At 42.8% G+C, this 555,000-nt stretch overlaps 18 protein-coding genes and 2 long non-coding RNA genes across 35 annotated transcripts in view; 15 read left to right on the top strand and 5 right to left on the bottom strand.

Annotated features, from left to right (window-relative positions):
* Positions 1-47,527, top strand: part of sema4c (sema domain, immunoglobulin domain (Ig), transmembrane domain (TM) and short cytoplasmic domain, (semaphorin) 4C) — an 83,747-nt gene extending 36,220 nt beyond the window's left edge. For 2 of the 3 annotated variants that reach the window (XM_030060546.1, XM_030060547.1), the window contains 14 exons: positions 10,133-10,347; positions 23,497-23,651; positions 25,805-25,867; positions 28,405-28,503; positions 28,911-29,007; positions 29,594-29,713; positions 31,748-31,899; positions 33,431-33,606; positions 36,077-36,221; positions 36,933-37,146; positions 40,222-40,337; positions 41,619-41,776; positions 42,518-42,603; positions 42,813-47,527. In XM_030060546.1, the coding sequence (XP_029916406.1) occupies positions 10,224-10,347; positions 23,497-23,651; positions 25,805-25,867; positions 28,405-28,503; positions 28,911-29,007; positions 29,594-29,713; positions 31,748-31,899; positions 33,431-33,606; positions 36,077-36,221; positions 36,933-37,146; positions 40,222-40,337; positions 41,619-41,776; positions 42,518-42,603; positions 42,813-43,708 (2,601 nt within the window). In that variant the 5' untranslated portion in view covers positions 10,133-10,223 and the 3' untranslated portion in view covers positions 43,709-47,527. The remainder of the gene's footprint in view (positions 1-10,132; positions 10,348-23,496; positions 23,652-25,804; positions 25,868-28,404; positions 28,504-28,910; positions 29,008-29,593; positions 29,714-31,747; positions 31,900-33,430; positions 33,607-36,076; positions 36,222-36,932; positions 37,147-40,221; positions 40,338-41,618; positions 41,777-42,517; positions 42,604-42,812) is intronic. The other variant, XR_003928767.1, reaches the window with a different exon arrangement.
* Positions 47,528-51,155: 3,628 nt separating this feature from the next.
* On the top strand, positions 51,156-69,415 carry cdca2 (cell division cycle associated 2). Of its 3 annotated transcripts, none has more exons than XM_030061102.1 (16): positions 51,156-51,356; positions 52,047-52,262; positions 52,457-52,593; positions 53,041-53,212; positions 53,562-53,719; positions 54,132-54,281; positions 57,242-57,377; positions 59,433-59,761; positions 60,539-60,590; positions 60,688-60,762; positions 62,396-62,544; positions 62,757-62,819; positions 63,614-63,682; positions 64,938-65,103; positions 67,702-67,740; positions 68,033-69,415. In XM_030061102.1, the coding sequence occupies exons 2-16, from the start codon at positions 52,064-52,066 to the stop codon at positions 69,103-69,105; spliced, it is 2,967 nt and encodes a 988-aa protein (XP_029916962.1). In that variant the 5' UTR covers positions 51,156-51,356; positions 52,047-52,063; the 3' UTR covers positions 69,106-69,415. The 3 variants fall into 3 exon arrangements, with proteins under 3 accessions (XP_029916962.1, XP_029916963.1, XP_029916961.1); XM_030061103.1 differs by having other exon boundaries at positions 51,157-51,356; positions 52,070-52,262; positions 63,611-63,682; XM_030061101.1 differs by having other exon boundaries at positions 51,158-51,356; positions 63,611-63,682.
* A 14,015-nt stretch (positions 69,416-83,430) lies between these two features.
* kat6a (K(lysine) acetyltransferase 6A) lies at positions 83,431-117,614 on the top strand. The gene is made up of 17 exons (XM_030059594.1): positions 83,431-83,551; positions 85,352-86,824; positions 97,174-97,282; positions 99,361-99,476; positions 100,539-100,620; positions 100,966-101,080; positions 101,873-102,189; positions 102,788-102,900; positions 103,689-103,804; positions 104,308-104,449; positions 106,244-106,405; positions 108,115-108,208; positions 109,047-109,278; positions 110,074-110,275; positions 110,441-111,133; positions 111,477-111,738; positions 111,864-117,614. Exons 2-17 carry the CDS (start codon positions 86,156-86,158, stop codon positions 115,253-115,255), a joined length of 6,816 nt encoding a protein of 2,271 aa, XP_029915454.1. The 5' UTR covers positions 83,431-83,551; positions 85,352-86,155; the 3' UTR covers positions 115,256-117,614.
* A 1,230-nt stretch (positions 117,615-118,844) lies between these two features.
* Positions 118,845-130,557, top strand: ap3m2 (adaptor related protein complex 3 subunit mu 2). Of its 3 annotated transcripts, none has more exons than XM_030060338.1 (9): positions 118,845-118,942; positions 120,353-120,637; positions 120,767-120,938; positions 121,825-121,962; positions 122,356-122,441; positions 123,069-123,202; positions 125,008-125,215; positions 126,928-127,072; positions 128,158-130,557. In XM_030060338.1, exons 2-9 carry the CDS (start codon positions 120,365-120,367, stop codon positions 128,256-128,258), a joined length of 1,257 nt encoding a protein of 418 aa, XP_029916198.1. In that variant the 5' UTR covers positions 118,845-118,942; positions 120,353-120,364; the 3' UTR covers positions 128,259-130,557. The 3 variants fall into 3 exon arrangements, with proteins under 3 accessions (XP_029916198.1, XP_029916199.1, XP_029916197.1); XM_030060339.1 differs by having other exon boundaries at positions 118,866-118,935; positions 120,343-120,637; XM_030060337.1 differs by lacking the exon at positions 118,845-118,942 and adding an exon at positions 119,116-119,299.
* A 16,669-nt stretch (positions 130,558-147,226) lies between these two features.
* Positions 147,227-185,789, top strand: tet3 (tet methylcytosine dioxygenase 3). Its single transcript, XM_030059398.1, is given in 12 exon segments — positions 147,227-147,322; positions 148,098-148,157; positions 163,690-166,657; positions 169,621-169,711; positions 172,052-172,145; positions 173,557-173,765; positions 175,425-175,575; positions 176,271-176,360; positions 177,305-177,442; positions 177,955-178,309; positions 178,889-180,559; positions 180,562-185,789. Coding segments are annotated over 10 exon segments (5,862 nt in total). The 5' UTR covers positions 147,227-147,322; positions 148,098-148,157; positions 163,690-163,737; the 3' UTR covers positions 180,705-185,789.
* Positions 185,790-186,625: 836 nt separating this feature from the next.
* Positions 186,626-189,262, top strand: LOC115365578 (uncharacterized). The gene is made up of 3 exons (XR_003928770.1): positions 186,626-186,808; positions 187,163-187,359; positions 189,019-189,262. It is a non-coding gene; the product is annotated as an uncharacterized LOC115365578 (long non-coding RNA).
* A 2,908-nt stretch (positions 189,263-192,170) lies between these two features.
* On the top strand, positions 192,171-218,647 carry npffr1l2 (neuropeptide FF receptor 1 like 2). The gene is made up of 4 exons (XM_030061209.1): positions 192,171-192,423; positions 213,903-214,266; positions 215,458-215,557; positions 215,866-218,647. Exons 2-4 carry the CDS (start codon positions 213,939-213,941, stop codon positions 216,878-216,880), a joined length of 1,443 nt encoding a protein of 480 aa, XP_029917069.1. The 5' UTR covers positions 192,171-192,423; positions 213,903-213,938; the 3' UTR covers positions 216,881-218,647.
* Positions 218,648-231,734: 13,087 nt separating this feature from the next.
* hk2 (hexokinase 2) lies at positions 231,735-289,487 on the bottom strand. 2 transcript variants are annotated; one of them, XM_030060235.1, is made up of 18 exons: positions 289,391-289,487; positions 280,370-280,532; positions 277,769-277,917; positions 277,003-277,122; positions 276,200-276,295; positions 271,816-271,915; positions 268,022-268,205; positions 259,818-259,979; positions 256,338-256,571; positions 255,826-256,130; positions 254,720-254,868; positions 250,851-250,970; positions 250,256-250,351; positions 248,735-248,834; positions 239,895-240,078; positions 238,816-238,971; positions 234,912-235,148; positions 231,735-233,006 (listed from the first exon to the last, which is right to left on the bottom strand). In XM_030060235.1, the coding sequence occupies exons 1-18, from the start codon at positions 289,442-289,444 to the stop codon at positions 232,874-232,876; spliced, it is 2,742 nt and encodes a 913-aa protein (XP_029916095.1). In that variant the 5' UTR covers positions 289,445-289,487; the 3' UTR covers positions 231,735-232,873. The 2 variants fall into 2 exon arrangements, with proteins under 2 accessions (XP_029916095.1, XP_029916093.1); XM_030060233.1 differs by lacking the exon at positions 289,391-289,487 and adding an exon at positions 286,323-286,587.
* Positions 289,488-294,142: 4,655 nt separating this feature from the next.
* Positions 294,143-299,275, bottom strand: LOC115364689 (uncharacterized). Its single transcript, XR_003928707.1, has 3 exons — positions 299,192-299,275; positions 294,483-294,554; positions 294,143-294,294 (listed from the first exon to the last, which is right to left on the bottom strand). It is a non-coding gene; the product is annotated as an uncharacterized LOC115364689 (long non-coding RNA).
* A 62-nt stretch (positions 299,276-299,337) lies between these two features.
* On the top strand, positions 299,338-307,302 carry figla (folliculogenesis specific bHLH transcription factor). 3 transcript variants are annotated; one of them, XM_030059232.1, is made up of 6 exons: positions 299,338-299,633; positions 301,439-301,585; positions 301,690-301,779; positions 302,711-302,881; positions 304,493-304,545; positions 307,133-307,302. In XM_030059232.1, the coding sequence occupies exons 1-5, from the start codon at positions 299,442-299,444 to the stop codon at positions 304,508-304,510; spliced, it is 618 nt and encodes a 205-aa protein (XP_029915092.1). In that variant the 5' UTR covers positions 299,338-299,441; the 3' UTR covers positions 304,511-304,545; positions 307,133-307,302. The 3 variants fall into 3 exon arrangements, with proteins under 3 accessions (XP_029915092.1, XP_029915094.1, XP_029915093.1); XM_030059234.1 differs by lacking the exon at positions 307,133-307,302 and adding an exon at positions 305,778-306,240; XM_030059233.1 differs by lacking the exon at positions 307,133-307,302 and adding an exon at positions 304,788-305,377.
* Positions 307,303-307,963: 661 nt separating this feature from the next.
* Positions 307,964-332,041, top strand: add2 (adducin 2 (beta)). 7 transcript variants are annotated; one of them, XM_030060088.1, is made up of 16 exons: positions 313,897-314,093; positions 315,346-315,543; positions 316,374-316,515; positions 318,232-318,383; positions 321,171-321,251; positions 321,690-321,839; positions 322,695-322,838; positions 324,082-324,180; positions 324,967-325,143; positions 325,794-326,042; positions 327,323-327,439; positions 328,007-328,093; positions 328,198-328,324; positions 329,293-329,376; positions 330,000-330,002; positions 330,580-332,041. In XM_030060088.1, the coding sequence occupies exons 2-16, from the start codon at positions 315,397-315,399 to the stop codon at positions 330,846-330,848; spliced, it is 2,028 nt and encodes a 675-aa protein (XP_029915948.1). In that variant the 5' UTR covers positions 313,897-314,093; positions 315,346-315,396; the 3' UTR covers positions 330,849-332,041. The 7 variants fall into 7 exon arrangements, with proteins under 7 accessions (XP_029915942.1, XP_029915948.1, XP_029915944.1 ...); XM_030060084.1 differs by lacking the exon at positions 330,000-330,002 and adding an exon at positions 330,369-330,402 and having other exon boundaries at positions 330,580-330,657; XM_030060086.1 differs by lacking the exons at positions 329,293-329,376; positions 330,000-330,002 and adding an exon at positions 330,369-330,402 and having other exon boundaries at positions 330,580-330,657.
* A 312-nt stretch (positions 332,042-332,353) lies between these two features.
* On the top strand, positions 332,354-336,656 carry snrnp27 (small nuclear ribonucleoprotein 27 (U4/U6.U5)). Its single transcript, XM_030060089.1, has 6 exons — positions 332,354-332,560; positions 333,591-333,723; positions 334,898-335,013; positions 335,273-335,352; positions 335,821-335,885; positions 336,302-336,656. The coding sequence occupies exons 1-6, from the start codon at positions 332,524-332,526 to the stop codon at positions 336,354-336,356; spliced, it is 486 nt and encodes a 161-aa protein (XP_029915949.1). The 5' UTR covers positions 332,354-332,523; the 3' UTR covers positions 336,357-336,656.
* Positions 336,657-337,557: 901 nt separating this feature from the next.
* Positions 337,558-353,544, top strand: mxd1 (MAX dimerization protein 1). Its single transcript, XM_030059446.1, has 6 exons — positions 337,558-338,447; positions 339,152-339,251; positions 344,888-344,917; positions 350,417-350,531; positions 351,242-351,401; positions 352,345-353,544. The coding sequence occupies exons 1-6, from the start codon at positions 338,381-338,383 to the stop codon at positions 352,539-352,541; spliced, it is 669 nt and encodes a 222-aa protein (XP_029915306.1). The 5' UTR covers positions 337,558-338,380; the 3' UTR covers positions 352,542-353,544.
* A 44-nt stretch (positions 353,545-353,588) lies between these two features.
* neff1 (neuronal intermediate filament family member 1) lies at positions 353,589-373,003 on the top strand. Its single transcript, XM_030059445.1, has 5 exons — positions 353,589-355,922; positions 365,335-366,163; positions 368,963-369,280; positions 369,454-369,578; positions 370,327-373,003. Exons 1-5 carry the CDS (start codon positions 355,825-355,827, stop codon positions 370,718-370,720), a joined length of 1,764 nt encoding a protein of 587 aa, XP_029915305.1. The 5' UTR covers positions 353,589-355,824; the 3' UTR covers positions 370,721-373,003.
* Positions 373,004-379,253: 6,250 nt separating this feature from the next.
* On the top strand, positions 379,254-402,151 carry cds2 (CDP-diacylglycerol synthase (phosphatidate cytidylyltransferase) 2). Its single transcript, XM_030060120.1, has 13 exons — positions 379,254-379,458; positions 386,129-386,271; positions 387,638-387,734; positions 388,877-388,974; positions 390,714-390,853; positions 392,188-392,246; positions 393,400-393,482; positions 394,009-394,096; positions 394,478-394,546; positions 395,602-395,754; positions 396,337-396,456; positions 396,737-396,840; positions 397,937-402,151. The coding sequence occupies exons 1-13, from the start codon at positions 379,393-379,395 to the stop codon at positions 398,070-398,072; spliced, it is 1,356 nt and encodes a 451-aa protein (XP_029915980.1). The 5' UTR covers positions 379,254-379,392; the 3' UTR covers positions 398,073-402,151.
* A 523-nt stretch (positions 402,152-402,674) lies between these two features.
* Positions 402,675-415,432, top strand: arhgap25 (Rho GTPase activating protein 25). Its single transcript, XM_030059196.1, has 11 exons — positions 402,675-403,057; positions 406,202-406,404; positions 407,751-407,838; positions 408,566-408,679; positions 409,086-409,290; positions 411,318-411,450; positions 411,573-411,646; positions 411,875-411,996; positions 412,621-412,778; positions 413,412-413,971; positions 414,548-415,432. Exons 1-11 carry the CDS (start codon positions 402,994-402,996, stop codon positions 414,747-414,749), a joined length of 1,923 nt encoding a protein of 640 aa, XP_029915056.1. The 5' UTR covers positions 402,675-402,993; the 3' UTR covers positions 414,750-415,432.
* Positions 415,433-418,203: 2,771 nt separating this feature from the next.
* Positions 418,204-421,070, top strand: bmp10 (bone morphogenetic protein 10). The gene is made up of 2 exons (XM_030059217.1): positions 418,204-418,714; positions 419,410-421,070. The coding sequence occupies exons 1-2, from the start codon at positions 418,306-418,308 to the stop codon at positions 420,486-420,488; spliced, it is 1,488 nt and encodes a 495-aa protein (XP_029915077.1). The 5' UTR covers positions 418,204-418,305; the 3' UTR covers positions 420,489-421,070.
* Positions 421,071-425,407: 4,337 nt separating this feature from the next.
* On the bottom strand, positions 425,408-428,170 carry ch25hl3 (cholesterol 25-hydroxylase like 3). Its single transcript, XM_030060269.1, has 2 exons — positions 427,636-428,170; positions 425,408-426,745 (listed from the first exon to the last, which is right to left on the bottom strand). The coding sequence occupies exons 1-2, from the start codon at positions 428,067-428,069 to the stop codon at positions 426,394-426,396; spliced, it is 786 nt and encodes a 261-aa protein (XP_029916129.1). The 5' UTR covers positions 428,070-428,170; the 3' UTR covers positions 425,408-426,393.
* A 1,160-nt stretch (positions 428,171-429,330) lies between these two features.
* On the bottom strand, positions 429,331-442,154 carry erlin2 (ER lipid raft associated 2). Its single transcript, XM_030060268.1, has 12 exons — positions 442,100-442,154; positions 440,589-440,696; positions 439,460-439,541; positions 438,673-438,719; positions 438,322-438,383; positions 438,097-438,222; positions 436,731-436,804; positions 434,535-434,593; positions 432,980-433,071; positions 432,790-432,879; positions 432,452-432,531; positions 429,331-431,812 (listed from the first exon to the last, which is right to left on the bottom strand). The coding sequence occupies exons 2-12, from the start codon at positions 440,693-440,695 to the stop codon at positions 431,633-431,635; spliced, it is 999 nt and encodes a 332-aa protein (XP_029916128.1). The 5' UTR covers position 440,696; positions 442,100-442,154; the 3' UTR covers positions 429,331-431,632.
* A 22,612-nt stretch (positions 442,155-464,766) lies between these two features.
* Positions 464,767-468,416, bottom strand: znf703 (zinc finger protein 703). Its single transcript, XM_030061088.1, has 2 exons — positions 467,738-468,416; positions 464,767-467,155 (listed from the first exon to the last, which is right to left on the bottom strand). The coding sequence occupies exons 1-2, from the start codon at positions 468,002-468,004 to the stop codon at positions 465,647-465,649; spliced, it is 1,776 nt and encodes a 591-aa protein (XP_029916948.1). The 5' UTR covers positions 468,005-468,416; the 3' UTR covers positions 464,767-465,646.
* Positions 468,417-555,000: the final 86,584 nt, after the last annotated feature.

Here is a 555,000-nt window from a genome sequence, read left to right on the forward strand (position 1 = left end):
GTGTCGTCATGCAGGTATACATCTCCTCTTGCTTTTCCCCTCTGTCCCTGCCTCCCTAAATGCCACAGAGGTGTGTGGGCTATTTCTATAGGAGTCCAGCTAGATGTGACCTTTCTGCCCCATGGCACCTCACTGGGATTGAGGGCTCCAGGCTCAGTGTGAACTCCTGAACTATTCTGAAAGGGAAAGGTAGAAGAATGGAGGAGAAATGGAGGAGAAAGAGAGAAAGAGGAGAGAGAGACGGAGTGGGAGGCAAAGCGAAACAGTGCTGCTGGACAATTAACCCCCCTAGGAGCCTAGTAGGCGGTCTCCCCAAGTCAGAATACGGTGTGTGTGTGTGTGTGTGTGTGTTTCAGAGATAGGCAGCAAGAGACAACTTAAGTGAGAGGGAGATTGTGAGCGTGGGCGTGTGTGTGTGTGTCGTGGTGTTTTGCATTCACACACCCAGCGGTTGTTCTTCCGAAATGAGACAGTGTGGTTAGTGCCTGCAGGCGTCAATACCACCATTTCTATTATTCAGAGCCGATTACAGCGCAAAAACGTACAGCAGCGAATAGCTTTTAATGAGCTTTGAAATATAACTGAGGAAGTCTGTCTGCCATTTAGTTTGATGCAGGCTGGTGTGGGGAAGAGAGCATGCTCCGCCAGAGTGGTTTGATTTGTGCACTGGTGTGTGAGGAGCAGGTTGAACATATATGTGCATGTGTGTGTGCATGTGACACAGGGTGATGCAATACTTTGTTGTTTTGTATGTATGTGTGTATGTATATATATATATATATATACACATATGTATGTGTCTGTGTCCTTTTTATGTATGTGTCAGTGGATACAAGTGTGTCTTCCTAAGCCAGAGTGTTGCCTTTAGCGAGGTCGATTGAGCTCTGAATAGTGGCTTTCATGGACCCACGCATATGCTCACAAACACACACACACACACAAATGAACACACTCATGACAGGTCAGGTCAGAGCTCGATCCCAGCATCCACTGGGCCCGGACACAAGGCGGGTCAGAGCAGAGTGCACATAGGCTTCAGCACCTCGCTGGCTGCACTCATGCGTGCTCATCGGAAACAACATGCACTGGGCTGACAGCGCAAGGTCAGAGGGAGAAAAAAACAGAGAGGGAGCTCGACACGAAGAGAGAGAAAGCGCGAGTTCAGAGGTCAGTGTGTACAGCAGGCATGCCAAAAGAGGCAGAGAGAGATGCACATCAAAATATCCTGTACTTGTATGTGAGTGAATTGGTATGCCTGCGCCCATGGACTCTTAAAAACCCATGTGAGTGTAGCAGCATCACTGTGGAAAATTCTCTGGTCTGACGCTATTATTATGGCTAAATAATATTATAATTATAATATTCTGGGGTTTGAATGCCAGTGCTTTCACTGATGCCTTTGAACCGAAGCTGCCAACAGGCAACATTTTGCAAAGATATAGTGTATCTTTAAATTTGCACACATGAAATTCAAATCATATATCATTTCCCCAGTAACCGTAGTCTTTGCAGGGTAAGATAAGAGGTAAGATAACACTTTATTGTCCGTTCACATGGAAAATTGTTTCGCCTCCCAAGCTCCAACAATCATCAGAATAACGTGATGTAACATGAAAGAACATCTGCAACATAAAAAAAAACCCGACATAACGAGCACAGCCATGTACATATAGTCACATGCAGCATTCATGTGTGTGTGTGGGGTGTGGGGCTATGATCACACAGGCCCTGTGTGTGTGGGAAGGGGAGCAGAAGAACACAGTCAGGATTTCCTCACTGGCGGGGCACTCCGGTAGCTCACGTGGCGAGTCCTGATCGCAGCATCCTGGGTTTGAATCCAACCACAGGCCACTGTCAAATGAAGCAGAAATGAGAAAAAAAAAAAAAAAAAATCTTAAAAAGGAGTAGTCCGTATCCTGTGTCCAGGGCAGTGCACTGTCCAAATGATCCTGTTTGTTTAATTGTAACTGGAGCAATATTGGTGTCTTGTGTGATCTCCTCTGTTTTAAGGGGAATGAGAGTGTCATGATCACACCACTTTATCACTTTTTGACAAAATCCGGGTAAAGGTCTGGCTCCTCCCCCTCCCTCTATCGGTGCTGCCGGTGAACGTGATGGGTGGAAAAGCCTCTGAAAACATCATTGAGAGCATGTGGTGCCACAGAGGCCCGGGACTCTGCAGGTTCTCACACCGCAGCAGCTCATTTTACTGATTAGTTCCCTCCTGTCTGGTTGAACGTGCGCAAATTAGCATTTAATGAGCTGTTGTAGAGGTAGGTTGAAATGAAAACCTGCAGACACCTAGGCCTCCGTGACGCATGGTTGAGAAACACTGATTCCAATCAACCCGGGACACTAAAACTCTTGATTGAAACTCATACTGATGAAATTCTTTTAGGTTAGTTGGCTCCTCGTTAAGGCACCGGGCGGCGGCTTCATGGGGTTTTGAATGTGCACTTGTAAGCATACACATGTAAACGTGTGATTGCACTGGGTCCAGTCATCCTGGATCTGTCTGGATCCTAAAAAAAAATACATAAATAAATTGTGCAGATCTTATCCGTGGCCAGTGGCCAGCCGTGAAAATTGGTTGCTATGGTGTCAAACCACATAGAACACATATTGATATCACAGAGCTGCATGCCAACACATGGCGAGATTGATAGTAAACTGCTGAAATAGAAGCAACAAAGAAAACTCCTATGCATGTAGCAGTATTTCAAGGTAAAAGAGCTGTTAGCATTGCTATTTTTATTTTACAAGTGTAATTTTCACTCAAAACAACAATAAGCATCCTTAGTTCAAAGGCATTTAATCAGTCGGTTATACCGAGGGTCTAGCTGGTTCCTAAAAATGTGGATGCATATCTATTAAAAATTCCATATCAAACCCTAATCTGGATGATACAGCCTCAGCCACAGGGTTCAAACATGAAATTAGCCGTGGTTGAGTCACCAGCTCCCTTTGCAGCACAATGTCCACCCCCTGAATGTTTTTGAATAAGATGAGCTTCCATCAGACACGCGTCCACCGAGCACAGATGGACTCCCTGTCCGGCTAACTGGACGACGATCTCTTCGGTTTCATCTGGCTCGCGCCTCCCTTTCTCTCATTTACTCTGGTCTGAACAGGTGTTTGGCCTGCAGTCAGAGACCAAATCAGATCCATTTCATCTGTAATCAGCTGGAGCCCCTGGCACTGATAGAAGAGATCAGAGTGCCGATCAAAGAATTACACACCAACCATCTCTGTCCAGCCAACCATGACATGGACAGGGGAGTCGGGGGGGGGGGTGAGGGCGAGAGGGATACGTACAGTGGGGGATGAAAGGAGAGGGGGAGGGAAGAGAAGACGCAGATTTGAAGGCCTACAGGGTCTCCCAGGGGAGACAGATGAAAGAGGCAGGGATCTGGGGCGGGGGGGGGCTGCGAGTCGGGCGGTGGGAAGTGGTGCGGGGGTTGGATGCTTGGATGCTGAGATGCTAGGCCGCGGGATGTCAGAGAAAATTCTGGTGTTTTTTTGACGGTTTCCATCAAGTGCAAATAGGTTGTTCTGAGCGGAGCGCGCCACTCAATTCCGCTCCAATTTGAGGTGGTTAGAGTGGGAAGTGAATGCCAATCACCCTGAGAAAGGAAAGTCAATGACATTGACTTGATGCAGCCGAACTGCCTGACACCCCGGCGCCGGTTAGCAAATCATTAATTGTATGCAAATATGGGAAATCATGCGTTCAGGTGCATGAAAATTGATAGATGGCACACATATTGACGATAGCAGTTTTAAAGGGGAATTTCAGTCATTTTTGTAAGGTATTGACAGTGTGTCGGGTGGTTCAAAGGGATGCTATGGCAAGCCCAATCACACACTTTGCTGCATTCATCTTTTATGATGTGTCCAGCTTTTGCTCACATGCACACACACACACACACACACACACACACAGCATGCAGCTGATCAAACCCCTCTTTGATTATCAGTCTTTCATCTGTGCCGGCTTGCCACAAACACACTGCACAATCTGCTAGGCCACTGCCCAGCCAACACACAGACTCACAGACAGGCATGCACACACGAGCACCCACACACACAAACACACACTCGTGCGTGCTTTTTAATGCGAGGTGGTCAGCACAAAGGCACTAAAGCACCCATTTGTTCATTGCTGTATTCACAGATGTGCTATTTAATGCTATCACTCAGATGCAGCCTCACCTTCACTTGATACGGCTTTAAACTCTATACCTCCGCCTACACACACACTCAGACGCACACAAGCACACTAGCAGCCTGAAGTGCCCACCTGTGTCTTTATGCTGGACAAAGACTGTCAGAAGCTGTGTGTGTGAGTGGGTGTGTGTGTGTGTGTGTGTGCGCGCGCGTGTGTGACCATGTGACAACCCATTACGTCCCCCTGGGGCAGTGCACCAGAGGAGGTCGTGACCCCTCTTTTCCTGTTCTGCCCGTCTGGAAGGTTATTTGTAGTTTTGTGTGTATGTGTCTGCGTCTGTGTGTGTGCGAGTGTGTGTATGCACGTGTATTTCTCAATGTCGACAGAGTGTCCATATCTGCTCGACACTAAATAAAAGCAACAGTGCACTGGGTTCGCACGCTCATCACCGGAGGACAAACCTTGTCGGGGTCCATTTGCACCATTTTATTCAGCGTCGGCGTGCTGCAGCTCTTTAATAATAAGTGAGTGAAAATATCAAAAAAATGCCAAAATCGAAGTTGACCCCCGCTCTCACACACACACCTCAGGTCCCACAAGCCATCCATTTTGCAGGAGGCCCTGTAACATGATATTTTTTTCACTCCGATTTCAAAGTTGGTTTGCTCTGGACTTGAACCCAGAACCTTGACCTCTCTTTTTTGTGGAGGTGCCTCAGCTGAGCCACGTAGGAGCCATTGTACATTTTTACACGGATACTCTCGCTGTCAAATTGATGCTCTCATCTGACTGTGCATTCATGTCCCGAGCCGCATTTCAGGAACTCGTCATGTCTCGTTGGAGCGCCAATGACATTTTTCATTACTGGAACATTACATTTTTAACTTAATCGCAATAGTCTAGACTTTTAATAGCGAGAGGCCACCGAGCCAGCCTCCCCTTGATGGAGCTGAGAGTTTTTATGGGCTGATCTTTGATCTCATCATTTCAGCGGTAAAATTCTTCTAAATTGGTGAAATCATCAGAAAGATACATTTTCTCCCACGGTAATCTGAGGGTTTTTGCAAGCCTCCAAGATAACACCTTGACCCCATCGGTGCATTTGAATCTCACAAATGAAGCAAGATGAGTCGAGGTCACAGATTATCACTTCCCAATAAATCTTTTTGTATGAAAAAAAAAAAAAAAAAAATGAAAAGAAAATGGAAATGATTGTGTTTTGAATAATTCATCTTCAAAACATGAGACCGCTTTCTGAGAGCTTTTTGTTTTTGTTGTTGTTGTTTTCGAAAAGTGGAGCCATTTCAGCAAACGAATTTGGACCCATTCAGCAGCCACATATTTGTAGGATTATACCAACGCCCAGACCTTTAATTAAAAATCAAATAAAGATCAAATATGAGCCTGCAAACTCCGTCCACTGGCGATATGAAGGAGGCTCCTGCCCAGCCACAGCCAGAGGTTGTTTTTAATCGTAGTATTAGTATTAGTATTACCCCTCTTACCTTGCCTTAAGGAGCTGCCAAACCACCTGAAAGAATTTCATTAGTGTGTCTCTCAGTGCAGACGTCTAGCATCTCGTGATAAACTAAACGCTTTACTAAAGGCTTTTCCTTCATGCAAGAAAATAACTCTGAGGCAACACACTTTTCAGAGTTTTTTTTTTTTTTTTTTTTCATAATGATCCGGTATTGAATATCGGCTTTTGGCAGCTTCAAAACCCTGTACAGGTGCAAACCTGTGTGCACCAGTGCTGCTCCCACTCCCCACTATGCTGATTTCAAAGCAAGGGGAACGTAGCATGAAAGTCCTCGAACTGCTCTCATCCCTCCGTCCGCGAGGTGTGAAATCGTTTGATCCAGCTTGTTCCATTTAAGCGAAGCAGCCTTTGTGTGTGTGTGTGTGTGCATTTGTATTTGTGTGTGTGTTTAAATACTGCCCATAAAAGGTGCAGGAGGAGGGATTGCAGGAAGGAAGGAAGGGAGGAAGGAAGAGAGCTGATGTTAGCTGCTGTGTTTGTTTTGTGGGGAGGCGAGAGAGCAGATGAAGGGAAGGGGGTGGGGGGTTGGGGTTTGGGGTGGGATTGTCCTTTAGTCCGTCCGTCGGCATCCGGTCGGGGGCTGGGAGGTGGAGTAATGGACATTAAGTCTGCTGTTGTCCCAGCGAGCTTCCCCCCTGGCTCCCTGTACCCACGAGTCCTGCAGAGGGTCAAAGGTTGAATGATGCCTGGAAGGACTAGCAATCAGCTGGCCTGCACTAGAGGTCAGCGTGTGTGTGTGTGTGGGTGTGTGTGTGTGTGTGTGTGTGTGTGTGTGTGTGGTATTATTGGAGGAAATGGCTGTCAGGAAAGGAGAGGTGGACGAAATAGAGGACATGAAGAGACCAGAAAAGAGAGTGATACACACACTGACAGATGAGGGAAGACAGATGAAGGAGATGACGTTGTTCTTCTCTTCTTTCTTCCTTCCTTCCTTCCTTCCGTCGAAGAATACATCCTTGTTTTCCCTACAGGGACCGACATGCCTCCAGATACTCACACAAAGACAAGAAACACATTCACAATGGGCCTCCCCCAACACACACACACACACACACACACACACACACACACACACACAGACATACTGACAAAAACCTGCACAAACTGAGAAATGCATACATGCATGCTGACACACATGCCGACACCCACATACACACTCAGAGGCACAGCAGCTAAGCAACCTAATCAGAACATGTGGCCTATTTCTCTCTGTGTGTTTTAATGAGCTCTCCATTGTGGAGTGCTGACTGATATTATTAGGCTGCTGCGTCCCCACTCATTAGCTAAACCACTGCAGCAGCTGCTGAAAGGTGATTTCATACAACCTGCAGAGATATGTGACACCCGAGGACTTGAAAGAGGCCAGGCAGTAAGCGAAACTGTTAATTTTGACACTTTATTTTGAAATCGAGACCGGCTCCCCCTGTGCGGGATCCTAAGAGCAAAGCACTTGGAGAAAACAAGCAAAATACATCACACCGTGGCTTTAACTGTCTCTGCAGTGTTCATAACAGTTCACTGCAGACGTGGCGAGAAGATTCAGTGTGCAGTTTTAGCTGCAGAATGTGTTGAATGTTGTCACACATTGAGAGGAATGGACGGTGATACTGAGGGGAAGCACTGCTACAGCCCCCCTACCCTGTAGTTATTATTGCTTGTTATTGCTGTATAGCAAGTGGAATTCAATTTGTCATCCTCGGCTTTGGCAATGTATGGAATCTCTGCCTCATTCCAGTAAAACACACAAGTGAACTGAATGAGGGGAAAAAATGTTACATATGTCCTCACTGGATTTTCAATGATTTGTACACAATAACGTCCCACATTATTGTGTTGTAGATGCGTGTTACTGTATCGTACATGATTTCAGACCAAATAGTTCACTGTCTCCGCTCTTGTCTGTTGGTTTGTTGTAAAATCAACATTTACTGTTTACTTGAAGCAATATTGCTTTGGCAAAATTGTTTCTGATAAACAGGCGAGCTGTTAAAGTCAATGAATTGGAGCAGACATGCACAGCAGACAGGTGTGGAAAAGAGAAAATGAGAATGAGAGAGGTGTCAATTGAAGAAATAAGCAGAATCAAATTTTTTTTTTTTTTGTTCAGGCAGGCAGAAGCCGTGAGTTTCCCTCCTCTCCTTCTTCTTCCACCATCGCCACCATCCTCCTCCTCCTCCTCCTCCTCCCTCTCTTGCCTGCCAGTGTTTACATGCTGCCTCTCCACTTAATCCGGCCTTCAGGATGCCCACTTCACTTCGTTACCTCTTAACACAGAGATGGGAGGGTGGATGGAGGGAGACGGAGAAAAAGGAAAGAGAGAGAGGGGGGGATGGAGGAAAAAATGCCATTATTGGTGGATTGTAGCACTGTTGGCTCCACCAGCCTCCTGCGACGTCCCGAGACATGCTTTCCCCCTCTCTCTCATTCTCTCTCCCTCTCTCTCTCTGCCTTTCTCCATAACCCTCACTGCCTTTCTCACACACGCTCCCCACCCACCCCCCCCTCGCCATCCCTCCCTCTCAATCTCTTCTCGACTCGCTCAAGCATTGGCCGGTGAGGCCGCTAGCATCGATCCAATAAAGCTGGTAGTCAGGGCTGCAAGCCATAAGGCGTGGAGAGCTTTCACCCAGACCCAGCATTTAAGCTCGCTCATTGAACAGCACGTCGCCATGATCTGATCGGGGGTTTGGGGTTGTGGGGCTGGGAGAGGAGGAGGAGGAGGAGGGGGAGAAGAAGGAGGAGGAAGGGTGGTGGTGGTGGTCTTTTTTTTATTATAACACACAGCCTCCACTTATGTTCCACTCTCACTCACACCACACACATCTCCAGCATCTCCAAATCTCAATTTCCTACCCTGCCAATTCACCGAGTGGACAGAATGTTTGTTTGCCAGTGCAGGAATTGATATTTGTGTTTGGGAATAGAGTGCAGGAGAGATAGAGGGGGAGCAGCAGAGATAAAATGCGCTATATAGACGGAGGCATTTGATTTTTTTTCTCTTTTTTTGTCACTGGGTTCGAGTAAATACAATTTGACATTTTATGCCCGTTTAAAAGTCAATGGGTTTCCCTATCCAATCAGTACGCATCATCAAAGGCGCCATTTCACTCACTGATACACAGCAGCAGGTGCAGAGAGGAAAGCTTACAGATGGAGTGTGTGTATGTGTGTGATCTCGTATTTCTATCCCTGTGAGGAATAAATGTCCTCATAAAATGAGGACAGTCCTCCAAAGTGAGGACATTTCTGCCTGTCCTCACTTCTTCAAGGACCTAGTTTAGCAGTGGGCCGTAGGTTTGGGGTTAAAGTAAGGATGAATGATTCAAGGCTTTTAGGTTTAGCTTTGGGTGAGACTTAAGGAACAGTTCACCTAAACTGAAAGAAAACTAACAAACAAACAAAAAAGATACCACAGACAACAGATACCCATCATAATCTATAGCCCTTTAAGATGAAGAGTTTTGTTGGGAGCTGTTTAATTAATTGAATAAACAGCAGTTGGCCGTACATGTTGTAGCAGTCAGAAGTCATCCTATTCTTGTGCTTCCTCTAACATGGCGTGAATGCGGCATCAGATTTGCCTTTAAAGACTGGGGTGTGAATGTAGGGCAATTCAAAGTCCCCACAAATATAGCAAAACAAACTTGGGAGTCTACGTGCATATGAGCAGTGTGTGTAAGTAATATTTAAATGCAAAACTCCTCTTACCCTGTGCATCAACTTCACCTGCGGTGCGCTAACTCTTCAATCATCCTCTGCTATTATTGGACTGTAATGCTGGCCCTGTCAGAGGCACGCTGGCCCCACGCTTGACATGTTCATTAGGTATAAACCAATTCATTTACAACACAATGCTATTGGATTGTCCTTGCCTCGACATTCATTTCCCAACGCATTGGCGTTTGATGCGTTGCCAGCACCAATTAACTTTGATAACTCAGCCCCAGTTTAATATACCGCTGCTGAATTGGCTTGACAAGAGTGCCACGATAAGCTGTTTGGGAGCTTTTTTTTGAGTGGCGATAGCTGGATTATCGCTCAGAGTGAGGGAGGGAGTGCGTGTTTTGGGTCGGGGCAGAGTAAATTTTTCTTCATAACCCCAGGCCAAAAGCCATTAAAACATTTAGATTGTTTTTGTGAGCAGACACACATACACACAAGCACATACACTGATAACAACAATGTCCTTGTTGGCTTTAAATGATTTGCATAAGTAAATGTCCTCAGTTTTGGGGACTGTTTTACGCTGTTATATATATTGATGACATTTTCAAACTGAATAATTTATCATCTCAATATTGTTTTAAATGTGCAAACTGTAGGCAACGTTGTTGTCGCTGAACAGTTGTGCCAATAAAGTGGCTGAAATGAGGTTGCGGTGCTCAAACCGAGGCTGATTTTTGTTTCTTTTCCTTTCTTGGCAGGCTGCCAGGAGCCGGGCTGCTCTCAGAGTCCTGACCATCTGATTAATCCCCCTGTCCGTCTCTCAGCGCCGAATCCGCAGCCTCTCATCGAATGGGAGGTGCCGTGGGAGCCATGGGCGGGCCAAAGGTCTTGCTCCTGGTGCTTCTGTTTGGCTGGGAGAAGTCACTGGGTCTCAACTGGAATCCGATCCCACGCAAGACCATTCGATACCAGGGTGAGTGAGCGCTGTAACAAAGTCATCGCAGGGTTTTGAAAGCCAATACCACTGTTGGTGTCTTTTGCTTGAATCTGCCAATAGCTGTTTTTGCGTGCCAGCATTCAGTCTTTTAAAATTTGACGAAGTATTAAATCTTTCCCCCTGCAATGTTGTTCTTGGCAGTGCGGAAATACCCCGGAAGCAGGATTTTGACCCTCGGCAGTAAAGCTAGTATTATCATAAATTGTGTTGGACTAAAATTTGAAGGCAGATAATGTTACCGGTGTTCTTGTCAATCTGGAAAAACCTCTGCAACGGCATTTAGACCCAAACGGGGCTCTTAAAGTCTCCGTTGAAACCCATGCTAATGAAATAAATGAATTCTTTTAGCGGGGTAGGGCGGGGTGAGGCCGCTTTCAGTGCAGGCTTTACAGAGTGACACCCCTAAAGCTGCTGAGTGAAGTCCTCCCACATCACGCTCAGCAGTAATTTGATGCAAAACTATTAATAATTCTATCATGTATCATATTGACTAGCTGTGGTCAGGGAGGGACCTTCATCATTTTGGAGGGGGATGACATTGACTGGCTGATATCTGATATTGAGGCTGGTATCAGCAAACCAACATATTGGTTTAATGCTAGCGCTCGTTCTCTCGGCGCTCCTCTGCAGCCAGGCCCAACTGTCTGCGCCGAACAATACCAATTGTTGCAAGCAGAGAAAATGTCTTTTTTTATCCCTCAAAGGGGAAGTGCTCCATTCTCTCGCGGGGGATTAGGGAAATACTATAAAGAGAGGAAAGAAAATAGGGAAAAAAAGCAGCACATTTTCTCACCTCTCTGTACCACCTATCCCACCTTTCATCCCGTATCCTTCTCTCCCTCCCTCACCTCCCTCCTCCTCTTCTTTCTTCTCGCCTTTTATCCCTCCCCTCCCCTCCCTTTTTTCGCTTTGTGCGCTCCGGCTCATCATGTGAACCCGAAATGCTCTTATGGCGTTTTCACAAAGAGCTCCGATTTCAGCCGCGCTCCGTGTGTGCGTACGTGCGTGCGCTGCTGCTCTCTCATCCCGCTATCTTGCTTCTCTCGCTCTCTCTCGCTCCTCTGTTTTCCATTCACTCCCTCGCTCACTCCTTTCCCTACATGCTGCAGTCATTGTTGGCGTCGGGGTGATGTGGGGACAGAAAGGGGGAAAAAACAATCGACAGGGAGTCAATAGTTTCTGGTGAAACGCTCAGTGTGACAAACCAGTGTTGGCTGAGCGCAGCCCACATCTCCACTGGAGTCACACACACTGGCCTGCACACGCCACACACACACACACCAGGCAAGGCAAACAGGGACGCCTACTGTCATATGATCTGATATGGAGGGAGAGAGGGAAATGCATTGCCAGAAATGTCCATTATAAGAACTCAATTCATCTTGTATCGGGTTATGCTATCTTATTTTTCACAAAACACATGAATAAATCTGCCGGCAGAGGTGAGATAACTCCACTTACTTCCAGAAATTTCCCTTAGAAGCAAATGTTAATGTCGTAGAACAAGGCGGAATGAGGCAGACATTCTCCAAACAAATTGATTTGCATCAGAAACAAGTGGATTTATCTTGCAGCTTTTTCATTTGCTTTTAGAAAAACAAGATTTCAAGGCTCAATCCAGGATTAAATGACTTGTTAGGACGGATACTTTCTGCCATGTGGTGGAGGAGGAGGAGGAGGAGGAGGGAGAAAAATGGAAAAAAGAAAGAAAAACAGACAAGGTGCAAAGAGAGACACAGTGGTGAGAGAGAGAGAGAGAGAGAGAGAGGTAGAGGGAGAGCGGGAGAGGGAGGCCGGCCGCTGACTGCCTTAAAAGGACAGAAAGTAGCTTCAGAAAAGAGAGAGAGACGGACGGCGGAGAGGAAGACGAGGCAAAGAAAAACACATTCTGCAGGCCACGCACCCTGTGTTTCATACTGCATGGAGCTGTCTGTCTGTAACTGTGCTCATTAACATTGACTGTGTGTGTGTGTGCATGTGTGCGTGTGTGCCCCCGTCCCCACACACATACACACACGATTCAGCATGCAGTGTGAGCTTGCAAGAAAAAGACATGAAGACAAGTAAGAGTGAGAGAAAATATGGGGGTGCGGAGGGTATGTGTGTTTATATCTATTTGTCTAAAGGGAGAGTGTGTGTGTATGTATGTGTCTAATCCTCTTGTGTTTTATGTGTGTGTGTGCACGTGTGTGTGTGTGTGTAGTGAGTTTGTATACTGCTTAGGCTGGCAGTCTGCAGGATTTGGAGCTCCAGGCAATGCGGGTGGTGGGGGCTCGGGGTGAGGTTGGGTGGGGTGGAGCAGAGGCGGGAAATCGAGATGGGTACAGAGATAATATCCCCCTCTCTGCACACACACACACACACACACACACAAGGCCCACCCCTGCCCTCCCCCCTTAATTACATGAGGCTTACGGTCGTTTGGTTCGCAGAGGAAGACACACAAACACACTTCTCTCCCTCTCTCTCTCTGTGTGCCTCTACTTTGTCGGCGTCCTCGTTTTCTTCTCCTCTCGGAGTTTTTTCAAAAGTCACATGTTGACATTTCGGGCTAATTCCAGTCTGCTGTTGTTCTTCAGCCGGCGCTTGTCATGTTTATGAGTGGCGGCGGCGGCGGCGGGGAGGGATCTGCGTCCTGCATCGGCGTCTGACTAGACACTCTCAGTGCACGGCGTGACCCACTGCGGAGCTCTTCATGCAAATATAAGCGTCCTCTGCACATTGCATGCCACACATTCACATCTTTTTTTTTTTTTTTTTTTTTAGAGATTTCATCATATTCTCTTGCATCGTGAATATTTCATTTCATTTTTCCACTTATTTCATGCAGCATTCTTCTCTAATCAAGATTTTTTTATTCATTATTTTTGTCTCTCAATGCATTGCTCTTGCTTTGCCCAAGCTGTATATTCTTGTTTTTCATGCTTCTCATACATACATTTCATGCATACATTACTTAAAGTGTGGCGACGGTGCATCTGTCTTTTTCTTCTGCCTTTGCCGCTGCCTCGCTCCCTCTGTCTTTGACCTGCTCTATCGTTTTCTATTTTCTATTATCCTCCTTTCTCCCGGTTTCCCAGTGAGCCGGTAATGGCTGATTGGGGGATCCATTATGTTATTTTAGGCTATTTTCAAACCCTTAACCTCTGAACAGAGAAAACATTTCAGCTGATGAACACCCCCGGTTCGCTCACTCCCCACTCCCCTCTCTCTCCCTCGATCTGGATTTCCCTTGTCGACAGTTTCTCATGTATTTGCAGATAGCACACAAACACACACACACACACACACGCACACACACACACACACACCCTTGCCCAGCCCAGTGACAGAAGCCAGTGAGCTAAAAGTATGACAAAGCCCAGCAGCTGTGGTCAAAGAAAGAAAGACAGAAAGAAAGAAAGAAAGAAAGAAAGAAAGAAAGTGGGGGGAGGTGGACAGAGAGAGAGAGAGAGAGAGAGAGAAAGCGTTTGGAAATTGGATATTTTGTTTGAAAATCTAGCCAGCTTTGAAGCAGCAAATGAGCTCTGCAACTTTAAAGGAAAGCCAAAGCAAATGTACGCCTCGTGATTTAGAGAAAGAGAGACAGAATGAGAGATGGGGGAGGAAGAAAAAAAAAGGAAAAAAAAAAAAACGAGAGCCGCAGAAAGGAGCAGGGTGGAAAAGGGCCGGGCCTCTGACCTCTAAAAACCTCTCTCTCTCTCTCCCTCTCTCCCTCTCTCTCTCTCTCTCTCTCTCTCTCTTTCTGTCTTTCTCCCGATCTCTCTCTTTTTTTTTTCCTTCTCTCCCATATCTCTGCAAACCCTCCAATTACGGTAATGAGTGGTTGAGAATGAGGCAGAAGAGGAGGGAGAGAGGTGGTGCGTGACTGGGAGGCTAGAGGCGGGAGGACGCAGGAAGGAGGGGGAGGACAGAGATTCATCACCACATTTTATCTGCCACGAGTGTCAGTCATCCCCTGACCCCCATCTGATTGGTCAGTGAGGATTAACAGCCTGGACCAGATGCCGAGACCCGAGTGCTCTCCGTTGTCACACTGACTCTGCAGTGGCTGGTGTGTGTGTGTGTGTGTGTGTGTGGATGAAGATAAGAATATCACTTGACGACTGCTTCATCCTCATGACAGCATGATGTTACAATAAACCGAAGTAATGATAATAATCAATCAAAACTAAAGCGGCATTTTTAGGGCCTTCAGTCATTGTATTTCCTGTTGAGTCAGGTTGTTGGGGCGGGCTTAACGTGGAAGGCATTGTTCAAAAGTGTAAACCAATGGGTGGTGTGTTTGGCACAGGAAGGCAGTTATATTTGATGGGAGGGGCGAGATTGTTCGAAAATGGGATGTTTGTTATTGTCCCACATTTTTGTTCACACCTACGGCACGGTGTCGTCATTGCAGATGTTTTTCAGGATGTAGACATAATGTGGGTTTGATATAAAAATACAAAATTTTGCAAATTCTAGCTACCAAGTTGAAGAAGTAATTAACGCAAGTTTGTTTAAATATGTTTTATCGTCATTTGACCATGGTGGCAGGGCCGTTTCAGGCGCTTTTCCGCCGCAACGAGAGCAAAACTCTTCCAACATGGAGTGTGTTTCATTTTCTGGAGTGGAAATGGACAAATTCGGATGAAAATATCGGCATCAGGCTTCAAAAACCCACGTCGGTCGAAGCGTAATGAGTTTGTTGGTGCATCGTCGGCCACGAGGGGAATCAAAGCCGCCTCTCTGCCCGCCGAGCTTCACAGGCCCTGCATCTATCTCTCCATCTGTGTGTGTCACCACCGCAACATTTCACAGAGAAAAGCGAAATAAAAGAGAGGGGAAAAAAAAAAGAAAGAAAGACCTAATTCTGTGCGGCTCTTACCCGCTGTTGTACCAGTCACACAGCAAGCATGGAATGAGGAAAGAAAAAAAAAAAAAAAAAAACACCTTGCTTGTGGCATCAACCAGGCTCTTTATTTGCGCTGCTTGTTGTGGATTGCAACGGCGACCCCCCACCGTGTCAGACGTTTTCATCCCTCGCTTTCATCCTCTCTCTCATCCCTCGGCTCCTGTCACCCCGCCACCCCCACCGCCACCACATCACCCCCCCCCCCCCCCCCCCCCCCCCCCCCCCCCGCCCCACCCCACATTGGTTCACTTGTTCCGTTGTTATGTCATGTTAATCCACTTTTACCACTTCCTCCCCTCCCACTCACCCATCCCTTCATCTTCCTCTCGCAATTCACTCCCATTCATTCACTTTATTGCCATGACTGTTTATCAGAGACAATATTGCCAAAGCTCAACGCAAAATAGAAATTTCCCATAGCCGGCAGACAACGGCTGAGGATGAGTCATTTTTCGGTCTGAAAACGTGCTCTTTACAATAACACATCATCGTCAGGGCCTATAATACACAACGCTGCCGCAAGTTGACAAAATGCAGTTAATGCAGATCATTCAGTGAAGGTCTATCTGCCTCTCTCTCTCTCTCTCTCTCTCTCTCTCTGTGTGCTCTCATTCTGTCGTACGACCCAACTCTCCAGCGAGTTTGTCGTCTGTTCAACACACTTGTGGGTTTTTTTGTTGTTGTTTTTTGGATTTTTTTTTTTTTTTTTTTTTTTGTCTGACAGTGCGGTACATCCACGTGGGAGTGTGCGCGTCTTTGTGCGTATGAGCGGGTGTCTTTTTCTTTTTCTTTCAAAGACTCTACCTGCGCGGGTGCTTAGATGAGGGTTGACGATGCTCCGTGTGTGTGTGTGTGTGTTTGTGTATCTGCGTGTTTGTGCGGGTGCTGTACAACATCCTTCTCTCCTCTCTCTCTCTCTCTCTCTTTCTCTCTCTCTCTCTCTGACTCCGTCTCTGTCTCTTGTTCGGTGTGTGTCGCTGCTTCAAAGCTCTCCTAAAATAGGCCTTTAATCATAGTTTGGTGTGTGAGTGGCTTGGTGGTTAGCAGCTATAAGCAGAGCCTGCATGTATTTATAGCCGACAGAGAGAAGGAGAGAGAGCGAGGCTGGAGCTGAGCTGGAAGGCTGATGGGGACAGATGACAGAGTCAAGGCCCAGATCGTGGCCTCTTCAGCCAGCCGTGAAGCAGCCATCACTCTCCCCTCCTCCTCCTCCTCCTCCTCCTCCTCCTCCTCTTCCTCCACCCTGCTAGATGGAACTTTCTGCTTGGTCCGAACTGGTTTGGCCCAGCTTGGGATGGTTTGGTTTGAGCAAAGTGGTTGGGCCAGATGATAAAGCTGCGACGTGACCAACAGATGCACATCACATTGTGTAGATGCACATCTGCAGAATCTGGGCACATGCACACACACACACACACACACACACACACACACACACACACAGAGTATGCAGTCACAGTTGCAGTTTTGTCATTGTCCCTGTTAGCTTATGACATTCTCCCTTTTCTGCACACACACATTTTGTATACCACGGGAGGGATTATCCCCAACAAAGTGTGCATTAAAAACCATTTAACGCACACCTCGCTGTGGATTATCCCATTTATACCATGACCACTTCCCAACAACAAAAAATAGGGAGAGACAATGAATTTTAGAAGTGATGTGCACCGCCTTTATTTTATTTATGTATTTATTCTCTACAGGTCAGATAGCCAAACAATTGAGATGCTACCAACTAATTTATTCTGACATTGTTCAGCTGGACATCGTGGATTTGTCCAAATGGATTAAATAGGGCACATATCTACACAAAAAAGGCTCAGTTAGATCAGTGTTGGTGTTAATATTACTCCAGTGTTAATTCCTGAAAAATAAGGAGTTTCAAAGCAATTGCTATTTAAAAACGGGGCAGGGCACCAGCTCACAATGGCTAACTTAGTTACTATAACACTTGAAGATTTCGGTTTTTGCTATTTTAGACCTTTTCCACAGCAGCCGTTTTACATGAAATATGAGGTAAACACAGGTGTTGCTAATGACATTAAGGCCTATTGCCATTAATTATCTATAACATAGCTTGCCTCGGAGCTTTAGCTGTGTACCATTGTACTGGGAGGTTGGACAGCTCTGAGTTGGTGTCTGCCAGTTCCATTACAAATGTGCTCCAGTGAAAAGGCCAGAAACAAAAGGCGCACAGCAAGCTGCTCATTATGTGACCCTGACAGGCTAGCAGCCAGCACAGTGCATCTCTAGAAACTTCTGTGTCGAGATGGCGAGCAAAAATCAGCGGTAAAGCTGCCAGCTGCTGTAACTAGAAAAAAAAGTGCATTGTCAAATCAGGTTTAATAATGAAAATTTAACATTTACGTGTGTCGCCATACTGCTGGGACATCTCTCAGTGAAGTCCGAGACTCAAAATTTCAAGTTGAATTATATTGCACCTTGCCGACTCTCGACACAGTATGCATGGCCAGTGTATGCTTTAAAATAGTGATTCAACTTATGTTGGAGTATGTGTGGATGGATTACATGAACATTTACTCTCCAGCCAATCAGAAACAAATACTCACCCAGAGCATGGCATGAATACAGTGATTTATAATATATAATAAGTAGGGCAAACCTACGACTTCCATTTGGTAATTAAGGCATAACACGAACTACCAATATGCACAAAAATCTTTCTTCATACTTTCAAAGGAGCTATATTGCTACATACTGTAATGTATATGTTGAACTGAGTGAAGCACCTCAAAGACAGGCATGTAATGTTAAATAGCTGTATCTTTTTTCTAATCATGTATTAAGCCTGTATTATTAGCCTATTTATATAATTTATAATACTTGAATGTTCAACAGATTTTTATAAAGGAGTGTATGATGTAGGAAGCTGAATTTTTTCCTTTTTTTCTGTGGTATCAAAACGGGTAGCGAGAATCGTGGAAGTTGACTGGTGTTAGTATGGACAACTAAATTTCTGGGTTTGTGACTCCCCTAGCTTCTGTGTATGTTTATGGAAATGAATCATGTTCTGAACAATACGCAACCCTAACACACACATTGACGTAATAAATGCTGCACGTACACACATGCACACACAGACTCTAGGCAGCCATTCTTTTTCCCACTGACTCTATCATCTTACTCACACACACACACACACACACACACACACACACACACACATACAGAGAGCCGGTGAATTGGTCTTGCAGTCTAGTGGTCCTCTGATCTTCTCTGTTTCCATGGTAAGGACTTTGGTCCAGCCCTTTGACTTCTGCATGTTCTCCTCTATTTTCTCTTTCTATTTTTTGCTTCCGTTTTGTTTGTGTGTTTTGCCTTTTCCCTGCTGGATTCGTTATGCCGTTTCTCTGCCCTTCGTTTCGTATTCACTCTCTTTTATTTCTATTCTTTTTTTTTTCTCTTCACTACTCACTCCAAACTTTTGTCTCCAGGCATCAAAGCCCTTGTAATTTACAACACTCCACCCTCACACACACTTAACCAGATCCTTAAAAAATAAGAAAAAGTCTTAAAATAAATTAGGCAAATTTAAAGGATAGGTTTGCTGTTTTTTTGTGCGGAATCCAGACCTCATTAAAACTTTGTTTGGTATCATTTAGAAATGTAAAGAGCTCAAGAGCATGCCACTGTGCTACAGCGTCTCACTGGGCTTCAACACAATCCAGCAGGGCAAAGACCATGATATATCTCCTTTTCAAAAACAGGAAGCTTGCAGTAAGGTGAGACATGGCTTGACAAAATAGCTTTAGTTTGCACGTGCTCTTAAACAGAGGTTTATCAGTTGGTAACTGGAGCAAGCTGGTCAGCACACCATCAGCTTCCCATTTTTGAAAAGGAGATATATCATATTTTTTTGCCCCACTGGACTCTGTAGAAGCTCAAAGGGAAGCTGCTGCGGTGTTCGCTCCTCGGCGCTGAAGCGACCGGTGAAGCCGTGCTCTGTACAGTCCCAAATGATGCCAGGCATTTTAATGAGGTCTGGGTGAACAAAAATGAGCAAACCTATCCTTTAAGGCCTTAATCGGTATTAAAATGTCTTAAACAGAGTTAATACATGGCGTATTCTTTTCACCATGCAATGAATGAGCTTTTGCACTACGTAGCCTCTTAGTTAAATCCAAACAGGGTTGGCAATGCAGAATGCATCCTCTGTTCTTTACCGAACACAATTGGACTCCATGTCCTCTAGCCACCGATTTCATGGTGTCCTTTTTCTGTGCATTTGTTAGTTCCATTGCTTTCATCAGCCGCGTTCAGCTGGAAATAGGCCAGTTTTGCCGGAGTAGTTTCGATTATTTTGTTTTTTAAAGTTGGATTTAAATTCAATTCTGCAGGTTTTAGAAACCTTAAACCTTCAGATAGTCTTCTTACGTGAAGTCCACTCCCTCTCACACGCAAATACATACATGCACATGCACGCTAATGAGGCACAGTTGTGGGCACTACATTCACCGCCATTCAGAAGCCCGCACCCATGCAGGGCACAACCACACACACACACACACACACACACACATACGCACGGCAGATAGCCTCAGGGCTGCCACGGTGTGGTGGCAGATGGTAAGTGCGTCGGCCCGTATCGCCTCTTAATGACAGAGTCGCTGATCACTTCAAACAAGCCGCTCGGAGCTCAGAGAGCAAGACTTTGCCGCTGTTGGTGGAGAGATGTTCAAGTCGGTGAGCAGGTACCCTGGAGAACTTTTCAGGAGTGTGTGTGTGTGTGTGTGTGTGTGTGTGTGTGTGTGTGTGTGTGTGTGTGTAGGTGGGTGGGTTTGTGCCCACAGATGCAATGTGTCTTTCTGCTTACACGTGTCAAGCCTGTGTATACTGTGTGTGTATGTGTCCACATGCACTAAATGTGTGTTAAGGCATGTGTGTGAGTGTGCGTGTGTGTACGTGTGTACGTGTGTGTGTGTGTGTGTGTGTGTGTGTGTGTACACTCAGTAAGTCTGTCAGCTCTGGAGTTTTTTTGCCTGGCTGTGTGGAACATAGCAGATGTGCTCAGCTCTCCCCTGAGGACGCCTCCTCCTCTCTCTCTCTCCTCTCTTCACTCACTCTCATCTAGCTCGCTCGTCCGTACATACCCTCCAATGTTTATACACTGCTGCTCTTCAGATAATAAGCTGAGTTCAGTACTTATCCCCCCCTTCCCTTTCGTTACTTATTCCCTCCTCTCCTTCCATCTCTCTTCTTTCAGTCCCTCTCCACCTCTTGCAGCACTACACCTCTCCCTGGTTTTCAACTTTTATTTATCCAGGAAAGATCTGACCGAACACTTACTTTTATTTATTTGTTTTTTTCAGCCAGGCCTGCTTCATATCCGCCGTGTTGTGCATAGTAATCACACTTGGGAACAGCCTGTTTGGGATAGATAGATAGTTAGGGTTAGAGTTAGGCCTTTCCACCCTGATAAGAATACTACTCTGGAGGCAAAACAGAATCCTTGCAATTTTTGTCATTTTTTGGTATGAGAATTGTCAAAGTTAAAGATCGACCCAGCATATCAGCTCTCGGCAGCCTCAATTTGAAAGTATCAACCTTCAAAAAGCCATATAGGTTGAGTCCTAGTACTGGCAAGTGGAGTTTAAGTGCCTTGCTCAAAGGCAGCTTTGGGGGAAAGGATCTTCTCAGCCACTTAAAGATTCAAACCAGCAGCCTTCCGGTCACAAACCTGAATTTTTTTTTTAACCCCTAGGGAAACCGCCACCTTGCTTGTCTCTCTCTATTTGTCAGTCTCTGTCACACACACACTCACACACTCGCATAGAGCTGCATCCAGTGTTGCTCTCTCCATGTAAGTCAGTCTCATCCCAACTAGGCCACAGCGTCACATGAGCAGTTAGTCACACCATAAATCACACCGGTTCCTGCCTTTCCCTCCCTAGATTTCAGCTGCTATTTTCAGCCTTAAAAACAGTGAAGGAAAGGGAAGCGTTCATCCTCCAGAAAAGGAAGAAAAAAATATATATATATATTATCATTCAATTCATGAGATCACATTACCAGCAGCCGGGGCTGTCGTCGTCTCACATTTTGCACATACTCGATCCACCCGGAGAAAGAGAGAGAGAGACAGAGAGGGAGAACAAGGCGACACGACAGGCAACAAGAGTGTGGATAATGAAAACTAAACGTTATCCTCTCTCTCACTTTTTCTCTCTCCCCCTCTCTCTCCCTCTCTCTCTCTCTCCCTCTCTCTGTCTCTCGCCCTTTCTCTGTCTCCTTCTCGAGCTCTGCACCATTGGTTTGTTTGTATGCTAGTCTGGGGGATTGAATGGTGTGTGTGTGAGCGCATGCATGTGTGTGTGTGTGTTTATGTGTGTGTGTGTGTGTGTGTGTATCTGAATATATTATTAGGCAACTGCCACAACACATTATGCATATTTGTGTATGTGTATGTTTGTTTGCACGTTGGTAGAGGGGATAGAACGGTGTGTGTTGGTAAACGTGTATGCACACGTGTGTCTCTGTTTGCATGTATGTGGGGCTTTGGTGCACGTGTGTGTGTGTTTGTTGTGTGTGTGTATGTGTGTGCGTGCACACACGCATATGCATCTGAGAGTTAATACCAAAACAGTGGATGCATCTTTTTAAATTTTTTATGAAAAAAAAGCCTCAGCTCTGTTTTTCAGCTGAACAGCAAATCCTGCAGACAGGAGTGTGGAGAGAGCATTTTGTGATTTTCTCATAATCCCTTTGAGATTGTTTGCGTCAGTCTCAGGGCAGCAAAATGAGACACACTGTAAAATACAGACGATCCTGAGATGAATTAGACAGCCCTGACATAAATTAGATTGACTCGGCTATTTGATGTCAAATGATCAATGGCAGAGTTTACATGGAGCCTAATACCCCATTTATAATCAGAGTAATAGCCTAATGAGAGTAAAAAACCTCATTTACACCTGATATTAAAATGTGATTTGGATCTGGATGTGCTGTCCGGGTAATGAACAATCCAGTCACGCCCCTTCATTTGCTCTTAATTATTTATATCACAGTCTGTGTTCCGTCTGCATTGTGATCACATCACTCCTCTTGTTATTAGGTTGTGTAAGAAACATAAAAGACCACATTCAACATTTAACAGAGTAGCAGTGATTTCATTTTTTGAACGTTATTCTGGTAGGCAAGCAGCGGCCGGGGTGAGGAGTTTTTGTGCCTGCGGTGCTGTAGTTTATACCCGTGTCGACAATTTCACCTACAGCCATGACATTTTGAGCCATGGTGATGATGTATTCCACCTACAGCAATGACGTTTCTAGCTGTGGCGAGGACATTTTGATCTGTGACGACGGCGTTTCTGCACCACAGTGGTGACTTTTCGGACACTTTTCTCCACCACATGAACACATCGTATAGTTTGAATTTACACTGGGCTCAATATGGTTGAAATCTGACAATAAAGGGATTGCATTGCATGCTCTCTGTATCTTTTGTTAACGGGCATTTTAAAGGGAAAGTTCACCAAAAAATCTATTTATTTTTATTTTTTTTCTTACTTATGCAGTCTTGTGCAGTCTATCCATCCACACAGCTTCTGTATAGATTTGGTGAGGTTTCCAGTTTGCTGCAATATTCCTTGTTTCCTGGCAGCCCAGTACAACTGGACTGGAAGGGTACTGGTGGGGATGCCAGAAGAACACCAACAAACTGTATTTATCCGAGTGAATTTGTTCTCTTTGGGGCCAGATAGGTACAGTTTGATGGTGTTCATCCGCAGGGAATAGTTCCTAACAAAACTTTTTGACCTCAAGGGCTGTGATTATATTTGGTATTCTTGTCATGGTTTTTGGAGAGAGCTGTTGCTGTCAGGTTTTTTACATGTAAAATTTTGGTGTTTTGAGCTCTGAAACCAAACACCATCAATTCTGTATTATAGTGCTGTAAAGGGAAATAGACTAGAAACTTCAACAGATCACACAGACACTATATAGATGGATACATTGCACTAGGTAATTGGGAAAATAGCTTTTTGTATTTTTGGGTGGAGTACACTGATTATCTTTTAGTACCAGCAGCCAACAACCATGTAAACCATAAAACTGACTGCTGTTTTTGGTTCTTTTTTGCTCATGTTGATCTGAAGAGAGGATTTTGTAAAAAGGAAAGCAGAAAACGTTATTCTCCACATTTGTTCCATTCAGAGTTTACGTAAAGAGCTCATTAACAGTAATGTAATTATCTGTGTCCCGATCCAGATGTGTTGGACAGCATGGCGAGGTTCAGCGTTCAAGGAGTGTGGAACTACAGCATGTTGACTTTGTCCGAGCATGAGAGGGTCTTGTACGTCGGGGCACGAGAGGCACTGTTCGCCTTGGACCCCAACAACATCAGCAAACAGCTACGGCCACAGGTAACACACACACACACACAAATACACGTCTGCCCAGATACAGACACACGCATATATTTGAGGCACTTGATTTGAATGCACATGATTAAACGATAACTCGTGCGATTAAAATATCACAGAGGTTGCAGTGTGCATAATTAAAGAACAAAAGGTGGCATCTTTCACACACAGCCCTGCCACCTATCACTGCACAAAACACACACTAAAAGGCTTTGATTGAAACAACTAAAATTAAATGATAATGTGTGAGATTAAAATATTACAGAGGCTCAACATGGACAAGGAAGGAAGGGAACAAAAGGCATCACATCCACCACACTGCCTGGCTAACTACCGCTGTAGAGTCTATTATTACACCGGTTCAACATAATTCAAGGACATCTGAGAACACAAAAAGCTTTGTTTCCTGCACATAACCCAGTTATCTAACACCTACCCATCCTCAGACTGAAGATCGGTCCTGTGGTGTGAGGTTACACCCCTCATAGTGCAACAGTTAGGGCTTAATGCAGTATTGTATGTCATTATCAGAAAAAAAAACATAATACAATATCAAGTTTTATTTCCTTTTGGCCTCACTTTGTTAGATATTGGATGACTTTTTGACTAGACGTTACATTATCTGGCAATTATGCATGTCATCCGTTGACAAAAGCCTTTAACAACAATATTATGGCCAATATGCCAAATATCAGAACCAAATAATATGAGCAGCTATGAGCTCCAGTGCTCCACTTACTGTGTGTCGGCACTAACGTAATCCACTCTGTGTGTGCGGGACTACACAGGGAGTCTCACATACACACACACACACACACACACACAAGCTCTGACCCTGTTTCTTGGCTTTTATGATGCACTTATTCAATCTTGTTTTTTATTGTGTTTGACTTAATTTGTTTTGTGTCCCGTGTTTTCTGTAAAGCATTTTGTGGCAAACCTGTTTGTTAAAAGAGCTCTATAAATACCCTTGACTTGACTACACACACAAACACACACATTCACACACACATTCACAGGCCCCAGCGACTCAATCTGGTTTTGCTTTGCTCTCAATAATGGGTGTGTATTGTGATCAATACAATTACAGCAGTCCACCGAAGGTGTAGTGAGCAGCCTGCAGTGGTTTGGGGATTGTTATCTGATTTAGCTCTGTAATGAGCAGTTATTAGATGTGCGTGCACACACACACACACACACACACACACACACACACACACACACACACAGGCTGTTTGAGCGAGGGTTATGAGTCTTACAGTAATGATAAGGCCACCTGTTGTCGTCCCCCAGCGTGCAGTGCAGAGGGAAGGCGGGAACACAGAGAAATGACTGATGGAGGTGGAGGGAATGGGCCAGTGCTCTGTCGCCATCTGCCCATCACTCTCTCAACACCCTCCCTCCTCGTTCCCTCATCTGGTCTTCCTTTCTTTCTCTCTTGCTGTTGTTCTTCCCTTGCCTTTCTTTTGCTAAATCGAATTAAGCCACGGGTGGTTGACTGGTACAGAATGAGAATGAGAAATAATATTCTTGACCCTGTTCTCTCCTTCAGAGATGCGATTCTTGCGTTTTATTTATTTATTTCTTTTCTTTTCCTTTTTGCGGAGGCACATCTCCCGTTCATGTCTTAAGTGCTTTCTTCCACATTATTTGCCTCTGTCGTTCCGCACAGTGACCACGGATTGGTCTCCGCTCGCTTGTTTGCTTGTCCGTTTTTGTCACATGTGAGAACTCAGGCACCAGTGATCTGATTTTGCTTGAACTCCACAGTGCAAAGATGCATCTCGCCACTCTGTTCCACCACTTATAAAAATGACACTAATTTGCGTGAAGACAGTGATACATCGGCCGTTTGTTAGTTAATTGCCATTTCAGTCATCACCGAGCTGATTTTGAGAAAACTGTTTGCAAAGGGTACACAACAAATTGGCCTATAGGTCAAATTTAAAACATTTAATGTCACACTCCAAGCTGAAATGACATGAGATTTGATGCACTATCGGGCTGTCCCTGCTCTATAATTTCAGCTCCATCTACGCTGATGAAGGCCACATTGAATTTTCCACGTTTTAGAGTTTCTTGAACTGTGTTTTTTTCCCCCGTAATAGTTTTCATTTATGGACTTATTGGGTCTCTCTCTCTCTCTCTGCCAGATTGACTGGCCGGCGCCCCAGGATAAGAAGAAGGAGTGTGCTGCCAAGGGGAAGAACAACCAGGTACAGTGGAAATCGATGGTTGATGCCTCAGAACTCGGGAGTGCCTTGCTCAAGGGAACCTCGGCAGTAGTTGTTATGGGACAGAGAAGTGCAGAGTGTGTGAGCACCAGACTGATATGGAAATAAAGACCTTATCCGTTTGATAATGATAGGATACAATACAATACAATGCAATGTTTATACATGTTAAACAGACTCTGACTCTCTTTATGATGAAGAATATTATTGCTACTGCATCAGTGCCTAATGTACAACACGTATAGTTAAATCCATGCTTTAGGAATCTATATAGTTCTTATTAGTTTTATTAAAATGCTTGAATTACATTTTGATCAACAAACAAACATCATTATTTAAATATCATTATTAAAAATACTATAGGTATAGCTGTGTTTGTTTTGACATTATATGGTGACATACAGTTGAGATCCAGCAGTAGAGGCAGTATAATTCACTTATTAAGGCTGTATGGCAATATGAGCGTAATAAAATATCACAGTATCCTTGACTGAATACCTCAGTGCCGATATTGCAGGGATGACTGTTGGTGCTTTCACAAGATATTCACACACAATTTTTTTTAATGTGGACATGCCTTGAAAACCAGGGAAAAATGATACTATGATATGATATTCTAAAATCCAAATTATTGTTATTACGATATCCAAATTTCCTCTATCTAGTCTCACATCTCAACATCAATATAAAAACAATACATCACCCAGGCCTGTCACTTAGGATTCAGATACACAGTTTTAACTAATCACAGTGCTAGTGATGTTCTGCTCTGTTACAAATATTTCGGGCATGAAGAAACGCATTAGTGTTTTTGAATTCGTTATTAACTCATACGTTGTTTGGACTTTTGATTATTTTTGGTTCCGTTTCCTACCAGTTTTCATCTGAATGTGTCAACACAGACAGCCAATCGGCACCAACCCCGCTGTTCAGTCAAAGCAAGAGCTTTTTACTGCTTTAGGCCGCCCAATGTGCATTTGCAGCATAATTGTTTTTAGTCTGGTTTAATATTTTATAGAGACACAGGCTGTTTGGAAAAAGAGCGACCACTCTTTTCATTTCACCAGAAACTTTTGGTGTGAAAAGAGAAAAATTCCACTCGCTGTTTCAGTTTAATTTGACTCAAGCTGAAGTAGAAGCACTTACCTCAGAATAAGTAACCCTAACCCGAACTCCAAAAATACTCAGGCGCTTTAATTAGTTATTAAATATTCATGCATGTTCTAAACTCATCTCCCCAAAATTGATGGTTTCCCTGTTTTGCACTGCCCTTTATAATCTGATGGACTGACTTACAGCATCAGTGATGCGATGAGAAGAGATGGTTTGTTTTACAGAATTAAAATTTAGCGAATTTAAAAACACAGAGTAAAGCAGATTTCCTCTAACTGTGTACTTAAATCTAGCGAGCTAGAATATCTTTGACTTGTTGCTGTGTATCCCTTTTGGAAACATTCACTGAGTGTGTATTTATATTAGTGGGAAGCACTTACCTGCGATGCAAGGATAGCCATATGGTGTTTACGCTGCATGCCATTGGATTTAATGATTAGAGTTTTTGTAGTTGCGGGCTTGAGAGAGCCACGTCTGCCAGGCATTTCTCAGCCTTATTATTATCCTCAGTGATTGCGTGTACCATAAAAAAAGAGATTTAAAAAAATCCCCATATTACAGCTGCGAGATATTGATATTGTGTTGCTGCTGCAGTAGCAATATCAACTGGATGCACTGAATTATTCATTGCTCCAGTGCGCATCATGTGTGAGCAGCTGTTTTCAATTCCATTCAAAGGGCTTTATTGTTCATCACAGTGCCGACATTAAAGGGCACTTCTCCCCAAACACGGAGCACATGTTTGCTTTATTGCATACATATCCTCATGCTGTAAACAATCTGGCACTACTTCCTTTGATGTAAAGGTTAGTGAGATTACTCAAGTGTATAAGTGTCCACTGGGTAATGACACCTACAGGACACTAAACCATAGTGATAATTAAAATTTCACTGAAATGAAAAGGACAAATAAGCAGCCCAAAGCCTCACTGAGTGATATTGTTGGGGGAAATTATTTGATATCTTCCACTCCCAGAAACACAAATGCAAAATTTTACTCTTGCGTGGATGGAAAAGACATAAAGTCATTTAACACCTCAGCTTACTGGATTCCTATAGACAACGAGTGCAGTATTGAACAGTTATACAATAAATCTATAACCAGTCAAACTGCATCGTATCCATCATATCAGAGGTTGTTTTTGTGAAAGGCCAGCCGGAGCAAACCAATATGTCTGTCTCCCTCAAGTTTGCAGGTTATTAAGGTATTCCAGGTGAATAAGGATTTATAGGAATTCACATCAAAGCACAGCATTACAGTAAAACCAAATCTCCAAAGAACTTAAGACCACGCTGGAAATCTTCACGGTGGATTCAAATCCACCCGAGCTCAGGACAAAACAGCACTGAGGTGAAATTTCCCTCCACAGCAACATCTCCAACGATTCCTCCTCTCTCTCCCACAGACCGAGTGCTTCAACTACATACGTTTCCTGCAGAGCTACAACCACACACACCTCTACACCTGCGGCACCTACGCCTTCCAGCCCAAATGCACCTTGGTGGTGAGTGTGTGTGTGTGTGTGTGTGTGTGTGTGTGTGTGTGTGTGTGTGTGTGTGTGTGTGTGTCTCCAGACTGTGCGTCATAGCTAGCTGGTGCTGACAGGTGTCAACTTGAGACATCCGCCACTTGACCTGAGGCTAAGACCACTGTGCCACAAAACAAAAATAAATGCAAGTGAAAGAAGAATCTTACGTTGGGTTCGCTGGATGTATGTGTGTGTGTGTGTGTGTGAGAGAGAGAGAGAGACAGTGACACGAATAGACAACATAGCGAGGACTGAGGCTACAGTCCTTGTCGCAGACTGACAGAGCTTGCAGCTATGTCATAACACATACTGACCACCTGTGTCTCTTCTTGTGTGTGTGTGTGTGTGTGTGTGTGTGTGTGTAATTGTGTGTCTATATACAGAACGCAGACTATTTCACCCTCAACACTGCCGCCCTGGAGGATGGGAAGGGCAAGTGCCCTTACGACCCAGCCAAGGGCCACACCGGCCTGATCGTGGGTGAGTAGGAGTGTGTGTGGGTGTGTGTTTGGCATGTGCATACACAGGCTGTATTTCTGAAATTCTGTAATGTGTTCTTAACAGCTTGCATGAACCTTAAGGCCATGAAACTCACTGGGCAAATCAGGACCAAGTAAACTTTAAGTTTCAGCTCGGAAATGGAAGAGAGCAAAACTGGAAATTCTATATTTTCACATTCAGTGTCACTTTTTTGTATTTGAGCCATTTTGCTTTTTTCCCATTGAGTGTATGGGATGTCTTACCTCTCTGGCACATTTTAACTCCTCCATATCTATACCAATATTTTATTTAATGTAAATTACTTATTGACCTGTATGCAATTGCCTTTCCACCATTAGAACATTAGAGTTTGAAACCAGGTAAACCAACATGTTGCTGAAATAGAGTGAGCACAAACCTGTTTTTGAAGCTGGAACTGCTCATACACAGCTATGGAAGACTTAGTTAAAACTACTGGCTATTATTCCCTTATTAGTGCTATTACTGCTAATAGCAGGAACCAGTGTAATCCTGCGAATGTGGAAAAAAAGTGAGCTAAACCAAAGCATGCATATTGTTGGTCCAGATAAGGAGCTATACTCGGCAACGCTCAACAACTTCCTGGGCACAGAGCCGGTCATCCTGAGGAACCTGGGCCAGCAACACTACAGCATGAAGAGCGAATACCTGCCTGCCTGGCTCAATGGTGAGAGAAAGGGGAAGAGGGAGGGATGGAAGGAGAGACAGAGGAGGAGAAGAGACCAGCAGGCTGCCTGGCAACTGAGAGAGAGAGAGGGAGGAAGTGGAAGGAAGGATGGGTGAAAAGTCTGAGAGAGGAAACTGCACTAAAACAGCGGCAGAAACTCTCTAATTAACTAACTAATATTTGCAAATAATTGAAAATGAACACAAAACAAAAGTCCCACTTCAAAACGGCACATTAGAAGCAGTTCAAGGCATTATTGATCAATTACACAATACATATAGAATGAAATAAACTACATATTAGAGGTGTATAACACTGACTGACTGAATTTATTAAAAGGACCGTTTGGGTAAAATGGATATGTCAGCCCAGCCCCACCGAGCATTACTAGAAGCAGGGAGGCATCAGTAAGTGGAGTGATGAGAAAAGACATTTTCAAAAAGGAGATAGACGGAAAAGAGAAAGTAAAAAAGAGAAGGAACAGGAGGAGGAGGATGAGCGCAGGAAATGAGGCGCAGATGGAAAGAAAGAGACCGAGAAAGGAGAGGATCATTATCTGGCGGAGGGAGGGAGGAGGGAGGTGGGGGGAACGAGTGAGCGACTTGGAGAGAAATGGAGGGAAGAGAAGAGGATGAAATCACAGCGGGAGAAATAGGTGATGAAAGAACAGACAGGACTGGCGACGCACAGATAGAGGGAGAGCTGAGGGGAATGGAGAATGGAGGGGGAGAGAGGAGGAACATACAGATGAGGCCTGGGTTGCGACTGATATCAGTTTGCAGACGTCGCCGGCTGATGTCGGCCTTTAATTAAAAATCAGATATCGGCCCGTCGGTGTCATGCACCTTTTCCCAGCAGCTTCAGGGGTGTCAGTCCGCAAAACCGGCAGTGAAACCTGTCTCATTCTGCCGCAAACCTTTTCAACCCTGTCCTGTTGGTGTCATTACAAATGCGGGCTTTGCTCAAACCCACAGAATTTAATTTAAAATTCTCGTGGTGATCCCAAGGTTTCCAAAGCCACCCGATATGTCCTCCTGGGTTACAGGGGAATGTGTGTAAAATGATGCACAGGACATCTGGATATTTTTCTGTTTGATGCGATGCTGCCGCCATAAAACAATGGCCTCTTGGGTTATAGAATATTTCATTCGGTGTAAGTGTGATGGAGCTCCAGTGAAGCGGTGCAACCAGCAGATGCAGAATATGGATGTGACATTGTCCTACAATATGGAAAAAAAATATGCTTTTTTTCTCACTTTGAAGCGACTTAACAATAGTTTCAACACACACCTCAGAAGAATTTCATTATTCTGGCTTTCTGTGCACAATTTTAGCGTCCAGTGGTGGTTTGTGCTGTTGTCGCAGAGGCCTTTCCTCCCTACCAGGAGTAAAATTCTGGGAGAACCACTGAATACTTGTAACTCGCTTTAAATATTTTAGCATGAAAATGATCAAATGCAAAGCTATCAGCTGCTTCAGTCCAAAAATATCTGTAGTGGCCTTTAAAAACCCATAACTGTCGAGCCCTAATGAGGACTGGTAATACAGAGAACCTGAGAGAGATGGAGGGAGATAGAGAGAGGAGGGCTAAGGGAGAGAAAGAAGAAATGGAGCGCTAATAGGGAGCACTAGAGAGAGGAGGAGAGAGAGAGATGAGGCGAGAGAGAGGCGTAATAGAAAATAAAGAAGGAGAGAGATGAGGAGAGGTGGTAGGGAATGAAATGGAGCAAAGGAGGTGGGGAGGAGGACGCAACCGTGTGTGTGTGTGGGTGTGTGTGTGTGTGTGTGTGTGTGTGTGTGTGTGTGTGTGTGTGTGTGTGTGTGAGATGCAGCCCAAATGTAGCTATAGGATGAGTCTGTGTATTTGCTTGCTGATCTATGGCTTTGTTATCATGTGTAAAGACTCTCTCTAATACCTTTCTATGTGTTTGTGTTTGTGTGTGTGTGTGTGTGTGTGTGTGTGTGTGTGTGTGTGTGTGTGTGTGTGTGTGTGTGTGTGTGTGTGTGTGCGTGTGTGTCCGCGCGCACGTACAGAGCCAGACTTCGTGGGTTCGGCTCTGGTGAGGGAGAGCAGCGGCAGTAAGGAGGGAGACGACGACAAGATCTACTTCTTCTTCAGCGAGCGAGCGGTGGAGCTGGAGTGCGACACCGAGCTGACCGTGGCCCGGGTGGCCCGGGTGTGCAAGGTGACGCCCGTTTTTACACCCAACTCACTGCAAAGTGATTTCAAAATGAGACAGTTGGGCCCTCCTGATGGGCTTAGACTGACAATCTGATCTGATCCTGCAGCAGATTGAAATAGGAAACGTCTCTGGTTTGTTTGGTCAGGATTAAAATGGTGGGCTGTTTGATATTGGATTACTTTAATGCTTCTCTGTCTACAGGTATAATTCCATTCATTTGTGAAGAGAGGCATTTCAAAACCCCGTATTTATTGAATCTTTGAGGAACTTCATTTTTTCTCAGGGAAAGACTAAAATTTTGCATGAATACATTTTTTAGCATTTTATGCATATAAAAATCGTCCAATTTGGCAATTTCAGCCATCAGCAGCTTCAGCCCAAATAGTTCATACTGGTAGCAAGATGTTGACTGAATCATTCAGAAAACCACTTGTTCTCTCAGTGAGGCTTTGGGCTGCTTCATTGAATTTTTAACCGGGGTTCAGTGTCCTGTAGATGTCACTACTCAGTGGACAGGTATATCAGTAACCCTTACAACAAAGGTGGTAGTGGCAGATTGTTTACAGCATGAGGATATGTATGTAATAAAGCAAACATGTGCTCTGCGTTTGGGGAGAAGTGCCCTTTAATGTCGACACTGTGATGAACAATAAAGCCCTTTGAATGGAATGGCAAACAGATGCTCACACATGATGCGCACTGGAGCAATGAATAATTCAGTGCATCCAGTTGATATTGCTACCGCAGCAGCAACACAATAATATCTCACGGTTGTAATAAGAGGATTTTTTTTTTTTTTAAATCTCTTGTTTAGGGTACATACAAACACTGAAGATAATAATAAGGCTGAGAAATGTCTGGCAGACATTCTCTCAAAAAACCCACAACTACAATAATATATGAAAAGAGATATTGACACACACACAAGCTTTATTGTACAGTTGAGTAAAAGTCTCAGGTATTTTATCATTTCAGTTGAGAGTTTTCGTGTCCTACAAGTTGCTGTTTTTCCACCGTGACAAGAATAGAACTGGTAAAAACTGAATGCTTGTAATTTTGAAGACGTGGAATGAAAAGGGGAAGATTTTGAATTTCCCATAACATCTGTTGCTTAACGTCACCTTCTCTTTATCTCGGAGGAAATGTAGCATAACTCTACAATGATATCTGAATTCTGCACACACATGAGAATACATGTCTGCATCCATTCTGCAAAGTGCTTGAGACAAATAAGAAATTGGCTGCACTCACAGATTGCTGACAGATTTGCGAGATGTTTCTCCTTAATGACCCATTAGAGTCCTGGATATTAAGCCGGGAGAAAAAGAAAATGTCAGTTGAAAGTGTGAAGCATGATGTACCAGAATGAGATCATTTGAGGCTTATTTCTCGGTAGCAGAATTTCAGACATGACAAGAAAATGAGCATTTTGTCACACTGATTTTGAACAGAACTTGCATGTTGGATTTTATTTAGCATCCTTCATGTCTTCTTCTGCGATGATCAAGCTCTAACAAAGCGTGTGTTCTGTCAGGGCGATCTGGGCGGCACGAGGACCCTGCAGAAGAAGTGGACCACCTTCCAGAAGGCGCGTCTGGAGTGCTCCCTCCCCGAGCGCCACGTCTCCTTCAACAACCTGCGGGCCGTGTTCACGCTGCCGGGGCAGGACTGGAGGGGAACCACCTTCTATGGCATCTTCCACGCCCAGTGGTGAGTTTTCAGTAACACTCGCTGCTTCTTACGCTGATTTGCTTAATAGTTTGAAAAATAATACTTATTAGTGGTATTAAATATTTTCTGTGTAACACTTAAATGTGTGATGTACTACTTGGGTGACAAGATCCATCACTTTGCTGATAAATTGGGCCAATATTGGCTTTTTATTAAAAATCTGATGTCATTCAGTCAGCGTCTTCTGCCTCTGATATGAAGGATATGGTGTGGTTTGATTGATTGCATAATTATTTTGGAGCTGATGAATACCAATTTGGTTGTGTTTGGGAGGCCATTTGGCTAAATTGATTCTAATCTGACATTTTGATCAGATGACACACAGGTATGCATGAATGCGCTTTATTATTATTTAATGCCCTATTGTCTTAATGTCGTTTGCATGATCCGCTAATTTACTCTGGAGAAAGAGCATAAGAGAAGAGAAAAATAATTCAATAGTAAGATCTCAGCCTAACATTTTCAGAGTTTTCTTAGGATTTTTGATATTTTGTCATAGTAAATATTAGTAGTCTAGTGGTGCACAGTTGTAATACAGTCTCATTATTAATTTTAAACACAGTATTATTGATTTATCAGCTCGTGCTTGTCTGCTGAAATTGGTTACACTACTAGTTTCATCATTTATTCTGGTACAAGCCCAAACCTACCTGTCTTTTGCACTTGTGGGTGAATGATCGAGAGAGCCAAATAGTGTTGATGTCTGATGCTCTCGTCATGCTTTAGGGGAATAAAATCAAAGAGCTGGAGACGCTCCAATCCGGAGAGAATCAACTCTTGCGCCATTTTTTCCACTGAGCTGGCCTTAGTGCAGCAAGCAACCAAACATAAAGTAAATGAAGTGAAGGACAAGGGCGGGATAGAGTTTTGGGGTAATTCAACTGCACTTTTTTCATTCGAAGGACTGATGATGTTATCTCTGCAATCGAAATAGTAATTTGTCAGACCACTGGATGACCTTTGGGCTGCAGGAGGCATCCTGCAGCAGAAAGGGTGCCAAATGAGAGTGAGGCTTTTTATTGGCAGTAAAGTTGAGGACCAACTCGGTCTTGGGGCGTTGCTTTTTCATGTGAGTCATTTGTGTTCCTCGATCAGATATCATATCACAAAGGGAACCGGCTTTGAACTTCAAGCTTTTTTTCCCTTCACCCAGAGTCCCTAAAACAGAGGAATCTTTTTTTCTTTGTGTGACTCACTGGGGATTCCTTAAAGCCCTCTGGCTTTGATAAAGATAACATTAAGATAATTGGACATTATGTAAATTATGACTTGATGTTCAAATCATAATCTGACTGAGGAGAGCAGCTTTTTAACTTCCTAAGACATCAGTGCTGTCCTCGGGTTTTGACACGGCCCCGCTGCACATTAAACACACTGCTCCAGTCCCAGAGAGCTCTTCCTTTCCTAAGACAAATCAAGTTACATGAATGAATGGCTGTGACCTCCTCTTTCCTGTTCACTGACATCAGGAAATACACACTGACATTTGTCAGCGCTCTTACACAACCCATTTACAGTTGAATTTGGAGTAGTGTTTCCAGCCACCAGACACCTCCATGGAGCACATAATAAATGTTCCACCAAGTAACGACATTAAGACAATAAACTGAGAACATTTGTCACATGCTAAGTACATTATCATCCTACCATCCTCTCTAGGAAGTCTGTTACTTATGCATCACGTTGTTTTACATTACAGAAAGATTGCAGAAACTGCGCATCCAGGCATTTACCCTTTTGACAGTTCTAATATAGACATTTCAACCTTACTCATTACCCTTTGTCACTCAAAGTAAATGTCTGTTTACAAATATCGCTGCATGAAGAACTGTTTCACTGCTGCAGCAGCACATATTTAGCTGTCATATGCTGACAGTTATTGTATCACCAGCTCAGTCAATCAATTCAAAGGCAAAAAATGTCTTCGCTCCAGTGAATGAACATGTAATCAAAGCTAGCTGAGCTGCGAGATGAGGAGGGCTATTATGGTTTAATGTGCATGGGCCACATAGGTGAAACCCAATTTCAGTCTCAGTTAGGAACCGGGGCTGAAAATCTCAGCGTTCCAAACTTAGCATTAAATGAAATGCATTTCCCTTTTCGCATCAGCAGCTGCTTAATTCCAGTGACTTCTGCAGAAAATGTATAAACTGTAGAAACAGTGGGAGAGTGTCTGCAGATTTTTCCAACATACTGAAAAGAAGATGCACTAGGATTTGGCCGATACGTGGGGCTAACAGATAGTATGCCATCCACATCTGACATGATGCAGGTGGTTTGGCATAATTAATCAATATATTAAGTACAGTCTGGATGTCTGTGCGCCCACATTCTCTCTGTACATATGTATGGCCATCTGTAAAAATATTAATGCAATTATTAGTTTTCTGCATATTCTAAAACACTTCTAACCTGCTGTCTAATGTCCCATCTTGCTGTTGTCTTTCAGGGGTGACGTGGATGTGTCGGCGGTGTGCCAGTACCAGATAGCAGACGTGAAGATGGTGTTTAAAGGGTACTACAAGGAGTACAGGGAGGCGTCCCAGAGGTGGGGGCGCTACACTGGCGCTGTCCCTGTCCCACGGCCTGGATCGGTGAGATTGAGAAACACTAAATTCTTTAAACTGGGGCATTTTCAGGCGATGGATCTGGTCATTACACAGAAATATTTGTATCAGCCTTGAAAAACCCATGTTGGTTGAACAGGCTCCTTTCAAAAGAGTGAAACCAAGATTATAACTCCGCCAGAAAAAAAGTTTTTTGTTTACCTGATTTTTATCCACCACTGCGTCACAGAAGGGGGGATGAAGGGGAGGAGAGGGGAAGGAGGGATAGGGAGGGAGGAGAGGAGAGTTAGGTGGTGTGACAGCAAGAGAGGCAGACCGGAGAAAAAGCTGGCATGGGAAGAAAAGAAAAGAACGACATGATCCAAGTCAAAAGGAGAGGAAGGGGGTACGATGGTGGGGCGGAGGAGCATAGAGGGGGAGGAGAAGCAAGTGAGAGAGCTGCAAAAGAGAAGAAGAGAGGCTGCAAACGGAGGGAGCGAGGGAGGGAGGGGAGTCATCTGAGCCAATAAGCCATGCCAACCTGTCCCAGCTGCAGCTAACAAGTTTCCTCCTCTTCCTCTCTCTCTCTCTCTCTCTCTTCCCCCCTCCTCCCTCTTAATTTTTATCCATTCCTTTTTCCGCCCCTTTCTCCCTCTCTTCTTCCCTCTCTCCTTTTCTCTCTCCCTCCGCTCTCTCCAAATCTCTCTCCCTCTCCCTCCCTCCCTTTGTCTCTCTTTCCATTCTCCGCCCGTGCTGCAGTGTATAACCAACTCAGACAGGGAAAATGGCTACAACAGCTCCCTGCAGCTGCCTGACGCCACCCTCAACTTTGCCAAGAAGCACCCGCTGATGGACGACAAGGCTCTGGCTCGCCCCCTGCTGCTCACCAAGGGCGTCAACTTCACCCGGCTGGCAGTGGACCGGGTCAGCGCCCTCGACCAGCGGGCGTACAACATGCTCTTCATCGGGACAGGTACAGTTTGCACGAGGGTTAAAAAGCACAAAACACCACGCACCAGTAGTTTCAGTCCGAAAATATCGGCCTTCAGAAACCCAAAATGGTCAAATCCTGCTTTATTTTCTACTCATTTAACTAATTTATCCGTGCACCTGGTCATGCAAATGAACATTGTGTATGTAATGAAAAATTATATTGGTTTTGTTTGCGTTTTTAAACCCCTCCACCTGTGAGATCTTGAGCTTTTTCCATTTATTTTCACGCTACACTAGTTTCATTTGAGTTTGAATATTTAAATTTCTTGTACAGTTTTAATTCATCGTCTCATTATTGCTCTAGTGCTGTGATTGTGCCTGCGCCCTGCATCGATGCCGTAATTCATTTACACAGCGCTTTTCATTCTTTCCACTTAATACCAGTTTAAGTAGCGTAAGCCGGTGAAATCTCATCTTTTCTAACAATAAATACCACATTGTCAGCTTAGGTTCCTGCACGGCTAACGTTACAAATGACTGGAGGTCAGAGGTCAGAGTGGCTCATGGACGGTCGAGGTAACAAAATATTCCTCTGTCCTCTAGAGTAATCATAGATGATGGAGAGGTGTTATATAAAGAGTCAGGCAAAAAGCAGAAAAGTGGGGGGGGGAAAAATACAAGACTGCAGCAATTTCAGAGCCAGCAGAGGAAGATGATGTGGGCGAAGGCGGCGGCGGGGGCGGGGGGGACTCAGCATTTTTTTGATGAGACGAGACTTTTCAGGCCCATGGCAGCAGATAAGGACAGGTACTGGCGCAGGGCGGGGCGGGATGGCACAAAACAATATGCCATCTGGACCGGCTTCAGTTGGGTTTCAATTAAGGTCTTTATTTGCGTGCCGGGATTCATCTTCAGGCATCAAAGGAGATGTGTATGTGTGCGCGACTTAATTAATCTCCGCAGTCAATAGCCATCGGGCCCGTACGCACATGCTCTGTTTTGGCACGGATATAAAATCAGCCAGCCCTCCCAGAGTCTTAATCCTGAAAAACACAAATCTGACAGTGGATTTCAGGGCATGTGAATTTGAATGCAGCCCATCTCATGAATGGAGAGAGACTGAACTACTTACCATTCAGATCACTGCAGTGGCAGAGTGACTGTGGCAACTGACAGTGTGACAACAGCGGACCCGGGGCTTCTCTGCTTGCCAGCGTCACACACGCTCGCACACGTGGACACACACACGCGCGTACACACACGGACACACGAGGCACACACATGGATACACGCGGATTCTGTGAGCCAAGCGCAGTCATCCCCGCTTGTCGTGCTTCACAGCACAAACTCAACAGGGCCCTTGGCAGACGCACACTCATAGTGCCAATTGGGCTGCGGGCTTGATTAGCTATTAGCTGCGGCAGAGCGACAGCTGATGTGAAGAGTGAAAGAGAGAGAGAGCGCTTGTCGAGAGCGTTTTTCAAAAAGCCAGGCTACAGGATTGAGGGATTAGCCAACACTGGTCCCTGACGCCGCGAGAGGCGAGTGTGATGATATGCCTGCTGCTATACGGTGTGTGTGTGTGTGTGTGTGTGTGTTTCCCTCTCTGTAGCCTCCTGTCGCCTACCGGGTTAGCCTTTCATTTTTATCCGTGACAGTCTCTTAGTCGCGAGGGCAAGAGACAGAGTAGAGAAAGCACATATCAGCACATAAAACCACTGCATGAACATGTACACGCGCACACACACACAAACACACACACACACACCCCTCAAAATCAAGGTCACCCCACCAGCTGTGCCTCAGACGCCTTTCATCACAGGGGATCTAACCGTGTTCACAATGCCCTACATGAAAGGAGCCCCGGATCTCCTCTTCCTCTTCCTTCAACCTCCGTTCCCCGAGCGCCGCACTAAACCAGTTTGCCTGCAGGTTCCGAAATAATCTTCAAATGTCCTAGGTGATTCTGCCTAAACCAAAGACCTTGAAAGAATAGGTGGAGAAGCGTCGTAAGTCTTAAATTTAGCCTTCAAATGTAGCTCGGCGAGTCGGTGGAGTCAGCCCAGGCAGGAAATGCAGAGCTGTATTCTGATAAGTCTGAAGTTGTTTTCATTTTCACGTTTTTTGCGAAAGCGCCGTGATATTTCAGTCCCGACTGACATTCAGAAAGTTCTTCAGAATCCTCAAGTCTAACGTGATAAAACTTGCCGTCTTCATGTACACACTGTGCCTGTGTGCATATATTATCATTTATGGGTCCGGAGTTGCGTGAGATAATGCTTTCCATGCAGATTAATGCACTGATGTATAGCCTGTGTCTTTAGCACTCATCTTTTTTTTAAATAACAGACCACAAGAGGCTTTGCAGTGCTTTTATATCGGTCCAGAGTTGTTGTTAGGCATGCAGCCATGGCACAGAGCTATGGCTTATTGATAAATGGCAGTTAGCGCAGCACTGTATTAAAATAAGAACAGAAGTCTTTTAAATCAGCAATAATTAGTAAGTTATTTTTCCAGCATGCAGCGCAGTTCTTGAAAAATAGCTCAATAAATAAGTTGCAAACAAGCACTACGAGTGATTTTTGGCTATAGCAGTGATGTTTAAATGAACTGATGTGCCATCAAAGGACTGTGCTGATATATTATTATATCATATTAATATTTAAATAAACTGCTAAGCAAGCACAGGTGTGTGTTAATATATTATCATTCCATTAATATTTAAATGAACTGCTATGCAGCCACAGATGTGTGTTAATATAATGTATTAATATTTAAATTAATGGCTCTGCAGTCACAGGTGTGTGTTAAGATATTATAATACCATATCATTAATATTTAAATGAACTGTTATGGTCAGTGATGTGTGTTTATCGGGTACTTTGGAGCTTTGAATGTGACTCAGCCAATCAGAACTGAGCGCTGGAGCTGGAGCTATCCGTTTCAAAGTGTAGGTTTTTATGCGCGCCATGGAAATTGCCCTTAGGGGATGAATACAGTCTGCTGCGCTGAAGGGAACTGAAAAGAAGTAAAGTTGAATTGGAAGTTTGACTCAACAGAACAGAAGTGGAGTGAAGTGAACTTTTCTATCGCTGTGCCGTGTTGTCTCCCGCAGCGGAGGGCTGGCTGCAGCGGGTGGTGATCCTGGGCTCCGAGGCTCACGTAATAGAGGAGATTCAGCTGTTTGAGACAGCGCAGCCCGTGGACAGCCTCACCATCTCCCACTCCAAGGTAAGGAAACACCCATATGGCATGTGTCAGCATTCTTTTGAGGATTTTGCGCTTTTAAGACGCACCGCTTCCACTGGCTGTGATAAAGGGAGTCTAATGTTCTGATCTAGATAAAGAAGGAAGTCACGTCTGCACCAACGTCCTGTGTTCCAGCCCGTCAGTCTCTTTCTGCACAGGCTTGGTGTGCTAATGAAACAGACAAAATGCAACCCAGTAACGTGACGGGGGTGGTTTGTGAATCCAAGGCTCTTCTCTTCTTTATCTGTTGAAGATTTGGGTTGGGGCTTCAGCACAGCTCATCAGGAGTAAAACAGAAAGACGCGTATATTATCTTGTTGGATCTCTAGACTAGTGTTTGCTGTGTGTCTATTTATGTTTTTTTAATTGATTTTTATGAGCTTGAACTTTACACCGAGAGGCTTGCGTTCAATTTTGTTGTACATGCACAATGACAATAAAGATATTCTATTCTTTTCTATTCTGTTTGTGCCTCACACAGCAAGGCCACACCTTCTGGTACAGAAATGTAGATGGTCACATCCCTGGAAAGACACAGTTTCAGTGCATGCTTAACGGTTGCTTTACCGTTGCATCACTTGTTCATTGGTATTCAATGATAACTGCGGGAATTTGTCTTGTGCTATACTGTTAATACCCTTTATTCCAGACGCTGACAATCATACATCCATTGAGAGCAGGCAGGCAGTCTGTGCAATGCCACTTGTTCGGCGTAATGTTTTTATCACCGTTGCCCTTCTCAAGATCAAGTGTAGCCTTCTGAATCCAAAACCCCCTTCACAATAACAGTAATTACAATCGCTCTCGGCAGAGGGGAATTGAACCCCTGCCCCCGTTGTTTTCCCAATCTCCATTGCCCTGTCGAATGAGCCACTCTACTGGTGCTGGCCACGTCCCGCTGGCTCCCCCGCTGGCATGTCTGCCTGTCGATGCTGTTTTGACTGGGCGTCCCCAGCCCCAAAGCCCAATGCTTATCTCATTAATGCTGGCTTAGCCGGGGCCAGACATTTTATAACAGCTTTTGCGAAAAGAGCGCACCCCAGATTGGATTGGGAGGGGAGGAACCAGAATGTTATTGTAATTGAGAGTGATTATCCCATTATCTCCTCTAACCCCTCACTGACTCGTTCTCTCTCTCCCTCTCTCTGTTTATCTTTCTTCTTGTTTTTCATCTCTCTCTGGTTTCTGTCTCGGGATGGATGTATGGCTGGATCTGTTCTTTGTCCTTTTTCTCTCTTCCTCTCTCTGTCCCTCGCTCTGCAGAAGTATTTGTACATTGGCTCTCGCTCCGAGGTTCTCCAGCTGCCCTTGGCTAACTGCAGCCGCTATCAGTCTCAGCCAGACTGTCTGCTGTCCCGGGACCCCTACTGCGCCTGGGACAGCGAGGGTCGGGCCTGCGTCCGCATCGACCTCCACCGCGGGTGAGCACCTATGCATCCCCCAACTGTATACTACATTTACACCAATATGGGTTTTTGAAGCCAAGGACTGATATTTTTGAAAGGAAGCTGTCGAAAGCCAGTGTTTTTTTGGCAGTAGTCAGTATTTTCAAATCTGACAGTTTCCATGCCAAAAAAATGCAATGTAAATGTCAGTGTTTGCCTGGGATTTGTACTCTTGTTACAGAAGAAGTGTCTGAAACAGCATTTCGACTATCATGAGACACTAAAACTGGGTTATCAGCTCCTTAAGGCAGAGTGAGGCACGTTTCATTGCAGGTTTTACAGACTGTCACCACTGAAGCCACAGAGTAAAGTCCCTCTCTGCACTGGAATGATTTCTCTGGTCAGACGTCTGATATAAACATAATCATAAAAACATATTGATTAGCTGTGGTCAGGGAGGAGCTTCCATCATAGCGGCGGTGGACAATATTGACTGGATGGTATCGCAGTCTTAATAGAATGCCAGTATATCTGTCCAATTATATCCACATTTTTATTCATTGGTCACATTTTTATTTACCTTTGTAACGTTTCTTTGATGAGTGCTCTTATGACAAAAGCAATTACCTATATACACACAGATTATGCACACACACACCCTCCCCTCTCCCTCTGTCTCTCTTATCCATCTTTGAATTCATCGAGTGTAGTGTTTGCCATGGAAATGCCCCCTGAGTGAGGACAGACCGTTATTAATCCTCTGCTCTGCTCCCCCAGATCCACCTCTTCGCTGTCCCAGGACCTCACGCTGGAGAGGTTCAAGAGGGGGAAGTTTGACAAGCCCGTCTCCATCCCCAGCCCTGGTGAGTAAAGGGCTGCACTTCACTAGTGGCCCCTTGTGGGCACTGGCTCTCAATGCAGGGGCTGGTCAGTAGCAAATAGCAGCAGAATGAACATTTGGATTGAGCTAAATGAACTGAATGAAATGGAGTGGAGTTGCAGAATGTGAATGAGATGGATTATGGTTAACACTTGCCCTCTGTCCTTTCTGCTTCTCTCTCCCCGTCTGCAGAGCACTCTCGCCTTCGCAATGTGACAGTGGTGGTGGGCTCGGACATGGTGCTGCCCTGCCAGCTGGTCTCCAACCTCGCTCAGCCCTGCTGGGTCCTTAACGACCGTGAGCTCCAGCTCGGGGACCCCGATGCCGGCGGGCCACGCTTCGACCGGACCCTCAAGGCTCTAGTGGTCCCGGACGCAGGTCAAGCGCAGGCGGGACGTTATATCTGCTACTCTGAGGAGCAGGGTGTCAAGTTCCAGACAGAGCGCTACCAGGTAGCTGTAGTGGCCAGTGCTCCGGTATTCATGGAGGCCCGCGCCCCAGACGGCAGCATGGGGCTGTTCTGGGTGCTGGTCATCACTCTCGGCGCAGCCTGCCTGCTGCTCCTGGTGGCAGCGCTTTACCTGCGGAGGAGGCTGAAGCTGGCCCTGGGCAAGGGGGCTGACATGAAGCCCCTGGAGAGCACCCTGGTCTACCCCATCACCCTGCCCAAGGAGCCGCCCACCTTCGTGCCCAGCAAGATGCCCAGCGACGAGGATCGCTTCTGGGAAACAGGCGCCAACTACTACTACTCGGACGGCTCGCTGAAGATCGTTCCCGGCCACGCCCTGGGGCCCAGCAGTGTGAGCAGCACGGCGTCGCCCAGTGCCATTCCCGGGCAGCCCATCCACTCCCCCAGCCGCCTCAGCCTCACCAACATTCGAGGCTCCGGTAGCAACGGCTACATCCGCCTCAACCTGAGCACGGCAGGGGAGGAGAGGGCTAGCGGGGCCGGCGCTGGGGGCGGCGGGCTGGGAGGGCTGGGCGTGAGCGGGAACGACTACTCCAGCCCCTTCAAGGAGGAGCTGAGACGCACGCTGCAGCAGAGGAGCGTGCTGCCCGACGCCAACCCCGAGGAGTCATCCGTCTAGGCCTGTCCTCCTCTTCCTCCTCCTCCTCCATTCCCTGAGTTGGAAAAACAAAACAACCAACCTACCTCCCTCCTTTCGAGGACGCCCGCTCTCTCTCTCTTTCAGCGACGCTCTTGTCAGTTTCCCATGCTCTCTCTCTCTCTCTGCCAATGCCTGTTTGGCTCACTCTGTGACTCTGTGGACATTTATAGCACACACAGCATGTTAAATACACGCAATCATACATCGTGTTCGCCAACACACAGTCCTGTAATTATTGTGTTCTGGGCACCATGCAGTCATGGTTTAAACTTCTTTCTGTTTCCACTGTGCAATCGTCACTTGTGTAAATTGTGTATTTAAAAAGGCATAGGCCTCCTGAACGCAGAGGACAACACCTCAAGCTTGGAAGTCAAACAAATGGCGTTACTTGTTTCATGAAGGGCACATCTCTTTTATATTGAGTGGACCAATTAAGGTTTTTAGCCTCTGTGCTGGAACCAATGACAAACGGCAAGTGCGACTGACTGGAACTATCAAACTGACTTACTGTCCTTTTGTTCCTTTGAGACTTTTTGAGCTTACTGCACTTAAAACCGGAGGCGCGCCTTCCTTTTTGTATTTGTGAGCCAAGAGTGGTATAAAAAGAGAGCCAAGAGAGGTATAAAAAGACTAATTAATCTCGAAGCAAGATGACAATCAGGTCCCCGTCGCAGGAGCTCTGCCTGGGACGGGAAAGAGATGAGAGAGAGACAGAGAGCGAGAAAATGAATTGAAAATGAAGTGAACTTGGAGTGAAAGACGAAGGGAGATTTTGAATGAAGGACAATCTCTCAAGACTTTCTCAGCTCGATTTGTAATTTTTTTTTTTTTTTCCCCTCACGTCGCAATTTACCCCTGGAGAAAGTCCTCAACCCCTTCAACTTTCATTTGTGGTGACAGTTGGTTTTAATTAAGACATTTCTAGTTGTTCTTTTTCTAAGTCTTACAGACTACAGCAGTGTTCAAACGGTGATCAGTGGCTAAAGGCTCCCCTCTGTGAACGAGAATGTGAGGGCAAGCACTTACATTCCTCACTTAGCCCTGCACAGTAACCTTCAAATGCACCTTCACATCCAATATATTACAAGTGCACTCCAAACCACATTTATTAGAGTCACAGTGCATAATAGATATTTGTCTGTTTTGGTTCAGCCCATTCGGACATTTATTCCTCTCCTCGGGGGGAAAAGTGGTTATTTGCATTCAACTCTTGAGATGCAGACCAATAACTGCACACTTAATTCCAAATTGAAGCTGACATGAAGGCATTAGGCATGGAGAATGTAGGTGAACCCTTACTATTGCGACCGCTGTGGATGTCTCAATAAGTGCATTATATTTTATGTGTTTGGTGAGGGTGGTAGCTTGCACTGCCAAGAAGGAACCCCCCCTCCCCTTCCTCACACACACACTCGCATCCCTCTGAATGCCAATCAGTCCTGGACTACAGTGTGTTTCTAACGCACCCTTCAATTCCCAGAAACCCCTCCCTCTTACCGACGCCCAGAGACTGACCTGGGGCTACTGTGGACAGATACAGAGGAACAGAACAGCACTGTAACACACATACACATACGCCAACTCACACACACACACACACACACACACACACACACACTGCCTGTGTTAATGGAGGGATGGACAGACAGACTGATTGCTGCCCTGTTGACAAACCAGTGGCTCCAGACGGGAGGCAGCCGTGAACCTGTAAGAGGTATTGTTCCACTTAATTAAATTCACACAGACAGATTTAAACAAGTCCTGACCTTTAACAATTTCCACTTAATCCTCTTGACTTCCATACTGAGAAGAGTATTAGGAATAATTTGGCTTAGTCCTCAGCTTTAAAGGAATACGCCAAGTTACTGGAGGACAATCCCTTCAGTTGACTTACCCAGTAAGAGATGAGAACGCCGAAATCCTCCATGGGTCCCTGGTAGATCACCGGGTAGATCAGACTGCTTTATCATGTGGCCTGTAACCAGGTTTATTTTTGGAAATATTTCAGGTGAGCAATCACAGATTTAGGATTTTTATATGATTTTAAGATGTAAACCATATCTCAATACCCAACATATTCACTTCCAGTAGAAAAAGGAAAAAACATTTGTTGCATTTTTGTTGCATATTTTGTGTAAATTTTTACTAATGACACTAACAACACAAAACTAACAGACTTAGCTCATACAGGACAAATTAAACTTACTTTATGGGTGTAGAGCTGCTATATTATTTTTCTCACTTTTGAGGTAGTGGCCTACTGTCTCTCAACACAGTGTTTGCTAAAGTGTCCACATGGAGCTGCAGTGTGTGTGATCTACCGTTGGACAGATGGATGATTTTGGTGGAGTTACCTCTCAAAGCAAAAACTTGGTGTATTCCTTTAAGCTCCCTAAATGGTGATACTGATGACCTTATCACATTTCCCCGCCCCCCAGGTCAATAAAATAGAGCAAGCACTACATATCGCTCTTGACAGTTGAAAACCATGTATCTCCAGATTGTCAGTCTTTTCAGGAACTAAGACAAAGAGCATTATTCTGAGCTGTGCAGACCATTCTGTTTATTAATTAGTTTTGAAAATATTTCTTACACACAACAGTTGAGGAACTTTCTCAACCTATAAAAGAACAGACAGATCCTGGAAAATAAAGATAAAACATGAAACCAAAATTGGAGATACAGGTTTTTCACTCGGCCATGCTACATATGACCGTAATGTTAAAGCAAAACTGAACTCTGATAGAGGTTGTATAGTTATGTGGGCATTATGTAAGTCCCAATACCCATTTTTTAGGAAGGTAAATGTCTCTTTTTTTGTTGCTCTCCTATTTGAATTGGAAAGTAGACCCAGCAGGTAGCATCTGAAGGAAACTTCCACTTAGTAGTCTTGTGCCATGAAGTAATGACTTGATAGAAAAAAAAATGGGCACCAGGAGTTCTGTTTTTCTATATTGGCATGATCGACTTTGTACATGTTTGCTCATGGGCTAAAAAGTGTTTTTTTGTTTGTTTGTTTGTTTTTTTTTGGGACGCCCAGGTAACTATATAACCCAACGCTCAACATCAAAGTTCAGTTTTGCTGGAAGTCGTTTTGTGCCTAACTTGTAATGCTCTGAACATGGTTTGGCACACAGCACAGATTGCCTTCAATAACCTGTCCTTCGTCCTCTTCCTGTGCTTTGTCCATCAGGGGTGTCTTTTGTTTTTGGGACGTGTCTGTCGGGACCAGTGGAGCACAGCAAGAGGGAAAGGGAGGACAAAAATGCTTTTTTTTTTTGCCCCACCATGTACAGACAGCTGAAGGAGATGTAGAATATTGAAATGATCCCAAGGTTGAAGAGGTACTCAGCCATCAGCACTCCATACTAGTGTTGCATGATCCTCTGCAAGTGGACTGTACATCTTTGATATGATCATCCTTGTAGAAGTGCATCATCTCTGGACTTTTACAGACACTAATGTTCTTAAACACTAATGTTCTCTGAAAAAAAAAAAGAAAAGAAAATGTCTGATTTTATGGTTCAAAAGTTGTACAGGATTTCATGGCTGCATCTCAACATGTTTACTTTTGCTGTGCCTCTTCACCTTTTGGATAAGCCAAAGTAGACTGCAGTTGCTTTTTCTTCTTCTTTTTTTAAATACTTAATTTAATTTTATGTGATTCCTGGTCAATATTTAAGTCTCAGCAGTCCGTCCACTTTGCAACACTGAACTGACGTCTGCAACTTTCCTGCATATTTTAACTTCAGCTTGATTTTCCCTCAAGAGCAAGAACAAAAAAAAAAAAAAAAAAAAGCTTGAGGCTGATGAACTTCCTGTTTGCTTCCTGTTTACATGTCAGTCGCAATCTGCTGGACTCGATCCCTGATTCCCTCGCTTTATGAAAGGCTGCACAATTTACCAAAACTTTGATCTTAATGGAATTAGGCAGCTTCCTGTAAAACCAAATAAGTAGCCATGGATTTAAAGCAGATCAGAGATAGACTGTGTCCGTTTCATAATGTTATTACTGCTGTAGAAGCCCTGAAAAGTTACCTGAAGCAGATCATCTAAAGCGCATCAGCTCTTTGCATTGGTACTTGGTTTTGTCTTAAGATATTTTGTTCTTATAATTAGGCCTCTTCTTTTAGTATTACATCCTCAAAAAAAAAAAAGAAAAAAGATCTTCAAAGGGATACAGGTCACAAGCTTGAAAAAAAATGCATGTGTGTTGTACTTTATGTGCATTTTTCTGCATCTGACATTTGTTTGCTTGTTAACAGGTTCTCTCACACAAGGCTTTAAGTTCTGCTGTTTTTTTTTTTTTTTTTAATGCTGTTATGATTTGTATTATTCGATTATCATCCTTATTTTATTTTTCTCCATTTTGGCTTGTCTGTTATTGATCTCTTATGTTTGTTTTTAAAGTATGTTAAGTAACTTATTTCGCTTGTACAAACATGTTGATATTTATTATCATTGTACATATGTCCTTATTTTTTATATGTGTATATATATATACACAAATAAAAGTAGAGATATACGCAATTTGTGTTCCTTTGTTTGTTTGAGCATGTAGGGAAAGTGATGATGGGGGTAATCAGTGGATAATAACTATTGATTGTTCTTAATTGTGTAGCATACAGTATGAGAGATTTGTGCCATCCGTTGATCAACATTATACTCCAAATTATGATATCATACATGAGACGTTAGAAAACGGTAACTCCCCGTTCCAGTCACAATATTACATCCTAGAAACTTTTTTTTTTTTTTTTTTGCAACATCCAACAACCCAAGACCCTCAACTTCGAGGACTGCTGAAACGTCAGACTTTTTTGACCCCCAGAAAGAGCAGATAGTTAGTCAAATATATTAACAGGGGCCAAATGAACCCTTGTCAAGCCTTTTTGATTTCTATTCCTTGTATCACTGTGTTGGGGAAAAAATCCTCACTTCATTGGTTAATATTGGAAAAATTCCATTACACTATCAGCTGTAAGTGGTTTTATTGCCAAGTGGAAGTGTTTAGGAACCACAGGAACTCAGCCACCAGGTGGCAGACCATGTAAAGTTACAGAGCGGGGTCGCCGAGTGCTGAGGTGCCTAGTGCGTAAAAGTGGCCAACGCTCTGCTGACTCAGTAACCTCAGAGCTCCAAACCTCTGGCATCAACATCAGCACAAAAACTGTGAGCCAGGAGCTTCATGGCATGGGTTTCCACGGCCAAGCAGCCTTGTTTTTCTGGGGTCGGCCTCGGCCCCTCAGTTCCAGTGAAGAGAAATCTCAATGCTTCAGCTCACCAAGACATTTTGGACAATTCTCTGTTTCTAGCTTTGTGGGACCAGTTTTGGGAAGGCCCTTTTCTGTCCCAGCATGACTGAGCCCCAGTGCACAAACCAGCTCCATAAAGGAATGGCTGGCTGAGTTTGGTGTGGAAGAACTTGACTGGCCCACACAGAGCCCCGACCTCAACCCCATCCAACACCTTTGGGATGAGCTAGAACAGAGAGTGTGAGCCAGGCCCTCTGGTCCAACATCAGTGTCTGACCTGACAAATGCTCTTCTGGATGAACGGGCAAAAAATTCCCACAGATACACTCCAAAATCACGTAGAAAGCCTTCCCAGAAGAGTGGAAGCTGCTCCATATTACTCCATATTAATGCCTATGGATTTAGAACGGGATGTCAGAAAAGCTCCTGTCGGTGTAATGTGTAGGTGGCCCAATACTTTTGTCCAAATAGCATAGGTCCCAATAGGCACATGAGAGGAATATCCTAGTAATTTTTTTCAGGAGATACAACAGCGCGCTTTCTTTTTCATGCCAGCACTCATTTTGTCAGAGTAGGCAGCACAGGTTTTTCAAATGCAAGATACCTTATCTTGGAGTGGAACTTGTATACACAGCTTTATTTCCACCATTTATCTCCTAACATCTAGAGTTGTTTTATTTTTCCCATCCTGTGCTGCACTGCCAAGCTTCCACTGACTTGGATAGTTGTTGCCTGGTGTCAACAGAGGAAGCCACATGCTTCATGTGGTAGACAGTCCCAGCTGCAGAGAGAGGCTTAGCGTTGCATCTGATCTCAGTGTACTCAGCTGGGCCACAGCCACCAAAACCTCACTAGGGTGTGTGTGTGTGTGTGTGTGTGTGTGTGTGTGTGTGTGTACTACATGCGGAAGTCTGCGTGTGTAAGAGTTGGTGGGAGGCGGGTTGGGAGGGAGCAGGGAGAAACAATAAGTGATTGCTTATCTTGAAACATGCAACATGATGAGCTCCAAGGATCTAGTGGACTGTAAACTGACCTAAATCCATTTTACACACCTTTTTATTGGTGGAACATGGTTGAACAGCCTTTATAGGCTGATATAAATCTTTATGACATAAAGTCATGGTAGATATCATGATAAATTGTATCAAACTGATGTAAATAATGTGAAGATAGGCCACAAAGACAAACAGAATTCATTGCTTTTCAGAAAGTATAAATGTTTTTTGTGTATACTGGTACTGTATCACCAACTGGAGTCATTTCTTATTGACCTTTTTTACTAGAACATAGCTATTACAAACCCAGAGGGGCAGCTTTAGATTGGAGGGAAGGAAAGCACATGGTCTCCCTGCCTCTATGCCTTGAAACACACATCCCTATTAAGTGTATTTAAGCCAGCCAGTAAGAAATGTCACCCCATATAACCTTGCATAAGGCAAATAGTCTTTGAAAGGTGCTGATAGCTACCTGTCTGGCTGACAGATTGGGAGTTTCAACTTTAAGTATCAGGTCAGATGTGAACGAATAGACGGATATAGAGATGCAGTTTGAGGTCCAGCTGTTTGGTTTCAAGACTGCCAGCAGCAGATGGAGCCCTGTTACAGTCCAGGGAACAAGTTGTTTCCAGTCCAGCTGTATCACATGAAAAATTGCTATATTTTACTGCTAATTTACTCCCCCCAACGAATGATAATAAAAAAATAAAAAATAATAATAATAATAATAATTTTAAAATATTGCTTCCTAACATGCATCTGGGCTCTGGAGTTTGGGGTTTACAATCAGTTTCTATCAAAGAGGAAAGTAATCTAACAGAGCTTTCTCTATGTATCTATCACTGAATAAAAAGCATCTACATTGCACTCATGTCGAACTTACATCTCTTCATCTATTGGCTATTACTAATCACGTGGTGTCTTTTCTGATATTTCTATTGGCCAGTTCATATGAAACGAGTACCGTCCCTCTCTGTGGTATAAAACACGGAAGTTAGTTCCCCCAGATGATTACTTTTTTTTTTTTTTAGTTCTTTTTTTGTTATTACGCGTTATCTTTCAGTCACACATTTTTACATTTGTGAACAAGAATGCAGTTTGCACAGAGCGTATCTGAAACTGTCCCCTGCTTGTTGTTAATGAAGTTGTCTATTTTTGCGGAAGGATCTATGTGCTACTGTCGGCTCTCCAGCTGAGGCGTGGAGGGTTATTTGAATTCCCGTCTGGACAGTGTTTTTAGTTTCTTGTCTTTTTGTAACAAAAATAATTTTATATGGCATTGGATGTGCCATTACATGTTTTTTACATAGGGTAGACATAAAGTTTTTATACACATATTTTAAGGCTATAAACCGGCGTCGTTTTGACATTTGCACGGTAAGTTTTGGATGTAGCTCGTCCACTCACTAAAAGGTCTGCTGAGGTAGACCCAAATTTAGCTAACAGGCTAACAGGCGCCATTCGCAAACATAAGGAAGTCACGAAGTTAATTTGAGTGTAATAACATCCTGCAATTACCTTAGCTTGTGCATCAGATAACAAGCAATGCATGCACTTACCATTTTGTCAACAGTTGCTACTGTAAACTGATATTGCGCTTTGGTATAGAGAGAGACAAACAGCAGGCACAAGACCTGACAGTTTGATGTTTCCCTGCTTGTCGGCAGCCATGCATCAGTTCACTGCTAAAGAACGACTCGGGACGAACTGTTGCAAAGATCCACGCTTCATTTTGACTTATGTCCAGTACACCAACTATCATTTATAGCGATAAATTTTGAGTCGACGGCAGTAGCGAGTCGTGTGACCCTGTGCTGTAAGGTGACATGTTTGTCTCGTGGGCCTTGTCAGTTCGTAAATTGCGTCATGTTGCACCGAGTAGTCCTAAAGAATATAACACTGACATTTTATGAATGCTTAACGTTTTGTCCATACAGTTTGTTCAACGCATTTCATCATTAACTGTCATGGCCTGCAAATGTTGATGACAGTATACTGGTACTTATTCTAAGTGGCGGGCTGCTTGGATAGTAAGCTAATGTTGTCACATTCACCTTTTTGTGCCAGACTGTTTTGTATTGTTGATGCAGAACATGACTAGTCCAGAGCTGAATGCGGCTGGCATTGAGGGAGATGAGGAGGTGAGAAAGTTATCCTCCTCAGAAGAAGAGCATGTTTCTCTCTTGGGTGACACCTCAGCCCCCCTGAATTTCTCCCAGCTCTCACCCTCTCGATTTGGCATTTCCACCCAGAGTTTCATCCCATCTTCAGCAAACCACAAAGGTGAGACCTCCAGTTTGCTGTTACATTGCTTTTCACAGACGTGTTTTCTCTTTATTTGCTTAGATGCTGTGGGCTACCACAGCAACACCACTGACACCGCACTGGTATATGAGAAATCATTTTACTTTTGTGATGCTTATTTGTATTACCAACATAGTGTCTCTGAACTGGCAGTCCTCTCCCTCTTGCTATAGATAAGTCTCGTCTGGCTCAGCTAAAGGCAAGGCGGAGGAGTAATATTGGTGTCCGGGGTTCCCCGGAGACAAACTCCCTCATCCGCTACATGGCACAGCAGAGAATTAAGACCCCACCGACCTATCAAACTCCAGAGGTGAGATGCACCATGGCATACCGTTAAGTAAATCTTGTACCTCTTTCATACCGTATCAGAGGGAATAGATTGGTGTACTCAGAAACACTGACTCTCACAAAACAAATCATAAAACATAAAACTCTGGCACAGGTCAGAGTTGAGAGCCAGATCCAATTCTGCCAGGTGTGAGAGCTCAATGCTAAAACCCCCTATGTTAGCTGCCATATCTTATATACACTAAACATGACAGCTTTCTTTGATATTAATAGGTGTTAGCCCATAGAGAACTGATGGTTAGAACAGAGCTATTGTGTAAAGTGGACATTTCCATAATATTGGATCACTTGATTCTGTGTGTGGAAGTGATATCCGGCAAATGTGCAGACTGTCACCATAATTGCAGGGGGCCGTGACCCGCCAAATTTCACTGCTGAGCAGAGTTTGTTTTGCTGTGTCACCTCCCAGCCTTTCAAAAACAGTCCCTTCCTTCCCCGAGTTGCTTCCACTCTGAGGCAGAAGATGGCCTCCTTCCAGAGCCTGATGGATGTGGAGGAGAGCGAGGTCTGTGGTCCAGCGCCAAGGCAGGACAGCGAGACTGGAGGATGTGTCGAGACAAGAGATTATCTGTCTGCTGAGGGTGCGTCAGTGCCACAGGATTAATGGTTTCATTTCACATCAGGGATATATGCCACTTGGATTTCTTTATGATGTCTGGAAGCACTGTTTGCAAGCAGTGACCTAATACACATAAGCCTGAATTTGACAACATCTTAGAGTAGGCATTTCTTTAAAGCTTGGTCATCTTCTTAAATGGGCCAATCTGTGAGCGGTTTTGTTGTTGGATGGTTGACTTTGTTATCTCCTTTTGTTTGATCATGTTGTTTTTCATGCAGTATTTGTTTTTTTACTAAGTTGTCCCCAAGTCCCATTTGTTTTTGTATGTTTATGTAACTTGGTTTGTTGATGGGTGAATTTGTTCCTTTCAGATGACAGAAGCCTTGATGGTGGGAAGGAGAACTGCCCGCCCATGATGACACCCACACCCAACAAGCGAAGGCGCATAGGACCTGTCAGGGACTGTGTGGGGGAGATTAGGGGGGCCAGCACTCCTATCCTCCGGCACACCAGTTTAAAGGAACAGGAGGTAGTCTCACTCTGACCATCCATTTACGTGACTGCCGTAAATAATTCAACTAAAAGGTTTTACTCTTGGTTTACTTTGAATCAGTTGATTATTTTTAACTCATGTACCTCTATAAGTCTTAAGTTTGAGTGGTAGATCTCATAAAACACTACAGTACACTGGTACTAGCATCAAAGAGGGGAAATGGTAAGCACTCTAAGACAAACAGCTTTGTCGTGAATACTAGCTACTCTTCCAGTTTGTTTGCATGTTTTTTTTTTAATGTTGACTTGAGTCTTTGATTTTAAGTGCAGTGTCATCAAATTCTGATCTGTATCATTCTAAAAACTACAACAACAGTTCTTTAAGTTTGCTGTTGTGGTGCAGCAATACAGGATCAAAGTAGAAATGCTGACTCCAGTCATCTCCGCAGGCTGACAAAGAACCGGCGATACAGGATGGGTTGCAAGGACCAATTCCATCCAGTGAGTCGGTGGCTGATGTCCAAGCTGTGCTGTTTTTTCCACCCGTTCACCTTGATCCCCCTTGTGATCTCCAAGCCTGTTCCCCTACTGATCAACAGGTTAGGTTTATTAATTGGTTATATTTACATGGCACAAACAAAATTACCGGGCTTTCAAGTATGTTTTAGCCTCATTTCAAGGGCTATGATTCACTAAGCAGGTGGTCAGATATGGTGTTTCATAACAATGTTGTCTGTAACAACCAGCATTAATGATAAACTGAAACAACAAATAATTCATTGTGCCTATGACTCAGCACACTGTACAGGATAGGCTTGATGATGAATGTTGAGGAGGCAGAACATTTTTAAATTAGCTGCGTGTTATATTTCATTAACAAAACTAGTAAAAATTTAATTCTGCCAATGTCTTCATCCCATATTGCTCCTAATATCCACTTGGAGATCTCTGAAGAGCTGCCTGGTCTTTATAACAGCACTTCCACTACCTTTCATGTTGCTTCATATAAAATAAAAATAAATTAAACCATATGGATGTATACATCTTTGCTCTGAAAAGACAGTGTAAAAACAGAAACAGAAATGAAAAGCTATAAAGTTAATATCAGAGTGGCATTGAAAATGTGAGAGCTACAGTTTTTTTCTGACCTCCTTGCACAAAACGGCCATAATCTCTCATGTGGAAAGCTCTGTTAATTTGTTTTCTTACCTACCTCCACAACGCATCTCATAAAACGTGCAAGAAATTCATGTTTGTTTGTTTTTTCAAAGTTGAAACTATTAGGAATCAGATATCTCCACCCATTCAGGGTTTATCTGTCTCTCCTGTGTCTACTTCTGTATGTAGTACCGAATCTCACTCAAGGACCCTCTGGAGATCTGTCTCCTGCACGAAACCTGCTAGGTGTTCTTTGGATGCTGTTTTCACAAGGCTGTTGAAAGAGGTCCTTGGTACTGTTGGGCCCACTATCCTAACTATTTTTAATAACTGATCGGTCTTTGGTCTCTTCCACCCCCTTTGTTACTGTTGCTAGGTTGGACAAGTGCTCAGCCATGGAGAATGTGAAATTCAGCAATAGCCTACTCAATATGTTTTTTTCCTGCAGTTTTAAACAAACAAAACATATGTTATATATGTACACTTTCAGCATCTTCTGCTTAATCTAACTATACCAGGGTTGTAGCAATTTGACCTCTGCAGTCTATATGACAACCTTTGAAAAGGTGGCTCTGGCATGTCCAAGTCACACTTTTCCAGAAACTTAAACCTTTAAATGGTTCTTTCTTTCTGTGTTTGTTCCCACAGTTACAATCAAACATGTAACACATTGTTAAAATGTTCAGGATCTAAACATGTCATGGTCAAAGAAATTGCCCTTAATATTTTTACGGTATATCTCTTGGAAGTCATCGGCATCATCCAGGCTATGCATGGCTAAATTAACTGTCTGGCTGATGGCTTAGCTAGTAAAACACGGCGCGGCATTTTGGCTCAGTGGTCAGCACTGTCACCTCACAGGGAGAGGGTCCTGGGTTCGATTCCTTGCTGGCTGCCCCGGATCCTTTCAGTGTGGACTTTGCATGTTCTCCCCAAATCTGCATGGGTTTCTGCCAGGAGCTCCACTTCTCTTCCACAGTTCAAAGACATGCAAGTCAGGTGAATTGGTGATATTAAATTGCCCCATGTGTGAATGTGCTTGTTGGTCTGTCTGACCTGTGATGGACTGGCGGCCTGTCCAGGTTGTCACCCTGCCCTCTGCACAATAAGCGCTGATACAGGCTCCAGCACCCCTGTGACCGTAATTAGGTTGAGCAGTTTGAAAAATGAATGAATGATAGTAAAGCAGCGCTCTGGTCAGGTTCAGGTCACATTAATTTAGCATAGTGTCCAGCTGTAATCTTAACTCTTGGTTTGGTCATTTTATGAAATCAACACAATAACTTACCTTCAGTCAAACACAGATGTGCTTGTTAATCTTAATTAATATTCATGTGTGGTGGGACACAGGTGTATCCAGAGGAGATGTGTGTCTCAGTCTTGTTTTGGTTTTGTTCAGTCTCTGTGTGTCTCTGCTGCAGGAACCGCAGGCACAACATTTCACAAGGGAATGTTTTTTAAAGGCAGCAGCATAAACCTCTGAAGACACTTCAGCATCATGAGGAACTTCATTCATATCTATGTAGACAGCTGTATGTCCAAGGGCAACATTTACTAAGTTACAATTGGCTGGTTCTCTGTTACATTTAGAAGGAAACAGAGAGTTGTTTCAGTCGGTTGAGTTGATTACGTTCTCACTGCAAGCAACCTGCTCCAGGGTTCGAATAATAGAAGCAAGCCGAGACCAGCCTTTCTTGGCATTCTTGGACTGCTTCTTTTGTCCTGCATCCGAGTGCAATTGCTGTGTTCACATATCCCCAAACAAACCAGTCTTTGGGGCGCTTTCAAAACAGCTGCTCCAAATGAACCAGGTGTGAAAGCACCCTAAATTTAACTCTGATACCTGTAGATACCCTGAATGCAGCCTTTAACACTATAGACCATGCTACTGCGCAATTGGCTGGGTGTTACTGAGTTAGCTCTTGTCCAGCTTAGTTCTTACCTTCAGAACAGATGCTGCTGTTTCACTTGTTAGCTCCTCGCCCACCACAGCTCAGCTGCAGAGCAATGTTCCCCAAGGTTTGTGCCAAATCCTTTTTGGTTTGTATATGCTCCCCTTAGGTCATACAATTCAAAAACATGCTTTTTCCCTTCATTTTGATGCCAATGATGTGCAACTGTACCAACCCATGACACCAAATGATTCAACTAGTTTTGCTCCTCTTATTTGCTGCCTTACTGACATCAAGTGCTACATAGCTCAAAATGTTTCACATTTTAGGTTCTGAGACTGGGAGTAGTATTAAACATAATAATCTAATGATATTAAGTCTTATGTAACAGCCTCCTCTGTTAAGTGATCCAAGGTTCATCAGCTGCAGTCCATCAGAATATGTGAGATCTCACAGTCTCACTCTTCCTCTTTTATCCCTCTCTCTCTCTCTCTCTCTCACATTCACAGACACGACAGGAGGGTTTCTTTGAACTCCAAAGCCCCAGCAGTCAGTCGAAGGACCCAGCAGCTGTTGTGCCAGCCCAGACTGCCTCCGCCTTCCCCATGCCCTCCCTGCCTTCTCTGCAAGAGATGCAGCCCACAGGTAAACACACTGCTCTCTGTGGGCCATGCTAGTATAACTGGCCTTTCATCCTGGTTTACCCCTGCCTTTGAGGCTTACCACACAGAGCTTAGTATAGAGAACGGGAGACCATGTGACCATGTAACCATGCAATATGTGTAGGGGTCCTCATGATTTATGTCACACCATTTGTTAACATTAATGTAGTTTATAGCAACTATGCGAGCATAAACACATTGAGAATAAACGAAAAAGCTGCAGCAAAAGGACCTGGCAAACACCAAATACAGGATACTTTACGGAGAGAAGCTTAACAAAGAAGCAAAGGACCAGTGACATTACTGAGAAAATAAAGGAAATTAACTGGCTAGATCCATACAAGCACAAATAGTGGACAAGTTATCTCGATGTGCTACTGCAAGCAACATTTCCTGACGTCTCTTGAACCTTGTTTATGGCGTGAGCACACACACATTGGAGCAGATTAGGAATTATAAAGCTCCATGTGACGCTGATTCAGTGGTTCCATGTCAGGTGGAATCGTGTTACTAACATTGCCATATCACTGTGTTTTTAAGTTGGATAAAGCATGTAATCCCCCAGAGAGCAAGCTGCAGCTAAGACATCTTGCCAGTGATCATCTGAGGCACATGTGTCAAACCATGTGCCATGGAGGGCCAAGAGGCTGCAAGATTTCATTGCAACCAAAAACTCCATGAGTTGATATAACTGATTAATCCCTTCTTTCCGCTTGAAGGTGAGGTGATCAATGAAATCACCTAGTAGAGTTTGGTTGGAATGAAAACCTGCAGCCTTTTGGCCCTCCATGGCACATGGTTCGAGACCCCTAATCTGAAGTGTGGGAATATTTTAGACGCTATGGTGGTATGTTAGCTCTGCAAAGTGGAAATGGCTTATATTAACAGTACATCTGCTATGCACAAGTGCTTGAATCGAGCATCCAGTAGTGTTTTCTTGAAGGCAACAAGACAGTACCAAAAGTGCCGTTAACTTTTTGTCCCCACCCAAGATTGATTATTAGGATTAGGATTATCAAGACATGGAACATGTTTCTGTTAGTAGTAATCACTTAAAATGATTTTGTAAATCTGTCTTCATCACCCCATGTTAAAAGTTGTGTCTGCAGCAGTGCTCTTAATGGTAATGCAGCATTACACTATGTGTTGACTAACGCTGTTATTCAGCAATTTTATATTATCTGTTTAATGGCCGTATGTGAGTGACAAAATGTCTTAAATGTATGGTAAAGATGGCTGTTAAATTCTGTAAAACTTTTCATATTTTTTATGGCCCCACACTGATACAAAATTCATTTGCCAGTGATTATCTTAACTACAGGTTATGCCAGTAATTAAATGAATAAATGTTATAACTGTTAAGTTTTTTTTTATGCAATAAAAATACTGGTTCTCCAGCCCAGGGAAAGGGTTGCTATGACATACAGTGAATATATATTATATATTTTGAATATTTTTTATTTTTCTCCTTTTATTTGGAACCTTTGTACAACTTTTCAGTAATGATGAAAGAGTAATAATGAAAGGCAACAATAATACTCCAAAAAATACTAAAATAATAAAATAAGAAATGCTGAAATACTGCTGAAATGCTGAAATACTAAAAAAATAATAAAAAATACTCCAAACTGCAGAAAATAAACTCCCATATTAAATTACTGTAACAAGTTGATTTGTGACACAACAAATGCACAATAGAGCAAAATATGGAACAATAGGCGTTTTTCTACCATCGATATATATCGCCATATCGCACAGCACTTGGCTTGATGGAATATAAAACTTTTCTGAAATTCTGCTGTGTGTGATACTTGTGGCAATAACACCTGTTGTTTAAACAAGGAGCCTTGACTGTGCAGGCTAAATGTCACGCTCTTTCTCTAAATAGTGAAATCCAATACCAAGAGCCATGTGCAGTGTGTTAGAAACCACAGCAGAGCAACGTGATTTCTTCCCTTTTCACACATTACATCAGAAGCATATCAGCTGTGGAAGGCATAGGGGCACATTTCAGGTTTCTCTGTCTCTGTCTCTGCAGGGGTGGTCAGTTCCTCCGGAGCCTCCACATTGAAAAAGAAGAAACAAGTACGCTTCGGAGGTCCACTGTCTCCTGAGTTCTTTGACAAGAACCTCCCACCCAGCACTCCACTGCAGAAGGGGAGCACTCCAGCCCGAGCACCCACCCCAGGAGAAGGCTTTCAACTGCGCTCAGTGCTGAAGACCCCTCAGATGAGTGAGCCATGCCCCTCCCTGGCCCAGCTGAACCTAAGCAGCCCCTCAGTGTTTGGTGCCTCACCTACTCTGGCAATGCCTCGCAGCGGTAGAAAGCAAGCTGTGGGCGAGGATGCTGTAGAGAAGTGTGGAAAGGTAGCATGATGCCAGTATTTGTGTATAAACCCTTGTTCTCCTTGGTGTTGTTTCCATTGTAACTCTTGATAACGCAATGGGCAACAGGTGTGCAAATTGTTAATGTGCATCATAAATTAATCAGGGTCAGTACTTAGGACAGAAATAATGTAAATAGTGTAATGCAAATAAACGGCCTTTCTCTACTAAACATGTTAAATTAAAGGACAGTTCCAGTTACTGCTTTTGTACTACACTGCACACATACAAAATATTACTGTCTGCCATTTTCCAAAGCATACCACACTTGTTTAGCTCTTTCAGTGCATTGTCCTTACCTCCCGTGCACCGTCTCTGATGTGAGACTTATCAGTCGACTTGGAGCCAATGGTGCATGTGTGCTTTTTTTTGTCAGAAAATCAAATTTGGATGTCAAATGATAAACAGAATGAATGCCAAGAAAAAGATGATGTGGATTTAACTGGTTCTTTCTTTTAACTGATGTTAGTCAGGCTTGCAAATAGAAAATATGTTTTCTATCGTGGAAGTCCCAGATGACTATTTCTCACCAGCAGGCCTTCAGACTCGTGTGTAAGTGTGTTATGATTTGGACATTGGTTGGTAGTAATGTAAAGTATGTGTTCACTATAGTACCTATGGTGAAACATGAATAGAAACTGAAGTTGTCTTTTAACCAGGACATGGAGCCCTATCTGGAACACTGTGTGCATGTAAATGTGACTGTAACAGTCATTACAACAAGTTCTGATTTTATTTTTTCTTGGCCTTTTTCTTCAGATTGCCTTCCCTTCAGTGGAGGAGCTTGACTCTATGTTGACAAACAGCACAGGTTGGTTTTTACAGGTGATTGTCCCTGAGAAAGAGCCCAGCAGCATAATCAAACACTGTTGTATGATAATGGTGCTTTCCATTTCTTATATTTTCAGAGTGTACCTGGGAAGCCCAGCCATTGGATTTAAATGCTGCTTTCCAAGAGGAGTCTCTTCTCGAGATGCTGACAGGTGAACTGCAGTCTCACTCCTCCCTCCACTCTTCCTCTTTCATCATCACTTCACCTCCTGTCTTTACCTCCCTTCGTCTCAACCTTCCCCTGTCTCCCTGAACCTCAATGACTTGTCAAGGTTTAACAGTTGTATCAGTGACTGTCAAAACAGTAAGGCTCAGAGCTGAAACAGAAAAGGTTTTTTTCTGTGATTTCAGGTTTCCTGTACATATCATTCCCATTGATCTGAACATATGTATACGTGTTTTTTTGTTTGTTTGTTGTTTTTTAATTCCTGTCTTCCTGATCATGCTCTGTGCCAATAGAGAACTATATGTTCAGCCCTATTTGGGTGGGATATGGAATATGTGGCTTGTAATGAGGATGATAAAATATTAGTCATGCTCTTCTGTTTTATTTATTGCTCAGGATGGCATATCACCAGATGGAGGTGCATAGTGGGCTTAGGTGTTCCCAAATGCAAAGCCTGTTAGTTGTATAATAGATAAACCAAAGGCATTCAGCAACTTCCACTGCAGTTCCACAAGTTCACTCGTGTTTATCCTACTGTTAGAATATTTGCATGTAGTTTTAAAATCCCCATGAAATGACCTCACATGACCTCTACTTCCTGTGAAACAGAGTATCTTAGATAGTGATATCATCCTGCACCAGTGGGTGTAAATCTTCAAATCTTTAAACATCCTCGCTCATCCACCTATCCCTTCAAATAAAACTGTGTTTCTCTCCCAAACTGATATCCTATTGATTTGCACTTGTGAATGATCCTTCCCTGCACAATGTCCCACCCAAACATCCTGTTTCAACAGGAAATACATAAAATCAAGAAAGTAAGAGTCCATTTCATGGGGTCTTTATGTGCAGCTCCATGATTGTTGGGCTTTAGCTTCTGCCAGGATCATACCAGTTAAACTGACAAAGGCCACCGTGCCAGTAGTGTCCTCACTTTCACAGTCAGAACAGGAATTGTACACTCACCTGTCATCAGGAAGTAGTGCAACTGGTGCCCAAGTCATCTTTAAATGAGTGTGAACAAAGCAGTCACTCTTGATTGGACAGCTAAATTTATCGATTACTCTTGATTATTGCTTTTATTATTCTATTGATATAATAATTAATTTACCCCTCAAAAACCTTCTTGTTAATTTTTTAAAGATTTTATTAAATCTTTCGGTCTTATTTTATTAAATTTTATTAAATCTTAAAAACAAACAAATTTGTGATAATAATAATAATAATAAGAAGAATAGACTATTTCTCAGATGCTGGATCAGAAAAATGTTGGACCTCAAATTCAAAATGATTGCTGACACACAGATTAATTTAATCATTGTATATCATTGTAACCCTTCCCCTGGACGGGAGTCAGTATGTTTACTTATTGTAAGTACTTTACTTAAAACTTTAATAGTGAGTTATGTCAACAAGTCACCCTAGCCCAACCAACAAATGCCTTCTATCATATAATATAATGATGCTAGGTAATGAGCACTAGTATTGATATTGACTGAATGGGGAAATCACTGACATGGTTGCTCCATATGGGATTTAAATAAACAAATAGCTCCATAATTTATTACCAAGCCTGTCCTGGAGAAAATAATCCTATCTGTATTGGGTTTTTCCTGTAGCTCCTGCCCTAGAGGCCAAACCCAGTGGGCCCTCCAAGATCGATATTCTAGATGTGCCTGAACCCCTGCCAGGAATGGAAATGCAGCCTGAACCTCATATTGAAGCTCTGATCCCAGCTCCACCCCGTTTGAGCAATCGAAAGAGAGAGGTTTGCCATTATCACAATTTTTCTTTTCTTTATTTATCCCATTTGTTGGAGAGGCTTTACGTTCATGTGGTCACACACATTGACACCTGGGAACTGCCCAATACAACTATTCTTCTACTGTTGCTGTACAACTTATTACATCATTATTACCCATTGTTCAGTCCCACACTGAGAATTTTTCAAACATAAATTGAACATTTCTACCTTTCCAGGCAGGACCAGAGCCTAAATCGAGAATTGAAGTTCCAGTTCGCTCCAGCAGCCGTAAGAGAAAGGTCTGCTATTATCATACACTGCTTGCAATTGGATCTTACTTTGAGAAATCCGTTTACAGACAGGGTTCCTTCACAGTCTGGAAGATTATGGAAAATTATTTTGATAATTTCCAGGGCCAGATAAGTATGGAAATAAAGGAGAGAGTATGGAAAATATTGGCTTGAGTTTTGTTTGTATTTGCAGTTTTCTAAAAAGCATATATCAGAAATTTCCATAATAAATTAATCAAACAAGCAGCAAATTTGATTTTATTGATATTTGCAGCAGACAGTGGAATACGTTATATTTTGACTGAGTGGGACATAGCAGCACCTGCATATATTCACCTGTACATATTACGGCGTGGAAATTAATGGTGGCACTTTCTGTCCACAAGGCCACAAGATGGAAAGAAAGTTTTCTGAGAAATGGCTTACCCAGTGGTTGGAGAAGGATCCTAAAACATAGAAAATAACACAGTGCAAACCATGTATGAAATCATTCAACAGATTTGTGGAAATATAGGTCTGGAAAAGTCTGGAATTTTGGAATGGAAAATGTGTAGGAAGCCTGTACACATCCATTTACTTAGCAGAAGGGATCATCTTTTAAAAAATGCAGGGGTTTTTATCACACTCTTAGCTAATCTAGTGTTTAGTCCAGCTGGATCTGGTCTAATCATAGGTAGAGGATAGCGTGTGCGTGTGTGCGCGCGAGAGAGAGAGAGAAAGAGAGAGTGAAAGGGGTGGGGGGTGGGGGTTGTATGTGTGTCGATATAATATATCCTGACGCCAGCTCTCTGTTCCCTCAGCAGCCAGAGGACAGCAAACCTGTGAAGAGGTCAACACGCTCCGCTGCCAAGTCAGCCTCTGGGAAGATGAAGGTGAGTTGGCCGGGTCTCACCATTTGATTTCTCTTCACACCACTTCACCAAGGGAGCTGCAGACAAGTCTTTCTTAGAAACTGCCAAAGAATCAATGGCTGCACAACTGGGCTATAACTTATTTTGCTTTACTTAAGAGGAAGAACATTATATTTTGAGTAATAAATAAATTCAGCATAGATACTTTATTGTACAACTGACTGCTGTCAAATGTCATCAAATAATTTGTATGGATTGCTGCTATACAGTGATGTAGGGAATGATACCTAAAGCTTTCATCATAAGACAACACGCATTTTTTAACAAATCACATTGTTGCATAGGCAGGTCTTCTATGTATGATGTAATATGTTGGAAGATATATTTGACCACATTATTATATTCTCCATAGAGGAAACAAAGTCGGTTGATTCACCTGGGAAATCAGAGCCGAGATCATATTCAAATGAAATTACTATCATCACCACAAATGCACTTTGGGACTAAACAGAAACATTGTCCACACTGTCAACTACCTTGAGTCTACAAAGAGTGCAGGCTGTTGACTCAACCATTTTGTGACTGCTGGGGTGTTGCACAAATTGTGGATTGAGGCTTTAAAAGTGTCAAGTTACTGTTCATACAGTTACTAACATGAGAGTTTGGAGAAAATTGTTAAAATTTAAGTTTCATTTTTGTTTTCATAGCTGAGATTGCAGTAGTCTCTGATGTCAGACAGAGAACATGATGCAGACCTCTTAGATGCAGCAGTAAATTTAAATGAGTGCTATGGTACACATCGATACATTTAGCAACTTTTTATTTTGTGGTGGCTGTTGCAATGTTGTGGTGGTTTGCTGCAGATGAATCTGTGTATGGGGAAACAATGTCTTTCCTGTTGAGTTAATAATTAGCCATGCCCTTTCTTTCTCGTCATCTGCATCCACAAATTCAGTGATTCATATACAGCTTGTGTTTTGCAGCAGCGTTTGTCGCTTTCCTTTTTGGCTTGCAGAGTGATTTGTTCCAGCCTTAGTGGATGAGGTGCACAAACTCAAGAACATAATTAACCAATAAAAAACAAAAAAAGCATACAGTGTCACTTGGTGATGATGTCAAATAGACAACCAGTGTACTATTGATTCATTATGCAGAAGATGTGCAAACAAATCTTAGAGGTGGAAAATAATGATTCACCAGGCTTGGTTTTTTAGATGCCAATATTGGCCCTGTATTCGTGTGACCCTACTCACCATGTTTGAACGTCTCTCCATAGACCTCCAGTGTGAAGCGTCGGTGGGGCAATAAGGAGGTGGACCGTTCCTTGTATGGTTCCAGGGAGTATGCTTCCAAGAACCCCAACCTCAGCCCCATCACTGAGACCCTGTCCTCCACCAGCCGATCTCCAACACCTCAGGAACCTCGCTCTAGGAGATGTACAGGTAAACCACACTTGCGACCATTTTGGTACCATGCACTTCTGGAGCTAATCTTCCACTGAACAGCTTGAAATCCAAAGAACAGAAAGGAACCTTCAGGGTTTGTTAGTTGTTGTTTTTTTTTTCCACTGATCAATCTCTGGATTATCCTCCCAATGCTTCAACGTTGTGTCATTGTAGAGCTCTTTATCACATGTAAGTCCTTGATGATAGCTTTTGTATTTTGTATATTGTAGCTTCCAAGTTTCAATAGTGCTCAGAAAAGTTGTAAAAACTAAATGGTTAGGGGTTTCTCGCCTAGATCTTAACATTTTGTGTTCTCATTAAAAAACATGTCTGGTCAAAGGGAAAATATAGTTTATTAATTTATTTATTTGTATTTTTATAAACTATAATAATAATAGATAAATCTAGATATGTTATATTAGAGCACAAGGTGGACAAGCACCCTTGCTCCTTCTCAAAAAGCTATATGCTTGCACATGTTATTTGCTGATCAGCCCACACTGCCAATGACTATCATCTCAGTATTTAGGCTTTGTAACAATCCTACATGGATTTTCTGATATGCAGGTGCAACTCAAAAAATTTGAATATCATGGAAAAGTTCATTTTTTCCTTAATTGAATTCAAAACGTGAAACTTAGATATATTTTAGGTTCATTGCACATAAAGTAAAATATTTCAAGCCTTTTTTGTTTTAATTTTGATGACTATGGTTCATAGAATCAGTGCGGCATGGAGGCCATCAGTCTGTGGCACTGCTGAGGTGTTATGGAAGCCCATGAACATACTTTCAGAAGGTTGACATTTCTGTATTATAAATCCTTTTTTGATTGGTTTTATGTAATAGTCTAATATTTTGAGATAGTGGATTTTTCATTTTCATGAATTGTAAGCCATACTCATTAAAACAATTAAAACAAAAGTCTTGAAATATTTCACTTTATGTGTAATGGATCTAAGATATATAAAAGTTTTACTTTTTTAATTCAGTTAGAGAGAAAGAATGAGCTTTTCCATGATATTCTAATTGTTTTAGATGTACCTGTACATACACACATAAATAAAGCAACATTTTTTTTACTATTTCCTTGATTTTTTTTTTCCGCCCAAAATGGTAAACACATGCATGAGTCACTGGATGTAGGATGGATTGCACTAAGCATCATTATGCACAGTCAGTTATTTTTAGCTGCTACCAGCTATGTCAGTTTGACAGTTAGTCTGTACGGTCGACTTGTCTTTCACAAAAACTTCCAAATAACCCCACTGCTCGGGTACAGCTGCAACTTTCAGCTTTCAGTGTAAGATAGAAATGTACAGTCCCTTTAGCGCAGCTCACTCATAGGGGAGTTCCTGGTTCTGATCCCTGGCTTGGCTCATTAGGTTTTGTTTTTGGTTTCACAGAGCTAGATAGGTCACAGCTGATCACAAGTAACATTGCTGTCATCAAAAAGACAAGTGTTATGCCACAACACACATTCCTATTAGAGTTAATCATGCTAGCTTGTAGTCAGTCAGCTGGTTGAAGCTGGAGAACCTTTTCTTTGTGGAGGCCTTATACAAACAATAAAAGTGAACCTGGGGAAGGTCTTTGTATAAACATTCCTAATTAAAACCAATGTAATTACAAGTGAACAGTAGAGCTGAATAATATGGTAAAAAGAAAATCATGACATAATTTTGACAGATGCTACAATTTTGATATGATTTCTGATTTTTGCATCATAAAAATTATGAAAGGGATGATCATGTTGTCAATGTTCTTGTTGAACCAGCCAGTTTATCTGGTGGATTGAGTGTTTATTTTACCAGACCTTCACCTTCCCATTGACACGGCACTGACATTAAACTACCCACATTTGACCCTGGATAACATTGTGTTTTTTCTGCAGTCTGTATGAAACAAGTAGGTTTTCTTATGTCGAGAATTTAGTTTGTAGCCCAGGGCACCATAAAACTTACTTTATAATGCTGTGTTGTCACATTTACCTCTATCTGAAAATCACACCTCCTGCCATTTTCTTTACATTTTTATGTTCAGTATGTAGGATATTATGTCAACATAGTGATATCTGTCTGAGTATGTGACATATTCTTATAAACACAGTAACTGAACAGGAAAACATAGAAACTTGCTGGCACCACAGGTTCCTCATCTAAAGAGGTTGATCTGATTAGATTTTGCACCTTCCTGTATAAATTTGCATATTAATGAGGAAAATGCTTTTTTTTTTAATACTACTAATACTCCTTGAAGATCCTTTAAGATATGGGATTCACATTAACAATGTCCTTGTATTATGTTAAGACACGTATGTTGGTACAGAAGCATTTGTTAATGTGTTAATGCATTTTTTTTTTTAGCTTAATGAAAGACCTCAGCATATCTGGTTATGTTTAATACATCATGGTGATTATGGCAGAGCATTCGGCAGCTCAAGTGCCTCTTGTTTTAAATTAATTTCCCAAACCACTCTTATTCAGAATACTTTTTTGTCATTGTGACGTACTGTTATGCATAAGAATTGATGTGATGATCAGGCATCATTCTGGTGTCTTATTACACCATTTCTAATGTCCCATAATATCCCACAGCTTCCAGAGATACTCCAATCAAGTCCAACCTCCTGCTGGGTAAGAATAGATTTAGCTACTTTGTTGTCTGTGGAAAATCCTTGTAAACACACATTTTGATTTTATTTCTTTATTTATTTTTGCATAGCTCCTCAAGTGCAGAATAATTTGCCATAAATAAACACTGGTGAACATCAAAAATCCAAGGTTGTCAGTCTGAGGAGAAGCCAGGATTTCTTGATTCCTGAAAAGCATTAAATTTTTGCTGGTGCAAGTTTGATTTGCCTGATATGTTTAATATTAAATCAGCAGTCTTGCACAATGTCCATGAAATTGTTCTTTCCTCCAACAGTTCAAGATCAGGAGTCTCCTCTTTCTCTGTCCTATGTGGGGAGCCTTATCAACAGTGACTCCATCACCGGGGTGGCTATGGGTGCTGCTGTGCTCCATTATGGCTCACCAGCAACTAACAACACTCAACAGATAGTTGACATCACCACTACAAGCCCCCAGGGAACTCCTTCAGAAACTCCTGCTGAACCTGCGGCCCCCAGTAAAGATGGGGCAGTAGGGAAGGGTAAAAAGCACTTGGGGCCGAAGCTGAGCTGCGGGAATGGCAGGGAGGTCAGAGGGAGAAAATGGAAGGGAAGGAAGGTTAGTGTCTCTGCTGATGACTGCCTCAGTGAAGAGTGTCAGGACCAACAGGAGACTTGTGGGAAGGGAGACGGCTGCTGTCAAGAAGAAGCTGCTACAAACCAAAAGGCATCAGAGGAAACCTCATACAAATACATTGCAACTGAAAATGTGGAAGTTAACACTGGAGAGGTTTGTCTGCAGACCCCTGTAGATAAACCCTGCACACACACAGATTACAGCGCAGAATGTCATACAAGTGTAGAAGCACCCACTTTGGCCCACACGTTCTCAGAGGTGGGAATCAGTGAGACTGTGAGCTTTTCAGACAAGAATTTGGCAAACCAGAGGAAGTCAGCACCGAGAAATGCAGAGGCTGATATGGGAGCACGGTGCAGGTCCAGAGGCAGGAGGAGCTCTGGATATCATTCAGTGCCACCAGAGAGTAAGGAGCAGACTAGCCAGGCAGCAGAGCACCACACAGACCACAAAGCAGAGGAGAAGAAACTGCGAGACCAAGCAGCCAGCCAACTGGAAGCCAACCATCAGTCGAGCTCAGCCCTCGCTCCCTGGCAGGCAGAGTTCAACTTAGAGGATGTGTTCAAACCTGTTGCCACTAGAGGGCAGCGCTCAGTGCGCCGAAGCCTGAGAAACCAGAGCAACGTAGACCACAGCAGTGGAGATTCAGGCCTGGCCTGGCTGCCCCGGACCTCCCCTGACTCCAGCACACAGGCTCGCAGGAGGACCCGGGGCCAAAAGCTCAGTGGCACCGCACCCGTCCAATCTCCCTGAGGAAACGCCTGGTGAACGCCTCCCGCTTCCTCAGTATAAAGACACTTTCTCACTAAACTATGCTTTTAATTGCCACTAGATCTTCCCAGCTAATTGGAGATGTCTGTCTAAGTGACTCTGAGTTTTTGTCAAAATCAGTTTTTACCAGGTAATTCATGTAAATAGAATAAAAAAGATTACAATGTCATGTTCTGGATCAGCAGTTAGTGATTTCATTATTAGCTGAGATTTCAGGGGATATGCATTGCATTGATTTTTCTTTACGTGTACCTCCCTTGTTTTCCTAAAATAAATGGAAAAATGATTCCAAGAATTGTCTGACTGTTTTCATGGTAGCTAAAATAGTGATGCTTTTGTTCCCGGCAAATTATCAGAGCTGGTCAGTAATTTGAAGCCAGTTTCCCTTCAGTAACCAAGCAAATCAATACCCTGAGCACCCAGTCATCTCCACTGACCACCTTCCAATCAATAGCCTACCACTATGTTAGTAATCACAGTGCATCTTCAGCCTCACTCCATAGCCACTGAATAGTGGCTTCCAGTCAATATCTTCTCCTTATACACAGATGAAGATGGCTATTCTGCACTCACCATCCATCAGGCGAGTGTAGGAGTGTTGGAATAATGGAATAGTGATGGAAGGAGAAAATGTGGCTTACACACACAAATCATATTAATAAGCGTGATTGATTGTGTTTATGTGTGGTTGATTTCTCTTTCAGTGATGTATATTGCAGGAGAAATGATGGTAACTCAGCTGTTGACATGCTGGCCCGTGTCCAGAAGAGGTCCCCCTCTACACTGGTCTGCAGCAGCTCATAGCATTAGCTGAAGCCATAGCTATTGAATTACCATAATATCCTATCAGTAATGTCAATAATAAGCCAGTTAGCGAAAAAATGTGTTATGCAACTACCTCAAATGGCATCAGATAATCCAGTCTGAATGGACATTATTGAGTTTCCAGGAAAGTTTACGCAATATTCCTCATAACAGTCATTCAGACTACATTGGTTACATGGAAAACCTCCCTTGTTACGTCACTTTACACTGTATTCATGGAAACAAATTAGGCTGTACGATTGAAAGGGGTTTGTAATAATGAAATATTCAGTATTTAACTGTTACCACTGTCTTAATGTGCAGCTATGGGGTCATTTCAGGATCATTTTCCTTGAGAAAACCAGGAAAAATGTAGATGTAACTGAGAATTTATGCCTAATTATTATGTGAATTACTGTTTTGATTTACATTTAGAATTGTGCCAGGAATCTACAGTCACACTCATTGTTTAAATCAGCTCTTCTCTACTGGCTCCATCTGTCAAAGGGGAATGGAGTGCGACAGCATGATTCAAATTCAGTTCACATTGGAATATTGGCCTCTGGAATGATGCATGACTCTAATCTATCCATCACTGGGTAATTGACTCCCTCCTTTTACATCAAGTCAGTCAGCCAGCTGAAGGACACCAGAGGCTTCTGGCTCCTGGTCCAAGCCAAGGTCTTTTCTGTATTCCCTCTGCAAGACGGATGGACAGGCTGATAAACCCACTTCCTTGATAGAAACCTCTGCTGGCTCCATGAGGCCACAGCGCCATCTGGTGGTGACAGATATGCTACACACTAGCCAGTTATTCATCTGTCATCCTGATCAAGTATCAGCATCTAAAATTATTTTATTATCAATGAAGGAAATAGTTTGGCTAGTATACATCCATGTATGCCACATGGGCTGTTGTGTGTGATTACTGATCAGCAGCAGAACCTATTTTGAATCTATTTTTTGCAGAGCATCATGCACCCCTGACTGTCTAACTTCAAAACTGTTGTAACTGTTGTGTCTGTGTGAATGGGCTCAACTGCTGCACCTCTATGCAGGGGGGTTGGGGTGGTTTCTCTGTGTCTATTTGTGTGTGTATGTATACAGCTAAACTGCTGCACCTCTATCCAAGAGGTTGGGGGGCTTTGCTTGGTGGAGGTGGAGTGTTTTCTCTGAGAGTGTGTGTGTGTGTGTGAGAGAGAGAGAGGGGTGTGAAGCTGAAGCCCCTGTCCCTGGCAGACGGGCACAGTGAAGACGGCTTAACACAAGAACAATGGGGTCCTTTGACCAAAACGACGCCCCCAAGACATGTGGCCTCCTGTCACCGTGGCAACCCCCCATGGGACAGGGAGCGGGCTGACAGCTGGAGAGGAGGACTTACAAAAATGGAGTCCATTTCTTTCCACTGAAGCTCCCTAGCCCTACTCTATCATTCACTGCTCTTCCTCTCGCTCTCTTAACTGGCTGTGTGTGTGTGTGTGGGTTACATTTCATTTTACAGCTTCATGTGGCTGACCTTATGGGTTTGGCTCACCGCCCATCTCACTCCTCCACACAAAAAGAGTTATAGAAGACAGAGCAATAAATCAAGTTGTTATAGGCTCTTGTTCCTTCCAGTAATAACAGAGAGCATTGATCTTATTGATAAATATAAGGCCGAGCTGCAAGATTTCACACTCACTGTATGCTTGATTTTACGCCTCGTTCCAAAGCGGATGAGGACTCTCTGTACAGACAAAGAAACATAATACATTATTTGTACCTTCAGATTAAGCGACTTTCGTCTTTCAATTAGTTAATTAGTAGCTGAATAGTATTAAGTTGTCCCGCTGCCCAAGTCCTTTCTGCGCTGGGTGCTGTGAGCCCTCTATTATTGATGCACAGAGGCGCGCTCTCTAAGCCCTGCACAGCTCTCCTATGGAGCTGAAGACAGCAGGAGGAGAGTAACAAACAAAGGCAGGACAGCAACAAGAGACCCTCTTGCTACTCGGCTTAGTTTGCTGTCCCAGTGTGGGTGCATGCTACAGCTGTGGCTGGCTCCAAAACCTGCTTCCAACAGGTGCTTATGTATGCAGCACACAGACCTCGTACACAACCAGGGGGTGCGATTGATTTTTACGTTATTGAACTCTTCCATCACAACAGACACTATATCATTTTTGGGGGAGAAAAACCATCTTAAGTTTATCATTTAGTATCAATAAGACATCCGGTCTGTTAAAGTGTCACCTTTCTGCTATCAATCTTTTTATTTTTCTTTTTGTATGGGTAGATTTCACTCTTTTCAAATGCTGAATGTCTCCCAGAGGAGCAACTAACCCTTCACTTGTAATAGTCCAAATGATAAATCAGTGTGAAATCAATCAGCAACAACCCTCCGTATTTCATTTTATGATTTTTGAGCAAATATAGTGATCAACAGCTTCAGAATCACATTCAGTTCCTCAGCTTGCACTACAGTGAAAAATCAACAGCCATTTTCAGGTAGAGATAAAAGAACTTTTTTGTTTGAGGACAGTAGGTAAAGTGATGCACTACCACTGACAGGGTTAAGGGTGTCCCAGAGGCTGCCAATGCTACAAATACACATTTGCAAGGTAAGGCGCTCTGACTAAATGCATACCAAGTTGGCTAATGTCAAATCTTCCTTAGAAAAGCTGCTATGTGTTTCATATCAAATCATTACCACCTTCATTTTTTTTGTCAGTGTAATTACCATAAACAAACAAGACCAACACTGAGAGGACTGGCAGCCTTGAGCAGCCTCTGCACTGTTTTGTATTGTTTTACACTGGATTAGATTTGGTGGTAAATTTTACTTCCTTTATGGCACAAAAATGGAGGAGGGCACTGCTCTTTTAATTTGTGCAAATGCCATATAGTGGCATTTGCTGCTCCATAGTATTGCAACTGATCATCCAAGTTTTGATCAACTCCTTCCCTGTTGCAGGAACGCGTGCTTCACCAGGACTGGTCTTGGATCTGGACTGGAAAACACGATTTTCAACCAGTGACCTAAAGCTGAAAAAATGTTTTAAAGGATGAACATTAACTCGTATTTTTTGGGGGGAGTGATTATTCATGCTTTTTTCACGCCGTTTTGCTTGCTAACTAGTAGAACTACTGTGTTTCTGAATCACTACTCAACAGCTTCCCTTAGCACTGTTTGTTTCACTGCATAATGATATCAAACCACAAGTTAGGAAGCAACAGCACTAGAAAAGAGCATCAATTATGAATCCCCAACAAATGTGTGAACCCTTTAAAACAATGTTGCGGCTTTGGGTTGAGAGGGATGGGTCAAACTTGGTGGATCGCATGCACTCATATGGAGCAGCAAATACCACTCAGTATATAGGTATGAACACAAACTGTCACCTGTAGAACACAACAGGTGGTGATGTCACCTGCCCCCCAAAAAATGGTATCCTACTTTCCACCATTGAAGGCCAGGCTTCATGGAGGTTTGGGTTTAGGGCTAGTTAGTCTTTAACTTTTGATGCTAGAATTTACAGTATTGCTGGTGTGAGATAGAGGCAAGCAACTTCCTCAGCCAAGGTCTTATTTGTTTAACCCAGTTATCACAATTAAGTCACAATCCTACTCTGACATTTAAAAATGCTACACGGCGCACTTCATCTTTCCATAGGTGTGCTATAGACATGAAAGGCCACACATAATGTGTTGTAATATACATGATTAAAATGAGACACCATTCAAATCACATATGACTATTTCGAGGCAGCGTTTATGTGTATTTGTTAAAGCAGAAAGTGAAGGACAGCCAGCAGACCATATTGTCAGTATTGTTAATGCATGCAGCATGGGACAGCAGCTACCCAGGGACATACCTGTACAAATCTGCTGAATATCTGGGCATGTCCCAACTTGGTTCCCATGAGACTGACACAGTGTAGACAGGAAAGGTGTGCCAGATGAGCAGAAAAAGTTAGGGCGCGTGCTGGAGCCTTGATTCGTTTAACCTAGATAGATGATGAAAATCACCGCACCTTGACTGAAGTCCAGGCTCGTTCTTTTTAAGTGTCTTGATCTCAATTAACATAAGTTAAGTAGGTGGAAGGAAACCTGAGCTCTATCAAAGACAAAGTCTGAATTAGAGATTGCTGAAACAAGATAGAGATCCTTTTATCCCTTGGTGGAAAGAGCAGTACAGATGTTTCCATCAAGAGACCGACTTTAGTGGATATGAGCACGAATCCTGAACTCACACAAGAAAAGTCACTTTTTATCTAGAGATTAGTGCATTTCCATCCATTTTAGAGTACCCAGGGATGAGAATATTAATGTTCTACTTCTGAGCCGTCTAATATCATACTGTACATGGAGACATCTCAATGACAAGGAGCTAAGGGCACCATGACTTTTTGTTTCTTTCTCTCAAATGTTCAGTATTATCTGAGGTCAAAACTGTTAGAATATATTTTGATTATCAGATTTTGCTAACATGTTCTCTCACAGACCATCATTAGTGTTACATATTCCTCAACACAGGGGCCATACAGATCCTCCTCCAGAAACACTGAAAAACTCAACAGCAAATATTTGCTGCTCTCATGAAGCAGGGAGCCTCGCCAGCAACATAGTTTTGAAAAGATGGTTTTATTTAGTCAAACAGATAGATATAATTAAAATAGCTAAGCAGTTGATTTCAATGCTTTTCCCAGAGATGTTGCAACCGCTGACTACAATTTATGGAATCAAAACACATTACAGCACAATAGGAGAGCATAAATACAGAAGTGGTGGGCTATAACTCTCTTTAACGTATACTTACATATATAAATCACATCTATAGCCTTAATGTATTACAAATATACATTTACTGTCACATGCATATTTGTTAATCCTCAAATTGCATTCCAGGCATGTACTGTAAATACATCCCGTTGTCCTTTAATTATGCTGACAGCTCATGCACTCGCAAGGTGGTTGCTCATAGTTACCATGGCAACATGTGACAGTTATAATCAAAGCTCTGCGACTAGTTAATGTCATCAGCCAGGGTTTGAACCACTGATCCATGCACAGCACACTTTCCAATGTAGTTCAGTGGTTTGAACAGATGACAAATAAACTGTGATAATGGCGATACATACTAACATGCATACATTTACAGGACTTATTTAAAAAGAAATACTAGTTCAAACCCTTGTGTCACTCCTTTGCAAGAGCTGATGTTGGCTGAATATATTAATTTAGGTCAGTGCTGCCCACTTATCACAGAAGTGGCATTCATGTAGGTGAAGGACACTAGTTTTCACAGCATGTAAATGATAAATATTTAATGTAACGTTTCACCTCTAAGATACATATAATTGAAGCAACAGAGAGCTTGATTTGGTTTGATATAGACCATTTATTATCAGAGGTATAGGGGATGAAACTTAATTGTAATTCATGAGTCTGTAGGCTATATTTCAAGATATGTTACAGGATGCATAGAGGTATCCACAGAGTTGGATCATCCTTTTCTAATCATTGGTATTAAAGGAACTGGCACTGAAACACTGGAAATTCACATACCATCCTACACTACTACATTGGAAAAAAGAACTGTGCTATCATTTGAACATGGAAAAGAAAATAGCAAAGGAAAATAACAAGTTAAATCAGTTTGAAATCATATGGGGGAAAGTATTACAAGCAGGGAGTACATAAAATTGTTTTTTTTGTGTTTGCTTTTTCTGGCAGGTTTAGGGTTAGGGTTAGGGTTAGGGTTTGTTTGTGTGGTAAATGTGTGTTGTTGTGGCATGCTTTTATGTTTTTCCTTTCCTATTTTTCCTTTTTTTTTGTTAACATTTGGATTCTTTGTTTTATGGATGTATATCCTGAGAAATCTAAATAAAATCTTACAAAAAAAAAAAAAAAAAAAAAAAAAAATAGCAAAGAGGGAGAAATCTGTGGCTTTTTTGATGTTGCCAACTGAATATAATACAGTTTTCACTCAACAGCTGTGTCACCATGACAATGCTGTATGTGTCACCAAAACTACACAGTGTTACCGTGACGATTGTGTTACCATGATGATGCTGTATGTGTCACCCTGACGATGCTGTATCTTGTATCTTGTTAATATCATTTTAAATAGTAAGATGTGCTAATAGTATGTGTATCACAATGGCACCAGACTCAGAGACACATTATTCACCAAGTATAATAAATATTTACGAAACCTTTACATTTGTACAGAGACAAATTGGCAGCTTCTAGGGTTTCACAGGAAACAGTGACACACAATACAAGAATAACAGTGTAACTACTGCACTTAACTCTGTGTGTAGTCTGTGCATTAATCCACTAAGTAAGGGCTGTGAGAGCCGGAGGTGACCTGATCAAGATCTGCAGTGGCTGGCTGGCTGGGTTCTCTGTGAGAAATGGGCCAGGCTGACATGTGTCAGCCGTGATAAATGAGCAGGTGTTTGGGTCGGTGTTAAGTAAATGGAGTCATTATTGATGACCTTAGAGCTCCCTGTGTCTTGCCAGTATCAGTGATGATTTCCAGGCCCGCGCCGGAGTAAAAGGGGATGTTGTGGCTCTTGGGGTCAGGGAAGGACTCGTAGCCCCGGGCCAGCAGGCTGCGTCTGCCATGATGACCCCAAAGAGAGAAGTTCACTGGCACTTGGACTCTGTGTAGACTTGCTGTGACTTGCTGCTGTTGGGGCAAAAATAAAGTCACATGACCTGTGTTCTTACATAAATAGATCGAGGTTAACAATAAAGTTGAGTAAACTGTGAACTACAATGGGGTGGTCATCGTGAACAAAATAGCAATAACAGCAAAAATCAATTATCTTAATAAATTTGTCCCCCTTAAAAGACCCTATCTTTATGTAACTCCTCTAAATTTGATGCAGCTTACTGCGATGCACACAACTAATTTTGGGCGTTATGACTTATGTCAACCTAAAATGAAAGGTAAAATGTATTCCACATGTAGCTAAGTGATTTTTAGGTGCCAAACCCTGCACTGCATCCCTGATGACAGCCTGTGTCCAACCAGGAAATGTGAACTGTAAAAACATGATGGATGAGAAGCGATATTATCACCACTCTCTGCAGTCGTTTCTGTTGTCTTTCCCTGTATGGAAAACACAGCATGTTCTCTGTCATTGTCATCTGGGGTTTGGACGTCGTTATCCAAAAGACAGAAAATATTTATCACCTTCACTTTGATAAGTATAATCAGGCCACATTGTTACATGTCTCTCAGGATCATCTGTGATTTTAATTTACATTAATATGATTACACAACATGCCCCATCTGTTGCCTCTTGCTAGCACAGGGGGGAGACAAACATGCATATCTTTACACAGGCAAGAATCTAATTATTCAATTATGGATCGTATTGAATGAATAACTGATTCATCATGGTTTACATAATAACAACACAGATCATGATTGGCTGTGTAATGCAATTTAGGATGGTCAAGGCGGGCTCATCATTCATGGAAATGTACACATTTTTGCCCCCATTACCCTGAAGTAATTTGAAAGTGGTATCATTAATATAAATGACTGTGAGCTGCATTGCCTCTAATATACATTACATGATGTATATTGATGAAATCAATGAATAGAGCACCATTTGGGTTCATTCGCCCATTAACTAACATATCCTCTTTGAGTTAAGTCTCACTCCCAGCTCCTAATGCAATTGATTAAGGGCTGGTAGACGTCCTGTTTCTGAGGCAGATGCAAGAAAAGCTTGTTGTGTAAGTGAGGGCCTGGTAAAAAAAAAAAAAAAAAAAAAAAGGTGGGGGTAGAGACTGAGCTGGCCTGTGGTAGTGGTGGAGGCGCGAGGAGGGGGTGCAGTAGACAAAGCCTGCTGAGCTCCAGAGGTTAAGTCCCCCACCACCAGGCCCACAGGAATGTGTGTGTATGGGAGAGAGAGAGAGAGAGAGAGAGAGAGAGAGAGAGTCCTGGAGGCTGCATTGTTGTCTGAGGTGCATCCTGCTCTGCAAACATGAGGCGCTGCAATAGCTGCAACTCTGAGACTTGGACTTGGGAAGACGGCTGTAATGTGGGGGGTCTAGATCCGAGAGAGCCAAACAAGACATAAACACATCATATAGATGCTGTTTATCTCACAGGAACAAGGACATCTTTTGTCGTGCAGTTTGTTATTCATTAGTGAAATTTCTTCCTCCCAGGCAAAAGTGCTCCTCAACCTGTGTTTGATGTCTACAAAAAACACCCACAGATAGATCCGGAGCGGATACCCAAGATGCACAAAACAAGCAAAATACACATTCAAGGCTCCGCCATCAGTGCCCTTCCAGGGATCCACCTTCCCAGATGGAAAAATGCTGAGAGACATGAATCAAAATGTGAAGGAACCATCTGAGATATACATCAAAATGTGACACGTTTGTACAGATCTACAGATACTGTGCAGACTTTGGTCTTCACATGAGTGTGTTCCTGATCAAGACAAGTTGGGTCCTAAATGCTGCTGGTTAAACCACTTAAAAGCATAACAAACTTAATAAGCTATTCATTTATTGAATATTTCCACCAGTTGTATCAAGCATCTGGTCTGTATTTTAAATGTGTGTACAGTCCCCTCCTCTGTCTACACTTGACTGGCACATTGTTTTGTGTGTGTGTGTGTGTGTGTGTGTGTGTGTGTGTTTTGCCAATGGCTGCTGCTGGTAGTGTCTTAGAGTATAACCAGAGGAATTAGGCTGCCAGACTGCCATACATGGCAACAGCCAATAAAAATAATAATGCAGAGAATGGCCCATCATATTGTTAGAGGAGTAATCAAGACAATACAAAAAGCAGGAAATGTATTGTTGGAACAGGAAAACAAGATTCATCTTTCAAAATGAAGGTCCTGAAGTCCTGGGCAAAAAAGACAGAAAGAAAAAAAAAAGAAAGAAAAATCACATCTCTGAATCCCAGCCACTAACAGAGTGAACAGAACTGACTGCGTTGCTGAAAATTGAAAAATAGATGTGTCAGGGGTTTTCCTGCCTGTGTGCTATCTATTACTGTGACTGTTGCCTCTACTCTGCTGGGATTAATTGTGTTTAAGTCAGAGCTATTTGTGCATGTTAATTGCCTTGTCAGAGGCCCCTTCTTGAAATGTACCCACACTGAAAAAGACTGTTAACCACAGCAGGACAATTGATTTGTCAAACCGAGCAGTTCTCCACAGTTCCCTCCCTGTCTCTCCATTGCTAATGTCTAAGGCGGACAAGTGTACTCCACTGCACTCTTAAGTACTCCTGGGTTGGAGTGAAGGAGGTCATGTTTTCAGGGCGATTTCAGACAGAGGGGCTGTCTTGCTTGGGAGTGCGAGAGGTGTCTGACTTTCAGCTCAGTCCCCCCTAAAAGTGCGTGTCAGCCGGGCTCCGACAGGCCGCGCTTCACCTTCCAGCTGCTCTCTGTCCCTTTGGATTCAAGGCAAGGGGAGGGAGTAGGGGCCACAGGGGCGGGAGGGTGGGAGGGAGGGGTGGAGGAGTGAGGTTGGTGGTGGGATGGGACGGGACGGGACGGGTGGGGGCACGCTCTTGGGCGGACAGGCCCTGGAAATTTCCGTTGTATGTTTCAGCCCTTTTCCAGGATGGGAGGGGTTGGAGTTGGGGTGGAGGGGGAGTAGGGGCGTGGGGGCGTTGGGGGGGTGGGGGGGTAGGATTGGGGTTTTGGGACTTGGCAAGGAGCCAGCCACAGCAGGAAGCTTGCTAGTTTCACACGGACAAAAAAGCAGTCCTGGCCACTGCCTAGCTATCTGTACACAAGGACTCCAGCCATCACCCAAAAAACAGGAACTCTGCTTAGATATATGGGTGCACTGATTGGCTGCAGTCACTCACAGCTGCACGCAGCGGCTATATTTCCTTTTGTGCGTGTGTGTGTGTGTTTGTGTGTTTGTGTGTGGGGGTCTGATAAATTAAAGAACATATGCAACAGGCCAAAGGGAGATGCATTTATCCTTTTTCCCTTCAGCCGAATCATTTGCAGATTTCCAGTTAACATCTGATTCTTGTGATCCTGCAGGTCTCAACAGCTCACTAGCCTTCTGCACTCTACATGTAGGCCTAGACAAATCTGCCATGGATCAAATGTGCGTTAACAGTAAATTAATCGTATGTCAAGAAGCCTTGTTTACTTGAAGAATGTCCCCTTTGGACCTCTCAGCTGGGCTCAATTTGTAAACATCCTCATTTGCTGAAACTAAACAGGCAATCAATCAGATCTTATTTTAAGTGTATTTCACAATAGGGGAGCCAACATGTTACCACAAAGGGAGTTAGAGAAGAAAACAATAGCAAAACTTATTTATAGGCTGTGTGGAAATTGGCCAAGTCAGAATTTGAATTTGAAAAAGATAAATGATAAACAATCATCCGGGAAAGGAAAACATTTGCTGTCAGTTGAGCATTAAAACGGCATAACGAAGAAGCAGAACCGACAGGGCTAAGCAAAAAACCAGTGACAGCAGTGCAACAACAACAGCAACAACAACAAGAAAACAAACACGGTAATCGTAGCGTGAAATGTCTTTTAGACTGAAAGAGATGCTGCAAGTTTGTTTTGGTTGGCATGGGTCCAGCTTCAGCACCGAGGCTGGAGGCAAGACGCGGCAGAGCGGGGCGAGAGCCGGCAGGCCCAACAGCAGGTCTGCAGAGCAGGAGCTGCTGCTGTGCATCAGGTGGATGGGAGGTGGATAACAGAGGGTGTGTGTGTGTGTGTGTGTGTGTGTGTGTTTGGGAGGGAGGGCTGTGTTGCATGGGGGGAGGTGGACACTGGTGCTGGTTGCTGGGGGCTCAAGGCCCCTGGCAGGTGGATGCACAGAGAATAGAAATTTAAAAAAAAAAAAAAAAATGGGGGGTGGGGGGTGTTGGGGATTAAGAGGATGAAAGGAAGCCAAGGCTTACACGTCCCCCTTTCCCAACCAAAGATAAAACACAAGCTAAGGGTCTTGTTCTAAATCTTGAAAATATGCTCATCCCTCTTTTTTTTTTTTTTTGTCCATATCAGTGACTTTCCCTGTGTTAAAACATTTTGACTTTTGTGAGATGCTCTAATATGGGGAGTAACCCAGAGACATTCACAGATTTGGGATAACAATATGAAATCAACAAATATTCTTTTAGTGGGAAAAGTCACCTTAGACTATGTAAAACAATTTTTTCCCCAGGATATTCATTAATTCATCAGCTAAGTGTGCAGTTAGTGTGCATTGTAAGTGTGAGTATGTGTTTGTAACACTGCACTTTGTAGAGTGTATTATGTATTGAAAGGTTCATCTTTTGTAGTTCAGCTTTACACCCCTTATAAGTATGTGTATATAAGATTTGTTATATTTTCAGAAAAGCATTGATTTGTGTTTTTCCGTCTTGAAGATTCTATCTTGTAACTAAACACCAGATACTGTGTACCATGAAGTATGATTTCTATATCATAGGTTGGACAAATAAAAAGGTGGGTGAACTGAGATTATATGGATTTACTCTCCACCACATCCCTGCCCTCATTCCAGTAATTATTATAAAAGTTGCTGCCTTTCCTTTTTGTTTTTTGAAAGGTTGATATCTCAATTTGGAGCAGAACTCGTCCAAGTTGTGCCTCTGACTGAAAATCAATATCACCTTATCAAGATTCCAGAGAAACGTACCCCCCCTCCTTATTTTGTTTCTGCCAATGTGTCTCAGTGAACATGGCCACTGCTGTGGATCATGGTGCATAGCATTATTTATTCATGGCTAGGAACGATAGATCTGGTGCAAGCTCCTCCTGAGTATTGTCCATCTGTTAGCTGGCCTACTGTATACACTGATGTGATGTGCGAGTCCTCAGGAGGAATACTAATAGCCACTCTCGTGTTAACACTTCACACTATTTATCTGTGTAATAACACCACCGTTAATTATAATTACCATCTTGTCGATGGAATGTGATTTATTGGTCCCTGAAGAACTGCATGAGAAACAGCAAATAAAGTGTGACCTTACTAGTTTTATGTGATCACCACTGTGCTCTCAGCAATTCACCCTCTCACCAGACACCTCTAACATGGGAAAACCTCAGGTCTAATTGTTCCCTATAAGACACTCTATAATCCCTCTCAGAGGACTGCTGTACACATCATTTTACACAAAGCTGCAGATAATTTAATTTGCACCCAGGGAGCTTTCAGCATTAGCCTGTAATAGAAAAGGAAGATTGCTGCCAGATTTCCACACACAATGCAAATGGCTCTGTATCACTGCAATCATGAAGCAGCAAAATAAGTTTTCCTCTATTGATTATTGCTCTTCTGAATAAGACAGGCTTCAGTGAAGTTGTCCAGACATCCCGCGGCATCACAGATTAATGAATCACTAAAGATGTTACAATAAGGGGAAACTCTTTTTTTTTTTCGCTCTCTCTCGTCCCCCTCCACAGGGAGGTCAGAGGTCAAGTGCATAACAGCAGCCCTGGAGGTAGTGGGGGTTCACTGTTTTGCTCAAGGACACTTCAGCAGAGTGGATGTGTTTCAACTCTAGTTGTAGGGATGCATATGTGTGTGTGTGGGTGTGTGGGGGTGGAATAACCCTGGTCTGTAAATACAGCCTTGTGTGGCATGCCACCCTCCTTAAAAATGTTTGAAGCATGATTAATAACGTATTGTTTCCTGCCACATTTTCCCCAAAACTATATGCATAATTTGCGCACTCTTCAGTGCATCATTTCTCTTCACCAAATACTGTAATCTACAGGGTTCTGACAGTTGGGGAAGAAATGCACCTTTCTGTAATTACTAAAGAAAGTAATTACAGAAAGAAAGTGTGGGCCACTCAGCTATTTAAGGTAGTGTAACATAGTGGAGCACTGGGGGAAGTTTACATAATCGTTTTCCTTGAGGTGGCAATATAATAGTAGCTCTGCCTCACTGTCCGACGAGGCATGCATCAGACACACATTATAATATGCATTACTGTGTAATAGCCTACTACTCCAGATAGATACACTGCAACATCTGATCATCTCTGGGGACTGGGTCTGTGTGGCTGGCTTCCCATCTCCTGCTAAAAAAAACACGCAGCTGCTACAATAGACTGCAGTGTGGAGGAGTGTCTCACTTTGATCTTTAAATACCCTCTAACGTTAAACCACACTCGCTAGCTTTGATTTTTTTTTTTCCTAACGCCGGCGAATAAAATGCAGACGTTCCCTTGAACGCTCCCTGTGTCTGTGTACGCGTACAGCGGAGAAAGCGTGAACACCTATTCCCCTCTTTTTATTTTTTTCTCCCTCCTCCAACATCACCACCATCTGTCCCTTTCTTCCATTTCATGTATTCAGCCGATATCCACACCCCTCTCACGGCAACAGCACCACCGCTGCCCACCCCCTTGCATTGCCATCCACCCTCCTCCGCCTTGCAGTGAATTTTTTTCTGCTGGCTCTTCGCCCCGCACCATGTAGACGGTCCCTTGGCCCCTGCCTGACGGTTCAGTGTTCCCCCCTCCCCCACCAGCCGAGCTCCTGTTTCAGTCAAAGATGGCGTCGGCTCTGGAGCCTCTGGTCTCTGGCTGCATTTTTAGGCTTGTTGTTGTCTCCGATTCGAACGGTTTTGGCACCTTCTCCGCGGCGTCTCGACACGAAATTCCGGTGAGTAGCAGCGGAACCCGGATGGGGAGAGATGAGATTTTTTTCAACACGGACGGCTTTACCCGGGCTTCCCTCCGAAACCCGAACCGGACCAGCTCGGGCTTTCTGGGGAACCGCGAGAGGTAGAGGGAGAGAGGGGTACGGAGGGATGATGATCGCGGAGGTGGGGTGGGGGGCACGGAGGGGGGAGCCGAGGCCTAGTTACTCCGCTCCAGCGGCCTTGTCTCCACCGCACCGCAGGCTGTAGCGTTACGTGGGAGGGCGGCTGGTGGAGGGAGGAAGTCGGCGAGGCGGGGACCGTTTGTAGGGACGTGTCGAAGCAGGCATGGGATTTTCACCCACACCCGAGGCTGAGACCGAGGCCGCAAAACATGTAACACAGCAGAAATTGTGGCTATGATATCTTCATTTTTGCACTTGCCCGTTAGCCGCGATGGCCGTCTGCAACTTGCATTGTGCCTTTTACAAGGCCGCGATCTCACCGTGAATATCATTCGTGACTTTCGAAATGATATTATTCGGTGTGACTGTTGCGATATGGTTGTTGGTATTGTCTGAAACCTTGGTCGCTGTGCAAACGATCCCGTTGCTTTATGCCGAGGCGCCGGCTAACCGTTTGTTTCACGCTGTTTACGTTCCTGGCTAGCGAGTAGTAGCAACATTATCTTAACGTTAGCGTGATGGCTAGTTCTTAACGCTAGCTTGCTAAAACAACAGCAGTTAGCGGGAAGGCTTGTTGTCAGATAGTTGGCTGTTATCATATCAGAGAGAGTAAACAGCAGGCCAGGAAACACTTTGGCAATGCGACATTTGACTTGGCTTTGATTTTGTTAGTTAGCTTCTCGGTTCAATGTTTGCTAACATCCTGTGTTTTGACTGCATCATGTTTACGTTAGCAAGCAAACTAGCTGCCCTGCACGTTACTAGCTTATACAGTTCACCTATTAACACCTTTTCTTACTTTTTCATATCCGTATTTCTGCATGCAAATTTTTGACACTTGGGCAACCAAGCATATAAAGTTAGCTTAAAAAAAACAAAAAAACAGGCATTGTATGGTAGGTTAGGTCGACTTTGTTTTGGTATTGACTGTGGCTTCCATGAAATCAAATAAAGGTTTTGGTTTATAACCATTGAAAAGCATGTTGTTGGTGGTATAGTTGCACCAGAGTATTAGAACTGCGTCATTTTCTAATTTAGGGTGTTGTGAATAACACATGGGTGGGCAGCATTTTCTTTGAGCAGGAGTTGAATTAACATACTCACAGTTGCAGTAGTGTTTCTGTCTGAATTTGGTCAATGTGGTGATATGCATTGATATGGTCTAAGTATTGACAGTGCAGGTACCAAGGTAATACTGCTGTCTTAGTGTGTTATTAAATTCTTTGTGAAATGACAGCACTGTGTCAGATGGAGCTGTTTTATATTTGCTCTAGCTGGTGTCACTTTCTAACTCCCAATCAGTTGCCATTGTAATTTACACATAGCAAAATAAACAGACTTTTGGTGGCCAGAGCAGTTTGTGAAATGAAGAATAGCGATTACTACCAGGCCTTGTGGTGATTTTTGTGGACAGGCATGACTTTGTTTACATTGTGCTGTGGGACTGAAATTACAAAGTAGTGGAGACAATCAGGGGAAAACAAGCCAACACTTAAAGAAAATGTTTATTTCACTAGATTTAAACTATTATGTTAAAATCTAGCTTGAGAATTTTATTGTGTGTGTTTGCTGTGTTTTGTGTTGTGCAAAATTTCTCTGACCCTTGGCTCTGTGTGTGTTCTTTTTATGTTTCCGCAGGGTGTGTCAGCTACTGAAGTGCAATAGGCATGAAGGTGATCAGCCCTGGCTGCTCCCTGGGGTGAGATATCTGTTCCATCCCAGAGCCGAGAAGCCCAGACTGCTGGAATAGAGAAAGACGGCAAGAGAGAAAGCGTGAAGAAGGGGGAACGAGGGCGCAAAAAAGATCCTCGTCCTGTGGAGTTAGCTGTATTTCGTAGAAAACATTTTTTCCCTCCACTGCCCCAACCTTTATCACCTGAAACACTAAGTTCATCTCTGAAAGACCATGATCATGATGATTTTTCACAACTTGTATTGAGAGCTGGTTAGTTTGCTGTTGACAGAAAACTGACTCAACAGGTTTTATTGTGCTTGTCGTGGTATTTAGCGACCGTAGAAAGTGGAAACACCTTATTTGTGTGAAAGCCCCTCTCAAAGTGTGTGCGGTGACAGTTCCAGCAGCCAATAGACCTGCTACTCCAACCCAGTCCCCCTGCTCTCCCCCAGGCGACTACACCCTGCCTGGAGTGGGTGGTGGGTGGCTCAGCTTTTACTGGGTGGGGGGGGGTTGGCTCAGGGGGTTTATGCTATGGTCAGCTGCTCTCTACCGTGCTTCTCATACTCGGGTTCTGAGGGACTCTCTGTGCGGCCCCAGGACAAAGGATAGTCAGCAGGTAGAGGGCTAAAAGGAGGAGGCGAAAAAGGAGGAGGAGGTGGCGTTAGGGCGCAGGCTGGGTCTTTCCTTGGCCTACGGTCCCTGTTTTTTGTGTGTGGTCGTCGCGGTCAGGCCCCAGGGCCCCCGCACCCACCCAGACCACAGCCATGGTGAAGTTGGCCAACCCAATGTACACCCAGTGGATTCTAGAGGCCATCAAGAAGGTGAAGAAACAGAAGCAGCGACCGTCAGAGGAGCGCATCAGCAATGCTGTGTCCATGTCCCATGGCCTGGACCGCAAGACGGTGCTGGAGCAGCTGGAGCTCAGTGTCAAGGATGGCACCATCCTTAAGGTCTCCAATAAGGGCCTCAACTCCTACAAGGACCCTGACAACCCCGGGCGCCTGGCTCTGCCCAAGCCCCGTGGTGGTGGCAGCTCTGGAGGAGGCGGAGGAGGAGGGAGCAGTGGCAGTGGCAGTGGGAGCTCCCACTCCCATTCGGGGAAGAAACCGGGACTTGACTGGAACAAGCTGATCAAGCGCTCGCTGGAGGGTCTCCATGAGGCCGGTGGCTCCACCCTTAAGAGCATTGAGCGCTTCCTCAAGTGCCAGGCTGACGTGGCAGCCTACCTGTCGGGCAGCGGCTCCATGGGGCCTGGCCTCTTCCACCAGCAGCTGAGGGTGGCCCTGAAGAGAGCGGTGGCCCACGGCCGCGTTGCCAAGCAGGGCCCGCTCTTTCGCCTCGTCAGCCGCAGCAGCTCCCAGGATGACGGGACAGGAACAGTGTCTCTCGAATCGCTACCACCCGTCCGCCTGCTGCCGCATGAGAAAGACAAGGTAACGTGTTCATATACACATACGTCACAATTCAATGGAATAATGTGTGCATATCCCACAAACATACACAGGCGAAATATATGCAACAGAACGCACCTAGTCGCATTTAAGATTGCCGTTGGTACAGTTTGACATGTCACTTGAATGTGACATTTGCCATTCAGACATGCCAAGACACAATAATGGATGCTTTAATAGTGATAGAAACCCAATTACAGTGCACTGCAGATATGTGTGCTCAGAACAGGTGCTGGAGGTGATCAGGCTCCCACTGACAGCAAAAGATGACATAATCTTAAATACAGAAAGCAAAAAAAAATGAATGAAAAATGGGCCATGAAAAGGCAATCACAAGGGTTCGTTTTACACCAAGTCGATGAAAAGTGCTGGTCCAACGGCATCAGATGTTTATGAAAAATCCTCTTGACATCAGAACTGTGGTTGAGGCAAAGCTCTGGTGGTATTAGCGCTCGTCTGTTGAAACATTTTAGAGCACAGAGAAGCAATCAAGGAGCATGATCTGTGAAGGAAATGGAAAACATCCTTTATTATTGAAGTTGAACATTTGCTCTTTTTAAAAAAAAATTCTAGGTCTTTTTGCAGCTCACACCACCAGTATTCTTGTTTACCTCCTTTGCCAGAAGTTTTGTACAGTCCTACAAATGACTGCATTTATACACTAGCAACTACTAAGATATTATTGCTACATTTTCACTGAAATTGACTTGGCCTGTAAAGCTACAGTATTATACCATGTATTATACCATGCTAAGGGCTTTGTGTTATGGATTATCAACCAGCATTGCATGTGGTCTAGAGTCAACATATTGCAGAATTCTCTCAGAGGTAGCTGACAAAGCTGGACAACAGATGTAAGATCAAGCAGATGTGAGAGCAAGCAAATCGTCGCCAAATTGAAGTTAATGTCTTGTTTTTATGGTTTGAATGGTTTGTGCATGTCTCTGTGTTGGCCGATGAGCGGTGTAAGCTCAGGCCATGTGTTAGAAAGAAATCATGTGTTAGGACGACATCAGTGAGCAGCCGTACATTGCCCTGTAAGGTGTATGTTCGAGAGGCAGACTTCCAGGGGCCCGACCCGTGTGTGTGTGTATGTGTGAGTGAGAGGGAGTGAGTGTGTTGTGGTCCAGGCAAGCAGTGCAAAAGCTATGCTGGGTGGGCGGCTGGTGGGCCACATCTCAACAGAGGAAGGGGAGGCGGTGGTGGTGGTGGAGGAGGAGGAGGTCAGGGAAGAGAGTCACGTGGCTCCCAGCCTCCTGCCGGGACTGTGGACCAGCTGCAGGGCTGCTCCCTGTCATGAGCTGTCAAGAGATGGGAGGAAGAAAGAAAGAGAGAGAGAAAGAGAGGAAGGAAGGAAGAAAGGAAGAGCAAGAGAGAGGTGGTCTGTACTGGTGCCAGAGTGAGAGGCCTGGATGACGCATGCTACAGGCCTGTGTAACCCAACAGGGAGAGAGAGGGAGAGGCAGACATGGAGGGAGAAGAAAGAACGAGAGAGCGAGAAAGAGAGAGCGAGGGAGAGGCAGACATGCAGGCGACAGAGGAGAGAGGGAACACACCCACTTGTGTAACCTGATCAGAGAGAGCAGCCGGCCGCTAACCTCTGCTGCTTAGGGGCAGACACACACACATAAAAAATGACACAAGTGCATGCACAAAACAACAGGCATTACACACGTGTAAACATGAGCGGTCCGTTCACGCACGCTGATGCACAAACATTTGTAGCTGAGTCAATACCGCGAAAATACATGCATTCAAAATGACAAAAGTGCTACGTGCACTCATCAACACACACATTGTGTCTGGCCCTCATGCACACAAACACACACTAGAATGACCAGTATGTAAACAAAGCTGCGGGTGCCACACGCTGGTACCTGCCTACCAACTCCATTATCTAGTCGTATGTCACAGGTTTTGTAATCCACGTTATCAGACAGGGAGTGTTTTGGATCTGAAGGGCCCTAACCTGCAGCTAACCATTGTTTTGACTGGCTCCTGGCTTTATATGGCCTCAGTGTGGATGTGCATGTGCGTCTGTGCAGACCCAGCACAGAAGCTTCTTGTGAGGGTGCACTACCCACACACACACACACATACACACACGCACTGTAGGATTAGTCCAGAGAGCATGCTGGAGTCACATGGGGCCTGCCTAACACAGTGACCTGCTTGGCTGCAGATGGCCACCACTACTTAAGACAACCAGCGGTCAGTCTCCCCCTCTCTGACTCAGCTAGTAATCGACCTGTTCATTTCTGCTCTACTGCCATGAGGAGTATTAAAAAAAAAAAAAAAAAAAACACACAAAAAGCCAGACACATCCCAGACCTCAGTGTTGCAGCCTGATGTCTACATACGTGATCATAGCTCTGGGCAGTGTATACAGAATTAAATATTGCAATATCTTTGACTGAATACCTTGTTATCGGTATTGCGGGGCCGATTATTGATGTTTTAATTTTTGTTAAGAGATTTTTGATAAACAGTCTTTGTAAGAGTGGATTACTGATGAAGAAGGTAGAGGCAAGTATCAGCTAGCACAGTCTGATGTGTTCAAAAAAATTGCACGCCTTTACTGTATTGTGGCCTTTAAAACCAAGAAAAGACAACACGTAAGCCAAGTCACAATATCCAAAATCCAGACAATATCAGCAGTGTCATTTTAGGGGATTGATTTATTGCCCACCCCTAATTTTAAATAGCACCTGTGATAGAAACATCAGATCCTGTGGACTCCACGAGCATACGTAAGCAGTGTTCAGGCTGGAAATGCCACCCTGTTGCATCAGTCAAAATAGGCTTTCTCTGGAAATACGGAATAAAGATGTGGACATGACTTTTTCCTGTTTTTGTTGTTGATAATCTAGCGCCATCCCCTAGTCCGTAGGCCAGATGGGTTTCTGCCGCCGTTACTGAGGAAGCTGACATTTGTCTGGCATTCACACCAGCCAGCCTTCTCTTCTCTGTTGTCTTGTTACGATGCCTTGAAATCTCTCTCTAGAGGATACAGCCTTATTGCTGTTGCGTCCTTATGTGTTACACGTGCAGTTGTTTGTATGTGTGATGTACGCTTGTGTCTTTGTGTGAGCGGGTTATAGCAGACCAGTGCTGCGTGATCGCGCCTTTCCTCATCCGCCGCCTCTTCCCCAGGCTCATCAGTGCCATATTGCCCCACATGATTGCTGGCGGTTATGATTTCCCAAGGAAAGAGGGAGAGAGAGCGCGAGCAAAGAGGGGGAGAAAAAAAATCAAAACAAATGGCTAAGCACCGGCTTTGACCCCATTTGCGGAGAGATTTGTGTACTCAACGCCCCGATGTTTGTGTCAGAGCGCTCCATTCAAGCGGGATCCCAGAACCTCTTTCTCTCTCTCCCTCTGTCTCCCCCTCTCTCTCGCTAATAGGGGGTCATTGTCAGGCCATGATGGGGGAGGTGAATGGGGGAGCAGAGTCAACCAGGGGTCATGGATATATAGATAGCAAACCTCATTGCCTCCCTTAGCGCCCGTTAGCAGTTTGAGGCTATGGCCATTAGGTGGGATGGGCTTGACGCTGAGCCTTTGTGTGTGTGTATGTGTGTGGGTATATATATATGTGTGTGTGTGATGTTCCACCCGTCATAATAGAGAAGAGCAATCTCCTTGCCCTGCAGTTGCCCTCTCCTCAACAGCTGGAGTGGGGTGAACCAGAGTTCTCGATGCCGATGTGCAGTGTCACTGCGAGGACGTGTGAAAAAAGTAACCTGTGAGCAACACACACACACACAAGCCAGCCACTGTATCATTCATTGGTGTTGTGTTGTGATTTCCCTCCAAATGTCCCACTGACCCCTTAACTGGTCCGGCTAATGCTAGCAGCCTGCAGCTAATGGCTCCTTTGCTCTGGAGTGGTAATAGCGCTGCTACATTAGGCATCACTTATTATGAACCGTGATGGGTATATTTATCCGGTGTAATTCCATCCTTCCTTATTATATGTGCCATCCCGACACACACTCGCCCGTCTATTACATTACATTGCACACCTCTGCGTGTGTTTGTTCAAGGTGAAGACATCATGTGTAGTCACTCGGAGGACATTGAATGCAAAATGCCCCAGACATCGATTATATGCCTTGGGTGCAAGCTCCCTCTCTGTCTCTCCTCGCTCTCTTTCCCTCTCACTCACACCCGTCCCCTGTTGCCGCTCCATCACTTCACCCAGACGGAGGAGAGGACAGGAGCGTTTGTGTTAACCGGATGAATAGAAATATTTGTAGGGTTAGCACCACGCCGCAGGGATGCTGGGAAAATTACTCAATTCTCTGCATAAAACACAAGGGGGGTCGTCATGGAACGGCATCCCCTGTGTCTGTGTGTGAATTTCAGATTTCGGACTAATCCATTTCCCAAGGAAGAAGTGAGACTTGGGGGAAATTCTTTATTTCTACCTCCATCTGCCTGACAGGCAGCTATTGTTTCCATTTTGCCAGAGTGCTGGCCTCAGCTGACCTAACATTAGTGCCTCAACTTGAAAGGGCCTTTTTCCACTTTCATCAAGTTAAAGCTGGTGCTCAGATGGCACCAACTATAACCTCATTCCCTGCAGTTACCACATACCTTGTCCTGGCTTGACTTTAGCGGTACATGGCCAGCAATGCACAGTCTGTTGGGGAGTTCCTTTATTTAAGGTTGAATTGACTATTTGGTTAATAAGTTTGCAGAGCAATTCAACATTGTGCAGGGACAAGGCTGGTAGAAATTTCCTCCTTATGTTGAGAATTTACAGCAGGCTGCTTTTGTGATGCTGTAAAGCTAGCTTGTACCTGTCACAAAAACTAGTGTGATGCCACCTTGTGTTATTGCACAGTAGATAAGGGCTCATAGTGGAAATGTTTTGGAAAAGAGAAAGCATAATCTTTTAATACAAATTACTATACAGGATGTTTGCAGATCCTTAACATCTTAAATGCCATAAATTCAGTTTCACACTTTATCAGGCCTTAAAAGTTAAAAAAAAAATCTTAAACTCAAATGTATGAGGTCTTAATTTCAACACAACATTCTCATGTTTCATTCATTGACCTTTTTGTCCAAGTAAGACAAAATAAGTCAAAAAGAAGTTACACATCAGCAGTCCTGATGTTATAAAACTCTCAAGTGAGCGCTGAAACATATACTGACTTAACCTGCTGGGAAAATGCTAATTGTACATGATGCCAACACCTTTCCTGTCCTACTTACCCGGAGAGAGAAATAAAAGGTCCGTGTGCATGCCTGTTCCAAGTGGAAAAAGGAATCCTTAAATTTATTAGCAGTAGCACATCACTATCTAACCTAAAGGAAATAACAGTTTAAAGAATCATCTAGTTAATTACTGACCATATTCATACCTAAAACGGAGCTCTGCACTGAACCAAACGTATATTTTCCTTAACGCTTGTTGTCCAAACATTAATCTTACATTTGTTAAAAAAAAAACAAAAAAAACTTTGCCTTAGAAGGGTCTTATAAAGCATTATTTTTGGTCTCTTGAAATACTTACAGGCACCCTGTGTTTAGCCTTAGCTTATCAGTTGTCTTTAGTGACAGTATTACTGTTTGGCCCTGTTGGCAGCAGAAGGTGATGGGCCAGAAGCATGGCAGCATCTGGACATTAGTCTATAGAAATGGCATTAGCTGTAGTGTTGGCAGTTACTTCAAGCCCACTAGCAGCAACGATGTGAATGGTATTTGGAATGGCGAGCACAGCTACGAGGCCCGTGCGTATGGCTAACCCTGCCACCCCACAAATAGAGCCCATGTGTGGAGCAGCTGGGGAAGTCACGGCTGGAGCCCGGCCAGCCCGCTCCGTTTGATGCAGTGATTTAGCTTTGTGCACCCTGGCTAACGCTTTTAATCGAAGGTGGCACTCAGCTGGAGTGTGGACACACTGGCACAGCGCAGGGTCTACCACCGGCAGTCTAAAATGTCACACGAAAATTTAGACCATGGGTGCAGGCCAGCTAATTCAAGTTCTTCAACCCCGGGCCGCAACAGCCGTAGGGATGTCAGAATTGATAAGCCGGCTTTATCTGCCAGACTGATGTGAACCATCAAATGTTCCCTGGCAACGTGGCTGACAGAGTAGTTGGAAGTTTTATGAACGACCCTGAGCCAAAAAATCATATGTTGACTACCTGTGTGAGGTTTTCCTCTCACTTGAATCGCTGTTCTCCATCTTGCATGCTTGTTTGTGTACTCTGTTGTGCAGGGAAGCGGAGGGAGGTGTGTGTTATGTGACTGGTAGTGTTGAGTGTTCCTCATGACTGTTGGAAGGGGGCTGCATGTGTTTGTGTTGTCTCCGTTGCCACAGCGTGTCCTGTAACAGTGATCAATGAGTTTGTGTTTCATGTTAGGGGGGTGTAGAGAAAGTGGTGGTGATGCGGGGTGGAGGGGGGGGGGGGTGTTGAGAACGGCCTCCCATGTTAATGAGATCCTTGCCTTGAGACGAGACAAGGACAACAGCAACGCTTCTCCCTCTGTTTTCTCTTTCCTCTAGCATTCCCTTTCGTCCCCCCCTACCTCTCTCTCTCCCCTCCCTCCCTGCCTTCATCTTCATCCTTTCGTCCTCTCTCCATTGTTCTCCCTTTCATTTCCCCGTCCTTTCTCATTCTCCTGTCCTCTGACTCTGGATAACAGCGGCCAGTTGTACACAAGGAAAACCAGGCCACTAGCTGTTCTCCTCTCCAATCTATTATCTGCCCATACAAGGCCTTAGACAATGCAATGTGTTGCCTCTGGTATTAAATCAGACGATTTGAATGAAGACTCTCAGAACTAGGCTAGTGCTGGGTGGCGCAATGCCTCAGGCTATGAAGTGTGTTTAACGTTGTCATGCTTAATTGTTACAAAACATGTGGTTAGGTATGTTAACCAGGTCGGAGTGGGATAACTTTCCGTTTTTCTTTGTTGCATGTGTGCATATAGGACTTCTAACCTGTAAGGCATGTCTTGCTTTATTGTTTGTTTAGATCTTGTTTTGGACTTGAAGGTGGCAGTTCAAGTCTACCCGGTCGATGCAGTTAGCCGTCTGTTGTTACGAGGCGTGACTGTTTGGCCATAGTCAACATTTTGTCACTGATTCTTCTTCCTGCTTATTTAATGAGTGCAAGGGCCGCAGCGCGCAGGCTTAAAATAGATCTGCGCGCACATGTCAAGTCAAATGTTGGCCATAACACTCAACACAAACAGTCGGTCGATGTGAGAAATTTCTAGAGCGACACTGACTGTGTTGGAAGAGCTACCCTCCCAGCCAGCGTTGGCTGAGGTAGAAAAAGGCTGAAAGAGGGGGGAAAATAGCTCTCGGGAGGAATTTGAGGATTGTGTTTCACAGTTCCGATATCCCTGTCTTGGAGGGAAGGATTAGCTTTTCATTTTTTAGTATCTGTTGGGGATTAATTTACAGTGGCAGTCAGTAACTGAAGCCACGCTGCAATGTGTGTCTCTATCCAAGTTGTGTGTGTGTGTGTGTGTGTATGTAAGGCGAAGCTCACTCACTCGCTTGCTCTCAGGTTGTGTTTACTCGAGCGCAGAGAGGGCGAGCGAGAGCAATTGACCTCCTCCGGCGGGGAAGGAGTTAAGTGTCAGGAATGATTGAGGTGTTGGTCGCATGCAGGCCGTTCAGAGGACTGCTGCTGCAGATTTTCTTCTTTCTTGGCCGTTTCCCTCGCTTGCTTGACTCTCATTTTTGTCCTTGCTCTGTCTCTCTATATTCACATTCTCTCTCCCCTCCCCTATTTTCTCTTCTTGCCAAATCAGTATACAAAACTTGACATTTTCAGAAACCAGTATACAAGAGTTTCAGATCATATGGACATGGTGCATTGTTTTACTTGAAAACATACAGTATAAAATACATAATACATAATTATCAATACCAAATAAATGCAATGCAGTTTCAGAAATGTGGAGCAACTGATTGAAAAGCCAGTAAGGCTCTTTCTCTTTTTCCACACTAGATTTCTGTGCTTATCTACCCCTGTCTTTCCTCTGCCTCTTCTCCCCACCTCTCTCTCTTTACAACCCTGCTCTCTCTATTTACTTCTGTTTTTCACGCCCCTCCCTCCTCCCTACCTTTCTCTCTCTCCCTGTGCTGTGTCGAGCGAGGGAAGGAGGGCGGGACGGGGGTGGGGGTGGGGTGTGTGTGTGCGTGTGTGTGGAGGGGGGGGGTGAAAGCAGCCTGAGTCAGAAGGAAATGAACCCAATAAATCAAGCTCTTGTCCCTGTCTCCTCCCTGCCTGGACCTGCTACCGGCCTAGCTCTCTAGAGCTGTGTGCACAAGCGCCGCTGTCCCGCAGCAACAGCAACAAAACCTTCTAACACCAACTATGGCGATTACCATGGTGCTTTTTGTTTTGTTTTTGTACATCTAACTGAAGCATTTGATGGTCCTCCTTGGGTTGGAGAAAGTTTTATGACCTTGGGGAACATGAAACCTTCTTAAAATGCTTTGTATGTTTCCAAAGTACTCAGTGGTCAATTCATAGTAGTGCTGTCAGACTGGCAGAAGGTATTTAAAAAAAAAAAACAACTCTTTCATAACTCTTCTGTACTGGTGGTGGTTTGGAGCTGGGCAACATCAGCAAATGTCAACACAAGATACTTTGATTTTGATAGAAAGAAAACTTTGTTAAGCAGTCATTAGTAATGTGGATATCGTGACCAAACAGGTAGAGGCAAATGGTAGAACAGCAAGAACAGTAGTCCAGTAAGCGGAGAATATTGCATCCCTCTACTGTAATGCAGCATGCTTCTATTTTTCACTGTTTCTATCTTTCGCTATCTCTTATCTCTCACTATCTCTGCCATTGTATCTGTTGAACTGAGCCAAGCCAACTGACCCTGTGACGTCACAGCTTATAGTACTGCAAAGTGTAATGGGGCTTCCTTTTTCTTTTATGTGTTTACATTTGTCATGCTTGTGATATAATTGTTCAGTACAGTGGGGATCCATTTAGTAAATCATGTTAACTTGATTTGAACAAGGAAGGAAGGAAAAGACAACACTTTTCGTCATACCATAATATCACGTTCTCCAAAATCCCAGATGATATCTAGTCTCATAACATGACATTGATATTTTAGCAATATATTTCCCAGCCTTAGTAGTAGTTTACCTTGTGATGCTATTTACAGACTGGACATCATTTTCTGCACCCTTTTTTTTTTTTACTGGAGAATACAGCAGTGCACTTTATTATAAAATCCGGGATTGTGTCGTAGCATCAACACTGTCATAGCTCTCCATAAAAATTAATATATGAAAAACCCAGAGGTGCGTTCTCCTGTCGTTTTGATGTTATTGAAATTCATTTGCAAAGAAAAAGAGCATTATCAGAGTTGTGTGAAAAATCTCAGCTAAGGTTTGAATATCTATAAATATAAATCATACAACTTTTACTTACTTTTATCAGTTGACCCAAAAACAAACAGCTGGTTTGTAGAAAATGATTTTTAGTACACGGTGAAGCAGCCACAGGGCACCATATACCCTTAGGCCTCAGAAACCTGAAAGGAGGGTGCACACTCGTGTCTCTGTATTGTTTTGTGTATGTGTGTGTATCTGCACCTGCAGACAAATGCTTCAGGGATGCGATTTTTCTGGTTTGTTGGACACACGAGTCCCGTTTTATTTTAAACAACCTTTCACTGTTTTCCCTCTTTTTGTTTTCCCGGTCACATCCCTGGCTTAGGTTTATGCATGTGCGCCTATCCGATAATGTCAGTCTACGTTTGTTTTGTGTCTGCGTAGCTGCCTTCTGACGTTGGTTTGTGTGTTTGGGGAGCATGAGCTAAAAGATTAATGGCGCCCCAGAACTGAATGTCAGATGGTGTGCCTCAGAATAAGTGTCAAAACAGGGCCTTAAGAGGCGCAGCGCTCTGCAGTCGAACCGGGAAATCCTCCGCCTGTACAATCAAGGGATCCAAGTTCACACTCTGCACTGCTTTTGATCAAACGACACAGGAGCCAGCAGAGACCTCGACATACGATGGCAGCTTCTAACATGACATGTCACATAAATTATACAAGCTCAGTCATCACAGCTGCTCTCGTGCTCTTCATTATCGTTAAGTTTGTGTTCACAGACCCAGATACACTGTACGCTGTCATTGTACAGTTTTCAGTCTTTTGTTGCCTTGTTAATACATAGAGAGCGGCAGTCATTCAGTTGTGGCGAGGCGCACAAGGACACTTTGTTGTTTCATTTGTACAATGAAGCTGTTAAGTTGACTTGACTGACACTCACTCGCTCTCTCTCCTCACACCCGTCCCCTGTCTCTCTCTGTGTGTCTCTGTGTCTCTCATCCAGCCGGTGGCAGAGCCCATCCCCATCTGCAGCTTCTGTCTGGGGACCAAGGAGCAGAATCGCGACAAGAAGCCAGAGGAGCTCATCTCCTGTGCCGACTGTGGCAACAGCGGTGAGTGTTGTAGCTGGTAGGACATATAACAGCTTTAATATTCACCTGAAGTGAAATAGTAAAGGTGATCAGTTGACCAACCTAAAGGATGTACTCTGTATATTCCCTCTATATATTCCCTCTTTGCACTGCCTTGTAGCACCTATGTCCTTTGGACCAGAACCGGAGCTTTCTGGCACTTGATGTCATTGTTCTTCTAAATTGATCTTTGTTCGTTGGTGTATAAAAATCTCACACACACGTCGCTTTGGATAAAAGCGTCTGCCAAATGTGAATTGTACTTAATTGTACTGCACTGCATTAAACTTCTTAACTTCTTCACCTAAGAGTTATACTTAAACATTATCTTGTAACAGCGTAGCAAAAGTCAATCTTAGTAACTTGTTACGGCCAGCTACCATAGCAACAGAGTTTAACACACAAGCTGGAACTAACAAACATTGCATATGCACCTAATAGACAAATAGCAGTAGAGAGGAAAAAGTAGTTTATGCAAAGTTGCAAACCCAGATTGGTTTGAGGTAGATTTTGGTATAGAAGTATGAGAAGAGGTAACATGCATTCTTCCTTTTTTCCCAACATCCATTAATTTAGCCATTTCTGTCATTTAAAGGTGTAGAAATTCTTGACTGGCTAAATTCAGGGAACTCTGTAAGTAGCATAAATTTTTCATTTTAAAGGTGTTAAAGGTGGTTTTTTGCAACTATGAAACCTTAAGTGATGAAACTTAATTTGCCCTTAATTTTTTTTTTCACTTTCCACATAAGTGGAAGGTGGTTTTATTCAGCTCACTTAACATAAAGGGCTTGTTAAGTGAAAAGTCACTTAAGACATTATATGCAAGCGGCTCCAGCTTTATCAAAACCATCTCACTGCCAGGTGTGTTCACACTATTGCTCTTCTGTCTCAGAAACAGCACTGATTCAGTCACATTTTTTGCTGATATATGAAGAAGCGGTTTGCATGATGCTCCTTGTTTTTCTAACCTCAGGTGTTTTATTCAGTGGTGATGACTTGTAGAATTTTGTCATCTTTTGTCACTTAATAAAATAGATGTAGGTTGGATAAACCAAACGTAGATACATGCATGTATGCAAGTACCACTGGTTTGGGTTTCCTTAAATGCTTGACCACAGCAAAGAGAAAACTGCCTGCTCTGGCTTTGGCCAGGGAAGAGTAGGACCCAATCTGCTGCTTATCAAGTGTAGGACCCTGCCTCATCTACTTTGTGAATTGGTTAAAAAAAAACAAAAAAAAAAACAGGTCCATACCAATTAGTCTCTAAAAAGGTGAATTATTCTTATCCTCAGAAAGTGCTCCACTCTGCCTGAAAAGAAGCCAAGCGCAGCATCTTTCCAAAGTAGATCTGTCCATCATTTTTTTTCTGTTGAAAAAGTCATTGTAGTGAAAAGAAAAGGCATTTTTGTGGAAATAGGGCAAGTGTGTGTATTATGAAAAGTGTAATGTCAAAATAGGTCTGGGAAACTGCACTCCTAAAGATGTACCCTATATTCAGTCTGGTTACTTGCATATCCGCTTCCTTTCTGGTCCCAGGTTTGGCTCTGGCACGGGTTGTCATACTAAAACTGTCATAGTTTGGATAGTTGAATATGATGGAAGTGCTATCGTAAACACTGACCCTTTATTGGTCTGTATTTTAGGGAGAAAAATAGGGTTAGGGTTAAATTATATAGCTAAATTATAGTTTTCTTTTACAATCTTGTTTTCTTTACTGGGAGTTCTAGTATTGTTGCTGTGGCCAACCACTGCTGAATGAACACAGTGGAGAGACTGCCTTCCTCTGCTTTCCACAGTGGGTTTTTTTGTCCCAGACAAGGCCATCTTGTTTGCTGCTCTTCAAACAGACCAAAAGCACAATTCAGACAGATTGTCGTTTAGGTTTGAACACTCTCTTTGCAGTCAGGTTTGATCCAGTGAGGGCTTTCAATTCCAAAAGGAGCTTTCTTTTCTCCCTCTGTAGTGATGCAAGTGGGTCATGGCTGTCAGTCAGTAGCAGGGAAAACAGTGTGAGTTTGACGTGTGCGCGTGTGTGTTTGTGTGTCTCTACATACCTGCAGGCCACCCGTCCTGTCTCAAGTTCTCCCCGGAGCTCACGGTGCGAGTCAAGGCGCTGTGGTGGCAGTGCATCGAATGCAAGACCTGCAGCAGCTGTCAGGATCAAGGCAAGAATGCGGTGAGTGAATGAACAAATATGGCCGATGTTGTCTGTGAACGCTCTCTTCACTTCTTAGGGACTAGACAGAGACAGTGATAGACTTATCCTTATCTGTGGTCCTGGGATTGGGCTATTTTAGTCAGTCTCAGCATGTGCTTCCACACCTCTCTCTGACTTTTCAAGAGAAAAAAAGTATTCAAATGTTTGTGGTTTTTGCTGTGAGACAACATACACTGGATACAGCACAAATGCAGGTTATAGTAAAATACTTATGAAGAAAAACAAAATAAAACCTTTTTCTTTTTTTGACAAAACACACGTTCTAGTGGCAAATTCATATCCAAGAATGACAAGATTGACAAATAAACATGGCATGGAGAAGGCAATATGAATGCATTATACAAACAGAAAGTCGAGGCAAAAACATCTGTGTGTGGTGAGCCCTGATGCAATATTCTGATATGTGATACTATGAGTGTCACAAACTCCAGATGCCATACATTGTGTTTACATACATCATTCTGCTGATGTAAGGAAGTAATGCACACTCCTGAACAAACTTTAGTGTTGCTCATACAAAGAAATGTTCAACCAATATGGGCCTTTGAAGGCCAGTGCTGAGTTTAGGATGGAAGCCACTGATAGTTCATAGTATTTGCTCAGTGTCTCAGTGTCTTTAAATTTGATCATTGACATGGCAAAAGCCTCAGAAACAGCATATGGACTAAAGGGCACAAAAAGTCCATTTGAACTGAGGATAATAATAGTTAAAAAAATAAATAATAACAACAACAACAACAATACTACTACTACTAATAAGAATAATAATAAATTCTTGCATGCTTGTGTGGATTTGGATCAATGTCACATTAGATTCAGTTTAGGTTCAGGGCCTCCCACGCACAACCAGTGTTGTGTTAATTAATTATGCAACACATATATAATCAAATAAACTGCATTATATCACTTATTGGCTGATAGGTGATTTCGAAAGCATGTTTTAAAGCCTTTGATAATCATCATCTGTGTGTGTGTGTGTGTGTGTGTGTGTGTGTGCGTGCGTGTATTGGTCTTATGCAGGAGAACATGTTGTTTTGTGACTCTTGTGACCGGGGCTTCCACATGGAGTGCTGTGACCCTCCACTCACGCGGATGCCAAAAGGTAAACCAACAGGACTGCCCCTTTAACCCAACACACATGCACAGTCACCCATTAATTTAAACTGGATCTGTTCTACTTCCTGCATAACTATACTATAGGACCATCATAGCCATACCAAGATGTGTAGCAAATGACAAAATGTCTCTGGTGGCTTTACCCCGCCGATCTGTAATGAAGAAGCTAATGCCAAACCATTAAGTGCTAATGGTGCTAGCTACCTCCCAGCGCGTGTCAGTAAATGCACCGACGCCTGGCTTGTCTAATCCACTTTGTGTGTGTGTGTGTGTGTGTGTGTGTGTGTGTGTGTGTGTGTGTTTGCACACCTGTGTGTTTTCTCTCTCCCAGGTATGTGGATCTGTCAGATCTGCCAGCCCAGGAAAAAGGGAAAGAAGCTCTTACATGAAAAGGCAGCACAAATCAAACGGCGCTACAACGCACCACTGGGACGGCCCAAGAACAGGTAAAGAAAAGCCTCCAGCTAATGGCGTCTTCCTTCACTGTCAGCCCAGCAGAGAGTTGCAGCAAGACACCATGCATCAGCCTCTAGTGCACAAACCTGAAATGTGTACACATAATGAGAGTAAAGCTGTTTTTAGATCAGAGATGTTCACAGACAAATGATTTTTTTTTTTTTTTTAACCAAGAATTTTGGGTGGGTAAACATCTGTGTTTCAGTTTCAGGAAGAATTTTCCATTAGCCTGATATTTTTGCTTTCCTGATCACATCCCTGAATATAAGTGTGATACTTTTGAAAGTCATCAGAAAATAATGTCTGCATCTTTAACCTTTAAAAAGTCAAAATAAGAATATGATATCTTTATTACTCAGTGTGAGAATTTATGCTTCATAGGTGTCAGAAGTAATAAATTAGAAGTGCATCACATAGCACAAATGAACACAAAGGGCTTACTCTGTGTAATTGATGCTGCTGTGCTTTTCCCATAAATTTAAGTTACTAGAATAAAATGTTTGAGTAAGCAGTGATCATTCAAGGTAGTGATCGTTCTTAGGCAGTTTGTGGAAGAGGCAGGGTGTCAGGGTGTTATCATTTTGTAATGATATTGTGGCACTAAAGCTGGTTCCTGTCTCAAAGTTAACATATTGGTTTGAAAGCAGCCCTAGTCCTGGTCCAGCAGGTTTACGTGAGGTTCCAGAGGCAGGGCTCTTCACCTTTACACCATCTCTGGGCTCACTCAGCCATGTTCCCGCACTGACACTCGTCTCAACCAATCTCCTCCTTTTCCCCTACAGGCCGGGGCGGCCCTTCAAGAAGCTGGGTGGGCGCGGTCGGCGGAAGCGCTCTGCCTCCCCCAACTCCTCCTCTAGTTCCTCCTGCGAAGGTTACCCTGGCGACGACCGGCTGCTGTTCTCGCTGCGGGAGGACGATGACCCAACGCAGAGCGGTCTCCGCTTCAACAAGAAGACCAAGGGCCTGATTGATGCCCTCACCAAGTTCTTCACACCGTCACCTGAGGGCCGCAAGGCACGCCAGGAGGTGGTGGACTATTCACAGCAGTGCCGCATCCGCAAGAAGGCCAATCGCAAGGGTGACGGAGATGACAGGACGGGTAGGCAGGCCTTGTACTTGTACACTTTGTAGCTACTTACTCAAAAATTTTATAGTTATAACTTAAATTTATGGGAAAAGTGTTCGAGAATGACTGTTTCTCCTGCTCAGTTGTAAAACTGCTAAAAATACGAAGTGTTTAACTGACTTGTGAATCAATTGATTTTTAACAACAAAAATGCCAAAGTATAATATGCCCATTCTGCAATTGTGTTTATGGGTCCTTAGTTGGGTTAAAGGCTTTTCTGAAAAGGTAATCAGTAACATGGGGAAGAAAGAGAGCCAAGGCTAAGTGTCTGCTTGCAGTTAGTCAAGATATTAATCGCACTGTATTAGGGTTTGTTAGTGTCCTGCTTTGCCAGCATGCTGTCTTTGTACTGCTGGCTCTTGTCATGGAGTTTGAGAATGGTAATATCAGGATTTGTTCCATCATTTCCTTATTTTGACCCATGTCGAGGGGGTGAAATATCTCACTGCCAACTGGCTGGCCATTGTGGTTGAAGCACTGTTGCTGAAATCAGTCAGCAGACATCTTGGTATTGTGTCTCGCCAGCCTCTTGCTAGTGGTATGTTAATTTTGATGCTATTTCCATCTCCAGACAATCAGGAGGGCAGCGACTGGCGTGACGATGACGACAAACTGCCAGGCCATGAGAACCTGACGGAGAAAGACATTGAACTGTTCAGACACATCCAGGAGCTGGCACTACAGGTACGCAAACCCATAAAATAGTTTTTTGCTGAAAGTCTACCTCCAGTGATCTGACGCACAGTTGTTCAACCCTAAGTCCAAAGGGATGAACAGGCACAGCACTCTCTTTGTAATCTTTTATTTTAAGCTCTGTGTAACTTTGATTCAGCTGTGATCCATCAGTCACAAGGCGTTTTTGAGATGAGTGTTTTCAGGAATCCTTAAAGATTCAAAGTGGCTGCTAAGGTCAGCAGAGGAGGGCTTTGATCCATGTACCCATATCTGTGTCTTTGTGGTTCTGATTGAGAACAAATGAGAGAATGAGAATCTGTGTGAGAGCCAAAGTGTATTGTTTTACTACCATGTGGTGCTGGAGTGTGTTTGATCAACAGACAGACTGGTAGCAGATGCTGAGTTTCCCCTCATCACTGAGCACGCAGCTAATAATAATCCTGCTAGCATGCTATTGGGAGTTGTATGCACGTGTGGAAGTGAGGCTTGGGTTTGTAAAGGCTCTATGTGAAGGCACATTGGCTTTATAGTGTATTGTTGGTTGCATGCACCTGGAAGCTGTGTTTCTTGCGTGTGTCTGTGTGTTTGTACACCAAGTATTTTCCTCACTTGCCATGCAGGAGAGTGTATAAGGTCCTTGTCCAGTAATCCCTGGTGTGTAATCTCTTTGTCTGCCCCATGCTCTGTTAATCCTTCGTGTAGTAAACTTGCACTTGACCTCCCTCTTGCACTCTCCTGTGTTCTCTTTCTTCCTCTCTCCTCATCTCCTCCTCCGTCTTTTTCGCTTGCCTTTGCAGAAAGTTGGGGTGACGGGCCCACCAGACCCTCAGATGCGCTGTCCGTCTGTCATCGAGTTTGGCAAGTACGAGATCCAGACTTGGTATTCGTCTCCATACCCACAGGAGTACAGCAGGTAAGACAACATATGGTCATGCCTTTTAACACAATGTACTTGCCATTTAGTCCAGCTAGCAGGCCAGGAAATGAAATGACACCACCCTGTTATTTAGCAAACTGTGTAACTGGATACCTCTGCCTCAAATATAGGTGCTTGACTCTAAATTAATATGTTTGCTTTATCTGTTGGCTTTACATATTTACCAGCAGATAAATTGTATTTGCTGTCGGTAGATATATGGTTGCATAAATCTGATACTGGCCAGTCATCCACCTCTGACATGACTTAGATTCCTCCCTGAGCACTGCAAGACAATATGTTGTTATTACAGCAGTATATCAGATGGCTGCTCAAAGTACTCATTCGTATTTGGTGTGCAAGAATCTTATACAACTTCAAGGCTGTCAGTTTGTAAAATGCGCAATGAAATGCACCCCATCCTTTATTAAAGAGTTGCCTCTGTTCTTGCATCTGTCCCTTCATCATCTCATGTCCCCTCCTTCCTCTCTCCCTCACAGACTACCCAAGCTCTACCTGTGTGAGTTCTGCCTTCGCTACATGAAGAGTCGCAGCATCCTCTACCAACACATGAGGAAGTGCAGCTGGTTCCACCCCCCAGCCAACGAGATCTACAGGAAGGACGACGTGTCTGTGTTTGAGGTGAGGGACAGGACGGGACAGAAATGAGAACAGAGAGATATTAAAAATGGTCACCCTGGTCTGTCAGTGAATGAAAAGAGGGAAGTAGGGTCGCCCTGGTAGCTCACCTGGTAGACCGTGTACCACGTATCAATGCAAAGTCCTTACCGCAGCAGCCTGGGTTTGAATCTGGCCCATGCCCAATGTCATCCCCATTCTCTTTCTCTCTCTCTCTCTCTCTCTCTCTCTCTCTCATGCCTTTCCAGTCTCTCTCCACTGTCACTATCAAATAAAGCAGAAATGTCAAAAAAAAATCTTGAAAGCAAAGAAAAGAGGGGGGAGACAGAGAGAGAGAAAACTGTGTGAGAGAGGATGAGAATGTGGTAGAAAGAGAGGCCGCCGCCTAGCCTGCAAACCACAAAGCTGCTGCAGCCACATCCTTTACCTGTTTGTTGATGATATTGCTCTCCTCCCTGCTTTGTAATTGCACCTGATGTTAGGGGCTGCCACTTCTCACTACGTTCAAGACTGCAGTGCTAGTATTGCAACAACTTCAGCAAATTGACACTTTTGAAATACTGTTTTTTTGGGCACCTCTGCTTTATTGGACAACCACAGTGGAAAGAGACAGGAAAGACAGGGCAGAGAGAAGGGATGACATGCAGCAAAGGGTACAGGCTGGATTTGATGGTGTGAATTACATGGTACGCACTCCACATGGTGAGCCACTAGGGCACCCCAGAAAATCTACCCTTTGACATGACTTAGATTTGACTATTTTCTCCCCTGAATATTACGAGTACTCAGTGTTTTCTCAGGATTTTTTTCTTGATCTATGATGATGATAATGACAATTAGCATATTGATGCACACCTGTGTAACATCACCATTCAGTGTATTCATAAATTCCAAAATAAATATGTAATATGTAAATATGCTTGTTTTGCCCTCAGCACAGAATTACAATAGTAGAACAGAGCAGAAGACTTCTTGACTGGCATTCAGAAGTTGGAGCAGCAACCTTGTTACATAGCCAGGCAGTGGCTCAAACTGCCAAGCTAACCAACTTTAAAACTGGGTTACTATGTTGCCTTAAAAAAAAATCTGTGTTTTATCTTTTCTGCTGCAGTCATAAGCTGTTGCTGGGATAATAAGAATACTTTTCCTACTGAAATATGGGTTTGATATCACTGTTCAAATACTGTGCAAGCCTAGTCATTATAGGAATACTATATTGTTCATTGCACTGGAGAAAGACAGTTTTGTCCTTTTGAAAATTACATGACTGACAGCTTAAAGCGAAGCAGCACCTCTGAATCTTGGAGGTTTGCGCCCAGTGTAATCCAGTGGAACGGTGTCTGCAGGCCATGGCCACTGCAGCTTCTGTTTCCTGGCTCTGCAGTCGATCCTCACTCAGCAGTGGAACTGGCAGAGGAGAAGAACAGAGACAGCTGGCTAGCTGCCAACCCGCCCCCCTCCCGCTCCCCTTTTCTTTCTCTCTCTCTCTCTCTACTTCTCTCTCTGTCTGTCTGTCTCTTTCTCTCTCTGCTTCTCTCTCTCTCTCTCTCTCTCTCTCTCTCTCTCTCTCTCTCTCTCTCTCTCTCTGTGTCAGGGTCTCCAGAGACTGAGCTGAGATCATTGTCTGACACTAGAGTCTCTCTTCGCTTCGCCTTTATTTTGTCCCATGGCTTTCTAGCAGCAGTTTAACGATGTGTTTCTAGAAAGTAATGTGCTGGGAATGAACAGGACTTTGCCATCATTGTAGTCTACTTAAGTGAGTGTGTGTGTGTGTGTCTGTGTGTTTTTAACCTGCAGGTTGATGGCAATGTGAGCACAATCTACTGTCAGAACCTGTGTCTGCTGGCCAAGCTGTTTCTGGACCACAAGACCCTGTACTACGATGTGGAGCCCTTCCTTTTCTACGTCCTCACCCAGAACGACAACAAAGGCTGCCACCTCGTCGGCTACTTCTCCAAGGTACCGCCATGGCAGTCCCGATCACATCCCTGTAACTCCGCCTGCTTGCCCTGTTCAAAGTGGATTTTATGTGTTTTCAGTGGAGTAATATAGAAATCTGTGTGCCTTCCACCACTGCATAGCCTTAATGGAGACATTCCAGACTCAGTGGCCACCAGAGACCCAAATATGACCCATTTGGCTGTGCAGTGTGTACACAGTGACTTACAATATAATGGATGGCAGCAGGGAAGTTGGCAAGCAAAGGTGTCTTAATCCTTCTTGCTATCTTGTACCTGTGCCACTTAAAAAAAGAAAAAAAAAAAGTTGATCAACCACTACCAAGTGAGTAAATTTAGATTTTAGTCCCAAGACAAAGCATCACTTTAGGTCCTTCTTACACTTTGCTAGCATTTGACTGCAGGTCTGGAAAGTTGCAAAGCATGCAAAACCTCCTCAGTCCTGACTGTGATTTGTTTCATGCTGTTGAAGAGCTGGTGTAATTTTCTATACTGTGATTGCTGTTGTTAAGAATTATTTATAGCTGTGGAGTGATACTGCTTAGATGAAAGTCCAGCTGAAAGTCCAATTTCCCAACCACACAGCTTTCATCACACCAAACACTTGATAGATATTTTTTCTGTCAGTATCATACATATCCAAATGAAAAAGGTGTAGATGCCTTGTCAGCTAATAGTTAACCCAATGACTTCATGTTACAGCAACAGGAGACAAGACGTTCCAGAGTATAGGAAGCCCGCTTACTTTACATGTTAGTGTTGGCTTATGTCTGCTGTGTGCTGCAGCCTGGGAGTGCAGTTCACACATTATCAACACAGCTCCGGGAAAATGTAGGATGATTGTCAGCGGGGTTGTGGTTCAACACCACTGTGCTATGGAGAGAGCTCAAGTGTGAAAACCCACGTCAGAAATGATGTATTAACAGGAATAAGATCTAATTATGTCTGCCTAAGGGCATACTTTTTCACCTTCATAGTAGATGCATTTTACTGCCTGGCCAACAGGTCATATATTTTGCTAAATCAGGGTTGGAAATATCCACTAGCCATCACCCACATGCTTGAAAATGGCTTTTCTCTCTCTCTCTCTCTCTTTTGTTAATGGCTTGTCTGTTGTTTGGTGTCGGTTTTCTACTAAATTTTATCCTTTTTACTGTGTAATTGTACTAGAGTTTCAGTGCTGTTTCCAAATCACTGCCATTCAATTGAAGATTTGATGGCACACACTGTGTGCCATATCATGCAGAGGTTTGACAGTGGTTGTATTTTGACACAGCAGTCTCACTCAGTGTTGCTTTCTGAGTCTCTAGCTCCCTGATTAAGTGAGGTGCATTGGACTAGCTTATACAGAACAACTGTTGGAGCAGACATGGAGAGGAAAATGTGGATGTTTAAATGAAATGGCAACACGTCACCATCAACCCTTACTGGTGGATTCCTCTGAACATGCAAGTGCTCTTTTTCTGTCCCCAGATAAAAGCTGGGTGCTGTGACACCCCCTCGCACCTCTGTGTAATTTGCAAATGCAGGTGCGTCCATTAACATGCGGCCTCACTGCCAAAACGCAGTGGTTAGCCAAGGATCACACCATCATCGGCACTCTCCTGTGCAGCCGCACAGGCATGCTCTACAGTATGGCTCCATGCGTTTTTTTCTCATGTTGGAATATGTGTGTGTATGTGTCTGTCTCTCTGTCTTCCCTCTCTCCAGGAGAAACACTGCCAGCAGAAATACAATGTGTCATGCATCATGATTCTTCCACAGTACCAGCGCAAGGGCTACGGACGCTTCCTCATCGACTTCAGTAAGCCTCAAGCAGAGTACCAAACACTAAACCCACACACACCCACACACACACACCACATATTCAGCACACACACACACACACACACACTCTTAGAGCCAATCCTATTTAATTCTGTTCTAGTGCTGTGGAGTTTGGATCAGTGCCATTGGAATTGCTACTCAATAGCAGGAATCAAAGCACACTTGGCCTTTAGATTCAAACAAGCCTGTATGGACTGTTTGTTGTGCCTGGAATGATTTCTGAAAGAATAAATGAGTTGAAGGACATTGCCACACATTTCCTGGTGTAAGTGAATCAGTTGTTTTAGTTAAAATTGTTTATTTAATTGTTTTAAATTGTTTGAAGCATGCAATACCTGTGGTAACCTTTTGGGCAACATGACAAGATAAGTTGTTCTGCAGTCAAAGAGGGACACATGGCAAATGTACAATCTGGGCAACTTCAAGTCACCATGTAATCAGTAAGACAGCTCATTTGGTAACATGCTTTGCCCAGATGGCTGCCCAGTGTATTAAAGCCCTTTGCTGTGTTGTAGTCTCATTCAAGAGGGAGTTTGGGAAGCAGGATAATGTTAATGAAGAGTTAACAGGGAGGAGGAATGTGATGAAATGGCCACAATGGATTTTATTGTTGTGACAGTGCGACAATATTTACCAGCTGCATGATGATTGTACCTCATTCATATTCTTTACTGTGACTACACAAATTAGACTGTTAAACAGATATGTAGTATTCTGTTTTAAAAAGTAAAACTGTAAAGAAGTCATTGTGGTATACTGCTTCAGTACTTTGCTCAGTGTCTCTAAGTTATAAGTTCATGCCTTCCATCCTGCAGGCTACCTTTTGTCCAAGCGTGAGGGCCAGCCAGGCTCTCCAGAGAAACCGCTGTCGGACCTGGGTCGCCTGTCCTACATGGCCTACTGGCGCAGCGTGGTGCTGGAGTGTCTCCACGAGGTCCGCGACCGGCAGCTCACCATCCGCCACCTCAGCAAGCTGACCGGCATCTGCCCACAGGACATCACTGCCACCCTGCACCACCTCAACATGTTAGAGCAGCGAGGAGACAGGTAGAAACACACAAACACACACACTCAGAAAATAAGTTCATCTGCAAGAATTCAGTTCTTAACCCAGCAACTCAAGCCTCATTTCTTTAGTCCACTATGACAGCAAACTCAATGTCTTTGGTTTGTTGACTGTTGGTTGGGAGAAAACGTGGTTTTATGGACCAAACCACTAATCGATTAATCAAGAACATAATCAACAGATTAATCGATAATAAAAATAATCGTTAGTTGCAGCTCTACTATGGGATCACTAGTTTTCCCCGTATTACAAATGAAGTACTATTGCGTAGTGACAGAGGGAAGGTAAATATTCAGTCAAACAGTTTATGCATAGAAAGAAGGATACTCAATTGTATGGTATCAAAAGTTCATGTTAACAGATACGCAAAATAACCAGTGAAAAGTAAAAGTGAAATTCTATGTACAATATGTGAAAATGAAAGCATGTCTGTGTGAGCAATCTAGAATGAAATACTGCCTACGTTGTGCCTCCTGTTGGAGCCCTGTGCTTAACAAACACACACATGCACAGATCTTTATGTAGATTCATTCGTAAAGAACGACAGACACAATGACACAGGCTGTTACATGACATTCATAACCACACTCTTGCTGAGATACAGGTCCCCAACCATTTACATGCAATTGTATGGCCATCCCAAACACTCGTTTACACGGATATTATCAGTAACAGTAGCACTGCATATACATATAGTTAAACACAAGTGTGGCTGCACAAATTTTGCCTATACAAAATCTTAAGGTCTCTGTTTTTGTTTGCTGTGGTTTTGTCAGGCTGGTGCTGGTGCGGAGGGAGAAGCTGGTGACCAGCCACATGGCTCGTCTCCATGCCCGGCCCCGGCAACTGGAAGTCGACCCCGAGTGTCTCCGTTGGACCCCTGTCATTGTCACCAACACTGTTGTCTCTGACGCTGAAGGAGACGATGATGATGAAGAAGATGAGGATGAAGACCCACAGGAAGACAGCCGCAAGGAGGTAAATGAACAGTGAGATAGTACATTTGCATTTTGCCATTTTGCTTTTTGCACTCTGGAGATTTTGCATTTGTTTAATTTTGCACAATGGATCTTAAAATGATCACTTGGGCATACCATAATCTCCTGGTTACTTATTGATTTATTTTCTTTTATTCCTAAATAGATCAAACCAAGTCACAAGGTCTCGCCACTCTCCTGGCACATGCGCCAAGGGAGGGAGAGGGAGAGGGAGAGGGAGGAAGAGGAGGAAGAAGAGAGAAAGTGCTTTCCAGGGTTTCCCATTAGCCAAAGCTCTCCTACCTCACCCATTCGCTGTCCGCCACCTGTTCCAGAACCCCGCCCTCTTCCCCCAACCAATGGAGAGCGCAGGCCACGGGGACGCCCACCCAAAAATTGGCCTTGGGGCAAGGTGAAGGACCCCCCTCGTGTGGGACGGCCACCCAAGAACCGCCTGACAGAGGAGGATGATGATGATGAAGAAGAGGACAGGGCCGAGGGTGGGAAAACCACAGGTTCTGCTGGCAGCCCCCCTTCCCTTTTCTCCTTGGACAGACAAGCTGAGCCCACCGCACTCCACCCCCTGGACATGGCCAGGCACCCTTCCATAACCCCGCCACGCAGAGGACGCCCCCCCAGGAAAAAGAGAGGGCCTAAGCCTAGGCTGAGGGAGGGGCCCGGGGAGGGACTGGCTCAGCTGCCCTTGGGTTCCAGGTTGACTGAGCCTCCACCTGTTAGGAAAAGCTGCTTCAGTGAAAGCAGTGAAGAAGAGGAGGATGACGATGACGATGATGATGAGGAGAGGAGGGCATGTTCCCCACCCATCCTCACCAAGCCTGCCATGGGGCTCAAATGCAAGGTAAGAAACTGACAATCTTAAGATAGACTGAAGTTGAAGCAGTGTTAAATAGTCAAAGACCATTGCTAGGGGCATGACACTTTGCAGAACAACTTTCATTGCCACACAAAGAGATAGGTAAAGAAGAATCGGGAATGATGAGCTTTGGGAACATTTGTAATTCAGAAATACGTGATTGCAAGGCAACCCTAAATTTCATTGGATGGATGTCCATGTGTTAGAATTTACCTGTATAACACTTCCCAGACAGCTTTGAATATATTCTTAGGGCTGAATGCTGGAATTGTCACGTGGGACTATGTTTAAAAGTCACTTCTAATTAACGTTGCTCTCTCTTACCCAGAAGCCTTTGAGGAAACGTCGTATTCGCCAGCGCAGCCACCCTCACAGCAGCGTGGTGACAGAGACCATCTCTGAGACCACTGAGGTCTTGGATGAGCCCTTTGTAGACTCAGACTCAGAGAGGCCTATGCCTAGGCTGGAGGAAGAAACACCTCTGGGTCACCCGCTGCGCCGCTATCCCACGGCCCGCTCTGCCATGAGGCTGTCAGACCCAGCTCCCAAAAGGGGCCGGCGCTCCAACTTCACTGAGTCAGACGAAGACGGTTAGTTCACAGCATGTTTTTGCTGCCTATTTTAGTTTTCATCAGGAATTGGTTTCACGCATATTTTAACAGCCATGTATGTAGATTTATGTAACACTGTGTTTTTCTTTCTCCTCCTATCTCAGAACTAACTCCTCTACTGAAACCTGTGGCTGCGCTGCCAGCAACTCCCTCTGAGACCCTAGCAGCCAACCCTGAAGTTCCTGTCAAGAAGAAGAAAGGTTGGCCCAAAGGCAAGAGTCGCAAACCACTGCACTGGAAGAAACGGGGACCTGGAAGGCCACCAGGCAGTGGGCCAAACCAACGGGCAGCCGCAGAAAACCAGGCTCAGACTGGGGACCCTCCGCCCCCCAAAATCAAGATGAAACCTGGCCGCAAGCCCCGGAGTTGGTACCTGCAGCGAGCCCAGGAGGAGGCTGAGAGGCAGGAGCAGGAGAGACAAAGACTGCTGGAGCAGCAACTAGACAAAGATCCTCAGCAGCCCCTGATGGATGACCGTGGCAGCAAGCGAGGTTGCAGAACCAGCACTGACAATAACAGCAAACAGAAAGACTCTGACGAAGAAGACGACTACCTGCCCAAGCCTGTGGAGCAGAAAATTCCCAAGAGGCGAGGGAGACCACCCAAGAACCCTGCTCTCCGCCAGCAGCCTCAGCCTGCTCCCAAACCACCTCCCGCCTCTGAGCCAGAAGAGGAAGAGGAAGAGGAGACTGAAAGAGCTTGGGAAGAAGACAAACCCAGTCGTCCACCTTCGCGCCCCCTGCTGTCCCCTTCCTCTTCCTCTTCCACCTCGGGACCCCGGGCCTCCCAGTCCCGGCCCCAGGACACAGATGTAGGTGACAGGGACGAGGAAGACGATGACGAGGAGAGAGAGGAAGAGGAGTGTGGCAGCTTGGGCAGCGGTGGCAGCAGCAGTAGACGGGCACCTGCCATGCCAGGTTCAGGAAGCAGACGCAGCGAGGACCATGATGCAGATGATGAGGGTGATGGCCACTTAGAGGACAAGAGCAGCAGCAACAGCAGTAAGAAGAGGAAAAGCCAAGACTCAGAAGATGAGGAGGACGATGAAGATGAGGAGGAGGAGCCGGCCTCTCACACCAGCTCTCCTCCTGTCAAAGAGGAACCCCAAGGTGAAGCTTTTTTAGACATGCAGAACAGCGTAGCCCGGGACTACGTAAGCAAGGAGGAGGAGGAAGAGGAGGAGGAGGAGGCTGAGGAGGAGCTGCAGGAGGCCAAGTGTCGGCCCTCCTCAGCTGACCCACAGCAGGAGGAACGGAGGCGGAGGGAGCAGGAGGAATCTGCTGCGGCAGCTGCTGCAGTGGAAACGGTTACAGCCATCTCTGTTCCCTCTGAGCCCATGGAGCTGCAGCCCCTGCACCCGGAAGACAAGGCTGTCACGCTGCTAATGGAGCCCCAGCACCCCCATCCACACTCCCATCCCCACCAACACCCTGACTTCAAAGAGGAGCTGGGACACCACCACCCCCACCACCCCCATCATCACTCCAATGAACTGGACCTGGAGACTGTGCAGGCCGTCCAGTCTTTGACACAGGGGGAAGCCCAGGATGAAGAGGCTGAGCCCCACCCGCACCATGGGGCCTACCAGGACTGTGAGGAGGAGACCCTGGCTGCCTGCCGTACCCTGCAGAGCTACAGCCACACAGGGGAGACCGAGGAGGAGGCCCTGGCATTGGTGGAGGAGTGCGGGGCCTCCCAGCATAGCAGCCCTCTCCCCAACCCCACCATGCCTCCCCTACCCAGCCAGTCCGTACGCTCGGTTAATAGCCCAGGGCTGCCCCCTGGCATGATGGACACAACACCTGCAGGGCAGAGAGGGGGGACACCTGGTCCCACTGGAGCAGGGGGCAGTGCAGGAAGTGCAGGGGGCGGAGGTGGGTACACCCAGATTACGCCAGAGCACCCCAGTTCTCTGTCTGCGCCCTCCCAGCAGAACATGGAGACATCACCAATGATGGATGTGCCATCGGTGTCTGACCACTCTCAGCAAGTTGTGGACAGCGGCTTCAGTGACCTGGGCAGCATAGAGAGCACTACAGAGAACTATGATAACCCCAGCAGCTACGACTCCACCATGGGCGGAGGGGGCAATGGAACAGGTAATGGAGGGAATGGCGGGGGCATGTCTGCAGCTGTTGTTGCGGGGGCTGCTGTAGCCTCTTCATCAGCAGCCTCCTCTTCATCCAGCTCGGCCACACCGTCCTCGTCCTCATCCCAGGCTAACAGCTGCTCTTTTGTCTCAGCCCCCGGCCACACATCCTCTGCGGGTGCTGTGGGATCCCAGCTCTCCATGGGCAGCTGTAGTCTCATCCAACAAACAGGACCTGGGCCCAACAGTGGACCAGGGGCCAGTAATGGAGGCAGCACTGTGCCCCAGCCCCCACCACCACCACCCCCGTCCAACACACCCAGCTGTGGCATCAAATCACCCCAGAGCTGTGGGGTGATCGAGAGGCCGCCCAGCACCAACCAGCAGCAACAGCAGCAGCAGCCCCAAAAGAAGGTTCCCCAGCAACCACCTCAGCAGCAGCAGGCCCCCAACTCCCAGCCTCCACCCTCTGCACCACCACCTCCACCCCAGCAACAGCAGCAGGCCCTTTCCCAGTGCAGCATGGGCAACGGCTTTGCCTCCACACCCATGATCATGGAGATCCCTGAAAGCGGAGGGGGAGGAGGGGGCCGCAGCCTGTATGAGCGCATGGGTCAGGACTTTGGCACTGGGGGTTACCCCCAGCCCTCCGCAACCTTCAGCCTGGCCAAACTTCAACAGCTCACCAACACCATCATGGACCCCCATGCCATGCCCTACTCCCACTCAGCCTCAGTCACCTCTTATGCCACCAGTGTGTCTCTGTCCAACCCTGGGCTGGCCCAGCTGGCCCCTTCACCTCACCCACCCCTCCCTCAGGGCCAGCCCACGATGACTCCTCCCCCCAACCTGAGCTCTGGCTCTATGAACCTGGGCTCCCTGCAGCTGCAATGTAACATGCCCACCACCAACATCGGCCTGCCTCCCCCACCACACACCCAGCGGCTGCAGGGCCAGATGGCCACGGTGAAAGGCCACATTTCCATCCGGTCCAAAGCCACCCAGCAGTTGGCTCCGGCCCCACACCAGCAGCAGCTGTATGGCCGCAGCTCGGGGGCCGTGGCCATGCAGGGCACACCACGCACCCTGGCTGTGCAGCGTGGTATGATGCCCAACCTCATGCCCACGCCGGCCGCATATAACTCCATGAACATGACCCCACTCAATGCTATGTCGGCTGGCTATCGCATGCCTCAACCCATGATGAACAGCGGTTATCACGGCAACCCCCCTTACATGAACCAGCCGGCCCAGTACCCCATGCAGATGCAGATGGGCATGATGGGAGGACAGGGTTACCCTCAGCAGCCTATGCAGCCCAATCACCACGGCAACATGATGTACACCGGCCCCTCCCACCACAGTTATGCCGGCGTCCCCAAACAGTCGCCTTACATGAGCAGATGAGCAGCAGAGAACTAAACAGGAAGGCACGGGGCCAGAGCTGACACTCGCTGTACTCTAAATGTCCATTACTCCTATTCACCCTCTCCAACGCCACAGCAGGCACGAGAGAGAGGAGAGAGAGGGTCTTTGGGTTTCCTGTTTTTCTGTTGTCATTTCGTCCTATTTAGTTGGACTCGTTTCCCCTCCCCTCCCAGCTGGCTGTGTATGGGAGTAAGCCGGCGGGACCCGGGGTGGGGGGTGGAGGTGTACATGGACCTCGGCCATGCCATGCTGTTCCAGGCCAGGCCTACACACTCCTCTCTGACATGGTTTCACACAGGCCCAAGTGAGTCCTCTGCCTCTGACATGCAGCAGGAGAGTAGGGGAGGACGAGTATTACTAGGAGGAAAATGAACCGAAAAAGACGGACTATACGGGAGGACCTTACTTTGTCAAACTGCGAAAGGATAAAAAACAATGGTTAACTGATTATATTCAACCATGCACACAATCTTTTAATTGACATAGGAAGCCTTACCTTATAAAAGAGACAATGAAACATTGTAGGTGGACTTTTTTTTGTTTGTTTGTTTTTGTTTTGTTTTGTTTTGTTTTGTTACACATGATGAATCTTTTTTTTTTTTTTTTTTTTTTTTCTTGTTTCTGTTGACTGTTTTGAAATACTTGTGTGCAGTCCGACCTCTTATATGCTTTGGTCTTTATATGTGTGGCAATCTGGAATGGTGATTCACCCTCTTGCTCTCTCAGAAGTACACATCTCCGTCGCCACTCGGTCAGAAGGCTTTTTACCTTGTTCTAGATAAGCATAGGAGCCGGGCCTTCAGTGTTTGAGGAGCTGAACTGTTTCCAGAGTCTCTGTCTTCCCGGTTGGTCGGTGTTTTATTGGAAACACAGTGAAGAAATAGAGGAGATGGACGTGTCACTGTCAATATAGTATGTCCATAAATAAAACAAGTAGCATTTTTTTTCCAGTATGTTGCCGCTCGGAAACGTTTAGATGTAAATATTCTGGTACTTCCCAATGTCCAGCAGCACACACGTACTGGCTAGCTGTCGCCTCCCGGTGGCTGGCTCAGGAAAGTGCAACAATCAACTGTTCTTGTCCACACTCCACTGACAGACGGTATACAATGTCAGCCTTTTTAGCAGTTTAGGGAAAGCAGAATGAAAGGTGGAATAAAGTCAGCTAACCATAGCTGACCCCCTTCCTCCTTTATTAAATGGCCTAAAGAGGTCAAGGAGTCTGCTTTTTGAACGGTGTTTTCTGTTAAAACTGGGATTTTCTTTTTCTGTAAAAGTGCACTCCCATTCATTGGCTAGAGATACGGTAAAGGACAGTAAGCCTTCATGAAAGGTGTGCCTAAATGCCTGATCTAGTGCATGGTGTTGGCCCTCACAGAGGCACACTCATAAAGATGCAGGGTTAATTATGGCGTTGAAAAATGGCAGGTTGAAGAGGTTCACCCTGTTGCTCCGTGTACCAGTATTCAAAGTCAAAAGAGGATTTTTTTTTGTTTTTGTTTTTTTCTCACAGACCTGACATTACATATTTTATTTGTGTGTATTATGTTCTGTACCCTTTGGTTTGTTTCTTTCTGAATTTTATCAGACTGGGCAGCTTTCTTTTATGACACAAGCTGACTCTTTTTGACTTAAGAAAACCTATTGTAGAGAAAATGTTTTTTCTATAATATAAAAAGGAAATTCTGACATTGATATTGGTACTGTCATTTTTTTCACTTCTGTTTCAGGAAAAAAAAAAACTACATATTTTTTAGCTTGACTCTTGGGTAATAATTACTAAGAAATTCAAAACTAAAAAAAATTACCACTCACTTTTAGTGACTTTAAGATGCCTTTAACCTCTCCATTCCATCTCATCTCTAGAGTTTTTCTATCTTTGTGTAGTATATTAATGCTATTTTAAACAAAAGGACAAAACAAATATCTAAAGGTCACTTAGCATTCTGTTCTTTATTTCTTTTTCTTTTTTCTTTTCTTTTTTTTTACTTTCTGTGTGTGTATAGGATGACTTCCTTACATTTAAGAGGCATGTAAAAATGAGCTCAGTATATTTCTGTCTGTTTATATCGCTTCCCTTTTTGTATCCTTTGTAATTGTACATGGTGCGTTGTATGCTAAGAGAGCGCAAAATAAAGAGAAGCGACGGCTGGGCGCACAGTGAAGGTTGATTTGCGCTTGGCGGCCTCGACTCTCTACTTTGTCCTGTATGTATTTCCATTTATTCGTTTTTTTTGTTTGTTTGTTTGTTTTGTTTTTTGTTTTTTTCTTTATTAGCAAGTACTTTCAAAGAACTCTGTACATTTTAACATAAAACAAATAAATTATGTTGAGCCATTCATGTTTCCCTGAGCTTTTTAAAGTTTTATATGATTCGGTTCCAGTGATTGCTGTAGGCATCATCTCAGTTCACTCCAGCAAGAGCTATCATCACCTTAAATCTGAGTGGACAGTTCACTGAACAGTGAAGTGTAACTTATTTTTACAGTCGCACACACATCCCGTAATTGTAAACAGCTTTGCAGAAGTGTTTTTGAGAGAGACCAGTCATTTTTACTTGACCAGTTAAAGCAAATGTGCAAGCAAACTGACCTAGTTACCAACTTTGAAATAGTGGTGCAAAGAAGTGGCTCACTAAGTGCAGTACAAATCTAAACAGGAGCTCACATACAGAGCAAATAACATGTCCTGTATAACCAACGACTAACAGCACTTGTGTTCACACCCAAAGATCATTCAAGTGAAGAGGCACTGGCAGCTGCCGACAGTAGTGGATCATAGGGCAAAATCATGAGCAAGCTGAGCAGAATAGGATCAACTAAAATGCCATGGGCCATTTCAAATTATGAAAATAAAGGCAACAGTCTGAACTCTTGATGTATGATATGTTGTACACAACTTATTTTTGGCTCAGCTTTTATATAATTAAAAGGCCACACCCAACAGTGCCAGTGAAGACTGCAAATAGAAATGAGGCCAAATGATAAGTTACAATCTCTTGTTGATTAAACAAAAACTTCCTCCAACAAACCTTTTCATTAGTTTATTCAGACAACACGGTGTTCAGATTATTATGATTCCATTATCATTTACAGCTGTGCAATGTTTTAGTTTGCATATGATGGAGAGAGGAAAGCAAAAACACTAGTTCATAATAGAATCCCTTGTTTTAGGTAAATGTATGAAAAAACATTTATGTGAGAAAATATTTATAAAATGAATGAATAGTGTGCTGCAGACTGGTCAAAAATGCACTTGAGATAAGGACATAAGGCGCCCCAGGTTTCACAGACATGTACCTGTATCCTATTTGCATCAGTAGAGAGGAAGTGCTGGAACTACACAAGATGAAATCTGATACTGGAAACAAAATGTCAGACCAACTACATCTTAAAACCAATCAACGGGCAGTTTTATTGGTGTTTACTGACGGCTGTCCAATCACAGCTAACCTCTGAGCTGAGAGAAGAACTAGCTTCTGTGTTATTGACCAATGATATTGCTAAGTAGGCGGGATTTTCCTCCCTGTTCGGCTTGTGATTGGTCCTTTCTAGCATCAGTTTCCAATCCCGATTTGCTCCACCTAACGAGGAAGGAACGACGGGTCTTAAATCTTTCATCAAGAAAAGGCGAAAGGCGAGGCGAAAACGCACAATTTAACAGTCGGTGAGTGATTGATATCTTGTAAATACACATCACAGCATGTGGCTCGTTTCAAAATGAGGGTGATAGCGTCGTCGTTGGCGTATTTTCCCTCCTCTTGCCGTATGACGGGGCTGCTCCGCTGTCACAAGACAACTGATGGAGGAGGAGGAGGGACTGATGTTGCACCTATGCTCTTGGATGGAGACGGAGGCCTCCAACGGCTTTATGAAAAAAGCTAGCTTCTTAGTGAAATGTTTAATTACAGCGCTTGCGTGTACGCTGCTTTTCTGTATTTTAATGTAGCGTTATATCAGAGCCGAAACCGATAGCTTTGTCGCATATTTAATGAACATGCCGGTGTCACCTTTCCCACCCACTGTAAGTCACGGGTACTTGCTAGTCGGGTAAAGTACATGTGTATGATGTTGCGTGTTAACTTTGGCGCTACATGTGTAAATAAAAATCCCGTCTCACCAACTCTGAGTCAACATTCAAGGTGCTGAATGGAGGGGACGTCACTTTGAATAACTTTAAAACACGGAAACTTGAATGTTGCCTTGCCCGTCAGCACAATTAGGCTGCATAGTCCACAACGTGACTTCAGCTGTCATGTCAGAGCTTTTCTCAATCGGCAGGAAACATTGCGCAAGTATACATGTAGTCAAACAACTGCACTTAAATCCAGTGTATTGTGTGTGTGTATGTGTGTAAGATGTTGGTATTTCTCATATGTTTTATACAGCTAAAAAAGCATGAGGTTAAATAGGAGAAATCATGAAATGTAAAGCACTGAATGGGTCTAATAAAGCTAATAGGATGGCTCAGTTGGTGTGTACAGCATGTGTCAGGGGTCTGCCGCTGAGGTAAAACTTGACAAGTCTTTGTGCAGTCTCCAGAGCACACAACTCTCTTTTCAGCTCCCGGCTAAATGTCATGTGAGAGAAGAGGGGGCTCTCTGTTCAATAGAGCCCAGTCATCCATGCTTGGAGGCTTTTATTTTGTTCTCATACTTGATGAAAACTCTGTCCGCTCAATGGAGAAACTGACCTTCACCCTTCACTTCAAAAGGAGAAGGGGGATTGACTCTGGAAAAAATGTTACTGCTATTCCCACGACCACCTGGACTGTTAAACAACTACATACTTACATAGATTAAATATATTGTGCCAGGTACATTGATGGGACAATTTAGGGCATAGACTTGTATCTCATATAGTGAAGTGCTGATGCCAGTTTCTGAGGCATTCAAAATTTTATGTTTGTTTATTATACAGGCAGTTATTGTAGTAAGTTTCTGAATATATGTGCATTCTAATGTCATGTTTATGTAAATGTGTGTGAACAGCACAGACCTCTTCTACTACTGAATGAAGCCTATTAACTTGAGTCATTTGTGCTTTGGGTTTATCTTTTATCTGTTTGTCTTCTCAGCCTCCAGCCAAAATGATCCACAGTCTGTTCCTGGTTAACGCCTCGGGGGACATCTTCCTGGAGAAGCACTGGAAGAGTGTGGTCAGCCGCTCGGTGTGCGACTACTTCTTCGAGGCCCAGGAGCGCGCCACTGAGCCGGAGAATGTCCCACCGGTGATTCCCACACCCCACCACTACCTCATCAGCGTGCTCAGGCATCGGATCTACTTTGTGGCCGTCATCCAGAGCGAGGTGCCACCGCTCTTTGTCATCGAGTTCCTGCACCGAGTTGTCGACACGTTCCAGGTAGTTTTCATTTTCCTTATCTTGCTTGTTGGATTCTCTTGGTCTACTGCCCAATTGTGTGAATGCTTATTTTATGGTACCTGTCACTTTATAAACCCATATTTTGTCGTTGTGTGTCTTTGTCATCAGGACTATTTTGGGGTGTGTACAGAGGCCGCCATCAAGGACAATGTGGTAGTGGTATATGAGCTACTGGAGGAGATGCTGGATAATGGCTTCCCCTTGGCTACAGAGTCCAACATCCTCAAAGAGCTCATCAAACCCCCCACCATCCTCCGCACAATGGTCAACACTATCACAGGTACAGGACTAGAAACTATAACATCATTGTCTATTGGCCAGGGTGACTACAACATCCAGACAGTTTTACTATGTGAAAGATTTTAGATTTTAGGAATAATGTAGAAGCCCCAGATGATTGTTGGTAATCTGCCAGAGTGGTTGGCAGAAGAGAAACTCCTTTATAACCCACAGCCATGGATCACATTTCACCTTGCTGAAAGATGTGTGAGCTGTTCTTATGTTGTCATACAGCTGTGTGCAAAATAATTATCCGCCAGTACAACAGGCTTTGGCCCCAGAGGAGTTGACAGTGGTAGATTCATTACACCATAACAATGGGTTACTCCATCAGGGCATTTCAGTTCTTTCACTATTAAAATCTTAAGGTGGAAAGCTGATTGTGTAGTCAGGGTTGACCCATTTGACATAGCAGAAGCTTGTGAAGTTCAGTCATGGTCGTAATGTTTTTCCACTATGTAGGCAGGATGGTGAACAAATTAGCCCAAGTAACGTGTATAAGTTGTGTATATCTTAGCATGGTGGCTTTGGCACCGTGGTCTTCAAGAGACAAATCAGCTAGGGAAACCAGAAGTGAAACACTCTAAATATAATGAACCAGAGGTTATATTATGGTGGAAATTTAAATTCAAAACTTTCAGTATTCATACCTTAGTAGCCATTTTAATCTCCTCTAATCCTCTTTGTTTGAAAATATGAGTTTTGATGATGTCACGCATACCTTAGATTTCATTTACTAGGTTGTAAGTACTGCTGCTCTACAGTGATATGTAAAGCCACGTCTTGCATGTTCATAATTATTCATATCTGGGAATTATGGCACAAAGGATTGCAGTGTGAAATACTGCACTTGTTATTTTCACATTTGGTTCCTGTTTGTTTTCCAGGCAGCACCAATGTGGGTGAACAGCTCCCTACAGGCCAGTTGTCAGTGGTGCCATGGCGGCGCACTGGAGTGAAATACACCAACAATGAGGCTTATTTTGACGTGGTGGAGGAGATCGATGCCATCATTGATAAATCAGGTACTGCTTGGCCCTGAACACAAAGGCAGTCTGCTGGCTGATTTATAAGACTTCCATATTGATTATTATGTAATTTCTTTACTATTTACTGCCATATTAGATAGTGTTTAGATTCGGTTGCTGTTAGGTATGATATAATGATTTACCCACATTTGTCCCACATGTCCATATTTCTCGTCATCATTACCTACCAGCAGCTCCAGTCCCGAAATATCACTTGTGGCTTTCAAAACCAATTTTGAGCAAAACCTCTTCACTTATGAGTCACTGTCATATTTGTTAGTGTTGTTAAATTGTTATTAACCTCTAATGAGAGCATTATAATTGTAAGTGCTGTTGTTTTCTGTTTTTTTTTTTTTTTTTTCACTCTTTTGCCCTCCTCTCAACATTCAGGCTCCACTATCACAGCTGAAATCCAGGGGGTGATCGACGCCTGTGTGAAACTGACCGGCATGCCAGACCTCACTCTGTCATTTATGGTGAGTTTGCTAAGCTGCCACCCAGTGTTTAGCCTGTTTCCAGCTTTCAGAAATATCAACAGGTGCCCTAGCATTTTGTTTTTATAGGTGCTCAGGGGGTTCTGCATTATTGGAGTGGCACAGAACAACAGTAAATACACACGTGCAGACATGTCTAGTGTCTCATTTGGGCTAATCCTCTGTGTACATTCTCACAGATGCACCCACACACTCCACCAGGCACCAGCACTGACAAACACTCATAGCCCAGCTCTTAACTGAGCTGCTCTGATAGGGCACCTAATGTGTGCATTTATAAAAATGAGTGCTTTACAGTTGAAAGAACATTAAAAAATGAAAGCCAATAAGATAACCAACAAAAGTTCTTCTTCAATTAAAAATGGGGTTGAGAAGGATAAAAATAAAATGGGCAGATGCAACAGAAGAAAAACTAATTATATATGGAATTGTGGATGTAAATATGAGCTCAAGTTGTGATTTTAAAAGGCTTTTACTGAGTGTGCTCAGATTTTTGTACCAAACAGAGATCTTGAGAAGTAAAAGCAGGCGGATGACTCACACAACACAGCTCTGTATGGTATATTTTACTCACCCTGTCTCCTCTGACTCTCTACACTGCTTTCCCAGAATCCTCGGCTGCTGGATGATGTCAGCTTCCACCCTTGCGTTCGGTTCAAGCGCTGGGAGGCTGAGCGAATCCTCTCCTTCATCCCACCTGATGGAAACTTCCGGCTCCTGTCCTACCATGTCAGCTCTCAGAAGTCAGTGTTTTCCCCCTAGCCTCTGTTCATGTCACACCACAGCAAAGGCTCATCTCACACAAATCACACAAGGGTCTGACTGCTCATAGAAAGTCCAGACATCAGGGAATTTAATAAATTCTCTGTGGCAGTCAGGCAATATCAGGGAATGTTGTTTCACATCATGTCATAAGAATGTGTTTTTTTTCCCACAGCAGGCCCAACAGTAGTGGAAACCAGACTGACACCACTTTTCTTAGCTCAGTAAAACAATAAAAGAGAAAGGAATAAAATTTTCACGTCATTGCTTACAACATATAGACTGACATTTGCTCCTTCTTTCTCCTCCCTTCTCATTGTTTCTATGCAGTCTCCATCCAGTAAGATCAAGAAGGTATTTGGATGTGTATTTACGTTGCAGGTGGAGCTTCAACTAAATCTGCAACTGTGTTGTTCAATGAAAGCTGAACAAAATGAAGCATCCACTTGATGAAGTAGATAAATAATGTAGCAGGGTATTGATACCAGTGGTACCTCTCCATTAGCCCAGTTGTTCTGTTGTATTTTGGTGGCTATTTGGATTAGTATATTCTCCCCCATGACAAAACTAAGGCTTGTTTTTGTTTTAAAAAAAAAAGTGTATAGGTGTACCTCTGCATAGTTTCCAACCATTTCCAATTGTTGACTCTGTAATCTGTGAACATGTCTTGATATACCATGAAGATCTATTTTCATGGGTCAAAACAACTTGGATTCACACAATTGGAAAATGACGTTTTAAAATGATTGCCATTATAAATGTTTCACTAAAACATGTTCCATAACTGCTCCCCCAGGCTGTAAAAAAAGATCTGTTCAAATTCAACTTACCTGCATAAATAGGAGTGAAAAATAACTATTTCTGTGTATTGAGGTAGAAGGCACATTTAATGTTATAATTCCCATCTAACTTTTCCATTCTGTTTTCATCTGTTTCTTGGCTCTCCAGTGATGTCTGTCTGTAAATGCAGTGGTTCCTCCATAGTCCCACCTACTCTGTCAGGGTGGAAAACACTGGGTTGTCAAGAATAAGATAACATTAAACTGAACTAATCTCCTCAGTGAAGTTAGGTTTTTACTCCACTACCCACTTTGGCAAGCCATGAGTCATTGTTGGGTGACTCTTTAAGGTTTTAAAAATCTGTTTGGTAAAACAGTGAAAGTTAGTGGTCAAAGGGTTGTTAATGATTTGTGTGCTGAAGGTCGAAGATATCATTTAACTTCACTACTGTCATACCAAAACATTCCAGCATTACATTGTTTATTTTATCCTCCATAATTTTATTTTTGGCAGGTCAGAAATGTCTCTAAAATGGTTTTAAAACATTTTGGAATGTTTAAACTTCATTCAAAACCACGCTAACAACAATAATTGTAATACTACAAACAATAATGGGTTGGGACACACACTGGGCAGGAACACGTGCATTATTTGCCTGTTTTCGGTGAATTAGCAGTGATTTATGAGAGTCATGATATTTGCATGGTGAACAGTGCATGGAATGTGGTTTGGTGAGTTCAACATTAAAAACATCATTATAGCGATAATGCCCAAGAAGATGTTCTTTACAGAGATTATGGTTATCACGGTGACTGTATATGTACGAGTTGCAGTGTATGCCTATAATCACAGTAAAGAACGTCCTACATTGTATTATTGCTATCACACAACAGTCAGCAGCGCATGTGAGCTGTGAGATGTTTCCTACCCAGAAGCACAAAAAAGGGAGACCCTGGAGTTGTTTTGTGTGACTGACCTGCTGTGTGTTGGTTGGTTTGTTCCTCAGCCTGGTGGCCATCCCGGTGTACGTCAAACACAACATCACCTTCCGCGAGGGAAGCTCCCAGGGCCGATTTGACCTGACCTTGGGCCCCAAACAGACCATGGGCAAGGCTGTTGAGTCAGTCCTGGTCAGCAGCCAGCTGCCCCGAGGTGTCCTCAACACCAACCTCAACCCCTCCCAGGGCACATATACCTTTGACCCAGTCACCAAGGTACTGGAAATTGTGTGTGTCTGTGTGTGTGATTGTGTGTGTGTATGCACTCACACAATCGCATACATTACTTTTTTTCAGGGCCCTCAAAAAAAGAGGAATGTATGCGATTGTGTCTATGAAAAACAAAATAAATTTAGGCCTTAAAAAGTATTTAAATGTATTAAAACCGGAACACATGTATGCACAGCTGTCATCAAAGCTAGCTCATTCTGAGCAGGTCAGAGAGGCTGACCCACTCTATGAGCAGTCTCAGACATCAGGGAACACAAAATCTGCAGCACTTTTTCAAATATGTAAAGACAGGTGTGGAGAACAGTGAGAGGCAGTAGCTGTTCAGAGATCTGAAGGAAACCAGGCAGAAGAGGTGGAAACAAACAGCACAGTTTCATCATGGCTCTATGGTTTACCTCCAATTTTCTGCAGAACAGACAACCCTTGCCGCCCACATCTTTCCAAACATTCCCTCTGAATTTGGCACCTACCCCTCTTGATTTAGTATGTGACTCTTGTCTGTGCTACATAATTTCAGTGCTTGCACAACTACATTTGCATAACAAGAAAATGCAGGAAGAAAAAGTAGCATGTTAATGTTTCATGGTGCAGTTACGTGTTTCTTTGTGTTGCATGTTTGGATTAATTCAGATCAGTACAGAACTTGTTGGGTAATACAATGTAATAGTACAATAACAGTCACCTGTTTTCTTGTTTTCTTGTGCTGCCCATTACAGTTTCAGTACTTTCATTTGCGATGTTCATTTCATCACTGGCTGTTTTTGCCAGCTTTGTGTCTTTATTTTGGTATTCAGTTTGGCTTATAGAGTATTAAGTTTAGCTTTCTAAAAAAATGGAGGGTGCCCTGTGCTATATTTATATCTTTGCCCAGATATGTGGTCTTTCCAAATGTGTCTGAATACTGGCAAGATAATGATAATAAATATGATAATAATTTTCAAAACTCGTTTTGTAAGGTTTGGGAGTCATAAAATGTGTTTGAAATACAGCAGGGGGAAAATATGGTTTGGGCCCAATACTGTTGTCACTGCAAAATTTTTGTCATTATGTTATATTTATACTATTAATACTATATTCCCGATATTATATTTGTTTAAAGAATGAGCTTCAGCTGTGGCTTAACTAATACTAGATAATGACTACAGTATATAACACAAACACTAACAGCAATCATTACCAAAATCCAAAATCTTTAAATGTAATTAACATTTCAGTGTCTGGAAAAAAATGTTGTTGTTTTTTTTTGTTTGTTTGTTTGTTTGTTTGTTTTTTTAATTTAAGATTTATATTTTGAAATATATCATTTTGTATGGCATTTTATTAGAATTAAGCATTTACAGTGCTGCACAGGAAACCGTAAAAACAAGGCATGATAGTATAACCATTTAAAGACAAAATGGATAAAGAAAATGAAGAAAGAACATAAAGGTGAGACTTAAAATTGATTAAGACATTAGTAAACGCAAGACTGTAAACATTTATTTTTCTAAGTTAGGTTTGATTTGATGAAATGCCATACACTGCAACAAATGCATAATCATTAAAAATTTCGAGGATAACACAGTAAAGATAAAAGCCAAGAACTTGAGTTATTTACTCTGTCTTTTAGTTGTGTTAAAAGAGTTGGTGTGACTTCTTCCCAAGTGGTGGTGATCTCATAAACGCAGTAACCTCTTCATGTGTTGTGTTTTGACTAGTTGTTGACTTGGGATGTAGGGAAGATCAACCCTCAGAAGCTGCCCAGTCTGAAGGGCTCCATGAGCCTGCAGGCCGGGGCCTCCAAACCCGATGAGAACCCCACCATCAACATCCAGTTCAAAATCCAACAGATGGCCATCTCAGGTACACACACACACTCATACAGATATAATATTTATATATATCCTCACAAGTTTACAGAAACACAAAAGTTAATACAATGTAGGCATTTTCAGATGTGGATTTTTTGTTTATAAAAAGTACTTCTTAAAACAATTAATGTATCCCAAACAGGATTTTTATCCTAAATGAAACAGCTGAGAGAGAATATGTGAAAAGTGGAAAAGGAAGCCACTGTGTCAGAAACAGTGTGTGCCATGGTGGGGGGCTTCTCCAGAAATCCCAGACATGATTTCTTCTAAAAATTAAAACTAAAGCTCGCTCAGTTTTTATCACATTGCCTGCTCAGCTGACATCCACCTGATAAACATATGAGCTGTGTGCACAGTGTCACATCTGCCATTAGGGGGAGCCATATCCAACAAATACACCTCCACACTTGAAATCAGAATGGCACCTTCTAGAAAAACTGAGGTTAGTTCAGGTTAATTTTCCATTTCAATTATGGGGCAGGTCACTTTGAATCCACTCAGTTCAGATTTTTCTCTGTTTTTTTCCTTTTCTTTTCTTGTGTTTAACACTGATATATACAATTTTAAATTTTACATAATTGTCCACCCACTGTGAGCAACACTGTGCTATAGATAGTGCCTGGTTCACACTTATGTTGCCTAGCTGCCATCACCACACAATGCTCTGATCATGAAACTCTTCAGTTACTTCCAAGTGTGGATGTATAAGTATGGAAGTCTCAGATGGAAATATGTATGAACCCTGACCCATGGTGTTGGTTTCCTGCTTTTTTTGAAATGGTAGTGTAGGTGAACGCAGGTCTGATCAATACTGAGAGCGGATATAGAGGAGGGCAGCACTGGAATCTAATGTTGACCCTTTTGGGGCTGCCTTAGGCCTAACATTCAACCAAATATTTGGAAGGTTTCTATTTTCTATCCCTAATGCACCCACTGACATTCACACTCTCAGCCGCCCACTAACCTCTAACATCCAAGCCAGATTCCTACGTAGGCACTCACCCTTTTTAAATAGCACAAGCAGTACACACATCAGATCCTGTGTTCGTAAATGACTGTTGTGTCCTCCTCCTACAGGGCTGAAGGTGAATCGGCTGGATATGTATGGTGAGAAGTATAAACCTTTCAAAGGCATCAAGTATATGACCAAGGCTGGCAAGTTCCAGGTCCGGACATAGAGACTCCCTGCTCTGTGGCCATCGGAACAAACCACTACAAGACAGAGGGGCAGGTTGTGATGGGGGAACAGAGGAGGAAGGGAGAGGAGTTGGTACATTCCCTGTATATATACATTTCAGGATTTATCTACATAAATTGGAGACTCCTCTGTAGCAGTTCAGAATGGACCCTTGCACATAAAAATCTCTACTGAAGCAAAAGAGTTAGATATATAGTATACAGGTTAGAGCTTGGCTCAGTTCTGACAGTTTGAACCCAGCGTGACCCGAATCCAAAGCATTTCTGTTTCCGTCCAAACTGAGCCTGATGGCAGTTAGCTTTGTCTGAGGCCCAACTCAACTAAAACCCAGTATTACTGACAATTTTCTGTTAACAGATAAAACAGCAGAATGTTTTATCTTTAGCTCAAACCAAACCCAAGTAACCAAGTGAGAAATTCATCACAGCTTGGGTCCAGATAGGTCCTATCAAGTTCGGTCCCAAATTTCAAACTCTAACAAAATGCAGAAGTTCACCAAGTTGTACTGTACTGTGTTTCAGCCTTTCTTCCAAGCAGCGAGCCTGATCTGTCTGTCATATTTCAAATGGTGTGTTATGATCCTTGTTCAGTTTCTTTTAAGTTGCACCAGTACCAGTACAGGTCTTGGACATTGGGCTAATAATAGGTGAAAAAAGATGGTACACAGAAATGAATTCTTTTTCATTGAAGTTCAACATGTCTGAAATCCTAACAGAGTAACCCGATTAGCCCATGGCAAAGTCGGTACAGTTCAGTCAGACTAGTAGATTGGTTTCATATGCTGTGTCAACCCATTGAATTGGTATTGGCAGTCAAGCTTCTGCCATGCTACCAGTATGAAACTTGTAAATCAAGTGAAGTATTGTCATTTTTTCACAGATCATACTCCTTATTCTTTTTTTGTGCGCCTTGAGGGGAAAAAGTCCCCACAGCAGCGTGCCAGTGAAAAGTGATATCACTGTATCCCTGCTCCAAGCTTCCCACACCTTCTGCTGTTCAGTTTTCTTCTGATCCCCTGATTTCCTTCTCAACTGTTCCAGCACTCATCTGTTTTCTGTTTACATTCCTCTGTGTTCTATTCTTGTCCTCCTCTTTTCTCTTTCCAATAATTTGATGACTTTGTCAGCAGCACAGGAGTCAGCACACTGACATATGAGAATGTGACACTGAAGCCGTCCTCTTAAATCATGCACTACCACATCTGCTTGTACTAACATTTCCATTTGACGCAGTTCAAGCGTCTGTAGTTACTGAAACTGTGTGCTAGCTGTTCTTTTTGTTGATCTTTGAAACATTTCAAATAGATGTCCACTTATTTTCGGCATTTTAATAACTTATTTATTAGATTGATGTGACAGATAAGAACTAAATTGTGATCCAACTGCTGGAGCACCATGTATCGTATACAGTATACATAGTGCCCCCTCCTGCATACTCTTATTAAATGCTTTAAGATGATCTCCACAGAATCCAGACATGAACCATGCCTGTCCCTTAAGACAGTGATGCACAGGGCAACTTTTTGGGCAATTGTAGTGGGCAGCCATTGGCAGCAATTTCCCCGGCAATTTTTTTTTTAAATCATATATTAACACGTTGTTTGTAGATTTTTGATGCTGTGTCAGTTTGTTAGTCTTGAGGCGTGTGGCCCATCTCCAGTGTCTAAAATGTGCTTGGTGCATCATTTCCTTACAGTTAGAGAAACTGTACAGGCAGTGGCAGGTTTTCCTCTTGTATGAGTTGTGTATGTTTACTACTGATTCATGTTGCTCGCATTCCCTGTGTTCACATGCGCAAAATATTCTAGATACCACTTCATATTTCAGGTGAGGTCATAAGGTGTTTATGTACCTTAATACCCTGATTACAAATATACTTGCTTACATTGTATAAACATAACATCTTGAATGTTACCATGGCAACTGAGCAGGAGCAGTCTGCAGAAGCCAGAGGTAATACTCATAAGATACATACAGGTCTCTGTAGCGTCCACCTGAACCATACTGGATGTCCCACAAGTGGGATATTTGTTCATCTTTGTCATTATGGTGTTTTCAACTTGATTGAAACAGTTGATGAATCCAGGTCATGTTGGAATATTTATGTGCTTGTAAACACACCCACTGATTACATGTTGCGGTGTGACGGTGAGGCACCTATTAAGAATGTTAAAGGTTTGCATTTTATGTTTACAGCATTTTGTTTGTGTGTTTGTCAAATAGCCTCCAAAGGGGTTTTACAATGGTATTAAAATAAATAAATTATGATTTGAAGTGCTCTGAGTGATGATAATGATAATTGTTGAAAATGTATTCAGCTCTGAATTTATCTTGTAGGCTACCAGTCACTGGTCCTTTGTAGACAGTCATTATGTCTGTCATTTAGCAAATCTAGGATGCCTGACTGTTGAATTTCACTTTATTGCAATAAGCCACAGTTTCAGTAAATAGTCATAATAAATATTTACATATATGCTTTTGCAACAACTTAAGGCATGCAAGAGTGTTATGCTGACATCCCGTAAATACATAATTTATTTGTACTTCCTTTGAACCTAATTGAAATTCCTTCCTTTCCTATTTGATAACTGTGACCAAAAAGTCCCCAAAGTATCAGTTTAGAGGGAACATTGGTCTGGAATGCTGTTATTAGGCACATTTATTTATTTTCTGGTAGATATGACATCCCAATCATTTTTTGCCACGTAGCATCTTTACTTTCTATTCTACTTTCTATTCTAACACATTACAAAAAAAGCTTTCCACTTCGCAAGAAACCCCTCATAACATGACAGGGTCTAGTTTTAAACACCCTTGAGACATCACAGCACATCTGTGAGAGACCCCATATGGCATCAAAGGAACAGGTTTAAAAACCCCTTGTGACATTTCAAGAACTGCCTGAGAACCCCCTCAAGACGAAACAGAAACTGGGTTGAAACCCCCCTCACAGGAAGCGGTTTCAAACCTCCCCGTGATGTCACAAGACCCAGTGCAGAACCACTTTCTGACGATACAGGAACATGGACGTGCATCATGTGATATCACAGGAACCAGTTTTAGAGCCCCCTCAAGATGTCACAAGAAGCAGATTAAAATCCCCTGATGAACGATGGTGGCTCTAAAATCCCCTTATGAGCTCACAGGGACCACTGTCACACCATAACACCACTTGGGCCAGTTTAACCCCCCTTGTCCCAACTGGATGACATCACTTAAGCCAGTTTGAAGCGACCTCGTTCCAGCTGGCGGGACTCCACTCCGTTATTTACTGATGACTTTAACCCCTCCAAAGCATATGACCCCTCCGCCCCTCACCCCCTTCTCTCTCTCTCTCTCCCCCCTCCCACCCTCCCTCCTCTTTTGCGCCTTTTAACTCTTCACGGGACCCCCATCACCACCGCCAGCCATATACTTTTTTAAGTGAGACACAGTTATGTCAAAATAAGTTTTTTCCCTCCCTGATTTTTTTTTCCTCGAGAGTTTTGTCCTGCAGAAATATTTTTCTCAACATCTTGGAGAAGTGTTTTCTTAACACCACCTGTTTTATTTAAGATGTCAAGTGAAGAATTTCCTAGCTTTTTTTCCTCCTCTTAATTTTTTTTTCAAGTCACGCATTTGCTGCCTAGCTGCTTTTTCTTAGGGCTTATGTTATCCATGCCACTCTTCGTTTTGCAATGCTGTTTCACGCTTAATACGAAAAACTCAAAAAGTTGAAGAGGAATTTAAAGACCCTGTCGCCACGGGTGGTATGTTATTCCTTCTTATTCTTGGCTATATTATTTTATTTCGGGATACAGATGGTGAAGTGGAGGATAAGCCCACCTAAAGTCACTTTGCCCACATTTTTTGCAGAATAGTTTTTCCCACCTTTTTAAAGTGGCATAAATATGACCTGAATTAACAGAATAAACAACAAAGTAGTATCAAACTGCTGTGAATAAACTCTTGAAAATGATGCATTAATGCTTTTGTGAAAATGATTGACTTTTACTACTTTTCTTATACTTTTACTTATGATCAGCAGCTGCCGGTCACGGTTTACCCGCTTTTTGCCACTTCTTCACTGAGGTCAGGAGTGTTTGTTAAATGAATGGGTCATGTATGAAAAGACGAGTGTGTATTCACACCCTGTGAAGGTGGTGAGTTTCTCACCAAAAGTAGGCTAATTAGCCAAGTGTCTACACACAGCCCTAATGGGTGTGTTTAGTGTAATTTAAAACCAGGGCTGGGAGATAAAGGCGATAATCTTAATGTAAATCTAAGGATGTCTATTACTTTTCTTTGATCCGTGTGGGCAGGCCGGGCTCCCTGCAGTGATGTTTAGGAAACTCACAGGACACTTCCCTGTTTTGTTTGGTTTCCCTTCCGACGCCTTAACAAGGACGTGACACAACAGTAGCCAACTCAGCGTTACCGGCTTATTCATAGTGCCTGACGTGTGGGCAACATGACGGTGACAGTTAGAGGATGAGGTGGATTTTCAGAAGCCGGCAGTGCCATGCGGAGGACAAATAAATAAATAAATGAATAAATGAATAAAAGAAGTTGCTGAATAAGCCACGTGCCCGTCTTGGGAAGTTGGCAGAGCGCGTGCGGCGCGTTGCCGCAGCCTGTTAAAGAGGCTACTTGCGCTGTCAAGGAAGTTTCTGTTCGAGGTTGTATTTCATATCGGTATTGTTAGACTAATGTGGTCTACATAGCTAAATTATAAATTAGCATTGGTAGCCCAGGGTTACTGTACGGCTAGACTGCATTTCTTATTGTGGTTATTGGTAGACTAAAGCAGTATTGGCATGCTAGTGCTGGTGGTATTGGCAGCCCACTGTTAGCTTTCAAGCCAATTCCTGTAGCACTAAACCTTATTTCCTGCAGTGTTAGGCTATTTGTCGGCTAATGTTAAACAATTCTATTCTTGTCTGTAGTCTTTAGTCACAGCTATAATTAAGTCCATATTGAGTAGAGTCTATGCTGGCCACCTGAAGGCACAGTATGACCTAGTTTTAAATATTATCTTATATTGTAGTATGCAGTTATTGCTCTTAAGTAGTCCTCTTCGGCTGTTTGACGTCCTTGTGAATCAATCATTAATTGCTAGCCCAGTTATGTTGCTGTATCTTGACAGTCTACATTATCACAGTGGGCAGGTGCAGGGACTCCCAGAGGCTTTCACAACAAAGGTCCCTAAACAGATAATGCCTTGCATCATGAATCCCCATCTTGGATTCCCAGTTTGTCCCAAGGTAGGGTGTTGCATCTGAGAAGATAGGCTACAGATAGTTGGTTTTGCTGTTATGTGAATGACTTTCAATACAGTGAAACCTATTATCAAAATAGTCATCCGTTTTTAAATTCACTGGTGATCTCATTGCCCAGTGAATGAAATGACGGGGGGGGGGGGGGGAAAGATTCATGTTGTCAGTGGAGCATCTCAAAGACCACTGGAGGCCTCCTGGCTCCTGGCTTTATTCCTTGTCAGTTCCATAATTCTCATTGGATTACATTTTCCCACATAAATGTGGGTAAAATTGAATTCACAAATAAACTGGAGAAACTAAACTCCGCTAAATCTGTGGTTGCCTCTGCAAAACAGCAACATTTAGCACAGCCTGTGACGTTGGGTTGCTACGTTCTCTCCACACAATTCACTTTATTGACGGTTGACTGGAGTCTGTGACTGCAAGACAAAGAGGGCTGTCCCGGGCATCAACGACCCCCCCTCTTCATTCAGGGAGACTAAACAAAACCCCCCTCCAAGTGGGGTCTGCCATTAAAACTCAGTATCTTCTCAAACTGCTCACGTAGGGCTGTGGCCCCGGCCAGTGCATGGTCCTGACAGCTGTGTGTAGAAACCAGACAGTGTCCAGACAGCAACCTGCAGTGTCAATTAAAGCCTAAGGAATGACAAAAACCCTTATATTTGCCACCAAAACGTAGAAATCCAATTATATTTAAGCAAATTTCTAGTGTTGAAATGGAACATTGACACATGCCTGACAAGGTATTTGGCTAGTGAGATTATAAATTATTAGACATACAGTAACTCATTCAGCTTTCAACTTGAAGGAACAGTCGCCCTGAATGCTCAACTGATGTTACTGACGTTTTTTCTTTTCTTTTTTTTTTATAAGACAATGGCTTTGACAAACATTTCTGGCAATTTTTGCTTGATCTATTAACATTATGCTCAAATGTAGATTCATGCTAAGGTAAGTACCCTGTCTCCACCCAGTAACACGCTGGCTATGGAGCAGCTGGCAGGTGATGCCTAAGAATGATTGTTTTGGTCAATCCATCCAACCATCTGTCTGTCTAGTGTAAGACAGTGCATCTTGAAACCTATTGGGTGGATTGCCATAAAAAATTTTGAGCAGGGGTCTCTGCTCAAAGAGACTTCATACTCTGAGGTCCTCAGAGTATGAAGTCTGTCAGTTTTGGTGACCTCATGACCTTTCCCCTGATGTCACCACTGGGCGCCATCAAATTTTGGCCTGTAGACAATAGATTAAAATCTATTTGGCAGATTACTATGAAATTTGGTGAACACTTTCATGCTCCTCAGAGGATGAACACTATTAATTTTGCTGACTCCATTTACCTTTCTTCCAATGTGTCCAAAATATCAACTTTGCACACAAGATTTCATGAAATGTAATCGGTGGATTGTTATGATATTTGCTGAATTCATACTCCCCAAAGGAAGCTTCCACTTGATGGTGGCAACTCTATGACTTTTCTTCTTGTGCTGCCCTACACATTTGATGTGCACACAGCATTTACCACTGTACTGGACAGTTTGCAATGCAAAGTAATGCACTGAATGTATTCATGCTTCCCAAAGAATGAACCTTATCAGTTTTGGGGTTACTATCACCTTCCCGCGAGTGCCAAAATGTGTGAACCCCATTCTCCCACTACTTGCAATTCCACAACATGTACCCAGCCAGCAGGGCACCAGCAGCTAAGGGCTAACGCTTGTTTTCCCAAACAATAGTTGAAGAGGTGGATTACTCCATTTAGAGTATGGTATGCACAGCACATGTGTACAAGTGTACTCCTTTTAAATTTGCAGTCTGCATATTAAGATTTTTTGTATGAAAAATTGGGGCACAGATATATTATGACCCTACCAATATGTATATATATGTATATGTGTGTGTGTGTGTGTGTGTGTGTATCAGTCCTACTTAAATGATAAGTGGGTGTAATGTTAATATGCAGATGATGTAATTATCTATTGTACACAGATATACTAGTCTCCTCACCCAACTTTGATTGAAAACAAGGTCCACAGCTGTTTTTCTGGGGCTTCCCAAAAGGCATTCTACAAAACTCAGGGAATTATTTACTGACTTGGGGTGGATTGGGCTGACTGAGGGGAGCTGGTACACCAAAAGTTACAACAGTATATCCAAAAAGAACCCCTGCTGTACACTGAGTATCACTTCACAGATTGATCATATGCTGTGAGTGTACCCATAGGTGGATGTTTTTCTTTAATTCCCTTATTACTTGTGCATTTGTGCATTCACTAGAATTCAAAGCATGCACGTATTAAACTCAGAACATTTGGAGAAAGTGGTGGAACGATGAGGACATGGCATTTGTCCTCATCAACTGTAGTGGTAATTGAGGTGATTTGCCTTAAAACAATATGTTAAAAACTCTTCTCCATCCTCCTCCTGTCTTTTTGCTCTTACAGATTGTGCCCAAGCTGAGCAGAGACAGGCATGGTTCCACAGACTCCCACTACTTTACCAAGGCTGTGGTGGACCTCCAACCATCCCTTAGGGTAGCTGGAAAAGATGCCCCCCATACCAGAATAGACCACTCCAATTCTCCAGGGCCACCTAGGTGACCAAAAGCATGAGACAGAATTGGACTAGTATCAAAAATAAAACAGTCCATTTCAAATGACCCTCTCACTTTGTAAAACCCAGACTTATGCCCCCAGAGTCCTGAAAGACGACTACCATGAACATGCAAATAACTTTTTTTTGCAAACAGCCCACAGAGAATAATGAATGGTGGATTTTTCTAGCTGGTTTAACTTCATCTTTACAGACTAAGTCATCAGGAAACAGAACAGGAAAGACTGACTCAAGATAACCTAGCTTCCTACCAAAGTGTTTCAAAGACCTTTCAGACTTTTTATTCACAGCTAAAAGTTCACTTCCATTTAAATAGTGTCTGGTGTTGATTTTAAGTTCTGAACTTTACTGTGTTTAGCATTTTTTTTTTAGCCTTTTTTAAAAAGGGACAGTTTAGGCATAAGTCTGGGCAGTGACCATGCCCAAGCCAAGGGCAGGTCCTGGTCCGCCACCTCAAGACGTTTATGAATTCTCCTTGGACATGGAGGAGGCTCAGGCTCTCAGCATAAAAGGGAAATCCTCAGAGATGGCATCCCCTCTGAGTGAGTACATCCAGACCGAACATCAGCAAGCAGGGCTCTTCTCTCTGCCTCCCTTTGACGCCTCCCTGGACACCTCTGTCGATTCCCAGAAGAGGAGGAGGAGAAAGTGCGGCGCCTGCACTCCATGCCTTCGCAAAGAGAACTGCGGTGCCTGTACGAACTGTCTCAACCGCAAGACAGGCAAACAGATCTGCAAGTTGCGCAAATGTGAACAGCTCAAGAAGAGGAGGTCTGACTCAGAGGTGAGTGAGGTTCAGAAATGTTGAGTCAAAACCAGTATTTCACCTTGAGCCTTTTCATTTTTGTACAAACACTATTGCAGTCATGATTTGCCAGCCCCCAAAGTTGGCAGCCCCAATCAGTGTTGTCCATTCCTGACATGATGGGCGTGGTATAGTTTGTTTGATTACATATTTATTATATAGTTGATCAGTATTTAAGATGTTATCATCATGATAAGTATTATTACTCTCCTTGTTTTCAACTTAAGAGTTTTGTGTCCTGTGGTCAAGATGCTGTTTCAGAGACTTTCCACACAACCAAGACAAAAATTCTGGAAGAAACATCACTACTTGGAAATTTTGACATAAACATTACCAAAATCAAAGATACTGAATATAATTACAAAATACTAACAGTTGGCTGGTTCAATTCCACCAGAACAAGTAAAAATCCACAATTTTTGATACCAGTTGCGATATCACAGAGAAAACGATATCCTGTATACTTCAGTATAAATGTGTGTAATATAATAGTTACAAACATGTAAAAGCATTGTTTTCTCTGTTACGCGTTAGGAGGAGCAGAAGGAGTGCCACTTGCCATCTTTGTTGTTTGCTGCGCTCTCTCGTGCTTTGATGCTAGTAGCAGGTCCACAGTTACTCACAAATGCAGTACCAGTCAGTGCTATCAATACTGTATAAAACCTTTTACCATTGTGGGTTCTGTAATTTGGCATTGAAATGATATTGGTAGTATTGGTTCTTGTGACAGAAGAATTATACCTCTTTGCAGTTATTAGTTACTGATATTTAGGGGCAAATGTGTAATACTGTTGATGACACCTGATCCTCAGAGAAACTAATATTGGAGGCTAACTGCTTCTGTATTGGTGGGCAAGTGAAAATGTTTTGCTAAAGTGAGATATTGCTTCGGCCTTTATTTACCCATTGAATGGTTTCTGAGTACACATGCTCTTTTCTCCACCTACTTCACACCCACACCGTTACATTACACACACATACAGTGCATACACTGGGGATTTTCCTACTACATCCATGATCTTCTATTTTCAGACACTGAGCAAATTCCAGTTTGTGGGATTCAAGAGAGTGGACAGTGCCTTTATCCATCCTTCAATCTATGCAGCTGTCCGTAAATTCTTCCTTCTATCTTTTCATACAACCTCTTTGCTAAAGTCCTGAAAAGAAGCTCCTTGTTAAGGACATCAATCCAGACGTGTCTGGATCCATCCTTGACATTCCTCATCTGTCAAGTATAAACATGCCTCTCCCTAGGCTTGGTTAAACAGTAATATTCAGCTAGTTAGTCAGTTAGTTAGTTAGTTGCACATGTCGTACACAGTATGATAAATAAGTAAGTGCCTGTGTTTCGAGGTGTACTATGCAAAACTGCAAAGGGTTGATTCAAGTGAGGACCATTTAAATTGATTTTAAAAAATATGCAATGAGCACAGATGTTTTTGTAGTATTTTGTTTTCAAATTTTCAGTCTTGTTAATGCAAAAACAACCACAAAGACCAATGGCATAACACAAGAGGGGAAAAAAACTGTTACATATTCAATAAATGCTTTGAATGCACATCGGAAAGAAGAACAATGATTCCAACAACAGATGTGAAACTAGAATATGACCTTAGACCTCTTTCAGAGGTGTTAGGAGTCATTTTTGCAAATTAGGATCTTTAATCCATATCTGCTATATATGTATAGTATAGTGCATCTCATTCAAGCGCCTTGTAAAACATGGAGGTTTTGCAGATTTCCAGTCTAGGAGTGTTGTCTTTTTGGTCGCGAATATGTCAGTCATTAGGGCATGTTGTCAGGCATAGGGAAGTCTGGATGTTACAGCATCCAAAAGCTGCTAGATTGTGGTCTGGTTGTATGTTTATTTTGTTTATTTTTTTCAAGATTATTTTTTTTGGCATTTCTGCTTTATTTGACAGTCACAGTAGAGATAGGCAGGAAAGGCAGGGGACAAAGAGGGGATGACGCGCAGCAAAGGACCTGAGGTCAGATTCGAACCCTGGCCCTGAATGTTTATTTTGAACACCTTTGAAAAGCTGTCAGATATTTTGTACCAAAAATCAGGTAACACAGGACAGAACCAAAATAGGTGTGATAATGATCATTCAGCTGTCACACTGTGGGGCTAGTGAACTGTATATTTTACTTATTCTGGTTTTGGAGTAATCTAGTCTATGTATTTCTTCAAGATGAATACGTTTGTCTGTCTTTGGTGTAAACCCTCTTCGCAGATCTTGTCAGGCGCTACATCATTTAGCTCGCTGGCCCAGGCTTCTTTGAGATGATTGGCGTTTCAATAAGCACATAATCTATCAGAGAGGCTGATGAGGAGAACCATGTAGAGTAAACTCAACCATCAAATGTTGTGCTTATTCCACGTTTTTTTTCTCATTTGAGAGTAACCAGTCCACTCTTGTTGACCCTCACCAGTTTTGCACAGTGCACATTTAAACTCATCAACAGTTACAACAAAAAGGTCAATGACTTGTTGAGTGCACTGTGACAAGGGGTGTATTATTTACTACATAACTACTGTATAACTGGGGGACACACCAAGGTGCAGTCAGTACTGGCAGTTATTCTACGTACTAAACTTGCAGAGCTCGAATGTTTAAACTTACTCAGCTTTTTAAAAATTTTAAATCCCTCATAGCACCTCAGTTTCTGCTTGTGAACATTAACCACTGCTTTCTAGTGCCAGAACTGAGGGAAGAGATTGTCCTGCCAGCTAAATATATTTATAGAGCACATTTCATACAATGATTAAACTCAAAGTGCTTTACAAGTACAATTAAAAACATCAGATAAGAGACAGTAACAGTTGACAGAATGAGTAGAAAATCTAGACGGTTGCTTGTTCCAAAGAACAAGTGTAAAGCAGGAATGAGAGAAATTAATCACTTTATCCTGTCCACATACTTTTGCATGTCACACCAACGTGTAGAAGATGGGAAAGGTGACTGAGAGCAAATCATTTATTATCCCCTCAGCCATTTACTATCCCATTTCTTATCAGTGGATTGTTCATCTATCTTGATTCTGTGCAGTGTAAAAAAAACTCAGAGGATCAAGGCAACATGCTGCAAAGCAGTTTTGGGTTGGATGGTAAGATTTTCAGCTTCAATTACTCATGTTCACAGTGTCTTCTTTTTCTCATTGTTTTCAGTGGTAATGACACACTGTTGCATGTTTCTGGCAACGCTCGGAGCTTAGCATGTAGCATGTGTTGAACTGCCTGAGACCAAAGAGAAACCATATGTGAACAGTTAAATTGAGTGGTATTTGTTGTAAAAGATCTGTCCCCTAGGTTGCCAGCATCCCAGCTGTATCTGCCTTGTTTGAGAGCAATACATAATCTGTTTCAGGGTAAAAAGCAGATATAGGAATTTTATGTATCGACATGTGTGCTCCATCCTGTGACGATGCCTCCACTGATTCAAATAAAGCTGAAGTCGTTTGTATGGTGGTTAGTGCAGCTGTGCCTTTGCCCCAGATGCTGCTACCTAGTTAACGGACAGGGCTCATTAACAGGCCAGAAAACAGTCGGGCACACCCACCTACAGAACGCCGAGTGTTTTTGAGTGTGTCTGCCTGTGCAGAGGGAAAATTAAAGTGAAAACATTTGCTTATTGTTGTTATATAAGTGTCTCACAAAACATTTGTAGTCTTTTTAAATAGTCCTGTTTTGAATGTGTGTGTATGGTGGTGTGTTTGCATGGCTGAATGGTGTGTGAAAGCTACTAAACAGAAGCAGTGGAGAATTTCTGCAGCTCCTTGTGCTTTCTCCTTTGACCTTTGAGGCCTAGAATAAGAGTGGGGGTTGACCTTAGACCATCCTCTGCATGTGTGCTGGTGCATATATGTGTGTGTGTGCATTTGAGTCACACAGAGGGGGGATGGGCTGTAAAGTCAAGGTGGAGGAGGGGAAAATGCAGTAAATGGTCAGCAGTATCGGAGCAGGACAAGCAGGAAAAACCAGACCTGACTACTAAAGCATGACCAAGGCAGGAACCATAACTGCTCTGCTGTAGGGCTCATAGACTGCTGTCATTATACACTGTAGGGAAATAAAGCACACCAGCAGTAATCACACCATCACTGTCTCTATTACTGCTGTACCACAATAACTGACTTCAGAGCACAAACAAATTCAAATGTGAATATTTTAGCTGTTACATATTCACCCAGAACAGGCTTTTCAAAGCTGATACAGATACCAGTATTTTTTGGAGCAAAGCTACTGATGGTTAATAATTAAAATCTTTAAAGTTGACCATTTCCATCCCAAAAACAAAAATTGCAAAGAAATTGAAGTTGTCAGAACAAACAGCATTTAAACTGTATGGGACACTAAATCCATTCACTGGAAGCCATGATAGTAACAAGGTGGAGAAAAAGAAGAAAAACAAGGCTGTGTACACATGCTTTGTGGGCTGATATACAAAAAGTCAGTGATGGTGACACATGTGGCTGCCTTTTCTGCTCATCTGGCTATTTTCTTCAGAGTGACCGTTTCCGATATGAGATTCCATGATAAGAAGGCAGTTGCAGCAGAGATGAAAAATGCCATGTGCGAACACAGCTTAAGATGAATATTAAGAATAATAATGAAGATGATAATGAAGCATATGAATGCATGCTTGTGGGGAGTTCATCAGAATTGTTGCTTTAGAGTCAATTAAAGGAATAGATACATCACAGAGGTACATGACACGTACAAGGAAACTAGACTAAGACATGTCATGTTTAGCCACATTTCCACCGCAGGAACTTCCCCCAAGGACTCAGAGCCTTTTGAGGAACTCACTGTGTTTCCACCACAGGAACCACGGTTTAAATTAATCTCCAGGGACATTATTTTAGCCCCTAAAAAGTATCTGCTTGTGGGTTGGTGTTTTCCAAATGTACAGGAACATTGGGGGTTGGACTTGCAATGCTGAACATTTCTGATTGGTCAAACATTTGCAGCCATTTGCACCATTTTTCTGCAGCCGGACACCTGTTTGTTTTTTGTGCATTGTTAACTAGTGTCATGCTATTGTTACCCTATCCAAAAGCTAACATTAGCCACATGCTAATGCCAACCTCTAATGTTAACCACTAATGGTGTGGAATCTTTATACCACTGTACAAACACAGACAACAATGTGCTCTTGTCTGTGTTTGTACTTTTTAAGTTCCTTGGAAGGTAGTTCCAAAGTTCCGGGTACTTTGGGTGGAAACGCGGCGTATGTGTGGTTAGACAAAGCCACCTGAAGCCAAGAGGAAGAGGCAGGAAGAGGGTGTGTGTATGTTTAGACACACACAGGAAATCAGGGTTTCCCTCAATGCTACTCAGGCCTGTCCCGTCTTGTCCTGTCTTGTCCTGTTACTTGCTACATTTCGAAACACAGTGCATGTACTCTATGTTGTTTCCATAGACTGGGGGCTCATTTCATTTAAACTTTGCTCTTAATGTTGCCACATGTGCTCCTGACCACCTCAGTTGTGGTTTGGATGATGGTATCATCAGTGTGTGAGAGATACATTTGTGCTGGATGTTATTTGGGTTTGCTCTGTCCAAGAAAATCCAATAACATTTAATGCTGAATTTTGCTTAGTATGATTAGTAGTATCATTTTGATGTTCAAGCAGTGGGAAACGCATCTGGAAACTAAAAGACTCATGGCTATGTGATGGGAGTTGTCAAGCAGAGAGGGAAACAGGCTTATTATGTTCGGCTTCCTAATTGCAGCCATTGTCTTTCTTAGAGCCTCTTATTGTTATTGAGGAGTAATTAAAGTTTATAGCTTCCATAATTTAACCTCCCAGGCTAGAGGAACTCCTGCCCTATTCAGCGACACCCTTTCCCCCGACTCTTAATTCCTTATGCATCTATGTGTGTGTGTGTGTGTGTGTGTGTGTGTGTGTGAGAGAGAGAGAGAGAGAGAGAGAGAGAGAGAATATGTATACATATAGAGGGTATCCCAACAGAACAGGCCAGTCTGTTTCTTTATCTTGCTACTGCTTTACTTTTTCTGAGAGACTGTTGTCACTGGTATGGAGAGTTATTTCTTCTTACTCAGAGACAGAATATGCTGCATTTTGGCTGTCAGCTGTTGTCTGTGTGTTCGACAACTTTTAACAGGAGATCAGTGCTCATTCTTTGGCTTTACAGAGCTGCTAACCAACCTGAAAAAACCTTTAATCTTGGCTTCAGTCAAGAGTTTTAGTGTCCTTTAGTGTCCTGTGATGGCCTAAACACTCCTAAATGCTGTTTCAGAAAATTGTCCTCACTTGCCCCAAGATTACCTTTCTGGGGAGTTACTGAACTTTTAAATCTTTGTCATTTTGGATTTTTTTTTTTTTGGCATACATATGCATAAAAATGCATAGAATTTAGTCAGTCAGCATAGGTTAAATAAAGTCCCTCAAAGGTCCATATCAGTCAAACCCTGTAAGTTATCTCCACTGAAGTCAGGTGTGTGTAAAGGTGTGTGTAGTGAGTAGAAGCACCACAGAGGCGAGTTGCTGCATAAACAGCATGATGATCTTTTCCAAGCAGAGCAATCTTCTTCAGTCCATTGACACCCCTCCCCCTCCATCCCTCCATCACTGCCCACTGACCATTGTATGGATACAGCAGCTGAGACTCTATTGCCTGGCAACCACATCCTCCATCTTCTGCCGTCACAGATACTCCACCCGGAAACACCAAGACACACACACACCCTCTCACCCCACCACAGTCATACCTTTTTTGCAGAGCATTTAAAATATTACACTATGGCAAGTAAGAGCTCTCTCTCTGTCCAAACCACTGTCAAATAGATTGATTGTGTAGTATGAAAACTTAGTTTGCAGTGTTAATCAAATATATGCAGCTGGACAAACTAAATACAGGATATCTTGTGATCATAGAGCTTATTTTTTCCCAAAATGTCGGTGTGCTCTTTACAAAAGCATGAGCATTTCTTATTTATTGTCCAGGTTGTGTTTAAAGCACAACTCTACTTTATGTTCCTAATAGGTGAAAACTGAAGTAACAAATGACAGAAGTCCCACTTTCCACTTTTTCCTTCACAGCTTGTCCCTCTGAGACAGGTAACAGCGATGTGTTTGTGTCTGCGTGTGTGTTTAGAGCAGCAGGGAAGGCCATTAAATGCTATTTTCGTGTAAAGTCGGACAGCCCAGCTTAATTAATACCATTAATTGGACTCTAATTACAGGCAAACTACCCCAACACCAACACTCTTCTCTGGCCATCCTCCTACAACCAAATGCAAATTTTTACAACCCGCTATCACAGTGGCCATAATGAGCCTCCCTCCCCCCTGTCCCTGTGTGTGTGTGTGTGTGTGTGTGTGTGTGTGTGCTTAGGGGGTGTGTGCCTGCTTGTGTGTAAAAGCCAAAGGTGAGGGGGAGGAAGAGTTGATTACAAGCTTGAGAGTTTGGGGGAGTTCCTAATCTGTCATTACGCGTGTGTGGGCGACAGCAACAAGCAGGATGTATGCGAATAAACCAAGACTGAATTTAGGGAATATGGATTATGGCGCTGTCATTGAGTGGATGGGATTTTATATATGTGTGTGTATGTGAGAGAGAGAGCGAGAGAGGGAGAGGGAGAGATAATGTTTTGTCAGTGGTTGCCAGGTGCCCAGCTTTAAAACGGCTAAAAGCAGAAGGAAGGTTTGGTCTACTGAGAAATGGGTTAGCCTCTTCCTCTTTATTCAGCACTGGCTTCTCTCAAAAGGACACACGCAGGTAATTCCAGCACCGGTCCCGCGATGGGCGTCGACTGACATTTAAAACCAAAGGAAGAGTAACACACAGCTTATAGCAGCAGGTGTATTTTTATCAGATGCTGTACGGGGATCATTTGAGTGCAAAGATGAACGGCGCGTCACTGTCGCATACGCAACGGAAGGCATGGCGTTCACATCTACAACATCACTATTAATACCACTGCCATTGCTACTGCCGCCACTACTACTACAAATACTGCTAATACTACTATTACTACTCGACCCGCCCATATCACAGCGTGCTACACCCGCGCAGCCTCTCTCCCTGTCCCGCTTACTACAAACACGCCCCTGCTCACACACGCACACACATACATACATACACTCACATTCACACACACGTGGCCCGGGTGACGTCAGCAAAGGGGATTTCCCACGCCATATGAGAGGCTCAGGCAGACACTACAAATGCTGTGTCACTGCTTGGCTGCCTTGCCTCACCACGCCGCAGCCCAGCTCCCTCTCTTGACTCTCTCTCTCTGTCTCTCTCTCTCTCTCAGTTTCGCTCTCTCCCTGTTTTTCCTCGATCCCTTGTTTTGTCGCCAGCCCGCTTGAACTTTTGCTGACTTCCACTTCTCCTTCGTCAGTTCTGCAGCCGTTTCTCTCTCTCTCTGCTTCTCCTTCTCGACAGAATCTGCTCTGCTGTTTTATTGTTATTCAGTTCAACTTCCCTTTTCACGAGGGCCTATCAGTGACACGGCCCTTTTAAATGAGAGGAATTCATCCAAGCTATTTTAAAGCGGCTTTCAATGAAGATCTCAGCGCGCTGGCGGTACTTCGCCGCACGTTGGGATGAAACAATTTTCTCTTTAGCTGGTCTGATTTAATATTCAGCACTCTTACAAGAATGTGCGCCCGTTCGGCTTTAAATGGTATAAGCCGGGGATTTTTTTTCACACTTAGTGTAAACAAAAATGAGTGCAGCCCTCTAAGATATGCTTGGTATGTTATTTTTTTTCAGTGCCTGTGGAAAAAGCGAATACAACTTTGTGGCGCAACAGAGAGCTGCCCTTGCTTTGAGTCAAGGGCAGAGACTTTTTACTGTTTGCACGTGTCCATTGTACAACACTGATTTGTGTAAGCGTGCACTCTGACAATTGATGGAAAAATGGTGGCCTCAGGATAGCGTGCCGCTTGCGCGAATGTGGCACAGATCTGTAATTCTAATGTGTAACAGCACAACAGCAATGCAGTTAAGTTCATTTTCTGTACTGCATCAAGCAAACGCATTTCTGTGTCATCCCTCTGGTTTGAGTCAGCACGCTCAAATTGTTGGCTTTGCTGTGTAATTGTGCATTTTGCCTGTCAGAGGGGGAGTGTGTGAGTGCGCGTGTGCGTGTGTGTGTGTGTATGCATGTGTGTGTGTGCGCGCACGCCGTGCAGTCCAGTCCAGTTATTGCAGGCAGCCCTGACACAGATGGTGCTCAGCGATACCACATACCAGAGGCATTGTTTAGGGAAGGCGAGCTCAAGGAGATAATTGACAGGCATAGAGAGGACCCATCCACCCCCCCCCCCCCCCCACCCCCCCCCCCACCCCCCCCCCCCCCCCCCACCCACCTTTCCTCTGTCTCTTTATGTCAGTTTCTCTTTTATGGTGCTGCACACACGCACGCACGCACACATTCACGCACACACACACATTCACAGACCCTTTCCCTTGTCACTTTAACCCCCTCCTTTGGCTAACTCCTCTCTCTCTCTCTCTCTCTTTCTCTCTCTCTCTCTCTCTGTCTCTCTCCCCCTCAGTCCCCCCCCCCCCCGCTCCCTCGCTTGCTCTCCCTCTATTTCACCCTAGCAGCAGAGCCCAGCCTGCGCTCTGATTGGTGGATTGACTGCCTTTGTGTGCTATCTGTAGCGTGACGTTTTGCCGGCGAGCTACGTGCGCGTGTGTGCATGTTACTGTCTGTGTGCGTTTGTACATGATTGTATATGCTTGAAGGGGGGAGGGGTTGTTGAGGGGGGCATTCAGATCATGTATGCAGAGAGAGAAAGTGAGAGAGAGAGAGAGAGGAGAAAAAAGTGAGCGAGTGGGAGGGAGGGTCTATGTAGCGCAGCGGTGATAGCGATCAGAGAGGCTGGCTTTGAGAAAAAAATATCTCCTGTGTGTGTGTGTGTGTGTGTGTGTATGTCTGTGTCTGTATGTGCGCGTGTGTGTGTGTGTGCGGTAGACCTATTGGCGTACTAGCAGGAGAGAGAGGGAGGGAGAGGGAGGGGGCAGAGTAAGAGAGTGAGCGAGATAGAGAGGCAGAGAGAGAGAGAGAGAGAGAGAGAGAGAACGTGCGTACTAGGGCTCATGTAAAACAGGATTAAAAACACAAGATGGCTTCCTGAATGGGCTGCTGGAAAACAGACGAGAGAGAGACACTGAGAGAGAAGAGAGAGAGAGATAGAGAGAAGAGAGGCAAGAGAGAGAGAGAGAAGAGAGGCGAGAGAGAGAGAGAGAGAGAGAGAGAGGAGAGAGAGAGAAGAGAAAGGCATAGAGGGATAGAGGTGAAGACAAGAGGGAGCCGGAGTCTTCTGATGGGGATTCGGCCAGCGGACGGAGGAGTACAAACCAAGGCAGCTCAGAGGCTCAGAGGGTAAATATTCATCTCCAAAGAGTCCAGGAAAAGAGATGGAGACAGGGAGGACTATTTTGGGATTGATAGGTGGGTGGGGGGTGGTGGGAGAAGACGTTGGCGGGACTAGGGACCAGCTCGAGACAAAACACAACCCGATCATTTAACATCTTAGACAGCCAGGGCCATCTAGACAAGGGGGGGGAGTAGGAGGAGGAGGAGGGGGGGGGGGGGTTCCATGCTGTGCCAGATAAGAATATGCTATTGTTTCACTGCTGCAAAAATCAGCCCTGCTTTGATAAATCTTTTCTGAGAGGATTCCATCTATCCCATCTTTTCCTCAGCTACCTACCAACGTGATCCCTTTAAATGTTTTACCCTTCCACAACACTGTAAATAAAAAAAATGGGGTTATGCAGGCTTGGATTACATTGGCAAGGCAGTGGCAAGTCTGAATAGAGGCATTACATAATTCCATAATTGAAACTGAATTCTCGCCTGGCCATCTCTCATTCTCTCTCCCGGCAGTAGAGGGAAGTGCCGGCTCGCTGTTTGAGCACAAATCGAAGAAAAGAGATATGTGCTCGGTTTGTGTTGACAAGGGGGATTGTAGAGAGAATGGCATGCGTGTTCTGCAGGGCAGCCCCGCTGTCCAGATTGACGAGCCTTTTTGAACGGGCTCTTGTCGCATTATTCTATTGATTGTTATTCTCTCCCCCTCCCGTCTCCCTCTCCTTCTCTTTCTCTCCTTCCATCCCTCCCTCCCTCCTTCTCTCTCTGTTGAATGGCTGTAAAGGTGGAATATTTTGAGGACAACAGTAGAGGCTGCTTGGTAAACCCTGAACTGGCAGTTGAGGTAAGAGAGGGCAACGGGTTTGTGCTGAACTCGATCTGTGTTTGTGTGCGTTTGTGTGTGCGTTTGTGTGTGTGTGTGTGTGTGTCTGTGTGTGTCTGTGTGTGCGCGCGCATAAAAGACTGTCTTGTCATGTGTCATCTGTGTGTGATGTTGGCCTGTGTCGCCTTGATGCTCAGCTGGCTGAGGCATCTTGGAGGTGTGGAGTTGGCGGTCGCCAAGCACAGCGATTAGTTATTTTACTTGTGTGTTTGTGTGTGTTTGCATGTGTATTTTTAAATGTGTAGGAACACCTGTGCTCTGTGGGTCTACTTACTTGTATCTATGTGTGTTAGCGTGTGTTTGTGTTTGACAATATATGCTAGCGCTCATGCCTTCCTACCCAGAAAAAGCTGTCAGCTGTCATTTGACTGGTTGCCGCTCCCGCCAGTGAACTCGTGAGCTCATTATATTGGCCCCGGTATCATTGCGGAGAGGAGTGAAGGCGCATTACGCAGTTGTCTACCCAGCTGAGCCGCCTGCTCCGAGGCTGACTAGATCAGCTTCTCGGACTTTATCTCCAACTCCGCTGAGTGGTTCAGTGATGTAGTGGCAGCGTCCTCGGTTTAAAGCGTCCCGCGCTGCCCGCTGATTGGTGCCAGAGCCAGGCATGTGTTGAGACAAGTGGCTGGGGAGGGGAGGAGGGAGGAGGAGGAGGAACCCTACGCTCTGGCTCAGGAGCCAGGGGGGCCGTCCTTCCTCTCCTAAGTTCTGGAGTCAAATGAGGTAAAGAGAGTAAAAGTTAGTGGGTCACGCATGCGTACATGTGTGATTGTGGACCGTAGTAACCTGTGGAGGGTGGCCGCTGAGCGCTGCTGTTCCCTGGCTTGCCGAGTCGGGGCACGCTTGTGTGTTTATATGGAAAGGGAGCTTGAACGATGTTGTGTCACGGCGGGCTGTTAGGTAATAAGAGTCTTGTGATGTGTTCTCTAAGCACTAAGAAAAAAAAGCTTTGATTTGACTTGCTGTCAGAAGAATTTACCACCCAGCGCTTCAAGCTCCATAGTAAAACATTTCAGTATAATAAGTGCAGAAGTGATGAAACGATTCGATGTGTCTAGATGAAATCTAAGATGGGAGACGTATTTGTCCTACTTTTTCCCTACACCTCAGTGGTTGGAAATAAAAATTAGTCAATCAGTTACAAACCACATGAGCTAGTTTAGCTCGGCTCTGCTGACGTCCAGTTTAGCTCCAAGCCCTATTTTATCCATGTCCATGTGTAGATAAGCTCTTTATTGGCTGCGTTTACACTTTGCCCACCATCTGGTTTCTGTGCAAAGAATTGTTGAAATGTCCATTCATGAGAACCAGTGCAGGCTGTGTTTGACAAGGTTGTGTTCTCTGCTTTCATGGCTTTCCTAAGTTACTGTTTTTAGAAAGTCAGGGTTGCTGTGGCTGTCCTTATGTCCTTAGATTCTCATGACCTGTTTTCATTGTCAAACATTTACTTGGTTACGCAGACACACAAAACACTATCTGCAGCCAACAGATGCACGGCTCTTGCATTTTTCTGAGCATACCAAATGAAGTGTGTAGTTGTAATATTAAATAGTAGCATGATCAACACTCAACATCTCAATGCAACAGCTCTGACATGTTGGAATGCTACAATGATAACATTGTGTTAACAAGACTCATGATTTAAAGCCTTGTCTTCACAGTAGCAATGGCTGTCTTTTATTCCAGTTTTACAGCAGTTTCTCAGGGTCTTTGTCTGGTAGGTTTCCTTGCTTGCTCTTCAGGAAACGAGGCTGAGGTGAGAGGTTACCACAATGGGATTCAAGACAGACTGCACTGACGTGATTTTTTTTTCCACGCTCATACACAGGATTTCCTCTTGGTTCTTCAAATGAACCTCACGCAGTAAACAGGCGAGGGTTGAAAGGCGCAGAAGCAGAGCAGAAAACTGTCAAAGCGCTGACTGAATGATGACAGATGGAAAGTTCATTAAATCGCATGTTTAACTTCACGTGGAATCCCCACCCTTGATCATAAAGGGTTAACAGTGACCTAGTTTCCGTGGCAACACTGAATGAATGATGACATCATCGCTGTAATTTTAGCTCAAGCCCGGCCTCTGAGGTTGGTCACATGACCAGGTAGCCAGCACCCACATGTGCGTGTGTGTCTATGTGTGTCTGTGTGTGTGTGTATGTGTGTGTAGTAAGTGGCTAGATATATAGTACACACACAGGAAGTGGACTGTTTTTTTCACCTATTCCATTCACCATTGGTTTTCTGTGTATTTACTACTGTGTGAGGTTTCCACACAGGCAATAGTGAACTGCAGCCCTCTTTACTGATGTGTCACATCATGCACATGAACAGCCAGTGGCGTTTAAACTATGGCATCCATTTGATTGTGAGCCACAAATACAGACAAAACTCAGTTCCATTTTCAGAAAAAGTATTAATTTATCCTTTTGTTCCTTAACTTTATAATCCTAACATTACATAACTTGCATCAGTTTTAGTCTATGTGTGCATATGAAGGGTTAGTTTATAAAGATTTAGGTCAGTCTAAAAAGATGGTGAAGTCTGCTCTTCATATAGTAAAAAAGGTAAACTTTGGGTGGATTTTACTCTCTGTCACATCCCTGCATGCAACCCAAAAAGACCCAGTTGCTGCCAGACACTGAACAAGTGTAGTGACTACAGTGAATCATGTTGTGTGGATTTGGGTTTCACTCAGCCTCCATTTAAGGCTCGGCACTCTAAAAAATCCATTCACATGACACCCTGATGACTGGTAAACATTACATATGTGAAACATGTCTGAGGATCCCAGGCGACATTTCAAGATGTGTGTATCACCGTCAGTATCCTCCCATGCCTGCAGTCGTATATCAAGGAGGTGTTTGGTGAGCTCTGTCATGTCAGGAAGCGAGCAGACGTTCGTCTCAGCATTGTCGGTCCCACCACTTCGCTCATCCTCCTTCATATACCGGTGAAAAAGGCTGGGCACAGCCAATATCTGGCCCGGATTGATGCCCTGCATGGCACAGTGGACCCACGATTGGTGGCTCGTCGACGTCATTGGTGGTATCTGTGTTTGATGACAGAGAGGGGCTGTCAGCCGCCTGGTGCCGCAGTTAATAAAAAATGAATGGAAAGAGAAGGGGGAGGATCCCTCAGCTGTTGCTCGAACTCTTTAACTCTCACCTCTCTGGTGGCTGCTTTGCTGCTCCCACAGGGAACCAGCGCTCAGTTTAAACAATCCTGAATCCTTCGCCAGGTTTTATTTAACTCAGTGCTACAGCTGCTGGAGTTTGCATTACATGCTACCCAGTTACAGACATTAAAAATATTTATTTCTGAACAGATTTAGCATATTAATGTGCAATTAAGCGATACAGTGTGGAGGCTGATGACTTGCAAAGGAGAGGACAGAGCTCAGTGTTTATTGCAGGATAAAAGTGGTAATAGCTCAGAAATGCATGGCATGAGTCAACATAAGGTCACTGATACCTTTTATTCTATCGATCTACTTCCCTCTGAATTGTCAGAAAGACATATTACCATCAAATTTTTGATTTTCATAATTTTCATAATCTTGTTGATCTTGTTACTACACATGGTTGCTTGTTGTGCTCCTTCGGTCCGGTTTATAAAGGATAGTGATGGTTTCTGTGTTGCTACAGGCGAGTGCTGGCCCTTTAAGCCAGGCTACGCCTGACTTGAACATATGGGAGGCTAATCTTAGCCCAACTCCTGAGAGAGACAAGGCTGGCAACCAGCCACTGTGCAGGGCTGGGGAAGGTTTGTCTCCATTTCTCTCTCTCTATCTCTCTATTTCTTTCTCTTTCAAGTCCCAAAATGTTCTGATTTAACCCCAGTATTGCAATAATTTACCACCTAACCACTCAGCCTTTCCTGCTCTTCGGCTGACAGAAAAGTACCTTGTTATTTGAAACAGCAATCTATGATATTGTTGTGGTTATATCCACGTCAAATCAGATTTGACCTCTCAGCTCTTTTTTTCATGACTAGGCACACATTTTGCCTGGTGGGCAGTGGTACCCATTGTACCGTTTTTAGAAACCCTGTTTTCCTCCTTCCATCCCCTCCATCTTTTCTTTTCTCTTTGTCTCAGCCCTTCTCAAGATTCTCCAATATATACATACATTTATATTTGTTAGCCCTTCTTTTCAAATCCCAAACACAAACACAAAGAGCTGGCTTTTAACCCAGCTCCACCCTGCCCAACAGCCCCCCACCCAACCTACTACCACCTCTCCTTTTTTTCTCTCCTCCTTCTCCTTCTCCACCTCCTCCTCCCTTTCTCTTTGTGAGCAATGGGGTGGGGGTAGGGATGGGTGGAGTTAGGTGTGTGAGCGGTGGGGGGGGCTTTCCCCAGCTGAGCTCTTCGTGCTGACTTGCACGTGCCGAATGTCAGGAGTTATGACTCAGACAGGAAACTCTACACTCTATAATCTATACTACCATCCACACCCATGAAGAGGTTTTTCACTCTGAGTGGCAGCCTAAACCTGACACCGGGCAACGGGCCGGGGGGTTGAGGGTTGTGTGTGTGTGTGTGTGTGTGTGTGTGTGGAGTGGTGGTGACAAAGAAAGAAAAGACAAAGAGATAGAGGGACAAAAAGTGCAGCCAGATGCAAGGATAACATGACAAGGTGATGCTATAAATAAAGACATTATGTTGTCACTTGTAATGGATTGATAGATAGAAAGTTTGATAAATACATGTAAAAATACCTCATAAACATGGACAAACATATATACAGTACATATACAGTACATATTGGTCTTGTCCTTGCATAGGAAATTTATTATCATACAATGTACAAAAAATATAAAGCAATCTCAGTTAGTCATCTCACAAAGGACCACCTCCCTCACATCAGTGACATCCAAAACAAAACAGAGTCACAAGCCAGTGACAAAAAAAGAAACCGGACTGAGATTTCAGTGAGATCTTATTCTTAATTTCCAGCCAAGCTGAAACACTTGTGCTGCTTCTATTCTGGTTTAATATAATGCGCTCAGAGCTATTCTGCAGCCTCTGGGCCCTCCCACCAACAAACCCAATGACCCTCACTGAACAATCCAATACTGTACCCATGCTAGCGTGTGTGTGTGTGTCTGTGTGTACGTGTGTGTGTGTGTGTGTATGTGTGTTAGTGTGAGTTTACTCATGTGCGTGCAGATGGAGGCAAAACCATCCAAGTGTGCTTCTGCATTTGTTGGATTTGAAGGAGGCTTTAGTGTGTTTGGCTGCATTTCATCGCCTCTGCATGTGTTTGTGTGTGTGTGTGTGTGTGTGTGTGTGTGTGTGTGTGTGTGTGTGTGTGTGTGTTGGGGGGGGGGTGCAGGAAGAGAGAGAGGTAGATAGAGGGGAGGGGAGTCAGAGAGAGTGTGTCAGATCAGATGACCTTGATGCCATTGGACTGGAGGGTAATGTGGGTCGGGGTGGGGGTATATGGGGTGGGGGAGTGTGTGGTAGGCGGAGTCAGCAGCTGACAGGAAGAGATTGGAGGAGGGGGGATGGACTCTCCTGTCAGCACCATAATGATCTGGGTCATGTGAGTTAGAGCAAAATGCATGCTAGATGTGGGCATGCATCTGCTCCCATAACTGCTTTGTAACAATAGTTAACAAAAAGAAAAAAGAAAAGAAAATGGGGTTTCAGGCTATGAAGTGGTTTTTCACTCTGAGTGGCAGAAATCCTCCCACATGTAAGATGAAGTGGCTGAGTGAGTGGAATCGCATCAGATTTACAATGAAATCCTACCATTTCCTTGACTCTGAGAACGACAGTACCCCCCACCTGCTGGGCGCATGAAACAGAACAATTCGTTCTTTATTGGGTTTTAGGAGTTTCATACCTCGTGGTCCTCCCACTGCCGGTGTGTTGCTACAGTTTGAAATGCTTGTTTCAGTGTGTGAGGTTTGTATATCAGGGTTTTGTTCGGAAGAAGAGACAAAGATGACTCAGGCTTAGTCATCTGCAAGACAAGCCAACACACTGCCGAGGATGGACTTTTGTTGTCAGTCATCATCCCTCCTACAACCAAGACCTTTCCTCTGTGTTGCTGAGAAAGACAGACTGCGAGAGATGGAGAGATTGAGAGAGAGAGAGAGAGAGAGAGAGAGAGAGAGAGAGAGAGAGAGAGAGAGAGAGTTGAGGGCGTGAAACAGCTCATTTGGATGATAATTTGACTTGGTTGTGAGATGAACTGATCGGTGTGAGAACCAGCGTCTCTGTTACCTCCCTCCCATGCCGGGCTACAGCAGGTTTACTGTAAGTTTTGAAACGCACTTATTCAGCTGTCTTCTCTTTGCTGATTTTCACAGAATGGTTAACCTGGGTTGTCTTTGTCATTACTGTCTTTTTTTGAAGTCCTTGAAGTCTTATTACCTGTTGCCATGTGACATGGATTCAGTGGTGTTGGGTAGTGGAGGTTAGTTAGGCTATAAGATAATCTGTCATGTTTTAAAGTTGAAATGTCCATTGTGTTCAGGCAGTCCTACACAGGACAACTTTTTGGGGATGACTCTGAATGCTAACAATAGCCAGGCAGTTGCCTCAGTATTTGTCTTAATCACACAGGAACAGAAAATAAAAAAATATTTGACTAGATCTTTGATCCTTTGCCTCACTTTGTTTCCTGTTTTGGGAGCAAAGTGAGACATCTTAATTTCCCAGTAAATCGCTGTGCCTGTGTTTTGTGGCCTGGGCAATAATAACATAGGTAATCTTACATGATTATGGTAAACACCGGGATCATAAAGCATTGTCTTTCTTGAAATGATACAAGGCTGTATGCCGTTGGTCTCATCTGACTCATCAAGTACAGGAGCATATGTGTTGAAAAGAAGTTGTGTCATTAGACTCGCGTGGCTGTTCTGAGAAGCTTCATTAGATTACAACACACAGTTTGCAGTTTGCAGGTTTTTTTTTTTTATTTTTGTTGTTATACTTGCTTTCAATGGAGCATTTTAGTGTCATTTCAGTTTCAGAGGCTTTTTCACCCCAGGAAGAGTACGATTCTGTGGGTAACTGTTTGGCAAGAAAATGATACAAGGCTGTATGCCGCTGGTTTTATCTGACTCATCAAGTACAGGAGCATATGTGTTGAAAAGAAGTTGTGTCATTAGACTCGCGTGGCTGTTCTGAGAAGCTTCATTAGATTACAGTACACACAGTTTGAAGTTTGGCAATATTTCAGTTCTGAAGTATGTTCAGGAGACAGTGGAACTTGTTGTGGTGGAGTTTCCCCTTTTCTAAGTCAGTGCTTTGCAGTTGTTTTTGATCTTGAGCCACATGTATGGAAAGAGTTTAGTTCCAGCAGAGACTGTGTTGTGTGAATTTCATGACGCTGTCAGACTCACAGTTGATTTAAACAAAAACAAAACATTTATTTATTGATTCATTGAAGTTAAGGAGGAATCTGGAAAGGAATTTGTAAGGGACAGTTTCAAATTCAATACACCGGCTTGAAAATTAATGTGATTATCACTGATTTACCCTTGCTTATAATTTAAAGTTTTCCCAATTCAGATTCCGTTTTCTCAAGTCAGATCTCAGTCTAAGACACACATTTGGGTAAAAAGGACTTCTGTTCCCTGAGTGTCAGTTGGAGGGTAGTTGACTCTTCCAGGGTCAGTGTTCAGTAAGTTAACACGCTTCACCTAGCCACCCAGAAGGCCATGGGGCAGTGCACCCTCTTCTTCTCAGCCAGTGTTTTAGCCATAGAAAGTGGGAAAAATGAAAATGAAATCTTTTCATTTATTGTGTTTTGAAAATTCCTGTATATCAACTTAATACAGCAAGCTAAAATTGATAGATTTTATCGGTTTTGTAATGATGTACAGTGCCACTGTTTGACAATCCAGCAAACAGCTATAGACTTGCCAGGCTGCCTTACACTTAATAATTTACAGCAGGTGGTTAACTAGATGAATTGAGGCCTCTATGAAGCTCAGTAGTAGGATAGTAGGGCACAATTGGCAACCAAGGAGAAAGAGTCAGTGTCAGTTAAGACAATTAAAATAAACTGGAAAGACATGTCATTGAAATTACTGCTACAGGGAACAATTATCGAATCAAATATCAAGCCATTCTAATATGGTTAAGAGTTTTGAATTTACTCAACCAATCCATTTTTTGCACACCAAAACAAAATGGCATTGTTGTTGTAGCATGCCAGTATCTCACCTGGTAAAAGTGTGTACCATTTGTTCAGGATGAGTAATCGTAACCTCCTGCGTTCAAATCTGACCTCAGGCCATGTGTTGCATGTCATTCTCCTATCTTCTGTCTCTCTCTACTGTCACGATCAAATTAAGCAGAAATGCCGAAAAAAAAGCTCTATATGCTATCGTAGTTTATATTTATCTTTATTGCTATTGTTTTAGCTGTGAATGGGCCTTCAGGATCAGACTAATGTATTGATTTGCCCACATCTATATCTGTGGGAAGTAATGAACTGAATCTAATGTGACATTTTTCATTGAAATCCACACAAGCATTTGTGAATGCATTGCTGTTGTTATTATTGTCATCATTCTTTTTTTTTCTTTTTGTTGTTATACTTGGTTTCAGTGAAGCATTTTAGTGTCATGTGGTTTAAATGTTATTTCAGAGGCTTTTTCACCTGGAGAAGAAAACGATTCTGTGGGTAACTGAATACTGAAATGTTTGGCAAGAAAATGACTGAACATAAAATGCTGAATATCGGGATAAACTGGGGTGTATTCCAAAAATTCTGGTATTGGCATCAACCTTTAAAATCCCTTTCTGTCAGTTCCTTCTCCTTTATACAGCTCACAAATGAGTTTTGCCAATACCAAACTAAATTAGGCTGTAGTTTGTGTTGTAAAGGATTGCAAAAGATGTTTTCTGTGTAAGCAATAATTAAGAGTTTAGCATTAGGTATTTTTTAGAAAGCCATCATTGCTTTGAGAAAACTCTCCACTCCTAGCTAGAACATTTCTGACGTTTGAAGGTGGGGAGACATCCTTTTATGAAAAAAGAAATGAGTCAGTGTACATGGTGATCTAGTGATTCAAGGGTTAAGTTGAGCGTTGGAGCTAGAAATGCTGTGTCATTGCAGCCGGGGAGAAAGCGAATGTGAATCATGGGATGAATGAATGACCGTGTTTGTGTGCAAGTGTGTGTGTGTGCGTGTGCGTGTGTGTGTGTGTGTGTGTGTGTGTGTGCGTGTGTGTGTGCACGCGTGGGGGGGTATTTGTATGTGCTGTTGATGGTTGAAAAAGGGGGGGGTGGGCGGTAGGTGGGGTGGCAACTCTATGGTTTGTCATAATGACACATGCGTCCACCCTGTGGCAGAGGCGGGCATCCCGGTGGGAAGCTGTGTTGATGATGATGACGCCGATGATGCAGCAGCTACGTCATCGCCACATGCTTTTCCTACCTCTCTCGCTCACTGCTCTCCCTCTCGCTCATTGGCACTTCCTGGTCATGTGACCTAATGCTCTACTTCTCTGCTTCCCTTAGTCAGCTTAGCCTGCGCTGTTTGTCTTTGGGGATGACGCCTGTGTGAATGTGTGTGTGTGTATGTGTGTGTGTGTGTGTGTGTATATACGCACGTGTGGGGTGTGTGTATGTGTGTGTGAGGCAAGTGGTAGAATATGCAATTTTCAGGGCCAGAGAGCAAGAATGTTAGAAAGTCTTGGAACGGCAATCGAGTAAGCTTCTCTAAAGGGAGAAAAAGGGACAGAAAACAAAACAGAGAGATTTTTCAAGACAGAGAGAGAGAGAGAGAGAAGGAGAGAAATCACAGGAGACGAAGACAAACTGAGTGAGAGAGCGAAAGCCAAAGTGAGAGCGAAAGGGAAAGGCTATCGAAGTTAATCCAGCCACAGCGCAGCGCACACGGCACATGCTCAGTAATAATAAGAGAATAACACTGCGCAGGATCTGACAGCGATCTGCATGGGGAGACAGCCATGTTCCCCCCCCTCCTCTTCCTGTGTAAATCCAAAACTCCAGCAGTGTCGGAGAGAAGAGAGGAGAAGAGAAGAGAAGAGAAGGGACAAGGCCGGTCAGCCAGCAAGTGGGCGAGTAATAGCCAGAGCCAGTGGAACGAGCTGGCGGTCATGATGATGATATTGATGATGATGATGACGATGACGCCAAGGCAAAGCAATGGTGAGGCGAGAACGACGAAGGGACATAATCATAGATTGGTGGACAGGAGAGGGAAAGAGAGAAGGCGAGGGGGAGGAGAGACAACCAAGTCTTGTGTCCTCCGCAAACCATGATGTCTTTGGTTCCTTGCAGGTGCCTTCTTCACTGACAGCGAGACACCAATTATCTTTCTGATTGTGCCTTCTTCTTCTTTCTCTTGTTCCCCTCATTTTAGAACCAAAGTCCTGAGTAACTGAACAACTTCGCTGGCTTCCTTTTACCGTTTCTCTCCTGAGATCCCCCGACTTCCCTCTTTTTTTTTTATCTCTCCTCTCCTTGTTGTCTTCCTCCTTGCCCTTCGCTTCCCCGTATTCATCCTCTTGCTTGCTGTTGTCAAACTGTCATCCGCCACTCACCCTCCATTGCCCTGCCTAGTTCTCTTGTCCTCATCCCTGTGTCCTAATCACATTGCCATCGTTTTTCCATTCGCTTACCCCCTGTAGGTGAATGAGTGCGGAAATTGTAGGCTGTTGAGGGTTGAAGGAGTATACAATGTTTTGGCGTCCTCAGAATTGCTTTGAGCCAGAAACCTTCATCCTCGTCTGCGTCCTCTGGTTCCTGGAAGGATGAGTGAAACAACCAGCGAGCTGGCTTCCTCCTCTTCCTTTATCGACCCTTGTCTTCCTTCTCCATACCGCCCGGCCATTGTCAGCTACAGGTGTAAAGACTACAGCTTTTTGTTTTAGCGAAAGAGAGGCGATTGGCGTAGATATGGAGATGGAGATGGAGATGGAGGAGCCATCATCAGTCGAGTCTCCTCTGTCCCAGGGCTGAGCCAACACCACGCGCTCAAACATCGACCCAGATCTCCGTGAGGAATATCAGCTGTTGGTTGCAGAAGGCAAAAACAGACAATTTGACGGCGCTTTTCTGTCCCTCTTTTAATTTTCCCGTTGATGCCGCTGCAAGTCGAGTTTGCGTGTTCGCCCGCCGGCTTCTGGTCGCCGCTGTGCTCGAAGTCAGTGTGGCTCTCACATTGCCGAAATTACCATTACCGGGCTGTTTGGGGGCAAGCTAAACACATAACATAGCGTTGTATGTAACATAATCAAATGCAGTAGAGCTATTAGTGTTCAAGGGAATGGATAGAGGCAGAGAGGGGTTTTCTCATTGGTAATAGCTCTGCTGCACTGTGCTGTTTCCTAGGCTGCCGCTACTAGTGTCCATCCCCCCAGCTCTCTCTCTTTCTGCTCACTGCACACTCCTCCATTCCATCGTACGTGCCCACTGTGGCTCAGATAATGGCCTCTCGCTCTGCACACACTGAAGAGAGAGGGGGGAGGAGATGGAGGGAGAGGCTGAGCGAGAGGGAGGGGAATGGAGACAGGGAGAGCGAGTGAGAGAGAGAAAGAGAGAGAGAGAGAGAGAGAGAGAGAGAAGGGAAGGTGGGGGCTGCGAGGAGAAGCCGACTGCAAGCGTAGGAGAGAGAAAGAAAGGGGATATTGAAAAAGGGGAAGGGAGGAGCAGAAAGAGATAATGAGAGAGGAAAAAGGAGAGAACAGAAAGCGACGGCAGCAAGAAGAGGCAAGAGAACGAGAAACGCGTGTGCTGTGCTGGGGGGAGGTGTGTGTTTTGCGTGTGTGGCTGCCTGTGTGTGCGTGTGTGTGTGTGTGAATGCATGCGGCTGTGCTTCAGCACTCGCTCTGTCTGTGTGCGGCGCAGACTGGAGGAAATAAAAAGAAACACAACGCTGCGAGGCTGGATTGCTTGTCGGCTGCTCTGCCTGTGAACGAGTCTCATGCGTCTCTCTGTGTCCCCTTCTGCCTTCTGCTATCAGACCCGTAGTGCTGTCTGGACGTCTAGGATTATGTAAGTATGCGTCGCCGGTTGTCGGTCTCTCAGCCGGCCTTATATTGTCACACAGGCTCTGCTTCACGTTCTACCTCAGCACGGCAGGATAGAAGGGGCGAGGGGAGGAGGAGTAGGACGGGGGGTGTTGACTATTCGTGCGTGGATTTAGATTCAGCTGTCTACTCCTTAGGCAAAGACCCCCCCCCCAGCTCCACCACCAATATCTCTTCACCCCCTCCTCCTCCTCCTCCTCCTTCTTTGGTTTTAATCTTTGTCTTTTGTTTTGTACCCTAATGTCGAGGCGTATGGGCTTGTCTTGTTTAAATGGCTCCCAGACTGAACCGCTTGACCTAACGGGTTCTGCAAGGTCTCTTCCGGTTGGGCGTGTTGATGTTTTGGAAGCACTTTGTGCTGTGTGTCGTGCCTATACAAACGTGTGTGTGTGGGAAGATAGAGTACTGGCAGGAGAGTAGGTCCTGGCATGGTGTAAATATTTGTCAGAGCACGTGGTCTACTCTGTCAGCAGTGCCTGGCTAGGTAAAAGGCACCTACAGGTATAAGTGCAACACATATGCCAGTCCATCCTGGCAGCATCTAAGCTCACATTGTGCGAGTAATACCGGAATTGTCATTATATTGGTGAAGCACTCTCTGATAGATGTTGCACTCGGCAAAGCTCAGGATAACCCGGTTGTTGAAAGTATGTCAGCTTGAGTTTACATCTGTGTGACGTTTCTAATGGTGTCTACGGCACAGTATTATGTACATGCAACCCTGAGAAAAAGAGGAAAAGAGAGTGTCAGTGTGTGTGTGTGTGTGTGTGTCTGTGTGTATGAGATTGTGGGTTAGGCTGTGTATTGTTGTGGCCACTGTTTCAACACTGCAGTTCTCATAACTGCCATGCATACTCCCCCCCCCCCCCTTCCTCCTTCCCATCTGATCCCTCTGATAGTGTGCAGACATGGGGCCCCTCACGTATTGCATGCCGGCTGTTCACTGCCCCCCCCACCCCTAGCCCCCCCGCCTCCCACTAATATCACCACCAACCCCTGGGACCCCCCACCAGACACTCGGCACAGAAGGTGGATTCAAAGGGCCTGAGCATACTGCCCGTCCGGTAATTAGTCACTTCAAAGGCTCATTTCAATAATATTCAAATGATGGGGAAGCTGGATGTCTAGCTCACTTCCACTGTGAACCGGTGATGGATCTACAAACAGTAGCCATCTTCTTCTTTCCACTGGGCTGAGGATTACAGTGTGGAGGCTGGTTCAAGTCTATCTGGACCAAGAAATAGTTTTGGTTTGTGCCAAGGCATGCGACCATCAGCTGGCATCTTCTTTGGAGTCAGACTGTGACTTGCCTTGAGGTTTGTTTGTGTGGATGTGGATGTGTAGGGATTTGTTTGGTATATGCTACTGTGTATTAGTCAGTCTTTTCAGCCTGTCTCATAGTGGGGCAGGAATTTGCTTTTACCCTGATTTGAGGCTAATGCCAGCTAGTGTTCTTCCCATTTCACTGTGCAGCATGAAGCATAGTTGCTTGATTAGACTTTCTCAGTCTATTTACAGTAAACAAGCACTTAGAAGGCCTTAACACTAACAAGGCCTTATACTCTACATTGTATTTGTCTTCTTTCAGTGCTGGTGAGAGACACAAGAATGTATTTTAGTAGTAAGTGTGCCATTGTTTTATGCCTACTAGGGCAATTTGAAGGGTTGGAATACACTGTTCAGCCATAACATGAACTCTGTCAATGATTTCTGTGTGTGCCCTTGGATTATCTGTGTTTGCTGTTCTTCCTCAGTCTCATTTAATGGTAATCTATGTGAAGCAGACCTGGGTTGCTTAGTATTGGCAAATAACTTCTTAAGTTAACTTCCCCTGTTTTAAGTGTACTGGAGTACCATGTGATTGGGTTTTAACACATCAGGACAGTTTAGCCAGTGTCAGATGAGTACTCATTCACAGAGAGATGTAGTAAATTGACTTTCAAACTCTTAAAACTTTATTACACTCCATTGTGATGAAGCTAATCCATCTGACACTCTAAACAGACTAGAATAAACACAATTTTTTGCAGATACTATTTGACCCTGGTCTGATGAATAGACATGTGTTTGCACTTTTGTCAGTGTAACTACTTATGTGGTGACTGTCCTTATGACTTAAAGAGGAAGTGAGATATATGGCTGTGCTGATCGACTCATGGTTAACATTGCAAAATGTTAACCAGGAACAGGAATGAATAGTGCATCTAATATCTAAAATACATGTTGTTTTCTTTCTTAGTGTTGATTTGTTGTGACCCTAATTCAGGTTTTTGCAAAATGTCCAAGAATATGTAGCCATTTGTGTTGCCTAGAGATTCCTCTCCTCTGTATTTGTTAGATTAATTTGATCACTTTTGCTTTAGTCACTTAACTACACTAAAGGTGGCTGCTACTGCAGTTTCTTATTATTTATATCAGACAACTGGATGCAGCCATCCTGATGTCACCATGAGGAACGTTATCATGATATTTCTTAGTTGTAAGTGGGGGTCATACTTGTGATGTTAAAACTACGCTGTAACTTTTCACATCCGTAATTTGGTTTTAAGAAATGTAGTAACTGCGCTGTTGAAATAGTACTAGGTGATTATAAAGTACATAAACAGTCTTCTTGATCTGTATAACTTTCGTCACACTTTAGGCAGCTCCATTCCTTGAAGGCCTCCTCACTTGACCTCATCACACAATTCAAAATAATAAGTTTCTGAGGGACCAGCCCATCTCAAGTGGGGAAGACTGTTTTTTTTTAGTAACAATTCTTGCCAAAGCTGTATTTTTCAGCCTGGGAAAGTTGGGCCTGGAATCAATTATTGTCACAACTTTACCTTGAAAATCTGTTATTTGGTTTTAAGGCTTGTTTGAAAATCTTGTTGAATATATATTATGGTGTATTAGGCTATATTTTGTTTGCTGCTGCTTTCACTGTGCATTTACTGTTCTACCTCCATGGCATCCCTTAATGACATGTTTGTCGACTCCTACTACCTGTTTTGCATATCCCAACCGATCTGGAGCAGGGTTTACAACAGTGAAACAAGATCACATGACTTGTGACATAAACACTTGTCTGTTGTTAAACCACACTACTTAAGCAGTATTTAATTCAGTTTTCCCTAGCCCTTCTGACCTGACTCTTTAGCACTACATTGCCTGTATGTGAGGGATGGGAGAGAAATAAATTCTGGCTAAACCTAAAAGAAGGGAATGGATTCTGTTCTAACTTTCTTTGTACTAGTGTTTAACTTACCTTTCTGGTGAATTTTGTTAATGTGTTCCTGGAACATGATATATACAAATGAAACTACTATTTTATTTCATCTGTCGACTGTGATCATTTATGAAAATATGCAGAGCATTGTTTATTCCAAGTTGTTCATTCCTAATGTTTGTGCATAACTTTGCTTATCTTTATTGGCTCCTTACAGCCTCACTGACCTCACTAATCTCTCTCCCTTTCTCCATGTCTTGCTTTTAGACTGTTTTGGAAGTTGGTTCGGTGGATGGCCCCAGAAGAGGAGGCCAGATGGAAATTGGGTCACATGACCGCCTCCAGGAAGGCGCACTGAGCCTGGAACCGGCCAATGGGGTGAGTTGCAACCCCAGCAATGAGGAGGCATCTATGGAAACAGTGCAGCAGAGGGCAGGAAGTATGCCTCCAGGGCAGGGCTGGGTGCCAGGGCACAGCAAGGTTAGTGACACCCAACAGCAGCTGCCCTGCTGGAACAGCAACAGTGGCACAACCCATGGTGAGCCTGTCCACCACGCTGACATGGAGGATGCCCGCAACCTGGTAGCTTTCTCAGCTATTGCTGGCTCCTTGCCGCCTTCTTCCTCTTCTGTTCCCCCCTTGGCACAGCCCAACACAGCCCAGCTGTATGAGAAGTTCACCCAGGAGATGGGTGCTGATGGGGCTGAGGCCAGACTCTCTGCAGGGTCTCCTGAGGGAGGCTGCCAACCGCTGGAAGACCTTAACACCCTACAGACAGCACTGAGTCAAGCCAAACATGGACATAAGCCCCCCAACTGTAACTGTGATGGGCCTGACTGTCCAGATTACCTGGAGTGGCTGGAGAAGAAGATCAAGTTGGCCACCAGTGAGGATCACAGGCCCTGCAAGATGGCTGATGCTCCTCCACATTCACAGCCTCACATACAGCAGGCCCATTTGCATCATAACCTTCAGCCCTACCCCCAGATGAATGGAGGCCATGGTCTGTCCACTTCATACACCCAGCAGCAACAGGGAATCCGAGGCCGTCAAACAGACCAGCTTCCCTGCTCCAAACCCCCAATACCTTGCTCTCCTCAGGTGCTCTCTATAGCTAAGGAGAAGAACATCAGTCTCCAGACAGCCATTGCTATAGAGGCCCTCACACAGCTGTCTGGCACTGGTCACCAGGCTGTGGGCTCTCCAGGCCAGGCATCCACAAACAGTATCCTCCATCAGCACCATCAACATGCCCAAAACTTCCCCTCTCAGCCTCAGAATGGCACTTGCTTGATCCCGGCCTCCCCTGATCACCTCTCGTCTTCCTCACGCTCACAATCTGTCCCTCCAGGACTACACCCCAGCCAGCGGGCCCCAGTGTCCTGGGAGCAGCAAGGCAGGCCCCAGTCCCAGGGCCAGCCACCCCACGCCTCCCCTCTCCCCTCCTCTACCTCTTCCTTCCCAGGTCAGGGAAAAACACCCGGCTTTAGCCCTCATCCCCAGCAGTGGCAGGAGGGCTCAGGCACAGGTTCTGACCAGAGGAACCAGTGGATGTCCATGAAGCCTGAGCCCCAGTCTCACTGCTCTGCTCCACCTCACAGTAGCTCAGATCCCATGTCAGAGCTCAAACAACTGCTTGGTGACACCAGTGGCAAGTTCAGCAATGGTCCTTTCAAGGTCCCTGTCCCCCACCAACACAGTTTAAATGAGGCCAAGGCCAACCCAGAGACTGCCAGGATAAAGCAGGAGCCAGACCCTGGGGAGTACTATCGTCACAGTGCCTCCATGGGACATTATGGCATGATGAATGGCCAGGAGCAAGGCCAGCACTACCCCAGCACTCCCCTGTCTCCTGGTCAAGCAGCCATCCGCCATTCTACTCAGGCAGCTCTGCAACAGCACCTTCACTACAAGAGGAACCTCTTCTCCAACCATTCCTCTGGCTTTGGACCTCCAGGCCCACGGACACCTCAGGCCTGCCAAAACTTGAAAAAGTGGTGGCCCCAGGTGGGGGCTGAAGGTTTGCCCCACCTGACCATTAAACATGAGCCCAAGGAGCCCAAGAAGAAGAAAAGCAGCCAAGGCTCTCCAGCCATCAAAGCTATGAGTGGGATACTAGCAGCCCCCATCCTTCCCAAACCCAAACAGATAGTCATCAAGAAGCCTAAGCAGAAAGCTTCCATGCCTACCTTCCTGCCTCAGACTCAGATCATCATACAAAAACCACCAGTCCTCACGCCGGACAGAGCACCAGCCCTGACCAGCATGCAACCAGGTTTTCTCCCCTCTCTGCCCCTCCCCAGTAACTCCACTCAGGCTGCTGCTGCAGGCCTCCCTGCCCCAGCCCAATCTCAGGTATTCATTTCCAACTCTTTAGTGACTCCCTCTTCTTCTGTTCCAGCCTTGTCAGAAAACACTCCAACTCTTACAGGCCCTCAGCCCCATCTTGTGGCCCCTGTAACCCATGCTAACTCAGAGGGAGCAGGCAGCCTGGCCTCCAGTGACACCAGCACCACCACACCTCCGACCTCCTCATCTCCATCCAGCACCTCACAAATACCGAGCCTCACAAATGTGGACCCGAAGTACGAAGAACTGATCCGCCAGTTTGAGGCTGAATTTGGGGATTCCTTAGCCCCAGACCCACCTGTCAGTCAGCCCATGGAGGAGACACCAACAACCTCTCAGTTGGTGGTGAGTGAGTCCCAGCCCAGTGCTAACTCAGGACCAGACAGGCCCACGTCACCATCCACCATCCAGTCTGCCCCCCAGATTCTCACCACTCCTCCTAACTCCATACCTCCTCCAGCCGACCAGGAGATGGAACTTGACAGGAACAATGAGTCAGGGAGCCAAAGTGAAGAAACCTTGAACCAGGCCTCTACAGAGAATCTCTCAGAGGAACAGTGCAAGGGAACTATGCCTGTCTCTGTGCATCACGAGACCGTCCTGGCCCAGCGGCAACTACAGACCAGTGTACTAGAGGACCCCTTCAGCATGCCATGTTCACCACTACCCAAACGCATGAAGATTGAAACGTCAGGAGGAGTTGCAGTGCTCTCCACCACATGCTACTCTGAGGAGGACACACCGTCTAAGGACAGTCTGCCCTGCTCTCCATCCCTCCGAGGCTTCCTGGAGTCTCCCCTCCGTTACCTGGACACCCCCACCAAAAGCCTGCTGGACACCCCTGCCAAGGACCTACAGGCAGAGTTCCCCACCTGCAACTGCGTGGGTAAGTCAGTGTGTTGGTGTATGTCTGTGTGAAGGGAGATGAGATGAGATGATCCACATATTGTATTAGCACCTCCTAAACATACTCTTTCATGCCCCAAACACCACACAATTGTCAACATTATCCATTTTCCTTCTTATATCAATAGAATAAGTAGACCTGACACTATAAAAAGAACATGACCATGGCTGTATTAGTGCCATGGTGCACCTGTTTACCTACACATGGAACTGAGCCCCTAATGCTGACAGTGTTAGTGCTTTGCTCTATGGAACCAAATAGGGCCACTATCAGGTGATTCAGTCCCCTTCTGCTCCAGCTCCTGTGTCTGGACGCTTGTTGAGTGCGTCTGAGAATGTGTGTGTTGCCAGGGTGTGTGGCCGAGCCCATCCAGTCTGCTACAGTATGAGGCACTGAGGACAGCAAGGAGGAACAATAGCGGTGGCAGAAGGAGCCTATTGTGCTGGTTTGGGTCTGGCAGGCAAGCAGAACAGAGCAGGGTGCTCAGTCAACCCTTTGTCACACAGAGAGGGGTTCAGCCTAACAGCCTGGGTCGGACACTGCTCAGGTTGTTAGTTTGTAGGGGAGTAGAAAAGGCCGAGACTGGAAATTTAGACTGTTTAGACATTGAGTTACCTTACCCCTGCAGATGGTGCAACAAATATTTTCTCATGTAGAAGTTAAACCTTGCTATAATAATGCTTATTTGTCACTTAAAGACACAAATCCACAGACAAGCTAATGAAACAAATTAAAGCAAGTTACAATCCACACCACTGACATTATGCTTTTCTCCGTAAAAGACCCCATCTGTACATAACTTAACATCAGTTGCTATATATCAGTATGAATTTGCCTCAGGAACATTTATGTCTGAGCCTGAATCCTTCACCACATCCATGATCATTTTTGAAAGGTTAAAGTATTTAGTGTTGAACTACACCTCTCCACTGCCTGAATTACACCTTACATCTGTCCTCTCTAGCACAGCAATGATCCATGCTCAATCAATCAACGTATTACTGCTGTACTGTGAATAGCAAACTTGTCAGTTTAATATGTTGGATTTTTATGTTTAGACACTAGCTGCTAGTGGGTGTTAGCTGGTGGGCTTTGGAAGCTCAAGGCCTGGTAAATAGACCCTTGCTGGAGCCCATGCATGTACACACACACACACAGACACACACAGACACACAGACACACAGACACACACACACACACACACACACACACACACAGACACCACCATAACCATCACCAGTACCATAACTACAGGCTCCTTCCCTTTGCCTCCTACGATTCAGTCTCTGATGTCTCTGGGAATCAAAGCATAAAACACACACAAAATCCCCACTCAAGAATTTGTTATGACTCCTCCATTTCCTGCCCTAAGCCACGCCCTGGTGCCCTCCCTGCCCTAACAGGGGAATGTGACCTCAGATTAACTCTGAGCCAGCAAAACACAGAAAACATTGCATGTATGTCCTAGCTGTTATCCGGAGCATCTCAGAATGAATGCAACATTAGAATTCAGGATAATAAAGAAGTGTTTTATAGAAGCAAGAGCCAAGCAGAACATTCAGATAGAAGTGTATGTTTCATGTTTCATTTGCCACACAGAAGCTAGTGGAAGTAGTTTCCATATAAACGGAACAACATCCCATTTAAACAACACACTGTAACAGTAAATGTAAGTACAATTTAATGGAAAATGCAATAGTGTCTATATTTAATACTTTCACCATTACAGAATCACATACTAAGAAGAAGTCACAGAACATAAATATACACACACTGTACACACAGACACACCCTTGTCCTTCTTTTACACCCATACATATCCTGAGTTATCCATCACTCCCTCAAACAGCTTTTGCTTTATATAGTGCCTCCACACACACCACACCCTACAGCAACAGCCCACGTTGTGTGTGTGTGTGTGTTCGTCTGCGTGTGAAAGCACTGGTAGATGTTGCAATCACATTCTGATGCCTTGCCTTCAACAGGATAGCTTGTTGAACAGATATCTTATCACTTTCACTGTTAGTCACAGAGAAGAAGTTGTCCTTACAGTTTGTCCAAAAACACAGCAACAGCCATCCAACTCAAGCTTTAATCCCAACTCTAAACTAAGAGATCTACTTTCTAAGGTTTCTAACCCCATAGACCCCACCAGACCTGCCACTGAAAGAAATTGAAGTGGTGTGAGCTAAATAAAGAGGGAAGAGAATAGAGCAAACTGCACCTTGTAACACCTTGCACTTTCACACAAAATGAGGTGAAGAGACACTTGTTAACTTCAGCTTGAAGTTAACAAAAACATAGTGAATAAAAACATAGTAAACTTAGGAGGACTCAGGAAAGTTTTCCTTACATCTTTGACTTATGACCGATATCACTGACCAGTTTGGTAGGTAAAAAACATAATAGGTTGTCCAAAGAAGACACTGGGGGCACTGTTGCAAAGACTAGCACAGAAAGGATTAAAATACAAGTATGACAGGATAAATAGTTGATGCCACTGTTTCAAGTAACTACATTATGTCATCATTTCTCAACTTAAAAAAGTGCAATATGTATTTGGTATTAATGCTGACATCAACTCATAATAATAGAAAAAACAGACTATATTACAGCTGTGATTAAGTAGATTTCAGTTTGCTTCGTTGACTGGCTGAATATTACGAAATTTAGTAGATCATACAGATAATTACAAATTATAATCCACCGTAGCATTGTGCTGTGGGTGAAAATGTGTAGTGTTACCTCAGTGTCGTATACCATGTCATTTGTCATTGGTTTGAACATGTTGATGTTAGTTTATTTCAAAATGTAAATGGTTACTGCAGTGACATTTGCTATAGTGCTTATGTGAAGTATTTGAATCAAAGTCTTGTAAAACATTCAGGTCCTGCCAAACGCTGTCATGTTGTGTCCTCACTTTGCACTGTTTCTATTTCCAGAACAAATCCTGGAGAAGGATGAAGGGCCCTACTACAATCACCTGGGATCTGGACCTACTGTAGCCTCCATACGAGACCTGATGGAGACGAGGTGAGCCTCCTCTCCTCTCCTCTCTGGTTTCATCTCTGCCTTGTCTTCGTCTTCCTCTCTCTCTCTCTCCCTCCCTCCTTCTCTTGCTATCACTCTCTTTCTCTCTCTCGCTGCCTCCTCCTCTTTCTCCCCCTCCCCTCCTCCTCCTCTCATTCTGTCCTCAGGGAATCCTTGACCCAGAATCCAACCGGAGGAACAGGAAATATCAGCATCATCAGCAGATCAGAGACAGAGCACAGGAGCAAAGAGGCAGCAGCAGACGATAGCTGAGAATGAGAGGAATGAGGGAGGAATAGACGAGGAGGGTTTGGAGATCAAATCACAGAGACAGACAAAGAAAGATAGACAGAGAGAGAGACAAGTGTGAGGCAGTGATAGTGCTAGAGAAATGGAGGAAAGCAACGAAGTAACACTGGACATTTGGATGGAACTGGTCCATGTTTTGTGCACTAAACTCAAGCTCAGTTATTTCTATTAAAAGATCACTATTTCTATTTTAAGGCTGAAACTTGGTAATGTGAAGCTTGTAATTTAAAAATAAATACATGTAAAGCCTAATTCACTTTTATTACACATCAAGCTTTATTTTGCTACTGACTTAAATTGAAAATGATCTAAGCTGAAGATGAAATCCAAGATGACATTCAGCGTTAGTTATCTGGACCAACAAATCTACTTATGCCACATGCAAAATAATGTGTGGATAGCCTCATTAAGCCAATCTAATAAGATCAGAGGATCAGTTGTTGTCAATTTGTCTGCTGTGCAAAAGAAATCCTAAGCAATAAACAGATTGAGCTAGCTAAGCACTGCATGTTTAGAGGCTTAATATTTATTCAGTTCAGAAATGAAGACTAGCTAGCTCCCCTGCTGGCAGTTTTAATAAGCAAAAATAAACAAAGTGCAGCTGTCAAGCTCAATGAGGAATTTGCTGGTTGCAGAATGACTAATTTACTAAAGCTTAACAGTGATCAAAGGTTAATTTTTAACAGTTTTTTCAAGAGTCCTAATTTTTTATGTTTGTCCATGGTATATGTTCATTAATGTACTCTGTAGTGTAGTCATTTTTCCTAATTATTGTCCTCCATGGAGGCAAAGACATCAACACTTAATATACCCAGCAATTTTATGTAATTAGATGTCTCATAATAACTTAATAAACACTGTGCTGAAGCTTGGAACCAAAAGAATTATCAATTGAATTATCATCGCTCATAATCCAGGAGTCTATTTTGGCGCCACACTAGGACTGGCTGTTATTCATTGTGATGCTGGATTTCAATAGGACCAATGAGTCATCTATCCCTAGAAAGGGCAGCTTGAGTGGGGGGTTGTCAAGCCAGAGCCCACGCTTTGTTTGCTTCAGAGGTGACGTAAAACCTATAGCCCCCCTATAGTCCCTGGGTGACCTTTGACCTGGCCCTGACCCCAGCAGGCCACCCCTGTGGAGTCAGAGCCTACTCCTTTCCCACTTTCTCAGCCACCTGCCACGCCATAGATGCTCATAGCTGATGCTTTCATACTGACAGGTACTAAGCCAGCGAGAGGCAAGACATGAACCATGACTGAGCATCTGACAAACTCAGACCCCTCCCAACACCCCTTTTGATGCCACCGCCCTCTTACACACTCCCCCACTCTGCAAACAGTCCTGCAGAAATACACACATGCACACATACACTTAAATTAACTGCAAACACACAGTTATTTGCTCAAACACAAGCCGGTGTACACATACAGACACGCACACGCAAAACAAACAAAAACACATGTTCACAAAAGAAACTCACACTTGCGCATGTGCACACAAACACACAACCTAAGAGAAGGAAGAAGGCCCTGCAGCTGGCATTGTTTTGAGCCTGGTGGTGCTAGGCTCTGGTTTCAACTGCCATGGCTCTGTGAATCTCAGCAGAGCCTTGTGAACACTCCTCTTGGCCAGCCAGGACCACTGAGGTTGACTTGTCTGTCAGAGTTGACAAATACAGCTAATATAGAAACACGCAGGCACCTGAGAAAATGGCACTGTTTTGGAGCAATAAGGGCTAAAAGGAAAATTTAGTCTGTAATTGATGAGTGCTATCCCTAACAAAAGATGCACTCTTGAAATCCTAGACAAAAACAAATAAATCAACAGAATACCCCCCCCAAAAATGTGGCCTTGATTAAAAAAAGGAATATGAATTGTGCATCTTCTATAAAGTGAGACATGACAAACCCTCCATGCCCATGTGGTGGTAAATAATAAGTGCTGAAATGGACTCATGTAATCATACCGGCTACCATCTGGGAGGAGGCTTTTCAATTAATCTGCCATTTAAACATTCCCTTTCTGCACAGGTACGGAGAGAAGGGGGACGCCATCCGAATTGAGAAGGTGGTGTACACTGGCAAGGAGGGAAAGAGCTCCCGAGGATGTCCTATTGCTAAATGGGTGAGTAATATGGCATAGATGTCATGTGGTTGACATTTCTTTACCCACGCATTGACACACTGAGTGTTCAATAGTGCATGTTGTTCCTGTAGTATTTTGCTTATTTTGAGCATGTGCCTTTTCTTTCCTTTTTGTTTCTTTTTTCTTTTTCTTTTTTTTTTTTTGTTATTTTAATTTGCAAAAATGCTCCATGATTCTTAAGCTATCTTTGTAACAGCAACTCAGTTGAAGCCCCACTCAGGTGGTGAGAGAGAAAGAGAGAAAGGAGAGGGAGAGGCGTGGAGGGAGGTGTTACTAGGCTGCTGTCCCACCTGACAACAATGACAGCTAATCAAGGACAGATTTATGCAGTATGTGTTTGTGTATGTGTGTGTAATGAGGGGTCCTGGGGAACAAACTCGCCCTCAGACAGTAAAACAGCAGGAGGTCTCTCTCTACAACTGTCCAGCCTCCCTTATCTCCTCACCCCTCACACTTCCTGCTAATGACTTTATGGATTCAAAACAGCCACCCCACTGAGGGAAAAAGAAACCTTTAGTGCAGTGTGTGTGTCAGTGTAGGTGCATGTGAAACAGTGTGTGAGAGACTGCAGGAGGGCTGGGTATCAAAAAACGCTACCTATGATCCTTTTTGGTATAGATAGCGAAATGTAAGGAATCTGGAGTTAAAGTCAAAGAACTTCAAAGTACCCTATTTACACTGATTTTCCTCTACCATAAGGGCATTTAAATGGCATGAGTGTGGCCTGATTCTGTTGAGAAAAGCAGGCAGTATGTGCAAACAATTAAAAAAATGTTTCAATAGCATCATAGACAGTGTTTCTCAGAAAGGTATTGAAATTTGCCAGAAAAAGATCAGTATCAAGTTACCAGAAGAGGTCAAATTTCAGAGCAAGTATCAGAGCAGGTAAAATTTCATTTCGAAATGCTATATAAGCATGTTACCCATTGTACGTTGCTCAGTATTTCAAAGGTTTCGCTGCAGTGACTGTGTGTGAGTGTCTGCCAACTAAAGGTTACTGTATTGTAAGAAGAGGTCTTTATTAAAAGATATCCTTACTAACAGTCTGTGGTGAATTTTGTTTTCATTTTTATCAATTTATATATAATTTTGTATTGAAAGGATGATAGTAGCTTTGAGGTTACAGAAGTGTGTTTTATTCTAGAAGGTTTGAATCCCTGGATTAGCTAGAAAAATGTAGGTGGGGCAGGCAACTTAACCCCCAACTCCACCACCCCCATTGGCTAATGGTCAGATGACCGTGGTTGTACTGGACAGCTTGTGTGCCTACATGAATGTGAGGGAGGATGTTGCTGAAAAAGAGCAAGCGTGCTCCCTTGACTTTCTGTGAATATATAAAGGTGTATGGTAAGAATAAGTTGTAAATCTCTGCCTCACTGTTTTCTGTCAGGTGATCCGTCGTGGCAGTGAGACGGAGAAACTGCTCTGTCTGGTACGTCAGCGAGCAGGCCACCACTGTCCCAATGCTGTCATCATCATCCTCATCATGGCCTGGGAAGGCGTGCCCAGGGCCCTGGGTGACAAGCTGTACCGCGAGCTCACCGACACCCTCACCAAGTTTGGCAATCCCACCAGCCGACGATGTGGCCTCAACGATGAGTGAGTTACTGATGGATAATCTTTAACACCAGCTTTAACACTGCTTTGCAAGGGAGTATTTTGTATATCGGCAACATCATCTTCAAGCCATTTTCCAAAGCAATCTTGTAGGCTTTCATAGTATGTGAGGAACTGGAGTTTAGTCAGGGATTGTGAGGTAAATCCACACAGACTCTGATCACACACATTTTTATTAAGGAAACAAGACTTTACCCATGTTTTCCAGTCACAACACTGAGCAGTTCAAGTTTTAAGGATATAAGAAGACCAGCAAAAGTATCAGAAATGGCTTTTTTCCTTTCTCTTGTTTTTATTATTGATGGTTCTTCATGGCTCACAGCAGGGTAAACACAGGTGTTACTAATGACATTAAATAAGGTTCTGTTCCATTTTGGTCTAACCGAGCCAGGGTCCTTGTATTATTCATGCTGGCTCACTGGAAAGGGTGTGCTACACTTAAAGGAAACACAACCTTAATGTCATTAGTAACACCTGTGTTTACTTGGGATTTCATGTCTTAAATGGCTGCAGCTATATACCGGCAGTGATGTCAAGTGAAACTTTAACTGCACATTTCATACTCACGATACAAAGATAAGATCAATAGATAAGATCTAGTTAAAGGTTTCAGAAAAGAGAAAAGTCTTCAGCCTTTTTCTAAAAAGACGTCAAAGCCATCTGTAGCAGCTGATAATATAAATTAATTAAATGAAATAGGTGGATAGTGTCCCTCCAAATTGGTTGAAAATGTGTTAATTTAATCAAGTGCTGGATTATACAGAGATTGCTTTATTGCATAAAGTAGCATACATTACCCCTCAAAGGTTGTAATGTATTTGTAATGGAATAATAGTACTGATTATACATGTCATACCTCTTAAAAAATATAAGCTGAGTTGTTATTAGTCAGTATTGCATCTTTAGACAAAAAACAGTTGCACTCTTTTTTAAGCAGCAATGACTGGATAATGTAGTAATACAGTGCAATGGGCTAAAAATCCAACAAAACATGTCAGTGTAATCACTCACATGTTTTGTTGGATTTTTAGCCCATTCCAGGAGGCATTTTGTTACATTCGAAGTTATTACAATATCCAATAGTTCTTACTTTATCATTTGCTTCAGGCATCTTCACATGTCAGTCCTCTGAGCTCAGTGGTGAGTCACAATGGCCAGTAGTGGTTCAGTTGTTAGCTCAACACTTATTGGTGTCTTGCACAAAGGGCTTGACTGTGGATTGTTGCATCCTCTATCTGAGTATCTTTACTGAAGATCACACTGAAGTTAGTTGCTGTATTGTATGTTATGTTTCCATCTCAAAGTCAGCTATTTTGATCTGGATAAATGAGATTCATGGATCCCTGAGGGCTTTCACAGGGGTTCCCAGCAGTTCCCAGCAACATGAGGAATAGATTAATTTCACTACAACTTACTATAAATTCTCTCATTAGAGATTCAGCAAATTATAGGTTTCATTCTTACCAATTTTATCTCCCGACAAATAGTGCAGACAGTAAGACATTTCAACATTAAGTGAACAACAAACCATCCAGGTGTGTTGATGACAAAATCTTTAAACTGAGGGCACATGGCCTAATACATTGTACTGTGTGTGTGTGTGTGTGTGTGTGTGTGTTTGCTCATTGTCTCCCTCTGCAGTCGTACCTGTGCATGTCAAGGCAAGGACTCTGAAACCTGTGGTGCTTCCTTCTCCTTTGGGTGCTCCTGGAGTATGTACTTCAATGGCTGCAAGTACGCTCGAAGCAAGACACCACGCAAGTTTAGGCTACAAGGGGACCGCCCCGAAGAGGTACTGATGGACGCCTAGCTTCCTGTAGCCCTGAACATGACAAGACAATCATAATATTGTATATATGCTTACTTGGTCTACATGGTGTCTTTACTTTTTGCCAGTCATTGTCATCCACCTCTAATATATTGAATATGAATTTGTTTGAATCAATATTGTGACAGCTGAATGTCTTTATTTATTGTACAACTGATCAATTCTAGAATAAATACAGTCACACAAATAAATGTTGTGTGATTAATAAGGAATATTTATAACACTGAAGATGATGATGATGATGACCGGCATTTCTTAGTATTAATAATAGTAGAGGTAGCAGTCACAGGGTACTGGGTTCAAGGCGAGCGGTTTTAGTGTTTCAGAGTCTTTTCCACCTTGAATAAATTCTGGGGTAAACACTCTAGTTTGGGGGATTTTTTGCCTGAGCATAGTTCGATTTAAAGATACTTGATATAAGCATAAAAATCAGCTACAGGGTGCTTATTTTAAATATTTTTGTCACTATTGCCCATGAGAAACTCATATCAATCATATCCTAGTAGATAGCAAGGCCACATGTATTCATTCCAGCTGTCTTTCTATTGGTGTAATAGAATTTTTCTACCTTTGTAAACTTGAGTAATGTTCAGTTACTGTTGCTGACCTCTGTATTCTTTGTATTGTTCTGACCTGTGATCTCTGCTTTGCGTCATCAGGAGGATAAACTCAGGGATAACTTCCAGAATCTGGCAACCGAGGTGGCTCCTTTATACAAGCGGCTGGCCCCACAGGCCTACAGTAACCAGGTTAGTAGCACAGGCAAATACCTGTCTGTGGGAGAGCTCATATACACACATGCTGTACATGGCTGTAAACACATACATGCTGAGGCCTACAGCCTGGTGAGGATTGTAATAGTAGCTGTAACTCTTCAGCTTGTGGTCAGGTCAGTGACTCCCTCCTTCTTGGCTGCATAGGTTCCACGGAGGAGGTTTACATTGCTATTGCACTGCTGGAGCGTGGAGACACACTGGATGTCAGCATATTAGTAATGGCTGGCAGGTCCAAGTTAATAAACATAATGCCTTCTGCAGGCATGGAAGTATCTTAAATATAAATATGGTTGTGATGCACTCCCAAACAGGTACGATACTGAATTTGGGAAACACAGGTATTGCCATTCATAATGATGATGATCAGTTATAAGCACGCCCAAACAGAATCCGCGGGATGCATTTAGGTACACTGCAACGGTGCTGCAACACTATTGTGTGTTGCAGCACTATTGTGTTCAAATTCAGCGGAATTTCTGCAAATTTCTGCGGACTTTTCGTCAGAACACCACGGGCGCGTATTCCATTCGGGCCTGGTTATAAGTCATATTTATTGGCACAACACAATAAAAGCATGCCTAATGTCTTCCTCACTCACTCTGAGCAGTACACCAGAGGAAGACCTTGGTTGACACGTCCTAGCCCCTTTTGCTTCTATGTGGGTGTGTTGGATAGGGAGACCACTGAAAATAAGGAAAGAATCCACTGGCAGAGATTGCACTAGTTATGAGCTGGCCGCTGCAGGCTGGCTATGAACCTATTACACCTATGAAGTGGGTGCCTTTGAATATGGAACAAAATCCCAAACTGAGAAAGATGTAAAGTGACTTCAGAAGGATTTCAGAAACTGGCAAATTCCAGCTACCTTCCATAGCTATGTACTTTAAAGTAATGTTGGCCCTTCTCCTCGCTTTCAGTGTCAGACAGAGTCGACAGCTCCAGATTGCAGGCTGGGTTTGAAAGAAGGCAGGCCGTTCTCTGGAGTCACCGCCTGCATGGACTTCTGTGCCCACGCTCATAAGGACCAGCACAACCTCTACAACGGCTGCACAGTGGTAAGATGACTCTTCATACATTCAAATTAATTTGTAAGACATTTTCTAGTTTCTAGTATATCTCTTTTCTAGTATATCTGGTTTTTCCCTCACTGGAGATTGGCTAAATGTCTGGCAAGTGTCTGAACATTGTCTAAGATCTTCAAATCTTGTGACTGTACCATTGTTGGCCTTGACTCAATTTCTTTACGTTACGTTACGTTACGTTACGTTACGTCACGTTACGTTACGTTACGTTACGTTACGTTACGTTACGTTGCATTGCGTTGCATTACGTTGCATTACGTTACGTTGCATTACGTTACATTACGTTACATTACGCTAACTTACCTTATGTTACCTTGTTACCGTACTTAACCTATCTTACCCTACATTACTTATCTTACTTTAATTTATACCTTACAGTATTATTTTCAGCATATTTGGTGGAAAGACCCACACACATTGTTTTGCTCTAATGTTTGGAGCTATGCACATGATAACTTTCAGCTCTGTCTGTACTTCTCTGATAGGTGTGTACTCTGACTAAGGAAGACAACCGTATGGTGGGGGAGATCCCTGAGGATGAACAGCTCCATGTGTTGCCCCTCTACAAGATTTCTCTCACTGACGAGTTTGGTAGTGAAGAAGCCCAGAACCTCAAGATGCAGTCAGGAGCCATCCAGGTGCTTCAGTCTTTCCGCCGAGAAGTTCGCAAGCTGCCTGAGCCAGCCAAGTCCTGTCGACAGCGCCGCCTGGAGGCCAAGAAGGCTGCCTCAGAGAAGAAGAAAAACAAACTCCTGCAACAGGCAGGGGAGACGCCAGAGAAAATGATGGTCAAGACTGAAGTCTGCATCCCTGGCTCCCCACAACCCCAAGGCAATAAAGGTCAGTTGTTTTTTAGTTTGTTCTGTGTTGAGAGGTGTGTTTCTGAATGTTGCTCTGAAATGTTTTATTGTTCTCTTTGTCACTCCTAATGCACATTTGATCGTGTTCAATAGACCTGTATGAAATAGTGTGACTGATAATTCCTGAAGTTTGTTTTAACTCGCTTGTAGTTCAAGATGGCTGTGGCTACCTGCATTTGGACAATTCACCATGTCAAGCAAACTGTTAGAAGAATATACGAAACTCGTTTTCAAAGTACTTTGATGTGGTTGCATGTACTTTCTGGCACACTTTGTGCTGTTCTGTTTGGCAATTCCACCCATTTGCCACATATGTATATTTCAGTTCTGAAGAATGGGGTCCTCCTTGACAAAAACAGTCTCTAATAGAGGATCACTTTTCTCTGGCCTTTATTTCCAATAGAGTAAAAGGATTAAATGCATTGCCATTTCACTCATGTCAGTTGTTAAATATAGAAGCCAAATATTATGGGCCATATACAAACATCTGTAACATTCAAAAAAATGAGCAGTGAAGTTCTGTTTTTAATTTGGCCTCTCCTCTGTTTTAAACATTCAGCAATTGTAAAACAAGAGGTGAAACCCAATATAAAGAAGGAGCCCTTCAACGGATCCATGGATGGCTACCCTGCGCAGGCAGCAGACCCCTTCAACAACGTCTATTCCCACCCTGCGTACTATGCAAGAGGAGGCCTCCCTCCCACTGGCCAGCCCTCTGCACCAGGCCCAGTAAATGGCTACCACCCCAATCTGCCTGCACTGCCCTATGGCTACTACAACTACACCCCCAATGCACTTTTCCCCCCTCAGTTGAGGACCTACGAGGGCCGTAATAGCTCTTTGGCCAAAGCAGGCTGTAAGGCTGTCCAGGTGGACAAGAAGCCTGATGTTCAAAGCCTCCAGGCCAGACTCATCCAGTCCTACCCTAGCCTCCCAGAGCAGCAACACCCAGAGCGAACCAACCAACGCAGTGCTTACCCCCAGCTGCCAGACTACAGCCAGTCCCGCCCAAACTCTGTCTCCTCTGAGCTCTCCAACAGAGGCACCCCAGTCATCAAACAGGAGCCCATGGATGTGCCGGTGTATGAAGGCACAGCACTGAGCCAGACTGGTACAAACACATCTAGTACCACCCCGCAGCCCGCTGCCTGGCTGGGGCACAAGCCAAATGGCAGCATTGTGCCCACCAGCTGGGACGGGCATGTAAATCCTAAACCAGGTCCTCTAGCCTCACCCTTCTCCTCAGACAAGCAGCATTTCCACCAGCATCCCCAGCAGCAGCCCTCTCCTTACTCCCAGCAGTGGACCTCCTATCCTGGCTCAAACACCCCCATGGCCTCCCCTGCCCCCTCCCCATCACCCTCGCTCAAGATGCACCCCTCTCCAGCTCCCTCCCCACACCCAGGCACGCCACTCCTGGGAAACCTACACCCAGGCACCCCACGCCCTGTCACCCCACGCCCAAGTACCCCTCATCTAGCTATACCACAGTCTGGTTCCTCGCACTCAGCCCCAGGCACGCCACAGCCAGGCACCCCATGTCCAAGCACCCCTAACCACTGGGCCAGCCCTGCTCCAAGTCCCCAGCCTAATGCCTGGGCTATGGGGCCTGCGGCATACAGTCCTGTTTTGAAGCACAGCAACCCTGCAGGAGCCTATCCTGACAAAATGTGGTCCAAAACCGGGGAGAGTCGATGCTCAACTCCCCTGGGGCTCCAGGAGAAAGCCTGGAAGTCATGTGGAGGTTCAGTGGCAGGCAGCACCCCGTCCCCTGCCCCTGAGGGCCGCCTCTTCCCTGATGCTCTGCAGCAGTCAGACCAGGCCTGCTGGGACCCTGGCCGTGCTGAGAGTGATGTGGAGAGCATCAGGGGTAAGGACGAGGATGAGGTGTGGTCTGACAGTGAGCACAACTTCCTGGACCCCAACATTGGTGGGGTGGCAGTAGCACCAGCCCACGGCTCCATCCTAATTGAATGTGCCCGGCGGGAGCTACACGCCACCACGCCACTCAAGAAGCCTGACCGATCCCACCCCACCCGCATCTCCCTGGTCTTCTACCAGCACAAGAACCTCAACCAGCCCATGCATGGCCTGGCTCTGTGGGAGGCAAAGATGAAACTCCTGGCAGAGCGAGCACTCCAGAGGCAGCAGGAAGCTGCTCTCCTCGGCCTTTCCCAGGACGACATCAAAGCCCTCGGTAAGAAACGCAAATGGGGGGCTCTGGTGCCAGGGCCAGCCCGGGGCCCGGACAATCCAAGGACAAGAGGGAGGGTCCAGTGACACGGTTAGCATCCACGCTCCACACCACCTCCATTGCTACTGTGTGTCCCTATGCCTTCACACACCTCACTGGACCCTACAGCCACTTTGTCTGAGGTCAGACAGACACAAACAGACTTCTACAGACTGGTGGTGGAGTGCTGGAGAGAGGGATGAGCAGGATGAATGTCTCTCAGCCGTCCCTCAGTCTGGTATCTCTTCATCCTGCCCCCTCCACAGTCCACTTGGAGGAGGGCGTTTATATTGTTTTTTACCTCATGTCAGGCAGCGGTTTGGGCCTCACGCCAACAGACACACTGCCTGTGGTGCTCTTTCTCTCTTCACGCAAGAGGAACTCCATTGCTTCTTCTTGTTCATAGAATTTTAATGATCCTAATTATTGCTATTATTATCAATATTATTATGATTGCTATTGTTCTGTCAATGTTGTTATTACAGGTATTGTTATTATTATGAAGACTTTTTTGTTTTTTATTATTGTTGTTTTCATTAATGTTATTATTAATGATGTGATTGTTTTTGGTTATATATATTTTTTAAATCAGGAGTCAATCAGACTCGGAAATTGCTTTTTCCATGTTTGGAAAATGTGTACCCTATTTCCCCTTGAATTTCTTTGGTTTTTGTCAATCTTCCAGCTATACAAAGAGGAGGAGCCATTCTCTGCACCGCAAGACAACAACTCAATTTTAATCATATATATTACAAAGCCTTTCCTGTAGGCTTACCTTAGATATCTATCCTTATATTGATATTATACAGATATTTATCTTTGATAATGTTTTTCACTTCAGGCCTCTTTAAATTAGAACAGGAGCAAACATTGCCGCTCTTCTTGCCATGAGGAGATATGTGCTCCTCCACCTCTTATTCTACACCACCCTAGCTTTCACTGGTGCTCCTCTTCCACATGTGACCAATTTCCATTCTTCTACTCCTCATGGCACTTGATGCTATACATGGGTGCTTTGAACCTATCCTGGATCAGTTAGTATTTGCAAATAAGTCTTTTTGTTTTGACCTAGATGAACTACCAGCAGGATGTAGTTTATTGCTTGAAGGCAACTAATGGTACCAGGAAAGTATATATACAAAGAAGGATATACTAAATTGCCTTTTGAACACTTTTCTGTACTCAGTATGCTGTCCTGTGTGGCAAACCACATCTGTCTGGTACTTCAAGCAGGTTCAAACAAGTGCTAAATATTATTTGCAAATGCTATTTGACCTGGGTCTGCTTGTATCACATGGATATGGAATAAGGCGGTGCTCATCATCTTCCTAAAATGTTCCAAATGCTATTTGACCCGGGTCTGCTCATATCACGTGGATAAGGAATAAGGCGGTGCTCATCATCTTCCTAAAATGTTCCGGTGGGAGCGAGCACTTTCCACTGTAAACTCTAGAGGGCAGCAGTGACATCCTTTTCAATGTGGTGCACACACAAACCTCCAAGCACTTGAGTTCCATTCATAAGCTCTTGTCAGCCAGCGGAGTCTTGCCTTACTGCTTTAACCACCATGGCCACTAGAGGGAGATATTATCACCTGTTTGTTTGGTTGGGTGTCCCGAAAGCACCTCTCAGCAGTTTGTCCCATTTTGAGTGAATGGAACAAAGATGACCTGTGTGTGAGGATGCTTTTGGGAAACCCATCCCTTAGCTGAGTTACAGCAATGGAAAAAAATTGACAGCATTGCTCCTAGGTGCTCCTACACACACTCTGGTGCTTTCCCTAAACACTTGACTTGTTGTGAAGGGCCCAGTCCCTCCTCTGCATGGTGCTGTCATCTTCAAGCAGAGTGTGTGTCCTGCAAACGTGTCACCACAGAGCCAGCAAATCAGTATGGCCACCATAGGGCTTAAGTGACCCCTCTGCAGCAACTGCAGCTCTGTCACTGAGCTTACGAATCAGTTACTCCTGTAAAGATTTTGCAGTTAGTGCGGCAAAGTCCTTTCTTCTCAGTCAAGGCTCACTCTACTCTATAGGCCTTTGCTGAGAGAGCCTACCTCCCACAGCAGGTGAAGTTATATAAGTGATTCAATGTATTGTTAGTAACTATTAGCAGATATTCACAGAAAAGCTTTCAGGTGCTAAAAGGGCATTGAATCAATGGACCTCTCGCTTTGTGCATGTATGTTTGCATGTGAGTGTGCGTGTGTATGTGTGTGAGAGGGAGAGAAAGGGTGATGAAGATGGTTCATTTGTATGTATGGATCAAAAGAGAGGAGCCAAACATACAGACAATTAGAAAGCCTGCATTGAGCTCCATGAGCTTCTGATCATTTTCTTTATGATCGTTTTCTCTTTTATTCCTTCGCTGACCATGTGAGCGCCTGAAGAATGAAACTCAAGCAGCCACATGGTTAGCAGCAATGAAAATGAGAAGTGACTGATGGAGCTGGATTCAGGCTTGATTTCATGCTGCTGGGAGTTTGTTAGGACCAATTGCCGCTGTCATCTGTGAAAGACCCTGGTGCTTCCCCAGAGGGTCTCCGGCGCTCTACCTCACGTTGTAGAGACACTGGTCACAATCACAACTGGCTACTGAGGGCAGAGAATCATGCATATGTCCCTTTGTGTGCTATCGATCTCCACACTCATTTTAATCCGCTTTTTTTTTTTTACTCTTATTTATTACATGGTGATGATGATAATGATGATTGTCTTTGGTGTTATTGTTTCTTTTCTTTTTTTGTCTTGTTTTGTTTGATATAGCTAATACAAATTGTACATAGAGAAGAAAAGATTTATAAAAGCACTTTTAATCTTGATTTTAATGACAAAAAGAAAGAGCCGATTATTGACAACTTGAAGCTTAGTTTTCTGTTTTTGTTTTTGTTTTTTTTTAATTTTCTCAAGAGAGAGATTAAAAAATGTAAATATTAAAATATTTAGGTAAGATTATTTAACTGGTGAGGGATAATAATAACTAAATCATGAATCATTGGGGGTGTTTTAAAGAAGTCCAGTCTTCTCTGTTAGCCCTTAACAACAGTGGACAACACTCGGTCCCAATGTGTTATGTGTACAGTAAATGTGTACTTAGTAACATTGCTGTTTTTACCCCCCTGGCAGCGTGTAACTGACAGTGACCTGTCACCTCCTCAAACAAACTGTTTTCCCCCCAATCATGCAAGCTAACGCCACACTAGAAATGCCCACTAATGACGGTCATTTGAATTGGAGAACAATTGCTATTATCCAACCAAAACCTCATATATACAAAGAAGCATTTATTTCAGTGATTTAGAAAAAAAAAAAAAAAAAAGAAAATTGTCCTTTCGACACATTTGATTTAATTTACTTATATAAGGATTGTAACAGGTGTCAAGGGCCCAACAGAAACTCACTCATCACATTGAAGACAACGTGAGCTGTCAGTTTAAGCCAGAAAGTCACCAAATTCGTAGTCACTCGACAAGAATAATCGATCCCCCATCAGTAAGCTAAGGACAAATCCAAAAGCTAGCCATAAATCTGGTATGTATGCTATTGTATATCAGTAGAGTTGCACTTGATAGCTTAACCGACTTGATCATGATGTTGTAGGACTGCATCCAGAGGGAGATGTTTCACAGCGTATTGGTAGTTACAGAATCAGTCTGGGCTGTTGCAGTGGGCAGAGTGTAGCGAGGAGGGCAGCCCAGCAGTCTTTGTCATTTGTGCTAGACTATCAGGCAAGAGACTGCCTCCCTACTGTTTTTTTTTTTTTTTTTTAAACGTGTCAGTTATTATTATTATTATTATTATCAACAAAGGTAGAAAGGATGTACTTTGAAGCAGCTCATGGCGCCCTTGTGGAAGACAGCAGATGCCAGGTAGTTTGTACTGATGACTGGGTTATTTGACGCAGACACCATGGAGTGGTGCAGGGGGTCGGGACCGGTTCATACGGCCATCCCTCGCTCTGGTTCCTTGTTTGTTGGACACTGTCACGCATCTAATTAAGCCCCATTTTATAACCATAATGCATGGTCCACATTCCACACATAATATTATATACATTCTATATATATAAATGGATTCAGTCATATTTATGATCTATGTAAGAATCGGTGCTGAGCATATACTGTACATGATTTCTTTTTAACTTTGTAAATTTCTCTATGTGTCACATGAGTTTGGCAGATGAGAGGCGTTCATCTCCCAAGCATGTATACTGAGAGGCTGAATGGGTAAAAGCCGGTGCTACGATGCTACACCTTAAATTCACTGTGGAAACTAACGAGGGATAAATGATGACCGTAAAATATTTTTCTGAGCTCTTAGAATGTCAAGAGAACTATACTTTTGATTAACGCAGTTTCACGGGATCGGAAGCTGCCCTGGTGCTGACTTTATGAAAAGTCTTTTGTTACGACCAGACTGTAAACGCTACAAATTTAAATCTCTTTTGATGGTTTTTTTGGGGGCGGGGGCGGGGACACTCAAACAGCTGAATACATTCTCTATTGATACTCATTCCACGTTGTACTTGAAAAGGTATTTTATTCTCATTTCAACAGGGATGAGGTATAGAATCATATTATATTAAGACTGTTATCTGGGTTTAATGTTTGGTACAGCATACGTACCAAAGGTTATTGAAATTATCTTTTGAGTATGTTGTACATTTTCATGTTAAGGGAATGATAAGATATTTGGACAATACAGGAACAGCAGTTGTGTACTGCCTCCCTCTTCTTCTCCCTAGTCATGCACTTCTTTTCTCAGTCCCTCACTCTTACCACCTTGTATATTTTTTCTCACACACACACACACACACACACCGACACACACGCACCCACACGTACACACAAACACACACATACGCTCGCATTCGACGTGTGTATGTCCCACTTTCTATTTAACACTTAATTTAATGACACGTTCCAAATTTGGACTAGAAACCTAGACCCTGGCCCATCCCAAAAAGAAAAAAAAAGACAAAAAAAGAAAGAAAGAGTAAAAAAGAAAAAGAAAACAAACATACACAACTGGCAGCTACATTCCTTTTTGAGTTTTAGGGTTGTTCTTGGTTCTTTTTTTCATGTCAAGTATGCAGTATGTAAAAAAGTGTTTTTGTTCGGTCTCTCTCTTTGTAGCTGTATGGTGTATTATGTGAATACATAGTGTATGTGGTAAAAACCCACAATATTGTTTTATGTTGCGCGATAATGAATAAAACATTGAAGTGAACTTTTCTTGGGGCATTGTTTTTTTTTTTTTTTATCTCTCCATTCATGTTTCTCTTTTCTTTTTAATTGTACTGCATTCGGTTGGAATCAACATCCTACAGACCTCCCAGCCCCCCACGACACATTGTTTAGAGCCACAGGGTTTTTTTTATTTTTCCAGATCAGAATGAAGATCTGAAACACTGATATTTGCAGCTCCAGCGGCGCTTATCTTGCAAAGTGACAGGCACCGGGAATGGAACTGTAATGGAAACCTTTCAGATGGGTTGTGCTCCACTGAGGGCTGAGCGTCTGCAGGTTTTCTCTGCAGTGAAACACCGCGACACTTTTCAGTATTATTTCCTCAAATTTCCCTCCTTCGCCTTGCAGAGAGAGCAGTTAACTCGATGTAGTCTCTCAGCAGGGACACAAACAAACAGCTTGACCCAGGACACACCACACATCTTCTGTCAGGCCTTTTTTTTTTTTTTTTTTTTTTTTTTTTTTTTAAGGTGAAAGTACAGTTTATTTCCTACTGCTGCCATTGGAAGCTCGCAAGTATCACCATGTGCATTAGTGTTGAAGCTGTGCACATGCAAGTGTACGTTTTTCATTAGATTTTATGACGGCCTCTGTGAGTGTGAGCTAACATGACTAACAACCCACACGACTGTCTGTAGATATCCATGAGGGCAAATCGACAGACTACACAGAACTGAGAGCTGTGTAATCATTCTGACCAGGTTGGTGTATTGCAGAGAGCATTATCTATTATGCACTAGTATTCATTATACTGTTGTGAGGCCTTGGGGCACTGGTCCTTGTAGCCAGGGTTAGAGAGAGCTCCCTGCCTTGATAAGTACAGGTGTGGCCAATTAGTGCGCCGGGTGGCTGTGGAAAGCACGGACCTGTTTGTGCAGGATAAGAAGATTTGGGGAGAGTCTCCCTGACCTGCACAGGGCTCTGAGCTGTGAGTTGTGGTGCAGCCGAGTCCTGATTTGAACCAGACTGATGAATGCGCTGTAGCTCCATGCTGAAGAGGTAGGCTGCAGGTACACCTGCTCTTTGTTTGTTTCATTACATTAGTGCTTACAAGTTTCAGTTTTCCTCTTCTCCCCTGTTTGTGCCACAATACAGGTAAGGTAACCAACAAACTCTGCAAGTTTAATGCCAGACTGTTTTGCCTAAGCTCATTCATCCATGCTGTCTGGCCAATTTGTTTAGGGCTTTTGAGTTGTAATTTTAGCTTGTTACAAGCTGCCCTGTGTTTTATATTGCGGCGTCAAAGTCTGACTTGTATGACTGTAATTGTACTCTGGAATGTCTTTTAAACCTGAACCTCTGCTAACTGAATCTTTCTGCTCTGTTTTATCTGGTTTTGATTTTGTCCGTTAGGCAGTGAGAAGACCTGTGGGGAGTGTTTCTGGTATACACACCCCTCCCTCCATGCCATGTCAAGGGGGGCGGTCACCTTATCATCTAGTTTTACCTTGAATCTACCTCAGCCTACAGAGGCAAATAAAACTTCTTCCAACAAAGTTTACTTTAATGAAATATTGGAATTACTGGAATCCCTTACACCTATATACACAGTAAGTTCCTGGAAAGATGCTTGAGGAGGAGCTGCTGCTCTCCTCTCCCTTGCTATTGGCACAACAAGCAACATGGCAGCACCAGCATCAGTGTCTGATTCAGATTAAAAGAGGAGATGGTGAAGGAAAGCATGAGTGATTTTTTTTTTTTTTTTTTTTTTCCTGGAATGTGCCCTATGTTCCATTCATCATACAACACTGTATCTTGTCAATTTGCTATTTTTGTGACAGCAGAGCTGAACCTAATCATTACCAATGCTTGGTGGCAAGAGTCATACGTGTAGAAATCAGACTGACAGACCTAGTCCTCATAATTGTAGCTTAGAGCACAATTTGATTGAAGCTCGAAAGTAAACAGTCATACTGACTCATAATCCTTGGCATTAGGTATTGTCTGGTGTTGCCTGATGACACCTTACTTTAAATGGAAAACCATTTTGTAAACTGCCTGAGAGAATGGAAAATAAATAATTAATTGGCTGCCAAATCACAATTTCACTAATTAGGAATAATGTTCCAGAGGAGGGAGGCACTGAAAACAATATAATAATAATGTTGCTGGGTGTTTTGACTGTGCAGACCTTTTTTGTGAGGACAATCAGAACTCCCCATACACACCAAAGATCATGTGACTCATGGCATTGTCACGTTGAAGGTGTGTTTGTGAGTGAAGTAAGCCACTGTGGTGTTTGGTTGGCATGATGAGTGGTTGTGTATTTTCTGGCCCATGTCTTCACTCTCACATGGGACGTGCAGCGTGGGAGGGACCACTAGAACATGTACATCATTATTTTCGTTCACCTTTTTGTCCACTCCAAAATCTGTCATTTTAATGATGCACCAAAGGCACGTCCTTAAGTGATTGGTCAGTTGTTACCATCATCCAACTGACCTCTTCACATTCCTGGGCAGTACAAAAAGCATAATGCTAGCCGTCAACAGGCAAAATCAAAACCACAGAACGACTTAAATCATTCAAGTCCGCAGTGTACACCTGTGTTGGAGGAGAGACCATCAATCAGCCACAATTATCTCCCGTGGCTGCAGTGGACGGTAGCTTAGGTAAATGTGCCCAGAAATTACAAGCTAAAGCCATACAGCAGGTTGTTCAACAGATTTGAAAGTAAAATCACTTGGAGACTTGTAAACTCTGGGTTCTTTTTTTTTTTTTTTTTTGTCTTTTTTTTGTCACATGTGTGACCATGTATCAAAGTGCACATCACAAAATCAAAATCAAGAGAGTCATAAAAAACAGAAAATTGCTTTCATTCCAGTATTCTCTGTAGAAATAGGCAGGCTTGGGTGAAAGCCTTTGTGCCATGAAATGAACAGAGGCTGTAATGTGTTCATCAATGAAATGACTGCGTTACATGAATATGTCTTCAGGAGCACACGATGAAGGAAAATAATCAGACAGTGGCCAAGAAGGGGTTATGTGCTTTGTGTGGATGAAAGAATTCAGTGCCTTTTTTTTAATATCTTTTTTAACCCTGTACGATTGTATTACATATATATAGAGCCACCGGAGCACCCTAGATTTAATTTTTTCCCCTTTAAAGCCCCTGTGAAGTGACCTGAAATGACCTGTACTTCCTGTACAACAGATGGATTTTCTCATTTCTCAGTTGTACATCCTTGATTCCTCTCCTTGCGCCTTAGCCCTGCCCACGGGAGACGTGCTGAGGAGGCGAGGAGGAAAGTCAAGGAGAGAGGAGGCGATGCAACAGGCATTCAACAAAATGAGACATCCTCGCTCGCTCCAGCCCTCATTTTACTTATGACAAATTTCACATCTGTAAGTTATTACTGTCATTTCTTCTGCCAAATCATGTTGTCAAAATCTGAAGTGCTCTTAAAGAAATACAAAAAATCATCCCATATCCCGACTGCAAATCTTTTATTTCCATTCCACTTTGTTGTGAAGCACAGCAGGTTTTTATAAAGTGCTGTGTAAATAAACATTGTGATGATGATGATGACGACAAATAATCTGATGAGTAAAATTAACTGCATGAGTTAGGAGCATTCGGCCCCAATTCCTTCTGTTTAATTTTTTTTGTTTTTCATTTTGTGCTCAAAATACACAGCAAAAGTTGAAAGTCATTCAAAGTGGTTATGCGGGAAAATGTGAATGTCTGACCACCAGAGTTTGTACCTCTCGACCTGAGGCTGGTCAGGCTCTGATTATTTAATTATCCCGGTGGGTTTGAGAGAGCCGGGGTGAACCTGAAGTTGAATCTGAATGTTTTACTGTGGAGTCTCCCACTGTTACGGCTCTGATGTGTCACAAAAATTACAGACAAGGTGAAAAAAATAAAAAATAAAAAATACGTCCTTATTCTTGAATGAACCTTGTTATCTTACAAGGATAATTTAGGAATAATACTATTTTAAAGCCTTCTAGCACTGGTTAAATATTTCTTCATTGCCAAAGACTTGATTTTTTCATTATCCAATTAAGAACATTTTAAGATGTTAAAATGAAGGGATCCTGTTTCCTAGTAAAAAAAACACAACACATCTTCAGTTATTTGACAGGGTTCATCCTCTGAGGAGCGTGAACTTTCTCACCAGATGTTGAGGTAGTATACCCAACAGATTCGGAGATATTGTGTATGAGCCAAAATTTCGCCTGATGGTGGCAATAGAGAGAGACAGTCAAGGGCTCTGACACGGTTCATCCTTAGGGGAGCATGAATGTGTGTGTGTGTTCATTAGATGACATGACAATCGGCCCAGTAGCTTTCAAGAGCACAGTGCTTTGGAGCAAAGTGCTGAGCGGATGGCCCCAGCTGCCAGCGGGGAGAAAAAACACTGGGTCAGCCCTGCCACCTCTTCCCTCGGTTATGCTCACAACACTCAGCTGCATCTCCCTGCAAAGCCAAATATTGGTGCTGACATTTGGCCCAACTAATAATCTCCATGCTACTCTGTGACTCTCTCGGTCCTGTTTTCATTAATATCAAAGCAAAGCATGTCTGAGTGATCTTTGACTCAGATATGAAGTTCAAAGAACAACTTTAAAAAGCTGGGCAATCATGCTTCCATCTACCAAGGAATATTTCTGAAATTACATACGTCCTTGTGTGGCCAATTCACCGCTCACTGCATTCGGTCAAAAAGCTCCATCTCCTTCTCAGTACGTACAAACCACTGCTGCTGCTTCTATTAAAGCAAAGTGGAGAGAATTTGACTTCCACCTTGGATTGAACAGAGTCTGCGTGTTATATACATGTACAACTGATTTTTACATTATTTTGCTATACTATTCTAGTGATGCCTTGGTACAGCCTGTATCACAGAGCTTTTGACTGCCCAGCCCTGTGCCAGAGGGGGTGTATGGCAGCGATTAGGCCTGGGCACATCAGCTGAAAAAAACTGGATGAGGAGCAGGCTGCAGTGGCCCCTTTTTATCAGGACTGAGGCCACTTTCAAGTCCTCATCCGATCCATGCAATAGTTCGTAATCTCTAAAGTTAACAATCCAGTTGCATTCACATTCAGTTTAGAAATTGGAAGCAGAGGTATTTTTATTAGCTTTTTAAGATGCTATCAACATTTCACTGGTTTACTAAAGCAACCAGTGTAAAACAAAGCATTTGGGAACTGTATGTATCAAACATGACTACGTTCACAGAAAAACACATTTACAGAAAACCAAAATTTCCAAAAGTATTTGAAATATGTATTTAAATTACTTTTGAATATTTTGTAGTATGTATTTGATCCATCTGAAAACAATATAACACGTTGAATAATATGTTATATCTGCAGTTAATAATACTTCAAACCTACTACTAATACTACAAACAGATCAAAAAAGGGAAGTGACTTTTTTTCTAGCTACATCCAGACGTCAAAAAAGAAAACAAAAGAAAAGAACAAAACAAAAAACTTACAGGCACATTGTCCAGACCCAGTTAGAACCATCTGATGAGTGAATCACATGTTCCAGCCACTGGAGGAAAAAAATGGAAAAAAAAAAAAATTGTAGAATGAGGATGATGTGATTTTTTTTTTTTTTTTTTTTTTTTTTTTTTACATTTGGTGAATATGATTTATAGGCCAGGGCATCTCTGGAGCTCCACAATTCTTCATTTACAATGATACACTGTCACGGGTAGCTTTATCAAATAATTGGAGGGAAAAGCCTGTGGGAAATAGAACATCAGAGTGTATCTCCAGTGCAGACTGAATATTGAATGCAAATAAACATTTTATGTAAAGTAAGAACCCTGACCTTGACCTCTGCCCATCTGAGATTACTTGCCATTTTGACTGCTTTCTGTAATCATGCTGTGGGGCTGGTGGAGCAGTGAAGGCAAAAGGAATAGCCCTAAAAGTTTTTTTTTTATTATTATTATTTTCCCCTTTTTTTCTTCACAGCAAAGGTTTAGTGCAGCAAATTCACAGTGCAAATCAGCTGGGCCACAACAAAATGAAAAATAACTGGACACTCTCATGTGAGAGACAGGAAACCAACAAGATAGCAATTCTGCCCCACTGAAGCCTGGACCCCTGGCAGGAGCCACCCTCTGCCACCTAGTCCAGCACACCACTGATAACTACATCATCATATCTCATTGCTTTGATATGAGGCTTTGCTCCATGCAGCCCAGCACGGCCACAGTCACCGGCACTGGCACAGTGGTGACGTCACAGCTGAGATTTACATGCCGAGAGGCCCGCCAGCCAATAAGAATCCACAATACAAACACAACGCTAAATGGGACTGGCTGTTATCCAGGCAAGTGGGATCAACAAGAAAACTCTGTTGCATCTGACTCCTAAGAGTCAGACTGAGGAGGAGAACCAGAGGAGCAGAGGCTGAGCACGGGGGCATGACAGGAGCGCACTTTGCTGGAGCCAGTCATGTGAAGTCGCTGTGGTGTCGGTGCGGACGGCCGGGAGATGATAAGTAGCAACTTCAATAATATTAGACTGGAATCTGTAGACTGCCAGGAAGCCGCGGAGGAGGCACAGCACGAGTAAAGTCGCTCCACGTTCATCTACTCTTTCTCCAGCCGACTCCTCGCCGCAAAAAGCCTTCTCCGACAGTAGAAAGGTAAGGTCATTTTATACACTGTCTGTTTTTTCTTTTAATTTGCTCTTTTTCTTTCCGTGCGCCATTAAAACACAGATTCTGCCCCCTTCACCATCCACTTTGTGTGTGCACTTTAATTACTGTACGTCCTTTTTCCCCCAAATGGTAGCTTTAGCACTAAGCGCTGGCCTCGGCTGCGGAAAACAGTCCCGTAAAAGTTAAAACGTTTCAACTTTTCCAGACAGCATCCTGTTCACCTTTTGTTCACTAGTCCTTTTTTTTTTTTTTTTGGTCCCCCGTCAAGCAGGAGACACACGGCTCTCTCATCACAGTGTAACCTGTTGGTGCCATTTACAGTGCATTTGCCTGTGTGTTTTGTACTTTTCGAAAATGGCGAGGGTGTTTTCGACGTGACTGTGAGTAATGTTGTGGAAGTTACCCTGTCAAAATGTTAAAATGATCGATGAAGTGTGAAAAGATGTCTATTTAACAGAAACACGCCTGTATTTATCTGTAGCAGAAACCATATGCCGTGTTTTTTTTGATCAGGCTGTGTCAGTTAGTGATTAGTGACATTTTTAAATATTACAGTTACCAAAACAAACAAACAAACAAACAAACAAACAAACCTGTTAGTTAATGAGTGAGCAGCTGCACACCTGCTGCGTGTGTGTCTGTGGGGTGGGGGGTGGGGGGTGCGGGGGGCAGGAGACCAGAGTCAGTGGAGGAGATGCTGAAGGGATAGAGATGTGGCCTTATGTAAACGAGGTGACTCACTGTCCTTATACATTTGATTATAGGCTACCTACATTTCCATAAATATTGTTTGTAGGTAGCGGAAGGTGGGTAAAGAGCTGCTTAAGATGGTGATGGTGATGGAGCAGTGTGTGTTATATTATGCTGCTATCAGGGCAAAGCTCCTTCTTAGTGTGCAGTGTGTTCCTGATGGAGCTGTTTCAAGGCCCCCACCGTCCTGTGCAGGGGGTGTGAGCTGGTGTCTAAGATTGGTGTCAGCGTGGCTAACATCCTCCTCTCACTCACCTCCCCTGTTGAATCCAGAGGACATTCCAGGACAGAGCTAGAACTCTTGTTGAGTTTTTTTCCCCGTCTGTCTCTGAGCTTCCGCTTCCCTCGCAGACGACTGCATGGAAAGCAGCAGACACCACCACAGTGTCCCAAAAAGGTCCTAACAGTGTCCTGCACTCTCCAGAGGACCCCAGCCTCCTCAGCCAGTGAGGGTGCCTTTGGCCCTTGTTGTACAGAGCAGTGCAGATGTCGTAGATCTGATATAAAACTGTAACTGTCTGTGTAGTGTGTACTGTGTCTGCACATTATATATGCACATTCTAAATGGGAGAGTTTCCAGCCATTCAAACTGAGGGGACATGTGGCCCCTCAAACTTTTTTAAGTCAGACCTTTTGCTGCAGCACAGACAAGTTACTTCTCTAAAAATGAGGCTCTAGTGCAAAAATCAGTTGGGTTCAGCCCGGTCCCCATCTGTATCAGTTAATTCCTGTTTTGTGGCGTCTCCTCTGAGACAGACAGAGCACCTTCACCACAGCCGTACAGTCAACACTGAGGCCGAAAACACAGGAGGGGTAGAGTGGTGACACGCTGCAGACAGCAGACTGATGATTTTTTTTTGGCTGGGCCGAGGATTGGTTCAGAGTAAGAGACTGGTGTGTCTGTGAGTGATTGAGTGATCAAAAAGAAATCAAAGTTACACAACTGGTTGGCAGACCACAAACGTTGGCCACAAGTGGTCGGCCGTGTGGTTGACTTTCCCTGTTGGCTGTTGCTCTTTTAAAAAGAGTTTCCCACTGCAGTACATTCCACATTTATCAAACGCAGACAAGCAGAAGACAGAGAAAAAGAGAGAGAGAAAGAAAGGGAGAAGGATGGAAAGAGAGACAGTGTAAACGGTGCTGAGAAATACATCCATGTATACATACAATCTATGATTGTATGGCTGCGTCACATGATCAGTTTTAGTGGAACTAAGAGTTTGTGTTTCAAATATTTTTATTGGAAGCAGATGAGCACAAGTATCGCAATTTATACAGATTAAAGAACTACTTCAGTTTTCACATTTTTACTGAACAGTGCACTCTAACAACAAACAAATACATAATAAGAAAGGGAAAAAAATACAAAACAACACAGAGACAAAAACAAATTAACAAACAAACAAACAAAACAAAACAAAACAAAAAAAAGGGGGGTGGGGGGTGGGAGGGGCGTGCTAATTAGTACCCAGTGTGGCTAGGGAGCTTTATGAATTTTTCAATTTATGTGTTGTTCTGGAAATGAAATAATTGGTGACCAAATCTTTAAAAAATGTTTCAATTTGTCTTTCAAGATAAACCTTATTCTCTCTAAATGTAATGTATCAGTCATTTCGGTAATCCACATCTTTATTGCAGGATCTTCAGCTTCCTTCCAGAATTTGAGAGGAAGTTTTTTTTTTTTTTTTTTTTTTTTTAGCATACAATGAGCCCTTAAATGACAAAACATTGCTAAGATACTGATAGGGTATTACAGTCTCCAATATTCCCAAAATGATCATCTCTGGATCTGGCTCCAATGCAATCTTCATTGTTTTGGAAAAGATGCTGAATATTTCGGCCCAAAAGTGATCTAATTTAGGACAGAGTACGAAGCTGTGGATTAATGTGGCCTCATGGAGCTGACATTTGTCGCAGATAGGGGTAACATTGTGAAATATTTTACTCAGTTTGGACTTTGAATAGTGTAACCTATGTAGTACTTTGAATTGTATCAGGCAATGTCTGGAATTGATGGAGCAGGTATGAATATATTGTAAGCTTTTATCCCATGTATCACTTGATACTTGCCGATCAAGCTCATCTTCCCATGCACGTTTATATCTGATGACGGTGAGACAATATTCTGTACAATGCTGTAAATATAAGATATCGACTTCTGTGTATCTGCCCGCTTATTCAGACATTCATCCAGCTTATCAGGGCTTGCAGTAATGTAGTCATGAATATATGTTTTCACATAGTCCCTAACTTGGAGGTATCTGTAAAGGCTGCATTTGTCTAAATTGTATTTTTCCTTGAGTTCTTGGAAAGAGGAGAAGGTCCCGTTTGAGTACAAGTCACCAACAGTAGTGATTCCATAGTTCCTCCACTGAGTAAATGCACCATCTAGAGTTGAGGGTTTAAAAGAGGGATTTTCTGAAATTGGTAGAAGGAAAGACATGTCTATTAATTTCAGGCTTGATTTCTACTGCTTCCAACTATGAATGGTATTGTGAATTATAGGATTGTGATCATATAGTGATTTACTCAGAGATGTTGGAGACAAGACAATTGCACCTATGGAAAAAGGCAGACAATCTTCCTTCTCCATTTTTAACCAGTCAGCCTGTTGGGGAGAATCATCTAACCAAAAAATTACAGACTTAATATTTATTGCCCAGTAGTAAGACAAGAAATTGGGTAAGGCTAGTCCACCACTTTCTTTAGTTTTGCACAGGTGGCGTTTATGTATTGTGGGGCTTTTGTAGTTCCATATGAAGTTGGTGACAGTAGAGTCAAGTTTCTTAAAAAATGATTTTGGAATATAAATTGGTATTGACTGAAGCAGATATAGTAGCTATGGGAGAAAAATCATTTTTATAGCATTTATTCTAGCCAGGAGGGAGATGGGAAGTGTTTTCCAGAATTCAATGTTAGATTGGAGTTTTGTGGTTAGCCGGGGGAAATTTTCTTTGAATAAAAGTGAGTATTGTTTGGTGATGTAAACACCTAAATATTTGAATCTTTCGGTTACAATTCTAAATGGAAACTGATGGAGCAAGGTGTCCTGTATGTTTATTGGCATAAGTTCACTTTTAGCCCAATTTATTCTATAGCCAGAAAAAGTGCCGAATAACAGATTTGGGATACTGGCCTGAGGATTTGAAACATATAGTAGTACGTCATCTGCGTAGAGGGAAATTTTATTTGTGGTATGTTTAGTGCTGTAGCCAAAAATACCTGGATGGGACCTGATACTCTCAGCAAGTGGTTCTATGGCTAATGCAAATAGCATCGGTGAGAGGGCGCATCCTTGTCTCACACCTCTGGATAAACAGAATTTTGATTATAGTGTTTGATTGGTTAGAATGCTAGCATTGGGTTTTTTTTTCACCCAATTGAAATTTCTCCAGCACTGCAAAAAGGTAAGACCATTCGACTTGGTCGAAGGCTTTCTCTGTGTCTAAGGCAATGATTGCAAGTGCTTTTTTGGTATTCTATGTGAATAAATGATGTTGAACAAATGCCTCAGATTAAAAAAGGAGTGATGCTTGGGTATAAACCCAGTTTGGTCTGGGTGCACTAATTTGGCCACAACTAGGCTAAGTCTGCAAGCTAAGGTCTTAGCTTGGATTTTCTGGTCAGTATTTAAAAGGGCTATTACCCTATAAGATCCTGCCTCCTCAAGATTTTTATCTTTTTTAGGGATTAATGTGATAACTGATTCTTCGAGAGTAAAATTACATTTTTTTGTAAAACTTATTATTGAACTTTGTAAAACTCATTACTGAACCCATCCGGGCCAAGTGTCTTCCCATTTTTAAGTGATTTAATAGTCTCTGATATGTCCTTGGATGTTATCTCTGAGCCTAAGTCTTTACGTTCCTGCTCACTGAGAATCGGAAGGTTGCACTTATCCAAAAAAGTCTGCATTGTCGTCACACTAGATGTTGTATGGGATGAGTAAAGGGACTGATAAAACTGTTGAAATCTTTCATTAATGTCCTTTGGTAGTGAGAGCAATTCTCCTTTTTCTGATCTGATTTTATGGATCATCCTGTCGCTTTCTAATTTACGGAGTTGTCTTACTAAGGAACATTATTTTTACCACATCATCAGCACATTTGCTGATGTATGATGTCACTAATGATGTGTATTCTTCAAGGTCAATATGGTTCTCCTGGGTAGCAGTATCTTTGAACATCTGCCAGTCTGTGCATTCAAAACAGTCCTGTAGAGCTGCTGTAGCTTCATCTGTCCACACTTTAACTGTTTGACCCTTTTTGTCAGCTGGATGTAAGTAGGCAGGAGAAGCAAGGAGATGTGGTCTGACTGGCCAAAATGAGGACGAGAGAGGGCTCTGTAGCTGCCAGGAACATTGGTGTAGACATGGTCCAGTGTGTTGTTTCCTCTGGTGGAGATGTCGACGTGCTGGTGGAATCTAGGCAAAACAGTTCTGAGGTCCGTTTGATTAAAATCCCCAGCAACAATAATAACAGCATCTGGTTGTTTTGCCATGTGACTGCTGATGACTTCATACAATTCCTGGAGTGCATTTTTTTTTAAATTTGCATCCGGTGGAATGTAAACAGCAGCAACAAACACACTGGTGAATTCTCTAGGCAGGTAATATGGCCGACATCTCAGCAGTAAAAACTCAACGTCAGGTGAACATTTTTCATCCACTCTGACTGCACCTGTGCACCAAGCATCATTGATGTACACACAGAGCCCGCCCCCTCTCGTCTTACCGGAGTTTTGTGTTCTGTCAGCCCGGAACAGGCTCTGCCCGTCGAGTGCTAAAGCCTCATCTGGTATGTTGTTATGGAACCACGTCTCTGTAAGGATGAGAGCACCGCAGTTTCTGGTTTCTCTTTGCTGGGTCAGCCTGACCCTTATCTCATCCATTTTATTTTCCTGCAACCGGACATTTGCCAGGAGTAGGCTGGGTAGTGGGACAGCCTTGGGTCCAGGCCTTCTTAGCTTAAGTCTTACGCCGGCTCGTTTCCCTCTCTTCCTGGGTCGACCACACCACTTGCGATGATGTCTGGTCCGAATGTTTTGGTTGTCGGATCTTGAGATGCCGAGAGCAGAAATCGTCTCAAGGTCTGCGGCACTCAATCCAATTATTGCACTTCCTCTTCTGATATTGACGAGTGTATTACTGTCATAAGTAATACACCCACAAGTGACATGATTCTCAGCAATAAAAACGAGAGAATCGCTCCTCTTTATTGAGGGAGCCACCAGCTGCTGCATGTATATGCGCTGCCGTTGCCATGAAAAAAAAAAAAAAGGTTAATTAAACAGAACATGAAACAAAATTTATTTAGAAGTATGACTTGCCACTCTGATTAAAGTCCAATAGTGTTACCCATTAAAGAATATTGAGGCCCCATCCAACTGTATATCAGTAACAGGTTTAAAAAGGAATGCCTTGAAGTTGTAATACATAAAGTAATATAGAATTGTATAAGCCAAGACACTCAGAAGAGTGAGTAGTAACAGCTTAAATCTATTTGTGAACCTCAAAACACAAAATGAAGACCCTCCAAAAGTCCAGCCTGCCACCCAAATGAAGGCCATAAGAATCCCACACTGGGATATTGCTCAAGGCCTGCTACACTTGCAGTTTGACAGCATGTATACAAAGGTAAAGCCCTGTGGACTGGAGCCAACAGAATAGCTCAACAAATATTATAAAGGCGTTGTTAAGTAACTCCAAGTTATTTAGCACAAAACATTAAAGTATGAGATTAGTATGAGAAACAGGCATAACCCCGTGATGGTTATTATCCAGACTGTAGTAATTTTACCACATGCTAAACATTAGGATAGGAGGAAAGACATAGCCCGACCTTAGCTTAATCTTTGGTGGCTCTGGCAATGTTCTGCGCATACTGTAGAGCCTTTGTGGGGTCGGTGAAGATAGTATCCATGCCGTTGTGGGAAACGCGGAGCTTGGCAGGGTACAAGAGACCAAACCTAACTCCTGGAATGTCCCTCAATATGCTTCTCGTCTTGGTGAAGTGTGCCCTCTGTCTGACAACCTCCAGTGGGAAATCCTGGAAAATCCGAATATGTTGTCCTTGGTAGGATAGATTCCTGTTCTTTGCCACTTTGCAAAGTATTTCCTCCAGCGTGTGGCAGTATTGAACCCGCAGGATCAGATGCCGGGGGGGTGCGTTGTCATCCGGTTGGGTTCGCAGCGCTCTATGGGCTCTGTCAAGTATGGGCTTCTCGTCAAGCGCCAGCACATCTTTGAGAATTTGAGCAGTGAAGTCCCGGACATTTTGGCTGTGTTCTTTGCCCTCCTTGATGCCAGCGATTCTCAAGTTTTGGCGTTTTGAACGCCCTTCCAGGTCTAGACATTTTTCCGATAGTTTCATCACCAAGCCGGAGATGTGCTGAACTTCGGCTTTCAACTCGTCGGTGGCATCGGAGCTAGTAGTAGCAGCTCGCTCTAGCTCTTGGATAGTCTTGCTGTGGGAATCTGAGGTGGCCTGAATGGTTTCCAGCTTGCAGTTGATATCGGTTTCCAAGCGTTGAATTTCTCCTCTTAGAGTCGTGGTCACCTCTTCTCTGCGAGTGTCTATCTTGGCGCAAGACGTTAATAGCTTGTAGAACTAGCGTTTGGCTAACGTCTTCCTCGCGGGTCTGGATCTCGTGCAAGGCTGAGGCTTCCGTGAGAGCCTCCTCTCCGTCCTTTCTCCCTTTTTGTTTTGGAGGCATTGTGGACCTTTTTTCTTTTTTCTGTCTTAGTCTGTTGATATTTCGGTCTCTCCACGTACTTTGGAGTAGCAAAAGGCAATTTTTGTTCTGTTAATAGCGAAATTTAGTCGGAATAGTGCAGAGCTATCAAAACGTATGCCCTATCCCATCATAGCGCCACCGGAAGTCCTCAGTGGAACTAAGAGTTTCACTGGAAAAAAATCATTTTCTTGTCAGCACTCCTGATTTTTCCCCCTATTTTTCTCTCTTTCTCCCACTGTGTATTGCTCCTGTTAATCTCCCAATTTCATAGTGATACAAATGAAATGGCTGATTTCAGCTTTGTAAATGTGGCAATAGAATCACAGACTTCTCAAAAGTTGGAGAGAATGAGGGCGACATCTGAAACTCAATGACACAATCGGTGGCAGGATAATAAGCAAAGCATAAGTTCCTGCTGCTAATTCATTATTCAAATTTGTTTATTGAATTTTCCAATTATATATAGAGGAAAAAATAAAATACACACATACATATGACATAAGAAAACCAAGGCTCAAAATATAAAAAAAAAAAAGAAAAAAGAAAGAAAAGAAAAAAAAGAAAAAAGTCTAATAAGTATTGGGGACATTCATGTTTCATGTACATTAAGTGTAGTCTGTAATTTACCTCAGCTTGGTGTTAGCTCTTCTAACATCTACAAGAGTACAATAATCACATGAGTTTTAAGGGAATGTGTCAGCTGTTTACTCAGCTGACACTCATATTTTCTGGCATTTGTCATACCATATATTTATCATAACTATAATACAGAAGGTATTATCAAACCTCAGTCCAAAAAAAGAAAAATAAATGCTGACCCTTAAATCCCTTAAACTCTACTAAACAGTATTGAGAGGTGACAGGTATTTTAAATCAAAGTAATCGAGAAATCGACTCCATAATCCTAAAAAAAATTCTGAGCTGAACCATGCGTTATGTGATTCAGTTTCGCCAGTTTAAGATGTGCCATAACATCCCTGACCCAACATCATACGCCAACTGTTTACACTACTTCTTTATATTATAATTTTTGTTATACTGCTTCTTGCATGCACTATGTTTATCCGTGTTTTTGATTTCTGTACTCACAACATCCATTGCATGTCTGTCTGTCCAGGGGAGGGATCCCTCCTATGTTGCTCCCCTGAGGTTTCTTCCTGTTTTTCTTATTTTTTTTAGGGAGTTGTTCCTCATCCGATGTTAGGGTCCAGGGACAGAAGATGTTGTACTTCCTGTAAAGCCCTTTGCGACAAATTTGTAATTTGTGGTTCTGGGCCATATAAATAAATAAAATTGAATTGAAATGAACATGCATGGGAACAGGGAGAAGCTGACCTCCAGCCCAACAAAATCAGTTGTCTAGCTAGAAGTGTTGAGAAAGCTGTGGCCTCGGCTAATAGCAATGATAGGGTCTGGGTTCATATCCCTGTCACAAATGTAAGATAGTGTGTCAAAGATGGAAGACCAAAAAGGGATCAGAGTTGTGCACGACCAGAACATGTGGTATAAGGTGGCAGGGCCCGCTTACATCTAGAGCACAGGTGAAGATTGTGTAACACTTTAACCTGCAGTAATCCATGGTGAATACAAACAGATGTTGAGTGGATCCTCCAAGTAGTGTCTGAGATTTCATTTGCAGAATCTTCTTCCCATAACTCCTTTAAATGATCAAGGGTAGGTGAGGCTGCTGTTTGAATCGTACTATACAATCTAGATATAAGGCGCCTGTCAAGGGCATTTAAGCGTCTACATTCCTCTATCCAATTATCAGGTGGAGAGACCGGGAAGCTAGGCTGTAGTAGTGGTAGAAGGCAGAGCTTGTTTCTGTTTAAAAACTGTGACCATATTTTTAATGAGCCAAGAACAACTGGCATATTAGTGTGTCTGTGTTTACTAAGTAGTAGTGCCAAACAATAGTGCCAAGATGGACTCAGGAGAAGCACTGTTTCATTCCAACTGAACCCAAACTGGTCCTTTACCTTCACAGAGACCCAACACCCAGAAGGATAGTTTCTGGATATTTGCCACCCAAAAATAATATAGAAAATTTGGGAATACCAAACCCCCTTCCTCCCTCATCCTTTCCAAATATGCTCTCCTTATTGTAGGGATAGTCTTGTTTAATATAAAGGTAGATATAGCTGCTTCTAATTCCTTAAAAAATGCCTTTGGAATTTAAACTGGTACCGTCTGAAACAAAAATAAAAATCTGGACAAGAATCTGGACATCTTCACCGAATTAATTCAAGTTGCAGAGACAAGCTGCTGGACAGAGACAGAACTTAATTACGCTATTGAAGTTATTATTTTAATTCATAGGCTTCTGAAATAAATAAAAAAAAAAATCATCACTATTATAGGCCTAAGTGTGTAAATGATGAGACCTGCTCTGACCTAAATAAGCCTAAATTCACAGTTTTTTTTTAACCCTCCTATTATGTTTGGGGTCAATTTGACCCCAACCAATGTGCAACGTCTCTAAATAAATGATTAACATCTTTTTTTTTTTTTTTTTGCTTCATATTTAATTAGTTTTCCTAATGTAATGGGTACTACTGGGTAGACATGAAATTCACGTGATGATATGTTTTCAATGTCCTGTACACACTTTATAACGCATCAGTTATAAATAACAAAAATCTGTACTTAGAAATAATATAAAGCCATTAAAACACCAAAAATTTATATTTCTTAATTAATATTTCAATAAATATTCAATTAATATTTCCAATTTTAGGTCAGTCACTTAGATTTTATGGTGATTTGCATATTTTTCCACAGTAGCGTAATAGGAATACTGAATGTATAAGTGGGGGTGGGGGGGAGTTATGTTTTATTTAAAGGGCTATTTAGGTAGTCAACAAAGAAACATAAAGTACTTTGACCATTAAAGTAAAGAAACATAAACTTTGGTACCAATTTTAGTTAAAATAATTTTGTGGAGGTTTAAACTGCTGAGGTCAAATTGACCCCAAACATAAAAGATGTTCGTAAATTTGAACATAACAGGAGGGTTAACTCATTGTGTGTGTGTGTGTGTGCGTGTGTGTGTGTGTGTGCGTGTGTGTGTGTGTGTGCGTGTGCGTGTGCGTGTGCGTGCGTGTGTGCGTGCGTGCGTGCGTGTTTGTGTGTTTGTGCGTGCAGGGATGTGTTTGTGCGTGCAGGGATGTGTTTGTGCGTGCATGTTCATGTGCATGCGTCTGGAACATCTGTGGAACATCTGGTTCCACAGATGAAGATTAATAGAGTTAATTAAAAGTGCTCAAAAGCATTTAAAACTACTTCAGCACACCAAGACATTTTGGTCCTGTCTGGTGTCACCAGACAGGTATGAAATAATCTAATTTTGTGTGTATTGGCAAACCATGCTGACATTTTCCATCTTCCAATAATAATTTTCAGCAACTATTTTCTGGTCATTTGCTGTTTCACATTCACCTGTAATTTTCTCAGAGCATTAAGTACACAGGCAAGACATACAGGCAAGCAGTCCTCTGAGAGATCAAGAGAGGTTTAAAAGTGATCCTTTAACTACTTAAGTATATGCACTCGCAAATACTGAAGCAAAACATATATTCTGAGTTACCTTTGAGTTACCGTGACCTGTGTAAGAATAATGATAAAAAATAAATAAATAAATAAATAAATAAAACAATATATGTTCCACTTAACCTGCATGTATGACACAGTCCTCAATTTTAAATGAAAGTTTAAACATGCAACATTTTGGTCATTTCCACCCCTTCATAAATTAATGAATCATAAGTAAATTACATGTGGAAATGATACCGTAACATTTATGTTGCCGTGTTACAGCAAGTGTGCAATTAACATGTTTTTCCCTGACATTCATGATCATGGTATATAAATCTCTAAAAAGCATGCTACTTCTCACATACCATGTGATAACTCACAGCTCAGTGGGGCTGAATTGTGGGTTATAAATATTTTATCATATTTATAGTTCATCTTTTTCCAGTTACTTTACAGCAACATTTGAGACAAAGCAACATGTGAGACCGAAACAAAAAGATTACTCTTGACTGAAAGAGAAGCCTGATCAGTGAACATCAATTAGAGTGGGGATTTTTACTCTGAAGATAAAAGCAGGTTTAGGTTAAGGTTTATCTACCTACAACCGTGACATCAGTGCCTCTTCCAAGCAGGAGGGTGACCCTTCTAAATGTGAATTCCTGCTTTGTTTTCACAGAGATTGTCGACATCAGAGCCAATTTTATTCAACCAATTTCCAATCAATTTCCAACCAATTTACCTCCAAAGCCATCACTTAAATAGCCCTGTCTAAGTTTCCATTTTTTATCAAAGGTTTCAGGAAAAGTAGTTTTTAATCAGTTGATGAGCTTTTTTAATGAAAATAGAATTCCAGATAAATTCCAATCACACTTTCATTTACACACAGCACAGAGACAGCTTTCATCTTGATCTACTTTTAAATTCAGGTGCAGGGCTCTGCTCGATTTAGTTCCTCTTGACCTCAGTGCTGCTTTTGATACTGTCCGTCATGAGCTTCTTTTAAATGGTTTGAGGGAACGGGTTGGTATCTCAGGCGCTGGTTTTAAATGGTTTAAATCTTATCTGTCTAATGAAACGTTTTCAGTACTGCTGGCTACTCTGGGACCAGGTCTTCTCTCACTTTATATGTTCCTGTTAGTCACACATCTTTTATGGGTGACTCTCACAAAATTCAGATTTAAAAGATTTAAAAAAATTTTAATATGCCATTTTGGACATAATTTTCTATCCACATCTGAGATTAAGGTCTGAATTTACCATAAACATTATTTTTGAAATATTTTGTAAATAATTTCCTATGTATTTATTTACATTTTTGAGATGAAGACCATAAAAAATTATCATTACCCCAACATGACATTACCTCAAATATATGGTTAAAAATGTGGATTTTTGGCTATTTCTAAAGTAGATTCATATTAGTCATGCTGAAAGCTATATATAACTTTGGAGAGATCATTTTTTCATTTTTATTATTTTTCATAATATCTGTATTTCATAATATCCTTATGTTTGCCCTGCCTTCTGCCCAATGAGCACAGGGAAAGGCTCCAGCAACCCCCCCATGACCCTTGTGAGGATAAGCGGTTTGGAGAATGAATGAATGAATGAATAGCCATATTATTTCTCATTACCGAAACAAACCTCATAATTTACAGCCTTTTTTATTTTAAAATTTTACTAAAAAATAACATACACATTTTTTGTGAAGCAGACCTTAGATAAGTACTATTGTATAATATGTATATACATTTTCAAACAAAATATTATTATCTAATAATTACGAATTTTGTAGAAAAAATACCTGTTGCGGTAATGAGAATGACATTTCGGAAATAAGAATCAGTATTTCGGAAATTAGATTAAGTCTTATACATAATATAATATATAATATATATACTATAATATATATACCAATCACTCCAAATGACCCAAATAACCAAATCCAGCTGCAAAATTGTTTAACTGCAGTCAAAGAGTGGACGCATCAAAACTACCTGCAGCTCCACAATAATTAAAGAGAGATACTACTACCTGGTCCACATGAGGCAACTGAGGTGGCCTCGTTGGCTCCCTATATGGTCTGCTAGAATTGTAGCCGTTATATTTGACTCTAACCTGACTTGACTTTGACTTTTGTGACCAGAGGGGCTCGGGCTTTCACATTTAGGAATACAATTCCTATAGACATTCGACTGTGTAAACATTTAAAAAACAGCTGAAAACCTACTTTTTTAGGATGTACCAATGTCTAGTCTCTCTCTCTCTCTCTCTCTCTCTCTCTCTTTACATGTGCAGACATGTAATCTTGTCTGCACATTTGTTTTTTTTTATCTGTTATTTGTTATCATGTTTCTTTATTATATTGTTTTGATTTGTTTTTATTCAGTTTTGTCAGGAGAGAGCACTCCCATTGTAGATGTACTCAGTACAATGGAAAAAAAGATGGAATTGTGAACAGATTACCAGAATAAATTTACCAGGCACAATAAAAGGCACAGTAAACATTTTATTTTTTTTTATCTGAAATGTCACAAACATGCATGGTACAGCCACAGCAATTGTATGGCTTCCTTTTCCCCTGCATTTGACATTTATCCTCCTCTAGGGAGAGCTGGAATTAGTCTGTCTCAGCTTCACGCCTCAGGTGAAGACCACAGCTTGAGCTCCTACAGTGAATATAAACAAGGACAGTCATTTAACTGTAAGACTAAATGACTATAAGAATGATTGCAGTTATTGGACTGGACTGTAGTATCCTTGCTTTTGGCACCATGACAATTGATTGTGGTCAGAATTACTTACTTCACTGTTGTGCTCTACAGACCTTAAGGTCACATGAGGAACCACTCTGTTACAGATCCATTTGATTTTCCTTCAACATTTGTCATGCACTTCCTCACTCTTTCCGACTGCCAGTCTTCCATATTCAAATCATGCTGAAAGAAAAACTGGCTTGTATTGCTTCAGTTCACCGCTTTTGTTTCCACAGTTTGTGATGCTGGATGAGAGACGTAACAGCCTAACAACTGTCACATATGCTGTCTGTAATTGTCACCAGTAGGTTGGTGTGAGCAGTTTTATCAGGCAGTTGTTATTTATAGAGCAGCTAGTGAATGCAGAGCAGTGTGTTTACCAGTGAGCTCCCGCTAGTTAAAATAAGATATCTAATACAGCAATATAAAGAGGGTTAGGCCAACAGATGATTGGACATTCGATACAAGGAGGTCTCGTTGCAGTATGACATCTTTTAATCATTTTTCCCATTCAGCTGTTGAGGGTTATTGATGTACTCACGGGCCCTGTTTGCATATTGGACAGCAGTGCTCCCTGCTTCCCTGCAGGTATCAAAGTTCTTCAGTGAAGCAAGTGATTTTCAGCATAGTGGTCTGGCCAAACTAATAACTGCAACCATTCTTGTGATTTGATTTAACATTATTACACCTAATGGCCACAGTGCACTTGACCACAACAATAAAACTATAAAAGAGCACTGAAAGAACCAAAAGCAGACTTTACAATAAACATAGAAATAACATTAAAAAATAAAGTGCCTTAGTATGGGTGCATATATAATGTATGTTTGATCAAATATAACAAGTACGCCAGTGCTTTATAGGTGTTTTGGGGGATGGAGGGAGCTTGATTGGAGTGACTGCCAAGAGCTCAGTTTTAACTGTTATCATGCTGCCTGGTGTTGGAGTGCACACTGTATTTCCCTCATGCAGGTCTTTAGGGCTCTGTGCAATCCAAACCACATATGTTAATCCTCCCCCCAAGCACTTCACATACATAGCAAAGTATGTTACATGTAAATGTGGAAACAAAGACACAGAGCTTGACATTTCTCGTAAAAAACACTGATGGATTTATGTCTCCATGGATGTAGTCAAAATCATATTTGTCACATTCCAAGATCAAACCCCCAAACTGTCAAAACCAAATCAAACTGAAACCTGAGACCATTAGAGTTGTTGACCCTGACACCTGCTCCAAAATAATAGGCCACCAGCTAGAAAGCCTCACCTCATTCCATGAACTGCAAAGTGTGAAAAAAGCCAATGCTGTCCCGGACGGTCTGTCACACACTCCACCCACAGCCTGTGAGCGGCTCTGCTGCTCGGGATGGAGATTGTTCGTAGGGGGCCCACCTTTTCCTCAGGCTCTCTGCCTCCTGAGCTTTTCCCCCAGCCTCTTCCTGGACCTGACATAACCACATCAATGCACTGTTGTCCTCAGGGGCGATTCATGTTTATTCAATTCAACTGATCAGCAATATTAGCAATCACTCTTATAGAATAGCAATATTAATGAGACACATATTGTTTACTTACATTAGTAGTTATTAGCAATCAGATCTGAACCACAAACTTTGTCATCTGATAAAGAAATAAGGTAATGCAAGGAGGTTACACAGCAGCAAAGCATTATGGAGCATCTTTGTGTAACTAGCAACAACCTTAGACCTTTTTGGATGGAGGAGTGTGTGGAGTGCCCTGGGTCAGCTGAGGAAAAAAAGACCCATGTGTAAATCTCTACTCTTAGTTTAGAAATCAGTGGTGCCTTCATGTAAGATCTGTCACAAATGCAAACTTGAATGAGCAGAACTATTTACGAGGCTATTCATCTGTAGGAATTTATCAACTAAGACAGATGAGGTAAGAAAGTAGTGTATGCCAAAAGCTTAGCAATAACAAAATAATTAATACAAGTAGAAAAAAGACACTTGCACAGTGGATACATGTTGATTCAGCATTCAGATTCAGAATTTAAATTTTAGTTCAATTTCCAGGTTTGTTGGCTTGAGGAAGTACGTTGAAAAGTACCTGAGTAATAAGATGCTGAGTCTGACATTTGTTCAGTGTGCGGTGTCTTTTTTTTTTTCCAATACCACTTCTATGTCTTATTTTCTACATCTTATTTTCCTGGATTCCAATAACAGAAATATAATTGCCAAGTAGCTGTATTCTTAAAGCAAAAAAAAAAAAAAAAAAAGCAGTGCTTGGCAGGGTCTGGTTAGTAACCTTGCGCCAAGAAGATGTAACCATAGAGTACTTTCACATGTACTTGTCATGGCATGGAAAAAAAAGGGTATCAAATTTTGTTTTTTTTTGATGAAAGTCAAAAGCAGAGGGATGAAAATTAAGTTTAAAGAATTATGTGCAAACTGATAGAGTGACAGTGAAAGCAAAGCTCATTTCAAAACAGACGATGAAGAATGATGGCAAGGCCATGACTGAAAAATACTGCATTATTCATAATTTAATGACATTAACCTGTAACTTTTAATTTTATAGCTTCTCTAGAGCTTCTCTATATCTTTCTAGCTTTTGAAACATCTCTACAGTGTTGGGTCATTTAAACTCTAACAACACATACAATTTAATGAGCTTTTTGTATGTTTTCCATGTGAGACTTGTAACTTACATGTTACTCTGGTGTGTCAGCTACTCAAAGAAACTGATGAAATCTCAGTGTAAATGACTGTGGATTCTGAGTGGGTGCCTAATATAAGGTGAAGGCATGCCTATTCAATTTATTATTTATTTGTATGAAGCAAAAAATAACCCACACAGTATTCAAAATCTCGCTATTCTGCTGATGTCGATAACTTTTTGCCCCACTCCATTTGGATGACATAATTGAAACATGCCCACCTTCTTTTAAAGTGACCCTGGTTCCTGAAACAAATTCTCCTTTTTCTCTTTAAACTGTGAAACAAAAAAAACAGCACACTTAGATCTGTCTGCAAGATCCATTATGTCATCCTCTCAGTTGTGCTAAGCTTTGGTCTCAGACCTCCTTCAGTGCATTGAGTTGCTGAACACATTCAGTGCTCTGGATGACTTTGAAACTCCATGTGCTGCATATGTATTTGCTTTTAAATTTGTCTTACAGTTATTTCATGTTTCAGACCCCATGAAATGAAATTGTGCTTCCCAATTTTATGTATTCCCCGTCAAAAGAGGAGACATGGGCAGGGTAGACGGGACAAATCACTCGAGTTTACAAGGATTGAATATCAGTCAGCTAGTTCTGTTTTATGGGTAGGGTAGAGGGAAAGATTGCTCAAAAATATGTGAAGACTTTACTGGCTGGGATTATTTACATGTACTGTTGGCAGCATGAGGTGAGCATGATTAAATACAACACACTGTCAATCAGGAAGTAAAAGCAGTCAGGACTTGAAAGCGATTGAGAGTTACCAATGAAGTCTAGGAAATGCGTAGAGGATCAACAAGATAAAACCTCTTTGAAGAAAACTGAAAAGCCGTAGATCAAATTTCACAGTATGCATGCATGATGATGGTCTTCAGCATATTCCCAGCCTTGATTATGAATGCACAGAGCAAAACCTTGAGCACAGGTGGTTCATTCTGAATTGCTTTTCTAGCAAGCCATCGCTTAATTAACAAATTGTTGCTGTTGCGTTGGAGAGCTTTTTTTTTTTTTTAGCTTATGTAACAGAAACATTATGCCAGGTGACAGTGCTTAATTAATCAATGTATAGCCTGTATACCTGGGGTTCAGTGGCACTGTTGCCAACTTGGTGACTCCCTGGCAACTTCATTACTGAAAAATTACCAGAGACAGATCTGGTGACATTTTTGGACCCTGGGGAACAACGTGTATTTGTATGAACACAGTTTAGCCCCCGTCCCTCCACTGAGAGTCATTCATATATTGACGTCCAAGAGGGCTTGTGACATCAACTAGCAGTGGTGCAAAGAGTGCTAGAAATTGCTACTCAAGTTCTTGTTACTTTGATGTTATGTGACATGTAGTGAGAGAGCTGGCAGCAGTGGGGATCCCACACACAGTGGGACAGGTCTGCAAGAAACTGAAAAAACGGAGGTGTCAGTACAAGGCACACAAAGTGGCGTCCAGAGGAAAATTCAGTAGTTCATTTTACAGTAGTTAGTTTGTGCTGAGTGTGCAGACTTTAACCACATGCTTCCTGCTTATCACTTGCGTGCATTGATGGGATATGTTACACCAAGCGGGCAGGTTGTAAGGCATGACTGTGGGGCTGTTGGCACGAGAGTGGAAACACAAATATTTTCATGGTTTGAGGCTTGAAGATCTCTTTGCACCATTTGGCTCAAAGATAGACCTAGTTCATAGTGGCGTGACAGTGGAAAGCCAGCTCTTTAGAGTATAACTTAGAGTAACCTTGTGAGATGTGGGGCCCTATCTTGTGCCACCCGCTATCCGCTGCCACTACCCGCTACCCGCAAATTGCGGATTTAGGAACTTCCGCTATCCCTAAACGGTATCTTGCGCCACCCGCTACCCGCTATCCGTTATGCCGACTCCGTCATTTGCGCCTGGAGGTGTGTCCGTGGGTGTGTTTCATACGCTATCCCTAAAGTTGCTATCTTGCCACCCGCTATCCGCTATCCCTAAAGTTTGGGCTGTTATGAGAGCGCGCCCAGGCGGCTTCAATGCGCAGTGTGACTTGGGTCGTTTGGGGCTGGCAGGGGGTGTTCTTGCCCATTCCTGATGACTTTTTGTGATTGTCAAGGACTTGCAGATATTTTCTCACACTGGACGGATGCTTCAACTCCAAATGCCTTTTCAAATTTGAAGTTGACATGTCCACCTGCTCTGAAAGTGTTTTTCAGTGCACAGAAAGGTTAGATTTTTGCTGTCGGAATCTATGTAGGGCCCTATAAAATCCGTTTTATTTTTTCCCAAATTCCGTTTTTTCCGTTTTAATTTTTGGAAATTCCGTTTTTTCTGTTTTAATTTTTGGGAATTCTGTTTTTTACCCTTTACTCTTATTTTACTACCAAAAAAAGTGTGTTTTTAATGTTTATGACTAAAATGCACACAAATGAAATAGAAATTACCTTAAATTAATTGAGGTAACAAATAAACAACAATTAATTTATTTATTTAACAATTACGTTGTTATAGCAATAAAAGGATGAATTTATGGTGAATTAATGATTGAACAATATGTTAAATTATTTGTTTTAAAAATGTAAATTACTTATCAAACAGACCTAGCAATTCAGCTACCAATGAATGAGTAATAGTATGCTTGTGATAACATAGATTGAAAAATAAGCCGAAGTGATACCTCTTCTCTGAATAGACAAGTTAAGCCAGTGTGCTGCTGTTAGCCAGTGAAAATAGTGGCAACTCTTCGCGTTGTTACACAATCTATGTCAGTGCGCTGCTGTAGCTGGAAAGTTTCTCTGCCTTTTGGACTCGAACGGTGCCGGTGCAGCTGTTGTAATGTTTTTTTCTTGGTGGTGCAGGTGCAGGTGAAACGACTGGAGGGGTTGTGCCACCCAGATTTGCTTCCCTCCATGTAATTTTCCCCAGACATACGTTCATATTCCACACAAAAACAGCATTTCATTCAAATTATGTCAAATTCCGCAATATTCAGTGTTAAAAAGGAGAAGGGAAATTCCGCAATAATTGGACCTAAACATTGGCAATCTGAACGAGTTCACGTTCAAGTTCTTTATTTACAAATATGTTGCGTTCAATTAAACGTTCTTAGAAAAATGAACGTGTTCAATGAACGCGTTCTTTTGAACTCGTTCATGCACAACACTGGAGCCAGGTGTGAGCCGAGCTGCAATTTTGGACATCCATGGTAGCTTTGAGGTGGGTCTGTGATTTGGTGGAGAGGAGGGATCAAAGCTGGACTTTCTGAGGAGTTTCCACTTGAGCATTTTTAAAACAGACAAGGACGTAGCCAGAAGATAAGACAGCTATTTATAGTAGATGATAAATAAGGGCCAACTATTGGCATGATCTCCTTCAGTAGTCTTGAAGGGACCATGTCCAAGGAGCAAGATAGAGACCTCATATGTTTAACAGTTTCAGAGAGCGAAGATGGTGACATGAAACTGAAGGCACTGAAGCTTTTGCCACCCGTTATTAAGGAAGGAAGCCTGTGCACAGGGACGTGTTGGGCTGGGCTGCTCAGTTTTTTTTTTTCTGTCAAATCAGCATAGAGACATATGTGCTATGTGCAGTATTAACTGTTGAGTTATATCTTTTCATGGGTTAGGGTTAGGATTCATGAGATTTTACATGAGATCGAAGTAAATCTGCAGACATTCCATTTACACCATCTCTGAGCTCTTTCTTCAAAGTACCAGTGTGTGTCATTTAACCGAGGGAGGCTCTTTTTATGATTTTTAGATGCAGTTCTGAAAGGCGTGACAGAGTCAATAGTAGCAAAACAGAGGTCATTAAAAGATTGTGCTTGAAGATCTGTGTCAGGGTTAAGAGGTGGGTGAAAGGAGTGAGAAAAATACATTCAGAGGTTAAAAAGCATGCTAAAATGACAAGATAAACAGTGGTTCTTAAGTTCAACACTCTTAACGTAAGGCTGCGCCTTGTGCTGAAAGCGGATGTGGTTTCAGATGGCGAGCTTCGAGCGCACCTCGGCGAAGCCTTTTGGCACAAAACTGTCACTGCGCCAAGCTGAATCTGTCGACACCTCCCCCTGCTGCGCCGCCTCTCCCATCTCAGCGCACCTTGGTCTGCCAAAATACCAAACTGTGCACGCCTCAGGTTGCGCTGGTGCAAACTAGCTCTGCGGGGGGTTCGCCTCACTGCGCCACCCTGCTCTGCGCCGGGAAACTAGAGCCCTTAGTTGTTTTTAGACAGAAGCAGAGATGGCGAATTATGAAAAAAACATTTTGCATAGGTGGGTGATAAACTAAAAGGAAAAAAAATTGTCTGTTGTATACTAATAGACCCTGTATACAAACACCCCCCCACTTGTATGGAGGACTAAAAGGGACAGAATGAAATAAATAAATACATCTTTAAATAAATACTTAAAAGTGTCATTAATTAATTAAAATGGGAATTAAATAAATAAATGTGTCATTAAATAAATAAATATGTCATTAAATAAATAAATGTGGGTGACTTTGACAGATAAAATTAATTCATGAAGCACTGCAACACCGGTCCATGAAATAATTAAATAAATAATGAAATAATTATATATATGTTTTTACATTAAATGAACTGGTATTTTAATGAATTAATGACATTTAATGACACATTTATTTATTTAATGACACATTTATTTATTTAATGACATATTTATTTATTTAATGACACATTTATTTATTTAATTCCCATTTTAATTAATTAATGACACTTTTAAGTATTTATTTAAAGATGTATTTATTTATTTCATTCTGTCCCTTTTAGTCCTCCATACACTTGTGGGGTAGAGGGGCTATGCTCAGTGGCTGGTGTGAGTGCAGGAAATAGACACACACACGGGGCACTGTTTATTGAGCACAAGGTGTTAGCAGATAAGGCATGTGTACCCTGGCCGCTGGGGGTAGACTCTTAGCTTTGTTCAAATGTTAAGCATTGAACATTTGGTTACATTTTGTGTACGCTACCCCCAAATTCAATTATGTGTCCTTGTCACCATCTGATTTTCATTGCAGAATCTGTTACCACGACGGATAGAGATACTAGACAGCATGGGGGAAGGGATGGAGTTGGAGGGATCAGTCACCACAGCATCTTTTTTTAACACCAGCTTCTATGGCCCTGATGATACTAATGTCACCAACATCACCTACTTCCCCTACTATCAGCATTCTCTGCATGTGGCTGCCTGCTACATCCTGGCCTACCTCTTCATCTTTCTGCTGTGTATGGTGGGGAACGTGCTGGTGTGTCTAATTGTGATGGGAAACCGGCGAATGCACACCGTCACCAACCTCTTTATCCTCAACCTGGCCATTAGTGACCTGCTGGTGGGCATCTTCTGCATACCCACAACACTGGTGGACAACCTCATCACAGGTAAAGTCCACCTTGGTGACTCCTCACCCATCTGGTGAGGGTCACCTGCAGTGAAGTCATCACTCAGAGTTGTTTTGGAAGCCAGGCTTGACAAGACACTCTTAACACATGTCCACCAACAGCTATGTGTCCCTGAGCAAGACACTGAATTGCTTCCTCATTGTTTACAAAACAACCAAAAAAATGTACTGTTTTCAAGATTTCAGTTTTGTTTGCACATACACACATGCAGTTCTAATAGTTTTGTTTATAATGGAAAGCTCAAAAGTATCAATCACTTTATTGGCTTCATCAGTAGTAAAACTTGCATTCACACTTTTATAATTGTAGGGCTTTTTCTTCACTTCTTTCTTAGATTAGATTAGATATCTTTATTTGTCATTTTTATGCGCCACATAAAAATGAAATTATGTTTCACACGACTACCAGTGCAAGGAGATCAGTGCAATTCAATCAAACAATAAATAAGATAAAGGGGAATAAAAACAGTGGTTAAAATGGTTAAAATCAGAAAGAATAAATAAATTTTAAAAAGTTCTTAGTTTCTTCTTTATAAGTTTCGACTTTATAATAAATTCATAAAATCAAAAGACTTCTTTTCTTGTTGATTGTTTTCCAATCAATTTTTAATTCTATCAGTCTTCCTTACAAGTCTACAGAGAATCCAAGGACAGAATGGCCAGAGATAGTTAAAAAGAGGTTAAATGAAAGGATTGGTTTTCAGAGAATGAATTCAAGTTTCTCTTGTAAGCATGGCAATTCCTTCTCCTTCTGCCCCACTAATTTGATGCTATTGGCATTGAGATCTGTGGTGGAAAGGGAGGAGGTGCGGCAGGAGAGGGTCATATGTTGAGCAAAAGTAAAACACTATACAGCATTGAAAGGTTTACCTTTAAAAAATGTCAATTTACCTACTTAAACACTTGCAGTTAAAAATATGCAGTCATATTTAATACTTAATATTCTATCAGAAACAAGACCTGGATATTGGGTGTTTCTAATATCTTAAATGCCAAGCCCTTCATGTCATCCTAGCACATGCTGGCAGAAATACATCACCAGTGACTGCGGGACTGTGAATACCTTGGAGTATAGAATAGGATCGAATGGTGCTGCAGGCAGAGGAACATGCTCCCCTCTGCTCTCAGTGTTGCCTGAGGCTCTGCTGATTGTCTTGAATTGTCTCCATAGGCTGGCCCTTTACCAACACTGTGTGCAAGATGAGTGGCTTCGTGCAGGGTGTGTCTGTGTCTGCCTCTGTCTTCACTCTGGTGGCCATTGCTGTTGAAAGGTTAGTTATTGTTTACCTTTTATCTGTTGTAATCCAAAAGACATATAAAACTGGTATTTTAAATACATCATGATTGCTCAGTGTATTTAATTTCTGATTGTTAAGTGACTGAATAAGAAAAATGACAAAATATATACAGCTTTTTCTTTTTCTTCTTATTTTTATGTATTATCATTGTTGCTGTACAAGGTTTGAGATACTTACTGTTTTCTTTTGCCCGTTGTTCTCTCTTGGGTTGGTGTTTATCTCAAGCCGTAGGAGCTAATTAGTGTCTTTGCTATCTTTTTTTTTCTCATGCAACACTTCAGGTTTCGCTGCATAGTGTACCCACTACAACCCAAACTGACCATACTTGTTGCCAAGGCAACCATAGTGTTAATCTGGGTGTTAGCAGTGGCGATAATGTGTCCTGCTGCAGTGGCATTGACTGTGGAGAGAGTCCCTCACCACTATATGGTCTACAATGCAAACGTCACATACCCTCTGTACATGTGCTACGAAGACTTTGCCAACCCCCAGATGAGGAAGATCTACACGGCTGTGCTGTTTGCCCACATCTACCTGCTGCCCCTCACAGTCATCACGCTGATGTACGGAGGCATTGGGGTGAAACTCTATTCCTCTGCGGTGTCCAACAGACAGCCACAGTTGGATAACGCCACGGTCCCAGTCCCAGGTAAGAGGGGTGGCCGGCCAATAATATCACAGAAAAAGATCAGGGCAATTAAGACGCTGATTCTGGTGGCCCTGCTTTTTATGCTGTCCTGGTTGCCACTCTGGACTCTGATGATGATGACCGACTATGCAGGCTTGGATAGGGACCAACTGGACCTTCTGACCAGCTATATCTTTCCCTTCGCCCATTGGCTGGCTTTCTCTAATTCCAGTGTCAACCCCATTATCTATGGTTACTACAACGAGAACTTCAAGAGGGGCTTTCAGACTGTGTGCAAGTCCAGGCCCTTCTGCCGCCCAGGAGGGTGTTGGCTTTGCAAGAGGAAGACCAGAGAGGCCAAGAAAGGAAGGTCTGCGCAGGTTTCCTGTAGAGGCAGTGGCATCAGAGAAGGCACCATCATTCCCAATCATCTTGTTTTGGGAGTGAGAAATAGAGTCCATAATGACAACAACCTGACTGACACTGTTCGTCTAGAGTTGGAGTTGAAAAGGAGTACGAGGGTAGGGTGTGTGGAGATCCACACAGAGGGAAGCGGTTCAGAGCGGGGTTTGGAAATAGCTGCTGTGAATAAGAAAGGGAAGACTGGTGAAGAGGCGGATAGAGTTTGTTCAATGGCAGTTTCAGTGTGCCATGCATGGGATAATTAACGAGCATTTAAAGCTGCTCCTCTAGAATTGTACCAAATAATGTCATGGTGTGCTGGCCTGTAGTCACAGGAAAGAGACAAAATGATCAAGAATCAGGTCCAGTGGATCTGAGGGTCACCACTGTCTGAACAGTGTGGTCACATTTAAGAACAGAAAGTGGAAAGCCACACAATCACAGCTTTCATGTGGGTTATTATATTGCAGAGTGACACAAATCCACTATTTATCAAGGGTGGAAACAACACTAAAATATCAGAAGTACGGTGACTGGCTGACATTTTGAATATAGAAAAATTGCTGGTGTAAAATCTACTGAAATCTACTGAGGTCTGAGATTACTTTATTTCAGTTATTGTACAATAAATAGATAAATTGTTTTAAAAAGTCCACTTTTTCCCCAAGTGGTCTAATGGAAATGAGTGGACACGGTGAAAGGGTGAAAGACACACATTATCAACAGTATGACCACTTTAAAGAGAAAGATAAGTGGCATTTTACATTATAGTGTATGTTACAGAAGAGACAACCTAAAAATACAAAGTTACTTCAGTTTCGAGTGAAATCCAGATTTTATGTAGCAGGCCACAGAAATACAATTTGAGCTACTTAATGACCTTATCTAGCAGCTAATTATTATTAATATTAATTTGATTTATTTATTTGTAATATTGATGCTGGCCAATAGCCCACATACTTTTTCTTCTCCATCACAATGAATGAAATAACCTGTACAAATAACTTTTGTAAAATTTCTCAGCATACTCCTGAACCAGCAGTCAGTGCATTAACTAGTTCTTAGCAGAATGATTTTTTTGGCAGCTAAGGTAAAGAATGTATTACGTTCATTGGCCACTGAGCTGCTAATAAGCAAACCAATATTATATTCTTTACCCTGTGTTTGCTGTCAAAACTATATTCCATATTTGTAGTTATTTATTTATTTATTTGTTTGTTTGTTTGTTTGTTTTTCTTGAACCATATAGTACTCCCATTTGTTAATTGTAATTCATGTAAATCATGTACTTGATTGTTTCTTGCATTCAGTCCTTTTAGAGCCCTGATCTCCATCAGCCAGTGTACTCCTCTGGCTCTAAATGCTGCTGTGTTGGTGGTTCTTCACAGCCTGCAGAGGTGGCAGCCACAGTTTATACAGCTGCATGTTGGCAGATACAAGCCCATAAAAACTTTGACTGGTCCCCTCGGCTCTTCTGTGTTTCTGAGCCACATTTCTGTCACTTTCCATATTATGAATTCTAGATACAACTAAACATTACTATTATTTATGCAATGACTTAAATTTATGCAATGTCTAAAAAGTAGAAGGTAATTTACTTGAAATTGATCTCAAAACAAGAGTATGAATTAGTTTCTTTGATTAATGTGATAATAATAATATTAATGATAATAATAATAATAATAATAATAATAATAATAGTAATAATAATATAAAGTGCATAATGTAGAAAAAAAACATGAATTACATCAATTTTGGGGACATGTTGGGACATGTAGTTTCTGGAGAGACCATCATGATCTGTTTGCCAACTGGCCAATTTCTGTGCTCATGCAGAGTTCTGGAAATATGTATGCTGTAATGAATGTCATTTCACATCTAGTTAAACATAATAACTGGGTTAGGGTTAGGGTTAAAACATACTGTGCAAAGAATTTATTTCCACCCTTGGTATTTATTAACATGGATAACTATCATACAACATTAGAAACCAAAGAACCAGAAGTGTAGTGTGTGATGCAGATGACAACTGGGTCTCACATAATATATTTATTAGTGGTGTCAAGAGATTAAAAAAATTGAGAGATTAATTAATTATGATCTGTAATTAATTGATCTAATTAATCTCTTTTTTAATCTCACCTAAAATTGCTGAGAAAAGCCCTCAACTTGAGGTATTTCCCTTTAAATTCATTACATTATTGTAGCAGATCAGTCCGATGCGGGTCGGGGGGACGACCCCTCTTTTTCAAGACACTTTTTTGGAAAAAAAAAAAAAAAAAAAAAAAAAAAAAAAAATTATATGGACAAAATCTTGTTTGAATAAAAAAGCCACCGGTCGGCATCAGGCGAGGCGCGGCACCGGGTCTGGTCTGCCGGATCTGACAGGTGAGCGGCGCACACATAGCCTACTGCCACATCAATTTTTGTTCATACGCGGCTGCAATGACTGCGCAATGCGGCCATTCGCCGGTAATCGCGGCATCAGGCGAGCCTACCGACTGGTTTACATATGCACAATACATGTGTATTCGCTTAGACCCCCAATATTAGACGAGGGCGTTTTTTCAGGGCATTTTCAATGGAAAAAATATTGTCTTATATTCGGATAAATACGGTAATGTATAAACTTCGATCACGCAACCTTTTCTTCCACCTCCTCTCCTCTCCTCTCTTCTCCTCTCCTCCACAGTCAGACACACACACGAGTCGCGACACCCCCTCCTCAACATGCTGCCTGTTTACAACGGACTCGGACTGTTGGGGCGGGTGTTAATCAAAACAAACCAATCATGTCTTGACCTCTTCACAGGTTGCTGGCCTCTGATTGGCCTGGCCTGTCTCTCTGACTTAAAAAAAAAAAAAAAAAAAAAAAAAGATCAGACTGGTGAGGCCAGCCGGACCGGACCGACAGCTGAATGGCCTGCCCGGCGACCTGTTTAAAAAAAAAAAAAAAAAAAAAAGACGGGCAGGCCACCGGGCCAGTGACAGGCCGGCGCTTCGGGAAATCTCCCGATGTACAGTTCGGGCCTGACAATAGGAGCCTATCAGCTTATGCTAAACAAGCCCAAACACAAAAAGTAAAGATAGAGATTAAAAATTAGATTAACTCGATTAAAAAACATAACGCGCTAAATATGACTGTAATTAATTAATCTCAATTAACGCGATAATTTGACACCACTAATATTTATCAACGATGCAAAACAGCAGGGATGTTGTCTCATCTCGCTGCAGGTCAGACCTGTCACCTAGGCTTTGTAGCGAGCCCCTCTTTTTAATAATTTCAAGTTAATTGGGTTTCTCATTTAAACGTTTTTTGAGAGAAAATAAGAGAGAATTTATTAAATTCACCACTGAATTTCATGTCCTCAATTTATTTGCCAGGAGAGAAAATCCATTTTTATTGTTAAGTAATTAATGAATTCATGCAGTTCTTAATGGGGATGCGTGATAGTAAGAAGTATTTATGAATTCATTTTCCTCCCCACATTCACTGAGGTGACTAATTATAGGTATTGTGATTATTTCTGCAAGGTAAAAAATAGTTTGGACTGAACAGAAGCAATGCTCAAAGACTTTGCTGCTTTCACACAGTTACCTCCCTCAAGCTGGTTTCATGCTGTGTCTGGCACAGTCATTAAATGTACGGCCAGCATGAAATCCAACTGCTGAGCCGCGTGCACGAACTGGTCAGTGTGCATCAGAGGACTAAGATCAGAGGTGATCACAGATTTGTGCATGAAAGCACATATTAAGCCTTTCACCGAGTAAGTGCTGTTTTAATTTTAGACATTGTATTTTTCAACTGGAATGTTAACTTCAGCATGTGTAAAACATGATGGGGTCATGGCAGCCGCCTCAGTGAGCTTAATTTCAGTACAATTATACATATTAACCTGATCAAATTAACCTGATTTTTTGCATGCCAAACTGTCAACATAATTTAATTTTGCTCAAGGTTTACTTTTTCCAGAAGCAGCTGATATACTTGACAGAGATACTCAAATGTAGTGCACTGTCAAGGATGCTGAAGGGGGTAATTCCACCTGTAGTCATGTCAACAGTTTCTTTAAGCTGATGAAAATACTTGTGAAATGAATTCATAGTATGAATTCAACAGACTGATAGATTACCTGAAAATAAGCTCTCTTGAAGCAAGAATAGGTGTCAGTTAATGCCACTTTATTATGATGATCATTATTATTATTATTGCCCTACAACAAGACACCCTCATATAGGTTGTTTACTCAACACGAGCTGAAGAAATGTTTTGGCACATCAAAATCATGAAACCCTTACAGAGGTAGAATAAAAAGAACGGAAAATAAAATGTGAACCTTTGTAGTTACTTAGCCCTTGTGGCACAGTCATCAGCAGGTTTGTCCTTTTCAGTTTAAGCTGTTAAAACATCTTTTCAATTTGAACTGGGAACCTCAACAAAAGTGATTCATCCTGAATTGTCAGTGTCAGTGCCAGTAATTACTTAACAGAATAAACTGACGTTTGCAAAGACTAATTAGTTGTAGCTTAAATCTTCAAAGAACAAGACACATACTAGAGCACTTTTCAGACCTCGGATGTTTCATGTAAAAGGTTACTGCTCTGCTTTCTACAAATTTCTACAAAATTCTTCAGCTGCAGCATGCCAGAGGCTTTGCATATCTGATCAACTGCCATTCAGGAAAATAGCACCTCATTCACTTAACACACCTAATCAGCTGCTTTAGTAACCTCTTTAAAATGCTAATTACACCTCAGTACCACAATAATAAATAAATAACTCATTCAGTAGTAATGATGTTTTGCAGGGGCCTGTAAATAAATTATTCGTAACATATTTCTTCTCCAAATCCTTTGTTGTCTTGACTGTGTGCTGTTGAACTGCAACATGACAAGGTTTTCCACTGTTTGGACTATGAATTAGTATTCTTTCATAAAAGACTGGAGGTGTCTCTCACACAGGAGAAACACTTTTGTAACATTATTTGCCATGGTGTTTATAAGTGGCAAGCATGTAAGTAATGCTAAGCTCATTGGTTTGTATAAAAATGAACAATTATCTGTGTCATTTGCATCCAATTAGTAATTGCTGCTGACCTTGTTAATACTCTTGCCTTGTTGAAGTGGTAATCTGTCAGATACTAGATGTGCTGATGTGGTGGTGTACCTTTTTTTTTCCCAATGCACTTGTCGCAGACCATTTGTCAGTCTGTGTACAGTACGCTACTGTGATGCCTGTTCATGAGATCTTCTCTTGATGAAGTCCAACTTTCTGTGGGAAGTGATGTGTTTTTTATGTCGTGTGATCAACAATAGAACAAGGACACTGTAATGTGAAGCAGCTCTTTATTTGAACCAATGTCCTGCTAGGGCTTATGTGTAAAAGGCAGCAGAGGCATGTGTAACTTACAACTGAAAAGACAAATGAACAGCTATGCATGTGGTCAACTTAATAGTGCAATTTCAGCTTCATTTTGGATGTATGTTGGAGTACGCTTGCTTCTGGCACACACCAGGTTTGCTGACATAGCCCAACGGCTCATATTCCAAGAACAAAGAGAATTGCCATTGTTTGATTTTAAAGAAAAGCCAATCATGGTTAATTTAATGTTTGTTTTTAACAGCACCAGTTACACATTCCAAAATATCCAGCAGCTACTGTAGCTCACCTGTTGCACCCTCACCATTGTGTGACAAACTGGAGAGCACCTGTAGCCAGCTGTCATCCCGTGACTCAAAAAGCGACAAGCCTCTCATCTAAAAATGCACAATTATATAAAAATGTTGCATTTCAATGCTGTAAGGTTGACTGTAGCAAAATGGACACATTATAGACTTTAAAGGGATAAATGTCTTTTTTTGTTTTGGGAGACCATTTGATTTCGAACCTCTTCCACCGCTCTGATTCAGTTTGTTACTGAAATTCCCAGATATCTGTTGAATTTTTTTGTCTTTGTGACTGCAAAAAGTAAGATTCTAAAAAGTTTCAAAAAGCCAAAAGCAGTTGTTAAGTTGTAAGTCTAGTTGTTCTGTATTATGCAGTCTGGCGTAGTCTTCTTTTTAAAACTTGTACTCTAAGCAGTGTATTTTTATGCATAGACTGCAGATGTGGAAACTGCAAAAACTGCAAAAAGCTTTTTATTACCAGCAAATTCTAACCCTTGAGACTCTGTCTAAATGGAGTCAGCATGCTCAGTCAGCAGGCCTTCTTTTGATTGTTGCAGCTAATAATAAAAATACAAAATGATCATCATATGTTGATAATATAGAATGCTGGTATTTAATGTGCATGTAAATCTGGTTATGTCTTGGATTATGTGGAAGCTCAGAAAGATTATTTAATATGATTTATGATGCTTACATAAAAATAATAATACCAATAATAATAATAACAACAATAATAATAATAATCACAGCACAAATTTAAAATTAAAATGATGATATATTAAATAGTGCAGTAGGTAACTTAAAGACCAGAAAATGTTGTCATTAAGTACAGTGAAGTCAGACCATCAGGGGACAGGATGCATATTTCGTTTTGCTAGGCTGTTTTCATCTTCTGCTGAAGAAATCTTGTCAGACAAATACAGCTCAAACTAGTGGGCCACTCTAAGTCCTCAGATGGAGGTGAATTACAGCACAGCTCCAAATCACCAGCATTTGACAAGCTGTGTTTGGTTACAAAAAGCAGCTGCTACCCTGTCAAGATCATGGGAACAGGTACAGTTTATTTAATCTACTTTTCAACATCACAGCAATGGTTTGATTTCACTACAGTTAATGAGAACATTGTTCTCATTAACAGTCTTTAAAGGCTGGCAAAATGATAATAGACTGATACCTCTTTATGATAAACCACAAATGAATTATTCTTGCATGATAATACTGTAACATTAGGATACTTAACGTAATCCCTGGTTCTTTGATAACAGAACCATTGGAATTGCTTTTGGCATGAGCAACTACAGAAGCTCCAGTGACACCACATCTATCTCTCTCTCTTACGGACAGGTGGACCCAAGTCGACTGCCTTGACCAGGTCATTCTCGGACAGTTTTTTCCTTGAATTATGCAAGGAATTAAGTGAAATACCTCACTCTGTCATAGAAGAACCAGAGATTACATTAAGTAACTTAACATTCTTTTTCAAACTTGCCTCAGTATTTCACTATGGAAGATAATAGCCCACTACCAGATTGCCCAATCTCCTGATGATGCTGTCTGGTAGAGTCTGTGAGACTAGACCATCCCTTAAGACCCAGTCACCTGCATTTCACAGGCAGAAGACGGGCCTGAGGCATCCGACCTGTAGAATTTCAAATGTGTGCAAGCGTAGCCCAGCTTGCTGCAGCACAAATGTTCTCAACCAGAACTCCTTTAAATAGGTGGAGTGGGCCTTTAAACCCAAGGGAGGCTGCAGGCACCTGCACCTGTAGCCTAGCCCTACAGCCTCCACACTCCAGTGTGACAGCCTTTGGCAGGACAGTGACCTTTGTAGGGTGTAGCCCAGGACACAAACGGGTGGTCATTTCTTCTGAAACTTGCTGTCCTATCCACTTACATATGTAATGCCTGCACTGGCCATAAAGTATTCAGTCTGCGCTCCTCTGCTGATGAAGGTACCAGGGACCTAGTAACTGGGGGCTTATGGTGCACCCCCCCAATGAGTGTTGTCCAGCAGGCTTAACATCAAAGCCTATGTGGCACCCTGAAATAGCGGCCAAATAAACCTTAATAATGGAAAAGGATTTTCCTCTGTCCAACAGCTCCTGATGACAACACAGGATATCCACCACTGAGCACTGAAAGGAAATTTTATGTTGAGTCACACCATTGTGCCAGCTCCACATGGCCAAATGCCGTTATTTGGTCTGCCCCTGAGGGTTGCTCTCCATTCCATCAGAGACACATCCGTTGTCATGGCAACCCTTAGTGCTACTGGCCCAGGGGCACTCCCTGAGAGAAAGTCACAGAGTTGCACCACTGATGGAGAGCCGACATACACTCTGGTGAAACTGTCACCAAGTGGTGGAGATGGCAGCTGGGGCATAGATTTAATGATGCCACCCATCTCTGCACATTCGTCATCATAAGGAGGCCAAGCCTCACGACTGATGACTCATGCCATCAGACCCAGCAGCTGTAGGCAAATTCTGAATGGCACCCTGGCGCCCTGCTGGAAGGCACTGTTGGAAAGATTGTATTCTCACATCTGACAGTGTGACATGATTCATGAGGGAGTTTCTATTGAGATGCAGATAGACAATGCATGTAACGTGGGCCACAGGCAGGAAGCACCTGCTGCCTCTTTGGGCTTGGACCCTTTGCTGAGTGCAGACATGCTGACTGGAGGGGAGAGAAAGAGGGGCTAGCTGTTAGCCTTGACACGTAGCTGCAAACAAGACTCGTCATTACACGTTTGTCTGGCTAGGAAGGGGCTCACATATAACTGATGAAAGCCAGCTACAGCTGTGCTACATGAGGGATAGCCTGCTGCTATGCAAAAGCCTGACTGGGCTTATATGATGCACAAGGCCGAACAGTAGGCTACTCAGTAACTTAATGGCCTGACAGAATCGCTATTTTAATAAAGCTCAAATTAACTTCTCTATGAAGCTTACCAGCCCAGTCCAGTGTCGCTGCCGGTACTGTGCTTGGTGACATAGCTCCTTCATGTGACATCTGTTAGCTGTTGAGCAAGTATCGGCCTCATCCGCACGCACTGAGAGAGTTGGGTTTTTTCCGCTCGGAAAGGAAGTGAGAATGACCTGGTCAGAGCAGTCAACTATGATGTTAAAGGTGGGTGGGGTGGGGGCAGGGCCCTGTCACAGGACCTCTCTGCCAAAAGTGATTCCCTTAGTAAAACACTGAACAAAGGTAGGAAAAGAACCACAGATGCCACAAACACGTGAAATATGCTTTGTCAGTACAGCTGAATTTGGTGTTTTTTCATGTTAGTACCTTTGCTACATAAATGGTTCATGTGTATCAAGATGTTCAAAATGGTGAAATTGACTGCTTTGACATAAGATCAATTTGTTCATGTTTTGTACACCTGTTCTATGCTGTTATATGCTATGTTTTGTTTGCTTGTTGCTTTTTCTTCTATAAGTTACCATGCAGAATAAATGATTCATTAAGAGTCAAACTGTTTCTGTTTATGTTTACTGTGTACGGCATCATAAAATAGATACCATAGTTATATTTTCCTTTTGAGAAAAATAACACAACTTATGCAAGCACACATGAAGTTAAAATGTTTCTAAGAGCTGCAAGAAGGATCAGGTCAATCAAACAAGGCAAACATTATATGCTCCATACTGTATATGCAACAAGTTAGTATGTTCTCACAGGTTCAGAATGACAGCGAAATGACAGCTATCATCAGCTTGTTACTAATCACTGAGGTTAACTCAGCTACACACAGCATATGTTGTGTGTCAGCCCAGTGTCACAGCAGTTTGTGCTATAGCAGTTTGTGCTTCCATGACAACAAACGTGTTTATTTATGATAACATTATTCCAAACTGACTGAACAAGTCTGGGCATCAGCACTCAGCGCTGCCCCTACGTTGCCTCCGTCAGTCTGGATCAGTGGCCCACATTGGAAGGACGCTGAGACCATCTAGGTCTCCTCAAACAAGGCTCGCTCGCATTTACAGATGTAGCCCCTGTGTACAGTGCAATGGCATCTACAAATGCCATTTCTTTAAACCCTATTTGTGGTATGAAAAGTCCCCATTAAAGGCATCATGACGCGCTAAACTAAATAGATGTTTATTTCATACTTGCCCTTGTATGGAAGTTTATGTGAGTAAAGTCACAGTGATATGAAATGCAAGAACACTGCATCTCCTATCACAGTTCATCACATCAGGAAACATGGTCAAGATAACTGCTACCCACTATATCTGTGACAACAATGCAATGAAATAGTGTAATGTATTGAGTGAAAGGAATGACAGTTTTCTGCAGTATGTAAGTGACATCCATACCAACTGGTATTCAACTGCAACAATAAGTGCAAGGACAGCTGTGCTCCAATGGGAACATCTTCCCCAGGTGCTCCTCTTGTTGTTATGTGGTCTCCCTCAATGAAAGTGCACCAGCTGAAGCACAGCGGGGAGCCGGGCCTCAGATTCTCAGGTAATATGGACAGGAGGAACTGCAGTGTTCCTCTTCCTGACACACACGCTGTGCTGTGGTCTCCCGCTGGGCATGCTCTTCTGCCAGTTGGCGGATGGGCAGAACTTTCTTGAAGGGGTGGAGCTATCAAAACAAATAGATGGAGAGATGGCCTTTGGTGGCAGGGGACAGGCAGGGCGTCAGATCATTATTACAGATGACTGTGTGGCAGAGAGGGGAGCTCTGGGCCAGGCATTTTCCTGATGCCGCACTTCACCTGTGCTCCTTCCATCTGCTCCAAGCAGTTTGGAGACAGTGGTGAAGCACCGAGACTGGTGTGGGCCACAGAGGCAGACCAACTCTACTCACAATAGTCCAAGAAATGCTGTTCTACAAACAGGAAGCCAAGGTGGATAGGCTTTACAGCAAGGCAAGAGAACATCTCTTTGCGGTCAGGTTAGTTTCTAATTTTTAGCCGTAGTACAGAAATTTCCAACATCAGATCACATTGCATTTACTGATCCAATGTAATGAAGTCATGAAGATACTGCATATTTGAAACTATTTTTTAAGAAATAATTCTTTATGTGCGCCATTCCCAAATTTATTTAATTTAATTAATTTTCCCAAATGCTACGGCCAAATTTGGAATCCTTTTTCATTTTTAATTTGTTAACAGAACAATTCTATGTGAATGTGGGCAGCAATTCAGTGCAAATAATCCATCCACATACAGGTTACAATTTGTAAAGCAACAAATAAATGAAAGAGGCCAGAGAGGAAGTTAGTAACACAGAAAACATCACAGTCACAGCTGAAGGAAGAGAGGAAAGAGAAAAACATCAGTTTGCCTCCCTAATTTCTTGAGGTAGACCCCTCCTGAGGAAGGGAGCATCAGGACAACACTTGCATATCTTTAAATAGATGCATCCTGATGAACTTGCTGCAAGCCATCACAGCTGGGCTCACTGCTGTGTAATATTTAGAGGCGTCTAACAGCGCAAAACCCAGTGCTCACTCTCACTCTGTAAATTGACATTAACATAAGATTTACTCCTTAGAACAATTCTGTGTGCAAGTGGGCCTACAGCAGTGCAGCGCAGATTACCAAGCCATCCACATACAGGGAACAATTAGAAATGATGGCTGCTGTGCAGCAATGGTCAGAGCCGGGTGATTTTAGGCAATTCTGAGCAACAAGTGGAGAATTGGAAGATGGCATTCTAATGTGCATTTTGCATCAGCTGAGGTTTGAACTCACAATTTCTGGCACGAAGGACAATGCGCTCTCTCACTGAGCTAATTAGCAAGTGACAACACAGTGATATGTTTAAAACTTCTTCTAGCTTATTATGGGAATTACAGCTGCAACAATAAATAAATCAAGCTAAAGCTTGAACTCACGATCTCTGAGAACAAGGACCATTTTCTATCTCACTGAGCTAATTGGCAAGTGTCAACTCATTTGAGGCTTCACAAATTGACTAAGCCAGTCACATGATAGCAGCCGCCTTTGCATGGAAAGGCAGATTTCAAACCATTGTAAAAAAAAAAAAAAAAAAAAATCAGTCATCAAGACAAAAATCTGAAAATACACATCTTGCATCTAGACAGCATGGAGATGTTGGTAATTTGTTTTTAACAATGATTGATTTGCTCTGTAAGTGAAAAACTGACTAATTGTAAAGGGTAAAGGTTTCCTCAGAATTGGGGCTACATTTTGGTGAAAATTGCAAAGCTGTAGCACATATGGTTGATTTATTATGAATTTTCAAAGTATTGAAATTTAGAGGCTTGCTGTAGCGCCACCATCAAGACTATTGTCTTGTGTTTGCAGCTGAAAATCTGGCATGGGACTGGACCTTTGTGCAAAATTTGGTGATTTTTCGCACATGGGAATGTTGCAGTAGCTGAGGCTTGAACTCACAATCTTCGACACCGAGGACTGGCCTCTATCTCACTGAGCTAAAACTTTACCTGTAGCTTCACAAACTGACTGAGCCAATCACTGACGTGCAGGACAGCAGCCATCCATGCATGGAAAGGCAGATTTTAAACAGCTGTCAAAAATTCAGTTAAGATAAAAATCTGAAAATACACATTTTGCATCTAGACAGCATGGAGATGTTGATCATTTGTTTTTTTAAATGATTGATTTGCTCCATAAGTGAAAACTGATGTTTAAAAATGCCATTCTTGCATTGACTCCAATTGTTCACATGAGAGCAAAATTCAAAATGCTGTCAAAAAATAAGTTTTTGAGATACAATTCTGAAATTTGCTACACATCATCGACCATGACTCCAAACTTTTGTCAATTTTTTTTCATGAACATTGAAGATTAATTTACCAAGAATTTGCAAGTGTATGTTTACAGTACTGTTTACAGTCAAACATTTTGATGCGCTGTAGGCTCAATTTTTGATGGTGACATTTGAGCAAAAATTGTGGGAGGAGATAGGTTTAATAAGTTTTACAGTTTTTGAAAAAAACAGAGTGATGGATTTCATAATTTGCAATAGGTTTAAGTGTACAAAGTCTATAATGTGGGCACCCCAGTGGCTCACCGGTTAAGAGTGCGCACCACGCACTGGGGCCTAGTCCCGATCGCAGCGACCGGGATTCGAATCCGACCTCAGGTCCTTTGCTGCACATCATCCCCTCTCTGTCCCCTGCCTTTCCTGTCTCTCTTCACTGTGACTGTCAAATAAAGCAGAAATGCCAAAAAAAAAAATCTTAAAAAAGAAATTAAGTGCAAGTAGTGAATTGTTAAGCCCATATCCTGACTGTTAGACACTGTATGAAACAATTTTACAATATCTCAGCCAATATCAACATGAAGAATAAACAGAAAATATCATTGGAATGTTGAATCAGGCAAGCACTTGCATATCTTTCAAACATGCTTAGTGCTGCAGTTATTATAATCAATCACAGTTGCACTCAGTGCAGTTTAACATTTTGAGGTGTCTAACAGCACAGAACAAAGCCTCGCTCTCACAAGTCCATAAATTGACATTAGCAAGATTTAATCCAGTCTCTGCGAGCCCACCTGCAGTTTCTCACTGAACAGGATATGAATCACACATTGGGTAACATCACATCGTGTCACCTGCAGCTCACCTAATGAGAAGGGTATGTTGCTGCATAGCACCTGTCAAAGACTTCATGTCTGGCTGAATGGACATCAGTTTATTTCTGTGCTTTGTCTTTAAAGCCACAAGTGCTGAAAAGCAGCCTCACTCAGATAAGTGGCAGTACATGGCATCAGAAACATCAAGGCCGTCACCACAGGCCGTTAGACAGATCAGTATATTCTGTGGAAACATGCATCTAGAAATGTGCTTCTGTGTGAAGATCAGTTTCAAAGCGGTGTCACAAGACAAGTCCTGCTGTCCTGCTCCCTGGGACTGACATCTATGATGGCATCCCTATTATGAGGAAGCTAATGGATTCTGTATCCAGCTGTGTTGCTCGCTGAGCCCAGGGAAGTCTTCCCAGAGCTGCCTCCCCAGGGTTTGCAAGTGCTCACTGATGGCACCTGCCATGGAGGTCAGGATGTGCCTCTCCTCTTTACTAGAAATTCACACAGCTCGTCAAAGGACTCCTGGTTGTTCTGACTTCCTATTTTGGCCCACAGCTCCAGCTTCCTTATTGTGGCTTCAGCTTTACTGTGGACATGAAACATGGTCGCTGCTTTTCCTTGGAGGGATAGATAGAATGACTTCATCACAGTGTGCAGGAGAAACTGCCCCTGGTGGCTCCCCATCTCCACACATTATATTACAAACAGGCATGTTCTGGACAAGTTTTGATAAAATTTACTTTTATTCATCAAACACAGTCTTAAAATCTGCAGGTGCTGTCTTTGTGGCCAGTGCCTCGCTGTGGATACTGCAGCGGACAGCTGTGGAGCCACGCCTCTGCCCCTTTTCATAACTCCAGTGAGTTTCCCCAGCACGGCCCAAGCTCCATCAGTGCTTAGTCCCAGACACTTGGTGCAGTCTATTTCACTGGAAACCAGAAATGCATTTCGAGATTCAAGTGGTTTCCTCTGTATGATGGTAAACGTTTGCAAAACAGAAAATCTTCATGCATTTTTCCAATACATGCATACCTCACAGAAGCGAGCAAATTTGGCAAGCTTGCAATGTCTGGAGAGCAGAGGTGGTCTGCTCCTGTTCTGCTAACTAGCTGCTTCAACACATCTTTAGCCCATTCATCAGTGCAGCGCTGTACAGAGTTTCAGTTTCCCCCCAGTCATCTGTGAAGGACGAGACGCCTGCTGACAGTCTCAACGCTTTGCTCTCTAGTGATAAGGTGTTCTGCCAATTAAATCCCATGGCTTTGTTTGATTTGTCTGATTGCTTCTTGTGGCCCACCTGCAGAAGCCACACTATGCCATTAAACTTTTGATGTATGAGCATTTCTTATGATTTGTGAATTTTCTAAAATCTTTTTTGAATCAGTTGCAGGTACGAAAAGTACAATGAAGAGCTGTACAATCACAGGGAGTGCTGGGGACTCGGGGAGTTACAGAGGCAGTTCTCTCACCAGAGAAAATACCTACAATTTTGCAGAAGCAGCAATGCGTGTCATCAAGGGCAAGACACTGCAGAGGACAAAGGCCTTCAATCCTCCTCCTCTCCTACGAGACACGCATCGCTGATGTTGCTCCTGGATGCTGGGAATCATACCAGAGATCCAGATTCTTTCCCCAAGATGGCAAAAGTGCAGCTTCTTTGCTGCAAATTCAGCAGGAAGACTGAGGAGAAAAAGCTATGTTGTGGACTGGAACTGGAGATGTGTTCGTGCTCTGCAGGACAAACAAGGGCACAGTGCAAACACCAGGCAGCAACACTTTCCTTGGGAGGTGTATATTTTAACTACAACAATAACTTACAGTAACTACAGCTTCATAACAACTGATATAGCAAGACTGCTAACATTTCCAGTTTAAATTACACAATAACAGATAGATGCTTAATTGTATTTTCCCATGGCCAACTGGGCCACCAAGCCACTGATTTTGGTGGCCAGTGCAAGAAATTTGAATTGTTTATTTGCTGTGTTTTTCGCGGCCACACTGTAGAATTTAGTGGTCAAGGGCCATTTGAAAAGACAATTTTTGATTTTAGGCACAAAAAACAAAACAAAACAAAACAAAAACGTGGACGGCAGCCAGTCAGTTGAGTTCAAAATTTCAAATTATGATATCAGGCTATAGTATGACCTACAATATATACAGGTTTAATCCACAGAGACTACTCTTGCTTGGATTATGTTCATACATATAATTTACAATACAAGACAAGAGATAACAACAAATGACCAGATATAACTTTTATAACATTGGTGCAACCTCTTAAAATACACTACCAAACTTTGAGGAATTTCATAAATATGTAAGTTCAGTGTCACATCACACCAAATTGGAACTGCAAACTATATTTGCAGTTGAAATTCAGTGATCATCAGTTACTTAGCTGGAAATCTCAGGTGTGAATGAATGTAACTCATTGTGAAGGACAGCAATGATGGGAAGTGTCAGAAAACCTTCCCTGAATAAATAAAACTAAGGCATGTTAAAAGCCGACTTGTCTGTGTCTGAAATGTGCCAAAGAACAACAATCAACAATCAAAATTTTTATCTTGTGTTGTTAATACAACAAAACATATTTCATGTTGCTTTGTTGAAGGAGGGAGTCCAGCTTCATAAGCATTCTGGGAAAAAGTAGTATAAATATAAAAGTCATGTAACAATTATTTCTATACATGACTATATGACAGCTTGTCTCATCTAGATGGACAAAGGAGCCTCATATTTGGTCTTTTTTTTTTTTTTTTACACTTTCGCGGCTGAACTCCCAGTCCAACTCTGCAAGATCCCTTTCCATGGCTGGCTCACACCAACACGAACCCAACACTAATCAGTCAGACATACTCACTCACACATGACTGCAGTTATAAAAACAAAGGCAGATAACACAGATTGAGTACCAAAGAATCAAGCTGACACAGTACGTGACCATCGTAGATTATCCAAGGTGACGTGCGCAGCAGCTCTTGGATCTTGTGCTCTGGCTCCTCTGTGTCCTCCACCTCTCGGGTCCCTCGACAGCTGTGGGGATTCAGTGCCTGATCCTGCATGCAACCGCTGTGATCAATGCCGCTCCCTTCCCACTTCCATCTTCTGACTGGAGGAAAGTCACCTCACACTGGGGTGACAGAGCCCGCACCGTCTCTTTCATGATGCCGGAGAAACTTTGTGTAGAAGATGAGAGGGTGGGGAGGAGGAGGGGAAGGAGAAGAGAGGGGTTTAGTTAGTGGATACCGAGTAGAGCCATTACAACATGAATCCTCCAACCTCTTCTTTGTTCTCGATCTAATCTTCTTGATTCTTGATGGCCAAATGGGTACAAAGCGTTATAATTATATACCTAATTCAAGATCCTCTTAAGACAAAAAAGCAATATAATTCTGATTTGGCCTTTGTCAAAGTCTACCATGTGATTCATCTAGGTGGCTGAGCAGATACACTGGCAAACTTCAATTAAAAGACCAGCCCCAATAAAAAGCAGTAAAAGCCCCTTTTAGTGGCTGGGTATGACCGCACCCCATTAGAAGCCAGGTTGCATCAAATATTCAAATCCAAACTCAAAACAGCTGTGACCCATCAGGCTATTAAAGCCACTGCTTGTTCACAACTGTGGATCAGGGGCCATTTTCTCCTCCCTGTCTGCTGGAGAAAAGCTCCTTTCTCTGGGCAACAGCTGAGAGTTTTCCAGCCCCCTCCTGCTCACTGCCCCAGGACAGAAACAGCACACTGGCTACGTGCTGCTATACATTAGAATGAATAATTCTCAGTCTGAAACCTACTGAGCTCAAATTATGTAACTATTCCAAAAGGTATGAAGGGTTGGGCTGTATTAAAAAAAACAAACAGTTCTATAGTTACACTACTCACAAAAAGTTAGGGATATTCAGCTTTCGGGTGAAATTTCAGGATGAACCTAAAATGCATTATAACCTTTACAGGTGAACTTAATGTGACCTTCTGTAAACTTTTGAATGCACATGTCCAACTGTTCAGTGTTTCAGTACTTTTTGCACAAGTTGCTGTTCTCTAACAAGGAGTTTAATGGCAAAATTCACATCAGGTGTTTGATGCTCCAGCTCATCGAGGTCGTATCATTAGGGAACGGCTGCTGGAGACTGGGGTACCTCAAATGGAGTGGCCTGCACTTTCTCCAGACCTGAATCCCATAGAAAACCTATGGGATCAGCTGAGTCGCCGTGTAGAGGCTCGGAGCTCTGTACCCAAGAACCTCAATGTCCTGAGGGCCGCCCTTCAAGAAGAGTGGGATGCCATGCCTCAGCAGACAATAAGTCGACTTGTGAACAGCATGAGACGTCGTTGTCAAGCTGTAATTGATGCTCAAGGGCACATGACAAGTTATTGACACTGACATTTTTTGTTGTGGTATATCCACCACTGTTGTTGGCTTTTGTTTCAATAAATTGTTTGAGATGATGGAAATCACCAGTGTATGCTTCTACTTAAATGCCCTACTTTCATGATATAATATCACTGTAGTGTGAACTTTGTACATTTTCCATAAATTTCACCCAAAAGCCAAATATCCCTAACTTTTTGTGAGTAGTGTAACTTTGCTTAGCACATTTTTTCCACTGAGTATGTTATATTAGTATTTTTTATATGGCTAGTGAGATTCCATTGAACAATTTACGTAAATTTAATTTAAGTATGCCTGCATTAATTTATTTGAAATAGGCTTCAGCAGCAGCCCGGAGGACTGTAAAGTTTTCTTGGTGCGTTTCGTTTGGCTTTGTCACTCTGTGCTGAATGGTGACTGTGAAATTATGAGTAGAAAAAAAAAACTGATGCAAGCTTTAAACCCATTAATAACATTTTTAAAAGGGTGGCAAAGCTATGATGGAGGCCAAGTCTGAATGGACAGTACATAGAATAAAAAAGTTTGAGAAACTACAACCAAGTTGAAGTGTTATTCTTTGGTCAATAGTGAAGCTCTGAACCAAGGCCACCAACAGAAACTGGTATGACACTGTAAATGTCCTGTGCAACCTGCAGAAAGAGTTACTCGTACAAACAGGAAACTGGCCTGCGGGAGCAGCATCACTCCTTACTGAGGGTGCAGCTTGTAGAGGGTGCCATCCACTCCCACGGTGATGCGCAGGTGCTCCAGCTTCCGGTTCAGTCGGATCTTGTCCACCACAGCGGCCAGGCCGGCGCCGCAGAGCTGGGCCGCCCGGCGCGCGACCACGCTGCACACCTCCTTCACAAGTATGCTGTCGTCGCACGTGGAGCTGGTCAGGCCCAGGTGCTGCAGAATGGAGCGGACCTGTCGCAGGGCCAGACGGTCGCTTTGGGATCAGAGAGATTTATGAGGGTTTAGACGCTATATTGGGGTTATGCACACACACACACAAAAAAAGAGCATGTCCAGACTGTTCAGCAGCGAGCGCTTACTGTCTGACTCTCTATCTTGTTACCTCGCTCATTATGCAGTCGTTTAACACCGGCTGTGTCATCCCAGCAACATTTCAAGCTTGTCTGTCTTTTTCATCCCCATCATTGTAGATTAGAAGATGTCTCTCATTGTTTGACAATCACAAATTCAAAATGGATTACATTAGCATATATTTTTTTCATTCATGTGCACACAAAAGCCCAATGAACCAATCTCAAAGTCATTAAAATTTTGACAAATTAAAATGATAATCAAGAAGGCTCTTTTCGATTTTTGGCAACAATGTAGGAGATGAATTGTCACTGCTGTGGTGTTTTGTCTTCAATGAGGACACTGAGACAACACAGTAAGAAAACATTCAGTGTCCAAGGCAAAACAAAAACAAACAAACAAACAAACAAACAAAAAAGTGAAATATACCAGGTCAAAAGAAAAGAGCCATACCTCCTTTGCTTAATCATTTAGACCTCTGCTCTAAATTTGCATTCCTAAAGTGGCCACTGCAGCGACAGGAAATGTACAGCACTTTCTCTCTGGCACAAGATGATTTTCTCCTAGTTGACACTAAATATCTAAAATAGCAAATGTAAAAGCATTCCTGAACTGCATTCAGGCTGAATTCCTATAGCATGTTATTAATCACTGATAGAAGACCAAACAGGACATTCATTTATATGACAGGGTTACAGGTTATTACTTTGATTTAATTAAAAAAAATGTTTTGGTTAACAATTACTGATCTCTTTTAATTTAATTAAAAATAAATGTCTTTATTTGATCCAAACAGTTCAATTAACTAGACATTTAGAGTGAACCACATGTACTGTGATGACAGGGGGTGTCAAAGCAGAACAGTCCCTTGAAATCCAGGAAACAGTTCATGGCATTCAAAGTTGTGAGAAGGCAGCTCATGAGCTAAATCAGCACTTGAGTCTGTGTGACAGAAAGCCCATCCCTGACCCTAATTTTAACCTTAACTACTACAACTTTTGCTGACAGAAATGTCTGACAGAATGCGTTGGAGGCTGATTTTACACAAGCGAGAGGGCATAGATATATTGAGAGATTCTCATGCACAGTAGGCCCCATCAATGGAAAATGAAAAAAAAAAATATAAAACCGCCCACATAAGGCTCGGCTGATGGGCACACTTCATAATTCCACTGCGATAAAAACAGATTGTGGTTGGCTTGTTTAAGTTTTTGGAAGTCTGATCTATGTTAAGACACCAAACTTTTTGTCTCATTTGGGCTCACTTATTATTCTGGCTTTCAGAGAAGGTTAGCGAGAAGAAAAAGGGTATCTGCACACTGAAAATAAAAGCTCCCAATAATTTGTTGGAAATTTTCAATCATGCTGAACTTCATACGTGTCACCAAAATGTCCAACGCTGGATGAAAGTCAGCATGACTTGAAAATGCTTGTGTGTGTAAATTTCGGTCATGGGTGTTCTTTTTTTTTTTTTCTTTTTTTTTTATGTTTTAACAAGCCCCAAGGGTTTTTTTCATCCCACCTGTGCATTTTTTATGTTACTGTATACTTCTTCTCTTTTGTTTTATTTTATCATATGCAGAGAGAACTAAAGAATGTCGCAATACATTATTTTGATTTTCAGTGTGGATTTCCTTTTTCCTTCTGTTGAGGTTGCTCTGTGTGTCCTTCACACCTGAGCTGCTCCTCATCTTCAAGACAGCATACAAGATTTAACACTGACACCGGGGGACCTATAATAAACCCTGATGGTATGTTATTAATTTTTCATTTATATTTTGAATTTTTTGAAAATCTTCTGAAGCATTATTACTCGTCCAAATGATGAGTATAACTTTTTACTTGAATACATTTCCTCTCATCAAGTTTAACTAAAAGTAGAGTTGGGGAATAAAAGAATAATAATTACTGTAATATAATGTTCTCCCTTTGTAAACACAGTAAAAAGAAGCAAGGTCTGCATTCCGAGGGTTTATGAAAGAATTCAAGAGGAAGCCCATGAATATGAAATGTCTGTACTAAAATAAATTCTTTAATTCTTTCATAAAACTCAGAGTGCAAACCCTCCATCCTTCCACTGTTGATACTCTAAAGTCTATGCACCACCCCAAATCAAGTCGATTTTTTTTCTGTCTGCGTGTGGGTTTTTCTCTGCCTACAATCAATGCAAATATAAAAAATGTGGGAAGGGGGCGCATTTTCTTCATTGTTCACCATTTGCGCCACTCAAAGGAGACAGAGATGGAGGCTGGTGTGTTCCCAGACCCTTCAGTAAGTATCCACAACCATAACAGGTGTTAAATGTGCTAACACACTGATTGTGTTGAAAACAACACAAAATGTGTTGTCCTTAACACGCAGGTGTATTAAAAATTAGACACGCAGGTGTATTAAAAATTAACACATTATGTGTTATTTTCAACACATCTGTTATGAGAGTGTAGTCATTGGCTAAAACACAGAAAGGTGAAACTCATAAAATGTATCACAGATACTAGTAACCAAAAATGTAAACCCACTGCATCTTTATCTTACACAGAGGCACCTGTCATCTATTTTTGGACTACTGGCCAATTTCTGTCATGCTGCGGCATTTTCTCTGCCAGACCCACCTTCAAGCAGGCTGCAGCAACATTAGAGGCTTTGGTCATTATTCACTGGCTGGAGAGGAACTGAACAGCTCTGACACAGAGCTGCTTACAACCTAACCCTATAGTGACATTTGTCAAAGTTGTACCTTGTTGAAAACTTAATCATGTAAACAAGTATTTTTTTCAGTGAGTATCTCAGACTAATATTGCTCATTTGAAACAGCCATTTTGAGTTGGTCTGGTAGATTTTTGAAAATAAAATACTCATGTGGGGTGCTGGTAGAGAAGGGAGGAAAAACGCTCCACGCTTCCAGGTGACCTGCGGGGCTCCACCGTTAGCTAAAGACACACCCTGAAGCTGGTAGCCCTGTTGTAATGGAAATGCAAATCCCAGGATTGCTGGGCTCACATGCCAAGTCAATCCAAGTAGAGCCAGGAAATTACATGTGTATAGAAAAACAGCATTTGTCCACAATCCAGAAATCAAAACAGTACCCAAATTGTTCAGAGTTTTAATGAACAGAAGATCTGAATCAAAGATTATAATGGCAGCTGTGATCTTAGAGTTAGAGTTTATGGTAGATGGGGGTGAGAGGCATAATATGTGTTTGTGTAGTTCGGAAATAGCTGACGGCTGATTGGCTGTAGGATTTGTGGTGTAGCTGGCCTGGGGTAGGTCTGAATCTTAGATTTTAGGAGGATGCACACACACCTGCACCTTCAGGAGAGGATTGTGAAAATACCTCTCTTTGCACAGATATAAGTCAATATAGTCAAGGTTGGACATTTTTGGACATAAACATAAGGAAAACACATCATCTGAGAAGGGGGGGACTTAAACCTCTGTTCTCATTGTCAATCTTTTGCTTTATGATTAGAGGGTGAGTCCCCACAGGCTGATTCTTCTCTGTTCTTTAACCACAGTTGCCATGGTGAGAAGCGGTGAGCTGAGGAGAGACAATGATACCAGTATATTACCTCTCAATTTGTGATAGGAACTTGGTCTCAAAGATGCCTCGAGTCTTGAGCCGCTCAGACAGCTTGCCTCTGAACAGCAGGCCCTTAGCAGTGAACTCCAGCAGCACATTCCTCACTATCTCCCCCAGGTACATGCCACTTATCATCTTCTCATATCTGAGGGGAAAAAAACACAAGATGACAACATTCCACCAAACACTGGTTGACATAAGCACTAAAGAAAATAAATTTTTTATGAGTCTGACAAAAATGAATTACATCGAACTGATGACAAAATGCTATAAAATATATGGGATGGCTGAACATTGAACTAAACATACAGAAATGATTTATATATATTCTTCATATTAAAACTTTACATTAAGGCTTTTTTGTCAACAAGGCTGACACCAGCAAGATTTCTAAGTCTACGTGGATGCCTCTGTTTATGTGATAGGTAATGTTACCATGACAACCATCTTTTGTCATCCTCTGAACTGGTGCTTCTCTCAGTAAAGCAATTACAGAAATTAGCAAGCAGAAATTATGGTATTATTGTTTCTGTGTTTTTATTGATAGGCAACAATTCTTTCATACAGGTTTCCAGATTTGTACCAGCTGAATGTTTCCTTTGAAAAAGACACTGCAGAAGAGCAAAACACATACGCCATAAATACCATGTCATTCCTACTGTAGGTCAACTGCAAGCACCATGGTTACAACTCGACATGTCTACATGACAAACATACTCTGCATTGTTTTTGAGCGTTAATGACATATTGATCCTAGCAGTTATGCAAAGATAATGCTAAATAAATAAATAAATAAAACCACTCAATATGTATGGTAGCTGGGAGGTTCAGCCTGTATGATGAGCTGCACATATCAATGTCTCCCAATTTATCTCAACAGTCAAGTCAAGCCAGATCGGCCTCTGTAGAAGGGCGCAGGAGTGTAGCGTGGAATATCTGTTTGATTAAAATGAAATCCATTTTCTAAACAATTTAATAAACTATAATTGTCAAGTTGGCATAATTTCATTCAAGCTGCACAGTGTCTTTGTCAGTGTCAGTGAGATAATTCAAAAGCCTTGCCAGTACCTCTGTTTGCCTGGGTTGTTGGAACAATCGTCCACAATACGGTCAAACTCAGTGCAGACGTCGTCTAGCTCGCCGTGGTCACCAAACGCCCCCCATTCCATGTTGACACACATGCGGCCCTCGTCCCCCTCCACCATTTCCACATTCTGCATTTCCTCCATGTAGCAGGCGTTGGTGCCTGTGCCTGAAATCAGAATCAGCAGAGAAGTAGCAGAAACACTTTAGTACTTTAGAGAACAAATATTGGTGGTGATATCAGTTTGAAACAAACTATGTTGTCCTCGCAACAGTGTAGGAACTGCAGCTATACAACTAGCTAAACTCTTCCCTGCAAATGATTGACATGAGTCGTAGTGAGCTTTCGTTGCTGTTTACTGTGGCTCTTTTATATCATCTTACAGGACAGAGTGAAAACTGTAACAAAACAAAATACAAAAATTATCATTTTACTCTGCAACATGTGCTTTCTTCAATGTAAATACATACAGATTAAATATTTTTTAATACAAACTAATCAAATGGTGAACATACATGATCGGTTGGCCAAGATGGCAGCATAGACCTTCGCGCTCTGCCAAACTTTCCCGTTTTCGTCGGATTTATCCCTTTAAACCGACTTTTAATGCTGGTTCACTTTCGTGTTAGGATAAACTATGAATGTCGATGCCTGTTAAAAAGGGTAATAAGCTGGCTAGTAAAATAAAGGAGACTCGTGCGCCCGTAGCAGCAATGGCTGCAGCTGACGCTGTGGCTCAGGCGGTGTTAAGTTCTCTCGAGCCACGTCTGAATGCGATTCAAGACCAGATCAAAGAGGCAACGGATAATTTAGAGTCCAGGCTGAATGCGGTAGATACCAGATTAAACACCTTACACTCGGACCTAACTTCACTTGCAACTAGGGTGGCCATACGTCCGGATTTAGGCCGGACAGTCCGGAATTTAAATGCCTTGTCCGGCGTCCGGCGCAGCCTCAAGCCGGACGCTTATTTGTCCTCCTTTTTGGAGTTGCACTTGAACGCAACGCTGGCCCGGACTGTACATCGATATCAGTCATATTTTTCGTCATAGACTTTTAAATTACAATCCAGAAAGTGCATTAATTGGATGCGCGTTAGTTTTTCTCCTCCTGCGCTGCTGTGTGCTCATGCCGGAGTGCGTGTGTGTGGCGCTGTCTGAAGTCTGAAGTCACCGGCTAACAGCAGCACACTGGCTTAGCTTGTCTATTCAGAGAAGAGGTATCACTTCGGCTTATTTTTCAATCTATGTTATCACATGCATACTACTGCTCATTCATTGGTAGCTGAATTGTTAGGTCTGTTTGATAAGTAATTTACATTTTTAAAATAATAATTTAAAATATTGTTAAATAATAAAAAAAGCCAACATGATGCAGGTCAAAGACTAAAAGAATATTGACTAAAACTATTGACTAAAACTAGACTAAAATGCCAAGACTTTTCGTTAACTAAAATGTGACTAAACAAAAAAGAATTCAAGTTGACTAAATATGACTAAAAGTAAAAAGGGCATTTGACACTAGACTAAGACTAAAACTAAATTGAAAATAGCTGATGAAATTAACACTGGTGGACCTGACTCAGTCCCCCCCCCTCCCCCTTTCACATCGCCACCCCCCAAAGTGTTCTCCTTTTTGGTGTGGTGGAAATGGCCACCCTACTTGCAACGACTACTGCCGCAAACAAAGCCTCAATTGTGACTCTTACAAGCAATGTGGCTTCCCATAAAGCCTCCATCGACGACCACGAAGAACGGCTAAAGAAACTTGAAACTAAGCTGGCGGACTCGGAGGATAGAAACAGACGCTGTAACCTCCATATTGTGGGGCTAAAGGAAGGAGTGGAGGGCTCCAACGCAGTCCAGTATTTGAACAAGACCCTACTGGTGTGGTTCCCCTCACTGCAGACCGAAAAGCTGGAGGTCATGCGAGCTCACAGGATCTACGATGGTCGGGAACGGGACCGGAGCAGACCTCGCCCTCGCACACTGATTTTCAGCTCCTTGCGCTACACAACCAGAGAAGCAATTCTCCGCGCTGCCAGGAAGGAGCCCCCCTCAGTGGACGGCCACCAACTGAGATTCTACCCCGACTACAGCGCCCACACGCTCCACCGTCGCCGAGCCTTCTCCCAGGCACTGACCCTGGCCAAAGAGAAAGGCTTAGAGACTTCCCTTCGCTACCCGGCGACTCTAAAGGTGAAAGTGGGATCGGACATGCACGAGTTTCAAGACACAGAGAAAGCCGAGGAGTTTCTGAACGGACTAGGTTGACCAGGTACAAGAAATGACTGGTTTAAAGTATTTAAGTCGGACTCTTTTTTCTTATGGAGCCTAATAGGTTACTGCCCTTTGTTCATAAGCTACTTACCTGTTGGCCTACTCTTGTTCTCTCTTTTTTTCTTTTTTTTGGTTTTGTTTTGTTTTTTCCATTTTGTCCTTGATATTCTTCAAAAGAAAAGGGATAATTTATGTCACTGTATTAACCGGGGAAATTGAGCAGAGGCTCTATAGCAGGGGTGTCAAACTCGTGCCATGGAGGGCCAAGAGGCTGCAGGTTTTCATTCCAACCAACAACTCCACCAGGTGATTTCACTGATCACCCTACCTCGAAACAGAGAGGCGGGACTAATCAGTGAAATCACCCGGTGGAGTTGTTGGTTGGAATGAAAACCTGCAGCCTCTTGGCCCTCCATGGCACGAGTTTGACACCCCTGCCCTATGCCATCTAAGATCATGGGTTACATTTTTTGGGTAGGGGTGGGGGTAGGGAGCCACCCTTGCACCCCTCTGTGGGGTAGCTGGGTAGCTGGGGCTGGGAATGGTTCTCTTTTAGGGGAGGATTTTTATTTTTTTTCTTCCCTCTTTTTTTTTTTTTTCTTTCTTTTTCTGGCGGTGGTGGGGGGTTGGGAGGGAATTGGGACCGAAAAGGACAGTATCACTGTATCCCTTGGCACTCAGAATTGAGAGGCTAGACCATGGTTAACGTCACTGTTTTGAGTTGGAACACAGGAGGTTTAAACACTCCCCACAAACGAGTAAGCATGTTAGAGTCACTTCACACAAAGCATGTTGACATAGCTCTCCTGCAGGAAACACATCTACTCTCCAAAGATACAAAGCTCATAGCAAATAAATAGTACTATCATGTGTTAGCCTCGTCTTCAGCTGATAATAAAACCAAAGGAGTTGCTATTGTGGTTAAACGCAGTCTGAAATGTAATTTTTTGGGTTCATGGGAGGACAATGTCGGCAGAGTTGTGATGGCTAAACTTGAGCTCTCTGGCAGGAAAATAGCTCTCTGGTCTGTTTATGCACCAAATACTCACGACAGAGATTTTTATAATTTACTTTTGGATAAAATGTTGGAGTTAAATGGATATATGTTGATGGTTGGTGGGGATTTCAATGCGGTTTGGAATGTGGCAATAGATAGAACAAGCCCATCGGAATCCAATGACCAGAGAGCTGCCTCCTCTTCTATGAGAGCGTGGGCGAATAGTTTAGGATTGTCAGATCTGTGGCGTGTAATCAACCCCTCAGCTCAGGCCTACACCTTCTTCTCACATAGACATAAATCATCTTCTAGAATTGACTATATTTTCACATCTACACAATTAATTCAAAGTTTATCCAACATTTCTTTACTACCTATGGCTCTATCTGACCATAGAGGTGTGCTTGGCTCATTTATTTTCAGTAGCGTACCATCTCGTTCAGCCAGATGGCGCTTTAACACTAGTTTATTAGAAAACAAAGAATTTAGGTCTCAGTTCATAGAAAAATTATCTGAGTTTTTAGAATTTAATGTGGGCTCGGTAGATGATCATAGAATATTGTGGGATGCAGTTAAAGGCTTCATCAGGAGTAATGCCACTGTATTTGCCTCTAACCTGCGAAAGGCTCAGACAGCAAGGCTACAGGGTCTAGAGGATGAATTCGCTCATTTGGATTCTGCTCTCTCTGCAAACTACTCTGAAAATCTAGCTTTACAACACGATTTGGTCAAAAAAGAGATCAATGTCATCCTGAAACAACGCTCTGAATTTCTTATTCATAGAACAAGGCAACTTTATTATTTCCAAGGCTCAAGACCGAGTCATCTACTGGCCATGAAAATCAGGTCCAATGAGCAGTTTGCAGACACACCGTCTATCCAAACTGAAAATGGGTTCATCACCACAGATCCAATGCAAATTAATGAAACATTTAGTAAATTTTATGCTGATTTATATAAATCAGATATAGTTTTTGATAAAGACAAATGTGATGCTTTCCTAGCCAACCTGAACATTCCTGCGTTATCAAAAAGAGATGCCAATATTTTAGCAGAGAGAATTTCTTTAGCTGAGTTAAGAGAGGCAGTCGCTAGTATGCAAAAAGGTAAATCACCAGGCCTGGATGGTATACCTCCTGAGTTTTATTTAGTTTTTTGGGACTTACTACCTTTACTCCTCGATATGATTCACTGTTCTATAAATAAGGATAGTTTTTCCAGAGACGTTAACATAGCAATGATATCCCTGCTCCTGAAGAAACATAAAAACACAACTGACTGTAACAGTTACCGGCCCCTCAGTCTGTTAAATGCCGACGTTAAGATATATGCTAAATTGCTGTCTAACCGCCTTCAGGCACATATGTCATCACTGATAAACCCTGACCAAACAGGTTTTATTAGATCACGATTAATCACGGACAACCTCAGACGCTTACTACATATAATTGATCTCTCAGCAGAGATTAATTCTCCAGCAGCTGTTTTATCCTTGGATGCTATGAAGGCATTTGACAGACTGGAACGGTCGTACCTGTGGGCTGTACTTGAGAGAATGGGATTTGGTAAGAACTTCATTTCAATGATTAAAGTTTTATATTCAAACCCAACTGCAATGGTGCTTACAGGTAGAAATTGTTCTCCAATATTTTCAGTCACAAGATCTTCTCGTCAAGGCTGTCCGTTGAGTCCCAGTCTCTTTGCTCTTTCAATGGAGCCCCTAGCGCAGATGATTAGAGATTCCACTATGATTAGACCTATTTCAATTAAAGGTACACAACACCACCTGGCCTTATATGCTGACGACATTTTGGCATTTCTAGAAAACCCATCACAATCAGTGCCACACTTATTATCTGCTGTGGAGACATTCGGGGCCTTTTCTGGTCTAAAGATTAATTGGGGGAAATCTGCTCTGTTGCCCTTGAATGAAGCTGCCAAATCTCTTTCTCTTCCTGTCTTCATCCCAGTAGTCCAACAGTTTAGATATCTGGGCATAGATATTTTTTCCTCAGTGAAGAACATTGTAAAGTATAATTATGCCCAGGTACTTGACAAGACAGTTGCTGATCTAGACAAGTGGTTTAATATGAATAATTCCCTTCAGGCCCGGATCTCAATCATCAAAATGAACATAACGCCTAGAATAAATTTTGTGAGCTCTATGATCCCTTTGTCTCCTCCTGCTGGATATTGGAATAAACTTCAGTCAGCAATTACTAAATTTATTTGGAAGGGGAAATGTCCTCGAATTAAATCTTCAACAGCACAGCGCAGAAGATCAGATGGTGGTCTAGCAGTGCCAAATTTCAAATTATATTTTTGGTCTTTCGTCTTAAGGCCACTAGACACATGGCTTGACCCACAGTTAGTAGTCGCCTGGCGCAGATTGGAGGAAAATTTAGTATCCCCTTCTAACTTACAAGAAATAATTTTTTCTAATACTTCTCTCAAGCACTGCCGACTACGTTTTGGCTCGCTGGTTTTTGAGCTTATTCGAACTTGGCGTTCTGTTGAAAAACTTTGTAAAACATCTTGTTTATGGCATCTTCACACACCTATCTTTAATAATAGAAGACTGATGATTGGGAGGAGGCCCATTGCATTTCCACCTTGGGAAAAGCAGGGTATTCGTTTGTTTGGTGATATTTATGACAACAGGGGTCTTTGTCCATTCCAAGACATTAAGAGCAATTTCAATCTGCCAGGGACATCTTTCTTTTTCTATTTAGAGTTAAGAGCATCACTCAGAGCGCATGGTGTTCCGTGGGAACAGTCTTTACCAATTCACCCTTTATATGAGCTTATTACCACGAAGAAGGAATCTGATGGCTTGGTATCGATTTTATATAAGTATGTATTAGAAGCTACACACAAGCCTTTACCCTTGGTTAAAATTTGGAGAGGAGATTTTCCAGAGTCTGGACAGGAACTTAACTGGGATGTTATTTGGTCTAATATTAAGATATCCTCTCGAAACCCAGACCACCAACAAATTCATTTTAATTTTGTCCACAGAACATATCTTACTCCTCGTAAGCTTTATCTTATGAAATGGAATACTGATCCCTTGTGTGCCCTATGCTCCCTGGGTGTGACCGGAACATTTTTACACATGTACTGGGAGCCAGCCAGCCTGTTGCTTTTTTTTGGAAAATGGTCACTGATGTATTATCAGATTTGGTAGCAGAAAGAATTCCGTTTTCAATTTCTGTTTTGATACTAAATGACTTCTCATCATTGTCCCTTTCTATTCATAAAAAATTTATTGTTTTAGCCGGACTAACAGCTGCAAAGAAGATGCTGGCAACTTGTTGGAAACCTCCACACTCACTGTCTAGGAAGCAGTGGTTGCTTTTTTTTTTCTGGATGTTGTTTTCATGGAGATATCCACAGCTCGGACAAATGGAGCCAAAGAGGCTAGACTGATGTCATGGCGTGTAGTAGCTGACTGTTTAAAAACCTGTGTATCCAACTGTAATATGCAATGCAATGTAACTAGTGCTGACTGTTAACCGAGTAGTGTTCTGCCTACCTGTGATTTTGTTTTGTATGGTAATGATGGCTGTCCTATGGGTCCTGATCTGGAGCAGGTTGGGGGATGGGTAAGGGGCGGGTGGGTTTATGGGAATATATTGGTTGGCATGATTCATTATTGCTGTCAATTGTCAATTTGCACCACCCAATTTTTTTTTTTTTTTTTTTTAATTTTATTGTATTTTATTTTATTTTATTTTCAAATCTGTATCTGTATCTAAATTCTGTATCCCAGAATTTATGATTAAACCAAAGAGCCACACTTTTTATGAAATACTTCTTTCACATCCAAACTCTAAACATCTGATTTCACGTTCTGTAACTGCCTTTACGCTTTCAGTAGATACCAGTCATCTAAGGGAGACTTGGGCCAAGGAATTGGGTGTAACAGTGTCAGAGTAACTGTGGGAGGAAAGCTTGTCCAGTGTACAAAGCTGCTCCGTTAATTCTAGATATAGGTTAATCCAATTCAAGGTGTTACATAGCTTGCATTATTCCAAAACTAAACTCAGTAAAATATATGAATCAGTTTCCCCTATGTGTGATAAATGTGCTGTTGCTGAAGGATGACTATCACACTTATTTCGGAGCTGCCCTGTACTTAGCAAATTCTGGTGTGACATATTTCATTGGTTTTCCTCACAATATGGTTTAAACATTCAACCAGACTGTAACTTGGCAATATTTGGCTGCTCCGAAAAGATGAAATCTCTTCCCTTCCACCAAAAGCAAGCACTTAAGGCGGGCATGGCTGCAGCTAAAAAGCTGATATTATTAAACTGGAAGGCTCAGACGTCCCCATGTTTCAATAGAAGGCTCAATGAGATGCTCTTTATTGCCAAGATGGAACGTATTCGTTTAAACAAAGGGAAGTCACATGGACACTTTTTTAAGTATGGAAACCGTTCCTGACTGTACTTGGTAAGACCTAACGGACTAATTTACGAATCCTACTGCTATGTTATGTTTTCATTTTATGTAAACCCTTTTATAACTGATAGTTTGACCATATCTGGTGGTTCACCACCCACAGGTTCTATATGTGTTGGTTTTGTGTTGGTCTTTCCTTTTATTTATTTATTTATTTATTTGTGTAATCATTGTGTATATGTTTGCTTATACTACAAAAATTGAAAATAGAATATATATAAAAAAAAAGAAAAGAACAGAAAAGAAAAGAAAAGAAAAAAAAAGAAATTCCACCTTCTGAAATGAGCGTGTCTCTCTGGAGAAAGAACTTATTATTTTTCTATATAGGGAAGTAACAATGTAGCTTATTCATTAATATGAGTGTGGAAATGTTCTTACTTTTCACACTGAATAACTGCACATGCAAAATTTCTGCCAGATTCATGACATGTGTACCAGCCAATTTTATTCTTACCCATGTGGATGTTAGTAGCCCGCACTCACTAATTAGCATATTACCACACCTCATTTCTTCTATATAAAGAAAGCTGTTTTGGAGAGGTGTAGCAGTCGAGAGAGCTGCCAAGTCATTGAAAAGAAGGGAAACATGGGCCCTGGCAGTAAAAAAAGTAGCGAAAAATAGAAAAATTCAAGCTGAAATCCAAGCAATAGTTTTGAGGCAGAAGCCAGAAATGTTCATATACAAGGTAAATATGCGACTAGCAAACCAGCTTGGGGACCTTTTTTGAATCCTGTATACAGCCTGCATTCCCAGAGATTCTCATTAATCAATTCAAAATATCTACCACTACAGTTAAATACTGCCGGGAAAAAAATATCACCATTACCTTCCACCTGTTCATAAAAATAGGTTCATCTGTGGCATACCATCATCCCATTGGCACATCAGAATTTAAATTTAAAAAGCTGGTCAGTGTATGGATGTATTGAACTGCTCTAAAGAAACACCTGTTGCTTGTCAGTTCACAACAAACTATATTGAAAACAGTCAGGCTGAAGAAAAACTGAACCATGGCAAAGGCTGATGGTGGAAACTGATGTGCCACATTCCGATGCTATTTAAGCATCAGTGCTGACTTACCCACAATGAGCCCCACCTCGCACCGTGGGTCCTCGTAGCCACATGTCATCATGGTTCCCACTGTGTCATTCACAACCGCAACAACATCAAGGTCAAATTCCTGCAACCACACAACAATTTCTTTGGCTTTTTCAGTGGACATCAGAGAGCAGCAGCACCGGAGAACTGGAGGTATGTGAAGCTTTACAAACAACTGACTGAATTTTAATTAAAGTCAATATTTGTACTGGCATAAACTACAAAATTAAGATTCTGGTTGAAAATAACCAGAATTCTCCTGTAAGAACTAGGACAAGCTTGCCTCAAAATATGCACATGAGCAAGTATGGCTGAGGAAGCAGCAGATTGGTGGATGCATCATAAGAGTGTGTCAGGATAATATCTCTGAAAAAAATTAAATGATAAATGACTAAATTAAATAATGTTCAAATGAATGTGAATTGCAGTTGCACAAAACAGTTTTGATTAGGGAAATCACGATCAAAACAGTCTCAGCATTATTATGAAAGCTGAAAAACAGAAGATCAAATTAATGCTAACGGGATCTGAGCCTTTACACCTGGACTGAGCGATTTCAAAACAATCCTGAAACTAACCTGTGCTTTAAGGCTTTTTGTAACCCTAGCTATGCTGGGCCCAGCCATTTTGATGTTTTTCACCTCTTTTCTCTCTTTGTTATCAAATTCCAGCCTAAGATGTTGCTCCACTCACTCTTCCAAGTACAGAATTTTTTTTTCCGCCTAATTTTCAATTTTGTACAAGCGATTTACCGCTCGCCCAAAAGCAGCACTGACTGTTTGTTTACAAATGGAGTTTGATCTCTCATCCCCTCTAGTGGTCAGAAAAATACTTACTGCAGCTTTAAGTAATTCTGTGAAACACCTTTAAACATACAGTTCTGCAAAGTTTTAAGAGTAACAGGCAACTATAGATAATAAATTACGTTATTAAATGACTAGGAAAAGTTTTTAAGTAACATGCTACATTGGCCTTTGGTTTGTAACTCACACTGCCACACCACAGGTGATTATTCTCTACAAAGAAGGAGAAAAATGAAAGAGTGAGAAGTGGGAGGGATTTAGTTCATTTGAAAGCACAGTGAAATCAGAGTGGCTTTATTCACACAGAGTGTCAGTACGCATTTTTTGCACGCTGTAGTCAGTGCTGGCATCGGTGGATCTCCATAGTAGCTTTAAATAGGGATTTTTGCTATTCTGAGCTGTTCCACATGACAAGGGAGCCTATATGACTGGCTGTTTGTTTACCTTACCCACATATTCAACATATGCCAGGAGTTACAGGTGGCTGCCACACTCACACTTCTCATTAAAACAGCAAAATTCATGAAGGTGGACAATTTTGGCTTTAAAACTGGAATTCTCATTGATTGAGTCTGAAAACGGATGTGTGTGTGTGTGTGTGTGTGTGTGTGTGTGTGCATGCGTGCGTGCGTGCGTGCGTGTGTGTGTGTGTGTGTGTGTGTGTGTGTGTGAGTGTGTGTGTGTGTGTGTTTACTCTAACCTCTCTGCGATGGATGGCATCTTTAAGCAGCATGACAACATCCTCCCCTTCACAGCCGCTGGCTCTGAAACCCTTCGTCCATTTCAGCAAGATGCCCTGGGATGGATGTCAGAGTAGCATGTTTTTTTTGTTTGTTTGTTTTTTTGTTTATCTGTGACAGACAGTGCTGATAGTAAAACAGGATGTGTATGACAGCTGGTAGAGTCACAACGATAACAGATTTACCCAAATATTGCAGGGCTGAGAAAGTTACTGTTACTGTCAAAACATTAATTTACGTTTTGTTTCACCGTTTTCCACCTTTTGCATGTAAAAATAAAAATGTGAATATAAGAGATGTACAGCATTCTGCACTGTTGTATATATATATTTTATAAGCAAAGTACATCCACTACTTTTAGCTGTACTTGTAGATCCTTTTCTCTTTTTTCTGTCTAGCTTTTATGAAATTTGAACTGGCTTTGTCACCTTTATGTCATAAACGCCACAAAAGAAATAAATCTCTGATCTAAATGTAACATCACAGGCAGGTGAATTTTATCTGCTGAAGAGACACAGTATTTAAACTCACCGAAAAGATTAAATCAAACATTACCTGATCTAACTTGGTTTGATGACAGGGAAAAGAAAACGTAAAGCCCAGAGGTAAGGATGCTCCTTTCATGCCCATGTATTCCAAAAAGTCAGCGATGCAGTACACGATATGGTCAAAAAGCTGGCACATAAAGAGAAATAAATAAAGTAAAGTAACTGCCACAAGAAAACTGCCACATAAATTCTGCCAATATGTGAAATAGGTTAAATTTGTCCTGGTTGTAACGATTGTCAGGACTGTCTCAAGGAGAGCATCATCCCAGTCTGTTTAAGCATGATGATAATACAGTATTGTTTGAAAGACAATGTTATATAAAAATTAATTTATTATTAAAATAAAGATTAAGTTCAAGTACTTTTCTTATTTTTCCCAGAGAAAGAGTACATTTCAGCAGCATTGTGTTTCATGTCTGCATCTCCCAGTGGGCATTCACAATAAGAGTAGGCATGACAAAGTTATTTCCGCTACAGGAGATACTCGATGTTCTCTGCAATTAGGTGGAAAAAATATGTGTATATATCAGCATCGGCATCAACAATTAGGCAAAAGAGTTTTAAAAATATCAGTATATCAGTTATTGGCAAAAAATCCAATAATATGCATCCACAGATTGTACAGCTGTTCAGAGTGCACCACGGGACATCAACCATTTTTTTCACTGAAGAGATGCAAATTTATTGCCTCCAATGCCAATAATCCTTCTGTCTCCAATAGATACAAAAGGTACCAGTCTTCTCAAGCCATTTCAAAAGAAAAGAATGTGCCTGGTAGATGTAACTACAGTTCTAGAAACAATGTATTACTCCCAAGCCATTCAATGGAAGGCAACAGCCTTGAGTCCTGCATAAATGGATGGATGGCTATTATCAATGATCGAAGCACATAGTGCTGAAACATTATTGTTCCTCTTTCTGTCTTTCAAGTATGTGGATCTGAGAAACTGTGAGAACTACAGCACAAACATTCAGCAAATAGGGTGGAAATCCTTCACACAAAGGAAACAAACCAACCAACAAACAAAATGTATATCAACTGACCAAATGGTGGTGCCATAATGAGCAACTTTATGCTCATGCTCTTTCATTTACACGGTAACACCACGCTTTTCTGACAAAGTTCTACGCAGATTGAGGCAGGTGATAAGAATATGGAGTTTCCACACCACTGATCCAAAAGAACTGTAAAGATTGACACAGTTTTGTGCCAGTGTTATCACGGATATTAAGTCAGCCAACATTTATAATAACCATAACATCCTCTAATTCCTTTCTTCAAAGCCCACAAATAATCTTCATTTTATTGAAGTCAGGTAGCTCCTTATTGTTGTTGAAGCTGTGATACACTCAAACATCTGTCTTCACATTTTCCAGCGCCAGCTTAATGGATGTAGTGTGCGCTGTTATGAATCGCACCAGAGTTCTTGGTGAGATGCACCCACATGGTTGCAACTTTCCCTGCTGTTATATCACAGCTATTTTACCAAATAGACAGGCCAACAAAATTTCTAACCAATCACAGCGCTTGAGGCCAGAATTCTGGTGAGATTCATAATAGCTGCTGGTTTTATCCCCTTCACTAAAAGTCTTTTATGTGCTTTTATGTGTGTGTATGCATACATGTATGTATGTATAAATGTACACTACCAGTCAAAAGTTTGGACACACCTTCTCATTCAATGTTTTTTTTTTTGTTTATATTTATTTTTACTACTTTCTACATTGTAGATACATACTGAAGACATCAAATATATGAAGCCAGATATATGGAATTATGTAGCAAAGAAAAAAATAGTTAAATAACTTAATAAACAACATAATAAATATGTTTTATGTTTTATGTTTTAGATTCCTCAAAGTAGCCACCCCTTGCTTTGTTGACAGCGCTGCCAACCCTTGGCCTTCTCTCAATGAGCTTCATGAGTCACCTGAAATGGTTTTCACTTCACAGGTGTGCCTTGTCAGGGTTCATTTGTGGAATTTCTTGCTTTATCAATGGCGTTGGGACCATCAGTTGTGTTGTGCAGAAGTCAGGTTGGTACACAGCTGACAGCCCCATTTGACAACTCTTAGAATTCATATTATGGCAAGAATCAATCAGCTAAGTAAAGAGAAACGACAGTCCATCATTACTTTGAGAACTGAAGGTCAGTCAGTCCGGAAAATTGCAAAAACTTTGAACGTGTCCCCAAGTGCAGTCGCAAAAACCATCAAGTGCTACGACGAAACTGGCTCACATGAGGACCGACCCAGGAAAGGAAGACCAAGAGTCACCTCTGCTGCTGAGGATAAGTTCATCCGAGTCACCAGCCTCAGAAATCGCAAGTTAACAGCAGCTCAGATCAGAGACCAGATAAATGCCACACAGAGTTCTAGCAGCAGACCCATCTCTAGAACAACTGTTAAGAGGAGACTGCGCGAATCAGGCCTTCATGGTCAAATAGCTGCTAGGAAACCACTGCTAAGGAGAGGCAACAAGCAGAAGAGATTTGTTTGGGCCAAGAAACACAAGGAATGGACATTAGACCAGTGGAAATCTGTGCTTTGGTCTGATGAGTCCAAATTTGAGATCTTTGGTTCCAACCGCCGTGTCTTTGTGAGACGCAGAAAAGGTGAACGGATGGATTCCACATGCCTGGTTCCCACTGTGAAGCATGGAGGAGGAGGTGTGATGGTGTGGGGGTGTTTTGCTGGTGACGCTGTTGGGGATTTATTCAAAATTGAAGGCACACTGAACCAGCATGGCTACCACAGCATCCTGCAGCGACATGCCATCCCATCCGGTTTGCGTTTAGTTGGACCATCATTTATTTTTCAACAGGACAATGAGGGCTACTTGACCAAGAAGGAGAGTGATGTAGTGCTGCGCCAGATGACCTGGCCTCCACAGTCGCCTGACCTAAACCCAAACAAGATGGACTGCAGAGTGAAGGCAAAGGGGCCAACAAGTGCTCAGCATCTCTGGGAACTCCTTCAAGACTGTTGGGAAACCATTTCAGGTGACTACCTCATGAAGCTCATCGAGAGAATGCCAAGAGTGTGCAAAGCACTAATCAAAGCAAAGGGTGGCTATTTTGAAGGATCTAAAATATAAAACATGTTTTGAGTTATTTCACAATTTTTTGTTTACTACATAATTCCATATGTGTTCATTCATAGTTTTGATGCCTTCAGTGAGAATCTACAATGTAAATAGTCATGAAAATAAAGAAAAAACATTGAATGAGAAGGTGTGTCCAAACGTTTGACTGGTAGTGTATGTAGTGTATGTATGTACATTTATATGTATGTATAAATGTATGTGTGTCTTTAAGTATGTGTACATGTTTCACTGCAGTTCTTGCAGTTGTTCCCTAACATATGTTTTGATTTTCCTCACTTTGGAAAGCTCTTTGTTTTCATAGATTGAAAAGAGCTCAGTCAATAAAATGATTATTATAATAGCGCATGCGGATTAATTAAGTGGGAAAAACAAATCTCCCTCCTCTACATCAGTGGGCTTATAAGGATCAACTGAATCTGAAAAAAAAAAAAAAAAAAAAAAAAAAAAAAATATATATATATATATATATATATATATATATATATATATATAACTGATGTGTAGATGTATCAATTCAGCATCAAATGTCATTTCCAGCTCTTAGGATTAGGGACAGGATTTCTGACTAATTTCTCTTCTGACTAATCTATAAAGTTTGTAACAGAGTAGTTCTCTAATTTAAACAAGTATATATGCCTAAAAGAGACCTAAGTCACACATTGCCCTATCTTATTTTGTTTTCACATGCCACAGAAATGTTATGTTAAAATTTAACTGCAGTAACAGCACTTCAGCAAAATACTTTAAGCATTCCCCTGGTAGTGTGTTACCTCCTCGCCTGTGCCTTGCATCGTTTCCTGTGGGATACCATAGATTTTGTTGTGCATCTCCACGCTGCGTCTCTTTCCACTTCGCACTCTTACCAGTAACACCCTGAAGTTTGTGCCACCGAGATCCAAAGCCAAGAAGTCACCATGCTCTGATGACAGATAGATGAAATGACACTGAGCCAAAAGAAAAAGTATTCCAGTGCACATCAGGATACCTGGATTGCGTCTGTTTCATTGATAAATTACATTAAAACCATAAGGAGCGATCTATGTGTTTTTTTTTTGGCATTTCTGCTTTACTTGACAGTCACAGTAGAGAGACAGGTGCATTCATTCAATGCCTCATTACCATGAGGTCCAATACAGATGCACTTCAATATTAAAACAACTAGTATCCTACTGTGCAAAATCATACATATACATACATACATACAATCATACAGTAAAAATAGATGAAACAGATGAAATATTCAAAACACATGATTACCCGGAATTTCAATCAACCATACACAAACCGCACACACACACACACACACACACACACACACACACACACACACACACACACACACACACACACACATGCACAAAGAGACACAAGCAGGATTCTTCCTGCACTTTCAAGGTAATTGATATCTTCATTGTAGTTAGTCAATGAGCTGTTTCATAATAATTAAAAAGGCTGATTAAGAATTCTTTTTAAACTAAAGACATGTTTGAGGAGGTTGAAAAAAAAAGCTTTTACAGACAGCTGCAAGTGCATAGGTGGAATGGTAGAAACAGCCAAAAGAGACGCTCACCGACACTGTCGTCTAACTTATATTATGATCTACTAGAGTTACAAAGTGGGCAAAGCACAGGTTGCAGAAGTCTTTCTCTCACTGTTTTTTCCCCAATTGGAATTTAACAATAACTGCAATATTACTGAAGAATGATTCAGGTCTATAGGGTTATGTTATGGTCACCCATGAGCTTCAGCATCCACAGATACTATGGTGAAGATGCCAGCTGGAGACACAATATATGTTTGAATATATAAAAAACTGTATTACTACTGTATTCCAGAGCTGAAACGTGGCGCTGCCTCTTTCTTCTCTCAAACCTACCTGTTCCGTCTGGCGTGGACCTGACATAGGAGGGCAGCATCCTGACACTGGCCTGCTTGTGGTGTTGCTTGGACAGGCCCCGCACCATCTCATCACCCATTCTCTTCTTCACCTCCAGCAGCTGCTCATGGCTTAAACGCAAGGTGTCCAGGATGCGCTGCCGCTCGGCATGCTGGGTGGCCAGTCGATAAGCCACTGCTGTTACCATGGCTGCACCTTTTCCACTGCCATCCTGTGACCGCAAAAAGCGCACATCACAGTCTGGTACCAGTCGTCGCACCATCTTGTGGAGCCTTCTGGCAAACCTTGGGAATGGGGAGAGGAAGCATATTACAATTAGTGATATTTTTATATCCCTTCTGATATATCAAATTTTATGGTGTGGTGTGAGGGGGTTTACCCTCATAATTAACACTGTGCACTCTGTAGAAGCACATGGTACTTACAGGATATACAGCGGATCTGTGTGTGTTTGTGTTGCCATGATATATCAAGACAGCCAGGTCACTTACTGTGGATGGTTCTTGTAAACAGAGCCGTCCACCCCAATGGTGGTGCGCAGCCTCTCTGCTGCTTTGTTATCCCGGATCTGCCGGAGGACAGCCACTAGGGTAGCAGCACACAAGTGGGCAGCACGTGTAGATACTATCTGACACACCCTCTGAGTGGCTATGCAGTCCTCAACAGATGGATTGAGGCCAAGGCTCTGGAGCACCTGCTCAGCACTCTCCAGACCCTCCTTGTCCCTGCAAGCAAAGCGGAACACAAATCAGAGTTAAGATACATTTAATTACCTGACATACTCTGCAGTCCATTAACAGCTGATGAAAGGAGATCACATTGTGCAAAGCATGGGGCAGAAGCAGCCGGCAGACCAATCGCACTGAAGACCCCCCATGTCTGAATGAGTAGGTGGATCTAACCATCCATTCTCTTGGCAAGCAATCCCTCAGACCTTTTGCATATGACTCATCGGGTTGAATAAGGACATTTTCTATAGTCAAAACAGAAAAGTGGTAAATAAGAGGGAGATGAAAAAGGCAGCTGGGTATTGTTATGGCACATCATTCACATGTGTGAATCCCTGACATTTGTGGAACCCTATCATTCATTTTTTGGTTCAAGGGGCCCTCCTACAGTGATTCATTAGGTTTGCAAGTAGGAGTGTGAGGACTTGAGGGAGCTTAACACCTGCATATGGATGTACACAGGACTCTATTCTCTGTCTTTTTATTTTATTTTAGTTTAGTTTTTTGCATTGCTTGCAGGTGTGGTCTACAGATAGTAGGATAGTAGAAGGAGCTGTGTCTATCCATGCATATGTCCAACTCTTAAGTCCAGGACAACATATCTCAAAATGTATAAGTCACATTGACATGAAATCTGGTGAGCACATTCACGCTCCCCAGAGAATTGTCATCCTTCAAATTTGACATTTCAAAATCTGTTGGGAAGATTTTCATGAATTTCAGTGAGCATATTCATGACAATCAGAGCATACATTCAAATATGATATCTTAAAATCTATTGAGCAGACTATCAGGACACTGTGTTAGCAGCACATTCATGCCAACCCAGAGCATGCAACTTGTCAACTACAAAATAGGTTTACTTATCTGTAGTCACACACAGCATTGTGTAAGCTGCTGACTGGGATTTCTCAAAATGTAGCAGAATAATGTGTCTCATTGCTCCTTTCCTACATTGTAAAAACTATCGTGTAACCGCTTCTCTCAACTCTTACCTGTCTAACGAAAGGCCAAGAAAAAACATTTAAAAAGACATATACAGATATGCAGTATATCCCGGATGCTGGAAAATGGATTTTGATGAAAGTTAGAGGGAATTATGTCTAATTGCTCTGTTTAGTCAAAATTGCACTGATTGCCTTAAGGAGGTCGCCACAGCATTTGTTTACTTTCCCATGTGTCAGTAAATAAACATGAGGTAACAACATATACTGTTCTTACTGCCCCACTACAACTGCATAATTCCTGTTTACTCGTTTTATACAAAATTTGACATTTTAGGCATTCACCTGATTTTCATGTGTTGATAAGACAGAGGCAAAATCAAGTGCAAGTAGAGGAGGAGGATGAAATGATTTGGTGTACAGCTTTGGAAGGAGTTGTAGGGGAGAGGACGGGAGTCTCATAGATACATTAACTCCTGGGAATATGCTGGGTGAAAAACCCCACCGGTGTAGTTCAAAGATTGAGGTCTTGCTCAAGGATACTTTGAAGGTAAGTTCTGAGGGAAGGAGGGTGTCACAAATCCACTTTTCTTCTCCTTACTTTTCTACCCACCCCATGGGTTCGAACTGGTAACCTTTGAGTCACAAGCCTGTTTCTCTAGCTTTTATGCTACTGCCATTACTGCCAGATTAAAGCTTGTGTCTGTAACTTGTATGAGTGGGCGGACTGTCATCAAGAACGTTAACTCAAAACAGCTCAGACAGCACCCACCCGAGATTCAGTACCTTATCCAAGTCATCCCCACCCGCACGGATGCTTGTGTGTGTGTCTCCGATGCTGATGCAGTGAGTTCAAGTTCAAGTTTATTTAGAGCCCATTATCATTGTTAGTAGTCTCAAAGTGCTTTACATGCCCACATATTTAGAACAAGCACGACGACACCCCCAGACTTCAGCTAAGGTGGGCTAGGCGGAGTTTTTTTGGCGGAGGGGAAGCAAGCATGCACGGCAGCGGTGTGTGAAACTGTGCACAAGACATGACTGGACTGAGATCACAACGCTTCCTTGAGGTGACTGGTTGTATTTCTCGGTGTATTTAATTTGGATCAGATCCTGTTAAATGGTGGTTTGTCAAAATTATGAGGGGAAAAAAGTTACCTAGAGAAGCTTAAAGTGTGAAACCTTCAACATGGTGTGCAACATGGTGTGCCCTGGTGGCTCAGAGCGTGCACCACATATTAAGATTGTGTCCTTATTGCAGTGGCCCAGGTTTGATTCCAGCCCAGGCCATTTGCTGCATGTCATCCCTTCTCTCTCCCCTGCCTTTCCTGTCTCTCTATACCGTCACTATCGAGAGGTGAAATGGCCAAAAAAAATCCTTAAAAACTTCACACACAGGTTCAGCTGATAAGAAATTCTGAGGACAGATAACATTACTTATATTTTTGGACCGAATCTACCGATCTATTGCTGATATTTTATGCTGTAACAACCCCTCCCACCCCCTGCCAGTGCTTTGTCCTCCTTTTTATTTCTGTTTTCTGACAACTGGCAGGTGGCGTTGGAAAAGACATCAAAATTGATGGGATACGGGGTGCCCTGGTGGCTCACCGGATAAGAGCCCATGCCACTTGTTAAGGCTGAGCCCTGATCGCAGCGTCCTGGGTTCAAGTCACCCCCTCTCTCTCCCCTGCCTATCCTGTGTTTCTCTCTACTGTGACTGTCAAATAAAGCAGAAATGCAAAAAAAAAAAAAAAAATCTTTAAAAAAAATTGATGGAATACACGTGGGCCCAATATGTCACATACTTTAAAACCTGCTGCTTCAGTCTTTCTGAAATAGCAGGTGCCTCCCCCCAAGCACATCTTTGACTTGTTTCCTATTGTCTTATGGTTGGCATTTACAAATGATATTACTCATACATATTATATTTCTGTTCCTTCTCGAACAAGAAGTTTCTCATAGAGCCAGTTCTCTGTGCCAATATTCTCTATATTTCAATGTGATCACTTGGAAACAAGCTTTAGTCCATGGGACACTAAAACTCGCCATTAAAATCCATTCTGATGAAATCATTTGATGAGCTGTCAGCTCCTTGAGGCAGGATGTCAAGATTTATTGCAGATTTCATAAACTGACACGGCTGAAAGAAGCTAAGTGAAATCATATGCACATCATCATATTTGCTGTGGCTGACACAGACTGGCCAGTATTGGCCTGATATACAGGCAAAGTGATATATGGTCTAGACACACACAAACACACACTCTTAAATACACACACACAAAAACAAACTAACTTGTCGTTCTCAATGGCAAAGACATAGCTGGTGATGAAGTGTCCAGTGGTGAGAAGGTCCGGTGTAGTCTGGCCCTGGAACAGTAGCTTCTCTTTGGCCATCTTCACCAGGATCAGACGCACCAACTCCCCCATGTACATCCCGCTGATCATCTTTTCAAACCTGTACACCGACACACAAAAGAGAGAAATAAAACACTTAATGCAATATTCCCTCTGGTGCCAGCCATCCAGTCTGGAAAGTGGGGCGTAAAGGACTCAATAAAAGTAACTGAATGACTGACAAGACAGAATTTGCTTCAATTACCTCTGTTTCAACCTAACCAATATGTCACCTGTTATTAGAGCTCTATCGCTCGCTCTGTTGGTCGGCTTGTCCACAAAATTTTTCCCATCTTTCAAAGGCCATAGTTTTAGCCGTAGGAGACTGAAATTTGGCATGGAGGTCAAGCGTATGTGTATGTGTGTATGTGTGTGTGTGTGTGTGTGTGTGTGTGTGTGTGTGTGTGTGTGTGTGTGTGTGTGTGTGTGTGTGTGTGTGAGGGTGTGTGTTTATGTTCCTGGCAATTCTGTAAAAGGGGGCGTGGCCTATTGCAAAAAGGTGAATAATTTCTAAATGGATTCATAGACTTGTACAAGATTTTATGGAAAGGTTGGCCAAGAGCCAAAGGACAAAAAGGGGATGTGACAGTGGGAGTGGCCTATAACACACACGCACACATGTACATTTCGCCACTTGGACAAATTATACGTAGTCATGGTATTCATTTTTCATTGTTATGCAGATGATACTCAGCTATATTTGTCTATTAAGGCTGATGATCCCACACAGATCTCTAGATTAGAGGTCTGTCTGGGCGCTGTGAAAAATTGGATGTCACTAAACTTCCTGCTCTTAAACTCAGATAAAACTGAAATGCTATTAGTTGGCCCTCCCAGACACAGACACCGTTTTGGACAGATAACGTTACTGCTCGATAACTGTGTGATTTCACAAAGTGTGGTAACCAGAAATCTTGGTGTTACTTTCGATGCCTGCTTATCCTTTGACAGGCACATTAAGGATATTACCAAGACTGCCTTCTTCCACCTTTGCAACATAGCAGAAATTTGGTCCTTCCTGTCCATGGCTGACGCAGAGACCTTAATTCATGCATTTGTTTAAGCCAGACTTGATTACTGTAATGTTCTGTTTTCAGGTCTGCCACGTGCCAGCACCAAAAGTCTCCAGATGGTTCAAAATGCTGCAGCTAGAGTCTTAACTAGGACAAGAAAATTTGACCACATTACCCTAATTCTTGCCTCCCTTCATTGGCTTCCTGTCCATATTAGATCAGACTTTAAGGTGCTTCTGTTAACTTATAAAATCTTAAATGGGCTTGCCCCATTATATCTTTTGGATCTCCTTAAACCTTATATTCCATCTCGGGCTCTCCGCTCTCAAAATGCAGGGCTCCTATGCTTACCTAGAGTTAAAAAGAAGTCAGCAGGGCCTTTTCCTATCGTGCCCCGCTGCTGTGGAATAACCTCCTCAGGCAATCAGGATCTGTTGATTCCTTTAAATCCAGACTAAAAACTCATCTCAGCTTGGTTCTTGGTCTCGATGAAGTAACCCAATTATCGATCAGCCTTGTTCTCTTATATGACTAACGTTCCCCCTTGTCTGTGTGTGTGATGTGTGTGTGGTTTCTGAGTGCTTGTTAAGTCTTCGACTGATTCAGGTCTCCATGGTGTTGGTGGTTGTGTGGCTCAGGTCCCAGGCTGCTCCAGTACAACTGTCTCCGATCAGCATTCTCGTGTCATACATCATACGCCAACTGTTTGCACTACTTCTTTATGTTAGAATTTTTGTTATACTACTTCTTGCATGCACTATGTTTATCTGTGTTTTTGATTTCTGTGCTTACAACATCCATTGCACGTCTATCCGTCCTGGGGAGGGATCCCTCCTCTGTTGCTCCCCTGAGGTTTCTTCCTATTTTTCTCCCTTTTAAAGGGGTTTTTTAGGGAGTTGTTCCTCATCCAATGTGAGGGTCTAAGGACAGAGGATGTTGTATTTCCTGTAAAGCCCTTTGCGACAAATTTGTAATTTGTGATTCTGGGCTATATAAATAAATTGAATTGAATTGAATTGAATTGAGTTACTGAGGATTGAGTCAGTTTCTGAAGACTCCTACTTATTCTTTACATTTGAACAAGAGCTCTGTCAATCTTTCTGTTAGTCCAAAAAAGACCCTAAGAGGTAGTGTCATTTTCCATGTTGCCTTGAAAGAAGATACACTAAGTTAATACAACATAATTTAGGATCAGAATAGACATCTCCCACACTCTTTTTCACACTGACATAGGATTCGATAACCTGGCAACCCCATTTGTCTCTTCCCTCTCTAGATCTGTGGTAGCTTGTTGAACCAACACCCAATTAAGGTCAGCTGTACGTATTGGCTTAGGGCCATACGCTGCAAAATGATAGTGATGATAATTATTCAATGCCAGGATTGGGCATTTGGAGTCTGATGTCATTTTTTTCTATACTGCTTGATATATTTGATGTACCCTCTGTAACAAGTCTGGTACAATCATCAAATCCTGCAGTGGGCTTCAGAGTGACCTCAGGCTATTGTCTTTAGCTCTGCTCCAAACAACAGTTGCTCTGTGATTGCTTTTGATTGCTGGTACAATTCAGTGTCTGAAATGCTGTGGATGAAAAACATACAAGGGTCAGCCATTGAGCTGTTGTTGTTGTTGATGAGATAAACATAGTTTAACAATGATTGCCTGATCTTCTGAACCACTGTAGCCTTAGTGTGGGTACAGGGTAGTGCTGGTGTTCTGTAATCATATGGAGGTACCACAGACATAGCTGAAAGAAATTCTGTGTGGGAGAAGTGAATTGCAGTTTTATCATTTATCAAAAGGTCATTTTTTTTTTTACCCTGTTGATAATTTTAGTTAACATGTATTTGTACCAGTTCTTTACATTCTTTATATACAGTACAGGCCAAAAGTTTGGACGCACCTTCTCATTCAATGCGTTTTCTTTATTTTCAGGACTATTTACATTGTAGATTCTCACTGAAGGAATCAAAACTATGAATGAACACGTGGAGTTATGTACTTAACAAAAAAAGGTGAAATAACTGAAAACATGTTTTATATTCTAGTTTCTTCAAAATAGCCACCCTTTGCTCTGATTACTGCTTTGCACACTCTTGGCATTCTCTCGATGAGCTTCAAGAGGTAGTCACCTGAAATGGTTTTCCAACAGTCTTGAAGGAGTTCCCAGAGGTGTTTAGCACTTGCTGGCCCCTTTGCCTTCACTCTGCGGTCCAGCTCACCCCAAACCATCTCGATTGGGTTCAGGTCATCTGCCGCAGCACTCCATCACTCTCCTTCTTGGTCAAATAGCCCTTACACAGCCTGGAGGTGTGTTTGGGGTCATTGTCCTGTTGAAAAATAAATGATGGTCCAACTAAACGCAAACCGGATGGGATGGCATGTCGCTGCAGGATGCTGTGGTAGCCATGCTGGTTCAGTGTGCCTTCAATTTTGAATAAATCCCCAACAGTGTCACCAGCAAAAAAAACCCACACCATCACACCTCCTCCTCCATGCTTCACAGTGGGAACCAGGCATGTGGAATCCATCCGTTCACCTTTTCTGCGTCTCACAAAGACACGGCGGTTGGAACCAAAGATCTCAAATTTGGACTCATCAGACCAAAGCACAGATTTCCACTGGTCTAATGTCCATTCCTTGTGTTTCTTGGCCCAAACAAATCTCTTCTGCTTGTTGCCTCTCCTTAGCAGTGGTTTCCTAGCAGCTAATTGACCATGAAGGCCTGATTGGTGCAGTCTCCTCTTAACAGTTGTTCTAGAGATGGGTCTGCTGCTAGAACTCTGTGTGGCATTTATCTGGTCTCTGATCTGAGCTGCTGTTAACTTGCGATTTCTGAGGCTGGTGACTCGGATGAACTTGTCCTCAGAAGCAGAGGTGACTCTTGGTCTTCCTTTCCTGGGTCGGTCCTCGTGTGTGCCAGTTTCGTTGTAGCGCTTGATGGTTTTTGCGACTCCACTTGGGGACACATTTAAAGTTTTTGCAATTTTCCAGACTGACTGACCTTCATTTCTTAAAGTAATGATGGCCACTCGTTTTTCTTTAGTTAGCTGATTGGTTCTTGCCATAATATGAATTTTAACGGTTGTCCAAGAGGGCTGTCGGCTGTGTTGTAACCTGACTTCTGCACAACACAACTGATGGTCCCAACCCCATTGATAAAGCAAGAAATTCCACTAATTAACCCTGATAAGGCACACCTGTGAAGTGAAAACCATTTCAGGTGACTACCTCTTGAAGCTCATCAAGAGAATGCCAAGAGTGTGCAAAGCAGTAATCAGAGCAAAGGGTGGCTATTTTGAAGAAACTAGAATATAAAACATGTTTTCAGTTATTTCACCTTTTTTTGTTAAGTACATAACTCCACATGTGTTCAATCATAGTTTTGATTCCTTCAGTGAGAATCTACAATGTAAATAGTCATGAAAATAAAGAAAACGCATTGAATGAGAAGGTGTGTCCAAACTTTTGGCCTGTACTGTATGTATATATATATATATATATATATATATATATATATATATATATATATATATATATATATATATATATACACTGCACGCACAATGAAGTAATGATGAATGCGAAGCCAAGGTTTCACATCTCAGACCTTCACCAGGGTATTGAGCTGTTGGAAACATTCAGTGAATACATAAGGTGCCGATGGTTCTGGATGATCAGCATCATTTTCTTTTGAATTCTAATGAGTTATAAAAGACGGCATGGCTAAAGTAACCTTCCTCACACCGTAGCTCACCTTCCGAGTACTTTGGTGTTGATCAGCTGTGCGTTCATTATGACAAGAAAAATAACTCTGGATTTGGTTATTAGTGAAAATGACAACTTTTAGCATTTAATGATAAGGGCGACTGAAGTGTTCATACTAGGAAGTTGATGTATCTAAAAAAAAAAAAGAAAAGTGAATCACAAGACCAAGCTGGAAGCTGTAACGACACGGATTGGCCTCTATGTCATTGGCCTCAACTTGGCTTCAAATTGGCTTTGGACAATGTCACAACCCCCTTCCCGCCAACCACACACACAGACAGACACATACTCCTGTGGTGACTGTTAAGGTCTTTCCTAATCAGAAACCGTGGGTGGATAGGTCTATCCACTAGGCTCTGAAACCACGTACCGCTGCCTATAACGAGGGGCTCATCTCCGGAGACATGTCACCGTACAAAGCGGCATACTACAAGCTCAGACAAGCGGTGAAAGTGGCTAAGAGGTGATACAGGGATAAGGTGGAGGAACAACTGTGCGACCACGACAGCAGACGCATATGGCAAGGACTGCGGACAATAACGGATTACAGAGGACGAGTGAACACCTCGGCTGTTGTGGACTCTTCACTGGAGGAAGAGCTAAACACTTTTTTCGCTAGCTTTGAGGCTGCTGGGGCTAGCGCAATCGAAGCAGGCGACCTGACAGGTGAGGAGAACCGCCCACTCTCCCTCTCAGAGCACGACGTAAGGAGAGCACTGAGACGAGTGGACAGCAGGAAGGCAGCCGGCCCAGATGGCATCCCCAGGCGTCTGTTAAAATCCTGCACTAACCAGCTACTGTAGCTCCGGTGTTCATATCCATCTTCAATCTGTCCTTGGCCCACTCTGTCGTCCCCACTTGCCTTAAAAAGTCCACCATCATCCCTGTGCCCAAAAAGATCAACCCAGCTGGTCTAAATGACTAGCACCCTGTAGCACTGACCTCTGTGGTGATGAAGTGCTTTGAGAGACTCATCAAAGACATCATCTGTTCATGACTGCCGGACTCCCTGGACCCCCTTCAGTTCACCTATCGCCCCAATAGGAGTACTGACGACGCCATCACTCATGTCCTCCACTCCACCCTCTCCACCCGCTCCCAAGATCTATGGGCCCCTCGGGGTTCACATCTCTAAGGACCTGACTTGGACCACACACACCACCACCCTGGTGAAGAAGGCTAGGCAGCGGTTGTACCACCTCAGGCGGCTGAGGAAATTCAAGATCTCTACTTTGCTGCTGAAAACCTTCTATGCCGCCACATTAGGGTCTGTGCTTTCTGGGAGCATCACTGCCTGGTACAGCAGCTGCATTTCCCAGGACAGGAAGGCCCTGCACAGAGTGATCTGATGTGCTGAATGCATCACACGAACAGCACTGCCCTGCCTCCAGGACATCTACACCCAGCGGTGCAGGTCTGGGGCATATCGGATTATTAAAGACACTCACCATCCCAACCACAAACTGTTCCAATGTCTGCCCTCTGGTAAAAGGCTTCGCTGCATCAAAGCCAGGACTGAGAGACTGAAAAGGAGTTTCTTCCCCCAGGCCACACAGATCATAACAAAAAAACTTCATTACAGATCACAACATCACGTATCACCTACCTGCAGTATTAGACAGCTCAGCACCTTACTACCCCCTGCTGTCTGATGCTCACATTTCACTGCTGCTGTACTTGTACATTCATGCATGTGACAAATAAAAATCTTGACAGCTTGAAATCTAATACATGAATACATTAACTGTTTTGGTCAATTAAAGCTAGATAACTAAACTAATATGGTCCTCTATGTGTTACTGTTACCACTTCTAGTGCCTTAACATTAAAACATGACTTCCTCTGAAAAATATTTCCAGTTGTTTGTAACAATGTCAAAATAGCCAAATGGTTCTCCTGAGAGATGACAAATTATCCCAGCACCAAACTGGGGCTAAATTTAAAGTTTCTAAGGGAAGCAATACAACAAATACTAGAAAGATTTTCACAAACCAGGACATTTTCATCCAAAGTAATACCACAGAGGCTGAAAGTGACCTCTGTGGCACAGAAAAGCATCTTCATCCAAGATACAAAGCCAATTTGCAAGGATATAACTGCCACTTTTGGCTGCAATAAAACTCTGATGTTCAGATGTATCTAAGCTTAAGCTTGAGCTTAACTAAGGCAATTAGTAAGTTTATGTAAGCACAAACATTTATGAGGTTATTGAAACAGGAAGAACATCTACAGTCAAACACGGTGGTGGAAATATTGAGGTGTTAGGTGTCATCTGATCCGGAGCCAGTGAAGTAAAGTACTACGCCTCTCTGCAGAGACATGTTTCTCTTCCTTTCTGGCCCTAAACATGCACCGAAGCTATGCCAAGCCAATATGATGTGCAAGGAGGAACAAGGAGCACTGACAGAACTCAACCTCACTGATGGTTGTGTGTGAACACTCTGGGATACTCCAGTGGTCGGGACAGACCAATGGTGAGCACACTTTGCATCGTAATGCAAAGTGTGCAATAAAAGGAGCAGTTGCCTTTATTCATAATTCCAAAAAGTGAATTGGAAGCCTCAGGATCGTGGAGAGATACAGAAACAAACTAGAGGCCCAGAAACAATGTCAGACACAGTGCAAGCTCTGAGGTGAACGCTGGACGTGACAGCCGCACCAGCAGCCACAACAGCAAAATTAAAGCTTTATAAAAAGATTGCATGATCTGTCTCATTCTGTCTACACTGCCAGAGCACAATTCTTTATTGATGTGGTTTCTACAACAATGGGATCCATCAAGGAGCTGACTTGAGGGTTTGAAAATATATATGTAGAAGAGGAAACGCTAAGTTTCACTGATAGCAGAGTAACTGCTGATAAGTCCGCACTGCAGCATACTCTACACAATTTAGACTGATGACACAAAAATTAAATTGTTTTGTGACAGCCACAGAAGAACTGTTTAGAGAAAAGCATCTGAAGAAAGCAACACCTTGCCAACTGTTAAGACAGGGGGTGGATCTTTTGTGCCAGTCAGTGGAACAATTTATATTATATGGGCAGAAGGAATTCAACTAAATACAGCTTTCAAATATCTTTGAAGATAATGTGTCAGTCATTGACGACATGAAACCTAAAAAAGCGGCTGGGTATTTTTTTTAACAAGCAGTGCATGTCTAAAATACCTGGCCTGGGTTCGAATCCGTGCCCAGACCATTTGCTGCATGTCGTCCCCTCTTTCTAGGGGCGGATATTTGCACCAGCCACCCGCAAAATGCTGGTAATGTCTTTGTGAGCACACCACCAAATTCAATCAGAATTATAGAATAGTACACTCACAGCTGCTTGCCAGGATTTAGGGAGCCGGCATCTATTTCCAGATCAAAGTCGGTGCGCAGGTCCTCCAGGGCGCCATCGTCTCCAAACGCACCCCACTCCATGTTGACACACATCCGTCCCTCATCACCTTCCACCAGCTCAAGGTTGCGCATCTCCTCCATGTAGCAAGCGTTGGTGCCCGTTCCTTAAGAGAATGGGGTGAGGGCACATTACTCAACAACTTCAGTTTTGAAATTCAGTCTTTTTCTTAATCAAAAGTCAATATCTAACTTTTAATCAGGTTTCTTTTTCTTTATCATCTTTAAAAAAATGTTCAGACATCTTCCGCAATTTCAAGATGCTCATAAGAGCCACTGTCTAAGGAATATAACGGCACATTTTTTGGGTGACTCACACTCTAAGAATAATGGACTTATTACACATTTCAGATTTAAACTGAAGTCTCACAAAATTGACCTTTACTCAGTCTCTGTCATAAAATGTAAAAGGGTTTTTACGTGATATTTCAGTTTTTACGTCAATTCTTTTGTATCATACGCTGCTTTAGATATTTCAGCGACTGTTTAAAAAGAAAACTGAAGCACTCCTGCACTCACAAAACTCTGCCCTCTTGAGTCATTTAACTTCTCCCAGGACACTGACATTACAGAAACAAAGCCTTGTATCCTCTAGCCACTTTACAATTATCAGTTACAGCTTTTACTGAATGATATTGGTTTTGAGAACACAACAAGAGCAGGTATGCTATTCAAGTACAGAAGTACAGAGGATTATTGAAAGACTCCACAAAAAGTAGGTGCGTGCAGAATAACACTTGTTATCCTTGATTTCTGCATTATTTCTTATTTTTGTCATTTTTGCTTTATTCAATAGCGGTAGTCCAGACAGGCAGGGCAGGGGAGGAAAAGGGGATGGCATGCAGCAAATGGCTCGACATCAGAATCAAACCCTCAGTCACTGCTGTAAGGCCCTTGATACGTGGTATGCACTCTGCCAGCTGAGCCACCAGGGCACCTCACAGGCACACTGGGCCCTATCTTGTGCCACCCGCTACTTGCTGCCACTACCCGCTACCCGCAAATTGCGGATTTAGGTATCTTGGGCCCGCACTACCCGCTATTCATTATGCCGACTCCATCATTTGCGCCTGGAGGTGTGTCCGTGGGCGTGTTTCATGCGCTATCCCTAAAATTGCTATCTTGCGTACACACTTTAGCTATCTTAACTACCCGCAAATTGCGGATTTAGGAACTTCCGCTATCCCTAAACGGTATCTTGCGCCCACGCTACCCGCTATTCATTATGCAGACTCCATCATTTGCGCCTGGAGGTGTGTCCGTGGGCGTGTTTCATGCGCTATCCCTAAAATTGCTTATCTTGCGCACCCACTTTAGCTATCTTAACTATCCCTAAAGTTTGGGCTGTTAGGAGAGCGCGCCCAGGCGGCTTCAATGCCCCGACGGAGCCACACCACGCACACGGTCGGACTGATACCGGGATGCCGCCGGAATGGACTGAGTATATTACTCATATAGACTGTTTAGAAGAAAGACTGTTTTAATTGGACACTTACGCCAGCACGTTTTATTGTTTTATCCTAAGCCAGGAGCTGTGCTATATTTTTATTTTTAATATTTTAATTGCCTAATCTACCTTGTCAATAAATTAGTTTACACATAGTTCCACCTCTGCCTCTTGTGTGTGTGGTGTGACCCGGGGATTTTACTCAATCAGTACAACCTTGTGACACGTCCACTTGGACACATGTGGCTCCACCTCCCGAATTAACTCGCCTATAATATAATATATAATATGTATATATATATATATATATATATATATATATATATATATATATATATATATAAAGCCAACTTGCTTTAGCCTCAGTAGAACCCCTGAGAAAATCTACCTCCCTCTCTCCATCGTGGGTTTAGGATTTAGGATTTAGGATAGCGCAGCCTGCCCTTAAAGGCAATGGCACCTGGCACACTGATTGGTTTAACTGGCGTAACGCCCAAAACATGCCTATGCATAATATAGCGGGTAGCGCAGGTGTTTTGCGGATAGCGGGAGGTGCACAAGATAGCAACTTTTACGGGGGAACGCCTCTTGCGCAACCCTAAATCCGCAAATAACGGGTTTAGGGAGTCTGGCGCAAGATAGGGCCCACTATGTCTAATGCAGATACTCCACTGGGTCCGCTGGCGGTGCTAGTGGGAAAGTTAAGGGGTCACCCAAATTGCCAGGTTTCATTCTGCAGCCAACATGAAAGTTGTTACCAAATTTCCTGGCGATCCATCGAATAGATTTGGAGATATGGCCCTAATATTACAGTTTAATCTTATTCACAGAGGCTAACTGATGTCAGTAAAAATCAGGATAATAGAGGTGACTACAGTTTCATCCGACTGCAGCACACAGTGCTATTTAACAAATGGTTTCAAATAATAACATAAAAACTGCAGCAGGAAACCCACCGGCTCAAGAATTACTCTGGGGCTGAGGTGGAAGTGTTAATTAGCAAGTCTCAGCATGCCAAAAATATACTCTTCAGTACTGACTGCCAAAACAAAGGTCTGTTATGAGTCATGTTATTTAATTAATAAAAATAAAATAAAACAAAAAAAGTGATCAGCATTTAGGCAAAGTATCACCACGGGAAATGGTCAAGGAATTCTGATACACCTCTGAAATGGATGGCACATCGCCTATCAGTCATCGCTTACTGGGGAAGTTTGTTAGTCTGGGGTAACTTCAGAGGGGGACACAAACTTTTTCTGGATTGTTACCGGCACAGAGCAGCGACAGACCTGCTGAAAAGAGCAGCCATGTTTGGAAAGTCCACCTACATAACCAAATATTAAAATGTACTCATCTTGCTTGGTTCATAGCCTGCACGCCGCACTCTGCTCTGTTGTGCTCGTCACTTTTCCATGTAAATATGTTTTTTTAATCACCTGCCTTGTAGCCTTCAATTGATGTGCCCCAATTATCAGCAGTCAGGTGTTGAAGACATGCTTGTTGTATCCGCAGAGCTCTGGAGAACCAGAACTGGCTCATCAGATAGTCAAAATACTCTGCACCAGGTTGACTGCAAACAGTCAACCTGGTGCAGCTTGGGTTCCTTATATTGGCCATCAATTAACCCTATTTTGGCTGGACACTTAACAGGTCCTTTCCTAATTTTCTCTGATATTTCCCCATTTCAGGGTGAAATATGGTCAAAAGAGGTAGTGTCTAACTTAAAAAAAGAATAGTCCAGATAAAGGACAAGCTCTGTAGGCCTAGCTTGCATATGGTTTGTGAATACTCTAAGGTTTCCTCGCAAGTTTCCTTTGCAAGTCCGCACAAGTCTGGTTCCCAAAAAGTTTGATAAATTCTAATTTTTATGTGTAAACATCGATAGGAATGAAATGCAAAAATGTTTTGTTCTGCAGTCCCTGGGCAGATGAACATAAGCAATACAAACCATAGCAAAAACCCTCTATTGACACCAAATGTACCAGGAACATATTAACACCTACACACACACACACACACACAGACAAACCCATTTCGTAAGTGTAAACACAATTGCTGAAGATAGTGAAGACATGTTTATAGTTGCCGTATTGGTGATATGCTCTACCCACTGAGCATCATGGGCCGCAAGTTACACTAACAGTTGATTTTCATTACATGCAGTCCTAACCACAACTAACTGGTTTGTAAATAAATATCTACAGTGGAGCTCCACTGCCACTGACTAATCCTTATTATCTGATTTACAGTCACAGTAGGACTAGACTCACCCACAATGAGGCCAATTTCACAGTGATGATCATCATAGCCGCAGGTCATCATGGTGCCCACTGTGTCATTGATCACTGCCACAATGTCAATGTCAAAGTCCTGCAAAGAGAGTCAGTAGCATAGATTTGTAATTGCAAAGACCTCACACTAATAAGCACAAAATAAAACTTAACGTGGGTAGGAACAGGCACTGAGATCCTGATTCAATGTCATGATTTCTGCTGTAGATAAAAAACACGCAATGCTTTAGTTCGTCATTTGAAAGATGTACAACACAAAGGTTAGAAAAAAGAAAAGAGAGGTTAAAACAGAACTGAATAATACAGACTGCGAAAACCAGACGGAGTATTCAAATTATGTCAAGCCCATTCACCCTTCGCCACAAGCACATCTCTAAGGACTTTACAAAGAATGAGATTATACCTAGATCTGCCTAATTATTGATCACAAAACAAAGAGATGGAACAAAATAAAACATAAATAAACAAAGCCAAGCACAAAACACAAACACAAGTATTTACTATGGACATAAATATTTTTGTGTATTAAAGTCAACACATTTTGCAGGATAAGATCACAGTGGGAGGGACTGTGGTGCCCTCGTGTGCTGGTCAGAAAACAGTATTTTTGACTTCAAAAAAACTGATTTACAATTATTTGGGATTCAAACATAAATTATGTAATTTTTTTGTAAAATCCACATAACGCAACTAACATTACTGAATCCAAGCAAATGTCTATGGCCTTCTTGGTGCTTCAAAAATGTAACTTGTATCAACCTGTCTTTTCCTCTGCCATGAAGAAATGGTAAGACTCATTTATGTATTGAAATTATTTCTGAAGCTCCAACTTGTGATTTAAGACTTGAGGAGGCATGTGTTGTTTTTATTCATTTAACAGGTCCTATTTACCCTGACCACAACTGCACTTGAAGGCCAGATATCTGAGCATGCTTGTACAGTGAATACAGGGCCATGCATATTGTCCACGACTCGCTAACATTATCTCATCAAGTTATGTGCTTTTTAAGTACCTCAACTGGGATGAAAGGATGAAAAAGACATCAGACTACATTCAACAAATTTGAATACAATTCATGATTATAGAGAATGACTTTTATCCCTTTTTATACCAGTGACTGAACACTCTAATTACTATTCTATTATTATTCATTGGTTAGTTTCAGGGTTCAGACACATTTTTACCACTAAATTTCCACGACTTTTCCATGCTTTTGAGGCAAATTGTCATGACCATACATTCTCTACAACATCTGTGTTTAGATGAAAAACATGTATAAAAATCCATGTCAAAATTTACAACAGTATATTTGAATTAAAATAAGGATATGACACACATATGCTGTATCATCATGTGATGTTATCCACACATCACGATACTGATATAGTATCAATATATGACCGTTGCAGAATAAAATGTGTCAAACCCCGAGAACTCCTAGTTAACCCGTAGTTAACATAAATGACTGGGAGGCAACAATGTTAGAAAAATAAATAAGAAAAATGTCGAATAACACTGACATGAACTTCAGAGGGCAACAGTGTCAGACAGAAACTGTCTTAGCTTAACTGAGCATTAACAGCCTTCCCTGTTTGAATCCCCCAAAAACAATCCACACACAGTTATTACATTATTCGCTGCTACAATGCTTTACAATCACATAGCTAATCTGTGAGGGCCTTCCTCCTCAAGTCAATAAGTTTGCTGTTCTTTCTTTCCCTTCTCTTCATCCAAGTAACCATGGAACTTCTGCCTGGCTCCTGTAGCCGAAAGGACCAGCTGGTTTGTGATCTCGACCATGTCAGGTCTGTTGGGGGAATAGCAGAGGAAAACAACGAGCCACCAGAGACTCTCCCTCTGATTCCCCACAGCCAGGGCTTCGTTGATGGAAAATCCTCTCTCCACACTGGCCTGTCTTTGAGACAATATAAGTAGAGTCTTCACCACATCCCACCCTCTGTAAAATGATGGTTTTTGTCCCTATTGTCTCATGTAGCAGGATGTCCTCTTGATCTGTTTTGGGGTCACATTCCCTGAATCTAGTATCTCTCTGAAGACATAATCACACACTTAGATTCAGCCATGCGCCTCGGGGTCAAGGCACTGCATGCGTCTCACTAATGTGGACCCTGGAGTGTGATCAAGAGTTTCCTGTAGTCCATCTTAATTTCTAGTCTCTGCCTCTCTGAAATGTTTTTGGACAACTTAAGTTGGTTCAGCGTGGCTTCTGCTGAAAATCCAATATCAGTCAGAACTTTTGCTGACTGCTGTCCTAGAAAAAGGGACATAGAGGAGCTTCAGTGTGGATGTGGCCTCTTGCAGGTGCTTTTCCTTCAGAAATCGTTCCATGGGCCCTATAAACAAAATGAGGGAATTTTATATTTCAGCTTGAGCACTACTAATCTGTAAATTTACAAAACATAGGTCAGGTGTATTTCTCTGAGTTAATATTACACATAGCTTAGATGATACAAACTACACAGGTGTATGCTGATTCTATTTTGTGCATTAAATAATAATTTCTTTCATTTAAAATAAATACATTATGCCTTATAAAAAAGGATACTCCACATGTTGTGTTGTCCTAAACAATAATGAGTCATGTATTCCTTGTGGAAGGGAAAATTAAGTTACTTCCACACTGATAATGTGCGATCATTCTCCCCCCATGTTTATTATTGTATTGTATCTATTAAGACAACAAAAAAACATTACCAATTGCTCTTTCAGAGATGATATACAAATGAAAATCGATATTAAATATGTGATGGACAACAATGCTGTTGCCTGTGACTGTTTGTGAATTTATGGCAGATTAATGATGTTTTATTAACCTTTTAACCTTTATTAACCTACCTACACTTACACAACCAAAAAAATAGCCACACTGTATATTTGTGTGTGGTTCTAATGCACAAAATAAATATTAGCAATTACACCATCAATTTATCTTACCTTTGATTATTTTGTGCATGTCCTCTGACAGGAAGGGCAGCATGCGTTGGTCTGTTTAATACATGGTGAGGAAGGCATTGATCTCTCTTGCCATGCTGTTAAATATTCCCGGCTTATGATCAAGACGAACAGCACAGTGGATCTTCACCTCCTCAAATGATTTCATTTTGGTTTGGTGGGTTTACCTCTCCCATCCATCGCAATGTAGAGGTTGACTTCACAATCCGATGATGATTAGCAACTTCCCCACATCATTCTGCACTTGCTTCTGGAGTATTTCAAACACTTTCCGATTCACGTTCGGCCAGTTCAATGAGATTTGGACAAGAATTGTGATTTCAAATTTCTCTGAAAGCAACGCCTTCCTTTTCTGTGATATATTGATAAATGGCCCATAAACTGTGGACAGAACTCTCTGTGCACAGCCAGTATTTAATTTGCAATCAAGTGCTGGTCAGTTGCAGGAAGATCTCTGAGAGAGCCGCGCACCTCATCAAATTAGGCCCCACACTGAAACTCTAGCTGACCTGCCCCTTCAGCGAGTCTCCAGCTGGGCCTGAGGCACAGCTAGAGTTTTGGCATGGAGCCTAATTTCTCTGCATGAGGCGTGTGGCTCTCAACAAATTAGACTGGGAAAATGATCTGCTGATAGTCATATTGACAGCATACCAGCAAATTAGATAACTGACACTTTTGACTAACATATACATCTATAGAATATGTCACAGATATGAAAAAAAATGTTTGTTTTTTTTTGTTTGTTTTTTTTCAATTTTTTAGCACCATGCAATTTTAGCAATTGCATGGTGAAAGTGGAGGCTACATCTGTGTGGGTTTTTGAGTATGCTTAACACACCAGTCTTGGCCCCGTGTCACTACGGCCTTCCATTCCAGAGACACACAATAACAATATTGTCCATTATTTAAGACAAACGCAGTGTAAAAAAGAGGGCTGGCAGCCGTCACACAGAAGTACAACTAACTAGGACCTGGGCCTTAAATACAGGTGTGCACAATCAGGTATGACTGCATAACACATAACGGCATAAGCACAGCATAAAAATACCTGTGTGACATACAAAATATACAAACGCATTTGTGTTGAGTGCAGTAAAACACAAGAAGCTATGATTCATGGACTGATCTCAAAGAGTTTGTTCTAACACAATGACTGTCTGAGTGATGTGTTTATTCCTCTCAGCATCACCATAGCAGTGGGTCTAGAGCAATGTAAATGTGTATTCATGTGTACACCTGGACTTTTTGTGAATTACCCAATCTTAGAGACTTTGAAATCATGCAATTTATTTCCCAGTCTTGCCAAATCTATGGAAAAAAGTTGAACTGGTCACTCTTAATTGGCCCAGCTAGATACATAGCCATGGATCATATTGAATATATTCTCACCCCTCGCTTTTTGATGGCTTTCCTCAGGAGGCTGACCACATCCTTTCCTTCCACTCCACTCGCCTTGAAGCCCTTGGTCCAAGACACCAGAATACTCTGCACATAGAATAGCACATAAAATATGTACCCATATATCAGAATACATCAGAGAGGCATGTTCTCATTGTGTTTGTTACAATCATAGCTTAATAATCTAAACCCATTTTACGTTTAAGTCATAAAATGTGTCAAGCAATCATGTGGCCATTTATGTGACAAAACACAAAAATGAAAAAGTAATTAATTCACTGACTTGTAATTAAAACAACCTTGAATCATGATACTCCTACGCCAGTCTCAACAATGGAATGAACAATGGCAACAGGTTTTTCTTATTTACAATAGATAGAAAAGTAGAAAAGGTGCAGTTAATGACCTTTTAGATTGTTTATCTCAACACTATCATCCAAAATCAGCCTTGTGTTATGCTGTCAAAATATAGCCACCATACTCTCAAAATCACCAGTTTCAAGTAGATCTTAGCTGATACAGCATCACTGATTAGGAGGAACAATGCTTTCTAGCTACTGCAGACATTTGTTTACTGATAAAACCTCATAATGCAAACCGAGCCACTACTATTGGAATTCACTGGCATACTCTTGCTACTGTGTGAATTCTTATTGTGCCTTATTATCTGCAGTGCACCAGCTGACTAAAATATAAAATGTCAAATTCCCACCCAGCACTTTAGGTATTTGCTTGACTGAAAAAAAAAAAAAAACCCAGACATTAAATAACAAAAGAAAACCTGGATCTTTCACCTCATCAAGCTCGGTCTGCTGACAGGGGAAGGAGAAGGTGAAGCCCAGAGGGAGCTTTTTATTCTTTATTCCCAAGTTGTCCAGGAAATTAGCCAGACAATCAGCAATGTGGTCGAACAGCTATGAGACAAAGAAAACGATGGTTATTAACAGGCAATAGGAAGTTTCATCCTCAGTATGGAGAGTGTTTGTTATCTCCACCAGCCGGGAGGAGATCATGCATTTAGTCGTGTCATTGTGTGTGTATCTGTCTATGTGTGCATGTGTTCATATGTGCTTGTACTCATCTCGAGCTTATCTTGCATACTACTTGGCCTATGAGCCTAATATTTTTGTACACAGTTATGACTGCATGATCAAGGACCACTTGGGGTTGCAGTGATTCAAAACCTTTGGAAAACCTGTTTTATACAGCAATTGAGTGCTAAATCCTCAGTCCCCTTAACTGGCTGGATGGGGCCACAAGTGATCAACAGCTGCTTCAGTGAGGAATCGTGGTTGTTTTTTTTTTCACCCCATTTTTTTCTGCTAGGGACAACCAGTCATGTCTTGTTGCCACAAATTCAAACATGGTTACATGTCTTCTTGCCAGATATTCAAAAGTTAACATATGTGCCAGGCACATCCGTTGGCAGATTAATGGCACGCCAAGGAAAGAGAATTGTGTCTTGTATTCAGTCAAACAAATATTACAGCATTCTACAGCAGTGCACTCCTTTAGTTTGTGTATGTGTGTGTGAGTGTGTGTAGGTGTATGGCCTCTAACCTCAGAGCCATTGCCTCTCATGAGGTCCTCAGGAATTGCATAGATTTGATTTTCCATCTCCACTTTTTGTTTGCCGTTGACTGAAACTTTCACCAGGAGCACCCGGAAGTTCGATCCACCAAGGTCAAGAGCCAGGAAGCTGCCTTTTTCTTAAAAAGAAACAAAATAAACACACAAACACACACACACACACACACACACACACACACACACAAACATCCACATACACAAGGGAGTCACATTTTACTAAGAGCAATTCCATGTATCATGCATGCAAAACAAACAAACAAAAAAAAGCTCAGAGGAGATCTGCCAACTCTGTGACACCCAGAAACCAAATTTGAAACACACCGGCAAAATAAAAGCCGCCACACCTTTTGAATGATGATTTTTTTTTTCAGATGTTAAAAAGAATTTAAAGTATATTGTATGAATGGATATACATACACATATATATAGCCTGTATTTGCGCACATATACTTACTATAATCAGAGTTTGAAATGATTCAAATATTTAAATATCATGAAATGTTACACTACACTGCAATTAACTTTATTTTGAAAAATGAACACCGGAGTCATCACCCGCCTGTTTGATTCTACCACTGCACGCTCGCAGAGGGAGAGAAATGGGCAAGAGAAAGGTACCTAGGCAAGATTATATTTAATCCTTTTTTTTTTTTTTTTTTGTTCAAGCCTGTAAAAACGACCCTAATGTTATCGTTAATGTTAACATTGTAGGGCCCTATAATTTCAATTAGCTAAATAAAATGGAATCTATTTTTAACACAGAATATCGTGGAATTTGACATAATTTGAATGAAATGCTGTTTTTGTGTGGAATATGAACGTATGTCTGGGGAAATTACATGGAGAGAAGCAAATCTGGGTGGCACAACCCCTCCAGTCATTTCACCTGCACCTGCACCACCAAGAAACCATCAAGAAAGCACCGGCACCGTTCGAGTCCAAAAGGCAAAGAAACTTTCCAGGCTACCCCAGCACACTGACATAGATTGTGTAACAAAGCGAAGAGTTGCTACTCCGGTCTATTTTCACTGGCTAACAGCAGCACACTGGCTTAGCTTGTCTATTCAGAGAAGCGGTATCACTTCAGCTTATTTTTCAATCTATGTTATCACATGCATACTACTGCTCATTCACTGGTAGCCCATTGTTATTTGATAAGTAATTTACATTTAAAAAAAAATAATAATTTAACATATTATGAAATGTGTGTGTGTGTGTGTGTGTGTGTGTGTGTGTGTGGGTGGGTGGGTGGGTTGGAGGGTGGAGTTGGCGCTGACGCTGAAGCCCTCCCCCACAGTTTCAAAAAATCCTGGAGGAAACCCTGCAAGGACCCTACAGCTGACTGCAGGGGGTGGTAGGGAGATGCCTCAACTGCTGCTCCACCCCCTCGACATGTTCTGGGATTGAATGAGTGAAACATCAGTGAGAGGTGGCTCCCAGCTGACGAGCCCGAAGTTGGCACAATGGCACTATCATCAGCATCAGGCAGAAATGCCCCGCAAGTGGACCCACCTGTGCTCACATCTAGTTTAGTTACAAGGTAGGTACAAGGTCACATGGGTAGACAGAAGTATGCCAGCAAGTCTGTTTCTTTTGAAACTGTTTAAGGTGTATTAAGAAAACCTATGCCCCAGTCAAAAGGGATGGCCCCCTCTTCCTCCTTTTTCTTTTCAATGACAACATCAGAAGCACTGTGACTAATAGAGTCTGCCCCACAGGGAAGCAGAAATGCATGAGGGGACACAATAATGACTTCATAAATATCAACAGTAGCAATGTTCTGACTCATAACAATGTCATGAAGACAAAAAGTTACAGAAAATTAAGTGTAAAACTGAAAAAACAACTTGAATCATTTGGTTAGACTTCAGCTGGACAGATTTAGCTGTGAGCCTGTCATGTCAGTGACATACAAATAATGATGCTTAATATCAGGTGCTTAGCCTGACAAGTCAGGAAGTATTTCTAACTGCTAGGACATTATCTGTTGTGAGGGAGCAGACATGCCCACTTCCACTCACTCACTCTCTGTTTATTATCCACTGAACATCATGTCGGTGAGAATTATTTTGAGAACCAAGTGTTAACCATTTCTTTATTTCGCAGGGCAATGGCATTGGTACATCAGCTGTTATTCAACGCACATTTGTGTGGTGAAAAATCAGTTTCTGCCCATTGACCCTGCCACATTTCTCCTTTTCACAGGATTCGTATTGCTCATTTGATGAAAATAAATATCCTGCTGAAGATGAGTGGGCCAAACACACATTGGTAAGGCATTTGAAGAAGGGCCATTTAATTTTTTTTTTTTTCATTTAGATAAAATGGTCTTGCTTTTGCTTGAATTTTCCAAGTTCTAGCTTTATGTTTCTGCAACCACACAGTCCTCTTTAATGCGGTTGTATTCCCTTTTTCTTTTTTTCCTTGTTATCACTCATTATGTCCAAGACTGAAGTATGGCAGTGATTCTGTGATTTTAATCATACTGCAAAGCAGCATACACATAAATGCTAACATGCAAGTACTGTGACAGCTACAGAAATCTCTCTGTACTCGTCAGAGTCCAGTTACCTGTCCCATCAGGAGTGGAGCGCACAAAAGTGGGCAGCATCTTCACAGCGGCTGTGGAGTTGGTGTCTCTGCAGAGGCCTTTGTCCATCTCCCGTCGAAACCTCACTGACACATCCATCAAGGTCTCATCTGACAGCCGCAGGTGGTACAGATATTTGTCCACCTGAACCATGGAGGAGGAGAAGTTATACTTTCATCAATTTATGAATGAATAAGTTAATTTATTGTATTTTATTTTTTTATTTATTGTAAATGCTACACATGTGGCCAGTTTTTTCTTGAAAGCAGAACAGCTGAGAGAGATAGACAAACACTGCTTTCAGGTGATGTAATTTCAGGCTCACGAAGAAAATTTTTAATGGAAGAAAAGAAAAGAACACAAGCTTGTGACAGCTGGACTCCATAGCTACAGACATAACTTCCACATTTGGAAGGAAATTGGCACACCAATGAAGTTGGTAAGCCACACAAACCACTGTGTAAGCAATGACATAACAATCATTAATTATAATCTAATAAGCTAAAACAGAAACAATGGTGAGCATGTGACAGGCCATATCCCAAGGCATCATGGCATATAGGCTATTACATTAAATTCTCAACTTTCAGTCCTTACAAATCTGTATGCACAGATTAACAGTTTAGGACCACATCTGTACATAGGCCCAGTAATTACTTTGGCAGGTGCTAAAATTTCTGGCTTTTGCAAACTCATGTTTTGGCTTGTACAAAATATTAATGAACAAAAACTATCAAAGTGTCCATGAGCAAGATGATGAACTCCAACAGGTTGGCTATTTCAATTTTTGAATGAGGTATGGATAAATTGTCAAATATAATATAATGTAAGAGTGCTCTTTTATGCAACTTGTCCTTGAAGAACATTCATGTAGCAGTGCAATCATCAAAAATGTGTTTATCAAAATGGTACGTTCATATTTTTGAGGGGTTTCACAGAAAATACTCTTTTAGGGCTTTGTTGAGATATTCCAACTGAAAATACAAAACACCTTTTACACCCTCAAAAAACATATGACTGCCTCATATGCAGCTGTTACCTTTTGTCTTCTCTTGCAATAAAAGTTCAAACAAGAAATTTGAAAGAAAAAACGGCTTAAATGCCATGCACACTCCACTATAAGGAATACAGCGCCATACCAGAAATCAGCTCAGGCCTATACCACATTTGAGACTGTGGTGTAGTGGAGGGTGTATGCAGATATATTCTCCTCTAAGTACATTCACCTCTCAGCAAAACAGTAACCGAAATATATGCCCTTCCCTCTCGGTTATCTACCCATCGGCTGAGTAGCATACTGAACACGGTGACCTCAACACTGAATTGAGAGTAGAAATGATATGTCTGCTGGGCTCTGCCCGCCCCGCCCCTGCTGGCTCCAGGACAAGGAGCACACTTCCACAACAGCTGATGTCCCACACTGAATACCAGGAACTGACACTGACTTGCAAAACACACTCAACCTCGACAAACATGTGGTGGGACAGGAAGACACTGTGGTTCAAACACGAGATACGTTTGGAGGGGACTGCTCAGCTCATGCTCTGACCAAGAGCCTGAAGCTGTGTACTAACTAAGAGAGAAGAGCAAGGGAAGAGACAATAAGCTACGTGTTTCCCTTAGAAGTAGCCTAATTCTTGACTCTTGGTGCCTGGCTTGATGCAACTTGGGGAAAAAAACAAAAAAAAAAAACCTAGAGCCTCAATCTCAGTAAAGCAGAATATAACTGATAAATTTTGAGCTTGGATTGGTACGGTGCCACCAAGCATGGCAGCAAAAAGCAGAGCTACTTGTTCAAATTCCAGTTTATTTAGAGCCCTACCCAAAGTTACACTCTCAAAGGGCTCTACAGGCACACAGTTTAGAAAACAAATGACATAGAAACAATAAAATAAAACAGAAACAACAATGAAGTAAAACAATCCTGACTACAGCTAACCGAATAAATACCAGATAAGCCAGTGAGGATAAAATGAATAAGAGCCAAAGACCTGTAAAAAAAGTCCTCATCATAAAAGTAAGCTCTAGGAGAACAATGACAATGACTGTGCTTATTTCAATAGGGTTTTATAGCTACGTTCTAAAATAAGTGACTCCACAATACTGTGTCTGTACATATAAACTTTTAATATCAAAACCACAAAACACCAGTCTGCTGAACCATTAAAGCCAGAACCAGTACATTGCTACAATTGGTTACCTGGGCACCAAAGTGTTATCATGCCCCCAGGCAGCATGCTGATGAAATATCAAGTAGACTTGCAGGGCAGGACATTTGTACATTAAAGGAGCAAACTGAACAAACTTTACAACACTACAATCTGAAACTGGAGACAGCAAATGGCATGAGACAGCGCTCTCAGAATAAGACAGCAGAAAAACGTATTGTGCAATCCAATGTCATGACACTCAGTATGGGCCTGTCACTGTGCTTTTACTTTCATAAATGGATTGTGTAGCCCAAGGTCTGTACTTTTAAGCAGCCACAACAAAACTTTACAAATAATGTATTTTTTTCTAATTTTATCTACTCTAAGAAACAAATTCTGTATTGAATGGGGGGAGAATTATGTAGCATAAATGGTGTGGCTGTGGCATTATTGTATAAGACAGGCAACAGTATGTTTAAATGTAATGATATGTCTAATATTTTGTAATATAATAAAATGAAGGAGATTCCCATTTTTTAATGAAATTCTAATTGAAATCTTTTTAATATACAAAAATAGGCTTAATAAAAAAATATGGTAACTGTAAGAATGTGAATAGCTGTGTAAAATGCAGTCTTAGGTTAGCTTAGGCTGCATTTGAACAATACATGCAATACAATACAATGCAAATAAACAATACGTGTTGTTCCAAGAACATCACATAAATTCTCTTCTTGGTTGCTGTACCCGCTATAAAAGAGGGTTTGGCAGTAGCAAATAGAAAGAATAGCAACAACAGTGAGGACTATTCAGAGTATCTGAAGCAATCAGAAAGGTCAATTACTTGCCACAATTCGATTTACACACAGCCCTTTACAATTTATGCCTTCACATGTTCTTCATGCAATGCCTAATAGAAATCCCACAATGGGTTAATTAATAAAGCTGTTTGCACTGCCTCTTTCCCAAGGTTCCTGCTGTCCTTGGTTTCAGTATATTCTCTGTTACCAAACAGGTTATAAAACCACAACTACTTCCAGCATATCTCTTGTAGCTGGAAAACAGACTCTAATTCTGATAAATGCATATGACAGACAGGCGCTTTTATTTATTTACAGCTTCACAAATGTTTTTATTGTTCTGTTTTTTTTTGTTTGTTTGTTTGTTTGATTGTTTTTTAATTTATTATTGTAGATGAAATTACTTAACGAAAAAGAATGAATGACAATTTGGTCACAAAGTTCCTGCCACTGCAGCATTAGAGGCATGAAGCCCTTTCAGCATGTTATAGTAATTGCTGTAGTGTTGTAATGTTGTAGTAATGTTAAGGGCAGGCTTATTAGGTAAGTGACTGATTTCACCAGAGGATGCAGCTGTTCTTCTGTGCTGCTAAATGACGCACAGTGTGTTGTTTCACCATGGTGAACTGTGGCAGCTTGTTTTTTCATTGACATCAGTACTGAGAAAAATCAGTAATTATTTCAGCTTGATAAAGCTGGCTGAAGAGTGCTCAAAGATGAAATTAAAACTAACATGTGCTCTGCATTCTTGTAAACAATTTTTCAGCTTTGTATCACCATTAAATCGTGTTGTGTTGTTGTCTGATCTATCTCTACCTCATTTTGTAGCTTCCAGTGAAGCTCTCGTTTTTGCGACAGGGAAGGAGTTAGTGGACCAAACCTGGTGGATGTTTTACACTCGAGCAGAGCAACAAATACGACTCTATGGGTAAAAATCTGAGCTGTCACTTTAAGCTTTCCTAATTCAGTATCATCTTGTAAATCACTTCTTAAAACTTACTTTTACTGATTTGTATGTATTGTTTTTATATTTGCTCACTTTTTCATCTAGTGTGCTTTTATGTTATTATAGGGTAAAAACTTTTTTCTTTTAAATGCAGTTTCATTTTATGATTTGCAGAGCAGTGTACACACTTTATTTTTAGATGAGTGCTACATAAATAAAGTTAACTACTATAACATCTGTATGTTTAGGGCAGAGGTCAGCAACTTTTACTATCAAAAAAGCTATTTTCCCCCCTCTTCCACCAAATACAATTCATCTGTAGCCACAAAACATATCTGATAACACTAAGTTGTGTATGTAGTTATACTACATACACAAAAACTATAGTTTGTTGCATATATGAAATTATGGAACAACAATAGAGAAAACTGTTGACATGTTATTGCTACTTTTATCTGTTAAAACAAAGAAGAGGAGAAAAAAAGCTGGCATGTGGAGGCCTACTTTGAAATAAACACAGAACCATATTGGAATCGAGACATATTTGTGGAAAATGGTTAAAATAAAAAGGAGCACACTTTGAAATAAATAAAACATATAGCTGAAAAGAGTAAACATAAAGGATAGGCCAGTCTGTAGCAGTTTGAAGCAAATTAATCTCTCCACGCAAAATTTAACTTTTCCTCTGAGACTTTTCTTTTTTTGGATTTATCCATGGTTAGCTCCCCAGGGGCCGGGGCTGCAGGTCAGAAACTCCAGATTAGCCAACTGCAGGGACAGATGCTGGCCGCAGACACAGCAGGATGTGACACATATTTTTGTTGATTAAAATTAGACATTTTCTTATTTCAGTGACACGGGATTACCTCAAACTCCAAGATATGAAAACTGTCCACTGTACAACAAAATCTAAATAGAAATAACTTATTTATTTGTGTTATTTTTTTGTCAAAGCGACAGGGAGCCATTGAAGAGAGGCTGAGGAGCCACATGCGGCTCCAGAGCTGCAGGCTGCAGACCCCCAGTTTAGGGAGAGGACACTACTTTGCAATATGAATAATAATTACATCTCACTGCCATTTCATTTTTCATTTACCACTTCATGCAATGGGTCGTTTTAAGTTCAATATGACTTAGGTACAGAGTTACATCACTGTCTCTAGATGAGACTGCATAAAGATAAGAAGTGAAACTTAGGATCAAAAGATTCATTACTCCACAAGTGTCATGGGTGAAATAATAGTGAAATTAATCTTTTTGACTCCGCCGGACTCATCAGTGGGCTTGTCATTACAAATGCATGCTGTGCGACCGAGCTTTGCTCAAACTCACAGAACTTTCAGTTCTAGAGAAAATCCCAGCGTTTACAAGGACACCAAATATGGCAGACTGAATTACAGAAAACATTTAGATATTCTGTATTTGGTGTAAGGTTTCAGCTATAAATTTGGAATCAAAGCTCCAGTATGAGATTGATGTAGCTTCAGTGAAGTGTTACAAACAGCAGATAAGGAATATGTATGTGATGCACACTGTGGGGGGGAAATATCTAACTCTGGGGAAATCGGGGATTAAGGGGTTAAACCACTCCTCCCCTTGCTGAAGGAGGGGTGAGGAGGGAGGGGTGAGGAAGGAGGGGTGAGGGAGGGGGGGGGGGGGGGTCCTGGAACATCCTCAGGGCGCCCTGATGCTCCTCAGGACCCCCTTGGGTAACCACTATCATATCAGGGACAAGGGAAATGTGGGTATGGGCTTTTGTCCAAGTGTGTGTCTATTTGTAGAGCCTTAATATGTCATCTGTCAGACAGATCTGAGGACTACCGGGAAGTGTGTGACGCAACGCGCCTGTGAGGTGAAGAGAGACGCGGGGCGGCATCACACGTGTCTGCCTGTCTTACGTGCTGTCGGGCGGCTTGAACCCCCGGCCGAACCCGACCCTCACTACGTTACACTGGTGCTACAAGCCCTGAGGTCCCGCTTGATACAGAAAATGCCCTCCTTAGAAACCTACGTGTCTATTTTACAGCTTAATACTCACTTTTTGTACTTGGTCATGATGGAGTTCCGTGAAGTAGTACGCCAGAAGATGCGAGGCTATCATCGCCGCTGATGTGTAACTTTACGCCCTCTCCTACTACTTGACACCAAGATAAAGATTCCTCACGACAGAGCGGTTTGTTAATAATTTAATTAAGTAGTCTTTACTCTTTAGCTAAGACCCGCGTCTTAAAAGTGTCGCTTTTCGTGGGTCAAAATACACCTTTACGAGGATGTATAGTGGACTGTAAAAGAGTGTCCGGGAACTTCCAGCTTCCTCAAAGTAATTTGAGTTGGCAGTTGCCAGACGTCATCCTCGAGCTCTGCCGCTGATTGGCTGGAGGGGAGGTGCGGCGTGTCCGGAAAACCAGCGGAGCAACAGGCGGAGGAGGCGGCCTTGAGGTGAACTGGTGGCTGCTTTCTGCTCCATGGAGGACAAAACGCCACTGGGAAAATGCAATTACCTCAAAGCTATTCAAACAGCCTGCCTCTGTTTTCTGTCCCTATTATTACTGCATTAGTATCCTGTTGTGTTAGTTTTTAAAGAAAAATGCAAGGGGTATTCATGTGAACAATTAAAAACTGCACTTTGACGTCCATTCAGAAAAAGTAGGATACTTCTATAGATTGTTCATTGATTGTATCTATATCTGTGTACATCACCTCATTTCTTGAACTGAAGAAAATGAGAAATCCAGCCAGAAAAATATAATGAGCTTCCTACATCTCATCAACCTAGATCCTATTGGCAGCACTATGCAGTTATCAAAGCACTGTGCATCTAGGTGGTTCTGTTCTTGATTCTTGAATGGCACAGTTGTTCCGTCACCAATGTACAGCAGAGCACCTCAAAACACATATTTTTTAAAAGCTTAAGTAACCAGGCAAATATTCTGTCTGCTGCAAGATCTCGATTGGATGCTCATGGATTTTCACACCTGGAAACTGCATAATCCAGCAGCAGTAGTTTTGCAGTTTTGCTGCTCATTTGTCCACCTGCCTGATATTGCTGATCAGGAGCACTTCATTCCACCTAATAATAGCACTGTGAACAAGATTTTAGGTGATAACTCTGTTTGGTTCTGTTGTGCAGGAGAGAATTCAAACTGAGATAAAAAAAAAAAAAAAAAAAAATGCCTTTATGTCGTCTTAGGTCATTATAGCTGCCATATTCTATGGCTGTTTGACAGTTTATAAAAACTTCATTACTTTGGGAAAATGTAGGCTGTTTTTTTCTGGTGACCTCAGCTTGACCAAGGAGGCCTATGTAACTTCCAACCTATAAAAGCATGACAGATTTTTGGAGAAAACCTACGCCTCCACCTTTCTTGTCAAATAAAGCTGCTGTTGTTTCTCTAACTGATATCCTTTTGGCTTACACTTTTGAGTGATTCCTCCTTGCGGTATGTCCTTTTCTAATATCCTATTCCCCTTAGTCACTTATGCGACCATGTTTGGTTAACTGAAATCTTGACAGGGATTAGGGGGAGAAGTGTCATAGACTCCAGTGTTATAACTCTTCTATAAAAAAATATTATTTTATATTATAGAGAAGCCTTAATCACATTCACAGCTGGAAATAATCTCAGTAGCTACAATAAAACATTTCATATATGCCTGAGTTATGTTGTTCTTACCGATCTGATCTCTATGTCATTTCATTCAATACTCAAAAACTAAAATAGTATTTTTATATAGGAGATATAATATTACACTCAATGGCACTTCCAGGTCTAATCCCCTTCATGATGTCAGTTAACCAAACATGGGAAAATGGTCTAGCCAGAGCCATGCATAGAAACCACATGACTCTGAAGCAGGAACCCTGGGTTTCCCATTTCCAGAGGAAGCAAGGAACCTAACCATTTGTGCGTCAAGTGAGTGTGCAGGTCGTCTCACTTCATAGGTGAGTCCTGCATGCCTTGGATTGTCATTTGTGCATGATTGAGACCATGTCCAGTTTTTTGGTTTTTATGCCTAAACCCAACCTTTCCCTTACCTTAACCAGGTGTTTTTTATGCCCAAACCTAACTTTTCCTCACCCGGTAGCCGTAGCTGGAAGTCCAACAAACCATATTCAGAAGTTCCAACTTCCCTCACATTTGCTGATATACTTGAAACATGGCACTGAGGTGAAAAGGGCGAACTTTATCCGGAAAAACATCACATTAAAGAAGTAAAGATGCTCTCATGTTGCAGTTTCATCCTGACTTCAACAACCTCTACACCAGAGTCTGTCAGACTCAGCAGGAGCTTCACTTGAAAGCTGGTTTCCGCTGACACAGGAACACCTTGTCCCTTTTCGTGTTTACCTTGTACACAAGTAAAGTCAAGCACAAACTGGATGTGAGCCATGCATAAATTCTCCCACAACATCTCACTTTCAAGTTATATTTTATCTGGTGATGACTCATTTAGTATTTTAAATTGTCAAATGGTAACTATTGTATCCTCAAAGAAAACACAGGAGTTGGTGGTAAACTTGCTTCACAAGGCTGAAGCACTAAATCTAGCTGATGAACAGTAAGCTTCAGAGTTATATTACAGAGTTATGAATCTTGGCCGATTTCCCTAAGAATCTGAGGCTTTTCATTTTTTAGCATAGTGTTCTGGTTAGTGTTGTCAGTTATGTCCTTAATTTCCTAGAGGGGAAACCAATAAAAAGAAGTGCTCTTACTGTATACAACAGACAGGTCATGTGTAAAGATGAGTCATTAAGTGCTGACTCACTACAGAAGCTGTTTCAGTAATGTGTTTACACTTTCCAAAATATCTACAGAGATTCAAACACTCTATTTTTACAGTTTCCCAGAGTGGGTTCCTAGCAGCATGTTTCTTTCCCATGGAAGCCTCATACATTGCAAACATGCAATGTGTCTATTGAAGTTACACCACAATGACAGCACAGCATGCTACAACATGTTGCACCCATGTTAGTGTGTCAGTGTAAGAAATACTCCGCACATATAGAATTGTTGTTTTCTTTACCAGTGGTATAAGATGTTAGAAATGTTCCAGGTGCTATCCCATTTCTAAAGTTGAGAAGTAAAAGTCTTTGTGACACAATACCTTATAGGTCACGCATTCCCTTTGAGACAGGAGATCATATTCCATGGTGCTCATGGTGCCCAGGGCAGTTCTTAATCCAGGCTTTTAGCATTTGTCACTGCTGGAGCAGGTCAGGCAGAAACTGCTCTCTGCCACAGTACTGTATGCTGGTTACCCTAGCCTAAGCATGAGAGGACGTCCTTCATGGTGAGTTAAGCAAGGATACAGGTATCAGATGATTAACTATTTATAGCCCAAATTTGTTATGTTTAAACACAGGGGGGTGGCAGTAACCTGTAGGTTAGAAGAATAGCCTGGTACCTAGGAAGTTGTCACTTCAAATCTCCAGATCAGATAGACATACGGGCAGCAGCTCATAAAGAAAATATATACCTAGAAGACATTTACACTTTAGAAAACTGATTGGTGATTTACATTGCATTTCTGGTGCCGTTTTGATGTTTCAGGGTGTAATCCCTTCACTGCTGGCAAACACACCAAATGTGATGCACATAAAGAGTAACCACAGCAGGACAGTGCAGCTACCATGGAGCTGAATGGAAGAAAGCTGTGCTCTCCTTCCTTTATTGTGACTGTGCAAAGAAGGCTTTGCTCTTTTATAGATACAACCATTAATGCAAAAAGGTATAGACACTTATAGACCCCAGAATGTGAGAATAGGAAAACATACTAATCTACATTAGTTCTTAGGAACGGCAATCCTCTGTGGCTGCTGTCACAGACACCTATTGTTGTCATGTGAGGCTGAATGGGAGGACCAGAAGACCAAGGCAGGATTGGCTGAAGTGAAGATATTTATTTATTAATGAAGAACATGAGGCAGACAGGTACCCAATAACATAGACCATGGAAAACATAATGACAAGACAAAGAACTGAAAACAAGACTTAAATACTAACTGAACTAATGGGCAAACACAACACAGGTGACAAGACCACAAAAACATGAGGCGTGCTGATTGGCTAGGAAACACCAGGAACAGGGCAGGACTAATGAGGCTAAACTCAGGGCAGGTATGGAGGAGTAAACAAGCAGGGCTAGGCTAGTGAAACACACGAGGGACACACAGAGCAGGACAAAAAGGGCAAACAACTAGAAACACAGGCACACAATAGAAACTATACAAGGAAAAACCAAGCTCCAAAACAGAGTTCAAGACAGGGGTCATGACAATTATACCATCTGTTTACACTGTGTTGATTGTGATGCTAAATATGACAACAACAGCATCATAAAATTCACAAACAATTTGCAAACAACACCACAGTGATTCATTGTGTACATAGTCTGTGTAGGTTTGCAGTGCTGTTTTTCTGGGATGGCGTGTCCTTTGTGTTAAGGCAGGGAGAACCGGAGCACAAGAATTTGATTGTATCTACAATACACATGACAATATTGCTGAACTTGAATTTGAACTTGGTTACCTTGGCACCAAAGTCTTGTCATGCACCCAGGCACACTCAGGAAGAATCTGGTAGACACTGTTTCATATTGTTTACCTTCTGCCCCCAGCTTCATGAATTATCCATGATCAGTCATCCCTGGGCGTCTTTCTCCTAACTTTAACCACCACATTCTCAGTTTGGGCCCCTCTCTCTTTTCTCTTAAACATAACAACTGTTCTTTACATTTTATTTATGTGTTAATGAAATGGCATTCTTCAACAAAAGTTACTTCAGCTACCCAACAATTACCAACTTTTTTCTTTTTTTCTAAAACAAGATATGAAAGTAAATCACAGATATGATGGTAATGTGTCAGTCAACCTCAGGAATTTCTGTTTTTAACATGCAAGGATTGAACTGAACAAACTGCACATCACTACAATCTGAAAAAGAAGGAGCAGGTACACTTTCTTATATAAGAAGACAAAATAGTGTCCTCTTCTACAACTGTCTCTGCAGTGTGTGTTTGTTTTTTTGCTTGCTTTTTGAAATGAAATGAGAAGCTATTTATTCCCCTTGGACTGCAATTATCCCAAGGCTACTGAAAACAAAAATACAAGGGATAATGAAGTGACCATTGAAAAAAAAAGTAAGGCACTTTAGATGTTCTCCCACTGAACGCAAAACGAAGCCAGGAAAATAAATTGTCATACATCAAACATCTAATGTATTTTGATTGTGATCTATACTGATGCGGTGTACCTATACTATATGGACAAAATGTATTGGGCAACCTACACATTCCACCTACAGGAGCTTATGACCTCCCATTCTAAATCCATTAGCATTAGTATTGAGATGATCCCCTCTTTGCAGCTGGAACAGTTTCCACTTTTCTGGGAAGACGGATGTTGGATGAGAAGGCCTGGTGCACAATCTCTGTTCTAGTTCATCCCGCAGGGGTTGGATGTCAGATTCTTCCACACCAAACTCACCCAATCATGTGTATATGGAGCTGCTTTGTGCACTGGGGCTCAGTCATGCTGGAACAGAAAAGGGTCTTCCCCAAACTGTTCCCACAAAGTTGGAAGCAAAGAATTGTCCAAAATGTCTTGGTAAGCTGAAGCATTAAGATTTCCCTTCACTGGAACTAAGGGGCCGAGGCCGACCCCAGAAAAACAAGCCCATAGCGTTATCCCTCCTCCACCAGACTTTACCGTTGGCACAATGCAGTCCGGCTGCCAGATAGAGAAGCATGATTGGTTGCTCCACAGAACATGTTTCCACCTCTCCAGAGTCCAGAGGTGGCGTGCTTTATACCGCTCCATCTGACGCTTGGCGTTGTGCTTGGTGATGTAAGGCTTGCATGCGGCTGCTCGGCCATGGAGCTCCTGGCACTCAGTTTTTGTGCTGATGTTGATGCCAGAGGAGGTTTGGAGCTCTGAGGTTACTGAGTCAGCAGAGCGTTGGCCATTTTTTCGCATTAGGCGCCTCAGCATTCGGCGACCTCTGTAACTTTACCTGGTCTGCCACCTGGTGGCAGAGTTCCTGTGGTTCCTAAACTCTTCCACTTTGCAATAATACCACTTACAGTTGATCAGGGAATATCAAGGGGGGAAGAAACTTCACCAAAACTGGACTTGTCGCAGTGGTGGCATCCCATTACATTACTATTACAGCACCACGCTGGAATTCAGTGAGCTCTTTAGAACAAGCCATTCTTTCATAAAAGTTTGTAAAGGCAGACATTTTATACACCTGTGGCAATGAGACTGAATGAAACATCTGAATTCAATGATTAAGAGGTGTGCCTCAATTCTTTTATCCCCATAGTGTAGATTGTGCACTGCATCAGGATAGGTAGCACAACAGCACGGCTACCATGACTCTACAAAGCCCTTGCTTTTTTATTTTTAGGAGCTGACGCTGAAACTTGACAGCTAATTTTTCTGTCTTAGATTGTTGAAATTGTTCCCATTTATCACCATTGTAGTTGTGCTGAGTGTCCCAGTGGTACAACTGGATTCACTTTTTGCGTGTTAACGAGAATAGCAAAATTACAACATCAAATGATAAGGTGGCACCAGAATATCCCCCTTCCTTTTTTTTTTTTTTAAGTGTCAATATGTTTTAGGATAGACTTTTTGGTAGACCGCTAAAGTGGGACTGGCCAAGAACAATGAATGTCTCTAACATTGTTGAAGCATGCATGTGTAAATATCAAACTAATGAGGTTGAGCCTTGAGCTGTGTTTGACTACCAAACTGGACCAGATACACAATTTCAGGTATCATTTTAGTGTACATGTTTGCTTGTAAATACATATGTGTTGGCATGTATTCAGTTATGTATGACAGATTTTATAGCTTGTTCAGTAGCAGCACAGTTTACTATCTTGAGCGATCTTGAGGGATGGGGGGCTTGAAGGAAAGCAACAGCAGCAAATATTACTACTAATAATAAGAAGAAGAAGAGGAAGAGGGGGTAGAGGAGGAAGAAAAAGAAGAAGAATCAATTTTTAAAAAGCATTCAAATTGAAAGAAATCCTATGAAACTCAACTGACCTGCTGGTTCTGACCAGCCCACACACAGCTGCTGACAGGCTGTACTGTCCTGCAAGAAACAGGCTGAACTGCAGAGAGGCTCTTAATGACTTCTCAGAGCAGATGGTAAGCAGTGACTCCTCTGCCCTATGCTCACTCACCACAAACTTAGTGCTAGTGCACAAACACATAGGAACGCATACTTGCTGATACTCAAATGTCCACTTTCAGTGTTGTCCATTGTCGTAGCCGCACTTCTAAACTCGGCTTGCCTAGACTTGTTCTTTAATGTGGAGCACTGGTGTACTTTCCAGTCCTTCTATCTTAGACATTCAGGACTGTGTATTTTCCCTTGCTCGCTTTTCGCAGCTAGCCTTGATGAAAATTGCTGCCTGGCTTTTAAATATAAGTCATGCCATTCTATTGTTCTGAGTTTTCCTCAATTGATTTGATGCACAGTGTTTTTGTGAAGGAATTTTCTCTCTAGCTGTAGGTCACATTTAGGTCCTTTTGTGCTGCACTGATTAGATGTACTGTCGCCACACTACCAAAGCCATAAGACTGGAGCATTCCAGATATAGGGAGACAAGGTCAGGCAGATTGACGCCTTTCATGAACACACTACTGTTCACCTCTAACACACTTAGGTAGGGATTCTGCTTTGAAATAAGGCATGCCAGTGAGCAATGCTCAGAACTGTTGTGGTAGTACCAGTGCAATCTATTCATCTAGATACTTTCTGCATTGACGAGGGCTCCAGTCTGCTGCAATCCCCCATCTCCCAAAATATCTATACAATATATTTCTGGACAGTGTGGGTCAGTAAATTTGTTGGGGGAACATGTTTCCTCCCATGAGGAAATGTGTTGTTAGCCTGTCTAACACAGCGACAGGACAGTGAGGAGCTGTGTCTGCTCGGCACCATAGATATGGCAGTACTTGCTCCAACTCCCAGTGTGGGTCTTAAGTAAGCTTCCTGTAATAAAGGGGTACATTGTTACCAATCATGTATAAATTGCACTCAGTTGTGGAGCACTTTGGGCAATTTATCTAGGCACATTTTCACTTGATATCAGCACTCTGCAACAAAGATTTGCACAGTAAGAAGTAGACCTTTGCATGAGTTGTCTAAATTATTTACTGAGTATTTATTGAATATTTTACCATTTTGCCTGTGGTTTTCTGTCCTCCAGACACCACAGCAGCTACTCTGTGTTTGGCTGACAGGACAGCTGCCTGTAAAACAAGAGTTTGGCATTACCGACCTGACATTAATTGATCACTGTTAGGTTAACAAGTGCAAAAATGAATGTATTGTAATGTGCAATATGTATTGTGGGTACAATAGAGGTTCAGTGGTGTGAGTGCAGTGTTAATGTATAAGTGAATCTCACATATCTGTCTTGCGCCCTCTATAGCATGCTCGGGCAAATGTTCCTGGACACATTAATAAAGATTCCAGGAAGGACTACAGCATGAGATGCTGTAGGGGCAATTGTTTGCTGTTTTTTAGGTGTTTTGATTTTGGTATTAGGTTCATATTATATTTTTGTAAATTAATTAATTAATTTGGTATTTGTATGAATATTTATTAGGTATTTAAAACACAGAGTAATGTTATATTTTTAGGTAGCCATTTTGTAAAATAGGAACAGCCCTGTTGTTTTGGCATTAATAAAAAGCTGCTGCAGGTGGAGGCCACACTTTGTCCCCAGCCACACCCTGTTTTTGTCTGGTTTTTGTATTTGCCATTTTTCTGTAAACTAGTTATACTTCTAATTCTTTAGTTGATTTCAGCTGTGAGTTGTTTGTTTCAATTTACAAAAAAACTCAGACAACAACACCAGATAGATACTGTCGCTGTTGAAAATAATCATTAGTACAATGCTCATGACTGACTGTAAAATGGTAAATATGCCTGAGAGAGTGTAAATCTTTAGTTACACTTTAGAATCAAAACATTACAATCATAATTCATGTTAGTACTGACACTGAAGAACTTTAAATAAAATATTGACAGTAATCAGCGTTATGATGCTGGACCTGTTATCAGGTTTCATACCAGAAGTGTAAATCTCGTAAGTTACATTGCTTTGATTGTTTTTCCACATTTGAAATTGGTAGGAGTTCTCCGTCCAGCAAGACTGGGATTGGATTTTCTTTTCCACTCATGTGTCTAAACAGGTAACGTGTCATCTAATTCAACTTCTTGTCCATTGTTAGATCAAAATCACCTCCATTAGACAACTTATTTCCTCTGTCAAAGCAAGCTTAGCTCCTAGAATATGACATGTGATCTTATCATCGTGTATTTGAGTCTATGGCAAATGACCTCTAACCTTCCTTCTGGAAGTGTCCAGCTGCACCTCATGTACCCGAGGACGCTTCCAGTGCTAAAACAAAACCCTGTGTGCCACTGTACTGTCTTTTTTGGATCAGATGAATGTCTTGGTTCCAAGTATTTCTCCACACTTTAAAAGCTTGATTTCATTCTTTATAAGCACTTTTCATTATTCCACAATGCAATTATTTCCTTCTCCCTCTCTCTGTAATCATAGATATTCATAGTGACACTCAGATAATGATTATGACACCATTTGCATCATCACCTGCAGTTCTTCCCAAGATCTCAGTACAACATTCTCAGTTTATCACAACACCACCTTTCTATTCCATTTCCCACCTGCACATTCACATCATTCATTACATGAAATGGGTGTATAGTCTCTAGCTAATTAATGTAAGATCTAAGCATGACATTATTTTCTTACCACCATTAAAAATACAAGTGATCTTTCTTCATTTAATTCCTCAACCACTGACCCACAGATATTAGTTTGCTCACTTAACCCACAGAAGATTACAGTGTATCTTATAAGTCTCCCTCTATGCATTAAAATATCCATATCATTTATTGCTATGCATTTATAATCTGGGTAAAAGGAACTCTGCATTAATGAGTGTTGCACAATCTCCTACTGGTTTATCAATTCTGTTTGGATGTAACCTGGGAGTCAAGGAGTAGCCTTAATATTTTTTTTTTTGTATGCAAATAACATCTGGCACAACTCTGAAGCCCCATTTACACCTTGCATTAAAATGCAATTTCAATCTGGATATGTTATCCAGATATGGAAAAACACATGTTAATGTGCACAGAAGGTATTGTGATCAGAATCCGATTGGCCAGACCTCTGGCTCGTGTACTGATCTGACCTCAGCCACATCTAAATGCAATCCCTACAGTGGCAACACATTCAGGAGATAAAATCCACCCATACAGAACGCTGAAAATACCTCTGTGCCTTGTCTTCCCACCAGCTTTTGTAAAGTTATTTTGAACTGGGAGCAGCAAGAGCACAGTTCAGAACGCATGTTAATGCAAGGTGTGAATGTAAGTCCTGACCTCAGATGTCATCATCCAGACACAGACATTGCATTTTAATGAAAGGTGTTAATGAGGCCTAAAAAATAGATTTCTTGAAGACTTGTCCATTACCCATCAGTCATTGTGATTATGAGGGTTCACTATCTGCAGATCACATTTTGACACCTTGACATCTGCATTTAGCTCAGCTGCTTCCATCATTATTCTATCACTCTCCTACAAGTAAAAACAATGAAACCAAAAAACAGTACATCCTCATATCTTTGCACCTCTTCAGGTTACCATTGAACCGGGCAGCCCGCCGTCAGCAGTGGGGTGCTGCACCAGCCTCCAACTACACCCCCTAGTGGAAACACTTCATCAGTGCCACAATTTCCATCCACTCATCCTCACAACTTGGACACTGAGTTACTCTTTAAAGCATGCCATGGGGGGAGGAGGCTTTTCTTTGATACGCCAATCTTTCTTTGCACTCAGTCTTTAAGGAATCAGTATGAACACCATTTCTTTGCGCTGTCACTCTTGTACCTTTCCTCATTTGTCAACCTTTCAACTCCCTCACCAGGCCAGCCATTGATGCTGCTGAAGGAACCTTTCACCAGTGTGACACCCACCTCTGACATTAACTCCAAGAATATGACATGATGTTGTCCTATTATATTGTATTTGAAGTGCTTCTATATGGCAAATGACATCTGACCTAAATCCGTGCAAGTGTCCAGCTGCACCTCCAAGATGGCCTATAGGACACTGCAGAGGTACTTCTCTTATACTGACCTTCACATCACGACATTACCTCACTGCAGAGTATCGACCAGGCTTCTGCCTCAGGTACCTTGTTCTCCCCTGCACTAGCAAACACAAATTTCTATTTTATTTTTTAGTAAGTAAAGACACAAACACATACATACACAAGTATGTATATGATAGAAATAAATAAATATATATGTATATGAGGTTTACTGACTATAGCAGGGGTCACCAATCATGTGCCATGGAGGGCCGAGAGGCTGCAGGTTTTCATTCCAACCAAGACCTCCACCAGGTGATTTCACTGATTAGCTCCTCCTTTCTGATACAAGGTGAGGTGATCAGTGAAGTCACCTGGTGCAGGTATTGGTTGGAATGAAAACCTGCAGTCTCTCGGCCCTCCATGGCACATGATTGGTGACCCCTGGACTATAGGGACTACTGTTCCACACACCCCAATTAATTTATGTCAAGCAAAATGGTTTTGTATTGGCCTCTAACTTATTGTTGTCTTGTACTGTCGCTAGTGAGTTTACTACTGTCTGCCTTAAAAAACAAGATGCCTAATGAGCTTTACATTATATCAGAAGCGGTAAGGTTTTACATATCTTTGCTGTATGTAGGTGCTAATACCAGACCAAGGCACTGGTGATTATGTTAGTATGAGGGAAAACAATATTTCCCTCCTCAAATGTGAAAATTACCATAACAGAAGCAGTGATTCACAAGTGCTGCTATTATCAGTCAATCCACTATTACCATGATGACTGAGCTCTGAAAATTGCCAAATCCAGGATTAATAAGCCTTGGCTATCCTTAGACTAAGTGCAGTATGAAAAGGCAAGTAGCAGATCTAGCGGGTGGCATGAGGTGGCTGCCACACTAAAAACAACAACAACAACAACAACAACAACAAAAAACGCCTTGCCACCCCAGTTTCAAGCAATGTCATTTTTGACAAATGTTGCTGGTTTGAAATTGACAATACTAAAACTCTGATGTCCAAATTCACGTGAATGCAGCATGGTGTGAGGAAATGTGGACAAATTCAAGAGAGATGAGCACATGCTGCACTTTTTCTCTGTTTTACCGTCAGTGATCTATGTTGGGTTTTCTCTCTGCACAAGCTTTGCATTAATGAACACACTGTATCATAAGAATAGAACAGGGAACACAGATGAACACTGTCTATACAATGTACCATTTTATGCAAAGCCACATGGCCACATGTGGTCCACTGAAGCTTCTCATCCAGCCTGGAGAAAATTAATGAATTCAAAAAATGTGAGGAGGGAAAAATGTTTCCTGATATTTAGGATATGAAACATTTTTTTCTTTATTCAAAAAACAGTTGAGATGGAAATAATTTGATTAGGAATGATTAACCGACCTAAAATGTGTGTGTTCAACATGCAGGACTCATTGTGCTGTGATCTTTCTGTAGAGAGGTTCTCTAAGGAGTCTGTCACTTTCATTGAGGGGATTTCTTGTGGGGACCTGTAGGTAATTATTATTTCTGCACCTTCAGTCTAAGTAAATTAAACTAATTTATGTCATGGTCCACCACCTGCTTAGCCATCCTGCCCAAACTCTCCAGCCTCCCCTTTGCCACCCCATGTAAAAATTTCTAGATCCGCCATTGGAAGAGGCCAATTACTGAGTTTAGATCATGTAAATAAATAATGTTAGCTATTGATACTGTGGGCATTTTTTTTTTTTTTAAATGAATAGTTACCACAGGGTGAGGACGTGCTCCTGCTGCAAACCCGCCTGCCTCAGAGCCATGGGGCACGACTGTGGAGTTTGCTCGAGGCTAGAACCACGCCTGCGCAACCGCTGTGTCTGGGGGCCTAATTAAACACCTAGCACAGGTGTGTTTTTTTCTTTTGCCGTATAATATGCTGTTCTGGTATTTGTGCGTCTCATAGGGACAAAAGATAGCTTTATTAGATATCGGTGCCGACCAATTAAGAGAGCTGGAGGTTATGAACATGAAGGTTCCCGAGCAGGAGCTGATGAGTGATATTCTGATGCGGTTAACAGGCGAGTCCGCGCTTCCCGTTTATAGCAACATTGCCAAGTACAAACGAGGGAAGGACGGCTTGTATTTCGTTGCCGAGGATTTGAGTGAAACTGCGAAAAAAAGAGAACTGGTCAATGCCAAGGAGCGACTGAGAGTGAGTGCTGTTTTTGGAAATGACACTATCAATCATGAAGTCTCTTTTTTTCAGCTGACAAATTGCAATCCGTCCAGTTAAGGTGCTGTCAAAGGATTTATCAAAAGGAAACATGGTTAAGGCTGTTGAAAACTTGTATATTTTTTTGTCGTCTGTCTAAATTTCACCTGAACCACCAAACATCATTTCAGGTCAGGCTCGCCCCAGCCAAGGCTACCAGGCAGTCCAAACAGGCTCACAGGTGTAACAGACCTTTCTCACAGCAGCCATATTGACATGAAAAAGCAGGGTAAACACAGGTGTTACTAATGATGTTAATTGGGGTCATGTTGCATTCAAGTGCAGCAGTGTTTCCAGTGAGCCAGCCGGACCAGCAGCAGGACCCTGGCTCTGTTAGACCTGGATGAAAAGGAACTTAACTTAATGTCATTAGTAACACCCATGTTCAGACTGCTATTTCATGTCAAAACAGTGGCTGTGAAAAAAGACCATAAAAACATCTCTGCTTGTTAAATTGTGTTTGCTTTTGCCAAAATTACCTATAACTGGCAACGTTTGAGAAAGGGTCTCTAAGTTGGTTTGAGATTTCCCTCTAAAAGCAAGGGCATCCAAAACTATGTGATTTGGGGCTATACAGAGCAGCTTCTTCCCTCAGGCTGTGAGACTACTTAATGCACCATCTGCACTCCCTCATGTTTAATGATTTTATTTTTTATACAATCAATTAATCAATCAAGAGGGAACTACATTTTAATTTCATTATACAACCTTTTGTATAATGACCAATAAACTTCCTTGTATCCTTGTAAGACATGGGGGAAAACATGTTCCATTAAGTCATATAATAGGCTCTCTGTGAATCTAAAACCTGAAGATGTGACTGTATCGCAGAAAAATAGTCATGGGATTTAATTAAGTCTTTATTGATGTTTCAATAGTCATGGGATTTAATTACCGTAAGTCTTTACTGATGTTTCCATTTTGTAGTGCAGTGCTGGTGGTCTTGTCCCAGCTCTGGGAGTATGGAAGTATTTTGGTTTTACACCCTCGTCTGCCATCCTGGCTGCATTGACACTGAGGTTTTAGATGTCCACTGCTGTTTTCTTTCTGATACAGTAAAGCACAGAAGCTCATATAGTTCATCCAGAGCACCTTTAAACAGAATGCTTTCTTGGTTTTAGTCTTATAAGTTGAATGCCTATTTCTACCAGAACTGGTGTCATGCCATACATAATGAAACTCAAAGTCCAATTATTTGTGTACTAGTATGCAAAATGTGCCTGTTTTGATCAGGCCAGTAGCCTCTGGTGTCGCTGCTTGCAGCTTTCTGGAAACTGCCCATCCAAATAACCCCACACTTGACAATGCATGTCCTTGGGTCCTCAGCATTATTCCCCCAGTGTGAAGTTGATTGGATGAATGGTTGTTGAGAAGACAGACAGATTCTTTCCATTTTAGTTAGATTTCTAATCAGTTTGATTTATATTAATATATATTTTTATTGCATCTTAATGTCTGTTATTCAGAATATTTGCAGCCTTTAGGCTTATTCATTGATTAGCCCTGTAAAATGTTTTGAAAGCAGGGAAAATAGTAATATGGCATCATAGCCTACCATTCTTTGGATTTGCATGTGTCAAAATGGCTACTAGTAAGTATTGCCTTGATGTTAGGGCTCAAGACAGGAGCAGAAAATGATGAGTATCATGGGGTAAATTAGCACTGCTATTTGTTGAAGTCACTGATCTAACAGGTACATATCATGCGATGTCCTAGCATGAACCTCCAGCTTCTTTTTTCCACAGATTAGGAACCTAAACACCATGTTTTCCCGTCTGAAGCGCATGGTGCCACTTATGCGGCCAGACCGCAAGCCTAGTAAAGTGGACACACTTAAAGCTGCCACTGATTACATTCGATTGCTTGTTGCCGTCTTGCAGGACACTGACAATGTAAGTGCTTCAGTGACGAACCCTGTAGCAAAGGAAGTAACTCACAATGATAGCACTGCTACTGACTTTGACATACTGATTAAATGATTGTTTTTTCTTTTCAGGATAATAGAAATGGCACTGATTTTCTAAAGAATGCAATCAGCTATTGCCCTACTGAAGTGGTTGGCAGTGACCTATGGCGAGTGGATGATGTGAGGGTTTTTTTTTTTTTTTTTGGTTCGTTTGTTCCTCTGTGCAGCTATGTTATGTGTTTTGTGAATAGTTCAGATGAATTAGAAGTGTGCTGTCAATGAGGGGTAGAATTGACAAAAAATATACTTTAGAAAAGCCAAACTAGAAAGAAATTGTCAAGTGATATGATACAAGAAAGGACAAATTGATTTAAATATTGATAATTTGCAAGCCTTTTTTATCATTATGACTACTTCCTATTAGGGCTGGATGATATGGATAAAATCAAATATCACAATATTTTTGACTGAATACCTCTATCGATATTGTGGCATGGCGATATTAAAGAGATGACTATTGGTGCTTTTACAAAACATTTACACTATGAGATTTTGATAAACAATAATTAGTAATGTGGATTTGATGACCAAACGTGTAGAGGCAAATAATAAGCAGTCTGTTAAGTTCACAAAACTCCCTTTACTGTAATGCAGCCTTTAAAACAGTGCTGGCCTTCAGAAAGAAGGTTAAAGTTTGGGTGAGGACAGCCTCATGTGCTGTCTGACCGAAAACACCAGGGGCTGAAATGGCTCTATTTTTATCAGATGAACTTTATTTTCATCAAATTGACTTTACACTTAACATATCACTTGACAATTGATTAAATTGTCTGTGTTTAATTAGTCTGTATAATAATATATGTATTTTCATCACTTGTTTTTGGTTTCTGGTATCCATATTAAGCATCTACAATCAGGGGTAAAAGTTCAAACATTTTTAGCATGCAGAAGCTTCACTTTAAACTTCAACAAAAGTGGAAAAGAGAGGCATGTCTATGATTCCAGGCTATGTAGTTTGATAGTAGTGGTGTCTCCCTAAACAGTGAAGGTATAGGGATATACCCAGAAAAGGTAAAGGATTCAGGCCCTGGTTAATGTTCCTCCATGACAGTGGCTGGACAGCATGCCAGAGGTGGGCATGGAAGATGGGTTTACCATGACGATGCCTTTAAGTGCTCCAGGGTCAGGAACAGAGGATGGAGACGTGACTGGACTGGTTTTGCAACACTGCGTGATGCCCACATACCAGTTCATCATCCAAGTAGCACCTGATCAGTCTGTGGTAATTATATTTTTCCCTTATTTTACCTTTGTGTAAGTATTTTGCATTATAACCACAACTTCTGTTGTTGGCTGCTGAGCAGGTGCTCTGTAGCAGGGGGGTGTTCAGGTGCCTCGACCAGAGGCACAGAAACACCCAGCCGCTCAAGGGATCAAGGAGTGTGAAGCACTTATTTGTTCCCAGCCTTTCTACAGTGTTAAAGGGGAACAACACAATCATATTTCTAGTACTCAGAACTAGGCATGTGCAGCGACTGTTAAATTTGAAACAATTAATTGATTAGTCAAATGACAGAAAATTTATCAATTACAGTTTTGATAATAGTAATCATTTTAGTCTAGAGTGTGGATCGGGCTGCATAATTTTGTCTGAACCTGACCCAGCCAAACCCAACAGGCATTTCTATTTTTGTATCCAAACCTGGCCCGAGCACAAGATTTTGCTTATCCTCCATCGCTAGGTTACATTTTCCGCCTGACATAGACTATGCATTGCCTTCAGCGTTGTCACATAAACTCCAGCACTATACACAAAGCCAAGAACAGACAGTAGGTCCATCATTTCTCACTGCAGTAAAGCCGACATGACAGCCGAACCTGACCTGAACCCGAACATAATCTAACCTGGCCTGTCCGTCGAGTATTGACTGGTCCCGACGGGCCCGGGTTGGGAATCCACACTCCAGTAATTTTAGTGGTTGTAGCTTCACACGATAAGAATCTTGATGTTTTGCACATCTTATTGTGCTACACATTACTCCAAAACATACAGGATTTATATGGCATTTAAAAAAAAATCTAAAACCTGTCTTCTGTTTTTTAATCAAAGCGGTGTGCTGGAAAAAAAAATGTGTGGAAAAGTATAAAAATGGCTCGAATTAAACTTCTTGCTCCAATCTATTCAGTTCACTGGAGTTAAGTGTGTACATTATATTGTGTGTGTAAAACCTGTGCCACATAAGCACAGCGTTGATTCAAGATCCTGAAGCTCCAAACCACTTTGACACAAATATCCCAAATAAATGGTTTTAGAGTACATCAGACAATATGAGTATAGCTACTATCTTTAATTTTTGACAGTGTCTACAGCCTTAACAGGAAGAATCTGTACTTTCCAGTTGCAGTAAACAATAGGGCAATTTTGAAATTTAGTGAATCAGAACTATGTATGACTGCATAATTGAAGGTGCAGTGTTGATCGGTCCAGATCGTTCCCGCTTTCTCCTGGTTCCTGATTTGATGGCATTATGCTGATGACAGCATGCCTCTGCAGCTATTAATCATTTTGGTTATTGGCTGTAGATTGCAAAAACGGTTGGAGTAATTTCAAAAGTGTGCTTTATTGTACACATGAAGTTTCATGTGGAGTTATTGTAACAATGTTATTCATTCATTTTCCAAACCACTTATTCTAATTAGGGTCACGGCGTCAGAAGGCTAGTGTCAGTTGTCTAAAATGTTGAAACCTCTCACACAAAACTGTTAAGCCCACCCTATTTGCCATTAATTTCAATGGGTCTTTCTTTTTTCACCATATCCAAGCCTTAAGTAATATTCTCAGGTTAGAGAAATGTTACGCTTTAAGAGCTCACATATTTTCTCCACTCAACAGATGTCTCAACCCAACTGAGTGGAGCCTTGAACTCGTAATGGAACAGCTGCCAGGTAGGCTTTCTTGACATAGGAATTTTGAATTTGCGTGACTCATACTTTACCATGATAAAATGCTGTTATTGAACAAAAAACCTTAAAACTGCAAAATGTTTTTCAAAAGCATGAAGAATAGGCTCATGTTGACTTCCTGTTTTTAATACAGTTAGCTGTAGTCATGAAACTCAATGTATGCATTAATTCAAGAGAAACAAACCCTCAAATTTCACTTAAATGTGTGTTTCTTTCTGTAACAGCACTAATATACTTAATACCCTGCTCCCAATCAAGCATGGAAGATTGTTTTTCCCCAAGAGAGGAATGAAATGTTTTTTTTTTATGTTTTGTTTTATTTTTGTTTGGTTTTGTTTTTTTATCTAGAGACTCAGAGCAGGTGGTGTGCATGTCTGGAACTAATTAGTTTACAGTTTTGATTCTTTGAGTTCACAAGTTTTCAAGTTAATGGCATTGAGCTGTAATTATCTTAACTGGCTTGGTGCCATTGGTAACTACCAGTGCTGTGAGGCTTGTGAAAGGATGTGAAGAAGCAGAAAATGATTGGTGGATGGATAGATCTCTGCTTACTTACTCTATTGTTTACTTTCTTAAATCCCATGCTTAATTATTCAAAGCCTTTTTAAAAAAAAATCAGAACTGAACAAATTTTCTAAGAAAATCCTTTTTGCAGTCCAGGATCTGACTAACTTTACCAATTTCTCCTCATTCTTATCCTGATACCACAAGATCAAGGTTCCAGATTTGCTGTGTCTGAATAGATATGTCTTGCCATCTGTAGAACAAATAATTGCAATGGGACAAATGACTGCACAAGAAAGTACTTTTATTCGCTTGTCAAGGTATACTGTGAATAAAAACTTAATGACAAATTCAAGGACTCATTGGCTGGAAAAAATAATTAATGTCCTGTTTACTCTGGATAAAACTGGTCCATTCATGAATTCAATGAATCTTTTAAAAACTTGGCTTTTCCATCCGGTGACAGTGCTGGAAGTCGGTATGAGGTGTTGTTTTTAAAGTTTTAGTCATGAAATAAATTGTAAACATTAAATGCTAATTTCAATCTACAAATGGGTGACAAAGTAAAATCCAGAAAAGTGTGAACTTTTTGGGCCACCATGAACCACTTTTTGTGCTACTTGGCACAGATTCTCTTAAGTTTCTGGAACTCTACTGGAGGGATGGATCACCATTCTTCTAAAAGAGATTTGCTCTTTTGGTTCTCATAGGTGTTCAGCTGGGTTGAGATGAGGTGTGTGTGAAGGTCATAGCAAATGACTTCCATCATCTTCATCCTCATCAAACCATTCAGTAAACCCTGGAGCCCTGTGGATGGGGACGTTGTCATCCTGGAAGAGACCACTCCCATCCCCGCCCCTCCAGCATAACAGAGCCAGCATGTGCATTTGTCTTTGTAATGAGGGCTTTATGTACTGCAGCCTGACCATAATATCCCTCTCTTTGTACAGTATCTTTTATAAGACTGGCATTCCATCCCTCCAGAGACATGTGGCAGTTTGTGGTGGCACAACAACTTGTTAACAGTAGATGCTTAAGGTTGGCTTTTCTTTAAATTTTAATTTGTCACCTGTCTGTATACTCAAAATGCTACCTGGTTCAGATTTAGAAACTATAGGTGGCCATGCTTTGTCATACAGGCCCATAAAGTCAGGTCTTGTCTTTTTTTGTTGTGTTTGTTTGCTTTTTTTTTTTTTTTTTTTAATTGCACTGCTCTATTTCTATATTATTCTAACTGCTTTTACACTATCCTTTCATCTACACTCTCCCTACTCCCAAAAGTCTGAAGCACTTTGTAACTTTGTTTTGGAAAGAGCTACACAAATAATATTGTGAAGATTATACAGATTTTTGGCATCTGAACTATCCTAATCAGTGCCTTTTCAGTCTTGAATAACACTTAAGATTAACTGATGGGATAAAATACCCAATTCCAATCTGGATGACCAGAATCGTCTGTGAGTTTGGGGGAAAGAAATATAGCTTGAATCCAGTTATGATTTCTTAATTTGATTAAGTTCTGTAAAAATGATGCTGAAACTATAAGGTGTGAGTTATGCGTGAAAGGTAAAAATTTTGGATGGATGGTTGAACCTGCCAAAGAGATGTAGATAAAATTTAGGCCATCATGACATATGAGCAGCTTTAGGGTCATCAAGAAATAACACGTGGTAGTCTGCTGAAAAGTAGAGAAATGTTGCCCCCATGAGGTCTGAAATATTAATGGAATATTTTTTTAAATTTAAGGGGGTCATTGGTGCGTTTACTAATTATGGCAAGTATTTAACCAGGTTCACGACACTTATAGAAAGCTCAACATTTAGCTTTAATTTTTGTTCTTGTTTTTATTAGTCTTGTTGTTGTTATTATAATCATCACCATTATCTACTACCTAACACACTGTACCCAACACTAGGGGGGTTACTCTCAACCCACAGGATCTTCTCTGCAGAGTTTTCATATTATCATTCAGCATAAGTATGAGTATTTCTGTCAAATCCTTGTGAACTACAGCCCTTCGGAACAAAAGGTCAGTGGTGATACTAAATCTGTTCATTTATTTTAGGGGCTGGCTTCTTTGAAGAGAGGGTTTTCTTAAAGAAGATAATGGAATTTTATTTTTGCAGTTTAATTATACTTTTGATATTTAATGAATTTTGTTTGTGTGGTTTTTGTGGAAGGCTTTTATTTTCATTTTACAAATTGTATTCTTAGCAGCCCCCAAAAATAAAATTTACCGCACAACTGTGATTTTTTTGCGTGTTTTCTTTAAATAATATATTTCATAGGTAACTACCTAACATTGATATGTCATAAAGCAAAACGTACACTTTGATGGTTATTTTAATGATTGCAAGTTATCTTACTGACATACTGGGTGAGAAATACCAGCTTGAGTAAACTGGCCAGTGCTCCTCTTTCCTCCCATAGACATTTTGTGTGAAGAGTGCAGACAAGGCTGCTGACCTCAAAGCAGGACCGCTCAGTGGTAGGCGCTGTGGCTTCACAGGCCCCAGCCCTAAGAGTGTGAAGTCTACATTTTATCTTTAATTTCCCATTACCTCCCACAGTCCCAAGACATGTAAAGGTGCTTGTGCCTCTTAGTGCCACATCATCTGTCTTGTGAATCTTGAGATGACAAATCATTACCCAACTTTTGTTTCATACCATCAATCATTTCATAGTCAAGTGGCTTATTATCAGTTTATTCATTCACTTGAAAGTTCACGATGAACATTTGACATTGCATCAAAAGTTAACAGACTCAATCACTGTCTGCACTCTCTTCCTCCATTCTGACACAAGGTGGCGCCAGTTTCATGTGATCCCATCTGATCCATATCTGGCTCCATATGGGCCTAGATAGTCTAATAACAAGCATAATTTTAGGAGAAAGAAACAACACAATATAGAAATAAATATAGAAATAAAGCGCGCAGATGAGATTCCTTCCCACGATATTTGGAAGCGTGTGAATGAGAGCTTTTGGTTGTCGAGCGGTGGACAGGCGTGGCAGTGGGTTGGTCCTAGCGGGATGAAAAACATCAGGGTTCATAGATTTTGTATCTGCTGAGGCCCTGGAAATTGCCTGACAAAGGACCTTTGGAGTCTCAACCTAATATTTTACAGACACTGTGTAAAATCCTATCTTGTTAATTTGGGACCGGAATTAGGTAGTGGGTGTGACCCGCACCCACATAGGACAAGGTGCCGAGGATGCACTGAGGTAAGCACGCTGCCTCTTAATATTTTGGTGTGTTTGCGCTTTCAGACAAGGTAGCCTAATAGTTATTTCGCTGGGCGTACTCTGTCCTAGCAGTAGGGTGCATGGTGTGTGTGTGTGCGCGGTGTAGTCATGATGCTGGTCTAATCTATGGCACAATGCTCTGATTACTGGTCTAATGTTTACCAAGTAGACTATACCTAGACCTACGATGCATCCATATTTTCCACCGATATGCACTAACAGATGCATGTTGTAAAAATAAAACCTGAAAAAGACTGCTCCTCATGTGTGCGGTGCACGTCATGGCCTGCACCTTACTATCCATGCTTGGATTCCTGCTCTGCAGGGAAAGGCCCACGGTGTGGGCATCCCTTATTTACGACTCGAATGGCTTAACAGCTCTTAATCCTTGCTCACACCAGCGACGTTCATGCCTTTTTTTGTTTCTGTGTATCGGATGTTTTTAGGACTGTTAGGCATACCACGAATAGCTATTGCGGTCCTTTCAAATCAGATAGTGTACCAGTTTTATTCGTATCAGTGATTGCTACATTTTTTGGAGGCATTCGTGCCAGCTGTGCCGTCGTTGCTGGTTTCTGCATATTGCGGCTGGTCATTATCCAGCTCTGCTCTCGGCTGGTGCTGATGCTGCAGCGCTGTGTGTTGCTAGGCAGCCATGCAGAGCGCGGGCCGCTGGTCGGGCGGCACCGTGCAGAGAAACCGAGTCCATTAAACGATTTTTTGAAAGGCTTCTGAGTTCAAGTTGAATTGATTAGCGAGGGGTCTGTAGGTGCGAAATATTGTCTGCTGAAATCACACGTCATTCTGAGCAAGAAAACCCATTCTCCACCTCCTCAGTTTGGCAGGGTGTTTTTCTGTGGGGAGTGGGTGTGCAGATTTCCATCTCCCGCTGCACAAAGGCAGACATTGAACCTAGGAAGGGCTTCATCAGCCAAAGCAGCCTGGTGTAGAAAACCTAGCAGACCGGCTGCAGCCGGCCAACCCTGTGATCTCACATTACAGTATCATTTACGGTTTACACTGGGCTATGCCGAGCGTTGAATTACCGAATAGCGTCTTCCACAGAAAGAGCTTTTTAGTCATTATTCCTGCTATCTCGCCAAAGTCAGTATAGCGTTCGAGGTACAGACACGTACCTCGACACCTAGACCTAAACACGTTCAGTAGAACTCATCCATTGTATTTTGACAGCTTGTGGGAAAGATCATCATCATCATCATCATCATCATCATCATCATCATCATCATCATCATCATTATTATTATTATTATCATCATCATCATCTGCATTATCATTCAGAATTATCCGTGGCATTAGGACCCATGATCTAGTGATGTCGTTCAAGGGCTGCACTTCAATAAATTTCCTTGACTGTAAAGGCAGACTCATGCCATCACTTCCCTGGTTTTCCTACTGTTCTTTCATTTATCCTGTTTAAAAGTATCTTAATCTTTGGTATTATTTATTTTGATGATGTTTTGTTTGGCTTGTGCCATTACATCAGTCATATACTAAACAGGCGTCTTCATCTTGTGTAGGCTGCATTGTAACTAAACAGTATATCACATGACCAAAGTTAGGTCCATATATTTGTAGGGTGGTTTACTGCTCATCCACTCTAATAAGTAATATCAGCATGCCATTGCAAGTTTGCCTATCTGTAACTTCTTATTAACAGTGATTAGGTTGGTATACTGCTGTGCTGTAGGCATGAATCTCTACATTGAACACTATATGTGCACTATGAGTTGAATTAAAATCACAGCTGAGCTTCAGTTAATGATGGAAACCCAGAAGTGATCAATATTAAAATATGCTTACATAAGCAGTTCAACTTAGACACCTGACATCAAAGCACTTTTGTGCATCTTTTGGCAGTAAAAGGTTTGTTTATAGTTTTAATTAAAACAAACATATATGTCAAGATGGAATATTTTCAGATTGTTGAAATAAGTACTTCTAATAAAATCCCTTAAGAATCTACCTCAATATAGTTACAGCTAAAATAAATACATTTGGAATTGAGACTTTAAGGAAAACTGGAATTAATCAATACTGACTTGCTTGAAAGTGGCTATGTAGGTAGTTTCCTCCGACTAACCATTAGTGTTCACTGACTAACCATTCTGGCATTAACCTAATGAAAATCAAGCCAAAGAAAATCAATCTGCAGCTACTTATGTAATTATACTCCTATCTGCCTCTCTCTGACTGGATTTCCACTCTCAGACCCAAGACGTCTGCTGAATCCATCTGCTGAAAGTGGGTGCATTTACAGAAATCAATACAAGAATGTGTATTTGAAGATAATGTGCTCTTAAATCCTCCAGATATGAATGCCCGTGCTTGCATACGTGTGCATTTATATAGCACACACGCAAGAACTGCCCACCTACATTGAACAATTTGCAGCAGTAGACGAATTTTTAAAATCAATCACATTCTCATTTATGAGTTTTTTTTTTTTTTTTTGTAAATGTTGGTTTAGACATGAATTCTCAAACTGGGACAAATAAGGGCCCCTGGACTGTGACCCAGACCAGCCCACTGCAAAGGCAACGCCACTGCCTGTCTGTATTACAGCACATGTACACCAATGTACAAATTTACTGAACAATATTAGGCCCACACAGTGAGGCCAAATATTTTTTAGTGTAAAGCGGAATATGCAAATGAACACAGTTTTCCCCAAAGACCAGTATCACATCATCATCATCTGTCTTCATACTTCATATGAACAGCCCAGTCTGAGATCCAAAAATAAACAAATAGGTAGTCCAATCACCACCACCAACAACTGCAATTATGACTGGAGAAATATGTTCATTCTCTAGCTGACTGGTTGACCTCTTAATCCAGGGAATAATAGTAGGAATAAATAAAGATGAAAAGGGGTGAAAAGATGAACTGTATTTTAGGGCTTACATTTTATTTACACTTGCAATTTTGATAAAAATTGAAGAAAAATAGATATTTCCATCAAAAAAATGTCAGTATGTTTGATTTTGCCTCAATTGAAAATCTATCTTTATATAAATTCCTCATTTCTGTATCTTGCTGCGTTTTTTTCTGCTTTTGTACATGTTTCATTGAAACGCTGTACATTTTAAGGCTATCATTTTAAGGTTCAAGCTGTGGTGTTCCAGTCAATTCCTATAATTTATAGGACAAAAAATAACTTCCCTCAAACTGTATTATTCTCTGAGGTTTTAGGGTATTTCCCACATTTGCATTATACATGGCTAAGTATTATTATTTGACAGTGGTTCTGCATAGAAAGCTTTGAGGATTCAAAATCTTCAGCAATCACAGTCTTTATCAAAGTTACTTATGTGGCTCTCTGTATTTTGCTTCTACATTATCACTGACCTCTCCAGTCTGTCTCTGCCAAATGTGTCTGTACGCACATGCTCATTTAGTGGTGTACAGTGAGGACGGAAGGGGCTGCGGGGGCTGCATTGACTGACAGACTGTCACTAGAGCAGCAGAATGGTGGCTGATACTCAGATATTGGGCCATTATGATTGAGCCTCTCAGTGCCCTGCTTATCTGGAATATTGGACCTGCCAAAAAAATCACTTCTGTTAGTCTAGTAGCTAAGGAAAAAAAGTTTGTGCTCTTCAGGCCTGCAGGAGCTTACTTGTCCGATCACATGATCTCTTTCTGCTCTATGGGCCTGGCTAGCCAATCAGCCATGGGCTACTCTCTGGAAAAAACAAAACAAAACACACTTCAGCCCGGCTCACAGACCCACCAGCCCACCGGGAGAATGCCCGATCTGCCAGATGGCCAGTCTATGCCTGTTCTCTGTAGGTAGTCTGTATTGACAGATAGACCACAAGTTAACCACTATAACATGTCGTTAATTCACCAAGGTGTTCTGTTCAAGTGTCCTTGAGCAAGGCACTGAACCTCTGGCTGATCTCTCACTGTAAGTCACCTAGTATTAGCCTGAAAATGGATGAAATGAGGTTAGGTTTATGATGATGAGCTTTTTAGGTAAACTTTACAACAGTTTCTGGCTTTGCACTTTGGTTGCAAAATAAGTACCTAGCTGCTTGGTGGGGGGGTTTCCTTGGAGACGCAGGCCAGGTGATAATGCTGCTCGGCCAGTGGGGCTCAGGATAAGGATGAGAGGAGGAGGAAGCTATAGTGGGCTCAGAGCCAGACCTCCATGTCTCCCCCTCGTCATTAGAACCCTCCCTGGAGAGAGAGGCTCTTTCTCTGCTGCCTCTCAGCAGCTGGGCCTCCTCTCCTCCCAGAGAGAGACACAGACACGCAGTCAACCAACCTCTATTGTCAGCGTCTAATACACCTAGAGAGTATCAAACTGGGATGGGCCAGTGCCCCATGAGAGAGACAAAGGGAGCAGACTGCCGCTGCTTTGACACAGTGAGGATTTGGTTGGCTCACTGACTCAGTCTGCTTTATAACTGACCATAAAATCCATCTACATTTGAATGTGGATTTCAGCAGGGAAAATGAAGCATATACATGGATGCCTGTGTTTGTGCGATTATTCACAAGACAACACTGTGGGTCACACCTAGAAAATTACATCAGCTTTGTTGCGAATAATTACTAGAGACAAAGAGGCAAATGTTCAAACAGTATTACCCAGAACCAAAAAGAGAGGATTTCTTTAAAAAGTTTTCTGCTCTGAGAGCAGTTTTCCCCACAGACAGTTGTAATGCCCAAATGGCCATATAAAGTATTTAAAAATCAAATATATTGAGAACATAAGAGCAGCAGTGTATTATCTTTATCTGTACTACCTTTCTGTATTTTCCTCAGTGCCAGAGCCTGAGGAAGAGGATCAGAATCTTGCCGCCTCACATCCCCAGAATGACTGTGAAAATCTGGGGCTTTTTCCTCAAAAATATCAAGGAGCCCTTCAGAAAGGCACCTCACCCTCCGGTCACTGCTTGTGAGCACAGGGTGACTTGTTCAGTGACCAGCGGTTGCATTGGGCAGCTTCCATTAGCTTTTGGTGTCAATTTGTGCAACATTATGACTTGGCAGGCTCAGCAAAATCTCCCTTGGCTAAATGAAAAAAGAAAAAAATGACCAGGTTGAGTTAATGCATCGGGTGTTAGAGAATTGCTGAGCTTTTTAGATCGTCAATGAAATGTTTGACTGCTTGTGGATCAACATCGTTAGCTCACGAGGCTTGACATTATCAGGTCAAAGTGTTCAGTATATCTAGCAACTCCATTAAAGGTTTAACGTCACTAAAGCTCTTTCGGCTGTCATCTGCCAGCTGGTTTTCAGATGTGTGTGATGCAGGAAGATTTAGCAATGCACATGGATCTGAGGCAACTCTCCCCAGTGTTATTCTGGTTGAACACCTAAAAAGAAGCATCCCTGCATGTTAGGAGCAATGGGGATGGGAGTGACAGTTGGATTGGGATTACACAGATATGTTAGAGTCATACAGCTGATCGAGCAAGTACTGTAAATAATTTTGGCCGTTAATAAGAGGTAGCACAGGAGCGAGGGTGTGGTGTGTTTGGGACCTTATCTGTACAGTGCAGTACAGTGTGTGTTTGTGTGTGTGCGAGTACATCTCAGTGGAGGAGTGGCCAACTCTTCTCTAAAGGTCCTTACGGTAACTCTTCACTGTTTCTCCAATTACCGGGCTGTATCACTAGCTAACTTCCTGTTGGTGGTTTTGATACTGCCGTCAGCGTCTGAGCTCTTACTGCTAATGCTGCATTTTCTGCTGCCCTGCACTTCCACCGGCCAGTCCTCTGAGGAATACAGCATCCTTAATGTGAGGGTAGGTTTTTCATGTCAATGTTGCAATTTGACGATTGAGAGTAAGTGAGGAGAGATGTGAATTATTATCTGTTTTTTTTTTTTTTTTTTTTTTTTTTTTTTATCAGCTGAAATTGTTTGGCACACTTTTTGGGCTTGACAGCAGGAGAGAGATCTTTCAGCTTTATGCTATTGTTTGTAGATTCAGAGGGATTGACTGTGTGGTTACGCTATTCTGTGTGTTTTACTGGAAGAATATATTTCAAATGATGAAGCATGCTGTTTGGAACTGACAATTGCTTGATTATCTTTCCAAGAACTCAACCATCCTTTTAAGTCTCTGTGCTGTTGAGAAGCCTCAGATCTGCCTGGATCCTCCAGCTGCTCCAAAGTCAAGGATCAAGAATAAATTCGAGTTTTTGCTCTGACCAAACTGAGGAGAGTGGCTAGCAGAATCCATATGGTGTTTTATTAAAACATAGTTTCATAGCTTTTATGTGATGTTTCATCCGATTAAGTTTACTGTTTTTCCTTCTAATCTTTATATCTTGTCTTAAACTTTTACTGAACAATATTTTCATATACAAACACACCTCTTCTAAGACTAAACTACAAAGAGGGACCACAATAGAGAACAGACACCCATCCTAGTTCAAACACGTTCATCGTGTCTTCATTTACGCTAAAAAGACGTTTTTTGTTTCTTTTGGTCAGACGTAAGTTAAGCTATACAAAGCAGCCAGCTGACATGCCGCTGTGGCTGTCAGTTGGACGCTTTCTGAGGAAGGAGGAAGTTACCTCCGAAACTGTCAAGGTAAATAACATCCCTTAACTTATGTCTGACCAAAAGAAACAAAGAAACGTCTTTTTAGACACCCATCCTCATTGTTAGATTCACCCCAGTAACAACCACAGGAACAAATTAAAACTTAAGAGTGAAATCTAAAACTGCCTACTAACTGTTGTTGGCAGCTCTCTTTCGAGAACAGTAGATCTTTGCTCTCTCTCATACCTTTGGTACAAAGCATCCCAGACCAGCCATGTGGGTAAACACGAGCGTGCTCTGTGCAGTTTACTGGCATTGCACATTATGTTTTATAGGCATTGAAGTGAAGCAAAGTTTAAAACATGCAAAGTTGCCTAGTGCTGCTTTAATTCATTCTATGTGTGTGATAATTGCTTTAGGTTGGTTGTAGTAGCACTTGGTAAATACTGCTTTTAAAAAAATGCTATGTAAAAGACATTGTTACTCTTTCCCTTCCCTCTCTCCACAGCTGTCCCCACCCATCCCTGGCCGTGAGACACCCACTGCAACATAGTAGATCATGAGTAAGTCTCCCACTCCCAAGGGCACCCCGGTGCAGCGCAGCCCCAGCGATGGGGTCCCTGAGGGGCTCCAGTCCCCTCAGCATTCCACTCCTGGCTCCGGCCCCCAGCATAAGAAACGTATCTCCAGCCTCCTGCAGAGCCCGGTGAGACAGCTGCTCCGCTGTGTGTGTTTGTGTGTTTGTGCATGTGTGTGTGTGCTTTGCTTTTTCTTTCTGCCTTCTCTCCGTCCATCACCCACTTCCTCTCTCCTTTTTCTTTCTCTTTCTCTTCTCTTCCCTCTCATTAGATTCTCATGGATATGTTTATGTCCTCAGCTCAGATGAAATCTGTTCTCAGTCGTCACTTGACAGCTGGGGCTGCAGACTGTTAACCTATTCAGAATGTATGAGCTTGTCTCTTTTTGCATGTGGGCGGGCCACAGAGAAAGTACAAGATGGGTCGTGCATGAGCTGAGGGTGACTGTGCAGAAGTGAATGGACTGGTAAAGTGAGGTTGACTCATTTGATGTGTATACTTGCCTCCGTTGTGTAGGAGTATTAATCAGTGCATGTGCACTCTTCATCTCTGCCGATCCCATTCGTGGGTGTGTCATTACAATTGTATACTGAGCAGTTGCTCAAATGTACAGAAATAAATAAAACAAATTATACTGACCTACAGGGAAGTGTAGATGAAATGATACACAAGACATCTGGATATTTTCTGTTTGATCTAACGGTGCAGCCATAAAATAATGGCATCCCAGGTTTGAATATTTCACTCCGTGTAAGTGTGATGTCGCTTCAGTGAAGCATTGCAGCCACATACAATGTGTTTGTGACACTGTCGTTTTTAGTCTAACTTTGAAGCTACTTAAGGGGAATCAGAGTTCAAGGGGTCAATTATGTGTTATTATGAAACTCAAATATTATTTATAGTGTGTGTCTATTATGATGTAATGTTTATGTGTGTGTGTGTGTGTGTGTGTGTGTAGTCATTCAGGGAGGAGCTGGATGTGCTGATCCAGGAGCAGATGAAGAAGGGTGGCAGCTCATCCAACTTGTGGGCTCTGAGGCAGTTGGCTGACTTCATGGCCTCACATGGCTCCCCAGCAGCCCTATCAGTCTCTCCTTCCAGTAGGTGCACAGGACCATGGATACCTTAAAACCTTCAGAATTTACCTCTAACATACTATATGTTCCTTAAAATACCCAAAAGAAAAGCCCCAGCATTTCCATCTCTTGGCTGCTCAAGAACATGTAGGAAAACACCAGATGACATCATATGCTCATTAGCATATCAGTATTGTTCCCACTCTTAGCAGAGGGAGGGGCTAAACGTTGTAATCATGACACTTATTTGGATTAAACGAGTATTACAGCTCAGCATCAACTGTTCGGATTCGTTGCCAAATGCTTTGCTTTTCATGATCAGAAAAGGTCGCTACATATTTTCCTGGTTACATCTGAGGAATAATGTTGCTTGTGCGCCTGAAAAGTTAATAAATCTAGCACCAAAATCACCAAACTGGCAAAAGTGGTTAGCCTGGGTGTTGTTAAGATGGGTGTTTTGTTGTCCCTGGTGTTCCATTACATTGTTAGCCCAGGAGTTCTATGTTATCCCATGTGTTCTATTCCATAGTTAGCCCAGGAGTTCTATGTAATCCTGTGTGTTCTATACCATTGTTAGCCCAAGAGTTCTACATTATCTTGGGTGTTCCATTCTTTTGTTTGCCCAGGAGTTCTATGGTGTCCCAGGTATTCCATTCCTTTGTCAGCCCATGTGTTCTATGTTATCCTGTGTGTTCTATTCCATCGTTAGCCCAGGAGTTCTGTGTTATCCCAGGCGTTCCGTTCCGTTATTAGCCCAGGAGTTTTATATTATCCTGGATGTCCCATTCTTTTGTTAGCCCATGTGTTCTGCATTTAGCCTGGGTTGTTCCATCGTTACCCTGGGTAAATGTTTAGCAGCCCAGGCATTCCATTGATATTCTAGGTGTTCCTTTCTGTTAGTAGCCTGGATGTTCTTTTGTTAGCCTGGGTATTTAATTCCGTTGTTACCGTTGTTTTCCAGTTGTCCTATCATCTGCAGGGTCACTCCATTGTTAGCTTTGGTGTTCAATTACTAGCTCAGATGTTCCAGTATTAACCTGTGCATTGCACTGTTAGTCTGAGTTATGTATTTTTAAACTCGGACCACGTGTACTGCAAGAGTTGGCACAGCATCTCATGAAGTGCCCTTTAAACAAAAGGGGCTTATCAGCACCACTGGAGTGCACTTTTGACTGCTCACATTACTCAGCTGAATTGTTGTATATTTTTTCCTTTTTTTCTTTTTCCAGTTGTATCACTTAAATAAATATTAGGAGACCTCTTAATAAAAGCCATGAAGTATTAATTAAAAAAAAAACCCTGATAACTGCTGTTGATAACATATTGTTGGAAATAATAATAATGATAATGGTGCACTGTAGCAATACTGTCTCCCATCCCTAGGAAGTGCACATAAAGATGTATTCAAATGCAAATATTCATAAAACAGAAACACTGAAAGGCTTACTCTTCATTCATTGCATACTTTTCATTGAGTGGAGTAATTTTAAATTTTTTGTGCAATCACATAAAAGGCCAGGCCGTTATGCACTTAGAAACACCAGGAAAAAGCGTGCCTGAGTTCCCGAAATTACAAAAATTAACAACAACAAAGGCATTTTCTGTGAAATTTGGCCAATTAAACTAATCAAATATTCTTATACCTACCTTTGATAGGCATAAAAAACATAAGCTGTGCCCAACAGAACATTGTCCTCATTGTGTCCTCTCTTGCCCCCACCCCTCCCTCCAACCATACAGACATGATGATGGTGACGCCCATCAACGACTTGCACGGCTGGGAGCCTGGCAGCATGGTGAAGGGCGAGAGATTGATGCGCTGTAAGCTGGCCAGTGTCCATCGCTTGGTCGACCTCTACGGCTGGGCCCAAGTCAGCCGCACCTGCCTCACTGTCAGTACCATCATCCGTTTACATTACATTCTCACCTTAAGCATTCGTACTTTTATCATCATCATGACACATGGTATGCAGGACCTAATGTCATCATGGTGTCATATGAGTATGTGTAGGCAAATTCTTGTGAACATGATAACTCCAGAACAATACATGATAAAAACATCATGCTGAAACTGAAAGTTCCTCTATATAGTAAGTGACCTGATTAAATTTTGGAACATCCTAGTGCATAAACATGTATATGAAAAATATAACACCATAACTCCAATATGACTTTAAGATACCGTGCTTGTATTATACCCTCTATGTGTTAAATGCAGACAACTGTGTTGACATAGAAATATTTGCTAATCATCATTACTATCATCAACTGAATTATTTTGTGAATAGAAGTGGTTATATTTAATATTTCATGGTGATTATGGCAGGTCATTTGGCGGCTTAAGTGCTACTAGATTTTATTTTAATGATTATTTACCACAGGAAAGTCAACTCTGAATTCTTGCTCTTTTCCAGCAATGCTGAGCAGCCTTCATATTCATACTGTGCCATACATTCACACCCCGGAGCTACCCAGTGCAAACACAGTTTTCTACTGTTGGCCAATGAGAAGCGCCACACGAGCAGCTGGGGGTTAAATGACTTGCTCAAGGCTAAATCCTAAGTAGTTATTGAGGGACAGCAGAGAGTTACCCTACCCACACTTAGTCCTAACAAACTCCAGAGCGACTTACAATGATTTCAGGGGCAATCTGCAATCATTCAGCAAAGCCTGGGAAACGTGGCTTGGGAAAGTTAATGAAGAATGCTGTCCCGTCCCTCAGTATCTAACTTCTGAAGTGCCCTGGAGCACAGTACCCTGAGTGCAACAGAGAGTTGCAGCACAAGCGTTTGCAGTCTGAGTTGATATTTCCTGGAGAAAAAGAAACACAGGATAAATAAATAACATAAAATAATAAAATAAAGATTTAAAATACACTGGGAAACTTGATGGAAAAGCAATGGAAAAAGTTTTAGTTTCTAAAATGATAAAGTAACCAGCTGTAATATGTGCAAGGGTCAAAGTTCCCAATTGAGATTTTTATAGATATGAATAGACTGGGTTGTGAAGTTACTGGATGATCACTCTCTGTTTTGTCGCCCACAACTGAAGAAGATCAGAAAGAACTGTGGATTGGGCTTTGTCCTTTTAGCCTGATTTCTTTTAAAATATTTGTTGTCATTTCTGCTTTATTTGAAAGCTACAGTAGAGAGAGACAGGAAAGGCAGGGTAGCTAGAGGGAAAACAAAGGGCTTGAGCTCAGATTTGAACCCAGGATGCTGCAGTAAGGAGTCAGGGAAGGATTTGATGTGGCACATACTCTACCACAGGGGTCCCCAAACTTTTTCCTGTGAGGGCCACATAACTTTTCCCTTCTCTGATGGGGGGCCGGAGTCAGTTTGTAACAGAAAAAGTGTGACGATCGCAGGGGTGCCTAAATGTAAACACTGATTGTTTTCCAGAAAGCCACACATAACCAAATATTAATAACCCTTTCCAGGATCTTCACAGAAAAAAAAACTCAGGAAATATATAATAACACTATTTATGAAATAAATAATAACCCTCTCTGGGTTCACAGAAAAAAAAAAAAAAATCATAATGCGTCTCTGATATTGTTCAGGGGGCCGGGCCTAATGTGGAGGCGGGCCGTATCCGGCCCACGGGCCGTAGTTTGGGGACCACTGCTCTACCAAGTGAGCTACTGAGACGCCCTTTAGCCTGATTTCTGAGCCTCTGCTGGCCTGGTTTGGACATAAATCAGGTGAATGGTGTATTTTGACACTGGAGTCCTCGCCTCTCAGATACTGCTGGAACAAAGTTGATTAATCATTGGCGAATAATGCATTTTTACATTGATATCCAGCATCTATAGAATGAAACTGATTGGCCCACCATTGCACCACCAGCCAAATTCCCCAAGCTTCAAGAGGCATTGTTTCAGGCAACACACATCTCATCTCCAAAAGAAAAACATCACTCACAGGCTGACTTGCGCCCATTGTGAGCGATGTCACTGTTGACCTGTATTGTCTGATTCTGTCTCTGTATTCTTTTGCATGGCTGTTCATGCAGCTGCCAAGGTTAGGGTCAATTCATTCTCAATTCACATTAAATTAAATGATAATGGAATTCTAAATCAGTCTCAGGTGGAAAGGACAATTTGCATGATAGTGACAATGCCTTCCATCAGAATGACTTCCTCATAGATTGGATATAAAAGGCTTTTAATAGCACACAATATCCAGTTTTCATTTTTGAGGAAACGTCATCTCTTGATTTGAATGAAAGTGAATAAATCTCCTCCATGCCCTCCACTGTTTCTCATTATGTACTTTTTTGCTTCTTGTAGCTATCTCTCTTTACACTCTTCTTTCTCTGTGTCTCTCCTTTGATCCCTCTGTGCCCCACTTTTACTGGCTACTCAACTATCTATTTGACCTCACCGTTTTTGTTCTATTCATAAGTGCTGTCAGATGAAAACTTCAAATGTCTAAAAAGCTAGATAGTAAGATTTTGAGGAATTAATTAATTTTTTCAAAATGGCAGCTATAATGCATTGAATGTCCTGTGTGGTTTTGAAAAGGCCCATTGCTCCTAAGGCCATGAAAGGTGCTCAACCCATAAAGGACCATTTAAAATTTCAATCCAAAGACATGAAAGACTCTGAAATTTAAAGAACAGGGTTTTCACAAAGTAGCAGTATTTATATTTATTTTTGTTGTGTTCCTTGCTTACAGCTGCGTGTTAGTAAGGAACAGGAGCACTTCTTGGTGCTCCCAGACGGCCTGGCCTATAGTGAAGTGACCGGATCCAGTCTGGTGAGTAATTACAACCAGAAATCGAGTTAAACAGACTTACTGGTGTGCCACTTTATTGAATGTTGGATTCAGTTTCACAGCTCTCTTATGTGATGGACGGGATGCATTTTGCTCGATTCCATTTTATTATCAAACTGGTACAATACTGGTGTCTATGGAAAACTCTTAATTTGTTCTAATGTGAAACTTAGATTGGATGCCACACAAGTAAACATTATTAGCATTAGTATTATTAGCTTTAGTATCTGGGGTGTCAATGGTTTTAGTGTCCTAAATTCTGTTTCAGAGGGTTTTAAAAGTTCAGGTTTGCAATTTTGTAATTTATTTATTTATTTATGGACGAGGATCCAGTCTTTTTGATTTGACAGCCTAAGCTTAATGTACCTGCTGTTCTTCAAAAAGCACCAAAATTTGTTTTGGGGGTTCTCCTGTTCCCAGGTGAAGGTGAATATCCTGGGCGAGGTGGTGGAGAAAGGCAGCACCAGCCTTGGTGTGGACGTGGAAGAGTTCAGCCTGCACTCGGCCATCTACTCGGCCCGGCCAGATGTACGCTGTCTGCTTCACCTGCACACACCAGCGACAGCCGCGGTGAGTCTGCCTAGTGTGATGCCAGGGGAGAGACTGGCATCAGCCATTTGTCCCGTCTTAGAGGAAACACCATGACCTTGGTGTTGGCCATATCCAGATACACACTGCACAGGACTAATGGGGTATATGTCTAATCCCTGATCACAGACTGCCATCTAAACCACATATTTTTACATCATTAGTGAACCAATGATAAAAACATCTATACTTAACAAAAACAGGTCATTTAAATTACATTAAAGCCCATTTGCAGATCCCCCCCTACCCATAATATATTGGGTCATTATTAGTCTTTTTTTTTTTTAAGTCTTTTTTTTTTTTTTAAGTCATTTTGTCCCCCTCCAATGTGATCAAAGAAAATGACTAATTTAAAATTGAAATACCAGTATCAGCCTTCTACAGCCCATGTTTATCTAAATCTACCAAAGCAGACTCTCTTCTCCAGCTCACAGTAAAATATGTATCATTTACACCCTTTTAGCTGTAAGGTAGATGTTATTTCAGAGTTGCAGTGGTGCTCGTGTCATGTGGTTCTGCTGTACCACTTAAGCCCGATCACATTATTTAGTTGTACAACTTGGGTGTCCTTGTACTGTGCCATGTATTACCCACAGTCTAGATTTGAATCTAGCTAAATGACCTTTGTTGAAATCACCCATAGGCATATAGCAGATCCTCTTATCAAAGACCGGCTTTCAATGAGTGAGCAGGTGAGGCCTTAGTGTCTTGCTAAACATATGGCGACAGGACACGTGGCTGCTGATGGACCCATTATGTGCACTGAGCCTGTTACATGTCTATAAATATTAGGCCTCCCTCTAACCGTCCACTACTGACGGCTAACTGTCTGTCCAGGTTTCGGCCATGAAGTGCGGCCTCCTGCCTTTGTCCCATGAGGCTCTCCTGGTGGGTGATGTGGCCTACTACGACTACAATGGAGTCATGGAGGATGAACAAGACAGGGTGGAGCTGCAGAAAAGCCTGGGGCCCACCTGCAAGGTGAGCAGACCTTAGGAAACAACAGGTTTTATATGACACTTTCATGTGATCACACGATTGGACTTATGATACTGCCCCTGAACCTCCTGCATGGAGGTTCAGGAGCAGTATCAATGAAAAGAGAAAAAAAGATAAGGGTTGTGGCCTTATAAAGGATTAATTGTTGTGTTGTGTTAAAGTTTTTGCAAAGTTGGAATAAGTGAATATAAACTACTGATTGTGATTCTAAAAGAAGCACAACACTGAGCTGCTTTCATTTATCATGTGAAGTGTGACTTTGAATAGATTTGCATCTCATGTGAACTGATTTAACCAGTAAAAACTCTTTAGCAGCTTTTGACATCAAATCCAGGGACATGCAGGGCATCCATATTGAAAATCACAGCATGAGATGGAAAAAATTAATTCCTTTGTTTGTCTCTGTCTTGAACTGACCGAGCCACATTCCATGGCCTTTAATGGGGAACACTTTAGACTTTGTTTTGGCTTAACACAAATGTCTCATTCCTGTGAGGATTCAACTCAGATTTGATAATTTGATAATCCCACATGGCCCTAACATAGGGATTAACCTAAGCACTGAAACTGAGTATGATTATTGTTCACTAATGAGTTAAGCTAAGTGCAACATAATTATGTTATGCTATTATGTTATAAGTCACCCAATTCAACCAGTTATATAGTACTTCTGAAATGGGCTGCAAACAAACACACACACGCCGAAATATCAATATGACCTATTCAGCCAAGTATAGCTGCTCCCTCCCTATGCACACGTCACCATTTTCACACATACGAAGTTTACCAGTGCATCCTCCTCCACACTTTTCTAATTTAAGACACCTGCACCCTTTTTTTCTTCCCTGTCCACTCTTTCTTCTCCCTCTCCCCTTGCCATCAACATCCGTGTTTATTATTACTTTGTACTTTTATTATCCTTAATCTCATGTTTTTTTTTTTTTTTTTTTTAATTTGGCTATTTATAGTCTGTTCATGCATGTAGATAGATAGATAGATAGAGGTCATACTCCTCAGCTGAGCATCAATAAACTCCTCCTTCACTCTGAGAGTTTACCAGATCCTCGCTCATTTTCCATCACAGATAGGTCAGTAGACAGAGAGACAGATGGAGAACTTTATTGTACTTTTTCAGTAAAAAAAAAAAAAAAAAAAAAAGGTTTGCCTTTTGCACATATAGAGTTGTGAGTGCCATAATGAATCTTTAGCCCATGATGTTTTTCAGGTATTGGTGCTGAGGAACCATGGCATTGTTGCCCTTGGTGAATCTGTGGAGGAGGCTTTCTATACCATCTACCACATCCAAGCCGCCTGCCAGATCCAGGTAGTACCCAAACACACACACACACACACGCACACACACACACGCGCACGCACACACACACACACACACACACACACACACACACACACACACACACACACACACACACACACACACACACACACACACACACGCACTATCCCATACTAACAGCTGACCCGCTAGAGGCAAGAGACAGTATTAGATTAGCTGTTGTTCTCACAGTGAGGTATTTTGTGAGTGTGATGTATGTGCAGGGAGGGTGAGCAGAGATAAAGGCCTAACATTTCATGTGTGTAGGTGTTAGTGAGTGGGTTTGTGAGTTGGCATGTGTACATTATGTAGATGTGCCAGTTTTACTCCTGGGAACTTGACCTTGCCTTGGTATCCTTTCACTGTAATTGAGTAGGCAGATCTGCATTGCACTGCACTGCACTATAGTACAATAGAGTGCCAAAGCAAACTGCAGCCTGCTGTAATCAGGGCCAACAGTAGCTTATAGGGAAGCAGGCTCGTGACCAAAAGGTTGCCTGTTTGAATCCCCAGATGTCTTTGTAAAATATTAATAAATGGCTTCCTCCCAACTTAGAAGAAATATGGCTGAGATGATTTTTAGCCAGGCATTGAACCTTCAGCTGCTGTGGAGATCCATCAGTCAAAACAGTGGTTGTATGGGACATTTCCCAAGCTTACATGTATGTAAATGTGTGAGTGTGATGGAGTGTGTGAAGAAAATGTGCTCAGTCAACCTTATTTGAATAAGTAAAAAATAAACAAACAGTCACAGAAGCCCATGTTGTTGTCCAGGTGTCAGCTTTATGTTGTGCTGGTGGCGAACAAAACCTGATACTGCTAGACCGGACCACACATAGACCCAACCCAGCCGGCACTGTGGGCTGGGCCGGCTCCACCTTTGGGCCCCTACACAAGAGCCGCCTTGGGGAGCATGAGTTTGAAGCCCTAATGAGGACCCTGGATAACCTGGTAGGCAACATGGAAACACATTGTCCTATTTTTTGTTTGTTTTGGGGGGAACAAAAGTGTTATACATTTGGTTACATTTAGAAAAAACTGCATCATGTCTGTTAGAAGCCACATCTTATGTAAGCATTGAGTTCCAGTGGAAGACTGGCTGTACACAAATAATGGCTGTGTATAACCAGGCAAGAACTGGAGAGATCACAAAAATATTGTTGGTGGAGGGAGTAATAACAGAGTTTTTAAAATTATTATTATTGTTGTTAGCTTTATTTATTGATTGATTGATTGGTTGACTGATGACACAGGAGACCATCTAGCTTTTGCCCTGTTGGTGCTGGTTTCCACACCAAAGGACTATGAGTCACCACTGCAGTAAAACTAGCTACAACTGTAAACCTTACACATCAGCTAGTGTACAATTCAGATTAACAATGTTGTGATGTTAATTGACCATCTAGGATAGTCAACTTCATTAGGTTTTTAGGTTTTCAGGTTTTTAAACGGGCAGAGGACCACAGGCTGAGGGCCTCCTGTATGGCTCCATGGGGTCATAGGGGAGAGTTATGTGACCTGAAAGCCTATAGACCCCTTCTATAGACCCCAACTCTTATTTTGTCTAAAATACACGTCCTCTCTCATGCTGGTTTTCCCAGGGTTACCGCACCGGCTACGCCTACCGTTTCCCTGTGCTGCTGGAGCGTTCGCGGACACGGAGGGAGGTGGAGGTCCCTGCCACGGCCACAGCCTTCCACCAGTTTGACGAGGAGGGAGGCCACCCGGCTCTCAGGCAGCATCCTTTCGCTCAGCGCCAGCAGCAGGAGAGGACACGCTGGCTCAACACTCCCAACACCTACCAGAAAGTCAGCCAGGACCAAGCCAGTCCTGGCCACCAGCGTACCACCGTGAGAGGCTGAGGAGGGAGGAGGGTGTAGGAAAGACTGGGGACACACTACGAGACATAAGAGAAAAAATTGGACATGATGTATTAATGACTGACCTTCAAAGATTTGAGGTTGACACACTTGGCAACAAGCCTCATTTGAGGAACACGTTACCTGTGTGCTCATGCCTGCTTCAAGACAGAATGAAAACAGACACAGAAGTGAAGCCCTTTTTTCTACACTTTCTGGAGAGAGTCTGTTCCTGGTCTTTCTTTAGGTTTGAATCGGTCAGGTCACACTATTAGAGGACATCAACACTTGTCCAAATTCTGTCTTAATCAGAAAGCAATAGATTAAAGTCATGAATCCTCACTTTACCTGTGTCAACTGTATGTAGCAACCACACTAAACTAGCACAAACTCCATCCAATTTTGGAAATCAATCACTTTGGCCATTTTGTGTCAGTCAGTGTCATGGAGTGTGTCCCCAGCCAAAGGAGGGATGGATTTATAGGACTGTGTTGGACGGGAATAAGCAGTATAAGCAATCATCGTCTGGTTGTTCTTGAAATGCCATTTTTTTCATAGTCACTGTTATATTTCTTATGCATTCATGAATTGGCCTTTAGCATGATGCAAAATATTGTGTCATGAGACCAGAGGGCACTTCTTACCCCACGTCAGCACTTTCTTGTTGGATTCATGAAGGCTGATGTACGCTCTTTTGTACTGGCGAGGTTTGCTAATGCTAATGGAGCATTAGTTGTTATGTGCCAGTACCTCAGGGGAAAGATCCAGCCGAGCTGCAGCGATGGGCCTTTTGACACAAAAACAATATGAAAGACCCCTGTTATTACATCAGTGGGAGGAGACTAGCTTTCCATCTCTGTTTCTCTCCTCCCCTGTACCTCCCACCCTCCTCTCTCCCCTGTTCTCTGCATTGCAGGGGAAAGCCCTCTGCTTGGGACGGTCACTGCAGTGCAGAGTCTGCCCTCTGGTGGCACAAGATGCTCCACATACACTGCACTGTCAGTCGGTGATACCCATGCTGAAAATAGACATACTTTGTAGTGTGAAATTGTAATGACCAAACCTCTATGGCATTAACATCAGACATCCCATGTGGAAAGAATACGTCACTTTTAAGGAATAAAAGTGACCTTGTCAATTAATAACTTGTTCACTCACCATATCCTCTGTGTGCCGGGCATATTAAGTGTTAAATTCTGTTCATGTTTTTTCCACTAAATTGCATGGATGCTGTTTTGGAAATTATACCTCAGATGATGTTTCTTTCTCAGTGGCTGAAGACCGAGGAGGTGACGCAGTCTGGCAGCACGTCCATCAAGATTGAGAACCCAAACCAGTTTGTTCCTCTTTACACCAACCCTCAAGAGGTGCTCGAGACACGAAACAAGGCAGGTGTGCCCTTTCCTGGCTCCCAGGCTTGTCATCTTCTTCCTCTCTCACAATTCCTGCTATTATCCTCTATAGTGAAGTCCTATACTTAAGCCGCTTCTGGCTGCTAATTGGACTGAATTGTTTAGACGTGTACTCAGAAAAAAAGCAATATTCCATCTTTACCAATGCCACCAATACACCTTACCAATGATAAGTTGTTTATTTTCTTACTATTGCCCATATGATGCTGCACTGTAGTGGCCCTCACTTCCAATTTTCAACACAAAATTAAATCAAGTATAGCCATACAACACCATCTGAGCACTGTCAAAAACTGTTTGCTTCCTTCCAGTTAGCAACACCTGTGATTACTGGCATGACCTTAAATGTCCTTTGGCCAGCTTCGGCCTTTTCCATACGCCACCTAGTGCTCGGAGGAATATTTAAGTACAACTCAAATGCATGGCTCCTACATCCTCCGCATGCAAACACATCAGATATGTCATACAGTTATTAAAAAATCTTTTCAGTAGGAATGTCAAAAACATTGTGCTGGCCCTCATCTTGCACCACTTTGCTTTTAGATCCGGCAGCAGAATCGTCAGGACATGAAGACCGCAGGACCACAGTCTCAAGTCTTAGCCAGCGTCATAACAGATGACAGTCCTCCGGTAAACTGCAGCTACTGTGCTTTCCAACATCTGCCTGTTTTTGTCTGAGAGACAAAACACGCGTATGGTTTTGATTTCATTTTTTTGTCCCACTTATGTTTCAGTCTCCAGTCAGCCCACCCAAACTCCCACCAGAGCCAGAGCCTCCCAACCCCTTCAACGAGCTGACAGACCAGGAGCTGGAGGAGTATCGCAAGGAAGTGCAGAGGAAACAGGATGGAGGGGCCGATGGTACGTTAGACCCAACTCAGCTCAGCCACCACTAGCCAACCAATACAGCCACATTCACACCTAGCACTACAACTGCAATGTTAACTACATGTATCGAGATATATAATTTCTCAGGCGTAGATAATATAAACGCTATCCTTCTGTACAGCCTATGTATTTTATGTCTGTTTTCTCTCAAATTCAGAAGAAACTTTTTACCAGCAAAGAACTTTATTACTGTTGCCTGTAAAATGTGTTGAGAGCAATATGAGAATATAGTCCTGCTCCTCCTTTGTTGCTGTTTTCGTAGATGTTGTTGTTGTGCAAGGAACACAGTTGTTTCTTTTATTTCTGATGATTTTAATCTTTTTATAGCCACAGCTGTCTTTATAGTTGTCATCCTACACCACCCTTTACTGTGAATACTAATGTGTCACACTTTCTCCTAACCGTCTTAAAGGTGCTATGTGTAGCATTTTTAACAATTAATGTGGAGATGCTTTGTAGCTTCTCTTATGCCGGTAGTAATGTTAGTACTAGTAAACTACCCCATTGTTTCCTATAACAAAGAGAATGTTGTGATGTGAACCCCTCCCACTCTTTTGTGTTGAGCAGGGTGTGTTTCTTTTGCCTGTCACTCTCCCAAAGATGATAAACATGTTGGAGGTATTTTTTACATCAGTGGCTCCCTCCGCCAACTGCGATGAAACCCCCGAAATCCCCAGTTCTATTTCCAGTGGAGGAACTGCACCAACTCGGGGCTTTGTACTATAAAGCTGCTAACTTTCTTGGCAATGGTCTAAAATGCTCCACATAGCACATTTAAGCACTATGGCTTCATCTAACCCTACTTCACTTGTGATTGTTGTCTATTCCTGCCTCACTTCTCTTTTTACCTCACAACTCTAACTTCCTGCATAGCTAAGTGTCCTCTTCAGCACACACTGTCCCTCACTTGTGCATCTATGTGCGTGTGTTTGTGTGAGTAGGGGAGGAGGTGGCAAATGACAAGGAGTCTCCCCCTGCTACCTCCCCCACAAAGGGCCAACCGCCCAGCAACCCCCCTCTCTCAGGTGAGGCTTGGCAGTGCTCTGACAGTTTGCCCTGCTTGCCTTGCATACTGGCCATCTGACCAGCAGCCTGCTCTAAGTCTCACATGGACACATGTGTGACTCGGCGCTGCTTCTGCCTTTTCATGCTTCAGATGCTCCCTGACAACCCTGTTACTCCTCTCAACGTGCACTGTACATACTGTCTCCACCCAAAAACAATTCGGCCTCGAAACTTTGCGGTATATATCCACTAACATTTTGGAAGAATTCACCTAACCTCACTATTTGCCAATGAATCAAACAAAAGCAATTTCCAAAAAGCATTTTATTAGTAACTTTTAGATATCATATTACTGTCAGGCATTGTGTCAATAAGGTTTGACTGATATGGATTGATTGTTTATCTATAGTTGCTAGCGATGGCAATAGCGATTATGTAATTGAAAATACTGATATTTTGTGCTAACATTCTGGATCTTTAAATTTGTATTTGACTATTTTCATGACATAAATATTTTTAACCATTCAAGATTTCATTGTGTTAGCATAGAAAAACCTCTGAAACAGCATTTTGACAATAATGTCATACATCTATGCATATTGGTGTGGAATGCTGCATCAGCTTAAAGGCTTTCCATAGATAGCAAGTGTAATATTGACCAATTTTTACAGTAAATATGTGTCCGATCTACCAGTGTTATTATCGTTACCAGTGATATTTGATGCTTAGCAAAAGTTGTGGCAGTGTGCTTTAAGGAGAAAAAGTTTCCCATTACAGTTTATTTTTTCCTTTTTAGTAGCTTTGAAAGGTAAGCTACCATATGGAGTAACAGGGCGTGTCCGGTTTCTATGGTGTTTGTCTTTGTTTTGTTGGTTTTGGCTGGTGTTTGATGTACATGTGCCACAATTCAGGCCTTGGGAAGTAAATCCACCTGTCTCCACACCCATTGTATGTACCTCTCTCCCTCTGTCTCTGTGTCTGTCCTTTTCTGTGTTCCTACACTGATTCATAGGGCACTCCTCTGGTGCTAAGGTCTTGTCTCCATAGTAAGTACAGAGAAACAGCAACATGACCCACTTCTCATTAAGCAAGCATGTTCGCCACAACTGCAATGACATGTCTGGCGTGTAGCTTTGCAGCTCTAGCCCGATCAGTGCGCTCTGTCTGGCTGCTGAAGCTTCTGTCTTTCTTTCTTTGTGATGCTCCAACAATCCCCAACCCAGAAGAGGCAAAGACCGACTCCCCAGCCATACAGAACGGAGAGGAGGAGGAGAAGCAGACGACAGAGGAACTGGAAAAAGGGATGAAGGCTCTGTCAACAAATGACACGTCCACTCCACCCTCCACCACTCCCGCCGCTCTGCCTGCCAAACCACAAGGTGGCACCCCGGAGGGCTCGCCTTCCAAGTCCCCCTCCAAGAAGAAAAAGAAATTCAAGGCACCCTCGTTCCTTAAAAAGAGCAAGAAGCAGAAAGAGAAAGTTGAGACCTAAGTCGTGCATATAGTGCAGACCTTGGAAAAATACTATTTGAAAATGCTTCTTAGTGTACTTAGTGTCCTAACTGCGTAGAGCAGGGGTTGGGTCGGGGTTACTGCAACAGGATAATCCACGTAGTTTCAGGTGATATATCACACACAGAAAATTGACTTTGAAATACTTTCCTGTGGTTGCCTAAACTTTATGGTATTATTCAATGTGTCAACCCATCTGGTACCTTCAGCACTGACAATTATTTTCAAATACTATTTGATCAAAGTCTGATTCAGACAAGTTGTTGACACACTACTTTACTTCTTATCACACTGGCACAGACACACACACTGATCCAATTCCTGTATTCTCACGTCTCATTTCTCACCTGCTTCTGTGCTGATCAAACCATTACTGAAGTTCACTGTATGGGAATTTAAAGCTTTCTCTTGTTTTGCAAGTAGGATTAGAAGCAATCTGATCTAACACACTTGCACCTCCGAACTTGTTTCATACCAATCTTTTGTTACTCACAACTCTGCAAGACACAAGTGGAATCAATAATAGTCGTCATTGATTATGCACCCCTCGTTCATGTATAGTCATAAAGCACTTGGCATATGTATATTAACATTCCCGTATGTTGTATTTATTCATCATCATCATCATAGACATCCCCTGGTCATGATTCGGTTATAATTATCTGATGAATGTTGCAGGTATTTATGTGAGCGCAGGTGCAGTACATGTAGAAATATGCTGAAAGATGCTGATTGTGCTCCTTTGACTGAATGCTGGTTCCGTGTAAACCTATCAGCCTTTTCAAGTTATTACAGCAGGGACAAATAATGAAAAGAAAGGAAAAAAAAAAAAAACTATACTGGCTCTTAACAAAATCCAGGCCGCTATGAATGCCACTAATACCAAACAAGGATATAAAACAAAGAAAATCTGTTGCTAGTCAATGCAGTTTGAAGTACAATAATGAAAGGCACTAACATTCCACTTTTCTCATTTTCTTTGAAATGTATGTGTGCAAAATACCTCTTGACAGCTGTAATTATTATTATTATTATTATTTTTTATCCTGTCGCTATTCTCAAACTGCTGATGTGTGTGTGTTCATGGTTTTAATTTATTTCATATTAGAATGTAAAAGTGAGTGTTGCAAAGTTACCATGTACAAGTCATTAAAGATCAAGTTGAGTTCAAACTAGCTGGGCATCTGGTCTGTGTTGCTCCTCTTTGCTCCTCCCTGCTGGATCATCTTTATGTTCTACATGTCACATTGATATTAATAGAGCAGTAATATAGCTGCTGATAGAGCATTGCAGTATGAACCAAGTCCATAATGCCACATTAAATCCACCCCATAAATAAATAAAGATCGGGTTGTTTAAATGATATCTATTGGTAGAATGTTACTATAATTATTAGACGAGGTTAGTGCTTATTGGATGGTTGTTATTAACAGTTGAGTTTAATTGTCCTCCGGGCCGGCAGGTGGTGCCCTGCGGCGGAAAGAACACCGGAAGTTTGGATGTTTTCTGCTAAAGAGACATCCGAGACAGCCTGCTCCATCGGTGTGGTAACGTTGGTGATACAGAAGAACAGATACCCAAACTTAGTAGAGATTTTTTTTTATTTTAAATAGCTCTGTTTCGCTGTGTGAGGTTGTTGTTTAGCCAGCAGGACCATGGGCCGCAGCAGGAGTCGCTCTCCGCCGAGGCGAGGTGAGAAACCAGCCGACAAACTGGCTGCGAGCTGCTAGCTACCGTTAGCAGGGATGGCTAACGCTAGCAGACTGGAAACCAGCTTTGTTGATGTGCTCGGCACTGTTAAACATGTATCAACACTTTTGCAGTATGACTCAGAACCGTCTTTAATTTCGGCGTACCTATAACCCACCAGGCCAATATAATGTACGTTTTTATAACTGGTTCGCCAATTTTTCCGAGTAAGGCAGTAGAAAACAGTAATTTTGAACGGTGATAGGCGCTGCGTGTTTTATTGGCAGAGAAGCTCCTCTGCTAATAAAACACGTGACTGCCACTAAAGATGATTATCATTATCATTTTTTTTTTGGTTGTTTTTTTTTTTTACTGAATGAAATGACAAACCATATGTAACTGAGAACCAGAGCCACAGTGATGTCTTAAATCGATGAGTTTGCCGACCAGCGGACAAAAAACAAGTTGTCGTCTAATAATGACATGAAAGGTAAAGTGAATGACATACTCTGTATGTAAATGTGTGGTGTTGATTGAACTGTTTACCTCTCCAGTGTAACGCCACAGTCCTGTTTGACAGACTGGCTGAGCTCCACTGATGGACTGGATGGTAAAACTATGTTATCAGTCACGTCAGCAGGGGGCGCTACAAGTGCCTGATGTTTTTGGGCTGAATCTGCCTGTGATTTGTGCCAGTATTTAAGATCTAACGTTTTCATGCCGCCCCGAGTCAGTCATTACCATAACAGTAGCCTAATGATAGTAATGATAATAATGATTGGGTTCAAATTCTGTGCTCATGTAAATGCATGGGCAGCTGGAGAGAGTCCAAATCCTTGTGCCAGAAGCAGCTGTGTGCAGGGGTAAAGAAGACTTGCATGCTGCTAAAAACTCCTACAGGACATCTGGGACAACAAGAACTAAAGGAAACAGAGTGCTACATCACAACAGTGGCTTAGATAAAGCTGTCCCTGCATGTTTTGCCTCAGTTGTGGCCTACCGCTAACTTGTGCTGTTTCCTGTGGCTCTGCAGAGAGGCGACGATCTCGCTCCACTTCAAGGGAACGCGAGCGCAGGCGACGGGAGAGGGAGCGCTCTCGTTCTCGCGAACGGGACCGAGACCGACGGAGGAGCCGCTCTCGGTCTCCTCATAGGAGGCGCTCAAGGTGAGACAGCCCCGCCAGGCACAGTGGACAGCGTATCTCCCTTCCCCTGTTTTCCAAGACCTTGTTTGATCACTGACTGCAGTAATTAGTCTTGCCACAACTTCTCAAAGTTAAGCTCCTTATTGAAAACCAGCCATCAGTCAGTCAGTGCTGCCACATGCTCAGAATCAGAAGCAGAAATCCTGGATTGATCCCCGCAGGGGAATTGGAGCATTGCACTCACTTAAATTTGCAAAATATGAATATATTATAAGCATAAATGAAATTGTAAGAACTTGGAAAAGAATAAGTAATATAAAAATATGTGCATTAGATATTTGTTAAAAAAAAAAAAAAAAAAAGTGTTATTATGTGTATTATGTAGAAATATGTGCATTAATCCTACAAAAATATCACAAATAAATATATAAATAAATATTCTGATCATATCACACAAGTATGCATTAGTGTTGTTGTTTTTAAAATAATACCTTTTATTTACATAGCACCTTTCATACATATTAAAAATGTTCATAGAGCTATACACTGAAAGAAATAAATAATAAAAAAATAAAATGGAATGGGAACAATAAATTTAAAAATGAAAATAAAGGAACATAGAGAAATAGGAAAACAATAACCATTAAATACAACATAAATATTTAATTATAGAGAGTAATAAAACATAGAATGTAATGATAATAGTCAAGGAGTAAACGCTTTAAAATAATAAAAACACAAGCAAACCAAGAGCTGTGGTGAAGGATAATAATAATAATAAAAAAGGTACAACTAATGGATTAAGAAAGTAAAAATGAATTATGCTTGATTTCAATTGAAAACTCGGTTGTGTCTGAGGCTCTTCCATCCTGGCAAGAATAAATTTCTGGCAGCATTTTTTCAGTCCACATGAACAGTCGAATCTGTTACATACTGGCAAAATAAATCAGGATCAGCTCACATTAACCCATATCAGTTGTGGCCTAATTCGGGTAGTGAGGTAAATTGTCAGAAAAGTATACTAAACTGTCTTTCAGGTCCTTTCCTGTGACATCATGGCATTCTGCCTTTTATGGCCAGTCACAATTTTTCTGGCACACACTTAAACTAAAAGAATAGTTTTGACTCTAATTTAGCGCAGGCCTCATTAGTCTTGATAACCTGTCTTGCAGCCATATCTGTGTCCTTCCTGCAGGTCTCCTCCCAGACGCCACCGCTCGTCCTCCCTCTCCCCTGGGAGGCAAAAAGACAGACGTGACGATGAGCGAAAAGAAGTCAAAGACAAGCCAGTGAAACCCATTCAGATCTCAGGTCGTAGACAAATATAATGTGTTACATGCTGACAGTAAAAGCTCAAAGATGCTTGACCAAGTTGTTTAACTTTGTTAAAACCTATTCCAGTTTTTTGCACAATGCCAAGTCTCTGCCAGTGTGTTTGGCTCTGAGAGGATTGAATCAACTATCTACAACTTTTACTAATGAAGCTTCTGGATGGGAACAAATTTAGTGAAACTGTCACAGCATATTTTGTGGCATGATTTGAAACTTTTTTTTTTTTCTTTTGTTACAGCGGAGGACATGCAAGGTAAAACAGAAGAGGAGATAGAGATGATGAAAATGATGGGATTCAGTTCCTTTGACACCACAAAGGTGAGAAATCAAGACATGTCCAGCCACAAGGGGGCGCAGTTCATCCAGGTTCCTTGCTTTCTGCAGCCAAATTAAGGAACAACATACAACACTACTGGTGTTTTTGCTGTCGGTTCAACAGGAGTCGTGTCATGTGTGCCAAAACTATATACAGCTGGGTTTGTTTAAATATTTTTATTCTGAATACTATGAGACAGTAAGTCAGTTTGGTCTTGAAGGCGTTGCAAAGAGCACACTCTCTTCAGATTTTGCCAAATATTGTGTAAATAAGGAATAATAATAGTCTAGTTTTCATTTAAATTTTGTCTCAGACATGTCAGCATTTAACTGGATTTTTTCTTTTCCTGTGATTCATAGATACATAACTGATGTTACATTTTGTTTCAACCATTAAAAAAAAACTGGTCCTGCTCAACCATCCAACAGTCAGTTTTAGTTGTGAGAAACAATAAAAGTGTTTTCACACAGGGGAAGAAAACCGACGGATCAGTCAATGCGCATGCTGTCAATGTGTCCCAGAAGAGAAAATACAGGTATGTGGAGACCTCATTAACAAAAAGGGTTCTTATTTGAATGGTACTGGCTATATAGTCCATGCAAGATCGCAAGAATATTGAAAAGGCTGTCCAGACATTTCTGTGAAATGTGTGTGTTAATATCTCATTTTATAATGCTGCGTGTGATCTGTCTGTTTTAAGTTGTCTGCTATAAATGCATTGTTGCCGGCGAGGTTGTTGGGTTTGAAATGCCAACTTTTCAGTCAGCTCACAGTGAGCGCTCTCAGCATCAACCACTGTTATTGCAGCCAATCACCTCTGCAGGTGTTTCAATGCAGAGATCTCAGCTCTCCTATTGGTGCTCGATGATGTAATGTGCAAGTGTTGCAAGGGTAACAGTGATGTAATGTTTTTATATATTTATTTATATATTTGTTTGTTTATTGTCCTAGGCAATACATGAACAGAAAAGGCGGATTCAACAGACCTCTGGACTTCATTGCTTGAAAGCAGCAACAGCTCAAGATACCTAACAAGTATACCTTTGATGGTTCTCCCTTTCCAGTTGTGGATGGTTTTGTTGCAGTGGTTTTTGCTTGGTTCTTTTTTTCCCTCATTTCGTGTGATGCAGAAAGTCTGTATATAACTTGTATAACTAAAAACTCAAACTGTAAATATTAGCGTTTGCAATAAACCACTGCTGAGTACTGACAGGAGAACCCATGTGGACTGGAGCTGTTTGTGCATGGAGCTATTTGTTATTAAGATGTAAGGTGTTTTCACTGAAATAAAAATGCTTTCAATTTTTGTCCTTTGAAACCCTTTATGATTATACACAGACAATCTTTGACACCAGCACTGATTCTTGCAGTTGGTAGTACTGACTGATACAAACATTTTAATTTCTTCACAGCATAAAACTGGCAGTTTATGAATAAATATACATTTGCAATTTATGCATTTGCAATTTATGCATTTGATGAAAACCAATGCAGGTATAACACCACAGGCGTGACACCCAGTTACACAGGGCAGGCCTGCACAAGCTTTCCAGCTATGACTTCTCGTGTCTGGGTGCATGCAAAAATGGGTTTTAACTGAGTTTTATTTTAGCTGCATAAACAGTAACACTTGATCTTTTTAATTCCACGGCACACCTTAATAAATGAGCACCGTTTAACGTTTTACATCTATTCTTATAATGGCCATCGTACTTCTGAAAACAATGGGCGTAGGCCTGCACGGATATGTTTTCTCATTGGAAAAGCCAGACACACCAATAGTAAGACGTAAGCCTCTGGCCAATCACTGCTCTCGAAATCGGACCAACAGCCCCACGAACACCAATGACAGTCCTACACCGGGAAACAGCATGGCAGAGGGGCGTGTGCGTTAGCAAAAACAGGGGTGTAGTCACGGCAACTCGTGGCGAATATCCACCAATCGCTATCAAGTTCACCGTCGAGTAACCAATCACGCTGCGCGATTGTGCTGTAGGGAAACAGCGTTCATTGCGGATCTTTGTCGGTCGCTCTTATGAGGGTTGACTGGATCCAAAATGGCCGAAATAGGAGCCGGGTTGCAGTCAGCCCCGACCCTCCCATTTTGATGTACTGTCCCGAAGCCCAATAGGATTTCAGTTTGTTATGTCCAGTAGCCAATCATATGTCAGCACACATAGGCTTACAGTAGCTAGCTGTCGTCCAGATCAACAAGCCACTATTTTGGAAGCAGTTTGATAAACACTCACTGTGTTCCTCAGTTGATGTCAGTCGCTATCTGCTTTTCCACCGAGACGTATCACGCGTGATCAACGTTAAACCAGCACAAAACTAGCCAGCCAGATAGCTGTGAACCGATAAGGTTTGGATGACATCGACGGTGGAAGTTTAAGATAGCTAGCTCATTTTTTTCCTGAAAATTTCAGTCCAGGCAAGTCTGCAACAACTGAACTAGCCATCGTTTTAACTTCCTTTAACTGGCTGATTGTTTACGACATATGAGCGAACTAGCAAAAACCCTCATCGTTAATTTGATAACTTCTCACTAGCCAACAAGACAACGTCTATTTTTGCCAAGCAGAACAATAGCCGACTGTCGTTTTTATTAAATATCCAGCAGACTTCCTTTTTGTTTTTGACAACAAGCTGTTTTTTTCGGAGGCTTGCCAAGAAAACATTAACGCTAGTTGGTTAACATAGCTTGCTGCAACCTTAGCTCCTGGAGAAGTGTCAGCGTCAGCCTTGACCAGCCAGCTAAAGCCTCACTGGAACCATTTTAACCAACGATAGTGAATAAACTGATTGATGCTGTATCACAAACTTCAACTTGTACACCTAATCTGATCCACTGCAAGTTGGCGAATCTCTTTTAATGTTACTCTCGCCTTGCAAGCATTAACTGACACAGAAAAAAAAAAAAACAGCAAGCCATCTGAATCCAAGGCGAGCCAGTTGTAGCAAGTGAGGCAGGTTGTGTACAGCCACGGAATCCCACCTCGGATTGTTATAATATCAGTGTTATTGTTGAAAATGGCGGCGATCGGAATGGTGCAGATGTTGATCGAAGCAGCCGAGTTCCTTGATCGCAGGGAAAGAGGTAAAGTATGATCGCATTGTTAGCTAAAGTCCCATTTTATTAAGGATATATATATATTACCATGACAGCCTCCCCCGATCAGACTAGTTCATACACTTGCCATTTCAAAATAATCTGTTTTGAATCTAGTTTCTGCCCTTTGTTATATTTTTTACACGAAACAACAGGGCCATGCATTAAAAACAAGTGTGGATTTTGCACAACAATACATCAGGACGCACTGCCCCCTCAAGCAAATGCTAATCTGGATTCAAACACTTGTGGGTTATGTGTGCACGTTTGACAATAAATGTGATGGAGGATGTAATGCCTGTCTGCCAGATGCAATCAGATGTGCAGAGAGACATTGTTTTCATGGAGGCTTGATCATGCAGGGCTAAGCGTGCCCCTCTCCCTTTCTTCTGTTGTGGTTTGCTAGTGGGGTTTACTCCAGTTCAAGATGACATCATTGTCCAGGCTGGGAGGAAAAAAAAAAAAAAAAAAACCCTGTATAAACATTTTGGATAAAACCCATCTATTGCATGATTGCAAACCAGCAAAAATATTGTTATTGAATGCCAAAAATATTATGGGTCATGCATGGTGCATTTTGCAGTTCTCCCGTGTCTATATTCTGATTATTTTTTTCACTGTGGCCATATTGTTTTGCATTACCAGATTGGCGAATTACTGTACATGTGACCGGTATGTTTATGTGCTTGCAGAAGCTGAACACGGCTATGCCTCAATGCTACCTTTCACCAGCAGTAAAGAGAGGGACAGCCTGAAACGGAAAAGCAAAAGCAAGAAAAATACAAGTAGCAGGTAAAGGAATAAAAAAAATTCTTTGTGCCTTGGAACCATGGCTTTTCAGTGCTGCAGCATTGCAATCAGCACACCCCTATTTCAAATGTGTCCCAAGTGAGAGCAGGACTAATCCCTTGTCCTGAGAGTGGCCATTTGTTTTACAGGTCAAACATGATTTGCTAGTAGTGGTATACAAATATTCGATCTGATGTTTGCTCTCATCGTAGTATTTTGTGCACCATTTTTGAATGCTGTGCTCAGAAGTGTACATTTTGCTTGTGACTAGCAATTTTCAAACCAGGATAGTGCAGCATTAACCTCACCGGTCAAAATTTAAACAGACTCTAATGGAAATGCAGCAGGTTAGTGCCTAAAATTTTTAAAAGTCCACCTCTGGACATGCCCCACCCAACTTTAGGGGCTGTAAAACATCCAAAGCCTGTCAGCCAGTCTGTCAACAACACCAGCACACATTCCATCTGGGTATTTGTAGAATATAGTAAAATGGCTCTTCTCTCTTTATGCCTCGTGGCATTACAAATGATCAATTCCTATGATTTCACAGTCTGCTTCCTGCCGAGACAGCCATAAATGTAAACATCAGCATGCCCACCATCATGACAGGCTAACAAAAATACAAAATATACATTTAGTTTTGTCTCACCGATGGAAAAATTGGTCATTTGAGACCTACTGCTGTCTGTTGAATGAGTGTGTGTCTCCGCTGTTTGTTCCCCCCCCCTACATACCCAGCCCCTCTCTGTAAAGCTATGGCTTAAATCTCACACACTAATGCATGTGTGTGTTTCTTGGTTGGGCTTGGGCCATGCTTTGACTTCCTGTAGTGTTCTTCACACAGTGTGACTGACAGCAGCAAACATCAGTCTGACTTGAAGCGAATGGCCACTTATCAAGGCAGACTGGGTCATTCAAGGTTGCTGCAAGACGACATTTCAGGGAGGGACAAGAACTGGTAGCTCCAGTCACCTGGCCTGACTCAACCACACATGCATAACATTCAGTCATACACATGCAAACACCGGCATTGTGTGCAGGTTACCAGCATACCTGGCACTCAAGAGTCACCTAGCCACGTGAGTGCTGAGGTTGTCTGTGGTTGCTTATGGCAGTACTGTAAGTTAAGATCTATGAATAAGCACAGGGTAAAGCGAGGTCAGCTGCTTTGATATGGAGGCCCATGTCCTGCCATAACCCCATGTTTACACAGCTATAATTTCCACACATTTAAAGATATGAGCGTTGTACATGTACCCTTAATGTTCAGCATATAAGGATCCACCCCTCAATTGCCTCAAAGCTTAATCTCCTTCTCTAATTTGTCTTTATCTAAATCTCCTCCTGTTTTTTGATGTATTTAATTAGAGAAATCAATAAGGCATAGTTACATTTAAACCATGAATAGCGCTGTTATCCAATGGGGTCTAGCCATGTCTCTATCAGAGCCACCTCAGGGCCAAGACCGTTGGTCAGCGTTAAAGCAATCATAGCAGGTTAACTGATTGCGTCAGGCATCGCTGCAACAGCAACTTTCAGCACGGTTAATTGTTCATCTTTTTCTTAATTGATGCCGTAACATTTCTCCAGAACAGAAGAAATCGCCAAATTCAGTTTGCTGTCGGTAATATCACAACCCTTCACAGCTGCTGCCATATTTGCTTATGTCTCTGAAGTGGAGGCGTCCTCAGAGAGTTTATCAACTGGGCAACTGGGAATTGCGCACAGATTCTGATTAAATCAACCCCAGGGAATGAGAATGAGAGCAGTTCCTGACAACAGGAACGGCCAGGTAATTTAAAAATGTGGATGTGACGATTTGCCTTGCTGGATCCAAGCTAATGAAAATATTATATATTTTGTAGACTTGGTGTGTGTAAGTTCATATTGCGTACACCCAAGACTGCCCTTTAAAGGGAATCTGATGCCTGCCTGTTAGCCAGGATAAGCTCTTACAGGTTTAGCAGCATTGATATTGTACAGTGATATAGTATTGCTGTAAAACCCCTCACAGCAAAATTGGAATTTTGTGATTATTGGGCTATTGGTATAAATTGAAACATGCGTTGTTTCCAAGATGATGAAATTGACTACCTCTTCCATTGTTTCACTCAATCCTCCGTCCATTAGATGACATGTGATGTTGTATGTTGCAATAATCTGTCTGTCTTTGCATGTGCCACGTATAGTGAGGGCATTATGGGGCTAGCTTGCTTTATCAGGTAGACTTCCAGCAGCAGCAGCAGGTTCCTCCCTGTCCTCCGTTACAAAGTCTTCATGCTGTTCACGTCATCACTCTGAACAACATTTAGCACTTTTGTTAAATTGCACGGTTTTTCTAAGCTTGATGTCTTTTTTTTTCACTGTGTAACAACAACCCCCGCACCCCCTGTCAGCCAGGACCTCTTTATCAGCTATCACACACTCTAACTTGAGGGCAGTACTGCTACATTTGTTATTAATGATAACTCCATAAAGCTCGGTTGATTGGGTATGGGACTGTATAATGTTGGCCCTTGATCATTAACAAGCAGGCCAGCACAATGACTGAGTGATTTGGCCCCTTTGCGGAGGGGTTGGATTTGGCCTGGAAAGGCTGATCATTAATGAAAAGGCATGATAGGGTTTTTTTGTTGCTGCTGAACCTTTGTAAAATGTAGGGCAGGCAGCCCCCATTTTGAAGTCATTCGACCTAGTATGTACATCCAGCGCTAGAGCCAGCCCTCCAGTTCCTGTTGTTTCCCCATGGCGTGGATGTGTGAGTAGAGGGGGGGAAGGGAGTCACTGTGTTTTCTGATGTGTGTGTGTGTGTGTGCGCGCGTGTGTGTGTATGTCAGTAGTAGTGACTTCCCCCTCTCCCTTCTCTCTCTCTCTCTCTCTCTCTCTCTCTCTCTCTCACCTCCTCCTCCTCCTCCCTCTCTGTCTTTCCTGTTCTCTTCTCACTCTTGGCAGGCAGTGGAGAGCACCAGCTCCTCCATTACATAGATGGAGAGAATCCTCCCCCACCCTACACATACACACTCTCACACATATACACATACACACACAGAGCATGTGCAGCTATGGTGGTCATCTTGCCATGCTTGCTGTGCAGGCAAATGCAGCCTTCTTGTGCTCACCACCCTGTTGTTGTTGTTGTTGTTGTTATTGTTGTCATTGTAGTTCATGCTAAAGCGAGCCTTCAAATGAACATGGCAGTGATCTGGTGGATTAATCTAGTCTCAGAGCCCAAGTTGGAAACCAATCCAGGGGTGTATGTGGGAAGATTTTTGTTGTTGTTGATTAGTTTGTAATTCTTGAATTGTCCACATTTTGCATGGGAGGTCATGGTCATTTTTATACCGGCTCTTAATGAAGTAATTTTCGATTTATTTCACTTATTATTAAATTAAATCCCCCTAGAATCTCTTTGTAGACCCCTGGCTTTTGACAAGACATCCCGTCTTATTTCACTTGCAGTGTGGGATAACACCACTCTCTCTCTATCCGAGAGAAGCCTGGTCAAATAACGAAAGTGGAATCCGCCAGTGACCTTGACCGGCAGATGCAGAGATCAGTATACTTCCCTGCAATACATTAGAGAGAGCCTGAGGAAATAGTTATTTCTTCATTTCACAGTGGAACAGTGATCCAGTGCACTGTCGCGAAGATGGTGGCCAACAGCTTCCCATCCTGTCCCAGTGCTCACGTGGTACACTGACAGACTGAGGGAATGCTCAGGAGCCAGTAGTGGAATGATACAGTGCACAGATCCAGCATATCCAGTCTAATTTCTTAACCCAAGCATTAGAGCAAGAAAAAAAGAGTATTACTCAGTATTACACACAATGGAAATTCTCATCCGACTTTACTCTGTATTATTCAGTGTGGAAGTATTCATTACCCAGTATACCTTGATGAGGAAATTCTCAATTATCAAATATTACTCTATAATAGTAGAGTTAAATAAAAATATTTTCATGTGGAAATACTTACCCTCCAATATTACTCAATATGTTTCTGCATCCAGTATTACTCTATACTAACAGTGTTTTTTTTATTTATTAGCTTACCTTTTGATCAGGAATATTTTCATACGTAAATATTTATTCTCTAATATTACTCTGCATTACGCATTGTGGGAATACTGAGTGCTGTATTAGCCCATAGGATTACTGTAGGATTACCTTTTGCCCTGTGCGTTAGGCTTGGTGTTCAGTTTCAGCCTAACTACGCTGAGCTTACTGTACCCTATCATATCATGGGTGCAGTATGTAGAAGGGTCACCATAGACGGGCACGCAGAGGGTGTTGGGGCCAGGACGGGGGCGGAGGAGGGGGGCGGGGTCCCAGAGCCTCACCACTAGCCTTAATAACTGGGATCGTTTCCCTGCCTGCACTGTTATGTCACCAGCGCCTGTCTGCTCCAGCGGAGGAATTCAGTCCTGGCTGGTGGGGTGAGAGAGGGAGAGGGAGCGAGCGAGAGTGCGCCCAAAGTGACTGTCTGAGACAAGACGATACCCCTGCTCCACATGCACATACACACTGACACATATTGGCATGTCTCCCATTGCAGTTACACCACACCACACAAGGGAAATGGGTTTCACCCGCAGCCTCTGCACTTCCTCTCCAAGTCCTCTGTTAGAGGCTGTGACTGAGGATGAGCTGTTTAAAAGGTTAGCACTGAGGTGAGCTTGTCAAATCTAGTAGCACCCTGGTGGGGAATCAGGGCTAGTGTGTGTGTGTGTGTGTGTGTGTGAGAGAGAGAGTGAGAATCCTCTGAGGCTTTTTGGCCGGAGGGTGATGACAGCGCTGGGCCCGGCAGAGCTGAAGGTGCAAGGGATTCTATTCTGGGATTGAGAGGGGTGGAGGTCATCCCTGCTGGGGGATGGGGAGGTCAGGTGGAGGTGGCGGGGAGTTTAGGATAACAAGAGTGGCGGAGAATCGTCTTCTCGGCCCCTTCCACTAGACTTGACCCGCTTTCTGGGTCCCCTGTTTCTGTGTGTGTGTGCCCGAGTCTGTCCCGTCCCTGTGTGTGTGTGTGTGTGTGTCTGAGTTTCTGGATGATGCAGCTTTAACACTGCAATGCAGGAGTCAGGGTGGCCGCTAGCACACCTCCGTCTCTGTTACTTTCAACTCTCTCTCTCTCTCTCTCTCTCTCTCTCTCTCTCTCTCTCTCTCTCTCTCTCTCTCTCTCTCTCTCTCTCTCTCTCTCTCTCTCTCTCTCTCTCTCTCCAGCTGACTACAACATGCACAGTGAATGATCAGGCGATATGAAGCACTCCTGCCCCTGTCTGCTGTTTCTGGTTACTGTTACTTACTTCACCGCCAGGCTCCTCACCATCTATCTGTTTGCAGTGCTGAAAAAGGACAAGTTTCCTCCATAAAATAAGCCCTGGGCAGCAGAATACCGAGCCTTTTTTTCCCCTCCTTATTTTCCTAGAATTTCATTTTGTCAGGCATTCTGACTGTTGATAAACTCCCACACAGCCCCTTCTCTCGCTCACTCTTTCTCTGCAGTGTGGCCTTGGACTGCAGTGATGGCACACAGAGAGGGGAAGCCTTACACTGTTCAGTCAGCTGCTTGCTGTAATACTGGCTCCTGGCTAGTTATTATGTGTACTGATGGTCTCATATGTGTCTGTTTGATCTCTGCAGGTCTACGCACAATGAAATGGAGAAGAACAGGTATGTGACATTTCTCATTTTATGCGAGTGTGCATGCGTGCATGAGTGAGTGAGTGCGTGGGTCGGTGCTGCTCTTCAGTCCCTAAGAATACCAGCTCACACCACCCAGATCCCTCCCCCACAATCACCATGGGAAAGTCTGTCTGAATCAGGGGATGTCAATAGAAAGTATAGGCTTCGATCAGATAGGCAAGAATTGCAAAAAGAAATATTACACAACTGAGTGAGTCACGCCGAGGTTAGTTCACGGACATCAAAAGTTGTGTGCTGCATGAGGCAAAGTTCCATATAGATGTTGAGATTCATCGGACCCAAGCAGTGTATTCACTGTGTTGAAGGGGAAGCTAATAGGCCGTGTTTACATGCCCAGTAGTGGAGATAGTAGCTCATATCTGTCAAGGTCTTATTCAAGATAGTTTTTGTGGACTTTTTAATAACCCTTTCTCTCATATCCCGGTATCCATCTAGCCACCAATAAACAGAAATTCTGCCCGCCTGTGTTTTCCTGCCAGCGATTTAGATAGCAAAGTAAGGCAGTTACAACTGCCGTGGGCTTGCACAGGCTAGGAAAAACAACAGTAAATAGGATAACAAGATAATATGTGGCAGTATCCTGGATGATAATGTAGAGTAAAGGACACAGCAGTGAGGAATGTAACCGAGCTAAACCAGTCCAAAATGGCACACCAGTCACTACCAGCTACACATACAGATGCCTTTATACCCGGTTCCCTTGGATGAAGTGTATCAGACACTGTTTTAAAAAATAACATTAACATGTCTTATGGGCACCATTTTCTGCAGTGCAGTTTATTTTTCTGTGCCTGAGAACTGCCACAAAGAAACACAAGGCAATAAGCAGAAGTGGATAAGCCATGTGTAATATATTCATTGTCCGCTTCTGTTTGGATTAATGAGCGATGTCTCTCTCTCAGGCGCACAGTGTGTCTGTGCAAGACGGTTTTTCAGTCTCTGTACAAGCTGGTTTCCATTGAAGCAGTGCCACACAATTGGAAAGTCATAGCCTATTAGCACCATAGCAGTTCAGAATCTGAAATGCTTTATTCGCAAAATGTACAGTGTGTCTTGGTTGTACGGTGTGGTGAAACAAGAGAGAAAAAAAAGTTAAAAGGTAAATACCTTAAATAGTTTCTGAATTATATACAAGCTACTACATTATGCTACATTATTTTGGTAGTATATTGGTTTTAAAATTAAAAAAAAAAAACTGAAAGGTATAAAAAAAAAAAAAACTGAATGATGGATACATGGATTCCCACACTGGTACTTTTTTATAAAGGCAGATAGCATGTACTTATAATGCACTCACAAAAAAAAGTAGCTTAAGGAAATTTGCGTATAGTGTGTTTAGTGGAGCGCTATCCAAAACTGAGAGTCGATCGAGGTGAGGACTGTTTAGACTCAGCTGACAAAAAATATGGAAGAAGCATGTAACTTATCAGTGTTTCAGGCTGACAATGAGAACCATGTTGACTTAACTTTCAAATTTTGTGCTTACTGCATGATTTTTGTCAGCTGGGTGTAATGGCTCCTCACTCGAGTGCAGGTTTCCAGAGCGAGCATTTAACAAACTTTTTGCATCCCTAATGCAAACTGTAAGCATTCGAGCGCTGTCAAGTGACGCAACATGTCCTTTGGCAGCCATGTTGGACGACCATGGCTTTTTGCAACAGCAACCAAGGACAGCTGGTTGCATTTCTAAATGAAATGGCACGGCGTCCAAACTGGAATTTTATAAACCTTAGTAATTCATGCACAGTTTGGACTGGGAGTTGATTATTTCATAACACGACATCTTGTTAGCTAGCTAACCGTGTGTCTAGACAAATAACAAAGTTCACATACCTGATTTATCCAATAATGAATGTTACAAGGCAACTAAATAGCAGTGGCTTGTAATTTGATGTAAAGTTTATACAAATTCAAATGTTGTGGACCATGAGCTAGGAGAGTTTTTGTGTCTCAGAAACCTAAATTTGGGACCAGATTGCTGGGCCATAATTAGACCTTTCATTTCTCGCTATAATTTTGCTGTATTTCTCTGGATCCTCCCCTATGACCCTGATGTATGTTTTTTCAGGCATCTCCTTTCCCAGTCTGGTAGCTGCTGCCATAAGAATTGTGATGTTAATACAAAGCTCGTAGAGGGTGTGGTTTGTGTTTCACAATCAGAGAAAGCCACAGTTCCTCACGTGCAGCTCCATAACGGCTAATTGCAGATTTCAGACAGCAGCATTTACATGAATGCTTTAGGCCTATTCAGATGGACTGGCAGTGAGTGGTGAGGGTGCAGCTTTGTGCTCCATCACACGGGTGGGAGTCGGACCTATGACTCCTTAGCTATGGGATGGTCCCTCAGCCACGAGGCCCTGCCCATCTGATGAGCATGTTTCACTGGCTCACACATGGCATAGCAGCCGCAAGGCCAGAAGAGCCAGGTCGTGGGTGACATTGAAATCAGTTACTATAGCATTCATTGTACAATTGTGGGCATGTTTGAATAGAGCATTTGAATTTCACTTTAAATTGTCTAATAAAATGTGCTTTTGCAACACAAAACATGGAGCAAATGGATTTTGTCGTGCTTGAGCACTACCCAAAAAAAATCCTCTGTTGATTCTGGGCAACACCATGATAATACTATTTACCGAGATATTTTTGGCCGTGATAATCACAGTGTGAAAATGTGATTCCAGGCTATGCCTTGTTGGTAAGGAGCCAAAACCAAAACGATGCCGGTACTCTCCTCCAGGCTTTTCCGGGGCAGACTCTGGTGCCAAAATATTTCTTGCGTCGTCTCGGCCCCTGTCCCTCTCAGCGCCTGTGCTAGCTGATCCAAACCACTGGCTCAGTGGACAGTCTGAATAATATATGGCACGGAGGCCTCTGCCTGGGATTTAGGACTCAGTGTGTGTGTGTGCGCGTGTGGAGACATCTCATGCCTAATAAAGTGACACACCAGCAATAAGTCAAAATTACGGCCGTAGCCCTTCATATTACACAAGCACAGTCATAGCCCGTAGCCAGTTTCTCCCACCAGTAGCTTAATGATAGAAAGCCATCGTAGATAGTAAATAACTCATGGCAACCCGCTGCTCGCACGCCAGAGGAGAGCAGAGAGACCCTCCCCCCACGTGTGAAAGAGACTCGAGCCATACTGACACAGTGTGATTTCCATACGTTTGCTCAGAAAAGCCCTATTCGGCCTACATCCCCTTGCATGCAGAGCCGAGGGGTGTGCATGTGCGTGTTTGCACGCATGTCACACGACTCCAGCCGCCACCTTTTTACGTGCAGGTTCTCCCAGATGGTCATTGCCAGTTACTGTTGGGGATCAAAGGGCAAGAGCATGGAGAGCACGGTGATATACTGCTGCTTGGTCACAGTGCACCACGTTGACCTAGTTGTAGTTTTTAGCAGCTGGTACGCCAGTGTGAAAAACACCAGTTTGATTGCACGGAGCGACTGTGATGTAACACATTTAACGTTTAACTCACAGGCTCACCGCACCTCGCCCCGAGAGCGCCGGTTCAAGCAGCTGCAGCGCAAGACATGCCCGTGTATTAAAATCTGCAGGGCCTAAGAGGGGGGAAAAAAAGTTTTGGAATTGGGATACCAGAATGTAGGTGTCGTCCTGAGGCTGAATGCAAGCTGATAGCACGCAAGCCCACAGGCCTACATACATACTCACCTATTGACACACTGCACTAAAGCCACACTGAACCAGAATAACCTGTTGCTGAAATAGCGCCGCACGTCTCTGCCACACCCGCAGTCTCTGCTCGCGCATGGAGACGGGCGCCGTGTGACCCGAGATAGTTCTGCTGCATGAGTCTGCTGCTAGTCGACAATGTTTAACAAACATTAGCTCGCCCAGCTGATCCCATGTTATGTCAGAACAACATGGGCGAGGGCATTTCCATGTTACGTAATGGCAGCCTGCATGCCCTTTGGACTGAGTCAGTTGAGAAACAGGCACCTGGTCTCAGCCATTCAGCGCTGCTTTGTATGTGCGTGCGTGTGTGTGGTCTGCACTTGGGACGTGCGCATGTGTTTTTTTGAAAGGGCAAGGGGTGGGAATATATTTTTGTGTGTGCTCTGCCCGCAGCCAAATCAGTGTCTCGCCTCTCCCTGTATCCAATTTGAATGCATTGTTCACTCGCGTCTAGGTGCTCTCTTCCACGTCAGGATTACTTTGCGCCAAGCAATAAATGAACAGCTCATGTAGCCTTGAGCTGCCGCAACCATTTTTACACTCCCAGGAAGAGTCTGACGTTTACACACCCACTCACCCAAACACACGCTCATACGCCGACACGCACACAGCCGCATGCAGACACGTACACACTCACTCCATGCCGGAGCTGGAGGTGTGTGTTGTGTAACAGTGGGGTCATGTGGTCACCAACACCCACCACACCCCGGCAGCTGCCAAGCTGGCCGGCTCAGAGCAGCAGAGAATGATAGCTCTACAGGAGGAAATGGAGTAGAGGTGAGGCTGCTGAAAGAGAAATGTAAATGTGTAAATGTGAAGAGGGAGCTTGAGATGACGTCAGTTCGGAACATATGTCTTTCTTGTGATTTCAGCACATTTCTGCTTTTTTTTTTCCCCCCTGTTCTTTCGGCTCTCTGTTCTTGTTCTCAAGGGGAAATTTGTTTTGCACAGTATTGCTGCCTAAAGCTATACAGCTCATTGCAGCATCCTACATAGCAACTACAAATAACAAGACGTTATGATACAATCTACCTGGGACAATAATGTAAATACATGCAACCTGATGTGGCCCACTTCACCCACCGCCTCTGGCCTGTTTATCATGGAGCAGAGGTCCTCGCCATTTCCACAGAATACAAATATCTCATTGCTGCTGAGCGATTTATTTATTTATTAATTAGCTGCAACCGGCAGCTCGTGCAGATCAGTCTGTCGGTCCATCCCATAATTGCAAAAACTTCTGTTGGATTTCATCATCCTCATCCATTGATCCCAAATTCGCATTGATGTGAGTGACTGCTTGTTGGCCATGAGAGAGGGTTCGCTTTTGATTGCTGATGTAATTTAAGCCCCGCCCCCCTTTTGTGATCGGCTTTTTCGTTTTTAATCATCTATATCTTTTTCTCCCGAAATGGTAATGCGGTCAGTCGTGGCTCATTGGACTCAGGAGAGAGTTTCCAATTGACTGATGATGCCATAAATGACCCTCCGTCTTTCCTGATTGGCTGTTCCTCATTGTCTGCGTCTATTGATCCCATAGTTGAAGTAATCATCAGTGTGGGCCCGTGATGCAGGACTCGGACAAATGTGCCCACATGCTGTGTGAATACATTTAAGAGCGACCAATTATGTGACGCGAGCAGGTTGTTTTGAGTAAGCAGTTCATTGAGCCTAATGGCGAATTACAAAATGCTTTTGTGAAGAGGTGAAAGCTCCTGTATGACACATTCTCTCCTGTTTTATTTGTCCCTTTCTGTCTGCAGACGGGCGCATTTACGGCTGTGTTTAGAGCGCTTGAAATCCCTCGTTCCCTTGGGACCAGACGCCAACAGGCACACCACCCTCAGCCTGCTGATGAAGGCCAAAGATCACATCAAGGTGTGTGTGTGTGTGTGTGTGCGCGCGTGCGCTTGTGTGGTAGGCGGGGGAGTGGGATACTCAGCCTAATCAGTGTGAAGAGGGCAATTTGTTGACCGCTACAGTGGATAAGTGCATATGCTAGTTTGTGTGTATGTATATGTGCAACTGACGTTAATGTCTTAGATAAGCCACTGTGATAACACACACACACACACACACACACATGAACAGCCAAGCCATACAAGGGGTGCTACACTTGGCAGGTATTTTTTACCCATTTTGTCCAAAGACCTGTCCTCGCTCTTGTACAGATCACACTGCATCTTGCTGTTGACCAGATTCTGTTGTACACTGTGGTTACTAAACAAATGTATCAGTTTACCAACATATAGAGCCAGTATCTGCCTTTTTTGAGTATCTGATAGCAGTGTGTCCAAATCTGCCCTTTATGATTCTTAGTAATTGTCAAATATCGATAGCTTCAGTTAAAAACATATCAGTAGCAGTATCGGCCTGAATAGAACATGTATTCTTGACTGTCTCACCTGATATCTCTTAACTGATATATATCAATCCAACTCTTGTTTTGAAAAGTTGGGGTTATGCATCTTTAAAATAACATGCCTATCCCAAATAAGACCTTAGCCGGGACATGAGCAAGTAAACGCAGCCAGCTCAACCGCCGTGCCCTCATGCTTTTTTTGCGTTTTTCCCCTCTCGCCCTGCAGAAGTTGGAGGAGAGCGACAGGAGAGCTCAGCACACTCTGGAGCAGCTACAGCGGGAGCAGAGACACCTGAGGAGGCGTCTGGAGCAGCTGGGGGTGGAGAGGACCCGCATGGACAGCACCGGCTCCACCCTGTCCTCCGACAAGTCCGACTCCGACCAGGGTGAGCCTCGCGCCACAACCACTTCACCTGCCCTGTCTGTGAAATAGCTGACTTGAGGAGCTGAAACCATGGCAACAGTTAATGTTTGATCCCCTACAGTTGATGCGCTTCCTCTCTGGGCCAATGGGTAACAAATAGCAGGGCGCTTTGTGGTTGTATTACCGTGTGAAGCACGGGGAAGTGAAGAGGAGCTGTCTCTCAGTGGATCAGACCTTTTTGAAATGTATTAATTAATTTATTTATTTATTTATTCACAGTTTCCTAGACAACATAAAAGAAGCATTGATGGTCCAAAGTGTGCAAGGAAGCTCGAGGAAAATCCAGAGCTGCTTGTCACGTGTTTAATAGCTGTCTTCCCTATATGATAATAATAATAATGAAAAGGCCTGTTTGTTTTCAGGACACTCAAAAAGTAGAAAGTGGAATATGGTGTCCTGGAGGCAGATTTTAAGGACAAGGATATGTGCTGGATATGTGCATGAAATTTCAGTGTCATTTGAAATTATACCAGATCAGAGCTGTTTTTAATTTTTAAAATTTTTTTTCAGTGCAGTTTGCAGTAAATCAATGCAAAGCATGCGGTGTATTTTAGTGTCTTGTTAAGTTCGTAATACATGATTCTGTGCATATTGATAGGAAGTAGTTCAGCAGATGACGTGCGGGACAGGAGATCAGAAATCATCACGTCCAATGAAGAGAGACATTGATTAAATATCAGCCTTTTGATTTGAATTGATAACTGCTAGTTAATTTGAACATCTTGGTCGACATTCGAAGCCCCAATTACAAGTACCAGTGCTAGAATTTGCCAAAGCAGCCCTGAATCTAAAAATATAAAATTACATACTAGTATCAGTTCCCCAGCCACCCAGGCTCAGTTCCCCATACATCCAGAGTGTTTCCGTTCATCGTTCTGAATGCAGTGTCTGTTTTGTCCCAACAGAAGACCTGGACGTGGACGTGGAGGGCACGGACTACCTGCTGGGTGACTTGGAGTGGAGCACCAGCAGTGTGAGCGACTCAGGGGACGAGCGAGGCAGCCTGCGCAGCAGCTGTAGCGACGAGGGCTACTCCAGCGCCAGCCTGCGCCGCCTGCAGGACACTCAGGAGAGGGGCAAGCAGCTGGGCTGCAGCCTATAAACAGCACTGTCTCCTACCCGACTCCCCACTGTCCAATCTGCCCAATCCCGTCCCAAGATTGTATCACTACTTCCTGCCCCCCACCGACACCCCCATCCTCTCGCAGCAGGACTGACCAAGTGTAAGGCCTTTTCCTCCAGCCGGGCCTCTGTTGATTTCCTGCCCCCACGTTGGCTTCCATTCAAACCGCCACACCTCTGAGACTCGCACCCATATCCCAGCCCACCGCCAGTGGTCAGTCTCTAGGCGTCACCCACTCTGCTCTGCACCAATCAAACGAGTGGGTTTTAGAAGACACTCCGCCCTCTTTCTTTTGTGTTCACTAGCTCCTGCCCCTCGCCCCCCTTCCCCACCCCTCTGTCCATCAGAACCACGACTTTCAGCCAGAGAATGTTACCACACGATACCCCACTGCCTCTTTTTCTATGCCTCAAGAGCCATTGGAAGCACTTATGAGATTTCACCCCTCCCAAACACACACACACACACACACACACACTTACATACACACACACACACACACATACTCAAACCTCCATCTCACCTGATTGTCCACTGAGACAGAGCCCTCCCAAGGTGGTGACACAGACATGGGGCTTTTTTCTTTTTTCTTTCTTTTTTTTTTTTCCACCGGCCCTGCTCAACAGTCGACTACCCGTGCATGATATTTTGCACTTAAATTGTCTTTATAAACAAAACTGTATCATCTTTTTTTTTTTTCTAAAGGCCCTGACTGCAGCTATTGCAGTAAGACGAAAGTGTCATTCGTCTAAGTAAGTGTTTTGTTTGTTTTTTTTTAAAGCAGCTGTCCACTGCAGCAGCTTTCGCGGACACTAAACTCGACTGTGGCGGTGTGGTTTTTAACCGTCGGGGCCGGCAGCAATACGTCCCTTAGTACCCGAGCTTGGTGGGTTCATGTCCACACCTGCCATTCACAAAAAAAAAAAGAAAAAAAGAAAAGAAAAAAGTAACAAAAAAGAGAAAAAAAATGTGCAGCATGAGATTGTGAAGGGGTTGGGTTGGGTTGGGGGGGGGGGGGGGGGGGTATGGGAGGGTTTCGGGGTGGGTTGGATGTTTTCTGCCTCTCTCTGATGACGGTGGCGTTTTTACATCTTTTTATCATATGTGTGTGTATGTGATGACAGGGGTCGCTATCAGGACAGGAAACTCGACACCAGCCACCAGGCCGAATGCTGGTAAATTTTGGCAGGGGCTGGTGACGTTTGTATACTAGTTCCCTTGCCCTCGCTCGCCAGGTTCACATGAAGGGAAGAGCAGTAGAGAGACTTGAGCACATTCCACTATGTAGAGAGGAAGAGGCAGGTGAGACAGAGAGGATTATTTTTGGGAGTGGAGGTTCCTGCCTATTATTTATGAAGGGAGAGTACAGCTCGATGTGTGCCGAGTCACCCTGAAGCAGTGCCGACCGGCTTTGACTTTTTCGGTGCGGGGGCGCGCCGAGGCGAAGCCGACACCCCCCCCCCCTCCGCGTGCTCCGCCTAGAAAAGCAGCAAAATGTCCTACAGCTTCTCTCTCCTTTGCCTTGCCTTCATAGCTATTTATTGTTTCCGCTGAAATGTACATGTTATGTATATAAATAGTTTACAGAAAGATCTCTATGTATATCAAAAACATGTATTTATTAGATCTAATATACTGAATATATAGATGAAGATATATATAAATATATATTTAATTAGTCATAGCTTATGTTCTTCTTGTGAGGTTTATTGAGAGTTTCCTATGTGTAGTTTGTTTGCACAACCTAGTCAATCCATAGCTTTTTAGAACCGTCTTTTGTGCCTCAAGGCTTTTGTCTCTTCGGAAATTTGGCACAGTGCTCCTAGAAATTGACCTGTTTTCTTTGTGGTTGATTCTAATTTTTAGCTGTTTTCAAAAAGCCATCCTCCCCGTTCATGGGAGAATAATAAGACAAAAAAATTGATATAATTTATAAAAAATCGTTGGCTAAAAAAGTATAAAAGTGAAAGGGGCTGGCGACGCCAAGGGGGTTTGAGGTTTGGTTTCTCTGGCAGCGTGTGAACCCGTGTTGCTCGTTCGCCCATCTCCGTGCCTATAGGGAACTTCGAACAAGACGGCTGCTCCGCCCGGTGAGATTTCAGCCCGTTGTTTTAGCAGGGAAAATCCACGGGCACAAACAGGCAAGGGAGAGGATCGCAGTGTTTGAATGTAGATGTCCTCGGCCCTGCATCGTAGCAGCACAGCGCCAAAGAAACCTTTTTTTGCTCCTGCGTCACAGTCACATGCAAATCTTTGTTCAAGCATGAAGATGGTACACCAAAAACAAAAAAAGAAAAAAAATTCTCAGAAAAAATAGATAGATCGTTTAGTCTTTAAGTGTGGGAATGCTGCTTTTCTGTGTCAAATTCAACCGTTGTTCAAATGGAGAGGGACTAGGTAGCCACGCTAGAAGGGGGACTAATGGGAAATGTACCGAAAATGAGGTGCGAGTGGGCAGGTGTGTTGTGCACCGGAATACCATCTGTTGACGTGCGCGTAAATGTGAGAGTGTGTGTTTGTGAGTGTGTGTGTGTGTGTGTGTTTCTTTCGTCACTGTCTTCAGAGAGAAATTTTTGGGGTGATATTGGGTGGGTGGTTTAAAAAAAAAAAAATTTGTATGGATATGCTTTTGTTCTTGTTTTATGATCCTTTGTTTACTAGTAAAAGGTGCAAAAAAGTCCACTTTACAAAGACCTTATGTATTAACCTGAGCATTAACGTCTGTCTGTGGGAGTTCACAGTTTCTTCTTTCCATCCACAGCCTGTCCTCTGTGTCTTCCATCAATCCACGTGTGTGTGTTTGTGTGTATGTGCATGTGCATTTTCCTGCATACGTGCATGTATTTGCACATGCCCATGTGTGTGTGTGTGTATGTGTGTGAGTGTGACTCCCTCCTCCACATGCTGTGTTGGCAACCATGGTGCAAGGGGGGTGCAGGCTCAGCCGAGAGTGTGTGTGTGTCAGTGATCACATGCAACTATTGCTCTGCCCCCCACCCCCTTCCTCTTTGTATTTACCCCCCCCTGTACAAAGACCCTGGTGCTTTCAGCATCTGCCTTAAAAGCAGGTGTGGAATCTCTCAAAAGATCAAGGCTGCAGTCAGTCCAGTTGTTTAAGCTACAGATTTCGGCATCAGGGGAATCTCCTCATGTTCATGTGTATATTTGGTTTTCACATTTGTTCCTTTGTGTAAAGCGGCGAATGCCTTAAACAGACACAAATGTAAACGTTAGCAGACGTGTATAATATGTGTGAGTGTGTATGACGTATCAACATGTATCACAAAGGTCATTCCTGTACGTTGTGACGGTCTCAGGCGTGGTGCTCTCATGCATTACACAGCACACACACACACACACATACAGCAAACACGGACACACCGCGTCATAGCCCGCCCATACACATCATTGCCTCCTGCCTTTCGCCGCAGAAAGGCTCAGTGTCTGTTTGTCAAACAGTTAACGAAAAGGTGGACGTTTTGTGCACTTAACTTTTTAGAATTGGAGAATTTGGACACTTCTAAAGAAACCACTTCAAATATGGAAAACCCTTTGAAAATGAAACATGGAGCAATTTATATTTGCCAGTCATATGAAAGGAATAAAACATTTGAAACCCTTGTTTACCTACCTACCACTTTGTCGTTGTGTTTATTTGTGATCTTATACAGTCATGCCCATGCAGTCGCACAAGAAGAGACAAAGAACCACCATAATAATTTGGTGCGAAGAGCAAGTGAAGGCACTGAGCCAGGAAAACCAGCCCCCTGGTTTCGCAGAATGAACAAGCTTTATATAGAAGCTTAAACAGGCAGTAATGAGGAGGTTTTTGCCCACCAGATAAAAGAAAGCCTCCATGGGGGCTTGATCCCAGCCAGCCATCTAGTGTGTCTTCAGTCGTAATCTGCTGGCCAAATCCCAGGTTTGTATGATCACAGCCATCTGACTGCTGCTCAATAACCAACACACACAAAGCCGGAGAAGGAGAAGAAAGAGGGGGATGGGTATCTTGAAAAGCATCCCCGCATCCCTTCTGGAGCTGTCTGCCTGCTGAGGGGGAAGGGAGCCGCAGCAAAAGTGGTGGATTTTGTAGCATGGAGATCTCTGCAGCTCTTCATCACCTCCAGTACCATTTCACAATAATGTCAGGCCTTGGACGGGCACCCCCGCCTGATGACTGAGCTCCTGCTTGTCAGATACATGCAGCACTCGTAGTATGTACACAAAGTCCATTTTCAGTGAAGGACATGTCTTTCTGCATCCTTCCCACTCAAAACTAACAGTGCCATGATGACACTTCACCAAACAATGGCATTATGTAAGGTGCTTAAATCAATATGTCAAGCTGATTGGCTTGTTATTTAAAAAGAAGATATGCACCGGTCAGTTTTTCCCATCTTTGATATGGATAGGATTGTGTTCGTTTGATTTGTGTGAATTTGTTAAAAGTTACACTGAATGTCGACGTGAGATCCTCAGCCTGAATTGATATGCTTTTTAGAATTTTTATGAGAACTATCATCCTTGGGCACTTCTCACTTGTTAAAAATAAAAATTCGTAACAAGGAATACTTGTTTTTTTTTTTCATGTTTGCGGCATGAAAACAAATTAAAGATGCCGAATGTTGGTACAAAATTTCAGCTACAGTACAAAACCCCCCAGCCTTCACTGGCCTCGGTCAAACACTCTTCTAAATTCCAAGCAGATTTAAAAGTGAAGCCTTGGGCCCAGGGTGTATTCCTACCGATTGTACAGTGTCGAGGTCATGGGAATGAGTCCTCTGTGCCATGGGGGAGGTGCAGCAGGGTCAGGGCTGTCAAGGAAAGGCTTGACAGAGGCTCAGCACAATAGACAGGACAGGACAGTCTCTGAATGCCTGACTGTAGCATTATATCCACTATGGACCTGCCATTGTGGTACTGACCCAATGTCCTTTCCCACAGCCTTGAAGCCACTCCGACTCATCCTACACCAGCATTATTGTGGTTAATTTACTATTTAGTTGTTGTTGTTTTTTTCACAAGCTTTGTCCTAGTTTTAGATAACCAATACAGCCTCAAGTACTGTGCCATTATCTGAATTTGAAAAGTAAAGAGTTTATTATCCCCAAAATAGCATAATTATTGTCTGCACACATTATAGTAACATAGCCATGATTCTAATTTCCTATCAACTCTCTAACGTCTAAGTTTGACTGGGGCCACCAAACCTAAAAGGTACAGTCCTACAGAGTCACAGTTCTAAACTGTTATTGTCATTAAAAGTAGCATTAGTAATGCTGGCACTTGCAGTCGTATGCACAGGGTAAACACTGAGTTCCTGGATTTATTTATGTTATAAATGTATTTAAATTTGTATCCTTCTGTTGGGCGTGAACATATAAATGTAATGATACTTAAAATAGCTTTAAAACTAGTGTTGGCTCCAGTCCACACGTATTAGTGCGGGTCAAACCCAACTGTAAAGCAATTTAGATGAAAGGGTCAAGCACATGACACACTGTGTTAACTGCCACATGAAACAGGAGACAGATACTGCAATGCAGCTTAGCCTGAGCTAAACATAACAAGGTCTGCTTCCACTGTATTGACACAGCCTACCTGCTGCTGTGTGTGTATATATACAGAAGAGGAGGTATTGACTGAGTTGTATAACTTGTGTAGATGTTTGTGTGTTTACATTGTAGGTGGATGTCACAGTCCCACTGACCCATCTCTCCACGCCCTCGGCTGTCAGATTAGTCAAATCCGGCAGCTTAGCCGGGCCCTGCACACCCAGTTTACTATGACCTTCGCCTCTCGGCACTGCACACACCAGTATTGCATGTGCACGTGCAAAAACACAGAAGCGCACACATGAAACCACGTGCACACTGTTGGGTGCACAGTTGCGCTGTCAGGCACGCAGGCACTCACAATGCAGGAAACACACCCAGAAGATACACACCCAAGCTGCACAATCACACAGGGAACCACAAATGACGTGTGCCATGGCAACACACAACAACACAATGCCCCAGGGAAAAATAGAGTGAGCACACAGCAATCCAATCACGCATGGGCATCAACTCATCGCTGAGGACCGTGGTTAGTGACAGACACACACACACACACACTCACCCAGAGTCACCCATAATGATGGTTGTATTCAGGATTCAGCAGTTTATTTCCATGACAGGCCAGATGACTGGGATTTGTTTGGGTGAGCTCACTGACAGAAGTGACAAACCACTCGCTAGTGAACACATACAACATTGAGCTACGCATAAATAAAGAAGTAAAACCTACATAAAATCAGCATGAAATATAAAATACGTAAATAGGCACATAAGGTAACACCCTATGTGCCCATCCAGCCTCTCAAATAATGAGAGATGTTGATGGCGCAGAAGGCTATAAACAGTCACAATAGAGCAAGAGGTGGGATGGCATGGCTGTTTTACATCATGATAACTGTTACCTATACAAAGGTATGTTATTTTTTAGTTTTAGCCCACTTATTACTGTTATTGTCATAGTCACACCAACACTTCATGACTTTATTTACTGTCAGTCACTGGTCGACGGTGTACCCACCTACTACTGTCACTGCACATTTTTTTTTGCACCGCAGAGCTATTGCTTCCCATAATAGTCACTGTAATAACTGTCGAAATAGTCACTGCATCGCTTTTTTTGCTGTCAGGCACTTTTTTGTAGAGTTCAGTCACTTTATCTGAAATAGTCACTTCATAACTGTTTACCATGCTACAGCGTGATCACTTTATTCACTGCCACTGCACCCTGTTTCTGCTCTATGGAACTATGATCCATCTACTGCATCAATTATCTAGAGACTGCATCAACAGTCCCTTGTTTATGTTAGTGCGGCCACCTCTCCAGGCTATTTTTATTTATTTATTTATTTATTTTTTATTGTGTTTTTGTACTGTACAAGCTAATTTTTCAGGATCATAGGCTAAATAATTGCTTCAGGCTAATGTGTGGTGTACAGGCCATTGTTTCATGCTCAGGCTATTTTACTGTAGGCTACAAATACGGTGTGCATTTCTAATTTCTTCTAATTTGGACTGAGTGTATTTATTGTATTGTGTGCATTTACTGTATTGAGCTACAGGATGCCTATATTTCCTCTGGGATAAATAATGTCTGTCTGTATGTATGTCTTTCTTTCTTTCTATCTTTCTATCTATCTATTTTTTAAAAGATGATGTTAATATTTATGATTTGAATGCAATGCACTGATTACATCTCATAGGATCAGAATAATGAATTGAATAATGAATAATGAATAATGAAAGTTACATGTCTTAAAACTGTCAGAATCAACTTGGAGGCAGGGCTTCCCCTCCAAAGTATTGCCCAATTTCATGTTTTGTAATTGAACAAACTCTGCATCATATCCATAATATCAGAAGTGAGTGACACTGATGGGTTAATATCTTTTTTTGGTACACTTTATCAATAGTGATTTAAGTGATATCATATAGTGATAGAAAGAGAATATTAGGGAATGCCTGCCTCCTAAGCCTGGCAGGATTTCATCATCGAGAAGAGGAGCCTAGCAATCTGCCAGATAGCACCCACTGTTCCTGACAGGTCTGGGTCCCAGGGGTGATCATAATGGGAATCCAGGATCTGGTTGGTCTAGTGGCATGCCTGATCATTCTCCATCACAGCTGACAGCCAAGATCGAGAGACAGAGATTTGAGTGTGTGTAAGTGTGTGTTTGTGTGTGTGTGTGGACAGATGGAGGAGATCGCCTGCATGCGGAAAGTAGGCTCTCTGGGGACGAGAGTGAAGAGTACACATCAGACAAGATCAGTGCATCCAAGGCAGAAAAAAAAAACAAAAAAACAGAGAGACAGAGCTAGGTGGCCTGCATGTGCCACGCAGTAAAGCTCTTCAGAGAAACCTCAGCTTAGTGCTTGTGAATAACACCTGGCATATCAAAGCACCGGGGGGAAATGAGTTTCAAAGGAGCACTGCTGGTGGAGAGCCTTTTGTGTTGGCAATTTCTGAGATAGTAGATTACCAATAAAAACTAAGTCCATCATGTCACTCAATGATTAAACCCTGTATCAGATTGAAAACCCTCATTCCATCACCACAACATCAATAATTAGAAGAAAAGACACGGGGTCAACATCAATACTTTTGGAATGAAGCCACTGGTAGATGATATTTTGCGCCAATACTCAATATCTTTAAATCTGACCATTTTCAAAAAAGTTTAAATACTAACAAAATACTAATACTAATACTGCTGCTGATACTAATACTAATTCTAAAACCAATTCTAATGCGTAAGACCTAACTCTTCCATAAAAATGGTGGGACTATTTTTCAGCTCCCTGGTGTCTGCAGGGGACACCGGAGGACGTGTGACCAGTCAAACCACATTATATCCCCTTATGTCCCAGGTGGGCAACACAGACAGCTTGGCATCTAGTTTTAAATTTGAGTCCAGTGTCAGCCTCGCCTGCTCTAAAGCTGCTTCACATGAGTAGTGGTCGGTGCATAAGTGTATTAGCAGCACTATGGAACAGTGTTCACAGTATTTAGAAGTGTTATAATGAAGCCACAGGGAAAACAGTGTGGCTACACTGGTAGGAGCAGCGGCTGGGACAGCAGGAGGCTAAACACTTAAGTAGTAGGCTTGTGAAGGGAAGGTTGTTGGTTTGAATGCCACCCACTGGCTGAGTAACATGGTGTCTGTCTCGCTCTCTCTATTGGCCACACCACTGGTCTCCTTAGGCCACATCAATCCCTTAGTTTGGAATCATTTTTCAGTCAAATTACCAATGCTCACACAGTGCTAAAGATGTTACTTGTTGCATTTTTAAACATCAATATTTCATTGTCAAATTAATTGTGATACCTAATAGCTGAGTGAATTTTTTATTTTTATTTTTATTTATCCTTTATTTTACCAGGAAGGTCCCATTGAGACACAATGTCTCTTCTTCCAGGGAGTCCTGGTCAAAATGGCAGCATAAAGAAAGTTTCAAACACAGAAGGACACCAATTACACATAGACACACACAGGGGTACCATTTCACAAAGACAAAGGCTGACAAGACAATACAGGCTAATCCAGGGCTAGGATCACCAGCACTAAGCAGAAAGAGGAGAAAAAAATAAAATAAAAAAAATAAAATAAAAAATAAAAACTCAACAACATGTTGTAAGTGGCCTATATCAGACAGTGACACTGTTCTGTAAGGACTGTATTTAATAAGACCATGGTCAAAACAATCAGTAACCTTTGTCTCTTGCCGGTTGTATTGTTACTGTTAATGCTTCTCAAAATTAAGATCACATTTCTCATAAACTCTGCAGCTTCCTGTAACAATAATGATGTTGTTACTTGTCACCCTCCCCCTCTGCCATTCCCCAGTATTACTTGGAGTGCAGATGTTTTGTCTTTGGCGTTACTGCAGATGATAAACATAATGGAAATGTATTTTCCATGTGCCTTTCATGCATTTTACAATCTGCCATTTGCCAAAAACTCTGAAAGCTCTAGTTCCGCCTGTGCCTGAAGAACAGCGCTCCCCTCCTGTTTTGTGCGGTAAAACAAGGCAGCAGACTTCTGAGGAAATCCAACCCGGTAACACACACAGTGCAAAATGCAGCACATCTGGTACAGCCTGCCAAAATCTAATTCTAATGTCTCAAAATTGGTGTAGCACTGACTTAGTGACATGAAAGTACTGCACACTGCGCCTTTAAATTGGACTGGAAGCCAATTGACAAAGCTGAAATAAGCCTATTCAGACCCTGCATCTCTCTATTTTTATTACAACTGATGAGATATATCAGTTTACCGAGTGATATGATTAGCTGTGAATTGGACAAATTGAATAAAGATGGCCTCTGTCCCCTTCCTGTGTTGTTTGTGTGGTAATGTTGAAGGGGTGGGGGAAGGCTGGGGTGTATTAAGCAGCTCCATAATGATAGAAATCACGCATGTCTGGCTACCTGTCATTCCTGCTGAGTCACCAGCATCTTTTACTTCAATAGGCCCTTTTGTTGCTGTAGACAGACAAATGGGTGGGCGGCCAAGGTGAAGTACTACAGGCTCTCTCTCTCTCTCTCTCTCTCTCTCTCTCTCTCTCTCTCTCTCTGTTGCACCTAAATCACTCTTGGGCCGTTTGCTATTCAAGACTTGTTTCTATTCATCTTATCCTTTGTTATGGCAACTCTATCTTCCTGTACCCAAACCCCAGTAACCTTCTATTCTCTCTCTTTGTGCATGTGTGTGTGTTTGTGTGTGTCTGTGTGTGTGTGCGTGTGTATATCTCTTACTTTATAGGGAGTTCAGGTAAGGTGATAAGAGGGCTTCTCTGAGAATCATTTTGAAGATGAATGCCAATATTTGTTCAAACTTTATTTGTTATCATATATTCTATCTGCGGAGGGCTCTTAGGCGATGTGTGTACTGTAATCCAGCAACAGCAAACCTCACATTTTAACAGTCCTACTCATTCACACCTGGGGAGTGCAGACACAAACATATACCAACGTGAAAGCAACGATGCCACTGTGGAAAAGTTCGCTTTGTCTCAACAGAGAGGCTGTGGCTGCTGTTTACCTGAGCTCAGCCTCAGCTCAGGCCAGATGGAGATGGAAAACACTCTTGATGCTGAAGCGCCCTCTAGTGGTTGATATGAGTAAGCAAGAACCCAAAGAGACATCTATCTATCTATCTATCTATCTATCTATCTATCTATCTATCTATCTATCTGTCTATCTATCGATCTATCTATCTATCTATCTGGGGTTTACTATATTACTTTTAGACCGCAAACGCTATTCATAATAAGCCTCCCAGATATAACTTCGCAGCCATAATGAAGGACGTTAAATTAGGACACCATGCAAAGTGCTGTTCTTCAAAAAATAAATAAAGTAAATAAAAAAAAAATAAAAAATAGCACATCTTAACAAACCATTTAGGCTCATATGTAACCTCTGAAGCAAGTGAACAGTGTTGCCATTGGGGTGGAGATGCACGTGAGGAATTATCTATCTATCTGACATTTTTTTTAAATATCTTGAATAAAGAACGAGAACAATTTTAAATGAAGAACCAAAGCTGGTATAAAAGTTCATTCTTAACTAATGTTAGTGGGTTCTTAATTATTCATGATAAGAATTCATGATATGGACAAAAGTATTGGACTTATCTCTCTACGCTGTTTCTTTTTTCTTTTTTCTTTTTTTTATCCAGTTTAAAAAAAAATAACGTTGTATGACTCATACTTTTGCAGTGTAACAACAAAGTCGTACTTTCTGACAGCTTGAATTCTGTCAGAATTAAGGCAGCATAAAGCAGATCAATTTATTCTGGAAATGAGACTCGTTTCAAAACGATTCTTAAAACAATTTGCAGTGAAAATTAATTGGCCTCCCGTGCTTACTAGGTGTTATCATAATAAGGTTGTTACAATAGTTTTTTGTTTTTTTGTTTTTTTTTCCTCAGGGCAGCAGCCTCCACTGGGACACTTTGATTTAAGATGACTTGGCGTGGGCATGTACAATTTGACTCTCTGGGCCGTGTTCCAGACAGCCAGTGTGAATGAGACTATATAGGAGACGCCTTTTGTGATGCCTGGAGGTGGAGAGGCTGCAGTCCCGTGGGTGCGTTCTCCTTGGCAGGGGCGTGGTCCCTGTCCCGGCTGGATCAGGACCAAGGCCAGCGACTGTTCCGCAGCACTTTACCTTCTCCCAGGCCAGACAAGGCCAGGGAGTGAACGCTGGGTGGAAATAGCTCTTTCTGATTTAGGAGATCTGCTTGCACCTTACGAAATGGGAGTATACCCACTTAAACACAGTTTTTACCCACCTTTGTTACTGGGTTAACACTGTTTAGACGTATTTTAGGCTTACACATCTTAACGATGTAAATGTATTTTGTTTATATTGGTATGTGAGTTTGGATGAAAAAATTGGCTTTAGAAGGCATAAAGTAACGCCTTTTGAGATTCTGTTATATTTGTGAAGCCTTATGAGGTCGTAGTTCATCCATCTTTTTATTTACCACTACCTCACTGATATTTACACATTATGGGCCTGGATGGATCAGATTGTGGTGGTGCTGGGCGGCCACAATCAGGCCACCGTGGTGAGTCTCATCCTGTATTCCGATATTGCGGAGGTCGGGTGAGTGAGGGCGGCTGGATGCAGACTGCAGCATCAAAACACTCTGGCGCAAAGCTCTGTATGCACATCGATCCCATTTACCTTTCTGCTGGGACAGCAAAGAAAAAACTGCAATGACAGTGTTTAGTATCTAACATGGGACAGTGACCACCCTTTTATAGATAACATGTGTGCACATAGAAGACACATATTAAGAAGGATGTGCTTGGACCCATTTTCATGATGGCTTTTTTGTTGCATATTTGTGAACGTGAACATCCCTGGCAGTAGCCTAATTTGTAAATACATAACTCTATGATTTATCTTGTTATCATATCAAATAGCCCAGTATAAAGCCCTCAGGATTGTGATCTTAATTTCAAAGTTGTTGCTGTAAACGCCTCACTCGACTGATGATGGCATATTCAAAGCTACAGGGCTGAAGACAGGATCTGCATGAGTGAATTCGTGTTTCCCCAGAGGCTGGAGGTTTTCTGCAAAAGCTTGCAGGTTTCCCCACATCTCCTGTTGTCCCTGCGTCAAATGATGCGCCGGCGCCTCCACTAGGCTATAAAAGCACCTGTCCTGGCCAGACATCACTCGCATCTCACTTTCTGTCTCTCACACACACTCACACTCACACTCCTAAACTCCACACACATACACTCTCTCCCGCACAGAGCAGTGGGACCGGACGACGCGGTAACATGAGTTATTCGAGCGAGATGTACAGCAGCAGCTCCTATCGGAAGATTTTCGGAGATGCCCCCCGGCCCGGCCGCGTGGCTGTGGGCAGCATCAGCAGCCCGTCCCGCCTGCTCTCCGCGGGATACCGCAGCAGCCACCGCACTTATGGCGCCCCGACCGTGATGTCCACCTCCGGCTACCGCAGGTCAGCGGGAGCCGGCCGCGTCTTCTCCTCCGTGCCGGAGTCCATGATGGACCTGACCCAGTCCACCGCGGTCACCAACGAGCTGAAGATCATCCGCACCAACGAGAAGGAGCAGCTGCAGGGCCTCAACGACCGCTTCGTGTCCTTCATCGAGAAGGTCCACAACCTGGAGCAGCAGAATAAAGTCCTGGAAGCGGAGGTCACGCTACTGCGGCAGCGCAGCAGCGAGCCCTCGCGCCTGCACGAGCTGTACGAGCAGGAGATCCGCGAGCTGCGGGCGCGCGTGGAGGAGCTGACGCACGAGAAAAGTCAGATGCACCTGGACTGCGTGCAGATGAGCGAGACGCTGGACCGCGTGAGGGAGAAGCTGGAGGAGGAGACGAAGCTGCGCGAGGAGGCGGAGAACACCCTGAGGAACTACCGGAAGGATGTGGACGACGCGACCCTGGCGCGCCTGGAACTGGAGAAGAAAGTGGAGTCTCTGCTGGATGAGATCGCCTTCCTCCGCAAAGTCCATGAGGAGGAGCTGCAGGAGCTCCAGGCGTCGCTGCAGGCCACACAGGTGGGCTAAACAGTGCCACGGGGTTCCTCCCAGTATTCATAGTTATCAGTGTCAAATCCTGAAAATCAATAGAATATTCCTATGGCATTCACGTAAATAATCAATCACTACTTTTCAGTGTCACATCCCCTAAATCACTTTAATTTTCCAAATAGTGTCATTATCAGTTATTAGTTATGTTTCCCCTGTCACATCACCACCTCACAGCCGGCAGTATAATCACAATCACGAGGCCATCCAGCAGACTCAACTGGATGCGTTTTATATTGTCATAGGGTAGGTGAGTTTATTGTGACATTAACGCATTTGTTGTTTATCTCCTGGGTGTATCACCATAATATCCACAAAATATTCTCGCGTAATATTCATTACATCGAAAACACTTAACTTTATATGTTTGGCAAGTTTCCTGCGGAGTCCTGACAGTAATTACATTGTAATAACATTTCTTCAGTATTCCATCCTCACAGCAGGAGCTGCATGTCCTACATAACAGTCCGGATTTAAATCTGTTATGGCAATCATCTGTCCTGTCTGAGAGCACGATGTGCTGCGACTTGTGCAAAGTGAACACTGCGCACTGGAAAATTGATGGCACTGCAGTCCCGTTTCAGCACCACGGGCCTCCACTCTTCCCCCTCCCACCTCGCCTCCTCCCCATATAATCTGGGCGAATGATCGTCTCAGCGCTGTCCCGGGGCCCGTCACACTCCTGCAAAGTTTAAAGTGGAGATCATCTAAATCTCAATGGTGTTTAGGAGTGTGACAGGTCGATCGATGTTTGTTTCTGCGTTAAGTCGTGCGTTAATGCTGTCCATAATGGGAGTGAAGATAAAAACAAATACCACAAATTATGGTAAGGACCCTATAAACTCACAGCACACTACAAGCACACTATAAGTCCCTAGAGGAATATTTATGAGAATATTATATGGGCGTTTTATTGGAGGAGGTGGGAGGGAAGGGGGAGGAGAAGAGGGAGGGAGTTATGCGGAGAAATAGCGCATAATCGAGGGGTGTGGTCCTCCCAGGATGCAGGACAGGCTCAGCTGTGAACAACGCAGAAGAAACCCTGTGAAAATTCATGGACTACGTGCTGAACTTAACTAACTCCTCAATGTTTGTTGGTTTGTTTGTTTGTTTGTTTGTTTGTTTGTTTTTTCCATGAGCACCTAATATAATAGGATATACTTACTCAGCTTTTTTTTTTTTTTTTTTTTTTTTTTTTTTTCTTTTTGGGTGAGGTGGGGTCGGGGGGTGGGGGGTTGTAGTTGGCCAAACATATCCACCCACACGCTACAGACGGAGTTATTCTCGTTTACAAAGCCATCAATATTATTGATTCTTGTTCAAATATAGAAGCTCCTCAAGGTTATTCAGAATTCAGAAGAGATATCAGCCTACTTATGTAACAGTAGGCCTGTTGGCACTGATCAAGTTGCACTTCAAGCGAGCTATTAAGAGGACAAGCAACAATTTGTCCTTTGGAGTCAAGTAAGGCAAGAGGGCAGCTTGTAACTTTCAAGAAACTTGGAGCAGAAATCAATGCAGATTAATGCAGACAGCATCCAGTATTGGGTAAGTCATTTGGTGGAGTGATGGTCGCTGGGTAGATTCCTCCAGGGTATCTCTTCTGCCCTGCGGGGAATATTATTGCTATGCAAGCTACTGACAGCACAGCTCTCCCCAGCAGAGAGAAGTCTGAGTCAGCGGTCGATTCATCACCCCTGCAGTAGTCCACTTCAGTGTTTGCAACACAGCACATCAACACAGAGAACACACACATAATACATATACAGAATATGCCACTTACTGTCCTGAAGGAAACACAGTTTGCCAACATGCAAGCAAATAGCTACGACAGTAAATTTATAGTCTTTCTATGCATTTGCGTAGTATAATCAATCAAGATGGCACATACAACAACACTGGAAATGTTATGTAATTGCTTTAAGTCCAGTTATATATTGACAAATAATCTAGTCTGGGTGGCTTTAAATGCAATTTGAGGTATTTTATCATCCGTGGTTGAATTTACCAACACAAACAAGCTGATGTGCTTGCTGCTGTGGAAAGAACAGACATGCATCTAGTTTTGTGAACATTTATTAATCCACCAGACATCAGCTGAGCACGCTTGATCTTTGCCAGCAACACCCTGCTTCACATTCATACAGTTCCATACATTCACTCTGGGAGCTGCCCAGTTCAACCAGTGTTCTGCCGGTGGCCACAGAGCATCTTCACTGGGGAGGCTGAGGATATACTGCCTTGCTCAAGGACACTTGAACAGAAATTGCTGTTGGAAGGAGGAGCATTACTTACTCACACTCCCCTCTCCCATTTTCTCAGTTAGTTTGGGATTTTCAAAAGATAACTTCTCTAAATCTTGGCTACGTCCAACTGCTTAGGCCATAAGTTGAAAAGATCCTCATCGGGTAATTTGGACATTGTAGTAGAAAAAGTAATATGATTCAGCAGTTATAAAGGCAAACAGAATACAAGCACACTAATAGAGCATAAAATGGGCAATAAAAACAGTTTAAACAATGAAGAAAAAAAATCAAATACAAACAATTATGGGGCTGTCTATATATATATATATAAAATGGAGCACGTAATGTATGCATTACTAACATGTACAGATTAACATGCTACATTTGTCAGTTCATATACTTCATTTGTCACTTCATTTTGCAGATGACTGTACTTTGTATTTGTATAATTATGATTAAACCTAATATGCTTCTAATCCCAATGCGCTCCACTCTCCTTCTCCTCCCCCTCTCTTACATCCAGGTGTCAGTGGAGATGGACATGAGCAAACCAGATCTGGCCGCTGCCTTGAAAGACATCCGAGCCCAGTATGAGACGCTGTCTGCCAGGAACCAGGTTCAAGCCGAGGAGTGGTACCGCTCCAAATTTGCCAACGTAACTGAGGCTGCAGCCCGCAACCAGGATGCCATCAAGCAATCAAAGGAGGAGCTGAGTGAGTACCGCAGGCAGGTGCAAGCCCGCACCCTGGAGATTGAGGCCCTCCGGGGCCACAATGAGGCCCTGGAGAGGCAGATCGCTGAGATGGAGGAACGCCACAGCAACGAAATTGGAGACATGCAGGTAAGTGAACCTTTGATTACAGTCTTATGATAGTTGATATTTGCAGCAATTCAAATTTGATGTCTTTATCAGCAAATTCTCAGTATAAATGCTTATGTTTCAGGTTATGTGTGTAGGGAACAATATTCACAAGAGCTTGACAAAAGTACGAAATTTGTATTGTGTGTGTGCAGGAGACCATCCAGCAGCTGGAGGCCGCCCTGCGCAGCACCAAGGGAGAAATGTCCCGCCACCTGCGTGAGTACCAGGACCTGCTGAACGTCAAGATGGCACTGGACATCGAGATCGCTGCCTACAGGTCTTCCATCAGTCCACACACTCATTCTGTACAACACAGGGTCAATCAGTTTGGGAGAATGAATAGGATTGTTATTTTCATGCTGTAACATACATGGTACCATCCCACAAGATATAAACATAAACCTGAGCAAAATAAAGGGGATTATTGTGTCCTCTGTTGTCCTGTGAAAGCCATGCAACCAAAATTGTGTGTTTTTGAGAAGCTTTGTTTTAGGAAAATTGTCTGTCGCAGCCTGCTGGATAAAGTTAAAAAAGTATGGTTGTCAAGCAAAAAAAAAAAAAAAAAAAAAAAAAAAAAAAAAAAAAAGTTGGAGATGGAGATTGGAGGTTTTCACTGGGTGTTATATATGCATTTATGCATTTAGGTCAGAAACTCTTTTCTATGTGGGGAAACATTACTATTTTGTAACCAAAGGCCATAAGTTGACTTAGGCTGATATTTCTTGTTGTGCCTCTCTCTCACGGAGGGAAAAGATCCTTACCCCGCCGCAACATGATAAATCAGCGTAAGTGATACACTGTGAGAACTTACTGTAATCTAACTCAGCGACAACAACAGTGATGTTCTGGGCAGATATGACAAAACAGACTGCAGACATGTCCCCACTGATATCCAAATGACATTATATCCCCCAGGAGGAATACGGGATAAATATAGTAACACACCCAGACTAGAAGATGACGTTATCTCTCCCCCTCCCTCCCTCCCTCCCTTCCTCCCTCCCTCTGTCTGTCTGTCTGTGCAGGAAGCTGCTGGAAGGTGAGGAGTGCCGCCTCAGCTCAGTGGGCGGGGCTATGCTCCAGTCCAGCTACCCCGGCTTCTCCTATTCGTCAGCCCGCACCTACACCCTTGGAGCCTACAGGAAGTCCGAAGCCAAGCCAGAGGAGGAAGAAGGAGAGGAAGAGGAGGAGAAGGAGGAAGAGGAGGAGGGAGAGGAGGGCGAGGAGGGAGAAGAGGGAGACGAGGGTGAGGAGGGAGATGAGGCTGAGGAGGGCGAGGGTGAGGGAGAGGAAGAGGAGGAAGAGGAGGAAGAGGAAGAGGAAGAGAAGGAGAAGGAGAAGCCGAAGGAGGAGAAGCAGGAGAAGGAGGACAAAGATAAGAAGAAAGGCGGTGCCAATGGCAAGAACAGCAAGAGCTAAACTGCTTGTGCCATTCCCATCACCATCATTAACTTCATCATCATCATCATCATCGACATCATCAATGCCCTCCTCACTTTACCAGTCCACCCACACACTCATATGGATCCAGTCCCTTTTCACATCACAACAGTTTCATCTGACACACACAAACACAAACACACACTTCTGCACACTCCAGATGCCTCATACCTTCTCTGTTTTTCTGTGTCTCTCTTTGCTCTGCAGTTCACATGTGATTAGTGTTCAAACTCAACTTTATTAGATGGAGAAAAGGCTTTGACCAAACTTACGTAGCTGGAGATGGAGAGGAAAGAGGCAACACTGATATGTTATAGATGTATCACCATGGCAGAAGAGCTTCATCCACTCATATGTCCTGGATAGGGTGTTAAAGAGTCGGTCTCATGATTGTGTATCATAGAAACATAGAGTGAAGGATGGAAAAAGCTAACATGATGTCAGGAAGTTTGATAAGTTTGAAACGGGGGGTGATTTTGCCCAATACAAGCTACAGCTTATGTGCCATTAACAGTCATTATGGGGGTTTAGGTGCAATCAAAGCCCTGAAAGTAACAGTTCTGGTAGCACACAGACTTTTAGATCAACTAACACACCGGTCTGAAGGCTAGGAGACAACCAGTCCAACTTTTTGGTGCTATTTGATTTCTACATAAAAAAGTTGGAGAGCACTGCAATCACTGAAGATGATCAACCAGCCAATTTGTGAATGTTAGGCTTGGCATGGAGGGGGAATCCACAGGAGAAGCCTGCCTCCTTCTCATGAGTGCTTGTTTCTAAACCGCAAGTCCAGCCACTCATTTCTCACAGCGGGTGAATGCTTTTCACGCCTCTCTTTTGTTCACTCGAGGTAGAATGCTCCTTCCATCAGCCTCACCTAGTTTAGCTTCTTTTCCCACCACGACAAAAGGAAATGTAAGCATTTAGCGTGTATCATCCACCCCCCCCCCAGCCCCTTCCTGTTTTTGTCACTGCAGCGTCATAGCACGGCAAGAATGGCAACTGTGTGTACCAAATCAAAATGTGTTGGGAGGGAGGGTAGCATTTTCAGTCACTAGAAAAGAGGAGTGGGTTGTGCTGCAGCTCCTCTTTGGAGAAATGTATGTTTGGGAATGAAAAATGTAGAGTTGAAATTGCTGCTATGTATCACATATATTATTATTTTTTGAAGTATGAATAACCCACCCTCCCCTTTGATTGATTCATTTGTCTATGACTACTTGCGAGAGTTTCAAAGCCTGCTTTATAGCCCTTCCTTTCCCCCCCAGCCTTGATTTACTTTTCCTTTGCAGGCAAACATCTAGTGTTGCTGTTTTTATTTAAGCTGGAGATAGCAAAGAAGGTGAAGCTGAGGGTGGTTGTGAGCGTTTAGGCAGCTGATGGTGACATCAACGGTTCTCCACTCAGGCTGCAAGTGGCAGGCGGGGCAGATGTCACTGAGGTCATGATTACATGGTATGGCGCCGCATGTAAGGGCTATTATCTCCATAACCCCTTCCATAACCTAGCCCTGAACTCGTACCAAGAGCTACTGCCATGCATGTTGACGGGAGACACAAACTGTAGGTCTCAGACAGAGGAATCAGACAGCGGGCTCTAGGTCAGGTTAAAAATGAAATCTGAGGAGGGAGGGGTAGGCGTCACATGAGAGCAGGGCAAGATGGAATGAGATGAGAAGCTTGGAGAAATGTACAAAACTGAACTGTGAAAATGGGGCATTTTCCCCAAGAATATGGCCAATAAATTCCAGGGTCCTATGGTAAAATTGCCTGTTTTTCTCAATTTATTTTTTGTAAACTGTCAGAGGAACGCCAGAAATAAAAAGAAAAGCATAGATTGCAACATGAAACAAAGATGTCAGAATCTTAGCGCACATAATGTAAGGGGGGTTATTTTTTTTTAAATATATATATATATATCTTTCTTCATTTAATCCCCCCTTTGTGTTTTACTCATGTATTTATTTATATGTTGACAAATGAATTAATCAATGGGCATGAATGCATGGCCTGAGTCTTGAATATCTGGGGATGGGATTTATTTTTTTTGCTTGTTGAGTGTTAGAAATAAAAAAATTTAAAATTTTTGCCTTAATTATGTCTGAAAGTAAAAAACATGTTTTCACCTGCGTTTCACTTCTGGGGTGGTTGAGGAGTGCTGACACTTTACAGACCGTACTGCTATACAACTGTGACTGTACGTGCTGCTATCTCATGCAGTGATATTTCTCTCAAAGCCAAATAAAGACATTTATTAACCAAACATACCTTGTTCCCTGTTTCCTCAATCTCATAGCAACTATAAAAAAAGAAAAAAGAAAAAGAAATGGATACACTACATGTAGATAGGCTTCAAATGAAAATAAGACTTTTTTTTTCATTGCTTAAGACTTTGTCTTCTATAGGCCAAAGTGCATAGATTCACATATGAAAAACAATTAAAACATAAATTAAAAACACTCTCACTTTGTATTTAATATCCTAAAAATTCGAAGTAATCAAATGATGATTAGATTAGATCTTAATCAGAGTCAGAAATACTTTACTGATCCCCGAGAGGAAATTGGGTAGATGCACGTATTATATACAGTGACCTTGAAATAACAAGAGGGGTCATGATAATGAGAATGGCAATTATATTTACATGCAAATTAAATTTCCACAACTGCTGACTCTATAATGTAGATGAGTTTATACATGACAATGAGATGAAACTATTAAATTTATTGTAGCATAAAGTGATATCTATCCAATACTATTTACAATTCAAAACATCTAAAAAAAAAAAATCCTTCACAGCAAAGATGATATTAATAAATCCACGTCTAAAAACCAGCAAAAACGGAACCTGCACCTACAGCTGCAGGAAAAAGCAATAATTGCAATAAGTTTATTGTAGTTTTAAGTGGATCTGCCCTTCACTCACTTCACTTCACAGTGTGATACGAATAACATTCACAATATGAATGAAAGATGCAGTTTGACAACCTGCTGATGGGAAAAAGGTCAAACGTACTGAGGGCGATGCTGTTTACTGCAGAATAAAGTTGAGATAATTAAGTCAAGATAAGTGTGACCAACTTTATTTATATCACCCTTTCAAAATAGCAAACCCAGCGTGAACCAAAGTAGTTTACAGAACATGAGGGTCATAAAAAAGACGCACAGAGGGAACACAGCATCAGCAGGAAGACATAAGGGAAATAAGAGCTCAGTTAAAAGCATAAAATAAAAGCAGCAGGGCATGAAAGAACACATCAGAGGCAGTGAAAAGCCACCAAATAAAAAAAGAAGAGTTTCACGATGAATTTTAAAAATGTTGATTGGTTAGGCTGCTGTGTGTCCTTGGCTCTTCTACAGCCTGGGTGCAGCTCTGACAAAAAATCTATCACCATCAACCTGCCAGAAACCCACAGTACACCCAGTTTTAAAATTTGAATTCACCCAGGAAGATTTCCTGATTAGACATGCCTTTTTTTTTTTTTTTTTTTTTTTTTTTTTTTTTTTTTAGCAACCTCCTGTTTCACATTCATAATTTAGTTAATCCGTGTCATACCTGGAGGCTGCCCATTAAGGCCACAGTCCTCATTATTCCTCTCACGGCAGCGTTTGGATGGTTGAGTACCCTGCTAATGTGCTTAAATCCACCTTAAAAGTGTCTGCTATTGGAGACTGTTTCTTATTCACTTCCCCACACATATTTCCACAAACTGGCACCTTCCAGTGCTTCTTTAACCTTTAGGCTGCAGTTTCTCCTTTTGGTTTGCTGGGCAGAGCTGCATAGCAGGTGCTGTGTGTGATTATCTGCTCATCTCAGCTTCTCTTGGCCAGCCCGCACCCAGAGGTGAAAGATGGGCCAGGGTAAGATGGATGGCAGCTGCCAACGGTGGCCCACCAGCACAGCCGTCAACAGCAAGGACTTCATCACGGCCTCAGTCTATTTGTTTCCCTGCTCACGCTCTGTGGTCCTCTGTGTGTGTGTGTGTGTGTGTGTGTGTATGTGTGGGAGGGTAGAGTTATCAGCACAGTGGCAAAAACATTATCAGCACCAAAGGACAATCAATAAAAACTACAGGAAACCAGTGAGGGGAAAAAAGGACGTCTAGAACAAATGCTTTTGACTGAGGTTTGAGATAAAAAGACGCATGTGTGAGTTTCAGACCGGTAAAATGCAACGTGATACAGCAAAAAATCACTACACATTCTCCTCTGAAAGTACAAAATCTTATCAAATTGTATAATGTATAGAAGTGAGTGATTGTTTGTGCTGTGATATGGATAGTGACATGCTAGTAGTGAAAATATAGTCCATTAACTAGTTTAAAATTAATAGGGTATGTGATTTTCCCCATTGTTTTTTTCTCTGCTTTAAAACCTGTTACTACTGGATAATAGATAAGGATAAAAACTAGTTTTTCATTGTCTATGTATTAGGGTGCAACTGCAATGTCTGCATCTGTTTGTGTTGGCAGTTAATAGTTAGTCTGTCATCCCACACTCCCAACCCCCTCTGTGCGTGGCGAGCTCTGCCGTCAGCAGATTCTGTTGTTGTGGAGGTGCATGCATAATTGAACTGCTCTCCTCCTCCACTGCCCTCTTGAGACCTGTAGAGATAAAGCGATAAATCCTGAACCTCAGCAATCAACAACAGCCACCCTTCCCTATCCCTGTTGATGGCCATCCGCAAATCTGTAATTAAATTTCCCCTTTAAACCAAGTGGAAGACAGAGTTACTGGCCAGCACACTCCTCTTTGACCTTGCTGTTGCTTGTCTGGACACCCTAAGCTGGACAGTGGGCCAGCTGGTTGCTCCGGGGGCTGTCTCATACCTTCTAAACAGGATCTGAGGGACTGTTTCCCTGGTCAGCAGTTTGTACTCAGCGTTTATGGGTTTACATGCTCATAAAAGTTGTCATTCCATACTCTGGAGGTTCTAAAGACAGCTGGTTCAGCACAGGATGCCTTCAGTGCTTGTTGACAGTGAGTTTTTCTTCTTTTTATCTGCTCTGGGTCAATCTCAAACTCATATTCAGTGCAAAGGTGATTCATTTCATTCACTGTTTTTGTCCCTGTGCTTCTCTTTTCCTTCCATAATCTCTTTTCCACCCTCCATCCCTCCATCCTTCTGTCTCTCTGTCTGTCTGACTCTCTCTCTGTCTCTCCCTGTTACTCCACGGCTATATATAGACTTCTGCATTGCAGATGTCCCAGAGCCCTGCAGTTCTGGAGGAGCTGCCGAGGAGTTCCGGCCAAATTTCGACTGCCTGACACACAGAGCCAGGCCGACAGAAACAGCAGGCTCCTGTGGACCACAGCAAGGTAACGGCACAGCATGACTGGACGCTACACCAGTGTGCACGCACAACTCTCTGTGTAGCATGACTGAGCAAAGCATAAGGCATCATGCTGCAGCAAGGACGAAGTGCCCTGACAGAATACAGTCATAACCACTGCAGTCGTAATCTTTGAGTGGGTGGACGGATGGGGGCCGGGGTGGAGAGGGCGTTCTTGTTGTCATGCTGATTTTTGTGGAACATTTCCCCACACTGGTTTCAGATTTTAAAACATCCCCCTGTCATAGTTTGATTTTTGCCAGTTGTTTTTACATTGAGACATGGATAGTGAATCATCTCATCCTTCAAAACATATGTTTGCACGGATTAGATGTGTGCCCTCATTGCAAAATTCATCATGTTCCATATTGCAAAAGTTCCATACTGCGAACATGTTTTACCTCACCGTAACATCGCTACATATAGCAATACATATACTGAAGTGCAGAGTAGCAGCATACCGGAGGACCCACCTCTTATATTCTTTTAGACAAATCAAAAATTAAAGCAGGAGCATGAAATTCAATAATTTAAAGGTTATGAGTTGGAGCTTGATGCAGTTAGAGGAAAACACTTTATTCCAGCATGAACTGAGGTACAAATTCAGGGAGCCCTGCAGACATTAACACCAGGGTTTGGGAGTAACCGATCACATGCACCGACATAACAATGATCTTATAAAAATGCCAAAAATCAGTCACTGCAAATCAGAGAGTTACTGTAAAAACATTAATCAGATTGAAGAGATAACTGTTATAACATTAACTAACACAACTAATTAACAGGGAACTACTTTGTGACTGTGACACATGTTGAAAAATGGTTGATTATGGTTTTCAGCAGGCATGTAAAATATATTGTAATATACTGTAATATAAACTGCAGTCAGTTAAGAATATGCCTGTTAATCCAGTTGCCTTTTGATTTAAATATCTGAAATGAGGAAGATTATAGCATTGAAAATTCCATTCAGTTATTACATATGATGCCAATTATCAAAAGTCACATTCTGAAAGTCACCTACATGGACTGGATTGGACTGATTAAATCTTTTCTCCACAGCACTGGGAGACTGTGAGGCTCCTGGTGAGTCAGAATTCGCTGTGCACCAGCCAGTATTCTCTCCTGGCAACATTATTTTTGCTAAATTTATACAGAAATCAAAGCCAGCGATACAAATAGCTATAGGAAAAATAGAGGAGCGAATTTGATTGAAACAACCTTGTGCATGTGTTTTCATGTAAATTCAAGAATGTTCTCCTGGTTTACAGATAGCTGCCTTGTGTTGCAATGAACGAAGACACAGTGGAGGGTAAGAGGAAGAATAAAAGAATCAGAAGCATGGAAATAAAAAAATGTATTGTAAATGTAAAAAAAAGATAATAAAACATAAATAACACTATTCTTATGACTATTTTCTTTTATTTGTGCTTGTTCTTCTGATGATGATCATTGATGAGCTCACTGTTTGATTGCCTTTTAATTTAACAGTAAATCACTTAGTACTGAGGTGGTTAACATACTCAAACCTGTCAAACCGATGTTTATGGACCGTAATGCTCACCCCATTCATTTCTACAACAGTTGTAGCCCATTAAGTATTTATACTGCTGGCACATGTCATGCCATACGGCTGAAAGACACATGGACACAAACACACACACACACACACACACACACACACACACACACACACACACACACACACACACACACACACACACGTACATACAGATTCTGACTCAGCTTTTGTGAGCTTTTGCTGCCACTTGGTGTTAAAGGTACAAATTGCAGATACAGTTTATAGCAACTGAGCATCAGCTCCCGCTATAAATAAACATCACTTAGTCGATTTAGAGGGAAGACTGGTCTGACTGACATGAGCCAATGTAAAATAGTGGCATCATGCGTCTATGATGCAGGCTCCTCTCAGAAATGTTCCTCTCAGATGAAAGGCTTCCAAGACTTTTACATGACAAGGACAACCAAGCTGATGTGCATTAAGTCATGGCTCCCTCTCTGATGGGATTTTGCCTTCAAATATGAAGAAGAGGGGAGGCTTTTGTTGAAAATCGAGAATAGAACTGGATTACTCTCATTCTTATTGCTGCTGAGGTCAGTGCAGAGGATGATAGGTAACCTGCCACGATTTTACATTTCCTCCATTATACTAACTTTTAATGAATAAAACAAGAGTGGGCCTAATATGAAACTTAAAAAGGGAGTCATTTTACTCAGGATCCCCAAGGGCTCTGACAAAGGCCAAGTGGGGCCCCTGGACCCCACATCGGGAACTACTGCAGCTGATTGTAAATGTCTGATGTTTAACTTACTCTTGGGCAGAATTCTATTAACTCATTTTTAAAGATGCTTTGTTAAATGAGGGCACTAAATGGTGATTTGCAATTACTGAACTTTTCAAAATACAGTAGGCTACATTGCACAGAATCAGTCTTGAACACATCCCACACCTTTCTGGGGCTACAAACATTACGTCAGAGGACACTGCCAGCTGCGTCAAGCTGCGTCAGTGAGCTGAACTAGACCGGAAGTCAAGCGATTTTGCCTCGAAAATAAAGTAAATTTTTCCATGCTATTGCTGTAATAAGCCTAATTTAAACGGCGCTTGTTAAATAATAAACAAATAAATAAATCACCTTATAACCAATATAGGCACGCAATTTGATGATAAATTGGGAGTAAATAGGGAGTATTGTGATTTTTTTCTTAGTCAGGGTCAAAAGACAGGTAAGGCAGTACAGTAGGGACATGAGGATAAACTTTGACAGTAATCATTAACTGAAGGAAACATTACTGGCCTTGCCTTTAAGTCATTTGTCAAGATTTTAATTTGAATCAGAGAACATATATTTGGATACAGCATTGATATTATCTTTTAAATCATTTAAATCATTTCTTCGGGGGAAAGCTTTAACTTTTGAAATACAGCAAAACATGTAAGCCAGGCCAGTTTACTTTACTTTCGCTACTATCCAGAAGGTCTTTGAGGAATAAAAATAACAGCCACTATATTTTCATTTTACGGCAGATCTTCATATCTACGGTCTCAGTATTAATTTTACTACCTGATGCTGGCAGAAATTTCTGCATCGTTTGGCAGTGGTTTTATTTTGAAAGCCAGGACAGGAGGTTTCATTTTTCATTCTGCTCAAAGTGACACTGGTCGTGCTGTTTGAGTGAAAATTGTTGCTGTGGAAAACCTAAGAAGCTTAGTAGAAGACCTGGGAGTCCCAATAACGAGTGACTGTGTCGGAAGCCATAGGCCTTCGCTGTTGTCGCTGGGCTAAGAGCTGCTAAGATGACAGAGCTGAGGCATCGCGGAACCACAGACAACGACCTACAGCACCAGCAGTCTGATGACAAGGTAATGTTAGCCTGGACCCGCTCCTGCCATTTAGCTAGAGCTAGCTAGCGAGCTAGCCTACATCGTCAATAGCAGTTAGCGCCTAAAGCTATCTGTTAACCCCGTTAGGTTTCCGCTTTCTCTTGCGAGGCTAAAATCATTCCCAAATCTGTAAATTTACTGTTTGATTGTGTATGGGCAACAGCGCACACTTCATACAAAGTGACTTGAGACGTTTTAAGGATCGTTAGAAGCTATTGGAACAGTATACACGTCAACCAGCCACCAAAATCTCAGCCTCTGGAACAGTTCACTCCGTGCATGCTTCCTCGCATAGACAGCAGATAAACCTATCATTAAAGCTTACATTTTATTGAAATGAATACTGCTTTCCGTATCCTAGATATGCCGACTCGAAGAGTGCCCCCAGTTGTTTACAAAGCATGTAAGCAACGTCCAGGCATGTGTATCCATCTGCCGCTAAGCAAGGAAATATTAAAATCACAGATTTTTGAATGAAGCGTGGCATTAGGCACAGCGAATACAAGCGTACCAGCTAGCTACTTGTAAGCAAAACATATAGTGGAGCGCTTCCTGTTGTCAGCACAGACCTATCTGCTAACTAACCAGCTGAGGTACTACATCATTGCAACAGTAAAGTTGTATTATGAGACTCCTGGCTAGATTTGTAACGTTGAAGTGAAATGAACTGTTGCTGATTGGCTTGTTTACATCGTCTCTGCCTACTTGCTGACTCCAAGCGAAGTGGATGTATCTGTCTCTAACAGCAACTATTTAGGCTTTCTGCTTACAATATATTACAACTATACTCGTGTTTCCTTTAGACAGTAGGGAAATGAAAATTAGAAGACATGTGTTGTCTGTGTTTGGCAATATCACTGTAAATATTGTGTCCCAGGGAGTAGTCAGAGCCCAGAGAGGGGCGTGGTGAGTGTTGATGTGGTTAATCGGAATGGAGGACAGGAGGACATGAATCATGATTACAGAAAATTACAGGACAGCCAGAAGTGCCCTCCAAAGAAGTCAAGGCACTAGCCAAGCCCATGTCAGGGAATGGTCATCAATTAGTTATGCTAGCTCAGTGCTATGACTTATTTTTAATAGTCTATCCTTTATGTGAATTCTTCTGGGAGTGATACAACTCTGAATAGAGCTGCCCAGAAGAATGAACTCAGATTTTGTTTGAGGTACTACTTAAAATGCGTTTCTGTCAAGTAATGAAATTAATTAATTACTTATTACAATCAAGTGTGGCACCACTTATTTAGTAATAGCCATTTAAGATGACTTACTGGAAGTCAGTCATTAACGTCATCCTCCACTAACGGGAAGCACTGTTCATTGTCAAACTGATGTCGTTGATGTCTTCTTAGTTTATGCATTCTTAGTTTAGGTGCTGTGTGGAAAGTCACCAGTCTTTGTATAATTTATGGTCGTTGGCTGTACAAGTTTTCAGTTCAGCCAGTCATGACCCCTGTCCTTCTAAGGCTCCGGCTCAGCTACCATGTGGGGTGCTCCTCATCACAGCCTGCTGCCAGTTGGATGTACCTTTCTATCTTAGTGTTCCCTGTCTTGAGGAAGGAGGTTGGCATTTGTAGGGTATGGTAGACAGACCAGAAACATTTTTATGCTGACAGTAGCTGGTATTTTCTCCATGTCTTGTCGGGTGAGAGCTGAAAAGTGAGAGGTTTTACAGGTGATGTGTTGGCGTGACAAATACTCACAAGTGTTTAATGTTTAGGTGGCAGAAACTCATTGTACTTGAACTGTTTTGGCTTCAGTAAAGTATCCATTTGCAGTAGGGCTGAACAATTCACCAAAAATGGTATTGAAATCATGTTATCCAAATTGTAGAAGCTGCAGGGTTTTTTTTAAAGGTAAAATATGGTGCTACAGACATGCCTTGGATTACAAATTATATTTGCAGTAAAATGCAAGTGTAAGAAAACAATTTTTTAAATTAATTAATTAATTAATTAATTAATTAATTATTATTATTATTTACCATAATGTTCAGCATTAATGTGCAGCTATGGGACAGGGCACCTGGTGTTGATGTAGGCCTATTCTAGTAAACTAGGATAAGTCATCTGTGTGATTGACATGAAATGATACTCAGGCCATCAAAGTGCTCTTTCATTCATTCATTCATTCATTCATTCATTCATTTTCCACACTTGTTTACTCCTGTTCAGGGTTGTTGGGTTCTGGAGTCTATCCCAGCATTCATTAGGTGGAAGGCAGGGAATCACCATCTGGTAGTTTATTAAAACCTGCCAATCAGGACTGAGCCATGTGCAGCTGGTGGTAATTTCCCAGCTTGACCATAAAATGTAATCCACATGGAGTTGCAAGTAGTACAAGGTAGTTACAAGGTAGTTTTCTTCAAAAAAACGTCTGGCACAGGTTAGGAACAAATCTCAGGTCAGGTGTATTTCTAGTACTCAACACACTCTCCCTTTGATTACAGGTTAACTGGTGCATTGTCACACTGTGCGTATCTTATTGCTTTATTATAAGGCATCCTCTGTGGGATGTTTCAAATTAGGTATGAGGATAACTTATCCCCATACATTTCATTTAAGCTCCCATAATTCAGTAAAATTGCAAAGCCTGATGAAAATATGAGATCTGAATGCTGCTGATTAAACCATGAAGGCGGCATCCGTCCATTGTGTCTCTTGCTATTTTCATTGTTTTTCCTTTTGTATCATGGTTGGGGGAGACTTTAAGATGTAGAGAGACTCCTTCCTTGTCAAAGATAAGAAAATAGCCTCCGAGCTTCTCCCGAGAATAAACAGAAATAGCTGGTGTTCAGCTGCCTCGGTTGGTTGGCTCGACTCACTTGAGTGCTATTGTGTGGGCTTATTTATACCCTGTCTAGATCACTTGTCATCACTATTGTCTACTGTAGTTGTTTACTTTGTTCACCATTATCAATCCTTTTGGCCGAGATCTGTGTATGTCAGTTTGAAGTTTTCAGACGAGCAAGGTTTCAAATCTCAACATCTTTAAGACTGTCTGAGTGTTGTGTCAGTATTCTTGGTAAAAGAGTGTAGAGGTTGTGTACTTCAAGGCAATGTAGAGCAGTCACATTCCAAGTGACCATATGACTCACATTTGTGGGCTTGATGGGCATTCAGAACATTTCAAAACAACTGGACTAAACTGTTTGTGGCTCATGAGGTGGCCATGATCATGAACCTCCTTGTTTCTTTTTCTCCCTGTTTAATAAGGATCTAAAACCCTCAGAGCTGTTTATATGCAGAATACTGGGGCTGCATCAAACAAATGTCAACAGGTTTGTGGTGCTCTCACTTTTTCGGTGTAGACTTGCAGGGTCTGAGGTCTCTGCCTAATGTTCTAAATCCCCTGAGAAAACATGTGAACATAATTTTTGAATATATTTTTATGGTCAGTTGATCTAGCTTCTCTTAGTCAATTCGGAGATAAACAAAACAAAGACAAACAACATGTTGCTCCTGATCTGACAGGAAGCATGAAAGGGGAGCAGTGGGAGTGTTTATGTGAAATGAGTGTCTATTTTTAACTTTAGCATCCTGAATGACAGGATATCGTCTCCATAGAAACCAGCGGGCCTAGATGTTTCATCAGTGTGATGGTCGCTGCAGCCTTTGGGAGAATGTGTGTGTGTGTGTGCGTGCATGTGTACACACACATGCTCACGATGCACTATAGCTTTGAAATGTGTTGAGCATTACATATTCAATTTTGTAATTGTGTTTTGTGTAACTGCTTGTAGTAGGGCTTCCTAAGCAATGGGCTTTTTCAAATCTTGCGAGTGGGAATGTAACTTCTTATAGCAGTTTAATATAATATTGCAGTACCTCATTTGTCAAGCGTTTTTGGATTTTGGCTCATGATCTTCCAGAGAGACCTGAAAGGAGTAGGCAGTGAAAGGGTCACTCTCATGCTCAAGAAAGAGACACATTTGTTCTTGTGGCAGTCAAACCTATGATCCTTCAGACTTCCACCTTGAGGTGCAGGACAATTCTCTCTATAGAGCCAACCTACTGCCCCAACACCTCTATGTCCCATTTGGGTTAGGCCTAATGAATTGTATAAAGGAATTATAGTAGCAAAAAACCTGAGAACATGTGGAGGAATTCACATATATATTGACATACCTGTGTCCTAAATTTGAAGATAAGTAAAGGATTTACAAAGGTGCAAGTAAATATTTGTATGAATGGATTAGAGGTTCCTCCATAACATTTTTTAAGCTTAAGGTAATTTGCAAGTGTGCAGATCTGTTTAATTGCGGATTTGATTGGTTTGCCACAGCAAAGACGTCAGCTGGGTGGGCAGTAAAACAACTTACACTCGTTTAACATTAACCTTTAAAAAAATTAATAATAAAATAGAGGAGTCCACTCATTAGAGTGCAGATCTCTGTCAGATGTATTTCTCCTTTTCTGGACTATATGCAACCCTATGTGCTGAGCAAAACTGTGGAGAGACTCGGAAACTAATTGTATTGTCAAATGTTTCAAATATAATACAGAATAATATAAAGAATATATTGTAAAAGTCCCAAAGCTTCTCAAGATGAGCTGTTTCTTTTTGGCTCTCAAGAGAGGTGATCCATGGTGTAGTGTGCTACTTGGACACAAACTGGGGACTCATCGCCAGGGTGAGGGTGGCTTATGATTTAAGACACAAAACACTAACAACAGCACAACACGTGCCTTGGATTTTTTTCATCCGTGATCGGAGCGAACATGACCGCAATTGGATAAAAAATATTGGCTGATAGGTGTGATAGTTTGCGAGATTACCTCAGGACAGACACATAGATAGACAGATACACAAGACTGAATGCATGATCCTCTCCAGGCTATGCCTTAAATAAAAATCTCCAAAAAGGCGAGAATATGCTCAACCAGTCTTGTCACCATGATAATAGTAGATGTACAGTAAATAGAAAGTTAACATAACATAGCAAAGACAAAGTGATGAGACAAAAATAGAGCCACTCTCTACAATGGCACACAAATGCAAAGTATGCTATTAAATACCTCTGACTGCAGTAGTGCTGGTGCTGTTACAGCCCTCGCAAGAGTGTGTGGGCGTTATGAAACACCAGGCCAACTGTCTGCTGTGTGAATGTGAGTGAGAGCGCCAAGCCTAATTTGGTCAACACCAGGAGAGACAGGGTCAGGAGGTATATGGGGGGAGGAGGAGAGAGAGGGAGAGAGAGAGAGCCAGCCGGACAAACTTTGCCGTCTTTATCAGACAGGCAGTAATGTGGTACTGTCAACATCTGATGACACCCTTTGGTAACTGTTACCATGGAGAGGCAAAGATTGGGGCTGCTATAAGCAGGCCTCCTCCCGAGAACAGATGGAACTGGGAAAGCAACAATATTGATGGAGATGATTTGGCGCTGCGTTTAGCCTCCCACACAATGCTGCACTGGAAATCCTGCATGGAGATTGATGTAGACTAAACTCAGACTGATCCATCGGTTTGCTTGTGTTCTTGTTCTATTAAAATTCTGAGCTCAGTCAGTCATGGATATGAGGCAGTTTGTTTGATTACATATTTATTATAGAATTGAACAATATATTCTGGATGGGAAACCTTTAAACCTGGACTTTTGTCACGTTCCATCATGTATAACGAAATATGTTTCATGTCTCTTTGAGGAGACACAGATCAACATACAGTTAAGTATGCACTTCAATCACGCCTTGATTACTCCATTTCAAATCCATTGGTGTGGTGTACAAGGGCAAAATTATAAATATTGTGTCACTGTCCAAATACTTATGGACCTAACTGTACATATGTTTTCACAGTACTCCCCAGGGATTGTACAGATGTTACTGTAAAATACAGATTACGTCTACATGCTGCAGAAACATGACAAATTCACTGTGTTATGGACGTGACACAGAGGGGACAAGCTTCGACACTATTTGAAACTTGAATTTTCAAGTCCAGTATAGACAGATTTATTTTTATAATATGAAAAAGACTAGCACAGATACAAAAAGAATGGTGTTGAGTGTTTGTTTGTTTTTTAAAAAATACTTGCAGTTTCATGAACATTATTGCAGACAAGCCCCTCAGCACCACCACATACCACTAACACAGATGTGTACAGTTTATATGCTCTAAATGGCAACACTATCAACAGTGAGCCATCTAACCTAGATAACCTGAATCATGCGGTTTAATTTTGAGCTGTCCCTTCATAAAAATAGGTATTTATTTGTTTTGAGTGCACACTGTTAACTTATTTGCAAACAGGATATATGTTGCACTCTTTCTGCACTCTTACAATAAATTAAATGCAGAGGCTTCTCACTGCTAGAAAAAAAAACATAGTTATTGCACAGTTACTGCCAATTTCCATATACCATGATATAAATATCCATGTGCAAGCTATTCTTAAACACCAACTCAAATTGACTCTGGACTGGACCCAGGAGGGATCCACTGCTATCCCATCCCCCTCTCCAAGGTCTCTATGGTGGAAAAATCTCAAGTTGCTGTCCTAAGGAAGTGGAAAGACTGTAGAGTCTCTGGTGTTTTGTGTTTTTGGCTTTTCTGTAGTTACTTTGGTGGTCCTCTTGTTAGAGCAAATCCTCTGAACTAAATGTCAGTGCCTCATTTCCTTGATATGTGTCTGTCTTTCAATCAGGGTTCAGAGAATGAACTGAAGGGGGACAAGGATGGTGCATCAGACAGTGAGTCGAAGGCGGACACAGGGGTCCCAGAGGTGCCAGTCCCACCTGATGACACCCCTGAGGTTTTGAACAAGGCTCTGTCTGGACTCTCCTCACGGTAGGCCTGCTGCTCAAGGAGAAAGCATAGTCTAGAAGATCTGCAAAAATAAATGCTCCCTACTTACAGTGTGTAGAAATGTATGAATGTAAAGCAGGATGTTGCTTCTAAACACAACGCTGCTCAGTAAGCCATCCCTGAATAAATGATGGGTGGTATAAAATAATGAAAATTACTTGTGACAGTTTGATATTGTTCAGCTTTCTCAAGAAAACACGGTGATTTGTGTTCCTTTGATTAAAAGCAGTATAAAGTGTGAAGCAGGTGTTACACAGCTACACAAAAAAAGGCTTTTATGCAGTACAAGAAAATAGTTCTTCAAGCAAGTTGTGGGCCAAAAAAGTCCCCTTTAAGAATACATGAAAAGTCCTGAACACATGGGAGGTTCACAGGGCAAAAACTGCACTTGTCAACACAGCCATTTATTACCTCTAACACGGTATGAAAATACATTTTGAAGTGGCACCCATGTCATTGCATCTTCAAGCACATTGATCAATAATGTTGTTATAGTTGCATTTTTAAAAATATTTTCATGCATTTTTCATTTGCATATTGCATTGTCTGTACCATCAGCTTCCCACATAAATGAGCAGCACTGAAGCAATGTTTAACAGTATCACTCTAGGGTCTTTTTCTTGACTTGATTATACTTTTTTATGTGATCCAAGTGTTTTTAAGTCATTATTATTCCAGATATGACCACTTAACCTAACCAGTAAACACTTGTTCTACTGGATGTGCATCTCAGCACTGCTCAACAAGGGAAGCAAAAAGGCAATGTGGGCCTACACCGTGATGTATGACACATAAGAAATGAATACGCCTGCACAGAAAGTTTGTCGTTGCGTAAGCTGTATAAATCTCTGCCAGAATAATTATTGGTCCAACCTCATGTTGTGCCCTTGTGTGTTAGACTTTTTAAAGATGCAACAAATTCACATTCCCAAATGACACAACATAGTCTACAGGTTATAAAAAGTGAACACCATGCTGTTTCTTTGTGATAGTCTATTGATCCACTGCCCACAGGAAGGCCAAAGTGCAGGGTCACCCATGGTACAACATCCCAAGAGCAGGGAGAGATTTAATGTCTTGCTCAACAATGCTTCAGCAAGACATGGGGTTGTGGAGAGTCGAGTTTGGGACCTTTGAGTCTTTGTAACCACCATATCACCCTGTTGCCCATCTCCCTCGGCTCACACAGGACAATTGATTTGTTGGGTCCACTTTTTACTCTTGGGTGATCTGTGTTTTGAAAGTGGATTGAAAATCTCAGTTCAGTGAGTCAAACAGTTGATTACTGTATGTTTGCAGGCTTCTGTGTTGCTTCCCATTGAGCTGATAAGTGTGTGTTTCCTCTCAGATGGAAGAACTGGTGGGTACGAGGGATCCTCACCCTAGCTATGATCTCCTTCTTCTTCCTCATCATCTACCTGGGCCCCATGGTGCTCATGATGATTGTGAGTATAGACAGGATTTTTTTTGTTTGTTTGTTTAACCACATCCAAAACAGCTATTAAGCATGTTCCTTGAATTTCTGGGCCCATTTTTTGCCTGGTGGCTGTTTGGTGTCAAAATATGTCCAGCTCAGCTACACTGGACTTTAATAGCAGAAGAAAAATCAGTCTAACCAAAACATCAGATTTTGGAGTCAGTCCATCATATCAAAATCAAGGTTTTTAATACATTAAGAAATTAATTGTAGAAGAGCTACCAGAGGTAACAAAAGACCATATTGCAATGCAGCCACACAATGCACAAGGTGGTGTAACCGCCATCATATACACATCCCAGTGTTCACTACATAGTTGGCTAGTAAGCCACAATATGTTTCTATACCCATAAGCCCACTTTAGACTGAGAGAAGCAAATTTATACCCCTTCTCCATGGTTGTTGAATGTCATTTCAAAGAATGTAGGAAATTACTAACTGAAGTATGAGACAGGACAGGTTGAGCAAAATCGTGTACACCCTTTGCTCAGGGATGTTTGCTTCTTTTGGAAGTGCAGCTGAAGGCTAGTAAGCTAAAATAACTTACACCTGCATATGTAGCTACTATGTGCAGTTCCACATCCTCCATTTCGTCAGCCAACAGAATGAAACAAGACAATTCTTGCAGCACGCATACAGGATTTGGTCAGTGACCAGTTGCGTCACAGCTGCCATCACTGTAGAGTTTTTGTTGTTTACTTGTCATAAAGTGAATATAAACATCCAAAGTAGTGAGCGCTGCTCTTGCTCTACAGGCAGAGCTAAACCTTTCAGAGTCTCTCACACTGGCAGATGGAAGAGGGAGTCAATGACAAATAAAATGTAGAAATCACTTCTAACATGTTCATCAGTGATACATAAAGCAATTATGCCATATATTAAATAATTTGACATTGATGCTGTATATTAACATTTAAATATACTACACATAGCACCTTGGTTCACCTTACTAACATACAAAATGATTACTCTTGTTGTTGGTGAATTCACAAGCGATATGCCTCTGACCCATTTCTTGTCTCTAAGACATAGAACACAGCTACAGTCACAATGCACAGTTTGTGTTTGCCGTGTCGTGTGTGACAACACATTGTGTGTTTCCCTTTATAGGTTCTCTGTGTTCAGATCAAGTGCTTCCATGAGATCATCACCATTGGTTACAGTGTGTATCACTCGTACCACCTGCCCTGGTTTAGAACGTTGAGCTGGTGAGGACACACACACACACACACACACACACACACACACACACACACACACACACACACACACACACACACACACACACAGTATGACATTCAGTGTGTCCTTGGGTAAGGAGTCACATTCATGGTGATGGCAGGGATGGCTGTCAGTCTGCCATCTTGCACCTTCTATATTACCAATAATTACAACAATCACAAGAAAACTGTCAACATTTGGAATTGTATCCATTTTGGTTTTTAGTTGGCTAATCTAGTCTAAATGCAGACCAACAATGAAGCACAGTTAATATTAAATTTGTGGTTCTAATGATAACAATTAGAAGTGTTTCCAGCCGACTGGTGTAACATTGTAGCTGTCGTGATCTGATGGTGTGATCCAGTCTGATGCACTGAAACACTTCAGTAGAAACATTGGCTTGAGCGTCATGCTGCTCTCTTCAATAATAGTCCTCTGTGCCTCTGTAGTGACTCTTTGTGATGCACAACCTGATTTTGACAGGTCTCTTTATGATTTCAGCTCAACATCCTTTGTTGTTTTCAAGCCAGCAGCCCTTACAGCCAGCATTGCAAAGCACTGTTTTGCAGTGTACCGTTCATGTAGTGCTCGTGTAGCACTCAAGCCAAGTGTTCCTGTCCACCTCTTGGTACCTGTTAGTCTGTGCCTGTTAAACCTTTTCGTACAATCAAGAAAGTGCTCATTTACTGGTCGTTCAAACTTAATGACACAGATTTACATTTTGTTGACAATATATGGGAGCCTGTTAATGGGACCAGCGTCAGAGGCACAGTATTCCACAGGTCATTTCTTAACGCACTGAGGAAGACAAAACATGTTTGAAAGGGATGCCAAAAAATTAACATGTCCCCTTTTCCCAAATAGAAAACTAAAGAGTTATGCTATGGGTTGTTGGCTTGATAACATGAGCAGAGATCATGAGTAACCTGTCAAAAAGTGACCCCGAGAAATCGCTGTTAATCAAGATGTCCAACTTTGAAACTCGGATGACAATTTGGTTCAAATGAAATTCATTAATGTATTGAATTAATATCGTGAGAATTTCTCAGCCAAGGCGGTTGATAGTTCTTACTAAGTCAGGCCGTCTTGGCTATAAAACTATAAAAAATGATAATAGCTAATGTTCTTGTTTGCCACTTTCTTATTTTGTTGTCTTATGTTTCATTTTATTGCAGACTTCCTGAGGTTTGTTCAGTGACCTGAATTCACTTTCCGCCCTAGATTTAGATTATTAAGCCAATCAGAAAATAATAGCAATAATATTGTAAATTGTCAGTTCTGTTTCTAAATATTAAGTTTAGTTTTAGCTCTAGTGGCATACAGATGTCCAGTGTGGTAGTTCAGTTGTTACTTGGCATTCACTAAGCTGTGAAAAACCAATTGGAAAAAACAACTATATGCCACATTCAGTCAGTTATGTTTAAATGGCAAAACTTCTGTCTTTGGGACATTTATGCATCTGGGGAGAGTTTACTACTCTTTTCAGGTGCACACATTCCTGTTGGCTGGAGCACAATTTATTCACACAACATGTTAAATATCTTAGTGTCCAAGGTCTTATACCCTGATGCTATTTATAACAATCTCCACTAAACATGGAGGCAAAGCACAACACTTCCCTTGGTTTTTCTGCAGCTTTATTGAATGCAGAGTGTAACTTTATAGTCACTTCTGGAGCTGTGACATGTGTGCATTTGCTTGAACACTCCCCCCACCCCTCCCACAGGTACTTCCTGCTGTGTGTGAACTACTTCTTCTATGGTGAGACGGTGACAGATTACTTCTTTACTTTGGTGCAAAGGGAGGAGCCACTTCGCATCCTCAGCAAATACCACCGCTTTATCTCCTTTGCCCTCTACCTCACAGGTACAGAGACTGCGTTTGAAAAATAAGCCCCTAACAGTTCATCCATCATTTCTTCTCAGACACTTCTATCTTTACTCTGTGATCAGAGCAAAATTCTGTGGTCTTTTCATAATTTTTAGTGGTTTGCCAGCTCAGAGAGAGTTTGTTTAATTGACCACCACACCTGTTAAACAAATAATGTGGAGAAGAGCCTGGTACAGAATTGAGTAATTTCCTGCAGTGTGTGCCAGCATTTGCCACAGTTATTTTTAAATGTTGAAAACATGTCATACAATTGTGTGAATGGGCAAAATGGGCTCAAATATTCTCTCAGTGTCTCATTCTGTATCGATTCATCTTATGTTGGTTATATAAGAACAATATTTTAAAGCTATGCTAGTGCTATGCTTCATGAACACATTCGACTGCACAAGAAGTTTAACAGTTCAAGCAGTTATGGTCTACCTGAAACTGTCAAAACAAAAGACAGGCTTCTTTATATGGCTTTTTGGTACAACTGATCCCTCTTGGCCATACTTAAAAGGCATTAGAGTCTTCTAGTGACAAGAGTTCCCATTATCAGGTCACTGGCTCACTTCAGACTATGTACCCACAAATGGGACAGGTAATTCATATATATTGGATTAAGCTAGTTACTTTATAGACAGTAATTTTAGTTATTAAGCACACTTTTTAAGAATTTTTTTTTCTTCGCTGCTGTCTAATAGTTACTCAGCGGTGCAGGATGATAGCGGATGCCAAACAGGATGCGGTAAGGAAGGAAACACACTAACTGTCTGCGTCTTGCCTGCCAGTCTCAAGGTGAAACTGACTGGCGCATCTGTCACACGCAGCCTTTTGGTCTGTGCTCTTAAAATCAGGCGGGGATACTCAGATGCTGGCAAGTGTAGGCTTTTAACTAATAGTGCCATGGAAAAAAGCTCAAACCTGCAGTCCTTCATCTTGACAGAAATGGAAGAACTCGCTGTGCCCTAAATGTCAAGTGGACCCTGCAAAAGAGTGAATGATAGTCGACATGTTTACAGATGACCAGCTGCCTGGCTGACCAGACTATGATTTGATTTGATTTCTTTTATTCTATAAAATTTCTTTTATTCTATAAAAGCACCTTACAGGATCCTCACCTCAGTCTTGCATAGAAAAAGAATGATTCCTCTAATCCCGAGCCTCTCGCTGCACATTCATGATGAGTTATATATAGGTCAGTCTAAATTTAGTGAGAATTGACCAAAGATGGCCTGGATTATGAATTAATTAATCTCCTCCTTCTTCTAAGAAATAAGGTCCTCACTACTTGCCAAACATAGCACTCATTTCTTGTCTCTGTGTTGCAGGTTTCTGCATGTTTGTGCTGAGCTTGGTGAAGAAGCACTACCGCCTTCAGTTCTACATGGTGAGTGGCTCCTGGTCTCTTCCTGGCCTCCCGCCTCTAGGCTGCTACATTATTGATGAGGCTTACTCATTTGCAGGCCATCAGTAAATGGAGAACTGGGCCAGAGATTGCTCCAGCACCTCAGGGAGCAATAAGACGACAGAGCCAAACTACACTGAACTCAACTGTACAACACTGGCAGTGTTAACTAAAAAACAAGTATCATGAATGGTCCTGTAACTGGAGAAGTGGGCCAGGGATTGCTCTGATACAGTATTACAGCATCACTCCTCCTTATAGGGGGCACAAGAAACTGACTCAAAAGAGTTTTGAATTCATTTGGTGTAACAGAAGGCTTAGCATCAGGAACAGCGCTACAAACAACAGTGTAGCATGAAATGTTCAGGCCACAGTAAGACAGTTTTAGCTTTGCACTGAAGGGCAAATAGGCAATTATTCAACTCCTGCTGAGTCAAACCCTGAGCTCTGAGTTTAGGAAATGGCAGACACAGACGCTGGCCATGCACACAGCAGCTGTGTATGTTCTGCACCTTGCAACAGCATATCCACTCTGTAAGGAGCACTTAACTTGCATAACTACATGTAAAATGCCTTACGAAAAAGCAACACAGGCATTGAAATATGTGTTTCTCTTTGCTCAGCGCTTGCACTTGCACAACCCCAGGAAGGTTCGCACTTTGCAGAGCACACACCGTTTTCCAGCTAAATATTCACATAGGTACACACTCCCAACAAGGTTTTGAGGACATTTGCAGTCTTTCGCTGTTAGTTACTGAGGACTACAACTACAGTCGTTGTTGAGGACGTTGAGAACGTTGTTGGGATTTGAACCAACAACCTTTGCTTCACTAGCCTATTTCTAAAACCTTTTGATTACTGCTGCCCTGATATTATTTCATGCTGAAACCATTCAACTACTTAAATTCCCTATCAGCTTGGCAAAGTGGATTTTCTTAAATATTCACCAAAAGAAAATATTTTACCCTTTTAAAATGTTCTGATATCCAGTCAAGAAATAATCACTATAAAGGCTTTATCACTGTCTTATGAATAGTAGTTTCAGTTTCACACTTTGAACATGACTGTAAACAGTACCTGGTCTAGCCTGTCTCTCTGTCACTGTCTCATAGAAGTTTGTGTTTTTTCTCTCCAGTTTGGTTGGACTCATGTGACTCTGCTGATCGTGGTGACCCAGTCTCATCTCATCATCCACAACTTGTTTGAAGGGATGATCTGGTAACAAATCTTTATACTGCTTGGTTTAACCACCAGAAAAGGCATCCTCTCTCTAACAGTTTCTGCTCTGAAAATATAATTGTGTTAACACTGATGTTGGTTCCTCTGCTCTTCACTCTGCTCTGTAAAAAAATGCAATATGTGCAAATACAGTTAATACTGTTTTGTTGGAATAGGGTTAAGATTTCATTACAACAAAAATTAAACCCATAAATTCTTCTAAATTACATACTGTATATCCGATCTTGCTTGTTCCAGAGCATGAATAAGCTTTTTGTCCATTCTTTGTGGGGTTTTTTTTCTTCCACAACTGCACTTACTGCTCCTGAGCTTTGTAGGATACTGCGGGCCATCAGCTAATGCAATTCCATTTTCCATTTGCCTCATCAAAAGCATGTGAGGGTGATGATACACACATAATTGTATATAATGGATTCTTTTCAGTGTGTCTCCTGTATCTCAAGTGTGTAATTTGAGGCCTCATACAGTATCTGTCCGTGATAGAAATTCCTCTTTGTCTGACTAGGTTCATTGTGCCAATTTCCTGTGTGATCTGCAATGACATTATGGCCTACATGTTTGGCTTCTTCTTTGGCCGCACCCCACTCATCAAGGTTGGTTCTACTGTCACTCTCAGGAACTGCACCAGCCTTACAGGGAAGGACTGTGATTATAACAAGCCATTGTGCATCACCAATAGTGCCCACTTTTAGATTATACAGTTTGTATTTCAGAGAAATTGGCACCTGATAACTGAAGATCATTTTTCCCAGTAAAATATGACTGTTGTGTGTGGGCAAGGTAATGGAGAGTGAAAAGAGTCAATTAGGATGAATTTCGTAAGAGGAGGCATGTTCATTATTCAGTAGGACCCTTCACCTTCCCTGTAAGAGTTTTGATTTTAGTGCCTTTCTGAAGTTTGAAGACTGTTTTAAGATATTTGATGACACATGGTGATATATCAACTCACATCCGCACGCAACTGCCCCCTGCAGCTGTCACCGAAGAAGACATGGGAGGGCTTCATCGGTGGTTTCTTCTCCACCGTTGTGTTTGGTATCCTGGTAAGTCAACAGTGTAACACACTCACACTGGTTCATGTCTACACTCTAAACTGCAATGCTTGATAAAGCCTTGTGTTGTTATGTCTGTTTATTACCTTGTTTGTTTACAGTGGACCTCTTGTTATAATGCCTCTGGGTTTCCATAGTTGCATGGCTGATATGCTTTATTGGGGAGCCTTATAGTTTTCCCAACACCATACTCATCATTTTAGTTTCAATTTCAAGATTATCTTTATGGAATTTTTGTGTTTGAATAAGGGCTGGGCAGTAACACAATAACAGTAATTATCGCAATACATTTTCCCTCAATTTAAAAATAATATAGTCAAAAGTGGCAGCGGGCGTGGGCCATGCAGCATGAGAACTTGTTGAGTTTCAGAAAACTTCAGAAAACTGGTGGCTGCTGTTAGGCCTGGATGCTTCATTTCCTCAATTGTTAGCGTGGAAGAGTTGGACCAGCTGGTTAAATTTTATAAGAAACTGTCCTGACCCCCAACACAAACCCAGAATCAATCAGTTAATCAGTTAATCATTCAATCAATCAGTAAGTCAGTCAGTCAATCAGGCATTCACCAGTCAAGCAGTCATCAAACAATTCAGCAGTCAGCAGACTGATCAGTCAATCACTCAATCAACATTTATTTATGTAGCATATTTTATACATTAAAGTCAAAAGTGCCTTACATGGGATAAAAAAAATCAATAAAACACTGAAAAAAAGTGAATGAAATGAATGGTTCCTGATCCTGATCCAGGTTAAAGCATGGCTAAACAAGCAGGTTAAGAGTCGAGTAAAGTAAACTTTGCAACAGCTAATATGAAAGTAATTTAGATATTCACAATTAATGTGGTTGATTATTGGGGAATATAGCATGTAAAGTAAGCGTGAATTATTTAAATGGGTAAAGACTATCTGTACCTTTTGATTAGCATAATACTCTTTGCTCTTGCCATCATGGAAAGGTTCTTGGCTCTCAGAAACAGGTGCAGCTGGTAGGACTGTGCTGTTATTATTGCTGTGAATGCAGACTAACACTTAAGTCTTTTCCTCCCAGCTGTCCTACGTGATGGCAGGCTACCGCTACTTTGTGTGCCCGGTGGAGTTCAACAACGACTCCAACAGTTTCCAGGTGGACTGTGAGCCGCCGGAGCTGTTCCAGCTGCAGGACTACGCCCTGCCCAGCGTCTTGGAGTCCCTCACTGGATGGGTGAGACTCACCTTTGTTTCTGTTGCTGTGTCTTTCTCTGACCGGTTTGTCGTTATCCCTTTGGATTAGGCCTGAATAGGATATATTCAAACTGGTATATATATGAACTCCAACATTGGCTGTACAAAAATTATTCATGATCTGTCATTGTGACAGATACTTATGAAAATCCGGAAAAGTTTCTTTTTACATGCATATAACAAAGCTTAGGTCACTTGTCATTCAGCTAATTCATCTGAATGACCAGTGTGAGCTCAGTGACAAAACCACAATCTGAAAGCCTGTGATGAATGAGGGTTGGAGGGTATGAAACATAATATATTGGCAAACGGCACCACTAGGTAGGCTATAATTATGTAAGCTGCTAGGTTTTGACATATGTTCAGCGTATATCGTATGGCAGACAAAAAAAAATGTCAAATTCAAGTCTAGAAAAGAATGGTATTTTAAAATGGAAAAACATGTTAGGAAACCTCATATCTACTTCACCACTTTCAGTGTTAAATCTAGTTGAAAGCTGATCGGTCAGTGTTGAGGATGATTGTTTTTGTATAGCTCACCGTTCCTTTTCTTCCTCTCTAGCCCACAGTGCGCCTCTATCCATTCCAAATCCACAGCATCGCTCTGTCTGCCTTTGCCTCCATCATGGGACCCTTTGGAGGTTTCTTCGCCAGTGGCTTCAAGAGGGCCTTCAAGATCAAGGTACTGTTGGGGAGAAAGTCCTGCTCATACACTGGCTTTATGGTGTTGGAATACTCCAGAAATATGAATTCAGCTGCAGATATTTTAACCTTGTATACAGTACAATGTATAGTGTAGCATGTGTGTATACATAAGGAACAATTTGCATCTTACAATATTTGTGTTACTTAGCATATCGTGTCTGTTAATGTCTGTCAACTTTGCACTATTTATGTTTAGTTCACCAAAGCAAACTCCTATCACATGTACACAAGATATTAAAGGTCTTTTGCCCTTTCAGGACTTTGCCAACACCATCCCAGGTCACGGTGGCATCATGGATCGGTTCGACTGCCAGTACCTCATGGCCACCTTTGTTAATGTCTACATCGCCAGCTTCATCAGGTGAAATGTTTACCTTTGAACTTTAGCAGGCCACATTGGCTGGTGCAACCTGACATTCACCAGCTAGCTTCACTGTTTTAGAATAGGATTTCTAAATGGTGATACTGAGGCTTGTATATTTCACAAACTTGGCAGTAATCGGATGATATTATCATAGTCATGTTGCAGACATTTAGATAGATAGATAGTGAAAAATGAGACACTGAGTTGCCAAATGAATGTCAATAAAAATGCAGCCAAAGTATGTCCTGTCCTGTTCAAGGTCAGTATGCTATATGAGAAGCCCTGGTGTACTTGGCTCATAGAGTGATTCTGTCTGATGCCAAGCATTTAATGGGGGTAAAATTAATCTTTCAAGTTCAAGGCTTGCCCGCCATGGTGGGTGTTAGCTGTTTGAGATGATGACATTCAAACACGTCTGTCATTTTCTGTCATTGGTTTTTGCCTGTCATCAAGTCCTGGCCGTGCTTGCAACCTTGCACCTGTCTTCAACCAGCGGTTGCTCTAAAGCCGGGGTGCTAATGAAGCTAACATTAGTTGAAACCTCCTGTTATTCCCCTGTGGCAACACACAGCAGGTGTGAGGACATCAAGTAAAAAAATGAGGATGCAAGCAAAACAGAGATCCATTGCATAAGTGTGAGGGGAAGTTTTAAATTAAACTCTAACTCTCCTTGTGTCCTTATTCAGCATTTTCACTACCTGATCTATACACAAAATGGCCATTAAAATGGGTAGGTTGACATATTTATGTTAAAGGTACACTAAGCAAAATTGCTGAGGGTCAATTTAAGTGAGAACATTTTGATTCAAATGACAAAAATCATGGAATAAGCACTTTGAAGGTTGAGTCTATGTGGTTCTCATACTCAGCCTGACTCGCTGAAAAATTACGTGCTCAATATGCATTTTCTGTCATTTGCCTCTAAAGGGTACTCTCTTACTTTAGCAGTGTTACATAGTGGCCTTTAATATGTACATTTCCTTTTTTGGCTGGTAAACATCACTGGCAGGTAATTTCTTTACTGGCACGTGAACCAAAAAGTTAATTTAGTACACTGCATGTGTGTTTCATTGTGTTTCCTTGTCTCCCTCAGGGGTCCGAACCCCAGCAAGGTGATCCAGCAGCTCCTGGCCCTTCGTCCAGACCAGCAGCTCCACATCTTCAACTCCCTCAAGGCTCACCTGACAGAGAAGGGCCTGCTGCCAGCGCTGGAGGAGGCAGCCGCCTAGAGCCTCCCAGCCCGACACCCGCTGGCCCTGCTGGGGAGACAGAGAGGAGGGCAGCACCTCCGGGCTCCGACCAGCCCTGGAGCTCTGGGAGACTCGCAGCGCTCGTGTGAGCGAGAACACAACCAAGAGGAAAAAAAAAAACAACAACATAAAACTAAAGCCTTGGGTCATTCCATAGTGTTTGTGTGGGTGGATGACAGTTGTGTGTATGTGGTACGTATGTATGGGAGTTACATTTCTTATTTCTCAGTGTTTTTTTGTTTGTTTTTTTTTTTTTTTTCTTTCTTCAGGTTGGGTTAGGGAATTACTGTATTGTTACATAATTTCCAAGATAGACACCTATCTATTCACACTGTTGAACATAATGTTTGTCAGCTGTACATTTCTACCTGTATACAGGATATCCTCTATATAGCTATTAATGTTTGTGAATATTTTATGGTACATATTCTATTTTTTATTTTTGTTTTAATGCACTGCTCTCAACATTGGTCACACTGTATCGTCAACTGCGTAAGCCACCCTGTTTTCATTTTTTAAAAATTTTCTTTGTTGTGGTTGGCTCTATTTATACATAGGCGGTTATATTTTTAACATTTGGTATGTTCTATTATATCCTAATGTGTTTGTCTGTGCCAATTTTATCCAGGACAAATTTGCTTTGCCATTTATGTGCTCCTGTGTATATGCTTGTTTTTTTCAGTGGTTGTGTTTTTGCCATTCATCATGTCAAAGCCTTCATACCTTGTCAAAATTCATCTGATATCGACACACGGCGCAATCATTGTACGATATGGACGGCTAAATTTGTAGCAAAGCACCATTAGGGATTTGAGGGGAGTGCTGAATCGGTCAGGAGAGAGTTACAAAATCTAGGTCAAGGGTGAACTAATTATCCAGTTAAGTTTAGTGGTTCGACATATGCCTCAAAATCTTGTGTATTATTGTGAATCCACGGTTTTCCCTCACTGTGTTGTAGTAATCAAAGTGAGGCCAGTGGACGTAACACCAGCACAGTCCTGTCCAGGTCTCAGAACTGACAAATCACTGTCACTGCTCAACTTGTTCTAATAAGGAATCAGAGCTTTTACTTGGGTTCACCTGGCCACCCTGGTCCATTCAATTAGCACAGAGTCCAAATGTTGTGGACACTCAGTGCAGATGAATATTTACCACTTCAGAACACGTTCACCTAGGAAGCAACAGCAGAGGAACTAATGTTACACTGTTTTGTTTTTGTTTGTTTTTTTAACTGGCCCACTCTGTTACCTTAAAAGTAAATGCCACTTTAAGTTGCCTAATTCATGTTTGGTAGTGTAAAAGTGACAGGATCAGTGTATTATGGCCTGGAGATGTGATAGTGTTGGGATGGAGCTGTCACTAACTGTATATGTGGAGCAGGTTTTCATCACGCTCGTTTCCTTATTGCCACAATCAGTTTCAAAATGTTCAGCCCTCACCGTCATAACAACAAAGAAGAAGAAACATCTGCCTACCATTGGTCAAGATTTAACTTGTAGTGTTTGTGTGACTTTTGCTCTAATAAGAAGTTGGACACGTCTGAAGCTGGTGTTGGACCTCTTTAGTACAATCAGACCTGTGATGGAATAGTCTCCCACATTCAAAGGGGTCATGTTAACATAAGGTTTTTTAAAAAAAAATTGTGCCATCTCCAGAATTTCAGTTCACTTGCCTTTGTGAAATTAAGGAACTTGTTTGTTTGTTTGTTTTTGTTTTTAAAGTTGGCATCCTCTTCGGTGTTGTATTCGTTTTTGATTGATTTTGAAATTTCCCACAAGGGATTTCACTGATAATCAATAACAATCTATGTCATGCTCTGTTGAGCCCTACCACCCCACTCACTGGGGCAGAGCTTTGTTTATGTTCAATATATTGGGTCAAAAACATTTTTATTTAACTGAAATCTATAAAATGTTTTACTAAGTAAGCTATTATTATTGGAGTGACAGTATGTGGCAGCTAAATAGGACAATAACATTTTGAAGCTGTAATGGCTGAAAACGGTTAATGTTTAGTAATATTTAGGAACATTTAAGTAGCGTGACTCTGTGCCTGTTATTGTGGATGGAAGCTGTAAAAAGCTTGCATCTCTAAAATTTATTTGGCCAAATGAATTCTGCAGTTAATCAAAACCTACTGGAGCACTGTAGAGGAACAAGAGGGTCTGGACAGTACAGTGTGTTTGTCCGTCTCTGGTTATTGGGAGATTGGAGGGCCAATCTGCAGCAATCCACTTCCCCTGTCAGGCATCCCTTTGTGCATGTCCATATTTTCCATATTTTTAGTGTCCAATCAGAGAGAGAAATTGGTTATCATTCTCCTGAAATTTTCTTTTGCGTTGTCAGTGAACCCTGACAAACCCTACGGAGGTTGTAAAGTGTTCATATAAATGAAGCAGGACTATTTTCTGGACTCAGTGAATGTAAAAGGGGAAAACAGCAATACATACAGACATAATCAATGTAGCAGGGATACGGAAATAAGTCATTAAGAGTATGATGTCACTATATAACCTGTTGAAACAACTTATGGATTTGTCTCAGTTTGCTATCGTCTGTGTACAGCAAATGACTGATGGACCTACTTAAGGCTTTGTTCATAGATGTAAAATGGGGCCAGGTATCATGTGTTGTAGTTCTTTATCCTGTAATACCTAACTGATGATTGGAGGCTCACTGATAAGACCCCTCATAGCCTGTGCTCACTTATCTGTGTTTGAAGGGATTAATATCCCAAAATACCAAATATATCAGTTTTGGAAAAAAAAATTGCTGGCTTAAATCCGTTAGTCATTATTTAAGAAAAACAGCAGATATAATTCTCAAAAGCTATCCACGGTGACTCATGTCTTTCATTTTGTTTTCTGTCAATGACAAGAAATCATTTTAGAATGAAACACTAAAGTGATTCAGACATGGCTTGTCATCCTCGTTCGAACACGACGCCACTCATACATGAACCATCATGCCACTCATTGAGTCTCCTCAGTTTGACTTGTGTGTTTTTGATATCCAAGCAGTGTTGCACCTGTTGCTCTTAAGTTATCACTCTACCTGTACATCAACTGTTTTCAAGAGTTATTATTATAATGTGCATTTAAGAAGATGTTCCGAAATATGTTGTGTGTTCTTTGCTATTTTTTGGGTTAGGCTAATTTACAAGAATATTTAAAGTATTATCCATGCCATGTAGGACAGAGCATTGCGATAATGCTCTCTCTTGTTGCTGTGATGTTAGTGCAGTTGGGTGTCTTCTAGGCTCTTCCTTGGTAGAAGCTGTTCTCCGTGTCAACCTGTGTGCTCTCTGTCGCAGCAACACAGATACTGTAGCTCTGTAATTGTGTCGTCTCCTTTTGAGAAGGTGAGAAAGTTTCCAGAAAGTAACGTAACGACTAATATTTCGCCAGTCACCGATAATATCTCTATTTGTCTGCGGTGGCTGTTGGCCCTGCAGCTCCAGTACTGCCACGCGCCTGCGTCCCAGATGACCACTAGAGAGAGCTGAAGCTCCTGTGGTCGGCCCCGCCACAACACCAATGCTGCACTGAAAGCAGAGAGGTTTCTATCCTTTAAGCACTGCTGTCTGATACATTCCACATTCCCTCCCAGCAGGTTGGGAAGATCTACTCACAGGGAGGCAGAGTAGAAGGGACAAACCCACCACCATCAGTGAACTGTAAATACCACTGATCAGTGTCCACGTGGCACCCAGAAGCCCCCTCGGTGCCATTCTTAATCAACACAATGCCACTTTGCTTTTGTTAAGCCTCCCCGGTCAGGACCTCTGAGGAATGTACGGGAGTTGTGCAACGTGACTTTCCCCACATACATTAGGCTCCCCTCGTGGACGTTTTTTTTTTTGTTTGTTTTGTTTGTTTTGTATTGTGGCTATAGATTCTCTTATATGGGCGATGGTGCCTCTGATTTTGATGGATTACTCTTAATTGTGCGATGCTTTTGGTTTGTGTTGAGTTGTACATTTGTCTAGAGAAAAAGTTATAGTCTTTGATGCTAAAATGTGCTTTGGTTCAATGAAAATTAAATGAAAACAAAATGGCATGGTGGTGTGTGTGAGACTTGTTTGTTCCCTCTTTTTTTTTTTTTTTTTTTTTGGTTTCTTCCCCATTTTGTAATCTGAAATGCACCAAAATAGACTGGACTCTTACATGTATGTACAGTTTTTTTTTTTTTTTTTGAAGAAAGATGCCTCTACCAGACCCCATGGCAACCATCTGTTTGTTGTCTATTACAAGATTTTATTGAGAAAACATAATGGGGCTAAGGTGCAATTGTTCATACTTTGATAGTACAGGGGATTTGAACCAACAACCCTTCATCTTAAGTTTTAAAATCAGGATAGTCTCAATTCATTGGATGACGCCTCCTGCTTTGACTGTGCAGGCCACATGTTTGTGTTGAATATGCATGCCTAATATGTCTATGGCTGCCTGCACTGTGAGGCAACATGCTTCTGCTTACGGAGGGAACCGACTCAGAGATGAAAACCACTTCCTGAGACGAGAGAGAGAGATTGAGAGGAGACCGGTGGTTTAGTGATATTAGTGTCATCTGAAAAATACATGAAGCCCCGGAGCCACACTTTTGGTGAATCAGCCTGAAAGCCAGTGCTCTGTCAGAGACGCTGAACAAGTACGCACATGGAAGTTGAGGCAACATGAGGGGACGTGTTGTGGAGGGTTGAAAAAAAAAGAAGAAGAAGAAAGATTAACACACAGGAAGTAGGAAGTGTGATAAAGACAGGTTCTAGTAGAGTGTGACAGCCTGGAGAGGATCTGCGATATCTCTAGAGTGTGTATGAATGTGTGTGTGTGTGTATGTATGTGTGCCTGTGGCGTGTACATGTGAAATGAAACACTGACCTGTCCTATGAAGCAAGGACAATGTCTCTCAAACTACCTCGCAACTGGGACTTCAGCACCCTCAAGGCCGAGACAGCTAGAATAGGTAAGGCTGTGGCTCTGCTGCACTCGCCCTCAGCAGCCAGGATGCTCTGCTTTCACATTTCACACTCATATTTTACATTTTGGGTGTTTGATACTGTCATCCAGGGATTTGCAATGGGTAGAATCATTTTAAGTTCTAAGACTGCCTGAATTACAAGCAACAAAACACTGCAAGCAGTGTGAGGATTACAGCCTCAGCACATACACAGTCGATAATGGAAGGGCAACATTGCCTAAATTCAATGTTTTAAATTTGGCAAATTGAGTTCACCCTCCCTTTCATGCTGAGTTTGATCTTGGGGTATCAGTTCATGGTATTCATCATTTAAGCATCATACTGATCCCTGTGTTACATGAAAAATTACATGAAAATTATAATATTTAAGAAAATGCCAATGACTTTTTGAGAACTGTGATTTTGCTCACACTGGCGTCTGCTTGCTGAGGGCAATCACCGACCACAATAGTTTAGTCACCAAGACAGAGTTATTCAAAACTGAGTGAATAATCTCTATGTACACCTTCACATGGAAGTTGATTCATTAAAGGGATGTGCTCTTTATTACAGTGGTTTCTTCTAGTGTGTGGGATGTGTAATTGAGGGTGTGTGCATGTATGTGTGTGCATGCACACCTAAATGCATTCGTGTCTAGTTGTCACTGTACAGTGGTTTAGGGTTTTAATAGCATGCTTAGCAGTGTTTGCACAGGGTGGAATCAGTGCAGCACCACACCGTGTTTCCCCTCAGGTGGGCATGGCACAACTATTGCAACATGGTGAGAAATGAAGCTTGCACACAGGCAGCGGCTGGATGCATTCAGCACCAGCACACTCTTGCTATTGTTTACAACACGTATCATTGTCTACTTGTATTCCTCATTTTAACAATCAGCGTTAGTGTTTGCTCAGCACTGTGTCAGGAAGCAGCAGACTGCAGAGCATTTATATCCTGTGCTCCACACCCACAGTGTCTACGGCTGTTGAGTTATTCTTCTCTTCCTAGTTTCAATATGAAATCATCTCTTCCCGAAAGCCGGTGTTGGTTGTGATTCTTCTCTTATCATTCTTGAGCAAAATAAGCAGAATGCATCCCTTTAGGGCTGAGAGGGCAACTTAATACCCTGGAGGTGGTGTGACGCAGGCTTTTAGCAGGAAGCTGATGACAGGCCTCAGATGGTGCCAAGCTCTGTGTGTCAGTGTGTGTGTGTGTGTGTGTGTGTGAGACGTGAGTGTGTCTCTGTGTGACTTGCAGACAGCATGAACCTTTCTAGTGACTATGACCAGTTTATTTTTCCATTACCCAGTGCCGCAGCCTGGTGTGTGCTGTATCATAACTGTGCAGGCATTTGCATTATGCCCAATGCCATATGCATATCTATATATCTGTGTATTCTGCATTGTATATGCTGCACATTTCCCACAGTGTTGGCAAATAATTCTTTGCATATTAAAATTCTTAAGCACCAGATGGGTGGATTTTGCCACATTGGACAATACTGTGATAATTAAAAGTTATACATTCACAGATAAATCAGTGAACGTGCTTTATGTAAATACAGAAAACCCTACTTATCTGTTTCACACAGGTCTGGTTGCAGCCTGTTTCTGAGAATACTTATATCACAGTACGTTTTTACAGTATAGAGGAACAAAGATAAACAGACCTTTCGGGCGGTGCATTTGAAAGTCTCAGACAAAGCAAGACCTGTGTGATGTGAAATGATTCTAATTTATTGCCCATGTTCATGGAAACTCAGGCCAGCACGGATAACTTGATTTGATTTTAGTTCATCTTTCCCTGTTTAGGCAATTCCACTTTAATTAAAAGCGTCATGCTATACGAGTGGTTTGCATTTACATATGAGCATGATCCAGGAGTTTGTCATTCCACCTAACCCTAACCCTAACCCACCTCAACCAAACAGCAGCTCATTTCATTGATTAGGCCCCTTGCCATCTTCAATCAATGGCCTGGATTCAATGACAACCTGCTGATGCTTTGAGTTATGGTGACTAATGGTGGTGAACAGCTGATACAGACGATTATCATGTATTGTCAAACAACGCCTCCATACATGTGATGGAAAACTCTGACTGCCGCTTCACTGATGTAACGTCGTTCTGCTTGATGTTCAAGTGTTGCACGTAATGTCAGTTCCGTTGGGTGGGGGATGGTGAAGGTTTTGCTGTGGAAACTCTTGGGTCTCATCACAAACCCAGGCCGGTTTCAAGGTCCTCTGTGTTTGTGTTGGTCCTCGGAGGGTGTGGTGTCACATCGCTCTCTGTGTGTGGGCCTGTGTGAGTTCCTCAACAGAGCTTTAACTCTTCACTAATCAGGGGAGTGTGATGCTATTAAAATGAAACCAAAGAGCCTTCAAACTTCTAGGTGGAGGCCTTCAAAGTGTCACTGGCCCTCCGGCGATGATGTGGCAGCTTCCTGTTTACCCGGCGCGGCCCTTCTTCTTCTCTTGTCCTCTTTCATCTTGCCTAACAGGCCACGGCAAATTTAAGAACAACTGAGCAACTGCTCTCAGTCGTAATCCCACCATCTCTCCAGGCTTTCCACCGTGCGTGTCTGTCTCCACGGGTCTCCCTTTTTTCTGGGCCACGTACACCCCTGGCTCTGGTCTTTCATCCCACCACAAAACCATCCCCATCAATGTTACAGAGCCTCTTTAAAACTATCACTGAATGGCAGCATTCACACAGTTCAGTTTGTGTCTTCAGTTCAAGGTTAGACTATACTGTACTTAATCACAGCGACCTTTTCCACTTAGTCTAACTTATTGTTTGATGGCCAGTCTATTTGTAGGTCACTGTGTTATTTGTCTTTAACAATCACTGCTGTGATCTCAAAGCATGCACCTTGTACAGGAAACAGGTCAGATCAAACACAGGCTAGCAGCTTCCGTTTAGGACCACCACAATATGTACAATATGTGTAAGCACATTGTGAAACTGCATCGGTGGGACATTAATACACTCCGTGTCGAGTGATTGACGTATATTCATGTCAACAAAAAGAGGAAGTTTTTTTTTGCCGCAGCTGATACTTTGGTAACCGTTCAGTTTGCAGCGTAGCACTTTGGTAGAGTGACCCCTTAGAGTAACACTTTCACCCACCACCTTCCTGTTGTGTTGGCAGCGCGGTCAAAGAGTGTAATGCCCGGTGAAGGAAGCCCAGGCTCGGGCTCACCAGGCTCACCCAGGTCCATGGAGCGGCCGCTGAAGGCCGGCTGGCTCAAGAAACAGCAGAGGTCCATTGTAAAGAACTGGCAGCAGCGCTACTTTGTCCTGAGAGGAAGCACCCTGACCTACCACAAAGACGACAAGGAGAGCACCGTCCAGGTGGGGCCCAGGCACTTTAGCTCAGTTTGATCATGATGATGATTACTTTGTCTTTGTAATATTGTTTATTTCAAGTCATTTTATCACTTTTTACTGTAATGTGTCTAAATGTGCTATAGAAATAATATGTCATTATGGTGATGATGATTATGTTAAAGGCATGCAGTTTAATTTTTGTTAATTCAGAGAGCTTTATGAATCCCTACCAGGTGCAAAAATACTTTCTCTTTTCCTTTGTAACACAGAAATTGCCTTTTGTCCCACAATTTTAGAGATTATTTAGAGACTAGAGCAGGGAGGAAAGAAGCAGTTTTGACCAAGGATCCACATGAGTATTCAAAATCGTATTGGAAGTAGTTTTACATTGCATGATCACAATGTTGTGGACAGCAAATCAGCTTAAAAGACAGATGAGATCGGCAGAAAGTCAGTGATTGAGAGGCTGGTAATGATCATTCTGTTCTTAATCATGAGTCCATCGATACTATGTCAGTGCAAAGCACGCCTACATCAATACAAGAAACACCCACGCCAATACAGGACATTCCCACTTACAACGGGACAGGGCGCGCCCTCGCCACTCCAGGCTGCTGATGAACCCGTCTCTTAAAGCCTGTTCCTCTTGGCTACTTTTAACATAAACTGTGAAATCCATGAAATATTCATGTGTAAAACCTTTAACAGACCCTGAAGTGAGCTTTGGTGCCATTTCATTTCTTTAGATTGCCTAAGGAATAAATATAGGAGGAAAGCACACATGCCATGAGAGATGTTATATATAATATTTATTTGAAATTCCACAGAAGAACAAAACCAGTCAGGCCCATGGCACTTAACTGGGCCAATCATGAATCAGCCCTGTTATATTGTCCAAAGGTGTAAGTCATTGTGGTGGAGTGGCTTGCCGTCAGCCTCAGTGTTGGCAATAGGACAAGTTTTGTCATATTTCTTGTCACCTCTTCTCTTTTGCTTTTTTGCTCTCCTCCTTTCCGCCAAAATTACTCCCTGGTAGCAAACAGGCAAAAGTGAGGGAGGAGAGGGAAAAAGCAGTAAGGACGTGTTTCAGGAGGCACACGGTTATTGCCCAGGGACACTTAGCTCTGCTGGTTGAAGGACTGGCTCTGAGCCGCTAAACTGCTGTGCTGCTACCAACTTATCAAGATTTACAAAAAGTCATCTCCTCTGTTGTCTCTGGTCTTAAAACGGAAACTTTTGAGATGGGTATGAAAAGTAATGAAACTAATTGCTTTTGTCTTTCTGTTTTTGGACGGTGGTCCTAAGTATCCTGATATGTAGTGAAGCATCATGTCAAGTGTGTGTGTTTGTATGTGTCTTTCTGCCTCCAGGGAGTCATCCAGCTCAGGTTCAGTAAAGTTAATGAGCTCCCTCTCAACTCAGATGAACCCGGGAAGTACCTCTTTGAGATCATACCACGTAAGCAAAAACACCACACACATTTTTAAGGATCTTTAAAGGGGAAGGCCACTGACTTTAGGCTTTGGAGAGAAACTTATTCCAGGGCTCTAGGACAGGTTGGTCTGTATTAGTGATGGTCAAGTGCTGCCCTGCGACTGAAAGATGCAGCAAAGGAAGCATTTGACCCGCTCCCTAACAATGCACTTTGTACCCCAAGAGTCAGTCTCCCAGTTATTTTTGGCATGATTTTAGAGATTAGTCATGGTCATGGCATGACTGATCCTTGATCTGGTCCTTGACCTTAAGAATGACTTTTATGTAAATTGTTTTTAAAAAATGGTATACCTCTTTATAAATCTTATAAATCAAATCAATTTTCTCCTGCATGTCATTCCTGTCTGCTTCATATGGTGCATGTCTACCTGAGAAACGACCTTTACCATTGACTTTTAACTGTGGGTTTGCATCCAAAACAGCTCATGTATCTATTTCTAGTGTCTGTCTGCATGACTACAATACTTATACAAAACCAACTTGGTAGAAGGACAGCAACTCCCAAGTAAACACAGTTTTCTTTGAGTTGTAATCTTTTGAAATATTTCACATTTTTGGCCCGTAAAGTTGCACTAGCGTGTAGTTTACCCAAATATTTTGGTCCCAGGTTGAAAAAAATGACCGAATCCCATCTCTGAGCCTCTGATTGTAGCCTTCCAGACTGATCCGCTCTGTGTTGTGTGGTTTGCAGGTTCCAGTGGAGACAGAGAGCGCTGCCCTATTGTTTTCATGGCAAACTCCCAGAGCGACATGGAGGAGTGGGTCCGGACGCTGCGCCGGGTCATCGGCGTACCTACTAGTGGAGGTTCAGTATGATCTGAAACTGTAATGGAAACTGAAACTATAGTGACACCGCAGCTCAAGGAAATGATTCGTGTCTTTACACTGCTCGATTTTATGGTGATCTTGATGATGTATGTTCTTGGCTAAAAAATGGAAATACGGTTATTGGACTGTTCTTTTTTTAACACATCTTTTATAGCCTCAGACAAGATAAAAGTATAGCCATAACCTATGTATGAATGCTCCATAACTTACAGTGAAGGAATAGATTTGTTGTAAGAGTAGGCATCATATTACAAAAATTTGTTTGGCCTTGTAAAAAAAAGAAAGAAAGAAAAGTACTGATTTGCTTGGATGTGATTCTTGATTACAGAGATGTAAATAGCAATGGATGTCAGCTTGTTCCTGTCCTCTCTGCCTCTCTGCAGTGTTCGGAAAGAGCCTCATGGACACAGTTACGTATGAGCAGCGCTTCGGGCCTCACATGGTGCCAATCCTGGTGCAGAAGTGTGCTGAGTACATCAGAGAACACGGCCTGAATGAGGAGGGCATCTTCCGCCTCCCAGGACAGGACAACACAGTCAAACAGTTCAGAGATGCCTTTGACGCAGGCGAGAGGCCCTCCTTCCCGAGGTAATTCAATAAAGCTGTTGCAGAATAGGGTTTTCTTTTTTAACTTAGATCACTGGGCTGGCGTCACTGGAACAGCTTTGAATTGATTTGATTCTTATCTTCAAGACAGACTTTTTTTTTTGCGCTGCCGTAGAAGTCACCAGGTCTTCCTGCTTAAACGTGCTCTGTGGGGTTCCCCTGGGGCCTGTGCAGGGGCTGATTCTGTTTGTTTAGATGCTACCTTTGGAGCCACTGATACACAGACAGGATCTCAGTTCCCACTCTAACGCAGATGATATGCCACTGTTCTCGTGCTTATCATTTAATCTGAGTAATCTGCAGGGACGTCACGTGCTATCACTGTCTGGGATCTTCAAACTTGTCACTAAACTTTGTGCAAATGAATTCAAAGGCAAATGTGAAAACTTTTTTATTAGCTTTTTATTAATCCATGTGCTATCAAATCCTATGTTTCTGTATTTTATTGTCTTGTTTTATCTAATATTATGTTGGTGCATAATTAAAATAGGTTCCCCAGCTAGTAAGTGTTGTCCATCTCTTATGGATTTGAGGAATGACAGATATGATGCTATTTGTTTGATGACAAATTACATATATAATCGGTCGATGCTACTCTGGTTGTCTGTGGGAAGCCCTTAGCTGTGGACTGAATCATGCAAATTGATTGGTGTGCATGAGCAGAGCGTATGAGTTTCTGGGTGGTGACGCAAAGAGCTTCATTCTGAAATAAGACACAAAATATTTGAAAAAATAATTGCTCACATGCAAGTAAAACTTAATTTTGGATTACCTTGAAGTAACCAGCCGCCTCAACCAGTTTGCTTACACAATGAAAATGTCTTAAATGATGCAACGGTCTGTTTTTTTTTTTGTTTTTTTTCATACTGAAATATGAACATCAGATACCATTTCCAGCAGATAACAGTTTTCTTTTTAGCCTTTAATTTTTGAAAGAAACCTGTGTAGGATTATTCTACCAGTTCAAAGACATCAGGACTATTCAGTGAGGTCAAGCAAAAGTGGAAATGATTTCAAATCTTATTTTAAGTCCAGCAATACACAAGCCTGACTCAAGTGGGTCACTACTATGCAGTGAGAAATATATTCTAACCTGAAACAACCGACAGCATGGACATTTTTTTTTCCGCTGAATGCAACAACAGATGAGAAAGATGAAGAAAGGATGATAGTGCAGGGGCTGATAGACTTCTCTGCTGTGAGCTCAGGGCTGCACCACATCCTGTTCTGGCAGGCACAGAGGAGGTGGCCTGCATTACTCAACACTGAAAGCTCTTCTGACAGATAAATCGTTATTTAAAAATAATAGTAATAATAATAAAAATAAACTTTCATACTGTCATATGTGACCAGAGTGGTCACTGTTAGGGCCAATATGGATTCTTGAAGCCTGATGACAACACTGACAATTGATGTTTGGTGTCCATTTTCATTCCAAAAAACGCAACCATTCAGGGCCTCCCCCAGAATTTTGGTCTTGGCAGGATGTGGACCAACTGAACCAGATGGGCATGGGCCAAGAAAGAAAAAAAAATCCAATGATAACTAAATGCAAGAGGGCCTCACATTCACATGTAGAAGAGGAGGAAGAAGAAAAAATACTATTACAACCCTGCTATTTGAGTGCAAACAGATGATGTTGACTCTGCTTCTAACAAAATGCTTTGTGTTTGCATAGGTGAGCCAGTGCAAACAGTGAAATCCATTTGCACACTTCATCAGCAGGGACAGCATTAAGACTACTGCCACAACACTAGTGTATATACTTAATACACTAGTAATACGCTGTGATACTTGTGTAATACAGTCAAAATGTTGCTTTACAATTATTGAAGATCAAGGGCCTCTACAGACAACTAGTTCAGCATCAATGAATTATAGTATAAAAGTGAACCACCACCTCTATATAGTGGCAAAATTATATATTCATCTAAGCTTGCTCATTACGTCTTGGTGATGAGGGTGTAAGGGAGTGATTAACTGATGTGTGTGTTGTGCATTTCCTGCAGTGACACAGATGTCCACACAGTGGCGTCGCTGCTCAAGCTGTACTTGAGGGAGCTGCCTGAGCCCGTGGTGCCCTGGTCTCAATACCAAGACTTCCTGGACTGCACCCAACAGCTGGACCCCAACAGCACAGCAGTACGGTTACTATAGTTTGCTACAGAGTGTCTGCGTCCATGTGTGCACATGTAATCCACATGAGTATTCCCTTTTCTTTGAGTCGATGTCTCCTTTGATCTCTTGCCTTTTTCTGTTCCTAGGGTCAAGATAAGCTGGAGAAACAAATTGCGCTTCTTCCCAGAGTCAATTACAACCTTCTCAGCTATACCTGCCGGTGAGCAGACTTTATACCCGAGGGCATAGCAAACCAAAATACAATACAGCAGTGGATACTCCAGTTCTTGGGATCCTGAGTGCTGCTGTCCCTCGCTCCTACCCTGTAGTTTAATTCCTGGTCTAATTTAGTCCTTATTCGATGATTAAAAACAAAACCAGCAGCTCTTGGCGTTCCCAGGACAGCTCTTTGATTACTAATACTGATCATGTACCTCTTGTTTTGCAGGTTCTTGTTTGAGGTGCAGTTGAACTCCAAAGTGAATAAGATGAGTGTGGAGAACTTGGCCACAGTGATGGGGATCAACCTCCTCAAACCTCAGATTGAAGACCCCATCACTGTGATGAAGGGTGAGAGCACTTTGCCCTGTGCTGTACCACAGGCCATGCCAAAGACCGGAGTTGAAATGTGTTGTTTATGTTACATGGCACTTTGAAAAGTTATTAAGATAAATACGTATTTGTGGCATAACTTGAGCTTGGAATTATAAGACAGCAATTGATGGTTTAGGTCAAAATGAGTGATTCATAATGTGTAACCTATTTTTTCTGTATGGGATGTGAACACTTTAGCAATCCGGTTTGGTGAGTGACTGATGAGTAATTTTATTATCAGCATTTTTGACATGTGACAGACTGTGACATGAATTCGCACTCCCTCAGCTTTAGACACCATGTTAAGTACGATGAAGGACCCTTTCAGAGAAAAATAACACATCAGAAATTAGAATGGCATATCTTTCAAATGTGGTGATTTTTCTTTGGCTCTTTGTGGTGGTTGTCATGCATTTAGATACCCTGGAAGATCAACTTTAGAATCATGAAACCTGCACTGATTCCGCTCATGTGAATTTTAAAAGAAATGCAACACAGTGAATGTACAATGCAAGTCAGTCTCTCAAGGCCTTGAACACAAGGCACTTTTATCATTACGTTTGAACAATTTTTTTCTTCTTTTTTTTTTTCCCTATGCAGCGACTCCTCAGATCCAGAAGCTGATGACGGTGTTGATCAGACAGCATGAAGCCCTGTTTCCTCCCTCTAAAGACGTGCTTCCCTCCCCTCCTGCAAAGAAGTCTGGAAGCAAGAAGAAAAGCGCTCCTCGAAGTTTTGTGGGCTGGGAGTCTGCAGAGGTGCGACCATCTAGCAACATGACATTCACACATGTGTTGCGCCTAGAGAGCATGTTGAGCTACATGACATGACAACATTATGGTCTATGGAAAACAAGAAGGGACACATGGCAAAATATCCGAAAGAATTCATGTGTAGTCATGCTAGATTGGATCCTTAAAGTTCATTCTTGCCACATGGGCTTAAAGAGTTACTAAACTGCAACCTAACCTAAATCTCTGTGAGGCCTGACCACTGATGGTGAGAAGTAGAGTGCCTTCGGTAGCAGCTGATGTCACTCCCTATTGTACTCTGTGGGTGATGACATTACCTGCCACCAAAGACCAAGCCCCCTACTTCCCACGTTTCACCATTAGAGGTCAGTTTTCACAGAGATGTGGGTCTGGCCTTTAGTTACTCTTTGAGGCTGTCTGGCTAAGCTGCATGCTATTGTTACCATGCTGATCCTGCATGATCATGAAAGCCATGGTTATGTATGAAAGGAAAAAGTATAACTCTATTGAGGTTTAGTGAGATTATTTCTGCCTCCAGAGCAGCACTGCCTCCAAGAAATGTTTGTATGACTAAAACTCCAATACTTCAACGGAACAAGCTTTTCTTTAATATAATCTCCACCTGTCAATTTTTCCCAGATGGGTGATACCTCTCTTTCTGAGTCTCCAGAGGAGGAGGAAGACAATGACAGTCCTGAGCCCGATGGAGGAGACTCCAGCCCTCAAAACACACCCGCGCCCCTCTCACCACCTCCTTCAGACTCGTGGCAGGGAAGTCCCCGCAAACGCACCCAGACCATGCCGAGCTTTAACTGCCCCGTCACCGGGATGGCAGCCAAGGCCGAGGCCCTGAACCGCTGGAGCTGCATCCAGGAGAGCGAGGAGGAGAAGGGCGGGACGCTGTCGGAGGACATCTTTAAGATCCTGGACCTAGAGAAGTGCTCGCTGTTCAGCAGTCCTCAGACGACCTCTCGCGCACACGAGGGAAATGATAAGTCAATGGCTAGAAGAGGAAGTAACCCCACAGATTCTTGTGTTGAGGGCTCCGCTAAACAGGGCAAAGATTCCCAGCCCTCTCAGACAGTGTCTTATCAACCGAGTGTAAGGGCCCTGAAAGTGACCGGTTCAGGTCACCAGTCAAACAACCAGCCTGGAAAACTGAGGGACGTCCAGCAGGACTCTCAGCAGCTCATTGACAGGTCAGTTCACCTGCATTTTAATCAGCAAAGTACTACACTGTACATGAACATTTATCTCACAGAGGTCCCATACAGAAGAGACCCTCAGACTCAGGGACTAACTTGCAGCACAGACTTACAGGATCATCCATAATATAAAGCACACACTGTGAGACTAGATGTCTGGGATTTTGGATACTGTAATACTGCGACATGGCATGTGTGTTGTCTTGTCCTGCTTTTTACTTATTAGACTGTTGTAGCTGTTCTATTATTTTCCTCTATCTCCTTGGTCATCATATCCACATTATCAAAAACCTCTTGTGTGTAAATTTCTTAGGAAGGCCCCACTGTTGAGACATTTGGTCTAAGATGTCATGATATTTGAGTTTGTCCATATTGACAAACATAGGACATACTCTTTGTAAAATAATTTGCAAATGATTTGACAGCACAGAATTAAAACAAATGATATGAATATTTTCCCAGGTTAACACAATTTTTTTTGATGAACTCCATGTCACAGTTGATTATTACAGTCGATTCAGTTGGATTTTGGGAGCCTTTCCTAAATCTGAACTCTCTCTGCTCTTGCAGTCTGCAGCAGAAAAACAAGGAGCTGAGTGCCACAGTGGCTGAACTCCAGTCTGCTCTGGAGGCAGAGCGCCGCCATGTGGCCGCTCTGGGGATCTGCCTGAAGAATGCCGAGCGCAGCAGGGATGAGGCCCAGCGACGCAACCAGGAGCTGCAAAAAGACATCCAGCAGTTCCTCACCAGAGAACCACGAGCTCCCACCTAAAAATAACTTTCAGACTCAACAGAGTGAGGATTTGTGACCCTGTTAGCTTCCAGAGAGCTCGTGTCACACGGACTGGTTATGGACGATAGTGTCATCCTCCATTAGGGATTTGTGTTCCCGTGTGAGCTCAGATACTGGCTCTTGGAGTGACGTTATTTGCTTACTGGTTTGTGCATTTCAAGATGATCAGTAGAGAAGCTATTGATCTAAATAGGTTTTTTTATATATATATTTGTATGCAATTGACATTAAAGACACCACAGGTTGGGAGTGATGTGGCTGTTCGTGAATTGCCTTGATTTGGTGTATAAAGTGTGTTATGAAGTGTGCGAGAGCAGGTGCCACACACTGAAACATTCCAAGTTTATGAAGATAAACTTGGAACCTTATGAACCCTATGTTCATATCGCAACTCGAAAGTGTAACTCATGACACAGATGTCAGGAATTTCTCTCTCATGAATTCAAGGCAGCGTGGAAATGTGAAAATCTGAACAGCTTAAATCTGAAATTAGATCAAACTGCTCTGGAGAGTTTGATCAAAAGCAGACTGGACTGAATCTGAATTATTTTATTTTCTGGTACAACAAATAATATATGTAATGTATGGAGTGCAATTGTCCGTGTTGTCTCATGTCTCATTTAAGTGGTAAATTAATAAAACAACACAAATCTCAGAGTTACAGAGGCTACACAAAAGATTATTTTCCACCATTATTGTCTACCACACATGTAATGTTTATGTACACCCAGTGCAAATGACACACATAATTGTAATGTATTACATTGCTTTTAGAGTAGAATCTTTTTTAATGTCATTGCCATCAATATGCATAGGATTTTAGATCTAAATTAACTGACTAAATAGGAAACAAATGTTTGAGATAAACAGGGAAAGGGGAAAAACAAGAGGGAATGTCCTGTCAGGGACGAGGTCAGAGGAAAGATAAAGGGAAACAGATAAAGGGAACAGTAGTGCTTGATGTTTGAATTGTTGGGTTAAACTGATGTACCTTATATTGAAAACCACATATCACTGTCAACAACATCAGATCAATTTCATGGATGTGGCACCATTTGACTATACATTTAATGCATAAATGAGCAATATTACACAGATCTACAGAAAAACCCTAACTTAGTTCTAATGTAATAATTTGATTGGCTTCCCCACAAATATGCATTATTCTTATTCTTATCTTTATTCTTATCATTATGTTTGTTCTAGTTTTAGAGTTAGTGTCCCAGTGTGTTTTTCCACGTTGTACACATGAATAACATTCTAAGGGACACACTGAATAATTGATGTATTCTGTAAAATTTTGCACACAAAAATGATCACATTTAAAGATTATTGGCACAAATACTGACTACCAGCAGCCTCAGTCCAAATATATCAGTATCAGCTTTCAAAATCCAATAGGAGCTGAACCCAGTGTCTTCACATCGTAGAGACAATATGGAGGGGTTGACTGTGTGTGTGTGTGTGTGTGTGTGTGTGTGTGTGGAGAAAGACAGAAAGAAAGGCAGAGACAAGCAGAGGACATTGCCATTATCAAGCCTTTGTAAGGCCAGCAGGAGGACGTGAGACACTGTCGCGGCAGCAGTTTCACAGAGCAGCAGATAACAGCACCTCTGTCGACTGTCAGCCTGGCAGATGAGTGGCAGGAGCAGGAAAAGCCCATTCTTTCCCACCTCCTGATTCACTGCTATCAAGAGTGTATCTCCAGGTCACGCAAAGAAGCTCTGGAATGAAAGATCAACATTTTGACAGTTGCGTAGCGAGATGGGAATTCAGGTGACGGTCATTCAAATCGAGAGCTAATGTCAGATGTTTGCACGCCAAAGGGAGAAGAGCGGGGAAGGTGTTTTTGTCGAGGGTTACTCTGTTTTTATCACACGGGAGCGTCTTGTTGGAGCATTTGAAAAGCCTCTCGATCCAGTGGCCCACTTTGTTTTCTGTCACTGGTAACACTGCTCATTTGCTTCCCCACTTAAATCACCACCTCCTCACTTGGCAATCATTCTTCTCACCATGAAAGTCTTCCTCGGTGAGTCACCCACTTTCCATCGGCATCACCTTTGACTCGGTGCTGTCTCCCTAATCGAGAGGAATGCCTCCTTACAATCCAACCTCTCCCCCAGTGCCATCCTGGGGCATGAAACCTGGTGGAAGAGGCTCATCTCTGTCAGTCCCAGAGGGCAGTGGGCCACAGAGTCTGTGTTCTCCTCTTGCATTTATGAATAGAGGCTCTTGTGTGCAGATAACCCATTTAGGACACCGTGTACAATTGGCAGCCAAAAGAGGAAGTGCACGTATGTTCCGAAGGAGGGCATTTAAGCAGGCGTAGGAGCGGGCTGAGGGATTGTTGTTTTGGTGCTGTGTAAAATATTTTTGCGGCTAAGGAAGAATACATGCAAAATACCTCAAGGCGTTGCAGTTTTGTATGCGAAAGTTTCCCACTGCTAGAACTTTGAGAACTTATCGGTGGGCAAGCTCAGGATTTATAGCTCTTCATCAACACAGTATGACATTAAAAAAAACTTGTGATTTTGTCCTCATACGCTGTTTTAAATGCTCTACAGACTCCAAGGGGGCCTCAGCATCTTTCATCCTGAGACATTAGGCGTCACACCTCATTACATTTCAATTTCATTGGGATAGGTTCTGTCCTATGGACGCATCCTGTTACATTCAATAATATCAACAGAACCTTGGTGTATTTTGTCAAAAAAGAAATGGTCAATGGAGCCTGTACAGTGGCTTGGAGAACTCCACCATTTACAAAACAAATAAACAAATGAAGAATATCAACGCTGGAGCACCCACCCAAACAAAATAGCGCTTCCACAAGGAAGAGGCTACAGGACAGTGTTTACAAAATCCTCATTAAGGAAGTTGTGAGATAACAACACACACTCGTGCACGTTCACCCGCACACATTGAAGGCACGTACGCACACACACACACACACACACACACACACACACACACACATGCACACACACAAAGACACCATAAGCACTGAGCAATGCAGAGGCTACCATATCATAGATAAGAGACAGAAAGAAAGACAGGGCAAGCTGGGAAGAGAAAGCAGAGTCCAGAGAGAGACTGAACGAGTGGAGGACGTAACAGAGATGACTCCGCTGGACAAAGCCAAGCCTCGGCCACCCTCTCACCGGAACTGCAGCTCTTTGGTTGAGGACATCAAAAGGTGTGCATGAGAATAAAAGCTGTGAGATCTGGAGAGAGAGCACATCTTCTACACAAGCAGCCCACAGCGACAGGAATAGACTTTGCTCCAAAGAGGGTTCCACTGGCCAAATGCTGGGGTCAACAACCTTACTGAGCCGCTGCCAGTGAACCACAACTCAGGTGGATTTTTTTTTTTTTTTTTTTTTTTTTTTTGGCCTTGAGATGTCCTGAACTGAAGTGAAAATCAAAGCTGACCACTGGATTAGGGAGTTCACAGATCATAATCCTTTTGTTTTTCCTGTTGTTTCAGTGTCCTCCTTGCATAACCACAAACAGAGCTCTGCAGCTTGGTTTTTCCATGGCGAGGATTTGGAACTCTAAACTGGGAAACGTCTGCACCTCCAAGACTTTGTTCTTGCTGTTTTCCATGCTGCTCCTCCATGGGCCTTTTTGCGGACAGGGCAACCCCATCTCCCACACCCTTCAGAGGCATCGCCCGGCTCCGGGGCTGGGAGACGGACATGGAGGGGTGGTGGATCCCTCACTTTTGGAGCAGGACGGTGACGTGGACATGCAGAGCCTGCTGGAGAGCCTGAAGGAGCAGTTTCTCCGAACTTTCAACCTGTCTGGCTTGGGTCCCCCTCACCAGCCTCATGGAAGCACTCGTGTGGAGCCGCCAGAATACATGATGGAGCTCTACAACCGCTTTGCTAATGACCAAACTGCCATGCCCACCGCCAACATCATCCGCAGCTTCAAAAATGAAGGTACAAGACCTCTGCAACCTGCCGATGATGTTGCCTGTGTTTATTATTGATTTTGCAGTAAAACCTAGTTTTTCTTGTTAAGTGTTGTTAGATTGTTTTAAATAAATTTATAATATTTTCTTATTTAGTTAAAGTATTAGTAATTCATGGAAAGCTTTACCGCTCAAATATTAAGATCAAATGAATACTCAGTATAAAATATTTATATTTATTATTGCATTCACAAAACCAAGCAGAATTAACTGCATGAGCAGTGAAACTGAGAAAAAATGACTTGAGTGTTTTGTCCAGACTAAAGTACTGCTGGTATAGAAGTGGACTGTGAATCTGATTTTTGAACATATCCGGCTGAAACCTTAGCCATGACCTTGGTCTTTGTTACTGTGTTGTGAGGCAATACTCACATTAAAATATTATGATCATTTCCAAATGGAAAAATACTAAATTAAAACACAAATATCAAATAAGAAACATGGCTTGTTCAAGACAGCAAGGCATTCCAAGTTGCTATTCAGAATCTGATTCCTTGAAAAAAACATTCACTGCAGAACTCAGATCTACTGAAACTGAAGTCATGTATTCATTAGCACAAATATTCATTAGATTCATTTAGATTCATTAGGTTTCTCTATACAGTACAAAGAACGTACAGAATGTACAGAAGTTGAATATTGCCTATTATTTCTCTTCCCCAGACTCATCTCCCAGTGTTGTGGGTGTTGGGGGTGTGAGGCGCCACCCGCTCCTCTTCAACGTGTCCGTCCCCCACCATGAACGCATAACAGCGGCCGAGCTCCGCCTCTACACCCTGGTTCAGACCGACCGTCACCTTTATGCCGGGGTCGACCGCAAGGTCACCATCTATGAGCTGGACCCCCATGATGGGGATGACAACATGACTGAGGAGAGCATGCCCAGGGGAGATACTTTCAGAGGAGAAGGAGGAGGACAAGAAACGGAGCTGGTGGAGTTGGCTTCACGTCAAGTTTACGGCACCGACAACGGCTGGGAGGCCTTTGACCTCACTGCTGCCGTTCAACGCTGGCGCAAGTCTGACTATGGAACCACCCACAGGTTGGAGGTGCACATTGCCAGCCTGGCTAATGAAGACAGTGTTCAGGGTATGATGGAGGGCCACGATGATGGGGGGCAACCTAAGGGGGACATGAAGATTGACACTAGCCCTGAAGAAAAACACAAACCTCTGCTGATCGTTTTCTCTGACGACCAAAGCAGTGATCACCGCGACGACAGGCGCGAGCTGAACGAGATGATTGACCATGAGATGTCAGATGTGGTTCTCCAAGACAACTTGGGGGTGGGCCTGAATGGACTATGGGAGGAGTCAGAGGGGGAGGGAGCGGAAGCTGAGGAGCCAGATGAAGAGGCCCTCATCCAAATGCGATCCAACCTGATCTACGACACGGCATCCCGCATCCGTCGCAACGCCAAGGGCAACCATTGCAAGAAACAGTCTCTGTACGTTGAGTTCAAAGACATCGGGTGGGACAGCTGGATCCTGGCACCCACTGGCTATGAGGCCTTTGAGTGCAGTGGCATTTGCAGCTTCCCACTGACAAAGCATGTCACACCCACCAAGCACGCCATTGTTCAGACCTTGGTCAACATAAACAGCCCTCAGAAGGCGGCCCGGGCCTGCTGCGTGCCCACCAAGCTGGACCCCATCTCCCTCCTCTACCTGGATGACACAGGCGTGGTCACCTACAAGTACAAGTTTGAAGGCATGGTGGTGGCTGAGTGCGGCTGCAGATAGTCAACACTTTCCGCAAAGCAAAATGTTATTAAAGTCTTACAGTGGATAAAAGACCCAGGACACAACACGAACAATAAGCTGACAAAGGAGATAAATCGGTGTTCTGCATTATAACCAGTTTCAACAAAAAGAAAATAGGAACGGTTGTTGGAGTCGCTGCGAGGTTTACCCGGTGAGATTGGAAATGCACATTTGTGAATCTATGTATGCTCAAAAACAAACGAGTGGGGTCCGTTCATGTATATGTTGTATTTCAAGGCAAAAACAAATATTTCATCTTGTACAGTCAAAGTCAACAATATCAGTTGCCACTATTCAGACAGTGGAGAGATGAACTCCAATGGAAATGTGCAGCAGATCTGCCGTCAAAGTGTCATTTATGGTGATGACAAGGCGTGACTTTGGGTCAGCATGATCGCGAAAGACTGAGAACTCCCACAGGACCCAACTAGCAACAGCGCAGTGCAGCCTACAGTGTGTGCGGTCTGGTGGGAACTGTTGGGCCAGTTGCTTCCCCCATACCACCCACCACCCCCTCTGTTTCGACGCTGATCCTCTGACATCTGTCTTCCTCTCCACTTATCTCTGACCTCCCCACTGGATGCAAACACGAATCAGCATTTCATGTGTTTTCAGTGAAACCGTCCTCCCTGAGGCAACCCGACTGGACCCGAACTCTCCAGGCCCACCAACTGCCTCCGGCCGCCCCCCCGCCCCCATCCTGCTCTGACACAACGCCGTTGAGCGCGGCTGAGAGTGGCAGGGTTATCTCTCCACCCCTCCTTCCCATTTCAGCTCCAATCACATGCCTCTCTTCCACTCCCCTGCGCCACAGTGATAACGAGGTGTTGGGGTTGAGAAACATGAACGCCGCCACTCAGGCTTGGAGGACCGGACGTCATTCTAGGCAGTTTATGAGGTGGTGGGATAGAGAAGGACAAAGGGGGGATGGGGATGGTCGTCTAAAGCCCTAGGCACCAACAATCTATACTGACTCAACTCACTGACCTAGCACCATGTGCCCTTAACATATCTCCTGCTCCTCGGCGCAGTTATCCCTTACTTTTACGGTAAAGGCGGATTTTGTTTGGACTGTTATCATCTTCAGGCTGAAGCAAAGATTGGAAAGGGGGAAACCTTGCCACACCCCTTTTAAAGGTTCTCATAGGAGAAGCAATTATTTTTCTTTTGTTATAAACCTTTTGTACTGACCTCTGCTGCTTGTGTCAAATTAAAGACTATTTATTGTTCTAATTTATTGATTTTTACAACAAAGAGTATATAACTATGTATTTTTTTTTTCTAGCTTGTGTAGTGTGGAGCAGGTTTGATATTGGTGATGATTTAGTTGCTCACTTTGGCAAGAGCAAAACAAAGAAATTCCACAGAGCAATTCCCATGAATCTCTAAAATGAGATGACTTTCAGTAAATGATTAGTCACTGGTCCTGAACCTTTTAGGAGGTTTACATACTTTCTGACCACACTGTTCAAAATTACATCACAATAGTCTCATATAAGTGTGGCTGTAAATGTTGTGGTTTAAAACAAAATATGGGCATTATTTATCCAAACAGTGCTTTAGCCTCCCAGTCATGAAACATAAATCACAATCAGGTTTAAATGACTTCTTTACCACAGTCCAACTGGAAATCAAAGCATTGTTAAATGTTCCACATGCCACACAAATACAATCAAACTTCCTGGGAAGGATTTGGCAAGACCAGTGTTACAATGCATTGCTGACACTCAGATGACTCGGTTTGACATTATCAGCTCACAGGTCACAGTTCATGCATAACACGCAAACACAGAACCATGGGAAACAGACTGGAAGCCCCGCTAATGAACACAATGGATGGCCTACTGCTCACACGCTGACAACTAGCAGATGCAGACAGCTGTGATGGAAAACCTGTTTGTGAAGTGGAACTGCAAGCAGAAAACTAAGCAATGGTTTGGCCTATGTGTCTCTTTCTGTGCCCCTCACACTGCTATTTGAATTTTACATGAATGTTGACTCTAATCCAGACGGCAGCAGCATTATTTGTTCTTTCCATGTACCAACGCACACTGAAGATGTAAATAAAGGATAAAGATCAGATCCCTGCCCTGAAACGTGTATAGCTCTCTGTTATTTTCGTTTGTCTGCCCTGCGTCATCATTGTAAACAATTTATGACACACAGAATTTCTATTTTGAGATGAAAAATGCAAGTTTAATGCTCCCTGTGGGGAGATTACATTGTCACAGGAGCAGAATTGAGGTCAAAATGAAACCAAAGGCTTGGCCGCAGAAAGAAAAAGGAGGAAGAACACAGTTACATGTAGCTGCATGAAAGACAGTGAAGACAGTGAGCAGCATCTTTAATTACTCAGATACAAAGACATTTACAGATAACCCAATTCACAGTGGCATTACAGTCCTGTGTACTAGACAGCGTGCAAATGTGCATCATTAACTACCAACGCTGCTGACTCACAGACAGAACATGAGGAGAATGTGACCATACAACAGCTTCATCTCTTGTATGAAAATATGACCATGTCGGGTACAGACATACAAAGCCCACCACAGACATGAAGGCCATAAAATAATGCAGCCATTAAGCTCTGCAATAAGCAACCCTAAAAAAACATTATTTAATACAGTTTTCCAGTGCACATTATCTGATGTGACATTGCTTTATGCAAAATGGGTGCACATCTAAGTTGAAAGCTGCCTTTGATGTTAGAGGAATGAAGGCAGCCCTGACAATCAGTGTTATTGGGGTAAACAGCGTAACTATTATGCAACATCCAAGGAAAACGGAGTCGTATTACTGTAAGCCCCTTGAGGCAATTTTTTAATTTGTGATATTGACTTGACTGTACATAATTTCACATGGGAAAAATAACTGTGTCGCTTCTTTTCTCTGATATCCTTTCTCAAGTTCCAACATGACAATGCTTGGGAATCAGATGGTTATAGTTTAACTTGTAAAACTGTTTGTGTTGCACAGGCCTGCATCTCTCATCAAGCAACAAATATTTTGTGTTACAACATAAGTCTCAGTTCCTGTGGCCTACAACAGTGATGGCGCTTGTTACCAGGCATATTTTTGGCAACAGAACACTATTGACAAGTGCAGGGAGAAGCCTTTAAAAAGCTAACAAATCGGACAATGACTCCTCCTGTGGAATGAGGGTGGAGGTTGTCTAAAAATGGATGCAGAGCTGGGGGCAAAAATCCTGGCCAATGACTGTGTGACAACTGGCTGGCCCAACTTCTGAAGCACGCTAATTGAATATTTACAAAACGGTGGACGAAATATGAATCTGGCCTGTGTCAGTGAATCGCAAACATTTAGCAGATATGATGAAATGGGAAGTCTTTAGCTTTCGCTCCATTGATAAGAACTGCTGGAAAATGCTCTGCGGTTTCTCTCCCTCCCTAAGAGCACAATAGACAAACATAGCGGGCTTGTGCTTATGCTAGAGTCAGATTACGTGTTTGTGAGATTACATTAACTTGGGGGAACACGTAAGTGTCTTTTTCCCACGTACACAACCTTCGCTGTGCTTGAAATCTGTGGAATTCTCCATCAACCGGCAACACATGACGTGGCTGCTCAAAGTCGTCCAGTGTCTCAGTGTGAACGTGTGTGTTTTGGTGTGTGTCATCCCAGGCTGCATGTCTTGCCTCGTCTCTGACGTGGGGTCTCTAATGGGGCCTGATTGTTTCCGTTTTGGGTCACACATTTATCTGTCCATCTCGTGGTAACACCTCCACCCAGCACACACACTCATCTCTCTCTCTCTCTCTCTCTCTCTCTCTCTCTCTCTCTCTCTCTCTCTCTCTCTCTCTCTCTCTCTCTCTCTCTCTCTCTCTCTCTCTCTCTCTCTCTCTCTCTCTCTCTCTCTCTCTCTCTCTCTCTCTCTCTCTCTCTCTCTCTCTCTCCCTCCCTCTCCCTTCTCAGTTCTCAGGAAAGCAATCTACAGTTGTTCAGTCTCCACATGCGGCCCACATAAAAACACATCGCACACCTTGAAACAATTTCAGCTAGACATAGATCATTTAATTACAATGAACATGATTGTGAAATTTCCAAAAACTCGCTGACAGGTCTTAGTGATGAAATACAGATGTTGACTGAGGATCACACACTCAAAGGAATATTAAGTGACAGACTGCTTAGCACAATAAGTTTAGTGCATATTAACAACAACAACAACAAAAAAAAAACATATGAAGACACATGATCCAAACAATCACAGATCCATCATTGATCATTAACAGTGCTGTTGGTACTCAGTAGAGCCCCAAGAAAAACATGCCCATGTTTCATTACATTCACAGGAAGCAACTTGTGAGCAACATCTCATATCACATTACACATTGCCTAAGTATGTCTAACTCAAATACCTCAGGTTTGTGTTTCTGTGTCTCTAAGGAAAGCCATGTTAGACGGTGCAATGCCATAAGATGAGATTACTGCTCTACAAGAACTGCATTTGGTTTCTGTTAGGCTCTTCATAGGCCAGGAAATGCTGCTCTGTGGTTCTGAATGTTATGTGGAAACATTACAGGGCTCCCATTAAAGCTGTTTTGTGTTTGTGGTCGTATCCAACCCCCTGTCTTGTTGTGACAAAGTGTAGGAAGTTTGAGCAACCGAAGAGCTGCCCTGTTGAAAGAAGTATTACTGCTACAAGACTTGTTGATTCGAACTAGAAATCTTCTGGAACGACACCAAATGAAAGGAAAGGCAAGGACTCATGAAGATGATATTACAACATAATTCAAGAATGGTGTTTATGCTGTTTCTGTAGCAAAAAAATATAAAGTGTAGACTTTCACATAATACTCGAAAACTGACTCTAGAGACAAGCCCATCTGGTTAGGTAAGGTAGTCATTTTTTTTTTTTTTTTTAATTAAATGGCTTTTTTTTTTTTTTTTTTTTTTTAATTCCCCTTCAGGGGCTCCACAAAGGTAAGTCTAATCTAATTTGTCATAGCAAGTGCACACAGACAGTAGAGCTGGGGCATGCAAATCATCAAACACAGAGCCGAAACAGAAACTTGTACCCAAACAACCAGAAAAACTCATGGTCTTTTTTCCACTGTCATCTGTGTGCCTAGGCTTATCGGGTTTTGGAATTTTTTTTTTTTTTTTTTTTTTTTTTTTTTTACAAAATTTCAAAACCCAATGTCACAAAATTACATTGTAACACATGGAGCTGTTGCTGTGACTGTAAATGAGAAAGGACTCAAAGTCTGTACAAGCCTTTACATCCAAATGAGCTTGTCTGTAGAGATGTCAATCTATTTTATGTCACATACTTGCCAGTCATGTGTGGCAGTAGGACAGTAGTGAATGATCACTATAAATGTAAAACATATTTCTCAAATATGATCCTCTTTAGGCCCACCTAAACACCATTCCATAACACAGTTCAGCCTAAGTCCACTGTTTCATGTGTTTGCCTCACTGTCCTGTCCGTCCTGTCTCCTCACCCACGCTGCATACATATCCACACGAAAAAGACAGGATATATAAGCTTCCACCTTGAAAAAATCATTCAGGTCCTTTTTCAGATGGTAAATACTGCTTGGGAATGATGCAGGGAATGATATATTTATTTCACATAAAATGAAACAAAATCATCACGTAAGATGTTTAGTTGTCACAACTTTTAAAATGCCTTGTTAGGACACAATGTGTTGATGGGATTTCTACTTGAAGTTGAATGTGCAGTGTTTCTTTCGTGACAGAATATGAACCTACAAGTGTAATCAATCGGAAAACTTCCATCTTAGCATCTTGACAGATTCAAAGGAGCTTGACAACATGAGCCAAGTCACCGCACTTAACCTTATAGTCACTCAGAGGCCATTTCCCATTCAACCCATTCAATGTGATTGCAGCACTAGTAAATGTGCGTGCCGCAGAGCTGGTCCCAGTGGGTGAAGTAGGGTGCATAGTTGCCCCGTTGCAGGCTGTGGTGGATGTGGTGGTGGGGGGCCCCTCCCACGCAGGGCAGCAGCCTGTGCAGAGCCCATGGCAGGTCGTAACCACAGTGGTCCTCCACTGCCAGCCAGCTGTTGAGGAGGTGGAAGAGGACTTCACTCATAGGATGGCAGCCCACCACCCAGGCACTGCTCAGGGCCAGCAGCAGCAGAGACAGCAGCTCAGTGGAGCTGGCATCCTGGGCTGCCAGGGCAAAGGTCATGTGGTTCTGGTGGTGCACATGGTGGATGTTGCGGTACAGCCAGGGAAACCTGACAATGACCATAGGCAAAGCTGTAGTTTATATGCTTTGTACATGTGCAGACCCTAATGAAAAATCACTATAATATTTCGATAATGTCATAATAACTCCAATAGGCTTATTGTGTGTCTGTGGTACAAATGGCACTTTATGTAATTGTATTGCTCCCAACAGTATCTCTATAATAATACCATGGGGTCAGATATTGTATCCAAAATATTTGAACACTGTACTTTGTTATTAAAGGGAAGTTAGTAGACAGGAGTATTTTATCTAATTTACAGGTGATGCTGGACGACAGAGTCCAAAGCAACACTGATGTCTGTAACTGAGAATAAAAGACCAGATGTGCTTTGCTAGGCCATATTAATATTTATGGTCTTGACTCCTGACTGATTAACCTTGGACTAGGAACAATTACAATGTTGTGCTATCTCCCATTCTAAATCCAAACTCCTTTAAAAAAAAAAAAAAAAAAAAAACATATATCAAAACTGTGCTCTGAAGACATGTTGGCACAAGCGTCTGCTATTGGTTTCTGTGTCTAGATTCATTTGAACATTTCAGTTAGGAAAGAAAGCATCACACTGCTGCAAACTATATAATACTATCGTTCTTTAAGAAAACAATGTAATTTTATTCTTATTCGCCAATTAGACCACAGAACACAAACTCTCCATTGAGATACAAGTAGCAGTAGCCTACTAACTAATTGAATGAGTCAACAAATGAATAAGACGCAAGTATGTGGACGTCCAATCACTTAAAGGCTTTCCAACTTTAGAGCACCGATCAGCTGAGCATATGATCAAACATCCCATCAGGTATGCATTACGCTGAGCGGCTGTAAAGCAGACATCAACAGTATCGGTGTAACCTTAGCAGCCTCACACTGCTCACCTGTGCATGGAGAGGTGCCATATGAAGAAAAGCAGGTCAAACAGCAGGAAACATGCCAGCACTTCCACAAAGAGCTGCCAGCAGGATGGCGCCAGCACCGGCAGGGTCGGACTCCGCAGGTTCTGAAACAGCGCGCTGGCGGGCAGGACAGTGGTCAGGTAGTTGAACAGCACCCTCCAAAAACAGTCCCACCACCGGCGGAGAGGCGGCTGCGCCTCGGAGGAGATCCTGAAGGAGCGGATCCACGGACAAACGCTTCCCAGCACGTCGAGCGCCAGGAAAGGTGCGCAGAGGAGGACGTGCGTGAGGAAGGCGCAGCACGCAGGCAGGTAAGGAGAGAGCAGGATCTCCTCATGTCCTCCTCTCAAAAGCTCCCACAGCCCCTGGAGAACCGGCGAGTCTGCCTCTCCATGCCGCGCAGCTGGCGCGTTCATCCCAGCTGTGGCCCCCGCCAGGATCTCCTACATCTTCTCACCGGTGATGACGACACGAGAACCTGAGACCTCCAGCTGGTGGTGATCATAAGGCAAACTCCCAACATTAAAAAAAAATCAGTTAGAGAAAAGCACTAGTTTACACTTTTATCCTGTTAAAGACCCCCATCTGATGTTCTTTAGTATAGACTTTGAATTTGCTTCATGTCAGGCAGTAGAGGTGGTAAACCCTAATCCGCTTATAAAAAGTGAGTCTTTTATGTGTTTACCCCGCACTACATCCTCTCCTGTCGCTGTAGCCAAGGCATTGTGTGGGCAGGTTTTTCTTCTCCACAGAGGGCTTGCGGTGGGAGGGGCCCCGGGGCCAGATGTATGGAGGAGGACAGCTAACGCGGGGCGGCCTTTATTAAATACCAAATCTTAACGTTTCCAGAGGAATATGTCAGAAAACTTGTCATTCTGCTCACTCTTCTTCACTGGCGTCCCGGTAGCCGTAAATCACCCTACTGCCTGCTGCAGGAACTTTAGGGAGTTTCTCACCAGACAGCTAAGTTTCAATATCACGGAGCATTATTCTCAAGGGAGGGGGAAGTTGTGTTTGAATGGGTTAGGATTTCAGGACACACCACTAGATTAAATGTCTCGGGATGGATATTTTTGCCACGCAGCTGTTTAAAAGTGTAATCAGTGGCACCATCTGTACTTGAACTATTCTAATACGTACAAACAATTCCTCTAGATGATCCTTGCATTATTTAGTGCTTAAAAATCAACTTACATTCAGGCAAATTATAGCAATGACCAAGGTATGACGATGGAGTTATTACCATTATTATTATTATTATTATTATTATTATTATTATTTACAAACATTGTTTCAAAATGTGTAAAGGTTTGGTCCAGAATGTCTCACAAGCTAATACTTTAAAACATGTTTAGTAATCCACCATTTTTTGTGTATCTGTAATCGGATTACTATGCGTTTTTACAATATTTAAGTACAATGTTCTTCAGTATGATGATCTTTTTAGCAGTACTTCCTCCTTCACCACACCTGGCACCATTAATGGAACTAATTAGCTATATTTGATGCTGAAATGAACCTGTGCTGAGATACAACTTTTTGACAAACTGTAGTATGGGAAATAAATGTATTTCTTAACAGCTGTTTAAATATCCATCAGCTGGACCCTCTCTCTCATAATTGGTGAAAAACGCCCGATTAGATGTGCATTATACAACAATCTTACAAAATAAGATATTTCATCCAAGAATAATCCACTTTATTGCCAAATAATATCTTGATTGCACATTCACAATTGAAATGAGTGCAAAAAACAGTTGCCTTTCAAGTCACCTTCATTCTTAAATCAACCTGAGCAATTCTAATCAATACAAAAATGGAGTCAGTTTGCAGGCTAAAACAATCTTAGCCAGAACCAGCCAGTATGAGGAAGAGAACAGTTCCATGAACACATAAACAATATTTGCCCTACATAAATTAAAGTTTTAATAGAATACTCTCAAGTGCAATTGATCGATTCAATACCCTTGATGGAAAAAGTTTCTATGTTTGTCCTTTTGCTTACCCGGGACGGCTTTTAACATTTCTCACTGAAGCCATGGGACAAAGTGAGCTGCAACTTGCAGCTAGCCGTGTCGTTTAGCTACAATGATGAAAGCTACAAATGGAAACAAGCCACTGAACACGGTAGAAATGTTCCTCTCCACGGTGGCAAGTGCATGTGGTTAAGGAAAACAACTACAGACTGTGGGGAAATGTCAGGGGCAAAAACACACAAACAGTAAATGAAAGCAAAAGAAAACATGATTTGGTTGATCAAGAGCTGGCATGCCTCCCTCCCCTCCCACAATTAATGCTTGTTATCAGTTTGGTCCGATAGGAGAATGATCAGTTTCACTAGAAATTAAGTAGTTCAGTCCAGAATTCCAGACAATGAATCGGTCTGTTCACAGCACACAGAAGCTCTTTGGAAAAGAGATTAAGGTTTGGTCCACTGTCATATGCGTTATGTGCCGTTTTGTGGTAACACACAGCATTCCTTTTTCCTGACCTAGCAGATGTTAGCCAAACAATCCCACAATGACCAGCAAATTAATCACATGTCATCAGATACTTAGCAAAGAAGTGACTTCAACATCAAGCACAGATAGAAAAACAAACAAATGAACAAAGTGTATAAAAACACTTAGGGATTTGGGGTCTTGGTACCAGACAAGACAGCTATAGAAACCAACTTACAATGAATAGTTAACTACTTCAAGTTTACAGACAGTGCTCACATACATGAATTGTTCGATACATCTACAGTGAGCTCCTCTGTGGAGGTACAAAACAAAGGCGCTCTCCAAAAAACTTTCCTACCGTCACTCAGTCTGCTTAGTGCAGTTCCTACAACATGAAGACATTCAGTTCTCAACAACAGGAACTTTGGGTAAACAGCTCCTGCATTTGTCCTTAAAGGGAGAAAATCAGTACTACAACACATTTTTTGAGCTGCCAACAAGTGTTTGTTGCACTGCTCTTTATGGGTCAAAACCTTCAACTGAGCTGCACTTCAGGACATACGTCAAAGCAATTACCTGATCATAAAGCGTTTGATACTGCCAACGTTGTTAACCCATTATGGCATGTTTACAATCCTTGCAGAAAAAGGGGCACAGTGGGCTGGGTGCTTGTGGGAAGCCATTTTACTTGATTTAATGTAGAATACTATCTCTGGTAATCAACCAGTTTGACTTGACTGAGGGACAAATTGAGAAATGTTTTTCCTCAAAAAATGTGGTAAAGAAAAATGACTAACATTTTAAATGTCAAACATATGGCTTGCTAAAAAGTCTTCATCTAACCAATCTCTCCAGTTCTGGCAGAGCAGAGTTGATTATTCTTTCCCTGAACTCTCAGAATAAGTATCCAGGACACTGATCAACAAACACTACAGCAGGATACAACTTAGGAAGTTACCAACAAAATTTACAACAATTAGCTGCAACCTGTCAAAAAGTGAGGGCTGTTTTGTCATGGAAACTGGTAAGAAAAAAACATTTCTCTTAATGGAGGGCACATTTTTCACAAAAAAAATCTGTATGCAAAGCAGACACTGACAGTTAAAAACAAATTGTTGCTCAACTCAGTCCTAACAGCATTTTGTGCACAGCTGTGCAAAAATAGTATGGCTCTTTGGGGGAAAACAAAGTGCTACATACATACAGTGAACTATTATGTCACACAGCTGCATAAGTTAAAATTCACCACGTCAGCTGTGCAAGAAAGAAACTTTAGAAAACGCCAAAGATGAAATGGAGTGAAAATATTTTTGACAATATTTGTACCAACAGCTACCACACGTGACACTCATCACCTCTGGATTTTGCCTTGTATCGTTGTTCTGCTCAGCAGAGGGACCGGAGCTTCACTGGGTCAGAGGGAGAGTCTGTCAGCCAACCTGCAGGAGCTTCTCCTGGACAGAGCCAGGCTCCTTCTCTCCAGCTGCTGGTCCTCCACCCCAGGGTGGTCCTGTTGGTCACCACACCCTTCCTCCCTAATCAATGTCCAGGATCTGCTCACCCACAATGTCCATAGCTGCACTGGGCTTGCTTGAGGCACCTGCAGGCCCAGAGTCCACAAACATCTGAGGGATGTCATTCCCAAAGTAGATTTTGCTGTTGGCTGCAATAGCTTGGTACTTCATGAGCTGCAGGTATTCTGGTGTTAACTTCAGCTGCAACAGGAGTAGGATGAGGAGTCATTCACCAGGAAGTGCATTATTCTTATATAACATTAGGAGAGTTACCTGTGGCATGTGACACTTGCCAAAGACACTACTATAAAAAAAATTCTGCAGAGGAAACACTGCTGGACGCCACCCAAGCCCTGGACCTTTTTGAAAAATACTAAATAGCCTAAAAACAGAGAAAACCACATGTTGACATATACAGATAGCCCTAATAACATGAAGTTGGTCACCGGTCTTGTTGACCTAATAAAGACAGAAGTCGTATTTACACTAGGAGTGTGTATGTGTGGAACAATTTTTTTTTTTTTAAAGTAGTATTGACAGGCAACACTGACTGTGACTCTCAGTCTCTCATGATTTTGGGGAGTAGCAATAGAGAAACAGGTTTTGGTAAAAACTGAAAACAAATCCTGGACAAGCTGAGAAAATCAGGGTGGTGGGAGCAACACTCTTTCTTAACCCAGCTACTGTGAAGGTGCTCCCAAAGGGCAGTGAAGACTGAAAAACAGCAGACACATTCAGAGCATCGTCAAGGAGTAAATAAATATTAAAAAGGCTGATTCCAGGCAACCTTCTTCTCTATGTACCCTGACTCAGGTGAAGTGTACTGGTGCTGTCTCTCACCTTATTGGCCTCAGCTGCTCTTTGCGCTGTGTAGAACTCTGCGTCTGCTTTGGCTTTCTGCCTGGCTAGGAAAGCATCATCTGTGAACCAGAGACAGAAAGAATCAATGACGGCACCACAGTTTAGGAAATTCCACTGTGCTTTACAGGGAGGAAAGCAACAAGCTGGGATGAATGCTGGGATCTGTATGCATTTCACTGAAGCTGTGCTCCAATACTCAAACAGTAAGCTGTCACTCAAAACAAAAAAAACTTTTTATATCTCCATATGTATTTCTGTTTCTACTGATCTATATACTCTGTCTTCCTCTTTTTTAAATACATTTCTAAGAAACGAACCTTCAATTTCAGATATCTTTTTTTCTGTTTCCTTCTCCATGACCTTCTGTCCATACTTGATCTCAGCCACTTGGGCCACCTTCTCCGCCTCTATAAAACAAGGAGCAAAACATTCACACTGTGGTCTCTGTAATGCACTTAATGGAACAGCAGAGCCGTAACTGTCTTTGCTCTCCATTATCTCTCTCACCGATCACAGCTTTTATCCTCTCTGTCTCTGCCTCCTTCTCCACAACTTTCTGTGTCTGTTGAGAAATCAGCAGCTTGGTCTTCTCGCTCTCCCTGCAGATAAAAGACAAAAGCACATGTTGACACCTTTCACGGATGTGGCGCGGTGTCACCCTGACAAGTAGAGAAGCAGGATTGTGACTGGTGGTTCAGCGCTTAAAATCTCTGGCTGGGAAAATTGGTGTGAGGGACGTCAAGGTTCACTGACTTTCCTCAACAACTACTGTCAAGGTGCCCTTGAGCAAGGTGCTCAGCCCCCCCGCTGCTCCAACTCCAGTGTCTGTACAACTAACATTCCAGTAATGCTAACTAGACTGCAGGTGCAAGCAGAGGAAAATACGCAGGGGAGCCATTTCTTCTCCCTGACAGCAGGTTAAAACCGAATGAATAAAGTGACCACAACACAATGAGCACGTTTACATGCACACCATATTCCTGTATTATTCGGGATATCCTCAATATTCCGGTTGCGCACGAGTCATGTAAACACGTATCGAACCCGATTAAGGTCATATTCCGGTTGGAGAAAATTCCGAATAAGACCCCTGGCATATGCCTGTTCTAACCAGAATATTGTGCCATGTAAACACCTTAATCGGAAAATGCCCCGTACCGGAATATTCAGTTACATCTGTGCATGCTCGATTCAAAATGAATCATGGGGTGTCTTTGTTGCTATGGTTACTGCAAGCAGGGAGAACAACATGGCGAACAGCATGGCGAAAAGCAGCAAGAGCCAGCATTTTTGGAGTGAGGAGGAGACTGCAGGCTGCCTTCAGCTAATGAAAGACTTAAATATCATATTGAGTATATCGATGGGAGAAAACACGGAAATAGCGGCAGCTTCTTCTTCTTCTTCTTCTTCTGTAATTCTGGCAGACCAGACGCCTATATGCGTACTACTGCCCCCCGCAGGTTGAGTGTTACATTAAATAAGAGCGTGGAATACACTGAAACATGAGAATATGCCAAGTAGCATGTAAACGGAATATTCCAGTTTCTGCAGCGCATATAAAAACCTTATTCGGAAAATTACCTTAACCAGAATATTAACCCGAATCGGAATATGGTGTGCATGTAAATGTAGTCCTTGAGTAGCTTTGAATAACTACTAAGCAGCAAACTCCAACAAATTGTGCAGTTTCATTCAAGGAAAAGGCAGCCAAACAAAGGAGCCAAGCACAGTGTGTTTCAAAATGCCATGACTTCCTACTGACTTGAAAGTGAAAGTGGCTCTGAATAAACATGTGTTCTTACTCATCTTACGAAATGCCATTTAAGAAATAATCAGAAAGGACTCCCACACAAAACACCATCCAGCCAACTATTCAATAGGACAATGAAAAAGCCCACTAGATGGTCGCGGACTGACACGACACAGCAGAGCCTTTCTCCTCTGCTGGAAGGGGGAGTTGGAAGAAAATCAGATTCATCCTTATGGGAAGAAACATAAATACACACTACAGACTGCAGGGGTCAGGGAACATTCCTGTTTGGGTACTGGAAGGAAAACTCACATGAGCTCGTAGTTCCTGCGAATGCTCTCTGGAATGTTGGGTTTTGTGACTCGGACCGCCTGTAAACCAGTGAGACAGACACAAAGAAAGACAAGAAATAATCACATCCAACTGTGAGAGGCTAGCAGATATAAAGAGACTGATCTCCCTTTACTGTCAGACTACAGCTTCCAACACGGTTTTAACCACCAGGGAAAAGGACTAATAAAGCCTGTTGGAGAGGTGCCCTGAAAGAAAAAAGGCAATTCTGTTCAAAAATCCTCAGAGGGTCTTTGTAGCATTCATGGTTTCTGGAAAGTCCCTGTGTTTGTTATTCCAACACTTTAAAGAGATTTCAAGGAAAATAAGGACAAATGTCAAAGGACAGGGAAACCACATGGGCGGCTTTTAAAGTCACTCATAATGTTTCTTTTGCTAGACCTTAAGCAAAACAGATACATTCTGTTACTATCTTACATTGCTATGATGAATGCTGCAGGTCAGGGGTTTACAAACTTAAGTCAACATAAATGTATAAAAAGAATTGTTTTTCTTTATCAAGAATTCTGTTTACATTTTTTCATTGGGTAAATTTAAAATCTATTATCTCCAGAAAGTAAACATTCCATTCATTTTAACAAGATGGGATGTTCGTTAAGTCAGGACTATAGTAGCTGAATCCAGTAACCTTCTTGCCTGTTTTAACCTTGACACAGCTTTTTCATGGGTTTCCATGGGTTTTTTATTCATACATTTACTTTTTCGTTGCACAAATCTAACACATTTGCTTAGACCTCCACCTACAATGAACGACTGTCCAACTTGCACTTACATCTAAAAACATCATTTGTATCATTTAAATTGATTTCTTGACTGGGCAATAATAACCCTAGCAGCTTAAGTCAAGTGGCTATCTCAGCTTCAGGCTAAAAAACATCAATCATCTCATTCAATAATTACCAGATCACCACTAAAATCTTATCAATTGTTCCTTGGCCTGAGGGCCATCGGTCCTGATGGTGTGATGGTGTGTGACAGAAAAATTATGGCTTTTCATGTTAGCCTCTGCATTGTCCCTCATCGTGCTACACCATCAGCTGTGATTATGATCATGATTTGTTCATTTTAAATCTGTGATATCCAGGCAATGTCCAACGTGGTTACAACATCCAAAGAGCCTTTCCAGATTCTGGACTTAGCCTCTAGTTTGGTGTTAATTGGGTTATATCTGTCCACCAGTTGCATGGAACTGGTGGACTTTAAATATCCTGCTGCTGGAAGATTAAAATAAAAGGTAACACAGGGGAAAACATACACATATTTTCCCCAGTCACTTCATTAGAATAGTTTAATTAGAATGTAATTACCAAAGGAAGTGTGATGTTGAATGAATTTGAGGATTTTTTTTATTTGATGAAGTGCTGTACTTTGTGTTGTTGATGTGCCTTCTTTCCTCAAACCTGCAGGCCAAAGGTGGGTGAATAAGCACATACACACAACTAGCAAATTACTTTGTCAACACTGGAGTGAGTATATGACTGTGGCCATGCCTCTTACTCAAGTCAAGTCTTGTGGCAGTACTGCATTCTTGTCTAATTTGGAAATCAAGAGTGGACAAATTCATGTTCCAGCAGCCGTCATTACTGTTACATGTGAGTGAAAAAACTGGTGCTGTAGAGAGATCAGGACCGTTCCTCTGTGAGGGCTCAAGTCAGGCGATGTCCTGCTTTGTTTGTTGCACACTTGTTTGCCTGTAGAGTCTTTTGAGACTTTGAGACTAAACAGGGATTTGGGACTCTAAATAAACTTGAACTTATAGGAAGCCAGGTCATATGATTCTGAGAAACTGACATCAAAACTTTACGATTACTGTTGATGTAACACAGCTGAATTTCCTAACATCTAATGCCAGTGCTTACATTGCTGTACTTCATGTCATCATTTGACCACTTCCCCTTGGTAACAGATGAAATACATCACACAGTAAAACAAACGAATGCAAGATACACTACTGAAAGCTGCTTTCAACAGAGGTAGGTTGTTTTAGGGTGGGTTTCTCCATCAATATTTAGTGTATTGCATCAACTATACGGTCTTGGTCTTAAAAAAAAAAATACTCCACCAGCTCTGGTGTTGACTTGAATTGGACTGAAGCCAGACTTGATCTTGGCCTCTAACTAGGTCTGAACTGCATCCTTGTCCTGAGTCTTCCTCTACCTGTATGATGAGACCAGGGGCCATGGACGTTAGATCCTCCTGTAACGTCAGCTTCAGGTTTTCATCGATTTGGTCTGAGAGAACAAGACATCAGACAATGGGAGTGAGAATCAAGCCTCAGTGGAAATACCCTCTTTGTTTTCCAACTCAGTTAATCTGTATTTCTTGGATTTGAGGACCTACACAGTGTTGCAGCCACATGTTTGACCTACGCTTCCATCAATCTGGCACCCTGCGCAATTCCATGCGTCATAAGAGTAATTCAAACAATAGTGAGTGGAGTATGGAGACGTAAGGAAGAAAAAATTGTGCTGACTGCCAAAAGGAAAACCACAATGATCTAATTTCTTTCCCCATTTATCATGTGATATTTGATGTGCAAAGGGATTACAAACTGAATCGCAGCAGGATATTTAATCACCCCGCTAGTTTAACTTCTTGACTTAATGGCTTGTCTTAGTGTCATGATCTTGGTTGGTCAGTGGCTCTCCCTCACTCATTCACTCAAGCAGTGAAAAGAGTGTCTCCACCTGTCAAGCTGTGACTCCGGCCTTCAAGAGGCCTTTGACATTTTGTGTCTTGACACTCTTGGCAGAATGAAGTGGCCGAGCAACATTTCATGGCCTTTTATGGCGAACGTTTTAGACACTGTTTTGACTCGAAACATATGACTTCAGATAATGAGGATTCAACTCAGTGCTGAAACTACAGTGAGCAGGATAATTGTTCTGTAATGACTCACACTAAATCCAAAATAATTTCTATGCAACATTCATTCAGTTATATAGCCCTTAAACACGGGTTGTATTTGCTTTAGCAGTTTGTACACAAAAGTCAGTCAAGTCATTTTTATAAAAAAAATTGTAGACACCATCTTTTAAGGATAAATACAGAGTTGAAAAAAATTAAGTTATCTTCATAAAGTAAAGGTATCATGATGTGTGCACAGCTCCAAATCTGTGTGGTACTGGTCAAAATCACCATCCAACAAGTTAAAACACATGGCAAAAACTACATTTCAGATAGCTGATTCTTTAGGTTTGCTCATAAATTGTAGTTGTAATGGATGAAGATAAGTGAGGATAACCTTTAAAAATGTACAAGAAAACACTAAGCGAGACATAGCACTCACTTTAACCAAAAAAGGTGCAGAACAACAATCATTCACGCTATGAAGGTCACTGGACACTGTCAGTGACTTTGCATTCAGCAAACCCTCAGCTCAAAGTGAAAGTGACCACACTCTGTTTACTCATCTGTGCTCTTTGGAAAAAGATCAAACTGAACGGACTAAGAGGCGGTGTTTCAGTATTCAGAGTTTTCTGCAAGGCTAAATCACATTACGCACGACACACGCTGAACTTACCAAACAAGCCGATGTAGACTTCCTGTAGAGAGTGCACGCTGCAGAACTGGTTGAGCTCATGGTGAACCTTGTTAAAGATCAGTGCCTTGTCGTAGTCTGCCGTGAAGTTCCTCACTATGTCATACACTGCAGAGAGGACATTAGCCACCATTCAAGTCAGAAATCACAGCAGCGTGCACCAAGATCATAGTAACAAAAAGTCCCATTAAAGACTCATTCGTTTACCTGCTGAGGGAATGAGGTAGTTCACCACTTCGATGCGGTCAAAGTAAATCATCACCCCTCCACTGAGGACAGAAAAGTGACATAACATGTGGACACTTATCCAAAATTATTTATGGTGACCACCGTGTATGTATTTTTTGATGCCAGTGGAACTGAACCACATAAGCTGGCAGTGTTAGGTGCCATGAAAGAGAGAGAATAAACTGAACACACACACACACACACACACACACACACACACACACACACACACACACACACACACACACACACACTATCCAAACATAATTAAGCCTTTAGTAGTGGAAAAACAGACTAATACAACTAGAGCCAATAAAACAGCAAAGGTACCTTGTGCCACATGGTACATTCTTCACCTCATCTGTCTGCAGAGTGGTCTAAAAGACAAAGGAGGAAAGCTTCAAGTCCATTAATAAGGTATTAGTATTATTTCTGATTTATTAGATTTATTTCAGGTGCACATTTTTGAGGCACTTAAAGCAGTACATATATGTTTTGGTAAAATGAAAAACTTACTAAGATTGATAGCCATTTTATGTTAAGAGTTTGTGAATTAGTGCCATCACAGTGCTCAAACTCAAAGTCAGTCTATATGTATTGAATTACACAAACACTGCACAAAGACAGCAATCAGTCTTCTTGGAAAACAGTGATAAGATGATCAAATCTTATTAGAAGAACAGTTGGTACAATTATTGTACATCAAAAGGGGTAACACCTTACAATAAGAGTACAACAATTAATGTTAGATAATGCCGTAATAAACATTAAGTAACAGGTAACAAACATTAAGTAACAGGTAATAAACATTAAGTAACAGTTAACTAACCGTTAACTAATGTGTCTAAGAATCATGTACTAATGCTGTTCATGCTAAGGTATTAATTTATATGTTATTTAAGGGTTATTGTAGATATTATTAACATTAGTAAATGCCATGATAATCAGTAACTAACAGTTAATTAACCATTACGGCATTAACTAACGTTAACCAACGTTAATTGTTGTACTCTTATTGTAAAGTGTTACCTCAAAAGGTTCTCAGATTATTCTTTGTTAATTTTCCACAATCTGAATATCAGATGAAAATGTTTTCCCTCAGTGTGCAGCACCTCACCTGAACAGCTTTGTAGGTGGTGATGAAGGGAAGCATAAGATGGAAGCCCGGGCCACTTGTGCTGGTCAAGAGAGCTCCTCCCCTGTGGTGTACACACACACACACACACACACACACACACACACACACACACACACACACACACACACACACACACACACACAGACAAACACACACACACACACACACACATTTTAATCATTTATTTACGGCCACATTAGTAACAATATATGCAGGGACATAAATACTGAGGGCACAGACTTAAGATACACAGGCACATGATGGACTGTGTCTTTTGCCTCCAAAGCAGATCAGTCACGGGTACAGGTAACAGCGTCTCTGCCATATATGACGGCTGCCAATAATCGCAGACACAGAACAGTACTTGGAGAGTCTTTTAGCTTTCTTCTTGGGCATCCCAAGTAGACACAGACCTCTGACAACCAATCTGTGAACATGTCCAAGGCTGCCAAAAATGAAAACGAGTAGCCTACACCTATAGCCGAGCTCTGAGATGGTATTTATCAGCAGTTGGTATTTTATGACCTTCGTCATAAAGGCCTCCTCTAGGCTTGAATCAAAGGTGATTGCTATCTCTAATAGAAACACTTTTCTGGACTCCTCCTCCTTCTGGACAGTTGATTGTCACATGTTAATCTACAGAGTAAAATAGAACAGAACAATAGTGTGTCATGCTTTTTTTCCCTCACAGCTGTTAGGCTACGGCAGCCAGGAACTGTCTCTGTTCTGTAATCAAATAGCCAATTCCAAGAACAGATATTCCCTTCCTTAAAGTCTCACATGCTCACACAACCGGCACACTGGAGCAGAACACAACAGAATAGAAGTCCAATGTTTGATGTAGAATCAGTCAGCTGAAAAGGTTCAACGCTTTGGAAAAGCTTTGTTTCGCCACTACTAGGCCCAGCCTGGCCAGGCATCACAACCGCCTCACATTTGGCTTTTTTGGGATCCAGGGGCTTACTGCTCTGTGGTTTGTTTGGCTTATGGCACGTGTCTTTGGAGCAGATGTTCCCTTCTTTACACTCACCTGCACGTAAGTTCAACAGCAGAGTAGTTAAACACTAACACTTCATACACCAAAAGCCAAAGCAGGACACAGCCTCACCTGTAATAAACTCCAGTGTGTCCTTCATCAATCTTGTGCACAGCAGCAAGGAGCGCTGCTCCTCCAATGGCTGCAATTATTGAGAATATGGCACCCCACTGTGCCATCCTGGTGAGTGGAGGGAGAAAAAACAAATGAGAAACAGAGCAGATGGGATAACAGGGTATACCTTTAATATTTACATGGAGCCTCACAATCAAAACCTGTGCAGCTCTCACCCTGCTGACTACAAGTGGCTGATAAAGGGCTGGACAGCAGCACTTCCCTTTGTGTGACTGACTGGACCTGCTCTCAGCGCTCTGTGTAATACTGTAGTAACACATGGGAGCTGCTTCTTGCACACTGGTTTATCTCCTCTCAACCTGAGCTTAGCCAGGCATCAGCTGGAGCTGAGTGACCTTGTCACTCTTTAAGAGGATTGGCATGAGTGTGAAAGCGTTGGAACCTCTCTGATAACTAACAGCTCAACAAAAACGCTGCAAACTACAGGTTCAAGCAACCTCTTGGTTCTTCGTTAATCATCACTCATGAAGCTCAAACAGCCGGTCTCCTGCTGAGTTTTAACTACTAATGTAGGATGTTGTGGCTCAGTCAATAAAGTCTTCCCTTTCTTTTCATAAAGACTGAAATATGTATGGATCTGCTGAACTTGCAGGTTTGATGTTCACTAGAGTTTGTACAGCTGAGACCTTATGTGACTGCATGCATTACTTTACACTTTCTTTTATGTATTTGATGTCTTCCCTTAATTGTTTTATATTATTGCTCAGCAGCTTTTATCTTTGCATTCATGCCAATCTCTTTGCCAGGTTTTCCCTGACAACAAAACTCTTAACCTCAGTAGGACTAACCTTTGCAGACATGCCTACCTTGTGCTAATCCAGTGCAGTTTTAAGCAAAAACCCTGCAGTTCTTTTTTTTTAATTTATTTATTTATTTTTTTGCATGCAATACAAATGTGTTATTTTTGCCTGTCCTGAAATGGTGTAGTTGTGCATAAAGTCGCAGCTTTATAATCCACCCCACTGGTCTTCTTATTAACAAAATCTAAATGTTCAGATTCACTTCATATTGCATAAAAACCTTTGTAATAACAATTCCCAGTGTCTAGAGTGACCTGAGGTAACTTTAAGTGCTGCTCGGAGTTTTGCATTTATTCAGACTGGCAGATGGCACCTTCCAGGGTTTCCATTCACATTAAACAGAGTGGTTTATTTACGTCTGCAGGTAAGCAAGGCAGCTTTGTGTCTGCCATGTAGAGCCTGCAGCCTGTGCTCAAACAGCAGAGCTCGTCCCATTAGCAGGCTGGGGTCTGCAGCTAGTTAGCCACTTAGTGAGTTGTTACCTAACTGGCAGAAGTCGCGGTCAGAAAAGCTTTGCGACAGGTTTATTTGACTAAAACAAACTCAGCACGTTTAAGCCGCATTTGCCACGCTGAGCTAATATGTCAGCAAACCCGACACTTGGTCATAAAACAGTAACACATGCTGCTCCAGCTCAGCTTATCTTACCTGTAGCCTGTCCTCCACCGGAATGAGCACAACACTCTACCTACTTCCTGTTTTACTTCCGTATTTTGCGTCATGACGTAGGGCACGTTATCGTTCACTGAAATGGGACGTAGCAGGGAAAATTAAAAAAAAAAAAAATAAAAGAACCACACATCAAACTTTTACACAATCTATATCCAATAAATCTATATTTCTACAAATTTTCAGATATTGAAAACACATTGATTTTTTGCAGTAACGAACCTGAATCTTTCAAGCACTTGTTTTACCTTCGTGTATATGCAGGCTGTGTTATTACTTTTTGGACTCGAATGACAGAAAAAGAATTGATATTGGGTGAAACTAGGCATAATGTTAAACGTATTGAATATAAAAATGTCATTGTTTATTTTTAATATGTTTAATCTAAAACTGATTACATGGCAAACTTTTTGTTTCTATATTGTAAATTTTATTTCCTTCTAGTTTTCAGAATTTCCTGATCCATGCACAAAACCCCTTAATTTTTCCAATTAGGAAGATTTTAAGGTGTTAAAATTAAGGGATCCCAATGAAGGACAACTAACCTGCACATTGGAATAAAAAAAAATGGAAGGTAAAAAAAAGGGAAGTGCACCATAGTCACTACGGTGCACCTATGGAGATACTTAAAATGATGCACTGCAGGCGCTGAAAATATTTTTTCTGTGTCCAAGCTGAAGAGAGACGTAAGTTTCATCAGAGAGCCCAATGGATGAGTGAGTTGACGGCTCAGTGTGCAGCTGCTTTGTGCAAGCTCACAGCCACATGTGAGTTTGGGGCACGAGCTGATGATATGAGTAGAGATCAAATAGTGGAGAAAAAGTTGCTAGACACACAGAGCATTTGCTGCTTGAGGACAAACTTATCACTATTTCTGCTCAGACTGAAAATGAAGTAGCTGAAGCTAAAGCTGTGACTATTGTGGGAGCGGTTGTTGCAGCTGAAGCCAACATGGGAAGGGTGCGACAGGACATTTCTTGCATCACAGGCATGCATAGACACAGTTGTCCTGCAGCTCTGGACCATCTTCTTGGTCAGCTGCTACATGCTGCTGCTGTGGGTCCTCAATACATCTGATGGTGATGTACAGTACAAGCTGTGCCTCCCATTACATTCATACTGTATCAGCAGGAATGCCCATCTTGGGCATGGACCTCTTCAAAGCCCTGCATGTTGAGATTAAACATGGCTGTTTCACTACTTGCACACCTTCTGCTGTTCATGTGCAAAACACAACTGAGATGGGAACTACAGAGATGGAACAGTTACTGGCTTTGTCCACAGTGAGACCTGAGGTACAGCTGGACACTAGAGAATGACGGTGTCACTGAACGCATCAACTCATCACCATGGGTTTCACCCACAGTAGCAGTGCAACAAAAGTCTGGCCGACTCAGAGTATGTCCACATCTATGAGAGCCCAACAAGTCTGACGTGGTCAACAGTCATCCTCTACCACAGACTGAGGAAATGTTTCTGTGGTTTGAGGAGCGCAGATGTCTTCCACTATTGACTTACTGAATACGTATCATCAAGAACCTTTGTACCCTGAGAGCTTTTATATTGCTTTTATGACCCTGATGGAATGTTTTGGTTCACCGAGGTCCCGTTCAGTCTCGCCTCATCTCCAGAGGATGATGTTGTGGATTTTGTCAGGTTTGGACTTAGTTCAGTGTTACTTAGATGACACAGGAGTGTATGTGGACACTCCCAACTTGCATGAGGCATGAATAAAGGCTGGTCTGTACCAACTGAATGACAGTGGCCTAAAGCTTAACATGGAAAAGTGCTATTCAGGGAATCTGAACTTTCCTTTTCAGGCCATGTAGTCTTGTATCACCATTCAGCTAATGGTCAGAGGTAGGAACATCTTGACATACTGCCAAACCCTAAACGATAGATTTCAGTTTCCATAAATGTAGATGGACCTTCTTTCTGACACTCCTATCAGGAGAGTCCCGCATACATCTGCACAATGCATATACTGTGCGACTTTCTGATCCATGATTCAAAGCTTTTTTCTTCAGTGCTCCAGGGAGCTGGTGGAGCCGTCATCTTTAACAGCTACGCCCACTCTGATAGAATCCAGAAATACAATACATATCTTTTGTTGGATTTTGTATGGGCCTCGCCCTTTAAGAGTTGTCGCTTTTGGGATAGCAGCTAAGCTGGATGTAGTCAACGCCCCAACGGCTTTACAGGAACCACCAGCATTAAGATACACCCAGCTGGTAATAAAGACGCCCCTAAAACAGCTGGTTAAATGTAATCCAGCTGTCTCTAGGGAGGTATGCAGCACACAAGTGTGCCATATTGTCAATGAGCTATCCCAGAAAACATTAACAGACCAGGCAGAGCCAACACCTGTTATTCATGATGATGCCAATAGCAGTAGGACCTTGGCCAAACACAGTGAAAGAACTGTGATCAAAACAAAACCATTATGAGATGTTAATGCCAACATCCTGAGTGAGAGTCAGCGCCTCGCAGGAGCGGAACTCTGTTCTATATCAGACAACCTCACACCTGTGAGTCATTTAGTGGCTTATTGATACACTGGCTTATTGATATTAAGATTTGTCAGCATTAACTCATATGCCCCCCACTGCCTTCACCCTGTCTTTTACCCGTCTCCTGTGTTTTTAGACTTGTTATTGAATGTGCTACTCTGGGTGTTGTTTTTGTGATCTAACTCTGATTCACATGTTGTTTTTACTTTCATGTTGCTTGCTTTATGCTTTATGTTGCTGAATTATATCCTTTTGTGCCTTCTTTCACTACTCAATGGTGTCCTGTGCCATTTGTGTTGTCCATGTTTTATTGTTCTGTTTGACTGAATTAACATTTATTTATTTATTTTATGCTAGTGTTACTCATGTGCTGTTTGCCTCATGGTATTCATCAGGCTGCATGTTTCCTTAATGATACTTAATGTCACCCTGTCCATTTCAATTCATCCAATTATTTGAGGTGTACAAGTCAGCTCTACAAGGACTATTTTGTTAACATGTACTGATATTTCTATAATTATGTTGTTTTGTCTTTTACTTTTACTTTCTTACTTTTTACTTTCAGGAAGCCTGTGTAACATCGGGCCAGGGACTGTCAGAAAAAGCACCAAAAAGTGAAATTTTGGGCTTTGGCCCATGGACTATAACTGCAGCATGCCATCACCACATGATTTGGATGTACTCAGGATGAGGTAGTGGACAAGGAAAATCACCACAGACATTCACACTACCCATCCTGCAAATGGAACAGAAATAACGTACATTATGAATTTCTACAAAATGATATGCTTGTCTTACATGTATATAGTTTTAGAGCCACCTGGTGGGTTAATAGTTCAAGTGCATAGTGTTTGTCCTTGGGCATTGTTACGTGCTTCAGCAAAGAAAGAGGCTTCCAAACTGGAGGTGGGTGCACCAGTCAGTGTCTCTGTGTTTAATAAGTTTTTAGTTTTTAGTCTTTATAGTCTTTATTGTATATATTTAGTCTTTATTCTATTTTATTTAACTTTATTATATGTTTCTACTGATGCTGCTGTAACACGAGAATTTCCCTGGTTGGGATCAATGAAGTATGTCTATCTATCTATCTATCTATCTATCTATCTATCTTAATACTTTAAAATGCATTTGCAAGAATCAGTTACATGCATTTTGACTGCAAGTACTACTAGCATGTTATGTGCAGTAGTGGTAGCTTTATCCACAAGTGTCACATTTCGTTGCATGTTGAGCTGATGCTAGTTTGCTAGCCATGTATTTTCTGGCCTTCTCTCACCTGCAATGCTTTCTAGTATTTATTTCAGATAGTATTTTTAAAAAGATATTATTTTAGATTGTAATTTAGATAGTAATTTAAAATATCACAGCTCTAAAGAGGTGTGGTGGAAAATGGCAATGTATTGGCAATGATTTTTTTTTTTTTTTTTTTTTTTTTTTTTTTTTTGAAAACTTGCCAAAGTTACACCAGGAATTTTATTGGACAGTGGTGTGTACTGTTGTAACAAAAATCTAGAAGATCAGGTGTGCAGTGGTCTTTCATCAAGCCACTTGTGTATTGTAACTTTATTCACTGTACTTTGTTAAAACTGTGCAATGGGTCTTGTTTTACCTATTTTAATGCATTTAATTCCTCCCTCGAAAATTTTTTAATAAAGTATTTAAAAAAGTATTTAAAAAGTGAAATATGCTTGCCCATGTGCCTGTCTGTCTTTGCACATGTTCCTGGTCACCTCAACTGAGATACGGACCTGTTCCAGAGAAGGGCCTCTTGTCAGACAGTGGAGATTTCACCCCAGCACAGAAATGAGATCAGTTTGGCAGGGTCGACGTAGATCTCTTTACCTCCAGAGAAAACACACATTGGCCTCTGTTTGCCTCTCTGACAGTCCCCAGTGCACCACTGGGAATAGTCCCACCAGTGGAGCTGATTTTACTCACATTGGAGAGAGTCCGCCAGGGGGGCTTATCTGTGATGCTGGTGGCTCTCTGCTGGCTGGTGAAAGTGTGGTATGCAGAGACAGCTTCATGGTGGGGGATAGTGCATCACAGCCCAGAGCTGTGGTGTCTTCATGTTTACCTATTGAGAGGTTAAGCCAAATTGCCAGGGGCCTTCTGTACCTTCCAGTGTTCTTGCTACTATTCAGAGTTCAGAATGGCATACCTTTGAACAGCGGTGCCAGAAATGGGGTTTGATTCCATTTTGTGGATGCTCTGACATTTCTTCAGGACCTGTTGCAGCAGGCTGCTCCTCTTCTTCTTCTGCCTCTAAGGTCTACTTAGCTGCAGTATCAAGTTGTCACGTGGATTTGGGTGGAATGGTACTGGGTGTGCACCCTCTGGCCATACAATTTATTAAAGGTGTACGGCAGTTGAAACTGGGAGAGACTAAATTGTCATACTAGACTGCACACCCTGTCCTACCCGCCTCTGATTGGCTAGTAATTGTTGCCTTCGGTTAAGATTAGTGTTACGGTTGGGTGAGGGTTAGGATTAGCCAATCAGAGGCAGCGTAAGAGGGGGCCTTCCATGATATACATGTCCAGTGTGTCAGTTTAGTCTCTCCTGTTGGAAACTGGTTGCGAAGCCCAACATTCCCTCTAGGGATCTTCATTCAGTGCTTGATGCTCTGTCTGAGCCAACGTCTGAACACTAGGAGTCAGCTGACATGAGGTTTCTCTCATGTAAGACAGCCCTCCATTTAGCATTTATGTCTCCTAAAAGTTTAGGGGATCTTCATGCTTTATCAATATATCAAGCATGCCTGGTTTTTGCACCAGGGGATACTGAGGTGACACTGTGTGCTAATAGAGCATATATTCCTAAAGTCATGCCTATGTCCTAAAGTTCATTGACTTTTGAGTTGGGCTATTTCTGCTATTGTCTCCCCCTTTCTCCTTGGCTGTATGCTTGCAGATGGTTGTATACTGTGTTTTGTGTCCTGTGTCTTTACAGTCGTAAGCTAACCATATTTAGCTTTTTCGTAAATGCGATCAGGTGTTTGTCTGCTTTGCCAGTTGTTAACTGCTTGTGCATCCAAGGGCAAGGCTCCGTCAAAGCAGTGTCTTCCTCATTGGATATTTTAAGCCATTTGTCTGGCTTACAGCAGCAAGGTCTTGAGTTTACCTGGGAGAGTGTGGGGACCACTTTACTAATAGCTTAGTCTTGGACCTTGTTTAAGGATTTGTCTGTTAATGCCATTTGTGCAGCTGCTGGCTGGGCTTCTTCACACACTTTTGTGCGGTTTCATCATTTAGGTGTAGTGCACCCTTTAGTGGCCAGCCCTGCTTGGACTAATTTGCTTTGAACCCCGTGGGCAGGTTCATACCTGCTCTGTGGGACATGAATATATGTCCCATACAATATGTTTTGCATGGAGTTAATTGATTGAAAGGGAATGTAAGGTTATGACTGTACAACACTCATTAGCCGCATTTTGCGGTAAGAGTTCGGTGAAGATCGGTGTGACAAACTGACTGGTGCTGCAGGTGATGATGCTGTATAGCCCGAGAGGGTCCTGGCCACCATGCATCACCATGCATTATTTGCCTCTCAGGCGTGAATGGAGATGTCCTCAGCCAGACTCAAGAGGGTGTTATATCTCGTACAACATGTGTTGTACCTGGTTCCTCCCCTTCAGGGAACAGTGGTCATATTCATAACCTTACATTTTCATACATTTTGTTAGTATTATGTGGATCTCAGTTCTGGGTTGGGACCTAGAGTACCTATTGTTTTCTGTAACACAAGATGCATTCATTTTGCATCTTTATTGTAAATCAGTCCATGATTTCATAGCCAGACTGAAAACCAGCATGGTTCTGGTTCTATGGAGCACTTATTGCATAAGACTTTATATCTTTAATCATGTAAGTACTGCTTTCAACTTATTTTAATCCATTTTGCTGACAGTAACCTTTAAAGGTATAGAGAGTACTGAGTTCTCAGACACAGGTAAGGAAGTCAGCACGAGGGCAAATCTCAAACAGAAAGCAATCCCTGTATTAAACCCCTCCCAGAGGCTTTTCCTGTAAGTCGTGTCCTTTACAGGTATTACCAAAGCCTCCATATGAGCCAGCATAGTGACTATCCGTTGGTTTAGATTCACTGTTCCTTCCATTTAATTGTCAACTCTTCCTGGATTTTTTCCTGATAGGTGGAGTGGAAGTGTAACCTCCTGGTTCAGTTTCAGCAAAAGAGCAGGAAGGAAAAGGCAGAGGTTAATAGCAGCAACTTGAAGTCTTATCCTCCGTTTTGTCCTCCTGTCTGTTTCCCTACAAGATAATTATAGCATTAGAATTCATTAGTAATGGCATTTTTTGAAGCTCTATTAGCTGGCGACAGCCTAGGTGCACTTGGTACTCTTGGAGGACTTGCTGCTGCTGTTTCAGGCCATTTATGTAATTTATGGTACATACACGGTGATGAGAGACGACAATCATGACACCATTAGAATAAAATCCAGTTCTGACAAGTATGAACAAGACTTTTGTGAAAATAGGCCAACAAAAAAGAAGACACTGGTGTGTGTTCTTGCACTCAGTTTCCTGTAAACAGGGTTTGAGACTTGCCAGCTGCTCTCAGGGTGTTTTGTTGTATTCGTAGGCTCCTGCTGGCACACAGAATTGCCAGAGGAGAAACAGAGTTCATGCTAAGAAAGGCTTACATCATCACTCATCCTTGTGCCTCCCAGCAAATAAGAGAGGGTGCAGGCTTGTAGGCCTGTGCTCAACATGCATGTCACTGTGTCTGGTGTGCTTGTTGTGGTCGATGTTTAGTAACTGACCTCTGTGGGCTGTCCTTCATACATACATACTTTTTGTCTTGTAGGCTACAGATCACACCCAGGGAGAATTTGTTTTTCAAAGGAGAGAACAATACAGTCTTACACAGCAGCCTTCCACACCCTGAATGAGGGGTACTACGAGATGGGCATCGTCGAAGAGATACTTGAAATTGTCAGAGGCTTCAGCAAAATTGATTAGTACATAAATAAATAAATAACACTGATTCATCTGAAGGGGAAACTATAGGAAATTTTGCCATGAAAAGATTGTATGTCTTCTTCTTTGTGTATTTTCATGGTATATTTACCTTGCACTACAATAAAACACCTATTTTAACATAACTTTTCTTTTCTTTATTTGTATACTACTGCATTGCTATGGGATGTTTTCAAAATGCAGTTATTGATGAGTCCTTTGTCTTTAAGCTAGATTTCAGAGGTTGTGTGGACATTGGTCCTGCTCTGCTGTCTCCCTGTCTAGACTGTCTTTGTGCATTTGTGCATTTAAACTACTGGGCTGTGTCCTGCGCCTGCATGACACGCAAAGTCAAATTATAATGTGCGTTTACTTTCTCTATTGCATCCATGTATATACGCCAACATGCAAGCCAAGGACAAAATTTTCTGTCCTTTGTTTTTCCTCTTGTCATGTCATCTCATTTGATTTCTTATTTTGCTCTTCCTGCTTACTTTGCAGTGAGCTTGGTGATTTCATTTTAATGAGACTTGAAAAGGCAGCTCACATCCACCATTGTACTTTAAAAAAAATCCCTAATGTGTGAGAAAACTAGTTAAACAAGTGGTTTCAGATGGCCACTGCTGAAAATGATTTTGTGATCATCCTACACCCTTTCACCCCGCCTACAGTGAAAAAATGTATATACTTAATGGCCATTGAATTTATATAATATTAATTGCCAAAGCAGTATGCTATGAAGATACTGTGTAGCATGAATACGCAGTACGCTTCTGGGACACAGCTATTAAATATGTTTTGTCATATTTTAACTAAATAAGATGTTTTGGCATCACATTCTAACTCTTCATGTCCTCTCATTGTATTTTTAATTTTTGCATTTTTTAAAATATTCCATGCAAAAAACAACAACACTGCATTTGAAAGTTTTGCAAGTGCTCTAACTTCCTGTCAATAAATATTTGAAAGTTAAAGTCTTTAGACTACTTATTGATTTTGACCAGCAGATGGCGGCAGACACCAGCTGACGTTTGCTGATTATTTTCCGTGAGAAATCCCCCAGCAGAAGGCTGCAGGATCCCACTCTCATGATGTCAACATTTAAGCATTAAAGATACTTTCACTTGAGTCTCTGACCTGCAGCAGGTGCTTATTTTAACTGTCCAGCCAGCGGCAGTGGAAACAGCCGGCAGTGTGTAAATGTCAAGAAAAGATAAACATTTGCATTAGCACAGAAAATTAAAGCCACTTGGCCAATTAAAGAGGATAATCACAGCAAAAGCCAAAAGAAGTCAATTGTATTTAATTTTCATTCACCCCAAGCTATCAGGACTGGTGCACACCTATGGGTCTTGACACTGAAATGGCTGCAGTGTTTTATTTTTAGACGTTGGCCCTCTTGAGAAATTTACAAAGGACCAGAGCTAACCCCTAGGTGCTGCAGTGGCAGCTCTGTGCCGTGCATTTTAAACAGGGAGGGGTGGGGGGAGGGGAAACAGGAACAACAGAGCAAGGGAAAAGAAGTTTGTCAGAGTTCATTAAGTATCAAGGGAACATCGCTGGAACTGGCAGCGTAAGCCGCGCCGGGGCCCTAGTGCCATTAATCACGACTGACAAGAAACCAGGGGCCGAGGGAGGAGGTGGAGGAGGTGCAGAGGGGGGAGAGCAGAGGGGAGCTCTCTGCCAGAGACTCTGGTAGTGATTATGGAACGGGGTCCATGCAGCCAGGGTTGGGGGGGTGTCGAAGGTATACCATGCCACAGCCAAGGCTATAAAGTTCAGGTACCTTCCCACAGCATGTGCCTTTATGCAAAAAGCCCAGAGAGCTCAGGATCACACTCACATAATCACACTTAGACTCTGTGCCGCAGAGAGGACAGCCACATAACGCTGAGCCTCCAAATATGACAGGGTAATTGTAGAAAAAGTGGTACAAGGGGGAAAAAAAGATAAAGAGTAGTATAGCAGCATGGAGGCTGGATCTCTCTTTCTGTCTTTCATTCTCTTTCCCTCCCTCTCTCTCTCTCTCTCTCTCTCCCACATTTATATGAGCTGAGCCTCCAGCTTAATAGCATGCAGGAGGAGGAGAGTGGAAGTACGGCAGTAACGGAGTGTCTCTCATATATCTTTGTCGGCCTGCCTCATTTTCTCTGCACCCCCAGAAATCTCGTGGTGGCTCTCCTTCCCCACACTGCTGCCACCCTGGAAGAAGAAATAAATGGGAGAGAGAGAGAGAGAGAGAGAGAGGGAGAGAGGAGGGGAAAAGAAAGAGGAGAGCTCGTGACTCGTGAAGATGGAGGCCTCTGTTAAGTGCTGTGCTTGAAAGCCCGTCCGGCCTCATTAGCTGTCAGTTGTAACAATACTGAGCTGGCAGCGAAGACTGCTCCCAGTCTCGGTGCCATAAATCACAGGCTGACAGGGCCCTGACAGGGCTGGGAACCAACACACATGCAAAGCCTTGCTTGCTTTCTCTGTCTCGCTCTCTCTCTCTGTCTCTGTTCCCCCGTCATCTCTCGCTCCCTTTCTCCTGCTCCTTTTCTCGCCTTCCTCTCCCATTCCCTCTCCCTTTTTTGTCTCTATCGCTTCATTTCTCTCTCCCCCCGTCTTTCTCACTGCTCTCTTTCTCTCTCTCACTCACACACACACACACACACACACACACACATCTACAACACATTGCAGTGCATCAACAGACAGCCCTGAACACATGGGCTCAGATTGACACACATGCCGATTGCAGCACTTTTTTTGGCGTCCCGTACTGGAGTGTGTTTGACAAGACCAGGTTTGGAAGTGTACGGGGTTCTTTGATGGATGAGATGTGCTCTGTGTGTGAGTGTATGTGTGTGTGTGTGTAAAAATCCTTTTCTACTTTTTCTCCCTGCCTATTTTTCACCTCCACTAATATTTCTCTATCATACTTGGCTGTTCTGGAGGCACAGCAATATTTTGTTACATGTATTGCCTGGGCACTGTGGTTCTGACCCTGGAGCTGTTTCATATTAGCTGATTGCACTGCTGGCAATCCATGAAATGATATTCATTCTATTCTTGTAATCATTTTAAGTGGCTAAGAATATGTGTGCCATGTAAATGCCAGATTAATAATATTAAAGCTGCACTAGGTACGATTTTTTAATATCAAAAATGTTCCCACCGTATTAAACTAAATCACAAAGTGTTCCTTCCTCACTATTTAAGACACTGCTGATTCACCCTATTTGTCAAAATTAACTTCTGATGACAGATATGGTCATTGGCAGGAAATCTTCTCTAATGTACAAAAAGCAGGAAACAAACTTAGAAAAAAAAAGAAAAAAAAAAAACTGAACACAAAACTGCCCGCTCTGAACTCCACCAGACAATAAGGAAAAGACATTTCAGGCTGACATTACGTTATATAATATCTACGCACTGAAATCCTCAAATGTTGAAGAGTTAAGTCACGGTGCAGTTTGGGGCCGCTGACAGGCGAAGTCGCCTGGCGCGGCTCTAAATGTAAATGTGTGTGTGTTTTTGCATGTGGAGGATGTTATGGTCAGCTCACATCCATGAGGCCTAGCAGGAGCTGCTCCAGCCGTCTGCCGGCGTCCATTATGGTGACGATGTGTGTGACACCACTGGAGAGGAAGGAAGTGGAAGAAACCAGGGCTGTGGGTCATTAATCACTAGGCTCTGACACACACACACACACACACACACAGAGCTAAGAGGCTGGAGGGCATTGGTGCTGAGCTAGCAGCAGGGATAAACCCAACTGAACACACACCTTAACAAAAGCACACACACAAATGAACATGTGTATGTCTGTGCGTAGTTGTACACAAACCGTGAGCTCACTGCTGGGCTATGTGCCTTAATATCCACTGAACCCTTCCAAGGCTCAGATCTCACACTCCTCGTCTCTCACATCTTCAAGCTCAGACCCAAACCCAGCAGGACCTGCCTGGATCTGATGGGCTTAATTGCTCTGGCCTGATTCAGGCTCCAATTCAAAAATGTTGTTGAACTGCTATTAGCAATTTATCATTATTGTCATTAGCATTTCTGGGGCGTAGCCGTGTCTAAGTTCACTAAATGCTGTGCCCCTCAGGCTTGGTTCTGGTTTTGGACAGAGTTTTTGTTTGGATTAGGGTCAGCTAAAATTGCCAGGCTGATGTCGAGCTCTGCTCTCAGCTGACCCCCTCCCCTCTCTGTTCCCCCTGATGGATAAATCACTGTTGCCTCCAATTGTCTCAGACACCTGAAATATGGTGGAACTTGCCTGAGGCAGGAACCCAGGCCGAACTCAACAGAAAATGTCTCTCTAAGCCAGCGGGATACAGCCTCTGTGAGTTCAACCTCCAAAGTACACATCGCTAATAACGTGTCAAAAGTGGCATTGTACACCAATATATTTTGAAACTGAACCTGACCAATTAAAATGAGAAACTCAGCTCCGCCCGAGTCTATTGCATCCGGTCGACTCCCACCGGGTCCCAACATGAATTTCAAGCTCCGAACAGGGAGGACGGCAATAAGTTACGATACAACTTAAAGGCTTTGGACGCCTACCTCTCCTCCCTTCCTCCTTTATCAATGTCATCTGTTACCATTAGTGTTTGAGGGTTTAGAATGTCCTCCTCTTCACAATGCTGCAGCGTCCCAGAGGAGGTCCCAGGACGGAGTTACTCAACCGGCCTCTCTCTCCAGCGCTGCATTAATCTTCCCCTGGTTGCAGAAATCTCCCTTTAACGTCTTCCTCATGGGTGTCCGCCTGCTTTTGCTTCATGCTGAAATTTATGAGACGACTCAGCGAGTGTGTGTGTGAGCGCGTGTGAGTGTGTGTGTGTGACATCGTGCGCACGTGCATGTTTCCCTGCATGTGCATTTATATGTGGGTGGACAGGGTAATTGGTCCTGTGAATATGCTCGGGTCCGCTCAGGCCGCATGAAGCTGCAGCGCACATACAGTGCCGTGCTTTGCTGTGGGGGTGTGGGAACGGGATCACTGTGGACTTCAGAGGGAGCTGTGGAAGAATGAGGAAATTGCAGACAGATAGGCCTAATGGTTGTGCTGAGGGAAGAGGCTGTGGAGCCAACAGCTGCTAGCCATCCATCTGGACCAGCCTGCAGAGCTGGACCGGCCCACTCTGCAGTGACGTCTTCACTTCACAGGGACGAGCACGTACCGGGACTTTCCGGCCGACCAGGGTCAATAACTATTTGCAAATAATTCTTGAAGTATGTTTTAATTACCTTGAAGCGCCCGATGATTCAGATAAGATAAAAACATCAATGATTCCACTGGGGAAGTTGGGTCATGGCAGCAGCAGATAGAAATAGGATACAGCAAAGAAAAATAGAATCAGAGAGAAATCCAATACAAACAATAATATAACAAATGGAGATTATATAAACAGGCTAAGCTGCCAATTCCAGCACTAGAGCACATTATGTGAAACACTTTGTAACCTTACTCTTAAAAGTGCCATACAAATAACATCGTTATTAGCACTATTATTAACATCATCATGATTATTCTTATTGCTGTTGCTTTTGTTGTTATTGTTGTTGTTGTTGTTATTATTATTATTATTATTATTATTATTATTAGTGGCAGTAGTAGTAGTATAATATGTATATATAATAAGGTAGAAAGAATGAATTAAAAGTATGGGGGAAGTGTAGGTTAAAACATTATTAAGTTGTGAAAAATATCTTGCAGCAGAATGTGTAAAATATCAAAATTACAATTTCATGCAACTACATGAAATATGTGCAGAGGGTAATATATTGAAACATTATAAAATCTTTCATGTACACAATATAACATTGAGAAGTATATGGAAGACATGGGGATGGAATACAGAAATCAAAAGACTTGATTTTTGTCGCTTCATTGCTTTGCCGATCTTGTACTCAGTCACCCGTTTAAAAAGTCAAAACCCTCAAGATCCTTGTTGTGTGCCAGAGTCATTTTCTCAGGAAAGACCCACCAGTCACTGCTGGCTGTGTAGAACCGCAAATGCAACTTTCATGACCTAGCTAGCTTGGATTAATATTGTGCTATATCAATCAGAGAAAGAAATAGCAGAACAGACATTTATTTATATTAAAATCTTGTGGATTACTTGAACTCTAGTGTACAGAGTAAATCTTCTAAATGGAGGTGAAACACCAGAAACCTTCCAATACAAACCGTTCTGTTGGAACAACCAAATATTGTGTAATATTATCCAGCAGCCAAAAGTTACAAAATACTGCAATATGGCAACACGGTGTCCCAAAATTTTCTGCAATGAGCATAAACTCTGAAATGCAGATTGCATGTGGTGGACATGAATTACATTATGATGACTTTCCCGGATTACGAGCTGGACTGTGTGACAACAGCAAACACTGGATCCAGCTTTTTCTTTCGTTTGTCACGTGAAAAGATTAGCTAAGAGTTACGTTTAGGCAAGTAAAACAACTTTTGCTGTGGTAGGTTGAGATGCTGCAGAAAGTAAAACATCCCCTGCAACTTGTTCAACTTGTTCATGCTGAGAATTGAGCTCGGATTGTTGGAGTTGATGTTAAACGTATTCAATCATTCACCGCTCCGACCGCAGCAGCCGTATATTTCACTGTGTTAATTCAACATAAAGTTATTGCCTTTACTAAGTCATGACCTCCTCCTCCTCCCTTTGCGGTGAGGCAATGTATTTCTCTCACTTTTCATGCGCAAAGCACATCATTTATGACATTTTGACCATTTTCCTAAAAAAAAAAAAAAAAAAAAAAAAAAAAAAAAACCACTGACACTTGGCTGTTTTTTTTTGTTTGTTTGTTTTTTTGTTTTTACAGTATATCATGACTATAAACCAGCCCGTACTGCCTTGCTCTGTAAAGACATGGCAGGTATCTTGTTCCGTCACTAGTTACTATTTCCCAATGAGAGGAATAATCCTTACTCCTGTTCCATTCCCGTTTATGGAGAGCGAGGTGACAAATGAAAGGCTAAGTGCCTCTACATAGTTGTTTGATTTATCCAGGATGTGACATTGATCACAGTGTTGTATGATCAGCCACAGTGTAATAAATCACAGTGCAATAAAATAAACTGGGATTTCAATAAACAGTCGCAGCAAAACCTCTCCAGGTTGAGCTGCTGAATTCTAAGAGCAGAGGGCGAACGCTGATGAAAAATATTTATTTACTGCTCACATCTGTTTCCTGAGCCCTCCTAAACTCCACATGTCCTGAGGACTAATGCTGCCTTTCCTCCCTCTGCACACGTAGGTGCACATGCACTCACAAACACACACAGTGAAATGCACAGCCGCACACATGCAGACACGCATGCATGCTCTCACACGTACAAATGCTTACAATCAAGCATGGATGCATACGCATGCACATTCGCCCACACACCCACACACACACACACACACTCGCACACACGCACGCACGCACGCACGCACGCACACATCCACCCTCTAACCTCACTATGGTCTCACACAGCAGGCCTGCCATAAATCAATGGGCAGGATCGTGTCTGCCAGTTAGACTAAACAAGAGCATTTGTGAGGATTTGCTCTCGCCCATTAATCATCTTGACAGCTTGAAAAACACATTTCCCCTTTAATGACTGTATTTGGATAATCAGCTCTGTTTCCCTTCCCGCCCTCTGCCTGGCTCTCTCTCCAATCCCATCCCCACTTTCTTTCTTTCTTTCTTTCTTTCTTTCTTTCTTTTTTTTTTTTTTTTTTTTTTTAAATTTCACCTCAAGCGCTGTCATAGGCATGTGGATAACTCTCTGCTAAGGGAGGGAGGAGGAGGGACCTGCAGAAAAGAGGGAGGGGTCTCTCAGCTTCTAAAAGGCTGCGCCAAAAAAGTAAAAATAATCAGGCTGCCTGTGGAAAAAAAAAAAAAAAAATTCACCCTCACTCAACAAACCGCAAGGCCTCTGCTAATGTAAACTTGTGTATGTGAGTACGCACTCTCACACTCTCGCAGTGCCGCTAACTTAAACACACAGGGCTCATGGATGGCCATGAAATGTTAACATGAACCACACACGTCTATATGTGTAAAGGTTGCAAGGCCCACTGAGACTTGTGGGACAATATTTCTATCCAGTGGTCTGAAAGTGAAATATAGATGGTTTGACTGGGACCTTCTTTTGACAGTCAAAATATTTCAAACAGCCACCTATGTAAGCAAAAACACAGGGATATTGAATTTTGTGTTTTATCTGGCCAAAGGGATCATATTTTCATGGGACTTAGAAGGCTTCCTTCACAAAACTTGATATGCTACATACTGAGCATATTTATGTTAGTGAATTTTATCATTTTGATTTTATTTTTTAAGCTTTGTGTTACCTAAAAATATTAATGAACACTGTGTAATAAAGTCATCAACTTTTGCATGAACTAATCAATGATTTATCAGTTTTTCAGTGACTTATCTACTGATGACCAAGGATGTACAACACTGACACAACTGGCAGGGCATCCAGTGGCCTCCATTTATTTAATATGGCCCAGTCCTGCTTTACTGTGTTTTATCTGTAACCTGACACCACTGTAAATTAGGAGTCCTCCTAAATGGTTCTTCAGTGGTGTCGAAATAAAGGTTTGATGATAATTGCCTTTTAGCTTAAGAATGAAATATCTGGCAATGTCAGCCAAAGTGTATGGGCTGTGAGGCACAAGCTGGGAAGTGAGTTTTGGAAGCCAGAAATCTCAGCATCCGTCAAACGCGCTGGTATTGATCCGCAGCCCTGTCAATGCTCTGCAGATATATTGTGCTCATTTTGCGCTCGGGTGGGGCAGTAAAAAAAAAAAATCTCACTTATTGCACCTTTGACATGGTGGGTAAACTGACTTCTGTCCAATTTCCTTTCTATATATCTGTCCATCTCAAGGACAGAGATGGGGAACCGGTTATTATGTTGGCTGTGAGGGAATCAGGCCACTGTGTCACTTCAGACCAGCGGTGTCTGGTGAGTCTGGATCCATGCTGTCAGCACACCAGGGAGCCATGGAGAGTACAGCTGAGAGAGAGAGAGAGAGAGAGAGAGAGAGAGAGAGAGAGAAGACCAGAAAACAACAGGCCTAACTGAGATTTCGACCAGCACTGATCTGATACTGGCACTTTATTGGAAAAAAACTTGATTCTACATATGTAGTATTCATGAATATGTCTATATTAGCATTAGCATTAGTGTGTGTGTGTATCTGTGTGTGTGTCTGTGTGTGTGTGTGTGTGTGTGTGTGTGTGTGTGTGTGTGAGAGAGAGAGAGAGAGAGAGAGAGAAATGGTAAAATAGTCAAATGTAAAGAATAAAAAAAAGCCAAATATTTTTGCGCAAAATATTGACTATCTGCAGCTTTGATCCAGAATAACTGGCACTGGCCTTCAATAATAGTCGACTAATCCCACTGTGCAGTTAATTCATTCACTTATATATGTTTTAGTGATCTTTGGTGTAACGTGATTATCCTAGAACAGAGAAACAGCTCTCAAGTGTGCACTGTGTGTGTGTGTGTGAGTGTGTGTGTGTGTGTGTGTGTGTGTGTGTGTGTGTGTGTGTGTGTGTGTGTGTGTGTATGAGAGCGAGAGAGAGGGATGGGCACGGCTCTGACGGTGTGTTGACATCTGGAATAATGCCTGTGTTTGAACAGTTGCGAGACAGCCATGCCATCATCTGAATGCTCTTTATGCAGCTGAGTGATCGTGGCACACAGCGACACACCAAACACCGCTGGGTCCTCTGGCAGCCTCCGTCACACACGGCTATAAATCAAAAACACTGTCAGCAAGCTACCAAACATCTCATGTGTTAAGTGACTGAAGACAGATGGGTGTTACGTGTGTGATAGTTAAAACACACACTTCAAGGACTCAGGTTTGGAAATAAAATAGCCCTTACTAGAATTAGAGTTACTTGTCAACCAAAAGCTGTTTAGTCTCAACACACTCACTTCAGTTGTGCATCGGATCCTCTAAAAAAAGTAGTTTCAATGTTGTTATCATGTTAAAATGATTAACTTTTAAAAGTAAGAGACAAAAAAACAATCTTACAGTCATGGTACAATTTGTTTCTTTTCATCCTCCCTTTCTCATTCATCTTCTCTTCTTTCTCTGCACGGCATATTATACAATAAAACATATATGGCTTTAAATTATGTTTTATATGAAGGCACAAACTGTCATTAATCTGAAAAGCCTGCAGTTTTATGATACAGCGAACAATATAATTTTAGGCAGCTAATATAAAGTCTTGAGGGCCCGCCGTGCACTGGAAGACGATGAGAGGAGCCTTCACACTGGGAGCCTCGGAGTTTGGATGCCCGTCCAGGGGAGACATAAAGCAGGCAGGCGGACTGTAATGCTTTAAGTGAGTACATTATGACCACAGGCCGTTCCAAAGTGGAAGAAAAAACCGAGTTGTCAATCAGAGCACGAATTGCAACCTTCAGAGCCGCCACTCATTCCCCGCCAAGGCACGTTCATTTCCGAGCGCTCGTGACATCTCCGCCACGATCTCCCAGCGCGGCAACAAATGGAATCCAGCTGGAGGCGCAGTCCAGGCGCTATTAGCAGCGAGCCATACGGTAATTGCAACGTTCATGTCTCCACCGGTGGTTAGGGAGGGTATGTCCATTAACAGTGCACACTCACGCCACTGGAACTCGGGACAGACCACAGCAGCGCGAGGCAGTTTTCCACATCGGGGCCAAGTTGGGTTTTGCCAAGGTCAGGGCTAACAGCAAATTAAATCAAAAGCACTATTTCTCTTTTTCTGCTTCACTATTTCTGTCATTAAAGAAACAAATCCTGGAATTTATCCGACCATCGATATTTTAGGTGTGTTTTGGCGTATGTGTTTGACGTTTGGAAAAGTCAGAGTTTCCTAACTTGTCACAAGCCATCATAACTCAAAATGTAGGTGTTTCATGTGTTTATAGGTGCAATTTCACCAAGTTACATTTTCAACACTAAACAACGGAGCGTGGTGCGATGAACGGGTGACCGGATAATTTTTCACTTTTCAGCTTCGAAGGCTACAGGGCCTCATTCTCAAAGTAAAATCAGCATGGCGGTGGTATCCTTACAGAATGTTAAATTACACCTCTTAACTAATCGCAGGCTACAGGAGAACCGTCTATTGCAATTAATTTAGTCACCAAAGGAGGGTGGTAAAAGTCATAACGCCCCTTTGACCTCCACATCTGCCTAAAAACTGAGCAGGCCGAATAATCTGCACTCCTAATCTGCACACCATATCTTGAACCAGAGATGAGGAGCTAATTAGTGACATCATCGGACATCGCTCTTTGCTTGGAAATAAAACAGCTGCAATCAGAGACGGGAAGGATGCAAGATGGCTCACTCACTAACTACTTTAAGGAAATCTCTTCGCTCCGTGTTTTTATTCTAAGCACATGAGGCTTGTTAGGCTCATTTGTTTGAGCAACATATTTGAAATAGATATGATGTACGCAACATTTTGAGATGTTTAAGTCAGAATGTCACTCTGTACATGTTTTTAAAATCACAGAACTTGAATGAATAGTATGGCACACATAAAAGTAGCTGCTGTTCCAGTGTTAAATTGAATAGCTTTTTGGTATTTTTTCCTATTAACAATGCACAGCACACATGTCACACCTCTAGTCAGTGAATTTATTCAGTGTGAATAGTTACACCAGCTTCATACTTGGGATCTTCAATGGGCAGCAGCTAACTCTGGTATTATTCTATGTTGAGGACATCTTTTTTTATTTTGGCTGGAGCTGAACCTCCTCACTTCCTCCTTCATCCTCTTTTCGGCAGCCTGCTGGCCCTCCATAGTGCATGGTTACCAGTCCCTGCCCTCAAAATACACCGTGTATGTAAAGGAAAATAAAAAAGATTCAGTAGGGGTGTGTCATGCTGCATCTAAGGTCGGGTATTTGACATCGCGCATAAACGTTCTCATAAATTCAGTTTTGGAGAGCAATGAAAATGAAGGTCTTGCCATAAAATGAACACCGCAAGGGAGCATAATGGCTGAGATTGGCCAGCTAAAACATTTTGTTCTCTTTAGGACAAATACAATCACAAGGATATTGGCTACTGGAAGCAATAACAAGCAATATATTTAAGTAATATTAACCAGTTTTCAATCCCTTCTTGAAGCAGGTACACAGTTTAAATAATAAGGGAAGCGACGGTGTTATTTAGTCCGTACCAGGGATCAGACCGACAAACTCTTAACTTGTGAAGTAGCCGCCGTAACCAACACACTGACCTGCTAAACAACCTGGAAGTCTTTAATGTTGCTGTTATTGTTTTCATGTCTAGCATTGCAGCGCGCCTTGAATGCAGGCGCGAACGAGGGAGGGGATGAAAAGAGGCATGTGAGGAGTCAGACACAGGGTTTATTCGCAGAAATAAAGCAGAGATTGTGTGACAGGCCCCGATGAGGGATGTGTTCACGCCATCTGGGTTGCTTTAACACTGCGGTCACTGTTGGATGCCGAGAGCTCTGTATTGTGTCCTGATGTTAAACACAGAGGTGGTAGTCATGGAGTTGAGGTTAATGTTTTGTTTTAGACAGAGAAGGAGAGAGAGCGGGAGAGAGAGACACAGAGCGAGAGAGACTGCCCTCTCCTCTCTCTCTCTCTCTTTCTGTCCCAGCTGTCAACGGGGACGCTGAGCTGGGGTAGAGCTGGCGTCTAATTGAAGAGCAGCTCCACACCCTGTCGTCATTAATCACCAGGCCTGTCAGCTGGCTGCCCAGGACCCCACAGTGACACTCTGCACCATCTCAGCACTGACACAGAGAGGGGAAAATATTAGTCCCCTCCATCACCATCACTACCCCCACCGCTGCTTCCACTATTACAGCTATCACTACAACAACTGCTATCCTCACTGCTACTACCACAGCAATAGTAGCAGATGCAGTTGTAGTGCCGTTACTTACTACTCATGTAATACCACCATTTGGTATTAGTTACTCCAATAACAGTAGGGCAATATTCCAATTATTCAGTGCAGTCTGTTTGAAACAAGTGAAACTGCAGTGGAAATATGCCGAATTATTTCATCCAACTGAAATAAATATACCAGTTTAGTCCCAAAAAAAATGACTTCAGGCATGAAAATGACACTTTCAGACTTGGGAAGATGGACATTTCTGCAGTGGTGCAGACCATACGCAGTGGACCTGGCCTGGAGGGAATTTTCCCACCAAACCACTCATATTTGACACCGACTAATGTTCCAAAAAAAAAAAAAATGAACAGCTAACAATTTTCAGTCAACAGCTGAATATCAGTTTAGGGTGGTTCGACTTATTTTTAGGCCTGGTGAGTTCAGAGGACTTGCTCTGTTACACGGAGCCTGCAGGACACAGGAAGGACAGATAAACACAACACTCAATCTCACAGGTGTCACCCTCCGTGGACAAAAGATGGGGGGGACTGCGCACACACACACAGACACACACACTCTCACGCACTCACACACACATGCGCGCAGCCAGCCTCACACAGGCGACAGAAATGGAGTGAGTGGGTGTTGACTCAGCTGGATGAGTGAGGAAGGGGGGCAGATGGAGGAGATTGATGAGCGAGGGGACGGGGAGAATAGTGAGGCATTTGATGAACGAGTGTAAACTGGCAACAGTGGAATTAATTCCACCCACTGGACAAGATTGAAGGTTCTCCCCTCTGCATGACCTCTGGTGTGAATCCGCTACATTCAAGTCAATACAAGCTTTTCTGTGGCTACAGTCTATAACCCAGCATCCAAAAATACACATTCAAATATATCAAAGCCCAGATAACACGGTGCTCCTATATGTCACACACTGAGTATTGGAGAGACCTTCTAACACATTTCCCCTGTACTTCACCAACACGACCATAGGGGGCAACACAAACCAGCATTTCTCCTTTGTGCCACAACCCTGAGCAAGTTGCACAGAAATATCTCACAGTAAAAATCTATCTACAATTCAGACGCACCACAAAAATACTCCTGGCCTATTTTGTCTAGACGACCTTACAAACTTCAGCAAACAACAAGCAGAAAGTAAGGTACGGCGAGTGCAGGCAGACAGACTGTCCCGTCCCAGAGAAGTGCATAGCTCTAGTTCCCGGGGAAGAAAAATAAGTCTAGTGTCCCAAAGAGCTACCCAGAGCGGTGATCAGGGCGCCGTGACCTTGCTGGTCTGGCAGGGGCTGGCAGTGGTTTGGGAGGGTCATCCATTTTGTTAATGGTCCTGTCAAGTGACACCTGTGCTCGCCTTTCCCCTGTCTGGAGTGCTAATGAACCGCGAGAGTAGAGGAGTCTGGGAGTCGGGGTCAATAGCCGCCTCAGAGACTACAACCCCTTCGCTGTGCGCCTCCTACACCCTGTCAGCCAAATAGAGTGCAGACACAGACACATTATCAGGGCCGAAGCGCTCTAATGGCCGTGGCGTGGCTTTAAGATAGACCTGCTCTTTCCTTTTGAATTAGTATCTAACATCTCCGAGTCCAGCAGGCTGACCTGAGTTAAACCACAACATGGCAGAGAGCAGCTAGAAAATGGCTCTTCTCTCCAGGATGGAAGCCTCCATGTTTGCGGTGCCTGTAAAAGGGCCCGGTCTCCTCAGGGGAGGTGTCAGGACTTTGATGAATATTTCTCTATTAACCGCCTCCCATTGTCAGCTCTGGCCTTTGTGTTGCAGGCCAATCCGTCAGACTGAGAGGAGAGCCTGGGTCGACACCTCCCTCAGGTCATTATTGAAGTCCCAGTGACCCAGCGGCCACTCCACACAGCCATCCACTCTGCTGAGGAGGCTGTTTTCAAGCCTCACAAACAAGAATCAGCAATTAAAGCTGCACTCGCAACAACAAAAGCAATGTGGGTAATGGGAGAAGGAGGAGGGATGAAAGTCCTCGGGGACTAGCTAACAGGACTAATGTGACCCAGGCTGCCCTCCCTGGGACAGCCCTGTCAACTGATATGAGCCATGAAATATTACACATAGCTACATATAGCATGGCTATCACAGCTGTAATGATAGATAGGCCTAGATAACTGCCGAGCAGCAGTCTGGCAAGATTAACTTCATCCTCTGAGGCTTATTGTGACAAAAAGGTATTTCATGGTACTATTTATAGCAGTCAATGAGGCAAAACAAGTTAAAATGCAATCAGGTATCATTTATTTAACAAAATAAGACCTTTCCCTGTTGGTTGGATAGCACAGCCATCGTTAAGTGTTTTTTTTTTTTTTTTTAATCATCATCATTATTATTATTATTATCTATGTCAGCTTTTCTTTTCTTTGTACCATTTGTGTCAGTGACCCCAGCTTGCTAGCCCACGTAAGGCTTGAAAAAATATTACATCTTTGCATATTTACAAATAAAAAATAAATGGCATTGTTGAAGATAATTCTCATGGACATGCGATTCTCCAGAGTCTGAATAAGCAGTAGAAGAAGAAAAAAAAAAAAACAGCAGAGAGGAAAAGATAAGATAAAAAAGATGTCCCCAGAATAAAGCCTCACAGTCCATCTTCATCATGGTGCAAGATTTTTATTTTTAGAGTGTATGATAGGCATAATGGTACTATACTTAAATCATTCTTTTTTTCATTTATAATAACAATTCATTTGGACAGCAAATTTTCCCCCCAAAAGTTGAATACCAAGCGCTTGAGTGAAAAATAAATACAGATTTTCAGTCCTGGGAGACAGACATAAAGAAAAACAAAACCAAAACCAAAATCAAGACCGTTGCTATAATCCCACAATCTCATCATTTTCAAGCTCTGTTTCCCGGCGTCTTTAATCACTTAAGTCTCTTGGTTCTGTGCTGCAGACAATCCATCACTGTTGGGTCCTTGCCTTTGGAGCGCCAGTCACAATCCTGAGACTAACAGGTGGTATTCCTGGCTGGCAGGCCGGCAGGCACCATGCCCTGTACTGGGGATGACCCCAGTATGAAGGATCCATCTTCTGGGCTGCTCTGAAGTGTCCATACTGGTCCCTGCTGTCTCTGGGCATCAACCGCTATTTCAGACATCACTGGTATCCCAGGGCTGAAGCTGAGCCCAGTCTCTGGCTATAGAGGGCATAAGGGGAGTAGTAGGCCGAGGAGGAGGGGAGGGACGGCATGGGAAGGCCTGGTGCTCCAGGCAGGTGTGTTTTGCTGTAGGGGTGGTAGCGGGCCAGGCCCAAGCCAGGAGAACCTCGGAGTGAGAAGGAGCTGGGCAGCGTACCCGGGCTGCTGGGCGGGGGCAGGTGGAGGTGGCAGGAAGCTGCCGAGGACACCGAGGAGGGGTATGCAGACAGCAGCTTACTGTCCACCATGCCAGGCAGGGCCGTGTGGGTACGCAAATGAGCCAGCAGCTCCTCTGACGTGGCGAAACGCTTGTCACAGGGACCTCCGACAGACACCCAGTTACAGGCGTGGGGCAGCGGTTCATTGGGAAGCATAAAGCCATAGGTGTAGAGCGGGTGGGACAGGGAGGGGGTGGTGCTGGAGGACAAGGAGCTGGAGTGGAGGGAGTGGAGGTGCGGGGAAGGGTAAACCAGAGGGAAGCCGGACTTGAGGCTGGAGGGATCGTGGACACAGGTGGAGCAGTTACTACCTCCTAGGTGAGGGGCGCTGGGGTAAGTCAGACAGTACGGGTCCCGGCATAAGCCTTGCATGAGGGATGGAGGAGAAGCCCCTGTCAGTGGGCTGGAGCTCGGGTGCTTCCCTGGAAGTCCCAACCCCAGGCTTGACTTGGTAGGATCGAGGCCAGGAACAAACTGAGAGGGGTAACCTGCATATGCTCCCACAATGGAGCCGTGGTAGCCCATGGTCGCAGGAGGCAGGGGGAAGACAGAGTGTCCTGGTTTGAAGGGGGAGACAGGGGCGATGTGTCCTGAGCCCAGACCAGGCTGAGAGGAGGCCTGAGGGTCAGCTTTGCTCTCTGGCCGCGGGCTGCTGGCAGAGCTGGCATTGCTGGAGTTGGCGCTGGCCCGTATGTGGCTGGAGTTGGCTAGCTGTGCCCCATCCATCCCTGACTTACTGGCATCTGAGTCTTTCTTCCCTGCATTGCTGCCGTTACTGTCTGAGCTGGCCTGCTCCGAGCTCCCAGGCTTGTTGTCCGTGTGTGGGGCCTGAGAGTGTGGCGGGGGCTGCGTGGAGGGGGAATGGCTTTGTCTGTGGGGCTGGCTCTGAGTGTGCAAGGGAGGGGAGCTGGAGCTGGGCGACTGGGCATGAGGAGGAAAGGACGAACATGAAGCACCGCTTGCATTGGTGCTTCCATTTGGCACCCTGAAACCAGCTTTATCTGAAGGCCCCTTTGTCACGAGAACGTCCTTACGACAGTCGCCTGCTGATTTTGAGTAAGGTTTGAAGCTGGACTTGTCCTCCAGGGCCTGATGCTGCTCTCCGGGCTTGGATGATCGGCTGGAGGACTCCTTGTCTCCCAGGCTGCCTGAGGAGAGGGAGGCCAGTTTGGAAGAAGAGGGAGGGTCCGGCTTGCCAATCTGAGAGCAGGTCTGGGCCAGCAGAGCCAAAGGACTCTTCTTGGCATCCAGCTGAGTGGCAGAAAACAGAGCAAGATGGTGAACATCCTGATTTTTTTTTAAACCTTTATATAATCAGCTAACTCTGCAGTGAGTGAATCTTTATTTACATTAGCCAAGTAATATATTACACTGGTAACAAAATATGTTAAATTCTATACTAGTTTGCAATATCCAACAAAGACAGCCTATCCATAAAATGATGGAAATCAACAGGATGCACAGTCTAGATGCCAAAAGAAATAAAAGCAGAGTTTCTTTTTTCATATTCTTAATGCTTGATCTTAAGCATTTCGAAGATTATCAAAATATATATTTTTTCCGTGAAATTAAAACATCATTATACAGTCCGACGAGAATAATGCATAGCAAATTGTGATCCCATATGAATTTCCGACAATAAACTTTGGGCTCGCGGCAAACTTGCCAATAAAACCAGAATTGTGCTGTGCGTAAAATGGCGCATTGGCTCGCATAATTATCGGAGCATTACTGATAATCTGCTTGATGTAGTTATTATATCTTTAACATAAAGACGAAAAGCAGCAACACATCAGATCAATCCGACGTGTGAAATGTCGGTTTTTGACTTACTTCAATGCTAACTGGCGCAGACGTGAGGGGTTGGAGATACTCCGGGTGCAGCAAGTGGCCGCTGTGCGCCGTCAACATCTTTACTACACGGATAGGAATCCTCTTTGCTTGGCGTGAGGGATCCGAGGGAGAAGGAGAGGACGAGGGGATAAAGGCGCAGGATTTCTCCGCTCCTGTCCGCTGTTGATCGCCGCTGGCGTCGGTGGCGCTGCGCTCCGGGGACTGGCTGCGTAAAAGCGTTTCAGCTCCACCGGGGGGATCTCTCATCTGGATCGGGGTACGAGGCGGGGCGACGACAGGGGAGCGAGTGGGCGAAGGGTTTAAAATTTATTTACCGGCCCGATTCATGATGAACAAATTCAACATAAGGTGGTAATGTGGTAATCCAAAAGAGCAAGTGCGCGGCGCACGTCCTCCGTATCGGACCCAAGTTGTCTCTAAAGACGAAGAATTCACCCAGATGTCATCCTTCTTAGGGCTCTTCAACATCACCCGCTAATTATTCCTAATTATTCCTTGATCCAGTGTTGGAGGGGGAAAGAGCAAAAAAAGAAAAAGACCATTGGTAGTCAGTGACCAACAAAATGCGGGGCAAGTGTAAAGAATATCCCCGCAGAGAATAGGGTCAAACAGCCCTCCAGTGTGCGTATCTCTCTCCTTCTGCTGCAGCCACACAGCACCTCACTCCTTCCACATACTAAAGATGTGAGGGGAGGGATTTCAAAGCAATGAGCCGCCGTCCAATCACAAGTGCCCGCATTCAGAGGGAGGGGTGGGGCAAGCTGGGGGGCGTGGTTTGCCTCATGGCCTCTCCCCCATAAACTAACCATGATGTATGGGTGGAAATCTATGTGAACGACCTCTATGAGCCAGATGCGAGCAACTGATATAAAATATATATAGCACCATGGACTTGACAACATAGTTAACAGAAAAGTCAAGGAGAATTTTTATTATTATTATTTCTGGACAATGACAGCGTGGTGAAAGGCCTCGGGAGGGGTCAGGATCAGGAACAGTGGTGATTAACTGCCTCAGATGAATCTGATCTGCTGCCGGGGTCATCCCTTCTTGTAAATAGGGCCGTTTGATTCAAAATAATAATCTAATGTCCGTGTACAATTCTGGTATGTTAATGGCTTTATTTCATTACAGCAGGCTGAACGGCCAATTAGGGAATTAAGGTAATCTCATTGCATGATGAAGTGGTTGTATTATTCAAGAATCAGGCCTGACAGATACCATTACAGTGGGTATGAAATGAAGACACTTTGATGCTCTGCAAGCTTCTGCCACTGGCCTGGGCACAGGGCATGCTGATTCAATTTTCCCTGCACAAAACACATTCACATGATTCAGTGACTTGTCTTATGCCATGATAATGAATGACATCTCCAGCCTCTTTTGTTAACACACCACACTGCTGCAGTGTAGCAGATTGTTGTGCTCTTAATTATTCTTTAAAACTCATATTGTGGCTTCTACACAACTGTTACCAATTCATACCTGCTGTCTGAAAAGTTTTCTTCAATATATACAAACAAAATTATTTAGTTAACAGGAGAAACACAAGCAATGGATGACGAGCTCCCTGGTTGCCATAGTAGTAAGTCTGGCAACTTAATTCAGTTTTCCATAAAAAAAAAAAAAAAAAACCCACAAGCTGTTCTTTATGGGAATTATCAGTTTGGCTTCAGCCACTGAGATTGCTTGGCCAGAACTACGCATACTATAATCCAAAATATTACAACACTGTTTAAACTACTGTCATGGATCATTGATTACTGGCAACAGTAAATCAGAACAAGGCTTTCTTCCGATGTGTTATATGTAAACCTCGGTGACAGTCTATGAAACAGCCCAGCCTTATCAAGTGCTACCATCAGCTTGCTCCTTGATTATAATGGCTGCAGCCATTTATCTGCAACTAAGAAGGAAGGGAGTGGGAGAGTGTTGGAGGATGAAGTCACTTCACTCTCACTCAACAGGATCTCTGTTTGACCTGTCATCATTAAGCTTACTCGTCCTTCATCACCCACACACTGCCATTCACGCTCGAATGACCCGCCGAGATCCAGGAATATGTGAATGCGAACGTGCACACCGGGTCAAGTGTGGCGTGATCCTCCTTTGAGTTCCTCTGTTTGTTTGAGGCTGTCTTTCGCCACCTTGGCCCGGGACACATAAACAGGTGACGCATAACAACTGGTCCCTCACCGTGACATTTAAAGATAGAGGAGAGAACTTGAAGGGGATCGCAAACATTTTTTACAACGTGGACCGCTAGTTAAGTTTTGAGGGTTCCGATTCTGCCCTTGTTTATCACTTAGTCGGCCACTTGTTAAAAGGATGAGGTGGGTAAGCTGCTGCAGTGTGGGTGGGGTGGGATAAGGAAGGGGGGCATTTGAAAGGAGAGCAAGGAGGAGGGCAAGGGGAAAAGGCAGACAAAGGGAGCGAGAGAATGAAACAAGGGAGGGCTCAAACAACAGGGAGTAACTCCTTTCATGTAGCCCCTTGATGTAGGCTGGTAACAGCTGTTTTGGCGTGTCGATGACTGATGGCTGTTTCCTGTTGTGGATATTTAAGGGGGAAGCTTTCCCGTTAAAGAGACTTCTCAGCATGTCCAGGTCCCGTTGGCCCTCGAGGCATTTCCATGCCTTTCCATGGCTGTATCAAAGCAGTGGGCTTGGCTTTAACAGCAGCCAAACAAAACCCCCAGGATGGAGCTGGTAGGGGCTCTAAAATTGAGGAGGAGAGAGGAGGACCGGACCCCACATGCCCCTGTGATCCTGTGATTTATAGCGCCACTGAGGCCTGCAATGGATGTCCTAGCTCTGTGGCAGGGCCTAATTCATCCGCGTGTTGAAAAGCTGCTGTTTGCCTGACTCCAGAGTAAATATATAATGCTGACATTAGGCAGCTGAATTTTTCAAACCTGGCTCAACCCAGCCCTCATCTGCTCGTTTGTCTTTGCTCCGTGTTTGGAAGTGCTGAGGTGTTTTGTGGCACACAGGGGGATTAGCGGTGTATAGATGCACTGTGTGATTGTTTAATGAGGGGCTGACATTGATGTGAGCTCATAAGAGCCTTGTTTTCTTTTTTTTCTTTTCAAGTTATTCTACTTAAACAGGCCTTCACTGGTGTCAGCCAGGCTTGGAAAAGGGTCTGGCTGTGTGCAGTACTGTACAAAGAGAAGGAGAGAGAAATGATAAAAGCGCCAGAGAGGCAGAGGAGGGAAAACGAGTGTAAATAACTCCTATTTAATTATCTGTGACTGACTTATGGGGTGTATGGAATGGGAATAGAGGCCTGAGGCTGGGGCTCCGTTCTACCCCTCGTGTTTTCTCCAGCAGTAATAAAACCAAGGGAAAAAAAGTGGATTAAGACAGTTTCATGGGGTGTAGCAGACATGGCATTTAGACCCAAACACTTAAAAAGAGCCTCGCAGGCAACATTCCAGCCAGGACAGAATGTTGAAACAAGGACTTCCTCGAGCTGAAAGGTCCACAAACAATATCTACACAGTGTACTTAATGTATTCACACTTCCTCATTTGTCTTTCTGTGGTTGCCTCTCCCCCTGTCTTTGACACACACACACACACACACACACACACAGACAGACAGACAGACATGTGTAATGCAGTCAGACGAAAGTGCACACAGTAACACGACACAAAATTACATGCACACAGACAAACACAAACACATGTAGGCCCTATCACATTGTGATACCATCTAGAAAGCGGATATTTATGGACTTTTCACCTATATGACTGTATATACGTATCCATATCTAGGTGTGTGTGTGTGTCAGCGCATGTGTGTCTGTGCCAGAACTGCGGCTGACAACCTTATCTCTCCAGTTTAGGAGGGAGATTGTCTCTCTTGTCAGCTCGTCACGTTTCGCAAGCTAACGCTGTTATCCACTCTGCCTACCTGTCGTCTATCTGTCTGCATTATAATCACACTGGGATAATAGGCTTCCCTCTGTGTTCGCAGACTGGCACTTTTATTTCCTACGCCGAGCAGGGATCCGCCTTGTCGTACTCGCTACACCTGAAATGCATTCACAGACAGGCACGTAGGCTACACACCACCCACACCCGTGCAAACCTCAAGTCCTCTCTCCACACTCAGAAACAAAAGCCACTATTGTCCTCCACACGGAGAAGTTATCAAGAGCATGGAGAGAGGAGGAGGAGGAGGAGGAGGATGAGGTGGGGGGGGTGGGAAGGTGGAGGGAGAAGTGGCCTGTGTTGCCAGACAGCGTCTGCCTCAAATCAGATTGTCCTACATTGTTGTGTGAAATTTCAGATGACATCAAAAGATGTTTTTTCCACTGGTCTGAAGAGGGGGGGGGGGCATTTTGATAGAAGCACAATTGAGGTATTCACAAGCTGGACTCATGACAGGTCTCGCTGAAGGAACAACAACAGGCCGTGCAAAGAAAATCTCCCCAGAGCATTCCTCACGCTTGTTAAAGTCAATGCTGTTTCCTCCACTCATGGTCAGAGTCACCGCCTCTGTGTCTTCATCATCCAGCGGAGGGGAGGGCGCTGCCAGTGGACGTACACTGACTGAATATCCTGCTTTGTTTGTTTGTCTCTTTCTTTCTTTCTTTCTTTCTTTCTTTCTTTCTTTCTTTCTTTCTTTCTTTCTTTCTTTCTCTGCACATTAACCTAATGTTGGCACTCTATTCCTATTATGCCACAACATGAAAGCCACAATAGATTTCATCATTGGTTCAATTAAATTGTGTTGTGAAAACGATGGTTAATGTGGCCAAGAGAGGCATCTCATAAGGTCCTGATGTGCCCTGCCTGACAGTCACTCTGTTGGTTCACAGAGTTAGGCCTACTGGCCTACTCAAGAGAATGACATTTTGATGTTCCCAACCTGGTAAACAACAGAAAGTAATTAGAGAGCGGTAGCTTGCAAGTTCCTGCCAACATCAACACGTAACCAGGGATGATGAGGTGCAGGATGGGTGGGGCACGCAGTACCTGTCAATCATCGCAGCCCGCAGTGAGAGTGAATCATGTTGGTCGTCGTGGCTTTGATGTGACAACGGATGGCGTCGCTCAATTAAAAGACTATCAATGGGTAAGTAAATCACTGCCTATCAGGCTTGTCACATCAAACAAACGGTTACTGCAGCGGCCCGCCCATACCATTAATCTCCCTGCATGCGCTTGCCAAGCCCAGGTCACTGCGGGCGCACAGAAAGCCTGCAAAAGCAGAGTGGAGTATTAAATACAGAGAATATGACAAAGTCAATTTAAAAGAGATTTTATAAGACCACTGTCAGGCCTAATGGAGTGACGCATGCACAGTTATATATTGATGTACTTTTTAGAGCTATACCCTGTTGGTGTGTTCAAAAAAAGAACATGGAAAACCAAGCACGGAAAGTCACGCTTTCACTGATGTTATTGTCATTGCTGTTCCATGTATGGAAATTTGGTAATATCACATTGAACTAAGAGTAGTACTATGGAACAGATGCTTGGCACGGGATGAAATCTTGCTTTTATGAAATCTCTTTTTTTTTTTATCTCTTTAAATAAAAATCAGGAGTTTGAGAGCACACAATGATGGAAAATGCATTCCAGACATAGTACTGGTGTGGCCAAAATATTTTTCTCAACTGGGTCCTTGTGGTGACAAAGCACCGCGCTTGTCCCTGGCAGTAATTCACAGGCTCAGATGAATACATGAAAGCGAAGCATTGCCATATATCACACATCCCCCCTATGTGCTCTGCATGAGCCTTGCAAAGTCACATGCGGCCGTTTGTTATGCGACCGCGCATTCTCATTTCGAACTCTGTGTTGAGGGCTGTGGGCCAAGCTGACACTTATGAAATATTTCCCTTGCTGACCTTAGCTACTGCCTCAGCCGGGAGATTAATCCTCTGTCTGCAGACACTGGGAGCAGACTGCAACAGCAGCAACACACACACACACGCACACACACACACACACACACACACACACACTTAATGGTAACTGCAAAACAGCAGCAGCAACAGCACCAGCAACAACTCTGCTCTGGTCGGAATCATTACAGCCTCTATTGATTCATTTCTGCTTTATTAGACAGCATATGGGTGTATATATATATATATCTTATAAATGTCTCAACAATATATCACGAGAGTAGATGATATGTGTCTTAGCCCGCTGATCCATCAGGGGACCACATCCTTACCCTTTTTTCTGAGTGTGTTTCTCCTGGCTCTGTCCAGTTGGATCTGCTCTGTCCTCTCCTAATGTGTAGCAGCAGATGACTTGGCCAAGTTTGGCCCTTTATAAAAGGTTATTTAGTTGCCAGGAGAGAGAGCAAGCTGCTTCTGCAGTTCCTGCCAGAAGGTTGCACTACCGGTATGTCGTAAATTACTCAAGACAGCCTACAAGAACGAGGAGAACGGGGGGAAGGAAGGGGGGAGAGGGGGAGGGAAGATGGGAGAGGAAGGAGAGGGGGCTAAAGAGTAAGTGCAGTTTTCTTTTTGGTCCATCGTGATGAATGAGTTTCTGAACAAGGCAGAAAATACATCATATCACCTTTAATGGGTACACATTTCTGCAGCCATAACTCAGTGTTTAAAAATAGGGAGGGGAAGGTGAAATACGACGTCGTATATTCCTCCCAACGACACTTTTACGAGCCCTCCCTGCAGTATAAAGCCATTGATTGCTATTTCAAAGCTCTGTGTTCGACCCAGTGCTGAGTACCTCCAGCTGCCAGGGTGGAGAGAGAGAGAGAGAGAGAGAGAGAGGGAGAGAAACATGTCTAAGTGAGGGAGGGAGTGTGAGAGAATGGGACGGAGACACAGTTAGAGTGAGAGACTGCTGAGTGGACTTATGGCTTTGGCAAATTTGGTGTTCTTTTCAGAGAGTGGTTCCCAGCTGTAAATTTACTGTGTTTGTGCTAGCTGTTATTAAAACCAAATCCACAGCCTGGCCAGTGGCATCCATTTTAGAGGACCTGCAGGGAAGAATTCTTCGCCTGACAGACTGTCTCTTGACTAAAGAGGGAAGAAATGACAGCCAGGAGAAAATTAAAATGTGTATATATCAGCCTAATCTCATTTCAAGCCCACAGATGTAGGTTTTTTTTTTTACAGTAATCATAATAATGAAACACGAAGCCTTCAACTTTGGTTACCTAAGTTCAGTTCCTGACCCAAGCCAACTGTACAATATTTACCTCAATACCATTCTTAAATTGATTTTGATCACCAGGTACTCCTTGCCAAAATAAACCACAGAACGTAAGCAATTTCACATAGAACTTTAATGGTGTGACATTCAATAGATTTGAATGTGAAGTGTTCAATATTGATACAAACAAATTGTAAACAATAAGTAATAAAAGTCTGTTACATTTTATGAGCGAAAATCCAAGGGCTTTGTTTAATTTAATTGTAGGGTTTCCAAATTGAAAATCACAACAGGATGTTTTCTTAATTCATTGGCTTCGTCTGAACTCAGCAGCACGCATGGCCGCCTCTAGCCTTCACACGGGCAGCAAAATGTTTCCTCATCAGGTTCCTGATGCACTGAACATCCTGGTGGTGGCCACGTCATGATCTTGGTTGGCTGCTGGCTCCTTCAGTCAGTCATTCAAACAGTGAGAAGAGCAGAACTTGTCAAGATGAGACTCCGGCCTCCATCAAGCCCGACGCTCTCTGACGTTTGTCTCCAGACACTCTTGGCATGAGAAACTGACCAAACGACATTTCATGTTATCTTGTGGGAAATGCTTTAGATATTGTTTTGATTTCAAACAAATGACTCATTACTGTGAGGATTCGACGGGGATTTCCAAATTTAATAATCCCACATAATCCCAACATTAGATAGATAAGGATGAGTCTCAGCACTGAAACTACAGCGAGCATTACTATTATTCACTAATGAAGTAACCAAAGACCAATGTAATTATGTTATGCTACATTCACCCACTTATACAGCCCTTGAAAATTTCGTTTGGCAGTGATGGCTGTGGAAAAAATGAGACCATTACAGCGCAAATTGTTTTTTTCTGTGTTGCTTTCCAAGTGTTTATTCTATGTGTCCCCAGGTACAATTTCCAATTTCTGCCAATTGTGCAGCAATGACTCCCGATCAAAGGAAGTGCCTCATGCCGCATTCACGCCATGTTGGATTTACCAAAAATACAATCTGCCGATTTCACAAACTGTTCACGCCTGCCTCCTAGTCGGAGTGGGATATGGGAGTTTTTGTGGGCTCCAGTGTATCCCACTTGGTGATGCGAATTACCAAAGTGTGTCAGCTCGAGAAAAAACACAGCGACTCTACTAATATCAGCAGTCCAAGATTATCAAAAATTGAAGGATCAGTTATTTTCATACTAATACAATCAACTCTACTTACAAAAAGTAATGTCTGCTGACGTTTGTATATGCATGGATTAAAATTCATTTTGTAGCGATGATTTTTCATTGCTACTTCGTTTCGATCTGTCTTGGTTTGAAGGAGCAGTGTGAAGTTAGTCCAACTCTTCCTGTCCCAGTCCAATGTAAACTGTGATACCATCTTGTGACGTTGCGCTCATGTTAGACACTGAAAATAACTTCTTGAGCAGAGGAGAAGCTCATCCACAACACGGGCGCAGTTTCAGCGGAACTAGGCAAGGATTGGGATGCAGTCAAAATGGCAGTGGAACCACAAGGAGGACGGTGAACCTTCATCCACCATTCACTTGCTGGATGGCACTCAGACGAATGAAAATCTGTTACCGCTGACTTCTCTGGGACAGAATCAGCTGTGGTTAAGGTACCGGTATGATTTAGAGTTTATAATTCTCAATCTGAACTTTATTAAGATCAAATTCAAAGGGCTGGGCTCTGTGCTGCAGACAGCAGGCAGGCACGGTTATGTGCCCTCAGAGTGTGAGTCTGATTATGTGTAATAATGTGAGATAGACAGCCTACAGAGGAGAACAAGAACAGGCTATACTTGGGAGGCTTGGAGAGGTAATTTTTATGTCCTTAATTTTCAGGTATCTTATGATATTTTTTCTAGTTTTTGCTGAGCAATAATTTTTTTTGTTTGCTTTTGATGACTCAAGCAAATAGAGGCCAGGGCTAATAATTGAAGTTTTATGGTAATCACTTGTGTATAACCTTCTTGGGCAGGATTTAAAAAAGGGAGAATGAAGACAATGAACAAACTTTTTCTCTGTTTCCTTCTGTCTTGATCTGTTAGCTTTGTGAGGCAGAATGGACTTTTGTTAATTTCCTGCCTGCCTCAGACAATAGCAGCCTTATGATTCCAGCTGAGTGAATATGTAACTTATACTAAGACTTCAGTCTTTATACATACTGTATGTGTATAAACATTTTACAGGAGCAGACTGATGATGTAGCATATAGCTTGTGTCAGCTGGTGAGTTAACATTAACATATGAATTAACATTATCTCCTGAGTGAACTGGTACAGGTAATGACATTACCTGTAGAAATTGCAATAAGCTTGCACATTGAAAGAGTCTGGGTATCCACACTGATGCCCACTAATAAGCTTTAATAGTGATGTTGGCCATATCAAGCTGTTGATGGCAGCTGTAAATTCAAATTTGAAGCAAAAGTTTTTCTTATTAACGATGACCAAAACCTTAGCCAAACCTATAGGTAAAAATCTATACATCTAAATAAATGCCTGTTTTGCTGATATCACACTGTGTATTTGAATTGTACCCAGTTCATGCCAGCTTTTACATTTGAGGTGCCGAACACTAACGTTACCTCCTTCCCAGGTATAAATCTGCTGCACAGGAACTGCTCAGTGTCATGCTTTCAGCAATAAGAACAGTTTGATTGGAATAAGAAAATATAAGAAATATAAGACGCCATTGTCTGCATTTGGGTCTTCATTATTACTCCATGTTCTGTTAGAGTTGTCTGCTTGTCTGTTGGTAAGGAGGATGTTATGAATGGATTTGCATGAACCCTTGTGGAATGGTTGGTCATTGGGCAAGGGAGAAAAATCAGTGTGAAAACGCACTTTTCACACCGATTGGTGAAAGTGGAGTGTAGCAAAGGGCGCAGCCTCATATTAAAGGCGTGTAAATTTCAAATTCTTTCATGCAGCACCATGAAAATCTGTGGAGAGGTTGGTCAAGCAAGAACTGATTAGGTTTTCAATCGGATTGGCCAAAGTGGCCTTTGGCGTGATTTACTCTTGATGAATATCCAACATGTTGAACTGACGTATCTTGACATGTGCATAATGTTGGCTGAGGTTATTGTACAAGTGCTTTGTAGTTACAGTAAAGGCCGAGTGCAAAACACCAAAACCAAAGTTTTACTTGCCTAACTTTAATCATAACTTTATCCAAATTTGTCCTCATGCAGTGATTGATCAACGCTGGTCTGTGCATAGGTATAGTACCAATCAAAACTGTATAACTTAGTTGTAAAATGGAGTGTTAATTAGTGTGAATTAGTGTCTGTGTGGTTATGTGTGCATGCTAATATTTTGCAGTTGTGTGTGTAAGACCTCATGTGTATGTGCGTTTGTAAACTTGCACAGCATTCATGTATCTGTGTGAGTTAATGTGGATTTTCATGTGTGTAGGTGTATGTATGTATCTATCAATATATCTATATATATGTATGTGTGTGTGCCTCCACCTACTGACAACATCACCAGGAACACACACTCACACACACACACACACTCACAGCTGTGTTATGGGATTAAATCACCTAGTATGAGTACACACTGTCAAAGTGCACCTGAGGTCAAAGCTCTCGTAAAAACAACAAAGAGCACAGTTGAGACTTGAAGATGGGATGTGGATAAGACTAAATTTAAGAGCAAAAAAAAAAAAAAAACAAAGAGAAACTTGGCCATGTCCTACTCACACACACACACACACACACACACACACAGAAAGACAGAAGTCCCTCTCTTGCCACAGACAACACCTTGCATTGTGCTTCTTATTTTATGGCTGTCATTAAGTTTATACTAAACTTTTATTCCTGTGTTTATCTCCACATATTTTCTGGCCAGCAGGTTGGCCCAGTGAGTGTTGACCCGTCTGAAGTGTTCTTACCTCTCAGCCTGACCTCTGACCTTTCTGTGGTTGGGGGCAAGACTTATAGGATCAACACAATACTTCACATTATTGTTTCTTTGCTCACTCTGCAAGCAGCGCTTGACTGCCACTAGCTTTTGAAAGTGCTTTATTGATAAATAGGATAATTTTGTCACTATCTCTCACCTGCTCTTTCTGTAGCTGTATCTGTTATTGTAATGCGGTGCATTGTAAATTAAAAACATCTTTAATCATCCAGTCAAACCAGAATGTTTTAACTTCTCAAATGAACAAAAATCAGACCTGTCAATCAAACTGGGTGCCCAGTTCTGTGATACGCTTTTCTTTCGGTTTTCTGTTGATGTTAGTTAGATGGAATTTTGTTAGTGACTCACTTGATTTGTCTGTTTGGCCAATGAAGCTATCACCTGCCATTTTTTTTCCATTTAAACAAACCAGACACAATAAAACACCTAACTTCCTGTAACATGAACCAGACGCCATGTGCTCGGATCAGCAAATGTAAAAGCATTCATGAGCTGGCGGTAGGTTGAAGCACTGAGTTACATCAGTCAGTGACAGAGATTAGCAAAATGGACATTTATTGATGTCAAAATGTCCTGGATTATTATATCAAGTGAAAGCAGCCACAGGAAAAGCAGAACAGTCAGTTTCGGGCCAAGTTTTGACATATAGTGATGGGCTCTGATAACATCCAGTCTTTGTAATCAGATCTCAAAAAAAAAAAAAAAAACCTGTAGAAATGTGGCTGCAGCCTCACTCCCTCTCAGCGCTCTCTCTCTCTCTCTCTCTCTCTCTCTCTCTCTCTCTCTCTCTCTCTCTCTCCAACGCCATCAGTCTATTAAAGCCCATTCTGGACACTTGCCACGGGCACATCATTTATTTAGGCTGAGGCTGAGGAGAATTATTGTTGTGTAAAATCCCAAAGCCTTTTAGAAGATCAAAGTTCCACAACATAAATCATATTTCCCTGCAAATCCAACACTTGCTCTCACTCTCCTCTCCCTCCCCTTCTGTAGCGCACACTCCCAAGAGCACACGTAGCGCACACACACTTGCAAGCGTGCACATACACACACTCATAGCCACAATATCACGTAAACCAAATGAATGTGGACCCAAACACTCCTCTATCACTCTGTTCCTCCCCGTACAGTTCATTTACAACTTCATATCCAGTTTGGAAAAGAAACAAATAACATCACCTGAAGCTCATCATTCAATACTTGTACTTTTTTTGTAATGCTTCATATCAAGGTCTTTGTAATAAGTGTTAGTTAATAGGTAATAAGGGCCTTAAAAGTCCTTTATAAGATGCTTATTAACAGTATTAAGTGTTGATAAGACCATATGCATGTATTGGTAATAGCACACATTTATTGTTAGATTTACAAACACATATACAAAACTTGTCAATCGTTTATAGACAACTTATGGATGTTAATAAAAGTGTTATAAATTTTTATAATTATTTACAAGAGCATTAGCAGTTTAACTACCTATCATGTCACTGTTAAGCCATTAGTAAGCTTTTTTGTTGTTTTGAAACCCCCTGAGGAAAACCAATTTTTAACCTTGTTAAATGTCCATGTGGTGTTTTTCATATGCTGCAAGACACATAAGGAGCAAAATAAACAGTCAACACCGTGAAAATGCAGTGTATCGGAGGCGGCCGGTGGCTCAGCTGCTAGAGAGCGCACACCACATATCAAAGCTAAAAGCCTCTGCACACAGAGTCCGTATTTTTCATCCAAAATTGTTGCATGTTTAAAAATGATTTTTGGAATTATTGGAACAAGTTTGATTTTCTGTGTTTTTTGTTTGTTTGTTTGTTCGCAACAAGCTTAATAAATTGATAATATAATAGATTATCAAGAGGGTGTATACACTGTGTGCGAACTAGGCACTGAGGCAGCTCTGTCACAACTGGGTCCTCTTGGATCCCCACACAGCATGGAGACACCGAGACTATCAGCTCTGCAGAAAAGTGTGATAAACAGACTGATCCCAGGACAGCTGCTGACCAGGATCTGCTCTGTGTGTTGCAGTGTTTTGAGGCTGAGCCCTGAGGATCTGCACGTCCAGCTGAAAGGCTGATCACCATAGAACCTGAAATGAACCCATTCAGTTTCTGTGGTGATCATCTGGTGCCACTTTTCCGATGGCACGACTTGGATCGCCTATCAAGCTGCTCTTGATGCCTTGTCAGGATCGGATGGAACCAATGTTTTCTTTTTGTCTGGTATTGCGAATTTCACAACGAATAGAATAATCAAACTCATCGGTCTTAGTGTGCAAGGTTTCTGTGCTTAACGATTTTTATCGGATGATGGGTTAAAAAAAAAAAAAACATACAAAAAAATACGGACTTGGTGTGCAAAGGCCTTAAGTCCTTAAAGCAGTGGCCTGGATTCGAATGCTCTCTCCCCAGCATTTCCTGTCTCTCTCTTCTATCAAATAAAGCACAAACACTCCAGAAAAAGAAAAAAAGAGAAGAAAATGTGGTTTACCATAAATAATCTCAAAAAGATGGATTCAGACAGGCAACATTTATGATATCATAAACCTGAGGAACCACTGGTGGTGCCTTCCATGACATGTGGGACTCCTCTGGGTGTCGGCCTTTGGGCAGCAGATGTGAAGCCCCCAGCCAGTGACAGTACACAGTGCCAGCTCGATAGCACCGCGTCCACTACGATGGGAAAGGAAGGGATAGGATGGGAAGCTATGAAAATCGTAGACACAGACCTGAAAAAAGGGCGATGTCTTCAGGCCAGGTTTTTCCTAGGTCAGCAACAGAATGTTTTACATTCTGGACGATGATTTCATCCCATCACCATCCTAGGCAAGGAAAACTTGCTATTGGCAGTTAGCTTGCGAGGGAGGAGCAGCCAACTTTGACAAATCCTGCTCATTTGGCCTTTAAGAGTTAACATGCTTGACAACAGGTAGTACACTTATTATAAAGCGTTACCCTATTTTTAAACAGACTTTGTCCCATTAAAAAAAAAAAAAACAAAAAAAAAACACCATTTGCTTACATTTCTGCCACGAATAATTTGAATAAGTGTCATTTTTGTTCTTATTTTGGAGTCAACCTCATTCACTTTGTTCTGAATAATCCCAACAACACTCCACACTGACACCCTCCCCTCTCTTTTTTCCCAACTTCTCTTCCATCCTCCTCTGCCTTGATTTCTCTATATCTCTCCTTCCCACGCCTCCACTTTGCTTCTCTTTCTCCTCTTTCATTGTTTTCGCTGCTTCTTGATATCCCCTTGTCTCAGAGGACACCATCTGATGTGTGTGCTGTTGTTCAGGGGCTTGTGTTTCTTTTTCGCGGTGGAAAAAAAAAAAAGAGTAGAGATACTATAAAGGTGTGCAAGTGTGTGTGTGTGTGTGTATGTGTGTGCGTGTGTGGGTTGAATCTGCGAAGTGGATCTGCTATAAGGCCACTGAAAGGAACTTGTTTTGCAAGGAGAGATTTACTGGCTGTTTGACCCTAAGGGAGAGGGATGGAGGCATTACGCCCTGTGCAGGTACATGAATGACTTGTCAAGCTCACTCTCAATACAGAGTGTTAAATAAAAGACCGGCAGGATTTAACTCTTCATCACAGGAGGGTTTTAACATTGCAGGGAAATGCTTTAAACAATGAAGAGGAATTAAGGATCTCTACAGTCTTTATTTTCCATCTTGCTTTCTCTATACTGGATTGCACTCATCCCTGAGGCCAACCCATTATTGGAGACAGAGCTTTCCGGAGTAAATCATCTGCTTAATTCCTCGCCTTACTTTCTCGCTGCCCATATTTGTCATTGGCGTCGCTTTGAGGCGTTGCTGTCTTTGATGAAGCAGCCAGGCTGACTTGTCATGCCATTTTTTTTTTTTTTTTTTTTTTTTGCCGTGGGATTGACAACAATAAATTACAGTTGGTTACGATCGGTTATTATGTAGATATGGTACCAAACATGTTCTTCATTTTTTAATGGGGATAATTGTCTTGTAACAGGTAAATTATAGGTGCAGCTCACATTGCTGTCATGGCTGTCAAATGGTTGTTTCGGGGAGTTTTCACATTCACTTCCATTGTTGTTTCCATCTCATTTTGTTGTGAGTCATTCCAGGAGCATCCGAGACAGTAGACGATATAATGCCTCTCATTTAACCCTTAAGCTGTTATTTAGATTTATTATCTTACATTGTTTGAAAGCTGTCAGTGGCATGACATGTAGGCCCACAGTTTGACCCTTTTCAGATTTATTTTTTAATCGGGTAACATTAATTTGCAACAGGTGGAATGGTCTGCCTTATTTTGACTCTGCCACTTTTAAAAAATTAAAAATAAAAAACACAGACTCAAGTAAAAGCATATTTTAACATGAAATGATGTCACTGCAATTGTCAGGTATGTCACATGATTTAAAACAAATGAGATTTTAAGCCTGAATATGACTGAATAAAATGAGTTACAAGTGATATTTTTGAAATGCAGAGGAATGGAAAGTATTTTTATGAATATTGTTGATTGCTATCTGTGGCCCATGCTTTCAGAGCTTTTCCGTAGCCAAGTGTATGAATGAACTGTAAGCATGTTATTTTGTTTTGGAGGTGTATTAGGGGTTAAGATGGACTGGGAGATTGAACTGTGTGGAAAACTGGAGGAATGCGATTATCTGTTCTTAACATATATGTAAATGTGTTTGTTGTCTGACAGCAGCAGAAATAAAATAAATAGCGAATATCATTGTGGCATATCTGCGGCTGTGGAGGCGAGCCTCCTCCATTCTTCTGTGCGATCTGCCACGGCTCGCACCGGCTGGCAGATTGTATCAGCAAACAAGGCAGCTGTACGTACTGTACATGCAGCGAGACAAAATAAGAAGAAGAGGCTTTAGCGATAAAACTGTGAAGGATTATCTGCCATTTGGCGGGCCCCGTGGTGATGTGCTATCAAAACGGATTTGGCGGAAAAAGGAATGACAGGAATGGAAAGATGATGGAAAAGGATGGAGAAGGAGAAGAAGAAGAAGAAGAAGGGGGGTTGGCGATGGGAGACGGAGGAGAGGAGCGAGCTGTTATGCAGGGAGGATTTTGTTTTCTGTTTAATTTCTTGCTCTCTCTCTCTCCCCTCCCTCCCCCGTCTGACACCCCCCCATCCAATGAGCTGAGTGTCAGTCACATTTTGAACTTGCCGAGCAAACACGGTAGAATGATTGGAGCTGTCACTCAAAGTAATGTGTTGTTTGCCACTGGAGCAACTGGGAGGAAGAGGGAGGTAGGGCAAGAACGAGTGGAGAGCGCATTCAGTCTTAAAGGGCCTCAGTCAGCGTTCATGCCTCAGATCACAAATGATAACTTTGAAGGCAGTAACATCAATGCATGGAGGAGCAAGTCACATGGATTATTTGAAATACTATAGTTTAACTTTATCCTGCGCTGCCTGCCTCAAGGGAGAAAAGTCGACATTAAGAAGCTCCTGATGTTGATTTTCTAAGAACATATGGAGACAGTTCATGCCCTGTCAAAGTTTGGTGTGTGAAAGGCCTTTGAAATAACCAAGAACCTCTTAAAAAAAAACAAAGAAAAACTGAAACAGTCCAAACATCCGACTGGATATACAGTCTCTCCAAATTGTTTTGTCTCAGCCGCAGAGAATTAAAGAGTAAAGAGGACCGAGTTTTTCTTCTGTTCCCCTGTAAAATTAACCAGCTCCAACCTAATGTCATATAACCGCTGCTCTCCGACCCAAAATATTCTCTCCAGCCAAATGCCCCTATTGTGTGAAAGTTGTCACCCCATTGACAAGCTAATATCCTCATTCCTGGGAGCAGCGGAGTCATCCCTTGAAGTTTTAAAGGGAGGTGTGAGATGAGGCGCCTTCGCTCATCAAAGTCAGCACAATCGCGTCTCAAGCCGTGACTCTCAGCACCAAAGGTTATTGAGCACTTGAGGTGATTTTATAGGACCCAGCTGGCTGCCTATTGAGAGGGAGTGACACGGGGAGTCAGGGAGGTGAGGACCCCCCTCGGAGCAACGGGGCCTCATATGGAAAGGGAATCGAAAAGATAGAGAGTCACTCTCAGCCTAGGAAGAAGCAAAATTTTTGCTGAAGAGGGGTGAGACGCCACAGGAGGAGAAGGTTAGACTGGTGTATTGGCTGGCTTATTCCAGGCCTTGCTGTTGTCTGAATTGAGTTTCGGACAGTTGATGTTGTCCACCTCTCAATATGGTGGACATGATGCACTGTTAGTATTGAACAATTAATAAATACTAAATTTGTTTTCTATGGGAAATGGAAAATGATTGCTGTTCTTTTACTGAACATGAATATGTATCCTTTAGGAGTTTTAGAGGTTTCAGAGGTTGTCCCACCTTGTCACAGAAATAATTCTGGAGAATTCTGGGATATTGTGGCATGAAAATTGTCAATTTTAAAGAACCCATGAAGGGGCCAACTTATTCTAATTTGATTTTGTTTTCCTGAGCAAAAGGGTGAGTACCGCAACACATAGATCATCTTAGATATATTTTATTAGTTGCAAATAAGGCTAATGATTCTCTTATATGCATTTCCTGCTATTACAGGACATTGGGTTAGGACATAATGTGGACAGGTATCATTTAAAAGTGTAGACCAATGGGATATCAGTTACAAGGAGAGAAACACACTTTTATTTGATGGGATAGATGGAGGAGTGGGATTATACAAAGATTCGTGAGGGCTTTATTGGTTGGTATTTCAGTTCATGCCTTGTGGTGCAGCATGAGGTCACCACTAAAAGTACACGCTGTTTTACAGGAATTAAACGTAATGGAGCTTGATAATGTGGACTTAAAAGATATTGAATATCAGAACAAATTATCAGCCACTGGCAGCTTCAGTCGGTGTTGATATTGGCCTTCAAACAACCCAACTGGTTGAAAGAAGTTTGGCTTTTGATGAAACATCAGCACAACACTTGCCTGCGACTGCCTTTATGAGAACAGACGGAGTTGTTTGCCTGCTCTGGGCTGCCCTGGCACCGCTAAAATAAAGACAGAGAGGCAGGGAGTGGGGAGGGAGGGGGGCGGAGGAAAAAGGTGTAATTAATGTTTCACAAACTCAATCCTTTTCCCTCAAGGCTAACTCGCTCCTCATCATCTCTCTCTCTCTTCCAGAAAATTAAATGATTCTCACCTTGTCTCCCTTTTTGCTCCTGCTTTCCTGTCACCCCGGTGTCTTTGTGTGAACTTTGGGAGGATTAGGTTTGCGAGGGCTGGCTGCTGGTTCTGGCTGCAGGGAAGACTCTTCAGGTTTCACTCAGGGCCACATGTCTCCCCAAGGCGACAGGGAGATGTCAGCCTCTGTCAGCCTCTGTCTGTCATCTAAGCCCTGTCAGCGCCGGCTCTGCCAGCGCTCCATCACGGCTCTGTCGCTCTGAGTTTCCTCCCGGCCTATGATCTGAGACACCCAGACAGTGAAACGGGCTTCACGGCGCTCCCGCCCCTCCCCGCCCCCCCTCTGGTGCTGATACCTTACGTGACACAACAAACACAAGGTCAAGGTGTCTGTCATGTTTCAGTGTGTGGGTCTGAGTGTAAATGTATGAGCGCTGCATTGTTGCGAGTGCCGCCTGCATGAAAGCCGAGTGTGTCACATTGTGCGCGCATATAGGTGTGTGTATGTGTGTGTGTGTGTGTGTATGCATGTGCGTGCATTTGTGTGTGTGTGTGTGTGCAAGCGCGAGTCGGGGCTGTTTTGAGTGACAGTGTGAGTGAGGTGCAGCCAGGCGGCGGCTCTTTGTAAAAGTGCACCTACCTTCTCTTCCCACAAGTCCCTCCTGGCAACAAACTGTCACGGCTGACAGCCTTCACAAAAGAAGGAGAGGGAAGGGAGGCAGGGGGTACGGGGATTAAAAAAAAAGTTTAAGAGATGAAATTAAAGCAAAGAAGGGAACCTGACAGCACCTTGAGAAGAGGCATTGTCTGTGGGGGGAAATGTATCTGTGCGAGCAGGCTTTGATCAGTGGAGGATGAGAGCAGGGAAGAGCTTGTAAAGCCGGCTCCTGAAGCCCACTGAAAAGACTGGAGAGAGGAAGACGAAAATCAAGCCCACAATTACTTTCTGCTCAGGCTCAGAAAGAGAAACAGTATTCTTGCTGCTAAGATTATGGCACGGACGCTCTCCTGCCATAGATGGACCGGCTCGGCAGGCCTGGCCGGTCACACGCCTGCTCTAAGATCTTTCCACCTGCAGAAACACTCGCAGCAAAATATGCCAAGGTCAAAAGACAAGCTTTAACAAAAGCCTTGCTTTAGTTAAAAAAAAAAAAAAAAAGTGTTTTCTCAAGAACAAAACAAGCCTACATCGGGTTGTGAGAGGGGAGGGGGAGGAGGAAGAGGAGAGGGAGAGGGAAGTGAGGTGAAAGAGAAAGTTTCACAGAGGAATCTTTGAACACATGAAGGAGAACGCGGAGAATAAAGAGCTGGAGGGAGGAACGGGGGAAAGGAGTAAGAGGTGGTGGAGGTGGTGGGGGGAGGAGATAATCACCTTTATTTTGTGATTCAGGGGGGTCGGGGGAAGGGGGGTGGGGTGCACCACCCCAGTTCTGTTCTGTATATCAGGAGGGAGGGAACTGGAGAGGAGCACTGCTCTAGTGCCCCTACAATCCTATGGAAGCACTTTGATAGACAAAGGGGAACTTCATGCTGGCAGGATCTGAGGGGGCTGTTTACAGAGGAGCTTGTCTGATCTAAAGCCCCGCTCGCCCTCTTGTATGGAAAACACTTGGCCTTTGATGTCTCTCTCTCTCTCTCGCTCTCTCTCTCTCTCCCTCTCATATTATTTTTCGTCCTTGTCTTCCAGCGATGCCACTTTCTCACAGTTGTGGTTGACATACATCACAATTGGCACAGCACTCCTCACTTTGAACCACAGGACACATCGTGTATTCTGCTGGGAATTTCAGCACATGTAGACTTCATTTAAAATGCAGAGCGTGTAAGTAAAGCAATGGTGCTGAGGATGTGATAATGTGTGTGTGGGGGTGTGGGTGTGTGTGTGTGTGTGTGTGTGTGTGTGTGAGTGTGCGTGTGCACCCTGACAGGGTCAAACAGGCCTTGTCAACAGGCGATCTACTTTAATGTGACATATTAATGTGGCCTGCCAGTGCCAATAACTCAGCACAAGCGGCACATGTGTGCATATTTATTAGAGTCCATAACTTTTGCTCCCTTATAAAATATTAAACCCCTACTTGTGCTGGGAACTGCTGAGTGTGTTCATAAACCAGCGAGCATGTTGTTTTTTCGCTCTCCCTCAGATATTGGAGAAAATATGTTTGTCAGCGGGCGTGTGTGCGTGTGTGTGTGCGTGTGTGTGTGTGCATGTGTGCCTTTCTTTGATTATTTCTGCACGCATGGCAGTGTGTATAACTGTGTTTGTATTTGTGTTTACATGTATATGTCGGAGTGTGTGTCTCTCTTTCTGTCTGTGTAGGTTAGGGGTATCTCTGTATAATGCAGCGGATGTGTGTGTGCGTGTGTGTGTGTGTATGTGAGAGAAAGTGAGAGAGAGAGGGAGCGAGGGAGGGGCAGACAAAGAAGAATAAAGTGGATGTGGTGCAGGCATGTTTATCAGGGATCTGCTTTTGAAACTAATGGCGCACATTATTGAAACAACAGATCACTCTGTTCTGGGATTGATTTATGCTGTCTGTTATTTCACTTTAATCTATAGACATTATCTACACAGGATTTATGGACCATTAGCTCTATGAGAAGCTGGAATGTAAATGAGGCATAATAAATCAAGTCAGATGAAACGCTTGGAGCATGACAAGTTATTTGCACTCTCCACAGATGCCTTACAAACTGCATTTGGATAATCGGGCCCTTGTGCTGTATCATTTGCCCTTTGTAATTTGGCCAGCATCACGTTGGCACTAAGCAGGAACGCTGACCATCAGACGGTGGATGTGAAGCCTTTTTGAGCACTAAGTTGCTTGTTCAAAGTGCCTTACAGTAGCCTGGCTGTATACATTTGGTTTAGGCGGAGATATAAGAGCTGTGTGACTGTTCTCAATCGAGCTGCACAAGAAATGGAGGCGTTAATGCCCGCAGCTTCTTCTGTGCATCGAGCTACACAGAAGAATGCATATCCACCCTTATGAACTCAGAGTCCTCCAAACTAAAAGCCAGAACGAGCAGATGCACAACTGTAACACGGCTCAGCCGACGGATTCACAAACACACCTGGTGTTCTGACTTTGACACGCAAGGTAAGCGCACATCCTGAGTTCGCCACGCTGTCTGTGGCCACACGTCAACGTTTTTACAGCCTGATACGGTGTCAAAATGAGTTCTAACTTCATCACTGAGTGACTGGCATTTTCACATGCAGTCAGACACATGACATCAATTCAAACAGCGGACATGTTGAAACTGGTGGTCAGTTAGTTAGCTGATGTCCAATACATGTGGTGTTTCGGTTTGCTCAACTCAAACTCAAAATCTTACCAAGATTATTTGTCTTATTTCAAGTCAAAATATCTCATTACACTTAAAATAAGACATGATCACTTCAGAAGTAACTTGTTTTTAGACAATTGTCTCTTGTTTCAAGTGAAAATTTGCTTGAAACAAATGAAAATTTGCTTGTTTCATTGGCAAAATTTGTTTCTTGTTTGTAGCTAATTTTCACTTATTTCAAGTGAATTTTCACTTTTTCCACTGGCAAATTTTGCCAATGAAACAAGCACATTTTCACTTGTTTCAAGGGAATTTTCACTTGAAACAAGTAAAAATTGTCTAAAAACAATTTACTTCTGAGGTGATCATGCCTTATTTTAAGTGTAATGAGATATTTTGACTAGAAATAAGACATTTTTGACTTGAAATAAGACAAATAATCTTGGTAAGATTTTGCGTTTTTGCAGTGCTGGTAGGAATTGCACATGAACACACTGCCTCGCAATCATTTTTAAGTTGGGTAAAAGGTGCTAGCTGTGCTATGGCAAGATTAATAATGTTGCACTTCACCAAATTTTCAGACCATGAGCATGTGAGTGCACTGTACCTGGATGGTCAACTTCTAACATGTGGGCAACTGGTATACTTGAGTAACCTGACACTTTGTGAATGCCAGGTAACGTAAGTTAAGTGTATACATCGCCCAAGCTTTGTTGTCTTGGTGTTTTTAACTGCATGACGCGCTCTCTGTTAATTTACTTTTGAGTTATTGACCTAAAAGATTCTCTCTACAACATTAATGCAGCCAATTGGTCCAAACCAGAACATTAATGCCTCTTTCCTTAAATGTATCCTGCTTTCGTGCTAATTTCGGCCTGTAATCCTGAACTATAATGCTATTATACTGGTATTGTTGGCTCCAAGACATCAAAAAACGTTGAAATGGAGCCACCAGGAACTTGGCAAAGCGAAGACACGCCGATAGTAGCCAGGTTGGGATTTGGACTGTGGGTCAGGTACTGGCTACAGGACAGCCCTCTGGTAGTGGCAGATACTCAACATCACGGCTCAGAGAAGATTAAGATAAAAACCCATTAGAAATGACAGATATCCTGCTGGATATATCAGGATTTTGGCATGGCCACCACAGCCCAATTCTCACTCTCTCCTTCACTTTCCCTCTCCCTCCTCCCTGCCTCCTAACTCTCTTCCTCCGTGTTTTTTTTTTTTTCTTCTGTAGACTGACACTGAAGCTTTGTCTGAACGAACAGCTTGAAGTCCTCAGCCTTGACTCGTTCCCGTTCTTTATCACTAAACTGATGATCTATTGGACAGAGACAGATGGAGAGACAGAGAGAAAGACAGATAGATGGAGGGGGGGGAGTAAGGGAGGACAGTGATTGCTCAGGGGAGGCTGGATCTGAATAGCTGTAAAAACAGACTCTCCGGAGTAGAAAAACAAGGGGGATTTCAACTCAATCGTTCAAATGATTCAGCTGCTCGCGCACAAAAGACCCAACTCCTACCAATTCCTCTGAGTCATTCCACTCAATTGGAGGACAATTGGTTTTGACTGAACTCACGCCCCGCTCCCCTCCTCCCATAACCCCTCCTACCCTTTCCTTCCCTGTTGTCAGTCTGTATCTCCTCAATTTACCCTGCTCATGGTGTTGAGCGACTACGCAGACTTTTCCTGCAAACTCCTTGGCCTTTCCCTCCTCCCAGCCTTTCGACATGGTTTTCACGTCAGCCACTGTGACAGATTGGACGATGAGACACATGACATCAGTTCAAACGGGAGACAAGAATAAGATTAGACATGTGATTCAGTGTGAAGAGGTCACCGGGTATGACTGCCCCAGCCCCGCTATGTGCGCACGCACGTACATACACCTCCACACATACACATACCCGCCATCCACACCCCGACCAGCGCTAATTGTAAACATATGATCAATGCTCGTAGCGGTGGAATGCCGTCTCCCCTCCTCGCTGTGTACACCCAGTTCCAGCCTAGTCACTATCAAGCCCCAATCAAAACAGAAATATGAAGAAAAGCCAGGGCCCGCTGTTGCAGCGCAGTGGCTCAAATTGAAAGTGACAGCTTGACACATAATATGGCACCCGTAATGTGATTAGGCCAGCGTGGCGCTCTCTTCTTAAACTCCCACATCCCGAAGAGTGAGCCTCGCGTCCAACTCCGCCAAACACACTCAGGCTCTCGCCTCTAAAAGGGGGGCAGAGAGGGCCGTCTTGTCTCCCACTTTAGTTTCTCTTGCGATGCTTCATGCTTTGAGACGAATTGAGATGATGCCGCTGTTGAATCATAACCCCCCGGAGGGGAATTGCAAACACATGTGGGGAGGGGGGGAGAGAGAGAGTGTGGGGGGGAGGAGGGGGGGCATTTTTGGGTTTAGAGGCATCGGTGCCAAGAACAGAAGAGCTGAGTGGGAGAAAGTACATAGGAGAATGGATTAGATCAGCCATTATCAGAAGCAATGTTGGCCAAGGTCCTCCTGTCAATCCATGTGATATAAATGAGCAGTGACACGACAATGATATCACCCACAGCTACTCTTTACAGAGTTGAGAGGTGAAATGTGAAAAAAAAAATGGTGAAAAAAATGAAAAGAAAAAAAAAATGAGAAAGCCAGATGAAGAAATAATGATTGCAACTGATGCAGTGGGAGGATATAGTATTTTAAGTGACATGCAGATTGGAAAGTGGACTGGAAAGATTTGAGAGGCTGACCGTGTTGCAACAGACTGTCAGAGACAGAAAAGTGAAACAGCAGTAGGGAGCTAAGCTGGGGCAAAATGTAAAATGGACTTTGGAGCCGAGTCCAGCAGGAAATTCAATAAAATACTTCAAAAGACCGTGGCTGACAGTGAAATATCGCAAAATTATAAAATTGAGCTGGAGAAATAAAAAGAAGAATTATTGTATTTGGCAAGGGCGAGAGGGAGCAAGAGCCCAGGGCCACATTTCCAAATGAGCCGTCACAGATTGAGAGATCTTGGCTCCGTTCGCGTTTAGCATGGAGGGGAGCTGGTACACACTTCTCCCAACCTTTCCCAATGAAGTTTCCCTTTCTCCTGGGGAATTCCCTATCATGTTAGTGATGACAGGATGAAAGATGTAGCAAAGGGCTTAGCGGGGACACGACTTAGGAAATGAATGGATGGCAGACCCGGCAGTTGACAGGCAATTGGGAATCCAAGTGAGCTGCATCGGTTTGCCAAGCACAGTAAAATTGAAAGGCCTTGGGTTTCCAGAAATGAGGGTCATTTCTCAACTGTGTTTAAAAATGTGTCAACGACCAGCAAGATGGACTCAACCTGCCAGTTTTCTTGCCCTTCAAACCTTTTATATCCCCCTGCCTCCGACTGAAATGCAACATTTTTATTTCAGTTTTTTTTTTTTTTCAGGTTCGGGGTTCCACGCCAAAACCTGCAATGTGTGGCTCATCATTGGAGCAAATGAATGTTATACATCACTCTACCCCCTGCTTGACTCTTTCAAGACAGCTTTTCCTCTTTCTCTGCCGTCTACGTCTCTCTGACTCCCCACCCCAGCCTTTTAGCTTAAGAAAAGCCTGTCAGAGGAAATCAAGTCAAGCCAAAGACATAGTTGAGCGCCCGTGACAGGCTGAAAGCCGCTCAAATGGGTCTATAATGAGTCTAATAATGGTGTGGGTAAGCATAATTTACTAGGGCTGGGGCCCCAGCGAGGCCGGGGGAGCAGAGGAGAATGATGACTACAGCGCTGGCTGGCAGGCAATGATGAGCCCTCGCTCCCAATGATACAACAAGGCCGGAGCAGAAGGTGGACGAGCTCCAAGCCCGCCAGCCTCACTGCGGGCTGCGCCTGCGGGGCCAAGCCATAGCTGGGCCTGCTCGTCACTGAGCGCTGGGCTGGAAAATCACACATGACTGGTTGCTTCCAGAGGGCCTCGGCTGGCTCAGCGGCGACCCTGTCTGCTTTGAAATAGAGATCTGGGTGACCTCACACCGCCCAGGGAGCACATGTTAACCGTATCTCCCCTTCCCAGCGTGCGCGGCATGCATGTGTTGCGTATTTGTGTGCATGTGTGTGAATTCTGTGTGATCTGTCTATGTTTTGATGCAGGGGGAAGCAGTGACAGGCCATAGCCACAAGCTGATCGTCCCCGCAGAGACGGCAGCATAATATGAAGTCCTTTGGGGTAAAGCAGAACAATGACCAAAGTACACACACACAAACAAACACACAACACACATCCACGCGCTCACAGGAATCACTAGCAGACAAACATGTCCTTGCCTGTACCCCTGGCACTGTCCCCGCTGCAGACAGGGTGGTGGTGAGAGGTGGCGCCGGTCCCCAGGTCTTTTCCAGCGGGCTCCCAGGCAGCCCGGCAGCCGTGCACTGACCTCCATTCTCCTTCAGCCATTTTACCCTTCAACATGAAAGTCACTCGCTACTGTTACACCTCAACAGCTACCATCTGAAAATCGTGACACCGTTGCAAAATGTCTGCACAGATTATGAAAAGATTGCAGGTAACGTGAAACCCCTTCAACCTCGGCCGGTTAATCATTACAAATGCATGCTGTGCAGCCAAGCTTCATTCAAACCCGCAGAGCTTTATTTTAAATTCTAGAGGAGATCTCGATGTTTCCAAAGACACCAAATATGTCCTGCCGAATAACAGAAATGTGTGTAAAATGATGCACTCAGCCTCAGAGATAGTTTCTGTTTGATGTAATGCTGCAGTCATAAAACAATGGCCTCTTGGCTTTGAATGTTTCACTCCTTGCAACCTACAATACACATTTTTTTTGTCTAAATTTGAAACTACTTAAAGGGAAATTTTAGGAAAAATCATGTTAAGGAGTTAACACACCACATCAATAATTTTGCCTGTTGAATGTAATATCTACAAAATGTATAAATCTTTGCTCTAGTATTCCAACACATAATAAAGTCGTCCACATTAGTTTTCCTACAAGCAGCTGCACTGTTGTGTTTTGACGAGTTAAAGTTGGAGTGAAACGGTCCCTCCACCGTAAAATAGTCCCCGGGAAATGTTTTCTTTACTCAGCAAATCATCGGTTCTGTGGTTTATGAATGACGACAAGAGGCCGAACACTGTGAGGTGGGAAAATCAAGAGATTTTGATTATATGTTGTGAAATCTTACTTTTCTCGTCATGATGGTTTGTTGCAGTGTAAAAAGTGGGGAAATTGTATTAAATGGAACAAACATTCAAAATCACTGGGATGCTCATTTAAGCTTCATTGACAGGCTGATAACAGTTTTGCAGACCAGACTGACATTGACTGATAAAATTTAGGAAATTATGTCATATTCTAAAACATTACGATGTTACGTTACTTATATGCACATTATGAGCGCCCATTATAAGTCCGTTCACCCGTGCATATCAGACTTTGAACATCAGTGGCAGTGCGACTTGTTTTGAAGCATGTTGCTGTGTGCACACGATGCAAGTCACATTAAACCTAACGTGAGTGTGGCCGCCGCCCGCACCGCCGTAGAGTGAACCATCCGGCGTGCGCGGCCTCACGGCGTTTGTTGGAAAAAGTGTTCGGTATCTAGGGTTTGTGTTTTTCCCCGTACGCCAAGACAATTAGTTCCGCTGCATGGCAGGAGGCAGCGCTCGCCCTGAGGTTTGTGTCAGAACAGCAGACTGTCTGTTACGACTGTGTGGGATGGTATAAAGAGTCCGGGTGTGTGTGTGTGTGTGTGTGTGTTTGCGTGTGTACATGTGTGTATGAGTGGAGGGGGGGCGGGTTGCCGCGGAGCAGGGGGTCACGGGAGACAGTCACCAGGGCCAATGGCGTGCCTCCGCCGGGGCAGGTAGACGTGTGGACTGCCTGCCTTGGCCGGCCGCCACCTCGTCAAAGTCACTTTCCCAAAGTCGCAGTGACGCACGGCGCCCCGAGCGCCACGGTTTATGTTACAGTCCTGGTAAAAGGGATAATGGCCTGGCATTTGACGTTCTGGTTTGGGCGAGGGGCGGGTGAGTGTCGGGGGGGGGAGCTGGATCTAACATGAACCTCCTTCTATGGACATGAAATCTCTTAATCGCTGCATCAGTGACTCCGCTGAACTCTCTCTCACTTTCTCCGTCTCCCACTCCATCAACATCCCTCTCTCTCTCTTTCTCTCTCTCTCTCCACTTCGACATCTCCCTCAGTTCTTGCATCTCTTGTTCTTTCGACATCTCTTTCTCTAACACCCCCACCACACACACACACACACACACTCAAGCGTACACACCTCTTTCTCTCTCTCTCTCCATTGACATCCTGTCTCTCTTCCCTCCAGTCTGAGGACAAGCCTGTCCCAGTGTGTTTGGCAGTCTGACTGTGTCTGATGGCTAAACTGAGGAGACAGGCTGCTGACAGGCCCTGTGCCAGAGCGGAGTATGCCAACAGGGGAGATTTGTGAAAATATGCCCTGTGTCATTTCCTCTCCATTTCCCTGACAACTTCACTCTGTCAAAAAGCCTACGTGTGAGTGTACGGCTGGGTGGGCGGGGGGATGTACTGTGTTTGTTTGTGTGTGTGTGTGTGTGTGTGAAGGATAAGATGTGTCGAGGCGCGTGTGGGTGGGTTGGCGGGATGGGTGGGGAATCTGATGTGCGCGCAAAGAATTAGGCCCATGACATCACCGCAAACTCTGCAGAAAGTTGAATCGGAAAGATGAAATCTGTCTCGCCGGCGTGTCTCGAGCGCATCTCCACCTCAAAGTTCGCCCGCTTTGAACCCACACTTTTTTTTTTTTTCTTCCCTTTTGGTGTGCACGCTCTTCAAACGCCTCCCCAAATCTGCCCGAATTTAATCTTTGATCCTTCCTCTTGGAATGCGGGGTGAAAGATAACATTTCATGCAAGGCAAAGCGGAAGAAAACAGCCCGCAGAAAGCCAGCGCGCCGAACATGCTCGCTGTCAGCCGCTTTCGCTTAATTTGATGCCTCTGTCTCTGCCGCCGCCAGTTGAGTCTAATCTCGTCGCGGCGCTGGAAATGAGTGTTGGTGACAGGGATGTCAACAGCGGTTTGTTTCGTGCTCGGCAGGAGAACAGTACCTGCCTGTGTGTCTCTGTTGCACAAGCGCCCCCAGTCTTCTCTCCCTTGTGTGCCCGAGTCATCCGGCGTTACCGTCAATCCCACAGGCCAACGGTGACATGCTTAATCACTCTACACCGCTCCCCCACACACAAACACACACAGAAACACACACGCATACACACGTCCCTTTGGCTGACAGATTAAATAGAATCACGTCGGAGAGTTTTTCCGAAACCTCCCGGCCAAAACCCGATGTTTTCGTTTGGACGCGATCCGCGAGCGAGCGGCTTCCAACATGGCCGCCAACAGGTGAGAGAGTGTGTGTGTGTGTCTGTGCAGCACGGACGGGTGTGTGTGTGTGTGTGAGAAAGGGGGGGGTGGGGCACAGCTGTCCTGGCAGAGGCCTTGGCAGTTTGCACAAGGGTCATGTCAGCTCGCGCGACTTTACAGATGTTGAACTCTCCTCGGCTTGCTGTTGCTTGACCTCATAACTTAGCCTCCCTCTCTCTCTCTCTCTCTCTCTCTCTCTCCACGCCCCTCCGGCTGTCAATCACCCGGTGGGGCCTGCTGTAAAGACATCCTGCAGAGAGATCTGGGTGGGTGGGTGGTGGTGGTGGTGGTGGGGCAGCAAACAGGGTCACAAGTTCAGCGTAAACCGAGAAGAGAGTCGTGCTTTGAGTTTGGGCGGCGTGCGCATGGATCTGTGTGGGAGTGGAAAACTTTCAGCACCGTTACGATGTGTGTGTGTGTGTGTGCACATGTGTGTGTTTGGAGGAGAAATCCTTGCAGCAGCAGCAGGCAGCAGCAGCGGCGGTGCGGGGCAGATCGGGTGCTGCAGCGAGACAGTGAATCCGATTCATCCTGATCAAAGGCGGCTGTCAGTGACAAAGGACCGTTTGTTTAGCCTAAGCATGACACGGATCTGAGAGCCATAAATTACAGGGGGAATTAGAGGAGGTTTGCTGGATTTCATGCTCGTGTGCCTGTCTGTCTCTGTGGGTACACGACGCGCACGCACGCACGCACGCACACACACACACACACACACAAGTCGCCGGGGAGGGAAAAATGACGAGAGACGGGCGCTGGCATGTGTCAGGCACGGGATGAGAGGGGAGGGGAGGAGGAGCCGGAGGAGGAGTCAGCATCAGGCCTCTCTGCTGGGAAGATGACATTACTTTGTTGACGACGCTCGCAGCAGCAAAACAAATCCCTCGCCACTTTTGCTGCGCGGCGGGAACGCTGACTCTGTTTCAGGGGGGGAAAGAAAAGCGCCTCGCTCTTTTATCTGCAAAAGTTTCCTTTCATGGCGGCGGCCGCAGCCTCCCTCCTCAGCATCGGGCATCTTAAAAAAGCACTTGTAAGATATTAACACACGGTGTTTGTGAATGAAGAAGTGCGGCGGTGGTGGCGGGGGGGGTCCGTGTTTATGAGTGTGAGCTGCCAAAGGGAATCAATTTCAAGAAACGGTGTTGCAACCCGAACAGGTTTTACGCAAAGAGGGTGATTCTTCCCTTTTCATAATAAAGTGATTTCATTTGAATTTGAAGCCCAGTAAGTACACTGTGGGTTAAGGACGTTCACTCGTATGGGGAACTCGCCTGTCTGCATAACATTTGTTTGTCCTTAGCTTCGAGTCAACAGCATCATTTGTGTTTACTCTGCACTGGCATGTTTGGCAACAACCTGTCAATAGTCATTATCCTACTTTAGCAGAAGACGAGCGCTGAATTCACAAAAAGACAAGTTGCAGGGGATGATATGAGCCATGAATGCTGATCTGATGCCTGCAGGTTTTTTTTTCCCGAGCCCATTTCCTTGACGGCAACCCGCGGAGATGAATTGTACTTGGGTGGGAATTAATTCAAGCCTTATTGCTAATGCAGAGAAATGGACGGATTTTTAGTTATAGCTCATTCGCACGTGACGCGGCGCCGAGTCCAAGGCCTCTTGATGGCTTCCAGAATTATCTTTTCAGAGCCCCGCGCCGCGCTGAGAAACACATTTCTGGAAGCCCGCGGAAAGAAAGAAAAACGGCTGTAATGAATTTAAACGGTGGAAAAAAAAAGCGACCGAGATTTGACAAATTAGTTTGAACACTTTTGACTGTCAAGCCGTTAATTTATGACTGAGCAAACTTCCAAGTGTTTAGCTTGGACGCCTAACACAGGGGCCCACAGCTCTTGGAGGTGACTGTTAAATAAAATATGGAGGCCGGCGTGCTATTTATTTATTTCTTTCCTTGCCCGGCGCTTTCACGGCCCTATTTGTTTAAATCCTCGCGAGTGTTGTAGAAGAAACTGATTCCTGTTCACATTAATAAAAATAATATTTTGCGGAGCGAGGTCTAATGGTCAAAATGTCACATCTATGACTCTCTCTTTTTCCTGCCCGCAGCCATAACTCAACAAGCCGGGCTTTTATTCGCTCGTTTCAGGGCCGCCAAGGACAAATCTCCCAGGCTGCATTCTGTTTGCGCGGCCTGCACATGCAGCGTGAGGTGGTCCACATCAGGCTGTATCGGTGAAGCTCCTGATAACTGATGTCCTGTGCTGACGCTGAATACCTTCACATTTTAATCGGTGCTTTTAAATGATGAGAGTTTAATGTTTCCCTCCTTTTTTTCTTTTTAAGGTGGAAAAAAAAACCTTCTGAAACAGAATTGAAACCGTTTTGTAACATTAAAAATTGTGACTGATACCCATTCAAATGAAATTCCTGTAGGATTAGCCGTTCCTTTCAACGGGTTTTACAGACTAACACCCCTGAAGCTGTGGAGTAAAATACTCCACATGGTGGATATTTTTTTTTTTTTTTATCTTTCAGCAGTGCAAAAAATCACCAGTAATGTATTCTTCTATTCTTAGTCTTAAAATCTTGTATTTCTTAAAACAAGGGAGATGAGAAATGAGATCATTGCACTTGTTAAAAAGAAAAATGTCAGCCCGCCAAATGTTTTCCTTTGTCATTACAAAATGATGTTGTCCTGCACTTCTAATTACACAACTTGGGTTGGATGTGCACTCGAGTCTGCTTTTTTTCTAAAATCCCACTTGTTGCCAATGCAGTTTCACTTGTTTCAGGATTTTTTTTTCTGGTCGTAAGTTTAAATATGTTGAAATAAGGCAGAATAAAGCACGTGTATTAAGAAAATGACACCTGATTGGAGAAAATTTGGGCAACAAGTGGGGAATAATGCATCCTACTTGCAGATTTTTTTTTTCACTTGTTTGAAGAAAAACAAGATTTTAACACTGAATGTAAGACTAAATAACTTGGTAAGATGTAAATTTTTTTGTAGTGAATAACAGGCCAGTATGAGGCTGACATATTGTCCCAGGCCTTGACCAAATGTCACAGTTGGGCCTTTTGACAAAAAGTGTTTTTCCGTCAGCTGTGAAAACGCCGGGAGTCACTCTGAGTTCTTTATCTCCTCCTTTGACTCTGAGCCTTTCTCTGCCTCCTTCTCTTCCTCTCTCCCCATTTTTTTTCCCTCCCTCCCTCCCTCCCTCGCTCTCTGTCTCTCAGGGCTCACTCCCCTCTGAGGCGTTTGACTGAAAACATGCGCTCTTTAATCACCGGGGTGACAGCCCCTGCCCTGTGTTTGCGCCTCTGCCCCGCTGCACCAATAAAGGCAGGGTCACGCTCAGTGTCAGCTCCAGGCGTGATGTTTGAAGGAGGGAGCAAGAGAAAAGAAAGAAAGACAGAAAGAGGGAGGGAGGGAGGGAGGGAGGGAGGGGGAGAGGGTGGGAAGGAGAATGAATGAAGCGAGCAGGAGCTGATGGGGAGAGGAAAGGCTTAGGGAAGTATTGCAGGCATGTCGGCCACAGGAAGAATTCTCTCCCCGACAACAAAAATGGAGGAACTGTTTCAAAGTCAACAGGATCCAGGGTGTTGAGGAGAAGGAGTTGACAGTGCTTAGCTGGGCTGGCTGGAGGATCCAGTGTTTGTGTGCATGTGTGTGTGTGTGTGTGTGTGTTGAAATCTAGGGTAACAGGGGAATCACAGGATCCCATGACCCTGTGACCTGGGAGACCTTGTGCTTCTGTTTGTCTGGCTGATTGACAAATGAAGGGGCAGGCAGCAGGGGGCTGGGCCTTCGTGTGTGTGTGTGTGTGTGTGTGTGTGTGTGTGTGTGTGTGATTTTGGGCTTGATTTCAGTGGCTTTTGTGAGAGCATATGTGTCTGTATATAGCATCGACAGGAATGTGCACAGGTGAGCTTGCCTCATTAGGTATATGCGCTCAAGTATCTGTGTGTATGTATGTGTGTGTGTGTGTGTGTGTGTGTGTGTGTGTGTTTGAGTGTGCGCCCATATGCTCCAGTGTTTTTATGAGAGTTTGAGCGTGCGTCATATAAACAGGTGTTTGCCTGTCTCAAAATCGTCTTGTGCAAACGCCTGAGTTTCTGGGCATGTATGCGTTCTTGCTTTTCTCTCTCTCTCTCTCTCTCTGTGTGTGTGTGTGTGTGTGTGTGTTTGTCTCCGAATTCCTGTGGAGTTCACGGTGAGGCCAGGCCCCATGGCGCAGCGCCGGGAGAGCCCATTAATTACAGCGCAGTGACACTGGGACGGCCGGGGCCTGTAATTGATGCCTCCTGTGCGGCAGGAGAGGGGCTCAGTCACGCAGCCAAAGGAAAGGGTCACCCTGCACACGGGCCAGGGTGGGTGCTGCTGCTGGGTGGGTGGTGTTGGGGGGGGGCCCTCTTGCATGGGACCTTACCTATAAGACACACACCACATGGAATTTTTTTATTTTTTTGTGTGTGTGTGTTGTTGTTGTTTTTGCCTGTTGCAGGAGTGCTTCATACTGTTAGGCGCGTATTTGTAATAGCACTAATAATAATGATAATAATAATAATCATCATCACAATCATAATTATCATCATCTTTGTGTAGCGGCTAATCAAAACAGTTACAAAGCACTTTACAAAAGTAAGTAAACAAAGGAATTAAGATGAAACGAGGAGGCAAGGTAAAGAGCAACCGGAGGGCACAGACCAGTTCTCCACCTTGCGAAGCCGCAGCCTCTGTGATGCTTTACGTTTGTTTACCGCTTGTCCTCTGGCTTTGATTTCCAATAGCACGTGAGTGTAATGCTGTTTAGCAGCCGACTGGGGAGTCCCGCATGTCAGAGCTTCTCAGCGGCAAATGAATTTAGCTCAACAGTTATGGTGAAAAACACAAAATCATATATTGGTGGAAATTGCAGACAATATCAGAAAAAAAAAAAAAAAAAAACAGACAAAAGATCACCAGCAAAATTAATCGACGGGTGCTTGACCCCAGGACTGTCTGTTCACAGGAAGGTCATTCCAGCATCTATGAGCCTGATGGCAGAGAAAATAAAAACAATTAAAAGTTAAAATAATTTTATTTTTACCTTCTTGTATTTTTATTTTTATTTTATTTATTTTTTTGGTAACACTTTACAATAAGAGTACAACAATTAATGTTAGTTAATGCCGTAATAAACATTAAGTAACAGTTAACTAACCGTTAACTAATGTGTCTAAGAATCATGTACTAATGCTGTTCATGCTAAGGTATTAATTTATATGTTATTGTAGATATTATTAACATTAGTAAATTCCATAATAATCATTAACTAACAGTTAATTAACCATTACGGCATTAACTAATGTTAAATAACGTTACACAGATCACAGAATTTGGGGGCACTGAGGACACGGTAGGTCCCAAAAATCATTGAACATATTATACATTTGGTGGTAAAGCGGAAATTTTAAGTGATTAAAGTAGAGTCAAATATTTCTGGCATAAATGCACGATCCAACCATTCGCAACGTGGATTTGTCTATGCGTAGAAACTTTGAAGTCTCACAGAGCAGTTTTTTCACATTTTTGTCAAAATGAATGGGGATGGATTGGGGTAAGTTAGCCTTGACCTCAAAGCTACCAAAGCATATTTTGTACACATTTATGCCAATATTTGTGACGCAGAGATACGATCATGGCTGTTGATGACAAGTCTGAACAGAATGATCCTTTACCATCAGCTCTGTGAAAACATGTTGTTTGTTAAGAGAAAAAAATGTGGTTTGTGTTGCACATACATGGAAATGTTTACATGATATTTGCCTGTGGCTTGTATGTTTGTTATTGATGGTGCTATTTTGGCCCTGTCTCTCTTAAAAAAGTGTTCTGTTTGACCTCAAATGTGACTTGCTCTTTAAATAATGGTGACCAGGACTGAAATAGGTTGAATCCTACAGACATAACAAACATGAAAAGGTTGGAATAGAAATAGAAAGAGGGGAACAGATTGTATGGTTATCATTTAGCTTTTTTTTTTTTTTTTTTTAGAAACGCGAAGCACGCTTGTATGGGGATGTAGGTTGATGTCAGGGTTTTACATCACAGGGTTATCACAGTACACAAAGTATGGCACGAGTTCACCGGAGCAAGTTGTTAGAAGAAATAATCACTGACTAATGAGCAACATTTTGAACGCAAATCTTGCACGGGGACGGTGGTAAGATGGAGAGCACGGCCTTTGCTGTCAGCTGAGGATGAGCAATGGCCTGCCAGCCAGATGGACTCCTCATTGTCAGGGTCCTTTCACTTCCTGGGGCTGTCCTTTGATCTGCCTGATGACTAATGACTTGCCCAGTTAAGGGCCAGGCAGGCAGACACAGGACCCCCATGTATGTGTGTGCATGTATGAGAGAGGGCTTTTACATGCTGCATAGGGGGTCCTTCTTTGGGACCTTTCACTACAAGGCAGCCTCACCCCCTCTAGGTTGCTCTCCTGTTGCAGCAGAACAGGAGGAGGAGGAGGAGGAGGAGGAGGTGGGGGTGTCTGAGGAGACAAGGCTGATTGAGGGAGGACAGAGAGGGAGGTCAGACACAGGGCATCAGCCCAGCTAGGAGACACACTCAATAACCCACACAGTGCGATGGGACCTCTTCAGCAGACACCAGATAGCCTATCTGACCCCTCAGAGTGGACTGTGACACCGGCAAAGGACGATCCTCCTCACTAAACTACAGGAGGATGAATAACATGGTGTCAGCTGATGAAAGACAGGCACCCAGATAACTGTGGCCTGCAGCTTTTATAGAGTCAAACTGAGTGTGCAGACTCTTGGACATATCTCAGTCACGGTGTCAGAAGCCTTGTCTGCGTTCATCTATTTCTTATCTGGGCGGTCGGCGAGGTTTGAGTGCTGATCTACATTTCAAAGCTGATTCGCCGCTCTCGTAGTAAAAGTTCTTGGACAGCAAATGCTGTTTGTTTCAAGCTGGCAAACAAAAAATGTTCTCCACCCTCTGCCGTGGTTGTTTTATGCTCACACACACACACACACACACACACACACAGAGAGAGACAAACCAACAGATACAGCACTGATGGAAAGTGAAATGTGAGAAATAAGAACCAGGTGTGTGAGAGATGGAGGTAAGATTGAGGAGACGGGGATGGTGGAGGGGGGTAAGGGTGTGTGTGAGTGGTGTGTGTGTGTGTGTGTGTTGCTGACCTAAGCAAAGGGCCGTCAGGTCATGCCGAGGTCAGGGAGGTACAGGGAGGGGGGAGTGAAGGTGAGAAGGTTATGAGGTGAGCCAGGAGGGGGGTTGCAGTGTGTTAGTTTAAACAGGTCACCTCTCAGCCAGTCACCAGGGGAGGTGACCTCTGAGCTGGCCCCCTGATTGGTTACTGGTTAGCAGACAAGCATACTTTCCCTTTGGTTAACTGGTGTGGCACGTTTCATGTTGATTCATCTCACTGGAGCTGAATGAGTGACAGTGCTGCTGTGGCGGGATGTCTTTATCGTGCCAATTACTGTAGCCGGGCCTTTTGTTGCCTTCCTGCCAGCCCTTGGGAGAGATCACACGGGCTGTCAGTCACGGCTGGTTTCCCACAGAGACCCCGAGTGATTGACAAGCACATGGATTGACAGATTGCTGTGGTGGCTGCGTGTGTAGTGTAAATGACTGCTGCTGTTTCAGCATGGGGTTAATAAACAGAGACATTTCTATTGTGCGCTCATGTTTTTCACGTGATGGGACTGATATACATGCATAATGTGATGAAAATAGCTTAGGTGGGATCAAAGTGAATTAAAACCACGCGGTTCAATCTGATTTGCATTTTGGGCATTTAAGCTGACACTTGTAAAAAGGGTAACTCAGGCATGACAGGCGCACATCGGCTGTTGCAGGGGTTTGTGCACTTACGCTGTATAACAGGCTTTCTAACCATTAGATCATTCACTGCAACTTCTATCTATCTATCTATCTATCTATCTATCTATCTATCTATCTATCCTCAGTAGTTTGAATAATAACACAGAGCACCTTTGCAGGGCTCTTTGACTGAGTCGTCGGTGAGTGATCACACTGCACCAGGAGGGTCCCAGCCACATGCAGAAGCCACACCTTTTGACATTTAAATCAATAGGCTTGCGCTGCCATTCCTCCCCGGGACTCCAGTGAACTTTTAACACCGACGACAGGCCTTTGAAGAATGCAAATATGATCCGCCCCTCTCAAAAAGTTTACAGGGAAATCAGCGGCGGCAGCGCAGTGTCTAAACACTCACAGATGATTTATCACCCACAGGATACTTCGGCTCGGCTTGAAAGGAGACAAGGAGCAAACCTGTCCAGGATCAAAGATAAACAGGAATAAATCCAGTCGCTGTGGAAAAGGGGAGGGAGAGGAGGCCTGGAAGGAGGTGGATGTGGGAGGAGGTGGGAAGAGGAGGGAGGGCAGTTGATTTATGGGGCTTTTTGGTATTGAAATCACCCGCAACACCCCCTTCTTGTGAAATCATGTGGCGCTTTCCCACCTTCCACCCCGTTTAACCCCGGGCTGGTGACACTGATACTGTGTGACAGGGCCGCATTTTGAATCCCGGCCAGCCAATCAGATCACGTCTCTCTTCCTCCTCCTCCTTCTCCCTCGTTTCGCCGTGGCAAAATGCCAGGAGCCGGGAGAGGATGAGAGTCGACGTGTCACAACCATCACCCCTGACAACTTATTGTCTGTAAGCAAAGTTTTTTTTTTTTTTTTTTTTTTTGTTTCCAGGGAGCCAAAGATGAAAAAGGAAAGAGCAGCGCAGAGCGGATGAAGAGGAGAAGGGAGAGTTGATGAAGTGTGTGTGTGTGTGTGTGTGTGTGTGTGTGTGTGCATACGGAGGGGGGGTTGTCTAGGGGGTGTCAAAATGATGTAATGATGGTCGCCAAACCATGAAAGGACGCCTATGTTTCATTTTCCAAGCACTGAGAAAGAACAGGAGGAAGGAAAAGAGAGACGTCTGGAAGGGAGAGGCAGTAGGGAAGGTGGGAGGGAGGGAGGGAGGGAGGGTGAATGAGCAATATATGAGTGTTGAGAGAGCGGAGGGAAAAAAAGAAGGAGCGCCAAGGCTTCAGGTTTGATGTGGGCGTTTTTCTGACAGCTATAATTCTCCAGCCTACAGAATTTCATCAACACAAGTTGTGTTAAAGCTGTGCCGCGGGGCTGCGGCCCTTTCAAGTCCCGAGCTCTGACAGGTAGATTTATTAGTCCTGAAATTTGTACAGATCAGACGTCACTCATGGCAAACTGTCAAAGTGTCAGCGCTGCAACGTTCCTGCAGGGCCCCTTCGCTTTTTCTAGGCATTTCTGCGGGGACAGAAGATTTTTCACCACCGCTCCAACTCAAAACATTATCGCTGTGTGAGCCAGGATACGCGGGGACGGGACTCATATCCCACTTAAGTCGCCTGATCCGAACCATTTTGACATCGAGCGGAAATAAAGAGTGACACAAATCATAAAAAGGCCATTTGTCTGAGATTAGCTGCAGGGGGGGGGGAAAAAGAGAGGAGAATACCTTTAAGAGTAGAATCTGTTCTTTTTTTTTGTGAAAGGCTAAGTTTACCAGCTTGGGGTTTGGTTACACTTTCTGGGCATTAGCTCAACATTTCAGTAAAACCCGAATCTTGGAGTCACAGGAGGCCTGAGCGAGCCAGTTGGTCAGGAGAGAGGGGGAGGGAGGAGAATAAATTAGGTGGAGGTGCTGAGTGACACAGAGGGGAGGAGGAGGAGGTAAACACAGGGCATGTGCAGGTTAACTTCACACTACTAGATTTATGACCTGGTGCAACGTGTTGGAGCTCACAGCTCTGAGGAAGGCGAAAAAGCCAAGCCAAGGATATGGCAGAGGGCAGGAGCAGCAGGAGGAGGGTAGTGTTGTTTGAGGGGAAGAGAGGGAGAGCGAGGGAGGGGGCTGTTGGAGGAGGTAGGTAGGAGGCGAACCTCTCTTGGCTGCCTGTTAAGAACTTCCTTCAGCTCGACATCTGGTTCTGATATTTCAGAGTTAATTAGTCATATTGGGGTTGTCTGAAGATAAATTTATCATCCAGCAAAGAACACAAACATTTTGAAAAATGAAAGGAAGTGAGGTGACACATTGCCTGACGTTTAAATAAATCATTTCAGCATGATTAAAAACTTACGGCCTGTTGATGGGAGCGAGCAGCTCGAGAGGGAGCTGGAGGGAGGGAGCGGGGAGAGGGTCTGTCTTACAGGGAAAGCCTTGTCTCAGCGTTTTAATTACTGTGCCTGCCGTGTGTGTGTGTGTGTGTGTGTGTGTGTCTGTGTGTGTGTGTGGCTTTCTGTCCTCTTCTCTCCACCGAACGTAAAGGGCAATTCATGTTGCAAAAAGAAATCATTCATTTTGGGGGGGGGGGGAGCATCTGCTATTCCTCTTAGAGTGGTACAGTGTGTTATTTTTGTGATGTGGTACGCTATAACTCTGTGGGTTGTGTTCACCTTCCTCTTGTTGAACGTAATTCCCAGAGATTTGCCACTTGACATCTTGCTGTCACGCCTGTGTGAGTTTGTCTGCTCAGCTACACCTTTTCCAGGAAAATGTATGATGTCATCAATCTGAGCACAAACTACCAACCTTAAACTAGCAGCTAACTGTGTGTTCAGACCACGGCAACAAAGCTACAAACTGTCAAGCGTGACTTCAGTTGTCATTGAATGTCGCTCAAACGCTTGGGGTTGTGGTTAATGTTAATATAGGACAGTGGGCGGAGCTAATCTTCGGGGGAGAATTTAAGAGAAGAGCTGAAATGTGATTAGTTGACGCTTCATCGCATCATTTGAGAGCTAGAAAAAAACCACTGAAGCCACCACAACTGTTTTTCTAACATCACGCCGCGTTGCGTATCTGGCGTCGGCTTGTAGCGTCATGATGCCGACGCCTGTCGCTTTATCGCCTGTAGTCTGAACACCGCAGCAGCCCAGCCGGCGCTAAATGGCTCTCTGGTTAAAGTTTGGCTTATCAGGGATGCTGGCTAAGCAATAGACCCTCAGAAACATGAAATAATCATAAATGATCACAAAAGCGTTTATCTTTGTATGTTAAAATCACAGTGTTTGGGTCTAGGGGACACTAAAGCTGACGCTGACTACTTTTTTAGATTAGATTCAACTTTACTGTCATTGCACAAAGTACAAATACTAAGACAATGAAATGCAGTACTACAAGACTACTATGCAAGACTACTTTGCTTTATACTGTTGGATATAGCATGGATGTCTTTTTTTATGATGTTGTTGCTGACTTGGTGTGGAACAAGTTTAAAGCTGCAAGATAAAAACATCAGAAAACATGAGCTCTCTCAGCATTTAAGCAGTTGACACTGAAGTGGTGCACATTCTTGACTTGTCTAGTGAAATCTACCATCAACAAATAACGAAACTAACAAAATCAATAGTAATTAGGCCTATTTAGTATTTTATTTTATTTCATTTTGGTTGAGGACAAAAATACTAAGCCTACCATCTAAATGCAAATCTCAGGATCTAATCGCCACACCACACTCAATGCGCTCTTGTGGCTTTGATGTATATCCTCACATAATTTGTTGGTAAAAAAATATATATATATATTTAAAAATAGATTAAGATTATTACATACAATGGATCTATCCTGTGGTGTTTCTAATGTCTCCGTTTAACATATTTTGAGGACAAAATTGGTTAAAGGAGCCAAAAGCCCTTTTCATTTTCTGGATCTAATCTTATTGCCTCCATTTTACCATCCTTTGGCCTTGTGATCCTTTCTCATTTCATATTCACTAATGTGGTGTTTGAATCTTTGTTGTGTTCATGGTTGAAATGGCAGTGAACAGAGAGTAATTCAGGCGCTGCAACGCATGATAGAGTGGATTAAGTCAGTCCTGTGAAAAAGCCTGAGTAAAAAAAATGACTGGCAACAAAAATGGTGTCTGTCAAGAAGAAAAAAGGCAAGATGAAAGAACGTGTCAAGGGAGAGATGATATCTCTTCTGAGCCCGAGGCAGATGCGTGCACACACACACACACACACACACACACACACACACACCCTCTGACAGAGTTTTAATAAAACCTGTCCGACGCCCTCTCCTTGGGTAAAGTGTGAGTGATGGCCTGGATAGACTCCAGGTTGAGCTGCAAACAGCCAGAAAGACAGCCAGACAGCCAGACACACACACACACACACACACACACAGGCCAGACAGACTGACAGAGAGACTGACAGACAGACAGGAAAAGATGATAGGATGATCTCCAGTGAATGACAGTCATGACTCACACTTGGTGTCATACTAATACTTGGCTGCCTGTGCTTTGAACTCACTTTGTGTATGCATGTGTGTGTGTGTGCAGGTATAACAGTGTACGCATATGTATGTAAACAAATATGTCCTCATGCACAGACTTACCTATACAAGCATCGTCTACCTATGAACACACATGGAGAGGTGTGTGTGTGTGTGTGTGTGTGTGTGTGTGTATGAAATTGAAGAAGACAAACAACTCCGTGGTGGAGGCTCTTTTTTTCTGCTTGGTTTAGACTGAATCGCCCCGGGTTTGGTGAGAGAGACAAACTCTTAATCAATATTTGTTGAGTCAAGAGGGTGAGTTTGTGTGTGGTGGAAGGCCTCCAACTTCTAATTACCTGCAGGACAAAATGTGCATGTGCATGTGTGTGTGTGTGTGTGTGTGTGTGAGGGAGGGAGAGAGAGAGAGAGAGAGAAAGAAAGAGGCCAGACCTCCATAGAAGAGGCCTGTCTGCTTGATGTAATCCTGCCTGGCGAGCCAAAGCGGTGCTCTGCACATTGAACTGACATACCCAAATAGCTCAGCGATTTCTATCCCCTTCAGTGTGTGTGTGTTTGTGTGTGTGCGTGCGTGCGTGCGTGGGTGCGCGCGCGCGTGTGTGTGTGTGTGCGATCATTAGTGATGGCACAACAAGACCAGCAAGATGAGACTGTGCAAATGTCATATGAGCAGGGGGATGTTGACTACCCTGTTGTCATGGTGAACATGTCAAACGATGGCAGGGAAGAGTGTATGTATGTGGGAAAAGAAAGAAAGAAAGAAAGAAAGAAAGAAAGAAAGAAAAAAGAAAAGAAAGAAAGAAAAGAAAGAACGAAAGCGCAAGCAGAAACACCCGAGTCACCAAAGATTAAACCATAGATGAAGGGCAACCTAATTATTCCTCTGCGCTCTGATTTCCAAGAGCAGAAAAGAGAGCGGAGATCGGCGCCTCGACCATGATTTCTGCTGACAAGAAAAAGTTGTTTACTGTGTCTTGTGAGCATCTACCCGGGGAGCGTCAGCTGAGGTCCTAGTGACAGTGAGAGGTCTGTACGGAGACAGCCGAGCAGGTCCAATTGAGACCAGCCAGTCACCAAGAATCAGCATCAACACCTCTCAGCCAGACAGCCTGCTACAGGACACCTCACACACACACACACACACACACACACACACACATAGACAGGGAGAGAGGGTGGTACACTGGAAAGCACTTGCTTATAGAGGAAAGTAAACTCATCTAGACTCCATTTATTCACCATTTATTTATGCTTTTATAGGCTTTGTGGGGAAAATTAATTGTCATTTTATAAATGTATTCCATTACCGTTACCAGTTTCCTCATCAAAGTTGTAGTAAAGTTGCAATCAGGCATGCGATCCAAGGATTTCCCAAACTCAAACTCACTTTCACATGACTTTGCCATATTTGAGGTATTCATTCATAAAGCGAGAAATTTATTTTAGGCCTGCATACAAATACTCCTCTATGCCATGTTTTATAGCCACAGAACGCCTGTTGCTATTTAAATGGCCTCATGAGTTTTGTATTAATATTTGTATTACTGTATATTTTAAGTTATGAAAGAGAATGCTGTTACCATGCAAACCTGTTCATAGCAAACATCATATCAGACGGCTCTGTGAGGATATGGTCTGTCAAGGAAGAAAACCCTAAATGAAATGTTTGATTATACTCGTGGTTGTTTGCCTTATGATGAAGACCAACTGGCACGCGTAGATTACCCACTTCATTAAGCGCTACTTCAGTGGTATAGTGCGCACACACACAAACACACTTACACACACACACATGCATTGATACAAAAGGCACACTAGCTTTGTCAGCAGAGTCCAGGCGGCAGGGAGCTGGCGGTCTCTGCATGCTGGCTTAGGACGGGGGGATTGTTTTACCACAGCCTAATAAACCTGCTACTTCATTTACAGGCTGATGAATGGGCGCAGGCTAAACGGGGCGACGGCGCTGACAGGAAAGGGATGGCTGCGGTGGCCAATCTCCGTGCCACAGCCAGGGGAGGTAAGGAGAGGACACTGAGTCCAAAAACGTGGGCAGACAGCCCAGGATACATGGGATTTTTAGACACGCACACACACATACACACACACACAAACACATACGCACACACAGATGCACACACACAAGGTTGCAACCAGGTTGGCCTCACTTCAGCTCCTGAAGCAAAAGTAGGCAGCGGAAATTTGAGAATAGCAATTTAAGAATTTAAATATTCATTCTTACCAAATATTACTTTTCAGCATGTCATAAATGATGTGTTGGAACTTCCTGAGTCAGATAAGTCTATTTCTGTTTGACTTCATGATTTGAATTTGTAGAAAAAAAAAATATGGACGGTCGCATTTGACCTGATTGAAATAGTATTTGTACTGTATTATCTGATAGTCGATCACTGTGACTTTAACAACTTTAATTGAGGAATTCAAAGTTCCTCTATTGGGTGAGAGGATTTAACCACCCATGGTCTCAAGACGCATTTTCAAAAACCCACAGGGGAAACTCTGAAATGCGTGGTGATAGAGCTAAAAAAAAAAAAAAAAAAGGTTTTCCTGAAATAGTTCACATTGTGGAGACACTGGGTCTTCACCTGTTCATTTCATTCATATCATCAGTTTGTGTTATGCTCCTTGGTAATGCAACAAGTGTCAGAAGGTGTCTAGTTGGGACACGGGAGTCAGGTAGAGGTTAAGTATCTTGCTCAGCAAGTATGGGCATACAGTAGACCGACCTGGTATAGGCAGGCATCTTCTCTCAGCACTACATAATTCTGCTGTCCCTAAAGGCAATTTACCTGTAACGTTCTATGACTGACAAATTATCTGATGAAACTAATAGAACTGTCTTGATGCCATAAACCCCACCCATTTTGTGCTCTAAGCAAGCCAAATCAAACAGGACTGTTTGAGCCGGGCCTGATCAGCGTGCACGTGACCACGCGCTAAAACAAATGGGTGACCTGACCTCGTTCGCTGATATCTGCCACGAGTTGAAGTGTTGATGTCTTCCTGCAGGTAGCATCCCCATAGGAAACGGATGTGAGGGTGACCAGCAGAAGCACAGCGGTGGAAATATCGACTGGTAGTGATCCATCACCGAGTTTTCCTGCCTCTGACTCTTCAAAGCCTCGAGAGACAGGAAGTCTGCCCCTCTTTGCTTCCTCTCCACATAAACCGGGGGATAACCCGGGGATGCATGTGGTCAAGAGGGTTTGTTAAGAGGGTGGCTTGCCTTTCCAAACTTTTTTTTTTTTTTTTTTTTTTTTTTTTTTTAAGGGCGATCCATGTCATTTCAAACTCTGTCCATTAAGATTTATTTCCAGGATGTAGGACAGAATTGTTGAACATGAAACAGGACCTAGGATGTAGTAAATGATTGATGACATTCTGCATGAGGGATTCACCTCATTTTGAACTCCAGTCACCTAAATCAACCTGACTTCAGCTCTATTCCTGAAATGAATGAATGTACATGCAATTTTATGCATGTGGGCGTATCAGCATGGAAAAGATGAAAGTAACAGATTATACTATATTATACTTTCAATGCTTATGTGAGTAGCTTTTTGTGTACTTGTCTGCTGAATGGTTTGTGAGCCTAATTCATAACTTCTTTGGCCAAAGTATTTGCTACATTTAAATCACATCCATTACAGAGTACAAATGTTGCTGGCTCTCCGTAAGCACTTCATCATATACTGGCTAATAATTTACATCTGCAATACATCTGCAATACTTGGTTGCTCAATAGCCTAGTACACCACAGCGCTGGTTACAGGACCGCTAAAAGCCGCTTCACTTTGAATTGTAACTGGAGGTCATAAAAAGCCGCTGTACAAACACGCCACGGCTTTGTTTTCTGCCGCGGGACAATCCCACCGTATCACATGCTGAGGTGTCTGTTCTGTCATCTTGACTTTGCATGGGAAAGATCATATCTTAACAATGTCTATCTTTAGCTGTGGCCGACAACTAATCTAAGTTACTCTGGCAGTTGGCTGGTCCCAAAAATGTCAAAAAACTATGTGTGCCATTGCAAAACACAGCTATAAATACTGTATGAGCCCAGTTGCTGCATCACTGTAACTTCAGCTCTGTGGGTAAAACATGGGTTTTGCCATACCAGAGATCTCGGGGGCTGATCTCGAATGAGTCAGTTTTTTTTTTTTTTGTTGTTGTTTTTTTTTTAATGCACACTGGTTTCCCCAAGCGCCAAGCTGGTGGCATCTTATCACAAATTATTTACTTGTTTATTGTTAGAAATAACTCTTTTAACTTTTACCTCTTATCACGTTTTTATGAGATACTCAAATTAATTTTTACAACTACATTTTTAATTTTAATGAGGTTATTTTTCCTCAAAATGTCTGTACGTCTAAATGGGTAGGATTATGGTAACTGAAATAAATAAATGGATAAAAAGGTTGGCAAGCTGGAGAAGTAAGCTGGGTTCACCCTCCACCACATCTCTTTGTCAGCGTGGGATTCAAGCCCACACGTGCTGGTATGCGCTCCGGTGTCCCAGCTGTGCTGCCTGTCACTTAAGAAATGGGCTGATGAAAGGAGCTCCATTCCTCCCTATTCCTTACCCTCCTCCCAGTGCCGTCACCTCCTCCTCTTCTTCTCAGCCCTGACAGCGTGGCTGACCCCTTACCCCCTGTCAGCACCCAGGTATAATGTGACCTGTCACCAAGGCGCACTCCACCTCAGGCAGGACCCAGCAGCTGGCTGCCCTGCAGTGAGGGCCGGGACGGGGAGCGCTCTCAGGTTGTGTGGGAGTGGTGGGCGGTTAGGGTGACGGCTTGTTGAGCAGCTGGAGGCAGCAAGTGGTAGGAAGATACAGCAAAGAAAGTAAAAACAGAGCAAACTTATTGTATTAACCGTAACACAACTGAAAATTACAACACAAGCATGTGTTGAGTAGAAATTCAAGTGAAAAAGTTCTCTGTGGCTATATATATTCTATTGCTGCTATTTTGCACCCAACAGCAAAAAAAATACTGAGTCAAGGAAAACCTGGCTGAAAAATAGTTATGGTATGAAAATATAACACAAATAGCCAAGACCAAGACATAACACATAACAAATGAGAAAAATGTGAGATGATAAAATAATTAAATATGTACATTTAAAAACATGCTCTATATATACAGGATGCACTAAATGAGGGAGAAACATACAGCATGTTTCTACTTGTGTTCATGCTCTGTAAGAATCTACTGCACACAGAGAAATACAGTAGTATGAAAACGATGACGCCTTAATGATACACATGAGCATATGGTAAGCATGAATGCAAAAGTGGACATTCACAAATGTACACACACACACCCATAGATACACACACAAACATAGGAGACACTTGCACAAACACACCTAAATCTAACCTACATGGAAATGTCCCTAGCTTGCGACCTGATTCAGTTAACAACAAGCCTCTCAGGAATCTCCCAGCAACGTGAAGAGAAACAAGAGAGACGCGGGTGGAAAAAAATGTCACAAGAAATTGAAAAGAGAGGTAGTTACAGAGGGAGGATTTCTCCTCTGGGGGTTTTGTTGTCAACTGCCAAAAGGGAGGACCTAGATTCCTATCAGTGCCGGAAAGTGAGATAGGGAGGAGACTGTCGCACCAGAAGAACAGGCTTTACCTAGTGGGAACACAGTGTTTCCTGACAGCTTACTATTTACATGTAATGATTTACGCACACACATTTAGCATTTAACCATGCCACGGGGCAATGTCTCAGCCTATTTGATGTTGCTCCAACTGCCAACAACCCTTGTGTCATGTGAACTGAATTTGACCTGACATACTGCTGATGTTTCTACAGTTACGCCCTGCAGACTCACAGTGTTAGAGCTGTCAGTGTGTGGCCTGACGTCCTGGTATTGTATGTAACATAAGTCTGTTGTGCCCAGTTACAGCAGATCCCAAGAGAAACCGTACCACTATTTATTACTTTACATGTATTTTTTGAACCCTACTTATTTAGATGATGGGTTCAAGGACTTCTTCCCAGGTGCTTGATGAAAAGAGTCTCCCCCCCTCCTTTTCGCTGACACACAACCACACACACATAAATACACACAGGTGACAGTGTGTGTTTGGGAGTGGGGTGTGTGATTCAGTGCAGTGCAGGCTATGGATGGGCCGACCCCATTAGAGGAGAGGGGGGGGGGGGTTTGTTGGCTCGGCTGTGGCCTGGGCTGCTCGCTCGCAGGATAATTTACGGCCCCTTCATCCTGGCGGAATGTGTTTGTAGCCAGGCGTAATGGAGGCCATCCATTCTCGCTGTCAGCATTGGGAAACACTTTTTTAGCCGGCTACGGGAGGAAATGTTTGACAGAGAGAGGGCAAAGCTGTTTCTATGCATGGCTGCTTGCTAGCGAGGAACACTTGCAGGCTTCAGCGTTTGTGGGAATACAGGCGCGTGAAAGACGCTGTTTGTTTTAAAAGTTCCCCGTTTTATGAACGCGTCCACTTATGGTGCTGTAATTGTGGGGACTGCGCAGTCAAGGTTTGTGTTCCGCAGCTTTCGAGAAACATTTAAACGTAATGTAATCTGTTTATTGCGCTGTCATCAAAGACATGCTGGAAAAATATAGCGGCTTGTCATCAGCGTACAGTTGTATTTTTGCTACGTTTTACAAGGGGAATACCCGAGCAGAATAACTTTGACAGGCCTTATTGATTTCTTCCTGGCCGTGAAGCCTTGTTGTGAGGACACAAATTTGGCAGGGATAAAACAGCTGGGGTCTGACAAGGCCTTGGAACCGATTTGACGAAGAGCAGCTGCACGGAGAGGAAGAGACAGGAAGGACAAGTTTGGTAAAAGACTGTGTGAGGAGAACAGGGAGACAAGGAGCAGCCCATGAGGGGTAATACTGACACTAAATCTCCCGTCCTTGGCTCAGCTTTGTTTGTGAAGCACTACAAGTAGGCTGTGGGAAGTTCTCAAGTGATGGAAGTCAATGCATCACACTTCACATTATTCACAGACCTCTGTGTTGAGTTTGTCAGCCCCCTGAGTATCTGCGGGCCTCAGGCAGACGTGGAGAGAGCTTAGCTCCAAAATGGCTGAGCAGCTCACCTCTGTTCCTCAGCAGAGCTGTCGCATCGACCTTCACTGAGAGCCACAGGGAGAGGGAGGGGAGCGCACGGGAACAGGGGAGATAAATCAAAGGCATATATGTGTGTGTGTGTGTGTGTGTGTGTGTGTGTGTGTGTGTGTGTACATTTTGTGTTTGCATCTGCTTATATGTATGCACATGCATGCATGTGCTTATGTGTGTGCGCTTGTCTGTGTACGTGTGCGTGCACTGAACGGTGTAGGTGGGTTGCCACATTAATTAATTCCCCTCTCCCTCCCCACTGGTAGCTCCTCCTCTCCTTGTCGAGCTTTGGCGGGTGACTCTTGTTAGCTGCACAGCGAGCGGGGAAGTGACTGCGCCTGACAATATAATTTACATTGTCTGTAGAGAGCTATCGGAGCGCGGCAGCCTTATTTATGCCACATTAGGGGATTTGCCTGTGCTGCCGTCTCCGGGTCCAATCCATCAGATGCCTGTTTTCCAATGCCGCTTTATTGGAACGTGCCCTTGAGAGACTGCTGAGTAGCAGGCAGTGTGTTTATCTGTGTGTGTGGTGTGTGCCAGTGCTGTAAGTGTTTATGAGATGGTATAGGACTTTTGTGCATGTCTGCGGAGTGCTGTTCATCTGTGTGTGAGTATGTGCTCCTGCACCAGTGTTTCGACTCAGTCGGCTGACTGTGGCTAGCATTGTCAGACAAATGGACTTCTTCCTCTGACAGACCAAATTACAGCTATAACTTCAGAGGGGGAACAATGATTACTAGGCCATTGTCATATCAGTATGCCTGCACAGCAGAAAAGTGGCTATGGGGCTTCTTATCCAGCGTGTCCTCCACAGGAACACTGAAATCCTTCCTTCTTTGGCTGTCAGCTCCTCCTCTATTGACTCATCTCTTATTGTAACGGTCCCAAGTTGCAGTCAAGTCGTTCCCCCAGGATGCATTTCACTGGATAGCTGTCTCGATAAGTGAGTTAGATGCAAAGTGACACGGACGCCCACACGCAGTACAAGCATGGCATGAGGCTTAGTGTAGAAAAATATGCATGGGAGAGCTCTGGCAGTGGAACAGCGTAATGAACGACACCAAGGAGCTCATTTTTCACGGAGGATACAAAATGTCGGGTCCGGAAAGACATGTCGGAGCTGCGAGGCGGCAACACATGCGGCTCCAAGTGCTGCTCATTAATCATAAGCTAGGGAGCGGCGGCAAGGGGACCCATATCCATCTGTAGTGTACTTATGAGAGTATTATAAACGGGGAATGCAGCTGGTTGACTGAGAGAGTAAACACCAGAGCACTGTACTGCAGAGTATGCCCTTACAAGGGCACTGAGCCTGAAGCACCTGTTAGGGTCCGCTGAGGTCATACTGTTCACCTGGCCTGCAATGCAGCCGTGACACATAACACCAAAACCATAACACACATGAATCTTAACACATGGTTCATTCAAGTCAAAATTATAGTTTAGTTTTGCCTTTTAATAACACTAATTCTGTTCTGGCACAGTTCAGACTGTTAGTTTCTTATGTGTATCCTTGATTCATAGCTGACAGGTTCCCAGCTTTATGTGATAGTTGGCTGTAAACCTCTCTAAATTTTTAAAATCTTTCATTTGCCAATCCCCCAGGAACAAAGGACAACAAACTTGTTATAGGTTTATGACAATGCATTTTTTTGACATTAAAGGGTCTCATAAGCGCCAGTCGAACCCCTCAACCCCTGAAATCAACCCCACCCTTTTCTACCAAACCCCGCCTAACTCCCCCCATATATCCTGGGGACAGGGGGGCGTTTTAGCAGCTAATTAATTGATGCTGCTTCCTTGCTGTAAAAAGACAATAAATGAGGGTAGGGTGTGGGCCAGGGTGCTGTGTCAGTGTGTGTAGCTAATGACTGTACAGGGCTGTAGGGGGAGGAGGGAGAGGGGGTGATAAATTAGGCAGGAGTGAACTTTACACCCCACCCTTACCACAGGGAGTGAATGGGAGGGAGATGGAGGGGGCAAGCGAGGGAGGGAAAGTAGGAGAGAGGAAGGAGAGAGAGAGATGACAAGGCCTATCACGGTGATGGAGTGGCTGTGCTGCTCTTGGCTGCACACTGCTGTTTGTTCTCATTCTCATTCTCTCCCTGTTCAGACACACAGACGGAGACAGAGACATGCTGCTTTTCAAACACTCTTCTCCTGTATCCGTTCCTCCTTTATACCCGTGCCGCAGCCTTAGATAACATAAAAAAAAGAAAAAATTCTAGACAGTAAGCAAAATAAACCACGCTGCAGACAGGTAAGAGAAACATAACTGTTCTATGTACGTACACATACACTCATCATGAGCCTACTGTAGCCTGTTGGAACGGTACGATTGGTCTTCAAGCCCCATCACACACAAACAGCCTTACACACAGTTAAAGTACAGACGTTTGAACAGTGGCTGTGTTTACATGCACGTTGTAATCAACCATGTGACTGTTTTACATCAACTTCTGATTCCATTCAACTGGCAGCTGGCATGAATATACCAGTTAACAGTATAAATTATCCCTCCCTGCTTGACTAAAAGATAGTTGTTTACTTCTAGTACAGGGAAAGAAATAATCAGAATAGTAATATTAATATTAGATATTGCCTGACACTGTGTTTTTTTTTTCCTTTTTGGCATCAAATTGTACCCAAAATGCCATCAGAGCCTTAGTTTGTGCTGAAAACCAAAGGTGGGAGGAGAAAGATGTTTCCATACCTTAGTAACTCATTCATATTGGAGGAAGCCAGGCGTCTTAGGGTTCTAGTAACTATAACTGGGTTTATACCCAGCTACTTCTTTTTTCATTGATTTCATTTGCAAAATTCATAATAAAAGGACACACTAACAAGATTTATACCATGTCCTAGGTGAATACTCCTTTCTGATGGAGGGTGTGTGGTCAACTTTTCACACATAGTCTGGCTCAAGTCTAACTGCTGTTGTAAATGCACACACTGCCCATAAAGCTATGAACCAACATATGTAGTGACAAATAGAATCTCAAGTGTAAAGCGAGCAATGTTAGCTGCCACATCCTGCCCTGGTTTTAAAATGGCCAACCAATTGCTTCAACAATTTCCCAGCCAAGCCGTTTTTGTGTAGATAGATGTTGTATCTACAGTGGCAAATCCACAGTGTCTGCAGTGCTGTGGCTCAAGTTGAATAAGGTTAGCCAAATTAGCCGATAACGTCTCTGTTGATTGGCTGGTCCAGATATTCATCTGACCTGTACAAAAACAGCAAGAGCAGAAATCTGTATATTCATATCACTTCCTAAATTAATTAGTTCTCCCTATTTTTTTTTTTTCTTTTCTATTCTTGGCAAGTGGCCACAGTATAAGTGGACTAGTTCAATCTGAGGTAGGTGTTAAAAGGTTTTAACACACAACAAGGAGGCAAATACCATCATACACCAGGCGGAGGCCTCCTCATCGTGGAGCAGGGAGGTCTGAGGGGATTTTAGCACGGGGCGGCTGTAGAACACGTGTTACACTGATGCCAGGAGCTTGAAACTTGGTGAACACTTGTAATTTCTATTCACAGTATCTTTTTTTCTTTCAGGATTTATGATCCCAAACCTCATTTCTGTATGTGAAAGTAAAAGATTCAATCAGTTTTTTCATGGTTTATTTTTACTAAGCTTGTAGCCTTGGTTAGACCTTGGTGGAGTGTATCAATGATCGTTTCAGGTAGCATATTAGCTTCGCTTTGGTGTCATCCCAGGTCAAACACCGAGCGAGACTGGAGGGACCAAAGTGGCACAGCATTAACAATGCACATGCTCGCCGTTAGATCTGCCAGCCCGTGGTCTCACAGATATGTCATAATAAAGGGAAGTTAACAGCACAGCACCTTCCACAGGTTCAACACCACATAATAAAGTTTGTAACTGAGACACAAGAAGCCAGGTTTAGAGATTGAATTTGATTGAATGCATGAATAATGTAATAAATTGTGTTAAATACAAACATTGGCTCAGATGATTAACTGCGTTTGAATCAGAAATACATGTGTTTTGGTTTACTAAACTCTGTTGTGGTCCATTTCAACAGCTGCTGCAATCTTACCCCTTGTGTGCGATTCCATCAAATTTAGTTTTCTTATTTATGTCAGATTAAGCCATCTGTGTTGATCAACAGGATGAAATTCTCCTTTGATTTTGTAGGGTATATGTGCGGGTCTCCCCCCCACACACACACCACCACTACACCTCAAACCATACCTGCATTTTTGCATGTTTCGGCCCATTTTAATACTGTTCATATATACTTGACGTTGCTCCTGAGCTTATTCCAAAACACACCAGACTGTTTAAGGTGTTTCAACTTTATTTGGCTATATTTTTTAAAATTCAAAAAAGAGAAGCCTAAAAGAAAGACGCTGCACTTCTCCACAGTATATACCTTCATATCTCCACATTCCACACTCTATTTCTCTTCCCCACCAAGGTGATAAGTGACCAAACGGGGACGCCTGCACGTCTGCTCATAATGCCCTACTGAAAAGAGCAAGTCGTTGATAAATGAACTCATCTTCAGATATGAAATTAATGAGGGCTACGCAAATAATATGGCCCTGGCCCAAGGACAAAGCAAGCGTTCGTTTCTGCTGGCCACTGCCCCCCTCCAACCCACTCCCTCTCTCTCTCTTTCTGGTCCTTTGGAGAGTAGGCTGGAACAGCTGTCACAGCGGTTAATTTAGGGGGACAGAGATGAGGGTGGTGCATGGCTTCCAGACCGGCTCCAGTGGTTGTGGGGAGATGGTGATGCCACTCTAAGGATGATGCCTGTGGAGAAAAGGTCACACACAAAGGGAGTGTGTGTGCATTTCTGTGTGTACAGGAGATCCCACAGACTACACACTAAGCTGCATGCATGGGCTGTGTGTGTGTGGCTGGCTGTATACACACTGTCCAGTAGACGTGTGAGTGATCAGAGGAAAAAAGTTACACCCCGCACCAAAATTAATCTTTTCGTTCAATATCATTGATTAAGGTTGTAATGTACACGCGGCTGATGTGCACTCATGAACCGGCCAAAATAACAGATCGATCGGACCGATTCATTAGTTTCCTTATTGGTGGCTGCATAAGCTGAACGGATAGAGCCCCACTTTTGGCTACCTCACAACAGCCCAAATAAGGTAACCTGCACTAATCTGGTTGCAGCTTACAAATGATGTGCTTGTTTGTGTCTGCGTAGGTGAACAGGATGCCTGTGTGTGTGTGTGTGTGTGTGTGTGTGTGTGTGATACTGTGAGGGAGTGTTTGTAAGAAGGAGAGCAATATCGTCAGTGAGGAACAGTTATGAAGTTCAAAGGGAAAAACACTGAATTGCAAATGAGGCTCGACCGCTGATGAGAGAAGAGTAATGGTTAGTCGGTTCATGTCCTTCTAATTAGGAATCGCACCAATCTTCCAGCCTGTCGAGTCCCTGGTTACGGGTTGAATTTACTGGCACTAATGTAGATAAAAAACTCCCCCAGATTGATCCAAATGGCCTGCTGAAATTTGTTTCACTCCCTCATATTGATTTAATTCTGTTGCTTGAAAAGCACTAATTAATAATGATAATAAAAGTGTCACAGATCGTTAACATCAGCACCGTGAGGCTTTTTGTTTTTTTCCCCCCTTGCCTCATTTACTTTCCTCTCTCCTCAGACTTTGTGTCTTCAGACTCTGACTCTCTGCAGGCTTTAACAACAGGACGCTTGAGTCGCCTAAATGCGATTCTCAGATGTAGACTTGCAACAGTAGAATAAAATGTTTTAATGACAGGAAATGTATATAACTCTGTTTCACATGATGTATGACTGCAGTCTTTATAATAAGCAACCTAATTACAGGAGCTATTAAAATTACATGCAGCCAAACCAGTTATGTTGTCTGGCTCTAAGTGTTTCCTGTGGGGGTATTTAAAGGTTCATCAGCAGTTAAGGAGCACAGTGGCTTTTATTGAAATATACAGAACATTATAACCACTGAAACATTAGAGCACCTATGACCATATAAATGTATACGTATGGGTTTATTTTATGAGGTTAGATGCGGCCCCAAGGGGAGGCTGGAAGTGTTGCATCAGAGTGTCTTTGGAACAAACTGTACCAAGGTAACGAAATGGGGGTTTGGTGTCTCTGCTGCGGGGCGATATGGAAAATGAACCAGAAACTTGCCAGGCAAGCTGACCTAATCGACCTGCCACTGTGCCACAAGTCGTCAGCACTGCTGTTGTTGCAGTATCCAGTATAAACTCGGACTTTCTAGCCTAAACAAATCCTCCGGACAGATGCTCAGAACACTGAGGCACAACAAATAACCCTTTTTGTCAGCAGAAAATTCAACCAAGGTACAAATTTCTGCTGTTTTCATTCTTTGAATCAAAGTGGAAAGGATAATTAGGCTGACCTTCAGCCTTAGTTTGATCTTTGCTGTCTGGAGTGTATTTCTCTCTCGCTGAACTTTCTCTTCACTGTTTTCTGCTTGGCCAGCACCGGCCTCCCATTTACCTCTTGCTGTCCCTTGCTAACTTGTGTTTTGCTTTGTGTGGTAGCTGTGTGTGTGTATGTGTGTGTGCGCAGTAAGTACAGTATTACATAGTTTGGAGCAGGAAAAAGGAGCATTCACACTTCTCACATCCAGTCATCTTTCTCTGTCATCTGTCTTAATCCCACCCCCCTTTCGCTCTCTCTGTTTCTGTCTCATTTTCGTTGCACTTCATCCCATTTATAAAGTGCCCAATATTTTCTGCAATTGTTCAAAATCTGCCAATCTGTTCATGTTGATGCCAAAAAAAAAAATTAATAAACGAAAGTGCATTTCCCCTTAACTTTTATTCTTCACAAAGTGGAAAGCCAGCATTTGGTCCATGGGACATTAAAACTGCAAACTGTAACTGAGGATAATAACAAGAATAACAACAAAAGTGCTTCACTGAGCCCATTGTATTGAACAGTTACATAATTAATAGGTAATCACACAAACTTCAGGATATCCATCACATCAGGGGTGGGCAACATTGACTGGCTGATATCTGATTTTTAATAAAAGAGCAAACATTAGCCTGATATATTGACAAACCCATACGCTGGCCTAACCCAAGAGGCTGTGGGCCCTCAGTCACTCTCTCTCTCTCACTTCTCTGTCTCTCATCACTCCTCTCTTTCACATTCTCTCTTTCTGTCGCTCTCTGTCTCTCCTCCCCGTCCATCACAAGCCTCACACCTGCGCCTTTCCTCCTTTGTCTTCTTCCAGCGAGAAGGAGAGAAAGAGGGAGGGTGTGAAAGAGCTGCCATGTGAAGATAAAGCTATTTGGCACTGTCACAAGTCTACCATTCAGGAGGGATGGAGAGGAAGGGGGGTGTGTTGGAGGGCTGAACAAGCGAGGGGAGCGACGGAGGAGTGGATCGCTCCATCCATCACGACCACGCAGGACTGACACAACAAAAGATGGAGTGCTGGGAGAGGCCTCTCGGCGGCGAGGGGCCGGGGAACTCGAAACAATATTTTTTGGCGCCTGTCAGGCTGTCCAATAAAGGAGGCCGATATATGAACTATCTAGCACTGATGTAATGCGCCTCATAAATCTGCTTTAATTACTCGGCGTGGGGACAGCCAGTGGGAGCCCGCGCCTGGATTTATGGCGTCTCCACTTGGCATCTTAACGACTCTGTGCTTTTAATATCATTACCCTGTAATTTATTATGCTGCCAGGGTGCACACCCAAACCTTCAGCATAACTCTTGTTTATTTATGCCCCTTTAAAGGCCACTTCAGTGACACAGGCATTTAGCACATTTCACTTGGGCTTTAATCATTTGTTCTAATGAGGCCATTATGCGGTGGTGTCCTCTGGCTGGCTCCCACCGTGGCTTGCCGGTTTGGGCCAAGCCCTGGGAAGCCGGTGAGGTGGCAAGACTGAGTTTGCTGGGTCATGGTCCAGCGTGTGGGGGTCTTGCCCCAGCTCCAGACCCAGACCCGGTGCCACTATCTGGGAGGGCAAACCAACAGAGGAAGCCTGAATGGCGGCATTTAGCTCGAGGTGTTTCCATCCAACAAGGCTCCCATCGGTCACACAAGCAGAAAACTTTGCTCCCTCTTTATTTATCTCGCTATTACTCTGTGTGAGGACCCTTAAAACCTTCACCGTTTCCTTCTTTCTCCCTTCCATTTCCCGCCCTTCACCTTTCATTACCCCCTCACTTCTCCCTTTTTCTATCCATCCTAGTTGCGCCCTCTCTTCCCCCTATTTGTCCATCCGACTCTTCCCCTCAGTTCCCTGACTGCTGGGAGGAAAGACACTGAGAGAAACATTGGAGGGTTGGGGGAGATGAGGGAGGGGGGGTATTAAAAATGAGCACAGGGTGAGGACAGGCTCAGTGCTCCTCCTGCCATGTCATGCTAATGGTTTCCAGAGCAGGGCTCCATATTACACCCAGGCGCTAGGCCGTCTCGCCCGTCTCCCTAATGCTAGCCGCTAAATGCCTGTGCAGCCGCCAGTGACAGTGACATATTAGTTTTGCGTCCCTCTGCAATCTGATACCTCTGAGTTTGCCACCATACTAAAGATTTGATTAATGTCGTTCCATTTGGACCCTGTAATTGGCCGCGACTGGAGCGCAGAATAATCAGGCGTTCAGAGCAGAGAGCGAGTTTGTGTGTGTGTGTGTGTGTTTGAAAGAGAGAGGGAGGGAGAGAGAGAGAGAGAGAGGGCAGCCATGCTAACGAGCAAGCTAGTTAATTAAGCCTGCAGCACAGGGGCAACAGTTACTGATGACTCCTATGACAAACCGCCCCTTCTGCTCCCCTGCTCCTCCTCCTCCTCCTCCTCCTCTCCTCTCTCCAGTTCTGCAGCTCTAGCACCTTCCCACAGATGTGGAGCAAGGTAATGCTGTGTGCTTTGCAAACGACTTGTTCATTTTGACTAATGCTTTCTGTTGAATCAACAGCTAGGATGTTACAAAGTGGGAAAAGGCACCTATCTCATTATATGAGGGGGTCCTACGCTGGTTGATGACTTTTGATGCATGTCACCTTTCTCCTACCTGTCTTTCCGATCTCTTTCCTCTTTTTCCTCTTTCAGATTGTTCACTCCCTGCTGCACCGTATGTACTAGAGAGAAAATGCCTTCGTCTGAGCTTGAAAATAAAATAATTCAGCTCGTTGTGTCATTGGTGCCTCTGCTGACCCTCCTTTTGTTAATACACTCAGCGACTTCCGTTCACATTACTCATCCGAAGCAAATAAATTGAAAGATTTGTTCTCTTTTTCTGAGCAAACCAAATTGAGCCAACTCCCAAAGAGGAGTTGAACTTTACATCACCATGATAAAGTGCTGAGTCCAACAACACCGCAAGGCAGAGCTAGAATAGGAGAAAAGGAGGGGAGGAAATGAGCAAATAAAAATACATTATCCAGGCCAAGCGTCAAGCTTCTTTTTCTTCCTTATATAAACTTTCCTGACTCCTTTCTTCCCCATTTCTAATGGCGGCTCAGATCTGCACTGTCTCCTCTCCCAGGAACAAAAAGTAAGAGTGCCATAATAACAGTCGGATGCAAAACACCTGTAAGCTAATATAGCATCTTTGCAGCAACACAGGAAAATGTGAGGCCAGTTGTAGTGTGACAGAAAAAGAATTGTAGGGTGGCTGCTTGCTGGATGACATTTCATTACTGCTGTAAACACTGAATCCTCTCCTGCTTCAGCAAAGTGTTTACACTGTGTTTTTGAGCACTTCAAGAAGGAAATGGAAAGGATTTCTGAACTTACTAAGGGCCTATTTTGGTGCCAGAGTGCATTCCTGCACTTGTAGTGCCAATTTTCAAACACACCCTATATTTCAGTGACCCTGTGAGCTCTCCTTGGCTCTCATAGCTGCTCTGCACCCACTGTGGCTCCACTTATGCACACAGCACTCACTGAGAGCACAAAAAAAAATCACAGGATGAAGTTTAAATGGAATGCTGTTCATGGTTGCACTAACATAATTGCGAGTCAGACGTTATGTTGTGGCTGTGACAGCTTATTTAGCTGATGGCTGTCGCTGAACTGTTGAACAGCAATTAAATGACTGCGGGGTTCATCATGTTCATGTCCCGGCCTTGTCTCCTGGCATCTGTCTCAGACTCAGGCTGCCTGCCTTCACACACAGTCTATCAGAACCTGTCAGAGAGTCAAACACTTTTCTGTCATGCATTGACATTATAGGAACACAGGGATATTTGTTACATTCATTGTGTTGTTGCTGCAGCTTGGAGCCCTGATTATTGGTAGCCTGTAAGGTTGGATATCAGGGAATTTAAAAGAGCACATCCATTTTTTGGGGAACTAACTTTTTCCATCTTTCTAATGGTGATTCAGCTGGCAGATATAAGCAGGAACAATAGACTGTATTTAGACAAACAAGTTATCTATTTAACTGTGTAATGTGTGCTTTATACAATAATACGTCTAGACGACTTCTGTTTGTGTGTTAGGATCCATGTTTACAGCAACAAGCCATAATTTCAATTGATCCAGCTTGGACAGAGGAAACTGATGAAATATTAATGAGATCATTGCTTTCGTTCTTACGTCTATGACCCATTAGTGATCTTTGCTCTTTGTTGCTGTGTGTGTGTGTTTGTGTAGATAGATCTGCCATCTTAAAACAAGTAATATCTTATTTTAATTTTTTACATTTTTACAAACTGAGGATGTATTTTCTTCATTCCACTTCGACATCCTAACTTTGTTAACGTGTATCCTGTCACTGTTTTTGAGTGTTTTGGACACACCGGGATGAGAGTGGTGGGACCTGAGTTGAACTCCACATGTTGATCAGCATCTGACCTGCGGAGGGGAGAAAACTGACGGGACAATTTACCGACATGGATCCATCAGTCATTTGAGGCCAACACACACCCAAACTGCCTAAACCTAACCCTGGAAGAAAGAACAAACAGCTGTTTACTCTTCCAGCCTGGCTCCACAGTATCTGTGGGTTATGAGGGCAATATTTTGAGTGATGAGGGGTGTTATTGCTCAAGGAGGTGCTTCAGCATTAATGCGCTGAATACAAAGGAACTTCTTGTCACCAACTACTTAAGCAGATATTTGACTTTGGGCATCTTTTTGTTGTCTTGTGGAGTCACTGCCCACGTCACCAAGGGCTTCGGCTGCAGCCAACACATCTGCGCCACCAAACAAGGAAACTGGATAACTTGGTGACTGTTTGCTGGACCGACAGTCTACCCTCTTCGAGAAAATAGGCTAATGAGTTAGATCCAGGTGAAATCTAATATCCATCCATGATGTCACTGGTGAAATCCATTTCCAAGTCATGGAGGGGGATTTAGATTTAGCTGGAAAAAGGGGATTTTAAAGCCTTGAGACAAGCGTGACACGGACTGTGCGAAGGGAGTGGAACTCAATACGAGGAGGGTGTTCCCGCTGCTTTTTGTTGTTGTTTGACTCCATGATAAACTCTGACTCATGAGAGTGATTCCAACCAAATATGGCTGCTTCCTTTGGCCTGTTTTTTGTGGACGGGGTGTTAAAGCACAGGCTGTGTATGTGCATATCTATTTGTGTGTGTGTGTGAGTATGCATGTGGAGAGAGCAGAGGTGTGAGAATAAGGGTGATGACAGGAGATGAGTGGTGTGTTTGGAGAGAGCTTTAGCCTTTCACAGAATAAGAGATTGCTGTTATGTCTACATACCAGCAACACTGTCTGTGTGTGTGTGTGTGTGTGTGTGTGTGTGTGTGTGTGGTTGCGTGAGGGTTCAGTTGGTCTCGAGCTGCCACCCAGTAGACTAATGAGTAGACAAACAGCAGGTTAATTCTCTCTCTCTCACTACCTGTGTGTTTATGTGTTGAAAGCTCTCTCTCTCTCTCTCTCTGCTCCCTGACAGTTGTGACATTACTGAACAGCAGTGCAAATAGTCATTCTGTGTGTGTGTGTGTGTGTGTGTGTGTGTGTGTGTGTGTGTGTCTGTGTGTGTGTAGACCGATGACAGCAAACAGAGAAAAACAGCATGTGCAGCCTGGGACTGGCCTGGGAGAGGAGGGGGTAGGAGCACAGAGGGAGGAGAAGAAAGATTCATGTGTCGGGGAGGAGGAGGAGGAGGAGGAGGAGGAGGAGAAAGAGGAGGGGCGGGCCCAGTGCCTTCTTGAACTGACGCTGACCTTAGAATAACCCCTGCGATCTCTCCCTGACCCCCAGATGGACAGGTTGAAGATTGGACCACGGGGACTTATGGAGGGATAAAGGGATTTAGCCTGACATTTGGAATTTTAGTCGGTTATTTTTCTTTACGAGGCACTCATCACATTAAGAGAGAGGGAGAAAAAAAACTTTCTCCAGTCATCCTTTAGTTTTCCCAAAGTGGCTTGGCGGCATTGTTAGCCTTCCTGGTTAAAACCCAGGTGCACAATCACATCTTTTTTTTTCTTTTTGATGTCAAATTCACATGTGAGTCCTTTAAAAAAAGGGGTTTCCAAAGTGGGGTCAGGGGACCTCCACAGGTCCTTGAGGAGGGCATTGGGCGTTCCTGGAGGAAAAAAAAAATGATATAAGGTTTAAATTCACCGTAATTTAATCCAAATTAGAGGGTGTGTAAGAATGACTAGTCTAAGCATAGGTTTCACTCTCACCACTATTGTCTCCCCAGACACAGAGCAGACAATTAAACAGTTCAAGACAATCAGCAACGGCAGTCTTTTCATACAGAGATCCCTCTAATGGGTGCTCAATTTGGGGCGCTTAATATGAAAAATCTAGAAAAGTGCCATTCTGTCCTTGTATATCCCTCACAACAACTTCATATTCAGAATTTAAAACACTTATTTTCCTGATAATGAGTGAAAAGTTCCACCGTTTGTTTTCCATGCAGCTTTGATATCTTGAGACAACATGGCAGGACAGAGCAGGCTCCTGTTTGGATAATGACTCTTGACTCGGAAAATTCCTGCAACAAGTGATATTGAGTTGAAAATCAGTGGAATTATGCCACCCTAGTGACATTTTTTTCACCTGCTTATGGAAAAAATTTATTTTAACACCACTTAAGACTTTGAAAAGATAGACATTTATGCAGTGTGTTCCTTAGTTATGGGCGTATACGCTGTCATATTGAGGGTCAGTTTCATACACCAGCATGCTGGGTAAATTTTAATAGGAGTTTTTTGGATACAAACATCTAAATACTCGGCGACATCTAGGGGACTCACTTCATCATCAGTAGGGCAGGCTTCTAAAAAATCTGGATTTTTCCTTTCTGAAAGGAGGCAGAGGATGAAGAGAGAAAGAAAGTGACACATACAGACACACCAACGCCCTGATTAACATCTGGTGCTCTGCCAGTGCGTTTCACTGGGCTGGCTGACAGCTAGTAACTCAAGAGGGTCTCCCTTTTTGAGAGCTACCACACAAATTAGGCCCAGTTCAAAAGGTTCTGGGCGTCCCATCCATTTATAAAGGGGTGATTTATTGTCCGAGCGCTCCCTCTTAACGGGGAGGGCCAGAGGAGGAATGGTAAACATTGACATAAATCTCCCGGGATTTTCCCAATTGCAAATTACAGCTCTCTCTCTTTAGCTCTCTCTCTCTCATCCAGTTCCTCTCTCTCTCTCTCTCTCTCTCTCTCCCTGTCCTCCCTCATTCCCTTGAGAAGCAACACAAACTGTCTTGTAAACAAACCCACGTGTCCTACATAGTGACAGACACTCAAAGAAACAAACTCCCAAGCTCTCCACTCCCTCCCTCTGCGGGACTTTAAAGGGATACTTTGACTTTTGGAATGACAGTTATTTTTCCTCACCAGTCGTTTGTCATGTGGTGAGGAGTTCCCTCTAACGTTCCTAAAATGGCTTGTTCATATTATGGTCCTTTAGTATCTTTAACTCAAACCAAGAGGCTCCATATGGACTTGTGCAGTGCTTACATACCCCATTGAAAAGAAGACATAGTCATTAGGGCGTGAGTGGGTTATAAACCCTGGTTAGGGGAAGAGGTTGTGGAGAGGGCCAAGATTTTAAAAACAACTTTATTTCTTTACGACGCTTCTAAGTGATTCACAACCAGCACTTTTCAATGACAGATCTGAGGCACGCATGTAGAAACTTTTTTCCCCAAACGTGACAAGCATCTGGTGAGGAGGGAAAGAGCTCAAATCCAAAATGTCAAGGTATCCCGTGCGGCCGGGGCGGTCTTCATCTCTGTTTGTCCTTTGCGGAGACGTCGGCCGGTCGGTCGACGCCCACGCCGTATTGTTCCCACGAAGCGCTTCATGTCATCTAAAAAGGCTTTGTTTTGACACCGGGGCTTGGATTCGACGCCGCTGATTTATGGGTCTAGCACTGGTGAGAGAGACAGACAGAGAGAAAAGAGAGAGCGCGGAGACAGAGACGGAAAGACGGAGCGCGAGGGAGAGACGCAAACTGAGAGCGACAGCGCGGATGAATAGGCCTTGATCACTTGTCTCCTTGCCTTCCTGCCAGTCTGCCTGCTGGGCTGTGGCTCTGCGGTGTGTCGACCCCCCCTGTAATTACACTTTACGACTTGCTCCACAGTAAATGCTACATAAATCTCACGACGCCACCAACCTCACCGCCCCCCCCCCCCTGCTCGGTTCCACCCCCTCCCGCTCGGTTCCACCCCCACACACGCACATCCCTTATCATGCAAACATCGTAATCCCTGGCGGCAATTTCCTTCCTTTATTGGCAGTCACTTCTGATTTAATGGTCCTTTGATGATTGCACTGTAAAATGCTACATGGGGTGAGATCAGTCCAGATTGTGTGGTGGCAGTGTGTGTGTGTCCGTGCGTGTGTATGTGTCTATGTGTGTCTGTTTGCTTGTGTGTTTTATGAGTCCACGTATTTGTGTGTGAGTGTGTGTGTGTGTGTGTGTGTCTGTCAGGCCTCACTGTCAGTGTGTTTGCTGACAGAAGCCAGGCCTTGTTAGTTTTGGGTTGGCATCCATCAATAGAGGCCTGTGCAGCCCAGCCAAGGCTGTGTAGCTGTGCTGTTTTTCTGTTTTAAATCATTGTAAACACCCGGCCTCTGTTGCCTCTCTGGCTCCAAAGTAACATAAAGAAATCTTGACCCAAAGACAAACAGTTTTATGCCCAATCTCCGTCTCTGACTGCCTTGTCTTTGGCCGTGCTGCCCTCAGATGGAGCTCGGCTGGAGTTACCCAAGGTGAGGGTGCCTAAAGTCCTGGAGCCAATCAGAAGCAGCGGCTGGGATGGGATGTGTCGTTATACAGTCAGAGGAGGAATGAAACGTACTTCAGTAATATGATTACAAACATAAACACTGCAACTATATACAGATACTTATGAGAAAGTGGTGTTTACTTATGTTATACACACATTTGGACAGGAAAATGCGACTTGATTATGATACAAAATAACATGGCACATGCTCTACAATAATGGTCGATTCTCATTATAGATTGTGACATATTTACATTTTACGTGGTTTTATCCTGTCTCTACAATGTCTATGGAGATTTAGACAATTCTCGCAATGTAAAAAGCAGCCAGCCAATAGACACTCAATTCCTGGGTCAAGGCTAAAAAAAAGGAGAGGGTTTTGATTGAAGCTGAAGGATTAGAGTTACATAAACTTTAGAGATGCGGCAAATGGTGGTTTTCAAAGTGGGGTTCCATTCTGAACCCCCAGGGGTCCATGAGGGGTTTCAAAAACATCCCGTGTACCATAATTTAATTCACTGGAAATGGTTACGATACCAAAAAATGTATTATTGACTATTTTCAAATAATGTTTTGACCACTATGAATCTACTTGTCAGTGCTCAAGTACAACGTCTATTCAATTTAACACTTAACACAAACCAAAATATGTTTTTATAAAAAAGTCGCAAGGGCAAAAACACTTCAAATTTAGGTCTGCAGTGACAAAAAGTTTGAAAACCCTGCCTTGCTTTTAAAGACCTTTGCCCCAGTGTGCACAGCAGCCACCAGTAAAGCTATGTGTAAAAAGCATCCCAAACAGCTGAGAGTGAGGAAACCCAAACCGCTTTGGCTTCGATCAATTATCCGGGTTTATTAGCACACAGCTACAACTCAGTGCCCACTGCAAGCTGAACACAGGCCATACTTAGAGGAGAATAATGGTCGGGATATTATTAAGCTAGCAGGGCGCTGGAGAAGGAACGGAGGGCTAGACCATCTGTCGCTGCCTCTGTTTGCATGTGTGTGTGTGTGTGTGTGTGTGTGTGTGTGTGTGTGTGTGTGAGAGAGCGACAGAGAGAGAGAGAGAGAGAGAGAGAGTGACAGATAGATGGCTCCTCCTGTGGTATGTTCATCACTCTTAAGCCTGGCTTCTTCTGTCACACCTCTGCCATCGTTCGTCACGGGTGGCTGGACAGGAGTCAAAGAGAAACCTCTCAGGTGTTACCTAGGTAATATCTAACACCTCCCAAACAATCAGCCCCAAACCTGTTTGAATAAGACGGCAACGGACACAAATTTGGATAAACAAATATCCCAGTGTCTTGCAGTACCGTGCACTTTTTTCAGTTGCCCAGAAGGAATCACACTCCTAACTGTGATGCTATTAGTGTCATACTCTACACATTAAGCTGTAACTGAACATAATTACAGCTCTCACCTTGTGATCTACTTATGACACTGTAAACCCAGTGCAATAAAGTTTCAATAAAGAACACACAGTATACACACACAAACACTCACTAACGCGTTTGGCAGCATGTCTTGGTAGTAAGATTTATATCAGCTTGGGTAAATGTGGGGAAACCAACATACCAGACTCAAGTGAAGGTTCCTTGCTTAAGATTAACTTCTGTAAAAGTAAACCCACTGCTGTAAAAAACAGAAGGTAGCTCAGTCAAAAGATCGGAGTAAAAGCGACTGAGAACCTTTTACAAATATATTGTTACTTATGATCTTATCAATTCAAAAATGACAAGAGGTCCACAAGTTTGAATGAGTTTTACAAAACCACATGAAGCACCATGCACTCTGTAATGGATGTAGTTTAAAATTAACCATGGATACCGTACATTCATAATTCACATTTAATCCAAATAGATGTCAATTCAGCTACCATACAATGCCAATCCTCTGCTGTACAGGAAGTGATGCTTTGTACGCTTCCGGAAGCAGCAGCATTTTATTTGGAAAAAATAAAATTCCACTCAACATGCTGGATTAACAGAGACTTGTTAATCCAGCATGTTGAGCCAGTGCCTGCATTCAGTGAAAAACATCAATACAATGACCACTTTGTTGTGGATCATTATTTTAAGAAAAAGTAGCATTACTGACTTGAGTAAATTAAAAAAAAGATGCAGACAAAGCTTTCATTTGTACTCTGTTACCCTGTGCTTCACTCCTGTCTGGGACTATCTCTGAGAAATGACAGCTTTTGTGCTTCATAGATCTTCATGATCGAGGAACAACAAAATGACTTGTGTGTCAGCACAGTGGAAGCTATAGCAAAGAAAATGACCAAGTTCCTGCAAAGTGTGTGGAGGGCATTTTCATTCCAATCAGCTCTGTCGAGAAAGCAGGCTGGTCCAAAGCTGCTCTGCTGTCCCAGGGTGTAATGTGTGTGTTGTAAACACCAGCGTGCCACCATATTGTCTGGCAGCAGATCATATTTTACCATGTTAACACACCATCTGTTTACCCTCATAAGCATTCATTACACATAATGGAGTACACACAGCAGGCTACCACATCAGATAGCAGGGACACACACACACACACTGACACGACACAGGAGCACATACACACCAGCAATGACAAACACAATCCCATATGGACACACTCAGTCACACACATGCATAATATATGGATATATACACATACACACACACACACACACAAACATGCACTAACATAGGTAAACACACAATACCACAGACATAAACACACTCTGAAACACACATGCAGATGCATGCACACACCTGCAGCTAAGCACATATTATTGTATAGGCACATGGTTTCATACCCACATAGTTTGTAGGATGAAAAGCTGGAATATTTAAGCATTGTAGCGTTAGCCTCAGCCTGTAATGGACAATGAATATCACTAACACTGTCTATATAAGGATCTCAGTGTCTGCTGTCTCTCTGCATACTAAAGCGAAATATATTGATTCCTGCCATGCATGAGCAGCTTTAAGAAAAGCATCCAGTGTATGGCATAAGTTGTCATATAACAAACCACTCAGATTAAACATGAGCATCAGTTGAGTATGGTCTTGTGCGGCACTCACTAACCATACTTCAGTGTTTTTGGCACAAAAGTATTCAGGAGTTGATATTTTGTTGACCAAGTTTAGTGCATGTAAATAGGTTTTGGAAGTTATGTTGGTAGATTATATTTAATACAGGTACTTGACCTTAGATTAGGGTCTCTACGTCTCCCCCCTGATGTTTTTGCACAGCTGAACATTCTCCCTTGTCCTCTCCCGGATCTGGGACGTCCCAGCAACAGACAGGGCTGCTGACAGCAGACAGGCTTAGTCTAATGGACATGGATCACTTAGCCCCTGCATGGTGCAAGGTTATTTACCTAATCAGCCATGTTGCCAGCCGGCAGAGAGAAAAGAACATTAATAGTAACAAGTAAACAGTTGTTGTAAATTTGCTTGCAGCTAATGAGAAAATGGGAGGGAGAGGGGGGACAGAGGATTGAGGGAGGGAGGGAGAGAGAGAGAGAGAGAGAGAGAGAGAGTTCTGGCCGGGCTGACAGAGGTCCATTCATCCTCCATGCTAGAGGAGACAGAGAGACACTGAGGGACACAGCCCATAAATCAGCCACCATCACACCCTGCTGACACACACACACACACACACACTCACTCACATGCGCACATGAAAAAACAGCGCTCAGAGACACACTTCTCTACCGCTACATAAAAATATACGCACTACTTGCACATCTAGGGTCACGTACACTTTAAAACATTCTGGTGCGTTGTCAGTATATTTCTCCTGCTCCTTCCGTTTTTCTATATTCCCCCCATACCTTTTAACTTTACACATTTATGAACATGAATTACATAATTCATTAGTTTACCCTCTGCAATCTGACCCTGCAAACGCACTGAGAGAAACCCCCCCATTTCAAACCCCATTTCTTTATCATCTTACAAAAATCACCCTCCCTCCCTTCCTCTGTGTCTTTGCTCCCCTCTTGCTCCCTTGCATTCTTTGTATTGGTCTGTGGGTCTAATGGAGGATGCACTCTAGCAGGCTAATGATCGCCGTGGCCAGGGGTTATTGATCACGCCCATGATTGATCTGAGGATCCGTCTGATTATTGGGTCATTAATCAGGCCTGGATTACCCTATCAATGGAGCTGCCACTGACTGGCCCAGTCTGGAGATGGATGACCAAGGAGGGAAGAGCAGAGGAGAGGAGAAAACAGGGGAGGTATTGCAAGTTTGAGGGAAAAGAAAGGAAAGAGGAGGAAAAGACAGGAGATAAGATCAGATAGGAAAGAGGAGGTGTAAAAGAAGATCAGAGTGGAGAGAAGAGGAGTAATTTAGATTCTTGGCTGCCTCTACACCAACGATAAAGTACAGAGAATAAGGGCAGAATGCCGAACAGCTGACACTGTAGATACTGACTGACACAGCTGAGCACTGAGAGGGGCTGGACCTGGTGTTCCCTTCAGGGTGCCATTTATCATCTGTGCCAGGCAGTAGCCTAGAGAGGATGTTGTGTTTGGTTGTGTGTGTGATTGTGTGTATGTGTATATCTGTCCGCAGCTAATCTTGCATTCTACTGGACCTATCAGCCTAATACAGGGGTGTCAAACTCGTGCCATGGAGGGCCAAGAGGCTGCAGGTTTTCATTCCAACCAACAACTCCACCAGGTGATTTCACTGATTAGTCCCGCCTCTCTGTTTGGAGGTAGGGTGATCAGTGAAATCACCTGGAGGAGTTTTTGGTTGGAATGAAAACCTGCAGCCTCTTGGCCCTCCATGGCACGAGTTTGACACCCCTGGCCTAATATGTTGAAAAACATCTGTTCTCACTACCACTGCTCCCTCTCTTCATTCATCACTGCATTCGCCCATCGCTGATCTCTCTCTCTTGTCTGAAGCCAGAGCTGACCAGAACATTGGGAAAGGCAGGCCAACTAAACCATTTCCTTCTGGAAAGTGCAAATTCATATTTGACTTGGTTGCATTTGTGCAAAAGGCCATTTAGGAAGCTGCACATCCACAGACTGACAGGCAAAATTTTTATTAGTTTTTATTAGATTTTTTTAGCTTGAGTGCTACATATTAATTATTCATTACACATTACTTATTTTTCCAGATTTCCAGTTCAATCAATGTGGGCACTGCACAAAAATCTTATAATGACAGGAAAAATACTATTTTTTTTTTTTTTTTTTTTTTTTTTCTGCCAGTGTGTGCATATATCTGTCCATGAGTGTCTGCAGCTCAGCTGGCATACTACTGGGCCTATCAGTCTAATGTTTTTATGCACAGTTATGACTGTATGATCAAGGACCTCTCATGGTTATTGTGATTAAAAAACTTTGGAAAATCTGTCACCATAACTGAGTGCCAAGTCCTAGTTTGTCCATGCAGGAGAGACACACAGGCAGTGCCTCTGTGCTTTCCCTTCTCCCAGAAGGCGAAAAAGAGGTGGTTTGTTGCCTAAGTCTGAGCACTGGAGAAGGGGAGATACGCCATATGAAGATCTGCACTTTACTGAGTGCACTCCTCTGGTCTGGCTCTGCATTCACATGGGCACTGTCCATATAGGTGCTCTCCACCAAGGACAGCATTAGCCTAAAGACTAAAGAAGTGGGTTCATGTCTAGAGTTTAAGTTTGAATCCCCAAACCAGTTTGAAGGTAGTTAATACTCACTAATCCTCAACAGTAGATCAGATGACATGGAAGCATGGTTATGTAATGTGCTCGATGTGAACCCCTCACTGACATACTCACAGACTAAGCAAATTAAACCTAACCCACCAAGATGCTCTTCACCTCAGAGTGATAATGTGTGAACATCAGTGACACTCGCTCTTGTGTAACATTGTAAAAATAGGCAGATATTGTGTAAGGCAACTGTACGTGTTGGAGACACTGGATCTCTTCCCATGTGATCTGCCATTTCATAACTGCCCTTACTATCATTCTCTTTCCTGTCAAAGATCATTACAATAATTTATCTACCCAGTTCATCTAAAAGAAAAGTCCCATTGTTGTTGGTCCCCCCAGATGTTGTCAATAAAGCTTGGTTTATTAACTGTGTGACAGAGAGTCTCTGACCTCTCATAAGTCTTGACAGTGGTCACACACAAACTTACACTCATGCGTGTGCGCACGTACACACACACACACACACACACACACACACACACACACACTGAGTACCCCAAACCTCAACTTCCCCTCTCCTCCATGAGGACTCCTCTCCAACAGAGTGTACCATGGGAAAGTGTGGGTCGGCCTTAGCTGTGGTAAGCCAGCTGAATGTGGGGGTGTGTGATTATGCAGGGTCCACATATTTGTGGTGGCCTACATCATCCTCTGTGTGACAGTCTCTATGGATCCTTTCTGAGTTATCACTGTCCCTATCTGCCTGTCTCAGCAGATGACAGAGACTAGCTGTCACTGTCAACTTAGCTGTGTAGCCTATAATCTAATTGTCAGTGGGTGTAAAATTGTTCCAGTAACTTCATGACCACTTTTGGGAATGCTGAGGGAATACACTAATTTTTCTGGCCAAAGGTGGTCAGTGAGCATACACACTAAAATCCTCCCTGGCAAATCACACTAGTGCTTCATGCTAACACTTTAGCATACGATAAGCCACAACCATTATCTCAAAGCTGGGAAAAGGAGTTGTAGCAGCTCTAAAACTACATACTGAATGACCTTAAGGGATTTGCAGCCAAGCCTGGTAAAATGTATAAAAAATGTTACATATAGATAATGCAATTTTGAGCTACAAGAGACTACAGTGACCATGACATACTCTTACAACCACATTAGCATTTTGAGAACTGCTGCTTCCCTCTTTTAGATTCTTTCTGTTAGAAAGAATGCATTCTGTCTTCCACAACAACATGACCATAAAGTATTTTGGATTTGGGTGCACCACAAGGCTCAGTTCTGGGCTAATTACCATTTGCTATCAAGATGCTACAACTTCATGAAATCACCTCTAAATTTGGCATTTTACTGATGACGCTCAGCTTTATATATTAAACTGAACTTGAACTTAAATATGCATTGGACTACATGTATTTGTATTGTTACGTATTGTATGAATATTTCATTACAGTGAAGTCCTGTTCTCTTTCTATCATGCTAGCATTAAATATCTGAGGAAAATCACCAGACTACAAAAAAATGAAGACCTTGGAGATCAAGTCTACGCATGTCCCTACACCAGATCCCGATGTTCGCCCCCACCTGACCATCCTGAAGGGCGGACCCCTTTCTTTGAGACACTTTTTAAGGTTTTCTCTTTAGAAAGGACAACATGCATTTTTTGTGGGAGATTTTATTGATTTATTTTTGTTCTCATAGGTTCTCTTGGTTTGTTTACCTTTTTTCATCTATTCATAGTGGAAGAGAACATGTTGAGCATGGGGAGCCTGTGTACAACTACAAATCACTGCTCAACTCAATAGTTTCAAAAATAAACCTGGCTACATCTGCCAAATTTGTGTTAATGATGGATCATTTAAAAAAAAAAAAAAAGACTATATAATGAAATCTATTAAGAAATAATCCTTTATCCCATGTGAATGGTCCTCCAGAATTACGACACCCAGTATCTGATTATAATAACTTATAATAACTGTTGTGTCAATGTCTTGCACCAAGTCAAGTTTTCATGTAATCATTATACTTTAAAATTAAAGTTTGAGTGAATATAAGGTGATTCCTTTGCTGATTTTGACTGTGCAAACCTTGCCAAACTCTATCAATGGCTGTAGCTTGTGCTAATTGGGCTGCCAGCGAAGCTTTCCCTTTGGGAGGGATGGAAAGTAGTTTCTCAGGAGTGAGTATTGATAAGGTGGTGTGTAATGGTTCCTTTTGTGTCCAATCTTTGTATGTTTCTTTGTGGTGCTAGTCCCCCGCTGAGAGAGAAGGAGACAGATAGGGTCCATTAGGGATGAGTGCCTGGCTGATCGATGACCTGGGAGACTGAACACGGATAAGCCATTGATATGTGTTTGAGAATAGTGTGCATACACACACACTCTGTGTCTTGTCATTTATTTTAAAGCAGAGACAAGTCCCACATTGGGGAGGGAGATAATGATCCAAGACCACAGCTGTTTATGTCTGCAAGTCAGCCTATATGTAATGGAGAGACAGAATGGAGAGAGTGTGAGGAAAGGATGCTTATTCTGTTTTCTTCCTCTCCACCATCCTTCTTTCATTGAGTGTGTATACATACATTCACCTTTGCAAATATGTCCTCATATCCCAATTAACTTCAAAATTAGGATGAGCTGTTTCCATGTACTGACATATCCAGATCACACATGACCTTGTATACACAAGTGCACAGGATATTCTCAATGTTATCACGGAGACGCTTGGACAGACCGTAAAACTACAGTAAACAGGATAAGGCACTTTGCTGTTGTAGTGTTTCTGCTATTATTGGCACATTTCTGATGTCAACTATAGTTTCTAACCAGCATATGAACCTATCAGTCACTGTAAACAGGAAATGGCGTGCACATAGAGATCACTTACATGGAAGAATTAACAGCAAAACCAGTGTCATCTTTGAAATTTCCTCTGTAACTGTAGGTTGCAACAGCTCACTGAAGCTACTTATGCTTATAGAGAGAGAAACATCACAAGCAAAATGGTCAATGTTTTATGGCAGCATCATATCAAATTGAAAATATCTAGAAGTATTGTGCATAATTTTAAACCCATTTCCCTGTAATTCAGCAGGACATATTTGGTATCTTTGAAAACCTTGGGATCGCCACTAGAATTTCAAATATAGTTCTGTGGCTTTGAATAAAGCTCATATGTGAAGCAATGACAACCCACCCATGGGTGCATCAGAGTTTAAGAGCTGTAGTTGTAATGCTGAAATTAGTATTACACACAGTCTTGTACTGCTGGCCACCCCAGCTCCACCGGGGCGGTTAGGGGTAAAATGCTCTGCTCAAGGGCACATGTGTCTCAGACGATGATTGAGAAGAGAGACTGTGTCATTCACTTTTCTAGTTCCAGATTTCAATCAGTGGGTCTGGGATTCAAACTGGCAGTCTTCTGGTTCTTAGCTTCATATTGTGGTACTGGGATGTCGGCCAGTGACCTAAGCGTTGTCTCAGAGTACAGCTTGCCCAGATGTAATTGGACACAGAGTTAAGTGCTGTGTTTTTGCAAGTTGTTCTATTCCTATTTCACCCTGTAACTTTTGATAAAGTTGTTTGTGTACACAACTTGAAATATGGTGCCAAAAAGCTCCCACTACTTGCTTGCATTGCCTCTCCAAAACTTGCCCACTCCTCCCACTCTGTGTGTGTGTGTGTGTGTGTGTGGGTGTGCGTATACGAGTGACGAGACACTCCCCATACTGCTCACAGAGATTAAATTTCAAAGGGATCAAAAATATACCAGACAGTCCTGCTAGGATAATCAATCACCACACTCGAGAGAAAGCTGTGTGTGTGTGTGTGTGTGTGTGTGTGTGTGTGTGTGTGTGAGAGAGAGAGAGAGAGAGAGAGAGAGAGAGAGAGAGAGAGAGAGAAACAGATAGAGAAAGAGCAAAAGAAACAAGAGTGAGGGAGAGAGTGAGCATAACAACATGAAGTATAGCCAAGGAGAGGGGAGGGCTGTGGGGGAAAACTAAAATACATACATATAGTTGGGAGTATGGCCTGCGTCTATACGTCTGCGCTGGGGAATTGGAGTCATAAATCACACAGCCTGTCAGAAGTGGTGGTGGGGTTGTTGGAGAACATGAAGGGGAGGGGTGGAAACGAGAAGGGGGGAGTAGAGGGCTGGAAGGGGAAAGAAAGAGGGGTAGTGCCTCAGTCATTCACACGCTGCATCCTGCACGTGAGCCTGAATGCAATTTCCCCTGAATGTCAGGCAGAGATGCAAGGTGGAGCAGATAAGAAAACGACCTATGTGTGTTTGTGTGTGTGTATGTGTGTGTGCGTGTGTGTGTGTGTGTGTGTGTGTCCCTGCCCCTGTCCCTGTCCCTGTCCTCGACCCCCGGAACGTGAGACACAGGCCCAAATCTCATTATGCCGACATGATAGAATTTGCTCTCTGTGTAACCTCATTATCCTCACTGTTAGATAAGGTTGGCTGTAATTGCTCACACCAACAACAGCCATACAGAAAAGGGTGTGTGTTCATGTTTTTTTAAGCTGTGTTACTTTGCTTTGCAAAGGCCAACCAACCTCTTGATCCATGACACTGTTATTTAGATATGCACGTCAAAAAAGTGACAAACAGTGCTCCTGGTTGTTGGTTTAATCCCCAACAACAGTGCCTAAGGAGCTACCCTTGAGCAAGGACACCTATGTTGTATGTACACAGTGTTCATGAGCTACTAAGAATAATTATTGGAAAGTAGCTATTATTCAGTAAAAATCCTGTAAGAGGCTATAATGAAGTTATTTCTTGCTCAACGGCACTTTGTGTTATTCTCAATTATTTTAATTAATGCTTGACTGCTGGCTGTGCATTATTTTTGATTATCAAAATAAGGAAATACAAAAAGACACATGACTGGCAAATGGATATAGGTTGAGGCTACATTCACTTTGATGCTTTTTGGTTTTAAAACGCATAACTTTTGCAGCATTTGCCCTTAGCATCCACACAACTCCGGTCTGTTTGAAACCCTAAAACAGAGACTTTTGGATATGCAGCCATCAGCATTTTAACTGTCAGTGCTCCGGGCTTGCATAGTGGTGTGGACAGACGAATACGGAGGCGTTTTAATACAAAATACTGACAAAAGTTGACAAAGCATGACAAGCCAAAACATTATAGCGAGCCTTACATATCTTTTGTGATTTCATCCTTTGTGTTTGGGCACTCCTTTCCCATCGCCATGGTTTCCTCTGAGGATGGACAGATGTAATGTGCTCTCATAATTCTTAGTGCTGCTGGGCCATGTTTTATTTTTTTACATGAAAGCAGAAAAGACCGTAATAATCCCATGGGCATGTTTAGTGTAGTAGTATAAAAAAAAAAAAAAATCTCTGACTTAAGAAATATTTTTAAATTATAGGATAAAAAACGCACCTGAAAGGGGAGAGGTGGACAAACTGAGCTGCTCATCCTATTCCTTGGGGGCAACATCAGAACAGAGGGCCAAAAGGAAGCATTAACTTCCTCACAGGCTCCCTTGAAATCAGAAGTGGGGCGTTGACAAGATTATCACTTGTGATTAAACAAGTCTGTGCATTGCATTTATTTTCAACTATAAGAAAAATGTGATTGTCAAGGGATTTTCAGCTCCTTGTTGTAGCTCTGCAGTCTGTCTTTATAGTTGTCATGATAAATTTGGAGCGTAGTCTTTTGCCATTTATACTCAGCCTTTTGGCAGTCTCTTTTTGACCCTCTTAGGGAATCCGCATTCAACCAAGAGCTTGTTGTTTCCTAGCCAATGTTTTTGTTTCTAGTGGAGCGATGATGTCAAGTCTTTTTTCATAATGTAGTTAAATATTCCGTTTCCAAGATCATCTCATGATTAAGCGGTGGGCAGTGTTAACTCAGCGATGATTTGGCACCTCTAGACATTGTCGGCTATGGTGTCAGAAAAGACAAAATAAAGGAAAATGATCAGTTAATGAAACTTAAAGAGAATTCACTGTCGTTGTAAGGCCTGTGGAGATAACCAACTCCAAGGTATGACTCAGAGACAAGATGTGAAAGATCAAATTTGTCCAGCAGGCAATCTTTTTTTTTTTTTTTTTTTTTTTTTTGCATCTGATTTGAAGTAGTCAGTGTAAAGCTGAAGAACAAATATGTCTGTGTTAGTGACTGGGACAATGAGAAGTGCAAGGTAAAGAAATGACAGAGAAAAAAAATACATGTTTTCCTAACAAAACAGAACATTTTCAGAACAAATAGAGGGTTAGGGTACAAGAGAGAATTTATTTGAAGGACTGAGTTTTCAGGATACAACAGCCGATAAAAGAGATTGATTGTCCTGTCTTGATTCTTTAACAAACATCATTCCAGTCCACAATTAGAAAAACCAAGAGAGAGAGGAGTCCAGGTTAGGTGGCTGCAGGAGGGAAGAGCTTACAGCTTTAACGCTTCCTCATTTCTAAAATCTAATCATTTCAGAGTAATAGCCATCTCCTGCTAAGCCTTTGGTTTCTCATATTGCTGTTTTTAATTTTAATCTTAGATTAAGTTCATAGCAGGATACACAAACCGCTTTAGTAATATGATTTCACTGTAAACAAAGCAAGTCTCCATTACTTAGTTATTATAACAGACTGAAAAGTGCGGGGCAAGCACATACACTTCCCACTGACCCCAGAACCATAAGAAGTGGGCTTGAGGGAAGTGCAGACATCCCAGATGCATGTTATCCCTCACCAGCATTTATACAGCTGTAAGCAAAGGGTAGAAATGTACCATTCTGGTAAGAATAGCAGTATTGTGGTCGACCCCGCCGTGACTTAATAGTATGTGGTATGTATGTGTGTGTGTGTGTGTGTGTGTATGTGAGTGTGTGTGCACATCGGTTCATACAGCCTTCGACCACCCACAATACACCTCACTGGACGTCTCTCTCTCTGCTTTTGCCAAGAGCAGCATGGAAAAGCTAGCTTTATGAGCTTGTGGGCAGCAGAGGAGAAGAGGGGAAATGTAGATGATTTGTAGGCAGACCATAATGGAGACGGATGATCGCTCTCAGGGCCTGTCTGCTGTTGAATCAGCGCTGCCACCCAGTAGGGGAGTGTGCCTTCTCTAGCTTGGCTCTCTCTCCGTGTTATTTCTCTCTGTGTTTATGCTGCTCCTCTGATAGACCTCCACTGCAGTCCATTTCAGCTCCATCTCAAAGCACAGCCTGAACGAGCTCTGTCTGCATGCGGCGACTCAGGCACGAAACGTTGAGCTCTCGCTCCATTCCGACCTCAAAACTCGCTTTCAAAACCAGAACCAAGGCCAAACAGAGCTCAAACACAGCCAATATGTAGTATTGCTGATAATTTTCTAATGTAAAATTGTTAATCTATTTTATTTAGCCCAAGCCATATATCATTATTCTATACAGTATTGATATAGCTATATAAGTAGTATAATTATTCCATACTCCATATATAGTAATCCTATACTGTAGTTATATGCATATATAATTTTGACCTCTGTTTAATGACTCAAAAGCATATTTGAAGGGAAATTTGGCTGAGCTAACATCTATTTACATTCATTGTATTTTTGGTTGGCCTTTATTTTGCCTGGTAAATGTCACTGAAATTAGAAATCTTATTTCTCAGAGCAAGCTGGCTGAGAAAGCAGCATGAAAAAAGATGTATAAAACTTAGAAATAATGTGAGATCAAATAGATAGTATAAATTATCAAAATTAACTGATAAAAGGTTCATAAATAAACAGAGTAGAGTGTTTCCACTAGACCTTTTTCACAGCAGCCATTTTGACATGAAATAGCAGGGTTAATACAGGTGTTACTAATGATAATGATTAAGGTTCCGTTCTATTTAGATGTAACTGAGCCAGAGTCCTGCTGCTGTTCATGCTGGCTCAGTGGCTCTGTTAACTTTATGTCACTAGTAACCCCTGGGTTTACCCTGCTACTTCATGTCAAAATGGCTGCTGTGAAACAGGTTCATCTTCATGCCTTTCATAAGTGTTTTACATTCTCCCATAGAGATCACAAGATACAGGCAAACTGTTCTAACATCTACAACACTCATTTATCTGAACCTGACCTCTGAGGTCAAAGGTCAGATTCAGCAGCACCAGATGTGGTAGGGACACGTGGAAGTGTCTTGCTAAAGGACACTTCAGCAGGGTGGGTGCGTGCGTGCCTGAACCCGGCTCATGTGGTTGAGGGACAGTCTCTCTAATCACCAGGCTGCTCAATATTTCATATAAAGCATGCTTTATCAGTTTTTCTGCCAACATATGGTAACCAGGAAAATCCAGGCGCTCTTGTTTTCCATCTTTATGTATCTACAGTACTGCGGAGCAAACTTTTCAGACAGTACTCATGTATTGGTAACCATTATATGATACCCATAATACCCACAAGGGCATTCTTTACTGTGATTACCGGTATTTCAGCATCTACTACAACACCACCATACCCATAATCATGGTAAAGAATGCTCTAACAGCTGTTATTACTATAAAAGGCATTTAGATTGTGTGATAATAGACACGATCATCCTTTTATCTCTAAATAAGGATTGATTGTGGCAGTAATGGTACTCCAACATGCAGATTAAAATTAATTGCTCAGTAAACCACATATTCTATTGATCTGGGGAGCCAAATAACCAAGAAGTAACTGGAAGTAGTCAGCGGCGACAGGATCTGAGTGTCCAGTCAGCTGGATAAAAGACTGCAGTTTGTAGCAGGTAATCAGTAGTCTGTACTGGATTACAATTATAATGTAACAGTCCCAGTCCCGGACTTCTGGGAAGTTTCTGGGAGGCCCAGCTGTGGTATCTGGCCCTAAGCCAGTATGTCCACTAGAGACAGCATTGGCTTCTTTTTCTGGTTGATTGTAATGGAAAGTGACTGGTAAGGCAGTGGTAAATGAAAAGATGGATAAACTATGAATTCCAGTCTGCGAACAACCACCAGTATAAACAAATAAATCATATCAGTCATATTTTCAGAATGGCATTAATTCTACTTTAATCATAAGGTCTTATTCTAGTTACTGAAGTGTATACGATGAGTTTTTAAAAACAGTATATCAGCTTTTAAAACTATTTTGCAGATACGTAGAGTTTATGTGGGTTTTCTCTCCACTGCATCTGGAAAACATGACCTTTCACACAACATACCAAGTTTTCAGAGAAAAAGAAAAATTGGGCACAGCTGACGTCTTAAAAACAATATGTCCATGTTGTAGTCAGCTGAACTGTATCAATTCCAAATAAGCAATGTATCAGGAAGAGAAATAAGATCTGCTCACCATCAGGAAAAAAAGGAAAAGCCCGATGGACATTCTCCTTTATTCTTCATGTCCATTTCTCTCCGTGATATACTGCGCTGATTTTAGCGCTCAGTGCAGCAAGTGTTGTAAGTTAAAAAAAAATATTTCAACTTTGGAGAGGAAGGGAGCACTGTGCAGCAGCGGTAGTTCCTCCCTGAGCGCCTGCCGCTTTGCAAACAGGCTCTGCACTGACACGGGCCTTAGCTGCTCCTAACTCAGCTCTCACACTGCTAGCAAGACTATCAGAGATTTAGAAGATGAATCATTCAGGAGCGGGGAAAAAACTGGCCTGCTTTCCACCCTGCAAAAGCATAATGCTGTATTGCTGTCGTATGGGAATGTCAGAGCGTATGTAAAAGCTTTCCACCAGAAAATGCAGTTCACATTAGCTTTCAGTGGAAAATACAGTGCATAAGAACACGAGGCTGGGCGTTCAGGGTCGACTTCACTGTCTTCCTGACTCTGACTGCAGGGAAATACCTGTTGTCAAGTGTAAAGAATACTATTTTAATTTCAAGCACCACGGTATGATACAACTACTTGCTGGGTTTTTAGTTTGCGGTTTGCATCGCATTGTGAGGTTTGCTGTAAAACGTGAACTCAAATGAATTACTCACTCGGTGCCTGCAAATCAAGTGCAGAAAAAGCTGAACGGGGCAAATAAAAATCGTTCAAGTTGCAGCTTTTAGTCATCGAGTTATTCAAGCAGTTATTCCTATGATATTTGTGTGCAGGAATTTACCCTCACCATGCACTCACCTCCTCCAGTTTGTCCTCAGAGAGGGCATGAGCAGAACTTTTACCATAAAGATCTATCGCTGAAACAAAGCTGCTTTCCTGAAAAACTGTCTATCCATCACAAAAACATGCACTTTAGATCTCATTTTTAACACTCCTTTCAGTTTGTGCATACTATGTTTCAAGCATTTTTTTTATTATTTGATAGAAGGAGGCAGAGGAAATATTGTTGAATGACTCTATTTTCTTTTTTTTCACCAGGCATAGTGAGATAGTGCCTTTTTTTGGTGTGTGTGTCACCTCCATTAAGGCTCCAACTTCCAAGAGAGCTGTGCCGATACTAAAAGGTGTCGTGAAACCACTGCAGACCACTGATTGGTCAGAGAAAAAATTGCCGAGCTCTGTGTACAACTAGGGAATACCAAAGAGAGACTTAGGCCACGTAGCTGATAATCTACTCATGTAAAAAAAAAAAAAAAAAAAAAAGTGAGCAAATCTCTTTGTTGTACCATTTCGGGGGATCTGGAAGAGAAAGGGAGCAAAAACTAGTCAACATGCCCACAAGTGACCGTCGGGGCTTCATTATGAGAGAGAACTATCTGCAATGGAAAACAAAATCCAGAAAAATAAAGCCAGTAGAGTCGAGTTAAGCCGGTGCCATGAAGTGGAAAAGGGGCAAAAGGTGAACCAGTAAACAAGGAGAAAATGAGTTATTTTGGGCAAAGAAAATGAATGAAATTCCTGCAACTGAGGACTCAAATTGCTTGCAGCATCAACACACACACACAGCATGGCCTTTGCTCAAGCCTTACAGTGATACTGTGTTATGGATATGAGCTTATAACGTGTCAGGTTACCATTTTGGAGAGCCGTACTTGACTTCTTCATGGCAACACACTTGAATGCAGTAATTGTTTGGTCAGCCCTCTAAATATTCACAAGGTTTTCTCACATTCACAGCTCACGAACGAGAGCGATGGGAGCAAGAAGTTAAAATCTGATTGCAAACCTACATTTTTCCAATTATGCTGTTGTTGCATAATTACTTTGGCAATGCAAGAAAAACTCTTACCGTGCCATTAAACCTTTTGTGTGGCCTGAATGCAACGTTAAGAGGTGGAGGGGCGGCTTCGAGAAGGTGGGAGGACGCAGCATTTTGGACATAGCCAAGCGGTCCCATCAGCGTGATTGACTGACAATCGGACAGAGCAGCTGCCATCCCGGTGGTGGGAGGGAGAAAGGGGGATGGAAAAAGCGGATGACAAGGATGCATGTGCGAGTGTGTGCTGGTCTCTGTGTTTTTGTGTGTGCCTGCATGACTGTGTCGCCGTCATCCCTTTTGCCTTTTGTGCGAGCCCCACATTCTCTGGCTCTTTGTTGGTGTCTCTGCAGCGGGGCTGGTTGACAGCCCCTGAATGGCTGTCCCTGCTGTGCAATGGCGGCCTGCCGCGTGGAGTCGAACCCTCGACAGCCCTTATTAGTGTCAGCAGCTCACAGACATGAGGGGCCGCCAACCCTGCAGTGTGCTTGTGTGTGTATGTGTGTGTGTGTGCTTGTGTATGAGCGGGAGAGAGAGAGAGAGAGAGCTTGACTTTCTCTGTCATATAAGCAGGACAGATGTTTATTGTTATGACTAGTTTTTCATTTTTATTTAATCATTTTTGTTTCGGCGATACTGTCCAGCTAATATTGAAGCCAAGCAAGCATAGTGAGTTGAATAAAGAGAGAGAAGGACAGACTGTGAAAGAATGTGTGTGCGTGTGTGTGTGTGTCAGTGTGTGTGTGTCTTGTGCCACGTCAAACGCCAACCCCAACTCCCCCACCCCTCCTCCTCCTTGTCCTCCCCCTCTCCTTTCAAGTGTGACAGTGATTAATGATCCTCAGCTGTCAGGTACATTACTCACTCTCTCTCTCTCTCTCTCTTTCTCTCTCTCTCTCTCTCTCTCTCTCTCTCTCTCCCTCCACTCCTGTAGATCTGGTGATCTAATGAGTAGACAACATAGACACCACAGGGAGTGAGAGGGCAAGAGAGAAAATAGAGATACTGAGACACACGGAGAAAGCGATGGATGAGTAGAAGACAGACAGAGAGAGAGGTGAGGACAGACAGGAGAGGTGGAGAAACACCAACCCGTCTCTCTCTCTCCCTCTCTCTCAGGAGGGGAGGCCGACCAGAAAAGCCCTTTCAGTGCCGAGTCGGTGCTGAAAAGAATAATACCACTAATGAAAGGCAAGAGGCAGGAGCGTGAGCCAGAATATATTCGCCGCTGCAAGCGTGTGTGCCTGTGCATGGGTGTGAGCACGGCCCGTCTCGTCGTGTGTATGCGCTCACGCTTGTGTTTTTACATGTGTGTGTGAGTGGGAGCCATGAATGTGCCATGCGAAGGCTTTTGAAACAGGCCAGACGCCCGGTGTCAGGCATTACTCTGTCTTTCCTCCCCCTCTCCTCCCCGCTCCCGGCCCGATGATGGATGACGGCGAATGAAAAGTTTCCTCTCCTGGACTGCCGACTGCAGCCGCCTGCCGTCAGAGGACCGGCCATCTGCTTTCCATTGCAGGGGCCGGCGGGGGCCCTCGGTTTGGGCCTGGGTTTGGCTGCGCTGGCAGCCCGACGGGCTACAGAGGCAGCCAGGCCTCGAGGTAGGGTGGGCTGCAGAGGAATGAGAAAGCTTCTGAAACTGACATAAATGTAATATAGGAAATAAAATTCATTTTCAACTGGGACGGGACGGTGGTTAATCAGTCCAGATTAGTTTTAGTGGGGGAGCTCCTGTCCCAACACTGGGACACACAACATACAGGTATATAAAGTGGAATGGACAATGGAAAAAGCAATCCAACAGCAGTGCTCACCAGAAAAAAGTTCAAATGCAATGATACTGATCAGTGACAGTGATTTACATGACATCATTTGAATGACATCATTCTGTCATTCAGAGCCTATGTTTTACCTTAATTTTATTACAAAGTCATACAGCACTTGGAAGAAACTCTTAAAGGTCAAAGGTCATCTGACACTAACAATCCACTTGGAATACTTAATAACACTTAAGGATACAAGGATACAAGGAAGTTTATTTGTCATTATACAACAGGTTGAATAATGAAATTAAAGTGTGGTTCCCTCTTGATTGATTAATTGATTGATTGTGTAGAAAATAGTGAACACTTAATAATATTATTGTCATATGCACTTAATAATATTATTGTCCTATGCACTTAATAATATTATTGTCCTATGCACTTAATAATATTATTGTCCTATGCATTGTGATACTTTGGTATGGCTGCAGATGAGAGCACGGCTCAGATTAGGTCACCTGCTGTTGTCTCAGGTTGGAATGAAAACCTGCAGGTTCTTGGTCGTGACTTGACACACTGTCATACCTCTTTGTTTCTTAAAATTAAGACCATGTTTCCTATAAACCACACGGCTTCCTGCCTCAAAGAGGATGTTTGCTTCTTTGGTTAAAGATTTTCTCTTTTGTTTTCTGCTGCACAGGATAAACATGTCAGAGGTGATTTTTCCATGCTCTTTTCACAGGCTATTCAATCGGTTTTGTAAGACCTGATCAATTTGTGATGCAAGCAAACAGACAGACAGACAAACTTGCGGCAGCCCGGGCCGGTCCGCTCTCCGCCAGCGCCCAAATGATCCGTGTGCATCTATTCACGAAACCCACCCACCGCGCAAGAGGAAAGTGCAGATTCATCCGACCGCGAGGCGACTTCACAGCTTCACTGTGTTGTGGAACGTCAGAGAGTTAACAGCAGGGCTGGAAACTATGCAGATTTAAACAAACGATTTTAATCAGGGGTCCCCATGTGCCAAGCCACCGCTTGTATGCCACTTCTGATTTATTACCCCCCCGGGGATTACCGCTACTGGAGGTGAGGAGGACCGCTGGCAGCACAGTAGAGAGCCAGAGAGAGAGAAAGTGAAAATAATCACTTAGTTTTGCTGACTTGGATTCATTAGTTGGATGTTCCTGCCTGACTTTTCCCCTCTTTGTTAGGAATCACGCACAGTCATACCAGTAGAACATATGGTTTGTTGTTGTGCTGTAGTTTTTATTTTTATTAAATTAAATTGTATCTCGATGCTCTGGCAGTGCTATTTATCCTATGCCAATTCAATGTGCCAATAAAGTATACCGAATTGAATTGAATTTGAAAGATGGAAAAAATGAGAGAAAGACAGAGAGAGAGAGAGAGAGAGAGAGAGAGAGAGAGAGAGAGAGAGAGAGAGAGAGAGATTTTCAGGTCACACAAAGCAAATCAAGAACATGCAAACATCTCTTTCTATGTATGTCTTTCCATCTCTCATTTCATTAAACTTAAGTTGACATTTGCCATTTGGTGGATGCTTTCATGCGAAGGGCCTCACAGGCTCCAGACTGCACACATGTTTAGTATGTACTTTGGACAATTTTCTGACTCTCACCCAGGACGTCCCGCAGCTTGGCGGGGCGAGGAGGGAAGGGGGAAGAATGGGAGAGTCGGTTATAGCGTGTAGACTTGGAGGAATGTCGAGGACTGTGTGAAAATGTGTGTTGATCTGTCTTCGCTCCGAATATTACAGGTTGTGCGAGGTTATTTGCGTGTGTTTAATGTCTGCTGATGTGTGAGTGGTGTATGTGTGCTCTCCAGCTGTTTTGTGCGTGTGCGCACATGTGTGTGTTTGTAGAGTGTCTTCTGTCAGCTTCCCTTCTCATTCAATTATTTCACAGCCGTGATTGTTAATCGTAAGCAGCGTTGTCACAGCGACACACAAACTGTGCTTTTCCAAAACCGACAAACAAATGAATACACTCAAACATGTACAGAGATGATAAATCAGCTGGTTTGAAAACATGTGATACATATAAGACTTGAGAATCTGTAGCTGCAATCTCTAGTGTGTGTGTGTGTGTGTGTGTGTGTGTCAGTATGTCTTGGTAGTAACTCATATCAGTGGAAGCCGTGGTGGATGCTGTTCTTTTAAATTTTGAGAAGAAAGAGGCAACTTACAACTATGAAATAAGCTCATTGTCATTAAACATCATTTCTATAACATTAGAGACAAAAATGCACCATTGAAATGAAAATCAAAGTCTAAAGAGCAGCTGCCAAATGACCCAGTGCTAACTACTGGCCTCCTGCATTGGGTAGATAGCTCCCCTGTTCGTTTCCTTGAAAAATAAGCCTTTTGAATGCACTCAGATTGTTCAATAGGCATGTTTGAGAATACAGCTGGAAATGGTGTAAATATTGCCAGATGTGACAGAATTGCCATATAAAGCCGTCTATTTCCATGCTGCATTGGTGGGTCTGTGTCATTTTGGTGTTTGACCATAAATTAGCTTTTTAGGAGAACAACAGAGCATTCAAAGTGTTTTTCAAACATAAATCTCATGAATCCCCAGCAGGAACATTGCCTGGCCACCGACTGCTGCAGCGAACGCGGCGCTGATGTCGGAGAGGCAGAGCGAGGCAGGGAAGCGAGCGCTGTCAACAACCCTGCAGCCGAGGAAAACCAACTCGGCAGGTGAAGTTTACGATGAGACATGTTACAGCAGCTTGACAGCGAATTTCCTGACGAGCTGAGTAAGTGTTGCTAGGGGGATATCCTTGGCTAATGAGCCGGTTATCCAAGCCCAAGTTAATTCCTCCACCTGTCCGCCACCACTTCCACCACCACATCACACACGGATTCCGCCGAGTCATCACCAGCCGCCGGTCCCGCGTCAACAGGGGGAAACGCCCGGGCCAAGTCTGCATCTCCACAGTAACCAAAACCACCATCCCAGAGTGTCTCCTCATCCCTGTCCCACTCCTTTTATCCTCTCCTCCCACTACATCCTCTCCTTTTTCTTTTCTCCTCTGTCTCTGATACTGAACTCACCCACTCTCTCCTCCCTCGCGCGCTCTTGTTTGAGAAGAGTGAGCTCTGCATTTCCATTTGCTTTTATTCTCCCTTTATTGAGATTTAAAAAAAAAAAAAAACAAGGGCAGAGAAACACAGGAGATTGGTGGGTTTCAATCCTAGCCAGTGATTCAGTGATATAATATAATAACGTGGGTAAACTATGAGCTCCAGCCGGTGCTCATCATAATGCAAACAGCCAACAATATAAATAAAATCACCTACATTTTCATTTTTATTCATGCTTTTATGTTGTTGTTTTTTTTTATGTTCCATTTCATATTACTTGGTATGAAATCAAACACGAATTTAGGTCATAAATATGAAGAGGTTACATTCTATTCAAGAAGATGGGCAAACTGAGTTTATTCAAAGGCAGAGGTCTTAACAAATAAACAATCTCTGGTCATCCTCCCCACTCTCTTGACCCCGTATCCTGACAAGCACCTTCCTGTCATGCTGGTGGCCAAAGACGACACACAATGGCTACCTCAGTGATGTGAGTGTGTGGGGTTAGGGTTTTGTGTGTGTGTGTGTGTGTGTGTTTGGGTCAGTGATTGATAAATGATGTGTTTTCATGCACAGCCATCAGCCGCCTGCCAGCTTTCAGACATCTCCTTGTCCTTGTCTCTTCCTTTATCATTTTCCCTGACACCTGCCTCTCACACAGATGAGAAGCTGTCCATCTCTCTGTGTGTGTGTGTGTGTGTGTGTGTGTGTGTGTGTGTGTGTGTGTGTGTGAGTGCATGTACATGAACCCTGTGTGTTTCAAACTATGCCTAAAACCACTGTTTTCTGTGTTTTCTAGGTGTGTGTACCTCAGTTTCTACTTACACGACGTGCGTCTGTCCATCTAGGCATGTGTGAGCATGTGCTGTAAGTGTGAGCGTGTGTTTGCCCGTTGGTACACGTCCAGTCGAACATGCACTCAGCTGTAAATGAATCGATCGGGGTCTCAACCGGAGGCGAAAGAGGTGGGAGTCGGCATTGATAAGGCAGTAAATGAAGTGATTGGCAGGATCAATGGAGACCCCAGGGGAACAATGAGCCTTTCTTCTTGCATGCCTGTCTCTCTCTCTCTCTCTCTCTCTCTCTCTCCCTCTCACTATCTGTCTGTCTGTCTGTCTGTCTGGAGGTGGGGGCAGAGAGACAGAAAGAGAGCATACGAAAGAGCGAGCGAGAGCACAACCAGAATGTAATACATAATAGAGCTGGCCAGGGCTTCGGTTCCTGCTCTCCGCCTCATCCATCCATTTGACAGGACAATGGAACAGCATGGCACAATGCTGAGCGCTGGCACCCATTGTAAAGAATGTCAAAGAGGAGCCGGATGCCATCCATTTATTGGAATTGATCAGCGTCACCGTTCACCTCCGCAACTCAACCCCCCTTCCTGTTTTGCCGACAAGCTTTTACAGAATATGTTTTTACCAATTTTATCCTCGCTCTGTGTGCCTGTATTGTTCTTCTGCAAGCCCGGTGTCAATTAACTGGAGGGAAGGAAGGAGGGATGGAATGCTGCACAATCATGCACAGCTACAGTACATCACTGTACAAAGCATTGCATAGCCTACGGTGCATATGCATTGTGATATGTATATTGTTTTCCCCGTTTGCTGCGCTCTTGCAGTATATATTTCTTTGGTGTATCACATAACTGCTGATATAACGGCTCAAAGGGATCATTAAAGTTTCATCCGTTATCTTATAGTCTGCTGTGTATTGTATGTCATGCTCTGCTCCTTTGCAAGTGTACCGTGCGTGCGAGTATGTGCCACGCTATTATGTTAGGTGTTGTTTGGTCACGATAGTGTCACTGAGACAAATCACGGTACGTTCGGTGAACCTGGCGACTACAGTGATACCGACTCTGGATGGATGGATGGATGCAAGATGATTTTTCTCCTCAGGTTGTACGAGCCAACAATGACAAGAGATAAAATCATGCTCAGCTCCGCTTGCAGCCCCCTTTGCCGATTTACTAAATCCAGAGCCCTGAAATTGCTTACAGTCAAAACACCAATAATCCCATTGCAACAATAGTCATCCTTCACTCCAGAGCACTCCATTGTATAAGATAAAATTCCTGT

Source organism: Myripristis murdjan, chromosome 9 (genome assembly GCF_902150065.1).
Source record: "Myripristis murdjan chromosome 9, fMyrMur1.1, whole genome shotgun sequence".
Lineage (NCBI taxonomy): Eukaryota > Metazoa > Chordata > Actinopteri > Holocentriformes > Holocentridae > Myripristis > Myripristis murdjan.

Coding starts and splice junctions, on each gene's coding strand:
- hk2 (XM_030060233.1), bottom strand. CDS start 286,385: ATGATAGCCTCGCATCTTCTGGCGTACTACTTCACGGAACTCCATCAT. Junction 271,916..276,199: donor AAGCCATCAAAAAGCGAGGG/GTGAGAATATAT, acceptor CTCTCTTTGCAG/GACTTTGACATTGACATTGT. Junction 240,079..248,734: donor CGAGGTGGGGCTCATTGTGG/GTAAGTCAGCAC, acceptor TTCTGATTTCAG/GCACAGGCACCAACGCCTGC.
- add2 (XM_030060088.1), top strand. CDS start 315,397: ATGAGTAAGTCTCCCACTCCCAAGGGCACCCCGGTGCAGCGCAGCCCC. Junction 316,516..318,231: donor CCTATCAGTCTCTCCTTCCA/GTAGGTGCACAG, acceptor CCAACCATACAG/ACATGATGATGGTGACGCCC. Junction 318,384..321,170: donor TCAGCCGCACCTGCCTCACT/GTCAGTACCATC, acceptor CCTTGCTTACAG/CTGCGTGTTAGTAAGGAACA.
- snrnp27 (XM_030060089.1), top strand. CDS start 332,524: ATGGGCCGCAGCAGGAGTCGCTCTCCGCCGAGGCGAG. Junction 333,724..334,897: donor CCTCATAGGAGGCGCTCAAG/GTGAGACAGCCC, acceptor TCCTTCCTGCAG/GTCTCCTCCCAGACGCCACC. Junction 335,014..335,272: donor GAAACCCATTCAGATCTCAG/GTCGTAGACAAA, acceptor CTTTTGTTACAG/CGGAGGACATGCAAGGTAAA.
- ap3m2 (XM_030060337.1), top strand. CDS start 119,267: ATGAACATGCCGGTGTCACCTTTCCCACCCACT. Junction 119,300..120,352: donor TGTCACCTTTCCCACCCACT/GTAAGTCACGGG, acceptor TTGTCTTCTCAG/CCTCCAGCCAAAATGATCCA. Junction 121,963..122,355: donor TGCCATCATTGATAAATCAG/GTACTGCTTGGC, acceptor CTCAACATTCAG/GCTCCACTATCACAGCTGAA.
- ch25hl3 (XM_030060269.1), bottom strand. CDS start 428,069: ATGAACGCGCCAGCTGCGCGGCATGGAGAGGCAGACTCGCCGGTTCTC. Junction 426,746..427,635: donor TGGCACCTCTCCATGCACAG/GTGAGCAGTGTG, acceptor GGTCATTGTCAG/GTTTCCCTGGCTGTACCGCA.
- erlin2 (XM_030060268.1), bottom strand. CDS start 440,695: ATGGCACAGTGGGGTGCCATATTCTCAATAATTGCAGCCATTGGAGGA. Junction 439,542..440,588: donor CACACTGGAGTTTATTACAG/GTGAGGCTGTGT, acceptor TGTACACCACAG/GGGAGGAGCTCTCTTGACCA. Junction 438,384..438,672: donor AATGTACCATGTGGCACAAG/GTACCTTTGCTG, acceptor TTCTGTCCTCAG/TGGAGGGGTGATGATTTACT.
- figla (XM_030059232.1), top strand. CDS start 299,442: ATGAACATGAAGGTTCCCGAGCAGGAGCTGATGAGTGATATTCTGATG. Junction 301,586..301,689: donor TCTTGCAGGACACTGACAAT/GTAAGTGCTTCA, acceptor TTTTCTTTTCAG/GATAATAGAAATGGCACTGA. Junction 301,780..302,710: donor ACCTATGGCGAGTGGATGAT/GTGAGGGTTTTT, acceptor CCTCCATGACAG/TGGCTGGACAGCATGCCAGA.
- kat6a (XM_030059594.1), top strand. CDS start 86,156: ATGGTGAAGTTGGCCAACCCAATGTACACCCAGTGGATTCTAGAGGCC. Junction 109,279..110,073: donor TTAGAGCAGCGAGGAGACAG/GTAGAAACACAC, acceptor TGGTTTTGTCAG/GCTGGTGCTGGTGCGGAGGG. Junction 111,134..111,476: donor CCATGGGGCTCAAATGCAAG/GTAAGAAACTGA, acceptor TCTCTTACCCAG/AAGCCTTTGAGGAAACGTCG.
- znf703 (XM_030061088.1), bottom strand. CDS start 468,004: ATGAGAGATCCCCCCGGTGGAGCTGAAACGCTTTTACGCAGCCAGTCC. Junction 467,156..467,737: donor CTGCGCCAGTTAGCATTGAA/GTAAGTCAAAAA, acceptor TCTGCCACTCAG/CTGGATGCCAAGAAGAGTCC.
- bmp10 (XM_030059217.1), top strand. CDS start 418,306: ATGGCGAGGATTTGGAACTCTAAACTGGGAAACGTCTGCACCTCCAAG. Junction 418,715..419,409: donor CCGCAGCTTCAAAAATGAAG/GTACAAGACCTC, acceptor TCTCTTCCCCAG/ACTCATCTCCCAGTGTTGTG.
- cdca2 (XM_030061101.1), top strand. CDS start 52,064: ATGCAGAACATGACTAGTCCAGAGCTGAATGCGGCTGGCATTGAGGGA. Junction 60,763..62,395: donor TCTTCTCGAGATGCTGACAG/GTGAACTGCAGT, acceptor TTTTTCCTGTAG/CTCCTGCCCTAGAGGCCAAA. Junction 62,545..62,756: donor TGAGCAATCGAAAGAGAGAG/GTTTGCCATTAT, acceptor CTACCTTTCCAG/GCAGGACCAGAGCCTAAATC.
- arhgap25 (XM_030059196.1), top strand. CDS start 402,994: ATGTCTCTCAAACTACCTCGCAACTGGGACTTCAGCACCCTCAAGGCC. Junction 403,058..406,201: donor GGCCGAGACAGCTAGAATAG/GTAAGGCTGTGG, acceptor TTGTGTTGGCAG/CGCGGTCAAAGAGTGTAATG. Junction 411,997..412,620: donor CCCCATCACTGTGATGAAGG/GTGAGAGCACTT, acceptor TTCCCTATGCAG/CGACTCCTCAGATCCAGAAG.
- neff1 (XM_030059445.1), top strand. CDS start 355,825: ATGACGTATCAACATGTATCACAAAGGTCATTCCTGTACGTTGTGACG. Junction 366,164..368,962: donor CGTCGCTGCAGGCCACACAG/GTGGGCTAAACA, acceptor TCTTACATCCAG/GTGTCAGTGGAGATGGACAT. Junction 369,281..369,453: donor ACGAAATTGGAGACATGCAG/GTAAGTGAACCT, acceptor GTGTGTGTGCAG/GAGACCATCCAGCAGCTGGA.
- mxd1 (XM_030059446.1), top strand. CDS start 338,381: ATGGCGGCGATCGGAATGGTGCAGATGTTGATCGAAGCAGCCGAGTTC. Junction 350,532..351,241: donor AGGCCAAAGATCACATCAAG/GTGTGTGTGTGT, acceptor CTCGCCCTGCAG/AAGTTGGAGGAGAGCGACAG. Junction 351,402..352,344: donor CAAGTCCGACTCCGACCAGG/GTGAGCCTCGCG, acceptor TTGTCCCAACAG/AAGACCTGGACGTGGACGTG.
- npffr1l2 (XM_030061209.1), top strand. CDS start 213,939: ATGGGGGAAGGGATGGAGTTGGAGGGATCAGTCACCACAGCATCTTTT. Junction 214,267..215,457: donor GGTGGACAACCTCATCACAG/GTAAAGTCCACC, acceptor TTGTCTCCATAG/GCTGGCCCTTTACCAACACT. Junction 215,558..215,865: donor GTGGCCATTGCTGTTGAAAG/GTTAGTTATTGT, acceptor GCAACACTTCAG/GTTTCGCTGCATAGTGTACC.
- cds2 (XM_030060120.1), top strand. CDS start 379,393: ATGACAGAGCTGAGGCATCGCGGAACCACAGACAACGACCTACAGCAC. Junction 388,975..390,713: donor TGGTTTAGAACGTTGAGCTG/GTGAGGACACAC, acceptor CCCCTCCCACAG/GTACTTCCTGCTGTGTGTGA. Junction 396,841..397,936: donor TACATCGCCAGCTTCATCAG/GTGAAATGTTTA, acceptor TGTCTCCCTCAG/GGGTCCGAACCCCAGCAAGG.